At 42.7% G+C, this 552,503-nt stretch overlaps 14 protein-coding genes, 4 long non-coding RNA genes, 1 other non-coding gene and 10 pseudogenes across 96 annotated transcripts, besides 46 other annotated features; 16 read left to right on the top strand and 13 right to left on the bottom strand.

The window, feature by feature from the left end:
- Positions 5,768–5,968: a silencer, noted in NCBI's record as "peak2821 fragment used in MPRA reporter construct". NCBI's record gives its function as "represses an SCP1 promoter by STARR-seq MPRAs in K562 erythroleukemia cells {active_cell/tissue: K562}" and the evidence as "EXISTENCE:reporter gene assay evidence [ECO:0000049][PMID:32103011]".
- Positions 12,116–29,007, bottom strand: LOC105371745 (uncharacterized). 2 transcript variants are annotated; one of them, XR_007065724.1, is made up of 5 exons: positions 28,861–29,007; positions 13,444–13,597; positions 13,200–13,312; positions 12,367–12,471; positions 12,116–12,273 (listed from the first exon to the last, which is right to left on the bottom strand). It is a non-coding gene; the product is annotated as an uncharacterized LOC105371745 (long non-coding RNA). The 2 variants fall into 2 exon arrangements; XR_934699.2 differs by having other exon boundaries at positions 13,200–13,292.
- On the top strand, positions 17,619–26,488 carry CCL5 (C-C motif chemokine ligand 5). Of its 2 annotated transcripts, NM_001278736.2 has the most exons (4): positions 17,619–17,749; positions 19,340–19,451; positions 22,337–22,418; positions 25,515–26,488. In NM_001278736.2, the coding sequence occupies exons 1-4, from the start codon at positions 17,674–17,676 to the stop codon at positions 25,707–25,709; spliced, it is 465 nt and encodes a 154-aa protein (NP_001265665.1). In that variant the 5' UTR covers positions 17,619–17,673; the 3' UTR covers positions 25,710–26,488. The 2 variants fall into 2 exon arrangements, with proteins under 2 accessions (NP_001265665.1, NP_002976.2); NM_002985.3 differs by lacking the exon at positions 22,337–22,418.
- An 80-nt stretch (positions 29,008–29,087) lies between the features above and the next one.
- HEATR9 (HEAT repeat containing 9) lies at positions 29,088–43,024 on the top strand. 7 transcript variants are annotated; one of them, XM_005278233.3, is made up of 16 exons: positions 29,088–29,153; positions 29,278–29,412; positions 31,206–31,255; positions 32,583–32,764; positions 33,089–33,221; positions 33,426–33,482; positions 33,677–33,733; positions 34,420–34,477; positions 34,854–34,984; positions 38,909–39,091; positions 39,454–39,546; positions 39,660–39,779; positions 41,174–41,247; positions 41,755–41,806; positions 42,229–42,315; positions 42,569–43,024. In XM_005278233.3, the coding sequence occupies exons 3-16, from the start codon at positions 31,220–31,222 to the stop codon at positions 42,914–42,916; spliced, it is 1,611 nt and encodes a 536-aa protein (XP_005278290.1). In that variant the 5' UTR covers positions 29,088–29,153; positions 29,278–29,412; positions 31,206–31,219; the 3' UTR covers positions 42,917–43,024. The 7 variants fall into 7 exon arrangements, 4 of the variants coding, with proteins under 4 accessions (XP_005278290.1, NP_001308324.1, NP_689994.2 ...); NR_135630.2 differs by having other exon boundaries at positions 29,088–29,324; positions 34,854–35,028; NM_001321395.2 differs by having other exon boundaries at positions 29,088–29,324; positions 33,089–33,101.
- Positions 36,345–38,866, top strand: LOC107985049 (probable ribosome biogenesis protein RLP24; annotated as a pseudogene).
- On the bottom strand, positions 50,737–88,495 carry TAF15 (TATA-box binding protein associated factor 15). Of its 2 annotated transcripts, none has more exons than NM_139215.3 (16): positions 88,403–88,495; positions 80,224–80,263; positions 77,904–77,955; positions 77,731–77,815; positions 77,542–77,647; positions 75,146–75,339; positions 73,781–73,901; positions 64,038–64,072; positions 63,381–63,413; positions 61,738–61,847; positions 59,426–59,555; positions 55,520–55,612; positions 53,821–53,902; positions 53,611–53,699; positions 52,941–53,502; positions 50,737–51,073 (listed from the first exon to the last, which is right to left on the bottom strand). In NM_139215.3, the coding sequence occupies exons 1-16, from the start codon at positions 88,407–88,409 to the stop codon at positions 51,034–51,036; spliced, it is 1,779 nt and encodes a 592-aa protein (NP_631961.1). In that variant the 5' UTR covers positions 88,410–88,495; the 3' UTR covers positions 50,737–51,033. The 2 variants fall into 2 exon arrangements, with proteins under 2 accessions (NP_631961.1, NP_003478.1); NM_003487.4 differs by having other exon boundaries at positions 77,740–77,815.
- Positions 87,779–88,480: an enhancer, noted in NCBI's record as "NANOG-H3K27ac-H3K4me1 hESC enhancer chr17:34136503-34137204 (GRCh37/hg19 assembly coordinates)". NCBI's record gives its function as "activates a minimal SCP1, AML or CMV promoter by ChIP-STARR-seq in naive H9 embryonic stem cells {active_cell/tissue: H9 hESC(naive)}" and the evidence as "EXISTENCE:reporter gene assay evidence [ECO:0000049][PMID:30033119]".
- Positions 102,338–141,730, top strand: MMP28 (matrix metallopeptidase 28). 15 transcript variants are annotated; one of them, NR_111988.2, is made up of 9 exons: positions 102,338–102,712; positions 118,656–118,735; positions 118,904–119,091; positions 124,575–124,799; positions 127,667–127,912; positions 129,600–129,749; positions 130,090–130,227; positions 131,085–131,782; positions 141,560–141,730. NR_111988.2 is itself a non-coding variant. In NM_032950.4 (9 exons), the coding sequence occupies exons 1-8, from the start codon at positions 102,602–102,604 to the stop codon at positions 130,955–130,957; spliced, it is 1,182 nt and encodes a 393-aa protein (NP_116568.1). In that variant the 5' UTR covers positions 102,338–102,601; the 3' UTR covers positions 130,958–131,006; positions 131,085–132,114. The 15 variants fall into 15 exon arrangements, 14 of the variants coding, with proteins under 14 accessions (NP_116568.1, XP_011523528.1, XP_016880553.1 ...); NM_032950.4 differs by lacking the exon at positions 141,560–141,730 and adding an exon at positions 130,944–131,006 and having other exon boundaries at positions 130,060–130,227; positions 131,085–132,114; XM_011525226.3 differs by lacking the exon at positions 141,560–141,730 and adding an exon at positions 113,420–113,585 and having other exon boundaries at positions 130,060–130,227; positions 131,085–132,114.
- Positions 102,474–103,012: an enhancer, noted in NCBI's record as "H3K4me1 hESC enhancer chr17:34121971-34122509 (GRCh37/hg19 assembly coordinates)". NCBI's record gives its function as "activates a minimal SCP1, AML or CMV promoter by ChIP-STARR-seq in naive H9 embryonic stem cells {active_cell/tissue: H9 hESC(naive)}" and the evidence as "EXISTENCE:reporter gene assay evidence [ECO:0000049][PMID:30033119]".
- Positions 131,831–132,331: an enhancer, noted in NCBI's record as "H3K4me1 hESC enhancer chr17:34092667-34093167 (GRCh37/hg19 assembly coordinates)". NCBI's record gives its function as "activates a minimal SCP1, AML or CMV promoter by ChIP-STARR-seq in naive H9 embryonic stem cells {active_cell/tissue: H9 hESC(naive)}" and the evidence as "EXISTENCE:reporter gene assay evidence [ECO:0000049][PMID:30033119]".
- On the bottom strand, positions 132,900–137,092 carry C17orf50 (chromosome 17 open reading frame 50). Its single transcript, NM_145272.4, has 3 exons — positions 137,025–137,092; positions 133,654–133,972; positions 132,900–133,553 (listed from the first exon to the last, which is right to left on the bottom strand). The coding sequence occupies exons 1-3, from the start codon at positions 137,035–137,037 to the stop codon at positions 133,361–133,363; spliced, it is 525 nt and encodes a 174-aa protein (NP_660315.2). The 5' UTR covers positions 137,038–137,092; the 3' UTR covers positions 132,900–133,360.
- Positions 133,428–133,807: a silencer, noted in NCBI's record as "silent region_8441". NCBI's record gives its function as "represses an Ori minimal core promoter by ATAC-STARR-seq in GM12878 lymphoblastoid cells {active_cell/tissue: GM12878}" and the evidence as "EXISTENCE:reporter gene assay evidence [ECO:0000049][PMID:35858748]".
- On the top strand, positions 144,740–153,468 carry GAS2L2 (growth arrest specific 2 like 2). Its single transcript, NM_139285.4, has 6 exons — positions 144,740–145,513; positions 147,661–147,902; positions 148,762–148,869; positions 150,034–150,130; positions 150,711–150,963; positions 151,568–153,468. Exons 1-6 carry the CDS (start codon positions 145,129–145,131, stop codon positions 153,123–153,125), a joined length of 2,643 nt encoding a protein of 880 aa, NP_644814.1. The 5' UTR covers positions 144,740–145,128; the 3' UTR covers positions 153,126–153,468.
- Positions 150,036–150,255: an enhancer, noted in NCBI's record as "active region_12079". NCBI's record gives its function as "activates an Ori minimal core promoter by ATAC-STARR-seq in GM12878 lymphoblastoid cells {active_cell/tissue: GM12878}" and the evidence as "EXISTENCE:reporter gene assay evidence [ECO:0000049][PMID:35858748]".
- RASL10B (RAS like family 10 member B) lies at positions 154,458–166,340 on the bottom strand. 4 transcript variants are annotated; one of them, XM_047437043.1, is made up of 5 exons: positions 166,101–166,340; positions 164,153–165,838; positions 162,579–162,941; positions 157,446–157,570; positions 154,458–156,944 (listed from the first exon to the last, which is right to left on the bottom strand). In XM_047437043.1, exons 2-5 carry the CDS (start codon positions 164,180–164,182, stop codon positions 156,674–156,676), a joined length of 789 nt encoding a protein of 262 aa, XP_047292999.1. In that variant the 5' UTR covers positions 164,183–165,838; positions 166,101–166,340; the 3' UTR covers positions 154,458–156,673. The 4 variants fall into 4 exon arrangements, 3 of the variants coding, with proteins under 3 accessions (XP_047292999.1, XP_016880789.1, NP_201572.1); XM_017025300.2 differs by lacking the exon at positions 166,101–166,340 and having other exon boundaries at positions 154,458–156,174; positions 156,848–156,944; positions 164,153–165,937; NM_033315.4 differs by lacking the exon at positions 164,153–165,838.
- Positions 164,924–165,447: an enhancer, noted in NCBI's record as "H3K4me1 hESC enhancer chr17:34059551-34060074 (GRCh37/hg19 assembly coordinates)". NCBI's record gives its function as "activates a minimal SCP1, AML or CMV promoter by ChIP-STARR-seq in primed H9 embryonic stem cells {active_cell/tissue: H9 hESC(primed)}" and the evidence as "EXISTENCE:reporter gene assay evidence [ECO:0000049][PMID:30033119]".
- Positions 166,196–166,345: a silencer, noted in NCBI's record as "silent region_8440". NCBI's record gives its function as "represses an Ori minimal core promoter by ATAC-STARR-seq in GM12878 lymphoblastoid cells {active_cell/tissue: GM12878}" and the evidence as "EXISTENCE:reporter gene assay evidence [ECO:0000049][PMID:35858748]".
- Positions 168,175–168,469: a silencer, noted in NCBI's record as "tiled region #1039; HepG2 Repressive non-DNase unmatched - State 23:Low, and K562 Repressive non-DNase unmatched - State 18:Pol2". NCBI's record gives its function as "represses a minimal TATA promoter and a strong SV40 promoter by Sharpr-MPRA in HepG2 and K562 cells {active_cell/tissue: HepG2 | K562}" and the evidence as "EXISTENCE:reporter gene assay evidence [ECO:0000049][PMID:27701403]".
- Positions 171,566–310,657, bottom strand: AP2B1 (adaptor related protein complex 2 subunit beta 1). 16 transcript variants are annotated; one of them, XM_011524450.3, is made up of 23 exons: positions 310,316–310,657; positions 303,912–303,971; positions 299,644–299,749; positions 292,139–292,274; positions 289,592–289,837; positions 273,392–273,582; positions 271,137–271,358; positions 270,474–270,594; positions 270,253–270,348; positions 261,523–261,638; positions 258,219–258,384; positions 256,004–256,102; positions 247,190–247,449; positions 240,188–240,380; positions 227,081–227,122; positions 226,079–226,225; positions 223,658–223,803; positions 215,155–215,284; positions 189,970–190,065; positions 188,671–188,755; positions 187,659–187,745; positions 180,630–180,784; positions 171,566–174,354 (listed from the first exon to the last, which is right to left on the bottom strand). In XM_011524450.3, the coding sequence occupies exons 2-23, from the start codon at positions 303,946–303,948 to the stop codon at positions 174,280–174,282; spliced, it is 2,952 nt and encodes a 983-aa protein (XP_011522752.1). In that variant the 5' UTR covers positions 303,949–303,971; positions 310,316–310,657; the 3' UTR covers positions 171,566–174,279. The 16 variants fall into 16 exon arrangements, with proteins under 16 accessions (XP_011522752.1, XP_011522751.1, XP_011522750.1 ...); XM_011524449.4 differs by having other exon boundaries at positions 310,382–310,657; XM_011524448.3 differs by having other exon boundaries at positions 310,551–310,657.
- Positions 177,553–178,072, bottom strand: RPL17P42 (ribosomal protein L17 pseudogene 42; annotated as a pseudogene).
- Positions 232,062–232,262: a silencer, noted in NCBI's record as "peak2820 fragment used in MPRA reporter construct". NCBI's record gives its function as "represses an SCP1 promoter by STARR-seq MPRAs in K562 erythroleukemia cells {active_cell/tissue: K562}" and the evidence as "EXISTENCE:reporter gene assay evidence [ECO:0000049][PMID:32103011]".
- Positions 266,517–267,716: an enhancer, noted in NCBI's record as "P300/CBP strongly-dependent group 1 enhancer chr17:33957282-33958481 (GRCh37/hg19 assembly coordinates)". NCBI's record gives its function as "activates an origin of replication core promoter dependent on BRD2, BRD4, P300/CBP, MED14 and CDK7 cofactors, with strong dependence on P300/CBP, by STARR-seq in HCT116 cells {active_cell/tissue: HCT116}" and the evidence as "EXISTENCE:reporter gene assay evidence [ECO:0000049][PMID:35650434]".
- Positions 300,849–301,446, top strand: LOC100420062 (transmembrane protein 160 pseudogene; annotated as a pseudogene).
- Positions 309,512–310,711: an enhancer, noted in NCBI's record as "MED14-independent group 3 enhancer chr17:33914287-33915486 (GRCh37/hg19 assembly coordinates)". NCBI's record gives its function as "activates an origin of replication core promoter dependent on BRD2, BRD4, P300/CBP and CDK7 cofactors, and independent of MED14, by STARR-seq in HCT116 cells {active_cell/tissue: HCT116}" and the evidence as "EXISTENCE:reporter gene assay evidence [ECO:0000049][PMID:35650434]".
- Positions 310,141–310,250: an enhancer, noted in NCBI's record as "active region_12078". NCBI's record gives its function as "activates an Ori minimal core promoter by ATAC-STARR-seq in GM12878 lymphoblastoid cells {active_cell/tissue: GM12878}" and the evidence as "EXISTENCE:reporter gene assay evidence [ECO:0000049][PMID:35858748]".
- Positions 310,481–310,600: a silencer, noted in NCBI's record as "silent region_8439". NCBI's record gives its function as "represses an Ori minimal core promoter by ATAC-STARR-seq in GM12878 lymphoblastoid cells {active_cell/tissue: GM12878}" and the evidence as "EXISTENCE:reporter gene assay evidence [ECO:0000049][PMID:35858748]".
- Positions 310,681–310,850: an enhancer, noted in NCBI's record as "active region_12077". NCBI's record gives its function as "activates an Ori minimal core promoter by ATAC-STARR-seq in GM12878 lymphoblastoid cells {active_cell/tissue: GM12878}" and the evidence as "EXISTENCE:reporter gene assay evidence [ECO:0000049][PMID:35858748]".
- Positions 319,329–320,144: an enhancer, noted in NCBI's record as "H3K27ac hESC enhancer chr17:33904854-33905669 (GRCh37/hg19 assembly coordinates)". NCBI's record gives its function as "activates a minimal SCP1, AML or CMV promoter by ChIP-STARR-seq in naive H9 embryonic stem cells {active_cell/tissue: H9 hESC(naive)}" and the evidence as "EXISTENCE:reporter gene assay evidence [ECO:0000049][PMID:30033119]".
- Positions 319,408–323,184, top strand: PEX12 (peroxisomal biogenesis factor 12). The gene is made up of 3 exons (NM_000286.3): positions 319,408–320,083; positions 320,388–320,941; positions 321,798–323,184. Exons 1-3 carry the CDS (start codon positions 319,958–319,960, stop codon positions 322,195–322,197), a joined length of 1,080 nt encoding a protein of 359 aa, NP_000277.1. The 5' UTR covers positions 319,408–319,957; the 3' UTR covers positions 322,198–323,184.
- SNHG30 (small nucleolar RNA host gene 30) lies at positions 323,666–329,865 on the bottom strand. Its single transcript, NR_135479.1, has 2 exons — positions 329,478–329,865; positions 323,666–324,102 (listed from the first exon to the last, which is right to left on the bottom strand). It is a non-coding gene; the product is annotated as a small nucleolar RNA host gene 30 (long non-coding RNA).
- SNORD7 (small nucleolar RNA, C/D box 7) lies at positions 324,226–324,322 on the bottom strand. Its single transcript, NR_003037.1, has one exon. It is a non-coding gene; the product is annotated as a small nucleolar RNA, C/D box 7 (small nucleolar RNA).
- Positions 329,829–330,511: an enhancer, noted in NCBI's record as "H3K27ac-H3K4me1 hESC enhancer chr17:33894487-33895169 (GRCh37/hg19 assembly coordinates)". NCBI's record gives its function as "activates a minimal SCP1, AML or CMV promoter by ChIP-STARR-seq in primed H9 embryonic stem cells {active_cell/tissue: H9 hESC(primed)}" and the evidence as "EXISTENCE:reporter gene assay evidence [ECO:0000049][PMID:30033119]".
- Positions 329,999–330,128: an enhancer, noted in NCBI's record as "active region_12076". NCBI's record gives its function as "activates an Ori minimal core promoter by ATAC-STARR-seq in GM12878 lymphoblastoid cells {active_cell/tissue: GM12878}" and the evidence as "EXISTENCE:reporter gene assay evidence [ECO:0000049][PMID:35858748]".
- On the bottom strand, positions 331,110–331,515 carry RPL39P32 (ribosomal protein L39 pseudogene 32; annotated as a pseudogene).
- On the top strand, positions 337,160–353,994 carry SLFN14 (schlafen family member 14). Of its 4 annotated transcripts, none has more exons than NM_001129820.2 (6): positions 337,160–337,212; positions 338,174–338,252; positions 339,873–340,976; positions 343,275–343,403; positions 344,535–345,249; positions 348,906–353,994. In NM_001129820.2, exons 3-6 carry the CDS (start codon positions 339,917–339,919, stop codon positions 349,738–349,740), a joined length of 2,739 nt encoding a protein of 912 aa, NP_001123292.1. In that variant the 5' UTR covers positions 337,160–337,212; positions 338,174–338,252; positions 339,873–339,916; the 3' UTR covers positions 349,741–353,994. The 4 variants fall into 4 exon arrangements, with proteins under 4 accessions (NP_001123292.1, XP_016880066.1, XP_016880067.1 ...); XM_017024577.2 differs by having other exon boundaries at positions 338,120–338,252; XM_017024578.2 differs by lacking the exon at positions 338,174–338,252.
- LOC107985033 (uncharacterized) lies at positions 342,430–344,774 on the bottom strand. Of its 2 annotated transcripts, none has more exons than NR_138031.1 (2): positions 344,488–344,774; positions 342,430–343,533 (listed from the first exon to the last, which is right to left on the bottom strand). It is a non-coding gene; the product is annotated as an uncharacterized LOC107985033 (long non-coding RNA). The 2 variants fall into 2 exon arrangements; NR_138032.1 differs by having other exon boundaries at positions 342,430–343,381.
- Positions 356,652–356,841: an enhancer, noted in NCBI's record as "active region_12075". NCBI's record gives its function as "activates an Ori minimal core promoter by ATAC-STARR-seq in GM12878 lymphoblastoid cells {active_cell/tissue: GM12878}" and the evidence as "EXISTENCE:reporter gene assay evidence [ECO:0000049][PMID:35858748]".
- Positions 356,882–356,961: an enhancer, noted in NCBI's record as "active region_12074". NCBI's record gives its function as "activates an Ori minimal core promoter by ATAC-STARR-seq in GM12878 lymphoblastoid cells {active_cell/tissue: GM12878}" and the evidence as "EXISTENCE:reporter gene assay evidence [ECO:0000049][PMID:35858748]".
- SLFN12L (schlafen family member 12 like) lies at positions 360,301–433,725 on the top strand. Of its 2 annotated transcripts, NM_001195790.3 has the most exons (6): positions 360,301–360,406; positions 375,010–375,700; positions 410,007–410,253; positions 417,784–418,862; positions 419,794–419,904; positions 422,494–433,725. In NM_001195790.3, the coding sequence occupies exons 4-6, from the start codon at positions 417,824–417,826 to the stop codon at positions 423,054–423,056; spliced, it is 1,713 nt and encodes a 570-aa protein (NP_001182719.2). In that variant the 5' UTR covers positions 360,301–360,406; positions 375,010–375,700; positions 410,007–410,253; positions 417,784–417,823; the 3' UTR covers positions 423,057–433,725. The 2 variants fall into 2 exon arrangements, with proteins under 2 accessions (NP_001182719.2, NP_001350759.2); NM_001363830.2 differs by lacking the exon at positions 410,007–410,253.
- Positions 360,894–360,973: an enhancer, noted in NCBI's record as "active region_12073". NCBI's record gives its function as "activates an Ori minimal core promoter by ATAC-STARR-seq in GM12878 lymphoblastoid cells {active_cell/tissue: GM12878}" and the evidence as "EXISTENCE:reporter gene assay evidence [ECO:0000049][PMID:35858748]".
- On the top strand, positions 382,789–383,214 carry TOMM20P2 (TOMM20 pseudogene 2; annotated as a pseudogene).
- TAF5LP1 (TATA-box binding protein associated factor 5 like pseudogene 1) lies at positions 398,802–399,925 on the bottom strand (annotated as a pseudogene).
- E2F3P1 (E2F transcription factor 3 pseudogene 1) lies at positions 403,598–407,947 on the bottom strand (annotated as a pseudogene).
- Positions 407,715–408,009: a silencer, noted in NCBI's record as "tiled region #9708; HepG2 Repressive non-DNase unmatched - State 20:ReprD, and K562 Repressive non-DNase unmatched - State 21:Repr". NCBI's record gives its function as "represses a minimal TATA promoter and a strong SV40 promoter by Sharpr-MPRA in HepG2 and K562 cells {active_cell/tissue: HepG2 | K562}" and the evidence as "EXISTENCE:reporter gene assay evidence [ECO:0000049][PMID:27701403]".
- Positions 410,524–410,803: an enhancer, noted in NCBI's record as "active region_12072". NCBI's record gives its function as "activates an Ori minimal core promoter by ATAC-STARR-seq in GM12878 lymphoblastoid cells {active_cell/tissue: GM12878}" and the evidence as "EXISTENCE:reporter gene assay evidence [ECO:0000049][PMID:35858748]".
- Positions 437,220–437,449: a silencer, noted in NCBI's record as "silent region_8438". NCBI's record gives its function as "represses an Ori minimal core promoter by ATAC-STARR-seq in GM12878 lymphoblastoid cells {active_cell/tissue: GM12878}" and the evidence as "EXISTENCE:reporter gene assay evidence [ECO:0000049][PMID:35858748]".
- On the top strand, positions 437,235–438,693 carry LOC100420061 (adenylosuccinate synthase 2 pseudogene; annotated as a pseudogene).
- Positions 447,898–448,397: an enhancer, noted in NCBI's record as "H3K4me1 hESC enhancer chr17:33776601-33777100 (GRCh37/hg19 assembly coordinates)". NCBI's record gives its function as "activates a minimal SCP1, AML or CMV promoter by ChIP-STARR-seq in primed H9 embryonic stem cells {active_cell/tissue: H9 hESC(primed)}" and the evidence as "EXISTENCE:reporter gene assay evidence [ECO:0000049][PMID:30033119]".
- Positions 447,898–448,899: a biological region, named in NCBI's record as "H3K4me1 hESC enhancers GRCh37_chr17:33776099-33776600 and GRCh37_chr17:33776601-33777100".
- Positions 448,213–462,883, top strand: SLFN13 (schlafen family member 13). Of its 13 annotated transcripts, none has more exons than XM_047435468.1 (7): positions 448,213–448,519; positions 448,738–448,897; positions 450,565–450,711; positions 453,278–453,364; positions 454,059–454,190; positions 455,693–456,416; positions 456,613–462,883. In XM_047435468.1, the coding sequence occupies exons 4-7, from the start codon at positions 453,292–453,294 to the stop codon at positions 457,382–457,384; spliced, it is 1,701 nt and encodes a 566-aa protein (XP_047291424.1). In that variant the 5' UTR covers positions 448,213–448,519; positions 448,738–448,897; positions 450,565–450,711; positions 453,278–453,291; the 3' UTR covers positions 457,385–462,883. The 13 variants fall into 13 exon arrangements, with proteins under 13 accessions (XP_047291424.1, XP_047291416.1, XP_047291418.1 ...); XM_047435460.1 differs by having other exon boundaries at positions 452,286–453,364; XM_047435462.1 differs by having other exon boundaries at positions 451,226–453,364.
- Positions 448,298–448,507: an enhancer, noted in NCBI's record as "active region_12071". NCBI's record gives its function as "activates an Ori minimal core promoter by ATAC-STARR-seq in GM12878 lymphoblastoid cells {active_cell/tissue: GM12878}" and the evidence as "EXISTENCE:reporter gene assay evidence [ECO:0000049][PMID:35858748]".
- Positions 448,398–448,899: an enhancer, noted in NCBI's record as "H3K4me1 hESC enhancer chr17:33776099-33776600 (GRCh37/hg19 assembly coordinates)". NCBI's record gives its function as "activates a minimal SCP1, AML or CMV promoter by ChIP-STARR-seq in naive H9 embryonic stem cells {active_cell/tissue: H9 hESC(naive)}" and the evidence as "EXISTENCE:reporter gene assay evidence [ECO:0000049][PMID:30033119]".
- Positions 449,128–449,207: a silencer, noted in NCBI's record as "silent region_8437". NCBI's record gives its function as "represses an Ori minimal core promoter by ATAC-STARR-seq in GM12878 lymphoblastoid cells {active_cell/tissue: GM12878}" and the evidence as "EXISTENCE:reporter gene assay evidence [ECO:0000049][PMID:35858748]".
- Positions 449,778–449,937: an enhancer, noted in NCBI's record as "active region_12070". NCBI's record gives its function as "activates an Ori minimal core promoter by ATAC-STARR-seq in GM12878 lymphoblastoid cells {active_cell/tissue: GM12878}" and the evidence as "EXISTENCE:reporter gene assay evidence [ECO:0000049][PMID:35858748]".
- Positions 463,392–464,117: an enhancer, noted in NCBI's record as "OCT4-NANOG-H3K27ac hESC enhancer chr17:33760881-33761606 (GRCh37/hg19 assembly coordinates)". NCBI's record gives its function as "activates a minimal SCP1, AML or CMV promoter by ChIP-STARR-seq in naive H9 embryonic stem cells {active_cell/tissue: H9 hESC(naive)}" and the evidence as "EXISTENCE:reporter gene assay evidence [ECO:0000049][PMID:30033119]".
- Positions 464,068–464,307: an enhancer, noted in NCBI's record as "active region_12069". NCBI's record gives its function as "activates an Ori minimal core promoter by ATAC-STARR-seq in GM12878 lymphoblastoid cells {active_cell/tissue: GM12878}" and the evidence as "EXISTENCE:reporter gene assay evidence [ECO:0000049][PMID:35858748]".
- Positions 464,276–465,475: an enhancer, noted in NCBI's record as "CDK7 strongly-dependent group 2 enhancer chr17:33759523-33760722 (GRCh37/hg19 assembly coordinates)". NCBI's record gives its function as "activates an origin of replication core promoter dependent on BRD2, BRD4, P300/CBP, MED14 and CDK7 cofactors, with strong dependence on CDK7, by STARR-seq in HCT116 cells {active_cell/tissue: HCT116}" and the evidence as "EXISTENCE:reporter gene assay evidence [ECO:0000049][PMID:35650434]".
- Positions 464,276–465,569: a biological region, named in NCBI's record as "CDK7 strongly-dependent group 2 enhancer GRCh37_chr17:33759523-33760722".
- On the top strand, positions 464,805–487,057 carry SLFN12 (schlafen family member 12). Of its 4 annotated transcripts, XM_024450822.2 has the most exons (6): positions 464,805–465,074; positions 465,722–465,791; positions 467,366–467,508; positions 474,911–475,989; positions 477,598–477,705; positions 486,052–487,057. In XM_024450822.2, the coding sequence occupies exons 4-6, from the start codon at positions 474,951–474,953 to the stop codon at positions 486,639–486,641; spliced, it is 1,737 nt and encodes a 578-aa protein (XP_024306590.1). In that variant the 5' UTR covers positions 464,805–465,074; positions 465,722–465,791; positions 467,366–467,508; positions 474,911–474,950; the 3' UTR covers positions 486,642–487,057. The 4 variants fall into 4 exon arrangements, with proteins under 4 accessions (XP_024306590.1, XP_005258052.1, NP_001275938.1 ...); XM_005257995.6 differs by lacking the exon at positions 467,366–467,508; NM_001289009.2 differs by lacking the exons at positions 465,722–465,791; positions 467,366–467,508.
- Positions 464,844–465,569: an enhancer, noted in NCBI's record as "OCT4-NANOG-H3K27ac-H3K4me1 hESC enhancer chr17:33759429-33760154 (GRCh37/hg19 assembly coordinates)". NCBI's record gives its function as "activates a minimal SCP1, AML or CMV promoter by ChIP-STARR-seq in primed H9 embryonic stem cells {active_cell/tissue: H9 hESC(primed)}" and the evidence as "EXISTENCE:reporter gene assay evidence [ECO:0000049][PMID:30033119]".
- Positions 465,128–465,347: an enhancer, noted in NCBI's record as "active region_12068". NCBI's record gives its function as "activates an Ori minimal core promoter by ATAC-STARR-seq in GM12878 lymphoblastoid cells {active_cell/tissue: GM12878}" and the evidence as "EXISTENCE:reporter gene assay evidence [ECO:0000049][PMID:35858748]".
- Positions 468,901–468,960: an enhancer, noted in NCBI's record as "active region_12067". NCBI's record gives its function as "activates an Ori minimal core promoter by ATAC-STARR-seq in GM12878 lymphoblastoid cells {active_cell/tissue: GM12878}" and the evidence as "EXISTENCE:reporter gene assay evidence [ECO:0000049][PMID:35858748]".
- Positions 481,122–481,171: a silencer, noted in NCBI's record as "silent region_8436". NCBI's record gives its function as "represses an Ori minimal core promoter by ATAC-STARR-seq in GM12878 lymphoblastoid cells {active_cell/tissue: GM12878}" and the evidence as "EXISTENCE:reporter gene assay evidence [ECO:0000049][PMID:35858748]".
- Positions 489,715–489,928: a silencer, noted in NCBI's record as "fragment chr17:33735070-33735283 (GRCh37/hg19 assembly coordinates)". NCBI's record gives its function as "represses an EF-1alpha promoter that drives an FKBP-Casp9 reporter gene in an ReSE screen in HepG2 liver carcinoma cells {active_cell/tissue: HepG2}" and the evidence as "EXISTENCE:reporter gene assay evidence [ECO:0000049][PMID:32094911]".
- On the top strand, positions 490,122–491,230 carry LOC729839 (DTW motif tRNA-uridine aminocarboxypropyltransferase 2 pseudogene; annotated as a pseudogene).
- Positions 503,056–503,555: an enhancer, noted in NCBI's record as "H3K4me1 hESC enhancer chr17:33721443-33721942 (GRCh37/hg19 assembly coordinates)". NCBI's record gives its function as "activates a minimal SCP1, AML or CMV promoter by ChIP-STARR-seq in primed H9 embryonic stem cells {active_cell/tissue: H9 hESC(primed)}" and the evidence as "EXISTENCE:reporter gene assay evidence [ECO:0000049][PMID:30033119]".
- Positions 503,556–504,057: an enhancer, noted in NCBI's record as "H3K4me1 hESC enhancer chr17:33720941-33721442 (GRCh37/hg19 assembly coordinates)". NCBI's record gives its function as "activates a minimal SCP1, AML or CMV promoter by ChIP-STARR-seq in primed H9 embryonic stem cells {active_cell/tissue: H9 hESC(primed)}" and the evidence as "EXISTENCE:reporter gene assay evidence [ECO:0000049][PMID:30033119]".
- UFM1P2 (UFM1 pseudogene 2) lies at positions 520,233–522,743 on the top strand (annotated as a pseudogene).
- On the bottom strand, positions 523,124–524,882 carry LOC105371933 (uncharacterized). The gene is made up of 2 exons (NR_171638.1): positions 524,752–524,882; positions 523,124–524,067 (listed from the first exon to the last, which is right to left on the bottom strand). It is a non-coding gene; the product is annotated as an uncharacterized LOC105371933 (long non-coding RNA).
- Positions 523,431–523,530: an enhancer, noted in NCBI's record as "active region_12066". NCBI's record gives its function as "activates an Ori minimal core promoter by ATAC-STARR-seq in GM12878 lymphoblastoid cells {active_cell/tissue: GM12878}" and the evidence as "EXISTENCE:reporter gene assay evidence [ECO:0000049][PMID:35858748]".
- Positions 524,201–524,250: an enhancer, noted in NCBI's record as "active region_12065". NCBI's record gives its function as "activates an Ori minimal core promoter by ATAC-STARR-seq in GM12878 lymphoblastoid cells {active_cell/tissue: GM12878}" and the evidence as "EXISTENCE:reporter gene assay evidence [ECO:0000049][PMID:35858748]".
- Positions 524,341–524,390: an enhancer, noted in NCBI's record as "active region_12064". NCBI's record gives its function as "activates an Ori minimal core promoter by ATAC-STARR-seq in GM12878 lymphoblastoid cells {active_cell/tissue: GM12878}" and the evidence as "EXISTENCE:reporter gene assay evidence [ECO:0000049][PMID:35858748]".
- SLFN11 (schlafen family member 11) lies at positions 524,358–547,674 on the top strand. 17 transcript variants are annotated; one of them, NM_001387158.1, is made up of 7 exons: positions 524,358–524,397; positions 530,279–530,376; positions 530,936–531,032; positions 534,153–535,240; positions 537,608–537,736; positions 543,920–544,643; positions 544,840–547,674. In NM_001387158.1, exons 4-7 carry the CDS (start codon positions 534,172–534,174, stop codon positions 545,621–545,623), a joined length of 2,706 nt encoding a protein of 901 aa, NP_001374087.1. In that variant the 5' UTR covers positions 524,358–524,397; positions 530,279–530,376; positions 530,936–531,032; positions 534,153–534,171; the 3' UTR covers positions 545,624–547,674. The 17 variants fall into 17 exon arrangements, with proteins under 17 accessions (NP_001374087.1, NP_001098060.1, NP_001362937.1 ...); NM_001104590.2 differs by having other exon boundaries at positions 530,916–531,032; NM_001376008.1 differs by having other exon boundaries at positions 530,279–530,438; positions 530,916–531,032.
- Positions 529,391–529,440: an enhancer, noted in NCBI's record as "active region_12063". NCBI's record gives its function as "activates an Ori minimal core promoter by ATAC-STARR-seq in GM12878 lymphoblastoid cells {active_cell/tissue: GM12878}" and the evidence as "EXISTENCE:reporter gene assay evidence [ECO:0000049][PMID:35858748]".
- Positions 529,541–529,590: an enhancer, noted in NCBI's record as "active region_12062". NCBI's record gives its function as "activates an Ori minimal core promoter by ATAC-STARR-seq in GM12878 lymphoblastoid cells {active_cell/tissue: GM12878}" and the evidence as "EXISTENCE:reporter gene assay evidence [ECO:0000049][PMID:35858748]".
- Positions 547,675–552,503: the final 4,829 nt, after the last annotated feature.

Genomic DNA, 552,503 nt, shown 5'->3' with positions numbered 1-552,503 from the left:
GATTATTCATTTCTGCAAGTATGAAGACTGCCCTTTTTTTTTTTTTTTTGAGACTGAGTCTCACTCTGTCACCCAGGCTGGAGTGCATGGAGTGCAGTGGCGCGATATCGCCTCACTGCAACCTCCACCTCCTGGGTTCAAGCGATTCTCCTGCCTCAGCCTCCTGAGTAGCTGGGATTACAGGCACGCGCCACCACACCCAACTAATTTTTGTATTTTTAGTAGAGACAGGGTTTCACCATGTTGGCCAGGATGGATCTCTTGACCTCGTGATCTGCCCACCTCGGCCTCCCAAAGTGCTGGGATTACAGGCGTGAGCCACCATGCCCGGCCTCCTCATTTTTTTTAGTAGCAGCCTGGCATTCTGTTATATGGAAGTGCCAGAATTATTTCATTAGTCCTTTATTGATAAACTTCAATCTTCACTATTACAAACCATGAATATTTTGTATAGATCAAGTTGTACATATGTGACTACATCTGTAAGATAAATTCCTAGAAGTAGGAATACTAGTGCTTATTAAATACAGTATGTACTTTTAAATTTTTTCAAACTTTATAGAGGATGTAGCAATGTATAGCCCATCAATAATAAAAGGCACAGCCGGGCGCAGTAGCTCATGCCTGTACTCTCAACACTTTGGGAGGCAGAGGTGGGCAAATCACCTCAGGTCAAGAGTTCAAGACCAGCCTGGCCAACATGGTGAAACCCTGTCTCTACTAAAAATAGAAAAAATTAGCCGGGTGTGGTGGCACATGCCTGTAATCCCAGCTAGTTGGGAGGCTGAGGCAGGAGAATCGCTTGAACCCAGGAGGCGGAGGCTGCAGTGAGCCGAGATCGAGTCATTGCACTCCAGACTGGGAAACAAGAGTGAAATTCTGTCTCAAAATAGTAATAATAATAATAATATAAAATAATAGTGATAATAATAAAAGGCAGTCAAGGGAGTGCTTTTTTTTTTTGAGGTGGAGTCTTGCTCTGTTGCCCAGGCTGAAGTGCAGTGGCACCATCTTGGCTCACTGCAACCTCCGCTTCCTGGGTTCAAGTGATTCTCCTGCCTCAACCTCCCAAGTAGTTGGGATTACAGGCACGCGCCACCATGCGCAGCTAATTTTTTGTATTTTTAGTAGAGACGGGATTTCGCCATGTTGGCCAGGCTGGTCTGGAACTCCTGGCCTCAAGTGATCCGCCTGCCTTGACCTCCCAAAGTGCTGGGATTACAGGGGTGAGCCACTGTGCCCTGCCGGGAGTGCTTTTTAGATGAGGAAAAAGCCGGAAGAGACTAGCTGAGAAGTAAACAGGCAGGCCCATGCCTGGCCCAGAAATTCATCCTAGGACCAGTGAAGAAGATGAGCCAGCACCACCAACAGCCTGTTTCCTACAGGCAAGCCACCCGTTTCACACATGAGAAAACTGGGGCTCAGAGAGCCGACTTGCCTCACTCAGGGTTGTGGCCTGGAACGCTGTAGGTTCAGGGCTAATTCCTCTAGACAGTATATGCTTCACCCTCTGACCTCAAGCTGTGGTCTCCTGTGTTGGCTTGGCTACAAGTTGGAGCTCCTTCCTATTGTGGGCTGAAAGTAGTTGAGCCTACCACATGGTTCAGAACTTCCCCTGGTTATTTCATTCCCACATACAAGAAACCAGCCCCAGTCCCACACATACACACTCACACAGCTACTATTTCCAGCTTCCTTGGGGCCCACAGGACCTTAAGCGTCCACTTCTCTGAGGCAGGTAGCAGTGATGACCCTGGACATTCATCGACCAGCCTAAGGAACTGAAACACAACAGACCCCTGCACAGTTACCACCAGATAGCGGGCAGCGAGGGCGTGAAAGAAGTCAAAGCACATTAGCCACAGAGCTACCAGCCACTCAGGAAACAGAAGTCACCGTGGTGAAATAATTATCTTTCTTTGTATCGGAAAATGCCTTCACATCCATTAACTCATTTCACCTCCACAGTTCTCTGAATTAGACAAAACACGGATTCTTATATTCATTCTTCTTGTTGAGCAGATAAGGAAAAGGAAATATGCCTTTTCTAGAGAAGCAGAGACCAGAGGCCGACCCAGGTTTTCTGGTGCTTAATCCTGGTCCCATTTCTGCCCCATGTTAAGCAATCTCCTGGCAGTATGAGATGTTCATAAAAATCAGCTCTTATCTGCCCACATCCAGAATTAGTCACCATGTCCCTAGCAATGTTGTTTTGAACCCTCCAGTACATGGACGTATATGCATTCCTTTCTCTGTATCTTTTAGCTTCATAGCTGCGTCCTTTGTGAGGATACTCTTGGGATGTTTCTGAGTGGTGTCATTTTACTGTATCTAAGTGCCTGGCATGGCCTCTGGAACACGATGGGTACTCAATAAAATTGTGTTGCTTGACTGGCTGAGAGAATGGATGATATATGGATGACAGGATGAATGAATAGGTGAACAGATGAATGGATGGATGAGTGGGTGGGTGGGTGACTGGTGAGTTGAGTATTGGTTCACTTGTTTACTTGTTTTGCTTTTATTTTTCTACTAGCATCCATTACCCCTTCAAAATCACCTTGACATCTTTTTATGCAATTACTTCTTCCTTCCAGGGTATACAGTCTCAGCAGTACGACATATCAGGGACGCTAACTTCTCCCAGCCAAGAAGCAAGCAAATGACACAAGATTAGCTGGTCATACTCCCTCTCCTAGGACTGTGAATCCTTAGTAGAGTGAGACGAGGATAGGAAAATTAACTGGAATACATCTATATCAACAGTGGTTGGCCGGGCGCGGTGGCTCACGCCTGTAATCCCAGCACTTTGGGAGGCCAAGGCGGGTGGATCTTGAGGTCAGGAGATCGAGACCATCCTGGCTAACACGGTGAAACCCCGTCTCTACTAAAAATACAAAAAATTAGCCGGGCGCGGTGGCGGGTGCCTGTAGTCCCAGCTACTCGGGAGGCTGAGGCAGGAGAATGGCGTGAACCCGGGAAGCGGAGCTTGCAGTGAGCCGAGATTGCGCCACTGCAGTCCGCAGTCTGGCCTGGGCGACAGAGCGAGACTCCGTCTCAAAAAAAAAAAAAAAAAAAAAAAACAGTGGCACCCTGATGGCACTGCCAAGTAGTTCCTGCTGCCCACAAACACAGAGTGTTTCTGGTTTCTCACTTGTCATTTTTCCAAGCCAAGTTCTCCAATATCCTACCCATTCTATGAGCTACTCAACATTACCCCCAATACATTACTTTCCTGATTAAGTTAGTGTGATATAATTGTGTGTGTGTGTATATATATCTATAATTATATGTATATAAGTTTTCATCCACAGTTCCTGGCCTATAACTCCCATAGCCCTTTTACAGTCATCTGTTATAATGTTGGGACACTTTAGGCCTTAGAAACAGGCCTCAGGAAGCAGAATTTCTCTCTCTCTGACCTCTCCTGCCCTCCTTTCACCTGCCCAAGGCAGGGTTCTAATCTAATTGTGGGTCATAAGACCCTCATTCCAGAGAGGGCCCTGCCCCATACCCTGGAGGGAAGGAATGCTGCACAGAAAGGCCGAAAAGAATCTGAGCAGACAGGCCCTGATGGATTCCACCCTCGGTCTGTTAGTATTAAATCATACCCTTTTTGCCCAATCACATTTTGACATGGTTGTCCATGCTTTAGTCATGCTTATCCAACGAGTGTATAAAAGGCCCAAGAAGACAAGGTTCAGAGAGCTTCCGGATAGCTGAACGCATGGAGGCTGACAGGACAGTGAAGGAGAACTCATCCACGCGCTGGGCGAGTGGTGCACCCCAACTCCACAGGAACGGAAGCTCCTCCAGATCTTGCCTTGTGTTATCTTTCCATCTGGCTATTTATTTGCATCCTTTTTAAATGTAAGTAAGTGCTTCCATGAGTTCCGTGAGCTCCTCCAGCAAATTAATCAACCCCGAAGAGGGTGGGTCATGGTAACCCCAACTTGAAGCCAGCTGGTCAGACATTCTGGAAGCCCAGACTCGTGACTGGTGGGAAGGAGGGAGCAGTTCTGTGGAACTGATTCCTCAACCTGTGGTTTCTGAGGCTATTTCCAGGTAGATGGTGTCACAGTTGAATTAACTGGTGGACACCCGGCTGTGTCCACTGCAGAACTAATTGCTTACTTGGTGTGTGGGAAGAAACCCCTACATATTTTGTCACAGAAGTCTTCTGTATTATTATGGTGTAAGAGAACAGGAAAAATGCATGTTGACTGTTTTTTCCACACTCCCAGTCCACAAAAGTTTTCTCCACTTATGAACAAATAATGTGTGTGTGTGTTTTTTTGTTTTTTTGTTTTTTTGTTTTTCCTGAGACAGGGTCTCACTCTGTCATCCAGGCTGGGGTGCAGTGGTGTGATCATGGCTCACTGCAGCTTCAATCTCCCAGGTCCAAGTGATCCTTCTACCTCAGCCTCCCAAGTAGCTGGGACCACAGGTGTGTGCCACCATACCCAGTTAATTTTTAAATTTTTTGTAGAGACAGGGTCTCCCTATGTTGCCCAGGCTGGTTTTGAACTTCTGAAGCGATCCTCTCACCTCAGCCTCCAAAAGTCCTGGGATAACAGGCATGAGCCACTGTGCCTGGCCATGAATACAAAGAATTTTAACAGACACAAGATGCAGATATGAAGGAATAGATGAATGAATAGACGCGTGCTGGACAGGATGGAGTGAAGGGATGTGTGAAAAGGTAGGAATGAGTGGGTAAGCGGAGGAGGACAGTGCTGCTCACAGAAGTTCATGAGCTAAATGGTAAAGTGAGTCCTAGGCCTTTGATGGATACGAGGGAAAGAAGGTATGTTACTCCCTCAGCCTTACCCATAGGAGAAGTAATGTGAACTGATTTTAGGAGCAAACAGGAAACTTACCCCCAAATCTCACTCTAGTATACTAGAAATCCTTTACTTTTGTATCTTTTAACTAAGAGGGAAATAAATAACATTGTCAGACCCTCATTTCACAGATGAGGAAACTTAGGCCTACAAAGGGCAAGTGGTTTGCCAAAATGTAACAAGTGGGTTTGGAGCTACAATGGGACTAGAGCTTAGGTCTCTTAATTCCCATTCCTTGCTCTTTTCACCACCCAAAGCTGACACTAGAAGGAATGACTACGGTGCAGAATTTCCAAACCCTAATTTGAGGAAATTCCCCAAGGGGACTTTTTCATGCAAGCTGGAGAGCCTCAAAAATGCAATGAATGCCTAGGAAGGTTCTAAGGGCCCTAATATTCTAACCTGAACACTAGAAAGCAGGGCAAGCAGCATAGTGGGGAAGCAGGGGACTGGGACCCCCGTCCCTGAGAATGGAAGTAATAGGCAAGAAGCCAAGGGGCTTCCCAGGACAAGCTAAAAAAGAGCAGATCCAGACTACAACTACAGAATCCTGTAAGATTCTGAAACTTTGTCACTTCCTTTCTAAGGCTTCCTTCCTAAGCCTCTCTGTGAAACTCTTTGAAAAGGGGTATGTGGGCTAGCCTGCAAGGACAGCCAGAAGGGAGAAGGATCACATCCCCCTCCGTGGCCAGGCTCTGAGAGACAGAAATCCAGTGAAGGACAGAGCATGGGGCTGAGTGTCTGTAGCCCACTGCATTGAGGGCAGGAGAGCTCAGGGCAGGTCTGAGTCATCACCATTTTCTGTGTGTTTCTTCCTAATAAGTGAAATAATGTGTAGTGTCTAGCACGGTGCCTGACAGCTCACAGAAAATCCCCAACTTCCCCTCCCCCACCGCCATGCCTTCTAACTCTCGGTGAGATGAACATCTCTACTGGGAGGGGAAGCCATTGAGGGAAGAAATGCTGGCACCTTGACATTTGGGGAAAGAAAGGGAAGGAATTGTTTTCCAAGTATCTACTTTGTGCCAGAAATGGTGTTGGGCAATTTACTGATTGCCTCATTTAATCCTTTGACGTATCCTAGGAGTTAGGTATTCTCAGCCCCATTTCCAGAAAGCAAACCAAGGTGAAAAAGAGTTAATAATTTGTTCAAAGACATATGGAAAAGTGCCAGGCATGGTGGCTCACGCCTGTAATCCTAGCACTTTGGGAGGCCAAGGCGGGCAGATCACTTGAGGTCAGGAGTTCAAGACCAGCCTGGCCAACAAGGCGAAATGCTGTCTCGACTAAAAATACAAAAATTAGCCAGAAATCACTTGAATCTGGGAGGCGGAAGTTGCAGTAAGCCAAGATCGTGCCACTGCACTCCAGCCTGGGCAACAGAGTGAGACTCCATCTAAAAAAAAAAAAAAAAAGTCATACAGAAAGGGTTGGATGTGGTGGCTCACACCTGTAATCCCAGCACTTTGGGAGGCCAAAGTGAGAGGATCACGTGAAGCTAGGAGTTTGAGACCAGCCTAGGCAACATAGTGAGATCCCCTCTTTAGGGAAAAAAAAAAAATTCTGCCACAAAAGCCACATTCAATAGAAAACATTTTTTTAAAAAAATAGCTAGGCATGGTGGCATGCACCTGTAGTCCCAGCTACACAGCAGGCCAAGGCGGGAGGATTGCTTGAGCACAAGAGTTTGAGGTTACAGTAAGCAATGATCAGCTACTGCATTCCCACCTGGGCAACATCTCTAAAGAAAAATCAAACAAAAAACGACATACAGAAAGTATGCGCTATCTGATTTCAACCCCAAGTTTGTCCTGCTTTACCAGGCTTTCTCCTGGGGCCTGGAGGCAGTGGGGCCAAGGGCAGGGGTGGGGTGTGCAGGGGACAGCAGTGCTCCAGCAATAAGAGTTCTTGAAGAGTACTTCATGAGGGGGTATACACCAATAGAGGGGAAGCCACCAGCCACCAACATGCAGAGGAAAACAACAACAACAACAAAAACAGACCCCAAGGTATCAGGAGAAGGACAGTCTGAAGTCATCTGGCACCCAGCCATTTTGGAAGAACTGATGCTTCTCCACGGGCCTTGTTCCCGTGGTCACCCCACCCCCAAGATATCTTGTGACAGGCTCCTCCAGTAACCAGAGGCAGGTGAGCGCTGCTCTGATCAACAAACACACCGCATGTGGTCTCCAGCTGCAATAAACAAGTGGCTGTGCACAGCCAATGTCCTGTGTGGTGAAGGTGAGAAGAGTGAGGGGGAGCCAAGCTGCAACCCTCAGCCTGAATGTGGTTGGAATTATGAGAGCAGTTGTCAAAGTTAGTACCTTGACATAGTGCAATGTGCATTAAAGTGCACAGTGCAAGGTGACAGAAGAGGGGAGGGGGAGGGGGTGGGGGAAGGGGTGGGGAGAGGAGGGGGAGGGGAGGGGAGAGGAATTGAGGAGCAGAACAGAATAACACAGAAAGAACCAACCAGAGCTGGACCAAAAATCGAGGCCAGGATGTTGTAGAGTCTTGGGTTCAAATTCTGCCTCCTCCTGGGAAGTCCCCTGAGCCTGCTACAAGGTCTTGGCTTGCACCCTATTGCCTCTGGCAGATCCTCCAACCAGCACCAATGAAGCACCTACCCCATGCAGGGTCCTTCAGAAACAAAGAGTGAGATAGCTTCCAGTCTCAGGTGGGGAATATTTAGACTTGTGAACAGGGGCAAAGAAGGAGAGAAACAACCAGGAAGTAACCTCCAATTTGCAGATGGGGAAAATTAAGTTTCATCAGGAGGAAATGACTTTGCCTCAGGCTTCTCTTGGGATCCCAGATTTCTAGAGGATGGGGGGAATGTCCCTGCTTTGGGCATGTTTTTAAGAGCACTGGAACAGCCAGAGCTGCTGCCCACAGTCTGAAGTCAGGAGGGGAACTCCATGTCAGATAAAAGCTTTGGAATCCAGATGGAGTAAGGTTTCATTTTCTCTGCCTGCATTTGGTTTCCTAACATCACAATGTGAGCCTTGGCTAGCAGCCAGCTTAGCTTTGGAAAAGAGTGAATGATGGGGAAAAAAAAAAAAAAAGACTGTGCCAGGAAGGGAGGGGAGGAGAGGGGCTACACTAGGCTGGAGGGGATATGGGCCTGGCTTTAGAGGATTATGCTAGGAAAAGGGGTGCCAGAGGCGTGAAAGCTGATAGGAACAAGCCCTGTGGATCAAGAGGCCCATCAGTGAGCCTGCAGGGTCTATGAACTCCTTACATGCAAAATTACATGTGTCTGTCTGTGTAGGTCTCTACAGATTGGTGGAAGTGTTCACAGCTTTCATGAGATTATTATTTTTTTTTTTTTAAGAAAGGCACACTGCCGCATGCAACACCTCATTTGGATGTGTCTGGAGTCTTGGAAGTTTGACTACCCTACATTCTCCTACAAATGGACCTTGAGAGCTTGTTTGGAGGTTCTAGCAGGGGAGCGCAGCTACTCGTATACCCTTGACCAAAGAACAGTCCTCCTCTATTGGGGAAGGTTGTCCTCTTCTGAAACTACCTTTGCAAAAATTATAGCAGTGAGAAAATTATGACAGTGAAAGAAATCTGACCTAATTGACTCCATCTTGCTTCTAACCTCCCAGCTGCCCTTGTTCATTCCTGGGCATAGGGAGCACTAACTTTGGGAGGATTTAGTTTATAGTTTAACTTTGAAACAAAGATGATAACAGCCCCTCCCTGAGACCAACCCACTCCTTGCCTGGGGACCAGAAAGCCTTTGTAAAACTAACACATTGGCCACAAGATTAGAAATGACGGCTCAGGAGTCATGCAGCCAAAGGCCTCGAGATCATGAACCTCCCCAATTGCTCCTGTAGATAATATTATTATTGTAAAACCTAACATGGGTGTTTGAGGTATTTTTCAGACCCTGCCTTCTGATGGATCAGCTGGCACCACCCAGACCAGTAAACTGGCTCATCTGGTCTTCTGGCCCCCACCCAGGAACCAACTCAGTGCAAGAGGATAGCTTCAACTCCTTATGATTTCATCCCCGACCCAACCAATCAGCATTCCCGCTTCCCGAGCCCCCTGCCCGCCAAACTACCTTTAAAAAACCCTAGCCTCCAAATTTTCAGGGAGGCTGATTTGAGTAATAATAAAACCCCTGTCTCCTGTTTAGCTGGCTCTACTTGTATCAAACTCTTTGTCTATTGCAATTCCTGTGTCTTGATAAACTTGCTGTATCTGGGCAGCGGGCAAGAAGAACCCGTTGGGTGGTTAAACCAAGTGCGCAGCTTTAGGAGGGACGCACATGGAACGGTAAAGAGAGAAGGGGACACAGGCCTAGCCAGCTAGATCAGCCAAATTGAGACAGACTGGGAGTGGGGCTTGGCTGCAGCTCACCAGCACTGAACTTTCTTTCATGAATTCCCACTGATCACAAACCCCACACCACCATCTCACTGACACCATGTTCAACCATGTCTTTTACTTAACAAATTCCAGGAACTGGCCTTAGGAAATCCAAGTATCAAACCAAGGTTGTGGAGTATTCCACCTCAGGAAGGAATGCTGAACAACTGATTTACAGACTTGTTGCCCCAGCTAGACCACCAGGTAGCCCATTACTCAAGGTAACCATTACAACCAAATAGTGCTAACCTGCATACCCTACCCCTCACATGCTTTGCCCAGCCCAGCCTGCATACCCCACCCCTGATGTCAATTCTCATGCTTTGCCTAATTAAAAAGCCCTACCGGCTCTTTGCACAGAGTCAGTCAGGGAATTCTCTCTTGTGCTGCCTCCCTTATGTCCAGGCAAAAGCTCCAATGAAGTCTTGTCTGGGAAAAGTCTTTCGGCCTCATGTCAATTTCTATTGCATGGAGAACGCAAGAAACTATGGTCGGTAACAGAACCAACCCTGGTGATCAATAGGGTGACAGATGTTGCAGCCAGATCACCCTCACATCCTCATCAGGCTTTTTTTTTTTTTTTCTTGAGACAGAGTGTCGCTCTGTGGCCCAGGCTGGAGTGCAATGGCGTGACCTCTGCTCACCGCAACCTCCACCTCCCAGGATCAAGCCATTCGCCTGCCTCGGCCTCCCAAGTAGCTGGGACTACAGGCATGTGCCACCACGCCTGGCTAAATTTTTGTACTTTGAGTAGAGACGGGGTTTCACCATGTTGGCCAGGCTGGTCTCAAACTCGTGACCTCAAGTGATCCTCCTGCCTCGGCTTTCCAAAGTGCTGGGATTACAGGTGTGAGCCACAGCACTGGCTTTTTTTTTTTTTTTTTTTTTTTGAGACAGAGTCTTGCTCTGTCGCCCAGGCTGGAGTGCAGTGGCATGATCTCGGCTCACTGCAACCTCCGTCTCCTGGGTTCCAGAAATTATCCTACCTCAGCCTCCCGAGTAGCTGGGATTACAGCCACCCGCCACCACGCCCAGCTAATTTTTGCATTTTTAGTAGAGACAGGGTTTCACCACATTGGCCAGACTGGTATCGAACTCCTGACCTCGGGTGATCCGCCCGCTTTGGCTTCCCAAAGTGCTGGGATTACAGGCATGAGCCACCGCGCCCGGCCCTTTTTTCTTTTCTTTTCTTTTTTTTTTTTTTGAGACAGGGTCTCACTCTGTCACCCAGGCTAGAGTGCAGTGGCTCAATCTTGGCTCACTGCAACCTTTGCCTCCTGGGCTCAAGCGATCCTCCTGCCTCCCCACTGAGTAGCTGGGACTACAGGCATGCCACCATGCCCAGCTAATTTTTGTATTTTTAGTAGAGATGGGGTTCGCCATGTTGTCCAGGCTGCTCTTCAACTCCTGAGCTCAAGCAATCCACCCACCTCCAACTCCCAAAGTGCTGGGATTACAGGCGTAAGCCACAGTGCCCAGCCCTCATCAGATTCTTTAATGGCTCAATTGCCCCAGACAGGTTAGGTCCAATATCTTACTTTACAGACAAAGAAATTTAGGCCCAGAGAAAGTAAGCAACTTGTTGAAAGTCATCATTAATCACAGCAAGGCAGACATAGAAAGGAAAATACTACATGATCTTACATGTGGAATCTAAAAAAGTCAAATACATGGAGGCAAAGAATAGAACTTTGGCTACCAGTGGCAGGGCTGTAAGAGAAATTGGGAGATTCTGGTCAAAGGGCAAAAAGTTGCAGTTATGTAGAATCGAATGTGTAGCATGAGGACTACAGCAGTTCCCATTTATCTGTGGTGGATGTCCCAAGACCCCCAGTGGATGCCTGAAACCATGGATAGTACCTGTTATATACTATTTTATTATGTGTTTTTTCCTATACTACCTATGATAAACTTTAGTTTATAAATTAGGCTCAGTAAGAGATTAACAACAATAATAACAAAATAGAACAATTATAACAATATACTGTAATAAAAGTTATGTAAATGTTTATGTCTGGAATTTTCCATTTAATATTTTCTGACCATGGTTGACCAAGAGTAACTGAAACCTCAGTAAGCAAAACCAGAATAACCAAAATACAGATAAGGGAGGGCTACTGTAGAGTTAATAATATTGTATTGGATACCGGAAATTTTCTTTTTTTTTTTTTTTTGGAGACTGAGTCTTTCTCTGTTGGCCAGGCTGGAGTACAGTGGCACAGTCTCGGCTCACTGCAACCTCCGTCTCCCTGGCTCAAGCAATTCTGCCTCAGCCTCCCGAGTAGCTGGGATTACAGGCGTGTGCCACTAACCATGCCCGGACAATTTTTGTATTTTTTGTAGAGACCGGGTTTCACCACGTTGGCCAGGCTGGTCTCGAACTCCTGACCTCAGGTGATCCACCCGCCTCAGCCTCCCAAAGTGCTGGGATTACAGGCGTGAGCCACCGCGCCCAGCCGAATACTGGAAATTTTCTAAGAGAAGAGATTTCAAGTGCTCTCACCACATACACAAAAATAGCGGTAACTGTATGAGGAGATGGATATATTAATTTGTTTAACTGGAATAATCATTTCACTATGTATATGTATATCAAAACGTCATGTTGTAAATATGATGTTTATTAAAAATAGTTTTTATTAAAAATAAATAAATAATAAGTCATGAAGCTGGATTTTGAACCTAGAAGTCTGACTCCAGAGAGCCCATTTAATTAAGATGCTACAAGAAGTTAGTATGACTTAATCTGCATTGATATAGCAGCTTATCTAAGACATTTATTGGAAAGTAGGCAGAGAATACAAATAAATAGAAAACACATAGGACACTGTCGCTGTGTTCATGGAGTTAAGACAAGACCAGTGAAAGGATGATTCACAATAAAAGAGTGTAAATTTACTTGTTTATTGTTTATCTCCCTTCTCCCCGTCCCCCTACCCTATATCCAAACAAGCTCCAGATGGCAGGTCTTTGCCTGTCTTACTAGCCATGGTGTCTGCAGAGCGTAGAAGGGTGCCCAGCTCACAGCAATTCTTAGTAAAATCTGTAGAGTGGGTAAGGAATGACTGAGTGGTATGGACCATGCACACTGAAGGGACAGGGAGAGCAGAGACAGCTCCATGATGGTGTATCTCACCTTACGTCTCCTAAGCACATCCATGATCATTATTTCCCTTGATCCTCTCCACCACTGCAGTGGGTCAGACAGGAAGCAGTTCCTGGTTTTCAGGAACATAATGTGCTGGGTGAATAATAATGATAGTTGCCATTCATTGAACACCCACCCTGTACCAGGCACCATACTGTTTACATGGGCTCTCTAATTTGCTTATGGAATCAGTTCATTAGCACCAGAGAAAAAATTGAAGATAGCCCATCAAGCCCAAACCTTGATTTTGCACAGGAGAAAATGAATGGTAGACATGAAATAAAAATTAGATTCTCCTCCCTCCTGTGCTCCTCACAATCCATTAGAATCACTGAAAGGGAAGAAAAATACTCCCATGGCTGGGTGTGGCGGTTCATGCCTACAACCCCAGCACTTTGGGAGGCCAAGGTGGGAGGATTGCTTGAAGCCAGGAGTTCGAGACCAGCCTGGGCAACATAGCAAGATCCCATCTATACGACAAATTTAAAAATTAGCCCAGCATGGTGCAGTGGCTCACGCCTGTAATCCCAGCACTTTGGGAGGCCGAGGTGGGCAGATCATGAGGTCAGGAGATCGAGACCATCCTGGCTAACACAGTGAAACCCCATCTCTACTACAAATACAAAAAATTAGCCGGGCATGGTGGTGGGAGACTGTAGTCCCAGCTATTTGGGAAGCTGAGACAGGAGAATGGCGTGAACCCGGGAGGCGAAGCTTGCAGTGAGCCGAGATCGCGCCACTGCACTCCAGCCTGGGTGACAGAGCCAGACTCCATCTCAAAAAAAAAAAAAAAAAAATTAGCCCAGCATGGTGGTGCACACCTGTAGTCCTTAGCTGCTCAGGAGGCTGAAGTAGGAGGATCGCTTGAACCCTGGAGTTCAAGCCTGCAGGTGATCAGTTAACTGCATTCCAGCCTGGGGAACAGAGTGAGATCCTGTTTCAAACAACAACAACAAAAATACTTTTGACATTCCCACTGCCTATTCCCACTCAGCAATCCCAACATCCCACCATCCTACCCACCCAACCTCTGTCCCACCACCACTTATACACAGATATACGTACACACACACACAGTGGAAAGGTTCGCTGGGACTCAAAGATGAGGAGCATGTCGCTGTTGTCTGCGGGTTTCCTCACCTCTATCCTTAGCTCCTGTCCCAACTCAGCATATCTAGTATCCAGGAAAACACTTTCCTTTCTTCCTTAAAGAGGGAAACTGAAATCAAGGAAAGAAAACAGAAATTGAGCTCACAGAAGAAAACTGAGCCTTGGTAATAGTTTTATGATTTTCTCTAGAAACAATGAAGTGTGGTAGAAAGCCCATGAACCCAGACTATAAGTCACTTAACCACTCTAAGCCTCAACTACCCATCTGTTTTAAAAAAGACTTTTTGTGGCCGGGCGCGGTGGCTCACGCCTGTAATCCCAGCACTTTGGGAGGCCAAGGCGGGCAGATTACGAGGTCAGGAGATTGAGAACATCCTGGCTAACATGGTGAAACCCTGTCTCTACTAAAAACAGAAAAATCTAGCTGGGCGAGGTGGTGGGCGCCTGTAGTTCCAGCTACGCGGGCGGCTGAGGCAGGAGAATGGCGTGAACCCGGGAGGCAGAGCTTGCAGTGAGCCGAGATTGTGCCACTGCACTCCAGCCTGGGCGAAAGTGAGAGACTCCGTCTTAAAAAAAAAAAAAAAAAGGCTTTTTGTAATAAATAAATATTTTTTTGTAACAAATACGAATACATATTGACTGGGGGTTTAGTTTAGACTGTTGAAAAGCATAAATTACAGAATATCCTTAAAGGCACTGACATCTTACTCTTAATGATAACATGATAATAATAGGCAATGTTATTAAGTACTTAACATGCGTCAGACGTTGCACTAAGAGCTTTGCAAGCATGAGAACATTTATAGGGACTTAATTGTCTCGATAGTTGTGTGAGGAACTATTATTATTATTATCACTGATTTATAGGTAAGGAAACTGAGACCAGAGAGATTATTAATAATTTACCTGAGGCCACCTGGACAATAAACAGGAGAAACTGCCGAGTCCCTGCTCTTAACCCACCGCCTTTTCCAGAACCTCTCACATGTTTGGTAACTTACCTTAGACCTAACGGGGCTTTGTGAAGGAAACAATTGGTAGAACATTTTTGTGTGGTTGGATGAATGTTTCTAAAGTGCTTGCAATTTGTTTCTTTAAATGAGATGGCCATACTTTCCAAAATTACGTTTCCATTGTTAATTGATTGAGCTGTAAGGAGGGTATGAGAGGATTGTTGTAAAGAGCTTGGAACAAGGCCAGGCGCAGTGGCTCGCATCTGTAATCCCAGCACTTTGGGAGGCCGAGGTGGGCGGATCGCCTGAGGTCAGGAGTTCGAGACCAGCCTGGCCAACATGGCGAAATCCTGTCTCTACTAAAAATACAAAAATTAGCCAGGCATGGTGGCGGACGCTTGTAATCCCAGCTACTCAGGAGGCAGAAGAATTGCTTGAACCTGGGAGGTGGAGGGTACAGTGAGCCGAGATCGTGCCACTGCACTTCAGCCTGATCAAAAAAGTGACACTCTGTCTCAAAAAAAAAAAAAAAAAAAAAGCTTGGAATGGCACCTGTAACCTAGAAAGGTCTTTTTTTTTTTTTTTTTTTTTTTTGAGACGGAGTCTTGCTCTTTCGCCCAGGCTGGAGTGCAGTGGCGCGATCTCAGCTCACTGCAAGCTCCGCCTCCTGGGTTCACGCCATTCTCCTGCCTCAACCTCTCGAGTAGCTGGGACTACAGGCGCCCGCCACCACGCCCGGCTAATTTTTTCTATTTTTAGTAGAGACGGGGTTTCACCGTGTTAGCTAGGATGGTCTCGATCTCCTGACCTCGTGATCCGCCCGCCTCGGCCTCTCAAAGTCCTGGGATTACAGGTGTGAGCCACCGCGCCTGGCCGAAAGGTCTTGATAACTGTTAACTGACTTACTGATGTGATTCACTGGACAGAGCTTGAGCATGGTCATCAGAAACACCTGCCTTCAAATCCCACTTATCAGCTGCGTGATCTTGAAGATGTTAATTATCTGTTCTGAGGCTTACTTTCCTCTTTGGTCAAATGAGAAGAACAACCACTCTGCCTCAAAGTCATCGTGAGGAAGAAATGTGGCAAAGTCTTCCCATTCTGGGTGATTTAGTCACCGTCAACCACCATGTTACAAGTGTGAGAGTAGCTAACAGAAAATGATCTCAGTAGGGGGTTACATTTTGTTTATTTTGCTTTTGTCACTCTCTTTTTTTTTTTTTTTTTTTTTGAGACGGAGTTTCGCTCTGTCGCCCAGGCTGGAGTGCAGTGGCGCGATCTCGGCTCACTGCAAGCTCCACCTCCCGGGTTCACGCCATTCTCCTGCCTCAGCCTCCTGAGTAGCTGGGACTACAGGCGCCCGCCACCACGCCCGGCTAATTTTTTGTATTTTTAGTAGAGGCGGGGTTTCACTGTGTTAGCCAGGATGGCCTCGATCTCCTGACCTCATGATCCGCCCGCCTCGGCCTCCCAAAGTGCTGGGATTACAGGCGTGAACCACCGCGCCCGGCCGCTTTTGTCACTCTCAATAAACACTTTTCTCTTAAATAATTCAGATGCCGGCCGGGTACGGCCTGTAATCCCAGCATTTTGGGAAGCCAAGGCGGGCGGATCACGAGGGCAGGAGATAGAGACCATCCTGGCTAACATGGTGAAACTCCATTTCTACTAAAAATACAAAAAAATTAGCCAGGCATTCTGGCCAGCTCCTGTAGTCCCAGCTACTTGGGAGGCTGAGGCAGGAGAATGGCGTGAACCTGGGAGGCACAGCTTGCAATGAGCCGAGATTGTGCCACTGCAGTCCAACCTGGGCGACACAGCAAGACTGTCTCAATAATAATAATAATAATAATAATATTATTATTATTATTCAGATGCCAATTTCAGCCTAGCCCGGACCAAATTGTTGCTAATTCTGAACTACTAAAATAGGAATTGATGAAGACTTACTGTATCCAGTTCTTTGGAATGCAGTAAGGACCCTAGCTCTAATCCAGAAGTTCCACATGGGTTCAGTTTTGAGGATACTCCTAACCACGAACCCTTTAATGTTGGGCAGTACTTAATGGACAGAGCACTGAAGTGGGAGTGAGGGCAACTGGGTTCTGATCCCAACTCTGTCATTCATTTGCTGTGTGTTCTTAGCAAGTCACTCCTGCTCACTGGGCCTTGGTTTCCTCTTGTGCAACTGAAGAACATGGAAAAAATGATCCCTAAAGTCCTTTGAAGCTTTCATATTCTGTAACTTTTGTGCCCAAGAAGGCCTTACAGTGAGATGGGATCCCAGTATTTATTGAGTTTCCTCATTCATAAAATGGGGATAATAATAGTAAATGAGTTGACACGCGCTAGGACAGTGGAATAGTGGCTGGCACAGATAAGCCCTCGGTAAATGGTAGCCAATAATGATAGAGTATGCTGTAAGATATCTTTCTCTCCCTCTGCTTCTCAACAAGTCTCTAATCAATTATTCCACTTTATAAACAAGGAAATAGAACTCAAAGACATTAAGCACTTTTCCCAAAGGTCGCTTAGCAAGTAAATGGGAGAGACCCTATGACCAGGATGAAAGCAAGAAATTCCCACAAGAGGACTCATTCCAACTCATATCTTGTGAAAAGGTTCCCAATGCCCAGCTCAGATCAACTGCCTCAATTTACAGTGTGAGTGTGCTCACCTCCTTTGGGGACTGTATATCCAGAGGACCCTCCTCAATAAAACACTTTATAAATAACATCCTTCCATGGATGAGGGAAAGGAGGTAAGATCTGTAATGAATAAGCAGGAACTTTGAAGACTCAGTGACTCAGTGAGTAATAAAGACTCAGTGACTTCTGATCCTGTCCTAACTGCCACTCCTTGTTGTCCCCAAGAAAGCGGCTTCCTGCTCTCTGAGGAGGACCCCTTCCCTGGAAGGTAAAACTAAGGATGTCAGCAGAGAAATTTTTCCACCATTGGTGCTTGGTCAAAGAGGAAACTGATGAGCTCACTCTAGATGAGAGAGCAGTGAGGGAGAGACAGAGACTCGAATTTCCGGAGGCTATTTCAGTTTTCTTTTCCGTTTTGTGCAATTTCACTTATGATACCGGCCAATGCTTGGTTGCTATTTTGGAAACTCCCCTTAGGGGATGCCCCTCAACTGGCCCTATAAAGGGCCAGCCTGAGCTGCAGAGGATTCCTGCAGAGGATCAAGACAGCACGTGGACCTCGCACAGCCTCTCCCACAGGTACCATGAAGGTCTCCGCGGCAGCCCTCGCTGTCATCCTCATTGCTACTGCCCTCTGCGCTCCTGCATCTGCCTCCCCATGTAAGTCCTGGTCTTGACCACCACAGCCCCTGGAGTCAGACTCTGCCTAGAATGCCTACCCCATCCCAATGACTGTCCCACACCTTGCCCTCTTTTCAACTGTAGCATGAATACTGTCTGAACCCCATTATTTACATTCTTATGAATTGTCTTACCCATATGTCCTGTTGTCCTTGAGAGATCTCTATGCTGCTTCATGGCAGGGATCTCCTGATCAGTTTTTCTGTCTTTAAGGTCTACACCCTCAAGGCCTACAGGTGTTCACTGAGTGTGGACTCATGTTGGGGAGATTAGTAGTCATGAGTAGCTCACACTGACTTTGAAACACGTCTGACTCATGCCTGTCAGCAGCAGGGTTTCTAAGAAATTTAACTAAACTAAAACTTCCTGAGACCCTGAGACAGCCATATTCTCTCTCATTTCATAAATGTAAAAAAAATTGGCTTATGAGAGGGTATGTGGCTTTATTAGAGTGAATACATTTAAAAAACAAATAAAAACAAGGAGAGGATAATAAAAGCTAATTAAATGGTTACTATGGATCAGGCATTGTGCTGATTTTGGCACATCTTTTTTTTTTTTTTTTTTTTTTTTGAGATGGAGTCTTCGCTCTGTCGCCCAGGCTGGAGTGCAGCGGCACGATCTCGGCTTACTGCAAGCTCCGTCTCCCGGGTTCATGCCATTCTCCTGCCTCAGCCTCCGGAGTAGCGGGGACTACAGGCACCCGCCACCACACCCTGCTAATGTTTTGTATTTTTTAGTAGAGACGGGGTTTCACCATGTTAGCCAGGATGGTCTCGATCTCTTGACCTCGTGATCCGCCCGCCTCGGCCTCCCAAAGTGCTGGGATTACAGGCGTGAGCCACCGTGCCCAGCCGATTTTTGTACATCTTATTTAATACCCACAACCCTTCTTTGAGTAGCTGTCCTTGATGTACAGATGGGAAAACAGAGAGGTTAAGTAACTTGTCCATGGAGGCACACAGCTAGGAAATGGGGAGACTGGTATTCAAACCTGGTTCCATCTTGCTGGGAAAATAAAAACTACTCCTCTGCTGGGAAGTGGCAACTGATGCTTCCCAACGTCATCTTGAATTAACTGACCAACAAGAAGTTCTCTGTTGAGAGCCCTTCTCACTGAAGCTCAACCAGAGCTCCCAAGATACAATATGCATCTCCAGGCCCTTCTTAGGATCCTGGCTGAGTCATGGAGCCTGAGCTTTGGAAGCCTCCCCACAACCTGCCCTAGGTCTCAAAGAAACCAAGTTCCAAATCCATTGAGGATGCTGGAAGGGCAAGAATGAAGCCAGAGGACCCAGGACAAGCCAGGAGGAGGCCCTGAAAGCCCAGGGCAGAAGGTTATGGTGTAGAGGGATGGATACAAGCTTGGCTCAAGGATTAGATGAGGCATTGGAATCCCCACTCTGCCACTGTTTATCCATGGCCAAGTGACTTTACCTCTCTGAGCCTCAGTTTCTGTCAAGGAAGATAACAGTTCTTTCTAAATAAATCATATAAAGTGTCCAGCACAATGTCAAGTGTGCAGTAGCAATGAATAAAAGGGTCTCCCTCCTTCCTTTCCTCTTCCAGATTCCTCGGACACCACACCCTGCTGCTTTGCCTACATTGCCCGCCCACTGCCCCGTGCCCACATCAAGGAGTATTTCTACACCAGTGGCAAGTGCTCCAACCCAGCAGTCGTGTGAGTCTCAGCCCCATGGAGCCCTCCCAGAGCCTGTTCCCTGAGGAGTCCTCTGAGAGGATGCCCTACCCACTTCCACCTATCCTCCAGCTGCAAGCAGCCACAGCTCCTCCATCTCTAGCCTCAGAGTCCCCTGCTATCATGTAAAAAGACTAGACAAGCTGTCCTTAGAGAATCGTGCCCACTCCAATGGACTATGTTCCCAGGACTCCAATCTTTTTTTTTTTTTTTTTTTTTTTTTTTTTGAGACAGAGTCTCACTCTGTCGCCCAGGCTGGAGTGCACCGGCACGATCTCGGCTCACTGCAAGCTCCACCTCCTGGGTTCATGCCATTCTCCTGCCTCAGCCTCCCGAGTAGCTGGGACTACAGGTGCCCACACCATGCCTGGCTAATTTTTTGTATTTTTAGTAGAGACGGGGTTTCACCGTGTTAGCCAGGATGGTCTCGATCTCCTGCCCTCGTGATCTACCCGCCTCAGCCTCCCAAAGTGCTGGGATTATAGGCATGAGCCACTGTGCCTGGCCTAGGACTCCAATCTTTACTAGTGTGGCCTTTACTTGAAACATGGTCTGGAATGCTCCTATGTGGGGAAGATCAAGTCAGTCATCCCCTTCAGTGAAGAACCCCATATTTCACACAGTCCCCCATATTTCACACCCAATCAAATCCACCTAAACCTCAGAGGAACTAGGGAGAAGAGGTCAGAGGTCAGGGATCTATAACTGTAGTCAAATAAAAAAACAAAAAGCCATCCATCAGAGAAGAAATAAGGAAATGAGATTCACCTTTAAATATGCAAGCTAGTATATTTGGAAAAATATAATAAACCCTACTATATAGGAAATGCCTACTATGTGTCAAATGTCTTATGTGCCTGATCTTTAAATTACACTTAGCTCTGACAAGTATGCATAATTCTCTCCATGTTTCAGGTATTGAAACTAAGATTCAGAGAGGTTTATTGATTTAGCCAAGGCTGCACAGTAAATGAGGGATGAAGTCCATCTCTAGAGCCTCCTCTTTCTACTATAGCAAAGTCATTAGTGACAATTGCTTAAGAAATTTATGGTAGAGACTTAAAAAATGAAAATGGTGCAATTCTGAAGTTTCTTATATAAGAGTGAAGTTTTTGTTTTTGTTTTTGTTTTGAGACAGAGTCTCACTCACTCTGTTGCCCAGGCTGGAGTACAATGGTGCAATCTCAGCTCACTGCATCCTTTGCCTCCCGGGTTCAAGCAATTCTCTTGCCTCAGCCTCCTAAAGTGCTGGGATTACAGGTGTGAGCTACTGTACCCAGCCAGGGTGAAGTTTTTTAATCCAAAAATTTATGACACTGGCAAAGTTAGAGGTACTCAAAGACAGACTTTGGATCTGATGAATCCTTTTAAGTATAATGGTAATATTTAACAATTACTAATTTTATTTCTGAAAACAAATATTTTTCAAAAGAAGAAAATCCTTCCCTGAGCACATACTATTGGCAGACACAGATTACTAAAGCCACTGTCCCAGCCCAACCTTATGGGACTCATAGTCTAATAAGAGGGGCAAGACAGACACAGCAATGACTAGAGTACACAGCAAAAAAAAACATGACAAGGGAAAGAGAGAGGAAACACATTCAGCTTCAGGGATTTACAGGTTTGCTGCAAATGGTGCTGTCTGAGGAGAGATTTGGCCTGGCAGAGAAAAGCCTAGGGAATGGGATATATCAGGAAAAGGGACTGTCCCCCAGGATTCTACTTTGGTTTATGTACAGTCTCCATGTAGGAAAGCACGGAGTGTCAGGAAAATGCAGCAAAAGTGCTAAATGCAGCTGTCAAGTGTAAAATGAGCTAGAACAGGGAAAGCTGAGAAAACAGGAGTCCAGTTTAGCGGCTACTGTTGTTATCCACGTGAGTAGTATTGGAGGCTGAACAGTGCCTGAAGGAAAGGAGAGACAGGAGGTTTCAAAGACAGACACTTTTGAAACCTTCAAAGGTGGAATTTGCAAGCCCTAGCAGGTGATTTGAGCTCAAGAGCAAGGGAGAAAAATGGGGGTTAAGGATGACACTGAGGTTTCCACCTCTGGCTGGAGAAGTGTAGAACCATCTTAAGCCTTGTGAAAGAGCTGTTTAAAGAGGAAAGAGCTAAGGTGCCAGCAAGATAACCCTGTGGATATGTCCAGTGGTGATGGTGAAATGAAGGGTTGGTAGCTGAGGAAAGGGTGTTAGGGCTGAAAATATGACATTCTTTTGTGGGAAAAAGGGGTATCCCAATTTTAAAAAGGCAATGCAGCCTGCCTTGGTGAGTACTGGCTCTAGAGCTAGTTTGCTTTGTTAGGACTCCAGCTATGACACTTGGTGAGTGTAGGCCCTTCAATTAACCTCTCGTAACCCCAATTACCTCCTCTACAAAATAGGGTAATAGAAGTACTTCCCCCACTGGGTCACAGTAAGATGAAAATACTTAGAATATGCTCTGGTACACAGTAGGTGCATAAATGTTAGCTTATTATTATCATTATCATCTAAATGCATTATTGCGTACACAAAAATAACAGGTGAAACTTAAGGAATGAATGAGTGAATTGCATTCATTCACTTAATCATTCAATAAACATCCATTAAGCATCAACTATGTGCCAGGCCCAGGGCCAGAGACTTAGGAAAAAACGCAAAGAAGAGAAAAGGGCAGCAGCTTTGAGAACATCCGCTCTTAAGGGGTAGGCAGAAGGAGGAAGTCAGGCAAGCAGAGGGTGCCAAAAATGGAGGTAAGGAGGGAAGACTTGGCAAGGAGGGGCTGTTCTTTGGTATCACAGTCTGCGGGGAGGTTGGGGGCAGGAAATGGAGGCCTGAGCTACCCTCATCTCAGGTATTGTTTTCCTGGCCTTTTGACTTCCTAGCCACAGGTCAAGGATGCCAAAGAGAGAGGGACAGCAAGTCTGGCAGGATTTCCTGTATGACTCCCGGCTGAACAAGGGCAAGGTCTGTGTCTGAAACTCTCACACCACCCTAAATAAGAACACAAACTCTAGAAAGTATGAGAGGCCAGAATATTGCTTCCGTTCCCTTTTCATCTCTGCACACCGGGGTGGGAGAAAAAGAGATGGTCAAGTGGCTCTGAGTGAGGCTGGGAAAGGGAAACACAAAGAGAAACCAAGAAATCCTCATTCTCACCAGACAATCTAAGGCTTCACTTTGTCTGAAAATATTTAGGCTCAAGAATGTGCAGGATACATCCAAAAATGGTTACGATGGTAAATTTTATGTTATGAATATTTTACCACAATTAAAAAAAAATTTAATGCTGTTAGGCACAGAATCAGGAGAACCACAAGAGCTTAATGACTTTGACAGACACACCAATACATGCATAGAGAAAGAATGAAAATATTAAACCAAAGAATGAATGAGTGATGAAATATTTAAATAAGGTGGGTACATAGCACATCAGAACATATTTGGGAATAATACTTCCATCTAGGGAATACATTTCTTTTTTTTTTTAATGTGATAGTAATCACAAAAGCAAAGGCGGAATTTCTGTGTTGTTTGAGACATATAATTCCTTTGTTATGCTATGTAATCATGTGGCATACTGCATGGGTCAATAAGATTTAAAAAATAAACTTCTATCTGGGTGCGGTGGCTCACGTCTGTGATCCCTGTACTTTGGGAGGCTGAGGCGGGTGGTCATCTGAGGTCAGGAGTTCAAGAACAGCCTGGCCAACATGATGAAACCCTGTATCTACTAAAAATACAAAAACATTAGCTGGGCGTGGTGGCGCACACCTGTAATCCCAGCTACTCAGGAGGCTGAGGCAGGAGAATCGCTTGAACCCGGGAGGCGAAGGTTGCAGTGAGCCAAGATTGTGCCACTGCACTCCAGCCTGGGCAATAAGAGCAAAACACCATCTCAAAAATAAAAAATAAAATAAACTTCTGGCCAGGCATGGTGGCTTACCCCTGTAATACCAGCATTTTAGGGAGATTGAGGCAGGAGGATGGCTTGAGCCCAGGAATTTGAGACCAACCTGGGCAACGTGGTAAGAGCTTGTCTCTACAAAAATAAATTTTTAAAAATTAGCCAAGTGTGGTGGTATACACCTGTGGTCCCAGCTACTCAGGAGGCTAAGGTGGGAGGATCACTTGAGCCCAGGAGGTTGAGGCTGCAGTGAGTTGTGTTCATGTCACTACACTTCAGCCTGGGTGACAGTGAGACCCTGTCTCAAAAATAAAAATAAATAAATAAACTTCTGGATGGCTGCACAATAAATAGTTGATTTTCTTCCTATGAGAATCTCTAAAATAACATATCCAGTATTTGAACTTAAGTAAAATCAGTGTTCAAATTTCAAATAATAATAAGAATAATGTGCAGGAAAAAATCCTAAAGGAAAAGCCAAAATGGGAAAGGGTAAGTAGGCAGGACTGACCCTGAAGTAATGTGTTAATTGGCAGCGCTGCTAGCAAGGCCCAAGGTCTCGCACAGGTAGAATCAGTTTCCCAGCAGACAGGTGAGGCAGGCAGCTGGACTGACCCTCATGACCCCCAACTTTTACATTTCCAGCTTTATCATCAATGACTATAGAGATAAGGCCTCTGATTCTCATAGGCCTCCACATTCTGGCTGGTTACTTGGTGCAAGTGCTTTGACATTGCCATTATCTCATGGCCCTCAACTCCCCTGAGCCACAGTGTCTAGTACCAGGACTTTTAGTCTCATGTTGCTCTCATCCACCCTAAAGGAGAAGTTTCAGAGCATTCTAGTAACAACACATGAATGGTATTTTTCCAAACTTATTCATACATATTATCCTTTGAGCTTCACAGTAATTGTGCAAAGAATTATTTCTATCTACATTTCAGAGCTTAGCAAATAGAAGCAGAGGCTTTAAGTGATTTGCACAAAATGATCAAACTAATAAATGGTGAAATGAAGACTCAAGGTCATGCCCATCTTTCGTTCACCCACCCATGCACAGATGTATTCACTTGTTGAGTGTGCCAGGCACTGCGTTGTCTAAAGCCAAATCAGATGTTCTTTTAAGAACTTCTCGGCCAGGCGCGGTGGCTCATGCCTGTAATCCCAGCACTTTGGGAGGCCAAGGTGGGTGAATCACGAGGTCAGGAGATCGAGACCATCCTGGCTAACACAGTGAAACTCTGTCTCTACTAAAAATACAAAAAATTAGCCAGGCGTGGTGGGGGGCGCCTATAGTCCCAACTACTCAGGAGGCTGAAGCAGGAGAATGGCGTGAACCCGGGAGGTGGAACTTGCAGTGAGCTGAGATCGTGCCACTGCACTCCAGCCTGGGTGACAGTGAGACTCCGTCTCAAAGGAAAAAAAAAAAGAGGCCAGGCGCCGTGGCTCACGCCTGTAATCCCAACACTTTGGGAGGCCAAGGTGGGTGGATCACCTGAGGTTAGGAGTTTGAGACCATCCTGGCCAACATGGTAAAACCCCATCTTTACTAAAAATACAAAAATTAGCTGGGCATGGTGGCGGGCGCCAGTAGTCTCAACTACTTGGGAGACTAAGGCAGGAGAACCGCTTGAACCCGGGAGGCGAAAGTTGCAGTGAGCTGAGATCGTGCCACTTGCACTCCAGCCTGGGTGACAGAGCAAGACTCCATCTCAAAAAATAAAAAAAAAAAGAACTTCTTGTCTCCCACTTATTCAATCATGACTCAGTTCTTGAGGGACACCTTATTCTCTCTGCATCTTAAGCACCCAGCACAAGGCCTGGAGCAGAGGAAGTGCTGAGAAAAGTCTAGTGATTGGCAGGCTCAGCCCTGGGCTTCAAGGCTCCGTATCCTCTTAGCTTTTCAGGCTACATGCATTTGTGTGAAGGCGATTAAAATGCACACAAATTTGTTTCTGGCTTGGAGCCCTTTGATCCAACAGATGAGGAAATGTTCTCTCCTTAAAAGCCACAAATAAAATCTTATGGAGCTCCAAATATGCCCTACCCCGATATCATCATAATTTCCCTTTATACCTTAATCCACTTCATCCCCCAAACTGGCTGTCCCGGTACTGACAAGGTCTCATCCTCCCTCTTCTTCTCCTCTCCCACAGCTTTGTCACCCGAAAGAACCGCCAAGTGTGTGCCAACCCAGAGAAGAAATGGGTTCGGGAGTACATCAACTCTTTGGAGATGAGCTAGGATGGAGAGTCCTTGAACCTGAACTTACACAAATTTGCCTGTTTCTGCTTGCTCTTGTCCTAGCTTGGGAGGCTTCCCCTCACTATCCTACCCCACCCGCTCCTTGAAGGGCCCAGATTCTACCACACAGCAGCAGTTACAAAAACCTTCCCCAGGCTGGACGTGGTGGCTCACGCCTGTAATCCCAGCACTTTGGGAGGCCAAGGTGGGTGGATCACTTGAGGTCAGGAGTTCGAGACCAGCCTGGCCAACATGATGAAACCCCATCTCTACTAAAAATACAAAAAATTAGCCGGGCGTGGTAGCGGGCGCCTGTAGTCCCAGCTACTCGGGAGGCTGAGGCAGGAGAATGGCGTGAACCCGGGAGGCGGAGCTTGCAGTGAGCCGAGATCGCGCCACTGCACTCCAGCCTGGGCGACAGAGCGAGACTCCGTCTCAAAAAAAAAAAAAAAAAAAAAAATACAAAAATTAGCCGGGCGTGGTGGCCCACGCCTGTAATCCCAGCTACTCGGGAGGCTAAGGCAGGAAAATTGTTTGAACCCAGGAGGTGGAGGCTGCAGTGAGCTGAGATTGTGCCACTTCACTCCAGCCTGGGTGACAAAGTGAGACTCCGTCACAACAACAACAACAAAAAGCTTCCCCAACTAAAGCCTAGAAGAGCTTCTGAGGCGCTGCTTTGTCAAAAGGAAGTCTCTAGGTTCTGAGCTCTGGCTTTGCCTTGGCTTTGCCAGGGCTCTGTGACCAGGAAGGAAGTCAGCATGCCTCTAGAGGCAAGGAGGGGAGGAACACTGCACTCTTAAGCTTCCGCCGTCTCAACCCCTCACAGGAGCTTACTGGCAAACATGAAAAATCGGCTTACCATTAAAGTTCTCAATGCAACCATAAAGCTGACTCTTGATTTCCTCCCGGGGAACTGTCCTTCCCCATGAGCATTAGGCACACAGGGGTCCAGGGCTTGCAAACACCTGATGTCCATCCTAGATTGGGATGACAGGGCTGAAAACAAAAGCTCTCCGAGAAGGGGGCATGGGTAGGCACAGCAATTAAACTAATCAGTGACTTACCCACTCTGGAGGGGGAGGGGAGACAATAGTCACTACGTCCCCACCCTTGAGTCCCCAAGTTTATCTTACTGCCTGCCACAGCATCTCTCTGTTTCCTCAGACCTTGGTTGGCCCTTCCTCCCTGGCCTACCCTCTACCTTATCCCCAGTGGATTTCTTTAACACCACTCTTGCCCCTGGAATGAGATTCAATGGCAATTCCAAATGCCTCAGGTCTTTCAAATAAGGACAATGAGGTATTTTGTGTTTTTCCACTAGTACACCAGCTCCTTTAAGGTGGGGTATTTCAACTTTCCCAAGCTTGTCCCTTTATGTAAACATATATTGACAATATGTATGGCCATAACAATAGTTAACATTAATTGAGCACTCACTATGTGCCAGGCATTGGCTTAGCCCCTTACATTCATCATTCTTTTTCATCCTTATAACCCTATAGGGTTAGGTACAGTTATTAGCCCTGTTTATAGTCAGGAAAACCCTTAGCAAGAGAGGGAAATGATTTGCCAAAAGCCCCACAGCTCAAAGAAAAATAAAGCAGGTGGGCCGGGCGCGGTGGCTCACACCTGTAATCCCAGCACTTTGGGAGGCTGAGGCAGGCAGATCACGAGGTCAGGAGATCGAGACCATCCTGGCTAACACGGTGAAACCCCGTCTCTATGAAAAAAAAAAAAAAATTTGCCAGGCGTGGTGGCGGGTGCCTGTAGTCCCAGCTATTCTGGAGGCTGAGGCAGGAGAATGGCGTGAACCTGGGAGGCAGAGCTTGCAGTGAGCCGAGATCACGCCACTGCACTCCAGCCTGGGCGACAGAGTGAGACTCAGTCTCAAAAAAAAAAAAAAAAAGAAAAAAGAAAGAAAGAAAAATAAAGCAGGTGATAAAGCTTTACAATTAAGTTTAAACCCATCAGGTCTAATGCCAAAATCCATGCTTTTTTTTTTCCACCCTTAATTTGCAAAATTCCAAACTTATGGAAATTTGCAAGAATACACCACATACCCTTCATCTAGAGTCAAATATTGACATTTTACCAATTTGCTTTATCTGTGTGTGGGGGCAGTGTGTGGTCAGTATACACATTTTGTTTCTGAACCACTTGAGAGTAAGTTGCAAATGTGATATCATGTCATCCTTAAAAGTGTCAGCATGTATCTACTAATAACAAGGACATTATAAATAACCACAACATGCATACCATACTCAGGAAACTTAACAATGACACAATATACAGTCCATAATCAAATTCCTCATAGTCCAGTAAGGAAGACAGACCTGTGAGCAGATTATACATATGAAAAAGACTTAAAGTAAAGCAAAGTGTACAAAAAACTGTGGTCACACTGTGGAGAGAGGGAATTCTATCACTGAGTGGGTGGATGGGCAGGGGGTAGGAACCCTGAGGGAGAATAAAGACTTCAGAGATGAGAAAACATTTGAGTGGACTTTTTGAAAGATCTGAGTGCCAGTTTAACAGGTTTACAAGTAAAAGACTGACAGGTAGAGGGAACAGCATATGCAAAAGCAAGAGGTATAAAAGGCAGCTCCTTCATCAGGTCAAATAGCGAATGCATGCTGGGCTTAATACCTAGGTGAAGGGTTGAGAGGTACAGCAAACCACCATGACACACATTTACCATTTATCTATGTAACAAACCTGCACGTTCTGCACATGTATCCTGGAACATAAAGTAAAATAAAATAAAAAGTTGAAAGAAAATAAAAGAAAAAGGCAGCTCCTTACCACACAGATAAGAGTTCAGTCTTTTGCTGCCAAAGACGGGGAGAGGGTATGTATAAAAGGGACTTTCTGGGGCCAGGCGCAGTGGCTCACATCTGTAATCCCAGCATTTTGGGAGGCCAAGGTGGGCAGATTACCTGAGGTCAGAAGTTTGAGAACAGCCTGGCCAACATGGTGAAACCCCGTCTCTTCTAAAAATACAAAAATTAGCCTGGCATGGTGGCATGCACCTGTTGTCCCAGCTACTTGGGAGGCTGACGCAGGAGAATCGCTTGAACCTGGGAGGCGGAGACTGCAGTGAGCCAAGATCATGCCACTGCACTCCAGCCTGGGCGACAGAATGAGACTCCCTCCCAAACAAACAAACAAACAAATAAATAAATAAAGGGACTTTCCCATCCCTGCCATTTTCCCAGTGAATAATCCTAAGAACAGGTCTTGATCCTAACATGGGCTTACTTGAGCTTGACAGTTCACCAGATGGTTTGATTTTCTTCTCCAGTTTATGCCTCACCACAGGCCCTCTAGTTAAGCCAGACAGGAATGACTTTCCTACTCGTCCAGTGAGCAAACTGAAGCTCAGAAAATAAAGTGACTAGCTCAAGTCCAGGCCAGTAGATACCACAGCTGGGGCTCAGAAGTGAAACCTGAGTGTTCTATTTACCAAAGTAACCTGGTCGCTTAGCACTTGGAAGCTTCTACCTCCAGAAGTCCAGACACCTCCCCTGTACCTCTCGTACCACAGAGGACAGGTCTCCTCCAGCTGTGCCCCCACTCCCCTAAAAGCCTTGTATTCCCCCCTGCAGGTTCCCTCTGGCCCCACCAGGAGAAGAAGATGGCCTATGAAAAATCAACTGATATCTCTGATGTCTCCAGGTCAATGTTCCTGTACCCATGGCTGGAATATCCAGACAAGACCAAAGGTGAGGCTGGGATGGACAGAAATGGAGCCAAGAGCAGGGGACTGAAAAAGAAATGCTACCTGGCTCTCACTCCCAGGCAAGGGTCTAGGTGAGTTCAGCAAACCCTTGGGAAACATCAGGGCAGGCCCTTGGACACTTTGATGGCTCTGCACAGTCCTCAAGGTCTCAGGCTCCTCAGCAGGGCCTACAGGGATCTCTAAGATGGGACACCTGTGTGTCTCCCCAGCTTCTGCTCCCACACCTGTACCCTGCTCTTTACCCTCAATTCTTGCACCTCCAAATCTTTGCATAGGGTGTTCCCTGTGTCTAATGCTCTTCCCCCTTATCTACCTGGCTAGTTCCTGTTTGTATTGAAGACTCAGCTTGTGGAGTTTACTCTAGGAAACCTTCCCTTATCCTCCCAGCCAGGTTAGGTACCCCTCATGTTTACCACCTGTGTCTACATCTATCTTCACATTTGTTTCCCTCTGTTAATCACTAAGAAACACTTCTGTCTCTCCAGCTAGAACAGTGGTCCTCAAAGCGTGATCCCATGACCAGCAGCATCAGCATCTTGTTAGAAATGCAAATTCTCGACTGGGCACGGTGGTTCACGCCTCTAATCCCAGCACTTTGGGAGGCCAAAGCGGGCGGATCACTTGAGACCAGGAATTCCAGACCAGCCTGGCCAAGATGGTGAAACCCCATCTCTACTAAAAATACAAAAATTAGCTGGGTGTGGTGGCGGGCACCTATAATCCCAGCTACTTGGGAGGCTGAGGTACGAGAACCACTTGAACCTAGGAGGTAGAGGTTGACCTGAGCCAAGATTGTGACACTGCACTCCAGCAGCCCAGGCAAGAGAGCAAGACTCTGTCTCAATAAAAACAAAACAAAACAAAACAAAAAACAGGAAATGCAAATTCTCAGACCCCACCCTTAATCTAGTGAATCAGATACTGTGGGTATGAGTCCCAGAAATCTGTGTTTTAACAAACTCTCCAAGTGATTTTTTTTTTCCTAATTGAGGGTTAGGGGGCAGTCTCACTTTGTTGCCCAGATTGGTCTTGAACTCCTTGGCTCAAGCAATCTGCCCGCTTTGGCCTTACTTATCTCCCCAGTGCCTGGTGAAATATCTGGTACTAGTAGTCACTAAATGCTGAATAAATGAATGCCTGAATGTATTAATTCTTTAACCTACCTTTGCAACTGCTATCTCTTTTTTTTTTTTTTTTTTTTTTTTTTTTGAGTCTTGCTCTGTTACCCAGGCTGGAGTACAGTGGCATGATCTCGGCTCCCTGCAACCTTCACCTCCCAGGTTGAAGAGACTCTCCTGCCTCAGCCTCTCAAGTAGCTGGGACTATAGGCATGCACCACCACCCCTGGCAAATTTTTATTTTATTTATTTATTTTTTGAGACGGAGTCTCGCTCTGTCGCTCTGTCGCCCAAGCTGGAGTGCAGTGATGCGATCTCAGCAGGCTCCGCCTCCCGGGTTCACACCATTCTCCTGCCTCAGCCTCCTGAGTAGCTGGGACTACAGGCACCCACCACCACACATGGCTAATTTTTTTTTTTTTTTGTATTTTTAGTGGAGACGGGGTTTCACCATGTTAGCCAGTATGGTCCCAATCTCCTGACCTCGTGATCCGCCCGTCTCGGCCTCCCAAAGTGCTGGGATTACAGGCGTGAGCCACTGCGCCTGGCTGGCTAATGTTTTTTTTGTATTTTTAGTAGAGATGGGGTTTCACCATGTTGGCTAGGCTGGTCTCGAACTCCTGACCTCAGGTGATCTGCCTGCCTTGGCTTCCCAAAGTGCTGGGATTACAGGCAGAAGCCACCAAGCCTGGCCTGCAACTGCTATCTCATTTGAACCACACACATACTCTTATCCCTCTTGCCAGAACTCAGAAAAGCCATGGCTCCTGTTCATCTGCCCTTGTCCTGCTACCAGGTAAGACCCCTTACTTTTGCTACCCTGGGAGCTGTATCAAAGTTAGGAGGGGCAGCAAACTATCCCTTCCCATTAAAGCCAGCTCACAGAACCCTGACATTTACCCCTGGGGCTGCCATTAACTGTGATCTTGAACAGTCACTTTCCCCCTCAGAGCCTCAGGAGCTTCCTGTGTCCCAGGCTAACCCCTGTCCACCTCCCTTTGTAGAGTTGTTATGAAACAAAGTCTATGAGGCCTTGGCTATGCAGAAAGTGCTTACTAATGGAAGTCATTTTTATTAGTTAACACAGGGACAGTTAGCAACCCTCACAGTTTGGGTTGCCAGATGAAATACAGAATGCCCAATTAAATTTGAATTTTGGATAAACAACAAATGGTGTTTTAGTACAAATGTGTCTCAAATATTTCATTCATTACCTAAAATCCAAATTTAACTTGACATCCTTGTATTTTTTTGTTTGGGAGCGGGGAGCTTTTTTTTTTTTCTTCCTAAATCTGCAACCCTACTCACTGTGAGTCATGCTCCATTTTTTGAACTTATGCCAATCACTTGAGAACCCTTATTATGATCTCTTCAGTACAAAGTTGGGAACCACAGCTGAAGCCCCTCTTCCCTGTTGCCCAGATCTGTTGCAAAGAGTGAAAGAAAGGCTTAAGAAGAGACAGGGATGAATCCTAGCCAAATCTTCAGAGAAAGCCCCTGATCCACTCAAAATCCTCCATTACAGTGACAGCGGTAGTTTCACAATTGTTTAAGTGATAGATTATTTTAAGAAAGTCTGTTTCCCTGCTAAACTGTTAAGTTCCATGAGGGCAGGGATAACTGCAACCCTAGCACCCAGCACAGTATCTGGCACATAGTTGGTACTCAAATAAATATCTGAATGAGCAATAGTCTGTCTTTTCCCCACCTTTATCCCACATCCTCCCCACACCTTGCCTTTTCATTTCCCTACTCAAGTGTCATTTTCAAAGTGCTTTGAGATCCTCAACTAACCAAACTATGTATTCAAATCGATTTACAGATCACCAGTGGCTTCACAATCTGGATCTCTCTTTTGATCTTTACAACAACCTTGGTAGGGACACAGAACAAGGATTATTAGCTTTGTTTTACAGATAAGAAGACTGAGACTTTGATAGGATGAAGTAACTTGCCCAAGTTATGCAAGGGGTTAGGTGGTAGCTGTGACTCCAGCTCAGATGAGAGGCTAGAGGGCATCTGTTTCACCCTGCCCTTCCCTCCCTTTACCCCCTCCTCCCCATACCCTCACAAGTAAGGGCCTAGGGGACCCCTCTGACTGTTCTGCCACTTGCAACCCCCAGATGCCAAAGGAAGAGTTTCCCCCAAGTCCAGAGTGCTGGAGGCAGCATCCGAGCAAGCCAAACTCAGTCCCGTACTGCTACTTCAAGAAACCTGAGATCTACACGCACTGGCACGACCTGTATGATCAGCGAGAGGAAAGGGAGGCTGAGAAGATGTTGAGGAAAATGAGAGATGACTGTAGGTGTGTTTTGCTGGCCTCCATATTCTTCTCACCCTCCACATCTTCTAGGAAAGTGAGGAAGGGCAAGGAAGGGGTGGGCCAGGGAGTAAGGCAAGTCAGCCTACAGGTCCCAGAGAGGAGCTTAGGGCGGCTCGGCTTGGCTCAGCTCCATCTGGCTCGGCCGGCTCGGCTCGGCTCGGCTCTGGTGGATATCACTGAGTCCTCATCTGTCTTCCTCTGGTCCCATATCTGAGCTGGGCTGTAGCCCTGTGGCAGAAGTGAGGTTGCAACCTGAGGAGGGAAGGTACAAAGGGACCAAAGCTGCCTATGCAATTTCTCACACAGGTACATCAAAGAGGTACATCAAACCCACATCAAAATGTTCCATCTCCCAATGAGCAAGCTGACTATAAAATCTGAGATGCGATCCAGGCCCTTAGAGCCTACCCAGGACCCCCTGAAGTGGCAAAGATTAAGGGTCAGGACCATGTGGGAGAGGACGTGGGGGACTCCCTCCCTGTGGGTGCCCTTCCCTTGGGCTCACACCATCCTTCAGCCCTCAGTCCTTGCCTGAAAAACAGAGGTAGGGTAGGAAAAGGGATTGGATTGGATGAGCTCCCTTTAGTTTGAAATTCTTTATTTTTCTCTGTCTTCCTTTCCACTGGCTGCCTTGGATGGGCAGGAACTCACAAAAAGCCTGGAATCTCCCAGAGAGGATGAGCAGTTCTATGCAGCACAGGTGAGAAGAGGCAAGGATAGAGGAGGGTGGTTACAGCCAGGAGTTGGCCAAGCTGGAAAGTAAAAAGCTGCTTGACGTGATGGTGGTTGTGGGGATGGTATTCCAAGCACAAACTCCAGCTGTATCCAGAGAATGGTAACTCCTGGGGATGATGTCCAAGTTTCCTTCTCTTTCCTCCATCCCTCTTCCTGCAGGCTCTGGGATGCTTACGCATCAGTGACAAGTTTGTCATGGAGGCACTACAGCAGGTGGTGAGTCTGAGAACTGCTGGAGTTCAGGAAAGAAGGAAACAGGGTCTGAGATGTGTGGCATGTGGGCACAGACGAGGCTCCCCGGGGTGCTAGGATGGCGGGTCAGATCCAGTAAGGACACAGCCACCACTGTGCAGCATGACCCATCCCATGTCCTTGGCCTCTTCGAAGAGCAGCTGGATCTAAAAGATAGGGAAGGAAGAATCTGAAGATCTCCCTGGTCTAACCGAAAAGACATTGGACTGAAAAGCCAGGAAAGTCTGAAAGCCAGAACAGAGTACATTCTCTGCCTTTACTGGAAACACCGCATATGTATACATCAGCTTACCACTGGGAACATGCATTCTTTATATCCATAATCTCATTTAACTCTTACAACAACACCAGGAATTAGTATCTGTATTTCTCTAAATGAGAAAATGAAAGCTCTGAGAGACCAAGGGACTTGCCCAGGGCCAAGTGGCTACAAGATACCAGATAGAGATTTGAACAAACATCTAACTCCCAACTGTATTGTTCCTTCCATTGAACCATTTTGGCTGTATTCTGTATTTGAGAATAGATAGGTCACTTTCTAGGCTTCAGTTTCCTCTTTTGTAAAATGAGAAGTTAAGCTGAGACAATCCCTAAAGCTCTGACATTCCATCACCTTATTATATGTTCCTACCACCCGCCTCTTAAATTAGGCCCAAACTGGTCCAGAGAAAGTGAAGTACGAGGCCTACCGAACCCTGGCCATCCTGGGTGAGTATGTCTTCTCCCTTGGTGGGGAGTTGAGAAAGTGCAACCACTTTCTCCTTTGGGTAAGGACAAATGGGTGAGGAGCATACACTTGCTCCAACCTACCATTTGGCAAGGCCTGAGAACTATCCCAGTTATGTTGAACCAAGAGAGGAAGGTGGGGTGAAAAGGGAAAAGAGATTAGAAAGAGGGAGAGGGAGGGCTCTTGGAATAGTGTTCACATTCAGCCAGCTGCCCTGGTATCCTGGGAAGATGAGCAACACTGTGGTACCTAGGACTTGGAACTTAGGTCTCGATGGCACAGTGGAGTTCAATGGGTCCTTGCAGAGAGGGGCAGTACCAGAGGCTCTGCCCTGACTTGAGGCCCCTCCCTGTCCAGGTTGCCTGAATAAGCATGTGATCCGGGCTCTCATCAAACAGCTGAAGGAGAAAAATGAGGGTCAAAGGATGGAGACTTTGACGGGGCTACGAATGGCTCTTAACTCCTGGGCTGCTGTCTCTAAAGACAAGGTGATTGGGAGGACAGTCTTTAATTGGGGGCAAAGCTGGACAAGGTAATTGATAGGTTTAGCTTGGGGTTGGGTGAGGAAGAAGGTAACCTAGCACAGCTTTGATAGAGGAAGACACTGTCCTTGAGGAGTTCCCTCGGGAGTTGAATAGAAGCATATGGCTTGGCCACTTACTAGTCCATTTCTGAAAAGCCAAATTTCAGAGCTGCAGTTTGTATTTAAAATGGAGAATGGAGACAGTACAGATGGTTCCTGATTTAGATGGTTTGACTTACGATTTTTCGACTTTACAATGGTGCAAAAACAACACACAGTCAGTACACTCCTTAACTTACTATGGGCATGGCATTACAACCTCATAAACCCATCCATGGGACGTCATTGTAAATAGAGGAGCATCTGTAATTGTCTGATAGTACTGTTGAGAGGACTAAATGAGATAATGTATGTAAAACACCTAGTACAATGCCTATGCTCTTTAAATGGTAACCATCATTATTATCATCATCTCTAAAATAACTTATTATGGTAAAACCTGTCAAGAAGGGACGGGGCCCAAGAGAGTCCTCAGACCCTACTGTTTTTTTCTCCTTTAGTGTTCTCTTACTTTGACCCCATCATTGCTCTATGTAAAAGAAAATCCATCATTCATCCATTTATTCAGCAAATAGATAATAAACAGCTATCATGTGCCAGGCACTGTCCTAGGCCCTTGGGATATAGCAGTGAACCAGACAGGCAAAGATCTCTGCGCTTATGGAGGAGGTTACATTCTAGTGGGGGAGACACATAATAACCAATAAATTTATTTTTAGAAAATTAGGCCAGGCGTGGTGGCTCACAAATCCCAGCACGTTGAGAGGCTGAGGCAGATGTTCACTTGAGGTCAGGAGTTCAAGACCAGCCTGACCAACATGGTGAAACTCTGTCTCTACTAAAAATAAAAAATAAAAATAAATAAATAAATAAAAACTTAGCCAGGTGTGGTGACCCACACCTGTAATCCCAGCTACTTGGGAGGCTGAGGCAGAAATGCTTGAACCCAGGAGGCAGAGGTTGCAGTGAGCCAAGATCGCGCCATTGCACTCCAGCCTGGGCAACGAGAGCAAAACTCCATTTCAAAAAAAAAAAACCAAGAAAAAGAAAATTATGTAGTATGTTAGAGGTGACAGGTACAATGGAAACAATTACATAGCAGGGTAAGAGTGATCAGGTGTGACAAGTAGGAGTAGGGATGGGTTGCAATGTTAAATACAGTAGACAGGGAAGGCCTCATTTAGAAGGTACATTTGAGCAAAGACATAAAGAAAGTGAGTGGGTTAGCCTTACAGATATCTGAGAGAAGACATTCCAGGCAGAAGGACCAATGCAAAGGGAGGAGTATGTTTGGCATGGTTAAGAAAGCAAAGGGGACCAACACAGGTTCAACATGCGTATCAAGAAGTGTTATTTCTCTTCGAGGCCCATCTACCCCAGCCATGACATGATGTTTGTCCGCAACGACTGCAAGGTGTTCAGATTTTGTAAATCTAAGTGTCATAGAAACTTTAAAAAGAAGCGCAATCCTCGCAAAGTTAGGTGGACCAAAGCATTCCGGAAAGCAGCTGGTAAAGAGCTTACAGTGGATAATTCATTTGAATTTTAAAAACATAGAAATGAACCTATCAAATACTAGCAAGAGCTATGGAATAAAACTATTGACGCAATGAAGAGAGTTGAAGAGATCAAACAGAAACGTCAAGCTAAATTTATAACGAACAGATTGTAGAAAAATAAAGAGCTACAGAAAGTTCAGGATATCAAAGAAGTCAAGCAAAACATCCATCTTATCCGAGCCCCTCTTGCAGGCAAAGGGAAGCAGTTGGAAGAGAAAATGGTACAACAGTTACAAGAGGATGTGGACAAGAGGATGCTTCTTTAAAATCTCTGTAACCATTTCTTTTTTTTTTTGAGACCGAATCTCGCTCTGTCACCCAAGCTGGAGTGCAGTGGCATGATCTCGGCTCACTGCAACCTCGGCCTCCCGGATTCAAGCAATTCTCCTGCCTCAGCCTCCCAGGTAGCTGGGATTACAGGCATGTGCCACCACGCCCGGCTAATTTTTTTGTATTTTTAATAGAGACGAGGTTTCACCATATTGGCCAGGCTGGTCTCGAACTCCTGATCTTGTGATTCACCCACCTCGACCTCCCAAAAATAAATAAATAGGCCGGGCATGGTGGTTCACACCTGTAATCCCAGCACTTTGGGAGGCTGAGGCGAGTGGATCACGAGGTCAGGAGATTGAGACCATCCTGGCTAACATGGTGAAACCCGGTCTCTACTAAAAATACAAAAAATTAGCTGGGTGTGCTGGCGGGCGCCTGTAGTCCCAGCTACTTGGCAGGCTGAGGCAGGAGAATGGCGTGAAACCGGGAGACGGAGCTTGCAGTGAGCCGAGATCGTGCCACTGCACTCCAGCCTGGGCAACAGAGCGAGACTCCATCTCAAAATAAATAAATAAATAAATAAATAAAATAAATAAATAAATAAATAAATAAATAAAAATAAGGACTTTGAAGAGAGTGTGAAAAATAGCAAAGTTCTTGTTTTTTTTTTTTTTTTGAGACGGAGTCTTGCTGTGTCACCCAGGCTGGAGTGCAGTGGTGCAGTCTCGGCTCACTGCAAGCTCCACCTCCCAGGTTCATGCCATTCTCCTGCTTCAGCCTCCCGAGTAGCTGGGACTACAGGCGGCTGCCACTGCGCCCAGCTAATTTTTTTTTTTTTTGTATTTTTAGTAGAGATGGGGTTTCACTGTGGTCTCGATCTCCTGACCTCATGATCCGCCCGCCTTGGCCTCCCAAAGTGCTGGGATTACAGGCGTAAGCCACCGTGCCCGGCCGAAAAATAGCAATGTTCTTAAATGATGTCCTTAAATAGGCGAGAAGAGATAAGGTCTAAGACACAAGTGGAGACTGGCCTTAGATAGATGGTTATAGTCTATAGTTAACAAGTAGAAAGGAAGGGTGTATGGGTGCAAGTGTTGGAAGCTGGACAAAAGTAGTCATAGGAGTCTATGGAACTTCCTTTCTAGTTGCTTTGATTTTCTCACTGAAGTAGAAAGCAAGGTCACTAGCCAAGAGTAAGAATAGAGGAAGAAGTGTTCCAGAAAGGGTGTGAATTGGAAGAGTGAGAAAGAGAACTGCCCAGGGAAAAACAGTATGATTACCAGACAGCATTAAGGGTCTATATGAGGTCTGTGCTCACACATTTTAACAAGATCATTCGCTGCAATAGTGTTTTTCTCCAGGAAGTGCTGGCACAAAGTAGAGAGTTGGACTGTAGTTCTGTCCAGGGAGTAGAATGAAGCAAGAGTGGGTAAGGGAGCTGAGGGTGAGGAAGGGGAGTGATTACAGCAGGATCATGGAATTTAAGCTGGGTCAAGAGGGACAGAGGTGTGGAGGAGTGCAAAGGTGGCAGGCTCAATGGATTATTTAGTCCCTTGTGGAGTCAAACAATTCTTGGACTCGGGAGCTGGAAAAAGAGGTGATGGTCAGAGAGTGGGATCCATGAAATGGAGATTATGGAGAAGCTGCATTTGTGGGTAATGATCAGGTCTCTCAGTGGGATTAGTGGCTGAGGCAGAGAAGAGGACAAGGATATTGGAGGAGAGGTATGGGATCACTCACATGTATATTCTTTTAAATGACAGGAATTAACACAGCAGAAGTGTTGAAGAGAGTAACAGTGATCCATCCATGAGATAGTTATAGAGAAATGAGATCTGACCTAGAAGCAAGTAGGTGACAGCAAGAATAAGTTAATTGGTTGAAATAATCTGATGCACAAGATTCATTTTAGGGAGGAAGGTGAATATAGTCTGGAAGCACAAAGCCTGGCATAAAGTACATAGCCCCTCCCCTTAGCCATTTTGTCTCCCTCACAGAGGACTCAAGTCGGGGATGAGGGCAAGCTGGTGCCTGTACTACAGACACTGATCAAGAAGTCGTCCAGTGAAGCATCTCTGGAGGCAGCCCTGTGCCTGGGTTTCCTGAGGCCTTGCAGCAACATGGTCCAAGAGTTCTTGTTGCAGTGCCTGTGCCAAGGACTCAAGACCCAGCGGATGAAGGTGTGAGGGGCAGGAGGCTGGGATCCCTGGGGAAACAGAAGCCACTGCTGAATTGTGTGTGGTCTGGATCCTGCCATCCTGGTGGTGGAGCACTGCAGGATCCTCTGTGTGCTTATGACTATGTCCATGTATGAGTATGGGGTCATATGGACATATAAGCGTCCATGTGTCTGTGTATATTTGATAGGTGTGGGTGTTCATTTATGTATATGCACACATGAACTTCTGTGGTCAAGAGGCGAAGAGGCAGAAAAAAGGACCTTAGCTGTTCCTCACCAGTTCTAGGCTCAGACCTCAAGTCCACCTGGCCACACAGATGCCTCTAGGCCCTGTACACCCTGCCCTACCCTGCCCCCTCATAGGCACTTAGGATGCTGGTCAAGGTGATGCACGTGCACTCAGCCCCAGTCATCAAGGCCATCCTAGACCAGCTGTGTTCTTCCAGTGTCCTTGAGGTAAGCTCTGGACTGCCTGAACCCTTCCTTTCCCGGCACTAGGATAGGGTTAGGGGATGAAGAAGGGAATCCATCTTTCACACCTCCCCACTAACCCTCACCCCCGACCTCAGGACCGCTTTGAAGCCACCCAAATGCTCAAGACCATTGGGCTGGAACAGATCCAGGCACAGGGGCTAGAGGAACTCACATTTAACCTGCTCAGGAGGAAGACGCATAATGAACCCTTCCTTGTAAGTGAGACCAAAGCTCCCAAGCCCAGAGACACCCAAACCTTTCTCTTTTCCGTGTTCTGGAGACCTCCCCTGGCCTCCACCGAAGTATCACATTCATCCTGACCTACTCCTGTTCAACTAATGCAGCCCAGGTTTTTATATCACCTTGCCTTTGCTCAGGCAGTTCACTCAGGTTAAAATGATCTGAGTCATCCTTCCTTCTATAAGGTAAAAAACTGTCTCATACTATTCACTCGCACCAGTAAGTAATCCGTCTCCCCTTCTGCCTACTAAAAATACTGTATTGCTCCTTCAAGACCGATCCCAACGATACCTCCTATGGGAAGCTTTCCCAAATCACCAATCAGCATTAACCCTACCTTCCTCTATGTTCCCTTGCTTTTATATTTACTATAGCTTGTTATAAAACTAGGTGTTATATTTTTTTTCTTTTTTTTTGAGACGGAGTCTTGCTCTGTTGCCCAGGCTGGAGTGCAGTGGCGCGATCTTGGCTCACTGCAAGCTCTGCCTCCTGGGTTCACGCCATTCTCCTGCCTCAGCCTCCCGAGTAGCTGGGACTACAGGCGCCCGCAACCACGCCTAGCTAATTTTTTGCATTTTTAGTAGAGACGGGGTTTCATCGTGTTAGCCAGGATGGGCTCGATCTCCTGACCTCGTGATCTGCCCACCTCGGCCTCCCAAAGTGCTGGGATTACAGGCGTGAGCCACTGCGCCCGGCCCTAGGTGTTATATTTCTAAAGACATTTTTAAAAAATATAAATCAGATTGTGCCTTCTCTGCATAAAACTTTCTATTGGCTCCCAATGCCCTGTGGATGGCTTATGCTGCTTCCACAGCTCAAGCCTGCTTGCCTCTCTAGCTTCATCTCTCACCATTCTCCCCACCAGAACCATGTACCAACTATGCTTACGACAACCATGTCCTGATTTATACCTGTTGTCCCAGGGTAATTAGAGCACTCAGAGTGCTTGGAAGAGTCCATTTGGTCACCTCTCTGAGTTGAACTATTTTCAGCTCCCCATCCTCTCTGCACCTTCTCCTGCCTCCAGATTTTTTAATATGCTCTCCCCTCTGCTCTTAAAATCTGACCAACCCCAACCCTCTGCCTGGTTAACTCCCACTCACCTTCCAAGTTTCATTCAGCTCGGGCATCACCTCTTCCAGGAAGTCTTCCTGGCACCCAAGACTGAGTTAGGAGACCCTCCTATGTGTACCCCTACACAGTATTATAATTGCCTATTTACCTGTCTGCTTCCTCCACCAGACTATGAGCTCCTTAAGGCAGGGACTCTACATAGCACAAAGGAAATGTTCAGTAAAGATTTGAGAGGCTCTTAAGTGTACACCCTTGCATTCCCTCTCTCTGTTGACTCATTTTGATCCCTCTGCAGGCTGTGAGGCAGGCTGTGGCTCAAACTGTGGAAGAGCTCAAGTTGAAGCCTACGATGATGAACTTGGTGGAGGCGTGAGTGGCCTGGGAGCTGCCAGGGCCAAATCCTAGGCTGTGGGAAGGGGGCAGAGGGTCAGTGAGAGGGTCAGTGGGAAGGGGTCAGAGGGTCAGTGAGAGCTGAGAACCTACAGTGCAGCAGGTCCTCAGTTCTCCCTTGCCCATGCCCCTAACCAAGTAACTCTTTGACCCCTGAGCTTTTGTTCATCTGTAAAGAAAGAGTAATAATACCTACCAAGGTTAGGTATAGGTTGCTATAAAGCTCAAATTATGACATGAAAAGAACTTTTTTTAAAAAGATAAAATTTCTGGACAGTCCTGATCATCATTCAGTGCCTCCTGGCAAACTGTGGTGCCTCTTTTTCCTCTCCCTGCCCCTTTTCTGATCCAAGAAACAAGAGAAGGAAATGAATGAAATTAGCATCACTTTGCCTAATTCGCTCTGGACCTGAAAAGCAACCAGCCTCCCTTCCACTTCCCCTACTCCTTAATTCAACTATAACATACTCACTCCCTTCTACACAGACAACTGATGAACCCAGATGCCACTGCACGCCAGGAAGCAGTCATCTCTTTGGTAAGGCAGGCTCTGCTTCTCTGACCCAATTCCTGTGTTGATGGCAGGGGGAGTAGGCGATTGAGCAGAGTCACTGAGGGGAATAAAGGCCTGTAAACTTCGGGGAAGTTGTTTATTTTAGAATTCCAGCCCTACCGAACCTTTTCTTCAGGGTTGGGGGTAGGTGGGCTAAGGGACAGAAGATTGATGTGAGGGGTGTTGCTTAGATGCTGCAGAAATTGTCTTCAGTCTTCCTAGCAAATAATGGGCATTAAAGTCCCATGCAGTGGTTCCAAATGGCAAGGAAAGGAGTATCTCAGCTGGGAAACCCTATCTCCCCCCTCTCTATGCTGCAGAGTCTCACAAAGGGGCTAGAATGGGAAAGAGTATAAGGTGTCTTCCTGGGGCTGGCTACATAGGCACTCTCACTCTGCCTCTGCCAGGGTGTCCTGGGGATCCGCAGTCCACAAGTGTTCCACTTGCTCCTGGACTTACTAGATGCAGAAAACCACCAGGCTGTGAAGAAGAGTGTAAGTAAGGCGTTCCTGCCCACTTCTTCCTCTTCTCTAGCCCTCCTTCAAGCTTCTCCCACCTATCTCACCACCATTTGCTCCTTGTCAGGAGGAGAGGGTCATGAGCCCTTAGACACTGTCCCTTGACCTTGTTCCTTGGGGCCACAGTGCCCTGTGGCTAGAATTCCCCCCTACTTTGGGTGCCCCCTCTCTGGAGCCTCCCAGCCTGAACCCAAAGTGAGCCAGCACTAGGACCTTTGTTTCAATGCAGCTACAAGAAACATTAATCCTTTGTGCCTCAATTGATCCCTGGATCCAAAACAAGCTGAAAAACAAGGTTCTCTCTGTATATGAGGCACCTAAGACCAATGTGAAGGCAGAGCCCACAAGGTTCCAGAAAGAGCCTGAGAACCCAGAAGAGTTAACTATTCAAGACTTTCGACTTGCAAAGCTGAACCCCTTGTTTATTGCAAAGTCCATCACCAAAGTAGGCCAAAAGAAAACGCCTGCTTTCCCACCGTGCTGCTCGAAACCACGAAAACATAGGCCACAGGTCATAGGGCCCTGGCAGCCAAGGATCAAGAAACAGCTCCGGGTCCTTGCTGAAATTGCCAAATAAGTCAATTCTTTGGGCCTACTCCCCGACTCCCTCCCTGAAGATGCTTCTCAGGCTCCCATGAGAAAACAATCTATACTTATCTTCCGTGAATAAACAAGTGTCACTCTACCTACCACATTTCTCTGAATCACTACTGCCACTTCTGTTCATCAGAAGCTCCACTGGAACACAGGTCTCCTCATTCCTACCTGGGTATACTTTCCACTCAGCCACATGCCCTTCTACCAGAGGAAGGAGGGAAGGACAGAGCCAAAGCTTCTCTGGACGGCCAGCCTGCCTCCCTAAATCAAGTGCTTATCTGTGTCCAGAATTTGATGGCAAAGCTAGAGAAGAGTCTGCCTAGAGACAGAAAACTAGGAGAAAATGCTGGAAAGCTTGGATCATGTCCTCTTACTAACTTGCCCTCACCCCCCACCTTCCTACCAGTGGTCAGGAGATAATTAAGCTTTAATCAGAACCAACCATCCTCTCTGCTGCCTCTTCAATCTAGGTACCTGCTTTCTATCCTTTCCTTTGAAAGACCCTATTTACTCTCTAGGTCATTCCCTTTGAAAGACCCTTCTTATTCTCTAAAACTGCCTTAATTTCTCCCCTATTTCTACTGAAGCTTTAGTTTCCCTTTGCCAACAGGACCTACCACACCAATTCCAAAAAGCTACAACCCCTATCAGGAAGGAAAGGCCCAGACTTTGGAGTCAGACAAATCTGATATCTAATCCTAAGGTTCATCACTTTTTTTTTTTTTGAGACGGAGTCTCGCTCTGTTGCCCAGGCTGGAGTGCAGTGGCGCGATCTTGGCTCACTGCAAGCTCCGCCTCCCGGGTTCACACCATTCTCCTGCTTCAGCCTCCAGAATAGCTGGGACTACAGGCGCCCACCACCACGCCCGGCTAATTTTTTGTATTTTTAGTAGAGACGGGGTTTCACTGTGTTAGCCAGGATGGTCTCGATCTCCTGACCTCGTGATCAGCCTGCCTTGGCCTCCCAAAGTGCTGGGATTACAGGCATGAGCCACTGCGCCTGGCCAGTTAATCACTTTTAACTTTGAACAAGTTATTATTATTAAAAGTTAATACTTAACCTTTGTGATTTTGTTTCCTCACCTATAAAATGAAAATAATAATACCTGTTACCTCAGAAAGCTCCTATGAGGATTACCATAAAGGTTAACAGTGCCTGTCATTACATAGTAAACAATCAAATATGAACTTTTCTCTCCTTTCCTCTTTAATGTTGTCATGTGAGCCTCTGACCATCAGAGGTTAAAAACGACTGTCTCCTTTCACCTCCTCTTCTTCCCCCAATCCTACTGATTTACTGGGAGGTCAAGTTCTTCCCCTCAAGCATAGAAAAGTCAAAATAAAACAGACGCTCCTTTCTACTTCCCCGCACCCCAGGTTCTACAGTAATCCCAACAGTTATTCTGAATTCAGTGCAGGCTGAGCGTTCCTAATCCCAAAATCCAAAATGCTCCAACTAGAAACTTTTTCAATACCAACATGACACTCAAAGAAAATGCTCATTGCAGCATTTTGGATTTGGGGATTAGAGATATTCAACCTGTAAGTATAATGTAAATACTCCAAACTCTGAAAAAAAAATCTGAAATCCAAAACATTTTTGGTTCCAAGCATTTTGGATAAGGGATACTAAACCTGTATAGTGTGTCACTCAGAATTATCTCCCAACCTACCCCATCACTTCTAGATTCATGTTTTGCCTGTGAGCGAGCTGTAAGTAAAAACCAAGGGTGGTTTCACTATTTTGAGTGTATGCAGCACTGCCTGGGGACCCCTCTAATATTGTGATGCCAAAGTCCAATGATAGGAAAGATGTTCCTCTTTTGCCCACTCCACTGCTTTGGGTCCATGAGCAACATAACCCAAATTTCCCTGTGCCTCAAAAGCCTGTGAGTACAAAACATGACCTTACTAACTACATAATTCAAACTCAACTTCTGCAAAATCCTGCCCACAGATCCCCAACCACTCCACCTCCATATTTTTAGGTATTTCCAGAGGACGTCTTATTATTCAACCAGATACAAATATCTGCCTAGTAGCACCTCAATCCTAATTTCACCAGTCCCCACCAGAAGACAAGATGGCAGTGAGGGGCATAAAGGTTTTCACAGAGCAGTCACCATCTGGTACACCACCAATGTACGAGAGCCCTCCCAGTACCAAAGCTACCTAGATCAAACACTCTTAGAAGTCTACTTTATCCAAGCAGTCGCTGGCTTCTCTCATAGTCCAAAGACACCCACTGGTCTCAGTTACTGGGACTGATCCTTAGACACTATTCAAAATGTAAGTCCCTCTCTTTTCTCTCCTCTAACCCAAACCTTTCTAATGGGATCTCTGGATGCTTCTTCTGATGGCAAACAAAAAGCATTCACACCCTCCACTCTCTCCCTCAAACCTTCTCATCTATCTTTCAGGCTGTAACTGAAAACTGGCTATTGACTGGGCCCCTTTCTGAAATCGCTCAGGTGTTGCTGATTCTCCTAAATCCCTCCCAATATCACCACTGTTTTGCACATTTATATAAAAATCAGTGTTTCAGCCAGGCGTGGTGGCTCACCACTGTTTTGCACATTTATATAAAAATCAGTGTTTCAGCCAGGCGTGGTGGCTCACGCCTGTAATCCCAGCACTTTAAGAGGTCGAGGCAGAAGGATCACTTGAGGTGAGGAGTTCAAAACCAGCCTGGCCAACATGGTGAAACCCCGTCTCTACTAAAAATACAAAAATTAGCTGGATGTGGTGGAACACATTTGTAATCCCAGCTACTTGGGAGGCTGAGGCAGGAGGATCATTTGAACCCGGGAGGGGGAGGTTGCAGTGAGGCAAGATCATGCCATTGCACTTCAGCCTGGACGAGAGTGAAACTCTGTCTCAAAAATAAAAAATGAAGAAAATAAAAAGAAAAATCTGCTGGGCATGGTGGCGCACACCTGTAATCCCAGCACTTTGGAAGGCCGAGGTGGGTGGATCACCTGAGGTCAGGAATTTGAGACCAGCCAACATAACAAAATCCCATCTCTAATAAAAATACAAAAATTAGCTGGGTGCAGTGGGAGGCACTTGTAATCCCAGCTACTTGGGAGGCTGAAGCAGGAGAATCGCTTGAACCCAGGAGGTAGAAGTTGCAGTGAACCCAGAAGGTGCCACTGCACTCCAGCCTGGACAATAGAGACTCCATCTTAAAAAAAAAAAAAGAAAAGAAAAGAAAAAGAAAATCAGTGTTTCTCTGAGGATCCTGCTCACCAACCAGCAATTACCCACTGGTCCATTTCTCCATTTCCTCTCATTCATTGCCTGACTCTTTGTCACCTCTCTGATGGCATCCCTTTGGACAAACATTCAATACTCCAGCCCCTCAGTCCTTCATCTCAATTACAAAGACATTTCCCTTCCATTCACTTCAGCTACCCACTTCCAACGTTACACCTAACCTTTGTCATCCCTAGGAATTGCTCTATCTCCAAAATGTTCACTTCTCACTTTCTGACCCAACCTTCAATCTGTGCAGCTCTTATTATCCACACAAGTTCTTTGAATCTCATCACCAACACTAAGCTCCTGACTTCCTTCCATCCTCCCTCTTTTTTTCTTACTCAACCTGGATCCCATCCATTAATCACTACCCTCACTTTTGTCATCTCTGATCATCTCTGATCAGTAAAACCCCTACTCTAAATCAAACTGCCTCTGCCCCTATAACCACGTTGCTATCAAAGCTGTTGAAAAATCACATATCCATACAGACTGGAACCCCCAAATACTTGCCTTTTTTTTTTTTTTTTTTTTGAGGAGTCTGACTCTGTCGCCCAGGCTAGAGTACAGTGGCGCGATCTTGGCTCACTGCAAGCTCTACCTCCTGGGTTCGCGCCATTCTCTTGCCTCAGCCTCACGAGTAGCTGGGACCACAGGCGCCCGCCACCATGCCTGGCTAATTTTTTGTATTTTTAGTAGAGACGGGGTTTCACCGTATTAGCCAGGATGGTCTCAATCTCCTGACCTCGTGATCAGCCCACCTCAGCCTCCCAAAGTGCTGGGATTACAGGCGTGAGCCACCGCGCCTGGCCTGCTTACCTCCTACTTTAACTGAGCCCTTATTGTCACCTGGCAGATTTATGGGTTCCTAGGCACACACTTCCCTGATCCCCACAGTGGTTATAAGTCAAGCCTTCTCTCCTAACCTCACATATCCTACAATCTCTTAAAACTTTCGGCCGGGTGTGGTGGCTCATGCCTGTAATCCCAGCATTTTAGGAGGCCGAGGCGGGCAGATCACAAGGTCAGGAGATTTGAGACCATCCTGGCTAACACGGTGAAACCCTGTCTCTACTAAAAATACAAAAAACTAGCCGGGCATGGTGGCGGGCACCTATATTCTCAGCTTCTCAGGGGTTGAGGCAGGAGAATGGCGTGAACCCGGGAGGCGGAGCTTGCAGTGAGCCGAGTTCGCGCCACTGCACTCCAGCCTGGGCGACAGAGCAAGACTCCATCTCAAAAAAATAAAACAAAACAAAAAAAAAAACCCTTCTATTATATTACTTCCCCAAACTCTGCAGACTATTATACTTTCTCATCAGGAAAACAAAAAGACATCAGATGGAATTACCTCAACTTCCTCCTGCCACCTCGGCTATACGCATCCTTGTTTATAGCACGAGAGTAGGTAAGAGTACAGGCTCTAAGGCAGATGCCTAGGTTAGAATCCTGGCTCTGCCACTTACTAAAGATTTGATCTGGGCAAGTTGCTCAATCTCTCAGTGCCTCTGTTCCTTACTGTACCCCCTAAAAAGCCCCTTCCCAATGGCATTCAAAATCATTTACACCATCTACCTCTTCTGTGAAGTATTTCCGGTATCTCCTAGCTTCAAAGGATTGTTGTGAGTTAAATGAGATAACACACATAGACTGCTTATAACAGTGCCTGGCACACAGTAAGCTCCCAATTAATGTTAGTCGTTTTTACTACTATCAGCATCCACACCTATTCTTACCTCCAACTGCAATGCAAGAGGCATTCTCTTCTTCTAAGGCAAATCCTTCACCGACCTTCTAGACGCCACCCCTTCAAGAGACTTGAACATCAATTATTCATGTATAAACATGCTCAATTCTCACCATCTTAAAAATAACCTTCCACAAGCCAAGTATCCCCATCTAGCTACCTCCTCCTCTCACATCATGCCTCCTCTACCCTTCATAATCAAATTTCTTTGTCCACATTCCCCGTATCCATTTCCCCAATTTTTATTAACTTTCTATTATGCATTTCTATTATCCCACTGCAGTTTGAGTTCAGAATTCAATTGTCTGCCCAAATTGCTTTTGCTAAGGCAGTGGTTCTCAACAGGGAGCAATTTTGCCCCCTAGTGGCCATCTGAAGCCATTTTTTAGTTGTCACAACATGGAGAGGTAAGGGCTGCTACTGGCATCCAGTAGGTAGAGGCCAGGGATGCTATTAAACATCCTACAACGCACAGGGCAGCATCCCACAGGGCATTTTCCAACCCAAAATATCAACAGTATCAAACCCTGCGCTAAAATAATGTGTAACTATGTTGCTCAATGTAATGAATGCCTTCTATCCTTTACATGAGGTAGCCTGGCTTAAGTACTTGATACTATTAGCTTCTCCTTTCCTAAAATTCATTCTTCCTTTGGGTTCCACTGACCACGCCTCACTGGCCATTCCCATTCTAGTCTGTTTTAGGATCCTCTTCTGCTCATCTGTTAAATGTCAGTATTTCTCCAAGTTTCCTCCTAGGCTCTTCTCTTTCCATATATTGTCTCCAAAAACTAGAATCACCTGGGGCTCTTTTAAAACATGCCCAAGCCTCCGGGCACAGTGGCTCACGCCTGTAATCCCAGCACTCTGGGAGGCCGATGCGGGCGGAACATGAGGTCAGGAGTTCGAGACCAGCTTGGCCAACATAGCGGAACCGCTAAAAATACAAAAAATTAGCTGGGCCTGGTGGTAGGTGCCTGTAGTTCCAGTTACTTGGGAGGCTGAGGCAGGAGAATCACCTGAACCCAGGAGGCGGAGGTTGCAGTGAGCCAAGATCGTGCTACTGCACTCCAGCCCAGGTGACAGTGCAAGACTGTGTTTCAAAAAAAAAAAAAAAAAAAAAGCCCAGGTCTCATTCACAGATGTGTTTTGGAGGTTAGGAACACTAGGAAGAAACATTTGGAAGGGAAGCTCAAAAGTTCTATTCAGTCCACATTTTTTTAAACACAATTATTTTACATCCAACTGCAAAGGTCAAGTAGGCAACTGGGAGGGGAGAACTCAGGACTGGAGATGTAAATTTGGTAGGCATCACCATATTAGATGATATTTAAAGCCATATCCTGGATAAGCTTGCCCAGGATAAAAGTGATTAAGAGAAAGGGGCTTAGAAAAAGCCCCGAGAAACTTCCAACATGTAGAGGTCAAGTTGAGAAGGCAGACATGTAATTCAGTAAGGCAGATAATCAGGGGAACATGGCATTAAATGCTACTTTCTGAGCTGCAGAATTATGTCTCTACCTAGAAGTTTCATGAGCACTCTGAACTCAACACATTCAAAACAGAATTAATTCCCATCTTGCCTGCAAAGCTGTTCCTTCCCTAATGAACAACATATCTACCCAATCACGCAGGCCAGAAACCAGACTCTTCCTTCTCCGCTATTTCTGACATCAAACTAAATCCTGTCAAATTTCCCTCTTGATTTTTCAAATCTAGTTATCTCCTTCCCTCTAGTCACTATCTGAGCCTCAAAGGCCAATATAATCCCTTACCTGGCTGTCTCCAGTCCAGCCTTCCCACAAGGCAGTCATAATCATCATCCGATGCCACTCAAATCAGATCATGCCACACCCATTTACCATCTTTTAATGACTCCCTGTTTGGAGGGAGGTAAAAAGTGAAATGCAAGGACCTTGTCACAGAGCTTGTTTACCTCTCCAATCTTTTCTTTTGCGTGACCACCCTTGAACTCTTCCCTTCAGTCACAAAGAACTACATACAATTCTCCTCAAGTGCAGATCCTGCTCCCCACTGTCTTAGCTCCTGATTTGTTCATGTCATTTCCTTCTGGGAACACTATCTTCTTGCCTCTGTACTTAGTGAACACTATTTTCTCAGCCTCTGTACTTAGTGAACTCCTAGTCTTCCCTCCACATTCGCCTTTCCCTACTCCCATGTGACTAAATTTAGTGTCCTTCAAATCAGCCCTCTAAGCACCTTGAACTTGTTACTGGTGCACTTATCGACTATGCTTTCTGTTTACTTGGTCAGCAACATATCTAGAATCTGATCCAGTGCCTTACCCATAGTTAAGAGTAGAATAAATAGTTCTCTAATAAACAGCAAATAACATACATATGTTGCCATCTTAACCCTGGCTTGTAAATCCTTTCTTTTCCTTGGAACTTCATATTCCCAGCATCTAAAACACTCCCCTAAATAAATCGTTGTCAAGTGATACTAAATAACTATATCAAAATCACCTGGTAAACTTGAGCTAAATAAGTATTTCCAGCCCTAACTCCCCATACCTCATTGAGCTCTGATCCAGCAGACCTAGAGGGCTGGGAATCTAGGAATCTAAATTTAACAACCTAGGAATCTAATTTTAACAAACTTCAGGTGATTCTGACTTGTCATTCCTGGGAACCACTAAACACAGTAGGAGCTCAATAAATATTGTTTAAAGTAACATTTTAATTTACTGAAGTATATAATTCATTTCCTAATTCTTTAGGATTAGAGTCTAATGTAACTGAGTCCTGAGTGTGACAGAACAATGCACTAGTATGTACAAAAGTCCACAAAAACAAGCAGCCTTTATTGCAGTATTACAAAACACTTTTCATTTTGGCAATATTTTACAACGCATTTAGCTCCAAGGGTTGGGGAGAAGGTTGGAAACTAAAGGGGGAAATCTCAACAGACATTTCTAGAAGAAAAACTGTCCCAGCCCTCCCACCCAAATAAAAATCCAAATGTCACTTAATTTCACTACCCAAGAAGAGGCCACGAGGAAAGCAGCAGGCAAAACTCTGGCAATTTCACTATGGATCATGTCAGAGACAAAGGAACATTCAAAACAGTCATCAGTATGGTCGGTTGCGCTGATCATTTCTGTAGTCGTTTCTAGGAATGAAAAATAAAGAGCCGGACTAAATTCTAATTTTCTACGAAGGGGGAGCATTAGACACTTCTTCAGGGTACTAGTGATTGGCATCAGCTAGACAATTTCTAAAGAATGACACCATGCCTCATTTATTTCTGTACTCCTAGAAGATACTTAAATGTCTAATTTACCAGCTTTAAGATTCACAAAGTTCCTAGAAGAAGCTTTGCTTCACTCTCTTAAAAATTTTCCACTTAAAACTCCAAACCACAAATATTTCAGAAGATCAGAAACTGTCCCAGTTCCAGCACTCTAAATAGGAGAGTGGCATAGTGGAATGAGCAAGCACTTACATGTATGAATTCTGGATCTGCCACTTACTATGTGACCTTGGAAAAGTTACACTAAATGACTGACTCTGTAAAATGGGAAGTATACCTACTTCATAGGAATGACAGAAGGACTAGAACTAAAGAATATAAGAACACTTTACAGTATTGGCCATACAGTAAGCAGTGTTCAATAGATGGTAATTAGGTTACTCATAATTACTAATAGCTAAAAATTATATAGTGCTTACTCTGGGCCAGCAACTAGTACAACGTAATCTAATACAAGTCTAAAAAGGACGTCTTATTAGCCCCATTTTACAGATAAGAATACTGACACTCCAAAGGATTAAGTAACTTTCCTAAGATCACACAGCTAATAAGTGGTAGAGTTAGGATTGAAACCCAGACAGTCTGCTTCCCAACTTTATGCTCTTAACCATATTCTATACTAATTCTCACTGCCTTATATTGCCGCTGGCATACAGGTCCTTAGTATAATAATTGAAGTTACTTTCTATCATTGGTCTTCTTCTGCCTCTACACCATTCGTGTGCACAAGACATTCCCATCAGTGGTTTTCATCTGGAAAAGTTATCAGTATCTCCAGAAAAACAACTGCAGGGTAGTATATATGATCTGAAAAAGAACCACCCTATGAAAGGTATGTTCCTTCACTTAGATTAGGAACTCTTGATTTACACAGTTTCAAGTTATTATCTCTCAATCTCAATTATCTTTATGAGAAAAAAATAATACACAGATACACCGAAACAAATAAAGATTTATGAATAAGAATTTCCAGCAGGTGGACAGGCACAGTGGCTCACGCCTGTAATCCCACCACTTTGGGAGGCCGAGGCGGGTGGATCACGAGGTCTAACATGGTGAAACCCCGTCTCTACTAAAAATACAAAAAATTAGCCGGGCGTGGTGGCGGGCGCCCATAGTCCCAGCTACTTGGGAGGCTGAGGCAGAATGGCGTGAACCCAGGAGGCGGGGCTTGCAGTGAGCCGAGACTGCGCCACTGCAAAGAATTTCCAGCAGGTGCTGTGGCTCACATCTGTAATCCAAACACTTTGGGAGGCCAAGACAGGAGGAATGCTTGAGGCCAGGAGTTTGAGACCAGCCTGGGCAACATAGTGAGACCCTGTCTCTACAGAAAATAAAAAAAATTGGCGAGGTGTGGTGGCACACACCTATAGTTCCAGCTACTTGGGAGACTGAGGCAGGAGTGTTGCCTGAGTCTAAGAGTTTGAGGTTACAATGAACTATGATCATACCACTGCACTCTAGCCTGGATGACAGAGCAAGACCCTGTCTCTGTCACTAAATTTAATTTTTATTGTCTCTAAAAAATAAAAATTAAAGTTAAAAAATAAAAAGTTCCAAAACAAAATTTTAGAAATTGCTAAGCAGGAAACTAAATCATCTTCTCCATCCTGAGAGAACTGGCAATGGGAAATTCAAGTTCCAAAAAATTGTTAAAATGTGGTTCAAATCCCCCAATCTAGGTGCAGTGAGGTAAAAAGGTTAATAAACACATTCTAATACTCACCTTCCTCCCATTTTGCCTCCATAGCCACCTCGGTCTCCTCCGTAGCCCCCACCTCGGTCTCCTCCATAGCCGCCACCACTCCTGTCTCCTCCATAGCCTCCACTTCGGTCTCCACCGTAGCCACTGCCACCACCACGGTCTCCTCCATAGCCCCCCCGGCTTCTGTCTCCTCCATAGCCTCCTCGATCTCCTCCATAACCTCCTCGATCTCCTCCGTAACCTCCTCGATCTCCTCCATAGCCTCCTCGGTCTCCACCATAGCCTCCACCTCGGTCTCCTCCATAGCCACCTCGATCTCCTCCATAGCCACCTCCTCGGTCTCCTCCATAGCCGCCTCCTCTGTCCCCACCATAGCCGCCGCCTCTGTCCCCACCATAGCCACCCCCACTTCTGTCTCCACCATAGCCGCCCCCACTTCTATCTCCGCTGTAGCCACCACCGCTGCTTCTGTCTCCACCATAGCCACCCCCACTTCTGTCTCCACCATAGCCGCCTCGGTCTCCACCTCTGCCCCCACGACCTCTGTAGCCCCTCTCTCCACCGTAGCCTCTCCCCCGGAAATCTGCAAGGTAGAAATGCAAACAATGAGGCCAGCAGAAACAACGTAAAGCCCCCTTAATGCTAGTCAGAAGATAAGCACGATGCAGATGCTATTAAAAGGCTGACCCACCTCCTCCTGAGGGACGAGAGTCCTCTGGTCTAGGCTCATTGCACTGATTGCAGGAATTCCTTCGAGCAAAGTTCATATTTCCGCATGACCTAAGAAAGGAGGAAAATATAATGCTCCTATATAGTTTCTAATGGACTCAGAACCCCTTTCTGTATCCTCCACAGCCCCAATCCCAACCCCTACTCTCACCAAAGTAAACAAGACACTTACGGATTAGGGCAAACCCAATCCCCACTTTTGGGGTCTCCACCTCTCCCTTGAAAGCCTCCACGACCTCTATATCCTCCACGGCCTAGGGGGATGGGGCCAGGGGAGAAAAATCAGCAGCAGATATTAACAAAACAGAAGAAAAGCATCAGATAACATAAGAGTAGATACCCATCAATACTTAGGCAGCACTCTGCAAATTAACCCCTTATACCAGGACTTTGTAATTCTTTGATTTGGGTCTTGTACTTAGTAAACAGAGGACCTTGAAAACAGACCCTAGGCACACAACACAGTGCAAATAATGCACTAGAAAACTTCAAAGTCCATTTTCTGTAATACAGGTTGAGTATCCCTTCCCCCAAATACTTGGGACCAAAAGTGTCTCTGATTTTGGATTTTTCAGATTTTGAAATATTTGCCTTATACTTGCGAGTTGAGCAGCCCAAATCCAAAAACCCAAAACCTGAAATGCTTCAATGACCATGACCATTTCCTTTGAGCATTATGTCGGTGCTCAAAGTTTTGGATTCCAGAGCATTTCCAATTTCAGATTTTCAAACTTAGGATGCCTAACCTATACCCTACTTAGTTTGAGAATCTCCATGAAGAAGATTAGGTGAGAAGACAAAAACTCCAAATGTAAGAATATGAATGCAAAGGCCACAGTAACATCCACCCACAAAACAGAAAAAGAAAAAAGACAAGAATATGAATCCAATAGAAATAAAGAAGCTGGGCTGGGTGCAGTGGCTCACACCTGTAATCCAAGCACTTTGGGAGGCCAAGGCAAGCAGATCATCTCAGGTCGGGAGTTCGAGACCAGCCTGACCAACATGGGAGAAACCCCATCTCTACTAAAAATACAAAATTAACTGGGCATGGTGGCGCATGCCTGTAATCCCAGCTACTTGGGACGCTGAGGCAGGCGAATCACTTGAACCCGGGAGGGAGAGGTTGCGGTGAGCCAAGAACGCGCCATTGTACTCCAGCCTGGGCAACAAGAGCGAAACTCTGTCTCAAAAATAAATAAATAAATAAAAAATAAAAAAAAAGCTGGCAGTAACTGTATCAGGCAGCTTAAAAACTGGTCAGATTAATTACCTAATTAGGTATCATTAAAACAATTGCCTCGCCAAGCACGGTGGCTCATGCCTGCAATCCCAGCACTTTGGAAGGCCAAGGTGGCTGGATCATGAGGTCAGGAGTTTGAGACCAGCCTGGCCAACATAGTGAAATCATCTCTATTAAAAATACAAAAATTAGCTGGACATGGTGGCGCACGCCTGTAGTCCCAGCTAGTTGGGAGGCTGAGGCAGGAGAATCACTTGAACCCGGGAGGCGGAGGTTGTGGTGAGCCGAGATCACGCCACTCCACTCCAGCCTGAGCAACAGAGTGAGACACCATCTCAAAAGAAACACAAAAACCAAAAAAAAAAAATTGCCTCCTGATTTCCAAGTGAACAGCAAATCACAATAAAGCTTTCCAAAGGGATTTCTACAACCATTTCCCACTACTTTCTTAGCTATTACGATATCTCATTTACCTAATATATTCAGTACCTGAACTCATTTTAAGATAGAGGGAAAAAGACCTAGCGAGAGAAAAAGCAGTAGCAAGTTCACACAAATAGAAACAGAGTATGAACTCAAACTTAAACCCTTGGATAGTATCCAGGACTGTACGCAGCAAGGATCTTACCTCGCCGCCCACCTCCACTTCCACCTCCTCTCATGAATTCAGGTCTTCTAGTGGCAAAGGACACTTTAATGATGTTGCCATGGAATTCTTTTCCTAAGAAAAAAGAAATCAGCTTTGAAGCAATGCTACTCTATACCTCCACCTGTCAACAAAAATGAAAAAGTCTTGGAAATCTTTAGTTTCAGAGGAGTAACTGACATGTCCTCACAGAAATTCAAATGCAAAGAGTCAAGATAACAGTGCTAAAAGTGACATTATCTACTGAAAAGAGCATATCTGTCACTGGGAGACAGTCACTTCTTACTAAGCTTAAAAAAAAAACAAAAACAAAAAACAAGGTGGAGTGGTATGTGTCTGTAGCACCAGCTCCCAGCTACTCAGGAGGCTGAGGTGGGAGATCACTTGAGTCCAGGAGCACGAGACCAGCCTGGGGAAGGAGATGGTGTCAGGGGTGGAGAAAAAGGCCAGGTGCAGTGGCTTATATCTGTAATCTCAGCACTTTTGGAGGCTGAGATAGAAGCCTCACTTGAGGCCAAGAGTTTGAGACAAGCCTGAGGAACGTAATGAGACCCTTTCTCTGAAAAAATTTTTTTAATTAGCTAGGCATGGTGGCATGCGCCTGTAGTCCTAGCTACTCAGAAGGCTGAGGCAGGAGGATTACTTGAGCCTGGGAATTCAAGGCTGCAGTGAGCTATCTTCGTGCCACTGTGTACTAGCCTGGAAGACAGTGTGATACTCTCTCTCCAAAAAAAAAAAAAAAAAAGCTGGGCGTGATGACTCAAGCTTGCAATCACAGCACTGTGGGAGGCCAAGGAAAGCTTGGGGCTCAGGAGTTTGGGACCAGCCTGGGCAACATGGGGAAACCCTGTCTCTACAAAAAATACAAAAAAATTAACTGGGTGTGGTGGCACCTGTGGTCCTAGCTACTTGGGAGGCTAAGGTAGGAGGATCACCTAAGCCCAGCAAGTCAAAAAAAAAAAAGAGTCAGGTGCACATGTCTACCTGTTCCCATGGGGAAAAAAAAACTAAAACCTGTATCTAATATTTTTACATGGGAAAAAAAGCCAGCTGTAGAATATGTGAAGTATGGTACCATTTGTTTATTTAAGGGAATGAATACGTGCGCAAGTGCAGTAACATGTACGTATTTATCTACACATATGCTTATATGCATTGCCTACTGTGCTTACTAGGGGACACAAGATCACTGGGATTCAAAGGTGAAAAAGAAACTCATATTTTACCATATGCCCTTGGTACCATTTGAAATTTTTTTTATCATTTCCAAAGTAATATAACAATTGGTAACTTTTTAAAAAATAGTAGTAAATAAGAATTGGCAAGATTTGAACTATGGAGTTAGGTTTAAAAGGCTCATATGCCCTATGGGCAAAAGTCACTATAATTTCTGAATATACCATATGCAAAAGACATAGCTTCATGATTCATTTCTCTCATTCTTATGAAAGCAGCAAAGTAAGAAAGAATGGACTTAGCCTTCAAGAGCAAGGTGATGAAGTCTGACAAATTAGTCTAAAAAAGTAAAGAATACAGAGACGGGGACAGACAGGGTACTACAATTTCATTTTTTTTTTTGACGGAGTCTTGCTGTGCGTCACCCAGGCTGGAGTACAGTGGCGTGATCTCGGCTCACTGCAACCTCCAACTCCCGGGTTCAAGCAAGTCTCCTGCCTCAGCCTCCTGAGTAGCTGGGATTACAGGTGCTCACCACCGCGCCTGGCTGATTTTTGTATTTTTAGTAGAGATGGGATTTCACCATGTTGGCCAGGCTGATCTTGAACTCCTGACCTTGTGATCCACCTGCCTCAGCCTCCCAAAGTGCTGGGATTACAGGCATGAGCCACCACGCCTGGCCTACAATCTCATCTTTAAAGAAGTAAAAGAGCTGGCCCAGTGCGGTGGTGAGCGCCTGTAATCCCAGCACTTTGGGAGGCTGAGGCGGGTGGATCACGAGGTCAGGAGATGGAGACCATCCTGGCTAACACAGTGAAACCCCTGTCTCTGCTAAAAATATAAAAAATTAGCCGGGCGTGGTGGCATGTACCTGTAGTCCCAGCTACTCGGGAGGCTGAGGCAGGAGAATGGCGTGAACCCAGGAGGCGGAGGTTCAAGTGAGCCGAGATTGCGCCACTGCACTCCAGCCTGAGCAACAGAGCAAGACTCAGTCTCAAAAAAAAAAAAAAAAAAAAAAGGAAAATAACGCAATTATGTTTTTGGAAGATGGAGGTACAATAATCTTGAAACTGAAAGGAACTGCAAGTGTTTGTCAATCCAGCATAGTTAAGTACTTTGGAAAGAGTAGATCCAGCACGGCTGAGTTTGAATCCTGACTCTGCGACTTACTCTATGATCCTGGAAATTACTTAGTTTCTCTATGCATCAGTTTCACTCTCTGTAAAACGGGAGTAACAGGGCATATGTCTCATAAGATTATTATGAAGATTAAATTGAGTTAATGCGTGTAAGGCTCTTAAAGTTGTGCTTAGCTCATAAACCTCAGTAAACATGCAGTAAGTGTTAGTTACTGTTAAATTAGGGTGCAACAAAAATGATGAATTTGTAACATGGGGAAATGACTACCTTTAAATGTTAAATGAAAAATACCGTAAGACAAAACTCTATTTGGAGTATTACAAGATACATCTTAAAACACCAGAAGGAAAATTATTAAGAAATATTATCAGTGGCTACCTTTGAGTAGAGGGCTATAGAGATGTTTTACTCATTTCTTCTACTTTCTGTTAAAAAAAGCATCTCGGCCGGGTGCGGTGGCTCACGCCTGTAATCCCAGCACTTTGGGAGGCCGAGGTGGGCGGATCACAAGGTCAGGAGATCGAGACCATCCTGGCTAACATGGTGAAACCCTGTCTCTACTAAAAATACAAAAAAATTAGCAGGGCGTGGTGGCGGGCGCCTGTAGTCCCAGCTACTGGGGAGGCTGAGGCAGGAGAATGGTGTGAACCCGGGAGGCGGAGCCTGCAGTGAGCCGAGATTGCGCCACTGCACTCCAGCCCGGGAGACAAAGCGAGACTCCGTCTCAAAAAAAAAAAAAAAAAAAAAAAAAAAAAGTCTATTTCTTCTAAGTATGTATTAACTTTATATTTGAAGGGAAATTAGCCTAAATTTTACTTTATTTATTTATAGGGTTTTTTTTTTTGGAGACAGGTTCTCGCTCTGTTGCCCAGGCTGGAACACAGTGACTCAATCACAGCTCACTGCAGCCACGACTTCCTGGGCCCAAGTGATCCTCCCACCTCAGACTCCTAAGTAACTGGGACCACAGCTGCACACCACCACGTCCAGGTTATTTAAAAAAAAAAAAAATTTTTTTTTTGTTTTAGTAGAGGCAAGCTCTATGTTGCCCAGGCTGGTCTCCAACTCCTGAGCTGAACTGATCCTCCTGCCTCAGCCTCCCAAAGCACTGGGATTATAGGCATAAGCAATGCCACCTGGCCTAAATTTCAAACTATAAAGTCAGGGGATGAGAAATCACTTAATGGGTAAAATGTACATTATTCAAGTGATAGATACAGGAAAACCCCAGACTTTACCACTATGCAATATATCCATGTAACAAAATGCCATCTCTGTACCTTTTAAATTTATTTTTTTAAAAAGAAAAAATAACATACTGTCAACCAGGCCAACTCTCTACATCTGTATCAGGGTAGCCTCATGCACAAGGCATGATATAACGAAATATGCTAGACCAACAACGATAGAGCTCATCTCATTTCTAAAGGTACATAAAAATTCTGACCTGTATTCTTAATATCTGCAAAAGTAAACATGAATATAATCACTGTCACCCAGAGCATATTCTCACTTTCAGACTAGAAAACATTTATCCAACTTCATGCTGAAAACTATACGAATGAGGCATACCATCAAACCAGTCAATGGCTGCCTTAGCTGAAGGAGGGTCATCAAATGACACTGTTGCCTCCCCCTTTGGCTTTCCTGTGTCCTTGTCTGTATAAAGATTTATCATTGGTTTTCCGGTCTTCTTATTTGTCTGAGGAAAAACAGAAACACTTGGTGTTAGCATTTTTAAAATAAGTAATCATGTATCATTTAGATAATCAAAGATTTATTTTTTTTACAAGGAATTCACACATTCATACTATAAAATACTATGCACCTAATAAGTTACCTGTAGGTTTAGACAAGCATAACTCTCTAAGCTACACTAAGTGAAAACCAAGCTATAAAAATGATATAGTATACTGTTTTATCTATGTATAATTTTTTTTAATTGAGACAGGGTTTCACTCTGTCACCCAGGTTGGAATGCAGTGGCACGATCATACTCAATGTAGCCTCAAATTCCTGGACTTAAGTGATCCTCCCACCTCAGCCTCCCGAGTAGCTGGGACTACAAGCAAGTGCCACCACGCCCGGCTTTTTTGTTGTTGTAGAGATGGGGTCTTGCTATATGGCTCAGGCTGGTCTCAAACCCTTGGCCTCAAGCGATCCTCCTGCCTCAGCCTCCCAAAGTGCTGTGATTAAGTGCTGATTACAGGAATCAGCCACCACATCCAGTTTATAATTTCTTTAAATCCACAGAAATTAAATGTAGATAATGCTTCATGTAAATACGTAACTTTTTTTTGAGGTGGAGTCTCGCTCTGTTGCCCAGGCTGGAGTGCAGTGGCACAATCTCGGCTCACTGCAACCTTCACCTCCCAGGTTCACATCACTCTCCTGCCTCAGCCGCCCAAGTAGCTGGGACTACAGGCGCATGCCACCACGCCCATCTAATTTCTTGTATTTTCAGTAGAGACAGGGTTTCATCGTGTTAGCCAGGATGGTCTTGATCTCCTGACCTTGTGATCCACCCGCCTTGGCCTCCCAAAGTGCTGGGATTACAGGTGTGAGCCACCACGCCCGGCCGTAAATATGTAACTTCTAAAACGTTACACTGGGATTTGGCTGGGATAAGACAAGGGAGAATTTTACTTTTTCAAAACTCTGTGAATTTAGGCCAGGCATGGTGGATCACGCCTGTAATCCCAGCACTTGGTGGGAGGCTGAGGTGGGAGGATCACTTGAGCCCAGGAGCTCAAGACCAGCCTGGGCAATAATAGGGAGACTCCATCTCTAAAAAAAAAAATTTTTAACTAGCTGGGTGTGAGGACATGCATTAGTGGTTCCAACTACTCAGGAGGCTGAGTTGGGAGGATCACTTGAGCCCAGGAGATTGAGGCTGCAGTGACCCATGATTATGCCACTGTACTCCAGCCTGGATGGAATGAAGCAAGACCCTGTCTCAAGACAACAACGACAACAACAAAATTACATATTTTGTGTGTAATTAATTCCTTAACAAATTATAACTCCCAAAGAAAGAAAAAAGTGAGTAGGCCGGGCACGGTGGCTCATTCCTACTGTAATCCTGGGACTTTGGGAGGCCGAGGTGGGCGGATCACTTGAGGTCAAGAGATCAAGACCATCCTGGCCAACACAGTGAAACCCCATCTCTACTAAAAATACAAAAATTAGCTGGGCGTGGTAGCGCCTGTAGTCCCAGCTACTCAAGAGGCTGAGGCAGGAGAATCACTTGAACCCGGAAGGCAGAGGCTGCAGTGAGCCGACATCGCGCCACTGCACTCCAGCCTGGTGAAACAGTGAGATTCTGTCTCAAAAAAAAAAAAGAGTAATTCCACAGACACCAAAACAAGGGCAGATGTAAACTGATTTCAAGAAACTGTTACTATCTAAACATTACTAAGGCTGCTTTCTAGTTGAAGAGATGAAAAACATATGCATGAAAATAGTGCAAAAGACGCTTTAGTGAACAATGAGCAATTACAAGATAACGTATTATCTCTAGCATAAACATTAAATAACCCCTCCCAAGAGCTCTAACAACTTGAACTTGCATATATTTCAGTCTATAAAATGTTCTCAGCAACTCCTTTATTTCTCACAGTTATAAGAACTAAGCAGAGACTAATTTTAGAGTCCTAAGATGGAAGCTAAAGCACAGGTAGACTGTGGAAAGGTAAACACAAGCAAGGAATAAAATCTTCATATATTCAACAAATTTAGCAAACGTCTACAGACATAAACGAGCATGTGCATCACAAAATTTTAAGAGACAAGGCGTACTGAAGTATGTAGGCTTACTACATAGTCTATGTATTGTAATCAGAACATTAATTATGAGATTTTCAACATATAATATTTTTACTCACCTTGATAATTCCTATTTGTTTAAAGAACTCCCCAACTTGATCTGTAGACACACCCTCCCCAAGTCCTTGCACAAAGATTGTGTTGTTATCTGAATTATCAGATTCTGAATCTAAGAGAAAAAAAGTGATGGTTAATTTTACATATTCCTTGGTTATGACATTCTGTTCAGTAATCAAAGACAATAATTTATTGTCCAATATTCAATTGTTTCTATGACCAAAAGGAAAGGACCAATATAAGAACAACCTTATATAAACATGCAAAGTATTCACAGTAATTATTTGGTTGATCAATTCTTACAACTAAATTTCAAGTAAAGTGGATCAAGTCCACACTATGTGAAATACCTATATACCAATTAAGGATGATCTTACAAACCTCACTCTTCAGATTCAGACATAGGGCTAAACGTCATGAAGAGATGGAGTTAGTTTAGCATTTCTTTCTCTGGAGAACTCTAATTCTTTACGGTTAAACATTTTTAAGATTCTCTAGTACAAAATTCTCCAAATCTGATACTTTGAACTTCCAAGCAAGCCACAAAGCAGAACTGCTGGTTTCCCATTCATTGCAATAAGCTTTGTATATACCAGAGTGCGGAGGCACCTTGTACATGTTACCTGACATGCACACTTTTGGATTAGTACAACAAAGAAAGAAAGATGTATAAGAATTCAGTCCATGAAGGGATAATTCAGAAATTGCCATCCACATAGAATACTTTGGCATCTTAATAAAAACAAAAGTTCTGATTTCAAATTTTTAGCTCAAATAGATTTTTAACCTCTAAATTATAACTTTCAACAGGCTCCACAGGTAAATCTGTAGCCTTGAATTTCATTTAAATAAAAAGCCACAGAAAATTAGTGACCTCTACCCAAAATAAGACAATTCTCTCATGTATGAATTTAGGTTTCTTGAATTCACTAAGTCAGCACACTTAAGCAGACTACCAATCCAACGTAGGATTTTCTTTCTTAAATAGTTTTTCTACTTCTAATTCCACAATGATATAAATTCTTTCATTAATCTGATTTGCAATAATTTTAAATAATTAATGCTAACTAGCAGTAAAAATTCAAGTATTTCTTCACGGAAGAAAGAATATGGGAAAGCACAAACAGCAATTTTCCCCAGCAAACTGTCCCATCAATACTCCTGAATTTTTCTGACACTTCTTTAGAAATAAAGCTCCCCAGCCGGGCGTGGTGGCTCACACCTGTATTCCCAGCACTGTGGGAGGCTGAGACAGGCGGATCTCGAGGTCAGGAGTTCAAGACCAGCCTGGCCAGCATGGTGAAACCCTGCCTCTACTAAAAATACAAAAATTAGCAGGGCATGGTGGCGCGCACCTGTAGTCCCACCTACTTGGGAGGCAGACGCAGGAGAACTGCTTGAACCCGGCAGGTGGGGGCTGCAGTGAGCCAAGACTGTGCCACTGCACTCCAGCCTGGGCAACAAGAGCGAAACTCCATCTCAAAAAAAAAAAAAAAAAAAAAAGAAATAAAGCTCCCCAGTTCTGGCAGCACTATCAAATTAAATCTTCCTCCTGTACTAAGCCCCTCCAAACACACACTTTTCCCATCAAAAAAAAAACTAACATTTTCTTAATGGCAAAGTGACAAACCACCATAAACCTTACCAGCATCTGTTCTGGGTCCATAATCCCTGTGACCTAAGGGAAAAGAAAAGAAAAAAGAGCTATTTAAGGCAATTTATTTAAAATCATTAACAAAAAAAATAGTAATAAACCAAGGCATGAAAAGTCAATACTTCCAAAATCCTTGAAAGTCAACCATCACAGATTTACAAAGTAAATATATAAATTATGTTTTATTTAAAGTTTAGGAAATCAAGATGAATGTCAACATTTCCTTTAACTTGTCCTAGACAGCACCTGCCACTTTAGCATTATGCTAGTATCACTTTTGTTAAGCTCTGGTTGTAAAGGCTGATTGGACAACCCTAATAATTTAAAAACACCATGTCAGCTACCTTTATAAGAACAAATTGTCAAAATCCAGTGAAGGTGTCATTCATTGGTCACCACAGACTCTTTCATGCAAATTCACTGTGTAGAAAACCCATTGGACTGTTTTGAGATCAACTTTGGCTTTTTAATGTTTACTTTGATATATATATGTGTATATATATATATATAAAATTTTTTTTAAAGCACACAACACACACCAGCCTCAACAGAGTAAGAAAGGACTTTTGACTACATCTGCGGGATATTGGTGGCTTTTAGATTTATATAGCATTTCCACTGAAACATTTTGGGATACTCAGCACTTACCACCAAAATTTTTGAAGCCACCGCGGTCACCACCACTGCAGAGGAAAAATTGAAGAAATGATTTCTTCCTTAAGTCTCTAATGTGCTGAGCCCTGGGCTCAATCTACACTTAACTGTCACAAGTAGAGTGCTTAGGAAAACAGTAGCACCTCTAAGTTTTCAGTAAATTCCATTTCACAGAGTTCTAAATGTTGTTTCCATCTAAGTGTTTTCCCAAGGATCTATTTCCACAAGATGTCTTTTCAAGCTTATTACATATCTAATATACTCTTATTTCTAAATCTTCCCAACCCCAAGCCAAAGGGATACTATTAAACCATAACATAAAGCTGGAGGCACAGCATGAAAAATACTAAACTAGAGTAAGTATTTTTTCCAAACGGTTATTTTCTAAATATGAGAAAAAGAAAAAAGACTAGAAGAATACAAAGCAAGGTTAAGATTTTGATGGTAGAACGGGAGAGAATAAAAACTTGAGTATTAGGATCTGCTATGATACCAAATAGTGGATTTTATGAGATGAATTTTAAAAGTGAAATACAAATATACACAAAAGTTGAGACTGAATAAAAGCAGTCTTAAAATTTCAAATCATTCAAAACCCTTATAAAAGACTAAAAGAGCATCACTTAAAAACCGCCCTCCTACTCTATACCCACTATACTACATCTCTTCACATCAGAGCTACGGAGGTTCATGCTGCCACATGCTCTGTACACTATCAGTAGTGCACATTACAGACAGCAGGCAACATATTCCAAACAGGACAACTTTTTTTTTTTTTTGAGACAGAGTCTCGCTCTGTCACCCAGGCTGAAGTGCAGTGGTGGGATCTTGGCTCACTGCAACCTCCACCTCCCAGGTTCAAGTGATTTTCCTGCCTTAGCCTCCCTAGTAGCTGGGATTACAGATGCGTGTCGCCACACCCAGGTAACTTCTGTGTTTTTAGTAGAGATGAGATTTCACCATGTTGGCTAAGTTGATCTCCAGCTCCTGGCCTCAAATAATCCGCCCACCTCAGCCTCCCAAAATGCCAGGATTACAGGCACGAGCCACTGCGCCAGGACATAGACTTTTATCTGGCAAATTAGAATCACAAGGACAGTGGTCCTTGTGAACATGGCTTTACGTAAGAAATCTAAGGTCTCTCTTATCAAGAAACTCTTTAAATACCCATCCAATAAAAGCTTGTTTCTCTTAACTGAATTCTGTAATCCTTTAAGATTCATATGCTAACATGGCAATAAAAACACTCAAGTTTTCTGATACCAGATGTTCTACTACTAATGATCTTATTCTATTATAACCCAAGAATCTAATCTAAAATACTGAAGTCTCTCACTGCTTAGAAATCTCTGCTTTATGGATACCAATCTTATGGGGGGTGGGGGGAGGAACCCTCAACTCTAGTGATTACCCTACCCTATAAATGGCTTTTCTGAGCCACACTGAGATAAAACACTCTGAAAAAAAATTCTCCCTTCTTAATACATCCATTCTATTTCACTATGAGGTAAAAATATTTCCACTTACAGCTGCCTTAGGTACAGACACATGCATTTTAATTTGTTGTTACTTTTTATATGATTTCCAGGATGCCTTTTTAAGCAGGAGACTAAGGCTATTTCAAGGCAATATAGACAATATGAAACTCAGGCCCTTCCTATACAGTTTGCCACTGAATTTCTAAGACTCCTACTTCAGAACAGGCAGTACTAAAGCCCTCCCTTTACTTCTAAATGACATGTATATCACTGCCTAACTCTTTAAGAAAGGGAAGCCAACAGAGTTGAGATTAAACTGCTGAAAATATTATTAATAGAAACCAAGGTATCTCAGAGGTTTTTTTTTGTTTGTTTTTTCCCAGACGGAGTCTTGCTCTGTTGCCCAGGCTGAAGTGCAGTGGCGCAATCTTGGCTCACCGCAAGCTCCGCCTCCCGGGTTCATGCCATTCTCCTGCCTCAGCCTCCCGAGTAGCTGGGACTGCAGGCGCCACCACGCCCGGCTAATTTTTTGTATTTTTAGTAGAGACGGGGTTTCACTGTGTTGGCCAGGATGGTCTCGATCTCCTGACCTCGTGATCTGCCCGCCTCAGGCTCCCAAAGTGCTGGGATTACAGGTGTGAGCCACCACGCCCGGCCTCTCAGAGGTTTTTTAACTCCAAAAAGTGATAAAAAAGAACTTAAGCCCACGTTCTTATGCCAGTAGGTTAAAGTTCCGAGGATAAAGATGACTTTTAAAATGGGAAATTGGAGGTCACTGGGTTCACGAATAAGTGCTAGAAGAAATGCCTCTTACTTTGTTGCCATCTTAAGGGAATACCAAACCTGGCCACAATGGATGGAAAACATGCAATTTCATACATAGCTAGTTCCTATAATTTCCATTCTGGCCAGTAATATAACTTTGAACAACAGAAAAAGGACATACCCCTGGCAAAAATAAAGGGATATAAAACAAATGACATTTAAATAGGTTTATGATTTCCTATTCCTCCATATAATACATTTGAACATCATCTTTTTTTTTTTTTTTGCGACGGAGTCTTGCTCTGTCGCCCAGGCTGGAGTGCAGTGGCGCGATCTCGGCTCACTGCAAGCTCCGCCTCCTGGGTTCCCGCCATTCTCCTGCCTCAGCCTCCCGAGTAGCTGGGACTACAGGCGCCCGCCACCATGCCCGGCTAATTTTTGTTTTTGTATTTTTAGTAGAGACGGGGTTTCACCGTGTTAGCCAGGATGGTCTCAATCTCCTGACTTCATGATCCGCCCGTCTCGGCCTCCCAAAGCACTGGGATTACAGGCATGAGTCACTGCGCCCGGCCTTGAACGTCATCTTTACTGTGCATTTCCTTTGAAAATAAAGCAGCTGAAGATTTCAACACATGGCCATAAATTTGGAAATACCATAGTACACTGGAAAAAGAACTAGTCTTCAAGAAACTCAGGGTACAGTCTTAACTATAACTAATCAATCTTGAAAATCTGGACATGTCAGTGGTTCTCCATAAGCTTCAATCTCCTTAACAAAATAAGGGTCTGTCCCCTTACTAATCAAAACATGATGGAATATAAGCGTAAGCATAGCCTGGAAGGTTCTGAGAAAAGCAGGATCTCAGGCCCCACCCTAGACCTACTGAATAAGAACCTGCATTTAATAAGATCCCCCAAGTAATTCATATGCACATTTAAGTCTAAAATGTCTAGACATTTGGTTTAGGCATTGATCTAGATGATCTGTAATTTTATGCAAAGCCTTCTTTCAAGTTCAAACGTTTCAATCATTTTCTCTCTTCTTATTAGAAAATTATCCTTTTTAAGGAATTTATTAAATACAGAAAATAACCTTCAAGTAGTACTATTAGATATTAACAGAAGATGTGCCTGAGGTTAACAATCTTTCTTTCAAATCTGCATTAATGTTACAAGTCCCTTTTCTACATGCTAAGGCAAATCAAGACACAAAGGTACTTGAACATCTGAGTCAAGATGTTGACACAACAAATTTGCTTTAATTCCCAGAAAAAGCAGAAAACATTTACACATAAAGAATTCCTGAAGTAGCAGAGATATTTAACAGAAACACAATATAAGCATACTCAACTTTATTGGCAGAGTACCCCCTGCATAAGAAAACTAGCTGGTTTTTTTGTTTGTTTTTTGAGATGGTGTCTTGCTATTTTGCCTAGTCTGGTCACGAACTCCTGAGCATCAGTGATCCTCCCACCTCAGCCTCCTAAGTAGCTGGGACTACAGGTACGCGTCACAGCCCCCAGCTAGTTGCATACTTTTTTTTTTTTTTCTGAGACAAGAGTTTCACTCTTGTTGCCCAAGCTGGAGTGCAATGGTGCAATCTCGGCTCACTGCAACCTCCAACTCCCGGGTTCAAGCGATTCTCTCACGTCAGCCTCCCGAGTAGCTGGGATTACAGGCACCTGCCACCATGCCCAGCTAATTTTTGTATTTTCAGTAGAGACGGGGTTTCACCATGTTGGCCAGTCTGGTCTTGAAGCCCTGACCTCAGGTGATCCACCTGCCTCAGCCTCCCAAATTGCTGGGATTACAGGCGTGAGCCAATGTGCCCAGCCAGTTGCATATTCTTGACCCAAACACAGACAGTTCCCCCAAGTTCAAAACCACAACGAGCAGCCCACACGAAGGCATACTCTGAGGGTTGTTTCACTGTTACAGCAGTACATATTTCGAAGAGACAACAGATTCCATTTCAGATGCTTCTCAAGAAAGAAAAAGTTCTTTGACAGAATCTCTACTCCAGGTCTCTCTCTCTCTTTTTTTTTTTTTTTTTTTTTTTTTGAGATGGAGTCTCGCTCTGTCTCCCAGGCCAGAGTACAGTGGCACGATCTCGGCTCACTGCAACCTCCGCCTCCTGGGTTCACGCCATTCTCCTGCCTCAGCCTCCCGAGTAGCTGGGACTACAAGTGCCCGCCACCACGCCCGGCTAATTTTTTGTATTTTTAGTAGAGATGGAGTTTCACCATGTTAGCCAGGATGGTCTCGATCTCCCGACCTCGTGATCCACCCGTCTCGGCCTCCCAAAGTGCTGGGATCACAGGCATGACTACCACGCCCAGCCTCCAAATCTTTTAATAAAAAAAAAAATAATAAAAATAAAATAAAAACCTAACTATATCTATTTATGGACTAAAACTGCCAAGAAGTAAAAGGACAATGCAGGAATCTCTATTCTTAGAAAATTTCACTAACTAGAGAGAAAGGACTTGGCTAAAAATGGAGAAAGGTTAGCTTAAAAACCCATGCTGTGCTTGGGTTTTCAGACTACTAAATCCAGAATACAATTTTCTGAGTGTGAGGAAAAGACCAACATTAATTCCACATTTAAGTGACTCAATGGATTTAAGTACTATTCTCCATAACAGCTGTATTTACATTTTATTTCCTCCTATGTCTTACATGCATGGTAAAAAGGCTTTCTGGATTCAGCATTTATCAACATCTCAGGAGGCCAAGAATCTATCATTCTAGAGCTGCACTGTCCAATACAGTATCCACTACCTACATGTGGCCTGTTGAGCACTGGAAATGTAGCCAGTCTAAATTAAGATGTGCTCTAAATGCAAAATACAAAATGGATTTCTAAATTTTAATATGAAAAAAGGAATGTACAGTACTTTTTTTTTTTTTTTTTTAAACATTTGAAGAGGTATGGGGCGGAGGGGGAAATGGAATTTGACCGACTCACTATTGCCCAGACTGGAGTGCAGTGGCTATTCATAAGCACAATCATAGCTCACTGCAGCCTTGAACTCCTGGGCTCAAGCAATCCTCCTACCTCAGCTTCCCAAGTAGCTGGGACTACAGGCGTGTGCCACAGTGGCCAGCTAATTTTTTCATTTTTAAAAGATGACATCTTACTATATTGCCCATCTAGTCACAAACTCCTAGCCTCAAGCAATCCTCTTGCCTCAGCCTCACAAGTAGCTAGGATTACAGGCGCAGGCCATCATGACCAACAAAAAGAAATTTTTTATATTGATTGCATGATGAAATATTTTGAATATATTGAGTTAAATAGATTTTCTCATTTGTTTATTTGTGCTGTTTTCTTTTTAATGTGGCTATTAGAAAATTTACAATTAACTATATGGGTCACATTTGTGACCTCCATTGTATTTCTATTGGGCAATGCTGTGCTAGACTCACCAGAACGTATACATATTTTTATTTTTTAGACTGATGTATACAGTGCCCTTGTATACATGTGTATTTCTACGGCAGTTAACTGAATACTCTTTTAAGAGGGAGAAGATCCTCAAAAATCTGGATTTTAGGCTTGACACATTAAAGCCTGAAACAGCTACTAAATTTGATGGCATACTAATAATGAAAAGCAATTATTTATTAAGTTCTGGCAATTTTAGAAGGTGTTAATCACAATGCTAAAATTAAAAATCACTGGGAGAATTTATGCCCTTAACTTCTAGTCCACTAAGATGTCCATGTCAATTTTAGATGACAGTAAGAAATTTTCTTTTTTTTTGCTACAATTGCTTTTTCAAAGAAAAAGATTAAGTTTCCTGTAGTCCCTATAATCTTCACAGATTTATCTCTCTTTCACACTTGGAAAGCTGATGGTTTCTTTTTGACCGGGAATTCTTCTTCTAGCCAGGCAATCACACCATCTGTAAGTCCAAGAATGTCCCATCCTTTACCTTATATCCAATCCTCATCCACAAATTATGCCCCTTCTTTTTTTTTTTTGCGATGGAGTTTCACTCTTGTTGCCCAGGCTGGAATGCAATGGTGTGATCTCAGCTCACTGCAACCACCAACTCCCAGGTCAACTGATTCTCCTGTCTCAGCCTCCCGAGTAGCTGGGATTATAGGCACCCACCATCGTGTCCAGCTAATTTTTTGTATTTTTAGTAGAGACGGGGTTTCACCCTATTGGTCAGGCTGATCTCGAACTCCTGATCTCAGGTGATCCACCCGCTGTGCCCTCCAAAGTGCTGGAATTACAGGCGTGAGCCACCATACCTGGCCCATGCCCCTTCTTCTTTTAATATAAACCCAACTAATGCCAGATATTCTTCAAACAGCCCCCAAAAGAACTATTTTTTTTTTTTTTTTTGCGACGGAGTCTTGCTCTGTTGCCCAGGTTGGAGTGCAGTGGTGCGATCTCAGCTCACTGCAAGCTCCGCCTCCTGGGTTCACACCATTCTCCTCCCTCAGCCTCCAGGGTAGCTGGGACTACAGGAGCCCGCCACCACACCCGGCTAATTTTTTTGTAGTTTTAGTGGAAATGCCTCGGCCTCCCAAAGCGCTGGGATTACAGGTGTGAGCCACCGCACCCGGCCAAGAATTGCTATTTTTAATTTGACTGAGAACACAAACGGGAGTGTTGATGAAGACTAATGAAAAATGTTTGGGTATTCTGGTACTTAAATGCAAAACTGTGTGGGAAAAAAAAATCTTAAAACAGGGCATCTATATTCAAATTCAAAACATTTTATCCCAATAAATAAGCTAAAAAGCACATCTTTAAAAAGATGTTATGACACATAAAAATAATTTTATGTGTTATGACACATAAAAATAATATGAACTTCAGCCAGGCGTGGTGGCTCACACCTGTAATCTTGGGAGGCCAAGGCGGGCAGATCACGAGGTCAGGAGATCGAGACCATCCTAGCTAACACGGTGAAACCCCATCACTACTTAAAAAAAAAAAAAAAAAAAAAATTAGCCGGGTGTGCTGGCACACGCCTGTAGTCCCAGCTACTCAGGAGGCTGAGGCAGGAGAACTGTTTGAACCTGGGAGGTGGAGGTTGCAGTAAACTGAGATGGTGCCACTGCACTCCAGCCTGGGCAACAGAGCGAGACTCCATCTCAAAAAAAAAAAAAAAAATTATATGAACTTTAAATTTCAGTATCCATAAATGAAGCTTTACTGGAACACAACTCTGTTTATTCATTTACATATTAATTACGGCTGCTCTGGTGCTCCAAGGGCAGAGATGAATAGTTACAATAGAAACCATATGGTTCACCAAACCCAGAACATTTACTATCTGGCCTTTCACACAGCTTGCCAACTCAATATAAAGAGTAATCGGCATCCATACGGATTTCTAAAAAAGGCCTTTCATGAACATCTCAACAAATAACAGAGTATAAGGCAAGATTGCAGATCCCTTCCTCACCCGACCTTTCCCCCACTGAAACCAGATCAGCACATCATTTGGACCAACTAGATATTGGACTTCTGCATATGATTTTGTATTAAGGGGTATTAAAGGAAAATAAAAAATTTAGTTTATAAGTCAGTATCTAGGCCACAAATTATATGAAGTATGTTGCAAGGGGTTTATAAAAGTACTTAATTGGACCCCAGGGTTGATTAAGGTACTGCTTCCCTCCTTTGTCAGGAGGATCATTCAAAGTCCTTTCGATCCTCTAGTTACAAGATGAGTCACAAATGAAAATACATTTTTTTTTAATGTTTTTTTTTTTGAGACGAAGTCTTGCTCTGTCGCCCAGGCTGGAGTGCAGTGGCACGATCTCGGCTCACTGCATGCTCCGCCTCCCGGGTTCACAACATTCTCCTGCCTCAGCCTCCTGAGTAGTTCGGACTACGACTACAGGCGCCTGCCACCACGTCTGGCTAATTTTTTGTATTTTTAGTAGAGACGGGGTTTCACTGTGTTGGCCAGGATGGTCTCCATCTCCTGACCTCGTGATCCGCCCGCCTCGGCCTCCCAAAGTGCTGGGATTACAGGCATGGGTCACCATGCCTGGCCAGTGAAAATATATTTATAATGACTTCCCTACCTATTCCCTATCTTCTTCCACCATTCTTAGACACAGTGATAGTTTAATAATCGATTAGGATGTAACTGTAATTTCCTTATGAAGAAAACTAAAGCTATGATGTACTATAAAACATATAGCATTTCAAGGCAGCCAATTATCCAAAACATATTAACTGGTAAATTAAATATACCTGTTGGTTATCTTGTTTGGAACAGGAGGGAGGCTATTATTAGGTAGAGAGTAAGCACCATGTCACTTTACATAGTCCATTTATATCCACATGATGGCAGACTGCTCTTTGACAATGAAGAAGCATAGAATTTATTTGTTTTACTTTGGTAAACTGACTTTGGCTATCAACAGACTTAATGTCCAAGTCTTATAACATTTTTCAAATATGTTTAAAATTTAGTTTTTCCAAAAAATCAAAGCACTGTACACTAAAAATAGAATATAAGGCAGTGAAATCAAATCCTGGCTCACTTGAAGAAATAACAGTCTGTGGGCAACTGGTTGTTTCTCAGGTCACCTCAGGGGACAGATGGTCCCTAAGGTGCAAAAGAATGAACTGGTGCTGATATATGACTGATAAGTTTCTGTAACGGGCCACTGACCATTTCAATTCCCAAGGAACATAAATTACCTTTTAGCCTGTGTATTTACACACAAATATGCAACCTGCAAACTTCTTCTGAGGACAGATGTCAACTACTTTTTCATTTTTTTTTTTTTACAGTCAAAGTAGTAAACTTGCAGATATATCTAAAACCAATTTTCAAACCAGCTTCATAACATATGCTGTAAGTAAATAAATACCAAAACCTGATAACACTAGCATGGAGAAAAGAAAAGCTGAATTAAAAAGACATTCCTTTACACAACTTAGTCAAGACAAAATACACATTACTATGTGATGTTACACTAATTATTCCAATAATTATTTACTTAAGAAGAGGGACAAAACAGTTTTGTTACATTAAATCTTTCTCTTATTTGCCATCCCCACCTTTCTACTCCATTACTGCCTCCTAATACTTTCCCTTCCCAAGGAGATTGGAGATTAAGAAATAGCCTCTGCCCCTCAATCTAGAATTAACTTACCTTTTATTTTTACATACAAACACTGGATTTCCCAGAGTCGTCTTTTAAAGGAGTTAAGATTCTAGCTCTGGCAGGAAAGTCAAGTGATTTAATCACAACCATAGTTGTTTCTCTACTGGTGTTTAACATGTACCACATAAACTAACTACTAACATAGCCAATTCTAAGGTCATTTATGTGAGATATTAAGACTGAAAATACACTTTTAATTTCTGCCTTTTTCTCCAATATATAATCCCTTTTTAAAGTCTCTTAACTAAATTAGATGCTGGAATTGATCCAGCCAAGTAACACCTTAAAAAAAAAAAAAAGAGGAAGAAGAAGAAATGTACGCATCTTTATCTACATACTTACCTTGATCCTGTCATAGGACCTCTTCCATCCTTGTCATATCCCCCACGCCCTCTACCTCCTCCCTGTGACCCGCCATATCCTCTATTATCTTCTCCATACCTACTCACATCACGACGGTCATCTACAAAAAAGAAAATATTACACACAAATAACCACTCTCATTTCTAAAGCTTCAAATAACAATGTTAAATGGCTCTTTAGGCCACACATATCCTTATAGAAAATGGCACATGTGCACACAACTCAAATGCAAGTCATCATAAAATCATCTGGAATTACATGTTTTTGAGAATTTTATCTGTGTCAAATTCCATTCTGCTAAACTGACATGGCAAAACAGTAATGTATCTGTGTCAAATTCCATTCTGCTAAAGTGACATGGCAAAACAGTAATGTGGAACAGTATGAGTTAAAATACAATCTTAGCTACAAGAACCTTAGTAACTTAGATGAAAAGCACGACCCCAATCTTTTTTTTTTTTTTTTTTTTTTGGAGACAAGAGTCTCGCTCTGTAGCCCAGGCTGGAGTGCACTGATGCAATCTCGGCTCACTGCAAGCTCTGCCTCCCAGGTTCACGCCATTCTCCTGCCTCAGCCTCCCGAGTAGCTGGGACTACAGGTGCCCGCCACCATGCCTGGCTAATTTTTTTTTTTTGTATTTTTAGTAGAGACAGGGTTTCACCATGTTAGCCAGGATGGTCTCGATCTCCTGACCTCGTGATCTGCCCACCTCGGCCTCCCAAAATGCTGGGATTACAGGCGTGAGCCACTGCGCCCGGCCCCCCAATCTTAAAAGTTACCACTTTCTTCACTTCAGAAACATTTAAATGTAAATTGAGCATGGACAAGGAATAACTGAATCTTCAAACTGAGAGAAGATATTTAGTGAATGTGCTTCCACTTTTACTTATTTACTTATTCATTCAATTATTCAACAAGCACTTACTATTTACTATTCAATTATTCAACAAGCACTTACTTACACTTACAATTATTCAACTGAGCACCTACTATGAACCAAACCATGTACTAGGCCTTAAAGGTACATAAATAAGTACCCCAAATCAAGTACAACACCAACACCAAAAGAACTGGTACCAGCAGTATTGTCAAGGATCAGAGTTCACTGAGACAAAAAGGAAATTCACGTAATCAGCCATCAAAAGTCATGACCATCTGAGGGCCTCCAAGTTCAGAAGTAGAAATCTGATAAACTAGTTTTGATTACCATGAGAGGGAACATATCTTCAAGGTTACCCTAAATTTTTACAAACAGGTGAAATCCTCTGTGGTTCTTTTAATCAGAAATTCATACAAATAATTCTGAGAGGGGGAAAAATAATAATAGAGGTCAGTAAATCTTACCTTGTGTGTGGTGGCTGTAGTTTTCCCTTTGTGAATGATAGGACTGCTGGTTTTGACTATAGGAATCATGCTGCTGATCATAATTTGACTGCTCATCATATGAGCCTTGATGTTGATCATAGCCTGACTGCTGGTCATATGAATCTTGTTGACCATAGTCTGGCTGGTCATAGGAAGGTGCTCTTCCACCTTGGCTAAATAGAAATGGAGAACTTAAGAGACTTCATAGGAAGATTACATTTGCTGTAGCAAGTTGGCTGAAACTGATGTTAAGAGTCCTGACCAGTTAGAGACATTAACCATATTTATGACTACCTTCTCATGGTAATTAGTTATCTGCAGTCTCCTGGAATTCCCTGCGAAAGACGATTCTGCCAACATTGAAGAGGTGCCACATTATGAAAAAAAATGTATCTTTGAAAACTGCAGTAAAGCAAAAAATTACTATGGCTTTTTACTATCTCCTTGAACTTTTTTTTTTTTTTTTTTGAGACAGAGGTTCACTCTTGTTGCCCAGGCTGCTGGAGTGCAATGGCGCGATCGTGGCTCACCGCAACCTCCACCTCATGGGTTCAAGCAATTCTCCTGCCTCAGCCTCCCGAGTAGCTCAGATTACAGGCATGTGCCACCACGCCTGGCTAATTTTGTATTTTTAGTAGAGACGGGGTTTCTCCATGTTGGTCAGGCTGGTCTTTAACTCCTGACCTCACGTGATCCACCCGTCTCGGCCTCCCAAAGTGCTGGGATTACAGGTGTGAGCCACCGAGCCTGGCCTATCTCTATGAATTAAAAAAAAAAAAGTAAAAGATGCTACAAAGTACAGTAATATGTCTGACTCTTTAATAAACATGCCACAAGAGCTGAGTCCTTTTAATAGTTACAATGAAAGGCTCTATATCACTGAAGTTTAACAAGTGTCTTCTCTTAAAATATTTTTAGATCTTTTCTCTTAGAATTATCTTTAGAACCTATAGTACAGTCTTCTAAACATCTTCAGTGATAGTACATTTTAGAAAACAGTAAAAGAACCTGCTTTGTAACACAATTTTTTTTATCTGAAAAAAACTCTATCAGGTAATGAGACTGCTTATTCTAGCGATTTGAAAGGAAAATTCTAAGTATCTTCAGAACAATATTACTGTATTAATTACATGCTCTCAGGGTGGGAATGTTAAAAGGCAACATTTAATTGGATTTGAGTTCCAGTAGGTTTACTTATTATAAAAATGGGCTGGGGGGGGACAAAAAAGATCTCATAACTTAATAGTTTACATTTTATTCTTCACCAGAGGATCAGAACAATCTAATAAAAGATCAGTATGTTCCCTAACTCCCTGTCGAAAGCACAACACAACCACAGTCCAAACCCTAGCACTTTAAAATGGCTGTCAAATCAAACTTAACATTTCTTTTCAGACTATATTTATAGGTCATGCTTCCAAAAATACATCATTTATAAAACGATTCTCCTTAAATTTAAAACTAACCAACAAGGCTTGAAGAGTTATTTCTCTTAATGTAGTATGCCTTCTGGATATTATTCCCTACATTTGTACTCTACTTTCTACTTTTCAAAACACTCTCACATCTGTAAGGGTGATAATTTGACCTCACCAATCTTTCCTCAATGCTTTTATTTAATTTTCACTTAGAATAAATGTCTTCACTGTAGAAAGAAAACACTAGAGACCTCAGTTTTTAGCCACGTCACTTGATAGGCCAAATAATTTCTTTACCCTCTGTAAAATGGGAATCACTGACACTATTTCATAGTGGTATCTGAAGATCAATCACATTAGAGAATGCAAAAGCATTTCACAGAATGTAAAGCACAATTTTTAAAAAGTAACTTGCTATTAAGTAAATAGCATAAAATTAAGTACCAGCTCTTTAAATCTGAAAGGTAAAAAAACTTTATAAAACCTGAAATTTATCAGTAAATATTCACCTACATATATCAAAGAAAACACATTTTAGGGTATCTGATATATGCGTAAGTTTTGACCCTTTTAAAAAATATTTTTGTCCCTGAAAAGTTAATATATTCAAATGGTTCAAAAATAAAATGGAAATTTAAAAATAGATGTTGAGAAGTCTTAATTCTAAAGACAGGTTTTTATTTAATCTCAGGGATAAAGCAGAGGTCCAAAATTTTCTAACATTTTTAAGGACATCAATTTATAGCTAAACAATGATTTCACAAATACATCATAAGAATCAAATGACAATGCTATTTCCACATTCTCCATAATATACAGTTGTAAAATCCACACTCCATTAAAATTTCCTTTAAAAAAAAAAAAAGTTTAAAGCTAGGATTTTGTTGGTTAAATCTGTTTAATATCAGTGTTATTTCCACTGCCCAAAACAATCTCAGTATTTTACTATTTCCTTACCTTCCTGATGATTCCATGTTTTGCTGCTGTCCCTGGTTATTATATGGTTGCTGGCTATATGAGCTCTGCTTTTGATTCTCATAACCACCATAGGACTGTGAATAACCTAAAGATTAGATGAGTATATCATTTAGTGAAGGCTCTGATTTTTCAATCTCTGAAACAACAAATTTAACAAACTAGTCCAACCTGACTGACTTTGTCCATAACTGGAGTAACCGCTGTAGTTCTGTCCATAAGAGGAATCAGTCGTTTGCCCATAGCCAGAATAGCTCTGAAATTTAGGTAAATACTCAAGTTTCATCACCTACTTAAGATAAAAATAACTACTTATGAAGAATACAATTTATATTTCAACCTACTTGTGATGCTTGTCCATAGCCTTGGCTGCCTGGATTTCCATAGGTAGAATAACTGCAAAAGAAAAATTTAATACTTGAAAGAAATGTGTAGAAATTTTAAAGTTTAAATGAAGACCTTGCCTTCATTTTCAACTTTCAACTCAAATACAAGCTTCTTTGCTGAGAAATCATCAATCTCCCTGTCTCTAGAGTCTAAATTGAAAGGTGACGATCAAAGACTGTTAAAGAAATACATGAAGTCACTCCCAGATCTCCTGAATGGGAAACAAATACCCAAAGTTTTGTTTTCACAATCTTGCAGAAATAAACAAAACTTGGTAAGAGCTAGAAAATTCCAAGAGAATTATGCTTGGGTGTGGGGGGAATAAAAACTACATAGCAAGACTTATAATAAATACCTGAAGCACAAAAATGATGACTACACAAAAAATGAACACCTTACTCAATTTAATCACATCTTGACAGATTAATTTTTTCCCACCATTTGCCTTAGTTAAATGGCTTTAACTTCCTAAAAGATGCACAGGGAGGCACTAGAAGTCCAGTTTAAAAGTCTCAATAATTAGAGGCATGTTTATCCCCACAGTACAGTCATTGAATGAAATTATACCGTATCCTCAGTATTGTAGCAGGGCCTGGCACATAGCTCAATAAATATTTGTTGACTGACTAAATAAATGTACCCTCCTGGGATTTGAATATTAATTTTATAGTATATAAGCTCTAACAAGTCAGAAACAAACTTTCTGAATCTATACTATGACTTTCTAATATCCAAAGAAAACTAAAACACTTGCAAAATTTTTTATCATTTTAAAGGTATCAAGTGCTAACAAGATTCCTTAACTTTTGAAAATACATTTCACCAAATAAACATTTTGCTAGATACCTACTAGGAAGTTAGCACTATCTTACAAGATCAAAAAAGTCAAATCAGTTTTGTTTTTCAGGAAGCTTAAAATTTGACAAGATATCTGAGGTGCTATTCTGAGTATCTTACACTGAGCTGTAAAACATTTATCCTATAAGTTGAAGGCTGTATTTTGGTAAGAGAAGCCCACTGCATATATACACTCACATAAAAATAGAACTTCCTTTTTACTGTGAGGATGGTAAGCACACTAAAAAAACGCTTAATATTTTTTATGGTATTTTAAAAAAATGTGCTCTGAAAAAACACATTAGCATATTATACACCATAATAAAACGCTTTTTCTAAAACAACTGTTGAGTTCAATTGCTTAAACTTTTTTTTTTTTTTCGAGACAGGGTCTCGCTCTGTCACCCAGGCTGGAGTGCAGTGGCATGGTCATAACTCATTGTAACAACCTTGAACTCTTGGGCTCAAGTGATCCTCCCACCTCAGCCTCCCAAGTAGCTAGGACTACAGGTACACACCACTATGTCTGGATAATTAAAAAAATTTTTTTTTTAGAGACAAGGTCTCGCTATATTACCCAAGCTGGTTTCTAACTCCTGGCCTCAAGCAATCCTCCCATCTTGGCCTCCCAAAGTACTGGGACTAGAGTCATGAGCCATAGCGTCTGACATTAAATTTCTTTAATAATTGTTTCTTCTAAGAGATTTCCTAAATAAAACATAAACTTTACAATACCAAGGAGATTTGTTTTAATCTGTAGGAGGTATATTCATTGATGCAAACAGATTTAAGAAAAGGAAGAGGCCAGGCGCAGTGGCTCACACCTGTAATCCCCGCACTTTGGGAGACTGAGGCGGGCGATCACGAGGTCAGGAGATCGAGACCATCCTGGCTAACACGGTGAAACCCCATCTCTACTAAAAATACAAAAAATTTGCCGGGTGTGCTGGCGAGCGCCTGTAGTCTCAGCTACTCGGGAGGCTGAGGCCAGAGAATGGCGTGAACCTGCGAGGCGGAGCTTGCAGCGACCCGAGATCGCGCCACTGCACTCCAGCCTGGGCGAAAGAGCGAGACTCAGTCTCAAAAAAAAAAGAAAAGGAAGAAGCCCAGTAGAGTGGCACATGTCTGTAGTGGAGATTACAGTTACTTGGGAGACTGAGGCAGGAGGATCGCTTAAGCCCAGGAATTTAAGGCTGTAGTACACTATGATTTGCCACTGCACTCCAGCCTGAGCAAAACAGCAAGACTCTGTCTCAAAACATAAAGAAAAACAGAAAGGGAATAAATGTCTTACAGCACCTATTTACACTGACTCTCTTCACTCTGTGACAAGCTAATATTTAACTTATGACATCCAGCATCAAGTCTCAAGAGAAGAAGCTTGACAAAATTCACCTCAGTTCTACCCTTTCATATTATTAAAATGTATGTATACTTTACCTTTGCTGCTCACCCCCAGACTGACCGTAACTTCCAGAATCTAGAACACATAAAAAGAATTTTAAATCTTATTTAAAATTATGGTTCCTTCAAAGGCTGACTTTAGCTCATACAGAAGAAATGTGGTAAGAAAATGTAAAGAACTGCAGAAAGAAAAACTAACTCAAGTTAAATACTATGAAACAAGAAATTTGTACAAATAGTATTTACTTTTTACAATAACTACGTATTTGCAAACTACTATTCTACATGTGTGCTAGGGTCACAAGAACCCAGTGAACAAATGTAAACAGTGAAAATCCATTCTTTAAACAGACTCAAGACCTTAAGCAATATTATTATATACAAAAAGACATCTGTTAAAACTAATCAGGTCCAAAAAGGGGAAAGACATGCACTATGACATCCCCAGGATTACATCTACTTGAACATCCTTACCACCCCAAGATATACACCATTCCTCTGTATTGGACTGCTTTGGCTGTCAGCACCAACAAAAATATTTCCAAAGACTTGCTAAAAAAAAAAAAAAAGCAGCTAAGTTAGTTGCTCTATTCTGATTTTACCAAGCTTTCAGGGATTCAGCCAATTGGCACAGCAAGTCAGCAATACCTGCTTGTAGCTTCAATTTAGCAATCAAAAAAATGACCAAGGGACCGGGCATGGTGGCTCACACAATCCCAGCACTATGGGAAGCTGAGGCAGGCAGATGGCTTGAAATCAGCCCAGCCAACATGGCGAAACCCCATCTCTACAAAAAACACAAAAACTAGCTGGGCATGGTGGCATGTGCCTGTAGTCCCAGCTACTCGAGAGGCTGAGGTGGATCACCTGATCCAGGGGCGGTCAAGGCTGCAGTGAGCTGTGATTGTGCCACTGCACTCCAGCCTGCACGACTGAATGACACTTCTCAAAAAAAAAAAAAAAAAAAAAAAAAAAAGTGGGGGTGGGGTGGGGGTGGTAACATAAAAAATAAAGAATTTGAACTATGAGCTTTTCTCAATACTTCAAAATGTCAATCATATCAAAAATTACTGAAGAGGTTCTATTTATCTATCCTTCAGGCTTTACTCAGAGTCAAATGAATGACCAAGTATGTGACGCATAAGAGCAGATTTTATGAAACGCTTTTGCAACTGCAAAAAATGGCTCTAAGTCGCAAACTGTTGACCATCAGGCCCAACCTCACTCAATTTGAAACAAAAATCACTGTTGTCAAATAGTTCTAAAACACACCAAAACCTAATGAAATTTTTCTTTCTTCTTTTTAAGAGATGAACTCTTCCTGTCACCCATGCTGGAGTGCAGTGGTGCCATCACAGCTCACTCCTAGACTTGAGTCATTCTCCTGCCTCAGCCTCCTGCGTAGCTGGGACTACAGGTGTGCAGCACCACGCCCAGCTATTTTTAATTTTTAGAGATAGGGGCTCAGTAACTTTCTCTTTTTAAAATTTAATTATACAATATGTCCTTAGAACAAACTTTTTCATCCAATTTATATAACGCTACAATATGAAAATATTGCCACCAAATATAAGTGGGTGATACCAAATTTGCCACTTTTCTGCAGTAAAGCTCTCCAATTAGACCGAACAAGATTTTGTTTAATGCTTAAGAATAGTAAATGAAGGCCAGGTGTAGTGGCTCATCCCTGTAATCCCAGCATTTTGGGTGGCCAGGACAGGAGTACTGCTTGAGCCCAGGAGGTCGAGGCTGCAGTGGGTCATGATTGCACCACTGCACTCCAGCTTTAGCGACAGAATGAGACCCTGTCTCAAAAGAGAAAAAAAGTATTAAATGAAATCTTGACACAAACTACTACTTCTATGAATATGGAGGGCATAAAACTAGCTGAAATGAAAAAGAAAAAATTACACATCACTGCCAGGCCCATGAGAAGATAGCTAGAGTTGTAGCTAACAACCAATTAAGAAAAATCGGAAAAGAATACACAATCTAATTAGACCATTAAGAGATTAGATGCCTCTATGAAATGACAGGAAATCAGATTATCCCAAATCAAAGGATGAAAAGGGTTATGAGGGGGAAAACAATGAGTAAAACAAGGTATTTGTGGATGCATGAAGCTTTAGGTTAAACTATATCCTGAAGCATGGATGTAGGTTCTCCCAGTGACAAAATACATAATCGCAGCATATTTTCTTTAGGTTCAGGCAAAATTTTAGTAGGGTACAGCACATAGGTCCTGTAACCCTATCTCAAATCTAACAGTAAGGCCCTTAATCTTAACCCAGTCATTTCAGCCCTCTGAAATTATAAATCTAACTTCTTTAGCTGGCTAGCTTAAAAACTCCCAGATGATATAGAAATAAGCGTACTGACTAGTAAATCTGTCCCTTGGTATAAATCCTTGAGTGATAAAGTGCAGGTGTTTTACATTCATCAGAGAAAATCAGTTTATAGATTAAGGCATCCTAAACAACTGTTCATTGTGATTATTTGACAATTGTGCTTTGTGTCTGGACCTACGAATTTAAATTTAAAGTGCTTTTGAATTTCCAAGTGTATAGTTTTGATTCTCTTTGTGTTTTTTCCTAATATTCCACTGCAGCCAGAAAAGTTATTTTATTATTCTTGGTATTTGCTCAGATTTCCTGTTTTGCTTTTCCCCCTTGGCACATGTTCCCTGTGTGCCTGAAAATAATTATGTATTTTCTAAATTTCAAGTGAATTCTATCAGTCTATAACATTATGCTCATTAGTTGTATCACTCATATTTTACTAATGTTTGGTCATATTCTTACTGTTTGCCTGATCTATTAATTACACAAAGAGGTATTTTTTTTAACTTCCCATATAACTATGGACTTGTCAAGTTCTTGTAATTGTCATTTAGGTTTTATATATATACATATATATATACACACACACTTTTTTTTTTTGAGACAGAGTCTCACTCTATCACCCAGGATGGAGTGCAGTGACACGATTTTGACTTACTGCAACCTCTGCTTCCCAGGTTCAAACAACTCTCCCGCCTCCGCCTCCTGAGTGGCTGGGATTACAGGTGCCCACCACCTTGCCCGGCTAGTTTTTGTATTTTTAATAGAGATGGAGTTTCACCATGTTGACCAGGCTAGTTTCAAACTCATGACCTCAGGTGAACCGCCCGCCTCGGCCTCCCAAAGTGCTGGGATTACAGGTGGGCCTGTTTTCTGTATATATTATTAGGCACACAAAAGTATAGGCCTATGTTCCTGGTGATTTCCTTTTAACATTACGTCTGAACTTTATTTTGGCTAGTAACATAACTTAAAAAAAAAAATCAGCTGGGTGCAGTTGCTCACGCCTGTAATCCCAGCACTTTGGGAGGCTGAGGTGGGCAGATCACAAGGTCAGGAGATCGAGACCATCCTGGCTAACATGGTGAAATCCCGTCTCTACTAAAAATACAGAAAATTAGCCGGACGTGGTGGTGGTGGGCACCTGTAGTCCCAGTTACTCGGGAGGCTGAGGCAGGAGAATGGCGTGAACCCAGGAGGCGGAGCTTGCAGTGAGCCGAGATTGCGCCACTGCACTCCAGCCTGGGCGACAGAGCGAGACTCCATCTCAAAAAAAAAAAATCACCTTTTGGTTGGTGTTTGCAAATTGCTTGAGCTGAGGAGTTCAAGACCAGCCTGGGCAACACAGAAAGATCCTATCTCTACAAAAAATTTTAAAAATTAGCCAGGTAAGGCAGTGTGCACCTGTTGTCAGTCCCCGCTACTCTTAAAAAAAACAAAAACAACAACAACAACAACAAAAAAAACAGAAAAAAGAAAATTCAAAGTCAATGGTTACTTTCTCTCTAAACTCTAATGGATAATTTCATTATTTTCCAGCTTCTTCAAATATTTAATTAGTCTGTTATTAATCATACCACTGCTTCCTATTTTCTCTAGTAGGTTACTGGTACTTCATAACCTGCATTTTTACATCAATGTATCTAGGTATGAATGTTTCATGTTTAAATCTAGTGTTCAATTCAAAATGTTCATTTACTTTGGAAATCAACTATTGATTCTTCCTCCATTTTCTCCTTCTCAATCTCTTATTAGATGTATGACAGGAGTTTTTAATCTATTTCCCATGTTTCTTAATCTTTTTTTGCGGGGGGGGGGGGACAGGGTCTCGCTCTGTTGCCAAGGCTGAAGTGCTGTAGGACAATCACAGCTCACTGTAGCCTCGATTTCCTGGGCTCAAGCAATCCTCCCACTTCAACCTCCCGAGTAGCTGGGATTACACATGCATACCGCCACATTCAGCTGATCTTTTTTGTATTTTGTAGAGATGGGAGTTTCATCACGTTGCCCAGGCTGTTTTCAAACTCCTGAGCTCACGCGATCTACCCACCTCAGCCTCTTAAAGTGCTGGGATTATAGGCATGAGCCACCATGCCTGAAATCTTTCATTTTCATATCTTATCCCCCTGAATTGAATGCTGGAAGATCACATCTACCTTCCACATCTGTGAGATAAGTCACATCCATCATATCTGTAATTCTTTCTTCTGCTAGGTCTGCTATTCCAACTTATTCACTTTTCCTAATTAATTCTAAACGTTTTACTTGATTCTTTTTCAAATCTATGTGGCTTGTTTTATTAACACCTTGATCTTTTTTTTTTTTTTTTTTTTTTGAGACAGAGTCTTGCTCTGTCACCCAAGCTGGAGTGCAGTGTCTCAAACTGCAACCTCTGCCTCCTAGCTTCAACCAATTCTGGTGCCTCAGCCTCACAAGGATCTGGGATTACAGGTTCCCGCCACCTCACCTGGCAATTTTTATACTTTTAGTAGAGATGGGGTTTCGCCATGGTGGCCAGGCTGGTCTCGAACTTCTGACCTCAGGTGATCCACCTGCTTCAGGATCCCAAAGGGCTGGGATTACAGGCATGAGCCACCGCACCCGGCCAACCTTGATCTTAGGGTTGATTCCTTCCTTTAGGTTTATTTTAACAATTTTAAACATAAAAATATTCTCTCAGATAATCTGTTAGAGGCTCTAATCCTATTTGTCATTGACTCTCATTTCAGTGAAATGTTTCCTAAAGCTCTGCAATTTACTATGAACATATCTTTTGCAAGGCTTGCTTTATCTGAAATTCCTTGTGATCTAAACCATGAAATTTCCTCCAGAAAATGTTTTTCAGGTTTTTTTTTTTTTTTTTTTTTTTGAGATAGAGTTTCTCTTGTTCCCCAGGCTGGAGTGCAATGGCGCAATCTCGGCTCACCACAACCTCCGCCTCCCAGGTTCAAGCGATTCTCCTGCCTCAGCCTTCTGAGTAGCTGGGATTACAGGCATGTAGGATGCCTTAATTTTTTAAGTAGAGATGGGGTTTCTCCAGGTTGGTCAAGCTGGTCTCGAACTCTCGACCTTAGGTGATCCACCCGCCTCGGCCTCCCAAAGTGCTGGGATTACAGACGTGAGCCACCACGCCCAGCCGTTCTTCATGTTTTTAACAGAAACACCAAGGGTATTACCAGCCCAGAAACCATTTTTACGTTAATTTGTCTTAAAGTTTCCTGGAGCCTAAACGTCCATGTTACCTTGTCATCTCTTATGTTGGTACTAAGGTTTTTTCCAGTTCATTCCTTCACATAATGTACAGTCCTTTAACTCCATAACACATTAAGTCTAGAATTTATGTTAAGAGTCTCAGTTCCCATTACCTGGCGTTAATGGTCCGTACGTTTTATCTCTGGTCCCTACACAGTTACTTGAGCAATAAAACCCAGGTGTCTAAAAAAGGTGTATGCCCTCCTCTCCAGGGTAGCTGGCAAGTTAGCTCTTTGCCTGCCATGCTGGCTCCTACTTCATTTTTGGCACTGGGGGTTTGTCCTTTCTTAGTTTTTCCATTTTTTTAAATCTTTGTAGATAGATTTTCAAGTTAATCGTGGTCTGCCACACTGCCAGAATGAGAAGTTATCTTGACTTTGTAATTTTTATGTGTGTAACTGATTTGAATTCGTTAAGGTGTTAGCTAATTCACGTTGTAAACAGTATTTGAATGTTAGACTCTGACTTATAATTTCTACAATTTTGATTTATTGATTACTTCAGTGCTTATACTTTATTAGGTTTTTTGGAGTGGTTGAGTCAATTTGATATATTAAATTTACATGTGTAGTCTGGAATGTTTAAAGGACTTAACTAAAATTATTAATGGCATTAGTTGTTTTGGGGGATTTTAATAAACATTCATCAAAGAACAAGTCAAAAGCATTATTTTTACACAAAGTCAAAGGTATTATTTTTATACACTTATTACAAAACATATAAATAGTATACCAAGCCTAAGAATATAAAGAGTCTAGCTTTAATTAATTGAATGTTAATTTAAAAACAAGCGTCTAGTAAGTAGCCCTTTTCACACACCGAAAAGCCAATTTCGTATTTTAAAAAATACTCGAACTACAAAATAACAAATATCTGGTGTCTTAGTAACTTGAAGATCAATACTAATGATTAAGCCAGCTTATATGCTTATATGATACATGAAAAAGCCTGTATTTTACAAATAGCAAACCACTAAAACTTCGACTTTCCACAGAAGCCATTGTTTTATATCAATAATTATGTTAAAGATCAAGACAGGCTAAAAGTTTTTAATGAGGACTGAAACCATTAAAACTTGGTAAATTTCTCCACGAGGGTAGAATTTTAATTTCTGTTTAAACCACGGGTAGATGATACACTCTTGTGAGGGTGTACTATAAGAACTTCTAAGGAGCTTTATCAGACTTCATCCCAAATTACGTACCTAGAAAAAGATGTACCAATGTCTACTTTGGAATAAGAAATTATTTCTTGTTTGAGCAAGGATTAAGCAGAAACTGAAAGAAGTGCAGTTTATAGCCTCTTATATGAAGTAGATGGGCACCCCTCAAAAACAAATCAATATCCTGGCTCCTTAAATATCAACATTAATCTAAGTAATGTATAGCATGCTCCTGTCCAAAGGTTCCCGCTAATTTGTAGTCTTCTCAGATCGATGCTTCATTTTAGTCACACATTTCTATCCTGCAAGACCGGGTACCTGGGTTTTTTGTCTAGTTTTATAACACTAGGCAGGTTTGGCCTTACTCAAAATATAAGACTGCAAAATGCCTGTTTCACCTCAACCACACGGTTTCAGGAAATGTTCTGTATTTCCAGCAGAAAACTGGTATCTAACTCTCATGATGGTTTCTAGCAAGTGGATAGACACCTGGGTCTTTGCGGCCCGTGATGCAGCCTAACAATAGAGGACCCTGTGTGAACAGCTAGATCTGCTAAATCAAGAGGACATCCATGTTCTAGACTTTTTATTCTGGTTTAGCAGGATCCAAACTGGTTGTCCTGAAGAGACTAATGCCTCTCTTTCTCTTCCACACAATGGGTGGCCTCTGCCAAGTTAACTGCTTCGTGGGGGGAAAAAAGATTGCCTTTCCTTTGGTCTGCATGTTTTAAGGTAAATGCCACATACACCTACAGGAGCTTATCAATAATAGATAGACAAGGCTCACTTTCAAACTCTTTCAGGAGATAAACTGGTGGGGAAGACGAATGGCAGGAGGGTGAAGAGGAAGCTAAATTACTATGCAAACACCCCCAACTCAAATCCAGGTGGTTACTGCAGAGTGAATAACGATAAGTACGATTTCGTGTAAGGCAACGTCCTTTGAAAGGGCTCCCAGAGCGTCAAGGCCCCCACCTGATGAATGGGTGAGTCAGGCAGGCCCAGCTCCACTTCGAGGATGGGAAAACTGAGGTACGAGGCGGCGAGATGACTGGCCCGAGGCCTCGCTGAAAGATCCGAGGCGGAGCGGAGAACCAGAAGCACCGCTTCTCTCAGGCTGATGCTCTAATCTCGGCTCCCCCCGCCCCTACGATGGCGTAGACGGCCTCCGCCCCCCGACTCACACACACCCTCCCCCGGGAACGGCAAGTCTCCTCGGGTTCCAAGGACAGGGTCAAAAGACAAGAGGCCCGAGGCGCTCCCGCCGTGATTTGCAGCCGGGGAGCCATTGGGAGCGTGCGTGCCTCCAGTTCAACATGGCGGCGGCAGCGGCCGCCCCCCCACCCCAAGCCTCCCTCAGGGCCGGAGGCTTCTCCTCAGGGCCCTCCGGTGGGCGGGAAGACAGCCCAACCCCGCCAGGACCTTCTCGTCGCTGCCGCTGCTCGCTGAAGAAGTCACCTACCCGACATGACTAACGGCCGCGGCGCGGAGGCCCCACAGCCCGCCGAGAACAACGAATACGAAAGCCAGGCGGCGCGGCGGCCGGAGCTGTACTGAGGGCGGCGCGGCGGGCTGAGGCGGACTGCGGGACCCCGGCAGCCAATCAGCGGGCAGCGGGTGGTACCACAAAGCTGCGGCAGGAGGGATGTTTCTGCACTGGTACTAGCCGCCGAGCCCTGAGGCCTTCCCAGGGCCCTCTATTCCCCCCTCCGCTAGCCGTACCATTATTGAGAGGGAATTGAGAAGAGAAAGTACCAATGCCACGATCACGATCGGGGAGGAAGTGGAACCTACTTGCTCCGTCTTATTTACAATCCTATTTCTCACTTTATTGGGTGTGATGGAATTTGCGGTTAGGAAACGAAAGAGGAGGGACCTTATAAACACAGAGTATTTGGTTATGCAAAGCCTTTCTTTCCCTACAATTTCGAATGGTACGTCCTAGCTGGCGGCTTTTGCTGCAGAGTGCTTGGGCCACCTGGGGGCGTTCGGAGTCGGCGAGCTCTGGGACTGTGAGTCGTGACCAGCTCGCGTACCTGATCGCTTCCCGGTTTGTTGTAACTGTCTCGCCGAGTAGCAAACAAGGATGCTGGAAGAAAAGGGTACATTAAAACGAAATCGTACACGAATCTGACCCTGAGAATGTGGCGGGGCGGAGGGATCGAGCTTTAATTTTCAGCACTATAATAATAGCTGACTCTTAATTGTCAGGCACCTTACATCATCTCATTTAATTCTCACAACAGACTGATGAAATATTTTCCCCATGTTGCAGATGAGAAGACAGAATTCATTTGACCTAGGTCGTACAGCTAGTAAACGGCCAAGGTGGAATTTGAAGCCTGGTAACCCAACGATATATTGCATATGAGTTTAACCAAAATGCTGCACGGCCCAGCGGGGTGGGCCCAAGGCCGCTTGGGCTCTGCAGCAGGAAACGGGCTGGAAAAGCTCAGAGAGCCAGCAAAGACGTTTTCCGGGAAGGCATGGTATCTGAGCCAAACCCTAGGTGTTGTGCAGAAGTTGACCGAGTAAAGAAGTGAGCAAAGTACTTTGCAGACTAGTTGTGTAACAAGTAGTTCTTCAAGGGGAGAGTAGAAGGAGATGATGCCCGAAAAGGAGGGGGCTAAATAGCTGGGGCCTTGTCAAATGCATTAGAGTTCCCACTTTATCTTGGAGGAAATGAGAACCACTCACCAGAGGATTTTATAGGAGAGGAGTAATATCAGATTTGTATTTTCTGGCTGCCAAATGAAAAATGCACGGGGATGAGAGGCGCTTAAAAGCAGAGACCAATTAGGTGGCCAGTGCAGTAATTTTGGTGAGAGATGACAGTGCCCTGGACTTAGGTAGTAGCTCTGGAGACAGAGGTAAGTGAAGCGATCTCAGAGATACCCCGGGGTAGACTAGACAAGAGCTGGTGATCACCTGGGTTGGAGAGGGTAGTGGAGAGAGAAGAGTCTGGGGTGAATTCTGGGTTTCCTGCGTAGACACGGGGGCCGGGTGGTAGTGTCATTGACTGTGATAGGGAACAAAAGGAGGAGCAGGTTGCAATGGAGGTGAAAAGGGAAGTTCAGAGTTAATACCTTCAGGTCAGAAAAAAGACGTGAGGTCATCTCTCCCCATTATACCAGCAGTGATTGTGCCCTCAACTCTAGATAAAGAGGGTCACAGAACGCTCTAGATAAGTTCCAACAAGCAAGACTAAAGGAGTGAAAATTATTTCATGACTAAAAACCATTAAACTGTTTAGCATATATATTGAGGAAGGCAGCTCAGCAGAGAAGATGGGCATGTCCAACAGAAGAGAATTGGGTTATGGAGGGGAGGGGAAGAGGTAATTCTAGAAGATCCCTAAAGGGACCTAGAGGGTTGTTCTTTTTTATTTATTTTCTTTTTTTGAGAATTTTTTTCAAAGAAGGAAATACCAAAAGTGTTACTCATCGACTCCTTAAGTTTGTACCACCATTTATTCATTCACTCCTCCTTCAATTGCCATCTCTGGAGGTTTACTATGTGACAGGCTCTGGAAGGCCTTGGAGAGACAGAAATAGGAAGGAGAGCCTCTGCCTTCCAGGAACTACAGTCTCATAACAGGAACAGTGTGAACCTGTGATTTCTTTTTTTTTAACTTTTATGTTAGGTTTGGGGGTACATGTGAAGGTTTGTTACACAGATAAACACATGTCACAGGGATTTGTTGTACATATTATTTCATCACCCACATATTAAGCCCAGTACCCAATAGTTATCTTTTCTGCTCCTCTCCCTCCTCCCACCCTCCCCACTCAAGTACACCCCAGTGTCTGTTGTTTCCTTCTTTGTGTTCATAAATTCTCATCATTTGGCTCCCACCTATAATAAGTGAGAATATGCAGTATTTGGTTTTCCGTTCCTGTTAGTTTGCTAAGGAGAATAGCCTCCAGCTCCATCCATGTTCCAAAAAGTTTCTTGTTGTCTTCATACTATTTGTTTCTGTATTTGTCTTCCCCTACTAATGTACCAACCCTCACACCATTTGTCCTGATAAAATTCTGTAGATAGTCTCAGAGGCTGCGTGTCTGCTGACCTGCTGCCACCCGTGCATCAGGACCTGCACTAACTCTATCTTGTCCTGCCAAACCTGTGATTTCAATCAACTGCTGGATGTGCTAGGATTGGAGGATGCAGAGTGCGCTCTGAAAACACAAAAGAAGGGCACCTTGCCCACATGAAGGATGGGGGGTATCAAAGAGGGCTTCCTGTGGGAGGTGCCCCCTAAACTGAACTTTGAAGAAAGTACAGGAATTAGGCAGCGAGGATATACCAGGAACATCATGCTCCAGGCAGAAAGGGTTGTATTTGCAAAGACTGGGAGAGAGCAAAGTTCTGGGAATTGCAAGTGGTTCAGTCTGGCTGGTCTATGGAGTTGCAGGAGTGAGGAGTTGTAATAAATGGAGTGAAAGAAGTAGGCAGAAGCCACATTCCAAAGAGCCATGTGTGCCTTACAGAGGAGTTTGAACATTAAATTTAAAACAATGGGGAACTTCTGAGGAATGTAATCAAAGGACTAACATTTTCTATATCCATTATTTCTAGAATGGGCCTATGAAACAGGTAGTGCTGCTATCCACATTTGGTCAATTAGGACACTGCAGCTCAGGGAGGTGAAACTCTTGAGCAAATTCACACAGCTGATGAGAACTCATACCCAGGCCTTTGGACAATGCTCAGTGTTCTTTTCACAGTGTCGCTGTTCTCCCACACTGGGATACAAAGAACTCCTCCCAGGTCTGCATTGCTCTGGGGCCTCTTTCCAAGGGTCCTTCTCTACCACAGACTGACTCCTGTGCCCTCCTGCATTCCAGGTCTTTGCCTGGAAATGATTCCATTGCAAATGGTTATCTGCAACAAACTTAAGCCATCACCCAGGCATTTTTTTTTTTTTTTGAAACGGAGTCTCACTCTGTTGCCCAGGTTGGAGTGCAGTGGCGTGATCTTGGCTCTCCGCCTCCCGGGTTCAAGCAATTCTCATGCCTCAACCCCCCAAGTAGCTGAGATTACAGGTGTGGGCCACCACAATCAGCTAATTTTTGTATTTTTAGTAGAGACAGGGTTTCATCATGTTGGTTAGGCTGCTCTCAAACTCCCGACCTCAGGTGATCTGCCCGTCTGGATCTCTCAAAGTGCTGGGATTACAGGCTTGAGCCACTGCGCCCGGCAATCACCCAGGCATTCTTCATGCTGCAAGATCCTGCTCCCTCTACATCCTCCCTCCTGGCCTCAGGCTGCATATTTAGGGAAGACAGCAGGTACATTTTTACACATCAGCTTTAGCAGAATGTATCTGAGAAGGTCTCCAGGCCGAGCGCAGTGGCTCACTCACACCTGTAATCCCAGCACTTTGGGAGGCCGAGGTGGTCAGATCACCTGAGGTCGGGAGTTCGAGACTAGCCTGACCAACATGGTGAAACCCTGCCTGTACTAAAAATACAAAATTAGCCGGGCGTGGTGGCGCATGCCTGTAATCACAGCTACTTGGGAGGCTGAGGCAGGAGAATTGCTTGAAACTGTGAGGCAGAGGTTGCAGTGAGCCGAGATGACATCATTGCACCCCAGCCTGGGCAACAAGAGCAAAACTCCGCCTCAAAAAAAAAAGAAAGTCTTGGTACTGGGCCTGTTGGCCCTGGATCCATTCTTCCTGTCCTCACAGGGGAGCAGACCCCTACAGAGTTGCCTTGTTTCAGTTTCAGAAAGTCCCTCTGGTGGTATCTTTCAGCTTGAATTGGCCGAGGGGAGACGTGGTGGGAAATTAGGTGGAAGAAGAGAGGAAGAAAGGAAAGAAGAGGGTTATCTTTCCCCCTCCCACTCTGCCTCAGGGAAGTCTCAGAGCTCCAGTTTCCATTGGTGACCCCGGCTCCTTGGCCCTAGTAACCTGCCTCCTCCCTCTGTCCCCCCACCTACAGCTTATAGTCTTCTTGCTATTGATCATTTCTGAGTTGCCTCCATCCCCTGCTTGGCTTCCCCAACCTTTCTACCAATGGTATAGGACCTTGTAAGGACATTGTAAGGTTTCACTTAGAGTGAGAGGGGAAACCATTAGAGGGAGCCATTTGAACAGAGAGGCCCAGCAGGATCTGAACTGCTTTACCAGGATTACTCTGCCTGCTGTTTAAAGCATAGACTCTAGAGGGCAGGGAAAGGTTATTGCTCTGACCAAAGTAAAAACCAGACCATGATGATTTTTTGCCTTTTTTGAAATCCTCTGGAACTCACAGTTGTACTGCATAATTCAAGGCTTGCATGCTTTGCCTGTTTGCTCTCTAGTTGGGTTGCATAATTCCTTTCTGAATGTCCAGTGCCCAGCACAATGCCTGAAACAGTAGGCTTTTTTTTTTTTTTTTTTTTTTTTAGACAGAGTCTCACTCTGTCACCCAGACAGTGCAGTGGCACGATCTCAGCTTACTGCAGCCTCCGCCTCCCAGGCTCAAGGGATTCTCCTGCCTCAGCCTCCCAAGTAGCTGAGATTACAGGCATGTGCCACCACACCTGGCTAATTTTTTTTTTTTTTTTTGAGACGGAGTCTCACTCTTGTCACCCAGACTGAAATGCAATGGCTCGACCTCCGCTCACTGCAACCTCTGCCGCCCGGGTTCAGCCTCAGCCTCCCGAGTAGCTGGGATTACAGGCTTCTGCCACTGTGCCCGGCTAATTTTTGTATTTTTAGTAGAAACGGGGTTTCACCATTTTGGCCAAGCTGGTCTTGAACTCCTGACCTCGTGATCCATCCACCTCGGCCTCCCAAAGTGCTGGGATTACAGGCGTGAGCCACCTCGCCCGGCCAATTTTGTATTTTTAATAGAGACGGGGTTTCACCATGTTGGCCAGGCTGGTCTCGAACTCCTGGCCTCAAGCGATCCGCCTGCCTTGGCGTCCCAAAGTTACATTACAGGCATGAGCCACCACGCCCAGTCCAACACTAGCATTTTTTTTTTTTTTTTTTTTTTTTTTTTGAGACGGAGTCTCGCTCTTTCGCCCAGGCCGGAGTGCAGTGGCGCTATCTCGGCTCACTGCAAGCTCCGCCTTCTGGGTTCACGCCATTCTCCTGCCTCCGCCTCCGGAGTAGCTGGGACTACACGGCGCCCGGCTAATTTTTTTTTTTTTTTTTTAGTAGAGACGGGGTTTCACCGTGTTAGCCAGGATGGTCTCGATCTCCTGACCTCGTGATCCGCCCGCCTCGGCCTCCCAAAGTGCTGGGATTACAGGCGTGAGCCACCGCGCCCAGCCCCAAGACCTAGATTTTTTAAAAAATTGTTCATGAGTTTCTTCTCAGGTTGACTTCCCTCTGCTATCCTTTCCTTTCCTCTTCTCTGCATGAAGGTGGCTCTTCCTTGGCTCCCTACAGGCTGTGGGTCCATGCAGAAAACACCCCAGGGACCTATCCCTATGTCCTGTATGTCTAATGAGTTCCTGGAGGTCTGGGTCTCCCAGGTTCCCCCTCCATCTCTTGAGTCTTGGGGGCTGTGCGTCCCTCCATGTCTCTCCCCCACGAGTGGCAAGAGGGCTACACCTACATGCTGAGAGCATCCACTGCTGGTCTCTAATGCAAATTTGTGAATAACCTACTGGAAAATGTTTGAGAAGCAGCAAGAGTTTATTAATTTTATCAGTCTTTCCAATGACTCATTTTGACTTTGATGATTTTCTTTTTCTTAGTCTGTTTTCTGTTTCAGTGAATAACAATCTTATTATTTTCTTTCTTCTGTTTCCTTTGGGTTCAGTTTCCTCAACTCTTCCTAGCTTCTTAAGGTGGAAGCTTCATTCTTTTATTTTACACCTTTCTTCTTTTTGAATAGAAGCATTGAACGCTACAGATTCTCTTCTAAGTGCTGCTTTAGCTTCATAATGCCGTAGTTTTTCATGTGACAGGTTTTCATCATTCAGTTATTTTCTAATTTCCCTGGTGATTTCATCTTTGTCCCACAGATTATTTAGAATTACATTCTTTATTTACAAATATTTGGGGGGGTTAAATATCTTCTTGTTAATGATTTCTAATCAAATTCCATTATAGTCAGAGAATATACTTGGTATTATTTTGATTCTTGAATATTTATTGAGACTTGTTTCTTGGGCCAGCATACAGTGTATCTTGGTGAATGTTCCATGTGTATATGAAAAAGAATATGTATTTTTCACTTGTTGGGTGTAATAACCTATAAATGTCGGTTAGGTCCATTTGGTTCATTGTGTTAAGATTTACATATCCTTATTGATTTCTGTTTATTTAGCAGTTATTAAGAGTTGGGTACTAAAATCTCCAGATATGATTGGGAAGTTTTTGTTTCTCCCTTTAGTTCTTTCAATATTTGCTTCATGTATTTTGAAGTTCTTATATTCATTTAAGACTATGATATCTTCTCGATGAGTTGATCCTTTTATTAGGAAATCTCTCTCTTCTTCTTTAGTAGTATTCTTTTTCTTGAAGTATACTTTGTCTGATATTAATACAATTTTCTGATGCTTACTATTTGCATGGTGTACCTTTTTCTTTCTTTCTTTTTTTTTGAGACAGAGTCTTGCTCTGTCCTCCAGGCTGGAGTGCAGTGGCACAATCTCTGCTCACTGCAAGCTCCGCCTCCCGGGTTCACGCCATTCTCCTGCCTCAGCCTCCTGAGTAGCTGGGACTACAGGCGCCCGCCACCACGCCTAGCTAATTTTTTATATTTTTAGTAGAGACGGGGTTTCACCGTATTAGCCAGGATGGTCTCGATCTCCTGACCTCATGATCCACCTGCCTCGGCCTCCCAAAATGCTGGGATTACAGGCGTGAGACACCGCGCCTGGCCCAACACTAGCATTTTTAAAAAGGAAAAAACAATGGCATGTAATAAATGAATAAATAAATGGGGGAAAAAAAGAGCATGACTTGTCTTTCTGTCTCGTCTTTAAACTCCTCAAGCTCAAAGGCCTTATCTAGGACTTCCTTATGTCTCTCATGGGGCACAGAGTAAGTGTTCAGTGAGTGTTTGTTGAAAGAACGACAACCACCTGGTGCCAATTGCCACAGGCAGTGTGTAGCTGTTGTCACCACCCCACTCCCACCCCAGTGGAGGCGTCCCTGAAGCCCTTCTCCCCTGGCCTTCCTAGAGAGCGGCCCTGCCAGGGTGATTACTCTGAGGCTCCAGTGCAGGAGAGGGAGGCTCCTTGTAAATGACCAGGCTACCCCGTCCTCCCAACAGTGGCAGGCGCTTCCTGTTTGGGTAGAAAGGAACCAGACACTTTCCTGTTAGCAGGTCTTTTAAGCAAAGCAGCAGATGCTGAGCAGGTCCTGGCCCAGGCTTTCAGGCCAGATGCCTGGTGGTTAGACAGCCTTTATGTGGAAGGGAAGTGGGGCACAGCGCCAGATTGGCCAGGCTTTTATTGTGCTCCTTGCAAGTCTGCTGGGTCCTGGTGTGAGTAAAAAACAAGAAGAGGATGACGCCCTGCTAGACCATGATGAGAGTTAGGGAAGATGGGGCTGCTCTGAGACACAGATCATTGCCAGGAGCGGAGGTGCTCGTGTGACTGTCCTGGGGCAGGTTTGTGTATGTCATTTGGATGTAAGCGTGCTCCAGTGTGAACCTGTGCACAGAATGCATGACTGTGCTTTCAGGTCTGTGCACCCAATATCCAGCACTTTGCAGGATTTAACACTTTCTTTCTTTCTTTCTTTCTTTGAGATGGAGTTTTGCTCTTGTTGCACAGGTTGGAGTGCAATGGCGTGACCGTGGCTCACCGAAACCTCCGCCTCCCGGGTTCAAGCGATTCTCCTGCCTCAGCCTCCCAAGTAGCTGGGAGTACAGGCATGCACCACCATGCCTGGCTAATTTTGTATTTTTTTTAGTAGACATGGGGTTTCTCCATGTTGGTCAGGCTGGTCTCGAACTCCTGACCTCAGGTGATCCTCCCGCCTTGGCCTCCCAAAGTGCTGGGATTACAGGTGTGAGCCACCGCACCTAGCCAAATTTTTGTATTTTTAGTACAGACGGGGTTTCACCATGTTTTTCAGGCTGGTCTCGAACTCCTGATCTCAAGTAATCTGCCCTCCTTGGCTTCCCAAAGTGCTGGGATTACAGGCTTAAGCCACCGCGCCCAGCCGGATTTAGCACTTTCTAATTGTCTAGCTTGTTCCGCATTGCACACGGGATAGCAGAAAAGGCAGGAATTATTTTCCTCCCATTTTATAATGGCAGAAACTCAGAGAGGTTAGTTGACTTGCAAAAGTCACAGAGAATGTGAAAAAGTTGAGATTCAAACTCAGGTTTATCTTGCTCCAAATTTCTTACTTTTTCCAGTCCCGTATGAGCATATGTGTACACGTACGGGGGAGCAGACAGTGAGGTATGCCTGTGAATGGGACCCAGACTGCTGAGACCATATCCCCACGTGCCAGAGAGAGGACATTTCCCTTCCAGAGGCAGAGATGGTTGCTAGAGTCAGGGCTTCTGGAATTGAATCACAGCTAAAAATGCAGAGGCTATGCTCAAAAATGAATTTAAATTATCACGGCAAAAGTCCTCACAACTCAGGAAGGCCTCCTCTTCAGCTCTCCCAATCTAACATCATGTCCTCATTATTCTGCTAATTATTCCTCTGCTTATGTGTTTGAGGTTGGTCTCTTGAGTGCCTGTCCCCAGAGCCCAGAATTCTTCCTGAGAAAATCTACATTGTGTTCCACACACTTCCTGGGGAGGAGGAAGGGGCAGAGACAAAGCTGATTGTTCCACATATTACAAAGAGAGAAACTGAGGCCCAGAGGAACCTTGTCCAGGCTCACACATCCTGCCTGATTCAAGAGGTCCTGCTGTTGTCTTCTGTCAGAGCAGGAGGAATGGCTGGGAAGCAGCCACTGCCAGACACTCCCCTGGGCAGGCAATGTGCCCAGGCCCTGGCATGAATTCCACAGAATCCTGTCCACTCTGGGAGTGCTGGGAGGCACTGTGGATCTAAGCCAAGCCCCAGTGCAGAGAGAGGGAGGGAGGAGAAGCAGCTCTCTTTGAAGAGGAGCTGTGAAGAGAACTACCATCCAAGCTGGGTCAGGAATCTGCTCAGCCAAAACAGGGAGAAAAGGAAGGAGAGAAACAGACCCTGGGAAAACCTATCTTCCTCCTGGAAGCTGGTATTTACTAATTAGTAATTCAGTAGGTCTGGAGTAGGGGTCTGGAATCTGAATTTTTCAGGTGATTCAATGCAAGTGATCTAAGAATCATATTTTATAAATTTGACTTGAGGTAAGATAGTGTAGTATTTATAGGCCCTAGATCTGGAGTTATAGCATCCAGGTTGAATTACAGTTTCCATTATAAGATTTGTGGCCGGGTGCAGTGGCTCATGCCTATAATCCCAGCACTTTGGGAGGCTGAGGCAGGTGGATCACCTGAAACCCAGAGTTTAAGACCAGCCTGGCCAACATGGCAAAACCCCGTCTCTACTAAAAATACAAAAAAAATAGCCAGGCGCATTTGCGGGCGCCTGTAATCCCAGTTTCTTGGGATGCTGAGGCAGGAGAATTGTTTGAACCTGGGAGGTGGAGGTTGCAATGAGCTGAGATCACACCATTGCACTCCAGCCTGGGCGACAGAGCGATACTCTGTCTCAAAACAAAAAAACGAGAAACCGTTATAAGATTTGTGACTCTGGACAAATGATACAATCTCTCTGTGCCTCAGTTTCCTCATCTTTAAAATTAGGATGCTTGTAATAGTAGCTTTCTCATAAGGAAGTTGCAAAGAGTCAATGACATGATTTATGTAAAGCACATTAGCACATATGTGGCCCATGTTAATTTCTCAACAGTATTAATCACTATCATTTGTTCCAACTCCTCATTCCCATCCCCACACCCACTCCTACCAGAGTAGGAAATAATGGTATTGGATTAACATAGGGACTTGCCACCACAGTATTCTTTTGGATGTGGGTAATCTTTGGGTCATGGTTTGAGAATCCCTGATCCAAAGCCATTCTCCAGTCACTCTCCAGATTCCCTTGCTATGAACTGAGTCTCTTCTCAATAAACTGCCCCGATTTCATCTTCCTTTTCTCCTTGGACCCCCTCCCATCCTCCCAGCATCCACACAGCAAGCTGCTGCCCACCCTCCCCACCCCATCCAAAGTGATTTTGGCTCAGGATGTGTACTAGACATGAAAACATGCAGCAAGTCACACTTGTGGGGCTTCACAGGCCCCTGGATTTTGAAGATCACAGAATTTGGTGCTCTGGGATTTATGAGTAATCTTCAGAGGAAGAAGGGAACCGGAACCTCCTGCTGCCCAAATTCAAACCATGGAAATATGTTATCTTCCCGGGAAAGAGACATCCTACGCAAAGGCAGGGTTGAAGCCCAGGGTAAGCATATGGGTGGAGAAAGCTTTGTTCTGCATAAATTCTTGCAGGCAGTTTCAAGTCTGGATGGCACTTCAAGGTGACCACAAGCAGAGATGGCATAGGGAGAGGAAAGGATGGGATGAAATAATCCAACCAAGAACACAAAAGGAAAATAGAGAAAGTCAACTTTCAAATGCACAGTGGTGCTAGTTTGAGGGGTTCAGGGACCAGAGCTAGGCTGGGATGCAGAGAGAGTCAGGATCAGCTTTCCAAGTGGCCAAGCTTGTCTCCTCCCAGACATTCAGCCCTCCAGAGAACCATGACTTCTCCTCTTACCGTCTCTTCCCAGTGAAGCTGAAATGGAGAACCTCTGGGATGTGACACAGACATAGTGTGTCTCACTATGTTGGCCAGGCTGGTCTTGAATTCCTGGGCTCAAGTGATCCTCCCATCTTGGCCTCCTGAAATGTTGGGATTACAGGTGTGAGCCACCGCACTCAGTCAGAATAGACATTTTAGAGCAGGCATTCCCAGCCAGAATAAACATTTTAGAAACAGGCATTCCTGGCCGGGCGTGGTGGTGTGTCCTGTAGTCTCAGCTACTCCGGAGGCTGAGGTGGGAGGATGGCTTGAGCTTGAGAGGTCAAGGCTGCAGTGAGCCCTGATTATGCCACTGTACTCCAGCCTGAGAGTCAGAGCAAGACCCTGTCTCTAAAGAACGAAATAAAAAGAAACAAAATAAAAAGAAACAGGCATTCCTTTGAGGGAGACTAATTGGAAACAGGTCCTGTTCACCTTCCAACCAACCAATGAAAAAGGGGCATCCATCCTGGGCATACCAATTTTAAAAAGGCACTTCTCTGGGCAGACCAATGAGAAAAAGGATGTGCAGACGCATCCCCGTCAGGGAGCCTCAAGATTTCTGGAGTTGAGGATGGATCTCTTTGCCATCTATGTCCCCTCTTTGAGGATGCCCTCTGCACATTCATAAGAAGCATCCCTGCCTGGGTTGGTGCCCCAGAGGTAGTGGACATGAAGCTGGCCTGCCCCTTGCTCTTAGAGAGCTTCCAGCCTTGTCAGGTAACTAGTAGGAAGGTCCTCCTTCCTTCTGCGAGGTGGGCGTGGCAGTGCATGCCTGTAGTCCCAGCTGCTCAGGAGGATCGTTTGAGGCCAGGAGTTTGAGGCCAGCATGGGCAACACAGCAAGACCCTGTACTCAACCCATATCCCCCCAAAAAGAACAGACTGTAACACAGCGGCTGATTCAATCAAAACCCTGCAGTGGACCTTGGGGAGGGAGCTTCTGAAGGAGAGTGAGATAGTATTACTAGATTTAGCAAATAAAAATACAGGACTCCAGTTAAACTTGAATTTCAGATTAATGAATATTTTAAAAAGTAACTGGGTGCTATGCAATATTTGGGACACTTATACTAAAAAATTATTCATCATTAATCTGAAATTCAGGATTAATTGGGTATCCTCTGTTTCATCTGGCAACCTTAGAAAGAGAGAAAGCAAGAGAGAGAGAGAGAGTGTGTGTGTGTGTGTGTGTGTGTGTGTGTGTTTGTAGTTACAGGTATGGCATGATATATGGTGGCTTTTACCAGTAGATGGATTTTGACAGGCCGGATAGCCCTGCTTTGGGCAGGGAGCTCTGATGATCATCAGTTGGTAAGGACACTGTGGAACAAGCTGGAGTCAGACCTAGGTTTGCCAATTCTTTCTCCAGGCAGAATCTTTCCATCCCTTCTTCTATAAAACATTAAAAAATTAGCTGGGTACAGTGACACATGCCTGCAATCCCAGCTACTCAGGAGGCTGAGATGGGAGGATTGCTTGAGCCTTGAAAGTCAAGGCTACGGTGAGCTGTGATTGTGCTACTGCACTCCAGCTTGGGCGACAGAGCAAGACCCTGTCTTAAAAATACATATGTACATATATACACACATAAAATGTCTATTAAAAGGGCTTTTTCCAATTCCTCCACACAAGTGGTGTATTTTTCTAAATAGTACAAAAACGTTGTGTGATACCGAGGCCCTGAGCCTTAGGGTTGGAACACAGCATTATTTTTGTTCAGCACTTTAGGGATTCTAGATTATTTTTACACACATTAACTCATCTAATCCCACAATGACCCCCAGAGCTCAGTATCATTTTCCATTTGCATTTTACAATGTAGTGAATTGGGTAGAAGTGAGACAGCAACCAGCTCTCAGTTACACAGACAGATAATGAAAATAGTTTACTTTTTGCTCAATATGAGTTTAGCAAAGGCTTTCACGTAAACCGTTTCACTCCAACCTTATGGGGTATATAAAATCAGGCACTTTACACTCATTTTCTCTTTTCATCCTCATGCAACGCTGGGCACTAAATATCGTATGCTGTCATTTTATTGATGAGGAAACTGACGCTCGAAGTAGTTAAATCCTTTGCCAAAGATCACACAGCTGCAGCCTGCCCCTTATTAAGTGCACACTTCGTGATGCCATGCACCCTGTTCAGTAATTTACAGGCGTTATTATCTCCCCAACAGTCACAGAATATCGGTATTCTTATTATCCCATTTACTGATGAGAAAAGTGGGTTCAGAGAGGGTGAGTGACTGGTCCAAGACCACACAGCCAGCAGGTGGCTGAGGCAGGACTCAAAGGGCTAGCAAAGGAGCAAGTCTGGAACTCAAACCCAGTTCTGACTCCAGCTCTGTGCTGCTTCTCTCGCACCCCGACCCTGGGTGGGGGCCTCGCTCCCCACCCAGCTGAAACAATCAACGACCCTCTGGTAGACCAGGACCTCTCTTCATCGAAGTCTTAGGTAGCCACGCTTGCCAGGAGAAGGCCTTTCTTCCTTCACCCTCCCTGGACAGATCCGGGTCAACTGGAGGTGGCGGGCGAGAGGACCGATCCGCAGGGCGGTGGCGGGCGCAGGGCGAGGCTGTGCAGCGAACGGAAGAGGCTCCGGGACCGCCTCGCGTTCCAGCAGCGGCGCGGGGTGGGTGGGGCGGGAGTGCCGGGCCTCCGCCCCCTCCGCCTGCCTTTCCTTCCTCCCTCCCTCGGTCCCCGGGGCCGGCGGACCCGCGGGCAGGCACTGCCCGGGCTGGACGACGTCTGGCCGGCTCCCGGCGAAGGGCAGCGGAGGAGCGGCCCAGAGCGCGCAGCTAGGGCACTGGCGAAACCCCGGGACAGTCCCTCTCCGTGCGGGGGCGGCGCAGAGCAGTCCCATCCCCGGGGTCCCGGGCGCGGCTGACTGCCGGCTGGTTCCCTGCGCGCAGTAGCTCCCCGAGCCGGGCTGCACCGGAGGCGGCGAGATGGTCGCGCGCGTCGGCCTCCTGCTGCGCGCCCTGCAGCTGCTACTGTGGGGCCACCTGGACGCCCAGCCCGCGGAGCGCGGAGGCCAGGAGCTGCGCAAGGAGGCGGAGGTACGCCGTGTGTACCTGGCGGAGAGCGGTGCGTGTGCTTGAGACCTGTCAGAACTCGGCAGTCAGGCCACCCGGCAGTCCCCTGTGAGCAGACAATCTGCGTTACCCTACCCCTGTCCTCCGCCCCCTTCGCACTTGAACATAAAGAGCCGGGCAGTTTTTTCCCCGTGCCAGGCTGGAACCACACAGGCACGCGGATCCGCACTGATGGGCTGGGGTGGGTGCAGAGACGAGACCGGACAGACGGGCAAGAGCCCAGAGGGGACATCCTACCCTAGTTTGGCACGGGGCCACTCTCCCTCACCACCTAGGCTGGGGAGAATGAGGTTCATTCGTCGGATGCCCCCGAACCGTGTGGAAGCCTCAGTTTGGTGCTGTGGAGAGGGTACCGCTGGCTGGCCGGGACGCGGGACACAGCGCTGGCTTCCTGGCCGGGGACCGCCGCTGACCTGCTTGGGCAAGCCATTTAAACTGCTCAGAACTAGTTTTTCTGTCTGTAAAATGGGCAAGAGTAGTATACTCTCAAGAGTTGCTTCTAAGGAGCTTTAAACGGGGCTTCAGGACTGAACTTAAGGGGGCAGGAAGGTGAACCTTAGAGAGCTCCCTTTCCATTTTCTTGCTTTGGACTCAACTTGCTTGTTGTAGGTTGCGCAAGGGGAATTTTTTTGTGAGGTAGGGGTGGGGATCAATATAAGGCATCTATTTTCTAGATAAAAGTGTAGGCCGGACGCGGTGGCTCACGCCTGTAATCCCAGCACTTTGGGAGGCTGAGGCGGGCGGATAACCTTAGGTCAGGAGTTCGAGACCAGCCTGCCTAAAATGGTGAAACCCCGTCTTTATTAAAAATACAAAAATTAGCCAGACGTAGTGGCAGGCGCCTGTAATCCCAGCTACTCGGGAGGCTGAGATAGGAGAATCACTTGAACCCGGGAGGCAGAGGTTGCAGTGAGCCGAGATCCTGCCATTGCACTGCAACCTGGGCGACAGAGTGAGACTCTGTCTCAAAAAAAAAAAAAAAAAAGTGGTTGTAATAACACAACAGTATCTTTTCTTTCCTCCCCCAAAGAAGCATGTCTGCTTGTGTTCTTACTTCTTCTCAAGAATACGGCCAGGGTCTCCACTATTTTAAGGAGAAGGGATATGAACAGGTTTTGTTTTGTTTTTGTTTTGAGACAGAGTCTCGCTCTGTTGCCCGGGATGGAGTGCAATGGCTAGATCTCGGCTCACTGCAGCCTCTACCTCCCGGGTTCAAGCGATTCTCCTGCCTCAGCCTCCCAAGTAGCTGGGATTATAGGCATGCACGATCATGCCAGGCTAATTTTTGTATTTTTAGTAAAGACGGGGTTTCACCATATTGGCCAGGCTGGCCTCGAACTCCTGACCTTAAGTGATCCGCCTGCCTTGGCTTCCCAAAATGCTTGGATTACAGGCGTGAGCCACTGCATCCAGCTGGAATATGAACAGGTTCTGAATTACTGAGCCCAATGCTCTGCCCTGAGACTCTTGCTCCTCTAAGAGCTTCTTTCCTGCCCTCAAACTGCCCGTTGAGAGCTTCTCAGTATCCTCCCTACTCCCCTTCCCTCGAAGGGCAAGCTGAATTTGGGGAAACTGCAGAATGAAGAGGGCCCTCTCCGAATGCCTCATCCTTCCATCACCCAGCTCCCATCACTACTGGGGAATATTTGGAAATGACCCTGCTTCAACAAGGGATCATCTCTCATTGCCTTCCACCCCTCCCCTTCCTAGCACTGGGCTCTTGCTCTGTGCTCTCTGGTTTCTCTGCATATTCAGAGAAGCACTTTGTTTCTCTGAATTGAGACTCTTACAACATCAAGTACAGAGTCTTTGCAGCCCCAGGAGAAGGCTTCTGTCTGCCAAGCCAAGTCTTGTTAAGAGTCCCACCCCACCTCCCTGCAAGTGCGGGTCCCAGGCAATCCCTCGCAAGGGAACAGAGGCATATCTCTGCTGCCCATGCCTGTGGTGGCCCCAGATGGAGAGAATTTCATCTTGGGGTATGCTTGGGAAACTTAATATCCAGCAGATTGAGTTTCTTTCAGTCTATTTAACATAAATTTGGGGAAGGGGATTTTTAACTCTGAGAACAAGAAAATATTTTAAAAGCATAAAAACTCTGGAAATGTGTAATGGGTGTGTACGTGTCTCTATATGCCTATGCAAGCACACGTGTGTGTGTATATATACATATATTACATATATACACACACAACTGGGGATGTGTCTATGTCTATATGTGTTTTTGTATGTGGTTAATTGCATGAGCTTCAGTGCCAGACAAACCCATACGTAAACCATGGATAACTCATTTAACCTCTATAAACCTCAGTTTTCTTCTCCATACAATGGGGGTTAATAATGCCTATTTCACAAGATTGTTGTATGGTTTCATTGAAATAACATATGTACAATGCCTAACACAGCTCATAGGACATAGAAAGCAGTCTATAAAAGGAAGTTGCTCTCAGTGTTGTTATTACCTTTATCATTACTTTAGAGAACTGAGCTTCGGCTTAAAGTCTGGGTTTGAAGACTAGCTCCCCCACAACAATAATACAGGACAAAATATGTAAGGCAACTATTTTCAGCATTGGACAACAGACAGCACAGAGCTGCAATTCCTAAAGAGAGTATTTTAGTTACTATGACTACATTACAAATTACCCCCAAAACTTAGTGAAGTAAAACAACCATTTATTAAGTTCACAGATAACTGTGAGTCGAAATTTCAAATAGGGCACATCAGTGCAGCTTGTCTCCATTCTACAGTGTCTGGGGCTGGCATCATCTGAAGTGTGTTTAGATATTTGGCAGTCGATGCTGGCTGTTGGCTGGTGGCCTCAGTTATTTTTCACATGGACCTATCCACATGGTCTGTCCGTGTGGGCTAGTTTGGGCTTCCTTATAACATGGTGTCTGGGTCCTGGGGATGAGTGTTGGGAGCGGGGAGAAGAGAGAGGAACTATATCCTTTTTATGACCTACTATTGCTTCTACTGCACTCCATTGGCTAGAGCAGTCACAGCTGCCTCCCAGGTTCAAGGGGAGGGAACATAGACCCCACGATTGCTGAGAGGAGTGTTAAAGTCACATCGTGAGAAGAACGTGGGAATGGGAGATACTGTTGTGTCGTTTAGGGAACAACCATCCACAGAAGGAAAACCCAGAAAGTGAGCCCCACAGTTGCCCCAGTTCTTTGCTTGGAGACAATTCCTGACTGCAGTGCGGGGAACTAGACCTCAAGCAGAACACAGCAGTCCTGCTGTGCTGAGTGACAAAGCTCAGCGTTCAGGGCTGTTGAAGTAGCTGGAATCTGTGGAGGGGTGCGTCACAGAGGAGGGAGCTATACTGAAGGGGGTTCCCATAAGTCTGTATGGGGTTCACTGCAAGTCCTTCCCTGGGGACTGTGCTAGCACGTGTAGGGTGAGACTGTGTGATGCTTACCAGAGAACAGCTGCTATGTGATTGAGAACAGGAAAAAAGACTGGAGAAGTTGAGCAGTTCTGGAAGATATTGGCAGTCTGGGCCAGCCAAAATGGAAAAAACTCTTTAACACCCTGGGCATCTATGTAAAACACCAGCAATGCCATGCTTTAGGTGTAAGCACCATGAACTAGAGTAAGACCTACTCTAACAAAGCTTGGAAATGAGTAAACATAAAACACTTATTTCCCTTGTCATAATTTCTGTAAAAGACAACTGGCTGCTTAAAGCAAAATAATAACATCATAAATTGGACTTTATTTTTATTTTTTGAGACAGCCATGGCTCACTGCGGCCTCAATCTCCTGGGCTCAAGTGATCCTCCTGCTTCAGCCTCCTGAGTACCTGGAACTACAGACACGCACCACCATGCCCAACTAATTCTAAAATATTTTTGTAGAGATGAGGTCTCCCCATGTTGCCCAGGCTGGTCTCAAACCCCTGGACTTAAGCAATCCTCCTGCCTCGGCCTTCCAAAGTGCTGGGATTAAGGCTGGAATTCTACTATTCTACAATAGTAGAATTTTATTTGCCCACCCCTGCTTCCCTTGGCCAGGTGCTGTGCCACTGTCATAACTACTTCTTTTACATGTGTTTTAAAGTCCAACTTAATGGCCATGCCCCCTTATGGCCATAAGTTGGACTTTAAAACACATGTAAAAGTAGCAGTTATGACAATGGCACAAGGCAAGCGGGGGCAGGTAAATGGAATTCTACTATTGTAAGATTAGTACATTTGTGGCTGGGCACAGTGACTCATACCTGTAATCCCAGCACTTTGGGAGGCCGGGGCTGGAGGATTGCTTGAGCCGAGGAGTTTGAGAGCAGCCTGGGCAACATAGAGAGACCCTGTCTCTACACATTTAAAAAAAAAAAAAACATTAATACATTTGTGAATTGGAATGTCAGTGTGAAGTGGGAAATGGGATGTGTCAAGTGGGAAGTGAGAGATGGAGGTTTCACTATGTTGGCCAGGCTGGTTTCGAACTCCTGACCTCAAATGATCTGCCTGCCTTGGGCTCCCAAATTGCTGGGATTACAGACTTGAACCACCATACTCAGCCTCTACAGACTAATTTCTGTGTATATATATTTGGATATCCTGGACATTTCATATAAATGGGATCATATTATATGTGGCCTTTTGGAACTGGATAGTTGGAAACTTTAACACCACTCTCCCAATAATGAATAGAAAAAATAGACAAAAAAAATCAGTCAGGATGTAGCAGACTTGAACAATACTGTAAACCTTCTTGACCTAATTGATGTTGATAGAAAACTACACTTGAGAACTCCAGATACACATTCTTTTCAGGTGCATATCAATAATTTACCAACTGAGACCATAGGCTGGGCCATAAAATAAGTCTCAGTTCATTTAAAAAATTTAAATTTTGCAAAAGCCTGGGTGTGATGGCTCATGCCTGTAATCCCAGCACTTTGGGAGGCCAAGGCAGGAGGATCATTTGAGGTCAAGAGTTGGAGACCAGCCTGACCAACATGGTGAAACCTCATCTCTACTGAAAATAGTAAAAATTAGCCAGGTGTAGTGGCAAACGCCTGTAATCTCAGCTAGTCAGGAGGCTGAGGCAGAATTGCTTGAACCCAGGAGGCGGAGGTTGCAGTGAGCCGAGATCACGCAGTTGCACTTCAGCCTGGGCAACAGAGCGAGACTCTGTCTCAAAAAAAAAAAAAAAAAAAAAAAAGCCAGGTGCGGTGGCTCATGCTTGTAATCCCAGCACTTTGGGAGGCTGAGGCAGGTGGATCACCTGAGATCAGGAATTCGAGACTAGCCTGGCCAACATTGTGAAACCCCGTCTCTACTAAAAATACAAAAATTAGCCAGGCATGGTGGTGTGTGCCTGTAATTCCAGCTACTCAGGAGGCAGAGACAGGAGAATTGCTTGAAACCAGGAGGCGGAGGTTGCAGTGAGCCGAGATCGCGCCACTGCACTCCAGCTTGAGCAGAGCGAGACTCCGTCTTAAAAAAAAAAAAAAAAATTAAATGTTGCAAATTATGTTTTCTTACCAAAACAGAACTAATTTTAAAATCAGTAACAATAAGACATCTAGCAGAGCCCCAGATATTTGGAAATTAAACAACACACTCCTAAATTACCCATGAGTTGATTCAGAAATCATCAGAGCAATGAAACTAAATAATAATGAAAATACAACATTTCATATCAATATTTGTGGGATGCAGCTAAAGTAGTGCTTTAAATGAAATTCACAGCTTTAAATTCCTATAGTAAGAAAGAAGAAAAGTTTTAGGTCAATGATTTAAGCTTCCACTTTAAGAATCTGAAGAAAGAACAAATTAAACCAAAACGGCACAGGAAAGAAAGAAATAATAAAAAACAACTGTGTGATCATAGAGTTCCTTCACTTGGCTGCGGTTTCCTCTCCTGTAAAATAAGAGGGCTAAATTTCTTAAATGACTTCTAAGATTCTCTCTAGCTCTAACACTGTTTGGCTTTGGTGTGCTTGTATGCTTGTGCCTCTATATATGTGTGTGCCTGTGTGTGTATATACATCATCTTCCTCTGTGTCCATGTCTGTCTGTCTGGATGTGCCTGTGTTCTCAAGTCTCTGTGTGTATTCCTGTACCCTGTGTACATGGCTCTGTGTCCCCTCTGTGCACACAATGTAACAAAGTTGAGGCCTTTCCAGAGTGGGCTTTGCCAGGGAGGAGATTAAGTGCTTACAAAGCTGTGTTGTGAACAAACAAGTTCATTGTTGCAACTTAGGAACAAGTTCAGTGGGCAACTTAGGAAAACTAGAGCTGCTCACAGCACTAGTAAGTAGGAAGAGCATGCTCTGCTGAGTTGCAAGATTGAGAATTAACAGATGACATCATCACCCTGTCCCCCACTCCCATTCCAAGCCAGACACTGTCCTGTGCTTGGGTAACACAGATTCCCAAGGGCTCTATCTATCATTTGCTTTGCTTGGACCTTCTTTAGAACAGCCAGGCAGGAGTTTCAGGACCTGCCTTCCACTGGGTGGTCTAGCTATATCTGTATAGCTACTCCCAGTGTGCCAGTACCAGGAGCTGGATAGTTTGTTTCTCCAGGGAGACACTGGAGCTTCTGTGGAGTATCCACCCCCAGATGCAGTGTCTGTTTCTCATACCCCAGAGCCATTCGTTTGACTTTTTGTGAGTCAGAAACCCAGAAGCCTGGGTGTGGAAGCCGTTCCCAAGAACTTAGCTCAGTGACTCATGGGTATAGGGTGAATAGAAGTGCAGAAGAGGCTCTGAAGGGTCCTAGAGGACCACAGTTGGTGGAAAAGCACTTGTCTAGCCAATTACCAGGATTTGGGTAGTGGAAGCATGACCCTAATAGCAGGGAGACATGGTTGGACAATATCTCCCTAAACCCACCCTTGATCAAGGCATTATTTTGTGCCCTAAACTTAGTCCCACAAGTCTAGTGAGAACCATGAGTCCATACGGTATAGTTATTTGGCATTAGAGAAAGAGTACAAGATGTGGTCTGGATAAAGACTAACTGGCTAGTGTTTTCCATCTTCCTTAAGGGCAGAAAATGAAAGGAGGGCTGGCCACAATGGCTCATGATGGCTGTAATCCCAGCACTTTGGGAGGCCAAGGTAGAAGGATCATTTGAGGCCAGGAGTTTGAGACCAGTCTGGGCAACATAGAGAGACCCCCATCTCTACAAAAATTAAAAAATTAGCCAGGCACGATGGCACATGCCTGTAGTCCGAGCTACTCAGGAGGCTGAGGTACAAGGATCACTTGAGCCCAGGAAGTCAAGGTTTGTAGTGAGCTGTGATCATGCCACTGCATTTCAGCCAGGGCGACGAGCAAGACCGTATCTCAAAAAAAAAAAAAAAAAAAAAAAAGGGAAAGAAAAAAAGAGTGAGAGAGAGAGAAAGAAGGAGCAGGGATTATAGCAAGAGGTATCTAGGTTACACCTAGACAGAACTTTGTGACTATAAGACTAAGGACAAAGGGGCTGGGTGCAGTGGCTCACACCTGTAATCCCAGCACTTTGGGAGGCCAAGTTAGGTGGATCACTTGAGGTCAGGAGTTTGAGACCAGCCTGGCCAGCATGGCAAAGCCCCATCTTTACTAAAAATACGAAATTAGCCGGGCATGGTGTGTACGCCTGTAATCCCAGATAGTCGGGAGACTGAGGCAGGAGAATCGCTTGTGCCCAGGAGGCGGAGATTGCAGTGAGCTGAAGTCATGCCACTGCACTCCAGCCTGGGCAACAGAACAAGACTCTGACTAAAAACAAACAAACAAACAAACAAACAAAAAACTGAAGGACAAAAGAAAGAAGGAGAAAAAGAAAGGGAGTCAGGCAGAGGGAAGGGGAAGCCTTTACCCAAAATAAAGGAAAGGAGCTGAGTTAACCCCACTGCCCTGAAGTCTTCACTAGCTCCCAGGAGCCAGAGGGTGAAAGCAGAGCATTCTGGTAGCAGATGTTTATCTTTACGCAGGAACATGCTTCAGTCCTGTCGAATGCCTCTGGCCTGTTAGACGACCTGTTCTGGCTGTGATGGAAAACAGGATCCCAGCCCCTATTTGAAAGCCAGAGCCCACTGCCTGAGCAACTTCTTTCCTCTGCTCTAACCCTGAACTTTCTTGTAAAGCAGATAAGAGAAATCCAGCCAGAAACACCCCAGTTTGACCTTTTTCTTAATTGAGAGTCAGCTCCCCAGTAGAGAGAGCAGCTTGGCCCTTGCCCCTTTAGTTTTAAAGCCTCTGAGTCACTTGTTTAAATGTAAAATAAAACATCCTAGGGTAGATGTCAGAGGATCAGATTAGAGTACTGGTTCTGTCACACACTAGATCACTTTGGTAAGACACTACACTCCCCTGAGACTTAATTTCCTCATCTTTAAAATGGGAATAGCAACACCTGTCCTGTCTATATTCTTGCAAGATCATTGTGAGATTCAAAGAAGGTGTGATATCTTTAAAAAGCTCTACAGTTGCCTGGGCTTATTGTGCTCCTGACTACCAGAAAATATTTTCATATGTAGAACACATCAAGGCAGAATACCAGCTATCATTCATCTTTTTTTTTTTTTTTTGTAGAGACAGGATCTCACTATGAGGCTGGTCTCGAAATCCTGGCCTCAAGAAATCTTCCTGCCCCAGCCTTCCAAAGTGCTAGGATTGCAGACGTGAGCCACTATGCCTTGCCATCCTTTGCATCTTGACTTGGCTAATAATGCCAAAGATACACTTGAATGATAAGCACAATCTCAAATAGTCACTATGGGAACTAAAATAATAATAAAATGTAACATGAGATGGAGTATATCATAGGTAAAGTGACAGTTTCTGCATGCATTTGGCAATTTTTAAATTCTTAATTTCATTTCTGCTGCTGAAATTCTGTGATATGGAGGATGTCTAAGAAGGTGAGTCCTGGCTGGGCATGGTGGCTCACGCCTGTAATCTCAGCACTTTGGGAGGCCAAGGTGGGCAGATCACCTGAGGTCAGGAGTTTGAGACCAGCCTGGCTAACATGGTGAAACCCCGTTTCTACTAAAAATACAAAAAATTACCCAGGCGTAGTGGCGCACGCCTGTAATCCCAGCTACTCGAGAGGCTGAGGCAAGAGAATCACTTGAACCCAGGAGGCAGAGGTTGCAGTGAGCTGAGATCGTGCCATTGCACTCCAGCTTGGGCAACAAGAAGCGAAACTCCGTGTCAAAAAAAAAAAAAAAACAAGAAGGTGAGTACTACACGCTCACCTACCAAATGTCCCTTCCAGCAATAAAGCTCCATGAACATAGAGGTAAAAATAACATTGTTAATGGGGCAACTGTCATAAAGCTTTCCCAGACCATCTTCTTAGATGTTGATGATGCTCCTGCGAGAAAGGTAAAACAGTATTCTTTCTCCCATTTTATACATTGGGGCACAGAAAGGTTAAGTAACTTTGTCTTAGCTTACACAGCTAGTCAGTTGCAGAAGCAGGGATAGAATAACGGATAGAGCTGGAATATATATTAGAGCTCTAATAATCTAATCTCCTGGCTGGGCGCGGTGGCTCAAGCCTGTAATCCCAGCACTTTGGGAGGCCGAGGTGGGCGGATCACGAGGTCAAGAGATCGAGACCATGCTGCCTGAAACGGTGAAACCCCATCTCTACTAAAAATGCAAAAAATTAGCCGGGCATGGTGGTGGGCGCCTGTAGTCCCAGCTACTCGGGAGGTTGAGGCAGGAGAATGGTGTGAACTCGGGAGGCGGAGCTTGTAGTGAACTGAGATCTCGCCACTGCACTCCAGCCTGGGTGACAGAGTGAGACTCTGTCTCAATAATAATAATAATCCAACCTCCTAATTTTATAGAAGAGGAAACTGAAGCTCAGAGAGGCACAGGACTTACCTAAGGACATACAAGTTAGCCATAGTACCAGGAATAAAACTCAAGACTCTCAGTCCAGTGCCCTTGCCCTGCCAGTTCAATGATGCAGACTTCCTGACTCAGGCCTTGGGTTCATTTTGCTGCACCTCATCACTGGTCCTGCCCTGCGCAGAAATGGCCAAAATTTCCCTTCCCTCAGGCACTAAATAGGCTAGGCTATATGCACCCTCCCAGGACAAGTCAGGACTGATGCAGGCCTAGAATCCCTAGCACTGTGTGATTCCACCAAGCTGGCTGGGTCCCAGGAGAACTAGTTCCATTTTACCCAGACTCCACAGCCACTCCCAGGGACTTTCAGAAGTGACTCCCCAGGAAAGTGGTCCCAGCCCTAACCAAGGGGGTAAGGCATGTTGGCACAAGCTTTTAGGCCAGAGTAGGGTGAGTCACCTAAGGGGCACAGCCTTCCAGCTTCCTCTCCATTCAGCTCAAGCCTTGGGCTCCCTAAGAGAGAGGACGGGTGGAAAATAGAGAAGAGAGAAAACCTGGTCCTTGAACTTCAAGGCCAGGAGGAGTGGTCTAGACTCTGCCTCCTTGAAGTGGGGCAGGAATGGTGCCAGGTAGAACTCAGAGAGTCCTTAAGAGAACCATTGAACAAGCCCCCAGGACAATGGAAGCCTAGAAGGAAAATGGCCCCCAAGAGGGTTTGTGGTCAAGCTGGGGTAAGAACTGGAGCTCCACCTCCCAGTTTTGTGTCTTCTCCTGGGATCCCTTTGTCATGCTGCCACTCCTCCACCCTGACCCCACACCCCTGCTCCTTCTACTGTGCAGAGTAGACCATTTCTCTTACCTTTGCAGGAGGAAACTGAGGCATGAAAAATGCCTCACAGAAGAGGGTTAGGGACACCTCCAGGAGCAGAGGGAGTTTCAACCCCACCACCTCCTCACCCGGGAAGTTGGATCTGCCTCCACTCCACAGAATGTGAGAGCACCCAGCCCTGACAGCATTAAGGAGCCCCTTCCTGTATGTGTTTTAAATTTTTTTGAATATACACATGTTAAGCATAAAAGTATAAGGGAGCCCATAAATCCTGATAATCCCTGTTATAATACTTCAGTGCTTTTTTTTTTTTTGGAAATGGAGTCTTGCTCTTGTTGCCCAGGCTGGAGTGCAGTGTTGTGATCTGGGCTCACTGCAACCTCCACCTCCCGGGTTCCAGCGATTCTCCTGCCTCAGCCTCCCGAGTAGCTGAGATTACAGGCACTGGCCACCATGCCTAGCTAATTTTTTGTGTTTTTAGTAGAGACGGGGTTTCACCGTGTTAGCCAGGCTGGCCTTGAACTCCTGCCCTCAAGTGATCCACCTGCCTCGGCCTCCCAAAGTGCTGGTATTACAGGCATGACTACGCACAGCCACTTCAGTGCTTTTATAGAAATACAAAATGTCAAATTCTTAAAATTTCTTTTTCTCATTCTTTCAGTGGCTCTGCTTGGCTCGTGTCCCGGGCACATGCTCATTCTGCTTACTGAGATTTTAACTCTGCCTTGCTACCTACAGGGTCCCAGAGGCGAGTTAGGAAGAAAGGCCCAGGACTTCCCCTCTGAGGGACCCCTGAAAAAGGCCCTCACCCCCAACCCCCATCCTGCCCTCCACCCCGTCTTGCCTGCCAGAGTACTAGGCACAGCAGCCCAGCCAGGAAACAAGAGACGCTGCCAGTTAATTTCCCCTCCCTCCCACTCTGTCCAAGGCTTCAGAGTTCCAGAACCGGAGCCAACTCCCTGATAAGGGCTGGGTGTGTTTGTGGAGAGAGGCACAAGGGAGTGCCAGCCATGCCGACCTGTGACCTGGTCTCTCCCAAGTCACTCACCTAGCAAAACTGCCTCTAAGGAGACATTAATTCCCTGGCTACCTTTAGAAAGTCCTCTGTCCATCCTCCCCAAAGGAAAGGGAGGGGACAAGGAAGAGAACCAGGCATCCAGCTGAGGTCAGGCAAGTCTGAGACAGAAGCACCTGAATTGAGAACAGAGGTGTAACTGCCATGTTCAAAGCAGTTCCCTTTTTACAGATGGATTGCATTCCAAAAGTCTGTTGTTAACGTTCCCTCTAAGGTAAATCAACCAGATCAATTGTTTATTGAGTATTTACTTTGTACCAGGCACTATGCTAAATGTGCATTCTTTTATTTAGTCCTTCTGAGAACGCTGAATAAGATCAAGAATAAATTGAACTTATTCTCACTTTGTGGATAAAGAAAGAGGGGCTTAGAGAGATTAAATAATTTGTCCCCAGCTGGCTGGATGTGGTGGCTCACGCCTGTAGTCCCAGCACTTTGGGAGGCTGAGGCGGGGGGATCACAAGGTCAGGAGATCAAGACCATCCTGGGTAACACGGTGAAACCCTGTCTCTACTAAAAATACAAAAAATTAGCCGGGCATCGTGGCAGGTGCCTGTAGTCCCAGCTACTCGGGAGGCTGAGGCAGGAGAATGGCGTGAACCCTGGAGGCAGAGCTTGCAGTGAGCTGAGATGGCGCCACTGCACTCCAGCCTGGGTGACAGAGCGAGACTCCGTCTCAAAAAATAAAAATTAAAAAAAAAAATAATTTGTCCCCAGCCATCTGGCAGAGTCAGGGTTGGGAATAGATTTTCATTCCCAAACCTGGTGGCTATACCGTGATGCCACACGATTTTGAGCAGGAAATAGCTTCCCAAATTAAGCCACCAGAACACTTTCAATCCATTATGCATCCAAAAATAGTGTACATTTGCAAAGGGAAAAAAGGAAACAATAGTTCTGAAATACTAATGAATTAATGCAGAAAAACAATGAAATGGACTAGGAAAGTTACGTAGAATGAGGAGTCTATGAAAAGTTACTTTATTGAGAAGAGGATGTGGAGGTTGCTGAAAATGAATGTGAATTAAATCCACAAGGGGAAGCTGGATACTTGCAAAGATTTAGGGGTTTGCTGGTCTTAGTATCTAGCTTCATTCCCAACTTGTGCATTTTCCTTGAGACAGCAGCTATGATTGGAATTATTTTGAGTTAAGAAATACAGCATGGTGGCTGGGCGCGGTGGCTCACGCCTGTAATCCCAGCACTTTGGTAGGCTGAGGCGGGCGGATCATGAGGTCAGGAGATTGAGACCATCCTGGCTAACATGGTGAAACCCCGTCTGTACTAAAAATACAAAAACAAAATTAGCTGGGTGTGGTGGTGGGCACCTGTAGTCCCAGTTACTCGGGAGGCTGAGGCAGGAGAGTGGCATGAACCCAGGAGATGAAGCTTGCAGTGAGCCAAGATCACGCCACTGTACACCAGCCTGGGCGACAGAGCGAGACTCTGTCTCAAAAAAAAAAAAAAAAAAGAGAGAAATACAACATGGTAGGCAAGGTGGCATGCAGCACCTGTAGTCCTAGCTATTCAAGAGGCTATAGGAGGGTCACCTGAGTCCAGGAGTTTGAGGCTGTGGTGAGCAATGATCATGCCAGTGAATAGCCACTGCACTCCAGCCAGGGCAACATAGTGAGACCCCCATCTCTAAAACATAAAACATAAAAAAGGAAAAGAAAAGAAAAAAGAAATACAGCAAAGAAAATAGGGGTAAGAGAAGAAGACAGAAAATTATTTCTGTATAGGTAACACAACAAGGAGGGGTAAAAATTGAGGCTATGTAGGTAGAAGAATTCTCCTTGTAGAAGAATTATGCAGCTGAGGCAACATTCTTTTTTATCCAAGGTGACATTTATGTAACTTTATCAGTGAGAAGGGCAATCAGGGAGCCAAGTGCATCGTCTGCCCAAAGGGTAGAACTGGTGATAGGTGAGAATAATAGTCACACTTTTCTCTCCACTGGCCTCAAATAACTTGATTACTGAGAGAACAGCTTCCAGGTGTGTTAGGGTAGGCAGAGTCAAAGGTACCTGGACCCTGAGATGTTCTCAATTATACCAATTTCCCCAGAGGAGCTCGTCCTGGTCCACAGCTTTATATCACCTACATGCTGAAATATTCAGGCTGCTGCTTTGAGCTCTAGGATCATACAGCCAGTGCCACTTTGAAATCTCCAAGGTAATCTTAAACCCACGCACCCCCATCTGTACCTCCTGCAGGCTTCCTCATACATTAAATAGCATCACCTTCCAAGCCAAAAACTTAGGAGCATCCTGGATTTCTGTCTTTCATTCCCCACCAATTAATCCATCAGCAGGACTAAAACAAACCTACACTTCTTATCCTGGCTGACAGCCCTGCCTCTCTCTCTGACTTCATCTCACGCTCTGTTTCTTCACACTTGCTGTGCTCCAGCCTTCCTTCTGTTCCTTAAACATGTCACTGTCATTCTTAGCCTAGGGCTTTTGGATTTGCTGTTTCCTCTGTCTGGAACACCCTTTCCCACCTCATTGCATGGCAAGCTTCTCATTCTTTAGGACTCAGATTACGTATCAGCTCCTCAGAGACTCAACTCCTTCCTGACCTTCCGATGTGAAGTTTCTTTAAATTATTCTCAGTCATATCACTTGGTTTCTTTTCTTCATAGTACCAATTTATGTCCTTTATTTACTTTTTTTTTTTTTTCTTTTCGAGACAGGGTCTTGCTCTGTCGCCCAGGCTGGAGTGCAGCTGCGTGATCTCGGCTCACTACAACCTCTGCCTCCCAGGTTCAAGTGATTCTCATGCCTCAGCCTCCAGAGTAGTTGGGACAACAGGTACCCACCACCACGCCCAGCTAATTTTTGTGTTTTTAGTAGAGATGAGGTTTCGCCATGTTGGCCAGGCTGGTCTCGAACTCCTGACCTCAGGTGATGTGCCCACCTCGGCCTCTCAAGGTGCTGGGATTACAGGCGTGAGCCACTGTGCCTGGTTTAGGGATGTCTTATTTTTTATTGTACCTAGCAGGGTACCTAGTACATTGCATTAATTAACGAATGAATAAAAGAAGCTTTCTAATTCAAAAAATACATCTTTTAGAGAGTCAAGTTTTTATATCAATTATAAGGTTAGTGGTAAGTGCATTTGTTGTTCTAGGACCTTTAATATAGCTACATTTGGGCTGGGCACGGTGGCTTACGCCTGTAATCCCAGCACTTTGGGAGGCTGAGGTGGGTGGACCGCCTGAGGTCAGGAGTTCAAGACTAGCCTAGCCAACATGGTGAAACCCCATCTCTACTAAATACAAGAAATTACCCAGGCGTGGTGGTGCATGCCTGTAATCCCAGCTACTTGGAAGGCTGAGGCAGGAGAATTGCTTGAACCCAGGAGGCGGAGGTTGCAGTGAGCTGAGATTGTACCATTGCACTCCAGCCTGGGCAACAAGAGCAAAACTCCATCTCAGAAAAAAATAAATAAAATAAATAAATAAATAAATATATCTACATCGGTGGGGAAGATAACTGTTTTTTTAAAAATCCAGAATTAGACAATTCACAACCCAGCCATGGCAGAGCTAGCACCTGATAAGCTCCTAATCAATACCAAAAGATATTCTAGAGAATGTAGTTGTTTCAGGATGCATATGAATAGTGTATATGCACGTAACGCATAACACATATTATAATAGCCACTCTGTATGGAGTCCCTCCTATGTAATAGGCACTGTGCTAAGTGCTTTATAAACACTCTTGCGATTAGTCCTCACACACACAAAAAAACCCCTGTAAGGTAAGTACTAGTATTAAGCCCACTTTACAGTTGAGAAAACTGTGGTTTAGAGAAGTATCTTACTAGTTGGAATTCAAACCTAGGTGGATCTGACTCCAGAGCCTGTTACTGTACTGCCTAGCATGTGCTGCTAGATTCCTACTGATGCCGTAAGATATGGGTAGGTACTACTGGCCCAGTTTTAGGCATAAGGAAGCAAAGGTTCAGAAATATTGAGTGACTTGCCTGAGATCATCAGCTAGTCAGTGGTGACCTGGAATTGAGTCCAGGTCCTTTTGACTTTAATCCCAGAACTCATTCTGCTATAGCTTATAGACCCTCTTGGGCAAAAGACAAGAGGTGAGACTGGGCAGGATGTATGTGCCCTGGGCCCTTGGGGACCAAGGGAGGGGAAAGGATGCTATGGAAAAAGCAGATATTCCTCTCTCCCGCAGGCATTCCTAGAGAAGTACGGATACCTCAATGAACAGGTCCCCAAAGCTCCCACCTCCACTCGATTCAGCGATGCCATCAGGTAGGGTGGAGGGATGTGGAGGACTTGGGGTAGGGGTGCTAGGATGCCAAGCTCTGACCATTTCCTCCCTCCTCCTGGAAGCCTGGCTGGCTACACCCCAGGGAGGCAGACTTCCCTGCCCTCACCCTTACCACTCACCCTCCCCTTGCGGTCCTTTCCTCCTGACAGAGCGTTTCAGTGGGTGTCCCAGCTACCTGTCAGCGGCGTGTTGGACCGCGCCACCCTGCGCCAGATGACTCGTCCCCGCTGCGGGGTTACAGATACCAACAGTTATGCGGCCTGGGCTGAGAGGATCAGTGACTTGTTTGCTAGACACCGGACCAAAATGAGGCGTAAGAAACGCTTTGCAAAGCAAGGTGAGCACTGTTAAAATCCGGCTAGGCCAAGATTTCCCAATGTCTTGAAGCCAATGGCTAGGAAAACAGCTGAGCCTGGGACTGGACTTTGTCAGTAACCTCTCTTCCCTAGGGCACGGGAGGAGTGGGTGAATAGGACCTCTTGGCTTGAGGACCATGATTGTGAATACAGACATTTAATTCAGAATGACACCTACATTGATGAATTTTCATTGTACAAGTGTTTTTCCAGATCAAACACAAAACCCATGTAATTCCTTGATAAATTTTCAATGCAGGGCAGATAAACTGTTGCTAACATTTTTCATTTATATTTACTGAAGTTATTTTCATCAGAATTCATTCTTTTTCATAAGTTATTAAACAAATGTGTGATCTATTGATTTACTTTGTCCATAGCATATTTTTAACCACTTTATTGAGATGTAGTTCACATCCCATACAATTTACCCATTTAAAGTGTACAATTCAGTGGTTTTTAGGATATTTGCGGAATTGTGCAACCATTACCACAATCTAATTCCAGAACATTTCATCACCCTGAAAAGAAACCCCATGCCCATTAGCAGTCATTCCCCCTTCTCCCCCTCCCCTAGCCTCTGGCAACCGCTAATCCACTTCTGTCTCAATGGATTTGCCTCTTCTGAACATTTCATCATAGCACAGTTTACACATTACAGTTTCTGCTGTCATGATTTTCCTCTTGTAACTTTATTTTGTTTCTTTCTTTTCTTCTCCTCCTTCTTTTAGCCAAATTTAATATTCCAGGGGTTAAATGGTACAGATCTAAGATTTATGAAGATTTGATTCTTTTGTCAGTTTTTCACAAATAACAAGTTTCACTATGCATAATTTTTTTTAAAGACAGAGTCTTGTTCCATCACACAGGCTGGAGTCAGTGGCGCAATCTCAGCTCACTGCAACCTCCGCCTCCTGGGTTCAAGCGATTCTCCTGCCTCAGCCTCACAAGTAGCTGGGACTACAGGCACATGCCACCACGCCCAGCTAATTTCTGTATTTTTAGTAGAGACAGGGTTTTGCCATGTTGGCCAGGCTGGTCTCGAACCCGCCTTGGCCTCCCAAAGGGCTGGGATTGTAGGCGTGAGCCACCGCACCTGGCCTACCGTGCATAATATTAACAACCTGATTGTTTTAACTAAGTCTAATTTTCTCTGCTCAATTTTTGCAGCTTTCAAGATTTCTAACAAGATGGGGGTTTTTAACCAGGTTTTCATCTATCATTAATTTTACTGTGAACACTTTGGGCCATTGCCACTTTTAATTTGTGTTGACTACTTTTACTGATAGTATTCATTAGGAACAGGACAGAAGGCACATAGTTTGTTCTCATTTCTTAGCTAACCTGTAAGGAAATTGTGGGCAGTTCCCCTTCACTGTTGGAGGGTGGCTGTTTCCAGGTGTTTGCCAAACCAATTCTGCTTCACCTATATGCCCAGCCACTCTGGGTCCTCAGTACTGACTGCTTGCTTTCCTGGTAAAGCAAGGAGTCAGCAATGGGGTCCGGCTCCGGAGTCAGGATGCCCTTGGTGTCAACATGTTCTGTGTCCCACCGTGTTTCTGGGCAATGGAGAGGAAGAGTGAAGTAGAAGAGCAGAGAGCTACGAGTTCAAGAGGCACTGGTAGAACAGAGAGCAGCATCCCTGGAGCCAGAGGCCCTGGGTTCAAGTCTCAGCTGTGTGGCCTGGGCCAGGTCACTTTTCTCACTGAGGCTCCGTTCCTTCATCCGAGACATAGGCCCTTCCAGGTTGCAAAGGAGAGATGGTCCTTGATTACCAGGTGGAAGGGGCTTGTTGTGAGAATGCAGTGGAAAGTGGGGCAGCCCCAGAAACAGTTCAGCAGCTGTACTTTGACCTGAGCTCCGGGGCTGCTTCCTTCTGGCTGTATCTCACCTTCTCATGCCCCAAAGGAAGGATCTAATAGAGTTCATCTGTCACTATACAATTTCGAGCATCTCTCTCTCTCTCTTTCTTTTTTTTTTGAGATGGAGCCTTGCTCTGTCACTCATGCTGGAGTGCAATGGCGCAATCTCAGGTGACTGCAACCTCCACCTCTTGGGTTCAAGCAATTCTTCTGCCCCAGCCTCCTGAATAGCTAGGATTACAGGTGCACGCCACCATGCCAGGGTAATTTTTTTTTGTATTTTTAGTAGAAACGGGTTTCACCATGTTGTCCGGGCTGGTCTCAAGCTCCTGACCTTAGGTGATCGCCCACCTCGGCCTCTCAAAGTGCTGGGATTACAGGCGCAAGCCACCGTGCCCAGCCAGAGCATCTCTTTTTGATAGAGGATAGTATTACTCAGTTGCCACATAAAATATAGGATGCCCAGTTAAATTTGAATTTCAGATGAACAACAGATAGTTTTTTAAAGTTAAAAAAAGAAACTTATCTGGCAGCTGGGCACAGTGGCTCACATCTTTAATCCCAGCGATTTGGGAGGCTGAGGCGGGAGGATCACCTGAGGTCAGGAGTTTGAGACCAGCCTGGCCAACATGATAAAACCCCGTCTCTACTAAAAATACAAAAAGTAATTAGCCTGGTGTGGTGGCACGCACCTGTAATCCCAGATACTCGGGAGACTGAGGCAGGAGAATTCCTTGAACCCGGGAGGTAGAGGTTGCAGTGAGCCAAAATCGCGCCACTGCACTCTAGCCTGGGTGACAGAGTGAGACTCTGTCTCAAAAAAAAAAGAAAAAGCCTGGGCGCGGTGGCTCACACCTGTAATCCCAGCACTTTGGGAGGACGAGGCGGGCAGATCATGAGGTCAGGAGATCGAGACCATCCTGGCTAACACGGTGAAACCCCATCTCTACTAAAAGTACAAAAAATTAGCCAGGCGTGGTGGGGGGTGCCTGTAGTCCCAGCTACTTGGGAGGCTGAGGCAGGAGAATGGTGTGAACCCGGGGAGGCAGAGCTTGCAGTGAGCCCGGATGGCACCACTGCACTCCAGCCTGGGTGACAGAGCAAGACTCCGTCTCAAAAAAAGAAAAAAGAAACTTATCTGGCAACCTCATTGCAGGTACCTGCTCCTCCTGCCTGCCTGCAGGCTTCCTGTTCCTTCACTAAGCTGGCGGAGGTTGGGGGCACCAGGGTGTATCCGGGGTGGAAAAGGAAGGAAGAGGGGAATGTATATTTATTGAGTATGCACTACACGCCCAGCAGCTCCACATTGCTGTCTCATTTAAGCCTCACATCTTACCATGGGAAAAGTCTTATCAACCCCATTTTGCACATAGGGAAACAGGCTTGGAGAGATTCCATAATTTGTTATGTAAGTTTGCAAGTAGAGGTACTGGGATTCTAACCCATGTTCTTTCCACAGTGTCAGTTCCCTGCTGGGAGTCGGAACTCCAGGGTTCTGCCCAGGCAAAGCTTTTAGTTCTCCTCCCCCTTCCCATACTTTTTCCTTCCCCCTTCCTTTTTGAACTTTGGAGCAAGGGTGTCAGGGAGTACAATGCCAGGTGCTGCTAGGGCCTGGGGGTCACCACAAAAACCAGCCCTCCCTGGCCAGGAGTTTGGGTCAGGGCCTGAAGCGGCTAGCTTTCTCCATGGGAGCAAATCTGGAGGGAGACAGGGGCAAGGGCTCAGACTGCTGGCCCCCAGCCAGGTCCTTTCTTCCTGGCAGGCACACCAGCGACACCCCCTCCCCTGGTCCTCTCAGGAAAACAGTCGTTTTCTCTCAATTCCCATTCCTATTCATCCTCCCTATTCTTCCCCCAAACACACACATGCACATACTCAGAGTTTCCTACAGGATTTTATTCTGAGACCTGTCACCTTCACTGGCGGCCTAGAATGAGAAAACTGCCCGCCACCCCCTCTTCTGCCTGTGAAGTGAGGGACCCCACTAGCTGCAAAGAGGCAGAAGGAGCCATCTCACACTATGCTAATGGATTAGAGGTTTGTGAGGGGAAAGAAAGAGCCTGGGAGACCGTCCCCCACAGCAAGGGCGTGAAAGAGCCCAGCGCCCATTGAAGACTCACAGTGTGCCCAGCAGAAGCATGACTGGTACATCACAAACCCTCAGCCGCACCTCTGGACCCCAGGTCTTCCCTCTGCCTTCTTTGTCTCCCTCCCTTCCTTAGAGTCATTCCCTCTCTCCTCGTTAAGGGTTGGTCACTGGCTGGGAGGCAGAGGTTGGGTGGCTGCCAGGCCAAACAGGCCCAGGGAGGCGGCATTGCCTTGAATGGAGCTTGGCTCAGGGGTGGGAGAAGGGATGTACCCCTCCCCCACTTGCATTGGTGAGGAGAAGAGAGTCCAGCTCCTCTGCTCTCCAAGACCCTCCCTTACATCTGGAGAATCTTAGTTCATGCTTTGACCGGCAGGAATGATGTTTGGGCAGATTTATAAGCCTGGCGTCCTGGCAAATGTGCCTGCCTGTCTATGTGGAATAATGGAAGAGCCCTGGATTAGGTGTCAGGGCCTGCCTCAGCTACTTACTCATTCCGGGACCCTGGGCAGGCCCCTTGTCCTGGGGTCTCAGGTCTCAGTTACCACATCCTTGGCCCAAGAGTCCTGCCTCCAAGCCGCGAGTCTTCCACTTGAGGTTACAATCCCAGCCCCTGAGTTTGCAGGGCTCAGAAATAGCCCACAAGAAACTCGGGATCTGGCCCTTCCGGCCATGCTGCTGCCGGGTGCACGCTGAGCTGCAGTTGGGCCCAGACTCAGTTGACGGGGGCTGGGGTAAGAGGCCAGAGTCTCAGCCCTCAGGGAGGAGTTGCAATTTGGGGCAAAGGGAGAGAAACCCTTAACAAAGCAGAGATGGAAAACTTTCTCTCAGTCAGTGACAAAACACACGCTTTGTTCTTATTTGTTTTCACCTCAGAGCTCTCCAGAGTCCCTGAGGAAGCGAGGAGGAGAGGGGCAGGAAAGAAACTCAAATGAATGAGTCTTGTGGTTGTTGGCTGGCCATAGGCCCCAGGCCCTGGAAAGGGCAGAGTGAAGTGTCTAGAGGTGGCAGGAGGGTGTGAGGCCTGAAGAGAGATGGTGGGGGGCAGGGGGAGTCACAGCTGTGGCCTCTGTGGCCCCACCTCTCCTCCACTCTGACACTGCAGGGAGGGGCTGGGATTTGCTGGTAGCAACAGACACAGAACTGTTTTCAGACTCAGCCCAGGCTGTGGGGAAGAATAAGACCCTAGACCAAGGGTTCAGACAGACTTCTTCAGATTGGGGGCTTCTCCTGGGCAGAGGCTGCTTCCCCTCCAACACACTGGGACCTCCACAGTCCAAGCCACTGTACTGGGGACTGTCCAGGGTAAGGGGAGTCCTCTCAGTCTGAGGGCTGCCCTCAGCCAGGCAGTATCGCCCCAGTCAAAGGGGGAGCTGCCCAGGGCAAAAACTGTGTCTTCCCCGTCAGACGAGGGGCTGCTGGGGGAGGGCCTACCCCTCGCCATCCTACTGGGTCTGTGGGGACCAGACTCGGGCTCTGCAGCAGGTGTGACTGACGTGGGCTTTCTGGGTGGCAGGTAACAAATGGTACAAGCAGCACCTCTCCTACCGCCTGGTGAACTGGCCTGAGCATCTGCCGGAGCCGGCAGTTCGGGGCGCCGTGCGCGCCGCCTTCCAGTTGTGGAGCAACGTCTCAGCGCTGGAGTTCTGGGAGGCCCCAGCCACAGGCCCCGCTGACATCCGGCTCACCTTCTTCCAAGGGGACCACAACGATGGGCTGGGCAATGCCTTTGATGGCCCAGGTGCTGGCACAAAGCCTCCCTCCCGCACAGCAGGAGGGGAACCCAACTTGGAGAAGCAGTTTGGGGGTGGCAATGAAGCATTCACCCTCCCTGTGGCCTTGGCTGAGGCACATCTCCCTGCAGAGAACCCTCAGTCTCCTCATCCTAAAATGGGAACAGTGGTCCCTGCCCTATTATGTGTCACATGTCTGAAGGGACAGTCAGATGAAGCTCTGCAAGGGAAGTGCTTTGCAAATTCTCAAGAGTATTATGCATTCTGGGAGAATCTCCCGAGGTTCCATCATCCATCCTCTGCCTCTAGACAGGCCTGTGCTTCTCTTGTTCTCCAGAGTGGATGTTCACTCCAGAGCCCTAAAAAACATCCACTGCCCACCACTGCTCCCCCACCCCCAACTACCAGAGCCGCTGCCACAGGGCAAGAGGCACCCTACTCCCGACAGCCCTGACAGGGAAGTGCTTCATATACCTACGCCACAGATAGTTCTGTTTGTCCCCAACCTGAAGACTCTGGCTGCAGTTTAAACCGCTCTTTTCCCCTTCTGCCTAACGCTAGCCTTCAGAACCTGAATATAGGCTGTTTGCACATTTCCCCTCCTAATGAAGAAAGGAAACCTAATCAGACCCCTTCAAGCTGGGGACTTAAGCCCTTGTATGGCCTGGGAACTTGAGCCCCCACCTCCCTCGCACCCTCCTGCTTTCAGTCAAGCCCACCTACAGCAAAGCCCACATCCAGGCCCTACTGCTGAGACCTGGGTTAGGACCAGGAGGAATCTAGGCTTTGCAAGAATCCACATGTAGTGCACACATGCACTTATTTGTAACTGACTTCATCCATGTGATCTACCTGACATGGTTCTATCCATACCTAGTTAAGACAGCACTGCACTGGGAGTAAGGACATCAGGATCCCCAAGCAGCCCTCTGATTTGGGACAGATACTTTGTCTTTTTGAATAGTGGTCTTCTCTCCCAAACCTGCCCATCCGTCTCCCAGTGAGAGTTGAATAGAGTGAACAATGCTTGAAACAGCTGGAGACATATTCAAAATAGGCATGTATTCCTCCTACATGCGGCTGACTTTCCATGCCCCCAGGAGGATCTCCTTTTAGTCTAGCACCCCCATCTTTGCCAGTCACAGTTGGCCTGGGGTCCAAGAAGGCAAAGCTGGAGGGACCCTCGACAAGCTTCTAGGCAAACTTTATCATAGTGCAGTTTTCTGACTCCTGTGTCAGGGTCACCTGCCGCTGTGGAAGGGGAATTGTTAGGGGTGGTACCCTGGCACCTGCACATCTAATAAGCTCCATCTGGGGCACACTAAAAGCTTGAAAATCACTGATCCAGCCCAACTACCTCTGCTCATTCCTATTAGAAGTAGAGAGAGGCCCCCCAGAGGTGCCCTGGCAGAGGAGGGCAAGAACACAATTTTATATATATATATATATATATATATATATATATATATATATATATATATATATATATATTCACTTCTATATGTATGTATATTTTCTTTAACAAAAGTATATATAAAATAATAAAAATAAAAATTATACTTTTTATTAAATAAAATACACATACATATAGAAGTGAACCATCTCAAGTTTAGCCTGATGAACTTTCATACACTGAATGCTCCCAGCACCCAAATCAAGAAACAGAAGGTCCCATCATGCCTCCTTTTAGGGGTAACTATACTCTACCTACTCCTAGATCTTTTTGAAAGTAATTCTTTTTTTTTTTTTTTTTTTTTGAGACAGAGTCTCGCTTTGTCACCCAGGCTGGAGTGCAATGGCGTGATCTCAGCTCACTGCAAGCTCTGCTTCCCGGGTTCACACCATTCTCCTGCCTCAGCCTCCCGAGTAGCTGGGACTACAGACACCCGCCACCACGCCTGGCTACTTTTTGCATTTTTAGTAGAGACAGGGTTTCACCGTGTTAGCCAGGATGGTCTCAATCTCTTGACCTCGTGATCCACCCGCCTCGGCCTCCCAAAGTGCTGGGATTACAGGCGTGAGCCACCGCACCCAGCCTGAAAGTAATTCTTAAGTGGCCCTTATTACGTGCTAGGCACTGTTCCAAGGATCACTTTTTTGTTGTTGTTGTTTCGTGGTTGTTGTTGTTGTTGTTTGAGACAGGGTCTTACTCTGTCACCCAGGCTGGAGTGTAGTGGCGCAATCACAGCTCACCGCAGCCTTGACCTCCTGGGACTCAAGAGAGCCTCCCACCTCAGCTTCCCAAGTAGCTGGGGCTACAGGTGCACACCATCACGCCTAGCTAATGTTTTTGTTTTTTAGTGGAGATGAGGTCTTGCTTTGTTTCCCCAGGCTGGTCTCGAACTCCTGGGCTCAAATGTTCCTCCCACATCAGCCTCCCAAAGTGCTGAGATTATAGGCGTGAGCTACCACACCCTGCTGCATCATTTGTAATACACATGTACACACACACACACACACACACACACACACATTTATTATTCAGAACAACTCTGTGAGGAAGAAGCTCACCATCATCATTCCCATTTGCAGATCAGGAAGTTAAGACATAGAGAGGTTAAGCTAAATGCTGAAGGTCATACAGCTAGTAGATTGTAAAAGTAGGAATGGCACCCAAATTGGTGGGCCCATGCCATATCTACACCACAGTGCCTCTTAGGCGTCCACAGCCTACTCATCGTCCACTGCACTACTCACCTGAAGTAGTGCAGAGCCTACTGTTCACCTCTGCACACTTCAGGTTCTGCCAGATTTTAGGAGGGAAACTATACAGCAGAGAACAGCCACACACACCCCAGTGGCATTTGCGCTGGGCCGCGAGTACCTGGGGGCGTCGTGGGCCGTGGCACCCCCTGACCTTCTGCCCCACCTGCAGGGGGCGCCCTGGCGCACGCCTTCCTGCCCCGCCGCGGCGAAGCGCACTTCGACCAAGATGAGCGCTGGTCCCTGAGCCGCCGCCGCGGGCGCAACCTGTTCGTGGTGCTGGCGCACGAGATCGGTCACACGCTTGGCCTCACCCACTCGCCCGCGCCGCGCGCGCTCATGGCGCCCTACTACAAGAGGCTGGGCCGCGACGCGCTGCTCAGCTGGGACGACGTGCTGGCCGTGCAGAGCCTGTATGGTGAGGCCCCGGGACATGCCCCGCTCTTGGTCCCACTCCTGCCCCCAAGGCCTCCTGTCCTTGAACGCCGGCTCTGCAAATAGGATTTCCCATCCTAAGCTCATAGATCTGGCCTCCCTGTCGCCGATTCGTCCCAATTCTAAAGCCCTATGCCCCTCCTCAAATCTGAAAAACCTCGGATTCTTGCTCCCCCGAGTCCATGGCCCTCATCTCTCCATCAGTCCCAACTAATTCCTGTGCACAGTACCCCCAACCCCGCCCCTTGCGTTCCACTTACTGGATTTCTGCCCAACCCCCAGCCCCCGCAGCTCCCGCTCACACCATGTGCCCGCCCCATCACCCATACCCAATCCTTGGGCCCACCTCTTCCCCCATCCCGGACCCCAAAGCCTTCATTCCTGCCCCAGCCACTAGCTCTCCCCGAGCCTTTCTCTCACCACGATGCTGATGCCCCCTATCCCCAAAGCCTGCCCACCTCTGCCTGGTGGTGGGCTCAGACCAGGTCTTCTTCCCCAGGGTGGGCCAGTGCTACTGCCCTGGGATCTATCTCAGCCCAGGGCTGTCTCCCTCAGAGTGCCATGGGCAGAGCCAGGAGGCCTGGGTTCAAGTCACCTTCCATCCCTGATTAGCAGATGCTCTTGGGCATTTTCCCTCTGTGAACCCTCAGTTTTACCTTCTGTGAAAAGAGATAACAACTGAGGTCCTGCTTACCTGACAGGGCTGTTGTGCTACTGGGTATGAGCATGCTTTGTAGCCTGAGAAACTTATACCCTGTAATACTAACAGCTACTATTTCATGAGTACCTACTGTGGGCCAGGCACTTGACATGCAACACACCCATGAAGTATGCATCTTTTTGTCCACAGATCAAGATAATGGGGCTCAGAGAGGTTAGGTAACTTGCTCAGGGTCATGCAGCTAGGAAATTGCAGACTGGGATTCAGGTGATGGTACCAAATAATAAGCTTGTTGGACTCTGCTTCCCTCCTCTCATAAGTGAAGGATAGTGATGTAATTATTATAATTGCTGTAGTTATCACAGCCTGGGTCTCTGGACTCTGCCCTCATGACACCTGTGTTGCCCAGGAATCAGAGAAGAGGACTCCCTGACCCGCTTAGTTCCCTTGCTTGATACCCCACTCCAATTTTATCTCAGGAGGTTCCTCTGTCCCAGGATGTTGGGTAGAAGAAGATTCCTGAGTTTAGTTTGATGGTTAGCACCAACAACCAGGAACAACTCTTTTTTTTTTCTTTTTGAGACGGAGTCTCGCTCTGTCACCCAGGCTAGCGTGCAGTGGCATGATCTCAGCTCACTGCAACCTCCACCTCTCGGATTCAAGCGGTTCTCCTGCCTCAGCCTCCCAAGTAGCTGGGACTACACGTGTGCACCACCATGCCTGGTTAATTTTTGTATTTTTAGTACAGACAGGGTTTCACCATTGGCAAGGCTGGTCTCAAACTCCTAACCTCAAGTGAACTGCCTGCCTCGGTCTCCCAAAGTACTGGGATTACAGGTGTGAACCACCATTCCTGGCCCAGGAACAACTCTTAACCCCCACTCCCACTCTCCTTCCTTGCCCCTCATATTAGATAATCATGAAAGTAACCAAGGGAAGGTCTTGAGTGCACAGCATACCCTCTACCCTATGTGTGTTCTCTCTCTCTCTTATTTCCTTACTCACAAAGGGAAGCCCCTAGGGGGCTCAGTGGCCGTCCAGCTCCCAGGAAAGCTGTTCACTGACTTTGAGACCTGGGACTCCTACAGCCCCCAAGGAAGGCGCCCTGAAACGCAGGGCCCTAAATACTGCCACTCTTCCTTCGATGCCATCACTGTAGGTAAGAAGGTCCCACTGGTGCTTTGCTTCTTTCTCTCCTTCCATATCTCTTAGTGTCTCCAGAGCTGCAGTACAAGTTGGGGGGATGGACTGTAAAAGCCAGAAATCCCAAGCCACAAGCACGCTGCAGGTAGCAACCCCACACCCAGCAAAACACCGCTTCTTCCTGCCCACTTTCCCCTCTGCGCCAACTGTACACACCATACCCTATGCTTGTCCATTTGGGAAACTGGCTTCCAGGACAGCATCTTTCCTGGAAAGACAGCAGGAAGCTGATGGTCACTCCTCAACTCTCTCTTGTCTCTGGGCAGACAGGCAACAGCAACTGTACATTTTTAAAGGGAGCCATTTCTGGGAGGTGGCAGCTGATGGCAACGTCTCAGAGCCCCGTCCACTGCAGGAAAGATGGGTCGGGCTGCCCCCCAACATTGAGGCTGCGGCAGTGTCATTGAATGATGGAGATTTCTACTTCTTCAAAGGTACTGGCTCTGGGGCAGCGGGGAAAACTGAGCCCTAGAGAGGGAAGGTGTCCTGCCCAAGGTCAAAAGAGGACAAAAGAGGGGAAGACTCTCACACGAGTCCATGGTGGAGTCTCCATTCCAATCTGAACCTGTGACCCCAGGGAAGACTCTATCAGAAGATACCTTTCAGGGATGGATTAGGGAGCAGCAAGTGTCAAAGTCCCAGGGAGAGTTTCAGAGAGGAGTCTAGAGGGAAGCAGAGGACTGCTCTGGAGTTCTGCAACTGAGCAGAAAGCTGGATCTTCCTTGGAATCCTAGCTGTGTGGGGTTGGACGTGTCGCTTAACTTTTGGAGTGTGCATTTCTCGAATGGGGAAAACAATACCTCACACTTGCTGGGGAAGGAGTGTGAAAAGAGAATATTGCCTGAAGAGTGTGCAATATCTTACTAGATACATGTTAATACTTAGGTAAATAGTATTCATTCATTTGTTCATTCATTCAACCAATATTGAGTGCCTTGTATGCACTAGACGTGGTTGGATATGTTAGGGATACAGCAGTGAATGAAACAAAAATCCTTGCCCTCATAGAATTATTAGTAATGATGGCAGTGGAGAAAGCTCTGGGCCTTCCTTTCGGGGCTATCTGCCCTCTGCTGACACCTGCTGGGAGTCTAGACAATAAATAATAGGAGTTGCTACTACCACCCTGCTATTTATAACTAATTTGTAGTGCAATCCGTTTGATTGATATGAATACCAACCATCGTGGGCTCCAGCTTAAAGGAGAGCAGAGGTATGGGGGACAGAAGTGGGGTAGAGGGCCAATGGGTGACAGCCTCCAGCTCACCCTGGCTCTCCCAATTCCCCACAGGGGGTCGATGCTGGAGGTTCCGGGGCCCCAAGCCAGTGTGGGGTCTCCCACAGCTGTGCCGGGCAGGGGGCCTGCCCCGCCATCCTGACGCCGCCCTCTTCTTCCCTCCTCTGCGCCGCCTCATCCTCTTCAAGGGTGCCCGCTACTACGTGCTGGCCCGAGGGGGACTGCAAGTGGAGCCCTACTACCCCCGAAGTCTGCAGGACTGGGGAGGCATCCCTGAGGAGGTCAGCGGCGCCCTGCCGAGGCCCGATGGCTCCATCATCTTCTTCCGAGATGACCGCTACTGGCGCCTCGACCAGGCCAAACTGCAGGCAACCACCTCGGGCCGCTGGGCCACCGAGCTGCCCTGGATGGGCTGCTGGCATGCCAACTCGGGGAGCGCCCTGTTCTGAAGGCACCTCCTCACCTCAGAAACTGGTGGTGCTCTCAGGGCAAAATCATGTTCCCCACCCCCGGGGCAGAACCCCTCTTAGAAGCCTCTGAGTCCCTCTGCAGAAGACCGGGCAGCAAAGCCTCCATCTGGAAGTCTGTCTGCCTTTGTTCCTTGAAGAATGCAGCATTGTCTTTGTCTGTCCCCACCACATGGAGGTGGGGGTGGGATCAATCTTAGGAAAAGCAAAAAAGGGTCCCAGATCCCTTGGCCCTTTCCTCCGAGGACTTCTATCCTCCCCAGGCCTTTGTTTCTTCGGCTAAAGGTACAGTTCCTTTCAAGAGGTAACAGCACTGGGATCCAAGCAGGGGGATGAAAAACTCAGCAGAGAAATTCGAGACCATTTTGCAAGACTGTGCCCTTCTCCTCAGGACCCCCTGGCTCAGTTCTTGAAAAACGGTGTCATATTTAGTCAGAGGCCCCACCCCCAGGAAGCATGGATGGGGATGAAGGCACAGGCGTCTCCAACCTCAGAGGCCCTTTGTGGGGTCAGGACACAGAGTGGGAGGGAGACTGATGCAGGCCTACCAGTCCCTGGCTTTTTGTCTGGGGCTGGAATAAAGAGGTGCCTTCAGCTGGTGGGCCGAGAGGCAGGAAGCAGCCTTCCTTGGAGCAGTTCTTCCATCCTTTGCTGTGAGAGCAGGTGGGCATGGGTGCAGGGGAGGCCAGGGCCATGCTCTTCCATCCAAGCCAGGGCTAGGCAGCTGTGTGTGTGTGTGCAGAGCTGTGATGGAGAGAAGGGGCCTGCCTCTCCTCAAAAAGCAAAATGTCCTTGCAGCTCCAGGCCAGATGGAGAATGATGTGCAGCAGGGAGAGGTCAAGGGGCCTTCCTGGGGCTCTGCAACGCTGCAGGCGCTGGGGATGCAGCCTCCACAACAGGCAGCCCTGCAGGCTGAGGGTGGCCTTGTGCTCTCACAGTGGCCGCATTCTCCAGGCCACACACGAGGCATTCCCAAAGCTCCTGCTGTCTGGCCAAGAATAGCTGGGATTCCTGGAGAAGGAACCAGCTCCCCAGCCTCCCTGTCTTCTGCCTCCACCCATGCCAGCATTTATTTTAGCATCTGGTTTTCCAGGCTTCTCCCACCCCTCCACACCTGCTAGTGCCTCATATGCACAGCACTGACCTCAGCAAGCCAGGGCGTCTAGGGCAGGCGAGAATGGTCTGGCAAGGGTTCAGCCCTCACCTCCCCAGGGCCATTGTTGGCCCTGCCCGTTCATTTTCTCCTCTGCGCAGTGGGCAGAAGGGCCTTTGCCTTTGGATACAAATGTTTGTACCGTTCTGGGGTAGAGAGGGAAGAGGCTCCCTGCCCACACTTTTACCTCTGGCTTGAACCCCAGGAGGATCATCCCCACCCGGAGCCACCTGCGCCACCTCAAAGCACTGACACTTTGATCAGAGGTTTTATTGAATGGTTTCAGGGAAAGAGGCAGGTTTGTCAGAGGGATGAGGGAACCCTGAGGTTATTTTCTCTAGGCGATGCCTCTGCCCACTGGGCCAGAGCGGATCTGAAATACCCAAGAGGTGAAGGTGAGGCTGTGTGAGCGGACAGAGTCAGGTGTGCGGTGGCGCTGGTGCTGCGTGGGGGCGGGGAGCCCTCGGTGGGCGCTGTTGACAGCGGGCTCTAGGTTATGCTGGGCTCTGCACTGGGGGCGCTAGGTGACAGATGGGAACCAAGCACCAACAGTGGGCCTTCTTGACGGATGGGGGCGCTCTGGGCAGCAGCTGAGAAGGGGCGGTCCTGCGGAATGCGTCGAAGAGGGCTCCGCGCTCCAAGAGAGAAGGTCGGTAGGGGGTCTGGGGCCAGGAAATGATGGAGGGCACAAAGGCTGGGAGCGGGGGCGCTCAGGAGTTCCCAGCGGCCCCCGCCTTACCCAGATCCGGGTGATCCAGAACGCAGTGCGCCACATAGGCTGGGTGGCTGTGCAGACTCCTGCATTTCTTGCAGAAGAGGAGCTCGCAGCAAGCACAGCCCCCGCGGCGCGGCGGTCGTCGCCGGATCTCCAGCACGCACGGCTCCTCCGGGAGGCTCCGCTTCCTGCCGGCGGGGACCAGGCGCTCAGTGCCTGGGGCAGCCCCTCCTCCCTGGGGCCCGGGCACCGCCTCCCTCGTGCCCCGGTCGAGGAGCGCGCAGGCACCTGTCGGTGGGAGCTGTTAGGCCGCCCAGCAGCGCTAAGGGGCCGAGCCAGCCCCAGAAGCCGCTGTCCGCGCGCCGCAGCAGCGCCACCTGCTGGGTGCTGGACTCCTGGCGCAGCGGGCAGTAGGACACTGAGCGCCGCTCGCGGCCTTCGCCCTCCTCCGCTACCCGCGGCGGCTCCTCGCCCTCCGTCGCGCTGTCCTCCAGCGGCCTCTGGTTGTCCTCGTCCTCGTCCTCCGACCCCTCCTTCCCTTCCTCTTGCTCCGCGTCCTCGGCCCGGAGCTCTTCCGTTTCCTTCTTCCACAAGGGGGTCTTCACACCTGCGGGCCGGGAGGAGGTCAGGGCAGTCCTGCTGTCCCCGAGAAAGGGTCCAGAATAATTTTTCATGTATTTATTTATTTATTTATTTATTTATTTATTTATTTATTTTGAGACAGGGTCTCTCTCTGTAGCTCAGGCTAGAGTGCAGTGGCGTGATCTCTGCTCACTGCAACCTCCGCCTCACGGGCTCAAGCGATTCTTTTGCCTCAGCCTCCCAAGTAGCTGGGACTACAGGCACGCCCCGCTGCGCCCTGCTAATTTTTGTATTTTTAATAGAAACGGGGTTTCACCATGTTGGCCGGGCTGGTCTCAAACTCCTGACCTCAGGTGATTTGCCCTTTTCGGCCTCCCAAAGTGCTGAGATTACAGGCGTGAGTCACTGCACCCGGCCCTGGATACTTTTTCAAAAAAATTTTTTAAGTCCAGGCATGGTGGCTCACGCCTGTAATCTCAGCACTTTGGGAGGTCGAGGTCGGTGGATGGCTTGAGCTCAAGAGTTCGAGACCAGTGTGGGCAACAAGGTCAGACTCTTTTTATTTCGCTCCAAAAAAAAAAAAAAAAAAAAAAGCTGGGCATGGTGGTGTACACCTGTGGTCCCAGCTACTTGGGAGGCTGAGGTGAGAGGAAGCTGAGCTAGGGAAGTCGAGGCTATGGTGAGCCATGATTGCACCACCACACTCCAGCCTAGGTGACAGAGTGAGACCCCGTCTCCACAATTAAAAAAGATTTTTTTTTTTGAGACAGGGTCTCACTATGTTGTCCAGGCTGGTCTCTGAACTCCTGGCTTCAAGCAGCCCTCCTGCCTAGGTCTCCCTAAAGTGCTGGGATCACAGCCACGAGCCGCCTCCCCTGGCTTACTGATCCCATTTTTTTTTTTTTTTTTGGAGACGGAGTCTCGCTCTGTCGCCCAGGCTGGAGTGCAGTGGTGCCATCTCGGCTCACTGCAAGCTCCACCTGCCGGGTTCACGCCATTCTCCTGCCTCAGCCTCCCGAGTAACTGGGACTATAGGCGCCCGCCACCACGCCCAGCTAATTTTTTGTATTTTTAGTAGAGACCAGGTTTCACCATGTTTGCCAGGATGGTCTCGATCTGACCTCGTGATCTGCCCGCCTCGGCCTCCCAAAGTGCTAGGATTACAGACGTGAGCCACCGCGCCTGGCCACTGATCCCATTTTAATAGGTGGTTATTTACAGAATATTTTATTTTCTGAACGGGATTTCCTTCCTCCAAGTGGGCCTTGCCTTAAGGAAGCCCAGCATCTCCGCTGGTGGGGTGGGCAGGCGGGTGGGCTTACAGCACCTCTGTATGATTAGAAAAGGTGCCTTATAGTTAGGGAAATGGAAAAAGGACCCTCTATGGGCAGACCAATTGGGAAAAGGCTGTCCTTAGGGTGAGCCAATTAGGAAAAGACGCTTCCTCCTTCTTCCAGGCTTGACTTCAGCCACCACTGTCCCCTCTTGCTGGTGCCTTTGTTCAGGGCACAGTTACTACAACTACAAGCAGTAGCCCCAGCAGAAAGTTCCTGGGCTGACATGGAAACTAAGCTGGCCTCCCCTAGAAGGTGTCCGCCGCCCATTCAGCAAACATTCACCAGGCTTCATGCATCCTGTGTCTGTCACATCTGGATAGCTAGGTTTGTAAAGGAAAGAGGGGAGGAAGGCAGGGAAGACACAACTCGTGGAGTTTGCTATGGAAAAGTCAAGAAACATTTCTAGGCGGGGCACGGTGGCTCATGCCTGTAATCCCAGCACTTTGGGAGGCCGAAGCAGGCGGATCACCTGAGGTCGGGAGTTCGAGACCAGCCTGACCAACAAGGAGAAACCCCGTCTCTACTAAAAATACCAAATTAGCTGGGCGTGGCAGTGCATGCCTGTAATCCCAGCTATTCAGGAGGCTGAGGCAGGAGAATCGCTTGAACCCAGGGGTCGGAGGTTGTGGTTTACCGAGATCACGCCACTGCATTCCAGCCTGAGCAACAAGAGCAAAACTCCGTCTCAAAAAAAGAAAAAAAGAAAGAAAGAAAAAGAAACGTTTCTTTTGATCCCAGTCCATCCTATTTAAAGAGCAAAGGTACTGCTCATGATTGGTGTTCTAGCCTTCTGGTTGTAAAAGGCCAGGCCTAGTTCACAGCTAGAAAAGGGTTCCAGAGATGTTTCAAGAGGAAGGGGAGGAGGAAAAGGAGTTGAAAACAAAGGGTTGGACATTGAGTGCTGCGCTATGGAATCTGGACTTTGCCTCTCAGCAGTGAGGAGCCGCTGAACATTCTTGTAGAGGGACGTGTTCCAAGCTGTGTTTTAGGATGTTCCCTCTGACAAGACAGAGGGAGACCCCACTTAGGAGTCATTACAGTGGTCCAGGCCGGAGAAGACAAAGGTCTGAACAGGAGCAGGTGGAGATGATGAAGCAGATGTTAAGACTATTCTGGAGCCAGATGTGGTGGCTCACACCTGTAATCCCAGCACTTTGGGAGGCCAAGTCAGGAGAATCACTTGTGCCTGGGAGGTTGAGACTGCAGTGAGCTGTGACAACGCCACTGTACTCCAGCCTGGGTGACAGAGCAAGACTGTTTCTAAAAAAAAAAAAACAAAAAACAGGCCAGGCACAGTGGCTCATGCCTGTAATCCCAGGACTTTGGGAGGCCAAGGTGGGTGGATCACTTGAGGTCAGGAGTTCGCGACCAGCCTGGCCAACATAGTGAAACCCCATCTCTACTAAAAATACAAAATACAAAAATTAGCTGGGTGTTGTGGCATGCTCCTGTGGTCCCAGCTACTCGGGAGGCTGAGGAACGAGAATCACTTGAACCCGGGAGGCAGAGGCTGCAGTGAGCTGAGATCTCGCCACTGCACTCCAGTCTGGGTGATAGAGCAAGACTCTATCTCAAAAAAAAAAAAAAAAAAAAAATTCAGGAAGGCGAAAGGAGAGGGCTTGCAGCTACATGGATGGGTAACTGAGAAAAGGTTGGACTTCATGGTGATGGGCTGGATTGTCCAAGCTAGGGTCAAGAGGTCCTGTCCTCCAGCCCCACCCTGCCTCCAGCCCCACTCACCATGCTTATCCATTCTTCCCAAGGCTGTGCCCTGCTTTCCCTGATCAGAGACTGGGATGTGAGAGGGTGCCCAGAACCCATAGAACTTTGTCTCATGTCTAGGGCCTCTATTAGGTCACAAGGGGTGGGGCTAGAACCTCACCTGCCCATAAGGCTCTGCCCAGGAATAATTTCCTTTTCCAGAGCCTCCCAAAGCACTAACAACTCAGATGTCTCCTACCTTCCCTCTTAGGAAGGCATTAAAGGGGAAGAGAGGATGGCTTTGGCCCGCAATAAACTGGGTTCAAATCCCAGCTCTACCACATAAATATAAAAGTTATCTGATGTTCAGCATGGTATCTCTCTGACCCTCAGTCTCTTCATCTGTAAGTCAGAGATAGTAATACAGTACCACGCTTTACCTGGCCTATGGGAAGCACTGAAAGCACTGGGTTTGTTTGTATCATTATATTCTGTCTTCCTCTTCCTGTCTTATCCTTATCCTTCTTCACCCCATGCTCTCCACTTCTCCTATTTCCATTTCATTGCCAGTACCAAGGAACACAAGGGAATGGTGCCAAGTCCAGTAGGAAGTAGGACTCGGGTACCAGGCTGGTATAGCTCCTGGATATTGTGTATTTGTTGGGGGGCAGGGGTGAGGGAGGGAGTAAAATCAAGGAGCTTCAGGAAAATCCTTTCCTTTCCTGGACTCGAAGTGGAGTGTGTTGGCACAGAGAGGAATGTGTAGATGGACAATGGACAGATTCAGCTCTGGAAAGCCCTCCATCTGTTGAGATGAAGTTGCTGACCTCAAAGAGAGCCCAGTCTAATAGTGATCTGCGATCCTCCATCCAAGTCTGAGAGTGGAGGGCAATGGAGTCCCTTCCTTTGGGCATCTAAGTTTGGTGGAGGCAAGTTGATGGGCTGGAGAACAGAGAGCAGACCTGGCCCCCAGGAATCTCGTAGTCACAAGGGGGCAACCCTATCAAGAACTGTGAAGGATCTGAAATGTTATCCTATTTGCAAGCTACCATGTTAACTAGTTGTAGTTTCATGGGTGCTGCCAGAAAACATGAGGCTCCAAGTCAGAGACAAAGGACTTTATTACTCGTGGCACAGCAACTTTGGCCTGTTTGCCTCAGCTTCCCTTGCTTCGGTGTCCTATGAGTGACACAAATGAGTGCCAGTGGATACCGGTATATGCAGAGGTTTGCATTACTACAGAAATCCCAAGCTTAGGAAACCTGAATCTTTTTTGGGGGGGCGGTGGGGGGTAGCGGACAGAGTCTCACCGTCACCCAGGCTGGAGTGCAGTGGCGCAATCTCGGCTCACTGCAACCTCTGCCTCCCGGGTTCAAGCAATTCTCCTGCCTCAGCCTCCCAAGTGGCTGGGACTACAGGCGCGTGTCACCACACCTGGCTAATTTTTTGTATTTTTAGTAAAGATGGGGTTCCACTGTGTTAGCCAGGATGGTCTCGATCTCCTGACGTCGTAATCTGCCCGTCTCGGCCTCCCAAAGTGCTCAGATGACAGGCCTGAGCCACTGCGCCCAGCCAGGAAACCTGAATCTTTTATAATTGGTAGTGAGCAAACCTGCTGTTTGCTCAGAAAGGAGGCACTACGTCTATTTTCCAAGATTGCTCACTTATCCAAAAACCCTTGAAAAGTCAGGGCCTCTGCTTTCAAGACATGCATAAACACAAAAGGCTCAAGGAGAATTGTCTCCCAACAAGCTCATTCTCTTTAAACTTACTGAAAGCCACCATGGCTCTTGATTGCACACTCTGGTTGATTTAAAGAGAAAGAATAGTGAGACCTCACAGAATGACCAAAAGACTTGAGAACTGGATAGGAATCAAGGAAGGGTGGCGAATAAGAACACAGTCAAGATCGCATTACAGGAACAATTCAGTTTGGAGGCCACTGCTGGGGGTCACCCATGGACACTGGCACCATGAGCAATCTCACTGAGACACTCACTAAGATTTAATGCCCCTGGCAGGCACATCTAAACCAGTGAGCCTGTTCAAAGACCATCCCACCAAGACACCACAACAGAGTGTCCCCTGGCATGGTCATTCTTCTCATCCTGCCTCCCCAACCCTAATCTGCCTAGTAGCCCTTTGCCATCCATCCTTAGGATGTGCATCCCCTCTTCCCAAGGCTGTTTTGGGTTTTGTGGGACCTTCCTAAAAAGTCAGATTGTCAAACAACCCATGCTAGCATAAAAGCACACTAGAATTTATTTTATTATTTTATTTTATTTTATTTTATTTATTTTTTGAGATAGAGTCTTGCTTTGTTGCCCAGGATGGAGTACAGTGGTATGACCTAAGCTCACTGCAACCTCTGCCCCCCGGATTCAAGCAATTCTCCTGCCTCAATCTCCTGAGTAGCTGGGATTACAGGTGTGTGCCACCATGTCCGGCTAATTTTTGGATTCTTAGTAGAGACGGGGTTTCACCCTGTTGGCCAGGCTGGTCTTGAACTCCTGACCTCAAGTGATCTGCCTGCCTCGACTTCCCAAAGTGCTGGGACTACAGGTGTGAGCCACCATGCCCACCCAGCACACTAGAAATTGATCTCACAGAGGACTAGTATAGTCTTCATTGAAAACATGAGAGCAAGCAGGTAATCCCACTAACCCCAGGAACATATGTATGCCTCCTGCACTCAGACGTCTGCTTGGGAGACCTCTTGAGAGGGGTGAAACCATCCCGGTAATGAGTGAAAACTCAGAATTGACTGAATATCTCTCCAAAAGAGACTGTTTGAAACCAGAAGAGAATGGGCTATATTCTATTGGCAAGCTCAAGCATTATTTTCTGCTATTTATAGAAATAATACCTAAAAGACAAGACAAAGTCAGTTATCACAGGTAAAGCTACAATTTTTTCATATTAAACTTTAACTTTTGAAATTAATAGTATAAATAGCTCCTTAACTTCTAATAGGTATGACACAGAAATGCAATATTAGTTTTGCCTGGGCCATAAATATAACTTAAGAGAAAATAATATCTAAGCGGGGCACAGTGAGGGGAACCCATAGTCCTGGCAATTCAGGAGGCTGAGATGGGAAAATTGCTTGAGTCCAGGAGTTTGAAGCTGCAGTGCACAATAATTGCGCCTGTGAATAGCCACTGCACTCCAGCCTCGGCAACATAGCAAGACCCCCATCTCTAAAAAAAATTTTATTAAGAACAACAAAGAACAATAATCCAGTAAGATAGTATGTAAGTGCTACTTGATTGGGAATATTTGTAACAACATCTTACATTTGTATAGAGAAAAGGAATGGGGCCTCCTAAACTTAGAGCATCATGTCAATTAAGATGTAACTGGCTAGTCAAATCCATAATGCCTAACTAATAATAGCTCAAACTTTATACAATTTATTAATTTACTTAGTAAAGGGCTCCAGGATTGGTTCAGTGTCTTGATGGAGTTATTAAGGGCCCTGCTTATTCTCACCTTTCCTCTTTGCCTTCCTTGTCTCCTCTTGGTTACAAAATGGCTGCTGCAGCTCCAGGCATTGTGGCTTCATGCAACTATGACCAAAGCAGGAAGAAAAGGAATGGCAGAGACTTCTCAGAAGCTCTCCAACAGACTTCTCTTTGAATCTCATTGGCCAGAACTGGAGCACAAACCCATTCCTAAACCAACTTATGGCAAAAAGAGGGTTGTCAAGATTGTCCTAGACCAGTTGTAATTGGTACCTTTGATCAAGTGGGACTCATGGAGTATAGTTATAAAACAATTTCATTTTTGTCTCCTACAGTCTATTTTTTATTTTATTTATTTATTTATTTATTTATTTATTTTGAGACAGAGTCTCCCTCTGTCACCCAGGCTGGAATGCAGTGGCTAATTCTGCCTCCTCCCGAGTAGCTGGGATTACAGGCACCTGCCACCACACCCAGCTAGTTTTTGTATTTTTAGTAGAGACAGGATTTCACCATGTTGCCCAGGCTGTTCTCGAGCTCCTGACCTCAAGTGATCTGCCCGCCTTGGCTTCCTAAAGTGCTGGGATGACAAGCATGAGCCACTGTGTCCGGCCCAGTCTTTTTAAACATGCTCAAGGGAGGAAAATACTTCTTCCCTTGTCTCTGGAGAACAACTCAGACAGGCCCTATGACTTATTCTGAGTCCTCTTAGGAAATAGAAAAGCCACCATGCCCAGTGGAGAACATCTTAATAGAAAGATAGGCCGGGCGCAGTGGCTCACGCCTGTAATCCCAGCACTTTGGGAGGCCAAGGTGGGCAAATCACTTGAGCTCAGGAATTCGAGACCACCCTGGCCAACATGGTGAAACCCTGTCTCTACTAAAAATACAAAATTAGCCAGGCGTGACGGTGTACCTGTAATCTCAGCTACTCGGGAAGCTGAGGCAGGAGAATCACTTGAACCCGAGAAGCAGAGGTTGCAATGAGCCAAGATCATTCCTCTGCACTCCAGCCTGGGTGACAGAGCGAGACTCCGTCTCAAAAAAAAAAAAAAAAAAATGAAAGAGGAACTTGGTGCATTCCGTCCTCTCTGTTCTGCTTTACTGCAGCCTGAGGACAAAGTTCTGGGAGATCGGCATTGACTATGTAAGTAACAACAACGGCCTAAAGAAGCAACAAGAAAGGAACCGAGTGCCTGGAGAACTTCATGGAGCAGAGCCACTTGCCTACTTTGGATCATCTGTCTCTAAGAGAGGGAAATAAACATTTCTTTTGTGTGAGCCACTGTTTTCAGTGGCCTTTTTGTTATATGTAGCAGCTTAGCTTGGCCCTAACTAATAAAGGCAGACATGTGGCTGCCTCTATTGCAGAAGGGCTTTCTCTGTGTGATAGGAATGCATCCCCCAAATCTTCGCCATCTGATTGGGAAAAGAACCTGGCCCTATAGCTCCAATTTTAAAAGCCCAGGGAAGGGCTGTTTGGACTAGCTGAGTCCCATGCTTACCTCCTAGATTATTGGCTCTCAGTGGGGAGGGAGAGGATTTTGCCCCCCAGGGACATTGTCCCCCAGAAGACATTGCCAAATGTTAATGTCTGGAGACATTTTTGGTTGTTTTAATGGGGGCAGGGGGCCAGGTGTGGCGGCTCATGCCTGTAATCCTAGCATTTTGGCAGGCCAAGGTGGGTGGATTGCCTGAGCTCAGGAGTTTGAGACCAGCCTGGGCAACATGGTGAAACCCCATCTCTACTAAAATACAAAAAATTAGCCGGGCATGGTGGTGTGCACCTGTAATCCCAGCTACTCAGGAGTCTGGGGGAGGAGAATCGCTTGAACCCAGGAGGTGGAGGTTGCAGTGAGCCGAGATCATGCCATTGCACTCCAGCCTGGGCGACAGAGCGAGACTCTGTCTCAAAAAATAAAAAAATAAATAAAAAAATGGGGGCAGGGGTGCTGCTGGCTTTTGGTGGGTAGTGGCCAGGGATGCTGCTAGATGTCCTACAATGCCCAGGACAACCTCCACAGCAAAATAATTATCTGACCTAAGATGTTAATAGCGCCAAGGTCAAGGAACCCTGTTTTGGACCAATCCTATTAACTTTTCAAGGGTTAATATGGAATGTGACTACTTGTCATCAACTCCATAGGCACCACTTGGTTTAAGATACCCTTGCTCTGCCCTGGATGACTGCAGTAGCCTAACTGTCCCCCTGACTCTGTCCTTGCCCCTGCAGTTCTTCTTCGCACAGCAGCCTGAATTAGAGCATGTCCCTACTCTTCTCAATCTCCTGACTTCGTGATCCGCCCATCTTGGCCTCCCAAAGTGTTGGGATTACAGGCGTAAGCCACCGCGCCCGGCCACCCCTACCCTTCTCAAAACACTCTAGGGCACTTCTCATTTCACTCAGAGAAAAAGCCAGACTCTTCAGAGTCACCTACAAGGCCCTGCATGATCTAGGACCTCATTTCCTAGATTCTTATCCTACATACCCTACCTCTCTTAGGGATTCTTCTTCTTTTCTTCTCCTTTTACTTTTTCTCCTTCTCCTTCTTCTTCTTCGACAGGATCTCACTCTGTTGTGGTGCAGTCATAGCTCACTACAACTTCAACCTCCTGGGCTCAAGTAATCCTCCTGCCTCGCCTCGCATGTAGCTGGGACCACAGGTGTGTGCCAACCACACCTGGCTAACTTTTAAAAAAAGTTTTTGTAGAGATGGGGGTCTCAGAGCTTTTGCACTGGCTGTCCCTCTGCCTGAGCACTCATCCCCCAGACAGCTGCAGAGCACGCTTCCGATCTTCTTTCAGGTCTTTGCTCAATTATCACCTTATCCCTGAGGCCTTTAACCATCTTATAGAAAATTCCACACATACCCTCGCCTCCTTTATTCCTTTATTTGTCTCCCTGGAATGGATCACCATCTGACTATTTATTTATTTATTTATTTATTTATTTATTTATTTATTTATTTTTGAGATGGAGTCTTTGTCGCCCAGGCTGGTGTGCAGTGGCACGATCTCGGCTCACTGCAACCTCCGCCTCTCAGGTTCAAGTGATTCTCCTGCCTCAGCCTCCCAAGTAGCTGGGATTACAGGCGCCCACCACCACGCCTGGCTAATTTTTGTATTAGTAGAGAAGGGGTTTCGCCATGTTGGCCAGGCTGGTCTCCAACTCCTGGGCTCAAGCGATCCACCCACCTCAGCCTCCCAAAGTGTTGGAACTACAGGCATGAGCCACCACACCCAGCCTTAGATTTATTTGTCTATCTGTCATTCACCACTCGGTAACATGGAAGTAGCCCCCATAAGGTCAGGGACCTGGTCTTTTTTGTTTACTGCTGTATCCTCAGGCCTGCAGTTGTGCCTGGCACATAGTCGGTGCTCAAGACTTTTTTCTTTTTTAAGACAGGGTCTTGTTGTGTTGCCCAGGCTGGAGTGTAGTGGTGCAATCATGGCTCAGTACAGCCTCGATCTCCTGAGTAGCTGGGATTATAGGTGCGTGCCACCATGCTTGGCTAATTTTTGTATTATTTCTGTAGAGACAGGGTTTCATCATGTTGCCCAGGCTGGTCTCCAACTCCTGGCCTGAAGTGATCCATCCTCCTGCCTTGGCCTTCCAAAGTGCTGGGATTACAGGCAGCACTTACACCGTGACCAACCAAGAAATGTTGGTTGAATGAATGCATTGCTGTGGCCATGGGGGTGGTAGGGTGTTATGACCCACAGCCTGCTGTAGCGCAATCACATGGTTAGTGTGGGGGGTGGGGCAGGTTCTTCAGAGAAAGTGGGGATCATGGTGCTAACAGAGCTGCCGGGAGAACTGGGACCCACTCAGACCTGTGCCTGCCTGTGAGTTCTGATGGTCTGATACTTTCACATACATTATTTCTTTATCCCTCACAACACACCAAAAAGGTAAACATTATTACCCCCATTTTACAGTTGAGAAACTAAGGCACAGAGAGGCTAGGTAGTATATGATGGTCACACAGGATTTAAGGCTACACTTATGAGTTTTGGGCCCTATTTCTATGTCTGTTTCATTCCCATTCTCCTGTACTCACTAAACACCAAGGGGTATGGCAACCCCTACCCCTGCTTTCCCTCCACTCCCCCAAAGTTCCCATTTGGCCAGCCCCGTGAGAGAAGCCAGCCCCAGCCCCAACCTCTCCTCCCTCTCCCTTGGTTCTGCAGGGCAGTCCTCGCCTGCTGGGAAGGGTTAACAAGGAGTGTTTGTAGCAGCCGCTGTCTCCAAGGAGAGGGGAGGAAAGCAGAGTGGGGAGGCCGGCAGCCACCCCAGGCTCTGTGGCCGCAGCCAGCAGAGGGTAGGAGGCAGCCAGCTTGATCTCTCCAGCTCTGGGGAAAGAGAGGAGTGTCCTCACTTCCATCTGGCCTCAGAGGGGTGAACTCCAAGTGGACTGGGCAGCCTGAGAGCAAGGTTGCTGCAGGGCCACCAGGGAAAGCTCTGGCAAGGACTGAGGAATGTGGGGGGGCAGGGGCTGGGCCAGGCCTGGCAGCTGAAGCCAGTGGCAAGTAGCAGCACTGGAGGTCCCGGGCTCTCAGCGAGTACACGGGAACCTCAGAATCAGGAAGAACCCAGCCGAGACCCAGCAGCAGCGGGAGGAAAGAGGCGGCAGTGGGAGAGGGGAGGTGCCCACCTCCTGCCCTGCTGGGGTCCAGCCATGTCCCAGCCTGCGGGAGGCAGGAGGAAGCCCAGGACCCTAGGGCCGCCTGTGTGCAGTATCCGGCCTTTCAAGTCGAGTGAGCAGTACCTGGAGGCCATGAAGGAAGACCTGGCTGAGTGGCTTCGCGACCTCTATGGGCTGGACATCGACGCAGCCAACTTCCTGCAGGTGCTGGAAACGGGCCTGGTGCTGTGCCAACACGCCAACGTTGTCACTGACGCTGCCCTGGCCTTCCTGGCTGAGGCACCTGCCCAAGCCCAGAAGATTCCCATGCCCCGGGTCGGGGTCTCCTGCAATGGGGCCGCCCAGCCAGGTACCTTCCAGGCCAGGGACAATGTCTCTAACTTCATCCAGTGGTGTCGAAAGGAGATGGGCATCCAAGGTAACCACGCTGCACCCTCGTCCCCATTCCAGATGCTTATCTTGGGGGGTATTGGTCCTTTCTCAAATGCACAGGCTAGCTCTGGGGGGCAGGAGCCTGGATCCTCATTCTAGATTTGCCTTGAACCAGCTCTTTTTTCATGCCTCAGTTTCCCCACCTCATAGTAAATCCTCAATAAATAAATATATTGATGATTGATAAATGTTTGTTGATGATTACTTCAATAAGCATATATCAAGCACCTCTTCTGTGCTGAGCACTTTGCTGGGCACCAAGGAAAGAGAGGAAAGAGACCCAGCGCCCAACAAATTCATGGTCTAGCAAGAGAGGCAGAAGGCTGGGTGTGGTGGCTCATGCCTGTAATCCCAACACTTTGGGAGGCTGAGGCCGGTGGATCACCTGAGGTCAGGAGTTCAAGACCAGCCCGGCCTAACATAGCAAAACCCTGTCTCTACTAAAAATACAAAAATTAGCTGGGCATAGTGGCAGGCTGAGATAGGAGAATTGCCTGAACCCAGGAGGCAGAGGTTGCAGTGAGCTGAGATGGCGCCACTGCACTCCAACCTGGGTGACAGAGTGAGAGTCTGTCTCAAAAAAAAAAAAAAAAAAAAAAAAAAGAGAGAGAGAGAGAGGTAGAGGGATAGATACATAAATTATAGCCTACTGTGGCAAAGGCTTGACCTAGAGGTGTAATGCTGGGAGCCAGGGGAGGAAATAGCAGCCTGATTAGGTGGAATGGGGCCGAGAAAGTTTGCATCATAAAGGAAGGAGATTTGGCCTGAGTCTTTTTTTTTTTTTGAAACTGAGTCTAGATCTGTCACCCAGGCTGGAGTACAGTGGTTCGATCTTGGCTCACTGCAACCTTCACCTCCCGGGTTCAAGCAATTATATGTGCCTCATCTCCTGAGTAGCTGGGATTACAGGCGCCCGCCACCACGCCTGGCTAATTTTTGTATTTTTAGTAGAAATGGGGTTTCACCATGTTGGCCAGGCTGGTCTCGAACTCCTGACCTAAAGTGATCCGCCCGCCTTAGCCTCCCAAACTGCCGAGATTGCAGGTGTGAGCCACCACACCCAGCTGGGCTGAGTCTTGAGGGATAAATAGAAGTTTATGGGAAGGGAATTCTAAGCAGGGGGGATGACAGGGGCAAAGGCGCAGAAAAAGCATGGTGTGTGAATGACTAGGGAGAGGCTGGTGGTGAGGGCACAGGGCTAGGATGAGGAGAGAACATGGGAGGAGACAGATGGGATGACGCCAGGGAGGGGCTCCATCATGCTGGGGCTTGTAGGGCTCAGGGAGTGACATGTCAGGATCCTTCATCTCATTGGCCTTGAAACCAGGAATGGGATGAGACTGGATGTTGTGCCATTCTCCAGGCCAAAGGTGGCAGGGGTGAGACTGGGGAAAGGGTCAGGCCTGGGCTACTGGCTGGTGGCTGGGCACTGAGGAACAGAATTGGAAGGTTAATAGAAGCTAGTGCTTTAAGGAATGCTTGCATGTGCCGGACATTGTGAATGGTTAGCAACTATGAGCATATCCAATCTTCACAACAACCCCACGAAGTAGACTACATCCCCATTTTACAGAAGAGGAAACTGAGGCTCAGGGTCTAGCTCAAGGTCATGCGGCTGGTAATAAGTCAGGACTCCAGACTTAGTGGTTGGCTCCAGAGCATGTCCTCAGCATGCCTGGTTGGGCCTGGGTGGGAGCTGAGTTTGAGATGCCTGGTGGAGATAGGAGGAGAGAGGCGTGGGTGGAAAGTGGAACAAACCGCTTCCTGCTCCTGGACCCATCCAGGCAAGCTGAGTGGGGAGAGGGGAAGGTGGAGTTCATCCTTCTCTCATCCACAGTCACAGTCACAGCCAGTCTCCAGGTCCCTTTGCTTTGCTGTCACCTCTTCTCACCCGCAGCCTCTCCTGTGAGATGGGCCGCGTGTCTGTACCCAGCACCTGAGCAATTCCGCCCAGACCCCTCCTAGGGGGCTGACTTGACCCCAAGATTCTGAGACCCAAACCACTCCCCATGTCTGCTGCCCCAGACCGGGGATGACCCCAGTGCTTTCCTCCCCGCTAGCCCCTGCCCCGGAGGCTCAGGTCCTCTGGGGGCTCACGCTGCCTCTGCCCTTTTCTCCCCGCCTCCACTCCAGAGGTGCTGATGTTCGAGACGGAGGACTTGGTGCTGCGCAAGAACGTGAAGAACGTGGTGCTGTGTTTGCTGGAGCTGGGCCGCCGGGCGTGGCGCTTTGGTGTTGCGGCGCCCACACTCGTGCAGCTGGAGGAGGAGATCGAGGAGGAGGTGCGGCGGGAGCTGGCCCTGCCCCCGCCCGACCCCTCGCCGCCAGCGCCCCCCAGGCGCCAGCCCTGCCACTTCCGCAACCTGGACCAGATGGTGAGGGGCTCTGCACACGCCCTCAGGGCCCCCTTCCCTTTGTCCTTCGTGCTCCTCTCCCCAGTCCCACTCCAGCCCCCACTAACCCACCCCCTTCTTGAGCTCCATTGTCCACCCTGACCCGAATTCACTGTGTGGCTTTAAGGCACGGTTCCACTCTGAGCCTCAACCCTAACCACGCGTAGTAATTAATGGCCATGTCATTTCTCAGGCGTTCTTACCAACCCAGCACTGGATGCCCCTCTCATTTAACCCCTGCTGGGACAGTTTTCAAGAACACCGACTGTGGCACTCTCCGAGACACCTTGGTTCAAGTCTTAGTTCCACTGCTTTGCAGCTGTGTGACTTTGGGCAAATTATTTAACCTCTCTGTGTCTGGCTTCCCTTATCTGCAGCATGGGGACAGTAACAGCACCTACCTTCTATGAATGCTGTAATCAGTAAATGAGCCAGCACATACAAAGTGTTTGGAACAGGGTCTGCACAGAGGGCCACTTCACAGCAATTAGTTCTGTGTGGTTAACCCCTGGGGAAAATGGAGCTCAGGCAGTTTTCTTAATGAAAAGCCTATGATGCAGTGGATACAGGGCACTGACCTGAGCCTGTCAGATCCCACAGTCCCCCCGTGGCACTCTGCCGCTTCCATCAGCTCTGGACCTCATGGTAGGTAGGTCCATGGGTGACCACCCAGGTCTCGTTCTCGCTGGGTCATTTACAGCCTTATCTACTCCCTCCTTGCTTCTCATTCCCCAGCTCTGACCTCAGCAGAAACCTCAGGGGTGACCTGGGGGGCAGGTAGGCCCCCCATTTTGACCCAGAGTGGGCAAAGGAGAGGGCTGAGTTCACCACCCGCCCGCAGGTGCAGAGCCTTGTGAGCCACTGCACGTGCCCAGTGCAGTTCTCCATGGTCAAAGTGTCTGAGGGGAAGTACCGTGTGGGTGACTCCAACACCCTCATCTTCATCCGGGTAAGTCCAGGCTGGGGGTCAAGGGACCCCCAGAATAGGGTTTCTTGCCCAGGCTTGGGACAATGACACTAAGTCTCCCAGAATATGGGACCTTGCCCAGGCTTGGAACAATGACACCTCCCAGAATATGGGACTTTGTCCAGGCTTGAGGACAATGACAGTAAGTCATCATTCACCCCAAGCCATCAGGCCTTGGAGCTCTCCTTCTCACCCTGGGAGAATTCCAGGAGATTCCTGGCAAAGGTGGCAAGCCTATCTCCTCCTCCCATCAGGGCAGCCAGAGCCACCACCCTCCCTCTCCTCCACTGTAGCCTAATCTAGAGCATGTTCTCAGGCAGAGTGGGGTATGGAGAAGGGTGATCACACTTTTCCATTCCACTCCACCCACAGACTTGATTAGAGGAAGCAGCTTGAGAACCCCAAGTTTGGTTTCAGTGCACGGCCCCAGCCACATGGACCCCATAGTTCCACCCCTACCACTTGCCTGGGGGTACATTCAGCAGAGTGAGTAGCAGCACAGGTCTGAAAATGTGCCTCCTACCCCAATACCTGGCTGTGCCTCACCAGAAACGGTCTGTACCCACATGAGCGGCCAGCAGCTCGGGGCATGGCCCAGCCATTTCCTTGGGCACAGGCCAAACCTGGGAGCAGAGCCAGCTCTCTGGGCCCTCCCCTAGACCTGAGGCAGTAGCCCTGTGATGCAGATAGGGGCAAGAACCTGTGGCCCCACTTCCCAACACAGGAAGCTGAAGCTTGAAGAGACATGTGACTTGCCTGAGGGTGGAGTGGGACCAGGACTCCCATGGGCTCTCCACACAGGCCACAGGGGCAAAGCCAGTGGCATTAGGGCCCTGTTTTGGGTACAGGCATGTACAGATGCAAAACCGTTTACAGCAAAAGGAGCGCTCTGGGGGCAGGCTTTGGGATCCCTTGACCAGTTGTGGGACAGCTTTCAGCCTGGCTCCCACCTTGACCGCATGTGTTATCTGATGCCAGTCATGGAGGAGGAGATTCGGGCTGCCTTTTTACAGCACACACATACATCTACGTGTGGATGGGTACATGGATGAGAGCATCCCTGAGTGAGTGCCGGAAGCCCGCGAGCTGGTCCAGGAAGAGGGGCTGCCCTCCACCCCGCCCTTAACCTCACCCTTGCCCCCTCAGATCCTCCGGAACCATGTGATGGTACGTGTAGGGGGCGGCTGGGACACACTGGGCCATTACCTGGACAAACATGACCCCTGCCGCTGCACATCCCTCTGTGAGTCCCCTGAGGGCCCTCTCCCTGTGGGGTTGGTTGAAGAGGCCTAGCTCTGGGTTGGGAGGCTGGAGGCAGAGGTGGGAGGTATGTCTGATCTCCAGGAGGGGAGCGGTAGGTGGGGAGGTGTGGGGGAGGCTGGAGGAAGGCAGGCAGTAGTTGGGCACAGTACAGTACTAAATGTCGCCACAAGATGGCGGGCAACACACGCAGAAGCAGCATTTGGCCACGGTGCATTTTAGCAGAGCTTAGGTCTGGCTCTGGGATCCACAGTGTTGGCACCAAGTGTGACTTGGAGGGTCTTTAATTCTTCCATAATCTCCATCAACGCCTCCAGCCACTCCAAATAAGCACATGCTCTAAGGGAAAGTTGTGTACCCGCACTAAAAACATAGCTTTAAATAAATCCCCCAGCTGGGTCCCCTAAGCCCCTCCCGTAAAGAAACTCCGGTGTTGCCACTGTAGGTCCCACTGTTTTTAATGTGGGATGCGGGGCATGGGACCACTGGGGGAGGAACAATGGTCCCCATTGGCAGGAACTGAACCCTTCTCTCCTCTCCTTTCTCCGGGGGACTGTTGGTAGCACACAAGCCAGGCAGCTTCCTGAAGCCCCCGGCCCCACCAGTGCAGCATGAAGTAAGGGTACAGGATGGACCCTCACAGACCCAGCCTACAATGACCATCAGCCGCTCACAGAGCCCACCACCCCCTGTGGACTGGAAGACATATACCTCTTCAGACCGAAGGCTGAGGCCCCCCACCCCATCCTCCCCCAGACCCCGCAGGGAACGGGGAGCAGGGACGGGGGCCTCCAGAGAGATGGCACCATTCCTGAGGTATGGGGAAGAGACAGGGATGGGGCTCTTTTTCCTTTGGAGTGCACATTCTCAGAGGTCACCACACTCCAAGATAAAAGGAGCAGATCCTCGGCAGTGCCTCTACCCCGAGACCACAGGTTTTGGAACCAGAAGCATACCCAGTACCTTTGGGATAATGTGGTTACTTCATATGCCTTCCCATTTCACAGATGAGGAGGCTGAAGCTCAGAAATGGAACAGACTTACTGAAGGTTTCCTACCATTTCATGGTAGAGCAGAGACTAAGACAGAGACTGTGCATTCCCCTCTGTCTCTCCACTGCCCTGCAACTGGTCTGAGGCCATCCCTCGAAGGATCTGAAGTCACCTCAGGCCAGGATCAGGCTTCCTTCTATCTGCTACACAGGGAACAAGGGCGAATAGACTTAGGCAGTGACTGCCATAAGGAGGATTTCTGGGCAGTCACGGAGGAGAGGGAGCATAGGTTTCATTCAGCGTGAAGTCTAGCCTCCTGGGTGTTCTCACTGGGGAAAGACTGTCACTTCCCAAAGCCAGGGACCACACTAGATGACCCTGCCGGCCTGATGAGTCTCCCTTTGCAGCCTTGTGATTCTCCCTTTCAGGTGCCAGGAGAGGTCTCTCATCCCATCTTGGAGGCAGCCGACAGCTGGGGACAGCCCACCCAGCCCCCAGTCCTCATCTACCCAAAAAGGCCGAGACCCACAGTGTACCTCGTCAGGAAAGAGGGAGGAGAGATACCCCCCTGAACTCCCCAGGGGAAGGATTCCCACATCTTGGGTTCATGAAGAAACAGACAGCTGGGGAACCGACGCCGGGAACCCCACCCCACAAAGACTCCGAGCCATTGAGGCCACCACCAAAGGGATATCAGCAAGAGGACCATCTCCCCTGCCTCGTTCCTTTGGCCCAGCCGAGTGCCTGGGCCTCAGGCTGCCACTCCGGGATGAGGCCAAGGGTGCGTTCTTCCAGTTCAGGGAGCCAGAGTCTGTCCGTTCTCCAACCCCTGTCCAAGGCCTAACCAAGATCCCCATCCGGCTGCCCCCTGCTCGCCCCCCAACACCAGGAAGGAGCTTTCCTGGTGCTACAAGTGGAAGTCCCAGGACAGAACTTGGGAGAGACCCCATCCCACTAAGGGCCGTCACTGTGGACCTGGCTGGGTCCACGCATGGGGACTGCTCTGTGGAAGTGAGGCAGGAGGACCAGCAGCTGGACATCCAGGTCATGGCAGAGGCCAGAGAGTCCTGGGACCTGGGCCTACAGGAGCAGGAGGGGCGGTACACACCTCTGCCCTTGGGCGGGAACAAGGAGCAAGCCATCTACTGTAGCCTTGAAGAGGAGATTTTGGGCAACATGAAGCTGCTAGAAGTCAGGAGTGCCTGTCCGCAGGGCACAAGGTCTGGGGTCATCCCTCGCAGTGGGGTCTACATCCCCAGGCTGGCTGGGCAGTGGCCTGAGCCTGGGGGTCCTTATGACAAAGCCATCCAAGAACTGGCTCAGGGGTCCCCATCCCTCCTTAAAGTGGACCTGGAAGCCTGGAAGGCAGCCCCGACTGGCTCCCCTAAGCCAGCTGTTACCCCAGGACCGGGAAGCCTCAAAGGGAAGTTGGGAGCCAGACAGAGTGGGCCCAGGACAAAGGCAAGCCTGAGTGCCAAGGGCACCCACATGAGGAAGGTCCCACCTCAGGGAGGGCAGGACTGCTCGGCTTCTACTGTGTCTGCCAGCCCGGAGGCCCCCACACCTTCGCCCTTGGACCCCAACTCTGACAAAGCCAAGGCATGTCTGAGCAAGGGCAGGAGAACTCTCCGGAAGCCCAAGAGGGTCCCGTCCATCTACAAGCTGAAGCTGAGACCCAGGATTCGGCCCCGGAGAGACCACAGGCCTGAGAAGCAGCCTTCACGAATCCCCAGGCCACTGGCCTATGTCTTCCTGGGTCCAGCCAGGCAGCCCCCCAAGGACAGGCTGTTGAGAGCTGTGCTGGGCAGCAAGGGAGGGGAGGCATCCCGGGTGGATGGAGCTTCAGTAGGTGAGGAGGAGGAGGAAGGAAAGGAGGAGAAAGAGCCAGCCGCTCCATTGGAGAGCAGCCCCCAACCTCCAGAGGGCCTGCAACCTCACTGGCTTAATCAAGCTCCACTTCCACCTGAGGAGGAGTCCTGGGTCTGAGGCACATGAGCGTGTTGGGTAGGAGGGAAGCAAAAAGGATGGCCATGTATACACTGGATTCACAGCTGCGGGAACAGAAGGGATGTTCCCTCACCTCCACACAGGGCCTTGGGCAGGAGTGGGTCAGAAGACAAATATAGACTCCATCTGCTCATCTGAGCAAAGGGGCAACCCACTGCTCTCACTCCAACTCCAGAGGTAGGCCAGGGGCAGTAGGACCATCCTGTATCTCATTACTCTCCCCTAGAACGGCTCACCACACTCCTGGCCTCTGGCCCCTGGCCATGCCCACCTGTTTCCATAACTCCCATAAGTTATTAAATGCATGTGATTCTGCCCTTGAGCCCCCAGCTTCTTTTTTCAAATTTCAGAAACAGAGTCTTGCTCTGTCACCCAGGCTGGAGTGCAGTGGCGCTATCATGGCTCACTGCAGCCTCGAACTCCCAGGCTTCAAGTGATCCTCTCACCTCAGCTTCCCAAGTAGCTGGGACTACAGGTAGGTGCCATGACACCTGGCTAATTTTATTTTATTTTATTTTTTAGAGATGGGGTCTTACTATGTTGTCCAGGCTGGCCTCAAGTGATCCTCCTGCCTTGGCCTCCCAAAGCAGTGGGATTAAAGATGTGAACCACTGAACCTGCCTCCCCCTGCCCCCCAGCTTCTTGAGTCCCTCACTCCAGGACTGTGGTGGTGCGGGGAGGTATAGCTTCAGATGTTATCCCACTGGAGGAGATGGGGACTAGAAGGAAGGAGTTGGTGGTGAGAGAGGCTTCCTCTTTTGAGGCTCAGCCAACCTTGCCAGGCAGCCCCATCTTTCCTGGAAGTGGCTGGTGGGTCAGCACCACGGACAGAGACCAGTCCTGCCCTCAACACACAGGCTCCCACAAGGCACCCTTGCCCAAGATTTCAAAGCTTTGCTCTGGAGTTTGGGACCTGAGATCACTCAGGGACAAGACGGGTGGCTGAAAGTGTTCCTAACACATCTACATCCAAGAAGTTATGACTGAGAGGCTGTAAAGTCTCAGCCTTGAGTGGGAAGGACGAGACGCAGACGGAGAAGCTGGGATTGAGTCCCATTATGGAAATTTTCCAGACAGTGGCAGGGGAGAAGTTCTGCTTCCCTTCTGAATGGTTGGAATTAGCTGGAGGGTTTGGGGTTAGGTGGAAAGGTGATAAATCCCAAACTCTTCACCGGTGGTCTCCCTGTTGACCTGGGCTTTGGGACTGGGGGCCACCTCACCACCTTCACCCTCCTTCCACACGGAGCTCAGCAGGCAAGCCCTGTGGGGACCCCTCCCCTCCTACCATGAGGAATGGAGCCAACACCTTGGTACAGAAACGAGGGAAAACACTCCCTGATTTTTAATCTGACTTCGGGTAACAGCTCAATGGGCGTCACACACACTTCCAGACCCTGTGGTGGGAAACCCTGGGAGCGGGTGGAAGGAGAAGGACAGAGACTCAGAATGGGGGTGGAGGGACCTGAAATCCAAGACCTGGGTTGAGGTGGAGGCGGAAGGGGGCCTGTCAGGGGATACATTCCAATGGCTCCCACAGGGGAGCAGCCAGAGGCCTGGGCTCCGCCCCCCCACCCCAGGTGCCTCAGAGTTGGTGATGGGGCATGTGAGATGCTGCCATCCTTCATCCGCTCCCTCTGGTGAACCAGGGGGCAGGGGTGCAGGAGACTAAAGGGGCAGGCCCTCTTTGTTACCCTCCCAGCCACTCTAAGGTGTGGGGAAGGGGAGCCACCTCCTCTGTGTCAGAGGGAGGCTCACAGAGGGCAGGTCACTTGCCCAAAGTCCTGCAGCACAGCAGGGACTAGAATGCAGGAACACTAGACTGCCCAAGGTCAGGGCGGTTGCTGTGAGGCTGTGCTACCCCCCACTTGGTGGACAGAGTGGGAATCCGCTGGGGAAGCAGAATCATAGATTCCCCCTACAATGGATGTTGGTGATAAATTCCCCACCCACGACCCTTCCCCCAGACTCTGCTCCATCACCAGTCTGGGCTACCTGATTTCCTGGTCTATATGCTGCAGCCTTGGCTAGGTTGGCCAAAGCGGAGTTGTCCTCTCTGCCCCTCTTATAACAAGGGACCTTGCTGTCCCCCCACCAGGCCAGGGCTGAGGGCTCAGCCTCAAGGACAGCTTTCTTTGGCCAGGGGAGCAGGGGACAGGGCACCACTTGTCCCTCCCTCCAAGTCCCCCATCAATCCCTCATGCCATTCCTAGAATCTTCATTATTATTGTTATTTCTAAATCGGTACAAAACTGACAGTGATCAGCTCCGGTGACGAGAGGTAGAAACCCGGCCAGGCAGCCGGAGAAAATGGGGTGGAGTGAGTTAGGGTATAGGGCTGACTGGTGTTGGGACAAGAGGGTGTCAGATCCTGAGGGCCTCCATCTGTGGCAGGAGGAAGATGCAGGTGTGTCTCCCCCAAGTACAGGGGTCCCCACCATTCTTTCCCTGGCTCTGTTCTTCCCCAGATTAATCAGGATAGTCTGAGATCTGAGGCAGGCAGAGTCTGGGGTAGTCAGATGGGGTTGAGACGGGGCAACAGAATTTTCACTGGGACAACCTAACCCCCTTCTGGGCACCATCCTGCCCACGACCAGACCCCAGAACCCAACATTCCCCAGTCTGACAGATCAGATTGCAGTATGCAGAAGGGAATAAAGGACTGGAGCCTGGCATCATGAAAAAGAAGCTATCCTTTGGGGGGCTCCCTTTCCACACTCTGTCCAAAAAAAAAAAAGAAAAAAAGTTTTAACCCAGGGGGTGATCTGGCTTTGGGGTCAGGAAGAGTGAGGGGCACCTGGCAGGGACGGACCATCGAGTTAAGGCTGGAAGGTAGGTTGTTGTGTCTCTGGGGGCTGCTGGGCGGGGAGGTCTCCCTGGAAGCCGGAGAGCTCAACCTTCTCCCCTCACTGATCTGGGACCTCGGTCCCCCGGACCCCTTGATCGTGGTCCTTGGGCCACCCGCATCTCTGCCCTGTGCCGGTGGTGCTGACAGTCAGAAGGCCTGGCCTCACAAAGAAGCTGCCAGGATCTGCGACAAGGGGATGGACGAAATGAGAGCCCTGTGAGCGGAGCTGGGAGGGGACTGGAGGGTAGGTGAGACAGGTAAGTACCAACAGACGCTGGGGTGGGCGGACACGGGAAAGGAAGACACCAGGCAAAGACAGACACATTCTGGAGAAGACACGTGGGGGCCCGGCCAAGGCGGCACCTCGCCACCCCCAGCCTCCATTGCACGCTCACCCCCATCCCAAAAGGCTGTGGCACCCCCGCGGGTCGGGCCGGGCACTGCACTAAATACAGCACTGAAGGCGGCTGTCCCAGGAAGCCACGGGGGCAAGGGGCAGGGCTGGGCAGTTACGGAGGGCTCCCTCTCGCGCTCTGCTTCTCACCGGGAGGTGCGTGGCTGCAGGGGCCTCAGGCCGGGACCGTCACAGTTCCATTTCCCGCCCGCTCCCCGCCCCAGCCCCGCAGTACGGCCCCGCCCTCCGCTCGGCCAGTGCCGGTGCAGCCCGAGGGGCGCGCAGGCGTCACATGATGGCGCAGCGGTTGCGGCGCAGCGCGCCCTGGAAGCGCAGGGCAGCGTGCACGTGCTTGCAACGGGCGCAGCCGACGCTCTTGAGCAGCTCGCTGAAGAGCAGCAGGATGTGCCAGTTGTACTTGGCCGAGCATTCCACGTAGCCGCACTTCCAGGTCTTGCGTACCAGGTGCGACACGTTCCAGCGCGGGATCACGCGTCCGCGCTGCAGGTCCCGCTTGTTGCCCACGATGATGATGGGCGTCTCTGAGGTTCCGATCACCCTGTGGGGCGAGGCAGGCAGCTCAGAACTCTGTCAGCCCCACAACCGCTGTACTCCCAGCAGGGCAGGCTGTGCCTGGCCAATACTACCACCACCGTAGGTTCTGCTCCAGGCGCAGCCCTAAGCCCTGGAGGTGTTATATTCTCTGATCAGCACAACTGACCTAAAAGATGGGTTCTACTGTTATCCCCATTTTACAGATGAGGACATAGGCTTAAATGTTTACTGGCTTCAAGTCATGCAGCTGAGTGGCCCTGGAAGTCTTGTTCCAGAAGTCCCAGTTCTTAACTACTGCACTACTCTAGCCACCCCCACAGCCACGGTCCCAACATGAGTTGACAGAAATGGGAACAGCACAATGTATGCATGTTTGAGTGTATGTGTGGAAATCTTAGAACACATATACCTCTATCTGTGTCCCTATACTGTGCCCTTTTCACAGGGACTGGCTAGCACTGGGGCATCCACAGAGGTGGCAATGGACTGTGTTCCAGCCTCTCACCTCGTCTCCAGGATCTGCTGGCGGATGGTCTTGACGTACTCAAAGCTGTCAAAGCAGCAGATGTCGTAGACCAGGATGTAGGCGTGGACACTCCGGAGTCCCCTGCAGCAGGTGTCTGCCCACTCCTGCAATATCCCCAGCCAGTACCAGGGTCAGAGCAGCCATGAGGGCTCCCCTAGCCCCCAAACACCTCCCATCAGAGGGGCAGTGCTCTCACCTGCCACTGCACCTGAAGCCTTCCATACCCGACCATCCCCAGGAGACCAGGCCCAGGGAGAATGGAGGAGCTGTAGCCTCCCCATTCCCAAGCCAGGATGGAGCAGGTCACATTGTTTGATCTACAGGGCCACTGCACTGTCTTGTGCACATCTGGAGTTTAGCTCTGCCTTGCTCCATGTCGTGCCCTCATCCATCCATCGAGGCCTTTGTTCAACAAGTACATTTATTAAGTACCTCTAAGAGTCCAGCTCTGAGCTGGGTGTTGGACCTGTTAAAATTCTATCTTCCAAGGTTCAGCTAAAGTGCCACCACCTCCAAGAAGCTTCCTGATTTCCCATCCTTCCTGCAAGCAGGGGACTACTCCCTTCATCTCCTGTGTTCTAACAATCCTTCTATTACACTTTCATTAGAGCTGTTCCATCTCCAGTTCCCCACTTCTGCTGTGAGCTCCTGAGAAGGCCACAGCCAGGCCATCCTCATTTGTATATACTCCCTCTTCCTCCCTGAGTGTCTAGCACTGTTGGCTCAAAGCAGGTGCTCCTTAATAGCACTACCTGGGCTGGTGAGCTCTCCATGGCCCAAGCTGGGATCAATGCAACTCCTGCCTCTGCCACTGCCCTTAGACTGCTACCTGATGTGCCCCTTCTGTATGCTTCTCTCTGCCCTCAGGGTTGAGAAACAGAAAAAGATTCAGACTGGATGCATAATGGGCTGATGTAGAGTAGGGCCCCTGGGCAGCTCCAGGGAGATGAACTTCCTGAATGTTTGTGGCAACTTCTCAAGGGATTGGGGGGTACAGCTCAAGGTGAAGAGACTCCTAGAAAGGCCAAGTACACTAAAGAGAAGTTTCCTTAACAGATTCATTAGTCAACGTGCCAGCTGCAAGAGCGGTTTCAGGCAGCCAGTGTGTGGAAAGAAGGGGGTCCCTAAAGGTGGGGGGACAGAGGCCTCCAAGGACAAAGGAAACCAGAGTCTTCTCCCACCAAAGCCCAGGCAAAAGACTAGAAGAAGGTGGAGGTATGTCTCCTGTCCCAGCATCTGAATTGAGTGGGGCAGGGGCCAGGCACAAAGGAGGACTACAGTTCTCCACTTCCAAGAAGGATCAAAAGGAAACGACTTTGGTGGCAGTAGTGCAGAGTTAAGTCCAACTTCAGAACAGCACTTCCCAACTCAAAGGCTTAGAAGATGCTGCAGTGGATTTCCCTAGGGAGATGATGTGGCATCTTTTCTTTGTGCTGAGGTTTAAATTTTTGGTGCGGCGGGAGGATGCCGAGGACAAACCTAAAACCATAGGAAACTGGTTTCTTAGGCCAGGGAAGACTGCATTCTGCTGGACACAGTGATCTCCAGGAGCCTGGAACCTGTGTATACGGATGCTCCCACGATCCCCCAAGACCAATGGAGATCAGTGAGAAGTGGGAGGGATGAGAAGCTCCCAGTCTCTTCAAGCTGTCTGCTGGGGAGAGGGAGCAGCTGCCAGCTTTTGAGGGTGACAGCCCCACCTCTCCCCCAACATGTTGCCTCCTTGAGGGGAACTCCTGGCTTCCTCCCACCCACTCCTCTCTGGGGGTTCCTAAAAGAGAGAGGAGGAAGGCCCCTGATTGGCTAGCTTATCCCTTCCCCCTTGATTGAAGGGAGGAAGCAGGGTTCCAAACTGTAAAAGGCCATCTTGGGGCTCTGTCAAGACAGAGAAGGAGCAATAGAAAGGGAGTCCAGTTTCAGGGACAAGGCTCAGCCACCTGCATCTCAACCATGCATTTGCTGATAATTCCTTTGGTGAGTTGCAAGCACCTGATAATCTCAGCTTCCTTCTCTGATAGAAGGGGCTGCAGAAGACACTGAGGCTCACACCCAGGAAACACTACTCTCCTGGGCTCTATCTCATCTGGCATTGGAGAAGAATGTATTATTTTGTTTCCAGATGGTGGCCATCAGGATTCTTAGGTTTTATACTTAATCTTTGGTGCCTTGAGGATACCTTTTTCACAGTATTTCTCTGCCAAAAGTCCCTTACTGGGCTCCAGGAGTGAAATCTTGGATATCTTAGAGTCCAAAACTCAGGGTCAGTCAAGAAGAAAAAAGCCAACAACCCAATAGAAAAATGGGCAAAGGACATCAATAGTTCTTGAAAAGAGAAACACAAAGGCCCTTAAACCTATGAAAGATGCTCAATTTCACCCACGATCAGAGATGCAAATGGAGACTACAAGGAGAATATCATATCTCATCTCTCAGATTGTCAAATATATTGTCAAAAGTTTGACAATATACTCTGATGGCAAGACTGTAGGAAAACGGGCTCTCATATACATTGCTCACAGGAGCACAGCATACGCCACTGCTATGGAGGGCAATCTGGAAATAACCTCCCCTCCAAACTCCAGTTACAGTCACACTTTTTTTTTTTTTTTTTTGAGACAGGGCCTCACTCTGTCACCCAAGTTGGAGTGCAGTGGCACTCTCAGCTCACTGCAGCCTCAACCTCCCGGCCTCAGGCGATTCTCCCACCTCAGCCTCCCAAGCAGCTGGGACCACAGGCATGGAGCACCATGCCTGGCTAATTTTTTGTATTTTTGGTAGAGACGGAGTTTTGTCATGTTGCCCAGGCTGGTCTCGAACTCCTGAGCTCAAGTGATCCGCCTGCCTCAGCCTCTCAAAGTGTTGGGATTATAGGCATGAGCCACCTCACCTGGCTCTGTATTCACAATGCCATTTCCAGGCATTGTGATCCAGCAGTGCCATTTCCAGCAATGCCCTTTCCGGTAATTGATCCCACAGATATACCTACTTATGTTCAAAATGACCTATCTACAAGGCCACTCATTGTGGCACTGTTTGAAACAGCACAAGACTGGATACCACCCACTTATCCAACAAGAAAGGACTCCATGGTATAGCTCTTCAATGGAGTAGGGCGTGGCCATGAAAAAAGAATGAGGACGTCCTCTAGATAATGGCCTGGAAAAATCTTCAGGTTATAATAGCAAGTTAAAAAAATTGAGGTACAGCGCCAAGCACAGTGGCTCACACTTGTAATCCCAGCACTTTGAGAGGCCAAAGCAGGAGGATCGCTTGAGGCCAGTAGTTCGAGATCAGCTTAGGTAACACAGCAAGACCCATCTATACAAAAAATTTTAAAAATAAAATAAAATCAAGGTACAGAACAGTATGGTTCTTGTTTTTGTTTTGTTCTTTACGTAAGAAGCAGGGAAGAATGCATTTTCTTACTTGGGTAAAGAAACACTGAAAGTATGGATAAGAGACCAGGCGTGGTGGCTCATGCCTATAATCCCAGTACTTTGGGAGGCCTAGGCAGGCGGATCACTTGAGGTCAGGAGTTTGAGACCAGCCTGGCCAACATGGTGAAACCCCATCTCTACTAAAAATACAAAAATTAGCTGGGTGTGGTCGCAGGTGCCTGTAATCCAGCTACTCAGGAGGCTGAGGCAGGAGAATCGCTTGAACCCGGGAGGCGAAGATTGCAGTGAGCCGAGATCGTGCCACTGCACTCCAGCCTGGGCGACAGAGGGAGACTCCATCTAAAATAAAAAAATAAATAAATTTTAAAAAAGAAAGAAAAATTCGATAAGAGTGGTTATAGAGAGTGGGGCAGGAATCAAGGTAAAGGGGGCAAGATGAAATCAACAAAGCTCAGTGTGTAGGCTTGGAGCAAGATTTGAATGTCCAATCAGGTGATTGTTAAAGTCTCCTTTAGAAGAGAACTAGAAGGCCCTGCATCCAGACTGTCTGCCCTGACAGGCTCAGCCTCACTGCTTCCAGGGCAGATGCGGGATCAGGCTTCCATCTTTCCTCCTGACCCCAGGTGCCTGGGATGGGTGAACAGGTGTCTCCGGCAGATTAGGCCAGGGCCCTCCTGCCTGGTGTTGCCGAGAGTGCTGAGTGCTGAGCTGCCCGCCATCTCCCAGCCCAGGGTCTCAGCCTGAGAGACTGCTTGATTTGCTCAGTTACACCTGGACGAGCCTTGTCCCCTGTCTTCTGGGCCTCCACCACTGTGCCTGTCCTTCCTGGAAAAGCTCTGTACACTCTGGTCAGAGGCTTCCTTCAGTGAGCAAACATGTCCTAGAGCTCAGCTTCCTTTTTCTCTCCACTCCCTCTCAAGTCAGAGGTTGAGAGAGGGCAAGAGGACCTGGTTCCAGCAGGCAGTGGGGAAGGAACACAATAAGTGAGGACCCTCAGGCATTTAAATCCAAACCTGGCAGGGAGGGTGCCCAGCAGGCAGGTCCTGAGGTCAGGGGCAGAGCATCACTTAAGAGAAGAGGGCCTTGGGCAAGAGACCTGACTGGGGTCTCCAGAGTCTCCAAGAACACACCTTTCCCAGGGCCCCGTCTGTTCTGCTGCTGTCCCTTCTCCAGAGGATGTGGAGTGAGGTTACGGTAGGCACAGCTCCGAATACTCACAGTAGCCTAGTGTTCCCTGTCCTTTTCTCTACTGACTCTTACCTGCCTAAAACCTATTTAGTTGAGACATCACCCTCTGTGACCCCCCAACTCCACCCCAACACATCTGGATGGCCTAGATGCCCCCTTAAGGGCTGCCCCAGCTCCCTGCTCCTCCAATCATAGAACTTATCACACCATATTTGCCTTTTCTCACCAGACTATGAGTTTCTTGAAAGCAAATTCCATAAATTTTTTGCTCACCATTCTGCACCAGTGCCCACTGCAGGGCCTGGCACACATTGAACGGTCACCAAATATTTGTTGAATAAACTAGCACACCAATGAATGGATTCCTGGAACGGCTCTAAGCAGAGTGGCCCAAGGTGCAGTGTGGAGCTCCCAAACTCAGTGATGGGGCCCTGGCAATAGGGCCCAAGCTACAGCAGTTTGGAATCCAGCCTCTCCCCTACCCATCCGTTTCCCCACTAACCCATGCCCCCCAGGGTCCTCCTACCTGGAGCGTATTGACAGGGAAGGCGCTGATGGGTGGAAAGTCGAGGATCTGGAGGTCGTGCACGTGGCCGTTCATGACGACAGCAGGCAGGTAAAGGCGGCGGGCGGTGGTGGGGACGCAGACCTCGCTGAACTCGTTGTACAAGAACTGGCGCACGATGGCACTCTTGCCCACACCTCGCGCCCCCAGCACGGCCACCCGGTAGGTGGAGACCATGCCTCCCGCCCCACTCCGCCACCTCGTCCTTGCCGCTGTCTGGGGCTCCCCCGGGCTGCATATTCCAGGGGCTGGGGGCTCAGCCACCGTCAGGACCAACCATTGCTGCCTCTGCTTGCCCTGGGCCCTCTGCGGCCTCCACCTGGACTGTGGGGACAAGAGGTGGGCTTAGTGCACTGGCTTATCCCTGGACGTGTCCTGCACTTTTCCACCTTTGGGACTTTGCTGAAGCTGTTACTGCCACTTAGAATGCCTTCCCTCTCCCAGAACCCCTGTGGCTGCCTTTCCAAAACCTCTCCATCCCTCCTCCATTTTTTCCTGCATTCCAGTAGTAGGGCCCAATCTTTCTTGACTTATGACTTGACTTTTCTCCAGGTCCAACTCCAACCAAAACAGGCTGCAGAGCAGAGTGGGAAGCGCACTGGACTTGGTTTGATCCCAGCTTCCCCACAGAGCCTGGGACAAGACGGCAACACCTCTGAGTCTGTGTCCTCCTGAATGGGTGGGACTGGGCAGGTGTGTCTCAGTGCTGGCACTCCTGACATTTTGTGGGGAGAGAACTCGATTGTGCAGGACTGCCCACACATTGCAGGACATTTGCTTTCCGTGGCCCCCAAGAGGTAACTGCCAGCCTCCAGACACCATGATGACCAAAAACTCCCCCTGCCCCCATTTCCAAATGCCCCTAGTTGAGAATGCTGCACTAGATGACCACGTCGCCTCTGGGGTGCAACACTGCTGAGCACTTACTCTGCTGGCATGCCCATATGGTTATCCTTGGTCAGTACGACATCTCTAAGGGATAAGTACTGTTATTCCCACTTTAGAGAGAAGCTTAGAAGGAGTAAGAAGTGTGCCCAATCACAACCCGAAGGGCAGCTACTCCTTTCTACGATGTCGCAGTACTTCTTCCAACTTTCAAGTTGGCTGGAGTACAGTGGCATGATCTCGACTCACTGCAGCCTTCACCTCCTGGGTTCAAGCCATTTTCCTGCCTCAGCCTCCCGAGTAGCTGGGATTACAGGCACCTGCCACCACACCCAGATAATTTTGGTATTTTTAGTAGAGATGGGGTTTCGCCATGTTGGCCTGGAATCCCTGACCTCAGGTGATCTACCCACCTTGGCCTCCCAAAGTGCTGGGATTACAGGCGTGAGTCACCGCGCCTGGCCAAGTTCAGTGATTCTAACCAGTGAATGCATATAGGCCAAGGTCTGGGTCTGATTCTCTGGCATCCCCTAGAGCCCAGAGGGCCTGGCACATAGCAGGTGCCCAGAAAAGGGCTGCTAGGGGTTTGGGCCTTGATACGAATTCATCAGCTCTGGTGTGTCCTTGCTGCAGGTCAGTGGGCAAATCACCTTCTCAACTGGAGCCATGCTTCTGCACATAGGTAAAATGAGGTCAACAGCCCCTACTTCTGAGAAAATCCAAGTAAATCTCTTAGCCAGGAAAAGGAGAGAACCTTTCTTCTTTTGTTGGTGATGGTGACCAGAGAGGCTGTTACATGCCTGAGACCTCCTGTCTGGATTCCCAGGAGGGTGACATCAGCACTTGCTAACTGGCTCCAGGGCAGGTGGGTTCGCCGGATTCTGGCAAGGCCATGCTTTTCCGCATGGGTGCATACTTCTCTGCAGATGCATGTTCTTTCCACATATGCACAAGCCACAGCTGAATGTCCCCCAGGTTGTCCTGGTTCAGAGGACTCACTCCACGGGGTATGTGCGCACACAGCATAGTAAATACAGGTCAGGATGTGGAATGAGAACCGCCAGGGCTTGATTCCTAGCTCTGCCATTCACCTGAAGTGTGACCTTGGGCAAGAAACTTTATTAAGTGTTATGATGTGTGCATGTAAAGCCCAGTGCCTAGGCCAGAGTAGGTGTTCAATAAACAGTGACCACTGCTATGGGCAGGGGTCATTCATTCATCTAAGCTTCCCACAAACTTAGCAGTGGAACCTCCTAGCAATCCCAGGAGGGGCTGCTATCTACTGTTGCATGAGCTCACATGCATGCAGTGTGCGTGAGAGAGATTCTTCTCATTTTATTGAAGGTTTAAAAAACAAACAAACCCCCCAAAAAACAAACCCAGTGACTTAGGGAAGTGAAGACCTCATAGCCAGTTGAGTTGTTAACTAAGATTAGGACCCTGAACTCCTTCCTGCCCCATGCAGTGTCCCTTCTCCAACAGGTGTTTATACACTTACATGGGCTCCCAACTAGGGGGAAGTACCTATCCCTCCTCCCCATGTGTCCCTCCAGGTCCCGAAGCCCCTTAGGCATCCCTGGACACCACTACCACCAGCATGGCAGAGAGACTCAGCTGGGTTAATTACATAACCAGTACAGGCAGGTGGGGAGTGGGGAGTCCTAGGGGAGGAAGAGAGGGCAAGGAACGCCAAGAAGAGTCCTGGCCTCTCTCTGGGTGTGGCAGCTCAGAGATTTCTAGGATGCACCCTACCTGCAGATTGTCGCGGACACCACACTCCCTGCCCAGAAACCAGCCCTTTCTGGGGAGCGGCAGGGAAATGCAAGAGGGGCACTACCCAGGAGCTAGGAAGGGGGTGCAGGAGGCCCCTAGGCTGGGGCCAGCCTCCTGGAACTCATCAGGTCCAAGTGTGGCCCTGTCCCCAACTCAGAAGCGATCGGTGCCCCTTCCTTCTTTCCAGGCAGAGGTCCTGGATCTAAGAGTATATTAATCCAACACCCTTGGCTGAGTGCGGAAGGGAGGGGGCTGTCCCAGGAAGCAGGGCCCAGGCCCCTGAGCGCTTTCTCCCCAAGGCCTGCGCTCTGCAGTGAGTCTGCAGACAGCGCCCGGCAAGAGACTGCCCGGAAAGAGAGGCAAGAGACCAGAGACACACACAGGGGGCGAAGCCTGGTTCCGTCCCCTTCCCTGCGTCTGGACACCTGGGTCGCTGCCCAAGGCTGAGAGCGGGGGCTTCGCGGATCCCGAGGGCCGGGTCACAAGTCTGCCAGCTGTTTGTTCCAACCACGTTCGCCTGGGGGTGGGCTGGGGGCGACAGAGGATGCTGCGCTCCCCATGACCTGATTGGTAGGAGTTTGGGGGGATGTAGAAGCCCAGCTCGCTCTCCGCCTCCAGCACCTTGCAGGCACCCCCACCCCCAGCTCCAGCTCTCACGTGGCGGCCCCGCGCCGCTTCCCCGCCCGCCCGCCCGCCGGCCCCCTCCTAGTCCCGGACGCCCCTCGCCCAGGCCGTCTCCTCCTCCCCCGACCCCGGCCCGACCCCCCGAGCCCCTGACCCGGCCCCGCTCCACCCCTGACCGCTTCCCCTCCTCCCGCCGCTTACCCGGGGCCGTCCTAGCTGCCCCCTGCCCTGGCCGGCCGGTCGGCGGGGCTGAGCTCCCCCCGGGCTCCGGCGCTGCCCCCCGGCTCCCCCGCCCGGGGGGAGAGAAGTAGGGGCTCCCCCGCCTGCCCAGTCGGGGCGGGCTCAGGGCGGGCGCGCGGGGGCAGATGCGGGCCGCCGAGGGGGTAGGAACCTCCAGCCCCAGCTCTCCCTCCGGAGCGCGCCGCCTGCTCGCGCTGGAAGGAGGAGGGGGTGCGGGGGTGCGGGCTGGCATTCCGCTGGGTCCCTGAGCCTGACATATTCGCTTGGGCGGCCCTGGACGAATTCTTTAATCCCTGGCCTCGACCTTCGCACCCCTCCAGACTCTCCCTGCGGGAATTTAGCTGTAACTTGGAGGAGCTGAAGAAAGGCATGGGAAAGCCCTCAAGGCCTTTGCTCATTCCGACTCTTGGCCTCATATGCCCCTCGCCCAGGCCTGTCACCAGGCCACTGTGTGCCCGGCACAGTGTGTTAGAGACATCCAGGCTCTGCTCCTCCACCCTCCTCAAGGGCTGAGCGAAGGGTGATCACTCTCACCCTTCACTGCTGCAGTGAAAGGCAGAGCTGGCTGGCACAAAGAAGGTCTCCCCTGCCAATGCTGACCTCCACGCCCCTAAAACTGTCATAGGCCTCTTCTCTCCAGAATGGGAGATACCAGCATTTGTCAGGATTGAGGGCAAAATCACCCATGTATTTATTCTAAAAGTCATCATCTCTAACCTTTAATGATCAACGTCATGTCATAATCAATGTCATCATTGATAGGCAACCTCTATTTTGCCAGTGCGCTATGAGCTTTGCATGCATCCTCAGATTGAATCCTCACAATTCTACGGGGTAGATTGTTTCCTCCACTTTACAGATGAGATAGTTGAGGTCGAGAAGCTTGTCTCACTTAGATGTAAAATGTGAATACAAAGATTGGGAGTCCCTAGCTGAGCAGTCACTGATGAGTTTGGTATTAGGCTCACAGTCCAACGTGAGATCAAAAGCAGACCACACAACATTAAAATGTGCTGTGTGCAAAGTCAAGGTTCTGCGGAGGGCAGGGGAAGTGGGACAACTCATTAGACGAGTCACTGAAGCTTCGCAGGAGGCAACTTTCAAGGAAGCAACCTTGAAAGAAGTAGATTTTGGGGCTGGGTGGAGGGAGATTGTAGCAGAAGAAAGCTACGGAAGTCAAGAGCAATTACACAGGCTTGAGAAGTGAGTCTGGGAACCAGACAGGAGCCCATGAGGAAGCATGGTGGGTGGAGAGGCGAGAGGTTGGTCACAAAGGCCCTGATTGACAGGATGAGGAGTTGGGATCCAGCCCTGTGCTGGATGGGAAGTCATCGAAGAGTTTTTTGTTGTTGTTGTTGTTTTTGTTTTTGTTTTTGAGATGGAGTCTCGCTCTGTTGCCAGGCTGGAGTGCAGTGGCACGATCTTGGCTCACAGCAACCTCTGCCTCCTGGGTTCACGCAATTCTCCTGTCTCAGCCTCCAGAGTAGCTGGAACTACAGGCACGCGCCACCACACCCAGCTAATTTTTGTATTTTTAGTAGAGATGGGGTTTCACCATCTTGGCCCGGATGGTCTCCATCTCTTGACCTCAGGTGGTCCACCTGCCTCAGCCTCCCAAAGTGCTGGGATTACAGGCGTGAGCCACTGCACCCGGCTCTATGGAAGAGTTTTAAAGCAGGGACACACCTGCTCAGGTTGCATTTTAGAGCCTCCAGGGCAGGAGGAGGAGCAGAAGCTTGAGAGATATCCCAAGTGTTTTTACCCCTGGGACCCTGCATCCTCCACTGTGACCTCCTATTACCCTGTGCTCCGGCTCTCAGGCTCCCAAACAGAACTCAGTTTTCCTCCACAGTCTGACCTCTGCATTTTGGGCACCTTCCCTATTCCTCCCTTCCCTCTCCTGTTCAGTCACAGAGGAGAATGGGTATGAGCCTGGGCTTCAGAATCAGACAGAGCTAGATTTAAATCTTGACTCTGCCACTTACTATTGTAACTGAGGCAAGTAACTTGAAGTCTATAGTCTCATTTATTAAATGGAGTGTGATTAATTGTCCCTCACTGTTGTTGACAGGGTGTAAATGAGCTGAGGTGTGTAAAATCCTTAACACAATGCCTGGCATGTAGGAAGTCTCAGCATGGGGCCTTTACTTTTTGCCTTTTTAGGGACACGCAGGCATTCTACAGGAGGATGAGCAACACCGTGGTACAGCGGTTCCATTTATTCTAGGTAGGCTCCCAGAGGGTTGGGGTGGGGGTATGAAAGGACCAGAGCAGCAGCTAGAAGCAAGTATAGGGCTGGAATGAATTTGGCTTCCTCCTGGAGCACCACTTTTGGGGAGAATAAATCAGATTTTAACTGGCCCTGTGGGATCACATGGGGTCGCTAAGGGCCTCTTGATTGCATCACCTGTCCCTCCACTGTATCTGAAAATCTCTAATCCTCACCCTGCCCGAGGATCCCAGGCTTTATGTCTGCTCCCCCAGGCTGTGGCCCTCCATTCCAAAGGCGGACTAGAAGTAAGAAATTAAAATACACTAGGCGCTATGGCTCATGTCTATAATCCCAGCACTTTGGGAGGTCAAGGGGGGCTGAATGCTTGAGTCAAGGAGTTCAAGATCAGCCTGGGCAACATGGTGAAACCTCGTCTCTAAAAAGCATACAAAAACAGCCGGGCATGGTGGTTGCACACCTGTAGTCTCAGCTACCTGGGGCAGATCACTTGCACCTGAAGGTCAGGGCTGCAGTGAGCCGTGATAGTGCCGCTGCACTAGGGAAACACAAAGCTGCAGGTTAATTATGGAGCCTCATACTGGCCTTCAGTGAAAGGTCATTTAAAGGATTATTTTTATTTAAAAAAACAAACAGCAATTCTATCTACATGAAGTGGAAGATTTGCCTGAAGTTAGGATACAGTTGTCATCTTGGTTTGCTGAGAGTCACTTTGGCCTAAGAACATGCACCCCTAGGAGCCTGTTCACTCTCCCCCATCATTAGGAGCACTTTGATGGGAACATGTGAAAGACTCTGTACTTGGGTCTGACCTTGAGCCTCAGGTGGGTCTGGCTCAGCTGAGGATGCCTGCCTGTTGGCTGAGGTGCAAACTCAGGGAGCAGACACATGGGACCGCCTGCAGTAGCTGAGGCCCAGACACGAAGTGGGACAGAAATGTCAAAAACCCAGACCTGCCTACCTCTGCCCCTGCTCCATCATAGCTGAGGATCCTACTGAGCTTTCAGAGGCTATTAGGCCAGATCCTGGGGTCTCCGACCATAAGTGAAGAGTAAATGAAACAAGAGAGGGTGAGCTAGAGGCTGGACTTGAACATCATCCTCTAACATCTACCCGGTGGGAGAAGTGGGATGAGTGGAGTAATCTCAGCCCCAGAGCATTGAGAAATGATCCCAGAGATGGCAGTCTTGTCTCAAAACGATGCTCTTGGAAACAGCCATTGCAAGCACTTTTCCAGCTGAGAACCTGGGTGTAACCAACCCCCAAATTAGCCTTCCCTTTGTTGGCAGCATCAAGCATGGCAGGGCAAAAGCTAAATGAGAAATTGAGATGGTAAGTTTGGAGCCAACTCGGAAACTTTTCAAGAAACATCCCTTGTTGCTAATAACATGTCTGGGGGCTGGTTGGGATTCTAGGATTAGTGTTCAGGAGATAGAATTGGGTAACAACGGGGGAGGTGTGATCTTTTCCAAGTGCCATACCAGGTATTAAAATAAACAGGCTCTTGCCTCCTGGAGCTGGGGGTGGCAGGGAAAAAGAATCTGGGTCTAAGCAAAACCAGAAAAAGCATTAATGCACGAAGTGGGAGTAGAAAGCCCAAACCTGCGAGTCCTTAGCTGTTTTCTGACCTCAGAAACAATGTACCTGACATCTCAGTGTTTCCTAGTTGTCACTTTACAGGCAGAGAAAGACAGTGTAGTCTCAGGTGCAAGTCTGGGACCGGTGTGCTCTGAACATACTGGTATCCTAGGGGCTTAGCAAGCTGGGATGTGGCTGAGAGCAGAGGTAGGAGAGAACCTATTACAGAACCTCCAGTGGACGAAGGAGGAAGCTACAGTGTAGTTCTAAGGACACAGACAGGGAGTCAGAAGACGTGGCTCTGCCACATCTCATCTGTAAACTGGAGATGAAATTAAATTCATGAGATAGGTAAGGGAATAGGCAGGTATTGTACATATGGAAGTGCTTTAACCATTTTTCAACTGCCACAGAACATGAGTATTACTGTGGAAGAGGAAGTAGGTGAACAGGTGTGAGCCTCTCTCTCTGGCAGTGATTCTTGACCTTGACTGCACGTTAGAAAACACCTGGGAGTTTTAAAACATGCTGATTCCCCCAGGTACCATCCCAGACTGATTGAACTGAACCATGTCTTTTTTGAAAGCTCTCCAGGTGACATTAATGTGCACCGAAGAGTTGAGAACCTCTCCTTCAGGACTTTCTTTGCCCAAATTAACGTCATTCTTAACTGGCAACCCCGGTTTGACCCCTCTCACCAAGTGTTTTTCCTATTACAGCTAACTGCAGCCTGGCAACATGGAGACAACCAGAAAGTTCCTAGCTGCCAAAAGGCAGTTTGCTCATGGGGTTTGGACATCCAAGTAATAAAGGCAGCTACGGTTGCTGAGCACCTACTAAGTCTCAAATGCTACAGAGTGCTTTATCTACATTCACTCTAGTGGTGAGAGAGGTTCAGGGACTTATCCAGGGGCATCTTGGTGTTAGATCCCTCATTCCAGCCTCTTCCCCCCATTCCAGGCAGTGGGAGATCTCAGCAGCTGTCAGCTTATCAGAACCTAGGCTTGGCGGGGGGCCTCCTGTCTTGACAACATATGGGTCATATGCCCCCAACAACACAAATGCAGGCCTCTAGTCTTGGAACTCCCTGGGAAGCTTGTTTTAAAGCAGGATTAATTCCATTTGCTTGGGAATATGCAGGCCCTGAGGCCGGGTTTGAGAGACTTTTGTAAGTTGAGAGATGATTGAGACATCCTGGGTAATAAACCGATGAGAAGCTCTGCTGCATTCCTCTCGCCCTGGGCCCTGCTGGCTGGATGCCAACTGACAAGTCAGAAAAAGGCCCTGTGGCTCCGGCTACTGCCCCTGGGACCATTTGCCTGGGGCCCCAGCAGGGGAACTGCCAGGAAAAGACAGATTGACTCCTCTGAGCACTCCCTGCCTGCAAAGATGCCTGGAGTTGCAGTGGTGCTTTGGGTCTTGGTCAAAAGGAGCCCCCAGGAGGTATATGATTCTTCCTCAAGTCACTCTTAATTTCATGTGGCTGAATCCCTGGGAGGGCTGGGGCAGTCAGAAAAGTTTTAATAGAGTGGTTATGAATGTTCTGTCCCTCTCTGGCCTGCTGTGTTTTCTCCTAGAATGTCAGTTCTGGGGAAAAAAATACATACCACAAACTTCATTTTGTGTAAATGTGAGTTTATTGACGAAGACACAAGGTCAAGCTTCCCCCAACCCCCACCCTCCCGAAAAACAGGACCCAATAAGAACAGAGGAATGAGAAGCATTCTTAGGGCAACATTTCCCCTGCCCCCCCTCCCCATTTCTTTCCAGAGTCTCAAGCTTCACAACACAGACACAGAGCAGGCTTGGGTGAGGACAGACACTCAGGGAATCTCTGACCAGCAAAAGAGTTCTGGGTGTTTGCTTCTCCTGCTCTTTGTATGATGCCAGCTGACATTACAAAGACACACTCAGGCAGAGGAGGGGGGATGCAGGGCAACCTCCATCCCACTTCCCCAATTTGGCCAAGCTTGGAATGAGCCAAGAGGGAAGCCGTGGTGGAGGCAACAGGTTTTGCCTCTCAGGAGAGGTCCTTTTATGGGAAGTAGAATTCCTCCCTAACTCTGCTCAGGGGTGTGATGGGAGGTGGCTTCCCCAAGGAGTGAAGAGTTCATGGGTTGGCTCAGTCAGGTCAGCTGAGAATAGGAGCTGTTATCCATCACTGGTGGGGAGGCTGAGAGAAGCCTTGTTTCGGGGGTTGAGGGACATATTCTGATAGGAAATTGTGTTGTCTGCTTGCCCTGACACACTTTTCCTTCTGGAATGATAGTTTGCTTTGAGATGAGAACACTATTTGCAGTGTGAACCTTCTGCACTACTTGTATCCACTGACTCCAGGAATAAGTCCCAAGAAGGGAACTTTACCAACCTGCTTTTCCGCTCCACACATCACCGACCTATCCACCTCCCACATACAATCCTATGCTGTTTCCTACTGCCATGTGCTTCAGGGGTGGTGTGCAAGGGACATATTTCCTCCCTCCTTCCCCAAATATTTTTCTCTTGGAGATTCTCAAGGTTTAAGAAAGTGCTTTGTGGGACCGCTCCCCACAAGCTTTGCAACTGGTATGAAACAGGGTTATTTCAGACATGAAATAGGGGTGTGGGGTAGTTTTGCTCTTGTTTTCCACGATTCCTCCTCTGAGTCCAGTGAGTTAGGTCTCAGTCCAACATGACGCCTGTGGAGCCTGAAGTGCCCCTGATTTAAGCAGGGCATCTGAGAAGACCAGTCTTAGTCATGGACCCTGAATATTGGGTGCCAGGCAATGCAACAAGTGCCCGCAGATCAAACAGTGTAACACTGCTAAACAGGCTGGTATTTTGGGCATGAAGCATTCTTTGAAAAATCATATCCAACGCATTAAGTGGGGTAGGGGGAAGATTTCATATCCCCCAGTCTTTTCAGAGATGACAGGAACTGCCTGAACCTCTGGGATGATCTTAATATGCCCTGCAGACTAAGTATCATGAAGAAAGAGCAGATCAGAGAGCTGAAGGGATAAAGAGCATTTGCAACATCTCTAAGCTCACTTCATCTCTGCACCTATTCTGCTGGCCTCAATAAGTGGGGCTCCAGGGGCATATGGGAAACACTGGCTACACCTTCATTCTGGCATCTGGCTTTACCTTCGAGTAATTCAAAAGATATTCAGCTGCCACCTGATGCCAATATACAGAGCGTCAAAATCAATATGGAATATGTGAAGAGCCAAAAACTAGGCACAGAAAAGGCAGGAGAAGGCATTAGGGGAAAACGACAAGAGACAGTCCTGTGGTGAAAACCACACTGACGGGGACTTAGGAGACTCGGTCTCGGCTTTGCCACTACACAGCTGACGGGCCTTGGCGGTAACCTTTGTGCCTTTTATCTTTCTCCTTTGTAGGAAAAGAGGGTTAGATAAGTTATTACTCTGTTTCAACTCTAAAAGTAGAATTTTAGATTTGAACTGGACCTGAGAAATACAGGAGAGGGGGTGAGGGGACAGCATCTGGGTTCTTGTTCCCCATCTCTACTCAAATTCCTGAATTAGTGGGATTAGCAGGTTTGTTCAGGGGAAAGGAAAGGAGTAAGGTATAACTTCTGTCAGCTTTGGTGCTGACAGGCTCTATAGTTTTTGCACACTGAAACATCATTCAAGAAGATCACCGTTCCCAACTGCAGAGCAATCAAATGAGATTATAATATGGAAAGGGGGAAGCATGAAGGCTTGGCCAAGGAAAAGGAGTTTGGAGGGGAAAAAAAGAAAAAAGCAAACTGAAAATCCAAATGACCAGGGATAAGGCTACTACAGGTAAGAGAACCCATCAAAAGCTAGGGTAGGTAACTGCATCTCTGCCTCCAGGACTGTGTGGTTAATGACAGTCATTTCAATGCTTTCTACTGGTTGCACTAATCCCTTGATTTCTCATATGTACAAAAGTATAAAACAGTAAAGTGCAGTGTTTCAGTTACACTTTTCCTTGCTTTAATATTTGTTGTCTTTTTCTGCTTTTGAAATGAGCTCTCAATTACAAAATACCAAACTACACTCAAAAGAGGGTGTAGAAAAAGCCAGCCATTGGCACAGCATGGAGAAGCCCACAAGTAAGGACAGATAGCAGCAGCAGGTGGCAAGAGGTGGGAGGTGACTGAAGCAGTGGTTACAAATGTTCACAGGAAGCTAAAACTATCCAACAGGTTGTGCCCTAATGTTAGCACAGGTTAGACTAGTTACTACCTTGCTAGGTGGCCTCAGTGTGTTCAGATTCTACGCAGCAATACAATTTCTTCCAGTTAAGAGTTCTTGACTTGCACCGATCACAGCATGGTTGAAGGGTACTGGACCAGTCTTGTTAGTTTTTCAAAATGCTGTCGTAGACCTGATAGATGTATTGAGAGACTTCAGGAGCTCTACACTTCAGTGACAGCTGTTAGGAGAAAAAGGAGATGGAAGATTAGCACAGAGGTTGGCATTAGCTCTAAAGGTATCCAAGCACTCAGTTCAAGAAAACTTTTGACACAGTGGGAGAGAAACTTCTATCACTGGAGTAGCTAAACAAAGAGATTATGTTAATAAGTGCTGTGGGTTTTAGCATTTCAATTTAATCAATATCAAGTTGTGCTGTGCTTCTACCTCCATTCCATGTGGGTCTATAAGATTAGGAAATAATCCATACTAAAAACATCAAAGCCACTGACTGCAGAGCAACAGCTGCTCTAATGCTTTTCTAAGAGTTATAGGGATTATTATTAAATGAAAAGGGAAGGGCCAAAGCCCTTAACTTGTTGATGGTCCTTTCAGCTGCCTGCCTCAGTTTCTCAGTCTGACAAGAGGATGGCTATATCTCAGTCCCAACTTCAGGAGGATGTACAATCAAGTGAAATAAAACCATAAACTAGGTAGGTCCAAGGTATTAGTCCTTTCTGTATTATAATGAGGAGAGTATACACCCCTAAGAGGGAAGACAAGAACATGAAAAGACACTTACTTAGTATAACCCAACCTCAATTCACATCAACAGCTTAATCTTTTATTTTCTGCCTCTTTAGACAGGCAAATCAGATACCTCTGATACCCCTCTACCACCACCTCTTCTTTTAGTCTAATGAATACCAAATTAGACATCAATATTAAAAAGATCTTAATGGTGAATATTGAGAATTTCACTTTGTGAGTCAGTAAGGACAAAATTTAAACCCAGATTTAGAATCTTAATTGTATTAGATTAGGCAGAATATTATTAACAATAATATAAGCATGCAAAACGCACTCTAGAACCAGAAAATTTAATAGCTATATATTTTATATTGCTGACATCATTCCTCTTGTTAATTAGGGCAGGTCAACAAAAATTGTCTTGAATGATGTAGCACCGTGAGATTTTAGACTATTTTACCTCTTTATTCTCTTATTAGAGACTAAGGACAATTTAACATAGTGCAAAAGTGAGACTATCTTTGAATAAAAGGTCAAGAAGATTTTGGTCAACGGTGAATTTCCTAAAAACTAACAACCTAAAAAGTTAAAGTAAAATTTAAAATGCAAAAAAACCCCAAACCAAACAAAAGAACATGGGAAGATATTCTATTGATTTACAGCTTTAATATTCAGTCCCCAAGGCATTCCCAAAACTGCTGCTTGGTATTAGTCAGGAAGACAATTCTGATAAATGTAAAAAAAACCAAAACAACTAACTTAAGAATATAGCTATTCCTTATATATAGAAAACAGCTCCCTATTTTGGTCCAAGTTGCATCTTTAGGCATTTCCCTGACTTTCAAACTCCCTATTGAAGCAATTCTTTTTTTGAGACAGAGTCTTGCTCTGTCACCCAGGCTGGAGTGCAGTGGCGTGATCTCAGTACACTGCAACCTCCACCTCCCAGGTTCAAGCAATTCTCCTGCCTGAGCCTCGCGAGTAGCTAGGATTACAGATGCGTGCCACCATACCCAGCTATTTTTTTTTGTCTTTTTAGTAGAGAAGGGGTTTTGCCATGTTGGCCAGGCTGGTCTCGAACTCTTGACCTCAGGTGATCCACCCACCTCGGCCTCCCAAAATGCTGGGATTACAGGCATGAGCCACTGCGCTGGACCTAAAGCAATTCTTGTACCTCCTTCTCTACAGCCTTCTCTACTGCCAGTGTTGTGGAAAATTCTAGTGGGAGAATATGTGGATTCAGAAATGGAAGAGAAGAGGAATCTAAAAAGAGAAACAACAGCTTAAGAGAGTTAACTCCCAGACTAAGGAGAGGTAGTCCCCAAATACTCCCCCAAAATACTATCTTGTATTTTTCCACATCTTTGTAACAATACTTGAAGTTCCTCCAGCTGGAGGTTCATTTTTATGTTTACAACTAGTAAGGAAATGTTGCCTTCCTCAACAATGGCTCAAACTGCCAAGGCTGGCATTGGTGGGAAGTCATGGACTGACCAGACCCTAGGCCCTGGGCATTACCGCTGGTCTTTGGAGGATGGGGAAGAAACTTTCCCTGTGTCTGGACTCTTAATATCCACACCTCCCCACCCCTACCTCCACCCCAGCCTCTGACAAAGTGTCAAGTTTATTACATATAGCTAGGACTCTGGCTCTCATTTTGTATGGCTCCTAGGGAGAAAGAGGCCTTCCTTGGGGCTTAACTTTCCAACTGCTAATTCCTTATGTGACATGTCTTTAACATCAGCCATTCAGGAATCCAGTCCAAACTAGACACACCAAGGGCAGAAGAGTCACCCTGTCCTGCCTAATTAAAATTAAGGGGCTATGCATCCACTTTTGGCATATGGTGTGGAACATACACTGCTTCACGTGGGACAAGTTATCTTTCAGGTGAGGATTACCTACTTACAGAGATATAGCCTCACCCTTATAGGATAAACCTATCTTCTTAATAAAATACAATAAAAACTGGGGTTTGGGGAGAAGTGTTTTATTAACCCCTCTTAGGAGACTAAGGGACCATCAGTCTGTCATGCATTAGTGCTGGCTCAACCCGATTTCTTTCTTAATACTTAGCTCAGATCAGATTAATAGTATAATAGGAACTTAAGGTGATGAAGGGAATGGATCAGAATGACTTTAGAGTCTGCCTCTTTAGATAGGCAAATCAGATACCTCTGATACCCCTCTACCACCACCTCTTCTTTTAGTCTAATGACTAAAAGGGTGCCACTTAGGGGAACAAATTAGACCTATTTGTCAAGTGCTATGATGGGAGATTTAGATGGTATTGTGGGCAGAGAACCTAGTCACCAGACAGGATGAAGAATAGGAAAGAGGGCAAGGAAGTATAAACAAATTCACCATTTAAAAATATGGGGCAGGGGGCGGGTGGGCCAGGTGCAGTGGCTCACGCCTGCAATCCCACCACTTTGGGAGGCCGAGATGGGAGGATCGCTCAAGGCCAGGAGTTTGAGATAGCCTGCACAACATAGCGAGACCCTATCTCTATATTAAAAAAAAAAAAAAAAAAAAAAAAAAATATATATATATATATATATATATATATAAATAAAATAAAAATATATGGGACAAAGGAAGGTGGATGTGGCTAAACCACGAGGACAGAATCTATTTTTTTTAACTTTTATTTGCATTTATTCCATGCTGAATTTATTCCCAGGTTATAAATTTTTGTTTTCTTCAATTTCTTCTGGGATATCTTTTTCTTCCCTGCAACCCTCTCTTCTGGTTTAGGAACAATTTACTCTTTTTCAGTAAGGATCATTTCAATATGTGGCAGGGGAGTTTATGTATGGGTTAATGTGACCTGAGCTCTATAAATACAGCAACATATCCTGGGGCTTTGTTCACCTGGACATGCTCAATGACCAGAGAATCTGCATCTAAACCCTTAGGGTCGGCATTACTCTTTGCCTTTTTAAGCATGTACAGCACAAATTTAGCACTCTTTTTGGGCCACCTGTCATCCTGTGCCCAGCCCGTCTGTTTGGCTTAGGTACACATACCAACTCCACTATAATAATATGGAATGACACACATTGCTTCTATAAAGTGACATCTTTCAAGTACTTGGTGGCTATTTGGATATGCATACCTTTGATGGCCTGGGCACTTCCACGGGTGTTCTTAAAGTAAACATGAAGATTTGAATCTCTTGCTTTGTATGATTTTGGGGGTTTTCTAGGCCAACTGAGCAGAGATCATCTCAGGTCACTTACAGGAAGAGCTCACTGTATTTCTTTAAAAAAAATATGTTTTAATAAAGATGGGGTCCCACTATGTTGACCAGGCTGGTCTTGAACTCCTGTCCTCAAGCGATCCTCCCATTACAGCCTTCCAAAGTGTTGGCATTACAGGCATGAGCCACCACACCAGGTCACTGTATAATTTCTCACAACTACATATGAATTTACAATTACTTCCAAACTTTTGTTTAAATATAAAGGAGAAAATATTCTTCAAAGGATGAATGGAGAAACTGTGGTACATGGACACAGTGAACTATTACTTGGCCATAAAAAAGAACAAGCTATGGATACATGTAACAACTTGGAAGAATGTTATGAGTATTATGTGTGCAAAAAACAATCTTAAGAGGTTACATGTTACATGTGTAATTTATACAACATTCTAAAAATGACACAATTATAGTAATGGAGAAAGGCTGCCGGGGTTAGGGCTGGGGTGAGAGTCTGACCATAAAGGGACAGCAAGAGGAAGTTTTTTTTTTTTGTGGTGACAGAACAAGTCTGTGTCTGGACTCTGGCAGCAGTTATCAAATTGATACATGTAATAAGAGTTCATAGTACTATCCACTACCAATCCCCCACCCCCAAAAGTAATGTAAAAACTGGTGAAATTAGAATAATGTCTATAGTTTAGTTTATTATATTGTACTAATACCTATTTCTTAGTTTTGAAAATGTAGTATGGGTGTGTAAGATGTTATTATTAATGGGGAAAACTGGGTAAAAGAGATGTAGAAACTCTACTGTTCCATTTAAAAAATTTGTTAAGTCTTTATTTCAAAATAAAATACTTTTTAAAATTTTAACAAACTATGTTTAGGACAGTGATACTAAGAAGCTCTTCTCAAAATCAAGAATATTGTGTAAGAAGAGTGTCAAGAAACACCTGAATTCTAAACAAAATTCACCTACCAACAAATTACATGATCTTGAACTAGTCACTAATCATTCTTAGCCATGGTTTACTTATCTGCAACCTGGGAGTAATCATGCTCCTTTAACCTAGCTGAGATGGAAGACTATATACAATAAAATAATGGACAGTAAGCAAAAAGAAAAAAAGGAAAAAAAAAAAACCACACACACCCATATATAAACTTTTGGCAAATTTCTAGAGAGTAAATGGAGTTATTCTCCCCCCAACCCTTTTTTTCTTCCAATTGAGACAAGGTCTCACTATGTTACCCAGGCTGGTCTTGAACTCATGGGCTCAAGTGATCCTCCTGCCTCAGCCTCTCCAGTAGCTGGGATTACAGGCATGTGCTATCTTGGTTTTATAGTAAAACTTGTCCCTCCAGAAACAGCACAGAGGGGTTTTCCTTTCTTGGGAAACTCAAGATAAATGACAGTGTATGTTACTCTCCAAAAGAGATGAGACTGGTGGGGGGTTGGGGAGAGGAGCATACATTTTATGAGGGAAGCCTGAAGTTTTTCAGCTCATAAGTGCTTGGGCAAAAGTCTAACTTGATAGGCCTCAGGAGCGAGCACACACACACACACACACACACACACACACACACACACACACACAGCTACTCCAACTTACTACAAGGATGGGAACTAGTGGGAAAAACACCAAGAATTTTCAGTTCTGGATGGTACTATTCCCTTGATATATGCTAGTGAAAACAGACTTAGCTGTCAAAATTAAGGAACGGGTCACAGAGTTTTCTCAGCTAAATGACTAAAAGGCTCCCTTAAGCTACTGACTATTCAGCTTCCTCAGAAATAAATAGATCCCCATAAAACCCTCAAACATAACAGAGGAATAAGATATTTCTCCCATCCCAAGGGTTTTTCCTTTACTTTTCAAAATGCAGATGACATCCTATTGGGAAATTGCATTTTACAACAGCAAACAAATGCCTAGTGCTTGGCTATCAATCTGCTGTTTAACAAAGCAACTGCTTCTGCCTTATTATTGCCAGAAGTTTTACTTTAGTTCAGTGTGATACTGAAGGAAATTTCCCAAACTAAAGTCCCCTTATACGCTTCCAAAGGTGTGTTCCATTTTGCCTCACCTTTAATAACAAGCATTTCAGGTCATACAATGCTGCTGAAAAAAGCTCATGTGTTAATGACTCTGATAGCCTTAGGTCATGAACTCCAACAGCAAGAAAGGTCTTCTGGACATTAACTATGTAAACAATCCTCTCGGCAGCTTATTATAGTACCACATGCACAGATACACTAGATATGTATTAACTGATATTGAGGATGAAGCTGCCAAGTTTTGTGAGCAACTCTGTATACACCAGGGGGGAGGGATGGATTTGAGGCACTTGCCAGAGATACCATTCCTGTTGGATGGGGCAGACACTGCAGAGAGGAGGTCTTCCATTGAGGCAAATGGAAGCTTCTTCATTGACTACTTATTTTGTATATCTCAGGTTTAAAGCACCTCCTCCAGGTCTTTCTAGGGTGCTAAGTAAACATGAAAGGGCTCTCACCTCCCTCCTCTAATCCATCTCACCCATTCTGAGAAAGGCCTTACCGTGTAATTGGGGTTTCCTGGCTGGATACGTAGTTCGGCCAAAATCCAAATGCCATTAGTGAGCTTCAGGGATTGGTACAGCATGTCCTGCCCTTCCACATTCCTCTTGGCAATAGTATAAACATTGTTGTTTTGCAACTTGCTGGAAACAGTGTCTAGAAATACAGATTCAAAATCCAACACCTTCAGTTAAAATCTCAAACAAATGTACACTCTCTTCTCACATCCTTATGAGCCATGTGTGTTCAGTTCCCTGACAAGTACTGTCACATGGACATGTGTACACTTCAGAAGCCATTCTCCCACACAATAGCAAAAAGTGAAGAACAGGTTCATGACTTGTCTGCCTATCACATTCCAGGACTGAAAACAGAATAAGGTACACCTATGGTTTAGTGCGAGTTACCTTTGGAGATTATGATATTGGTGGGCCTAAGGAGCTGGCAATCTCAAATTAGGTGCTAGACAGGTAAAGAAGACTCTGAAGAGGACAAAGACAGAAATAAGTGTGTGGGTATGCCATAGTGACTGTCATGTTGGTATCTGTTTCTGGATGCTGGTTCCAGATCAATGGGGACACACAGACTGATGACCACATCCATAGTGCTACTTCCCAAGTCACTACTACTTCATTGTGAGCCATTCGGGCCTCAACTGCCAGGATCAGGAAGGGCCCAGAGCTACAGAAGTCAACTGCAAATCAAATTTATTAACCTAGATGTTTAAGATTTTTTTTTTTTCAAAGCAGGCAGAAATGATTTCTTAAGCCTTTAGGGAATACTATGCCTCGAAAATAATAACGAAACAAACTGTCTCAACCACAGATTTTGAGAAAGACTGAAGCTGTGCAAAGGTGACTGCTGCTAGATCCTAAGATCCCAGCTATGACAGAAACTATGACAGAAGTTTTCATAGTCACCAACTCAGGGTAAGAATGGGTTGGTGTTTTGGCTCTTCCTCATGACTACAGTTTCAAAAAGGACATAACGTTCCAGAATTAAAGGTTATTTCTCTCTTTATGAGATGTTGCTGTATCAGAGAAAGAGAAACTTTAAGAATAGAGATGACAAGCACTGCTTCTTTGTTGACTGTTTATTATATTCATTTCTGAAGACAGCATTCAAATTACTCATGCCTACTTCAAGAACTAAATTCTCCCCACATAAAAATCTGTCATATTCTATTGTGCTCTCTGGGAAAAGGTTGCCATGATGGATGGTCTTTCTACCCTTCTAAATGGTAAGCTCTCTGAACAAAGGGATCCTGGAGTTTTTCATCACTGTGTTTCCCACGTTATCTGCAATACAACAGGTACCTTTCATCAATATCTGCTCTGATAGGTGTTGGAGATGCCAATATTTACATAATACCATAGACATAGACGTGAACTAGTTTTGCAGGTAGCTCTCACCCTGATGTCTTTCTCGCACATTCAAACCACTGACAGCTCAGGAGAGGAGGCACTAAGACTCCTTTCATGAGACATTTTTACCACACTTAGTTATTACTTAGCTTTTCCCCTTTTATTTCCAATGTCTTCACTGACACCAAGCAGAGTAGTTAAGAAATGGCTCTATTTGAGGAGTCAAAAAATGTATCTCAGGGTACATCTATGCAATATTGCTGGAAGAAGGGGCCTCAATATGCCCTTTTAATCACCTTGTGGGGGATGAGGCAGTTCTGGTTGCCACCCTGCTTCCCACAATGAAGGGCTCTTGCAGCTTTGAGTGGGTTGCTAGGCAACATCATCAGCTAGGGTTTGGCTAATGCCTTTTGACAGGATTGTCTTGAACACAGAGGGGCTTGCTTTAAGTTGTAAAAATCATTCCTAACTTTCTAGGCCCTTGCCCATTTCCCAGGAAACCCAAAAACACACAAAGTAGGAGCCTTTGTTGAACACCCACCTTGTTGCATAGGCACAAATACATTCTAGCATATACATGTGGCAAGGGCCAGATTCCTACAGAAATAATCATGAAATATTCTCAATTATTTCACCACCTATGTAAGAGATGACAGGCTAAGAAACTCTCTCTGTCTCTCTCTCTCTTATTCTCACTCTTCTAGAATTAGAAAACATGCCAAACAGCCAGGAAGAATAAGCAAGTTGAATGGATGTAACTTTAATACATTTGGAAGCATTCTGGCCAGCAACCTGACTCTGTTCCTAATGAATGACTGTACTGTGATTTTTATCAGAAGACTAGAGAGAGGGTTCCATAACATTAGTATGTGTGATTCGATTTTTATACATTTTAGTTATTAGGTTTGAGTTTGAAGATTTACGGATTGCAGAATGATGAGATTCTGCTAAATGTATGATGAATGGCAAGGGAAGCCAGATATAAGGAGGCTTCCTGGTCTGACTGGGATAGAATTCTTGACAAGATATCATAGTTTTTAATTTTTTAAAACACATTTTGACCTTCTGGGAAACAGGACGGAATCTTATAGTTGTGAGAGTTTGATAATGAGAATGTAATGTAATATTGTTTCACTGTGTGCTGATGATATCATCTGAGGCATAAGACACTGAGATTTATCCCAAAGCATAGAATAAAAAAAGATGGTCAAATATAGTTACCCTTCGTTCAAGATATGATTTCTTTTCTTTTTCCTTCCTTGCTTTCTCTCTCTCTCTCGACAGAGTCTTTCTTTGTTGCCCAGACTGGAGTGCAGTGGCGTGATCATGGCTCACTGCAGTCTCGACCTCCCAGGCTCACATTATCCTCCTGCCTCAGGCTCCCAAAGTGTGGGATTACAGGTGTGAGCCACTGAGCCCAGCCAATATAAGATTTCTTATGGTTCATTTGTATCCTTCCATAAATTTGGCATTTTGAATCTGGGGCCTCAACTCTTAGAAGGTGTCGATGTGATCTTCCTTCTTTTATCTTTCTACTTTAGCTAAGGTCACACATCCTCTGACAGCAACAAGGGTGAAGCAGGTACTCATATTAGAGAGTGGGAATGGGGGAATTTACATCTGGGGCCCTGCTGTGGTATTTATTAGCAAGTTCAAAACCACTATGACTGCTGAAAAGAATGCTTTTTACCATTTAAGCAACCAAATGATAGTTAGGTGCTAGCTGGAAGAGTGTTTCCATTTTTGAAATATTCCAAAGGATGGGGAGAGCCGCAACAAAACAATGAAACAGAATTCACCCTTACCTAGCCCCCATGCTGGAACAAATATTTGTCTCTCATTACAGTACCTAACTAATGAAAATAGATACATTAAGTCTCTGAGCTTTTCTTAATATTATAAACACTTAATTTAAAAAACTGGTTTGTAGAACTGTTCGTCACAAAGATTCCTTTCCAGATATGGCTGGAGATGCAACTACTTCTTGTGCACTTAAGACAGTAGTCCCAGATACCTATTAACCCCAAATGCAGCTGTAATGGTAAGATGTAAAACAGATTCATACAGATCTCCCAACATCCACAGAAATGATCGGTGCTAGAAAGGAGAGACTTCTGTTAGCAGCTTTCTGATCTAACATTTTCTAGTACTTAACACAATTAGCGGCATCATAAGCACTCCCACCATACACTTTTCTCTTAAGATCTGATTAATTATTAAGACTTGGGAAGAGGGTCTCTTTCTTTATTCTCTAGAAAGACATGAAAGAGCAAAGTAAAGCTCAGTGCTAAGTTGGTTAAGTCCTTTAAGCCTGTGACTTCCTGTAGCCCTCAGAGTGTTAGTTCCATCTGTCAAATGTCTATGCTAGCACAGAAAAGCTATTTAAAGTGTTGGTGCTATTGTGATTAGGGCAGATCAGCTGGAAAGGATGGTATTTTTAGCTCTCAGCTAGACCCAGGGTGTTGAATCAGAAGGCACTAAAGCCAAAAACGTTCATGTTAATAGAGCCCTCGAGACTGGAAGGAAATCTAAAGGCCAGGGCACTCCAGACCTGGGGGTGGACTCAAAGGAAGAGCTGGAAAGGATTAGTTGCAGGAAGTGGTCTTGCAAGACTAGCAGTGATTTAATGTGGGAAAATGTTGGCCTTGGACTCCTGGAGAAAATGCAATGACTGTTTTCCCCTATGTTTCATGTGCGGCATGGCCACAGAGCAGTGTATCACTGGAATCTGATTCATTGGTATTTGGAGCACCTACAGCATGGAGCGATTGGCGTGAGGCCATGACAGAATTGATCAAAACTGAATTTGCTCTGAGAAACGACATCAAAGGGCACAGCCCCACTAGGAGAAATGCCAGACACTTCCTCTTTGATAAGATCACAAAAACATGCCGAGGTGCAATAAGAGTTCAAAACTCCAGTCTAAAAGCAGGAGGATTTTTTCTTCTCTGTTATTTTGACAGACCAAAGTCCTCAGTCACCCCAACTTCTATTTTCTTTTTTGAACAACCATGTCCCTTTCATACTGAACATGTCTGAAACAAAACCTGCTTTCCAATCACTCTGGTCTATCTCTGTTCTCTCTCGGAGAGTGTTTTCCAGATCATGTTCAAGGAATACTGGTGGTCCACATGATGTTACTAATAAGTATTTTGTGATTTTAAATTCCAAGGCCAAATAAGTTCAGTTAACACTGAGTTAAATAGGTTTCTTCAGTATAGCACTTCTCAGAACTTTTAGTCTGCTAACGTGCAATGGCAATTTCCAGGTGAAGCCTAGCATATGCTGTATTTTTCAACTTTCATGGATAACAAAACGCTTTTTTTCTTTGTTTTATTTTTATTTTTATTTTTTTTTTGAGACGGAGTCTCGCTCTGTCACCCAGGCTGGAGTGCAGTGGTGCGATCTTGGCTCACTGCAAGCTCCGCCTCCTGGATCCAAGCTGATTCTCCTGCCTCAGCCTCCCGAGTAGCTGAGACCACAGGTGCCCGCCACCACGCCTGGCTAATTTTTTGTATTTTTAGTAGAGACAGGGTTTCACCATGTTAGCCAGGATGGTCTCGATCTCCTGACCTCGTGATCTGCCCACCTCGGCCTCCCAAAGTGCTGGGATTACAGGCATGAGCCACTGTGCCCGGCCCAAAACCCTTTTTCATAAGGGAAAAGTGTTCTGAGGAACATTCTATTTGAAATGTTGCCATTGAACCAACTCCCACAAAGGTGAATATAACCAGGGGCCTGGTCTCTTCCTAGCTGGGTACAGAGGTGGCTCCTCTAATAGGATCCACCAGTGAGCCTCAAAGTGAGGGAAAGATGACACTGTCATCTTCTTCAAATATGACACAAAATGAAAAAAATCAATTATTACTGAATTAATTGAAACAATTAATTATTATGATGGAAATTACAGAAGACCATGCTTCAAACACCTCTCCAAGAGCTCCAGAGACGTGAAACAATTATCAGAGGCAAACATCTGCCTGAAGTTTCTATATGCAAAGATGCCTGTCTGAATGTCTTTTATTCTGAGGGTTCCAGGAGGGCTTCAGTCTCCTGAATGTCTCAGAGAGGGCCTATAGGAGCATCACATTTAAAAGAGGTATCACAGGATAAAGCTGATCACTATGATGTTGGATTTCAAAAGCCCTATAAGATTCATCTGAACACAGAAGATGAATATTACATAGAGCCATAAAAAACTAAAATTAAAAAGCTGGGCTGGGTGCAGTGGCTCATGCCTGTAATCCCAGCACTTTGGGAGGCCGAGGCGGGCGGATCACAAGGTCAGGAGATCAAGAACATCCTGGCTAACAGGGTGAAACCCCGTCTCTATTAAAAAAATACAAAAAAATTAGCCGGGTGTGGTGGCTGGCGCCTGTAGTCCCAGCTACTCTGGAGGCTGAGGCAGGAGAATGGCATGAACCCGGGAGGCGGAGCTTGCAGTGAGCCGAGATTGTGCCACTGCACTCCAGCCTGGGCAATGGAGCGAGACTCCATCTTGGGCCGGGGAGTGGGGTGGGGGAAGCTGGAATGAGAAGGCATTATTTTGTGTGTGTGTGTGTTTTTTTTTTTTTTTGCTTTCTGTGCTGCCGTGTTGCCTCCTTTCCCCAGTGCTATGCTCCAGCTGCAATGGGAGGATGGCAATGTGCTGGAAATCCCTTATGAGAACCACCAATGTATGCAGGAGTAAATGAGGGGTAAATGAGGAAAGAGGAGGTACCGACCAAGCACCAAGGCTCACTTTCATTCAAACTCACAAAGCCTAGTACTAACTTCAAAAGGAGAGAAAGAAAGAGCTCTAAAGAGAAAGAGAGAGCAACAGTGAAACAAAGGCAGGACTCTAAATAACTTAGGGCTCCTTTCATTCCTGAGAAATCCTTCAGAGAAACACAGCCCAAGGGACTAATAGCTGCTATTGTTTCTCTTCTTGGGATACCCCTTTCATGTTCTTTTACAGTAACAAAGTTAACTATGAAAGAGTACGGAGCTCTTTAATGGTGATTAAAGAGGTTAGTATCATCATATGAAAGGTGGCACAGGGCAGTGTAGTAAAAGGTTACCAACTAGGCTTTTTTTTCTTTTATAGAGATGGGGTCTCACTATGTTGTCCAGGCTGGTCTTGAACTGGACTCAAGAGATCCTGCCATCTTGGCCTTCCAAAGTGCTGGGATTACTGGTATGAGCCACCATACTTGGCCCAACGAGGCTTTCACTAATGATGATACATTATTTCATTATAAACACAGGGTTCTAAGTACAGAATCTAAGAAAGAAAGTTAACCTTCCTCCAACACCAAAAATTGATATAAAAGAAGAAAATGGTCCTTTCAATTACTAAGGGAGTGCATGTTCTCAAGTGCCACTTCAGTTTTTGATTATTAGGATGTTTAAGTAACAGAACTAACACATCTTTAGTGAAGAAATGGGTAGATGGGTCGATTCTAGCTTGTTTCTTAAATGTTAGCTTGTAAGTAATCTAGTACCTACATCAAAACATATCACGTTTTTAAACAGAGGTTTGCAAAGTAATGCATCTACCATATATACCCACTAGAAACATAGTAGATACGGGGGAGGATAAAAGGGTAGGCAAAAGAAAGATTAAAATTTCAAATATCTAATTTGATTTACTAAGATGAAACTGAAATTTAGAGTATATTACTCACCAGCATTTAAATGACATTCCTTAATCTGAAACTGAAGTTCATTTTCATTGGGAATATCCTTCCATGTTGCAAGGAAGACCTGGCGCTCTGTATGGGAAAGCAGAGGGGAAGGATGGATGTGCATAAGCTGTCAGTATTCTGATTTTCGATGCCTTGCATCATTTTTCCTTTGGCATGCTGGCTCTTGCAATACAGCTAGCAGCAGGCTGGGAATGGAGCCAATGCTGAGCTCTACAAAAGTGCTATACTTCAGATCAATTAATCCGTCATCAGTAACACTAGGATAATTGGAAAAGAGTCTATATCTAGGGTTTCATTTTGGCTCCCTTGTTTTCCTATTTTGGTGACTTATGACCTTTCTGAGCCTTAATTTCTTTATCTATAATTACATCTGTCCTGCCTACTCCAAGAGCTATTGTAAGAATCAAATCAATTAAGTGCCAACATAGTTTAATATGCACCAATATAAGCCAGTTTTATTAGATTGTGATTCATAAATAAGGGAAGAGAGAAATGTCAATAGGCACATCGGGAGTTCTGACGGTTTATTACAAATTACTGAATTCTTAGCTTGAGGCAGTATGAACTTAGTACAGAGTAAAGTGCTAAATTTACATGTATTATCTCATGAAATAATTATAAAAATTATTTACACTGCAAATTTGGAAGCGGAAGTTCCAAAAAGTTTATCACCTTGACCAGTCACACAGCAAATAAATAGCAGAGCTGAGATTCAAATCCATATTTACCTGGTCCCCAAACCTCTTATTCTGTATCCTGGGGTGACTGGATTATTCAGATATTGGGCACTGTGATTTAGAGACCAATGGCAGAGCAAGAACAATTGTGACACAGGAGAATAAATAATGAGCAATTATTAAGAGCTTTAGAATATCCTTAACCCATTTTTTTTTAACCTCAAAATAACTCAAAACTTCTGGGGCTATGCTCTGCCTGACATGCACAGGAAGGGCAAAGGTATATTCAGCAGGACAGGCAGGAAGGTACTTACCCATTTTGCCATCTTCTACAAAAAGCACATTGAGTGGGATGAGGCAGCTGAAGTAGAAGACATCGATATTGTTTTTCACAGCCACCTGCCAGGAAAGCAACAAGGTCAAATGAGGACATCGCAGGGAGCCAGGTAGGAGGAAAAGAACAGCGCTGTGTCTAGAAATAGGCCTCCCTATTTCCTTCCTCTTTCTCTCAGTGCAGGTCTCCCCAAATCAAACAAACTGGCCCATATACTGCAAAGCACACCCTTACTTACTCCATTGTCATAGAACTGTGACAACCTGCAACTCTACCTCCTTCCAGAAGGCCTGTCTTCAAGGCACAACTTGTATACCAGGAATAATCTAGTCTGTGATTTTTTTCTCTATGATTATTAATAGTAGCTGCTACCACTTACTAAGTTACCTATTAATGATATTATTTCTAACTCACACTATAATGATCTCAAACAAAGTAGATATCATTCCCCTCTCATTTCGCAGATAATGAAACTCAGGTTTAGAAAGACTAAGTAACATCCAGAGTCATGTAGCTAGTACACAGAAGAATTACGATTCAAACAGAAACTTGACGCTAAACCTTGATTTTTATTTCTCCCCACAATAACTAGTGCCATACTATCTCTTATTTTTTATTTTTTTAAATATCAGTTTTAAAGTTGTTTCTTTTATAAAACCTTATTTCCCAGGTCTTATGGTTGGAAAAAGCTTGTTTGGCCCAACACTGGTAAACCTGATGACTATAAGAACAAAAAACCTTTAAGCGAGCAAATAAATAAATTTTCTTCTCACAATACAAACTTCTCGACTATGATTCTACCATAGCCTGCTTAATTCAGAGCATCCTGTTTGTTTGTTTTTTTTTTTTAAAGCTACAGTAAGTACTTTTATTCAGGGCAACACTGATTGGTATATACATTCAGGAACAGGCAGATTGCACAGCAGCACATCATAAGGCCCTTATACTGTAAGAAGAGGGAGTAGGAGGAGACTTGCTCTAAGTCACCACCTCCCACTGGTTTCTGTCACTAATGACTTTCCTATCTATGCTCTTAGCGCTGTAGGAAAACATTTATCTGAGCAAGTTCTATGATCAGTAACTATACCTGTTTCTTTCTCATTTTGCTCTAAAAACAGAGTTAAAAAGTGCTTATCTAGTACACTATTCTCACTCTCTGTCTTTTATGGCAAATGTCTACACTTCAACAGCATACTGACCTCTTAAAACTGTGGCTATGAGATCCAAATATCCTCTTTCTAAAGTACTTCCAGTCCTTCTACATTTAGTATCAACTTACCTTCCTTACTTTAAATGGTGCCTGTATTCCCTTCTCCATAATATTTGCGTTCTCTCTCCCAGAAGTGTCCATCCAATTATTCTCCTTGCTTTTAACCTGTCAACTAACAAGGCTAGGAGTTTGTGACCTATATATAACATGGCCTGATGCCCAAAATGCTGAGATAGGATTCTCAAAAAGCTTGAATCTGGGGAATTTAAGCAGAGTAATGTCAGGAAAGAGGAACTAAAGGCATTCTTTAGGATGTACTAGAGCATGGGTGGGTGCAGTGGCTCACGCCTGTAATCCCAGCACTTTGGGAGGATGAGGCAGGCAGACCACTTGAGGTCAGGAGTTCAAGATCAGCCTAGCCAACGTGAAGAAACCCCGTCTCTACCAAAAATACAAAAATTAGCTGGGCGTGGAGGCGCGTGGCTGTAGTCCCAGCTACTCAGGAGGCTGAGGTGGGAGAATAGCTTGAACTTGGGAGGTGGAGGCTGCAGTGAGCTGAGATAGCGCCACCGCACTCCAGCCTGGGTGACAAAGCAAGACTCTGTCAAAAAAAAAAAAAAAGGGGGGAAGCCGGGCACGGTGGCTCACGCCTGTAATCCCAGCACTTTGGGAGGCCAAGGCAGGCAGATCACGAGGTCAGGAGACCGAGACCATCCTGGCCAACATGGTGAAACCCTGTCTCTACTAAAATACAAAAAATTAGCCAGGTGTGGTGGCACATGCCTGGAGTCCCAGCTACTCAGGAGGCTGAGGCAGAAGAATCGCTTGAACCTGGGAGGCAAGGCTGCAGTGAGCCGAAATCGTGTCACTGCACTCCAGCCTGGTGACAGAGCAAGACTCCGTCTCAACAACAAAAAACAAAACAACAACAACAACAACAACAAGGGATGTACCAGAGCACTACTTTCAAAGATTGATGCCAGCCGTGGGCTTCCGGGAAAGAGTATTTTCTAACTCATCTGGTACTTGGCAGGTAAGGGAGGAGAATTCTTATTTCAAATAAGGGCACCAAGAAGATCTTGAGACAGCGCTAGGCTCTGTAAAGAACATTTAGAAGTGAAAACTGGGGCCGGGTGTGGTGGCTCATGCCTGTAAGCCCAGCACTTTGGGAAGCTGAGGCAGGCAGATCACCTGAGGTCAGGAGTTCGAGACCAGCCTGGCCAGATGGTGAAACCCCATCTCTACTAAAAATACAAAAAAATATATATATATTAGTTGGGTGTGGTGGCGGGCACCTGTAATCCCAGCTACTTGGGAGGCTGAGGCAGGAGAATCACTTGAACCCGGGAGGCAGAGGTTGCAGTGAGCCGAGATTGTGCCATTGCACTCTGGCCTGGGTGACAAGAGTGAACTGCCTCAAAAAAAAAAAAGTGAAAACTGGGGTGATGGGGGTAGGCTAATGGTGGGTCATGTAAAGGTCTCATGTGAAATGCAAGTGATTATCTTTGACTATAAAGTAGTATCCCCATTCTCTAGAGGATAATATTAGTGGTTCTTAACTGAAGACCTGTATCAGAATCATCTGGAAAGGCTTTTCAAAACAGATGCCAGGCCCTACCCTACATGAAATAATTACAATCTCTGAATCTGGGACCTGGCATAAATATTTGGGAAAAAGTTCCCAGGAAGATCAACCGGATAAGCAATTAATTTAGAACATTGTTATCTAAGAAGTCTGAATGGGTTTGTAAACATCTTGTTCTTCCAAAAGAATCCTTATGCCAACAGGAGCCTTTTAACAATGGAAAGGACACAAAAAGGTCCTCTAGGTAAGTGGTGCTAAACTGTTCTGCACTGTAGACCCTTTGGACAAACAGAGGAAAGCCACTGACTCTCTTGCTGAAAAATGTACACACAACATTTTGCCATAGAATTTCAGGAGTTTTGGGACACCCTGAGGGCTTTCCTGGGACTTCTACTGTAGAACAATTTTCTGAGGAGCTAGGATACCCACACATCAGAAGCGGCAGATACAGAGGTTCACAGCATGGACTTGGGAGCCAGAACACCTGATTTCAAATTCTGACTCTGACAGTTTCCTGTCTGTAAAATGTAGATCACAAAGTACTAAATTCATGGGGTTGTTATGAGGATAATGAGTTAATATTTGCACAGCACAGTGAACAGCCTTGACTCATAAGTACTGTAGAAAGTGTCTGTTCAAAAAAGAAAAATTCGGCTGGGCACAGTGGCTCACGCCTGTAATCCCAGCAGGCGTGAGCCACCATGTGAGCCTTGGGAAGCTGAGGCAGGCGGATTACCTGAGGTGAGGAGTTTGAGACCAGCCTGGCCAACAAGGCAAAATTCCATCTCTACTAAAAATGCAAAAATTAGCTGGGCGTGGTGGCATGCACCTGTAGTCCCAGCTACTCAGGAGGCTGAAGTGGGAGAATCAGTTGAACCCAGGAGGCAGAGGCTGCAGTGAGCTGAGATTGCACCACTGCACTCCAGCCTGGGCAACAGAGCAAGGCTCCATCTCAAATAAAAAAAAAAAATTTCACTCTGCTTTCACCATCTCCTGTTTTACCTTTTTTACTCAGCATCCTAATTAAGGATAACCACATTAGACTTATCTGAAATCTTACATATGCTCAGATGTAGTACTACTATTATGTTAAAAAAGAGATTAGAAGAGACTTTTTAAAAGGCTTATCGGCAGATTGTTAGCTTAATGATTCCTTTTGCTACTGCCTTGGTAAATTGTCATCTCTTTATAGGATCAACTACACAGGTCATTCATTGGGGGAAGCAGTTCATCTCTTTTACATTAGCTTTTCAAAATCTGTATTTTGCAGCTCTCATATTTTCACTCTAGGCTAGAACTGGGTTCATTTCAGTAACATAGGCTTCCCCAGATCTGACTCCAGACTACCTCTCCAGCCTATTTCCTTAACTTCAACCACATCAAAATTACTTCTTATTCCCCAAACACTGAAAGTCACAGCTTTGTACCTTTTTTATATGTTGTTCTTTCTTTTTTCTTTTTTTGAGACAGAGTCTGGCTCTGTCACCCAAGCTGGAGTGCAATGGCGCGATCTCGGCTCACTGCAACCTCCGCCCCCCGGGTTCAAGCGATTCTCCTGCCTCAGCCTCCTGAGTAGCTGGGATTACAGGCGTGTGCCACCACGTCCACCTAATTTTTGTATTTTTAGTAGAGACGGGGTTTCACCATGTTGGTCAGGCTGGTCTCGAATTCCTGACCTCGTGATCTGCCCACCTCAGCCTCCCAAAGGGCTGGAATTACAGGCGTGAGCCACCGCACCCAGCCTATATGTTGTTCTTTCTGCTTAATATTTTCTTCTCCTTAAGCTTAGCACTGTCTGGAAAATACCTATTTAACCTTAAGGTTCAGTTCAAGATTAACACTTCCCAGAAAGCTCTAACACCTCCCCACAGCACCCAACGCATACAATTCTATGATAGCATATAATAATGGCTTACTTCCGGCTCACCTATAATACAATGAGCTCCTTGAGTGGAGGGTCTGTCTCTCATCTTCGCTAGCATATTGACTACCTCAAAAAATATTTGTTGCATGAAAATAAGTGGAAGATGTTGAACAAATAAAAATGAAACACTGTGTTTCTCAACATTTTTTCTACCTCCATATCATTCATATACATAACAGAATCCCATCAGCAACATCTCTGATTAGGCACACTGATTCTCAATGAGGCAGGAATGGGGGGATGGGATGATGTATGGGTTCTTTTGGTTTCAAATCACTGAGTTAAATAATATCTACATGCTAAGAAAGGACAACACAGGTAGTGGATCACAACCCAAAGAATGCTAGGTCCTCCAAGGATATGCCAATCATATTTTGGGTGTTAAAAAAGAACCAAGGGAAAAACACAGTATGAAGCCAGTTTAATTCCAATCCTGATGCTGATTGCTCTTAAATATAACTAAATCAGCTTTAAAGAGCATGATATTGTTGTTGGAGGGAGACAGGAAAAGAGAAAGACAGTTTCTTGTTTTCTTATTTAAAAATTCACTATCCCAACAGGTAGAGATAGTAGGAAGATATAATCCAGACAAGTTCTAAACTATTTTCCAAAAGCTATAACATCATGCCTAGATTGCTTGAGGGAAATCAATGATCACATATATAACCAACTGCCTACTTAATATCTTCACTTGGATAATAGGTTGCTCAAAAAGAATATGTCTAAAACTGAACTTTTATTTCAAGTTCAGGGGTACATGTGCAGGCTTGTTACATAGGTAAACTTGTGTCATCAGATTTGCTGTACAGCTTATTTTATCACCCAGCTATTAAGCCTAGTACCCATTAGTTATTTTTCCTGATCCTCTCCCTTCTCCCACCCTCCACCCTCTAGCAGACCCCAGTGTGTGCTATTCCCCTCTTTGTGTCCATGTGTTCTCATCGTTTAGCTCCCACTTACAAGTCAGAACATGTGGTATTTGGTTTTATGTTCCTGTGTTAGTTTGCTAAGGATAATAGCCTCCAGCTCCATCTATGCTCCTGCAAAGGACATGATCTCATTCTTTTTTATGGGTGCATAGTATTCCACGGTATACATGTACCACATTTTATTTATCCAGTCTATCACTGATGGGCATTTAGGTTGATGCCATGTCTTTGCTATTGTGAATAGTGCTGCAATGAACATAGGTGTGCATGTGTCTTTATGATAGAATGACTTGTATTCTTTTGGGTATATATCCAGTAATGGGATTGCTGAGTCGAGTGGTATTTCCATTTTTAGGTCTTTTTTTTTTTTTTTTTTGAGATGGAGTCTGGCTCTGTCACCCAGGCTGGAGTGCAGTGGCGCAATCTCGGCTCACTGCAAGCTCCGCCTCCCAGGTTCACGCCATTCTCCTGCCTCAGCCTAGCTGGGACTACAGGCGCTGGCCACCACGCCCGGCTAATTTTTTGTATTTTTAGTAGAGATGGGGTTTCACCGTGTTGGCCAGGATGGTCTCGATCTCCTGACCTCATGATCCACCTGCCTCGGCCTCCCAAAGTGCTGGGATTACAGGCGTGAGCCACCGCGCCCGGCCCATTTTTAGGTCTTTGAGGAATCACCACTGTCTTCCACAAGGGTTGAATTAATTTACATGCTCTTCAATAGTGTATAAGTGTTGTGTTTTTCTCTACAACCTCACCAGCATCTGTTATTTTCAAAAATTTTTTTAATAATAGCCATTCCAACTGGTGTGAGATAGTATCTCATTGTGGTAAAACCAAACTCTTAATCTCCCCTCCCCACCTCCAAATACAACCTCCTGCTGTCTTTCCAAACTCGGTAACTACTATGGGATTCTGCAAAGCCTTTAACAGTCTCTCTGCCTCTCCACTAGTCTTCCAGCCACATCCCCCTATACATTCCCTTCACAGCACCTAGCTTCCCCAGTATATGCTCAACATAGCAGCCAGAGTGATCTTAAAATGTAGGTCAGCTCATAAATATTTCTCTGCTCAAACCTTTCCATCTCACTCAGAATAAAAACCAAGTTGCAATTGCCTATAATCCAACTCCTCCAACCTCTCTGAGGTCGTGCTAATACTCTCCTCCTTGCTAGCTCTAATCCAGCTGCAGGAGCCTGTTGTTCCTTCCTTGCACATAGCAGGTACACTCCTACTTCATGGCTTTTTGCATTTGCTGTTTCTTCTGTCTACAATGCTCTTCCTCCAGAAATCCATGATTCTTTCCCTGTCTCCTTTGAGTCTTTGCTTTAACCAAATATTATCTTTTCAGATAGGTCTTCCATGACCAACATATTTTTGTAAAACTGTACCACCCAACCTCCAACTCCAGTTTATATTTTTCCACTGTCCCAATACTTCTTTTATATTTTTCCACTGTCCTCCCTACCATCTGATATACTATGTATTGTACTGATTTGCCGGTTTATTGCCTGTCCCCATGCCACATACCCCACTTGTGGTAGAATATAAATTCCATGAGGGAAAGAATTCCTGTCTTCTATTTGTCACAATATTCTCAGTTTCTAGAATAGTGACTGGCACAGAATAGGTGCTGAGTAAGAATAACAGTTGTAAAATAAACTATACAAAGTTTCTGACCTCACTTGGGTTTACACAATAATGAACTTAAAAGTTCTATGGGGCTTGGTACAGTGGCTCACTCCTGTAATCCCAGCACTATGGGAGACCAAAGGCGGAAGGAGGATCACTTAAGGCCAGGAGTTCGAGACAAGCTTGGGCAACCTAAGTGAGACCTTGTCTCTATCAAAACAAAACAAAAAAAGCTGACTGCAGTGGCATGAGCCTTTGGTCCCAGTTACTCAGGAGGCTGAAGCACGAGGATAAGAGGATAGGAGGATAGGGGTCCAGGAGTTCAAGGTTACAGTGAACTATGACTGCACCACTGTACTCCAGCCTGGGCAACAGAGTGAGATCCTGTCTCACAAACGAACAAACAAGTCCCAAAAGCACAGTACTTCTCACATTTTTCTAGTGTATTTCCCGTAATAGAAGAGGAAAGAATGGACACATACTGTGAAGGAGGCATGGGGCTGGGTCAAGATTAGGGGTATAATATGAAGTAGACTATCATAAGAACAAAATATCTTTGAAGTTCCATGCTAAATCCCATAATGTACCCATATATGTTTTAATATGTGTTTCTCTCTTTACCTTTCAATAAAACTGATGCTCTAGGAAAATGTGCTATTGTGTATCCTTTAGCTTCAAGTATCCCTAGCTTGGTGGGTCATGACCAACCGGTAGTTCTTAAAATTAACTAAGTGGGTTCAAACTGGCATTAAAAAAATAAAATGAAAAATATCACAGTGCATCTCATGAAGAGTAAGTAATATTTCCTGAAACTGTTCAGTTTTACATATTGTGTGTGTATACACTATGTAAAATACATTTCTTACTGTAAGTTGCAGTCAAAAAAGTATAAAAGCCACAATACACACACACTAAAGCAAGCAGTGAGAAAATGGGTTCAATGAGTGAAGGAAGAGAATGCACACCTCAGCTTCTGCTTTGAGAATGCCCAAAGCAGATCACAGATGGTACCAAGAAGATTACCTAACCCTCTGTTTCTTTGGTATGTCATGTGCAACATGTGACCATAACAATATTAACTTGCTTTTTAGGGACATCAATAGGAAAGCAAACAGAAATTATAAGGCACTTTGAAAACACAAAAGCAGGCTATAAATGCTTAATAATAACAATGATTGTTTAAAGTTACTTTAAGAGGCTGCTAAGGAAAGAACAACCTGTCAGCTTAAGCCTGTAACCAGCAATTAGTTTCTTTCCATAGTATAGAAAGCCTGCTGCAGGAGCTACAATCTCTTTATGGTGGGACAGCTGGAGATGAACAGGCTAAATTAATATTCTAACCTTGTACCAGTATACTCAAAAGTACTATAAAAAGGTATAACATGAACTCAGTCTGAACTCTGGCAAATGAGGCCTCTTACCCGACCTCTCACCACAGGTAACCAAAGGAGGCACTGCCACAAGGAAAACCAAGTGAAATAGTACAGGGCTCGCCTTTGAGATTATATCATCTGCTCTTCCATAACGTCACTTGTGACCTTTCCACATTTCTGAAGAATTATTTTTTTCTTTTATTTCTCTTCTCCTTTTAGCTTTTGGAATGATTATATGCAGGCTGGTCCAAGCTAGGACCAGGCAGTGACGTCAACCATCTCCAGTTCTCTGAGGAATGATGATTCAGATGTGTTTTAAGTACCACACAACCTAGTCAACAGATCCTAGGGGAATGGCTCGGAGTGACAGGTTTTTAATGGTACTTACTCCAACTATGTGATATATATCATCTGAGACTCAAGCAGAAGCGGCCGTTTCTGCTAGGTGCTGGAGTTAAATTAACATGTAGTTCTGCATTTCTAATCAACGCCAAAAGGTATCTACCATCTTAAGTTTATTTTATTTATTTTAATTTCTTTTTTGATACAGGGTCTTGCTCTGTCACCCAGGCTGGAGTGTGGAGGCATAATCACAGCTCACTGCAGCCTTGACCTCCTGGGCTCAAGTGATCCTCCCATCTCAGCCTCGTGAGTAGCTGAAACTACACGCATGTGCCACCATGCTTGGCTAACTCTGTTATTTTTGTAGACACTAGTCTACATACTGGAATAGACTAGACATACTAGTCTTACTATGTTGCCCAGGCTAGTCTCAAACTCCTGGACCCCAAGCGATCCTCCCACCTTGACCTCCCAAAGTGCTGGGATTACACAGGCATGAGCCACTGTGCTTGGTGACCCAAAGTTTAAATAGCATTTCAAACTCTATTGACCAATGAATTATCTGGGAATTCTCAGAGACCCTGACAAAACAGAAAGGTCTATTTATGATATTAGACAGTATCTGATAGAGTTAAAAACATAGCAGAAAGAGTAATGAACCACAGGAAATGTCAATTGACTTTCCTTCCAGTGCTAATTCCATTTTAAACTGGACAGCGTCTTTAGTTCACTTCCAAGGCTAGGATTCAAACAAGAACTCTCTTCCCATATTCTTTCTCAGTCCACCCAATAGATCAGGGGTATTACATGATAGCTGAGGAGGCCTCAAATGGTACCAAACTGCTGTTCATCCTGAGTATAAAGCCATACTGATTTATTCTCAGGAGACATTAGGACATTGTTCGTTAAGAGTATGTGAACAGTGGAACCCTTTATAGGGAAAATTTGACAGATTAGGCAGTGGTTCCATGTCCCTAATATGCACTTCAGCGTTTGAAGTTTCCATATTTAAACAGTTCTCAGAACCAGAAATGAAAGCTTTGAACAGAGCCCTCCAGATGATCTCTAAAATTGTAAATCCTCTAGTAGCACATATAATTATTGGGCTTTAAAAAGGCAATGAGCTCCTAAGAGCCAATCTCTCTTAGTAAAGCCTTGATTCGAAAGGAAGCCAACAGAAACCAAAAGACACTGAAACTGAAATACTATGACTTCTCCTGTAGTACCCATTCTGCTATGAGATCTGCTTAATCTCAATCTCAAAAAACTCTCAAATAATTTAGACCATAAATTAGAAATGTCAGCAAATTAAATCTTCAGAACACTAAAGATTAGATAAAGATTGTAAAGTGGTATGAATAGACATTGCTTTAAAAGACTTTGGATTAAACTGTCAAAATCACCATTTGGGCAGGAGTAAATTAGAATGACGAACCTTCAGGGCTGTCAAATGGGAGTCCAAAGCACAGCAAGGTCAGAACTACTCAAATCAAATTTTGTTAACTATTTTGCAACTGAAATAGATTCTCAAGTACTTCTTTAAAAGAGAATCCCCCACCCTGCCCCTGTAAAGCCATTTGGAAAAAGGGTGAGTAGGTCACAATTTTCATGAAAGACTACCTTTGTGGAGGATAGAAAAAGTAGCCCACCCATAGCCATCACTGCAGCCATCTAAACTGTGGAGGCCAGGCATGGCTCACACCTGTCTGTGATCCCAGCAATTTGGGAGGCCAAGGCAGAAGACTGCTTGAGCCCAGGAGTTTCAGACCAGCCTGGGCAACATGGTGAGATTTCATCTTTACAAAAATAAAAATAAAAAATTAGCCAGGCATGGTGGTGCACACCTACAGTCCCAACTACTGGTCAGGTTGAGGTGAGACAATTGCTTGAGTCTGGGAGGTCAAGGCTGCAGTAAGCTGTGATCACGCCACTGCACTCCTGCCTGGGAGACAGTGTGAGAATGCTGTCTCCAAAAAACAAAACAAAACAAAAAAAAACACCCTCAAAGTTCCAACACAAAATCCAGTGCAGCTGGGTGGTTCATTTTTTAAGTCTCACTGAGTGAAAAAAATTCATTTCCAAAGTTGAATTTCAGTTTATGTGTCTCAGTCTTTTCACTCCTTATCACACCGATTTCCCACCAAAGTAAACTTTCTAATAGCAAGTAAAGAAAAACCTGATATTGAAAAGTGCTAGATGACTACCCTTTTTTAAAAACTTTTTTTTCCATTTAAAGGCAAAAGACTGTTTTGAATACCTGAAAAAATTGTTTTCTTAAAAGTAAAGAGAAATAATGAATATCTATTGCTAAAAGACAACTTTTTTGCCCTAGCTTTTGAGACGGAGTCTTGCTCTGTCACCCAGGCTGGAGTGCAGTGGTGGGATCTCAGCTCACTGCAGCCTCTGCCTCCTGAGTTTGTGATTTTCCTGCCTCAGCCTCCCGAGTAGCTGGGACTACAGGCGCATGCCACTACACCCGGCTAATTTTTGTATTTTTGGTAGAGATGGGGTTTCGCCATGTTGGCCAGGCTGGTCTTGAACTCCTGACCTCAAGTGATCTGCCGCCTCAGCCTCCCAAAGTGCTGGGATTACAGGCGTGAGCCACCGTGCCCAGCAGGCACTTGCTTTTAAAGTTTGCCTCCTTACACTTTTGTGTCTATCAGGATTAGGAAAAAGACAGGGTTCTTCTGTTTTCACAGTAAAAAGGGCTTGCTCAGCACCATTTCCTGTCGGGCATCTAAATGATTTCGGTTTTCCCTGAGGCTCCAAAACACTTGTAAGAGCATCCTTGAACTTCCTCATTTACTCTGATTTTGAGCTTCCAAATTTACTCTAGAAATATTAAATTAACCAAAATAGTCTAAGGCTCTTTAGGATAATAATTTAATAGTCTCATGGTGGCAATTTGGTTTTATTTTAAAGAGACATACAGACGTAAGTTAGCAACAGAAAAAATTCCCAAAATGTGAGCACAGTTAACATGTGCTATGTTCCTAGTCATCTCCAGTTTTGAAAACAGGGTCCATTAATGTGCTGTGATCTTGCCTTTCCTAATATCAAGGAAGCAACAGCTTCTAATATTTGCTCTGCCTACTTGAGAGAAAATGAATTTGTGATTGTAGTCTTCAGATTAAACTTGGGACCAGGACCAGACCTATCCAGATAAAAGGGTATTGTATCAGAGTCAGAGGATAGAACGCAAGGCTGCTGAGAAACAACAGGCAGAGGCTGTGTTTAGGGATACTCTGTTTGTTAAGATGAAGAGATAGCCTTGCTTAGTTTGGTTCAAGAACTAGATGAATCTGATGCTGGTTAATACTTTCCTAAATGAAAGCAAAAAGACTCATTCAACAACAAATATTTATCTAGCACCTACTGTGTGCCAGACATCGTTCCAGGCCCTGGGAGACATAGCAGTGGTGGGAAAAACATAGACAAAAACTGCTGTTCCTTTGGAATTTGCATTCTAGTAGGAGAGGAGCAGGAGGTGGTAATAAATAATTAAGTAGTAATTAAAATATAATGAAATGCTATGGGGTAAAAATAAGGGAGACTGGTAGTACTGGGAGTGAAGTGAGAAAATCTTTTATTAAAAAGGTACTATTTAGCCAGGCGTGCGGTGGCTCAGGCCTGTAATCCCAGCACTTTGGAAAGCTGAGGTGGGCAGATCACTTGAGGTTAGTTGTTCGAGACCAGCCTGGCCAACATGACGAAACTCCTGTCTCCAATAAAAATAAAAAAATTAGCCGGGTGTGGTGGCGGGCACCCGTAATCAGCTACTCGGGAGGCTGAACCTGGGAGGCGAAGGTTGCAGTGAGCCAAGATGGCACCATTGACTCCAGCCTGGGCAACAGAGTGAGACTTAAAAAAAAAAAAAAAAAAAGAACTTATTCCTTCTACCTAACTGTATGTTTGTATCCATTAACCTACTTCTCTTCATTCCCCTCACCTCCCATCCTTTGGTAACTATCATTCTATTCTCTTTTTTTGGGTACTACTTTAGTAAAAACCTAAAGTAAGTAAGTAAGCTATACGATATGGAGACTAGGAGAAGGCACATTCCAGACAAGGACAATAGTCAATTAAAAGGTCATGAGGTGGCAGCATACCCTATTCTAAGATAAGTGAGGAGACCAGAATGGCTATAGTGAAGAGGAGGAGTAGCAGATGAAGTTAATGAGGAAAGGAGGGAGGGAAAGGCATAGCTAGATCACCCAAGGTCTTGGAGACCTTTGGTAGGATTTTGCCTTTTCTGCTTAGAAACTGTTAATGCAAGCTCTTCCGAGTGGGCAGATGAAAGTTGCTTAATTCTTGCTATAGCACTGGCCAGTTATACTCATGGTTACCTGAGTTTAACAGTAAACCCTACTTGGCAAATAGCTCAAGTTGTCCTTCAGCCCCACCCCACCCCCACTATTAACATAAATAGTATTCAAAGATGAGACAACGGCAACCAAGGGCATATCAGCCAGTACATGTAGCTGTGTAGCTATCATTAAAGGGAAAAGGAAAGACTGGTGCCTTTCGGCTTATCTCTCAGGCAAGCTGAAAGGCCTGTGAAATTATTGCTGGCTGTTTCTGGCAACTGAAACTATATAGAGTAATTCTGTTGTAGGCTGCTAGAAGTGGAGAGGATTAGGGGCCAATAAAAAAGATTGGTCAGAATAGTATCACAGGGAGGTTATACACTGGCAGAAAGCAGTCACATATACATTTGCTATAAGTTAGATATCTGAGTATAACAGGTAACTTACCTGAGGGTTACTTGAATGGAACAGGCCAGTGGTATAGCAAGAATTAAGCAACTTTCACCAGTATGTGAAAGTCACTGACATAGGTATGCCAGTGACATACCTATGTCACTGGCAGCTGTGTGCCTCACAGGGAACCCAGGATCAAGGGAAAATCATGCTAAGATACACTGCATCTGTTCCTACTCCTGGGTAGCTCCCTCATTTTGAAAGTTTTATAAGTTAAATAAAATAAATCCAGAACTTACAGCAAATGTATATGTGACTGCTTTCTGCCAATGTATAACCCACCTGTGATACTATATTGATCAACCCAGTTACTCTTCAGAAATCTTACTGGCCCCTAATCCTCTCCTCTTCTAGCAGCCTACAATAGAATTACTCTATATAGTTCCAGTTGCCAGAAACAGTCAGCAATAATTTCACAGGCCTTTCAGCCTGCCTGACAGATAAGCCGAAAGGGACCAGTCTTTCTTTTTCCCTTTAATGATAGCTACACAGCTACATGTACTGGCTGATGTGCCCTTGGTTGCTGCTGTCTCATCTTCGAATATTGTTTATGTTAATAGTGAGGGGTGGGAAGAGGGGGGCAGAGGCACAACTTGAGCTATTATTTGCTATGTAGGGCTTACTGGGTTTTTGTTTTGTTTTGTTTTTGTTTTTGAGATGAAGTCTTGCTCTGTTCCCCAGGCTGGAGTGCAACAGCACAATCTCGGCTCACTGCAACCTCCGCCTCCTGGGTTCAAGCGATTCTTCTGTCTCAGCCTCCTGAGTAGCTGGAATTACAGGCGTGTGCCACCATGCCCAGCTAACTTTTTTGTATTTTTGTAGAGACAGAGACAGAGTTTTGCCATGTTGGCCAGGCTGGTCTCGAACTCCTGACCTCAAGTGATCCAACTGCCTCAACCTCCCAAAGTTCTGGGATTACAGGTGTGAGCCATGGCGCTCAGCCTGGGTTTACTGTTAAACTTTAAAAATACATTTAGGCTGGGTGCGGTGGCTCATGCCTGTAATCCCAGCACTTTGGGAGGCCAAGGCAGGTGGATGGCTTGAGCCCAGGACTTCAAGACCAGCCTGGGAAACATAGCCAGACCTCAACTCTACAAAAAATTAAAAAATTAAAAAAAAAAAAAAGTCAGCTAGGTGTGATGGCATGTACCTGTATTCCCAGCTACTTGGGAGGCTAAGGTGGGAAGATCACTTGAGTCCAGGAGGTTGAGGATGCAGTGAGCTATGTTTGTGCCCCTGAACTCCAACGTGGGAAGTTGAGCAAGACCCTGACTGAAAAAAAACAAACAAAAGCATTTAATACATACTGTATTGAATCAAAAAATCGTGAAGGCAAGACTAGAAAACTATCAGTTAAAGTGATTAAAATTCCACTCTAATTTAATATGTCATAGAAGACCTAGTAGAAATTCAATAAAAGAACAAACTTCAGTAATAATAGGCAGTAATTGGTGTCAATGAACATAACTGATTTTTCAATCCAGGGGTAAAACTGATCTAGAATCAAATCTAGGTTCTAGATATTAAGCATACATCCTCAGATTAGTTAGCTGCAAGATAAAAATCAAATGAGTTCACTGTTATGCCTATGTTCTGCCTGGTGGACAGTACAACCTTACGTGGACAAAAGGAGGACACGTGACTGTCAAGATGACTGGACAGATGGGCAGGCCACTGAACACAGATGCTGTCTCTGGGTAGTTCCACTGGGGAAGAAGGTCATATACATATACATATTACTGTCAGGAGCACAGTGGGAGCTATGGAATCGAGAAGTTCTGTGCTTTCCTGTTCTGAGTACTTGCCCTTCAACTCCTTCAGGGGTTCCTGGAAAGGAAGACTGCTACCAAGTCAAGGATCATCTTTCATTCACACACTTTTCAAAAGTGATTAGATAATATTTTCCTTCAGTCTCCAAACTATAACTGATTCCAACTACATTTACCAGGGTCCCTCCTTCTAAATGGATTTTCTTCTAAAATTAGAACAATAAAACTGACATTATATAAATGCCTTTCCATAAACTTAGGCTTTCCTTAAGTAGAAAAAAAAAAGAAAATAAATTCAGACGGAGTATGTTTTCATTACAGGCCCACCTGATTGACTTTCAGGCCCTGGGTGCCTTGATTCAGAAACTTAATTTATAAAAATCTCAAAATGTAGAACTAGGATCTACAGATAGAACCTAAAGGAAGACATTTTATTTCATATAAACAACTAGGTGTGGTGGCTAACGCCTGTAATTCCAGCACTCTGGGAGGTCGAGGTGGGCGGATTACTTGAGGTCAAGAGTTTGAGACCATCCTGGCCAACATGGTGAAAAAACCTCATCTCTACTAAAAATCCAAAAAATTAGCTGAGCGTGGTGGCAGGCACCTGCAATCCCAGCTACTTAGGAGGCTGAGGGAGGAGGATCACTTGAACCTGAGAGGCAGAGGTTGTAGTGAGCTGAGATCACACCATTGTACTCCAGCCTGGGCAACAACAGAGTGAGACTCCAATTTACCGCCCCTCCCCCCACCGCCCCGCGCCAAAGAAAACAAACATAAAAAAACGCCAAATAAACAACTCCGTAACAGGGTTTTATGAAGACAGAATGGGTCATTTAGAGTAGCAAATCACTGGTGGTATTCATGTACACACTGATTTTCCCATCACTGCCAAGAAAGAGGGAATTCCATCAAAAACAGATAGGGTTTGAAACAGACAAAATTAAAGACCATCCCTTCCAACTATGAGATTTTACATTCCTTATGTGTACATGGTCACATGGCTCAAAGCTTTCCTGCAGTTTTATTCAAATATGTATGGGCCTTAATACTACAAAGCCTATGCATAACCCCTTCATTAAAAAGTATGAATAATGTACTTTCTTCCCCATCTCATTAAACATCATGCTATAGCAAAATATAAGAGAGTAAACATGAATGAGAGCAGGGTATGGCTCTCAAATTCAATCCAGCTGAGGAAAAAACTGAGTGAGTTCTCTGTAATTTCAACCTATAATATAGGTTTTTATCAGCTGGGACGAGAAAGAGGTAGCTATTTTACGTCCAGAATTCAAAGTCCTCTACTGCACTACAAGCTAAATCTAAAGACCACAAGGTTAAATCTATTTCTAATCATTTATTAAATTAGAAACATAAAACTAATGCCATTATCCATCATTAACTCCTAGCTTATAATCATGATAAAAAGATGCCTGTGAATTTAACAAATAAAAGCCCACAAATCACTTTTATTACTATTTTAGAACTACTGTGTGAAATTCATTATCCTTTCTCAGGATATCAGCATAGATTTCTATTACTTGGGTAATGTGACCCAAGTTTGGGTGTTTAACTGTCTCCTGACTTTGAGGACAGATTTCTGATCCATCAGACACCTTTGCTTATCAGAATATGGAACTCTTGCCGATTGCTTATGTGTGGCCATTCAAAGAAGACAGTTATTATTAATAGATATACTGCTAAAAGATCCCAGAAACCAGTAGTTGAGTGCTGGTTACAGAAAGACAAAAGATACTGCTTAGTAGACTCTCGATTATCTTGATAAAAAAAGATAAAGGAGTGTTCTCACTAAGGACAATCTAGCAAAAAAGGAATATCTAATACATAATATATTGAATTTCTCAGATGAGATTAAATAATATGTTTATAGTCCTGATGGGACATGAAGAATATGTCAAACTGGAAGTAGCAATCACAGTAAGTAATTTTCTATTTTATTTTTTGACAGCAAAATGTTTTAATCTTTCATAATGAAGACTCCAGTACCTACATACTGCTTATGGAATATTTTAGGTGGAATATTTTTAGGTCTACAGGGATCATTTGGATAGTAGATCCAACGCTGGATCCAACTGTCTGACGTGGGAATCGCTATATAGTTTCCGAAAGATCCACCACTTCAAGGACTCATTATCTATTCAAGGAGCATCGTGGTCCCACAAATGCAATCAGAGTGTGCAGTCCTCAATTGTGGATCTTGGAAGACCAAAGAAGGCTTCAACACTGACTGGTTTGGCTTGCACAACAGTCAAGAAACGTCAGCAAATGCCAAGCTGGTTTGCTTCATTTGATGGGAGCGCTGAAAAGGTCTTCCGCTTGGAAGCGTCTACCAGTTTTTCTGGTACAATAGCTATAGCTGTGGGCTTTCTGAGTGTGAACGGACATATGCAAGACATGAAATATCAGGGACAAGCACCATCTGCAACTGACTGTCTCACAGGCTGGAACTACATGTAGGAGTAGCAAGGGACAGAATTTCCTCAGAGCCATATACCAGCAAAATTTGGCTGACAATGATCTTAAGACATGAATAAACAGGACTGTAAGATCGTGTCCTTTGCAGCTAGTGTCTTCAGCACTTTCTGCCCTAATCAAAGGTTACATGAACAGACTGATGAATATTGCCTTGTTTTAGAAAGATATTCAAAGAAAAAAAAAAGAGACATTGTGTCTATTTCTTTTCTCTAATTAATATTCAGCCTCTTATTCGACAATGTTTATGTGAGATTTAAAGGCAATAAAGACAGGGACAACAAAAACTATATATGGGAAAGGGTCAATTCTTTCTCCACAGGTTCACCTCTAAGGTTCCTAATTATAAAGTTGTATCGCAGGAAGGAAAGAAAAAATGTTAAGGTGCTATCAGACCTCTAGGCAGAGGCAGTAGACTGAAAAATCACATTTAAGTTTCCTTTCTCCTGGAAAAAGTTCTGCCATAACTAAGGGAAAATAAAAAATTTTCAAGGTATAAATTCATAGAGATACTAACAAAAAGATATAACAGCAACAAAAACTTGGTACCTGGAAAACAGATGGATTAGCAATACCACCACAGAATTCTCAAAGGCTTAGGACTGGTAGCACCTCTGGAACTGTATGGTGGGGAGAGGAGGAGAGTGTTAAAAACGAGAGGATTAAGATGTCAATAGGATTTCTAGATACCAACCCCGATTCTATACTGCTGGACAGCTCTTAGGTCTCTAGGCCCTGCACAAAACTGAAGATTGATTCTTTTAGAGAGGATAAAATAGATGGCACTTAGAAGTAAAAGCCAGACATGGCTGAGGGGTGGTGAATTAAATGAATTAATGCATACTGAATGCTAAGACTCTCCAGCCCTCTTTCCCAATTTAGCTCCCCACAAGGCTTGCAGAAAGCCTTTCTATCGTAGACAGAGACTTAAAGATAACTTTGGAAAGAATTGAGCCAGCCCAGTGAGGAAAATTCAGCAAAAAATCAAATGGAAATCCTAGAATTAAAAAGTACAATATCTGAAATGAAAATGCTCTGGATTAGTTTAACAGAAGGTTGTTGCCTATAGAAGAAAGAAGCAGTGTACATGAAGACAGATCAATAGGAATTATCCAGTCTGAAGAACGGAGAGAAAAAAAGATTAAATTTAAAAAAAGCAGCCTCAGTGATCTGAGGGATGATATCCAGTAGTCTAACACATATGTAACTGGAGTTCTAGAAGGAGAGAAGAGACATAATGAGGCAGAAAAAAAATCTGAAGAATGACAAAACATTTCCAAAATTGGGGAAAACTATCAACTTGCAGATCCAAGCTCAGTGAGCTCCAAGCCAGAGAAATACAAGAAAAACAACTACATGCATAATAGCCAAACTGCTGAAAACCAAAGGTAAAAGAAATATGGAAGAGGAGCCTACAGATTGGCACTGCCAACAGAACTTTCTAAAGTAATGTAAATGTTTTACTTCTGCACTGTCCCATCTAGTAACCATTAGCCACACATGTACTTGAAATGTGGCTGATGCAATGATGAAACTGAATTTGTTTGATTTAATTTCAATGTACATAGCCACATGTGGCTAGTGGCTATCATATTAAACAGTGTAGCTAAAGAGACTTAAGAGCTATCAACCCACCATAATATGTGCACTTTACTGATTCAAACACAAATAATAAAACAAAAAAAATTATGACAAAATCTGAACATTGATTCGATATGTGATATTAAGGAATTCTTGCTAATTTTTTAAGTTGTGAGAATAGTTATTGTAGTTAAATTTTTTAAAAGAGACCTATTTTAAAGACACATACTGAGCTGGGGGTGGTAGCTCATACCTGTAATCCCACAAGGGCGGATCACCCAAGGTCAGGAATCCGAGACCAGCCTGGCCAACATGGTGAAACCCCGTCTCTACTAAAAATACAAAAATTAGCTAGGTATGGTGGCACGTGCCTGTAATCCCAGCTACTCGGGAGGCCGAGGCAAGAGAATCACTTGAACCCGGGAGGCAGAGGTTGCAGTGAGCTGAGATTGCACCACTGCACTCCAGCCTGGGCGGCACAGCGAGACTCCATCTCAAACAAACAAAATACGAGACATACTAAAATACTTACAGATTAAGTGATATAAATGTCTGGGATTTGTTTCAAACAATAGAGTAGGGTTATGGAAAGGGGTATAAATGATATTAACCATGGATAATTATTGAAGCTGGATGATGGGTACACAGGGGCTCGTTATACTATTCTGTTTACTTCTGCAATGTTAAAAATGTTTCATAAAAAAGTGTTTTTCTTTTCTTTTTGAGATAAAGGCTTGTGGCTCGTTCTGTCACGCAGGCTGGAGTGCAGTGGCGTAATCTCAACTCACTGCAACCTCTGCCTCCCTGGCTCAAGCAATTCTCCTACTTCAGCTTCCTGATTAGCTGGGACTATAGGCGTGTGCCACCATGCCTGGCTAATTTTTGTATTTTTAGTAGAGATAGGGTTTCGTCAAGTTGGCCAGGCTGGTCTTGGACTCCTGGCCTTAAGTGATCCGCCCTCCTTGGCCTCCCAAAGTGCTGGAGTTACACGTGTGAGCCACTGTGCCTGTTCCCATAAACAAGGTTTTAAAAAGTAGAGCAAAAGGAAAAAGGGATGGAAAATAGGAGGGGAAAACAGAGTCAGTCCAGGAGAATCAACATCCAAATAGCAAGACGTCTGATAAGAAATAGAGAAAATGAAGGGGAGAGCAGCAGCAAAGAAGTTAAAGACAAATTCCTAAAATTGAAGGACATGAGTTTCCGGTTTTAAAGAACCCAATGAGTACCCAGCATGATGGGTGAAAAGACAGAGTCACAATGAGGCACATCACTGAAATTTAAAACACTGGGGACAAAGTACAAGCTTTCACTGAGAAAAAAACAGGGCTAAAGCAAGTATCAAGAATCAGAACGGCTTCTGATTAGGAGGAAAATGATTCCTAACCTAGTATGAAGACAGACTAAAACAGACATTTAAAAACATGTAAAGGCTCAAACCTATGGAATAGTCTACATACCTATTCTCAGGAAACCACTGGAAAATGTGTTTCATCAAAAGAGGGAGTAAACCAAGAAAAGGACACTATAACAGGAGATCCTGAGTAGGAGAGAGCTGATGAAGGGAATGAATCTCCAGGGTTAAGATGAAAGGAGGTCCCAGGAAGACAGCTATGTTCCAGGCATTCAAGTAAATCAGTCTAGAAGAGACTTTAAGAAAGGGAAACCAATAGTATACTTTGAAGGGTCTGATCTCAATGGAATTTGGGATTGAATTACAGTTAAAAACACCAACATAAATGGGTATTAACTCCAATTATCTACAAAAAGTTTTATTGAGGAAAAATCACTTTAATATATGGCTCAGCTTCAAAGAATATATGCAGTCATAATAATGTAAACACTGGGCAGGGTGTGGAGGCTCATACCTGTAATTCCAGCACTTTAGGAAGCTGAGGCAGGAGGATCACTTGAGCCCAGGAATTTCAGACCAGCCTGGGCAACACAGTGAGACCCCATCTCTACATAAAAATAAAAAATTAGCTAGGCGTGGTGACACACACCTGTAGTCCCAGCTACTTGAGATTCTCCTAAGGTAGCAGGATCGCTTGAGCCTAGGAGTTTGAGGCTGCAATGAGCCATGATTATACTACTGCACTTCAGCCCGGGTGACTGAGCAAGATTTTATCTCTTAAAAAAAAAAATTGATGTAAACATTGAACACTGATTTAAGTAAATTTTAAGATAGTTCTGTCAGAAAAAATGGGAACATGAAAAGTATGTAGATGATGGCAGTGAGTGGGGACATGTACAGGAATATCTAAAACAGAAAAATCCAGCTGGGTGTGGTGGCTCGCACCTGTAATCCCAGTGCTTTGGGAGGTCAAGGTGGGAGGATTGCTTGACCGCAGGAATTTGAGACCAGCCTAGGCAACATGGAGAGACCCCGTCTCTACAAAAAATTTTAAAAAATATAAATTAGCTGGGTGTAGTGGTGTGCTCCTGTGGTCCCAGCTATTCGGGAGGCTGAGGTGGGAGGATTGCTTGAGCCCAGGAGGTGAAGGCTGCAGTGTCTCATGACTGCACCATCAGCCTGGGTGACAGAGTGAGACCCTATCTCAAAAAAAATAAATAAATAAAAATCCAGGAGTCCCAATATGAGCATGTTATTTAGGTAATTATCAAAAGAGGTGAACGAAATTGGCTTTGTGGGAGGAGATATTGGAGGTCTTGTTAGGGAGAAAAGTCTCAGGACTGGGTTTTTCTTTTCTTTTCTTTTTGAGACGGAGTCTCGCTCTGTCACCCAGGCTGGAGTGCAGTGGCGCGATCTCAGCTCACTGCAAGCTCCGCCTCCCGGGTTCACGCCATTCTCACGCCATTCTCCTGCCTCAGCCTCCCAATTAGCTGGGACTACAGGCACCTGCCACCATGCCTGACTAATTTTTTTTGCATTTTTAGTAGAGACGGGGTTTCACCGTGTTAGCCAGGATGGTCTCGATCTCCTGACCTCGTGATCCGCCCACCTCAGCCTCCCAAAGTGCTGGGATTACAGGCGTGAGCCACCATGCCCGGCCAGTTTTTCTTAAATAATTGTAGAATTAGTTGGCTCTTTAAACTGTGCTTTTATCATCCTGAAAACTTGAAAGAATGATGCTATCAATGTTCTCAAAAGAGTTTATGGCCCTGGAAAAAGGAGGCCAAGCAGCTGTGGGAACCCTGCAGCATCTACATAAAGACCATGAGCATTACCCTGGAGATGAACACGTTAAATCATAATTCCACTGTCTCCTTGCAGACACTGACTTGAAAAAGCAGTCCAAGTTTGAAGAAGTTCACTGGGAAAATGTTTCTAAGCACAACTAACACACGAAATGAGAAACAAGGACATCAAGAGTCAGAGAAAACTCATTTAGAGGAAACACATTTAGACACTTATTAAGGTTTCTGCTGTATTTAAACAGAGAGAATCAATTCTCTTTTTAAGGAATATAATTACGTGATATAAATAAACTCAAGAAAGGCTCCCAGTAGGAGCAAGCTTAACTTTACTTTGTATAATGTTTATAAGCTGATTCACAAAAGCTTTTACAGTCGATGTCAGTATAGTAGAAAAATTCTTCCAGGTTCAAATCTCTACTAGGTATTTAATTCCCATATTTAAGGCATAATGTATTTTACATTTTAAGAATGAATAGGCAGGGCATGGCAGCTCACGCCTGTAATCCCAGCACTTTGGGAGGCAGAGGCAGGTGGATCACCTGAGGTCAGGAGTTCGAAACCAGCGTGGCTAACATTGGTGAAACCCCGTCTCTACTAAAAATACAAAAATTAGCTGGGTGTGGTGGCAGGTGCCTGTAATCCCAGCTACTCAGAGGCTAAGGCTGGAGAATCGCTTGAACCTGGGAGGCGGAGGTTGCAGTGAGCCAAGATTGCACCATTGCACTCGAGCCTGGGTGACAAGAATGAAACTCCATCTCAAAGAAGAAAAAAAGAATGAATGGTATCTTTTAAATTTTTAAATAGTGTTTCAAATAGTCTATAAGCCAATAAGTAGTTTAATGAGTGTTCTGATGAAAAGTTTTTATAATAAGTTTTATACTACAGTTCTGGCAGCTGGGCTTGATTTAATTGTTCTACACATTGATATTAAATTAGCCAAAATAGCTAAAATCCACATGGAATTCAAAATTTCATTTCCTCAATCCCCAACATTTTTTTTTCCCAATTTTATGGTCTGTAGTACTAGAAAAATACTAATTTTCCCACATGAGCTCTTGAATCTAAACATTATACAAATATATTTAAAAGCTAGATCAATCTTTACCTGGCTTTATCTGGATGTATATATAGTTTAACCTTGTTGGAATGATGTTTTGATTTTCTTCTTGTTCATACGGGGAAAAGGGCAGAATGGAAGCTGAAATCTAAAGTACCCTACACATCCCTAAGCTAGCCATTACATTAGTTCCAACTCTCACCAGCATACACTAAGTAGAGCTGCTCACAGGGGGAAAAAGTTTTTCTCTTTTCAAGTTTTGTTTATCATATCCATTGGGAAATGCCAATTAATGAGAAAATAGCCACAATTATGACATCCCCAAAAGAAGAGAATCCATGTGGGAAACTTGAAAAATCAGTAGTTAACTATAGATGGAAAAATTTAAAGTTTGCTTCTTATAATATCAGGTTTATGAAAATTAAAACTTGCTAGTTCTAATATCACATCAATACTTTTGAGGAAAGGGTTGGACTAAGATTCAACTTCTCTTGTGAGGGTTCCTGTTCAGGAGTTAGTCAAATGGAAATGCCAACAGGAAAGTAAACTGACATTCATTAATTTGTTTACTGTTTCTTTTCTTTTTTTTCTTTTCATTTTAAGAGCAGAAAATTTGCCCTGGTTTCTGTGACCCAAATTCTCTTTCCTACTTATGAGGTAAAGCATTCTTGCGTGCATGCTGACTGTCCTCAAATATTAGGCTTGAGGCTCTGTGGCCAATGGGAGGTTAGATTTCAATGAAAAGGGAACAGATGTAGATTTGGGTTAAGTTTCTTCAGGATCCTGTGCTGGAAAAGCCCCTTAACACATTACTGTCATCATAGTAACAGCCAATTCCATCTGCATAGTAATCCTTGCTTTATTCTTCTTGTCTGAGCCAAGTTACATTGTGACTCACTCGTCTACCCTCTAAATCATTATTCCCTTTGCTGAAAAAAAGGCAGTCAACTACTGTGGCAACAAGGTAGTTAGTGAACTGGCAAACAGGCCTGCTGTGCTGGTATTTAAATGACTGAAGAATGTTTAGTTTTACCTCCAAGATATTTTACTATTGACGTCTCACCATCAATACTAGTATCTCACACAGGTATTTCTAGATTAAACAATGGGATCCCACCTGTCTTGACTGGAAAGAGGAAAGCTGACATTTTTCTTTCATCATTTTAAATATATTTCATAGTCTCATTCAGACTGTTCTATCTTAAGCTCTTAGTGGGGGTGGGGACAGTACCAGTCCTCCTCTTTGCAATGTCTTTTGACTATCCTTCACAGTGTATCTTTCTCTCTCTCTCCTGTTAAATTGTGAGCTCACTTTCAGTAGAGACTTTCTTTTCAGCTGGGGGTCTTGAAGGCCCTAAATTTAAAACTGTTGTTAAAGGGCTGCTTTGTATTTGCTTCTGACAGGACTCTAGGTTTCACCAGTCCTGGGCCAATTTTATATTAATTTATTGATTTGGAGGTTACTACACCTACATAAGTAGTGTAAATTTGGAATATATAACTCATCTATGGCATTGATTGGGCCTTGAATTTCTCACAAGGGGCTATACCCAGAACCCTGCTCAGAAATTTCCTATCATCTTTGGGAGATGGCGAAAACATTTTCCTAGTTCTCCTTTCTTTGAGGGAGCTGCCCTTCCAGGGTCTCTGCTTTATGCAGGGATCGATTACAGTTCCCCATTTCTGGGTGGCCCAAGGCTTTCTTCCTGTTCTTGTGAACATTAAAACCATAACCGCTAGCAACCTCCAGGGTTGCTACAGTTCTGACTTATGAGCTTACTGCTCTGCCTTCATGTTGCCTGAAGCCCAGAAGGTTTATATTTCAAAGGAAACTTCGAGGTAGGTGAAAACTGAATGAAACTCTAAGCTGACACCCAAGCATTCTAAAAAATTCGACATTTTCAAGATAAAGAGGCTCTTGTAGACCACATAAAATTCTTCTAAGATGCTGTTATACTTATCATAGATAGGTGCTAATGGGGCATTTAAATCCAAACAGCCTAGCTACCTGTGGTCCAATGTTCAATGATAACCTCCATATAAATCTCTTCTTATATTAATGACATTCAAATTTTGCTATAAAAGTCTTAAGGAAAAAAGGTTTACAAATAAGAAGTTAAGAAAAAAGTTTCTAAGTGTTTGTTGAGTAAAAGAATGAATATCTATGTCATGCATGACTTTTGTTTTTCTTAACAACAAAACATAAAACTCTCGTCCACAAAGATTTATTTCAAATCCGATTCCATGACTAACTCAAACCTAAGGAAGAAAGAGGGACTTTTTTACATGTAAATGAAAAATTGGGCGAGGCGCGGTGGCTCATGCCTGTAATTCCAGCACTTTGGGAGGTCCATGTGGGCAGATTACTCGAGGTCAGGAGTTCGAGACCAGCCTGGCCAACATGGTGAAACCCCATCTCTACTAAAAATACAGAAATTAGCCAGGCGTGGTGGCTTGTGCCTGTAATCCCAGCTACTTGGGAGGCTGAGGCAGGAGCACCATTTGAACCCAGGAGGCAGAGGTTGCAGTGAGCCAAGATCGCACCACTACACTCCAGCCTGGGCAACAGAGTAAGACTGTGTCTTTAAAAATAATAATAATAATAATAATTGTCAAGATATTAACTTGTACCACCTGAGTGAAGTAAATCTCTGACCTGGAGGTTATTCAGAGGTTCCATCTTCATGACTGGGCCCAAGGTATTGAGAGGCAGGGAGACATCAATGCTCTGGTTTGGCATCAGTGGTGTATGGATGGCCAGAGGAGTGCTGGGGATGACACCAAAGCTAGAAGAGAGGATACATAAATCACAGAGGTTAATCAAGAGGCAGAATTTAGGCTGGGCATGGTGGCTCATGCCTGTAATCCCAGCATTTTGGGAGGCTGAGGTGGGTGAATCACCTGAGGTCAGCAGTTCAAAACCAGCCTGGCCAACATGGTGAAACCCTGTCTCTACTAAAAATACAAAACATTAGCCGGGCGTGGTGGCGGGTGCCTGTAATCCCAGCTACTTGGGAGGCTGAGGCAGGAGAATCGCTTGAACTCGGGAGGCGGAGGTTGTAGTGAGCCGAGATCGCACCATTGCACTCCAGCCTGGTCAATAAGAGTGAAACTCCATCTCAAAAAAAAAAAAAAAAAAAAAAAAAGAGGCAGGATTTTGCCATATCTTTGGGTTTTAATGGCATTTTGCTCCATTTAAAGGAAACTTTTTTTTTTTTTTGGAGATAGGGTCTCATTCTGTCACCCAGGCTGGAGCAAAGTGGCATGATTTCAGCTCAGCTCACCACAGCCCTCAACTTCCAGGTTTAAGTGATCCTCGCACATGAGTCCCCCAGGTAGCTGGGACTAGAGGCATGCACCATCATGCCATGCTAATTTTTGTATTTTTAGTAGAGATGGGGTTTCACCGTGTTGGCCAGGCTGGTCTCGAACTCCTGAGCTCAAGCAATTTGGTCACCTTGGCCTCCCAAAGTGCTGGGATTACAGGTGAGGAAACAAAATTTTTAATACAATTAAATAAAAGGGATAGCAGGAATCAAGGTGCTCAATGCCAATTTGCTATAACACTGGTTACATCATAATTTTCTGTTTTCCATTAAATGAATTTGAGGAAGGAGAAAATATTCTTAAGTGCAGAACTGCTTTGCTAGTGCTATAACTCTGAAAGTTCCTTCTCTTTAAAACGTCACTAGAGGGCAGGTTTGATGAATATCATTTTTAATAAATCTTTCCTTAGATAATTCTTGGGAGAAAGAAGAATTAAGAATTTCCACCCTGAGGCCAGGTGTGGTGGTTCACGCCTGTAATCCCAGCACTTTGGGAGGCTGAGGCAGGAGGGTCACTTAATATAATGAGACCGTGTCTTTACTGCCCACCCCCCACCAAAAAAAAAGTAATAAAAGAAAACAAATTAGCTGGGCATGGTGGCACACGCCTGTAGTCCTAGCTACTCTGGAGGCTGAGGTAGGAGAATCACTTGCTTGATCCCAGGCATTAGAGGTTGCAGTGAATTGTGACTGCATCACTGCAGTCCAGCCTAGATGACAGAGCGACACCCTGTCTTTAAAAATACAAAAACAAAAACGAAAACCAATTTCTACTCTGTAAAGAGAAGTATAATAAATTATTTTACAGGCTTGATAACCTGACTGATAAGTCCAGAGGATTATTTACTGGTAATTCTCACTTTCCTTTTTTTTTCACTTACATAGGACACAATCACTGGGAAAGAGCTAGTCTAAGTGGCATTGACTGGCTTATAAATTCCAAACAATTAGGATAAGTTGTAGAGCCAAACATGGCCACTTTCTAAGCTTCAGGCAGGCAATGAATAGCTACCAGTTTTATCCAGGAAAACTTGTTTAATAATATAAGAATGGTAAAGAGATGGGAAACTCAGTCTGAATCTGAAGTTAAATAGAAAACAAATACATATGTGGGAGGACAGATGGTCTGAGAAGCATAAGGATAAAATTTTATAGGCTGGGGCTGGAAACAGTGGCTCACAATTGTAGTCTCAGCACTTTGGGAGGCTGCAGCGGGCGGATCACTTAAGGCCAGGAGTTCGAGACCAGGCTGGCCAACATGGTGAAACAACATTTCTACTAAAAATACAACAAAAATTAGCCAGGTAACAGGCACCTGTAATCCTAGCTACTCAGGAGGCTGAAGCAGGAGAATTGTTTGAACCCGGGAGGCGGAAGTTGCAGTGAGCCAAGATTGTGCCACTGCACTCCAGGCTGGGCGACAGAGCAAGACTGTCTGAAAAAAAAAAAAAAAACAAAAAAAAAAAAACCAAAACCATAGACTGGGCATGGTGGCTCATGCCTGTAATCCCAACACTTTGGGAGACCCAGGCCAGGCGAGTGGATCACTTGAGCCCAGCAGTTCAAGACCAGCTTGGGCAACATAGAGAAACCCTGTCTCTGGAAAAAAATTACAAATATTGGCCAGTGTGGTGGTGTGTTCCTGTGGTCCCTGTTACTCAGGAGGCTGAGGTGGTAAGATCACTTGAGTCCAGGAGGTTGAGAGCCCAGGAGGTTGAGGCTGCAGTGAGCCTCAACTGCACCATGCCTGGGCAAAAGAGCAAGACCCTGTTTCGGGTGGAAAAAAAAGAAGAAAACAAAATTTTATAAAGATGAAGCAGAAAGAAAAAATTGGCCTAGAAGATAACAAACAAAATGATACAAATTTATATTGAATTTATATTCTAAATAGCCACATGATGGAAGATGGGACTACGACGTTTATAAAATTAACTAAAGAGTTTATACAGGCTGGTGCGGTGGCTCACGCCTGTAATCCCAGCACTTTGGGAGGCCGAGGCTGGTGGATCACCTGAGGTCAGGAGTTTGAGACCAGCCTGGCCAATACGGTGAAACCCCATCTCTACCAAAAATTACAAAAAAAAATTAGTCGGGCGTGGTCGTGGGCGTCTGTAATTCCCAGCTACTTGGAACCCGGGAGGCGGAGGTTGCAGTGAGCCAAGATCATGCCAATGCACTGCAGCCTGGGCAACAAGAGCGAAACTCTGTCTCAAAAAAAAAAAAAAAAGAGTTTACACACATACTCTTCCAAGAGTTAGAGTGGCTAAAGAAATATTTTCCTTTTCCTAGATAAACTACATCTTAAGACTACCAAATTGTAATAATGAAATGATCTTGAGAATTCACATCACTCATTTAGGCATAATAGTTATAAGGCAAAAAAAATTTTACTCTTTTGATTTTGCTCTCACAGTCATCAAAACTCTGTCATTAAGTCAATATTGGGAAACATGGCAGCAGCATGGTTCCAAATCTTCCAAGTGCTCATTTAAGAAATGAAATAGAGGAAACAAACAAGGGGGAAAAAGTCCCTATAAAGCTGTAATTTCACCTTCTCCAAAACTACTGTCAAAGAAAGTCCACAGAACTGGTGAGATGCTCTGGTGATACAGTAGGCAGGCACAAGGAGTTCAGAGGAAACCAGTAGTAGTAGGTCTTAGAGACTGACCACAAATATTCATTCTCAGAAGACAGCCCCATTCCCAGAGTAGACCAAGATCAAACAGGAGCAGCATATGAATAAGGCTGGAAAAAAAAAAAAAAGGTAGCAAGTCCCTTTCTACCAAGGGGGCCCTGGAGATGAAAGAGCTCAAAAAGCACCACCTTCTAAAGAGAAAACAAACACCTTGGAAGACAGGGCTTCCTTGAAAGACAGGGCTTGAAGGCAAAGATCAGCCCTCTAGAATCAAGTTAGATTCAGAGAGGCTAAGAAGCTGTGGCTACACCAGAGCAAAGAAGGAAACGTTCTTGAGGAGCAAAGTCTAAAAAACTACCCGCCTAGCTTCCTTTTCTATAGAAGTCTACTAATAGCTAGTCCTGCAAATTCCAACTCATTCAAATATAAGTATCATAATGGTAAAAAACACAGCAACTGTTCAAAGCCCTATTATAAAAAAGTGGAAAGACAGCAGTACAACTTCCTTAATGACAAACAAAACATACTTGAAAAAACAAAACAAACAAACAAACAAACAACAATGCTAGCTACCAAGGAAGACCACACAACAGTAAAAGAAAACATCTGGGGAAGGGATGACCAGATAATGTGAGGTGAGGGCAAGACAACAGGAAAAGGTAAAGGGAGCCAATCTAACTCAGGAAAGAAATAATAAAAAAAAGTAAATCATATCAGAAATGAAGAGTAAATATATCATGAACATAGATGTAAAAAAGTTTCTGCCAATGAACTCCATCAATACACAAAAAAAGACAACACATCCTAAACAAGTAGGATTTATCCCAGGAATGTAAGGTTGGTTTAACATTTGAAAAGTCAACTGATGTAATCCATCATATTAATGGACTAAAAAAGTTCACATAATCATTTTAGTAAATGCAGAAGAGGCATCTGGCAAAATTTAATACCCATTCATAATAAAACTCAGAAAACCAGGAACAGAATGAAACTTCCTCAAGCTCCACGAAAAACCTATGGCTAACGTCACACTTAATGATGAAAGACTGAATGCTTCTCCCATGAATTAGAACACTTTTCTTACCACTCCTATCCAACATTTACTGGAGGTCCTGTTAGTACAATCAGACAAGAAGAAAAAATAAAAGGCATAAGATTGAATAGGAAAAGATAAAACTGTCTCTGTTCATAAATGACATGATTTATTTATGTAGGAAACTAGAAGGAATTTACAAAAAGGCCACTAGAAAGAAAAAGTAAGTTTAACAAAGTTGAAGGAAACAAGTTCAATATATAAAAATCAATTATATTTCTATATACTAGCAATAATAAAAAATTAAAATTAAAAATACTATTTACTGCTGGGCCCAGTGACTCACACCTGTAATCCCAGCACTTTGGGAGGCCAAGGGCAGGCAGATCACCTGAGGTCAGGAGTTCAAGATTAGCCTGGCCAACATGGTGAAACCCTGCCTCTACTAAATACACAAAAATTAGCTGGGCATGGTGGCGGGTGCCTCTAATCCCAGCTACTCAGGAGGCTGAGGATGGAGAACTGCTTGAACCCAGGAGACGGAGGTTACAGTGGGCAGAGATGACACCATTGCATTCCAGCCTGGGTGACAAGCGAAAAACTCTGTCTCAAAAAAAAAAAAAAAACTATTTACTATAACATCAAAAATTTGAAATACTTAAATCTGACAAAAGGTAAGATTTGTGCATAAAAAAATTATAAAACATTGCAAAAAGAAATTAAAGACCTAAACAGAGAGATATACTATGCTAATGGATTAGAAGACTCAATATTGTTTAGATGTCAATTCTCCCTCAAATTGATCTACTTATTCACTGCAATTCCAATAAAAATCTCAGCATTTTTTTTGTAGAAACTGACAAGCTGATTCTAAAATTTACAGGGAAATGTAAAAGACCAAGAATAGCCAAAACAAGCTTTGAAAAGAAAAAAAGTTGCAGGACTTAGGCCATCTGATTTCAAGACCTATTACGGAAAAAGTTTTTACATTGACTCTTAATTTACAACATATTTAAAAACGATCTCAAAATGAATTATAAAACTAAATGTAGGAACAAAAACTATAAGGCTTATATTTAAAAACATGCCAAAAAAATCTTTGTAACCATGGGGTTAAGCAAAGATTTCTTAGAACACAAAAAGCCTAAGTCATAAGAAGAAAAAAAACTGATGAACCTGACTTTATTGAAAACTTTCGACTGGGTGCAGTGGCTCATGCCTGTATTTCCCATACCTTGGTAGGCCAAGGCAGGATGACTACTTGAGCCCAGGACATTGAGACCAACTGGAGCAACAGAGTGGGACCCCATCTCTACAACAAATAAAAAAATTAGCTGGGTGTGGTGGTACACAGGTGTAGTCCCAGCTACTCAGGAGGCTGAGGTGGGAGAATCACTTAAGCCCAGGAATTTGAGGCAATAGTAGGCCTTGATTGTGCCACTGCACTCCAGCCTGGGTGACAGAGCAAGCCTTTGTTTCAAACAAAAAAACAAACAAAAACACCCTTTTGGTTTTTTTTGAAAACATTATTAAGAAAAGGCAAGCCATGGACTGGGAAAAAATATTTGCAATAAAGGATTTGTATCCAGAATATACAAAGAACTTTAACAACTCCATAATAAGACGATCCTCTCTCTCCCCCCAAAAACAACAAAAGGCAAAGATTTGAGCTGATACTTAAGTGAAAGATATATATGACCAATATGCTTATTTTAAAAAATGCTTAAAATTAGTAGTCATTAGGGAAATGCAAATTAAAATGAGACACTACTACACAGCGACAAGAATGGCTAAAATTGGTGAGGATGTGGAATATCTGGAATTCTCAAGCTTACCATATAACCTAGCAATAACATTCCTAGTTATTTACCAAGGAAAATCAAAAACATATGTCCAACCAAAGATGTATACACAAATGTTCATGGCAACTTTATCATAAAGATGAAACTGAAAACAACCAAACTCCCCCAACTTGTGAGCACGTCAACAAACTGTATATTCATCAATGGAGTATTACTTAACAACAAAAGGGAAATCAACTGCTGATATACACATTTCAAAAGCATTATGCTAATAGAAAGAAACCAGATACAAGATTCCATATTATGTAATTTCATTTATAAAAAATTATAGAAAAGGTACAATTATAGTGACAAAAAGACTGACTTACAAAGAACAAGGAAACAGACATCATAGTAAACATGGTAAGAAACATAGAGAATAAAATGAGAAAAAGAAAAATAAATAACTAAAAGAGAAACAGGATTTGCAATCACCACCAATTATGAAGGCTTTCTGCCAGAATATGAGCCTAAATCTGATTAAATCTATAATCTGCCTCCAATTTACAGGTAGAATCAGCAAGATTGAGACTGTGGGAAACTCCACACTAAAAGACTTAATTTCTTCTACAGATAAATTTTAAGGAACAAAACAGAGAAGGAGGAGGAGATAAATTTTAAGGAACAAAACAGAGGAGGAGGAGGAACCTATAGATTTAAAGGGACTTAAGGCACTTATCATCCAATTGCAATGTATGGGACCTTATTGGGACCCTGTTCAGACAAAGTAAACAGTACAAAAACATTAGACAACTGTGAAAATCTGACACTAATTGGTTATTTGCTGATATAAAAGAATTTGATGATTTTTTTTAACGATTAGAGAGAAAAACAGTATATAAAAGATAAACAAAGAGTCAATAAATGAATAATTGAAAACCCCAAAGAAGAAAAACAAAAACAAAACAATGGAACAGAACAAAAGAGGTTGCAGTGAGCCGCCGAGATTGTGCTACTGCACTCCAGCCTGGGCAACAGAGCAAGACTCCATCCCCCCACAAAAAAAAAAAAAGGAAAAAAAAAAAGGCTAGAGATGAATGCAGACTCTGCATCTGCAGATTTCCTTTATTACAACAGAATTCCACCAATAGCCTTGGCCTATTTATTTATTTTCCCAACAGCCCTGGCCTTTAACAGGGCCAGCTCCTCAAAAATGGCTGGAAACATTGGTAGTCTTGACAGAAAGAAACACAGACTTTCTAGATAGTTAAATGATTTTTAACATGCCAAGCTCTCAAATCCAGAGTACAAAAGTGTTTCCAAATGATGAGAAATAAATCAGACAGTCACTTATGCAAATTGTCATTGACAAATTTTATGAAATCTGCTTTAAGGGTCCAATTACTACTTTTTATATGCAGGGCTAAATATCCTGTATTTACAAATGAATGGACATGCCATTAAGGTCTAACAGCCATTTTCCTGAACCATAAAACTGAATAAAACCCACTGATGTTTCAAAAAGAATAAGACATTAACATTTTACTTCTTCATGCTCTCTTCCTTATTAAGGCAGAGAATTCATTGCTAAAAGGAGGTTGTCAAGGTTTATGTGATTATTTGTTCAGCATATATACTTCCATATTTCTTATACCAACCAAATATGCTAATTTCCCCCACCAAAATGTGAACTTTCAGTCAGGAGCTTTGTTTGGTTCACTACTCTAGCCCCAGTACCTAGAAATGTCTGGCTCATGCTAATGTTAAACAATGATTTGTTGAATGAATAAATGGATTTCAGTTAAAAATTTATCAAAAACGTTCTAATCCTAGAATCCAAGATAGTAAATAAGTTCTGGTTTCTTCATCGCATTTGGATGAGTTTCCCAACAAACTCCCTAGTGCCTCCAGAGTTGAAGCTGATAACTGAAAAGGCTTGCAAGAGCCAGGGCTCACTCTACATACAGCATCTGCCAATGTGTGAGGTTTGGTTTTCTTTTTGAGATGGAGTTTCACTCTGTCGCCCAGACTGGAGTGCATTGGCGTAATCTCGGCTCACTGCAACCTTGGCCTCCCAGGTTCAAGGGATTTGCCTGCTTCAGCCTCCTGAGTAGCTGGGATTACAGGTACCTGCCACCATGCTCAGCTCATTTTTGTATTTTCAGTAGAGACGGGGTTTCACCATGTTGGCCAGACTGGTCTTTTGAACCCCTGACCTCAGGTAATCAGCCCGTCTCGGCCTCCCAAATGCTGGGATTATAGGCATGAGCCACTGTACCTGGCCCAATATGTGAGTTTTTAACCAGTGCTAAATGGAATGTTCTCTTGTTGGTTCTAAGGCAAACTGTTGTCTCAACATCAAGCTAGGGACCCAGATTGCTTACCTATTTTTGTTAAACTGGATTGCAAAATCTGTCATGTGCTGCAGAGCTTTATTGGTGAAGTTCATTTCCATATAGATGTGCCCTTGGCGGTGAGTAAATGTTCCGGAAATCTCCAAGCCTTTAGCCTTTACTGCAGGTAGCCAGACCTGAAACACAGTATAAAGCTCAATAGAATCAGACAAGATTTATCTTGATGCTATGCATTTTTTAACAAATAAAAAACAAATTAAGATTAACAATTAAGTGAACAAATTCACTTCCTTAGGCAATTATAGTAATTTTTATACTATAAATATCAAGCCAGTGCAAAAGACTCCGGATAGAGTCTTATTTTCTGAATTTTGAGATCGTTCTCAATTATTTAAGAACCAAATAATAATAATTTTAAAAAACCAGTCTTTAAACGACCCTGGCTTCTGCTCTACCTTCTGTTCAGCTTGGTTATTTTACTACTTTTAAGTACTGCTACCAAGAGGAAAAGAAAAATTCCAATGAGCATAATGTGTTTTTCTGTTAGTTTTGGTAAAATGGTTTAAAGGGAAGAAACTGCATCTACTAATGAAAACAGCATGGCTGTAATCTTTGAAGATTTTTTTTCATCATTTCCAACCAAAGCCATTATTGGTAATTCCCTTAAAGGCATCGACTATGTCTTATATACGTTTTTAACTCTTGCTATAGTTTGTGGTAAATAGTAAATACTCAGATATTGCTCATATAATCTGAATGCCTATTCTTTTTATCTACCTAAATAATTCATAACACGCCCCTTGGTCCTGGAACCTGTGGTATACCTGGCCTATACTATTAAAAAAATAAAGATAAAAAAATTTAAGGCCAGGCGTGGTGGCTCACGCCTGCAATCCCAGCACTTTGGGAGGCTGAGGAGGGCAGATCACGAGATCAGGAGATGGAGACCATCCTGGCTAACATAGTGAAACCCCGCCTCTACTAAAAATACAAAAAGAAATTAGCTAGGAGTGGTGGCGGGCGCCTGTAGTCCCAGCTACTGGGGAGGCTGAGGCAGAGCTTGCAGTGAGCCAAGATCACGCCACTGCACTCCAGCCTGGGCGACAGAGTGAGACTCCGTCTAAAAAAAAATAAAATAAAAAAATCAGGAGTCATGAGCTGTTCTGACCACCTAAGACAGAATACCAAAGGATCTGTGGGTGGTGAATAATCATGATAATGTACTCAGCCATACTAAAAGAGTGGCAGGTGGTGGGGAGGACCAGGGAATAACCTAAATGTTCATCAACAGAGGAGTGATTAAATAAATTATGGTGTATCAATTCAGTAGATATACGGATTCAAAAGAATATGGTAGAGAAAAACCAAGGTGCAAAATAGTATATCCCACTGACACGGAATGTTCAAAGGATACAAATATACAGCTATGGGCATGATCTTTTTCTTTTGAAAGGACACACAAGAAAGTTAACAGTGGCTATACATGGGAAATGGGGGCAGGGGGAGACAATTTTCCTTCTTACATTTTTACATTATTTACGTTGGTCATTTGTATACAATACTTTTATGTTAGTAAATGAGTGCATTAGATAACTAATAATTAAAAGTCTGAAGATAATATCCCATATAGTAAACCTTACAACAAAGCTACCGAGTTGTGCCAAAACACTATGGCTCAATTTTGAATATCTTCGGTTTTGCTATGTACTGTAATAACTATACACACTCAGTTATCACAGTTACAACTCCTGGAATGGACAACTGGTCTACATCTCTATAGCAGGGATCCCCCATAAGGAGTCAGATTAGAAAGCAGAGAATTCAGCCAAATTGGTCCTCAGAAAGGTAAGACTGTATGAAGCCTGGCCTAGCCTGGATGGTGCTTTTCCCAAGGGCTTAAATGAGCTTCATTAACCGGGAGTTTCCCCTCTTGAACTTCAATGTGAGTGACATCAAGTAAGGTTAAGACAAGACAAGAAGAGCCCCAGTGACACAAACCTAAATTGGAACTCTAAAAAGGTACACTAAAATCCATGAAAACCACATCTGAGCAGTGGCATTCTAGAATCCATACGTAATACCAATGGGGAAAGAGGAATAAGAGAAATGACTTCTCTGCATTTTTTTCTCCTGCTGCTGCACTACATACCACTAGATTTTCACTAGATTGACTTCAATGTTGACAAACTAGACAATATTTCTAAACATGAGAACAAAACTCAAATAATTAATATGTCAAATTTTAAGTCTAATTATAAAAATGTTTAACAAGGATGCTAATGGTGCTTCCTACTGCTAAGTTTGAAGCCACCTTTCATCTTCCTCTAAGTCCTCCAGAACAAGGGCCCAAACCTTTGATTTATTACCAGTAGAAGTAACACAAATGTTGAAAGTGAAACAGTTTGGGTCCTGTCCATTAAGAAAGTATTGCTATGTTAACTCTTTACTTACAGCCTTAGGAGCCACATATCCACCAGGTGCCATGCCTATCCCTGTGGAGAGTTCAAACAGGTCATTCAGTCCACTGCTGACCACAGCAGGTGTAGGTGAAGGAGCAAAGGTTGCAGGCACCGATGATGGGATGAAGGATTGTCCCACCTGCAGGAGAAAAAAAAAAGGGAGAGGGGAGATTGGGAAGAACAGATTAACAGTCCTTAAAATATTGCTATATATCTTAGTAGTTTTGATAAATCAATAAGAAAACACCATAATTACAATATTCTTAGGAGTCAAATTAGTATATTCTTCATCTTTTTAATCATGACAGTTATTTTTTCGTCATTGATAAGAACACACATTCTTTAGAAGCTTTATCAAGAGAGTACTCAGTAGGATACAGGAACACAGTGATCCAAGATTTTGTATTTGTTTCCAATTTTAGCTTCCATGATTCTGTGCAAAAGGCCTACGGGTACCCTAAGAAAGGAGTTTGTTTTTATAGAAAGAGGGAGAAGTATCCAACTTAAACAGCAGTTCCATTTCCACCTGGGTTCAGCAAAGTCTTATTTCCTTTCCCATTTAGGCATAAATACCTAGTAGGAAGCTCTCCTCAGGGAGATGGACATTCACACCCCTGAAACTAACTCATTTACGAGGAGAGTCTCACTCTGAGTCCAGCTGACCCTCTCAAGTTCTTTCTAGGTGACACCAGGGAATAAGCATTCTCCAGTCAAGATGGAAGGGTCCATTTCCTTTAGCTCTTTAATATCAGAAAGACAAAGATCTCTATAGGCACTGGAACATTAAACCTTAAAGATGTCTCTACACCATGTGGTGCATGACCCCAACAATTCCAAGTAACCCTATACTACTTTCTACTACCCATATACTGTTATAGAGGTTTTGGTGTGCAGTGCTAGACAGCAGCAGTGGCTGGTCTGATAATGTGTACATAGGAAAGGCATCAAACAGGGGGCAGTGCTTCTCATGGTGAAAAAAACAGATGGCACTTACTGCCGGACTTCCTCCAATGCCCCCGCCAAGGTCACTGCCAAGCTGAAAGAGAGAAAGGAGAGAGAGGAGAGAGAGGTAGAGTTCATTTAGCTAAATACTAGATGCCCATATAGAATCTGTAAATTGCTCTACCAAGTTGCTGGAAATACATGCCATTCAACTTGTCTCCCAAAGCCTAAAAAAATTCTAGATTACAAAGAAATATGTACTAGGGGAACTAAGTGGTGGTAGTGATGGTGTATCAGTTTGGAGAAAACTTGTAAAGAAGACGGAGCTGGGACATCTCAGGGATGTTTCAGATCCAATCTTTGCACTGGGGTACACAGGCACAAACCCAAACAAGATTTAAAGAGTTTGCATATTCTAAGACGCTCTATCCCCAAGCGGCAATATTTCGAATATGCTTTATTTTTTCTTTAAAAGGAAACTTATAGTGGGGGGCGGACGGAAAGGGTGGGGAGGTGTTGGAAAAGGAAAAGCCAAAAAACAAAACAATTAATGTGTTTTAATTTACAAAACCTGCTGCCCCACTGAAAAAGTAAGAGCCAAACTAGTATTGAGCTGCAACTTCAAGCTGCAAAAATTATAGGTGGAACAAAAGTGATTTTTAGAGTTTGGAATGTTCCTAAAAAAGAAAATATCTGAACTATCTAAGGAGGAAGTGGGGAAGCATGCAGTGCTTCAAATCTCTTTCACAGTCAATTCTACTAAGGAGAAATGTGGATTTATTTGGAGATCATTTAAAAAGGATGTTACGCATTAGAGAATCAGACTAACTGAATTACCTAGCTGACAAGAAAATAACTCCACATGGTCTTAGTCTTGCTTTTTTTCTCAGGATTCTGATAGATATAATTCACTCTGAAGTCGGTCTTCCTTGACAAAAACATTAAAGAACTCAAGCTGAAAATAGGTGGCATATAGGCAATGTAAAACACACATAAACACAACTAATGGAGCTGTTTAAAAAGCAAAATCTACTTTTTGCTACAGTTCCACAGTTGTTTCTTCCCTAGTTCTTACTGTGCATCTAAAACACTTCCTTGAATCATCAAATGCCTTGTCTGTTCTAAGCACATTCTCCTTTATAGTCATTTAGTGGTAGAAAGTTGCAGGTCGTTGAGCTGTAAAAATTATTTTGCATCTTTAAGATTGGGGAAAGAGGATTTATCTTCTCAATGAACAGAGAGTAGTACATAAAATGGCATTCTCAAAAATCTAAAAATTAATCTTAAATATTGAAAAATAGTGACGACTACAACAAAGTTCTGTTTAAACCATGAAAGAAAATAACCCTGGTAGGTGCTTCATAACTGGCATTAGCAAGCATGCTCTGTTGTAAACTATAAGCATTCCAAACCAGAGCTAACATTTCCAGAATCTGATTCCTGAAGACTACTTAATGGTTGCACAGGGGATGAAAATCACATACTTAAATAAATAAAAAGATCATCCTTGGCTGGGCGTGGTGGCTCATGCCTGTAATCCCAGCACTTTGGGAGGCCAAGGTGAGCGGATCATGAGGTCAGGAGTTTGAGACCACCCTGGCCAACATGGTGAAATCCTGTCTCTACTAAAAATACAAAAATTAGCAGGCTGTGGTGGCAGGCGCCTGTAATCCCAGCTACTCGGGAGACTGAGGCAGGAGCATCCCTTGAACCCAAGAGACGGAGGTTGCGGTGAGCTGAGATCATGCCATTGCACTTCATCCTCGGCAACAAGAGCAAGACTCCATCTCGGAAAAAAAAAAAAAAAAGGCATCCCCAAACCAAGAATTTGAGTAACTAGAAAAGTGTGAAGGGAATAGAAAAGATACTACACATCTGCTTTCTCCCTAGTTCTATCATAGCACACATCTGCAGCATGACGTCTGAAATTCCTTTTATTCAAACAAACATTTACATAACATTTACTGGATGCAAGGCATTACAAGGGATATAAAGATGCCTGGCAATGAGGGGACTACATAGATAAGAATGAAGCTTTGCAAACTAGCTGGAGAAATAAAACACAAATGCAAAACCATACAGAATATACTAAAGCAAAAAAGCGAAGTTCTGAAGGGAAGAACCTCCCTCTGGCTGAAAGAATGAAGAGAAACTTCAAAAAGGTGGTAGGGTGGAATTATAAAAAGCAAAAATGGGGGAAGGCCATTTCTCAAATAGCATGAACAAAGGTGAAGAAAGCATGGAAGAATGAAAAGGCCAGTTAGACTGGAACACAGGGTTGATATGTGTTTTAAAAAAATACTCATACAAAATAAGTTTGCAAAGGCTGTCTTTTAATTTTTTAATTTCCCCTTCATAAAAACCTGGAGGTTTCTTAGACTAAGCTTTCTAAGAATACTAATAACTATGTCAATTATGTTTCAGTAGTATGGTTTCAACCTTGGATACACAATGGAATCAACCATCTGTGTGTGGGGGTTGCAGAGAGTAGCGCTTTAAAAAGTACTCGCCCCCAGAGATGGTAATTTAATTGTTCTGGGGTGTAGCCTGGGCATCAGAATTTTGAAAAGCTTCCCCAGTTGATTCTAATGTACAGCCAAGGTTGAAAACACTGCCGTTAGAGAATCAGTTATTTAGAGTCAGACAAGACTTCATCTGCTCAGAAATGACTTTGGAACTTGTGAATAAAAAGGAAGTCAGGATTTGAGCAGAGAGGCCGGGCGTGGTGGCTCACACCTGTAATCCCAGCACTTTGGGAAGCCGAGGCCGGTTGATCACCTGAGGTCAGGAGTTCAAGACCAGCCTGACCAATATGGTGAAACCCGTCTCTACTAAAAATACAAAAATTAGCTGGGCCTGGTGACGGGAACCTGTAGTCCCAGCTACTCAGAAGGCTGATACAGGAGAATTGCTTAAACCTGGGAGGCAGAGGTTGCAGTGAGCCGAGATCATGCCATTGCACTACAGCCTGGGCAACAGACCAAGACTCCGTCTCAAAAAAAAAAAAAAAAAAAAAATTTGAGCAGCGAGGAAAACCCATGGAAAGGATCCTACGAAAAATGTTTCATTTGTCCTGATACTCTGAGGTGGTTTTCGACTTTCTGATGGGCTTACCCCCTCTCACCGCAACTTATTCTCCCCTCTTCTGGCTAGGCTTATAATCCAAGATTCAAAGAGATAGAATTCTTTATGAACCTGCTTGGCACAGAACAGCAAGAAAGAAAAACACATTGGAAAGGAAACAGCAGTTTTGCTAAATTCAATAAAAGGCATTGAGAAAAGAGATTCATGGGTAGTGTTTAGACCAAAGGAAAGAAAGCACATTCATAGCCCTTATTTTCTTAGATTTCATTCTTTTTATCGTTGAATGATATATGAATATTATCTTAGCTGGAAAGGATCTGAAAGTACTGTCCCCCAGTGCTTGTCAATTTTATTCAAAATCATGAAGAACTGAAAAGCAATCTTGACATTCCTCTGTTTATGTTCAGTATATCAGATACAACTCAGCTAGAAACATGAACTCTGATCTGACACAAAGACAGGGTCCAAAAGATATCAGAGACACAGCCAGGGATACAAAGGTTCACCTAATTGTACTATGTTCAGAGAGCAAAGGGAAAGGACAATTTCAATACTATACATGTTTTCTAACTAGCAAGACTACAGCTTATGCGGACTATTCAGCAACTTCCCTCTTAACTGAAAAATATTCTAATGGAGATTATCCTACTCTCTGAAACCATGGCAAGGTGACAGCATGATGATGGGTGTGAGTGACTAATAGGGAGATGTCAGCAGGAATGGAAGCGAATTACCCAGTGAGTGGCCTCTCCTATCTACAAGTGATAAACAGGAGGAAGGAGATACTCATCAAGAAAAAAGAAAGCTAGAAAGTGAACAACTACACAAGAAAGTTGTTGTATATCAGCCTGAACTAGACAGTAGCTATTTCAGTTCAGTTGGACACTATTTGTTTAAAGAAAAAAATTTACTTCATTGTTCAGGCTGGGCTCTAACTTCCTGGGCTCAAGCGATTCTCCCACCTCAGCCTCATGAAGTGCTGGGATTACAGGTATGAATCATTGCACCCAGCCTGAGATTATTGGGATTCAGGTTCATCTGTCTGGACATACTCTAAGCCCATACTTATCAGGTAGGGTACAAAATCAATCAAACTAGAACTTGTAAAACTCAGAGTGATATCTGTTATCCAGTGAGCTGGTAGGAGACAGGAGGGAAAAGGAATAGGAGTGCAGGGTATGGCTTTGATCCTGATCTTAAATGTCTAGATACTGTGTTTTAAGTGTCTCTTGGAGGTGTCCACTCACTATTGTTCCCAGGATTGCCTTACTGAGGCTGCCATTTTCTCCATGAAGAAAATGATGTCAATTATAGGTCAACTAAATCAGATACAGAAAGAAGGGGGAAAGACGGCAACTTCAGGAAAAGAATATTTCAAATACTGAGAATTGAACAGTCTGTATTAAAAATCTGTAACTGATACCTAAATCCAAATTTTCTGCTAGTGGTGTAGTCCCCCATAATTGCTGTAGTCATTAAATGGCACTGAGAATAATACTAACATTTGTCTACTGCCAAAGAGTGGTCACTTTACCACATCTGAAGTAATGCTGAGTGGAACTTGGTTCATGTTAAACTACACAATAATGTGTCATTGCACAATAATGTTCAGTAACTGGACAGAAAACAGGGGTTTTATGGTGACTTATTGTAACTTATGGGCTAAAGGGATTTCGGCATGGTTACATGAGCTCTGTAGAGCCAGGTAGAGCCAAAAGTCTCAGAGCTGAGCCCGCATACAGGCTCAGTTCAGCTATAGATAACAAAAGGAAATGCCCCTGTCCAATGGCAATGTGCTACAACAGCAGAAATACAGAGAAGGAACTCAAGATTGAAGTTATATAGGGGAATAAATCCGCCTGACTCCAAGAAAAGAAAATTTGAAAAGGAATTTTTAAATTTTATAAAGGAATATCATCTGAGATAACCACTGAGCGGACTGGAAAAAAAATCCCACAAATTATCATAATGACTGATCTGGGTTAGCCCCTTTGACCTATGTCTGGCCAGTCCAAAGTACATCTGTTTGCTTCTAAAACTGTGGAGCTGTCTAGGTATCTGAAGACATTCTCTTAACTGCAGGTGTATATCTTAAGCTCAGACATTTCTATGCTCCTGTTTAGAGCTAGTGTCTCTTTTATTTACTGTTTTCTAGAACTTACTGAATTGAAGGGAATCTAAGGAATGCTCCAAGCCATATAGCTTACCAATAGCTCTATTATTCAGGAGTCAACAGAATGGTGCAAAAATAGTATACAATGATTCCCTTCACAAACAATAAAACTTAACTATCGTCAAAATCCTATTGGTATCAAAACCATCAGTGTGTGTCTTTCTAACAGAGTTTAAATTTTAGATGGCACACAGTATCTTGTAGGTTAAAGTATGGTTTTTAGCTACTAGGCTGCAAATTTTAATATGATCTTCAAAAAGCTATTCAAGGCTGGGCATAGTGGCTCACACTTATAATCCCAGCCCTTACGGAAGCTGAGGCAGGTGGATTGCCTGGGCCCCGGAGCTCAAGACCAGCCTGAATAACATGGCAAAACCATGACTACAAAAAATACAAAATTTAGCTGGGTGTAGTGGTGGGCGCCTGTAGACCCAGCTAGTTCGGAGGCTGCGGTGGGAGGATCACCTGGGCCCAGGGAGGTCAAGGCTGCAGTATGTCGTGATAGTGCCACTGCTTTCTAGCCTGGGTGACAGAGTGAGATCCTGTCTCAAAAAAAAAAAAAAAAAAGCTATTCCAAAAAGCATCATAAAATATAATTAATCAAATTGGTGGAAAGACTCTGTAACCATGCAAAAGCTAATAAACTGATGGCTAAGAGCAGACTTGATAAGGAATAGCATAAACGCATTGAGATCATATAAAAATCATCAGAAGACTCCATAACCTGAGGGGGGAAAAGGCTTCTATCAGTGGAAAAGTAGGGGGATGGAACGGATTACTTCCTGATGTAAGACAAAAAGTCCTTAGAATGGTCACCACAGGTCTCTTAGGTCAGACAGAACTCAATGATGAATATAGTAAAAATCAACAAGAGAACCTCTTTATTCTGTCTCACTTTGTTTCACAGCATTTGCTACTTTATCATTTGTCTCCCCTACGCGAATGTAAGCTTCCAAGGACTGTTTCGTAAGGTTGCAAGGACCATTCTATATGCCTAGTACACAGAATAGAGCCTGAATACTAGGCACTCAAATATTTACTTATTGAATGAATGAATGTTTCGTAAATATAAATTTATGGCTACTGGCAGTAATATATATATGGCTACTGGCAGTATTTCCTGGGAGACAATCTTGAAGTGAATCATTTTATTAGGGAAAATTATCACCAAAAGGACAAAAGCCTGACAAAATTGTTTACTTAGAGCACAATATCTGCATCAACATTGACAAACATATGAATAGAACCAACTGAGGAAAAAAAATGAACACCCATTAGCCATGTGTGCAGCATGTGCCTGTAGTCCCAGCTACTTGGGAGGCTGAGGTTAGAGGATCACTTGAGCTCAGGAGTTTGAGGCTGCAGTGAGCTATGATCACACCACTGTACTGTAGCTTGGGTGACAAAGCGAGACCTTGTCTCAAAAAAATAAATAAACAAACATCTCCCAGCCGGGTCAAAACTCATTCTAGGGAGGAAATGTATTGTTTGAGTGGTTTTGATAGGAAATTTTCAGAAGAAGAATGCCTGCACATCATTTAACTGCCCTCAAAGTACTACTGCTTTATTACAGCTCACTGGTGAAGAGATGGGAAACGGAGATTTTTGTGGTTTTACTTAAATGAAAATAAAATGACCAGGCATAGTGGCTCATGCCTGTAAATCCTAACACTTTGGGAGGCTGAGGTGGGAGGACTACTTGAGCCCAGGAGCTCAAGGTTGCAGTGACCCTGTCTTTAAATAAATAAATAAGGATAAGATGAACAATCTGTTCCTCTTGCTGCAAGAAAGGTGCATGAACTTACTCATTATTCAGTCTCTTTTCTTCATGAATGAACACACTTCTGTAGTCCTTCTCCAACTTTCATGTGACACATTAACCCAAACTCATATACTCAGGGACCTGGGATGTACACCATCAAGAGGCCCAGGGCAAGCAAGCTGTATTTTTTATCTTAAAGTCATGCAATTTTACATTCTAAGTGGTAACACACCAGTGTATATTCTGTTTACATTATTTACCATCAAGTAAGACTGACACTGCAAGACAATGAGCCATATTTATTCTGCAGCTTCAAATGCACCCTGCACTCTGCTGTGTACTCCAGAGACTGCATTTCCCAGTTTGAGAAGGACCAGTTAGGTGAAACTGTATTCTATTCTGCAAGATGACAATAACAAACAAACTGGAAAATCATAGGACAGTATAAAGTGTACAAACTTTGAAGTTTTAAAGAAGCCCTGGGTTCAAATCCCAACTCTGCAACTTACTGTATGACCTTCAGTTTTCTGTAAAATGGGGTCCAATACCAATTATCTTCTTGAGTTGTTCTGAGGATTAGAAATTATAAAAATTCTAGCACAGGGACTAGAACTCAGAAATTAGTAATTATTCTCAAAACTGTCTGAGGCCAGCCTTGACTAAACGTATGCACTGATACAAAGATGGTGGTTATGGAAGCCTCACTGAGAAATTTAACAGGCAACAACTTACAAAGATCTTTCCACATAACACAAACTCTAAAAACTAAACTTTTAAGTCATTGCAAAGCTCCTCCAAAGGAAGAAAAATAAAGATGCAAAACTAGTATAGATGATGGATTTCCTGTGGGCTAAAAAATCTCAAAACTATTAATAAATAGCTTATGACTTAATAATCTGAAAGGTAAAAACCTGAAAGAAACAGTGGGAAAAACATGGACTGAGGGTCAGGAAAAGGCAGTTTCTCTTCAATTCCATACCACTCAAGCTGGGCACACAGCATATTTCTCCAGGATGAAATCCTTCATCAGCACAGAGAAAGGGCACTTTGGATAATTCTTCCTTTCCATTTTTGATATACACAATAGCACTGTTTATGTAAAAGAATAATGCACAGCACCTTGGATGAACAAAAGGCTGTAATTTAGCCAAGGCCTCTGCTGACAGATTGGAAGTAAAGGCAAGAAAATAACTGAGATTCAATTATTACTTCAGTGATCCTCGCAGATGTCAGACTCATGAGCACATAACACATATGCAAGAGTTATACACATGGGCATCAGGTCACCTCCCACACTACACCAAACCAGAAGGATCTGCACGGTGAGAAAAATCACACTACTCAGAACGAGCAGTTTCTTAGATTAAGTACCAGAGTCATAAAAAAAAAAAAAAAAAAACAAACCCAAACCCAAAAAACTCCACATACATGGCTTCCAAAGGAAACAAAAAAAGCCCAAATAACTACTTTGCAAGCAAGCCTATACCTAACTAGTAAACTGTCATGCTCTACATGTAGAGCAGATCAACTGCATAAACTACATTACTTGAATTTACTCCACATCAAAGCGATAGTTCAGTTTGTACTGACAGATGGAATAAACTACCTGTAGAGTACAAGCAAAAGAGAATATGCTGAAATGCGATAAAAAAATAAGGATGTTTCAGTAAGGAGACTAAAAAGAATAGGTAGAAATCCATTTTTATCCAAGTCTTGAGATGAAGAGGCATTCCATTCAAAGATGTCTGCTTTCTTTAAAAAAGCATACAAGAATCAATCACCTGGGGAGCTACAGTATGTTTACTTTCTTTATATCACAGCAATGGCCCACCCTACTCCTCTTTAAAGAATCACCAATGTTGAGAGTCACTACTATTGATGGAGGAAGGCCACAGCTTTCAGGAATGTTGTGGCAAAACATTCCTGACTAGAAATATCAACAAATAAATAATAAATTGATAAGTATTTCCTGACTGTGACAGTTCTACTAGGTTGGAGCAAAAGTAAATACTGTTAATGGCAAAAATCGCAATTACTTTTGCTCCAACCTAATAAGAAAAGGTCACAACTCACTACATCTTAACGCTGGCCGAATTTTATGAGTGTGACAGTAAAAGAAGATGAAACAGAACAAGATCTAAGGGAAGATCACCAGGCTATGAAAAAGGAAGAATAAAAATATCTTCTCATGAATATCAAGTTTTAAGATAGAAGAATAGAAAATGGTTAGACAATCCAAAATATAAAATGCCCTCAATTTTCGGTCTCCAATTATGGCAAGTAAGCAAGGATAAAAAGGACCCTGGGACTGAGCGACCATATCTAAATTGGTCAAATTCAACTTCCAGTCAACTTCTGACACGATGGATAACCTCACAGAATATCATAACAGAAAAATATTCAGGGGGAAAAGAACAAAAGTAAAGTCAGAGATATCTGTTTTTGTAGGAGGTGCCAAAGAGGATCTCGAGAATATGATTCTTCTGTGGCGGTCACTGTCTTGGCTTAGAGATCAGTTTTTAACATCTCTACCTAACTCCATTTGGAATTTCATTTGGTTTAATGTTCTCAACACTGGCTGCAAGATTAAAATAACCCAGGTAACTTTTTAAAAATAGCAATGTCTAGGTCCTGCCTCCCAGAGGTGGTATTTAATTACTCCTGGACTCAAGTATTGATAGTATTTTTTTTCTTTATAGTTTCAATGGCTAGAGAGTATTTTTTTTTAAACTGGTAATTATGTGGGACCAATTCTGCAGATAGAGTTGAGAACCATATGGTCATCAGGAACCAGGCAATACTTTGTTAGCAGTACACCACTGGCCTCTATGGGTGAGGTTCTGTTAGAAACCCATGATAAAAATAGAACCAACAGTCTAGTGGCCTGGTTGATAGCCTTCCTGAAATGATCACTGAGCTAACCTAAACGCTGCTTCCCAAACCACCACACAATTCTAACTATGGCCATATTTTAAACAGGGGTTTGGGTTGAATTCTACCACTCCTAGCTACACTATTCTCCCTACAGGGCAAAAGAAAGAGCTTTAACAAAATAATTTAATAAGTTTCTTGCCCTCTGAATTAATTTAAGGGAGAGGAGGAGCCCTCTTTCCAGAAGTCTGTTTACTACTGAAGTCAAGAGAAAAAGGGCCAGGCGTGGTGGCTCACGCCTATAATCCCAGCAATCTGGGAGGCTGAGGGACGTGGATCACCTGAGTTCAGGAGTTCGAGACCAGCCTGGCCAACATGGTAAAGCTCCGTCTCTACTAAAAATACAAAAAATTAGCCGGGCGTGGTGGCGGGCACCTGTAATCCCAGCTACTCGGAAGACTGAGGCAGGAGAATCGCTTGAACCTGGGAGGTGAGGTTGCAGTGAGCCAAGATCACACAACTGCACTCCAGCCTGGGCAACAAGAGTGAAACTCCACCTCCAAAAAAAAAAAAAAAAAAGAGAGAGAAAAAGAAAAAGGTATCTGAGCATCTAGGTAGCTACAGTTCAAACACTAAACTGAAGTAGTTCACAGTGGTCACAAGATATTCTATGTCCTTACTATGCAAAATGTGGCCCATGGACCAGCAGCTTCAGTGTCACCTTGTTAGAAACGCAGACTCTAGGTCTCACTCCAGACCAACTAAATCATCTCTTGCAGGCTCAGTGTGCTGGCTCACACACCTGTAATCCCAGCACTTCCAGAGGCCAAGGCAGGGGGATTGCTTGAGCCCAGGAGTTCAAGATGAGCCTACGCAACATAGTGAGAACCCATTTCCACAAACTAAACAAAACAAAACAAACCCTCTCTTGTACAAAATCTTTAGGAGATTCAAGGTATATAATTTATTTTGAGAAGCACTCTGTAAGGCAAGGATGCATTCAAAAAATGGCTTTGAGGATTAATCTTCTCTTTAGGTAATTTGCATAAGAACAATAAAAGCATTTTAAAAGTCCACTGCCGCCTTAGAAACTCATCTTCTTCCACACAGGCAAATTTAGGTCTTCCTTGTGATGTTCTCGAAAAAGGAACCTTGATTCTCTGAGTGAATATATATTTAACCACATACGGATCCAAAGCAAAAATAAGGGCTTTAATTTCTTCTCATCTTGATTTCTGGGATATCTTTCAATCTCAGAATAAGCTGAAGAAAACTGCACTGTAAACAATTTCTGGGGCTGTAACACCAAGGATACCATTTTAGATCCCAAAGTCAGGAAATGTTAAAATTTAGAGTTACATAAAAACATAACTGGGCCTATCTAGCAAAGGTTGCATATTTAGAAATCCAATTAGAAAAACAACAACTTTCCCATCCCCAAAAGAATATCCCTTATATAAAAAAAAAGGAAATAGGCCTGTGTGCAACTTTGGCTACTACAATCCAAGCAGGTTCTAACAGCTTTTCCCTTTGATACAATACTTGCAGGAATTCTAATGCAGATGACTGGGCAGCTATGTAAAATATGATGACAAAACCCATTGGTTTTGGAGTTGGCATGAGCTAATACAAAGTCAAATGAAAGTAACATGTCTCTTTTTTTCTATGTTTATAGTGGGTCAAGCAGGGTCCTGGGTCTGGCAACATGAAAAGGCAGGGCCTCTTTCTCCCCTCTATCCCTTGAACTTTGTTTCTCATTTTTAGGTTCAATGAGTCCACCTTTACTAAGCTTCCCCACCAGGGAATGTAATAAACTTGAGGAGGATGCAATATTTAATTTGTGGTTGAATGTGAACAGAAAAGGAAGAGCTATTTTAATTTTATAAGGGATTCTTAGGAGCCTCCATGAACATTTAAATATTTGTCACTCTCCGGAGTCTATAAGGAGGCTATACAGCAATATAAGTAGAATGATCATATGAGGAAGCTATTCAGTCAGTTTCAATCATTAAAGATATGAATATAAAAAGTATTTGCTTATATTCCCAAGAAAGACAACAGAAGTGCTCATTTGTGTCAATATAAGCTGGAGTCCACAGCTTGGTCAATGTATAAATTCTAGAAGCAGTGATTTTCCATTAGTAAAATGCACAACCCACAGAGATATGACTATAACCCTATTTCCTTAGACTCTCTGCTAGCCAAAAAGTAAATGAACCTCTACTGGCTGGTATAAATCCCAGACATAAAACTCCTCATAAAGTAGAAGAGAAGATGCCAGTATATGCAGCAGAGAGTGCAGTTGTTTTGTGTCTGTCATCTCTGGGAACACATATTTTCATATCTAAGATGTCAGCCCTCCAATGATATTGGTAAATAAATCGTTGTTGGGCATCTTTATAGTCATTGGGTTGACAAAAATCTCTTTTGCAAGGGTCTAGCTAGAAAAGCCTCTCTAATTCCACCACAGTTAAGTACCTACTATGTAGGCAGTCTTGTAATAGACTTGTTATTTTTCTGGCCTTCTCTTCATAGATTGATGGTCACCCTTAAAATTCATTTATCTTGTACAGAAACAAAAAATAATTTTGGTTCCCATTGGTGGCAAATGTTCGCAGGTATTCTGGACTTTGGAGCCTTTTAGTATTAGAATCCTGGAAGCTAATTAAATTGGAAGTATGATAGAATGGAGTAGGTGGGGAAGAAGGGAAAAAAAGAACCAATCAAGCAGCCCTTCCCAACTGTAATAAAGGTACATTTTACTTAAAAAAAAAAAAAGAAGAAGAAGAAAAAAAAAGGCTGCCTCAAAACCTTTCAGAATTAGGGCATAAGTAAATAAAATATTAAAAAGGCAAAGGTTTGAAAGCCTCAAAATAGGATGATTTGTGTGAGGTCACTTTAATGCCGTTCAGGTCAAAAGGAGAATTTATGTGGGCTATCCAGAGTTAAGAGCTAGGAACAATAATAAACTCTGGAAAAGATACTAAACATTAAAATTGCTGAACAATAGGATGGTTAAATGTCAAAAGTTCTATTTAGAGGCAGGACAATGAAATAATCCCATACACTTGCAGACATACCCCATTACCGATGATGAACAGTATTAATTATAATTTTGTCTTACTAAAGACAAAGAATCCTGTCCTTTATCAAAGGACACTACTGCTCATCAAGGAAAGGTCTAGTTCTAAAAAGCTGAATAATTTAAAACTCTCTAGCATATCAAGAACTAAAAATAACCAAAAGAACAAGGGAAGAAAGATGCTTACCAGACTATCTAGTCCTCCTCCTAGGAGATCCACTGCTCCCATCTGCATGGAGGACACCTGTGGCACATTGACTGGGGGACCGAGGTCAAGGTTTAAAAGATCCCCTAGAAGATCACCTTGAGAGGGGATAACCTGAGGCTGTTCCAGGTTCGTTGCAGTGGTAGTGCCAACAGGGCTGTCACCTGCATCAGTGCTAAAGTCACATACACATAAAATGGAGAAAAGAGAAAAGTCAGTTTCACCTAGGACATAACATCGCAACAACAGTGAAACATATAGCTATATATAACTATCAAATACAAGGGGGAAAAACTCTCTGATTTTATAACCATTTGTTTATGTTCATGAAGAGATAATAGCAATTCTTATTTTTATCAAAATACAGCTGCTAAAATGAAAATAAATTATATTATGTAAACCTTGTCAGTTATATAATATAATTGGTCAATTTTAATTAAACGTCTATGAGGGAACACTGTAAGGAGAATTCTATGGTTCTCTGTAGAAACTGTAAAATATATGGTTCCTGCCCTGAATGGCTCACACACCAACAAAAAAATCAGCATTTACAAAATGAATAAAAAGCAAGTTTACTGTGTAACAGCAGAAACATGTATTGTGTGTCTGCATAATTGATAGGATATGAGAGAGAAACACAACAAAATCAACGGTGCTGATTCTAAAAGCTTCTCGGAATGGTTTTATGAGGAACTACCAGAGAGAAACCTCCAAAGAGGAAGAGAAGGTTTGTACAAAGGCACAGAAATGAACAATTTGACTTTAGGGGTGGTGAAAAAATTATATTGGCAGGAGCAGAGTTTGGGATTGGTAAAATTTGGAGGAAGAGAGAATAAGGAAAATAAAACTTTGAAAACTAGTCTGGAGAGTTGATTTTTTTTTTTTTTTTGAGACGGAGTCTCGCTCTGTCGCCCAGGCTGGAGTGCAGTGGCGCCATCTCGGCTCACTGCAAGCTCCGCCTCCCAGGTTCACGCCATTCTCCTGCCTCAGCCTCCCAAGTAGTTGGGACTACAGGCGCCCACCACCGTGCCCGGCTAATTTTTTTTGTATTTTTAGTAGAGACGGGGTATCACCGTGGTCTCGATCTCCTGACCTTGTGATCCGCCCACCTTAGCCTCCCAAAGTGCTGGGATTACAGGCGTGAGCCACCGCACCCGGCCAAGAGTTGATTTTTTATATGATAAGAAATGCAGAATCACTTTTATTTCTTGAACAAAGAACAGAAACTAAAAATAACATTAGAGAAACATTATTCTAGCACCTGTGTGTATAACGGACTGAAGTTAGGAGAATGGACATGAAGATCAGCTAAGAGTAATCTAAACTGCTACTGTAATCAACAATGTATGAAATAACAACAACTCAACAGGCAATAAAAATAAAAAGAAAGTGGTGAGTTTCAAGACATGTTAAAAGGACTAGGTAGGACAAACGATGATCTTTTCAATAAATGGTGCTGGGTTAACTGGATAGCTATGTGGGGGAAAAATGAACCTTGGCCCCCTATGGTTCACAAGGTAAACAAAAATTGAGATAAATCAGACATAAATGTGAAAGGTAAAACCTAGTTGAAAACCTAGAGTAGCATCTTTATAAGCTTGGAGAAGATAATGGTTTCAACAAAAAGCAGTAGCCACAAAAGAAAAAAAGTAATAAACTGAACTTCATTAAAATTAAGAACATGTCTTCCAATGACACCATTAAGAGATTGGGAAAAGATATTCTCTACAAACTGAGAGAAGATATTCACAACACATATAACTAACAAAGGACTTGCATCCAAATTATATAAGGAATTCCTACAAATCATTAAGAAAAAGACAAATCATTAAAAATAGGCAAGTCTCAAAAGAGGATACAGTAACATGAAAATGTGCTTAGCAACTTTACTCATCAGGAAAATGCAAATTAAAACTATAACAAGACACCACTATACACTCACCAGAATGGCTAAAACTAAAACTAAACTACCAAGCATTGCTGACAATGTAGATAGATGTATGGAACTCATACAGTGCTAGAAAGAGTATACACTGGTACAACTGCTTTGGAAAATTGGCAGTGTCTCCTACAGCTAATTAGAAACCTATTCTATGATCCAGCAATTCTACTCCTAGGTATATGCCCAAGAGAAATATATACATAAGTCTACCAAAAGACAAATACAAGAATATTCACAGCAGCCACAAACTAGAAATAACCCAAAGGTGCAATAGAAGATATAAATGGTATATTCATGGAATGGAATACTACACACCAATAAAAAGGAGCAAACTACTAAAAACACAGATTAATCTCACATTATGTTGAGCAAAAGACACAAGACACAGAAGAGTAAAAACTGTAGGTTCCATTTATAGCACACTCAGGAACAGACAAAATGAATCTATAGTGATAGAAATCAGAACAGTGGTAATCTCTGGAGTGTGCACACTGACAGTAAAGGAACACGAGGAACCTTCTAGGGTGCTGAAAATATTCTATATCTGATCAGGGTAGTGATTATATGAGTGTATACATATGTAAAAATTCATTGAGCACTAAATGCTAAGATTAGCGAGCTAATCTATTACTAACAGATTGGACTAATCTATTACTTAATAGAAGCAATAATGTTAATATAAGTAACATGAAGATATTCTCCACTGCATAAGCTTATATCAGACCGGAATAATCCACTGACAGCCTAATATTAATAAACAATATAATAAACACCCTATTATTTATACTGTTAATCCAACACAGGTATGCTCTAAGGAAAGATTACAAACAGTAAAAGGAACTCGGCAAATCTTACCCAGCTTGTTTACCAAAAACATCACCGCTAGCATTACCAGTAGTAGAGGCACTGCCTGCCCAGTGACATATGTTCAACGGCCGTGGTATCCTGACCGTGCAAAGGTCAGGCAATAACCTTAATGCTAAGGTTATTATAAATTAGATGTCAATTTAAAAAGTAAAATTCCCACCAAGAAAATTCCAGGCTCAGAGGGCTTCACTGTGAATTCCTCCAAACATTTAAGGAAAAAGTAAAGCCGATCTTAAATAAACTCTAAACGAGACTAGAGAATGGCAATTGAGAAAATATGAAAGTAGGTTAGCCTGCTTATTGGATGATATTAAGTAATTATGTCCAATTTTGTTAGGCTTGATAACATTGTAATTTCAAGTCTTTATCTGTTAAAGATACCAAGTACAGTACTTACGGGTGAAGAGATACGAGGTCTGGGATTGGATTTAAAATATTTGAGCCACCTCAAAAACAACTGTATGGGCAATAAATGAAATAAGACTGGCAAGATACTGATAACTGCTAAAGCTGAGTGATAGGTATATCCAAGTTTGTTATACCATTCTATCTTGCATATTTTAAGATTTATATGATAAAAAGTAAAACAAAACAAAAAAACAGGCGGGCACAGAGGCTCACACCTGTAATCCTAGCACTTTGGGAGGCCAAGGTCGGCAGATCACCTGAGGTCAGGAGTTTGAGACCAGCCTGACCAACATTGTGAAACCCGGTCTCTACTAAAAATACAAAAAAATTAGCTAGGAGTGGTAGGAGGCAGCTGTAGTCCCAGCCACTCAGGAGGCTGAGGCACAAGAATCACTTGAGCCAAGGAGGTGGAGCTTGCAGTGAGCCAAGGTTGTGCTACTGCACTCTAGCCTGGGAGACAGAGCGAGACTACATCTCAAAAAAAAAAAGTAAAAAAAATTGTAAAAATTTAATTAAAAAACAAATGTTTTCTTTAAAAAAGCCTAGTTAAATTTTGACACAAACAAAAACTAAGAAGCAAAAGATTAGCTAATAATCACAGGGGACTCTAGAAGGACGACAGGAAAAATTATATGTGCAGGTTTCAATTCTGTTAAGATAAGTAAGAAAAACAAGTAGAGAAGCCTGACAGCAACAAGGGACTGGGCTGGGCACGGTGGCTCATGCCCAGAGTCTCAGGGTAGAGCACTGGGGTCGATAATTCAGAACCTGTTCATATTCCAGCCGGGCGCAGTGGCTCACGTCTGCGATCCTGGCACTTTGGGAGGCCAAGGCAGCTGGATTACCTGAGGTCAAGAGTTCGAGACCAGCCTGGATAACATGGTGAAACCCTACCTCTACTAAAAGTACAAAAAAATTAGCTGGGTGTGGTGGCACACATCTGTAGTCCCAGCTACTCAGGAGACTGTAGCAGGAGAACCTCTTGAACCTAGGAGGCAGAGGTTGCAGTGAGCCAAGATTGCACCACTGCACTCCAGCCTGGGCTATAGAATGACAGTCCGTCTCAAAAACAAAACAAAACAAACAAACAAATAAACAAACAAAAACAAAACCAAGGGACTGGCAGTCAGAGCTAGAGAAGTAAGCTTGGTTAGAAATTCACATACACATCTCAGGTGAAATCATGAGGGTGTGGGTCAGTGTAGGATGGTGGTAAAAACAGGGGATTAAGTGTTGGCTCCATTAATTACTAGCTGCATAATTTTCGGAAAGCGACAACCTCTGTGAGACAAAATTTCTTCAGTGATAACAATATCACTGAAGCATAAGGTTTTATTAAAGCAAGGATCAATTGAAAACATGGTCTAAATGGTAAAGCTCTGTAATATATTAGTGGTCAGTGGGTAATTTCCCTAAGGGAATATGTAGAGAAACACAGAAAGAAAGGGTTCAGATTGAACCTTTTGATACAACCAAGATTAATAATCAGAGAAGAGAAGAAACATGGAACTGCAAAGATTAAAGACAGAAATACAATCTAGGAAAGCTAATTTACAAGGAAAGTGTCCAGGAAGCCATGATGAAAAGGCTTTAAGAAAGAAGTAAAAAGGGGAAATGATTTCATACACCTGACAAGAAATAAATAAAATCTTTCACAGAGTATTCTCTACACATGAAATTCTGTCATCTTCTGACATACCATTTAGAAAATGTGACAGAACACATGGTTCTATCAGTATGTCTAAAAAGAAGGTAGAATAGGTATCATGCACATATTTTTCTTCACTCTAATGGAAAGGAATGAATAATATGAGAAGATAAAGTGAGTTCAATGAAAAGATATAAATGATCCTATAGATTCTACAAGAATATGATACATCATTATTATACATCTTTCTCAATGGAAAATATAAGAAAATTAATATAAAGACATTTCCAATTTTAAGGGAAATAACTGCATAACTGTCATTAAAGCAATATTTTTTAAAGGTGAGATTTTTCTGAATTAGACAACTATTTACTACCTCACCCCCATAGAGCAGCTGACAAGTATAAGCATAGTAAGCAATATCCAAGTAAAAATCACTTCTCTCTTTCCCAGATGATTTTAAAAGACCTAGTGAAGTGAGTATTTTTAAACCTCTAGAAGATGCAGAATAAGGTTTAAAGTGTTGCTTTGTTTCCTATGAGAGGTGTATCACTTATTAACCTCACATTGCAGAAGAGAGCTAGGTAATGTCAATACTATTACAGACATGTCATTTGCAGCAACGTATCATTCCCATTTATATCAAAACAGATTTTCCCTGTACTTGCATTTTTTTAAAAAACACAAAACATGCACAAATGACAAAAAGGAGGTTATCCAAAAAGGAACCACAAAAGAAATTGTGAAGATAAGAACTTAAAGGCTATTAATCAGATAAAGGCCTTATGTAAGACACTTTCTTTTTAGACAGTTTAAATGTTGGTTCTCTCCCTGTGTTTAAGAAAGCGTTGTTTTTGTTTGTTGATTCATTTCCCCACTTCCATGTGAGGGTTAAAAGTTAGCAGGAGGCTAGATACAAACACGGTTACAGAGGGAAGTTACAACAGAAAATCCGTATCTACATCGAAACTTGAAGCACAGACTGGGAGAAATTCTTAGAAGTTAAATAGTCTCATCTATAGAATGTTAAACATGTTTGCCTACAAGGAGAAACACCCTAACTTACTATAAAGACTAATCCTTATGAAGCTCACATCTCCTCTGGATTAAAATTATAGCACCTGCTGTAAACCCAAAGATTCAACTCAATTATGAAAGATTAATAATCTCCTTGGGTATTGCTGTTTTTTTTTTCCTTTATCTGTATCCACAGTCTATTTACATAGAACCCAAAATGCTGACCACGCCAATTTGTAAAGCAATAAATCCTATACTTTGGCCATTCACAAAAACCACTTAAACAATAATATATATTAGACAATGGTACAAGACACTCATTAATAGAAGCCCAATTATTCTAACTACTCTGGAAGGAAATCCTACTTCAATCAAGGTCTACTATGATTGATGAAGGAATCAGATTCTGAAAAGATTCTGAGATACCCATTGTAAGAGTTTATTAGAGTGTTTCTTCTGCCTAATTAGAATTTTAAGATAGCTACAAAGCAAGAGCTCCATGTTACCCAAGAGCCTTTTCATAACAATTTCCTTGCTGATATGGCCAATATAAAAAAGTACAGGTAACTGAAAAACTAAGTCCACATAGAAGTCAGGCTTTTTTTTTTAAATAAAACAATACTGAAATATTATTTCATTAACAGCTTTACAGCATAAGTTATACCTGCTAACTATCCAGAAGGCTCAACAAAAGCTACAGTAATGGATCAAGATGGCTAAATGTATACACAGGCTTTTTTCCAAGTTTTCAACTATGGGGTTATTTCTAGTCTCTTCTTACTGCAGACTTAAGCAACTTTCAGACTTTATCAATTTAGAAGGTCTTCACCACAATTTTCTAAAGCCATAATGTACTCCTAGATTGGAACACAGAGGAGTCTTTCACCGATTTTATGTGTGGTCACTGGTATTCAGATGGAGCTCCCTGGGGTTGTATAGTAGTAGGTGTCCAAAAATGTACAGCAGTTCTTTTCCAGACTATAAAAGCATAAAGAAGCAAAAATGTACAGCAGTTCTTTTCCAGACTATAAAAGCATAAAGAAGAGCAACGCTGTCTAAACAAGAGTCATTTCTCACTCAGAGACAGTTCACACCTTCTTACCTCCCATGATGAATTGGCAAGTGTTTACGATGAATTCCATGACTTCCTTCCACAAAAGCATTGGGAGGCTTATGATACACAGAGGCCAAAGAACCAATGTGGCAGATTAGCTCATCCAGCAGAGTTGGCTCAATAAGGTCCGTCTCCTCAGAGATCAGTGGCTTCTCAGACAAGACTACTTCTTTAGCTGTAACAGGGTCAGTTGAGAGAAGGCGCCAATAAATATAGCCCCGGTCTCGAAGGTCAGGATTATCAGAATCCTAAAGAAAAGGCAAAGGCAAGGAGGTGGAGATGAAACTGTTCTCCATACAGAAACCCAAACTGCTGGATTTATCATCAACCAATGTTGTAGTGATTTATGCAGACTGGGTATTAAGAAGATACTTCAGGCTGGATGTGGTAGCTCATAGCTCATGCCTGTAATCCCAACACCTTGGGAGGCTGAAACAGGCGGATCACTTGGACCCAAGAGTTTGAGATCAGCCTGGGCAACGTGGCAAAACCTTGCCTCTACAAAAAATATAAAAAATCATCAGGGCCAGCCAGGCGCAGTGGCTCATGCCTGTAATCCCAGCACTTTGGGAGGCCAAGGTGGACGGATCGCTTGAGATCAGGAGTTTGAGACCAGCCTGGCCAACATAGCGAAACCCCACCTCTACTAAAAATACAAAAATTAGCTGGGCTTGGTGGCGTGTGCCTGTAATCCCAGCTACTCAGGAGGCTGAGGCAGGAGAATAGCTTGAACCCAGGAGGCAGAGGTCGCAGTGAGCCGAGATCACGCTACTGCACTCCAGCCTGGGCAACAGAGTAAAACTCTGTCTCAAAAAATAATAATAATAATAAAAGTACAAAAATTATCAGGGCGGGGTGTAGAGCCGCATGTACCTGTAGTCCCATCTACTCAGGAAACTGAGGGAGGAGGATCACTTGAGCCCAGGAGGTTGAGGCTGCAGTGAGCCATGACTGCACCGCTGCACTCCAGACTGGGCAACAGAGTGAGACTCTGTCTCAAAAAGCAAACAAATGTGTTAACTCAACATGGTCCTAATATAGTCATAATTCTGTAATCTCTAATGTTTCAAGGGATGTAACTATAAATTAAGATGGGTTAATCCTAAGACTCAAATTCAAACAGAAATAAAGAATAGAAAAACAATGTTTAATCTGGCAAAAGTTAACTGGTTGAGACGGCCTTAGGACATAAAAATTTTTTAAACTAGGGCCGGGCGCGGTGGCTTACGCCTGTAATCCCAGCACTTTGGGAAGCCGAGGCGGGAGGATCACCTGAGGCCAGGAGATTGGGACCATCCTGGCTAACACAGTGAAACCCCGTATCTACTACAAATACAAAAAATTAGCCAGGCAAGGTGGCACATGCCTATAATCCCAGCTACTCAACAGGCTGAGGTAGGAGAATCACTCGAACCCGGGAGGCGGAGGTTGCAGTGAGCCGAGATTGTTTCACTGCACTCTCGCCTGGGCAATAAGAGCAAAACTCCGTTCCAAAAAAAAGAAATTTTTTTTAACTGCTTTAAATATTAGCAGGCTTATTAATAACATATATTATATCTTCCATATATTGTACCCATACCTTCTTCCTTCATTCAAATATTTATTAAGTATCTCCTATTGAGACACTGGCTAAGCCCTGGAAATAAAGAGGTAACAATACACTGCCTGACTTTAAGGAGCTCACGTAATATTAACTATTTCAATAGAGTATGAAAGGTACTATTATCTAAATAATCAAAAACTGCTAAAGAGAGGACATAACTGCTTCCAAAAGGAGTAACACTTGAATTTGGTGGTCTTGTTTTGTGCTATGGTGGTTTTTAAATAATTGTATACATGTTCATGGCTAAAAAGAAATTATTACCAAACATACCACATCACAATTTTTAAGTGTGTGACATAAAAAAAAAATCTCCCCCAATTATCCAACCCTTCTCCATCTCAACTCCCAATCCCCCAAATAGCCATGATTAGTAATGTGGTATATATCTGTCCAGATGGGTCACACACACACACACACACACACACACACACTTATTTCATATAAAACCAGTTTCATATTATATATACTGTTCTGAAGTTGCTCTCCATGTTGATATATACGACTGCACTTTTCCACTGTAATGCCCACTGCACCATTAATTATTAGTCCACTATTGAGGGACATTTTCACTGTTGCCCATTTTTCCCTTTCTACCTTTATTATTGTTTTATTTGTATGTATGTATGTATGTATGTATGTATGTATGTATGCATGTATTTTGAGACAGAGTCTTGTTCTGTCACCCAGGCTGGAGTACAGTGGCGTATCTCGGCTCACTGCAACCTCTGCCTCTCGGGTTCAAGTGATTCTCCTGCCTCTGTCTCCCAAGTAGCTGGGATTATTGGTACGCACCACCACACCCAGCTAATTTTTGTATTTTTAGTAGAGACAGGGTTTTTCTATGTTGGCCAGGCTGGTCTTGAACTCCTGACTTTAAGTCATCCGCCCACCTCAGCCTCTCAAAGTGCTAGGATTACAGGCATAAGCCACCGTGTCTGGCCTATTGTTTTCTTTATTGTTTTTGTCATCATTATAAAGTGGCAATAAATATCCTGGTACCTACCTCAAAAGTATGTCTATATGATGGCATTTATTTATGCACGAGTTGTTCCAACAGCAACTTATTAAAGGCAACAATAAGTCCCTGTTTCAATTTCTATATTTCAAACTCATAACCAGACCGGGTACAGTGGCTCATGCCTGTAGTCCCAGCTACTCAGGAGGCTGAGGCAGAAGAATCATTTGAACCCAGGAGGTGGAGGTTGCATTGAGCTGAGATCAAGTCACTGCAGTCCAGCCTGGATGACAGAGTGAGACTCTGTCTCAAAAGAAAAAAAAAAAAACAAACCCCCAAAACCCAAAAAACTCATAACCAAACAAAAAACATTTTCTTTAAAACAGGACAATCTGAGGGCTTCCATTTTAGTTTCTAAGCGAGCAGATGAATTGATTCACGATTTAGCCACTTAAGGCCCTTATCATCCAGTTCAATAGCAGTAGTTACCCTGATGTTTTTGACTATATAGATTTAAATGGTTTTTCTCAGTCACAGATTGTTTAAATTGCACTCATAATGGATTGGTGGTTAAAGACGAAAAGCATATAGAACATTGCAATACAGCAAATTAATAAAATATTAAAACAGTAAATTTTATCTCAAGATAATCTTTACATTTATAACTTGCATTATTCTAATAGAAATGTGTGTATGTGTATATGTATATGTATACATATGAATGTCTTATCAAAATGTCTCTAGTATTTGAAATGCCCGGGTTAAAAAAAAGAAACAGTGATAATTATATCTAATTTAGTTGATTTTGTTTGTGTGTGTGTGGGGAGGGGGGGCACTGAGGGACTAATTTGCTCCTAAGTGTTTATAAATAGCAGCCTGAAACCTCCTCATTTAGATCTTCATTTGAAAACAAAGCTTGAACATTATAAAACAAAAACAAGTTGATATTTTTAAAAGAGCAGAATACAAGTTTCTCAAAATATCAGGTCAGGGAAGCAACTCCTCTCTCCCACATTTTTTTATATGTAACTTAAACGTTAAATTTTAACCTATATATGCAGTCCTTAAGGCACATGTACTTTAGAATTTGTAAAGTATGGTTTTTATTACATAATTAAACACTGCATTTATCTTATTAACTTAGAAAATTCAGTTTGTCTTTATGGACTAGTAATATCTTAAAGGTATTCAACTTTATAATACATAGTTTAATAATATACTCATCAAAATAAAATGCTTTTTCTTCAAATTATTTCTCCCATATGTAATGTAAACAATTTAACCAAATGACCAAAAAGAAAAATTCCTATAGGGATTCACAAAATTCAAAAATCTCAGCCAGGCACGGTGGCTCAGTAATCCTAGCACTTCAGGAGGCCAAGGTAGGCTGATCACTTGAGGCCAGGGGTTTGAGACCAGCCTGGCCAAGATGGCAAAATCCCATCTCTACAAAGGGTACAAAAATTAGCCAGGCATGGTGGCAGATGTCTGTAATCCCAGCTACTTGGGAGGCTAAGGAGGGAGAATCACTTGAACCCAGGAGGCGGAGGAGGCTGCAGTGAGCTGAGATTGCACCACCGCACTCCAGCCTGGGTAACAGAGTGAGACTCCATCTCAAAAAAAAAAAAAAAAATTATATATATATGAAAAAAATTTGAGAGTTCCTCTACAGATTATTCAAAATGCTGCAATATGGCAAACTACTGGAGATAGAGTTACTGGATCAAAGTCTAAACAGACACTAACTTGAAAAATACAATCCTATGAGAAATGAGTGCAAATCTCCCAAGGCTGAAAAGTCAGGAGTAGGGAAGAATCTCCTAACTGCTCAAACTCTGTCGTTCTGAGGGATGACCTGTTAGGCCTACTGTAAGCCAGTCCTCACCAACTGCCTCACATTTTACATGGAGGCCACAGTAATTCAGACCGTCAAGACCGAGATAAATAAAAATACAGGACCTTTTTGTAATCTTAAGTTGCCATTAAATGTTTGGTGACTCAGATAATTTGGCTTTGGATCTACTGTACTGCTAGACCCATAGGCCTTCCTCAGGGGAAGAGGTCCCAAAACAATACTTACCAGGCCAGCACTAAAACAGTAATTCTTAAACTATAATGTGCATCAACATTTTAACATACCAGGAATGCCACTGAAAGTGCAGAACCCAGGGGCCATACTTCAGAGATTCTGATTCATTACATCAAAAGTAGGGCCTAGTAATTAGTATTTTTAACAAGCAGCCCAAATGATTCTGATGATGGTGGCCCCTAGTTCATAGACAGAAAAACATGAAGACTTCTATTCCATGTATCACAAAGAATAATTACTAACGTCTAGACATTTTTTTGTTTTGTTTTGTTTTGTTTTTTGAGACAGAGTCTAGGTCTTCTTGCCCAGGCTGGAGTGTAATGGCACGATCTTGGCTCACTGCAACCTCTGCCTCCCGGGTTCAAGTGATTCTCCTGCCTCAGCCTCCCGAGTAGTTGGGATTACAGGCGCATGCCACCACGCTCGGCTAATTTTATATTTTTAGTAGAGATGGGGTTTCTCCATTTTGGTCAGGCTGGTCTCGAACTCCTGACCTCAGATGATCTACCTGCCTCGGCTTCCCAAAGTGCTGGGATTACAGGCATAAGCCACCATGCCCGGCCTTTGTTTGTATTCTTTACTCAGTTGAACTGAATATTGTATTGAATTTCTGTGTAACAGGTAAGAGAAAAAGATAAATTTTTGAAATGAAGCCTCAGATTCAAGGGTTGGGTTTTTCCCCCTAACTAATAATATTTTTAATTATACTCCCATTTTACTTAAAAGCACTAAGATTTCACATATACTTCACTTAATTCTCAGCACAGGTAAAGAACAGTATTAATTAACTCTACTATAGAGACAGAAGAAAAGCAGTATGAAAGAAATTTGCTCAGTCATGTCCAGAATCAGTGGAAGTAGCATCATCAGAACCTCACTACCCAATTTAAGTTAACATGTGCTCGCTTCGGCAGCACATATACCAATTTAAGTTAACACAATTCAGCCGACCACATTGCATCCTAAACTTAAATTGGTACTCACTAGCCATAAATATTTAGGTTCTTATTTCACAAACTTGGGGAAAAAACAGAAAACTTCCAGGTAAAAAGACTTACATAGGCATACTTATTCTTTTTTTCTTTCTTTTTTTTTTTCCGAGACAGAGTCTTGCTGTATTACCCAGCCTGGAGTGCAGTGGCATGATCTCAGCTCACTGCAACCTCTGCCTCCTGGGCTCAAGCGATCCTCCCACCTCAACCTCCCAAGTAGCTGGGATTACAGGCGTGTGCCACTATGCTCCGCTAATTTTTGTATTTTTTGTAGAGATGGGATTTTGCCATGTTGCACAGGCTGGTCGAATTCCTGAGTTCAAGTGATCCGCCCGCCTTGGCCTCCCAAAGTGCTGGAATTGCAGGTGTGAGCCACAGCACCCAGCAGCATACTTACTGTTTTATGATAACTTCTCAGACTTCATTAATTAATTGGACAGAAAAAGCAAGCCTCAGCCAGGCTCTGTGGCTCACACTTATAATCCCAGTGCTTTGGGAGACCAAGGCAGGAGGATCACATTAGATCAGGAGTTCAAGACCAGCCTGGCCAACATGGTGAACCCTCATCTCTACTGGAAAAAAAAAAAAAAAAAATTAGCTGGGCGTGGTGGCATGCACCTGTAATCCCAGCTACTCAGGAAGCTGAGGTAGGAGAATTGTTTGAACCCGGGAGGTGGAGGTTGCAGTGAGCCGAGATCACGCCACTGCACTCCAGCCTGGGTGACAGAGCTAGACTCAGTCTTGAAAAAAGGCAAGCCTCGAGAAGTTGCTTATTATTTATAGTATGAAATAATCATCCACAAAGACCTTAAAACTAGCAAACACACATATACATATGGGCTTATGCTCAATATTGCTTCAGGCAGGGAATAGGTATTCTCCAAGTCATTCTTAACCTTCAGACTAGAGAGGAAGCATAGCACAGTGGACAAGACCATGGGCAAGACCTAGAGCCAGACTATCTGAGTCTGAGTCCTAGTTCTGCCCCATAATAATTAGGCCTCTCTGAGTTTCCTCATCTATAAAATAGAAATCGTTTACTAACCCTTACTAGGATTAAGTGAGTTTCTAGCCTGTCCTGTTCTAGGAAGCTTATGAAAAATGCATCTAAGGCTAAAGAGCGTTAATTAAACCCAGAGTCAGGAAACTGCATGCCACAGTGGCCTACATAGTTTCCATGGGAGATTGTTAAATGTGATTCTAAGGTTTCAAACAACCAATATGGAAAAGAAAGCTGATCAGGCATGCTACACTGATACACAGAAAAATCCAAAACTTGTTAGAAATTTGATGGGGCTTCATAAAGAAGAAAACATAATGAAGTAAGTAATGACTCTGATAACAAGCTAACAACAGATCCAAATAGGGTAGTTTCCCATGACGACTGTTATTACTACAGACTGATAGTATTTTAGTATCAGCGTAATTTAGTAAAAGCAATTTTATTAGGGGTCAAAAACAATGCAGTCCAGGTATCCAGATGTCTATTAATAATGCTTGATTCAGAGGTGAATTTCAGACTATCTGTAAGAACAGCACTACCTTGTATCCTTTAAGCAATCCTTCCTAAATACTTTATCTCAGTCAAATTTTGATAAATACTTAAGAGGTAATGAGACTGAGTTTGAAGTCTGGCCAGAATTCGTAATACAGCTCTCCTATGGTGCCTGTTAAATACAATCACATAGGCTTTAACAGACAATGATGATAAGGTTGAGAACTTGTGAAAACAGAGGAAACTACTAAACATACTTGCTTGAATATTTACAGTAAGCAGAGAGGAAGAAAGGCCAAAATTCTCTTTAGAAATTGTTTTGACAGAATGTGAGCTGCTCTAATAATGTCATTCTATGTGACCACTTACAGCAAGCTTGTCCAACCTGAGGCCACATGTGACCCAATACAAATTCGTAAACCTTCTTAAAACATTATGAGATTCTTTTGTGATTTTTTTTTTTTAGCTCATCAGCTATTGTGAGTGTATTTTATGTGTGGCCCAAGACAATTCTCAATTCTCCTCCCAATGTGGCCCAGGGAAGCCAAAAGACTGGACACTCCTGACTTAGGAGTTTAAAATTAAAACATGAAACAGAGTACAAAAAAAAAAAAAAGGCTGTGGGGGGTGTGGGAGGAATAAAGAAATTGTTTTGAATTCATCTTAGAGATGCAAATGGGATCCAGGAAATTAGAATGCTCAATTCAATACAGATAATATTAACCACTGATGTTTATAATTGCTTTGCTTCAGGCAGAGGAAGATGCTTAAGAAAGTTTTTAAAATACTTCAAAAAGCTCATACAAATACATTTTTTTAAGTTGTAGTAACAGGAAAAATTATGGCTCAGAACTAGGCAAAGTACTGTGAAAGGGTTTTAAATTTTGATTACACACCAGTATAAAGGGATGACAAAGACAGAAAAATGGTAAACTGGATATCTGAATCATATTCCATTTGCAGACACACATCGTAACTCTGACAGCCTGCTAAAAAGCCGGCCTGTTAGCAAATCCATTTATGAACATTACTAAATCATCAATGGACTGATGATCATTATACTAGTTACACTAGAAAACCTAATTATTTTGATTTCTGTGGATCTAATATAATGACCTGATATTTAAAGCCAGCTGCCACTTTCCTGAGATCTGAATCCATCTAAACTTCTTTTCTTCTGACCTAAAAAAACAAATAATTCCAAGGAGATCCAAATATATCAAATAATACAAGGAAGCAGCATAAACACTTAATTTCTGTGAGAAAGGCAACTACTCTGGAAGGTAGAACAATGCATGAAACTTTACTGAGGCATCTATTATCTCCACATGGTACTTTCATTTGAAAGCTGAAATGAAGTCACAGTGAAGCAGGTACTATCAGATCACGTCATTTTCATCTAAGTATGTCCTTCACTAAACTAAGAGTCTAGGTTCAATTTTCATGAATTATGAAAACTGGAATCAGTCAACTCATTTAAAAGCCACAGAATTAGCTACAATTCAGTTGAACACGTAAAAAGGCATTGTTTTAATATTTTAACAGGATCTAAAGGCCATACTTCCTTCAAATAAAGCTTCCCCAAATGAATCCCCTAGGAAGAGTTTCATAATTTCCTACAATTTGAAACAAGACAAATCAACATCTTGCTTTTTCCAGATTTCTTACCTGTGTTGCCAAACTCAAGACCTGCTGGACTAGCTCCTGTGTTTCTGATGGTTTCTTGAGAAACAGCTTCACTATGGCAGTAAGCAGAGTGAGCTGCACCTAAACAGACATAATTTGTGATAGTGTGAAAGAATGGCACTGGCATTATTCCCTGCCATCATCTCCAAAGTGGTGTTTCCCCAACTATGAATTACTATGGAGCCTTTCTGATTTTGGTTAAGAGACAAAAGGCTGAAACTCAATCAATATCAACAACAGCAGTCAAAAGTATTCGTGGGAAATACAAAGGTATTCAACCGAAAACTCTACCCTTTTAACCTCGAAATGCATTTTTGGCACAAAATATTGCTTGTTTCTAAGACAGATAGTTACCTGTGTTTATTATTATTATTATTACTATTATTATTTTGAGACAAGGTCTCCCTCTATTGCCCAGGCTGCACATCCATAGCTCATTGTAGCCTCAAACTCCTGGACTCAAGCAATCCTCCTGCCTCAGCTTCCCAAGTAGCTGGGACTACAGGTGCAAGCCACTACAACTAATTTTTAAAATTTTTGTATTGTTTGTAGAGATGTAGTCTTGCAATGTTGCCAGGGCTGGTCTCATAGCCCTGGCTTGAAGCGATTCTCCCGCATCAGCCTTCCAAAGTGCTGGGATTACAGGCATGAGTAACCGAGCCTGGCTTGTATTTCTTAAAGTATATGTTAACATACTGATGGTGATAAAATTGGCTCCTGAGCAAGTCTTTCATTATTTACTTCTACCAAAAGCTACAATTTGGGGGGAATTATGGAATCATCTGTCGTACTGGGGCAAGAGCCAAGACAGTAGAATTATGTCAGATTACAGCCTATTAGGAGTTGGCTGCTAAACCACAAAGCTATTGACTTGTACATACTCCTTGAATTAGGTCTATTAAAATTGCTATAGTAGATTACATACATTATTTTCTATTTGCTTTGAGTACAAATGCCAAGAAAAAAGGGCTTAATAATTTATTGGCTTCCTGGTTCTGTGGCTCTAATTTTGGTAGGGGAAAGTGAGAAGCAGTCTCAGAATTTTCATCCAAAGATAATCTTTTCAAACCTCACCACAGCCTCTAGCGAAAATCCCTGCTGTAATGAGCCACAGCCATTACTAACAGAAATGTGTAGTCATTCTTAGGTGACAGAAAATAAAAAAGTAGTGGTAACTACTGCTCTAAGCCAGTGGTTGTCAATGTGTGGTTCCGGATTGCCAGCAGCAGCATCACCCTGAACCTTGTAAGACATGCAAATACTTAGGCACATCTCAGACCTACTGAGTCAGATACTCTCAGGGTGAAGCCCAGCAACATGTGCTTTAAAAATGCCCCCCAGGTGTTAATAATGCTCACTGAAGTTTGAGAACTACTGGTCTGAGTTATGTAGGTTTTTAACATTAGAAATCAGTAAAACTGGCCAGGCAAGGTGGCTCACACCTGTGATCCCAGCACTTTGGGAAGCCGAGGTAAGTGGATCGCCTAAGGTCAGGAGTTCGAGACCAGCCTGGCCAACATGGTGAAACCCTGTCTCTACTAAAAATACAAAAAATTAGTTGGGAGTGATGGTGAATGCCTGTAATCCCAGCTACTCGAGAGGCTGAGGTGGGAGAATCGCCTGAACCTAGGAGGCAGAGGTTGCAGTGAGCCACAATCCTGCCACTACACTCCAGCCTTGGCAACAAGAGTGAAACTGTCTCAAAAAAAAAAAAAAAAAAAAAAAAAAAATCAGTAAAACTGGCCAGGCATAGTGGCTCATGCCCGTAATCCCAGCACTCTGGGAGGCCGAGGCGGGTGGATCACCTAAGTTCAGGAGTTCAAGACCAGCCTGGCCAACATGGTGAAACCCTGTCTCCACTAAAAATATAAAAATTAGCCAGGTGTGGTGGTGCACACCTATAATCCCAGCTACTTGGGAGGCTGAAGCAGGAGAATCGCTTGAACCCAGGAGGCAAAGGTTGCAGTGAGCCAAGATCCTGCCACTGCACTCCAGCCTGGACAACAAAGCGAGACTCTGTCTCGAAAACAAAAACAAAAAATTAGTAAAACTGAGAAGAGACATCCCTGTTGGGAGAAAAATGAACATACTATATGTAAATACAGACACAGAAGAAACTGCCTATAACCTTTGCTTTCTCTGAAATCTCCCCAAAGACATCTAAAACTACTAGGATAGACAAGAGACAAGAACTTACCTGGGTGCTTTCATCGTGAAAACCCTCCAGGAAGCTTTCTAGTAACTCATCTGCATTGTCAATTCTTTCAGCATATTCTCCCACAATCCAAATCATAGCTGCTCGAGCATCTGGCTCATCCAGCGAGTCTAAGTTCTCACACAGAGTGGCGATGATACTTTCATACCTGATGAAAAAAAATGAACTATGGTTATTGAGGGCAAAACTAAGAACTAATTTAACAGTGAAGGCTAAAGGCAAAACCACAAACAAGGGACCCTAAACCAAACCACCAAACTGTAAAAGCTTTTAGTCAAGAGAATGAATAGGTTTTAAGTCAGAAGATTTTAATGACTTAAATTTCCCTTCAATTATTTTTTAAGACCTAGACCTTAAAACCTTTATAAAAATTCATCAGATGTTCTTTTGTTTTGTTTTTTGAGACAGGGAGACAGGGTCTCACTCTTGTCACCCAGGCTAGAGTGCATTGGCATGATCATAGCTCACTGTAACCTCAAAGTCCTGGGCTCAAGCGATCCTCCCTCCTCAGTCTCCTAAGTAGCTAGGACTACAATTTAGTGCCACCACACTCAGCTAAATTTTAAAAATTTTTTTGTAGAGATGGGGGTCTTGCTATGTTGACCGGCTGGTCTCAAACTTGTGGCCTCAAGTGATCCTCTCACCTTGGTCTCCCAAAGTGATGAAATTACAGGTGCGAGCCACACTGCCATTTTTACAAGGAAAAATTAACCTGTGGTGTAAGATAATACCACTACCTTGTATTTGTAACAATCTTTCATATAAGTACATTAGAAAATTTTCCTATTGTTCCATTTTGCCTTCATGGTAGAGAGGAACAGAAATTCCACTTTATTTTTAGGCAAATGAAGTTAGACAACAACAGTGTCCAGACAAGAAATGGTAAATCTGTCCCTTAATCCACTTATCTCTGCTTTTTATAAAAGAGAGCTTTCTTTTTTTTTTTTTTTTTTCAAGACGGAGTGTTGCTCTGTCGCCCAGGCTGGAGTGCAGTGGCACGATCCCGGCTCACTGCAAGCTCCGCCTCCCGGGTTCATGCCATTCTCCTGCCTCAGCCTCCCGAGTAGCTGGGACTACAGGTGCCCGCCACCACGCCTGGCTAATTTTTTTATATTTTTAGTAGAGACAGGGTTTCTCCATGTTAGCCAGGATGGTCTCCATCTCCTGACCTCATGATCCGCCCACCTCGGCCTCCCAAAGTGCTGGGATTACAGGCGTGAGCCACCGCGCCTGGCCCCAAAGAGATCTTTCTTTATGTTAGTTCTTCTAAAGGTACCTGCACTGACTTATTTCTCCAAAGAAAGAAGTAATTAAAATATTTATTTTTACATATCTACAGCTCTCTCAGGCTTACCATGTTGAATCCATCTCCTTGGCTAATGTAGTTTTAACGATTAGAATGACCCTGTATAATAAATTAGATGTGGACAACTAAATAGCACACTTAACTAAGTATCTGCCTACTTTTACTGATTAAACCAGGCTCTTGATTGCTTTCTTAAACATAAACCGTCCTAACTCTTTATTAACCATAAACCAGAAATGGATACATTTCTCTACCAATCACATTCAGATACACATCTTCACCCTTAATAAGTTTAAATGTCGGGCACAGTGGCACAGGCCTGTAGTCCTAGCTACTGGAGAGGCTGAGGCAAGAGGATCACTTAAGCCCAGGAGTATGTGTCCAGCCTGGGCAACACAGTGAGATCCTGTCTGAAAACAAACAAACAAAAAAGTTAATTAAAAAAAGTTTAGGCTGGGCACAGTGGCTCATGCCCATAATCCTAGCACTTTGGGAGGGCGAGGTGGGGGGGATCACTTGAGGTCAGAAGTTCGAGACCAGCCTGGCCAATACAGTGAAACCCTGTCTCTACTAAAAATACAAAAATTAGCCGGGTGTGGTGGCAGCCACCTGTAATCCCAGCTACTCGGGAGATTGAGGCAGGAGAATGTTTGAACCCGGGAGGCAGAGGTTGCAGTGAGCTGAGATCACGCTACTGCACTCCAGCCTGGGCAACAGAGTGAGACTGTCTCAAAAAAAAAAAAAAATTTAGAAACCGACCCTCTTCTTTATTGGGAGAGTAGTAAAAGTATGTGGTTCTCTTTCCAAAATAACTATTTCTAAAATTTTAAAAATATACACAATGCTTAATAAACCACTACCTTGCCAAAATATATCTACTAATTCTTGAGCCCACCACTAAGCTAACTTACTACAAGCTGCTTCATTTAACACTATCTTTAAAGACGATCAGAAGTGGGCCGGGCATCGTGGCTCATGCCTGTAATCCCAGCACTTTGGGAGGCTGAGGTGGATGGATCACCTGAGGTCAGGAGTTCGAGACTGGCCTGGCTAGTGAAACCCCGTCTCTACTAAAAATACAAAAATTAGCCAGACATGGTGGCATGCACCTGTAATCATAGCTACTTGGGAAGCTGAGGCAGGAGAATCACTTGAACCCGGGAGGCGGAGGTTGCAGTGAGCTGCGATCGCACCACTGCACTCACCTGGGCAACAGAGTGAGACTCCATCTCAAAAAAGACAATCAGAAGCTCTATGAGTGTAAGGCAAAATGAGATTTAAGATGCTTATAAAACCTGCTTTTATTTCATTTTCAGATTCCTTAATTACTTGTTTTCAAAAATCAAATCTAAAAAGTATTTTTGCTTCATATACTAAGAGGCCCTCAATCTGAAAAACTTGTGAAGTAAAAATGCAGATTTTTTTTTATATATCTGTATGAGAATAACTACAATACTTCAGAAAAGGCATGAGACTGATAATGTTACATGTTCTGTAATTCTCCACAATGTAGTAGGTAACATGCAAAGTAAATAGCACAGCTGTTCCCTTCCTGGCTTTTATGGTAGGGTGCTATACGATATATCATCCAAACTTATACATTTCTGAGAAGAAAAGGTGCACAATCATTAATTATGTCTGGATAACAGGTATAAACTGAGATTATGCCTGAACAACCTAGAATATATAGATGTCCTATTTAACAGTAACTTTGCCATCAAAGAATCTGGTTAACTTTAAAATATGCCAATAGACAATGCATATTCAGGCAGAGCTTCAATTCTTCCTAAAGAAAGAAAGCAGAGTGAAAACTCAGGTTTTAATCCCTGTGCTAACCATTTTAATGTTTCCGATTTTTGATAAAGTATCCTATTATGACCAGGAACATTCAAAAGAGTAATTCTTACCTAGGCAATTTCAAAGTGCCTTAAACATTTCCTAAGTAATTTGAGAAAGAGGGGTAAAGGTATTTGGACATACTTGTTGGGGTATTTGCGGAAGATGTCCCTGATGACAACAATTGCTTCTTGGACCACATAATTCACTTTGGTCTGGATTAGATCAAGCAATGTGCTTACACAGCGCTCTGCAGATTGCTGGGAAGAAAAATACAAAAAATGAGAAGTCAGATGATCTATGCGATAACACCACCTCAACATAAAAATTTTGAAACATGCAGGTGCATCAACTAAACCAAACTAAATGATCAGGCACTTAATTTGACCAAGCTGTACTACAGGCTAGATACCAAGCTATATGATACAGTTTTATTTATTATTTGAACTGATAGGTGAATCAGTTCAAATGAATCCTTTGAATACAAACAAAAGGATGTTCCTCATGATGTATAAACATCTGAAAAACATTTATGTCAGGGATATTAATTTTCAAAGAAAATTCTCATCTCAACCGTACTGCTTTTGATTAAAAAAAAAAAAATACTACCAAGGCTAGGCGTGATGGCACATGCCTGTAATCCCAGCATTTTGGGAGGCTGAGGCAGGTGGATCACCTGAGGTCAGGGGTTTGCGACCAGCCTGACTAACATGGTGAAACCCCGTCTCCACTAAATACAAAAAAATTAGCCAGGTGCATGCCTGTAATCCGAGCTACTTGGGAGGCTTTGACAGGAGAATTGCTTGCATCTGGGAGGTGGAGGCTGCAATGAGCCGAGATCGCGCCATTGTACTCCAGCCTGGGCAACAACAGCGAAATTCTGTCTCAAAACAAAAAACACAAACAAACAAAAGGCCAGGCACTGTGGCTCATGACTGTAATCCCAGCACTAGCACTTTGGGAGGCCGAGGCAGCTGGATCATGAGGTCAGGAGTTCAAGACCAGCCTAGCCAAAATGGTGAAACCCTGTTTCTACTAAAAATACACAAATTAGCCGGGCGTGGTGGCAGGCACCTGTAATCCCAGCTACTCCGGAGGCTGACGCAGAGAATTGCTTGAATCCAGGAGGCAGAGGTTGTAGTTAGCCGAGATCACACCACTGCACTCCAATGTGGTTGACAGAACGAGACTCCGTCTCAAAAAACAAAACAAAACAAAACAAAGCAAAACAAAAAACTACCATTATGGCCAGGTGCAGTGGCTTGTGCCTGTAATCCCAGCACTTTGGGAGGTGAGAGGTGGGTGGATTACCTGAAGTCAGGAGTTCTAGACCAGCCTGGCCAACATGGTGAAACCCCGTCTCTACTAAAAATACAAAAATTAGCCAGGAGTGGTCACACATGCCTGTAATCCCAGCTACTTGGGAGGCTGAGGCAGGAGAATTGCTTGAGCCCGGGAGACACACAGGTTGCAGTGAGCCGAGATCGTGCCACTGCACTACAGCCTGGCCGACAGAGCGAGACTATGCCCCCAACCCCACCAAAAAAACCTACCATTACAGCAGTATGGCAGAGAAGTAGAGTGACATCCAATCACTGTATATACAAAAAGTCCAGAAACAGAGAAACACACACACCCATCTTGGATGGCCAGGAGATAGAAGTAAGAAGAATAAGCCATCGTAGGAGGAAAGAATAAGAATTAAAGAATAAGCCAAAGTAGGAGGTCTTTAACTGAAGTTCATGGATGAGTGGAGATAGCAGAGGGTGTCTTTAAACCTACTGAAATGAAATCGCCAAATTTTGTAGGAGCTTTCAAGCATATTTTCCAGTGAGTGGGTCTACAACTTCCATTACATTTTCAAAGTTACACATGATCCAAAACACTCCAAAGAACTGTAGTACTCGACAATTTACCAATATTGGGGCTATGAAACTTAAAAGTCTATGGCATTAGATAAACAACAATTTTCCATAGCCTATAATTAATCTATAAAATGGAGTTTTATCTGTTAATCTTTTATTAATGAAGAGAATATGAGAGAATACAGGTGAAAAAACAAATGTACAGAAACTATAAGTGATCATTTTTAAAAGAGAGAGATACCAGAACAGAGATCCTAAAAGTCAAGGACCAGCCTATCATATATTACAATGTACTATAATGGGTCACTCCATTATGTGCCTCCTGATAAGATGCAACAGGAAGTACAGAGAATCACCCAATAGGTATTCTTGCTAAAAATTCTGAACAAGAAAATTACCAAGCCTCTAGATTTAATTATTTAAAGAGGATGGAGGAATAGATAAAACTGCATCACTAAGATACAACAGCCAAATCCAGACTGTGGGAAATTCTATAAGCCTAATGACCTAGTTTCTTCAATACCTGGCACCAAAATAAGTAAGTAAAAAGACTTAAGAGACACATTATTCAAATGCAATGTGCAGACCTGAGACAGAGTCTTACTCTGTTGCCCAGGCTGGAATGCAGTGGCATGATCTTGGCTCACTGCAACCTTTGTCTCCTGGGTTCAAGCATTTCTCCTGCCTCAGCCTCCCGAGTAGCTGGGATTACAGGCGTGCGCCACCATGCCCGGCTAATTTTTTTATTTTTAGTAGAGACGGGGTTTCACCGTGTTGGCCAGGCTGGTCTCGAACTCCTGGCCTCAAGTGATCCGCCCGCCTCGGCCTCCCAAAGTGCTAGTATTACAGGTGTGAGCCACAGCGCCTGGCCCAGACCATATTTAGATTTTCATTTGCACAAACTGTAAAAAGACATTTTTACATAATTAGGGACAATTGAACATGTACTGAATATTCAATAAAATTAAGAATTATTGTTAGTTGCTGGGCATGGTAATGTGACAATATATTTTTTAAAGTATCTTATCTCTTAGATATACACACTGGACTACTTGAGTAAGATGATATATGGGATTTGTATTCGCATCCCACCCACCCGAAGGAAGAGGAAGAGGGAGAAGATAAAACGGAAACAGTTAACATATCAGTATTTGCTCAAGATGGATGATGACTACACAAGATCTCATTATTCAGTTTTACTTTATTGTACACCTGAAAATTTCTGTAATAAGATCTTTAGAAGTACTATAACAATCTAAACCACTATAAGCAATTTAATAAAAACAAAACTGTACCTTGAGATCATTTATATGAGGTCATATATAGGATGGTTCTGTTGTACCATGAAATGATTCTGCAGTCTGTTTTTTTTTTTTTTGAGACACAGTCTCGCTCTGTGACCAGGCTGAGTGCAGTGGCGCAATCTATGCTCATTGCAACCTCCCACTCCCTGGTTCAAGTGATTCTCCTGCCTCAGCCTCCTGAGTAGCTGGGATTACAAGTATGGGCCACCAAGCCCAGCTAATTTTTGTATTTTTAGTACAGACAGGGTTTCACCATGTTGACCAGGATGTCTCGATCTCCTGACCTCATGATCCGCCCAACTCGGCCTCCCAAAGCGCTGGGATTAGAGGCATGAGCCACCGCGCCCGGCCGATTCTGCAGTCTTTTATGTAGTTCTGTCCTTCTTCTGATTCTATTTATGTCCTCTATTTTATTCATTTTCAGCTATTAATTCCTTTGCTGTTATTGCAACAGCAAAACAGTTGGAAAAATTTAAATATGCTATATTTATTAATATTATAATTGTTATATTAATAAATTATGTAGTATGTAGAATATGGGCCACTGTAAGCATTGAATTACCATAAATTAATAATACAAGTAAGTGCTTAGCACAGTGCTTGATATAAAGCTCATATTTAGTAAATCCGTAGTATTATCATTAAAATGAATACAAATAAAAGGATGTTACTCATGATGTATAAACATTTGAAAAACATTTATGTCAGGGATATTAATTTTCAAAGAAAATTATCATCTCAACCATACTGCTTTTGATTAAAAAAAAAAAACTACCATTAAAGCAGTATGGCAGAGGAACAGAAGTAAACATCCCATCATTGTATATACAAAAAGTCCAGAAACAGAAATACATACAAAATTCAGTATATGATAAAGACAACATTTCATAACAGTAAGGAAAGAACAATTTGTTCTGGTATTTGATCCACTCTACTCATATCTTTCACTAAAATTATTTCCCGGTTGATTAAAATTACCCTTAAACTATAAAACAAGGGCTGGGTGCAGTGGCTTACACCTGTAATCCTAGCATTTTGGGAGGCCAAGGCGGGTGGATCATCTGAGGTCAGGAGTTCAAGACCAGCATAGCCAACATGGTGAAACCCTGTTTCTACTAAAAATACAAAAATTAGCCGGGCATGGTGGTGCATGTCTGTAATCCCAGCTACTCTGGAGGCTGAGGCAGGAGAATCACTTGAACCCAGGAGGCAGAGGTTGCAGTGAGCTGAGATTGCGCCATTTGCACTCCAGCCTGGGCGACAAGTCAAGACTCCATTTCCCCACCACCCCCCAAAAAACAAATAAAACAAAATCATTGCCATAGAAGTAAAAAAAAAAAAAATAGTGAATTTTATATAACTTTAGGTGAAGCACAATTTTCTAAGTGTGCCACTGAGGAAAAACACTGACTGAGAAAAGCTGATACAAAAATCTAAACTTCTGTGCATCAAGAAAGCAGAAGAAATCTAAAGGACAACAAACTAGGAAAATAAATGCTAACTAAAAGAAGGGTTAACATCTCAATTACAAAAGACTTTAAAACAACAATGTGGAAAAGATAACATATTGGAAAAAGGTGCAGAGGACATGAGTGAGCAATTCCCAAATGGCTAATAAGCATAACTGTTATGAAAAAATGTTCACTTCAACTAGAGTTCAAAGATTTAGTTGCAAGGATACTCCTTATACCACCATTTGGAAAAAGAGTAGAAACAACTTTAAGGTCCTATAATAAGGGATAAAGTTACAAATTCAGTAAGTTATCAAGTAATCACGTTATGTCTATAAACCAGAAACTAAAGATGACATAAATTTTTCTTTATAATGTGGATCAATGTCCATGATATTACTAGTAAGAAAAAAAAAAGTAGAGGATAAAACAAAGTAAATAAATAGCATTTGTGGAATGATTTCATTTTTATAAAAAAATACATCTTTGTATAGAACACTATATAAACAATGATATAAAATGATGTCTACCAGATTATGTCCACTGCATATCTGAGAGAGTGAAACAGAAGATGGGGAAAGCGGGGTACCCCATTTTTTGTTTAACTTGTTCTATAATTATATATAGTAAACAAATATGGTTTTCCTAATAGGAAAAATATGTTTTTTGTCTTTAAGAAATGACACACAAACCAATATTTTATTCTAATATATAAAAATCAGAAATAGTAAACAGAAAATAACCAGAAGACCAGGAAGTGAAGAACTCCTGGTCTTAACCTAGTGCCTCAACCTCTCTCCTTTTTAAAACTGAAAAGGACCAGGAGTTTGTTTACTCCTGAAAGAAATAGGCAAAAGTTATTGAACAAAAAAATAGCACCATAGGATTGCTTTTTCAGTGCTATTTATTTGCTCAACAGCTTGTTGCTTCCCAAAGCTATACAGAAAGTTCATTACAATTCTTATGCTGCTGATTCCTGTCCCATGGATGAGTTAGTGCAAACAGGCAATCATTGCCTCTCCTGGTCCAATTAACTGTTTGGCTTGGCAACTCTGTCAAACTGAAAACCTTCATGGCTGAAACAGTTACAGGAAAAGTTCTAAGGTAAATCTGGGTAATCTGAAATGACAGCACTAGATAAGACAGGATTCCTGAAGGGTGACCTTAAGTTTCCTGGGAAAGTTCATTCCTCACATCCTGTCATACTCCCATCAAAGCACGCTTAGTCAAAGGAAGAAGTGAAAGCCATCAGAAGTCTTTTCCAGAAGATTATGGAGAACCTTTCCATTAGTCACAATAGATGACTAACAGCCTTGAGGAATCTAGATGCTTTGAGAACACTTTCTAGTAATTCCAGGGCTAGAAAGTCTCTGAACTTCAGAATAAGATATAATTTTTGTATTACTGTTTACAGCTTTGTCAGAGAGGTAGGTCATAAGACAATGGCAGTCTTGTGGAAAAGATGGCTATGTACACTAGTGAAGAGAACAAAACCACCTTACTCTTATGCTACCAAAATCTCTCTGAAAATTATCTACATTAATACTAAGTAGACGGCTAGTAAGATATGTTAACGTAAAAAGAAAAGAAAAACAAGTTGTGACGTGTGGTGACAGTGGTAATAAAAACAATGTTAACATATCAAGATCCAACAAAAAGACTTTAACATTTCTCCAATGAAGAGAAACATTAAATATCTGAATCAAGTGAGCTAGCAGAACCAGGAATAGAACCCAGGACTAGCTAACTTCTTGCTGTTAACAGCCTTTCTATTAAATTATTTATCAACAGAAACTACATGAAGCAGCACTAAACTGAAAAAAAACAAGGAAGGCCAATTAGGAACAGGTATTTCATAGAAGATTCTCTGACACACATCTGCCTCCTTTTGTTCCGGTAAAGTACTGGTCATACTGTACAAATTGTTTTCGTATTCCTGAGAAATCATATGGTCCAATCCTCTGACTCTAGGCAGAACTGCATATAATCAAGTAGCAAGAACAAACATGGGGCTCTGAACCCATAAAAACAGTGAACAGAAGCCACTGTTAATTTCAACAAATTTCTGAATGAGGACAAACAAATGGAGGACTGCTGACTGATGAAGCAGGGCAATGTAAATTACAGCCCATAATACTTACCGGAAGGCTGCAGCCAAGCTAGAAACCAATCTGCCCTCTAAGACCAGATAGGCTCTTCAAGAGGTCTTCCATGTAAAGATAAACCCCCTTCCCTAAAGCAGAAACCTGATAGTCGACAGCCTTGCCTATGTATACAGAAGTCCTAATCAACTTTTCTGTTACCTCTTTCTTAAACAGAAACGAGCTGCACTTTACTGTATGCATGGTATACATCTCAATTAAAAAATTATATGCATAGATATGCAATCATCACCAAAAAATATCCGATAATTAAATTCAAAGTGCAGAAACAAAAAAACGAATCATTCATATCCTCAGAGATTCAAGAAGCTATTGCAACCACAAAAAGAGCAATGCAAGGAAAAATATACCAATAACAAGAAATAGGGAGGCTGTATGGAATGATGTGCAGAAGCCAGAAAAGCAATCAGTCAGAGTAGAAAAAACAAGAAGACAGAGGACTGCAAAAGAGAAGGGTCTAAGACAAAAGAAAGTTTACAGATTTGATATTATGCTTAAGGAACAGGAATAATATAGGGGCATGATAAAGACACACATGCAAGAAAAAAAGAGGCAATTAAAGAAACTCCAGGGCCAGGTGTGGTAACTCACACCTATAATCTCAACACTTTGGGAGGCTGAGGCAGGCGGATCACTTGAGGCTAGGAGTTCAAGACCAGCCCAGCCAACATGGCGAACCTCGTCTCTACTAAAAATACAAAAATTAGCTAGGTGTGGTAGCGTATGCCTGTAATCCCAGCTACTCAGGAGGCTGAGGCATAAGAGTCGCTTGAGCCCGGGAGGCAGAGGTTGCAGTGAGCCGAGATCATACCACTGCACTCCAGCCTGGGCAACAGAGACTCTGTCTCAAAAATCAAAACAAAACAAAAAACCTCCAGAAAAAAAAAAGATGCTATAAGAAAGAAAATGTAATCATTTGCATTACATTGGCCCTAAATATTTACACAGTCGTAATATGCATAAATTTTGCAAGCCAACAGTTGATAGAATAAGAAACAAAGGCATATTATTTCAATCTACCATGATAATGGATATAGGAACAAAAACCTTCATTATGTAACTACACTGGAAAACAGGAGACGGAAGTGGGAATGGTGGGTGTATGAAGTAAACTTCTTATAGCAGATAGTTAACAGAAAAAGTCTATGATAGGTAAATTAATAAATAATAGCATAAGAATATTATTGTTGTTCTTTTTTTGAGACAGCGTCTTGCTCTGTCACCCAGAGTGAAAAGGTTTCAGGTTGGAGTGCAGTGGCACAATAACAGCTTACTACAGTCTCAGCCTCCCAGACTCAAGCAATCTTCCTGCCTCAGCCTTCCAAGTAGCTGGGACTACAGGTGTGTGCCACCACACCCAGCTAACTTAAAAAAGTTTTTGTAGAAACAGAGCCTTACTATGTTGCCTAGGGTGGTCTCAAACTGCTGGGCTCAAGCAGTCCTCTCACCTTGGCCTCCCAAAGTGCTGGGATTACAGGTGTGAGCCACTGCACCCAGCCAAGAATATTATTTAGAGATATGGCAGCCCAGTCATGTCTCCAAATCCATGGGAGATTGGTTCCTGGGCCCCTGTGGATACCAAAATCCATGGATGCTTAAGTGCCTTACATAAAATGGTATAGTATTTGCATTTATACACATTCTCTTGTATACTTTAAACCATCTCTAGATTATTTATAATACCTAATGCAATGTAAATACTATGTAAATAATTGTTATATTTTTAAGGAATATAGACAAAAAAAGGTCTGTACATGTTCAGTACAGACAAAACCATCCTTTTTCTTTTCCCCTGAATATTTTTGATCCGCAGTTAGCTGAATCCACGGATGTGGAACTCATGGATATGGAGGACCTATTTTAATCAAAAGAATAACTAAAAGCAAAATCAGAGTTAAAAATATTCCCTCTGAGAAGAAAGTCTAGGTAGGGAAGGGAGGAACCAGAGACAGCTGCTTTCCATTAAAAATTCTTTAACATTGAAACTGTGTGCTTTATTATTTTGATAAACTTAAAAATTATTTTAAAGAAAAAAGTGAAGAGAACTCTCAGAATCCCCAATACATGATCCTAACTACCATCAGACACTTGCCTCCACCTTGATGGCACACCGTCCAATGGCCCGCACAGCTTTTCGAACAAAGTCAACATCCACCTCTGTAGCATATTCTTTCAGTTCTGCCAGAACCTGTTAAACCCAGGAAGTGGTTAATCATTAAGGATTCTCAAATAGCAATCTCACAGCCTAGCTTCTTTAAAGGCCAGACCTTAAGAGCTAAATCATCATCAACTTGAGTCTGCATAAAGTCTGACCTGAGCAATGTTGGCTTGAGATGCCAAACGAATCATGATGTCCAACTTCTCTAGTTTAACATAGATGGGATCATTGTACTTCACAAAGAAGACTTTGATTTCCTGCTTCAAGATTTCAGGCCTAGGGTACACAGAAACAGAAGAAAGGAAGGTGAAGGCATATACTGATATACCCTTCTGAGACTGTATTAATACCTAATCTGTGCCTCTCTGCTCTCCTCTCGCTCCACTCAGGCAAAAAAAAAAAAAAAAAAAAAAAAGCATAAACTTCCTCTATACGCCTCTATTCTTATCAGTTCCACTTGGCAGATTATTTTTATCCTTTTTAAGCATCAGGGCACATGTTGCCATGAAGAACTGCTAGAACAACAATCTGGCTCTAAACTACAGCCTGAACCATATCAACCAGGCACTAGACAGTATATCAGAAAGAGACCCTTCAGAAAACAAACTGGATTGTGGAGCAACGCATGGCATTTATTATAGAAACACTGTAATATCAACTGTTAGCCTCCTGGTGCTAGGCAAGCAAGTTTTTCTGCCATATAACATTTTCATTTCCATATATTAAAAAGAGATTAACACTAGCCTAATTAACATTGACATTATTAAGCTTAATGCAAAATTACAAACACTTTAATCAACACTTCGCTATTTCCCAACCTTTTCTGGACAATTAAGTTGATGTTCCTCAGGGCGACATACTGCACTTCTGGCTCCCCAGACAGCAAAGTGACAAGTGGAGGGGCTAACTTCTTCAGCAGCATATTGTAGTAGTCAGAATCCTTAGGTAACAATTCTAGAAACTTCATTAGGACTTTTACCGCTGAAAGCACCACTGCTGAGTTGGCATGGGATAGCCGGGGAGTTACCCGCTCACAGATGCTGAGGGTGGAGAATGAAAATTAATATCATGAATTATAATTTATTTGCTGAATTCATTCTATAAGGTAATATGTCAGAGTCTAATGGCCAAGTATCAAAAAATTAAAGAATTAGTTAGAAAAGTCAAAGCTCCATGCTTAGGTAAAATTGGGATCCAACAATGCAGAAGCCTCATTCTCAGCAAACTACAGGCAGAGCAGGGACATAAGAAGACTTCAGGAAACCAGTAATAAGGGATGTTCAAACTGGAAAGAACCTAGCAATACCCAAGACACTTGAGCTCACACCATTTACCTTCTTGTTTTATAGTCCTCTTTGTCTCCCCATATTATGTTAAGGCTCCCTGCCTCTCAGCCCATTTCTACTCAACCTATAGGAAGTCAAATTAAGCATTCTGAGAGTTATTTCATAGGAAGAGACAGCAAACGCAGTTGTGGCTGAAGATTTCATTGTAAGATACAGCAGGAGGCAGGCTGGTAGGGAAAACAATCCAACCTCCTCTCTTAAGGATAATGAGAATAAGGGACTCTCTGAAAAGGGTTTGTTTTTTAAATAGCAGGACACCACTACTATATTTTCCTGTCTCCCCCCTCTCCTAGCCCCTGCCACCTACACTTACATGCCTCATAAAATGGTTGATATTTAATTATCTGTTGAGGGTTCTTTAGAAATTAATCCAATTTTGGTAGCTTGGGCAACACAAGTAGCTAACTTACTGTATTAAAGAAAGAAGATAAATAGGCTGTACTTCTCTCTTCCTCCTATTCCTGACTTCCTTTGGGTCTTTATATGAATGCCACCTTCTCAGTGAGGTCTTCCCTGGCCATCCTTTAAAAAGAAAATACAACCCCTCACCCCCAAATGCCCAGCATTTCTTAGATTTCTTCTCTACTTTACTTTCTTGTTAGTACTTATCACCATCTCACATATTACATATTACACTATCTATACATATTATATATTATATTATCTATACATATTATATATATTCCTACCCCCATCCTTCAGAATAAGTGATCCCAGAGGGCCATGACTTTGTTCACTGCTGTATCCTCAGAGCCTGGAACACTGCCTGGCACACAGTATGCACTTAATAAATATTTGCTAAGTGAGTGAATGAATGAATGTGATGTCAATGGCCAACAGAAGAAAATAAAATTCTCAGTAAAGTTATTTCCAGACTATATTTGTACTTTCAGTGATGGAAAGAAACTATCAGAGTGAGCTTTAGTTCAGTCCAGAGGGACAATTTCCCAGATAAGTGAAGATCACTTACATTCTAGTAGCTTGGAAATCAGCTTCAGCCAGACCAGTTCTTAAATACCATAATTAAAATATACCAACTTTAATGAAGAGCCAACATTTCTTCAGAAGTACTTTGCCTAGTACAGTGCCTGCATATACAAAATGCTCAATAAAAATTAGGGATAATTCCAACTTTGTAAACTAAAATGTATGTATGTGTAGATGAAATTTAGTAGTCAATTTCTAATAACCAAAGAAAATTTGCAACATTACATGGTAACAGGCTGAGCAGAACAATCTAGGTGTGCCTTCTAAAATCTTCAAATTCAGACTGACATGGTTTCCATATCTACTGGAAAGGAGGATATATTCTGCTGACTTTAACATACTCTCTCTCATACTGAATTATATATACAGGTCAGCTCAATAACTAATATGAAGCCACTTTCTATATATCTAATAGAATGAAAAATCTGTCACCCCAAAGAGAGATACTCAATAATCTTTGCTGGCCAAATGGCCAAGAACTGTGCATGGGAGACGTAAGACGATAAAAGAGATTTTAGCAGAAGTAACTGTATGAAAAACATACATTTCTTAGAAATAGTTTTGCATAGTTTATTCTACCACCTAAAATATTCCTAAATCCAGAGAGAAAATACCCTGGAGATAGCAATATCTACCCCAGAAGCCACTGACCTTCCTCAACAGATTTATTCTAATAGCAGACTCCAGAACTTACTGCATCAGGCAAGACTACCAGAAAGTAGCCAGGAAAACAGACTGACCTCTGAGCCTCCCGATCATCTTTAGGGTTGTAATTAGACAGGCAGTCCAGGATGAAAATCTGGCCCCATTCAGTGCATTCATTCAGGGCTGTCAGCAGCTTATTAATGTTCTGTGGGTTCAGATCAAGTAAGTTGCTGTTTGGGTGAGACTCACTGATTTCAGATAATGCCGCTACGGCATTAGCCACCACCTGGAAAAGAAGGGGGTATGACCTTGATTCACCAAGAACAGCACAGCTATAGACAAACACTTCATCAGCCTTCTCTGGGTCATTTCACGGATCTCAATTCATAACCATTCCTGAACATTTTACCTAGTCAGATAGAAACAAATAAATCACTTCAAAACATATATTAAACCACCAATGATATTATATATAGTGGTAAGGCAACCCAGAATTAAAACAATTCATATATTAGCAGAGTCACATGTTATTTAATAGGAAAACATACATTAACCATGTTAACAGCACTCAAAACTTTCAAAATCAAGACATATGAACAGCATATGAAAAATGACAAAGTCTGAATATGAAATATGTACATTAGGCAACAGAGAGAAAAATCTAGGCCAAATAATCTTATAGTTGTGTAGCTGTATATGTATGGGTTTGGGGGAGGTGACACCATTAATCATACTACAAGTCTTAGAGTGAGAATATGTGGGCCTGAGACCCTAGTTCACTAGTATACAATGCTGAGAGAATATGTAATCTCTGTGAAGTTCAGTTTCTTCATCTGAAAACGAGATAATTTAATCCACCTCACAGATTAGTTTTAGTTTAAGGATAAGATCAGATGACATATGTGTAAGTGCTTTCTACAAAGCCTTATGTAAATTTAAGGTGGCTGGTTATATTACCATAATTCATCAACTGTAAGCTACAGTTTTTCACATTAACACCTTTGAAACTGGGTTGCATTTTATAATCAATGGCCTGTCAGTTCAATAGGAAGCATTTTTCTTTCTTAGTAATACAGAAAATAATAATACATCTTATAATCAGTGGCATTAAAGATTCAATGAAATACAGTATTTCAAATGTATCCTTCTTTCTGAGTAGGCACACATCTTGGCTCACTGTAACCTTCATCTACTGGGTTCAAGGGATTTTCCCACCTCAGTCTCCCAAGTAGCTGGGACTACAGGTGCATGCCACCATGCCCAGCTAATTTTTGTATTTTTAGTAGAAATGGGGTTTTGCCATGTTGGCCAGGCTGGTCTCGAACCCCTGACCTCAGGTGATCTGCCTGCCTCAGCCTCCCAAAGTGTTGGGATTACAGGTGTGAGCCACCATGCCCGGCTGAAAAATTGCTACCTTATACTAGAAAGTACACTTGTATCCTGACTCACAGATCTGGGAATCCATTTAGCTGCAGGAAGAAAAGTCAACACTTTATCAAAATTACAAATTAATTTTAAGAAATCTACAAAGGAAGAACATCTAAAGTCATTTAAAAGTTGCAAAAATACTAAAAAAAAAAAAAAATGCATACATACAAATACTATATATTGTGGCTTTGTACAAGTAAATTAAGACCATGTTTTGCAGTGAGGTTCCCAGATGCTGATGAAAGATTAGCAAAGTGAGGCTGAATATAAATACTCTCCAAGTATAAGTTGGCTGGGCGTGGTGGCTCACGCCTGTAAACCCAACACTTTGGGAGGCTGAGATGGGCGGATCACTTAGGTCAGGAGTTCGAGACCAGCCTGGCCAACATGGTGAAACCCTGTCTCTACTAAAAATATAAAAAATTAGCCGGGCATGGTGGTGTGTGCCTGTAATCCCAGCTACTCAGGAGGCTGAGGCAGGAGAACTGCTTGAACCCGGGAGGTGAAGGTTGCAGTGAGCCAAGATCACGCCACTGCACTCCAGCTTGGGCGACAGAGTGAGACTCCGTCTCAAAAATAAATAAATAAATATTCTCCAAGTATAAATGAGATGTGATAGGAGACAAGCTTCAGCAATTATATATATTGGAAATATTCTCAAAAATGTAAAACCATTGTTAGTTCTTACTGAAGTCCCTTAATAAAAACTAGAGAAATTAAGATTTGTATGATTATCATTTTGTTAGCAAGGGAAGAAACATAATGACTACAATCTAGCTATTGATTTTAGTATTCACATCATCTGTGTAATCTTCAGATTATCCCAGCATATGATTTTATCTAGAAGATAAATGTCTAGAGAATGTGATTTATTTAACAAATAATATACTTACAAAAATGTCCATTATTATGTAAAGGATAATGATGCCACAAATGCAATCATCTCAAGCTATACTTTGGTGATCAGAACAAAGATGCTAAGATGAAAAATCAGAGACTCACTTGGTAAATATGGTTACAGATATACTATTTTATACTTGTTAAGACAAATCAGGAAAACTTATCTAGCCCACCTACTGGATGGTAACATGTATGAGGCTCTTTTCTGACTTAATTTTTGTTTGCTAACTCTATCATCAAGCATGAGAAAAGCCATAAAGAGAGAAATAATAATCCCTTCCATGTGCTTCACATGCAAGATATTTTATTTCCCTTGCACAACATACTTAGTTGACCTTATTATAGTCTAAAGAATCAAAATATCATATCAGAAGGCCAAATGCCTGTTTTGATTTATTGTTGCCAACACATGCCCAGTCTTGGTTACCAGTTGTCTGAAATAAATTACCACTTCTGTCAGTGAAACCCTTTTCATGTTTAAAAAAACAAAAAGATTAAATATAAGGTCTAGTAATAGGAAATATAGACAAAGAAAACGAGAGAAGGGGGAGAATTAAAAACAGCAATGGGGAGAAAAAGACCAGAAGAATGCTAAACAGAATGAGCAATTAGAAATCCTCTGTTATTATAGGCAACTGGAAATTAAACCAAGTGTATAATGCACCTAATGAAGTGTATGGTCTGATGTTTAAATAGGCAATTGCCACTTATCATGACATTAAAACAAGAAATGAAATGGAGAAAAGTAAGTCTAACTTAAGGATCCAGAAAGATCAGATTAGATGATTGTTTAGCAAAGCCTGCACAAATAAGAGAGATCACTGCCAAATGGTGACCGTCCAGAGGAGATGCTATCCTACCCCTCTATACCAAAACTCTAATGTTTCTCTAAAATTTCTTGAAGTTCCTTCCATCCTATCTCTACACTTTCATCTCCTAATCTCCACAGTCAGACTGTTACATTTTTAGCAACATACTGAGGCAGGCTCACCAGGCAGCACTCTCAGTTTTCCTGGTCCGTAAGCCGAGTTTCTCTCACTCTTCAATGAAAACTTAAAATAAATCAGTCGCACTGAATCTAAAGTATCTTAAAGAAAAAGACTAACTTTGAGACAGCAACTGGGTGGCTAGAGAGTACATGACAACTCACTTGTCAATGTTTATACTGTTTCTTTGGAATTCTGTACTATGAATATATATTGTTCCGTTTTTAAAATAAACTTTTAAAATAATAGATTGAAACTCAAGATTTACTTCCTCTTCCTCCAGAGTCTTCTCTAGACAATAATATCACAAAAGAACAAATCCAACCCTTACAATAACTGCCTTGACTCACCTGTATACTAAGACAAAGGTGTGCTTCTTTCATTTGAACTATTACTTTGATTTAGAACTGTTAACACAACTATGTGTAACACTTCTCCTGTCAAAAAATTGGCATTTCTCTTAGGAAATACTGACAGAAAGAGAACAATGGCCTTTAGCTACCATTTCAGAAAAATTAGAGTTTCCAAGAAAAAAATTGTATTTTTTTAAAGAGGCAGGGTCTCACTCTGTTGCCCAGGCTGGAATGCAGTCGCACTGATCACAGCTCACTGTAATCTCAAACTCCTGGACTCAAGTGATCCTTCCACCTCAGCCTCCTGAGTAGCCAGGACTACAGGCTTGTACCACCACACCCAGTCAAGTTTCTTAATTAAATTTTTAGAGATGGGGCTGGCTATATTGCCCAGGCTGGTCTTGAACTCCTGGTCTCAAATAATCCTCCCAGTTTGGCCTCCCAAAGTGCTGGGATTACAGATGTGAGTCACCATACCCAGCCAAAAAGGGGGGTTTCTAGAGAAAGTTTCGCTTTAAAAATGAATTTTTAAATAGGATTTCCTTGGGGTTTGTTTGGTTGGTTGGTTTTAAGAGACAGGGTCTTGCCCGTCACCCAGGCTACAGTGTAGTGGCATAATCATATAGTTCACTGTAATCTTGAACTAGCAGATGGGACCACAGTGCATGCCACCATGCCTGGCTAATTTTTTTTTTTGGTAGAGACAGGGGTCTCACTATGTTGTCCAGGCTGGTCTCAAATTCCTGGCCTCATGCAGTCCTCCCATCTTGGCCTCCTAAGGTGCTGAGATTACAGGTGTGAGCCACCATAAGGTACCTGGCCTACAAATAGGGTTTCTTAAGAGAGCTTCCTCAGCACAAGTTGATTTATAAAAAGTTGGCATCCAGGTGACAAAGGGACACATTTGCAGCATTAAAAAAATAAATCCTTGGCCGAGCACGGTGGTTCACGCCTGTAATCCCAGCACTTTGGGAGGCTGAAACAGGTGGATCACTTGAGGCCAGAAGCTTGGGATCAGCCTGGCCAACATGGTGAAACCCTGTCTCTAATTAAAATACCAAAAATTAGCCAGGCATGGTGGTGCATACCTGTAATCCCAGCTACTCGGGAGGCTGAGGCACGAGAATCACTTGAACATGCGAGGCAGAGGTTGCGGTAAGCCAAGATCACACCATTGCACTCTAGCCTGGACAACAGAATGAGACTCTGTCTCCAAAAAGATAAAAGTAAAATAAAAAACTAAAAAAAATCCTTTATTCATCTTGCCTCCCAATTATGGTAAATTCTATTCTTGGGGAGACTGAAACTAAACATTCCCCACCCCTCACATCCCCTCAAAGAGCTAACCCAATTATGTATACTTTACAGAGATAGATATTAAACACAAACATATATATAAAAGCAGCACATGTAGATGTGTAAAATCATACTCAATCCTAGACAAATCTTTCTCCGCCTTAATTACAGACTTCTCTTCAATATGATATTTCCTTATGGACCTGTGGAATCTGCTGGTTGTTTTTGTTTTTTTTTTAAATAGAAACAGGGTCTCACTATGTTGCCCAGGCTTCTCTCAAACTCCTGGCCTCAGGCAATCTTCCTGCCTTGGCCTCCCAAAGTGCTAATATTACAGGTGTGAACCACCATACCCAGCCTGAATTTTTAATGATAAGCAATTTGTATTTTTACTTACATTATACTAATAGAATGAGTTTTACAGAGATAAAAGACTGGAATAGCTAAAATGTATTGAATATTTACTTTGTGCTATTAATCCTCATAACAACTCTGAAGTAGCTGCTACTAAAAGCCACCTATTACAGATAACAAAACTGACTTAGAGAAGTTCAGTGACTTGCTTAGGGTCAACACAGCCAGAAAGGGATTCCTGCTTGAATCTGAACTCAAGGTCTGCATCTGATTCCAGTGTCTGAGTACTAATACTTGGTCTCCAGCATTTATAGAGCTTCCAAGACTTGTGAACTTCAACCAAGGGAAGGGAAAGAAGATTCAGAGTAGGGGAGGATAATATAATCCAAACATTATTTCCAGCAAAGGTGACATGTAGATTTATATACAAGGAGAAAAATGTATTCTACTTTATACATTTCAGAGATAATCATATCCTACAGTACTTAGGGAGGGAAAGATTTACTACCTAGCTATAAAATATGATTTATGATCTATACCTGTCTTATATGCAGCAGTTGAGGATAATAAATTTGACCTCATTTTGTTAAAAAAGGAGTGAGCTGGTACAGTAGGTATGGTTAGAATAAAAATGACCCTGTAAAAAAAAGGACTCTCAAAGGAAATCTAGATATAAACTGGGAGTGGAATATCACACACATAAGCTCACTTATGAGGAATCTCTCACCCATTTCCCTGTCCCTTAAAATGATTTTCACCTTGCACTCTAATTTCACTCATTTTCGTGGCCTTGGAACCTTAGAAACTTACCACTTTCCAGTTCAGTGACTTCTTCCTGTTAAGTAAATTACTATTTACAGGACTTTGATTTCCAGCAATGACCTTCAAGGTCACACACTATGAACAGATTTATGCTTCAGTTTTTCTGCTCAATTTACAATTATTTTGGCTGGTATCCCTGAAGACTTGAATAAAGTGAAAGAAGTAGAGTAACTGACCAAAACTATTATGAGGAAATACACAGGTGGTTTACATATTTTTGTTCTCTTCTAAATTAGCAGTGTTAGAATATTGCTATCTCCTTTACAGAATGACCTCAAATGACATGTGAGGCATAGGACAACATATTTGTTCTGAGAGTTTCAGTCATTATTATCTCCTTAAGGAGACAATGACTGCAGTACCAGTCAAACAAGTAAAACTTAGGGCTTATACTTTAATCCAAAACACTGTCTAGAATGCCAACTGTTAATATGCCTGCTACATTACAATCTAGAATATTCCATTTTTTCCCCATCTTCTTCCTTAGAATGAGAGGTAAAACTACCTAGTGAGCCAACACATCTCATTATGAAAAGAAAGTCTGATTACATAGTAACAAGGTTTACAAAAAATAAAATTCATTACTTAAGTGGTTTAAGATATGATTTAACAAAATTCAAGTACTCTCAAAGCCAAAACACTACAAATAAATATCGATAAACAAATAAAAGGCATGCCTATAACCATCACAGTTATTTGGACCATGGCCCCTAAAATTCATTAAAGCAAGCTGCAACTTGAACAAAATAAAACACTTATTATCACACCACTTATGATCTCCCCATTTCTAAGAGTAAAGTATTCCCCAGCCAAATTACAGCCTTGAGGTCATCTTAAAGTGACAAATGAGCCTTGATATACTGGCAAACCACCAAAACAACACACAACAGATCCAGCTTTCAGGAAGTTGCTGTTGAGAACTACTTTAAACGTACACCCTTGAATAATTACCTTGTAAAAGTAGTAAGTAGTACTCTTAGATTTAGCTTCATTTGTGGGTAAGTTGCCCTCAGAGCTTTAAAAAATTTAATCTTTAAAATTCTTCATCCTAAAAGTTTTAATCTTAACCTTAAAATTTTAATCTTATAAAATTAAAAAGTAAATTTTGCCACTGAAATACTAACCCTTCTAAAATTATTAATATCCGGCACTACAATCACTGTACAATATAGAATATATGTTTCTGCTGGGCATGGTGGCTCACTCACGCCTGTAATCCCAGCACTTTGGGAGGCTGAGGCAGGCGGATCACTTGAGGTCAGGAATTCAAGACCAGCATGGCCAACATGGTGAAACCCTGTCTCTACTAAAAATACAAAACTTAGCCAGGCATGATGGCATGTGCCTGTACTCTCAGCTACTCAGAAGGCTGAAGTGGGAGAATTATTTGAGCCCAGGAGATGGAGGTTGCAGTAAGCCGAGATTGTGCCACTGCACTCCAGCCTACGCGACAGAGCAAGACTTTGTCTCTTAAGAAAAAAAAAAGGATATGTGTTTGTTATTATTAGGGGCTTACTCCATATGAGGACCAGTATTAAGTGCTTTGCAAGCCCTCTGTCCTTTAATATTCACAACAATCCTACGATAGAAGCACTATTTGTAATCTCCACTTTGTAGATGAGGATGCTAAAATTTAGAGACACCACTCGTCTAAGAAATAGCAGAACCAGGATACAAACCCAAATCTATTTGGTTCTAGAGCCTGAGTTTCAACCACTATGCTATGGTGACTGGATGAAAAATGCCATTTCATGGTTGTAAAGCACTTTTCTGTTTTCGAGCTACCTTCAAACAGAGTAGACTGATGCATTATAAAAGGAAGTGACTAAACACAATTTGGTATTCCGGACTGAATCCTGGAATAGCGAAAGGACATTAGTGTTGAAACTGGTGAAATTCTACTTTGGTTAATAGTAACATCCCAATGCTAATTTCCTAGTTTTGGCAAATGTACCACGGTTACGTAAGATGTTAACATTAGGTGAAACTGACTGAAGCGTATATGAAAACTTTCTGTACTGTCTTTGTAACTTTTCTGTAAATTTAAAATTGTTCCTCTAAAAAATGAGGTATTTTGGCAGGGCGCGGTGGCTCATGCCTGTAATCCCAGCACTTTGGGAGGCCGAGGCGGGCGGATCACGAGGTCAGGAGATTGAGACCATCCTGACTAACACGGTGAAACCCCCCGTCTCTACTAAAAATACAAAAAAAATTAGCCAGGCGTAGTGGTGGGCGCCTGTAGTCCCAGCTACTCAGAAGTGTGAGGCATGAGAATGGCATGAACCCGGGAGGCGGAGCTTGCAGTGAGCCGAGATCGCGCCACTGCACTCCAGCCTGGGCGACTGAGCGAGACTCCGTCTCCAAAAAAAAAAAAAAAAAAAAAAAAAAAAAAAAAAAAAAAGAGATATTTTTTAAAACCTAAGTTCATAATAATATAAAACGACGTAATGATTTTTTAAAAGTGAAAATACACAGAAAATGATTTCCACAAAGCACATTATAAAAGGAAAACAAAAAGTGTTTGCTTTCTCTATAAGTAGAGACAGAAATACACTCAGACCAACTGGTGGGAAATTCAAGAGCTGGGAAGTTGGCCTCATATCAAAGCAGCCCCCAATGATTCCACTTACCCAAACTTCAATCCTGCAAAAATTAACAGCAGCTCCTTTTATAATATGAAACACAATTTGAGGAACTCAGATACAGACTGAATGTATTACCTTCAATGTTACTCTTATCAAGTGCTCACCACATACTGACATTATCATATGTGCCTAAAATTCTGCCAGCTCTAACTCCTTCATGGACATTTGATATGAAAAGTATTACACATTTTAAATTTCATTTATGTATAATATTTTAATTTTGTAATTGTTACTTACTAATATATATTTAAGGATAACAACAATCCTATAATTAACGTACTAAATAAAGTTAAGTCATTAAGTTTTTCTATGCATTCTGGGCCTACCTTTAATAGGCAGTTTAACATAGCCTACATGAATACCAAATATATTCTGACAAAAATTCTTAGAAAGAGATCTAGACAGATGGCATTTTTTCAATATTTTATCATCTTAGGTTGACAACAAATCACCACACAAGTAAACTTCCTAATGCCTAAATGAAGATTATAACAACCGGAAGGTGCATAATGTTAGGCCACTTCCTCAAGAATAGCTGCAGTTTATTAAGCATTTACCATATATCAGGCAAAGTTTAAAATTTTAAATACATTATTCTTTCATCTTCAAAATAATTCACTAAAATCGGCATTATTACCTCAGTTTTACATATAAGACAACTGAAGTTCATTTTAAATAACTTGTTCAAAGCCACATTTCTAGTAAGCAGCCAAGCCAGGACTCAAACAGCAGCCACTCTGGCTCTGAAGCCTCAGTGCTATTTCCATAATCCAGGGTTTCACAACCTTGGCATTATTAACATTTACTGCTGGATAATTCTTTGTTGTCGGGGGACTGTCCTGTACACTGAAGGATGTTGAAAACATCCCTGGACTCTACCCGATATATGCCAGTAGCACTCCTCCCATCAGGTTTGACAACCAAAAAAATGTTACTAGACATTGCCAAATGTCCTCTGGAGAGTAGAATCACTCCTGGTTGAGAACCACCATCATAATCCCATGCTGTGTCTACGTGCTGGCTAGCACATAGTCAAAATACATACTGCTTTCTGAGAAGAAAAATGTTATTTTTCATAAAATGGTTTTCAAGCAAAAGTTCAAATTAAAAGAAGCTGGAAGTTTAACTACAACTTTTGGTAAAGATTATATTTGGCCTGAATTGAGGCTATTCTGAGAGCATGCTGCTTATGCAGAAGAACACTTAACAAATGAGAAATTTTTTTTTTTTTTTTTTTTTTTTTACTAATTCAACAGTTTGCAATTTTGCAGAGAGGACAGAACAATGAAGCACAGGTATTCTCATGGGCAGCTGTGAGAGTGATAGACAGTCTGGAAGATGAAGATCAAAGGGGCTACGCAGTAAACCAAAGGGACTTACGAGGACTGAACCCAAGAAGACAAAAAGCAGGCCAGGCATGGTGGCTCACGCCTATAATCTCAGTACTTTGAGAGGCTGAGGCTGGAGGCCTGCTTTAAGCTAGGAGATTGAGACCAACCTGGGCAACAAAACAAGATCCATCTCTACAAAAAATAAAATAAAATAAATTAGCTGGGCATGGTAGCATATGCCTGTAGTTCCAGTTGCTCGGGAAGACTGTTTGAGCCCAGGAGTTTGAGGCTGCACTGAGCTATGATCAAGCCATTGCACACCAGCCTGGGTGACAGAGCAAGACCAGGTCTCTCAAAAAATAAAAAGTAAATTTTTAAAATAAATAAAAACAAAAAGCAAAGCACATATGGTGGGGCTGTCAAGAGCATCTCTGGAGTTGCAAATTCTAATATACGTAAGTTAACTGAGGTTTGAATACCCCTAAATGCCTCTGAGAGCAAAAAAGAAAACCATAGTAACGAAGCTAGAGAATACTATCATTCATTCAAAAGTGCATATCTCAATAAAACAAGTCATATACCAAAAAGATACACATTTTCTTGCAAATATATACTTGTGACATTTGTAAAAAAAACCACAAAAGCTATTTCCCTATAGCTCTAAAATGTTTCCTTATTCTGGATGGAGGTTTACCTTCAAAATAATGAACTAATAAAGTCCACATCTGACGACAAGTTTAATTCCCTTGGAACAGATAGTCCATACAAATATTAAAGGAATCAGAACCTTTTAAATTAATATTGTAGCAATAATGTTAACCTCTGCCTAATACCTACTTCATAATTACAGTAGCAGCCACCACTTATGAGCTCCCATAAGCCAAGCACTTTACAGGGCACTTTTCATGCAAAAGCTCAATTAATAATCCAAACAACTCTCTAAGATAGTAGCCTTCATCTTCCAGGAAAGGAAACAGACTTGGGTAAGTTAAACAACATGAACATAAAGCTAGGACTTAATAGAGTGAGATTTTTTTACTTCTAAATTCATCTTTTCTCTCTTAACTAGTATTTCATCAAAAGTTAGCTTCAACTAAACTATAAATTGTAAAACAACTGCAGGAAAGTAAGATGTATGTGATTCTCTGCAAAACACAGGAAACAAAACTATGGTAAAGCTTTGTTACCTGCAGCAAGGCACAGTGTCACTAGGAACCAGACTTGAGGTCAATATAACACCAAGAATTTTCAGCCCTCGACCAACATTTATCTCTCATATTAGAAGATTTCAAAGTCATTTCTGCAGATATTCTAGTGCTTTCAAATCTAGGATGCCCTTCTGAAGTGAGCTACAAGAAAACTACTAAGGCACAACCCCTGGAAGCATTCATTCTTTTCTTTTCTAAGAGAATCTAATATGTGCTGGTGCAGTGCTGCCACCATGTGGAGTAGCCTCTGAAAAAGTGGAACAAAATCACTCCTCAAGAGCAGTAAAATAAGGACTCATATCCATCACTGGAATAAGAGGATTGATATTTCTTTTTTTTTTGTATCTTTCATTTTTTTTTTCTTTTTTGAGATTTCTATAATGAAGCAGTGTTCAGATAACTCAGTCTTTATGTATTCAAACGTAAACACTTTGAGAAAATGAAGCAGTTCTGTGTGTGTGTGTGTGTGTGTGTGTGTGCGCACATACACATTTAAATGACCTCAGGTGATCCACCCTCCTCAGCCTCCCAAACTGCTGGGATGACAGGCGTGAGCCACCACACCTGGCCTAAATTCTCTGGTATACATTCATCCATGAAGGTAGTAACCAGCAATGGAGTCTGGGACTCAGAACTAGGTTGGGATCCTAGCTACATTACTACTAGCTGCATGATTTTAGGAAGAGTTCTTCAGTCTGAGTAAACATTTCTTGACCTGTAACATGGAATAACCTCTGCTTTAAGGAGAAATGTGAGAACTAAGTGAAACATTGTAAGTAAAAGCATCTACCACTGTGCATGGCATAGAAGGCACTTAAATTTAAGTGTTCTAATGACAGTTGTAATACTCTAAGGTAATAAGTAGGGAATACAGTTGAGATGAAAAGTATAAATTCAAAATAAAAAGTAGGTATGTATCTATGTGTGTTGGCTACCTCTTAAGCCCAAGCTTTTCAGTTCTTCACTAAAACAAGAATGAAGAGCTCAAAAAATGATTTTAATATGAGTATGTGTAACAAGGCCAGGACAAGAGTAAGGCAAGTGAGGCACTCCAGGCACAAAACTAAGGAGGCACTCTGTTCTCAGGCTTGTGAGGTACAGAGTTCGCACCTGAGAATGAGTGTCTTCTTAAATTTTACACTCCAGGCACCTCTTTAGGCTAAGTCAAACAATATCAGAAAAGTTCTGCTACTGAGTTCTGACAAAACAGCAAAGATCTTCTATTCAGAGAGCAGTTGGTCCAATAATTTGCTATCTAATGCTGACACCCTGCTCTAGGAAAATCTATAAATAAAGAGACAACAAAATATGAGGTATTCCTGAAACTGTTTCTCAAAAATCTACCAAGTAGCTTTAAATTTTCTCTAAAAGTCTCCTCAAAAATATTTATGAAAATCTCCCCAAGTCACGTTTTGATTTGTTGTAGTAAAAACAGGTTAAAAATTAAGAACACTATACAGTTTACTATAATATTATGATATACTAAATTCAAATAGAGACCTATTCATGTGCTGCCTGCTTAAATTTTATATAGCTAGGGGATGGGGAAAGAAAATAAGTAAAACAAGATTGGCATGTATTGATGACTAGTGAATCTAGTGATGATAAATGAATTCATTTTATTTATTGTATTCATTTATTTGTCCTAATTTTGAATGTTTGAAGATTCCCACAATAAAAAACACAAATACATAAATAGCATACGTATGCCACCTGATTTTATGGACTAGATGAAAACTAGCTCTCTCCTTTGCAATGTAAACTTTGAATAAATCGGACAAACTAAGCTTGTTCCAGAATCATTTTATTCTTCTCGGTTTATCTGGATAAAGATCTCTAAATGTGCTACTTGAGTGTGTGTGCGCACGTGCGCGCGCGCACACACACACACACACGACTTTACTGCTAAACATCCCTTAGGCCTTATCCCTGACCATCTAACTGTATAGGTTCTGCATTAAAGAATTTACATTAGCATAGAGATGCTGCCTCAAACTGGAGTCGCCTGTAAGTTAGAACTCATTTTCCCTTTGAGCCATTCCATATTCTTAGCACCACTGAATATTTAATAAGTTTCCACGGGGTACATGATATTCTGCCCACCTGGTTGACGGTTGCAGCACAAACACTTTTCATCTCATCTGTCCTCAGGTAGAGAATTATAGATAGTTGCTCAGAATAACAGTGAATCAAAAGCAATGCCAAAAACACAAGTTGGTGCCAGCTAAACATTCTGTAAAGTAGATACTACTAACTTTAGACAATATTTATTTTTCTATATTTTTGAGGAAGGGTCTGTCTTTGTCACTCAGGCTATAATGCAGTGGTGCAATCATAGCTCACTACAGCCTTAAACTCCTGGGCTCAAGGGATTCTCCCACCTCGGCCTCCCAAGTACCTGGAATTACAGGCATGCACCACCACGTCCAACAAAATTTTTTTTTTTTTTTTTGAGACAAGAGTCTCGCTCCGTCACCCAGGCTGGAATGCAGTGGCACGACCTCGGCTCACTGCAAGCTCCGCCTCCTGGGTTCACACCATTCTCCTGCCTCGGCCTCCTGAGTAGCTGGGACGATAGGCGCCTGCCACCACGCCCGGCTAATTTTTTGTATTTTTAGTAGAGACGGGGATTCACCGCGTTAGCCAGGATGGTCCTGATTTCCTGACTTCGTGATCCACCCACCTCGGCCTCCCAAAGTGCTGGGATTACAGGCATGAGCCACTGCACCCGGCCCCACCGAATTTTTTAAAAAAATTTTTGTAGAGACAGGGTCTCAGTTTGTTGCCCAGGCTGGTCTCAAACTCTTGGCTTCAAGTGATCCTTCTGCCTCAGCCTCCCAAAGTGCTAGGATTATAGGCATATGAGCCAACATGCCTAGCCAACTAATTTCTTTATGTAATTTTTAAAAAGGGGGCTGGGTGTGATGGCTCATGCCTGTAATCCCAGCACTTTGGGAGGTCAAGGCAGGTGCATCACCTGAGTCAAGAGTTTGAGACCAGCCTGGCCAACATGGTGCAACGTCGTCTCTACTAAAAATACAAAAATTAGCCGGGCATGGTAGTGGGCACCTGTAATCCCAGTTACTAAGGAGGCTGAGGCAGGAGGAGAATCGCTTGAACCCAGAAGGTAGAGGTTCCAGTGAGCCGAGATCATGCCACTGCACTCCAGACTGGGCGACAGAGTGACACTCCATCTCAAAAAAAAATAAAAAATAAATAAAAGGTACCATATGGTGTTACTTAGGGGAAATAAAAGGCAGGGTTGAATCTTCTAGTACTGGTGGTGATGCTCTGTCAGAAGTCATGGTTAAAGCATCTGCACTTCCACACCCACACCGACGCCCACCCTTATGCCTAGGTTGAAAGATTTCTAATGGTAGTTACTACCATAAAAACCTTAAAAAATTATGACTTGCTTCATCCTGTGGATTTAATACTAATCTTGAAGGATAATAAACAGAAGCCAAGGCTACCTGTAAAATAAAATGAACCAAACAAAATGTCAAAGCAGAGAAGTGAACAGGTAATTTACAAATGAGAGACAGCATCTATGTCCAGCCAAATTCTAATTCTCCATTTAAAGTTCACTAAGAAAATATTCAGGCCAAGCACAGTAATTCACTGAGGAAGGCCAAGGTGGGAGGATTGCTTGAGGCCAGGAATTCATGACCAACCTGGGCAACATAGCAAGACCCCATCTCCATAAAAAATAAGGCTGGGTGCGGTGGCTCACACATGTAATCCCAACACTTTGGGAGGCCATGTCAGGTGGATCACGAGGTCAGGAGATCAAGACCATCCTGGCTAACACGGTGAAGCCCCGTCTCTACTAAAAAATACAAAAAATTAGCCAGGCGTGGTGGCAGGCGCCTGTAGTCCCAGCTACTCAAAAGGCTGAGGCAGGACAATGGCATGAACCTGGAAGGCGGAGCTTGCAGTGAGCTGAGATCACGCCACTGCACTCCAGCCTGGGCGACAAGGCAAGACTCTGTCTCAAAAAAAAAAAAAAAATTAGCGGGATGTGGTGGCATGTGCCTGCAGTCCTAGATGCTCAGGAGGCTGAGGTAGGAGTGCTTGAACCCAGGAGTTCAAAGTTACAGTGAGCTATGACTGCACCACTGCACTCCAGCTTGGCCACAGAGCAAGATCCTATCTGTAAAAAATAAATAAATAGATAGATAAATAATTTTTAAAAGGGAATATTCAAAGGTTATCCACTGATTAACTCTTAGTGTTATGCACCTTTCAGTAAACATTGCATTAGACCAAAAAGGTAGCACTTTAAAGAAAGTGGCTATTTTCCTCCATCTTCCTGGCAACAATATTTAATGACCCATCCAATATATTCAATTAGTACCCAATTCAAATGAGCTTTAGTTATTACTGGAGTCAAACATATCACTTGGGACTTGACCTTCTTCATTATATAAGCAAAGTTTAAAATGTCAATAAGGAAAAGGTCCCAAAACTTTAAGGTGTTAAGCTATGTTCTGGCTGCTAAACATTTACAACATAACCAAGTTGGCTAAAAATAATCTTGCCCTAGAAATTCCCCTATAGAGAAATGCATGATAATAATTAGGTAATAAAGATCATTTTCATTCAGTTTCTAGTCCCACACCACCAGAAAATACCACAAATATTGATCTGAAGAAAATAATCTTAAATATATATAAATTTACGGCCAAACCTCCTGAAGAAAATGATGAAAGTTTTCATCATGGGCAATATGGGCAAATATGAGCATAAGTACAATACAAAGATTTGCTTTAAGATCCCTGCATTTTAGTACTTGGTTCTCACCTCAAAAACACCTAGGATATGAAATATACAATCTGTGAGACACACAAAGTCATGTTTCCCATAGCTACCCCATAACCCAGTATTCCAAAGACAAGGTTCATATTAAACACGCTTTAACAAGGGACTCATTTTAAATACTGCTCTCTTTGTAAAAGCAGAAGCTTATTACCATTGGATTTGAATCTGCTATGAGATCCCGTAGAGAATCCAGAAATCCCTGATCTTCCACCATTTGGGCATTGATATCATGGAGTTTTGCCACGCAGACTGCTGCTGTTTTCCGAACATAGGGATCCTCATCCTTCAAGCACTTGCGGAGCGGCTCACAGAGATATTCTGTAATTTTGTCTACCCGGATGCACCCCATGGTTCTGACTGCCAAGGCTCGAATCAAAGGATTAGGATCTTCACAGTCCTGCAGAAAACAATCACCAACAACTGTAGGTATACATGGTGGCTAAAAGTAAACAGTCCAGTTTATGTAAGCTGCAAAAGAATTACCTCATTAATTTAAGCTTCCAGATACATTCTACATGAGCTCCAATCTTCCATGCTATTCCTTTCCTAAGTACAAATCTTAGCTGCCCTATTTAAGAGTTTAGGTGAAGAAGTCATTTAACTGTTTTAAATACAAAATGAGAAACAGCTCAGCAGGATTCACTCTAGTGCCAGGCAGAGGTTTAGGGAGTTCGTACCATCCCACAGCCATTAGGATCTACCCTAAAAACAGGAAAAGCTTTTGGGCTTGTATTCCGGCACAGGAAAAAAAAAAAAAAAAAAAAGAGGAGCTGTAAAGACCGTGCCCTACTCCACAGTGAGTTCCTAAACATCAAATAGAAAAGAGAGCTAGATTTCTGTGGCCTGCAGCCAAGAAAACAAAGGGGAGCACAGGAGCTGGTCTGGGCTTGAAATAAGTACCTGGAGTTAAGCAGCAGAGAAGGCCCTCTGAGCTCTTGGCTAACATACATTCTCTTTTACTAGCAAGTGCTTCCAAATATAGTAAATAGAATATGGAGAAAGAACACTCTTTTAAACTGCCTTACACTAAAAAAATGTCTTTAAGCCCATGTAAATCTATGCACAACTCTAACTTCCAAAAAATGTAAACTAAATTCTTCCCAATGATATATTCCCTCTATGAACCACCAGTCATGGAGAACAAACTGTTACGTTCTGACTCTATAATGTAGCTAAACACAGGAAAAGAACAAAAAGTTCATGAGAAAGAAGAAAGCATATTGCTTATTTTTCAAAACATTTTAAATAGAAGCTAATTTTAGAAATGCTGTCTGTTTTTTTTAAATGTACACTAAGTTCCAAACAGAGAAAAAACAACTATTAAAAAAATATTAGGCTGGACATGGTGGCTCACGCCTGTAATCCCAGCACTTTGAGAGGCCAAGGTGGGCGGATCACCTGAGGTCAGGAGTTCGAGACCAGCCTGGCCAATATGGTGAAACCCCATCTCTACTAAATATACAAAATTAGCCAGGTGTGGTGGTGCATGCCTGTAATCCCAGCTACTCGGGAGGATGAGGCAGGAGAATCACTTGAGCCCGGGAGGCGGAGGTTGTGGTGAGCTGAGATTGCGCCATTGCACTCCAGCCCGGGCAACAAGAGTGAAATTCTGTCACCAAAAAAAAAAAAAAATTAATGGGAATGATCCCATTATTATTTTCTTTAAATCTATGATAGGAAAGATTTGACTGGATATTCAATAATAAGAAAATATTTTGTCCATTTTTAAAGACATGATGATATTGTGGTTATGTTTAAATAAAAGATCTTATCTTGACAAATATAAAGACAAAACTATTTAATATATGATGTTCAGGATTTCTTTAAAATTATCCAGCAGGAGAGGGGGTTGGAGGTCAGAAAATATGTATGAGGATTACAAACAAGAGTGGTTATGTGTCGGTAACTGTTAAAACTGCAAGACGGATATTTAGGAATTTATTATACTAGTCCTTTTTCTTGAATATGTTTAAAATTTTCCATTAAAAAAAATTAATCACGCCGGGAGTGGTGGCTTGTGTCCGTAACCCCAGCACTTTGTGAGGCTGAGGTGGGTGGATCACTTGAAGTTAGGAGCACGAGATCAGCCTGACCAACATGGTGAAACCCTGTCTCTACTAAAAATACAAAAATAAGCTGGGCATGGTGACGGTCACCTGTAATCCCAGCTACTTGGGAGACTGAGGCAGGAGAATCACTTGAACCTGGGAGGCAGAGGTTGCAGTGAGCCAAGATCGTGCCACTGCACTCCAGCCTCGGTGACAGAGTGAGACTCTGTATCAAAAAAAAAAAAAAATTAATCAAATGATGTAAGACGTATTAAATGAAATGAAAGTAGAAACTCCGGCAGTCTCCACTACTGCTGACTCATAAGTATAATTTCTACAAAGATAAAATAGGTAAAGCCCCCAATTACTGATAGTACAATGATATGCCCACCTTTGTCAGCCTCAGAAGGTAAAACAGTGGGGTTTCACCAGGTTTTCTTCTACCCATCTGGCAAGGATGCACCAAGCCCCACTAACAGAAAGCTCAGCACATGGTTTGAATTTCCCTGGATGACACACACTGGTATACAGAATGCTTAAAACATGAACATTCCTAGTCATTGCCAACACTTCCCTACACTCCTTCCTTGTGAACAGAGGTTACTTATTTGCAATTCAAACTCTGTTATTGAGGCCTTGGGAAAAGTTACCTTCACAAAGCTGTTTACAGCCATGATGGCCATGTCTGGCTGACTCTTGGCGTAGTTCATCAAGTAGAGATACACAAGCTTCTTTAGTTCCAGATTGTCAGTCTGCATACAGTTCACTACGTCTGGAAAGAGAGAACTGAGAAGAGAGGGTAAAAGAGAAAAGGAAAGTAAGCAGGTGTTGGTGCCAAGCTGTTGGACAGAACATGAATAGCCTTAACTAACAGTGATTTGATGCAAGAACAAATGTCCCCACAGTGGTAACTGTCACAGAAATGAATTACTAAAGAAACTGGCTGGGCACGGTGGCTCACGCCTATAATCCCAGCACTCTGGGAGGCCAAGGCAGGCGGATCACCTGAGGTCGGGAGTTTGAGACTAGCCTGACCAACATGGAGAAACCCCGTCTCTACTAAAAATACAAAAAATTAGCCAGGCATGGTGGTGCATGTCTGTAATCCCAGCTACTCAGGAGGCTGAGACAGGAGAATCGTTTGAACCTGGGAGGCAGAGTTTGCGGTGAGCTGAGATCACACCATTGCACTCCAGCCTGGGCAACAAGAGCGAGACTCCTGTGTCTAAAAAAAAAAGGAAAAAAAAAAAGAAAAGAAAAGAGAAAAGAAAAGAAAAGAAACTGTAGGCCAGACATGGTGGCTCAGGTATGCAATCTCAGAACTTTGGGAGGCTGGGGTGTAAGGATTCACTTGAGACCAGGTGTTCAAGGCCAGCCTGGACAACATGGCGAGATCCTCTCTACAAAAATTTGTTTTAAAAAGCTAGGTGTGGTGGTGCACACCTGTAGTCTTAGCTACTCAGAAGGCTGAAGCAGGAGGTCGAGACTGCAGTGAGCCATGATCACGTCACTGCACTCTAGCCTGGATGACAGAGTGAGACCTTGTCCCCATCCAAAAAAAACAAGAAAAAAATTGTAGTGCTGTTCTCAACAAGGTCTCTATAGTTTTAGAAAAAGCTTTTTATTATGAAAAAATGTTAATCCTAGTGCTGGGATTACATGCATAAGCCACTGTGCCCAGCTTCATCTATAATATTTTAATGTGTATCTTAAGAATCCTTTTTTTTCTTTTTGAGACAGAGTCTCACTCTGTCGCCCAGGCTGGAGTTCAGTGGCACCATCTTTGCTTCCTGCAACCACTGCCTCCCCAGTTCAAGCAATTCTAATGTGTCAGCCTCCTAAGTAGCTGAGATTACAGGCGTGCGCCACCACTCCCGGCTAATTTTTATATTTTTAGTAGAGATGGGGTTTCACCATGTTAGCCAGGCTAGTCCCGAACTCCTGACCTCAGGTGATCCACCTGCCTTGGCCTCCCAAAGTTCTGGGATTACAGATGTGAGCCACCACGCACAGGCAAGTGTCTTTTTTTTTTTCCACTACCTTTATCACATTCAAAAAAACACACAAAAACAAAAACAAAAAAGCCAGGCCCAGTGGCTCACGTCTGTAATCCAAGCACTTTGCGAGGCCATGGTGGGAGGACTGCTTGAGCCTAGGAGTGTGAGACCAGCCTGGGCAACATAGTGAGACCTCGTCTCTATAAATAATTTTAAAAATTAGCCAGGCATGGTGGTGTGCGCCTGTGGTCCCAGCTACTCAGGAAGCTGAGGTGGGAGGATCACTTGAGCCTGGGATGCGGAGGCTGCAGTGAGCCACGAACATGCCACTGCACACCAGCCTGAGGAACAGAGAGAGACCCCATCTCAAAAATAAAAATAAAAAATAACAATAATTATTTTAAAATATTTATTTTATGTACAAAAAGCTAACATGGTTTCTCTCATTGGGTGGGTGCCTTAGATAATCCATTCGTGGAAGATCACTTAGTCCAACTTAATGAAATCTATATCCTTCACGTATGATGGAAACACTGGTGGCATGTAACGAGGCTCAATTTCCAGATCAGACTGTGCCCAGTTTCAGCAGACACAATAGCAAGAACCCTGGCTGACTTTTCGCGGGTGGCTCCAGTAGAGCTGCTGGTGAATCATCTTGCTTTCAGGAGTGCGACAGGGCAAAAGGAACAATAATTCTTCATATCCATCTACTACAGTTTCAAAGCACTTCAGTTACGCTTTTTAAAGTTCATATTCTTCCAGTCTTGACCAGTGGGAACTGAGCTCCTGAATCCTTGTGATATGACCTGGTATTTTCCATACTTTCCTTTATGACAAGATGCCCCATCCAGGCTCATTTTGTACATTTCTAATTCCAGACCTAGAATCAGTCATCCTCCAAGATGTCCTGATTCCCTTTTAGTGAAATTATTTTTTTAACATTACATATTCAGACAAATGAAAATTTGAGAGTAATCAAATATAAAAGGAGTTTATACCTTTCCTAAGTTCTAGTTATTTCATGATTTACCATTCTCCTATAAGCCACAGGAAACAAATTTAAAGGAGCACCATTAGCTTGGAAGGGTTGAGCTTGTCAGATTCTAAAGTGTAAGCTGTATCTTTACAATATAGGATAACTGTAACTTTATGGGAAGTTAGCAATAAATCTTCCCCACAATGCTTTATCAAAGTACCTTATACATTTTTAATACTGCTAAACATCTTGCTACTAGCATAGAAGAAAGAAAAAACAAATGTAGGTGTATTTCCACAAGGAAAATAAGGGGAAAAAAGGGAATGAAATAGCTGGTCACAGGGTATATACAATGGTCCTATATACACAAAAGGGTACAGAAGTAGAAATTATTCACAGAAAGGAAGCTGGACTCAGGTCAAAGAATCCACCATATCTCCAGTGAACCAGTAACTTCTGTCCTGGAAAGCAAACTATGTGTTTCACTTGTATGCATGGTACCTACGGTAGTTTCATGCACCTGTAGATATTTAGTAAATACTCTCCAAAAATGTGTTTTCTATTTCCTAGACTAGCTCATGCACAAAACAACGATAACCAGTAAATGTTAAACATTAACCAATAATAAATTCAAGATCCTAAATAGTTTAATTCTAGCAATCTACACAAGGTCAAGAAGACTTAATAGCCAAAGATCAAGCAAGAAGTAAAAAGTGTTAAGTGCCAACCTATAAACTAGAAACCTGAACTTTCCAATATGGTGGCCACTAGTCACATGTGACTACTAAACACAATGTGGCGAGTGTGAACTGAGATGTGATGTAAATGTGAAACACACACTGGATTTTGAAGACTTAGCATGAAAAATATAATGTAAAATATCTCATTAATAATTTTTATGTTGATTACATACTGAAAGGATATTTTAGATATACTGGGTCAAATAAAATGTATTACTAAAATTAATTCATCTGTTCCTTTTCATTTTTTCAAAATGGCTATTAGAAAATTTAAAATTACATATGTGGTTCACACTGTATTTCCACTGGCCAGTGCTGCACTTGAGGTTACTTGCAGGAAAGGCTGAAATATCACAATCTACAAATAGCTAATCTCCATTTTATTTCTTTGCACTATCTTTCTAAGTACAGCTCATATTTCATCTCCAAGAAGGGTTCTTCAACTATTCCTGTTAACCTGTATCTCTCTTTGGTAGAACTCGTATTGCCTTTAAAATATACACTTCAGTGCCTAATTACATAAGTATATTTTATTTTTCCCTAATTTTTCAAGTTTTGGGTTTCATCAACTAGACAGTAAAAATCATGAAGGCAAACAGACATCCACTAGCCTTTTGTTTGAATAATGATAAGTGGTATAGTGCTAAGTACATAATAAAGTATCAGCAATAGCAAGCATATAAAAAAAAATCAAGAGTTTTAACTTTTCTGCAGGATACAGAAATAAGCTTGGCAAAACCACAACAGCCCCTGTAGAGTTATGACAATTTTTCGGGAGTTTGAGACCAGCCTGACCAACATGCAGAAACCCCATCTCTACTAAAAATACAAAATTAGCCGGGCGTGGTGGCACATGCCTGTAATCCCAGCTACTCGGGAGACAGAGGCAGGATAATCACTTGAACCCGGGAGTCGGGGGTTGCAGTGAGCCAAGATCACGCCATTGCGCTGCAGCCTGGGCAACAAGAGCAAAACTCGGTCTCAAAAAAAAAAAAAAAAGAGTTATGACAATTTTTACCAATTCGTTTGTACTGATGTTTTCAATCCAGATTTATTCTTTGGCAAAAACAGCCCTTCAGTGACTAGACAGATCACAGATAGGCAACTACCGCCTGTGGGTTAAATCTAGCCCAATGCTGGATTTTTGTACAATCCATGAGCTAAAAGTGGTTTTTATAGATGAACTAAGTGTTCATCTATATGAATCTTGGCCGGGCATGGTGGCTCATGCCTGTAATCCCAACACTTCGGGGGGCCAAGGCAGGCGGATCACTTGGCGTCAGCCAGGAGTGATGGCAGGTGCATATACAGTACCAGCTACTCAGGAGGCTGAGGCAGGAGAATCCCTTGAACCCGGGAGGCAGAGGCTGCAGTGGGCCGAGATTGCGCCACTGCACTCCAGCCTGAGTGATGGAGCAAGACTCCATCTCAAAACAATAAATAAATAAAACAAATCTGATGATGAAAAATACTATGAATCCTAATTACGCAAAATGTTATCATCCCCCAAAAAGAATCCCACTTAATAGTATACCTGTGGTACAAAACATTATACTTAACTATTATTTTATTTTGAATATCCTCAATAAAAAATTTGTGGAAATTTGTCTTCTCTCTTGTTATGTAAGTACCTACCTACCAAACTCAATTTTGCCTCTTTGCCTGCTAAGCAAAGAGTACTTACTATGCCAGCCTGATGTACTTACTATTTTGTCCTTTACAAAAACGTTTGCCAACTCCTTAGATAGATGGTCACAGGACAGCAATTTAAAAACCAAATGTGCTTTATGTGCTAACAAACAAAAGAAAAATAACAAAAATTCACCTCAGAAGAGCAGCACCTGGAGCAAGAGAAGATACAGAGTCATTTCCTACGCTGCCATTTCTATCTGGGCTCCCCGTCTGGTTAGGGAAGCAGCCCTCACCTTTTTGGTCTCGGGATCCCTTCATACTCTTAAAAATTACTGACATCCCAAAGAGTTTTTGTTCATGTGGGTTATATACCTATTGATATTTTACCATGTCAGGAATTAAAACTGAGAAATTTTTAAAAAGTTAATCCATTAAAATAAGAATAAACCCATTTCATAACATTTTAAAGGTAAAATGTACTGTTTTTAAATTAATGAGATGGTGACACTGCTTTTTTATTTTTTTGCAACTCTCTTTAATATCTACTTGAAATAAAAACAGCTAGATTCTCATAAGTTCCTGCATTCAACCTTTTGTAGAATGTTGTTTTGAAATATAAGAAGAAAATCCAGCTTCATACACGTATATAACTCGGAAAAGGAAATAATATTTTAATAGCTTTTTCATATAACTACATATTCCTTATTTTCTTTTTTTTTTTGTTATAACTAGAAATTCTTGATGTTACACTAAAACTAGACAGCCCGGGAACAGTGGCTCATGCCTGTAATCCCAGCAGTTTTGTGAGGCCAAGGCAGGTAGATCATTTGAGGTCAGGAGTTCGAGACCAGCCTGGCCAACATGGTGAAACCCCGTCTCTACTAAAAATACAAAAATTAGCCGGGTGGTAGTGGTGCACGCCTGTAATCCCAGCTACTTGGGAGGCTGAGGCAGGAGAACCGCTTGAGCCTGGGAGGCGGAGGTTGCAGTGAGCCAAGATAACGTCACTACACTCCAGTATGGGTGACAGAGTAAGACTCTGTCTCAAAAAAAATAATGATAAATAAATAAAACTAGACAAATGGTTGTTTTCCTCTTTCTGAGTCCACACACTGTAGTTTCTTAAAAGTTAGTTGCAATATAGAATCTGAAGCCGTATCGATAAACTTTTTGTACTTGATTGTATTAAAATCCATTCATTTACATTCTATTTTGTTTTTTTGTTTTTTGATTTTTGAGACAGAGTCTTACTCTGTTGCCTAAGCTGGAGTGCAGTGGCACAATCCTGGCTCACTGCAACCTCCGCCTCCTGAGTTCAAGCAATTCTACTGCCTCAGCCTCTAGAGTAGCTGGGATTACAGGCACATGCCACCATGCCCGGCTAATTTTTTTGTATTTTTTTTTAGTAGAGACAGAATTTCACCATGTTGGCTAGCCTAGTCTCGAACTCCTGCCCTCAAGTGATCCGCCTGCCTCGGCCTCCCAAAATACTGGGATCACAACCGTGAGCCACCACGCCTGGCCTCCACACTTTATTTCGAATAGATCTTTTATCCATGCATAATTTTGTGATATACATATGCTCTGGTCATTTGGAAAAATATTGGTTCACTGAGCTATGCTGACACATTTCATTATAAAACAGCAAATAATCACAATCATTAATTTCACCACCAATCTCCTCAGAAAAGTCTTTAAGCATTAGGAAGCTGTCAAGCTTATGATGGGAGATACAAATTTTCCAAAATTCTAATTTTTTACTTTAAAACCTGAAACGTATCCATTGTCAATTTTTTTCCCTTGAAGTGACAGGTTCACTTTGTTCATTTTTGAATAAAATATCTCCCAAATACCAAAGTCTGATTAAATATAGTTTGTCTGTCAATCATTCTTTCACATAAAAATGGTGTTTGCAGTTCAAACAACTGCACAAGGGTTTTTTCTCAAGTCGACCATTGCACTGCTACGCAGCAGAAGAGATTTATGGGTAATCCCTATTTCATCAAACACAATATTAAAAAGGTTCAAGTTTTAATAAAACAAATTTTTACTGCTCATGAAGGACATTCCTAAGTGAAACTGCTCTTTTTTAGCACATGGTGTTAAGGAATACAATGACTACCATTATGGTTGGCACCACTGCCTTCATTCATGCTGAGGCACCAGCAGTTTTACCCACCACTGCTTTGCACCATCACTGTAAACATCCAAATAGTGAAAAAGGCAAGTAACATCTAAGTATTATTATGAAAACAGCTTTGACCTCACGGACCCCCCGAAAGGGTCTTAGGATAATCCTTAGGGGCCTGCATATAGTCCTTACTTATTTCCAAATGGTCTTAATTACAGAAATAAAAAATAAGACTACATGGATTTGGTTAACATTGATTTTCATCTTGAATCCAGCAATTGAATGTACAGTTGTAAAGTTGAGGGCAGTGGCTTGAGCCAGTTAAAGATCATGTGAACTTATGCTTCTCAGTGTATTTTTATCATCTTCTAAAACGACCTCAGCAAAAAGATTTGTAACTGTGCCAGCTCTCAGGAGGTGTTATGCTAGATCTGAATGCAATGAAATCAAACTCGTTTCACTGTTCTAACACAAACACACACACACCCCATAACAAACAAACAAACAAAAAGTAGAGCATTAATACAAAGGCAACTGCACTTCCTAATGATGTTTTTAGTGGGACAAACCCATTCTTAGAGGTTCTATGATTATGATACTTTTAAAGGAAAAGCAGTAAAGGCCATAAGATGGGGTATGGACCTCTGAAGTGATCAATGGCAAGGGTGATTACTCTTACCTAACATCCTTCCCCACGGTCATAGCAGCAATCACTTTCTTCACAGCCTCCTTTCTCTTTTCTTTCTTTTCATTGTTGAGTTCAGCTTTTAGTTCAAATATTTCTCCTGCAAGAGATGAGAGCAAACTGGTAAGGTTCCAGTACCACAGACTTAGAGCAGAATACTACACTATGTAATAACCAATACCAGGATAGCAGGGCAGCAACTAAAATAAGATTTTAAAATTATAGAATATATAAAATTCAAAGCCCTAGAATATTACCTGACTCACTGACAAGGAAGCCATCAGTAAGTTTTAAAAATCTTTTAAATTATGGCCAGAGAGGAAGGTGCAATCCAGATCTTCAAGAACCACAAGAGTGGGAAAAACCAAATCTCATTATATCTAGCTACAATGGGGAGAGAACAGTATATGAAGGATGATCTTCCATCAGAATGTTAAAGTCTGGAGGAGAACATAAACGTAGGTAGGGAGCAGGCGCGTATTACCTCATTTACCCACGCTCGGCTTTACAGATTAAGAAATGAGGCTCAAAGTTCACAGAGTCAGTGACAAAGTTGGGCTTAGCACTGTGTCTCCTGACTCTTGAATGCAAAGGTTCTCAGCCCTGGCCACACACTAATATTACCTGAGAAATACTAAATATAGCAAAGTACAGGCTCCACTCTGGGCCAAATAAATCATAATGTCAAAGAGAACTCATATTTATACCTTTAAGAGCTCCACCAAGTGACTCTAACGCACACCCAATGTTGAGAATCACTACTTTAATCAGTACTTTAATAAATCAGTGGGCTTTAAGGCCCTTGCTATTCAATCAAACAAGAATAATCTTGAAACCAAGAATGGTACACAATGGAGTCATTTCCAAAGGTACAATCTTGAATGACTGCTTAGGCTCCGCACTGTAAACTGTCAGGGACTGTAACCACTATTTTAAGGCCTGGTCTCCAGGCTCACCTATCTGCAAGAAGCCGGAACCAAAATAAAAAAGAAAGTAACAACCCTAATATTGTTTAAAAGAAACGGAAAAAAAACACTAAGTCCATGAAAAAGAGGTTGACTACTCCCATCTCAACTTTCCATCTACATCCTCCAGCTCATCTACCATACTGCCTCAAAAGACTTTCCTCCACCTTCAAGACTGTTCCTGTCGTTCCTTTCAACCAGATCTCATTTACCAGCATAGAAACAGTGGGGACAGTCTCCGCTTCCGGAGGTCGCTACTGCTGCCTCAGTGGCCCCGGAGCGGGGGCGCCCAGGGGTCCTTCGCCCCCGGCCACGGCCCCCACAACGGGGCTTCGCCGCCACCTGTGTCCGAGCTGGACCGTGCAGGCGCCAGGCTCCTCTCCGAAAGGCGCACGAGACAGCTTTCTTCTCCTGGTTCCACAATGGCCTCCTGGCATAGGGCATCGGGGTTATCTCCTTCATGCAGAGTGACATGGATCACGAAGCAGCATATGGCTTCTTCCTGCTGGGCGGCCTGTGTGCGGTGTGGGGCAGCGCCTGCGGGGCCTGGCAGCGCTGCGGGGGCCCATGCAGCTGACGCTAGGGGGCGCAGCTGCGGGCGCTGTACTCGCCACCAGCCCGCTCTGGGTGTGCGCCGCCGTGGGCTTCTACACCGGGCAGCTGGAGCTGGACGTGAAGCTGGTGCTCGAGGGCGACGGGGCGGCCTCCGCGGAAGGCCCTGATGAGGCAGGCTGGCCGCCACCCGAGTGAGCGACATGGCCGCCGGGCCTGGCAGGCGCGGGATGACGGCGCCCGAGGACTGGGACATTAAAACCTGACCTCCCCTCCTCCAAAAAAAAAAAAAAGAAAGAAATAGTGGGGACAAACACTACGTGATTTGCCTGAAACCATTATGTGGAAAGGATGAAATTAGTAAGACACAGAAGTAGAGCACTTTTTCGTTTCAATATCCATGGCCAATAAGGCAAAAAAATTGTTCCAAAATTTCTATTTAATCAACAGCTACAAAAGTAGCATAGCAAGAAAAGCTGGGCCCTTTAAAGAGTCATTCTTCATAGGACTCTTCACCATGTCCCATCCTGCCAAATCCAGCTCTTAGAGTTCCTCTCATTCACTTCCGGGAACAGTGAAGGACAAACGGCGGGGTTTCAGAAAGTCTGAATTGTGAACAGCAGCAGGTGTTATAGAATCAAAGCAGGATGTAACAGAAATTATTCCAATTCCAAAAGCATAAATTTAAAGAATATGTTTCAGTGGCAGTTCTGGTGGGTGTTGCAGGAAGTACAGGGAACACAATCTATCAATTTTTTTTAAGTATGATGTTTATTAGCAGTGATTCAATCTGCAGTCTCAAACTTTTACAAATGCCTGAATTAAAAAAAGGTCACCAGGACACTTTTCAAGAGTAGGTTTGAAGAATTAGGAGAGTTTTAAAATTATAACTATTTAATTGTAATTGTATCCCTTTATATAATTATAGACATTTTGTTCGTCAAAGCACACAAAATGCTAACAGAAGAAGAAATAAACATATTTCCAAAAGAAAATCAGAAAAAGCTGAGACTGAATGACAAGTGGCTAATGGCTTTTGTGAGGTGTAAGTAATAAAAATAAGGAGGAAAAAGTTGGGCAGGACCAAAGAGGGGTACTAAAAGAGGCAAAGTCATATATTCTACAACTTTATTAAATTCCTATATTTTCTCCCTCCTCCTCCCCCCAATCAAATCTACCAAGCACTGTTAGCAGCTAGCAGTAGTTCTCAATCATGGCTGCACATTAAAATAATCTGGGGAGCTTTCTTTTTAATTTTTTTCTTTTGAGACAGGGTCTCTCTCTGTTGCCTAGGCTGGGGTACAGCGGCACAATCACGACTCACTGCAGCCTCAACCTCCTGCACTCAAGTGATCCTCCCACCTCAGCCTCCCAAATAGCTGGGACTACAGGTGTGCACCACCGTACAGGGCTAATTTTTAAATTTTTTTTCATAGAGATAGGGTCTTACCATGTTGCCCAGGCTGGTCTCAAACTCCTGCACTCAAACAATCCTCCTGTCTCAGCCTCCCAATGTGCTGGGATTACAGGCATAAGCCACCATGCCTGGCCACCTGGAGAACCTTTAAAATCCTCACACCCAGACCATATCCAGGACAACTGAAATCAGGCTGAGGTTGAGACCCAGGCATCAGTATTATTTCAAAGTTCCCTGGCTGAGCAATTCTGATGTGTTGCCAAGACTGAAAGCTACAGACAACAAACTGACATAATTAAGCAACTCACTGCAACAAGAGAAAAAGAAGAATGGTAGTTGGCGCCATGTCTGGAATACTTTGGTAAATGTAAGGACTCCTGAACACAAAAGCACAGAATTCTGATCCTAAGCAACAAATAAAGCAAGCTAAGCTACAGGCACAATAAGCTGAGATGGGCTAAAATGTTTGTCTTTGATGGGAAGACCCTCCACATTTCTAGAAATGATCTATTTTATTTAGGAACAATTTTACAAAAGATGAAGGGTTGGACTTTCCCCAGAAGAATCCTTTGTTCCTAGACCCAAACTCATAGGTAAAAACAAGCATTATATTACTGATAACAAAGATGATGAGAGTAATAAGTGCAAAGTCCCTCAAGTAATTCCGTCTATGACCTAAAAACCATAGATGGCTCTAGAGATTCCGTTTTAAATATACATCTAGACGAAGAACATGGTAGATGTATATGGACGGATATGAAAATAACTCATTTCTATTCATTGTTTTGCAAGATTGCTTTTTCATTAAAGATAAAAAAATTTTAAATCATATGTATTAATATATGCACTCATATGCAGAGAAAAAGACTTGAGGATATACACCAAGTTCCCTTGGGAATAGGAACAGGAAGGGAGAACTTTCATTTTTACCTTTTACATACATATCTGTATTGCTTTAATTGTATTCTTTGTTATAAAATGTTTATTTCCAAGTAAAAATTATTTAATAAAAGGGAAAAAGTATGCTGCTTCTTTTGTCCTCCTCACACTTAACCAATCTCCAATGGATCATCTCAAACAGCAAAGAGGAGTCTCTTTCACTAAACAGAACCTTCAAGTCATAATAATGTGCATCACAGCCCTCTCTTTTAAAACCTACTCTTTAATAACTTGCTTGAATACATTCATCTATAGAAGTAGTAGATGTCCAGTGAGATTGTCAGCTACATGTATGTCTGAAGGAAGAGGTCAGCAGCATTCTGCCTGGGGCAATCTTACACTACAACTTTTGAAAATTTCAAAAGATTTGATTGTATTCTCATACTTACCTTTTTTATTGGTTGTGAAATACTTGGAGTCAGTCATGACTTTGGATCTTTAATGTGCACCTATAGCAAGAGAAAAGAATTCCTTCATTCAGGTTATAGATATCCAACAAGGCATCCAATTAATTTTAAGAACATCCAATTAATTTTAGGAACACTTATATTTAAGAATTTCTAAAAATGAGTATCATCTTCCTTTATCACCACCGTTGATGGTTCAAGAAAAACTAAGAATGTAACTCCTCAAGCTAATGGGGCAAAAATCTAAAGGCCAAATGCAACTGGGTAAAAGTATGAACCTATTATGGCTTTGTGATTTTATCCACAGTAACTCCTCAAAGCTTTCAAGAGCTAAAGCTGGACCTTTTTATAAATATATCTGCAATTACTTTCCATTCAGGAAAATCTGGTAACTTCCTTGCCTCAAGCTGGAATCACTCCAAAACATATATTCTGAAGCAGTGTAAGGTCAAAAGAAAAAACAATTTTGCCGATCTATGACATGAAACTTTCAATAAAAAGAATCTCTTTCAGAAAAAAAAAATTCAAAATTAGTAGGACAATATTCTTTCACAACAAACATCTAGAGAGGCAACCATGACTTATGCATGGAATTTTTTTAATTTTTAGTTTTGTGGGTATTTAGTAGGTGCGTATAGGTACATGAGATATTTTGATAACAGGCAGACAATGCATAATAATTACATTAGTGTAAATGGGATATCCATCACCTCAAGCATTTATCCTTTCTTTGTATTATAAACAATTCAATTACATTCTTTTAGTTATTTTTAAATGTACAGTAAATTATTGTTGACCGCAGTCACCCTTTTGTGCTATCAAATACTAGATCTTATTCATTGTATCTAACTATATTTTTGGATTTAAAAAAAAATGTGGCTTTCTTACTTCCAACAATCCAGATTTAGCCCAAGAGTATTCCCAAATAATGCCAGTTTATAGTTAAAAACAAGGCAAAAGACTGAGACATCCGTTCAGACACGAGAATCAAACTGGTGTTGAAACAAAAGAACGTGGATCTCAACCTCAACCTTAACTCTTCCATCCCAATTTCCAGAAGAAGTAATCCAGATGACAAATGGCTCTACTAACAAAAACGGCACAGTCTGGTCACATTTTTACTAAATAATAAGACTACTTTTTCTGATTTGAGAAACTATAAGACTTTGTCCAATGTACCAGACTTCTTTAAATATATTAAAATTTTGGGGCCAGGCACAGTAGCTCACGCCTGTAATCCCAGCACTTTGTGAGGCTGCCGGGTGGATCACTTGAGGTCAGGAGTTCAAGACCAGCCTCGCCAACATGGTGAAATCCTGTCTCTGCTAAAAATACAAAATTTAGCTGGGCATGGTGGCACGTGCCTTTAATCCCAGCTACTTGGGAGGCTGAGGCAGGAGAATCGCTTGGACCTGGGAGGCGGAAGCTGCAGTAAGCCGAGATCACGCCACTGCACTCCAGCCTGGGCAACAGAGCAAAAGTCCATCTCAAATAAATAAATAAATAAATAGGAATTTGGGCCAGGCGCGGTGGCTCAGGCATGGTGGCATGTACCTGTAGTCTCAGCTACTTGGGAGGCTGAGGTGTGTGGATCGCTTGAGCTTAGGAGATCAAGGCTACAGGGAGCTATGATCTCACCACTGCACTCCAGCCTCAGCGACAGAGACCTTGTCTCAAGGGGAAAAAAATATATAAATATACATATATTTTTTAATAATATTCCTTCTGTACTCAAAATGAGTATCTTTTTCCTTATCACCATCACTAATAATACTTATCACCAACTTCAGGACAAGACATGCTGGCACCTGCTCATTATTATCAGGTCAATATGACATAATGTATTTGGCAAACAATAGTAAATATGGATCTAGGAGAAAAGACCTAAGCACCAAACAAATCAATGTAATTAAAGAAAAGAAAAAAGAGCCAGATAAACATAAAATAATGAAAAACTTCTGGTTCAAATCTGATCTCTAAAACGTGCTACTTGTACAGTTTAATGGAAATTAGACTCATTTGCTATCTTTCCAACCAGCTAATTACTATTTATAGTCTTGATCCTAATAGCTCTTTAGATTGTACCAGAAATTCACAGAATGATCTTGTTAAAAGAAGTGAGCTAGGACTCACAAATATCATTACAGAATATAGAAATTTCTCCTTTAATACTTGTTATAATTAAAAATTATACTGAAGCTTGCCTTATGCAATGTTTTTACAATGTGTTTCTAGCAAAAATTCAAAGAATGTTATAATCATTTAGTCCATTCATAATGTAAACTAAATGTGAAGTGGGCAAATGAAGAAAGGAATTCTTCACATAAAAGACCTGGAATAAATCTGAAGTTATTTATGAATGTATATATACAAACAGAAAAACCAGTAAACAGAAACGATTACTTGAGCCTCAAAGAAGGACTATAGCTCAAATCCATTACAATCTGTCTAGGATATTTACTATGCTATGCTATGTCCTTTAAAACTTGTTTAAGATTTTAAAACAAAACCTCCTTAGAATTTGTCACCCAATTTCTCTGAAAAGCCTCTTATACATACACATATTAAATTTTTTTTGGCCAGGCACGGTGGCTCACGCCTGTAATCCCAACACTTTGGGAGGACGAGGCGTGCGGATGGCTTGAGCTCAGGAGATCGAGACCAGTCTGGGGAACGTGGCGAAACTCCGTCTCTAATAAAAATACAAAAATTAGCCGGGCATGGTAGCACATGCCTGTAGTCCCAGCTGGGACTCACTGCAACATCTGCCTTCTGGGCTCAAGCAATCCTCCTGCCTCAGCCTCCCGAGTAGCTGGGACTACATGTTGGGATCACCGTGCCCAGCCCATTAAATTCTTTTTTTTTTTTTTTTTTTTTTGAGACAAAATCTCACTGTGGCCCAGGCTCCAGTGCAGTGGTTCAATTTGGGCTCACTCCAACCTTTGCCTCCCAGGTTCAAGTGATTCTCCTGCCTTAGCCTTCAGAGTAGCTGGGACTACAGGCACCCACTACCACGCCCAGCTAATTTTTGTATTTTAGTAGAGACAGGGTTTTTCCTTGTTAGCCAGGCTGGTCTGGAACTCCTGACATCAAGTTATCCATCCACCTCGGCCTCCCAAAGTGCTGGGATTACAGGCATGAGTAAATTCTTAACAGGCATTTTCACTACATTCTATTAAACAATAAATTAACCTAAGTCTTAAGTCATACCTTTATCAGTAGCTCACATATTTCATTATCTCCCCTAACAATTTCAATGTCAAGGAATATATTACTATCCTGTTCACTGTGAGCATTAAGTGTTCTTGTCTTAACTAGAAAATAATGCACCCACCCACAAAATTTCAGGGAAGAGAGGAGGGTCAAGTATCTTTAGAAGCCTATAAGATAGATTCTAAATTAAGAGTCCCTGCTGCTCTAAAGAGAAGGGATATCACTCTAGTAACCATATTGTAAACAATAGTAACAAAATATTCCCTAACCATATTGGCAGAGAAACATGGTGCCAAGCTGGTTCTTGCCTTAAGCCAAAAGAAACTCCAAGAAAAATGAAAATAGTGTAAATAAAAACAAATCAGAAGACATGATTGTTGCACAACACTGTCAGTGTACTAAATGCCACTGAACTGTATGCCTTAACCTGGTTAATTTTATGGTACGTGAATTTCACCTCAAAAAAAAATCACATATATATATGATTCAGTGTATCTCTCATATAATGAGTTCTCACCTCATATAATGAGAGATACACTTAATCACATGCTAGATATGGACATAGCCAGAGTCTCCAAAATACAGGATGGCAAAAACTGACGTCTTCATTAGAAGTTACAGCCGGTCGCGGTGGCTCACGCCTGTAATCCCAGCACTTTGGGAGGCGGGCGGATCACAAGGTCAGGAGATCGAGACCATCCTGGCTAACACGGTGAAACCCTGTCTCTACTAAAAATACAAAAAATTAGCCAGGCGTGTGGCGGGCGCCTGTAGTCCCAGCTACTCGGGAAGCTGAGACAGGAGAATGGTGTGAACCCAGGAGGCAGAGCTTGCAGTGAGCCGAGATCGCGCCACTGCACTCCAGCCTGGGCGAAAGAGTGAGACTCCGTCTCAAAAAAAAAAAAAAAAAAAGAAGTTACAGAAAAAGTAAACAAAATAGAGCTAAAGAAAAAAAAAATCTAATATTTGCTGAAGTGCCTCAAAAATCAAGCTGCTCCTATGGGGGGAGAAAATGTTCCTTCAGAAGAGCCAGAGAAATAAGCAAAGCCATGATGGAATTTGAACTCACACTACCTTTCTACCAGATCAAACCAGACAAGTAACGGCTGTTCTGAGGATTTACGGTATGGCCTAAGGCCACTGTTAAACAACAAAGCTGCCAGAGTCAAAGCACATAATCACTCTTACTTGCCCTCGACCAGAGTGTGATGTCACTGCATTTCGGAGAAGGCCTCCCTGCACAGGACTATATATCCAGATTTAACATAACCTAGTTTCTACCAAATATAGGTTGTCAAAGTCCCTCCTCTCCTATATCTCCCTCCAGTTCCCCAAAAGAGAAACTGAGCAGCAAAATAAGATTAATACCTTGGGTAGAATAAGGTCAGAAAAAAATTAATAGGGTCTTAATTCAAATGGCTCTCTGGGAAGCTAAATTAGTTTGTAAAGTCACTAAACCCTTCTTTTCACAAAGTGGGACTTTACAAAGCTCAGTGCTCATAGTGAAAAACTGGCCAAAGTTAACCAAATTATAAAGCAGAAATGTCATTCCAGTAATCTTTTATTATAAAGGTGAGAGGTGCCAAATTCATTTCTAATCAAATATTCAGTAATAATGCAAAGACAATAGCATCATCAGGTATTACCTTGCTCATAAGAAATTATGAGACACAAAAGCTAAAATCACCTGTGATTTCTATTTAAACATAACAGACTACAAAGTAGCTTCTTAATATTATAACGAAGCAAAGGAGTTCAAAAGTTTTACATCTAATTCTTAACCAAAATAACATTAAACTCTGGAAAACCTAAGGCTAGAAGGAAAGAAAGGACAAGAGAAAGGAGAACGTGCCCTATTTAATATATTCCTTGCTCAGCTTCGTTCAAACCTGTGCCTAAAAAGTTAGTATTTCAAAATATGGATCTTTTAAGGAAAGAAAGAATGAAAGAACTGGACTTCCTTGAGTTTCTTCATACACAGTCAGAATATTAGATTTATATTGATTTTACCACCCAGCTTTTAGTGAGGATGTTTGCATTATACATCATCCTTTCTGCTTCCTTGAAAGTTTCAACGGCTAAGATACTGCAAACAGTTCTCACCTTACCAGCACGCTTAGTCATCACTGGAATGTCTTAACACGTTTTCTTATAGAGCTGCACCTCCTTCATCTGCTGCTTTCTATTACTACTTTGTAAGTGTACCCTGAGGCTAAGCAATTGAAGTATACAAGGAAGGTAACTAATCATTTAAATTGATTCTCATTGAGACCACCTTCTTTCTTAGTCATTCTGCCTTTCTAAGCTTAATGCATTTACTTTCTTTTAAACCACAATGGTTATGATAAGTCTTTGGCAGTTTTCAAAACATTTTTTCTTCTCAAAAGTCAAGTTTGGCTGGGCGCGCTGGCTCACGCCTGTAATCACAAAACTTTAGGAGGCCGAAGCGGGAGGATCGCTTGGGCCCAGGAGTTCGAGACCAGACTGGGCTACACAGTAAGACCCTGTCACTAAAAATACAAAAATAAAATAAAATAAAAGTCAAAAGTTTAATGAAGCATCCGCGTGAGTTCAATAAAGGCCTGTCCCCCCCCACCCCACCCCTCCAATAGAAGACTACTCTTGAAAACAAGCAGCATGAACAAATGATTTGGATTCAAATGATAAGGAAATAACAGGACGTTCCAGTTTCTTTACTTTCAGCTTAATCTACAGCCTTTCCCAAACCAGACCATTACTGCAGAGCCCAGAAAAAGAAAAAAAAAAAAAAGATGCTGGGTTAAGATTTGCCCCCATTTGCTTCCCCCTCTCTTACATCGGGTCAATTCTGGAGGTTACTCTTTCCTTCCTCCAAGAGTAAGGAATGCCTCTTCTTTCCCCAGGTGGTCAAGATTCTAGCGATATGCTCCTCCATTACGGAGCAGGGAAGAGGTTGTCTCTTACCCTCAAGTTACCCGAGAGACGACGTTCGCCCATCAATGAGCAAACCTTTGAGGGAATCCCTTTTCCCTTTGGCTTGCTGGACACGTCTCAGCCTCTCAGTGAACGACGCCGAGCGGGGAAGAAAGACGGTTCCCCCCACGGCCTCCAGGCTCTATCAGCCACACCCCTGGCCTCTGGTCCCCCTAAACCCTCAATTCCGAAACACATCTTCCCCTCCTGCCCCCAACTACCTGCTGCCACACCCGAGGATTCCCTCACCGCACCACAGGCATCATGGTAGAGACCCTTTCTCCAACCTTTTCCCTCTCAATGGTCACACCCGACGGTTCCCTGCATCATCAACGGTCACGCTCTTAGGATTTCCTCGCCTCCGCCGGTCTCCGACCCAGCCTGGTGTTACCCTTCTCTCCGTCCCCGACCCCGTCAATTAGGGACACACCCTAAAGGCAACCGCCCTGAACTCACCGGAGGCGGAGGCGAAGGCGAGGGCGGGGGTGGCGGCGGGAGCCGGAGAGCACAGCCCAGGTGGTGGTGTAATGGTTTCCTGCCCGTCACGATTCTTTTCTAGGTCTAAGCCACTGCGCAAAACCCACTTTGCCAGGGACAAAGATGGTGGGCAGGAAACTCTGACGTCAGAGAACGTCGCCGCGTGACGTCATCGGGGTGCGCGGTAGACCTAGAAAGCCTGTGATCTCTTGTCGCCTTCCAGACCCAAAGATTTCCTTTGGTCCCGGCAAGCTAGCCCATCTGGGCCTCAGAGGATGTTAAGTGGCTACTCCAAAGGGATATATTTTAAAAAGCTGACAATGGATTTGTTTCCTCGCACAGAAATTCTCTGAAAAACGTAAACATAGAGATGATGAAATATCCTGTTCCTTTCTGAAAAAACAAAACCCCTCAGCTCATTTTCCTTCCAGGCTCAAGGGCGGACAATGGTGATATAGCCCAGGCCTATATACGGGCAGTGGGGCTAGAGGATAGTGCTGCACGTAAAAGAGGTTGAGGAGGCATTGGATGTGAGTTTGAATCCCTACCCTGAATGTGACTGAGACAGTTAATGTCTCATCAACCTTCTTATCTGTGAAATGAAGACAATGATAGTATCTCTCTCGGGCATGTGAAGTTTAAACCAGATAAATTAGGTAAAGTGCCTAGTATATAATAGGTGTGCTTACACAAAAGTAAGTTTCTTTCGGACACTAAGAGCTAGATTCCAGGACCTGGAACTGGAGAACAAGATTGATGATGTTAAATGAACTAGCTGTCCCTAAGGTTAATTTCAGGGTGTAAGGAAGGATGGAGAGCAAAGTGATGATTTTTCTCACATTTTGCCTATGAACTCTGTGAGTCAAAAAGTGTTTCAGTATTTTAAAACTTCATTCTTAAAAAAGTGATCAGAAGTACATTAAAATTTTGTATAACATACTCATGTATTATTATTTCCTCTGTTATTAAAATAGGGGAATAGGGGAAATTAGAAAGCCAGGTATAAGGTGAGAGAATGCAAACAGTTATGGTAAATCAGATAGCTGCATAATGTTATAGAATATTTTATGACAGAAAATTCATAAAGTGTTAAGCAAAAAAAGGACACCAAACAATACAGTATACAGTATGACTATATATGTATAGAAAAAAAAGGCTAGGATAGGCCAGGCGTGGTGGCTTACACCTGCAATCCCAGCCCTTTAGGAGGCTGAGGTGGGTGGATCACCTGATGTCGGGAGTTTGAGACCAGCCTGGCCAATGTGGTGAAACCCTGTCTCTACTGAAAAAACAAAAATTAGCTGGGGGTGGTGGCACACGCCTATAATCCCGGCTACTCAGGCGGCTGAGGCAGGAGAATGGCTTGATCCCAGGAGGTAGAGGTTGCAATGAGCCCAGATCTCGCCACTGCACTCCAGCCTGAGTAACAAAGCCAGACTCATCTCAAAAGAAAAAAAAAAAAAAAAAGCTTGGATATTCAGCAGAACGTTAAAAGTGGTTATTGCAGGATAGTGAGAGTTTTATTTTTCTTCCTAATATTTTTCTGTATTTTTCAAAGTGTTCTACAATGAACATGTATTTATTTCTATGTTGGGATGTGCCTTTTAAATCATATTGTTGAAAAATATGATACAGAAAAATGCTTTGAAATAAGAAAAAAAAAAAGATACAAAACTCTAAATCCAGAGGAGTATATATACCTATTAGTGGTTCCCTCTGGGTGCTGATTACAAATGTTATCTTCTTTATATTTGTTTTATTTTCCATTCCTTTCTCTGAAAAATGCATATATTTTAAGGAAAAATGAACCAATACTATTTTCAAAATATAGCATCAATCCGAAAGCTTTTCCAACTTCATTCTCTTCCACTTTTGGGTGAAAGTATGGACCAATCTCCCTTCTTTTCACCTTTTGGGACCATCACGGGCTCATAATCTAATGGGAGACCACTCAGGAAACTGTTGACATGATCCAGCCACACGATGATGGTGGTTTAAACAAATAACTGTTGATATTTATTATGATTTTATGTCAGTTACTCTGCTAAGTACATTTTTACATCCGCACCACCTGATAACCAAGTAGGTACTATTACTTCCTCTATTTTAAGAGATACAGAGAAGTTAAAAGGTAGAATTAAGATGGCTGGGCGCGGTGGCTCACGCCTGTAATCCCAACACTTTGGGAGGCTGAGGCGGGCAGATCACGAGGTCAGGAGATCGAGACCATCCTGGCTAACATGGTGAAACCTCATCTCTACTAAAAATACAAAAAAAAAGTAGCAGGGCGTGGTGGCGGGCGCCTATAGTCCCAGCTATTCAGGAGGCTGAGGCAGGAGAATGGCATGAACCTGGAAGGCGGAGCTTGCAGTCACACACACAGACACGCACACACACATACACACACACAAAGGTAGAATTAAGATTTGAACCCAGGAAGTCTGACACTAGGGCTGATAAGGCTTATGTTTTAGGTTAGGGCAAGGGAGGAACGGTGGTACTAGTCACTGAAAATAGGAAAATATAAGAAATGGCAGAAGTTTGGGGAAGAATAGGGAGGTGATGAGTTCATTTTATACGTTAGGTTAGAGTGAAGATCTCTACCCAAGAGGTACTTGATTATATGTGTCTGAAGATAAGGAATGATCTGGAGTTAAATTTGTGAACTGTGAGCATACAGATGATAATTCAATCTGTGGGCATGAACATTATTCATGAAGAATGTGGAGAGTGAGTGCTTGGGGTAGAAACAGATAAACCCAAGAATGCAAAGAGGACTGAGAAGGAGTAGTCAGAGAGGTAGGAGGAAAAGCAGAATAGTATATTTTAGGATGTTTTCAGAGTTTCATGAAAGTAGGGACTATACCAATCTGTTCACTCTTGCACACATGAGGCTAGCCCCATCACACACACACACACAAATTAATATATGTTGACTAAACGCATAAATAAGTGATCAACAATATTAGTTGCCATAGACAGGAGAAGGGCTAAAAAGTGTCTACAGGATTTAGTAACATGGAGGTATTTGATGTTATTGCTGAGAAATCAGTAGAGATATGAAGGCAAAAGTCATACTGCAGATGTTTGAGGATGGATTAGAAATGAGGAAATAAAAACAGGAGTTGCAGATAACTCATAAGAAAGTATGACCAAAGAAAGCAGAAATGGTATCTGAGGAAAACAGTGGCAAGGATTTTTTCTTTCTTGAGGCAGGGTGTTGCACTGTTGCCCAGGCTGGAGTGCAGTGGTGCCATTACAATTCACTGCAGCCTTGACCTCCCAGGCTCAAGCAATCCTCCTACCTAGCCTCCCAAGTAGCTGCGACTACAGGCATGTGTCACCACGCCTAGCTAATTTTCTTTTTTTGTAGAGAGGGGGTCTTGCCATGTTGCCCAGGCTGGTCTGCAACTCCTGGGCTCAAGTGATCCTCCTGCCTTGGCCTCCCCAAATGCTGGGATTATAGGCATGAGCCACCAAACTCAGCCAATTTTTTCAAGTTTAGTTCTATACTCATACATTTTCTCTACACTAACCCTTTAGCATACCATGGTTTTAATTATCTTTCTTACATATATGGCTCCAAAATCTCTTATCTCTAGCCTAGACCTATTCCCCAAATTTCATCACCAAATCGATAACTATACTGCTGGGTTAAATCATAAGGAATGGAGGAGGTTAGAAAAACCTGGTTACAGAGTTGGGCACAGCAGTTTACACCTATGATCCCAGCACTTTGGGAGGCTGAGGTGGGAGGATCACTTGAGCCCAAGAGTTTGAGGCTGTAGTGAGCCATGATCATGCCACTGCACTCCAGCCTGGGTGACAGAGTGAGACCGTCTCTAAAAAGAAAGAGAGAGAGAGAGAGAGAGAGAGAGAGAGAGAGAGAGAGAAAAAACTCGTTCAAGGTACAACTGCTAGCAGACAGAGGTAGATTTCGTAAAGATGTCATTAGAAAAATCTTCAAGAGGCTGGCCGTGGTGGCTCACGCCTGTGATCACAGCACTTTGGGAGGCCAAGGCAGGTGGATCACCTGAGGTCAGGACTTTGAGCCCAGCCTGGCCAACATGGTAAAACCCTGACTCTACTAAAAATACAAAAATTAGCCAGGCATGGTGGCACATGCCTGTAGTCTCAGGTACTAGGGAGGCTGAGGCAGGAGAATTACTTGAACCTGAGAGGAGGAGGTTGCAGTGAGCCGAAATCACACCACTACACTGCAGCCTGGGCAATAAAGTAAGACTCCATCTCAAAAAAAAAAAAAAAAAAAAAAAAAAAAAAAAAAAAAAAAAGGAAAAGGAAAAAAAAAGAAAAAGAAAAATATTTAAGAGCTTTGATTCATACCTCTCTGCTGTTCAAAAACTTTCATCAACTTCTCATTGCCTAACATGTTTGAAAGCTATTCTTCCCCCAGTTTCCTCCATCTATGTGCTTTCTTTGGTTTTCTCATCTATAAAATGGAGGAAGATAGTAACATCTAATCATAATATTGAACAATGAAATAAATTAAATGTAAAGCACTTAGAACTATGGCTGGCATATAGCATGGACTATGGAACTATTTCCTGTAATTGTGATTATTTTAATAAATTGCACTGAGCTGCTCAAGCCAGAAACCTAGGGGTCATTCCTGATTTCCCTTTCCTTCAACTGCCACATCCAATCCATCTCCAGTTGTCAATTCTACCTTTAAAATCTCAAAGCCGTAGCTGGGCGCTGTGGCTCACACCTGTAATCCCAGCACTTTGGGAGGCCAAGGCAGGTGGATCACAAAGTCAGGAGTTCGTGACCAGCCTGGCCAAGATGATGAAACCCCGTCTCTACTAAAATTAGCCAGGCGTTGTGGTGGGCGCCTGTAATCTCAGCTACTCGGGAGGCTGAGGTACAGAACTGCTTGAACCCGGGAGGCAGAGGTTGCAGTGAGCCGAGATTGCGCCACTGCACTCCATCCTGGGCAACAGAGCAAGACTGTCTCAAAAAAAAAAAAAAAAAAAAAAAAAACAACAACTCCAAGCCATCCAACTCCCTCTATTCAATCTCATAAATCCACCATCACCTTTTGCCTAGACTATTAGAAGGCTATAAGTCTTCTCTCTACCATTCTCCACGTAGTGGCCAGGTTGTTTAACTTTTTTGGATGTATAACATACATTTAAAAATGTGCATATCTGGCCTGATGTGGTGGCTCACACCCGTAATCCCAGCACTTTGGGAGGCTGAGGCAGGGGGATCACTTGAGGCCAGGAGTTTGAGACCAGCCTGGCCAACATGGCAAAACCCTGTCTCTACTAAAAATACAAAAATTAGCCGGGTGTGGTGGCACATGCATGTAGTCCCAGCTACTCCGGGGGGTCTGAGGTGGGAGAATCACTTGAACCCGGGAGGTGGAGGTTGCAGTGAGCCGAGACTGTGCCACTGCACTCCAGCCTGGGCTACAGAGCCAGACTCTATCTCAAGAAAACAAAAACAAAAACAAAAATGTGCATATATCATAAATGTAAAGCTTGATATAAATACTGCATACCCACAAAACCATCAGAGACATCTTTAAAAAAATATAAACCTGGCCAGGCACGGTGGCTCACGCCTGTAATCCTAGCACTTTGGGAGGCCAAGGTGGGCAGATCACAAGGCCAGGAGTTCAAGACCAGCCTGGCCAACATGGTGAAACCCCATCTCTACTAAAAATACAAAAATTAGCCGGGCATGTTGGCGGGCGCCTGTAATCCCAGCTACTTGGGAGGCCGTGGCAGGAGAATCGCTTGAACACAGGAGGCGGCGGTTGCAGTGAGTCATCATGCCATTGCACTCCAGCCTGGGCAACAAGAGTAAAACTCTGTTTCAAAAAAAAAAAAATATATATATATATATTTTTTAATATATGTATATATACACAAATATATATACAAATATATAATATATACAAATATATAAATATATATTATATATTTATATATTTTATTTATTATATATTATATATATTTGTATATATTATATATTTGTATATATATTTTTATATATATTTGTATATATATTTTATATATATTTGTATATATATTATATATATTTGTATATATTATATATATATTTGTATATATATATATATATATATATATATATATATATATATATATTTGTTTATATATATACCTGATCACACATCTCTGGTGTGTGAATCCTTCATTGGCTTCCCATTGCACTTGGGCTAAAATCCAGGGTTGTTCCCATGGCCTGTGAGTCCCTGCATGGTTTGGCCTGTCTACCTCTCTAACATCATTTTGTGCTTTTCAGTTACTGCTCATTTCCTCATCATTTCACCTTTTGCCAGTTATAATAGCCCTCAAACACACCAAGCTCTTTCCCACCTTAGGGTCTTCACAATACTCTTCCTTCTGCCTAATATTCTTTTCCCCAACTCCTCATATGGCTGGCTCCTCATAATTTAGGCCTTTGTTATGTCCTCAGAAGGGCATTCCGATTATCACGTCTAAAAGATTTGGGCCTCCCAGACCTCTTATTCGAGTTGCAAATTTCTGTTTTCTTTTTTTTTTTGAGACAGAGTCTCACTCTGTCCCCCAGGCTGGAGTGCAGTGGTGTGACCTCGGCTCACTGCAACCTCCACCTCCCGGGTTCAAGTGATTCTCCTGCCTCAGCCTCCAGAGTAGCTGGGATAACAGACATCCACCACCATGCACCATCATTCCAAGCTAATTTTTGTATTTTTAGTAGAGATGGGTTTTCACCATGTCGGCTGGGCCGGTCTCAAACTCCTGACTTCGTGATCCACCCGTCTCAGCCTCCCAAAGTGCTGGGATTACAGGTATGAGCCACCATACCAGGCCCTACCTTTCCTTTTTCTTTTCTTTTTTCTGGAGATGGAGTCTCGCTCAGTTACCCAGGCTGGAGTGCAATGGTGCAATCTCGGCTCACCACAACCTCCGCTTCCAGGGTTCAAGCGATTCTCCTGCCTCAGCCTCCCGAGTAGCTGGGATTACAGGTATGTGCCACCACACCCAGCTAATTTTTTGTATTTCTAGTACAGACTGGGTTTCTCCATGTTGGTCAGGCTGGTCATGACCTCTTGACCTCAGGTGATCCACCCGCCTCGGCCTCCCAAAGTGCTGGGATTATAGGCGTTCTTATGCCATACGTTTAGTTAACTTTTGGAGTACTTCCATGGGACTATCAATCAAGACATCCTGCCTTCCCCTGGCTAAGAGTGAAAGACAGGGTGGAGAGGGAACTTGAACCAAGAGAGGTCAGTCAAAATTTGTATCACGAGCAGAGTCACAAACAGAAATTGGTGGAAGCTCGTTCACTGCAACAACGTTGCCTGGATAAGAACTTCTAATTCCTGTTAGGCAGTCCCAATAGTATTGTTAAGTTCCTGTTCTTTCAGGGCTGGCTTTACTTATTTTGTGAGCTACTCCATACACTTCTAATAAATTCCGTTTTAGTTTAAATTAGCCTGTTTGTTTCTGTTGCTTGTAACCAAAGATCCCTAAGTGACAAAAATGTTTAATTTCCTGCTTGATTTAGTTGATGCTACCTCTCAACTTTGTATTTTTGCTATTCACTTAAGAAAAGCTTGTACATAACAGTTACTATTAAACAAGCACCTAATATGTATCCAGGTGCTTCATATGGATAAACTATGTCTAGTCTTAAAACTCTGTAAGGTAAAAATCATATATCAATATAATGTCTTTTGGTAGAGTAAAAAACACTTTTTATAACTATAATTAAGGACAATTTGTAAGGTTTTCTCTCCTATTGGAATAACTAAATCCAAACCTTGTTTTTGAGGGTTCTCATTATGCAAACCAATTATTTTTATAACATAAGGGCCTCTAGGGCAGTAAACAATACCTTCTATTCCCAGCTATTTAGCCCAGAGGTGGCACTTCCCAGAGGAAGGGAGGAGAGGTGGAACTCTCATCCAAATTCAATAAGGCTGTGTCAGCCAACTTCAGCGAGACAAAGCTGTACATAACATAAAAGCACTTTACAAACCTTAAGGTAAATCACATTCATTTTGGTATAAAAACGGCATGAAAGGAAACTTTCTGTCAAGTGTCCCCAGTGCATGCTAGTTACAATTCATAAAGCTCCCTCTGCGTTAGTACTGTATTCATATCGCTGGTGGTGACATATACAACTGTGTTCAAGGATGGAGACCATTTTCATCCAGTATAGCAAGTGCATGCAGTTATGCTTGAATATAGCCAAAACCTGGAAGACGTTAAACTACCAGCTTGGATGAAAATTAACCGTCTCAAGTACTGAGGAACAAGCATGAACCTTTCTCAATCCAATCATCTTTCCTTATAATTGGCGGCAATAAATCTAAGGCTCCTATCTCCTGCTATGTCGCTTTAAATCATTTCTGGAAGGCTAAGACATATAAATTAACCACCATCCCTGCCGCACGCGTACAGCAAAGTCCTTTCCACCTCCAGATTCCCTTCCTCCCACCGCCCCTAGCTTCATCGCCTGCAGGAACACAGGGCTCAGCAACGGGCCCGAGCTCTGGCTCCCGGCGCCAGACGTCTGCGCGGTGCCCCAAACAGCTTGTCAAAAAGACCTCGCAGAGAGAGGTTCAGAGCTGTAGCTTTCCAGCGAGGCTACCATGCAGACCCAGCTACGAAAAGTAAACCAAACTAGCCAAAACCAGCCCACAAGGGCCCTCTTCTGTTTCAGCGGGGCGGGAGCGGAAGCTCAGGTGGGTCATAGAGTTCTCTAGTTCTGGTTTCCGGACCGCATTCGGAACTAGAGCGCCTCTCTTCCGCCAGGCATCCCAGAGGTCCTGGTGGTTTCATTTCCGGGTGCGGCTTCTGTCATAAAGCGGAGACCTCCCTTCAAACGTGGCGTCGTGGGTTGTTTGCGCCTCGCCTGGGGTCAGCGAGCAAGGACGGGCGCGGGCGGGGATACTCAAAGCCAACAGCTGGAGTCAGCCCTTGTGTCCCGGGCTCACAGTGGCACGACTGAATCCTCAGAGTCGGCTGGCTTTTGAGCTCTCACGATTGGGGAGGAGGGGGCGTTTCTGGTTCGCAGCTCCAGAGGATTGCGTTCCTTCCCCCATACCTGTCCCCCACAGTCACGCTCTGCCCTGACGTGCAGCATTTGACAAGTTACCCCCTCGCCACATACTACTTCCACCCACGTCCGAGTTAACTTTGTTCTTAACCTTCTTGAGACTACCCTCGGCCTCCAGGTCTTTTTTTCCCAGTTCATTTTTGCCCATAAGATTGAGTTTCGAGTTTCAGATATCATGCAGAAAGTTTACCTTTAAGACTGAGCACCCATCTGATACTCTTCCTCCCGAAAAAGTTCATGCTCACGAGAGAGTTTGTGGGAAAAGTGAAAGCCAGTACACGCAGGAAACTATGGCTGAGCACGGGGCTCACTTCACAGCTGCTTCTGTGGCCGATGACCAGCCATCCATCTTTGAGGTGGTAGCACAGGACAGTTTAATGACAGCAGTGAGACCCGCTCTTCAGCATGTGGTCAAGGTAAGGTATTAATTCTTGGAAAGGTTTTAGGGACAACTGGGTAAAAAACAAACGAATAATTTGTGCTTATTTGGTAGCCTAGCGTTTGAAATAGCCAATTTGCAAATAACTTGTATCCCATGACTTAAGAGTTACTGAGTCTCTGTTATGTGTAGAGACCTGTACTGAATACCCAGCATTTCAGGGTCCAACAGTGACTTATTTAAAACAAATTGTGTAGACTTTAGAGGAAAAGGGGGAATGTAAATAGGTGTAGAACTTGTGTAATGGAATGAATTTCACTTATTGCTTTATTTTGCTTTAGGTTCTTGCAGAATCAAATCCCACCCACTATGGCTTCTTGTGGAGGTGGTTTGATGAAATCTTTACTCTGCTAGATCTTCTGCTCCAGCAACATTATCTGTCTAGAACCAGTGCCTCATTTTCTGAAAACTTTTACGGCTTAAAGAGAATTGTAATGGGGGACACTCACAAGTCTCAGAGATTGGCTAGTGCTGGTCTCCCAAAGCAGCAGCTTTGGAAATCTATTATGTTCCTGGTTCTTCTTCCCTATCTGAAAGTGAAGCTGGAGAAGCTGGTTTCTAGCCTGAGAGAAGAGGATGAATATTCTATTCATCCCCCTTCTTCCCGCTGGAAACGATTTTACAGAGCTTTCCTGGCAGCCTACCCATTTGTGAACATGGCCTGGGAAGGATGGTTTCTTGTACAACAACTTCGATACATCCTAGGAAAAGCTCAGCATCACTCACCACTGCTGAGGCTGGCTGGAGTTCAGCTAGGTCGACTGACAGTTCAGGATATACAAGCTCTGGAGCACAAACCAGCTAAGGCCAGCATGATGCAGCAACCAGCCAGGAGGTAAGGCCTTAACATTTCCAAAAGATCTTTAGTTAGTAAATTCGAAAATCGTATCCCAGTTTTGTAAAATTCACCTCCCTGTTAACTTTGTGGCATTTCATAGAGTCATAGAAAAGCTATTCCTTGTGTCCATAAAACAAGGACTGTCATCCTGGTAACCTTCATCATTCTAGGTATACTTTAGTGCATACTTGCTATGTCCCAGGCCCTGTGCTAGGTGCTTGCTTTACGTACATTATCTCAATCCTCAACACAACCCAATGAAGTAAATGTATTAGCTCACAGTTGAGGAAACTAAACCCAAGCAGTTAAGTACCTTGCCAAAGTCACGTAGGTACATAGAAGGTGGCAGAGCTGGGATTCAAACCAAACCAATACAATTCTAAAGACTGTGCTCTGTGAGCCACTGCACCCAGCCTAAGACTGTGCTCTTAATCATGATGCTGTGCTCCTTCTAGTTCATATTTGTGTTCTCCTACAAGTTCAAATATATACATTCCTCAATACTGCTAAGTTTTTTATTAAGTGAATTGGGTTTTTTTTTTTTTTTCTGGATCACTATCTTCCACTAAAAAAAGGGAGGTCTATATAATCAAATTCTCTGATTTATCTTTCAAAACACAAAACCAAACCCTAATCATGTTACTAAAAACAAAGCTTAGCTCCTATGCTCCTAAAATATTGTAAGTTAGAATCACTTAGAATAGATCCTTAAGGAGATAGTACCAGTCTACCAACCATTCAGTCCCCCAGTGATTCTGATGAAAAATGTAAGAATTGCATTTATATTAGTCACTTTGTAATGATACCTAAATAAAGTTTCTCTCTTTGCCTCCTTGTTCTTTTCTCCCAACAGTGTTAGTGAGAAGATAAACTCAGCTCTGAAGAAAGCTGTTGGGGGTGTTGCCTTATCCCTGTCTACTGGCCTTTCTGTGGGTGTATTCTTCTTGCAGTTCCTTGACTGGTGGTACTCATCTGAAAATCAAGAAACCATCAAGTCATTGACTGCCCTGCCTACTCCACCACCACCTGTACACCTAGACTATAACTCTGATTCTCCCCTCTTACCCAAAATGAAGACTGTGTGCCCACTGTGTCGTAAAACCCGGGTGAATGATACTGTTCTTGCCACCTCTGGCTATGTGTTTTGTTACCGCTGTGTGTTTCATTATGTGAGGAGTCACCAAGCTTGTCCCATCACAGGTTATCCAACAGAAGTACAACATCTGATTAAACTCTACTCCCCTGAGAACTGAAAGGGAATCATGTCTTATCCTCACAACAAAAGTATTGCGCTGTAATGTCACAGAGCTGGTTTCAGCATGGTATTGAGTTGACACTTCTCAGCCTCAATTCATAACTATATGAACTTTAAATGATTATATGGATTTCTTTAAAAGGATATGCCCATTTGATCCTAACCTTTTAGCCTGCTCTCTAGAACCCTACTTACAGTTGACCAAGCTGCTTAAAGTAGAAGGATCAGGACTGGCAGGGGATATGAGGGCCAGTGTAGAGATTAAACAGAATAATGAGTACACAAGTTTTTGCCTATCCCTTTCCTTAAAATATAAGAAATAAAGGAGCTCTTACGAAAAACCCAGGTTAGACCGCATAAAAAATAAAGTGAACAGTGAGGTGGTAGCAAGACTTCTTTTTAGAAAAGAAAGCATTTACCTGCCTGTCTGTAAGGTGGAAATTTCATCAGTTTGCAAACGATAAGAAATGCAGACTTGCTCTTGATAGAAATGCTTAGAAACACTCTGGGGGGGAAAAAAGCTCCTTCCATATACTGTGAGACATTTGTTAAGTGACATCTATTGTTTATCAGCTTTTAAGGATAAAAAAGGTATTTTAAAAGTTGGATATTTAGGATATTTGAGGATATTCCTTTATGAGCTCTCCATATCCTTCTTGAGAAACTGGTTAAAAAAGGAATAGGGGTTGAGTGTTACAGAGAGTAGTCTGAAGATTCCTGTGTAAAAGCAAAGCTAACAAGCAATGAAGACATGAAGCAAAATACTAATCTAATTGTGTAAAGAAAGGATATTTTAATAAGTTCTTTCTGCTTGCTGCTAAGAGTTTGCTAAAGTGTCATGAATTATTCTGGTTATTACTAAAGTTTCTATGAAACACTTAAGTAGATTTTAAGAATAAATGTTTCTGGAAAAGAACTATGTTATGATTTTGTAGAAATGTAAAGATTACTTGAGGTGTTTAAAATAAATTTTTCATTCAGACTACCTTTGACTTTTTGAGGTGTTTTTATATTTAACATTTTGCCAATTCAGTAGTTGGAACAAAAATCCTCTGCTCCGACAACAAGAATTCAGCCTCATGCAAAATACCTTGCATCAACTTAAGAAACACTTAAGTTGCCTATGTAGGAGCATTTATGCCATTGGATTGGTAGACTGGTGAAAACATGGGTTAAAAAAAAATCATCACTAGAAGAGGAAGGATGAAAATGATTTTTAAGAGCCTCTGCTGACATAAGTGTTTTCCAATACTTTAACTCATTTTACCAGTTCAAAGCACATTCTCTGATAGCACAAAGGTGATAAAGCTAAAATTTTAAATAGAATATCCCATGGATTTTAACATTAAGACATTTATGATGTTAGTTGAGACAATAAAAAAAATTAAAACTTTTATATGCCATAAGAAAAGTATAATGAATTTTAAAATTCTCATTAAACCTCAAAGGTTTTACCAAAGCAAATATCATGGTTAATTAAACATTTTTATTTATTTATTTTTTTTTTACTGAGACAGAGTCTCACTCTGATGCCAAGGCTTGAGTGCAGTGGTGTGATCTCGGCTCACTGCAACCTCCACCTCCTGGGTTCAAACAATTCTGCCACCTCAGCCTCCTAAGTAGCTGTGATTACAGGTGCGTGCCACCACGCCTGGCTAATTTTTGTATTTTTAGTAGAGGCGGGGTTTTGCCATGTTGGCCAGGCTGGTGTCGAACTCCTGACCTCAAGTGATCCGCCTGCCTTGGCCTCCCAAAGTGCTGGGATTACAGGCGTGAACCACTGTGCCTGGCCAATTAAACGTTTTTAATACAGTAATAAGTGAATAATAGAATTGAGCCAGATTCAGGATTGAAATGATGTAGTCCTCCATGAAGAATTCAAAGCAAGAGTTTTCATCTCAACCTAAGGAGGAAAACATGAGAATATCAGTAATTCAAAAGAAAATAAAAGAAACATCTTAAACATAATAAAACCAGTGTCCAAACAGGATACAACACACCTGTGTGGAAAAACCACAATCAGAATCAGCTCAGAGAGAAGATTAAGAGATCATACCCTGGTCAAAGCCAACAGTGAAGCAATGGCAATACCAGGTCAGGCTCTACTTCACTCATCATCGCATCGCTGCATTTCATCTCCTTGTATTACCTAAGAGCAACCCAGTGCCCTAGTTTCACATCCAAGAAAACATAGGCTTACCTATGAAAAAAAATAAAGCCTTCTATTCAGGTAAGTTTCAACCATGGGTTTCTAATTAATATTTCTTTCTTTCTTTTTTTTTTTAAGACAGGGTCTTACTCTGTCACCCAGGCTGGAGTGCAATGGCCTGATCATGGCTCACTGCAGTCTCAACCTCCCCAGGCTCAGACGATCATCCCACCTCAGCCTCCCAAGTAGCTGGGACTACAGTCACAGGCCACCATATCTGGCTAATTTTTGTACTTTTTGTAGAGACAGGGTTTTACCATGTTGTCCAGGCTGTTCTCAAACTCCTGGACTCAAGCAATCCACCTTCTCCAGCCTCCCAAAGTGCGCGGATTACAGGCGTGAGCCACCATGCCTGGCCTGTTTTCAATTAATATATATATATATTTTTATTTTGAGACAAGGTTTCACTCTTGTCAACCAGGCTGGAGTGCAGTGGTGTGATCATGGCTCACTGTAGCCTCAAACTCCTGGGCTCAGGTGATCCAACCAGGTAGCTAGGACTACAGGTGCATGTCCACCATCCCTGGCTAATTCTTTTTAAATTTTTGTAGAGACAAGAGTCTCGGTATGTTTCCCAGGCTGGTCTCAAACTCCTGGCTTCAAGTGATCCTCCTGCCTTGGCCTCCCAAAACCCTGGGATCACAGGCTTGAGCCCATAAGCCTGCCCTTAGCCTAGTTCAAAAGCAAAAGCTTTAGAAAATATATTTTCTTTTTAAAAATTTCTTTATTTTTTCTGGAGACAGGGTCTTGCCCTGTCACCTAGCCTGGAGTGCAGTGGCACGATCATGGCTCACTGTGGCCTCAAACTGCTGGGCTCAAGCAATCCTCCCACCCCAGCCTTCTGAGTAGCTGACATCTCAGGTGAGCACCACCACGCCCAGAGTCTTGCCATGTTGCCCAGGGTGGTCTCAAACTGCTGGGCTCAAGTGATCTTCCCTCTTTGGCCTTCCAAAGTGCTGGATTACAGGTGTGAGCTACTGTACCTGGCCTAGAAAATATTTTTTTTTTTGAAATGGAGTCTCACTGTGTCGCCCAGGCTGGAGTGCAGTGGCGCAATCTCGGCTCACTGCAGCCTCAGCCTCCCAAATAGCTGGGACTACAGGCATGTGCCACCACGCCCAGCTAATTTTTGTATTTTTAGTAGAGATGGGGTTTCACCATGTTGGCCAGGCTGGTCTTGAACTCCTGACCTCAAGTGATCTGCCAGCCTTGGCCTCCCAAAGTGCTGGGATTACAGGCGTGAGCCACCACACCGGGCCTAGAAAAGATTTTCTACTAAATTTCTTTATAAACTCCAGTTCATTTAATATGCAATTTGATTTATAATTCTTCTGCCAACAAAGATTAAAATTATAGTCATAAAAGTTTTTAAACTAGAATCTTTTATCTGAAGAGTCCAAGAACCCAGAGAGGCTATGATTTGCCGAAGATCCATAGGAAATTAACTGCAGAGCTGGAAAGAGAACTTGAGGTATGATTACCAGATTTATATTTTTTCAGTAGCAACTAAATAAAAGGTTCAATTTCATTTTTCTCTAGGGTACTACCTTTAGATTTACTAATGAGGAAGGACATGGAAGATAAAGCAGGGCAAAGCATGGGTAATTCACAATCTGAAAAATCAATTTGTGAATGAGAAACCTGACCTCCACTCCACTCCACTCCCTCACTCTGTCACCCAGGCTAGAGTGCGGTGGCACAATCTCGGCTCACTGCAACCTCTACCTCCCGGGTTCAAGTGATTCTCCTGCCTCAGCCTCCCGAGTAGCTGAGACTACAGGCGTGCACCACCACACCCAGCTAATTTTTGCACTTTTTAGTAGAGATGGGCTTTCACCATATTGGCCAGGCTGGTCTTGAACTCTTGACCTTGTGATCCACCCACCTCAACCTCCCAAAGTGCTGGGATTATGGGCGTGAGCCACCGCGCCTGGCCTCTTTATTTTTTGAGACAGATTCTCACTCTGTCACCCAGGCTGGAATGCAGTGGCACTATCTCAGCTCACTTTAGCCTCTGCCTCCTGGGTTCAAGCAGTCCTCCCACCTCAGCCTCCCAGGTAGCTGGGATTACAGGCATGCACAACCAGGCCTAGCTAATTTTTGCATTTTCAGTAGAAATGGGGTTTTGCCATGTTGGCCAGGCTGGTCTTGAACTCCTGACTTCAAGTGATCTGCCCACCTCGGCCTCTGAAAGTGCTGGGATTACAGGCATGAGCCACCGCACCTGGCCTCTCCAGACTTTCAAAATGATATTGTCAGTATCTAAAATTCTGGGGCCACCATATACTGCCTTCAGCCATCTATAAACATCAATAGACTGATATTCCCTAGTTAAAACTGACAGCTATTGGTCTGTGTTCACTATTCAGCAACTAAGCTCCATAAAGAGGAAAACTAGGTCAGGCGCAGTGGTTCGCACCTCTAATCCCAGCACTTTGGGAGGCCGAGGCAGGCAGGTCCCCTGAGGCCAGGAGTTCCAGACCAGCCTGGCCAACGTGGCGAAACCCCGTCTCTATTAAAAGTACAAAAATTAGCCGGGCATGATGGCAGGCGCCTGTAATGCCAGCTACTCAAGAGGCTGAGGCAGGACAACAGCTTGAACCTGGGAGGCGGAGGTTGCAGTGAGCTGAGATTGCACCACTGCACTCCAGCCTGGGCGACAAGAGTGAGATCCTGTCTCAAAAAAAAAAAAAAAAAAGAAAGAAAGAAAGAAAAAGAAAGAAAGAAAGAAGGAAAGAAGGAAGGAAGGAAAGAAGGAAGGAAGGAAAGAAGGAAAGAAGGAAAGAAGGAAAAAAAGAAAGAGAAAGAAAGAAAGAAAGAAAGAAAGAAAGAAAGAAAGAGAAAGAAAGAAAGAAAAAGAAAACAGAGGCCTCAGCCTCTGTTTAAGCATTCAAGCATAACCATTGTGTAACAGGCACTTCATCAGTTACTTTCCCTCTTTTGAGACAGAGATCAGAGCTTAATAACTTAAATAAATCTGCCAAAAATAATGAAACTTGTGAGCAAAGCCAAGCTCTGAACCAATGAGTGCTTGGCTCTAAAACCCACGTTCCTTCTGGCAGACAATACTGCTATCTCAATGGGCCTCCTGCCTCCAGTTTCTCTCCCATCCAATGTACTTTGAATCTTACACACATACTAACCCTTATATATGGAGGTGTGATTACTCACAAGCATTCAGTTGCTCCCCATAGTCTAGGAAATAAAGTCCTAACGACTTTGTTTAGCAATCAAGATGTTTCAAAACAGACCAATATTTATCCTTAAATACACCATAAATAACCCAAACATGTCTTTTGTTTGTTTGTTTGTTTGAGATAGAGTCTCGCTCTGTCGCCCAGGCTGCAGTGCAGTGGTGCAATCTCAGCTCACTGCAAACTCAGCCTCCTGGGTTCAAGCGATTCTCCTGCCTCAGCTTCCCAAGTAGGTGGGATTACAGGCATGAGCCACCATGCCCAACTAATTTTTGTATTTTTAGTAGAGACAGGGTTTCGCCATGTTGGCCAGACTGGTCTTAAACTCCTGACCTCAAGTGATCCACCTGCCTTGGCCTCCCAGGTGCTGGGATTATAGGTGTGAGCCACCGTGCCGGGCCCCCAAACATATCTTACAGTCTAATCAACCCAGATTATTCCTTAGTCCTCATATTGGCTCTATTTGACCTTATGCCCTCCATCTAGAAAGTCTTTCCCCCTGTGTAGAAATCCTTCCTGTACTTCAAAATCCTATCCCTGCAGTTTGCAACCCTTCAAAATGCCATCTTTTGCATGAAGCCTTTTTTCATCAATCCAACAGGAAGTATCTGTCCTCCTTCTGAATTATGAAAGCACCTTAATACCTGTTTTGTGGTACCTATTTCACTTTGTATTTTAAGATCCAGACAGCCAGACTACCATGTAATTCAAGATCTTTACAAGTTGAACTCCCTATCTGCTTCATCATCAGCTGGGCAAACCTCCCATGTGCTCCAGCCACATGCGGCAGGTACATTTTCCTAGTTCCTGGAGTGCTTTCTCCACCCCTTTCGATGGGGAGAAAACCTGAGTATACTTTTTTTTTTTTTTTTAAAGATTTTTAACATTATTTGGATTCTTAGTTTGTGGGAAAAGAGTAAGATAGACACATCTAGATTGTTATATAGCTCAGGCTTTTTAAGGGGGATATTTAAACATACAGTATATAACTTTAAAATGCCCAGGTGTGGGGAGATTTGCCTTATCACTCAAAAAAAGGGTCAAGAGTAATCATTCCAAGTTTAGGTTGAAGTGGGTAAGATTACAGCCAGAGATTAAAAGCTCACACATCCATAAGCAAGGTCCCAGTCAGGCATCTGGAAGGGCAAAGGGATGGCTCTGTGCTGGCTGAGTAAAAGGCGCTTTCATGGAGGGATAAATACCCACCCTAAGTATACTTTTTAAACTTTACTCAAGGCCGGGAGCGGTGGCTTTGGCCTGTAATCCCAGCACTTTGGGAGGCCGAGGCGGGTGGATCACGAGGTCAGGAGTTCAAGACCAGCCTGGCCAACATGGTGAAACCCCATCTCTACTAAAAACGCAAAAATTAGCCGGGCGTGGTGGTGTGCGCCTGTAATCCCAGCTACTTGGGAGGCTGAGGCTGAGAACTGCTTGAACCCGGGAGGCGGCGGTTGCAGTGAGCCGAGATAGCGCCACTGGACTCCAACCTGGGAGGCAGAGCGAGACTCCCGTCTCAAAAAAAAAAAAAAAACAAAACAAAAATAAACTTTACTCAAATATCACTTTCTGTTAAATGTCCTTAATTCCTTCAATCATCCCCCTCTTCTAACTCTCACAGCACTTTCTTCCACTACGGCACGCATCACACGCCAACTACTCACCAGTTCACGTTTTCCGCCCTCTCTCCCACTTGCCCAATCACAGAGTTCCTAAAGAACCAGGACTATGTTCTACTAGTCTTTGTAGCCACTGCACTCGGAATGGTGCCTAGTACATAGGAATGAGCGTTTAATTCATTGAATGAGCGACTCTTCCTACTAAACCCTAAGCTCCTAGATTATAAAAGCATCAACACAAGTTATAAATCCGACTTACCTCCAACATTTCACGTAGGTAAAGACCATACCTCAAGCACCTCCAAGCCCTCATTTCCCCAGCCTCTACCTCATGGCCCTCTGCACAGCCATCTGCGCACAACCAGTGCTTACACACAGGAGGCCCTCAAAATAATACTAATAATCTAAGGTCCAAATCCCACGAACTCCCGGGAAGACTGAGAGTGAGGCTGGAGCCAAGGCTTGAACCAAACACCCAGGAAGGAATCTGCAGCCCGCTTTTCTAAGTCGTAAAACTCCTACGACCTGGACTCTCTCAGGAAGCCTGCTCCGGCCTGAGGAGGATGGAGGTAGCCAAGCTCTCCAGATTTCTGTCCCGGGCCAAAGGTGCTTCCAGCTTCCCTCTCCTTTGCTTCTCCGCCCGGCTCAGGTCTTACAGCCTAGCGCGGCTCTCGCCGAACAACCAATCCCACGGCGGCCATCGGGTCACGTGGGCGCCCCTGAGGCGGGGCTGGTGGGAGGAGCAGCCAATCGAAGGCCGAGGCCAACGTCAGGGGTGGAGCAAAAGGGATGGCGGACGCATCTTTTCCGTCACTTCTTTGCGTCGCGGTCTCTATCCTGAGAGACCAGTCGCTTTCCAAGTTCTGAGCAATTCTCCCCCGCCCCCTCCACAATTCCTCGCCGTCGGCCGTCGGGGTGACTGTTAGGCAGAGTGGTTTTGCCTGTACCCTGTTTCATAACTGGGAATGAGCATTTGAGGCAGGATTATAGTGTGTGTGCCCTGGGATTGCGGGAAGAAATGGTTTTGGGTTTTTTTTTTTTTTTTTTTTGTGACAGGGTCTCACTCAAGTCGCCCAGGCTGGAGTGCAGTGGCGCGATCTCGGCTCACTGCCACTTCCGCCTCCCAGGCTCAGGCTATTCTCCTGCTTCGGCCTTCTGAGCAGCTTGGATTACAGGCAGGCGTCACCACGCCCGGCTGATTTTATTTATTTATTTATTTATTTATTTATTTATTTATTTATTTTCCTGAGATGGAGTTTCGCTCTGTCGCCCAGGCTGCAGTGTAGTGGCGCGATCTCGGCTCACTGCAACCTCCGCCTCCCAGGTTCAAGCGGTTCTCGTGCCTCAGCCTCCCGAGTAGCTGTATTACAGACACCCATCATCATGCCGGGCTAATTTTTGTACTTTTGTAGAGACGGGGTTTCAACGTGTTGGCCAGGCTGGTCTTGAACTCCTGACCTCAGGTGATCCTACCGCCTCGGCCTCCCACAGTGCTGGGATTACAGGCGTGAGCCACCGTGCCCGGCCTCAACTGTGTTTAGATTGGTGGGGGGCAGAGAGCGAAAGGAGGGAAAGCTATTGCAATGGTCCAGGTGAGAGCTAATAGGAGCTTAAATTAGATTGGCAGTGGAAATAGAGGAGTGGCATATGAAAGGCGAATGAGGATTGTGATGAATGTTAGACAGGAATGGGTAAAAGGACATGAAGAAGTAAAATGGAGAGTCTTCTGTACCAGACCCACTCAAGGCCTCTTTCGTTCGTTAAGGATTGGAGAGATTAGACAGTGAAGACAATGTGCCTTTGCGCGTGCTATTTCCTCTACCTGGTTTATCTTTCTCCCATCCATCTCCCTTTCTCTCAACCTGTTGCTTGCTTGCTTTCTTTTTTTTTTTTGAAATGAAAGGTCTCACATATTTATTACTGAACTCAGCCAACCAAAGCGTTCATAACAGATTCAGAGAGAAAAAATATGTCCCCAATAAAACATGTCCAACTCTCCAGATAGTGGTGACATTTTCAGGTTGATATGATAATGTGATTGTGACCTTCAGACATCATAAATACGTGTGCCATCTCATGTGCAATTCCTTATAGACCCAGCTTGGTTCTTCTCCAATGTCTCCTTTTGGAGTTGTACCTGATTTTATTACCAATTTTTATCTGAATCCACTGGGGAATGGGACGATTTTGCTTTTGTTTCTTGGCCAGGAATTGCTTAATCCTAAACGTCTTGTGAGAAGACATGGCAAGAAGCAGAGTCAAGCACATACCACGATGGCGGAGAAAGGAAGAGAGGGGGAAACCTGTTGCTTTCTTACTTACAGGTTCCAGCTCACAAATCATCTCATCTAGGAAATCTTTTCTGATGCTCACTCATAGTTATTGTCACTCCTCAGAACACCTAGAGAACACTGCTCATACATTGCAAACTCTTTAGAGTGGTACTAGAGCGTAGTGGTCATGTATGTGGACTATTTTGGCAAGTAACTTGAATTCTTTGTTCTTCAGTATCACTATTTGTAAAAAGGAGGCTAATAATAGCATCTACCTAATAGAACTGTTACAAGATCAATGACAACAATGCCTAATACATAGAGTGCTCAGTTGATGTTATTGTGTATGTTGTATTGTTATGAGTTGTTTAGTACATGTTTTCCCTCTTTAGATTGTGAATGATCTCAGCTCACTGCAACCCCTGCCTCCTGGGCTCAAGCAATTCTCCTGGCTCAGCCTCCCAAATAGGTGGGATTACAGGCATGCACTACCACACCCGGCTGATTCTTTTATTTTTAGTAGAGATGGGGTTTCGCCATGTTGGCCAGGCTGGTCTCGAACTCTTGACCTCAAGTGATCCACCCACCCACCTTGGCCTCCGAAAGTGCTGGGATTACAGTCGTGAGCCACCGAGCCCAGCAGGGACGTGTGTCTTATTCTTCCAGCTAATAGTAAGGCTTTCTGGCAGGATGAGAGTAACTGGGCTTTGGATTCAGATAGGTCAGTGTTCAGCTCTCAGCTCTGCCACTTGCTAGATGTGTAACTTTGTGCTTTACCTCAATGAACTCAGTTTTTTTCATTTATGTAATGTGAAAATAACACTTCTTGCAAGTTATTCTGAGGATTATATTTGAGAAGGAAAGTTGCATATTTGGCTCAAGGAAGGCAGTTACTAAATAAGAGCTTTTATTTTGATGGGTAGCCCCAGATTGTAGCACCATGTTTAAAACATTGTAAGCGCTCAACAATTGATTATCATTATTATTATTTGAGACAGAGTCTCGCTCTGTCACCCAGGCTAGAATGCAGTGGTGCGATCTCGGCTCACTGCAACCTCTGCCTCCTGGGTTCAAGTGATTCTCATGCCTCAGCCTCCCAAGTAGCTGGGATTACAGGCGCATGCCACCATGCCCAGCTAATGTTTGTATTTTTAATAGAGATGAGGTTTCGCCATGTTGGTTAGGCTGGTCTTGAACTCCTGACCTCAAGTGATCCGCCTGCCTTGGCCTCCCAAAGTGGTGGGATTACAGGCGTGAGCCACTGCGCTTAGCCGACAATTGATTATTGAATGAAAATGGCATTACATGCCGGGCACCATATGCGGCAAAGAGCACATGTTAACACACATTTACTCTTTATGTGTATCATTTCACTTCATTCTGGCAAATACTCTGTGGAGGAGGCTCTGTTATTATCTCCAGTTTACACAGAAGAAATTGGAGGCTTAGGTTAGTTTAACAAAGTTTTCATAGCTAGAATGTGGCAGAGCTGAGATCTGAACACCTTAGGATCCCCAAAATAGCTGATCGAATGAAAGAATGAATGAAAGTGAGGAAACTTACACGGAGTCAGGTAGTGGCATAATGGAGCCCTTGGTCACTATTCTATTTACACTCTTTGGATCATCTCTATGAAAGAATTGGGGGTGAGATGGAGGCATCTGGGGGTAAAGAGACCAACTTTTCCCCTTTAGTTGCTATTTGACAGTTTATGTCTGGTGAACATGCAGGCTTGCGTCTGGTGAACATAAGTACAACTGTGGATAAACAGAAATGCTTAGTGAATAAACACATCTAAAATAAATTCGGGGTTCTTGTTCTTAGCAATCATCAATAGCATGGCCAGATGAATTTTCCTGAGACAGGAAAAAGCATAATCTAAGTTACTGATTTCAAGTTGTTTTGTATCAGGAACATTTGCTTGGGAGCTATCAAAGCCAAGATGTGAAGTCCTCCCTGGCCTGACAACCTAACTATTCATATCCAAGGGACTTGACTAAAACGCTTTGAAGAAGGAAAAGAAGTTCTCATTGCTCATTTTCCACGTTATTCCCCGCTTCTCTTGATTTGATTCCCAGTACTACCCTGTAGAAGAAGAAGAAGAAAACAGCAATCTAGTTTCTAGTTCTCCTGACCAAATGATGTTATTCCTCTTGATTGGGAAGAAAATGGGGAGGTACTTAGACTTCTGATTTTGAGGGCTTTCAAGCAATCCAGAATCCCAAACTTGAAAGAGTGAAAGAGTACAAGTCTTTGAATTAGACAGACCTAGTTTGGGATCGTCACTCTTCCACTCTCTGGCCGTATAGTCTCAGTTTTTGTGTGATGTGTAGTGCTCCCAGCATGGTCCCTTGCATCTGGTAAGCACATTTTTAGTAAATGGTGGTCATTTTTAGCCTTTGAAACATAAGTAATATCAGAGGGATTTCAATATGAAAGTGAGGCCGAGAATTAAGGTAGACAGGAGAACTAAAAGTGAGACTGGATTCAGAAGTGACACGAATGAAAAATGAGTTAAAGCTGAGAGCAGGCCTTTGGAGCTTATTATGTTGCTGTGTGAATTATATATCATAGTACCCATTCTGCCTCCTTTCCTGGAAACTCCTTTTAAGCCAAACATGTACAAAGAGTGATGCCAGCAGAGCAGAACTTCGTTGGGCAGTGGCGTCAGCTAACAACAACGACAAAAATAGGGATGTCCAGAGACTTATTTAAGAATGTCGTTTCATCATAAACGAATTGAAGTAGAGATACAGAGTACTTTGCTGGTTTGATTTAGAGGGAGAGAGGTGTATTAGTATTCTGTGGCTGCTGCAACAAATCACCACAAATTTGGTGGCTTAAAACAACAGAAACTTTTTTTTTTTTTTTTTTGAGATGGAGTCTCACTCTGTCACCCAGGCTGGAGTGCAGTAGTGCAATCTCGGCTCGGCTCACTGCAAGCTCTGCCTCCCGGGTTTACGCCATTCTCCTGCCTCAGACTCCCGAGTAGCTGGGACTACAGGCGCCCGCCACTACGCCTGGCTAATTTTTTGTATTTTTAGTAGAGACAGGGTTTCACTGCGTTAGCCAGCATGGTCTCGATCTCCTGACCTCGTGATCCGCCCCCCTCGGCCTCCCAAACTGCTGGGATTACAGGCGTGAGTCACTGCACCCGGCCCAGAAACATATTCTTTTATGAAAACTTATTTTAGGTTCAGAAGTACATGTGCAGGTTTATTATATGGGTAAACTCATGTCACGGGGGTTTGTTGTATAGATCATTTCATTACCCAGGTATTAAGCCTGCTACACAATAGTTATTTCTTCTGCTCCTCTCCCTCCTCCCACCTCAGGTGGGTCCCAGTGTCTGTTGTTCCCCTCTTTGTGTCCATGTGTTCTCATCATTGAGCTTCCACTTATAAGTGAGAACATGCAGTATTTAGTTTTCTGTTCCTGTATTAGTTTGCTAAGGATAATGGCCTCCAGCTCCATTCATTTGGTTATTTTTGTTTTTGCGTTTTTTTTTTAAATTTTTTATTTTTTTTACAGCTAGAAGTTCAACATCAGTTTCACTGAGTTGAAGTCAAAGTGTTGGCATGGGCTGGGCACGGTGGCTCACGCCTGTAATCCCAGCACTTTGGGAGACTGAGGCAGGCAGATCACATGAGGTCAGGGGTTCGAGACCATCCTGGCCAACATGGCGAAACCCCACCTCTATTAAAAATATGTAAATTAGCCAGGCATGGTGGTGCGCACCTGTAATCCTAGCTATGCTGGAGGCTGAGGTGGGAGAATTGCTTGAACCTGGGAGGCAGAGGTTGCAGTAAGCCGAGATCGCACCACTGCACTCCAGCCTAAGCAACAGAGCAAGACTCTGTCAAAAAAAAAAAAAAAAAAAGTGTTGCCATGGACCTGCTGTCTCCAGAAGCTCCAGGGGAGACTCTTCCAGCTTCTGGTAGCTGCTGGCATTCCTTTGCTTATAGCTGCATCACTCCATCTCTGCTTCTGTGATCACATTGCCTCCTCCCCTTTTGTGTGTATCAAAGCTTGACCCAGTTTAGCCACCATCCTCAAATAAGATAACTCACTGCCTCCCATCTGTTGGTTGTTTTTTCTTTTTTTGAGATGGAGTCTCGCTTTGTCTCCCAGGCTGGAGGCTGGAGTGCAGTGGCGCAATCTCGGCTCACTGCAACCTCCACCTCCCAGATTCAAGTGATTCTCCTACCTCAGCCACCTGAGTAGCTGGTATTACAGGTGTCTGCCATCATGCCTGGCTAATTTTTGTATTTTTAGTAGAGACGGGGTTTCACCATGTTGGCCAGGCTAGTCTTGAACTCCTGACCCCGTGATCCACCGGCCTCGGCCTCCCAAAATGCTGGGATTACAGGCATGAGCCACTGCGCCCGGTATCTGTTTTTTTTTTTTTTTTTGAGATGGAGTCTCACTTTGTCACCCAGGCTGGAATGCAGTGGCATGATCTCGGCTCACTGCAACCTTTGCCTCCCAGGTTCAAGCAATTCTCCTGTCCCAGCCTCCCCAGGAGCTGGGATGACAGGTGTCCACCACCATGCCCAGCTAATTTTTGTATTTCTAGTAGAGACGGGGTTTTCACCATGTTGGCCAGGCTGGTCTTGAACTCCTGACCTCAGGTGATCTGCCTGCCTCAGCCTCCCAAAATGCTGGGATTACAGGCATGAGCCACTGCCCCCAGCATCTGTTGGGTTTTCTTTTTCTTTCTTTCTTTCTTTCTTTCTTTTTTTTTTTTTTTTTTTTTTTTTTTTTTTGAGATGGAGTCTCCCTCTGTTGCCCAGGCTAGAATGGAATGGCATGATCTCGGCTTACTGCAACCTCTGCCTCCCAGGTTCAAGCAATTCTCCTGTCTCAGCCTCCCCAGTAGTTGGGATTACAGGCACACACCACCACACCAGGCTAATTTTTGTATTTTTAGTAGAGACAGGGTTTCACCATATTGGTCAGGCTGGTCTCGAACTCCTGACCTCAGATGATCCACCCACCTAGGCCTCCCAAAGTGCTGGGATTATAGGCATGAGCCACCACACCCAGCCCATCTGTTGGTTTTTACCATTTGTTTTTTAATTATGAAAAACAATTTATACTCATTGTAAACCATTAAAAATACAGATCAGTTAAAGATAATAAAGGGAAGAAAAATAAATTAATTAAAAAATTACCTTTAATCCTCCTACCCAGGGATTGCCAGCTCCTAATCTATGAGGATTTTTCTAGGCTGGGTCTTGTGTTTAACAAAGATGAAAAGTAGGAAAAAGAATAAAAATAAATAGAAAAGAACAAGCCATTTAGGAGGTAATGAAATAGGTTAATATTGCCCACAATGAATATGTACAGGAAGCCTAATTTAAAATAAAAACAGAGCTTTGCACACACAATTTTCCAGCGCTGAAGGTACATGTATGATATGTGGAAATGAAGCTCAGTCTCTTAGAAGTGCTAAGTTTAACTTTTTCCATTCACCCCTGCATTTTCTCATTACGACCTCATTCACTCCCTGAGGTCAGACCCTGGCCTGCTAATCTGCCCTGTCACAGGCTCTTCATGAGTCCTTATCGGCCTTCCTCAGTATGTCAGTGTTATGAAGAAGTGGGAAGTCTGCTCCTCCCAGGCTAATATCAAAGGGCAAAAGGGGCTGTGACAGAAGCAAACATTCAGACTACAGCCAGATGTGAAACTGAAGCAGCAAGAGGAAACACAGGAGCATAGGTAAAAAAAAAAAAAAAAATTCTTAAAAATATCTCATTTATCTAATTTTAGGTGCAGTCTACATCTGAGGGCATGAGGGATTAGTAAAATAGTATTTAGGGAAAATTTGTAAAGGAAAATGAATAAAAAATTCTGGGAAGGCCTGGCGTGGTGGCCCGTCCCTATAATCCCAGCACTTTGGGAGGCTCAGGTAGGTGGATCACCTGAGGTCAACAGTTCGAGACCAGCCTGGCCAACATGGTGAAACCCCATCTCTACTAAAAATACAAAAATGTATCGAGAGTGGTGGCTCTTGCCTGCAGTCCCAGCTACTCTGGAGGCTGAGGCAGGAGAGTCACTTGAACCTGGGGGACGGAGGTTGCCATGAGCCAAGAGATCGTGCCACTGCACTCCAGCCTGGGCACAGAGCAAAACTCTGTCTCAAAAAAAGAAAAAAAAGTCCTGGGAAATGTGGAAAGGATATTCATCTCGAGCTAGAATCTCAGTAAATGTTGTATTTATCATAATTGTTATCAGCATTCAAATAACATTGATGAGACTTACGAGTCACGAGACCATAGGGTTTGCTATTCAAAATCAATTAGATTTGTTTTGTGGGTCCCATCAGTGGAAGTTATGGGGAGACAAATTGCAGCTTAAAGTAAGGAGACCATTTCTAACACAGACGTCAGAAATTAGAAGGGACTAGAGGGACTATTTGATAGGTAGTGAGTTGCTCATTGCTGGAGGTTTGCAACTTGTTGGGAGTTGGCAATATTATAGAGGAGATTTTAGAATCCTATAGATTGTTGGACTGGAGGATCTTTAAAGTCCTTTCCAACACTTCTGTGATTCTATGATATAAATAGAATGTTATGGGAAATTTCCCTAAGGAGCCATAAAATACTACATTTACATGTACCTATAGAAGAGGCTCACATTCTAAAAAGAATTCCCCAGGTTGATTCTGGTTTTCCTGAAGGAAGTGAGAAGGCAACCAAGAACAAATTGATATCAGGGGAGTGCACATGTCTTGCCGGATGCCTGCTTTCTTCCTCTTGGTGAGTATATACAATGCCCACAGGGCCCCTGCTTTGCAAAGATCACACAGAAAGATGGGTTCTCTTCTCCTAGAGGAAGAATTTTGGTTGAGTTAGCAAATATTTTGTTTTGCAATTGACTAAAGGTAAGCAGATCTTTTCTGAAATATTTGTTTCAGAGCTCAAATTTCAGTTTAGGTGGCTGTTTTCTGGTCTAGGAAGCAAAAGAAGGGTGACAATGGTTTAGTTACCATGCCCCAAAAGCTCATGTTCTTTTCCAAGTCTTAGGGGTTTCCACAGCACAGGGCAGAACTATTAGAAGGGAAGGAAAATGCTGCTGTCACATCACACTGTATATGAGGCAATGTACTTTTGAGATTTAGAACATGTGAAGAGTTGAAAAGGTTTCTGCATTTGGTATCAACTGACATTCTTTCAGGAGTAAAATAAAGCTTTTCAAAGTGTATGAAATAATACATAAAAATATAGAATTTTATTTATTTACTTTTATTTTTATTTTTTTAGACAGGTTCCCACTCTGCTGCCCAGGCTGGAGTGCAGTGGTGCGATCATGGTTCACTGCAGCCTCAAACTCCTGGGCTCAAGAGATCCTCCCACCTCAGCCTCCTAGGTAGCTGGGACTGCAGGTGCGCACCACCATACCTGCCTAATGTTTAACATTTTTTTTTTTTTTATCTTTTGTCGAGATGGGGTCTTGCTATGTTGTCCACGCTGGTCTCAACTCCTGATCGAAAGCAATCCTCTCACATCCACCTCCCAAAGTGCTGAGATTACACATGTGAGCTACCACACCCAGCCTATGTTTGTGTTTATAGCAAGATCTTCTACAGTACATATACTGTAAAATTATACTTCCTTAGTTCTCTAGTGCCTTCCTTTCTTCCCCTTTTGAATTATAAATAAGAGCATCTTCTCACTTCAACTTCTATTTCTGCATATTCTCCAATACCTTCCTGGGCTCCTGTGCCAACCCATGCCCTTTATATCTGGGCTCAGTGTTGGCGTTTCCTGATTTGAAATGCAAAATGGCTGAAAATGTTAGCAATTTAATTTTTCCATTATGACAAATATTAGGCATTCACCTTTATCCATGCCTACTTATTCTGGCAAGGCTAAGGATATTTGGCAAAGTGATTAGAAAACAGCAGTATCAAAGATAATTTCCAGTTGGGTGCGGTGGCTCACATCTGTAATCCCAGCACTTTGGGAGGGAGGCCCAGGCAGGAGGATTGCAACGTAGCAAGACTCCATCTCTTAAAAAAAAAAAATAGCAAGAACAAAAAAGAAAAAAAAAATTAGCCAGGCTTGGTGGCACGTGTCTGTAGTCTCATCTACTAGGGAGACTGAAGTTGGAGAATCACTTGAACTGGGAGGTTGAGGTTGCAGAGAACTATTATTGTGCCACTGCACTCCAACCTGCATAACAGAGCAAGATTCTATCTCAAAAACAAACAAACAAAACTAAAAAACCCAAAACAAACAACAACAACAAATATACATATAGAGAGAGATGACTTCCAACATTAAAATATATCTCCAGTAATTGATAGTTTTGAAGAAAATATTGTAATCTTTGGAATTCTTATTAATATAGAAACAATATTTCTGTCCTGATTATAGGAACTCCTTTCTTTTATTGTTTGGAGCACAGAGGGGCTGCTGAAATGGAGAGTCTCAAGACTGATACTGAAATGCCGTATCCTGAGGTAATAGTAGATGTGGGCAGAGTGATTTTTGGAGAAGAAAACAGGAAGAAGATGACCAACAGCTGTTTGAAAAGATCTGAGAATTCTAGAATTATCCGGGCTATATGTGCACTGTTAAATTCTGGAGGTGGTGTGATCAAAGCAGAGATTGATGATAAAACCTATAGTTACCAATGCCATGGGCTGGGACAGGATTTGGAAACTTCTTTTCAAAAGCTCCTTCCTTCAGGTTCACAGAAATACCTTGACTACATGCAGCAGGGGCACAATCTCCTGATTTTTGTGAAGTCATGGAGCCCAGATGTTTTCAGCCTTCCACTAAGGATTTGCAGCTTGCGCTCCAATTTGTATCGGAGAGATGTGACTTCTGCTATCAACTTGAGTGCTAGCAGTGCCCTGGAGCTTCTCAGAGAGAAGGGGTTTAGAGCCCAAAGAGGAAGACCAAGGGTGAAGAAGTTGCATCCTCAGCAGGTTCTCAATAGATGCATTCAGGAAGAGGAAGATATGAGGATATTGGCCTCAGAATTTTTTAAAAAGGACAAACTCATGTATAAGGAGAAACTCAACTTTACTGAGTCAACACATGTTGAATTTAAAAGGTTCACCACCAAAAAAGTCATACCTCGGATTAAGGAAATGCTGCCTCATTATGTTTCTGCATTTGCCAACACTCAAGGGGGATATGTCCTCATTGGGGTGGATGATAAGAGCAAAGAAGTGGTTGGATGTAAGTGGGAAAAAGTGAATCCTGACTTACTAAAAAAAGAAATCGAAAACTGCATAGAAAAATTGCCTACATTCCACTTCTGCTGTGAGAAGCCAAAGGTAAATTTCACTACAAAAATCCTGAATGTGTACCAAAAAGATGTCCTGGATGGTTATGTCTGTGTGATTCAAGTGGAGCCCTTCTGTTGCGTGGTGTTTGCAGAGGCCCCAGATTCCTGGATCATGAAAGACAATTCTGTCACACGGCTGACAGCTGAGCAGTGGGTGGTCATGATGCTGGATACTCAGTCAGGTAAAGGGAAGTGAAGTCATTGTCCCCATCAGCAGGGAGGAACCCCTTTCTCTGCCTTTTGTGGGTATTTGATCACATATGTTAGTTAAAAAATAGAAATTTATTTTTCTTATAAGTGTTCTCCCATTACAGTGTTCCTTATCTAACATTTTTAGTTCCAAAGACTCAGAATATAAACTGAGGTCAAGAAATGTTTGGATTCTATGGCCTAAACAACTTTTTTTTCTTTAGACTCTGTCACCCAGGCTGGAGTGCAGTGGTGTGACCTCGGCTCACTGCAAACTCCACCTCCCAGGTGCAAGTGATTCTCGTGCTTCAGCCTCCCAAGTAGCTGGGATTACAGGCACACACCACCATGTCGGCTAATTTTTGTATTTTTAATAGAGATGGGGTTTTGCCATGTTGCCCAGGCTGGTCTTGAACTTCTAACCTCAAGTGATCAACTCACCTCCACCTCCCAAACTGCTGGGATTACAGGTGTGAGCCACCACTCCTGGCCAGCCTAAGCAACTTTTAAAGGAAAGTTACAGTATGCCATCAGCAATGAGTTAGGAAAGGTCTCCTTTTATTGTCTATAAACCTGTTGAAAAAATTGTGCAGGCTGATCATCCCAGTCAAAATTGGAATAGCCTCATTTTAGAGATGATATTCTAGAGAAACACTGTTTAAGAATAACTCTGAGGCTGGGCGCAGTCCTAGCACTTTGGGAGGCCAAGGTGGGCAGATTGCCTAAGCCCAGGAGTTTGAGACCAGCCTGGCCAAAATAGCGAAGCCCTATCTCTCCCCCAAATATAAAAATTAGCCAGGCGTGGTGGTGTATGCCTGTAGTCCCAGCTACATGGGAGGCTGAGGTGGGAGGATTGCTTGAGCCTGGGAGGTGGAGGTTGTAGTCAGCCAAGATCACTCCACTGCACTCCAGCCTAAGCAACAGAGCGAGACCCCGTCTCAAAAAAATAAATAAATAAAAATAAAAAAATAAAAATAAATGACTCCACTACTCCACTAATTCTTTCAAGCAAAACATTGTTGACAAATTTGAATTGTTTCAGTAACATTAGGAGCTAATAACCTTAAGCCACTGGGCTTAGGGCACCACCAAGTGGGGGAAAATGATGCAAAAGGAGATGCTAGGGCAAGGGGGTGCTGGGGGGAGCAGGACCCCTGGTGTTCTCACTTACCTTTCAGTTTTGATTGGAATCAGCCTTGGTGATTCCTAATCAATCCATAAAGGACTATAGGCCGAACTACGCCTATCTGCTTGCCTTCACGGCCAGTATGTTCCAGATTTCATCAAAACTTGAGTGATTGGAGAATTTTATTGGGTCATTCTTTCTCTTAATTTGTTTGAGTTCACTTCTCTTCTCCTCTCCCCTAAAGATCCTGCCACTTTTGATTCCATCTAACCTTAGATGGGGACATAAACAACTGTAACAACATTTTTTTTTTTTTTTGAGACAGGGTCTTGCTTTGTCGCCTAGGCTGGAGTGCAGCGGCACGATCTCAGCTCACTGCAGCCTCCGCCTCCCAGGTTCAAGCAATTCTCCCACCTCAGCCTCCCGAGCAGCTGGGATTACAGGCACACCACCACGCCCAGCTAATTTTTGTATTTTTTTGTATTTTTTTTTTTTTTTGAGACGGAGTCTCGCTCTGTCACCCAGGCTGGAGTGCAGTGGCGCTATCTCGGCTCACTGCAAGCTCCGTCTCCTGGGTTCACCCCATTCTCCTGCCTCAGCCTCCCGAATAGGTGGGACTACAGGCGCCGGCCACCATGCCTGGCTAATTTTTTTTGTTTTTAGTAGAGACGGGGTTTCACCGTGTTAGCCAGGATGGTCTTGATCTCCTGACCTCGTGATCCGCCTGCCTCGGCCTCCCAAAGTGCTGGGATTACAGGTGTGAGCCATCACATCTGGCCAACACCATTTTTAAAATACTGTGCTTTAATCCTTGCTGATCCCCACTAGATGCCTTTTCTTCTTAGAGATAACCTGGAGTCAGAATATTATAATTGAAAGGAAGCTTAGGGATTATTACTTCACTCCAGCGTGAGAGAGAGGTGAAATGACTTGCTCAAGCCGAGTCACACAGTGACTTAGAATATGTGTGATATGTCCCCTGTAGGAATCCCCAGACTTCCTTTCCTGACATACGTGAGCTGTCTGACGCATAGTAAGTACGACTGCTCAGGCACCCATGCACATCACAGGTCTCCAGTAAGAAGAGCCAAAAAAAGAGGCTTTTTTTTTTTTTTTTTTAACTTTTTATTTTTTGTCTGAAACAACTTTCCATGTAATTGTCTAGCTCCTCCCAGTTTGGTCACAGACTACAACTCTTGCCTGATTTCATCAGCTTCATCTGCACGAAAAAGTCCCGGATATCCCATAAAAGTCCACAAATTTAAGGAGGCTCTGCAACGACATTTGTTTCCAGGTATTCCCTCTTGATTTCAACTTAGGGGACTATTTGTTTTCTAAAATTGAGTTGGGAGGTGTTAGTAGTAATGAGTTCAGGTGTTTCTCCTTAGGGAAGGTCAAATGAAGGACTTAGCGACATAATGATCCTGAAATTTGAAATATATATATTATATATATAATATATATATGACTGAAAACAAGGGTCATATATATACTTATTTAAAATAATTATTAATATTTATTATTAATTTATTATATAATTATTATATATAATTATATATAATATTTATATATCTATATATCTGACCCTTGTTTCCAGTCATCTGATTCCCACTATTACTATTTCTGTGTGCCTTCCAACTTCTCATAACATATGGCTTTTGTTTTCCAAATTTGAGAGTGCAGGGAATTTCTCAGGTCTCAACCATCAAAAAACTGCCCCTAGCTTTCCAATGCAGAAGGAGCCATTGGGTTATCTGAACTTCTTCTAAAGCAGGGTTTCTCAACCTTAGCACTATTGTCATTTGAGTCAGATAACTCTTTGCTGGGGGAGGGAGAGCCCTGTGAATTGTAGAATACTTAGCAGCATTCCTATCTGGTACCTACTACATACCAGTAGCTCCCCTCCAATTGTGACAATAAAAAATTCTCAGGCCGGGCATGGTGGCTCATGCCTGTAATCCCAGCACTTTGGGAGGCCAAGGCGGGTGACCTCAACTGAGGTCAGGAGTTTGAGACCAGCCTAGCCAACATGGTGAAACGCTGTCTCTACTAAAAATACAAAAATTAGCCAGGTGTGGTGGCATGTGACTGTAATCTCAGCTACTCCAGAGGCTGAGGCAGAAGAATCACTGGAACCAGGGAGGCAGAGGCTGCAGTGAGCCAAGATCACACCACTGCACTCCAGTCTGGGTGACAGCGAGACTCCGTCTCACAAAAAAAGAAAAAATTTTCCAGACATTGCCAAATGTCCGTGGGGATGGGGGAGAGTTGGGGAGTAAAACTGCTCCTGATTAAGAATCACAATTCTAAAGGAAAGCTCTTATTTTCCCAAATGCACCAGGTATCATTTTTTTCTGCAACGTTGCAGGAATACTTACCACATGCTTTTGTAAGTTTTGGTAACATCTATTCCTTGAATTTTCAGTGACACAGGAAGAGGTACAATTTAAACCAGAATCCCTCTGTAAGAAGCTGTTCTCAGATCATAAAGAACTGGAGGGTTTAATGAAGACCCTGATACATCCTTGTTCTCAGGGGATTGTGATATTTTCTAGAAGCTGGGCTGGTGATGTTGGCTTCAGGAAAGAACAGAATGTCCTGTGTGATGCTCTCCTGATAGCAGTTAACAGCCCCGTGGTACTCTATACAATCTTAATAGACCCCAATTGGCCTGGAGGACTTGAATATGCCCGAAACACAGCTCATCAGTTAAAGCAGAAACTGCAAACTGTTGGTGGTTACACAGGGAAAGTGTGCATCATTCCAAGGCTGATACACCTGAGCAGCACACAGAGTAGACCTGGTGAGATCCCCCTGCGTTACCCCAGGTCCTACAGGCTTGCTGATGAGGAGGAAATGGAAGACTTGCTGCAGGCTCTGGTGGTGGTCTCCCTGTCCTCCAGATCTCTTCTGAGTGACCAGATGGGCTGTGAATTTTTCAACTTGCTCATAATGGAGCAGAGCCAGTTGCTTTCTGAGAGTCTTCAGAAGACACGTGAATTATTCATCTACTGCTTTCCAGGAGTCAGGAAGACAGCCCTAGCCATAAAGATCATGGAGAAAATTAAGGACTTGTTTCACTGCAAACCAAAAGAGATCCTCTATGTTTGTGAAAGCGACTCCCTAAAGGATTTTGTGACGTAAGAGTTTTACCAACTACACACACACAAAAATATGTATGTGTATATATATATGTGTATATATATGTGTATATATATGTGTATATATATATGTATATATATGTGTATATATATACACATATATATATATTCTTTTTGCAGTTGCAAGATTTAATAGAGTGAAAACAGAGCTCCCATACAAAGGGAGGGGACCCAAAGAGGGTAGCCGTTGCCAGCTTGAATGCCTGGGTTTATATCCCGATCATTGTCCCTCCTGCTGTGCTCTCAGGCAATAGATGATTGGCTATTTCTTTACCTCTTGTTTTTGCCTAATTAGCATTTTAGTGAGCTCTCTTTCTTATCTGATTGGTCGGGTGTGAGCTAAGTTGCAAGCCCCATGTTTAAAGGTGGAAGTGGTCACCTTCCCAGCTAGGCTTAGGGATTTTTAGTCAGCCTAGGAAATCCAGCTAGTCCTGTCTCTCAGTGCCCCCCTCAACAGGAAAACCCAAGTGCTATTGGGGAAGTTGGCCGACCACCGCTCTAACTGCTTCCTGCTGAATTGGGGCGTAGTAGGGGTTCTGCAGTTGAGATTTCCTCGGGAGGGGTGCCTTTGATGTCATTAACATTGGAGCATGGGCTAGCAGGCCGGTCCAGGGGTCCGTGGTAGATTTTACTCATGGATTGCATCTGGGGCTCCATTTGAAGAACCATTTGTAGCTTTGCAGCTTCGATTCTGGAAGAGACAAACTTAACAAGGAGGTTAAAGATACAGGGTCCAATTAACAAGGAGGTTAAAGATACAGGGTCCAAAGAGGAGTAACAATATTATAGCTGCTAGAGGTCCTAAGAAGGGGAGAATCCGGGGCATCCATTGGCTGAGGAGGCCCCAGGGGCCAGTGTTTTGAAGCTCCTCTGCTCTACGTTGTATTCGATCTCGAATTTCTTTAACTTTTTGGTGACGATTCCGGATTGATTAACATAATAACAGCATTCTTCCCCTAAAAATAAACAGGTTCCCCCTCTTTCGGCGGCTAGCAAGTCTAAAGCTCTTCTATTTTGAACGACTACTGCTGCTAGGGAGTTAAGTTGATCTTGCAAGGTGACCAGGGAGTCAGAGACCCGTTCCATGTCACCATTTAGTTCTTGAGATAGTTTGTAGTAGAACTGAATAGAGGTTGTGATACCGCCAGTGCCAGTACCTACTCCACCTAGCACTCCTGCTCCGATAACAAAAGGAAGAATGGGTACCCTTTTGTTGCGGGGCTTAGGTACGACATGATTGTATAAATCTTGTTCAGTGTAGATGGTCATAGGGGGCGCTAAGAATGAGAGGAAGCATATAGATTCTGAAGAGCCATTCAAACAACGATAGGCTGAGGTACCACAGACAAAAAATATTCCTGAGGGTAGGCAGACTATTCGTGTGGGAAGAGTTACCCACCTGATGTGCTGGGAGTTGGTTGCACACACACACAAAAATATATTTAGTCAGTCTTTTCAAGAGTGTCACAAAAGTGATTTGTGTTTTTAGTTTAAGTTTTTGCAGTGCCTTAGTTGCATAAGTGCAAGAGCCCAAACTATATACACATTTCCAAATAATCATGGAATTGAGCTGTAAACAGGTAATTTATAATGTTCAACCTTAAACATCTCATTATAAATAACCCACATGTGCATAACTTACATTTACAGAACCAGAAACTTTTTTTTTTCTCACAATCCATGGCCTTACATTTAAGAGAAGTAGAAATGAACCCATTCTGCTTTAAGTATACTTTCTGTTTGATATGTAATGTTTTAAAGTCATAGGGTATTTCTGCTAATTAGACATTGTACCTAGTGAAACTTGAATTTAAATACAGTTTGATTTTGTTCATAAAATATTTTCATTTTTGACTTGTTCTGCATCAGTAATTTTAGAAAATATGCAAATTCACTTCTGATTTAAATCTCTAACTTTTAATTTAGTAAAATGAATTGGTCATTATAGAATTCAGCAAAAGAGGGCAAAATCATTATGATTTTTGGCTTGGTTTTGTTATTCAATAAATCTTTTTGAGCACTGTTGATGTGGTATCTACTGTGCTACATTTAGTGTTAGAGGAGAAAACATATTGAAGACCTTGCCATAAAAAAAACAATGTGAGTATTGTATAATAATAAAGACATGCTCATTTTAATTAACTAATTAATTAATTTATTTTTGAGACGGAGTCTTGCTGTGTCAACCAGGCTGGAGTGCAGTGGCACGATCTCAGCTCACTGCAAACTCTGTCTCCTGGGTTCAAGTGATTCTCTTGCCTCAGCCTCCCGAGTAGCTGGGATTACAAGTGTGCATCACCACGCCTAGCTAATTTTTGTATTTTTAGTAGAGACGGGGTTTCACCATGTTGGCCAGGCTGGTCTTGAACTCCTGACCTCAGGTGATCCGCCCACCTCCTTCTCGCAAAGTGCTGGGATTACAGGCGTGAGCCACTGCACCTGGCCTCATGCCCATTTTAACAGGCTAGAGGTTGGTTGGTAAATATTCCCCAGTGAAGGAGACCATTGGGCACACTGTTAAGAAGTCAGCAGGAGAAGTGAATCAAATAGGGGAGGGCTTTCCAGGCAAAGGGCACAGCAAGTTCAAAGACATGGAGACACCAGAGAACCAGAATGGTAGGTCTGACTAGAGCTGTGCAGACTGTGGGTATACAGCAGGTGGTGATGTTGAAAAGGAGGTAGACGCCAGATTATCAGGGATCCTGTAGACTGTGCTGAGGACTACGTTCTTTATTAAGTTTCATAGCTAAGTTTGAAAATACTCCAGTCAAAAGGCTAACTCAACAAATATCTATGAAACCCTTAATGTGAGAGGGATACAAAGATGGCTAAGAATCAGTACTTTTATTTGAGTCCACACAGTCCAAACCAGAAGAGAAGAACATAGTTATGATTCAAGGCATAGGGAGTAAAGGCCCTAGGAACTGCATATGTAAAATCATGGAATCTGTAGGGATGAGTGATGTTACTTGGATCCAAATTAAAGGAGGCAAAAAACAACCAAATTCGTTCAGAAAAAATACATATATGCTAAAGCGTACTATAAAGGAAAATTGAGCTAAGTAAATGAGGTAGCTCCAAAGAGGCATAGCCCCATAGATTTGGTACCCTACTTGATGTGTCGTGGAACTCAGCATCCTCTTGATGTTTCTCTTACCAAAATCTAAAGAAGCTTTAGAGGAATTTGAACTAGTCCGTGCTTTTTTTGCACATAAAAATTATGATATGCATCGAGGAAACTGTTTTCCAGCTCTAAAGAGGATAGAAAGTAAAGAAATGGTAGTAAGAAGTGTAAGTTAACTTTGAGATTTCCTTTAGATGTAATGAACTTGTCTTCAGGATTGCCAAACAGTAGGAATGGATTACTAATAGACATAATACAATCTGTTACCTGGGTTCATTTCAGAAGTTTCACATGCAGGTTTAACTGGATAACCCCAAAGAGCAAGGTGTAAAATTATGCATTCTGTCTGTCAGGTAACTTGTAATTAGAACAGTTTTGTGGTATTCACACTACTGAATCAATGACTCAGCCTGCAGATGAGAATCAGCCTCTGATTCCATTCCAGAGAGTAATGACTGCTGGTGTTCTCTTTGTTGATATGCCTCAAGCCCTGTTTTTTCCGTCCTTACAGCCAACAAACCACCTGCCAAGCTGTGACCAGGAAAACTTTCATGCAAGGGGAGTTTCTAAAGATTAAACACATAGTGATGGATGAGACTGAGAATTTCTGCAGCAAATATGGCAATTGGTACATGAAGGCTAAGAACATCACCCATCCAAAGGCGAAGGGGACTGGAAGTGAAAACCTTCACCATGGGATTCTCTGGCTTTTTCTTGACCCTTTTCAAATCCATCACGCAGATGTCAATGGCCTTCCCCCTCCATCTGCTCAGTTTCCTCGAAAAACAATCACCAGTGGGATCCACTGTGCTCTGGAAATAGCGAAGGTTATGAAAGAAGAAATGAAGAGGATCAAAGAAAATCCTCCCTCCAACATGTCTCCAGACACATTAGCATTGTTCAGCGAGACTGCCTATGAGGAAGCAACGTGTGCCCAGGCTCTGCCTGGGGTGTGTGAGACAAAGACTAATCTGACAACAGAACAAATAGCTAACTATGTGGCAAGAAAATGTCACAGCCTGTTCCAGTGTGGCTATCTGCCCAAAGATATAGCAATTCTGTGCAGGAGAGGGGAGGACAGAGGACGCTATAGGCTTGCACTACTCAAAGCAATGGAATTAATTGAGACCCACAGACCATCAGAGGTTGTGTTTAGCCCGGCCACCGGTGTTTGGGGAAGTCACATTGTTTTAGACAGTATTCAGCAATTTTCAGGCCTGGAGAGGACTGTCGTGTTTGGGCTTAGTCCAGAATGTGACCAGTCAGAGGAATTTCATAAGCTCTGCTTTGCTTCAAGAGCCATTAAACACCTCTACCTGCTTTATGAAAAGAGGGCAGCCTACTGAAAATTATTACAAATAATAGAGGAAGACAGGAAGAGCAGAGTCCTTTCTCCTAGACAGGTAGCAGTGACTCCATTTTAATATTACAAGTGAGGAAATCAAGGCACATCAGTATGGCCTGGAGCCACAGAAATGTCTCTTGGAGCTGAGCCTTCCACTCTATTTCAATGCCACTGGCCTTTTCACAATTTCCTTCACCTCCTACCTATACAATTACAATAGACTTCATTAGTCCCCTGTCTCCAGCTTTCCCACTCAATCCAGCTGTCATCCATCAGAGAATTTTTCCTCAAATAGAGAACTGATTTTATGTAATACCTTGCTAACATATCTTCAATGAGTCCCCACAGCCTTCAAACCTAACCAATTTTCAAGGCTTTCATTAATATGCCCTGACTTGCTCTCCCAACCACATCCTTTATTGTATCTCCATCTCCCCATGTTTCTCATGCACCCCAGCCCACCTGGCATAATTTTTGGGTGGTGGTATGGTGCCCTCCAGGCTGGTTACTTTGACTGCATAGGTCTCAAAAGTAGCCAATTGACTGGCACCTCATACTGGCTATGGGTCTCAAGCTTTCCAGGTCCAGAACTTGATTGCCTTTTTGTACCAAGTCTAGATCAGTCTCTTGGGGATGCTTTATGCTAATCAAGCTCACAAAGGACCAATGCATACATCAAAATGTTACTCTGTTAATTTATAGTGAGGACCATAGTCATAAGTGGGTCAAATGCTTTTGCTAATCAGTGCCCTCAACAGTAATATAGGAAGCCAAATTATATGAACATAGCCTTACAGTAAGGGAAGCTGGTAATTTGATTCAAATCTTAAAAATCTTCAGATTATATTAGACTATTGCAATATCTATTAGGTTGGTGCAAAAGTGCAAAAGCCACAATTACTTTTGCACCAACTTAATATAAAATAAGATTGCAATAATTTCTAAAATAAAGATATTTCTATCACAAGGACTAGACAAATTAGTTTACAGTTTACAAGCTAAAGCAAATTTAGAATGCTAAGGATGACTAGTTTTTCATTATTCTTTGCCCTCAGATGAATTTTTTTTTCTCTGTCTTGGTTTCTAAAATTTCCAGGTTCACCACCAACCCTCTCCTTACTGCCCCCAACATATACAAATTTTGCCTACATTTATCCTCTATGTATGTGAATACATTCATGTAGGCTAGAAATGCCTTATACTCTGCCGCTGGCCTGGAAAGTAGTCTTCCTACAAGGGGCCTTTGCACATCTCTGATTTCTTCCATTATGACTTGGTGCTAATTTTTAAATCCAACTCTCAGAGTTTATGGGGATCCTTGGTGGCAACTTTACCACCAACACCACCCACACACATCCCCGACTCCTGGTCTGTGCCTGTGCCATTTTCTCAGTCTTTAAACCCTTTTCTGTCCCCTCCACCTTTGAAATCCTTACTTGGCAATCACATCCTTTTTCAAATGCCTACTACCTCAATTAAACTTTTATTATCTCCCTAAGTGAAACTTTCCAATGTATATGATACATATTAGAAATGAAATCAAAGTTCCCCTTTTCTAGTCAGTTCCCCAAATGGCTGAGCCAATTCTGTACTCTTCAAATTACTCTTGCTTTTGCAAGGATTTTTAAATTGCTTTGGAAGTATTCATATTTCCAAACTGTTTTTAACTTCTAGAAAAGTTTAGGATAACTTGATTGACTCTGGGGAGGCTTGAATCCAGGAGACATGTGGAAATTTTGGTTATGATTTTAGATAAAGCCCCTCAGCCTTCCAAGAGGTGGAAGAGCAGGCAGGGTTTCGAGAAGCTCTCTTAGCTGCCTTTCTGAATTGCTTAGGCCCATTAGAAGGGCTAGTCTGTACCTAGGCACGGGTTGAAAAGAAAAACCTCTCCCTTGCTTCCTACTGCTCTAATTACCTGGTGTTTCTTCCTTTTTACCTTTCCTTGGGGGCTTTAGGGTAGTTTTGGATAGGAGGAAATGAAGTTCAGCAATCGGTTTTGCAAAAGATGCCAGTGCATTGACATTCTGATGTAGGGAGATGTATGAATTCTATAAAAATAATTTAAACAGTCAAAGTCAACAGAGTATGAAGGAGTATGAGTGGGACAAGGAATTGCTATATTTTAGTCATAAGCCTTAGTACCATTTGACTTTTTAAAATATATGCATGCATCATATAATTTTTAATAAAAGAATTGATTTGTAAAGAATTGTTTTAAATATTGAATTTGAGAGTCTTTGTCAGTTCTTAGTCTAGTGAAACAATTCAATCAGGATGAAAGTAGAATAACTAACTCAGTGATTCTCAACCCTGGATGCTCATTATAATTTCCTGGGCGACTTAAAAAAAATCAGTGATCAGGCCAGACACCAGACTAATTAACCTCAGTGTGTCTGAACACAGGCTCGGGCATCGGTATTTATTAAATGTTGTCCAGGCAGGGTGCAGTGGCTGGTGCCTGTAATACCAGAACTTTGAGAGGCTGAGGTCTGGGGGAATCACTTGAAGCCAGGAGTTGGAGACCAGCCTGGGCAACATAACAAGACCCCATCTCTACAAAAAAAATTTTTTTAAAAACTTAGTTGGGCATGGTGGTGCATGCTTTTAATCCTAGCTACTCCAGAGGCCAAGGTGGGAGGATCACTTGAGCCCAGGAGTTTGAGGCTACAGTGACCTATGATTACTCCACTGCACTCCAGCCTGGGTTACAGAGCAAGACTCTATCTCTTAAAAAAAATCCAAATGATTCTAATATGTCACAAGGGTTGAGAACCATTGAACCCTTCTCCTAGTCTGTTCTTTCTGTCCTCAAAAAATGTGTGCACATTTCTCTTCCTATTAAGACTGTGAGCTCCTTGAGAGTAAGAGGATGAGTCACTTACACATCCTTATTTCCCCTAGAGCAACTAGTACAGTGCCTCACACAGGGCAGGTGCTCAGTAAATATTTGCTGAATTGTACTTGTAGCTTTTAGAAAACTAGAATCTACAATGATTCAATTCGATAGTATGAATTTCTAATGTTAGAGATTTCAAAGAAGTCAGTGTGGAGAATAATCTTTAACACTGTAATAATGAAGAATAAGGGAACAATAAAGGCAACTCAATTGTTTTTAGGCAACAGGTCAAATTAAGGATCTATGATGATAGTTCATTAGATTCAAATGTAAGATTAGGAACTGGTGGGGACTAAGAATAATGGACTAACTTGGTTGTTTTAGAATTCTCAATGTTTTCTACAAAGTCTTAATATGATGGATAAAGCAATTAACTAAATGAAATAACTAAGATAAAAGAGAAGCTTTAGAAACTGTGAGAAGCTTCTAAAACTTACTTTTAAAAAGAAGGGTAATATAATATTATCATGGAAGCTTCGGAAATGGAGAAAGGCAAAATTAAAAGTTCTTAAATCAGGCTGGGCGCAGGGGCTCATGCTGGTAATCCTAGCACTTTGGGAGGCTGAGGTGGGTGAATCACCTGAGGTCAGGAGTTCAAGACCAGCCTGACCAACATGGAGAAACCCTGTCTCCACTAAAAATACAAAATTAGCTGGGCATGGTGGCGCATGCCTGTAATCCCAGCTACTTGGGAGGCTGAGGCAGGAGAATTGCTTGAACCTGGGAGGTGGAGGTTGCAGTGAGCTGAGATTGCGCCACTGCACTTCAGCCTGGGCAACAAGAGTGAAACTCTGTCTCAAAAAAAAAAAAAAAAAGTTCTTAAATCATCTTGTTATCTGGGTGTAACATTTTTTCATTTTTGCTTATTTATTTCTATTCTTTGTTGATATGGAAAAATATTTTCACACAGTTATGATCAAGTTGTGCCATCAACTTTATAACGTATATGTGTGCTTTTTCCATTTAATTGTTTTGTGAGATATTGCTATAGACTACATTATTGTTCCCAATATTTCCTACCTCTCTATATCTATACCCTTTGTAGTTACTAACATTAGAGGTAGAGATATTTTCCACCCCTGTAATGTGGCCTTGGTCATGTGACTTGGAATGTTAGTAGTTCTGATGTGCACAGAGGCTGTACATGGACTTTCAGCATTGGGTTTACTCTCTCGGGTTTCTGCTGTTTCCATACAAAGAATGTACCCTGGGTGGCCCACCAGCCACTGAGATATGTGAATCCAACTTGAACTCAACTCATGGCCTGGAGCCAAGTTCCACCAGTCCTAACTAGCTTAGCCAAAATCCAGCTGATCTGAAAGTGCATGAATGAGAAATAAAAGCTTATTATTTAATGACTGAGATTTCAAGGTTGTTTGTTTTGTAGCTTTAGCTGACTAATGCAGGCATTTCCTCATGTGGTAGCACAGTCTTCAATATAATCATTTTTAATGGGTGCACTGCATCCTAGCCAGATCATATGAAATTTCAGCGATCATTCCCCTGTCATTCGTGTCACTAGCAATTTTACACCAATTTAATTAAGCCAGGCACATACTCAGGCATACAACCTTTTCTTTTTCTGGTATATTTATAAATGCCTGGAGATGGGCTTACTGGATGAAAAGGTGACTTGGATGAAAGAATCACTTTATTCAGATTAGTTCTGATGGGAAGTGAATAGAAAACCCCAGTCACTGCATCTGATAACGTATAAATTTTGTTGCATTAACTAAGAGAACAAAATGCTGATATCAGGTTCTGATGACAAAAAAGAGGCAATGATATCTTGGAAACAGGTGACTCTAAAAGGGCTGCAAGGGAGCACAGAGAGTGAAACTAAGGCTCACCACCCTAACCTGGAGCTGCAGAGAAGATCTTAACTTGGAGAACTATGGGTAGAAACATGAATTATATAACCTCGACACTGTATTAAAAAAAATCTGTGGTCACTTAAAACTGACATAAGGTACAAAGAGAAAAGAAAAGATGCCTCTGACCATGAACAGGACCTTTTAATTTTTTAATGTATTTCCTCTTGTTATTGTTTACTACTTCAGAGTTCTCTTGGGCCAATTGCAGATAAAGTCCCTTATCCCTGCTTTAATCAGGGAAGGCTGTCTTTGCCCAGTTGTACAGCTTGAAAGAGGCATGTGGTAGAGGGGGAAACAATGAAGGAAGCAGGTGCTTCCTTCCTAGCCAGCCAAATATGACAGACCCCACCAGTCAACAGCTAATACATCAAAATACCTTTACAGTCCCATTGATGTCTCCTCTGATATATACAGTTACAACAAACATATATTAAGTGCTTAGTATGTAGTAGACATGGTGCAAATTGTTTTTAAAATATATCTTTTAACCCCCAACCAGTCTTTGAATTATGTATAGCAGTAAGGTACGATAAGGCAGTGTTAAGAGCTTGAGTCCAGGGGTCGGATTGACTCTGGCCTTGAATTCCAACTCTATTCCTTAATTGGCTGGATGACCTTGAGCAAGTTACTTTACCTCTTCAAGATTCAGTTTTCTCATCTATAAAATAGAGGTAAAATTCATACCTACGTCTTCAGGTAAAGATGAAGATTGAAAGTTAATACTACATTTAGGCCGACCACTGTGGCTCACAGCTGTAAACCCAGCATTTTGAGAAGTTGAGGTAGTTGGATCACTTGAGCCCAAGAGTTTGAGACCAGCCTGGGTAACATGGTGAAACCCCATCTCCACAAAACAAACCCCAAAAATTAGTCAGGCATGGTGGTGCGTGCCACTAGTCCCAGCTACTTTGGGGGCTGAGGTGGGAGGATCAATTGAACCCAGGGGGTCGAGGCTACAGAAAGCCATGATGGGGCCACTACACTGCAGCTTGGGGAACAGGGCATGATACTGTCTAAAAAACTAAAAATAATAAATAAATATGACATTGCCCAGGCACGGTGGTTCACGCCTGAAATTCCAGCACTTTGGGAGGCCAAGGCGGGCAGATCACTTGAGGTTGGGAGTTCAAGACCAGCCTGGCCAACATGGTGAAACTCTGTGTCTACTAAAAATACAAAACAATTAGCTGGGTGTGGTGGCACACACCTGTAATCCCAGCTACTTGGGAGGCTGAGGCAGAGGAATCACTTGAGCCCGGGAGGCAGAGGTTGCAGTGAGCCAAGATCGCGCCACTGCACTCCAGCCTGGATGATAGAGTGAGAATCTGTCTCAAAAAATAAATAAACAAACAAATAAATAAATAAGACATTTAAATAAAGCATAATATGTGGAAAGCTCTCAATAAATTTTAGATCTTACTAGTTCCAATTTACAGCTGAGGAGGCTATGACTTAAAAGATAAATACTTAGGGCCAGTTTCGATGGCTCATGCCTGCGATCCCAGCACCTTAGGAGGCCAAAGCTGAAGGACTGCTTGAAGCCAGGAGTTTGAGATCAGCCTGGGCAATATAGAGAGACTCTGTCTCTATAATTTTTTTTTCTAAATTAGCAGAGCGTGGTGGCACACACTTGTAGTCCAGCTACTTGGGAGACTAAGGTGGAAAGATTGCCTAGGCCCAGGAGTTCAAGGTTACAGTGAGCCATGATCATACCACTACACTCCAGCCTGGATAACACCACAAGACTCTATCTCTAAAAATAAATAAATAAGTAAATAAATAAGCAAATGAATAATAATACCTTACCCAAGATCACAGAACTAGTAAGTTCTGAATCTGAGATCTGAACTCATGTCTGTCTGACTCCAAAGTCCATGTTAGCTTCTATGTTCTTCTGTTTGTACATCAAAGTTAAAGACGTAAGTCTCCTTCTGTGTTGACAGTAATTCATTTGATTTTATGCTGAGGCTTGGATCAAATACACTTAGAATACTGATGGTATTTTTAGCCTCTAAAATTTTTCTACAAAATCAATATGATTACTTAAATGACTTACATAATAAGAAACGTTCAGAGGAGAGCATTTTGTATACCAAGAAACATAAAAGATATACCTGTCATTACAAGTTCTATATAATTACATTATAGAAAGATTAGAAAATAGAGAACCACAAAAGAAAATTCAATCCCTATTATTACCGCTGAATCATGCAGTTGCTTTCACTTTTGCTTGTTCGTTTCCTGGGCTAGTCCACTGGCAGATATATTTTAGCAGAGTTGTAATCATAGCGTACATTCCATTGTATATCCTGTTTGGGTTTATTGTTCTGGTGACCCCTTTCTTCTCTGCAGTCTCCCATATAGTATGTGAGACATTTCCCACATTGCAGGTTAGGGAGAGGTGGTTCTCCGTGCCTTTGAGCAAGGAGCCAAGATTATCAGTGCAGTAGTGCCCCTTACTTTCCAATTGGTTTCATGAACAGCAGGAACTCATGCCTACAGGGAAGAAGAGGATGATGGGCAAGTAAAGGAGGAAAAAGCTCTTCACCTAATTCCATAAAATATGGGGTAGGGTGGGGTGGGGTGGGGGCAGACATTTTAGGGAACTGTACAACAGAGCAACACAATTAGGACAGAAGCAGCCTTCTTTCGTCACTTCCCCACGGGTCACTGTGGGAAGATGGCATGTGAGCGTGCCCTGCTTGTGCAGTTGCCAGTCACAGAACCCAGGAGGTCTGGAAAGCAAACCTCTGTTTGGCCAAAGGTACTGAAGGGTGGCAGAATGTGTTGCCCCCAAATATGCCATTTTGGCATAAGGATTATTTGGAGCTAAAGGCACTTGAAAATAGCAGATGCATATGAGGACCCAAAGGCATAAAAATAATAGACTCTGAGGACTTGGGGGAAGGGTGGGAGGAGGATGAGGGATAAAAGGCTACACGCTGGGTGCAGTGTACACTGCTCGGGTGATGGGTGCACCAAAATCTCAGAAATTACTGCTGAAGAATTTATCCATGTAACCAAACACCACCTGTTCCCCCCAAAACTGTTGAAATAATAATAAAAAGAAAAAGAAAATAGCAGATGCAAAAAGTGAATCTTAATCTTTTTTTCTTCCTTAAAACAGGAGATAAAAGTCCCACGTGAAAGATGCCCTCCCTGTACCAGGAGAATAAAAAACATTCTTTGACGGGGGTCATACCCAGGATAATTCTGTACAAACAGACCTTGCTAAAATAACCCTTATCTTACTTTGCCTTCACACATACTTTAATGTAATTACTTTTCTGCAGTTGTACTCTTTGCTCACCCTACTATACAAGCATTTAGGTTTCGGCACTTCTTTAGGTCTTGAATTTTCTATAGGGGCTCCTATATGTAAAAATCTGTATGTTTTTCTCTTGTTAATCTGTCATAGGTCAAGTTAATTCTCAGGCCTAGCCAAAATCCCTAAGAGAACAGAGGTAAAATTTTGCCTCCCTTGTGGTTTCTGGCAATGAAAATGGGACCCTAGAAGGTTGGGATGCGCCACTCACTTCAGAGCCTGTGGGTAGGATCCCGGAAGAGCTGACAGAACCTGCAGAAGGTAAGAATTCTTACCAAAGTCAGTCCCCCGACATATCTATCTGCAGTGCCCTGTAGAGAGGAGAACGTAAATTTTCCTTGTCTCTTCCTTTCCAAATTCAGATTGGCAGGAGAAAAACATTTGTAAGAATGAGTTCTTTGAATTGTAACTTTTATAAATTTGGTCTGGGTATGATCCACAGCCTCCAAGGAATAATAAAAAGTCCTTGTCTCTGTCGTTTGTGTTGTTTGTCATAAGGAAGAAAATCATGAGATTCGATTCTTCCTTCGTTTTATGTCCCGAGAGCTTGGCTTTAAAATAGTCTCTCTGGTCCTCGCCGCCAGAGGGCGCAAGTGTTGCTGGTTTGCATCAGGCCACCAGCCTGGAACCCAAAATCTAAGATAAGCAGCATTTTCGTCCGCCTGTGCCAGCTCTCAGAGAAGTTTGTCTTAATAAAAGGTCCCAGTCCATAAGAGGCGTTTGTCACCTGAACCTTCATTTTTCTTTTCTTTCTTTCTTTCTTTCTTTCTTTCTTTCTTTCTTTCTTTCTTTCTTTCTTTCTTTCTTTCTTTTTTTTTGAGTACAGGGTTTCATTCTGTCGCCCACGTTGGAGTGCAGTGGCGTGATCTTGGTCACTGTAACCTCCGCCTCCCGGGCTCAAGTGATTCTCCCGCCTCAGTCTCGCGAGTACCTGAAATTTCTGACATGCACCACCAGGCCTGGCTAATTTTTGTATTTTTTGTAGAGACAGGGTTTCACCATATTAGCCAGGCTGGTCTTGAACTCCTAACCTCAAGTAATCTGCCCGCCGCAGCCTCCCAAAATACTGAGATTATAGGTGTGAGCCACCGCGCCCGGCAAAAGGGCTGCATGGTTTGCATCCTCCTTGGGGATGTCTCTTACATCCATGGTTAAGTGATAAAAGGCTTATAGGTTTTAAGCCATAAAAACTTACTGGTTTTGAGTCACAATTAAGACAGGTATACCTTTGAAGATTTGAACTTTTATATCTAAAAGGATTTTTTTTTAAAAGAAAGCTGTCATCCTAAACAAATGTCTATGGAAAGATGAGATCGAAAGAAAATATTAATAGGCAAAGATGAGAATCAATTTTTATCAAAATTATTAAATTTTGTGTTTATGTATACCTAATCATGGCTAAGATTTTAAATGAAAATTATAAGATCTATTTGTGTCTGTCTTTATGTTTATGCCTATATGTGTGTGTTGTGTATATGTGATATGTCTCTACCTCCTGATATTGCACCACTACTTGACAGTATAATTCAGAATGTCTGGGGAAGGACCTTAGCATCTGAATTTTTAAAAAGCATGCCAAAAGATTTGAACAAGCAGCCAAGATTGGGAACTAATTATCTGATTAACGAATGACATCTCTAATTCAATTCCCTCTAGTGCACAGCACCTTTTCTTATAGCTAAAAATGATTGCTAAATCCACACTGTAATAATTTTTTCAATGTATAAGGATAGAAACCCAAAAAAAATGGAACAAGAAACCAACAAGAGCTCAAGGGAATTGTGACTCCTACAGCTGTTGAGGGAGACAGCAGGTCAAAAAGTAGCAGAAACTTGATCAGAACAATAGCAACAGTATTAGCAGCTAAATTAATAGCAGTGAATCCATCTCGGCTCTAATTACAACAACTATTAGGATTATGGAGGCTACTATAAAAATTGAATGAGAAAGTCAGTGAGATGCACTGTTTAATTTCCTTTCTGGCTCTTTCACTGTTTCTTTTTGTTTTGTTTTTTCCCTTTTCCTTGCCAATAAAAAATATTTGTTGAGTAACTCAGGCCTACTGTACAAAGTAACAATTCTCTCCTCCCTTTCCATCTTCTTCCTCTCCAGTTCTACTTCTGAGAAAGTAATCCTTAATAACAGTTTGGTGTGTATCCAAAAAAGCTTTTTTGTAGCATTATTCTCCAAAGTGTTTGAAGCATTTCTTCTGATAAAGTTTCTTTAGTCTTTAGCCAGAACTAGTCTTTGGCCCACTTAGTCTATTGATAAACAGGAAATAGCACATATTCCCCCCTTGAGGCTAGAATGGCAGGCCTAAAATGAGTAGGAGAATTCTGAGAAATGGAAACTTTAAAAAGGCGGCAACCTTCTAGTTTCATTCTCAGAAATACCAAAGCAGCATTTTTCCTGGACTTGTTCTGCAGAGCGCTCAGATTTGAAAGCCATTTCTAGCCTTTGAGGATTACCACTGTCCTCAGCCAAACTGCAGGGACTCCTAAGTAGATCAGAGCTCCTGGAACTTTCTCATCTTTTCAGCATCTCAACCCTGTGGAATCTTTTAACTCCCAAGGTAAGTACAGATTGTCCAGAGAGATCTAAGCCATGCTTATTCAATGGAATGGAGAGTCTCTCAAAGAGACCTCATAACTCTAAGATGAAAATCTCCTCTGTGGCTACAGACTTTTCCAGATATACCCACTTTAGGCAAGAGAGGATGAAGTAGACACTTTAGGTCTACACTTTTAATAAATAAGTGAAATAGACAATGAGAGGAGCTGGTCCTTAGACTGTACTCACCTTGTAGCTGAGGCCAGGGATGTAGGACTCAAGCCCAGAGGAACCTGGCTGGGCTGAGAGAAAGAGATGTAGAGGGTTCTCATAGTTCTGGGGAACAAACCTTCAGATAAGACAAGTGAGGAGACTTGGGAGGAAGGGATGCCTGTGAAGATTCTCTTTTTTTTTTGAGACAGGTTCTCACTCTTTCGCCCAGGCTGTCGTGCAGTGGTGCGATCACAACTCACTGCAGCTTCGACCTTCCAGGGCTCAAAGGATCCTCCTGCTTCAGCCTTTGAAAGTGCGGGGACTACAGGCACTGAGCGTGAGGGTGCCTGGCTAATTTTTTTCGTTTCTGTAGAGAGGAAGTCTTGCTAGATTGACCAGGCTGGTTTCAAACTCCTGACCTCAAGTAATCGTCCCACCTTGGCCTCCCAATGTGCTGGGATTATAGACATTAGCCACCGTACCCAGCCTCGCCTGTGAAGATTCTTTAGCAGTTAGCTGATTGCTTCATCACTATGAAAAGGGGTTTCTTATTTTTCTTATTTTTTTTTTTTTGAGACAGGCTCTCACTCTGTCACCCAGGCTGGAGTGCAGTGATGCAATCGTGGCTCACTGCAGTCTCAACCTCCCTAGGCTCAAGTGATCCTCCCGTCTCAGACTCTCGAGGAGCTGGGACTATAGACCATGCACCACCACACCCAGCTAATTTTTTTATATTTTGTAGAGACTGGATTTCCTTGCTCAGACTGGTCTCAAACTCCTGGGCTCAAGCAATCTGCCCACCTTAGCCTCCCAAAGTGCTGGGATTACATGCATGAGCCACTGAGCCCAACTGTGTTTTTTTGTTTTTCGTAATATATAAACTATTTTGTTTTCAGAGAAACTTAAGCTATATTGACTGGGAAACTGTGATCTAGTTGGATTTAGATATAATGTTTGCAAATGTGTCACTGCATTGGGTCTTTTTGTTTACCAACATTAATTAAAGCAGATACTTGTGAAGGCCCTAGATGTTCTGTCTAGCTGTGTTTTTACATGTGACTTTTGCTTGCCTGTGTTTAACAGAAATAGACCTATGTTTTTCTTGTTATCAAATGTGTTTTATAAAATAAATGCTATCACAAATACCAGGGAGATTATTCCAGAATGGTTATTCTTACCAGAGTAATGAAAACTCTCTTGTCTTCCAAGAGGCCTAATAATTTGGGAGACCAGTTTGCACAATGATTAAGAGTCTAGATTTTTGGCCGGATGTGGTTGCTCATGCCTGTAATCCCAGCACTTTGGGAGACCAAGGTGGGAAGATCGCTTGAGCCCAGAAGTTTGAGAACAGCCTGGATAACATAGCAAGACCCCATCTCTACAAAACAAACAAACAAACAAACAAACAAACAAACAAACTAGCCAGGGCCGGGTGTGGTGGCTCACGCCTGTAATCCCAGCACTTTGGGAGGCCGAGGAAGGTGGATCATTTGAGGTCAGGAGTTCAAGACCAGCCTGGCCAACATGGTAAAACCCTGTCTCTACTAAAAATACAAAAATTACCTGGGAGTGGTGGTGCGTGCCTGTCATTCCAGCTACTCAGGAGGCTGAGGTGGAAAGATCACTTGAACCCAGGAGGTGGAGGGTGCGGTTAGCTGAGATCCTGCCACTGCCTTCGAGCCTTGGCGGCAGAGCAAGAATCCATCTCAAAAACAAAAACAAAAAAAGCTAGCCAGGCATGGTGGCGTACACCTGTAGTCCCAGCTACTTGGGAGGCTGAGGTGGGAGGACTGCTTGAGTTCGGGTGGTGAAGGCTGCAGTGAGCTATGACTGCACCACTGCACTCCAGCCTGGATGACAGAGCAAGACCCTGTTGCTTTAAAAAAAAAAAAAGGCTGGGTGCGGTGCTGTAATCCCAGCACTTTGGGAGCCTGAGGTGGGCGGATCACCTGAGGTCGGGAGTTCAAGACCAGCCTGAACAACGTGGAGAAACCCCGTCACTACTAAAAATAAAAAAAAAAAAATTAGCTAGGCAAGGTGGCACATGTCTGTAATCCCAGCTACTAGGGAGGCTGAGGCAGGAGAATTGCTTGAACCTGGGAGGTGGAGGTTGTGGTGAGCCGAGATCACGCCATTGCACTCCAGCCTGGGCAACAAGAGTGAAACTCCATCTAAAAAAAAAAAAAAAAAAGGAGAAAGAGAGAGTCTAGGTTTTGATTAGAAACACTAGCATTTGGAATCAAATACTCCTGGATTTGAGCCTCACCCATATGACTCTGAATATGTCCCCCAACCTCAGTTTCCTCATTGGTAAAATAAAGATAATAGTATTTGTTGTGAGAAAGCAATGAGATAATGTATGTAAAGTTTTTGGTACAGTTCCTGGCTCAATAAATGTTAGCTCTTTCAGCTCATGAGGAGCACCACAAGCATTAACCTTCCTACTATGCCCTTTGTTTTTATTTGCTCTTGATTGATTAGCTCTTCCTGTATCAGAACTCTTGATCCCAGGCCTTGATAGAGATTTCTGCTTTTGGCTGCTTAAGCTTTGGCATATATCCAGGTTCTCTCTCCACATTTGGATCCTTTCTCCCTTTCAATGTTTGGCTAAGCTATGGTTTTTAATCTGGGGTGAGAAGCAGTATCTCATAAACAGCTCCCGCCAGTGACTGGGCCCATTCTGGTTCTTATCCATTGGATTGAGATGGAAGAGGAGCAATTGAAATAATAGACATGAATTCCCATCAATTGCCAGGTCCCTCGGCTTACTTCTAAATCTCTCTCAACTCTGCCGGCTTAATTCTAAATCTCTCTCAACTCTGCCTACTTCTCCACTGTCCCCACCTTAGTCCACATCACCATCTGTTCTCATTTGGGCTGCTGAAACCATATCCTGAAAGGTCTTTTCCATGACTGCTCTAACCTGCTTCAGCTAGAAAGGACTTTGAAAAATGTTCATCTGATGCTGTGTCTTCCTGCTTAACAACCTCCAATGGCTTCCCATTACTTTTTGTTTTTTTTGAGACGGAGTCTTGCTCTGTTGCCAGGCTGGAGTGCAGTGGGACGATCTCAGCTCACTGCAACCTCCGCTTCCCGGGTTCAAGAGATTCTCCTGCCTCAGCCTCCCGAGTAGCTGGGACTGCAGGCATGTGCCACCATGCCCGGCTAATTTTTTGTATTTTTAGTAGAGATGGGGTTTCACCGTGTTAGCCAGGATGGTCTCCATCTCTTGACCTCATGATCTGCCCACCAGGGCCTCCCAAAGTGCTGGGATCACAGGCATGAGACACCGTGCCCAGGCCTTTCTTTTGAGACAGAGTCTCCTTCTGTTGCCCAGCCTGGAGTGCAGTGGCATGATTTTGACTCACTGCAAACTTTGCCTCCCAGGTTAAAGCAATTCTCGTGCCTCAGCCTCCCAAGTAGCTGGGACTACAGGTGCAGCCTGGTTAATTTTTGTATTTTTAGTAGAGATGAGGTTTCACTATGTTGGCCAGGCTGGTCTCGAACTCCTGACCTCAGGTGATCTGCCCGCCTCGGCCTCCCAAAGTGCTGGGATTACAGGCGTGAGCTATGGTGTCTGGCCAGCTTCCCATTACTCTTAGGGTAAAGCCAGGAACCCTTAAAGTGGCTTACCAGACAATGCACAGCTGGACACCTGAGCATGGTTCCAACCTCATCTCCTGCCTCTATCCTTCCAGCTCTGTGCTGTCAGTCTTTTGAACTTGACATACTCCTTCTTACTTCTGTCTAGAAAATTCTTCCCCCCCTTCTTCACCAAATTAACTCTTCACCTCATTTGCATTCTTCAGATCTTAACTCAAATGTTACTTTTTCTGGAAATCCTTCTCTGAACCCATTCCCTCTCCAACTGCCAGGTGAGGGCAGTGTTTCCATTCTAAGCTCCCCTGACATTCTAAACTTTTGTCCATAGGAGTCACTTGTTTACTGTCAACCTCCTCAAGAACAGGGACCAGGTTTGTTTTGTTCACCACTGTCTTTTCTGGATTTAGCACAGTGCTAGGCAAATAATAGATTTCCAATAAATATTTGTTGAGTAAATGATTTATGACTATTATTTATGGTTAAGTATGAATTGAGAGCAATTTCAACAATTGAGAAGTACCTAGTTCATTAATATGCATCTTTTAAAAATAGTTTCTACATACAACATTGTGTTAAGCATCTTCTTGATGAAATGTAACATATAACTAAAAGCATAACAACTTGAAAGGGTTGTAGAGGTGTTATGTGATAAAAGCAGAATATAAAATTCTGTTTATTTGATGTTTACAAATTGTAAAACAATGTAATATTATTAAGATGATAAGAGATAAGGCTGAAAATATTATTGATCACCATAATATTGTTTATAAAGTATATAAAACTGAATGTTGTAGCCTGCCATTTTTTGTGTGTCAAACAATATATATTTAATAATGTGATAATTATATGATTTTGAAGTTTTTTTGTTTTTGTCTTTTGGTTTGTTTTTGTTTTTGAGACAGGGTCTCACCAGGCTGGAGTGCAGTGGAATGATTTTTGTTCACTGCAACCTCTGCCTCCTGGGTTCTAGTGATTCTCCTGCCTCAGCCTCCTGAGTAGCTGGGATTACAGGCACCTGCCATCATGCCTGGCTAATTTTTGTATTTTCAGTAGGGGTGAGGATTTCACTGTGTTAGCCAGGCTGGTCTTGAACTCCTGGCCTCAAGTGATATGCCTGCCTTGGCCTCCCAAAGTGTAAGGATTATAGGTGAGAGCCACGGTGCCTGGCCTGATTTTGAAGTTTTAAAAAAAGTTTTCCAGTAATCCCAACGGAGCCAGGTACTTTATAAAATTTTTCTTGATAACGTCCCTCAGGCTTTTTATTCTGTTATTGATTTATCTGCACTATCAATTTTTTATTAAACAAGCTTTGCTTTTGTGCCTTTTTTTTTTTTTTTGAGATGGAGTCTCACTCCCTTTTGCACAGGCTGGAGTGCAGTGGTGCAATCTCGGCTCACTGCAACCTCCAACTCCCAGGTCCAAGCAATTCTCCTTCCTCAGCCTCCCAAGTAGCTGGCATAAGAGGCATGTGCCACCACGCCCAGCTAATTTTTGTATTTTTAGTAGAGTCGGGGTTTCGCTATGTTGGCCAGGCTGGTCTCAAACTCCTGACCTCAGGTGATCCACTCGCCTCGGCCTCCCAAAGGATTACAGGCGTGAGCCACTGTGCGCGGCCTGTGCCTATTTTTAAAAACCATTCATTTATGTTTTCAAATTTCTTAATACATATTTTGATGGAACCAAATCTTTCTCAGGTATGATTTTAGAGGAAGAAATCTACTAGAGTTTTCTGTGTATTGATTTTTTTCTTTGGGTCTTAAAGGGAGAAGAAAAGATTAGCAGTTCTTGAGGTTTCTATTTCATACAAAATAATTTGCACTTTTAGATGTAGAAGAGAGTTGTCAGGCCGGGCTGGGTGGCTCACACCTATAATCCCAGCACTTTGGGAGGCCGAGGTGGGTGGATCACCTGAGGTCAGGATTTCACGACCATCCTGGCCAACACGATGAAACCCCATCTCTATTAAAAAAATAAAAATAAAAAAAATTTAAAAAGTTAGCCAGGCGTGGTGGCAGGAACCTGTAATTCCAGCTACTTGGGAGGCTGAGGCAGGAGACTCACTTGAACCTGCGAGATGGAGGTTGCAGTGAACCGAGATCGCGCCACTGCACTCCAGCCTGGGCAACAAGAGTGAAACTCCATCTCAAAAATAAATAAATAAATAAGTAAATATAATAAAAGAAGAGAGTTGCCAATATGAAAATTTTATCCATGGAAACCAATGGCATGCTATACTTGAAAGAACATGTCCATAGGAATAAACATTAAAACTTTAAAGCTTGTATGTCACAAATGGCACTTTGTATAAATAATCTGACAAGGTTGTTTTAATGGTCATAAAATACAGAAGAAGACAGTTGTAAGCTTTATTACAAGGCACGTATCAGACATATGAGTAAGATCATGAAAGATCTGGCCTTCTACATAATTTCCTGCTCAGAAGTCTATTTCCTTTTCACACCTGCATCAACCACCATTTTATTTGTTCATTTCTTTAAAATAATAAAGATGCTAGTGAAAAAAATAAAAGTGCTAGTGGGTTGTCTAAAAAGATGGAAAACCAGACAAAAAAGCAAAACAAGGAAAAACAAAACTTTTAATCTTGTTAATTAATCAAATAAATTGTTTTTTAATTTTTCAATTTCCTCCTGCCCTTACATTTATTATTCCCTTTATTTTGTGTTCCTTTGTGATCTAGTTCTTTTTCTAAGTTCTGTAAATTCACTCTACTTTTATCTTTCTCTTTAACCAATATAGGCATTTGGGGCTATGGATTTTTCTTCACATATGTTTAAGCCACGTTATGGCAATTTGTTGTGACCTAAACCATATGTCCCCAGCAGACAGATTCTTAGTATCTCTGACAGGACTGTGTTTAGTGTGAGCTTTCATTGAATGTTTCCTGCGCTACTGAATCAAATAACGAAATGTTTTCACGGCATGCACGAATGCATAGTCAAGCAAAAGAAAAAAGTGATTGTGCAGGTTGTGGCACAATTCTGAGAGTCTTAGGAGCCCCCTTCTCACCATAGCACAGTTAAGTTTTATTGATTTGCACAACCACTCCCAAATACAAGTTCTTTGAAATAAAAAAGACTAAGAATCATTGATGTTCCTTTTACTCCATTTGTCAGATTTACCACGTCCCTTGGCCATCTTCATTTCCCCCACTATCTACATAAGAATGTATAGTCCAAAAGTTTAACTTCTCTCCCTTTCTCTTTCTTTCTTTCTTTCTTTTCTTTTCTTTTCTTTTCTTTTCTTTTCTTTCTTTCTTTCTTTCTTTCTTTCTTTCTTTCTTTCTTTCTTTCTTTCTTTCTTTCTTTCTTTCTTTCTTCCCTTCCCTTCCCTTCCTTCCTTCCTTCCTTCCTTCCTTCCTTCCTTCCTTCCTTCCTTCCTTCCTTCCTTCCTTCCTTTCTTTCTCTTTTTTTTTCTGACAGAGTCTCACTCTGTCACCAGACTGGAGTGCAGTGGCACAATCTTGGCTCACTGCAACCTCCGCCTCCCGGGTTCAAGTGATTCTCCTGCCTCAGCCTCCCGAGTAGCTAGGACTACAGGTGCCTGCCACCACGCCTGACTAATTTTTTGTATTTTTCGTAGAGACGGGGTTTCACCATGTTGGCCAGGATGGTCTCGATCTCAAAAAAAAAAAAAAAAAAAAGACAAAGCAGTCACCCAGGAGGCTAGCCAGGGTACCAAAAGACGTGACAGATGACGTTTATGAGGTTATAATGTTAGTCGGAAGAGTATGGGTTTCTCTTTCAGTATGGGTTTGAGTGACTTTGAGAAAGTTAATTAATGTTTCTGAGCTTCCATCTCTTCAACTTTTTTCTTTTCTAATCTATTTTATTTTTTATTTACTATTATTATTTTTATTATTTCAATAGTTTTAGGGGAACAGGTGGTATTTTGTTATATGGACAAGTTCTTTTCTTATTATACTTTAAGTTCTGGGGTACATGTGCAGAATGTGCAGGTTTGTTACATAGGTATTCACATGCCATGGTGGTTTGCTGCACCCACCAACCCGTCACCCACATTAGGTATTTCTCCTAATGTTGTCCCTCCCCTAGCCCCCCACCCCCAGATATGCCCCAGTGTGTGATGTTCCCCTTTATGTGTCCGTGTGTTCTCATTGTTCAACTCCCACTTATGAGAGAGAACATGTGGTATTTGGTTTTCTGTTCTTGTGTTAGTTTGCTGAGAATGATGGTTTCCAGCTTCATCCATGTCCCTGCAAAGCAATGCACTCATCCTTTTTAATGGCTGCATAGTATTCCATGGTGTATATGTGCCACATTTTCTTTATCCAGTCTATCATTGATGGACATTTGGGTTGGTTCCAAGTCTTTGCTATTGTGAATAGTGCCACAATAAACATATGTGTGTATGTGTCTTTATAGCAGAATAATTTATAATCCTTTGGGTATATACCCAGTAATGGGATTGCTGGGTCAAATGGTATTTCTGGTTCCAGATCCTTGAGGAATTGCCACACTGTCTTCCACAATGGTGGAACTAATTTACACTCCCATCAACAGTGTAAAAGCATTCCTATTTCTCCACATCCTCTCCAGCATCTGTTGTTTCCTGACTTTTTAATGATCGCCATTCTAACTGGCATGAGATGGTATCTCATTGTGGTTTTGATTTGCTTTTCTCTAATGACCAGTGATGATGAGCTTTTTTTCATATGTTTGTTGGGTGCATAAATGTCTTCTTTTTGAGAACTGTCTGTTCATATCCTTTGCCCACTTTTTGATGGGGTTGTTTGTTTTTTTCTTGTGAATTTGTTTAAGTTCCTTGTAGATTCTGGATATTAGCCCTTTGTCACATGGATAGATTGCAAAAATTTTTTCCCATGCTGTAGATTGCCTGTTCACTCTGATGTTAGTTTCTTTTGCTGTGCAGAAGCTCTTTAGTTTAATTAGATCCCATTTGTCAGTTTTGGCTTTTGTTGCCATTGCTTTTGGTGTTTTAGTCATGAAGTCTTTGCCAATGCCTATGTCCTGGATGTTATTGCCTAGGTTTCCTTCTAGGATTTTTATGGTTTTAGGTCTTACATTTAAGTCTTTAATCCATCTTGAGTTAATTTTTGTATAAGGCATAAGGAAGGGGTCCACTTTCAGTTTTCTGCATGTGGCTAGCCAGTTTTCCCAACACCATTTATTGAATAGGGAATCCTTTCCCCATTGCTTGTTTTTGTTAGGTTTGTCAGATCAAATGGTTGTGGATGTGTGGTGTTATTTCTGAGGCCTCTGTTCTGTTCCATTGGTCTATATGTCTGTTTTGGTACCAGCACCATGCTGTTTTGGTTATTGTAGCCTTGTAATATAGTTTGAAGTAGGGTAGCTTGATGCCTCCAGCTTTGTTCTTTTTGCTTAGGATTGTCTTGGCTATGCAGGCTTGGTTCTATATGAAGTTTAAAGTAGTTTTTTCCAGTTCTGTGAATAAAGTCACTGGTAGCTTGATGGGGATAGCATTGAATCTGTAAATTACTTTGGGCAGTATGGCCATTTTCACAATATTGATTCTTCCTATCCATGAGCATGGAATGTTTTTCCATTTATTTGTGTCCTCTCTTATTTCCTTGAGCAGTGGTTTGTAGTTCTCCTTGAAGAGGTCCTTCACATCCCTTGTAAGTTGTATTCCTAGGTATTTTATTCTCTTTGTAGCAATTGTGAATGGGAGTTCACTCATGATTTGGCTGTCTGTCTGTTATCGGTGCATAGGAATGCTTGTGATTTTAGCACATTGATTTTGTATCCTGAGACTTTGCTGAAGTTGCTTATAAGCTTAAGGAGATTTTTGGGCTGAGACTGTGGGGTTTTCTAAATATACAATCATGTCATCTGCAAACAGAGACAATTCAACTTCCTCTTTTCCTACTTGAATACCCTTTATTTCTTTCTCTTGCCTCATTTCCCTGGCCAGAACTTCCAATACTATGTTGACTAGGAGTGGTGAGAGGGGGCATCCTTGTCTTGTGCTGGTTTTCAAAGGGAATGTATCCAGCTTCTGCCCATTCAGTATGATACTGGCTGTGGGTTTGTGATAAATAGCTCTTATTATTTTGAGGTACGTTCCATCGATACCTAGTTTATTGAGAATTTTTAGCATGGAGGGGTGTTGAATTTTGTTGAAGGCCTTTTCTGCATCTATTGAGATAATCATGTGGCTTTTGTCATTCGTTCTGTTTATGTGATGGATTACGTTTATTGATTTGCGTATGTTCAACCAGCCTTGCATCCCAGGGATGAAGCTGACTTGACTGTGGTGGATAAGCTTTTTGATGTGCTGCTGGATTCGGTTTGCCAGTATTTTTTTGAGGATTTTTTGCATTGATGTTCATCAAAAAAAATTTTCTTTTTTTTGTTGTATCTCTACCAGGTTTTGGTATCAGGATGATGCTGGCCTCATAAAATGAGTTAGGGAGGATTCCCTCTTTTTCTATTGTTTAGAATAACTTCAGAAGGAATGGTACCAGCTCCTCTTCATACCTCTGGTAGAATTCAGCTGTGAATCTGTCTGGTCCTGGAGTTTTTCTGGTTGGTAGGGTATTAATTACTGCCTCAATTTCAGAAGCTGTTATTGGTCTATTCAGGGATTCGACTTCTTCCTGGTTTAGACTTGGGAGGGCCTATGCGTCCAGGAATTTATCCATTTCTTCTAGATTTTCTAGTTTATTTGCATAGAGGTGTTTACAGTATTCTCTGATGGTGGTTTGCATTTCTGTGGGATTCGTGGTGATATCCCCTTTATGATTTTTTTATTGCATCTATTTGATTCTTCTCTCTTTTCTTCTTTATTAGTCTCGGTAGTAGTCTATCTATCTTGTGGATCTTTTCAAAAAACCAGCTCCTAGATTCATTGAATTTTTGAAGGGGTTTTTGTGTCTCTATGTCCTTCATTTATGCTCTGATCTTAGTTATTTCTTGTCTTCTGCTAGCTTTTGAATTTGTTTGCTGTCGCTTCTCTAGTTCTTTTAATTGTGATGTTAGGGTGTCGATTTTAGATCTTTCCTGCTTTTTCTTGTGGGCATTTAGTGATATAAATTTCCCTCTACACACTGCTTTAAATGTGTCCCAGAGATTCCGGCACGTTGTGTCTTTGTTCTCATTGGTTATGAAGAACGTCTTTATTTCTGCCTTCATTTCGTTATTTACCTGGTAGTCATTCAGGAGCAGGTTGTTCAGTTTCCATGTAGTTATGTGGTTTTGAGTGAGTTTCTTAATCCTGAGTTCTAATTTGATTGCACTGTGGACTGAGAGGATTTTTGTTATGATTTCTGTTATTTTGCATTTGCTGAGGAGTGTTTTACTTCTAATTATGTGGTCAATTTTAGAATAAGTGCCATGAGGTGCTGAGAAGAATGTATATTCTGCTGATTTGCAGTGGAAAGGTCTGTAGATGTCTATTAGATCCGCTTGGTTCAGAGCGGAGTTGAAGTCCTGAATATCCTTGTTAATTTTCTGTCTCGTTGATCTGTCTAATATTGACTGTAGAGTGTTAAAGTCTCCCACTATTACTGTGTGGGAGTCTAAGTCTCTTGGTAGGTCTCTAAGAATTTGCTTTATGAATCTGGGTGTTCCTGTATTGGGTACATATATATTTAGGATAGTTAGCTCTTTTTGTTGCATTGATCCCTTTACCATTATGTAATGCCCTTCTTTGTCTTTTTTGATCTCTGTTGGTTTAAAGTCTGTTTTATCAGAGACTAAGATTGAAACCCCTGCTTTTCTTTGCTTTCCTTTGCTTGGTAAATATTCCTCCATCCCTTTATTTTGAGCCTATGTGTGTCTTTGCACGTGAGGTGGGTCTCCTGAATACAGCACACTGATGGGTCTTGACTCTTTTATCCAATTTGCCAGTCTGTGTCTTTTAATTGGGGCATTTAGCCCATTTACATTTAAGGTTAATATTGTTATGTGTGAATTTGATCCTGTTACTATGATGCTAGCTGGTTATTTTGCCCATAGTTGATGGTTTCTTCATAGTGTCGATGGTCTTTACAATTTGGTATGTTTTTGAAGTGGCTGGTACCAGTTGTTCCTTTCCATGTTTAGTGCTTCCTTCAGGAGCTCTTGTAAGGCAGGCCTGGTGGTGACAAAATCTCTCAGCATGTTCTTGTCTGTAAAGGATTTTATTTCTCCTTCACTTGTGAAACTTTGTTTGGCTGGATATGAAATTCTGGGTTGACGATTCTTTTCTTTAAGAATGTTGAATATTGGCCCCCACTCTCTTCTGGCTTGTAGGATTTCTGCAGAGAGATCTGCTGTTAGTCTGATGGGCTTCCGTTTGTGGGTAACCCAACCTTTCTCTCTGGCTGCCCTTAACATTTTTTTCCTTCATTTCAACCTTGGTGAATCTGACGATTATGTGTCTTAGGGTTGCTCTTCTCGAGGAATATCTTTGTGGTGTTCTCTGTATTTCCTAAATTTGAATGTTGGCCTGTCTTGTTAGGTTGGGGAAGTTCTCTTGGATAATATCCTGAAGAGTGTTTTCCAAATTGGTTCCATTCTCCTCATCACTTTCATGTACACCAATCAAACGTAGATGTGGTCTTTTCACATAGTCCCATATTTCTTGGAGGCTTTGTTCATTCCTTTTCATTCTTTTTTCTCTATTCTTGTCTTCTTGCTTTATTTCATTAAGTTGATCTTCAGTCTCTGATATCCTTTCTTCTGCTTGATCAATTTGGCTACTGATACTTGTGTATGTTTCACGAAGTTCTCGTGCTGTGTTTTTCAGCTCCATCAGGTCATTTATATTCTTCTCTAAACTGGTTATTCTAGTTAGCAATTTGTCTAACCTTTTTTCAAGGTTCTTAGCTTCCCTGTGTTGGGTTAAAACATGCTCCTTTAGCTCAGAGGAGTTTGTTATTACCCACCTTATGAAGCCTACGTCTGTCAATTTGTCAAACTCATTCTCCGTCCAGTTTTGTTCCCTTGCTGGCAAGGAGTTGTGATCCTTTGGAGGAGAAGAGGTATTCTGGTTTTTGGAATTTTCAGCCTTTTTGAGCTGGTTTCTCCCCATCTTCATGGATTTATCTACCTTTTGTCTTTGATGTTGGTGACCTTCAGATGGGGTCTCTGAGTGGATGTGCTAGTCCTTTCTGTTTGTTAGTTTTCCTTCTAACAGTCAGGCCCCTCTGCTGCAGGTCTGCTGGAGTTTGCTGGAGGTCCACTGCAGACCCCGTTTGCCTGGGTATCACCAGTGTGGGCTGCAGAACAGCAAAGATTGCTGCCTGTTCTTTCCTTTGGAAGCTTCGTGCCAGAGGGGCACCCACCAGATGCCAGCCAGAGCTCTCTTGTATGAGGTGTTTGTTGGCCCCTGCTGGGAGGTGTCTCCCAATTGGGATACACATGGGCCAGGGACCCACTTGAGGAGGCCATCTGACCCTTAGCAAGCTCGAACGCTGTGCTAGGAGATCTGCTGCTCTCTTTAGAGCTGTCAGGCAGGTACACTAAAGTCTGCTGACACTGCACCCACAGCCGCCCCTTCCCCCAGGTGCTCTGTCCCAGGGAGATGGGGGTTTTATTTATCTCCCCCAACTTCTTAACATCTCTAAAATCTAGATGTATGTCATAATAGATGCCATCTCCTACTCACTAACATCCACGTTGCAGGCATAATCAAGTTGTGTGAACACCTGGTATGAATGAGAAAGCACAAGCAACAATGAACAATAAACAATTACCAGTAAAGTTTGGGTAATTTCAATTTCAAATTACCACTTACAAATCTTGATTCTGGTTTGTATTCTGCCACTGCCACAATAGGGCAAAAACATTCTTGTTTTTCTCCCTTTGGACCCCATGATCTTTGAAATTTTTTTTTTTTTAAGACAAGTTCTGACTCAGTCACCTAGGCTGGAGTGCAGTGGCACAATCTCAGCTCACTGCAACCTCCGCCTCCTGGGCTCAAGCAATCCTCCCACCTCAGCCTCCTGAGGAGATGGGACTACAGGCATGCACCATTATGCCTAGATCATTTTTATATTTTTTGTAGAAACAGGGTTTCACCATTATGCCCAGGCTGGTCTCGCACTCCTGGGCTCAAGTGATCACCCATCTCGGCCTCCCAAAGTGCTAGGATTACAGGAGTGAGCCACCGCACCCAGCCTAAAATAAGTTTATAACTCTGTAGCACAAGTATATTCTCATGTCACGTAATTGTTCCTTGTTTGCCTGTGACAAAGAGAAGACTTTTGTAATGGGGGGGAGCCTCAGATTGATCTGTATGTGATGCAACAATTCTGCTTCAGGAGAGATAGCTTCAAGGGTCTCCTAGTTGAGGACTGAAGAAAATTAACTGCCAATAAAAGCTTTTACGTAACTTCCTCTTCTCCGCAAATATTGTGCTAATGAGTACCTTCTTCCTGGGAAGGCTCCTGCTACCCCCATTAGTGGGGACTGTTCAGGGACATTTTGAGATTCATGCACTTTGAGAGTGGGATGGGGAATAGGACTCATCTTTTTCAAGCAGCTGCAATGAGCCAGACTCTTTATGTTACTTCATTTATTCCTCTCCATAGGAAATGTGCTATTCTTAGTTTTGTTTTACAAATGAGAGAGCAAAGTCTCAGAGAGGTTAGGTCAAAGGCATAATAAACACATGGGTTTAGATGAGATTTACCAGATATTTCAAAGCTTCTTTTCCTTTATAATTGTAATATAATGTTTATAGAAGAATATTTGAAATATCTGTAATTAATAATCAAATATATTAATCAGTTAATTATAACTAATTGTCATAATCAGTATGATTCTTCTCCTTCCCCTAATTTCTCATTCTTTTCACATCTAGTGCTACCAGGATATTTGCGATGTACTCTGGAATCCCTCTGGAAGGAGCTGTCCTCACAGAATGAAGGATTAGAGGAGTTAATAAATAAGCAAACCCAACCTTTCTCCTGGGGAATTGTGATCCTCTCTAGAAGCTAGGCTGTGGACCTGAATTTGCAGGAGAAGCCAGGAGTCATCTGTGATGCTCTGCTGATAGCATAGAACAGCCCTGGCAGGGCCAGGACTACTGCACTTGCACTGCCCTTACTTTGAAGCAGAAGCTGGTGAACATGGGGGGCTACACTGGGGAGGTGTGTGTCAGGGCCAAGGTCCTCTGCCTGAGTCCTGAGAGCAGCGCAGAGGCTTTGGAGGCTGCAGTGTCTCCGATGGATTACCCTGCGTCCTATAGTTTTGCAGGCACCCAGCACATTGGAAGCCCTGCTGCAGTCCCTCGTGATTGTCTTGCTCGGCTTCAGGTCTCTCTTGAGTGACCTGTGCAGCTATGAGGTTTTAAATCTGCTCACAGCCCAGCAGTATGAGATATTCTCCAGAAGCTTCCACAAGAACAGAGAATTGTTTGTCCATGGCTTACCTGGCTTAGGAAAGACCATCATGGCCATGAAGATCATGGAGAAGATCAGGAATGTGTTTCACTGTGAGGCACACAGAATTCTCTACATTTGTGAAAGTCAGTTTCTGAGGAATTTCATCAGGTAAGCAGTTGGACCTTATGTCTCTAAGTATTATTTAATCTGGGTTTAATTTTCTCTGCTAAGTCACCTTGTCCCTTGAAAATTAAGTGGTAAAATTATCTGTGACAACAAACTGTGTTTAGGAGAGCACAATGGGGTAATTTTTTCTACCTTTTTTTTATTATACTTTAAGTTGTAGGGTACATGTGCACAACGTGCAGGTTTGTTACATATGTATACATGTGCCATGCTGGTGTGCTGCACCCATCAACTCGTCATTTAACATTAGGTATATCTCCTAATGCTATCCCTCCCTCTCCCCTCACCCCACAACAGGCCCCGGTGTGTGTGATGTTCCCTTTCCTGTGTCCATTTTCTACCTTTTTTAGCTAAAGAAAACCGACTCGGGTCATTTTTCATTTTCTTGAGACAGAGTCTTGCTCTGTCACCCAGGCTGGAGTACAGTGGCACCATCATGACTCACTGTAGCCTCAACTTCCTGAGCTCAAGCAATCCTCTCACCTCAGCTTCCTGAGTAGCTAGGACCCAGTTGCCTGCCATCATGCCTGGATAATTTAAAAATATTTTTGTAAAAACAATTATGTAGCTCAAGCTGGAGTGATCATAGTTCACCATATCCCTGAACTCCTGGGCTGAAGTGATCCTCCTGCCTCAGCCTCCCCAATTGCTGGAATTGTAGGCATGAGCCACTGTGCCAGGCTCAATTGGGTTTTGATGGTGCCTGCCTATCTCTGCAATCTGGCTTTAGCTAGCTGGGACTTACTCTATTAAAGATCTGAAAATCCACCCAGCCATGGTAAAATAAAACAAAATGCTTTTAAAATTTAAGTTAACTTTTTATTTTAAAATATTCATAGACTTACAGAAAAGTTGCAAAGATAGTACAGAAAGTTCCTGTGTACCCTTCACTCAGTTCCCTCTTTCATTACCACATTACTGTGGTTCACTTTTCACAACCATAGTACATTGCTGTGAACTAAACTCCGCAATTTATCTGGATTTCCCAGTTTTCTCCTACTCTGCTTGTCTGTTCCAGGATCCCATCCAGGATGCCATATGACATTTAGTAGTTATGTCTCCTTAGCTTCCTTGGATCTGTGATAATTTTTCAGACTTTATTTTTGAAGACCTGGATAGTTTTGAGAAGCCCTGTTCAGGCACTTTGTAGAATGTCCCTTTTGGGTTTGTCTGATGTTTTTCTCATAGTTAGGCTGGAGTTATAGGTTGTCAACTTAAAAATCACACAATTTATAAGTTTAGAAAAGATATTTTATTTATTATAAAGTGTTACAACTTGCAGGCTGGCCATCCTGATTGGGGGGAAGCTTAGACAGAAAGGCAGCACTTTGAGAGAAGGGAGGATGGAACAGGGATTTGTGCTGAATGGCTTGGGCAGTATATATATTCAGCAGGTTATAGGAGGAGATATGAATACTCCTGAGAGGGGGTTGTGCATGTGCATGGAGAGTAAACATGCTTATTGTGTGTAGTGTCCCATGGTCACTTTTTAGTAGAGACAACTTTTTTTTTTTTGAGACCGAGTTTTGCTCTGTCGCCCAGGCTGGAGTGCAGTGGTATGATCTCGGCTCACTGCAACTGCTGCCTCCTGGGTTCAAGCAAATTCTCCTGCCTCAACCTCCCGAGTAGCTGGGACTACAGGCGTGCATCACCAACCCTGTCTAATTTTTGTGTTTTTAATAGAGTACGGGTTTTGCCATGTTGGCCAGGCTGGTCTTGAACTCCTGACCTCAGGTGATCCATCCGTCTTGGCCTCCCAAAGTGTTGGGATTACAGGCATGAGCCATCGTGCCCAGCCAGTAGAGACTAAACTTTATAATTATTACAATTAGACCCTATATGTTTTAACTTTTATATCTATTACAATTAGACCTTACACATCAAAAGTCTTTTCAGGAGAAGAAGGCACTCAAGTGCTCAGAATCGAAACCAGCCAGAAGCAGTCCATGGTTGGTGGTCTTGTTATCAGAAGAAAGTTACTAAAATCAGTCTCTTGTCCAGTCAAAGCTGTAGTTAGGGCTGGTGGAGCAGGTGGTCAGTTGGTTCATGTCTGGCAGTGGATGCGCTGCAGTTGTTTTAATATTGCTTATCTCCAGGCCAGTGTTTGTTTAGCTGATAGAAGAAAAGAAAAAGCTTGTGGCTATTAGAACATAGTTTATTCTTTAAGTGTAGGGACGCGTGACTCAATTCTTGCCTGTCAAGGCTTTAGGTCCTATTTACAACTTGGTATCTTATTGCCACGAAGAGACTGTTCCATCGGTCTTATGATGTTTATTTTAACCTGAGTGCTGGTCAGTTGTTGTGTCTAAACTGCAAAAGAGAGCGGTTATAATGAGGTGCGGCTGACCTGCCATTCCATTATGCTTGCAAATTCAACTTTTAAGGTTTTTCTGGGGTCCCCTTGGCCAAGAGAGGGTCTGTTCAGTGGTTGGGGGGCTTAGGATTTTATTTTTCATACTCAAGATTTTCAAGAGGAAGACCACAGGGATGAACTGTAATTGTCATCATATCATATCAGGGGTGTATGCGATCGACATGTCTTATCATGTGGATATTAACCTTGACTGTATGAGTCAGAAAGTGTTTGCCAGGTTGATCCACCGTATTTACTTTTCCTCCCTCAGGTGTCATAAGTGCAGTTCACACTCAAAGGGTGGGGATTGAAGTGCCACTTCCTTGATGTGGGGAGAGAGGATGTAGCTATTATACATAAGTTATTTGGAATTCTTCTGTATAGGAGACTTGTCTTTTCTCCATTTACTCATTCATTCAATCTTTTACTTGTATGAATGAACTTATAGGTATTTATTTAATATTTTGGGTTATATTTCAATATTACATTATTTAGTTCCTCAAATTGTTCTAGTATTAGCCATTGGAAGCTCTTTCTTTTTTATTTATTTTATTTTGCTTTAAGTTCTGGGATACATGTGCAGAACGTGCAGGTTTGTTACATAGGTATACATGTGCCATGGTAGTTTGCTGCACCCATCAACCTGTCATCTAGATTTTAAGCCGTGCATGCATTAAGTATTTGTCCTAATGCTCTCCCTCTCCTTGCCCCCCTACCCTCTGACAGGCCCCAGTGTGTGATGTTCCCCTTTGTGTGTCCGTGTGTTCTTATTGTTCAACTCCCACTCATAAGTGAGAACATGTGGTGTTTGGTTTTCTGTTTCTGTGTTAGTTTGCTGAGAATCATGGCTTCCAGCTTCATCCACGTCTTTGCAAAGGACATGAACTCATTCTTTTTTATGGCTGCATAGTGTGTACGTGCCACATTTTCTTTATCCAGTCTATCATTGATGGGCATTTGGGTTGGTTCCAAGTCTTTGCTATTGTAAATAGTGCTGCAGTAAACATATGTGTGCATGTGTCTTTATAGTAGAATGATTTATAATCCTTTGGGTATATACCCAGTAATGGGATTGCTTGGTTAAATGGTATTTCTGGTGTTAGATCCTTGAGGAATTGCCACACTGTCTTCCACAATGGTTGAATTAATTTACACTCCCACCAACAATGTAAAAGTGTTCCTATTTCTCCACATCCTCTCCAGCATCTGTTGTTTTCTGACTTTTTAATAATCGTCATTCTAACTGGTGTGAGATGCTATCTCATTGTGGTTTTGATTTGCTTTTCTCTAATGACCTGTGATGGTAAGCTTTTTTTCATGTTTGTTCGGTGCATAAATGTCTTTTTTTTTTTTTTTTTAAATACAGTCTCACTCTGTCTCCCAGGCTGGAGTGCAGTGGCACGATCTCGGCTTACTGCAACCTCTGCCTCCTGGCTTCAAGCAATTCTCCTCCCTCAGCTTCCCGAGTAGCTGGGATTATAGGCACCTGCCACAATGCCCAGCTAATTTTTGTATTTTTGTAGAGATGGGGTTTCACCGTGTTGGCCAGGGTGGTCTCAAACTCCTGACCTCAAGTGATCCACCCACCTCGGCATCCCAAAATGCTGGGATTACAGGCGTGGGCCACCACACCTGGTCATAGATGTCTTCTTTTGAGAAGTGTCTGTTCATATCCTTTGCCCACTTTTTGATAGGGTTGTTTGTTTTTCTCTTGTAAATTTGTTTAAGTTCCTTGTAGATCCTGGATATTAGACCTTTGTCAGATGGTAGATTGCAAAAATTTTCTCCCATTCTGTAGGTTGCCTGTTCACCCTGATGATAGTTTATTTTGCTGTGCAGAAGCTCTTTAGTTTGATTAGATCCCATTTGTCAATTTTAGCTTTTGTTGCAATTGCTTTTGTTTTAGTCATGAAGTCTTTGCCCATGCCTATGTCCTGAATGGTATTGCCTAGGTTTTCTTTTAGCGTTTTTATGGTTTTGAGTTTTACATTTAAGTCTTTAATCCATCTTGAGTTAATTTTTGTATAGGTGTAAGGAAGGAGTACAGTTTCTGTTTTCTGCATATGGCTAGCCAGTTTTCCCAGCATGATTTATTAAACAGGGAATCCTTTCCCCATTGTTTGTTTTGTCAGTTTTGTCGAAGATCAGATGGTTGTAGATGTGTGGTGTTATTTCTTAGGTCTCTGTTCTGTTTCATTGGTTGATGTATCTGTTTTGGTACCAGTGCTATGCTGTTTTGGTTACTGTAGGCTTGTAGTATAGTTTGAAGTTAGGTAGTGTGATGCCTCCAGCTTTGTTCTTTTTGCTTAGGATTGTCTTGGCTATATGGGCTCTTTTTTGGTTCCATATGAAATTTACAGTAGTTTTTTCTAATTCTGCAAAGAAAGTCACTGGTAGCTTGATGGGAATAGCATTGAATCTATAAATTACTTTGGGCAGTATGGCCATTTTCACAATATTGATTCTTCCTATCCATGAGCTTGGAATGTTTTTCCATTTATTTGTGTCCTCTCTTATTTCCTTAAGCAGTGGTTTGTAGTTCTTGAAGAGGTCCTTCACGTCCCTTGTAAGTTGTATTCCTAGGTATTTTATTCTCTTTGTAGCAATTGTGAATGGGAGTTCACTCATGATTTGGCTCTGTGCTTGTCTGTTGTTGGTGTATAGGAATGCTTGTGATTTTTTTTTCTCTGCCCCAGCCCTAAAATCAGCCATTTCTCCAAGAAGCTCTGGTTCCTTTTACTGAAGAATGGCAAAAACCAAGATCTGTGCCCTCACTGCTATTTGTTTGTTTTCTTAATTTGTTTATGTTGACTATTCTGGCTTTTGCGGGATGTCACTGTATATGACTGCAGTGCCCATGGCACACATTAGCCATGTGTAGAAAATTAGTGCTTGCTATGTGGCTGGTGCAAATTGAGATGACAAGTAAGTGTAAAATAGACACTGGGATTCAAAAACTTAGTATGACAAAGAATGAAAAATTACATGAATCATTTTTAAATGGATTACGTGTCAAAATGATAATATTTTGGAAATATTTAGTTGAATAAAATATTTTATTAAAAGTAAAGCTGCTTATTTATTTTTACCTTTTAAAAATGTGCTTACTATATTAAAATCACATTTATGTATTGCATTATATTTCTGTTGGATGGCACTGGTATATGGATCATTAAAATAGGTCTGCTCATTGTTAAAATTAATCTGCTCATCATTAGACTAGACCAGTGGCTCTCAATAGAGTGGAGGGGGTGGTGGATTTTGCCCTCCAAGGGACATAATATCTGGAGATATTTCCGGTTGTCACCCCTTGAGGGGAGTGTGTTAATGGTACCTGGTGGATAGAGGCCAGGGATACTGCTGAACATCCTAGAAGGTACAGGATAGCCCCCCACAACAAACAATTTTCCAGCCACAAATCTCAATAGTGTCAAGGCTGACAAATCCTGTACTACAAAAAGAAGGAGTATAGTTCTATCCTTCTTAAACACGTATTCCAGAATGGAAAGGCAGAACTGGTTAGAGTTTTAATCTGATCAAAGTGATGGAATGTTTTGCTTTAGGACAACTAATGCCTGGTGCACTGAGGTTCCTATATGCTGGGGAGCTGGAAAATGGAATGAAGAATCTTAGAGGATTCCATGCCCCTAGTAGGGACCCCAACCTTTTTGATGCTGAAGTAATAGAGTTGCAAAAACTGTTTGTTCTTGTGAAGTGGTAGTGATATGTGAAGGACAACTAAGGGAAATAGTTTCCTCAGAAAGATAAACTATCTTCAGTGGATATTAGAAAATAAGGATATTAATGTCTCTCAAATTCTATGGTCCTATATTGATCAGTTTGAAGATGTTACTAAGTGTTTATATAAATCTAGTAGAGGGGGTCTCTAAGAATCCCAGGGAAAAAATAAGAAATTAAGCCCAAAACATCCAATTCTTTAAATATGCTAACTCTTTAAGAAACACTGGCGGGGTGCGGTGGCTCACGCCTGTAATCTCAGCACTTTGGGAGGCAGAGGCGGGTAGATCACGAGGTCAGGAGTTCGAGACCAGCCTGGCCAACATAGTGAAACCCTGTCTCTTCTAAAAATACAAAAATTAGCCGGGTGTGGTGGTGGGCTCCTGTAATCCCAGTTACTCATGCGGCTGGGTCAGGAGAATCGCTTGAACCTGGGAGATGGAGGTTGCAGTGAGCCAAGATCGTGCCACTTCACTCCAGCCTGGGCAACAAAGAGCAAAACTCCATCTCAAAAAAAAAAAAAAAAAAAAAAAAAATTGCCGGGCGTGGTGGCCGCTCCTGCAATCCCAGCTACGCAGAAGGCTGAGGCGAAAGGATGGCTTGAGTCTGGGAGGCGCAGGTGGCAGTGAGTTGAGATCACGCCACTGCACTCCAACCTGGGGTGACAGAACGAGAATAGGTCTCAAAAACAAACAAGCAAAAAATCAAAACAAACAAATAAACTAAAACAAAAGAAACACTCTCCAGGCATAGAGAAAATAATATAAACTCAGTGGTAATCCTATACACATGACTCTCTCTCAAACTTGCACAAATATAGTAAATGAACTAACGATTTTAATCTTCAGAACCCTGGATCTTGCTTTCCAAGTGCCTGTCCCGCCGGCGTCGGGTCTGAGCGGCTCCCTGTGCTCGGATGGTTTGTGGGCAACCGCTCCTTTCCCCCACCGCCGCAGTCCACACTCAGCGTTCTGGGGAAGAGGCTGGGTCGGAACGGAGCCATCGCCGCTGGAGTATTCGGGGCCCTTTTCATCGGGTACTGCATCTACTTCGACCGCAAAAGACTGAAGTGACCCCAACTTAAAGAATAGGCGTCCAGAATAAAGAAAGAAACAGAAGCTGGCCGAGGAGTGAGTTGAGCTTTCCAAGTTAGCTGACCTTAAAGATGCTGAAGCTGTCCAGAAATTCTTCCTGGAAGAGATATAGCTTTGGTGAAGAGATCCTAGCTAAAGGTGTAGACCACCTGACAAATCCAAGTGCTGTGTGTGGACAGCCACAGTGGTTACTGCAAGTGTTACAACAAACTCTTCCACTACCAGTGATCCAGATGCTTCTGACAAAGCCCCTACCAGTTAATCAGAGACTTGTAAGTGCTGGCGCTTGGCCAAAGACGATGTGGAATGAGAAACAAATGTCAACATAATAAAATCTCAGTTAAAATACTTGAAAAAGTCTTAACTTGGTAGTTGAGCAGAAGGGCAAATATGCTTGTTATGAACTATTCTACATTGAAATCTACCAAAGTTAATGTTTACTTTGTGTAAATCCATTTGGTTCATTTATTTTTCCCAGTGAAAAGCATATTTTGATAGAGATCTTTTCATTTTTTAAGTACACTATGAGCTACTGAAATATCACAGATTTTGTTCATTTCTAAAACATGAGATTAAAATGTGCATATGGCCTTGCTTATGTTGAAAACACCCAGGGCTCAGTGTTGAAAGATAGGCAGAAAAGTGTAGGAGAAACTGAAGAATGCACATTTTTACGGCTAGTGCATTATGCTATAAATCAGAAAATTTGATAGAGACTTGATCGTGTTTGTGAAAACTGAGGATTAAAATTTTGAGGTGATGATTCCATTTAATCTCTTAGACATAAATCTGCGAGGTGTGCTGTTGTGCTGTGTTAACATTACCACCTTCCAGTGTGTCAGTCTTGAAATGTTTTGTTTAAATCAGTGAGCTTAATGTGTTCTAAGCAATTATCTCCTTGCATTTAAAATATAAGTAGTTGCAAACAGCACCAGGAATTAGATTTATGTATACCCCAATCAAGCTTTGTGAGCTCACTTTCCTCAATGTATTGAACGAGGGAGTCGGAGTCCATTTGCTGATCTGCAAAGTGTCCCTTTCAGCTTCTCGGTCATTTGGTTCTGTTTAGTATCTTCATATCCACCTTCATCTGAGGAACGTATGTTGGCAACCAGGCCTTGCCTTTTTTAATATTCTGAATTTCGCGTGCTTGCCTGACTTAGTATTTCCAAATTTATCTTTTTTCAATGATACAACTCTATTGTTGATTTTCACTGAAATTATGATTCTGTCACTACTCTGTAAATTAATCTGAAACTTAACTTTTAAGGTAACCGCGATGATCTACTTGTAAAAATGTTTGCTGCGTTTTGCTTTTATCTTCAATGTACCTCCTAAGTCCTACTTCAACCTGATTAATTTATCCTGTTAAACAATGAAAGTAAGGTGTGACCTTGTGACTGAAGACCTGAAAAGAATGGAGAGGGTGGGACCTCTTATTCTCAAATAGTGACATATTATCTGCAGTCACAGACTCAGTTTCAGAACGACAGTAAGGATACTTGGTGGCATCTGTTGGTACTTGGTGGCATCTGTTGGTACTTGGTGGCATCTGTCGAACTGAGCAGCATTTCTCATTGTACAGATAGCTTTCATTCTGCCTAAAAATCTGTGGGGAGATCCCAAAGACTTTTCCTATGTACTAGGCATTTCATTTTGGTTTACTTACAAACTCTTTTTAAGTGTCATTAACCTTGTTTTTTTTTATGGTATAGTGGAAAGAGAAATACAGTTCCAGTGTCTCCCTCTGGTCAGCTGCACAGCCTCGGGCAAGTCACAGTTCATCTCTGAACTTACCTGTAGTATATATAAGTGAACATTTGACTAGGTGACTCACACATTTGAGGATTTTCTCAGATACCTTGTGGGTTTGCCATCCTTATCCCTTAAACAGTACTTTTGATGATGAGGCACAATATCATTTTCAGGGGAGATGACCAGCACAAACATACCAGATAGTCAGTTTTACTAATAGGATCCCAAATCCACCCCAGTGCAGTGGTGACTGGTCAGTGACTGACCAGGCAGTGAAGAAACCTTTTGCACTAGCCCAGATATAGATAGAGGGACAGTCAAAGGGCAAATAGAGGAGGGAAAGGGAGCAAGGGGCAAACAGCTCAGCTGGGAAAGAACGGGCCCAGAGAAAGGGGGGTTGGCTGGAGGAGTGAGGGGGCAACTTAGGTTCGGAGAGGGTAGAAACACTATGTCCTTGAAAACTGTAGTGCAATATAAACTTGGTATCACTTGGCTCAAAATAATTGGCTTTGGTCTAATGCCTGAAAAGGCAGTGATATCGTCTTCATTTCACAGTTGATTAAGCCAAGTGCATTTTCTTATTTAAATGACAACTTCAGTGCTTTAAAATTACACACTACCTTTTAAAGCTAGCAGTGTTAAGTTAAAGAAAAAAGGCTGGGCACGGTGGCTCACGCCTGTAATCCTGGCACTTTGGGAGGCCGAGGCAGGCGGATCACAAGGTCAGGAGATCCAGGCCATCCTGGCTAACACAGTGAAACCCCGTCTGTACTAAAAATACAAAAAAATTAGCCGGACATGGTGGCGGGCGCCTGTGGTCCCAGCTACTCAGGAGGCTGAGGTAGGAGAATGGTGTGAACCCGGGAGGCGGAGCTTGCAGTGAGCTGAGACCACGCCACTGCACTCCAGCCTGGGCGACAGAGCGAGACTCCGTTTCAAAAAAAAAAAAAAAAAAAAAAAATCAGCTCTTTTTTAAATTCTCTCCCAGAAACACAATTGCCACTTTCTGTTCCCATCTTAAGTTTACCGGGTGATAGAACCAAGTCCCTGAGGTAGGAGAATGGTGTGAACCCGGGAGGCGGAGCTTGCAGTGAGCTGAGACCACGCCACTGCACTCCAGCCTGGGCGACAGAGCGAGACTCCGTCTCAAAAAAAAAAAAAAAAAAAAAATCAGCTCTTTTTTAAATTCTCTCCCAGAAACACAATTGCCACTTTCTGTTCCCATCTTAACTTTACCGGGTGATAGAACCAAGTCCCTGTGGTGATGCTGGCCAAATGCTGCTCAGCAGGTGAGAACAGAAAAACAAAACAAAACATAACAAAACCCAGATTTCAGTGGAATGATAAACAGCTTGAATGTTTCCATGTGCTAACGTTGTACACTTACAAAAAAAACTTTGGAAGTGGAAAATATGTATTAGTGCCATGTTGACAATGTATCTTTAGGCAAGGATACATTGTTTGTTTCCACAATTTGTACTTAAAGTGAAAGCACATGTAAAACATAGACTTAGCTGGCCCTGGAATTGCTGTTATGTTTTTTATTTATTTTATTTTGTTTCATTTTATTTAGAGATGAAGTCTTGCTTTGTTGCCCAGGCTGGAGTGCAGTGGCACAATCATAGCTCACTGCCACGTCAAATACTTGGGCTCAAGGGATCCTTCCACCTCAGCCTCCTGCTCCTGAGTAGCTAGGACTATAGGGGCTCTGTGTGTGTGTGTGTGTGTGTGTGTGTATGTGTGTGTGTGTAGAGACGAGGTCTCACCATCTTGCCCAGGCTGGTCTCTAACTCCTGGGCTTAAGGGATCCTCCTGCGTCAGCCTCCCAAAGTGATGCTTTTCTATTAACAGACAACTAGAACTTATGTCACACTTAATTTATGTAAAGTGTGTAAAACCTAGAATAGTGTACATAGTAAATATTTGATTCCTTTTACCCATGAGTAAGTTTATTTTACCATCTTCTTGCCTATCTTTCTGACCTTGTTGAAACAACCTGAGGACCAGAGTATTAATGAAATGTTATTGCAGAAGAGATTATGAGAAAATTGGTATATACTACAAATATCATACAAAATCTTGTAAGAAATGCAGTTTTATTATCGCTTCAATCTTAATTGTTTAAGTGACTATTAAAGGGATTGGAGAAAAAGAAAAGAACTCTGCATCTTAAAATGTTTTCTACTAGAAAAAAATTACAATTGAGAAATACAATCTTTAGTTAAATGTATACATTACAGTCAAAATAGAATAAGATAAACATGAAAATCAATGTAAAAACAAAAGAGTAGTAAAGTTTAAACAATATTGCATCTTTCTAATATACGCCATTTCTCTCTCTCAACAGTTTGAGTTAAAAAAATAGGAAAATCTGACTAGAACTATGGTCAGTGCTGATGAAGAAGCAAGACATTCAAAGTAACTTCAGGTCAGATATTAGTAGTAATTAAATAATTTAGGAATCCTTTCTCTTCTTTTTTTTTTTTTGCTGTGAATTCAGTTTTATTTGGCATAATTAACAGAGAAAATTTTATGCTTCCATAGGAGATTTTGGTTACTGTTTTCCTTTTTTTAAAACTGAGATATAATTGCATACTATATAATTAATTCTTTCAAAGTGTACAATTCAATAATTTTTAGTACATTCACAGAGTTGTGCAATGATCACCACTATCCACCTCACAAAGAAATGCAACATCCATTAGCGCTCACTCTCATTCTCCTTGTCCAGCCCCTGGCAACGTCTCCTCTCCTCTCTGTCTCTATGGACGTGCCTATCTGGATATTTCCTATAATAGGAATAACAGCGTGTGACCTTTTATGACTGGCTTCTTTCACGTAACATAAAGTTTTCAAGTTCATCCGTGTTGCAGCCTGCATCAGTGCTTCATTTCTTTTTATGGCCAAATAATATTTCACTGCATGCATACACTACATTTTATTTATTCATTCATCTCGATAGACATTTGGACTGTTTCCACTTTTTGGCTGTTGTGGATAATGCTTCCATGAATATTCATGTACAAGTGCCTGTGTGCACATATGTTTTCAATTCTCTTGGATTTATGTCTAGAAGCGGAATTGCTGGGTATGAACACCATTTCAAATACTGCTGAAATATTGTATCCACTGATTTATGTAATAGTTATTGCTTTGAAAAGATTAAAGCAGAAAGTGGAAGCTGGCTTTTTAATTTGACTTACATGGCTGTTTTGTACTTCCTATCATCTCATTAATCCATGTGGTTCCACTACTTGCTTTTACCAGTTTGGCTTCTATAGGTATGTGAGTTTATGGCTCCTCCATTAAGAGTCTCTATTTTTTGGCCGGGCGCGGTGGCTCACGCCTGTAATCCCAGCACTTTGTGAGGCTGAGACAGGAGGATCATGAGGTCAGGAGATCGAGACCATCTTGGCTAACACGGTGAAACCCCGTTTCTACTAAAAATACAAAAAATTAGCCAGGCGTGGTGGCAGGCACCTGTAGTCCCAGCTACTCGGGAGGCTGAGGGAGGAGAATGGCATGAACCCAGGAGGCGGAGCTTGCAGTGAGCTGAGATCACGCCACTGCACTCCAACCTGGGGGACACAGCGAGACTCTGTCTCAAAAAAAAAAAAGAGTCTCTTTTTTTAAAATATTTAATATTTCATTTCAAAATAATACTATGAGTTTTAATTATGCGTTCTACAAGGAAAAAATAAAAGTCCAAATTTTCACTGGAGAAACATTAAACACCAACTACTGTAACTAATTTATGCCTGGCTTTCCCCCCAAATGCTCATTGTCAGAAACCAAAGAGAAAACTTCCCAAATTGCTGTGACTAAATGGGCGGGCATGCAGAAATCCCACACAGGAAGCCCCTCAACAACAGAACAGAAGAATCTCAGCTTTAGTTCTTTAGTTTAAAAAAAGTTTATTCTTAAAAAAGGCAGAGGCTGGCGAGCATCTGCAGTACTTTCAATATGAACAATGGTGGAAAGCCAGAAGTATTTAAACAAAACCACCATTCCAATGACATCTTTTGCTCTTTTCTTGATGGATATCCAACTGTTTAAGCCTGAGACACAAACGTCACCCTTGGTGCTTCCTCTCCCTCATCCCCTACAGTAATCTAATAACTGAGCTCTTCTCTAGTCCATCCATGCCTCCTTTTCCACTGTCACTACCTTAGTTTGGCTGTCATAATTGCTCATATAAGACACTGTCATCACATCACTTCCTGTCTTAGCCCTTCTCCTAACTCCAGCCATACTTAATTTCTTTCAGTTCCTGGGATTCCTCACTCTGTTCCTCACTTTTGAGTCTTCAGATAATACCCAGAAATATATATAGGACAAGTCACAGAGCTAGTTTTCAGTAGTGGCCAGAGTCTTAAAATGTTTTATTTTGGTCTACTGTTACAAGATGTCATAATGCTATCTTCCTTAATATTAATTTTTAATGCCCAGAATAATCCCAAACTCTGTATCATCAAAGCTAATAAGGTCAGTATAAATATTATTTTTTGTATTTACAGAAAACTGAAAGAAAATGCAGGCAATATTCCTCAGTTTTATCAGAAAAACTGTCTCCAAGGAAAAGAGAACTGTCTCCAAGGAAAAGAGAAGTTTGAAAATTCAAATATAAATGTAATAAAAATATTTTGGAGAGTACTATAAAATTCTAGAAATTAGGCTGGGCACAGTGGCTCATGCCTGTAGTCCCAGCACTTTGGGAGGCCAAGGTGGGCAGATCACGAGGTCAGGAGATTGAGACCATCCTGGCTAACACGGTGAAACCCCGTCTCTACTAAAAATACAAAAATAATTGGCTCAGCATGGTGGCGGGTGTCTGTAGTCCCAGCTACTCAGGAGGCTGAGGCAGGAGAATGGCATGAACCTGGGAGGCGGACATTGCAGTGAGCTGAGATCGTGCCACTGCACTCCAGCCTGGGCAACAGAGTGAGACACCGTCTTGTAGCAGGATGAGCTGCAGACAAAACCACTCAGACACCGAGTTGTAGAAGGAAGAGCTTTACTCCACTGGGAGCATCAGCAGACTCACGTCTCCAAAAACTGAGCTCCCCGAGTGAGCAATTCCTGTCCCTTTTAAGGGCTTACAGCTCTAAGGGGGTCCACATGAAAGGGTCGTGATTGATTGAGCAAGCAGGCGGTACATGACTGGGGGCTGCATGCACCAGTAATCAGAACGGAACAGAACAGGACAGGGATTTTCACAGTGCTTTTCCATACAATGTCTGGAATCTATAGATAACGTAACTGATTAGGTCAGGGGTTGATCTTTAACCAGGCCCAGGGCACGGCACCAGGCTATCTGCCTGTGGATTTCATTTCTGCCTTTTAGTTTTTACTTCTTCTTCTTTGGAGGCAGAAATTGGGCATAAGACAATATGAGGGGTGGTCTCCTCCCTTATTCCCCCTCTTTGAGAATCTCACTCATTAGTGGGAGTTCTCACTTTCATTCTCACTACCCATGTCTTCTTGTAAGACAGATCGATAGTGATTCATATAGTACACTTGTGCTGAAGCATTTTGGTAAACTAAGGTAGTGATGAAGCTTTTTATCATTTGAAGAAGTATGGGTAGCAAACAAGGGAGCAGTAAGCAGGTTTCTATTACTATTATAACTCCTATTATAAGAGTTTTAAATCTTCTTAGCACTGGGAACCATTTTTCAAACATGGCCCCAGGATCAAATCCATGCCACACTTGCATGGGCACATGTGCCAATTTTGTTATATTTCTAACTATGTCTTCAACTGCTTGCCCTGATCATCTATGTGTAGACAGCAATTAGTAAGGTTAAATTTCCTACAGACCCCTCCTTCAGCTGCTAGCAAGTTGTCAAGAGCCAATCTATTTTGATAGATAGCATTTCTCATCTGAGTTTCTTGCTGGGCCAGAATAGTCAAGGCTCTGCCAGTCTTATTAGTGATTATTTCTAAGATAGCTTGTAACCATATGATTTGGTTGAGTATGTAAATGGGAGTCTGGAATCCCTATGAGCCATCTTGTGCCCAAGTAGCAGGCCCATAATATTATATTATTCTTTCAGGGGGCCATTCATCATCTTTCCAATTTCCTATAGCTATGCTTCTCTTTTTGCAGGAAGCATAGACAGGGAAGCCCAGGAGTTCACCTGTCTTTATGGGCAGTAGGAAGAAAGATGGTTTAATAGTGCCAATAACACAACTACCTGCCCACTGGCCGGGTAATTTGGTGTAAGCTCTATGCACACATATCCAGTATAATCCAGTGGGGGCTGTCCAGTCCTGGTGGGACTCTGGGTGGGTCCACACAGTTTGCAACTTTGGGAATTAACTAAATGGATTTTTCTTAGTGTGGTTTGAACTCCACCAGGTGGCTGTTTTTGTAGTACTATTATACAGTTTTTGCCCAAGGCAGCTGAGTCTTCCCACAGGAAGGGTGAAGTCCTTCCCCACTCTTGCTATACAGTATTGTCTAATGATTGAGGCTTTTAGGACCTAGAAGTTATCAGGGTGAGTCTTTTGAGCTGGGAATTTATCAGGAACTGGGTCTGTAGGTACTAATTCTCGGGCTTCCCATGGCCATTGATCTCCCATTACAGTTCCTCCACATACATAACATGAAGTGACATTGAGAGACTGGGCTACATGCTCGGCTTATTGCAAAAACAAATTTCTTGTTTTTCCTGGAATTTCTGGTACTGGCACATTTAGTTCATCATAGAAGATTTGAAATACTGGCTCAGGAGAGCATTTATAAACTTCTCCTCAAACCACGATATTTACTCGAGGATCCAGTCCAGCCCCATCAATTTCTAGGGTTACATGCTCCCCATTTTTTCAGCAAGGATCAAGGGGATTGGTTATTACTAGTTCTAAGGGGTTACACTGACCACTGGTACAGGAAGGGCCACTTTCCCTTTCTGAAGGTGGACAGGATTCTTTTTATTTTTTATCCACATAGCCTAAATGACACAAGACCAGTATCTACATTTATTTCCACACAGTCCTAATTCATGACAAATGTACTTATTTTCTGCCATACAGCCTCTTTCCTAATTAAGAGAACCACATCATGTTTCTAACTTATTACTATTAATGACAGCACAGGCATCAAATTTCAAGGTGACTTGTTTGGGAATCCCTTTTCTTTCCTTCTGTTTTGGCTAACACTTTACTCATATCATTTATGAGCCCCCACCAGTCCTCAGTACTTAATCTTATTTTTAAAACTGTGGTCATGGGAGGCTCAGATGGGTCATAACACACATCAGGTTGGTCATTTCCTGGGCTACATACCTTGTATAGAATAGCATTATACAAACAAGTTCTTTTTACAGTCCCAGTACACTTACAATAAGCATAAAATAAGACTGTAGCAACTTTTTGTCCTACCTCTGTGACTTGATATATACACTGGGAACAGTCCTCAGTCTGAGGAAGGTCAGTTGAAGTACTTACTATACAAGTCCAAATTTTAAGGAAAATGAGTCCCATGAAGAGTTTTCTCATGCTTCAGCCATGCGTGGACCAGTTAGCTTCTGGGTGTGACTGGAGCAGGGCTTCTCGTCTTCTTCAGAGTCACTTTACAGGGGTTGGCGAAGCTGCTCCCATTCATGTACCGCTCACAGTCTACTGTTCAAGGGTGGTCTTGGAGATTGGTCCCACTAGAATAAACGGAGTCCAATACCTCTACACAGTTATGTTCAACTGGGCTTTCTGATACTGGGAGCAAGGTGGCAGGGTTTAGGGTGTTGCAAAACTCAATGGTTATGCGGGGATTTTCACATAGCAAGCTTTGGTACTTGGTTAATCTAGCATTTGTTAGCCAATGATGTATTCATGAAAGTCACCATAGCGTGGGGGGCCTTTAAGTTTAGGTTTTGCCCAAGAGTTAGCTTATCCACCTCTTGTGCTAGCAGAGCTGTTGCTGCCAAGGCTCTTAAGCACAGGGGCCAACTCTTAGAAACTCCATCTAGATCTTTGACGAGGTAGGCAGGCCTCAGCCAGGGCCCCACAGTCTGGGTCAAAACTCCATCTGCCACTTTTTTTTCTCTCTGACACATATAGTGTTAAAGATTTTGTCAGGTCATGTAGCCCCAGGGCTGGGGCCGACATGAGTTTTTCTTTTAACTCATGAAAAGCTTGTTGCTGTTGGTTTTAACAGATGTAGTTTATCCAATCTACATTTTTATTAACTGTCACCCACCGAAATATTGACTCAAATCCTGCAGCTATTTGATTTTGGGCTTTAAATTGATCTGGTATTCCTCATGGGACTTCAATTGCATCTAAATAGACGTGAGAGTTGAAAGACCCATAAGGGGCTTCTCTTGCTTTATGATATCTTATTTTTCCTCCCTCTGGTTGATGAAATGCCAGGGTGAAAGGGATAGCCAACTGGACTAAAGTACAAGTACCACTCCAGTTATTGGGCACAGTGCCTAGTAAAGGTCCACCACAATACCACCACACATCTGCTCAGGGATGAACAAGGGCTGACTGATTGATAAGCTCTTGAAAATTCTTAAGCTCATTGCATCCCTTCAGGTCTCCAAAGAAGGCTAAGTTTCCTCCCTGTCGTGAGAGACAAGAAGTGAACTTAGTGTTGGGAGATGGAAGCTGGATGTCCCCTGGGGGCTGACCCACAGGGTGCTGGACTTTGGGATATAGCAGAGGGAGCTTGGCATGACTGATTACTCCAGGCTGTAGAATCCTGGAAAAGAGCTACCATGCAGCCCATGCCTGGTCGACTGGAGGACCACCCCAGTGGAAAGGGGACAATCTGGGCCTCTGGACTGCCATGTGCACAAGCATAACAATTGCTTTTGTTTTATGTGTGGACAGAATATTTGATCCATTTCAACCAGGCATTTGCATCTTGGCATCCTGCTTAATTGCCAAAGTTTGTTTTCAGTCTTTAACGTCTATGATCCTCTAGTAAAATGAATGTATGATTTTAGGAAATTACAAAAACCGGTTGGGGCAGTCCATCCTTGCTCTTTAGTGGTCCACAGAACATTGGACCAACTACAGCATAAAAACTCTCTACTGGGGGGCAAGACTCCTGATTGACACTGGGGTTTTTAATCAAAATCTCCCTGGATTAAATGGTCCCAATTTATTAATGCCCAGTCTGAGGAGAGTCAGGAGGGACAGAGGTACTTTTCTGAAGTAGAGAGCTGTCTTTGACTTGGCAAGTCCCCACAGGGTATAACAAGGCAAGCATTAAATGCAATAGTTTGAGGCAAAATTGACTTGGTTATGTTAATAACTAGATGGTCAGAAATAGAGTGAAGAAAGAAGAAAGAGCGATAGAATAGAAGAAGGAGTTAAACTTTTCTTAGCTTTAGTTTTGTAGGGTTTTCTCCTGGGACTGTGGCCCACAACTCTGGAGGGGGTGGTGCTTTCTTGGCTTGGGTGTGATGAGTCCATTCCTTTTCTGCTGTATGAACAGCAGTCTCGGTGGATAGCAGCACAAGGTAGGGTCCTTCTCAGGCTGGCTCGAGTTTTTTTCTTTCCACCCTTTGATGAGAACATGATCTTCAGGCTGGTGCGGGTTTACCAGAAATTCTAGGGGTGGTACATGTGCTAAAAGACTTTTAGTTTTGAGGGAAAGGAAAGTGGAAGATAAAGCAAGTATGTAATTATTTTTTAAAGAAATTGACCTTTTGTTTTAAATGTGGGGACATCGGCAGTGGACTTTATAGTCCTTGGTGCCTTTCTACTACGAAATTTCCTTTAGTACCTATTTTTTATTAGTTTTTAGACCAAAGAAGCCAAACACTATTTTATATTTGACAATTCTTCTTGTATGATTTTTATACCAGATAAGCTAAATTTCACCTTTATATTAGTATGCTATTAATGTTAAAGTTAGTTTTAATAAAACTTTGTAGGCATATTTATTCAATTTTTAATGTCGGACCATTAGGTAAGATTTTTATAGACTCTTTTTAACCTTTTATAATCTTTGTTAAAGAGCAGGTTAGTGCTTTAAGAGAAACCTGTTGTGTTTTTACTTTAATGTCCAGTTCTCAGAAAAACTGGATGATACCCCTTTAACTTTAGCTAATATATTTACACACAGAATTTACACACAACTAACATTTGAAAACTTGCTTAAACCTTTAAAACATTTTTTTAACCCTTTAATGTAGGTAAAAAGTCCACATTCTTATGTCTCCTTATAATCCCTTTACCAAAGGTATACTTTACTTTCCTTATACACCTTGCACAAAACTGTCTCTTCAATAGTTTTACATTCAGGAGGCCTAATTACTTTTAAATTATACAACATTTCTTGCATAAATTCTTTTTCTAACACACTTTTTTTTATAACTTTTTTTCTCTTTCACGACTTTCACAGACAATTCTTCAACATGCCTCAGCTGTCTGACTTATTACAAACATTTCTTTCTTTAAACAACCGGTTAATTTATTTCAGGACAAGAATTTACCATATAACATTATTTTTGCATAAATTCTGCCCCCCTTTTTTTCCTGAAGATAACCGTTCTTTTCCAAAGCAAACTTCCTTTATGTCTGTGGACTAGACTGTCTAAGGCCACAAGATTACAGGTTACTATAATACATGTTACACTGTTAACTTTTAGTAAACTTTACTTTTGTTGAAAACCTTGTAAGTTTGGGATTTCAATTATCCTTTGCTATTAATAAGACCTTGTTTAGTCCAAACTAACTTAGAATTGGTATAGATGGCTTTTTTTTTTTTCCTTCAATTGCCCGGGAGGAACCATCTATCATCCTGTCCTGAAGGGAGTTCCTCCTAGGTCTGGTCGGACCTTTGTATGGTAATTAAGATTTAGATCCCCTGTTGGGAAACCTGCTGGGTTAAGGGAATTTTCAGTGGTTAATGTTAAATCATCGTTTTTTTTTTTTTTTTTTTTTTTTTTTCCTTAGGATACTTCTGAACTGGTGAGGTGTGCTCACAATGAGGTTTCCTCTAAAAGTTATTTTTTACTTTCTTCTGTTAGCAAAGCAGTTGCCACTACAGATTGAATGCATTTGGGCCATCCATAGGTTACAGGGCTAAGGATTTTTGATAGGAAGGCCTCAGTGCTTTTGGGATACCCCCTTGTTTACACTGACAACAAAGTGGTATTGGAGTGTTATAGGCTTATGGAGAATACCTTTAATTATCAATTATAGGTTTTAAATTTACCTTGGCTTTTAAAGGAATAGTGTACACTTTTTTTTTCTTAACTACTTGTATATTTCTCTGTCTCTCTCTTTGACTTTCTGTCTCTCTCTCTCTCTTTGACTTTCCTTTTGCCTCTGTCTCTTCCTCTCTCTCTGCTTCTCTTTCTCTCTCTCTCTTCTTGACTCCCTCTTTGTCTCTCTGTCTCTTCCTTTCTCTCTCTCTGCTGGTCTTTCCTTGCCTCTGCCAGCCGCTTATGCTGCTGTTCTCTCAACCACTGTGGGGGGTGGTCTAAAACCAGCTGTAACCAAGTGTCTATGTATGGGAACTGGTCTGGGTGCCCTGGCTTACAAGTTACCTTGTGCCATACCTTTGAAACAAGGGACCTGTCCAGGCTTCCTTCTGATGGCCACCTCTAATGCTGGCCAGTCTACCTTACACAAAGTTTTAAGTTTTCCTGGTGTCATAGTACTCCATAGTCTCCCTTAAATCTTTTCTTGAAATTTTTCCACATATTTCCTAGTGTGGTGGGCTTACTTTGTGCCTGACCCATGCTTCCTTGAGACAAAACACCACACTCACACCTCATGCACACCACAAAACAAAGAACGGATAAAAAGGGCACACACGCACTTTTACAGTTTACACCAAACCAGAATCAAAACCAAAATCAGAGTATCAAGAAATCCAAGCCAGGTCAAAACCAAAACCGAAGTATCAAGCAATCCAAGTCAAGTCAAAAACAAAAACCAAAGTGCCGGTACAGGCACGCTGTGGGTGATCAGGCCATGCTTCCACTAAAATGGAGTGGGCAAGGTCTAAAGACCAGTCTTACCAAGTTTCAGATGTCCGGACTCCAAGTGCCAGTTCCTCCTGGTGTTCAGCCACCATATTGATCCTCCATTGGGGTCTGCCATGCTCTGCTCTAACAAGGCATTCCACCAGGGAAAATGCCTACCCAGGAGTGCTCTCAGGATCCATGTTGCTCAAGCTGGCTGCAGTCCCCTGCAGGGATGCTCCACAGAGCAGGCCTAAGCTGCCTAAGGGGCTGCCTAGACCATGTCTGTTAATCACCTCGCTTTCTGGTCAGAATACCAAGCAATGTAGTAGGACAAGACACAGACAAAACCCCTCAGACACTGAGTTGTAGAAGGAAGGGCTTTATTCAGCTAGGAGCATTGGCAGACTCACGTCTCCAAAAACCGAGCTCCCCGAGTAAGCAATTCCTGTCCCTTTTAAGGGCTTACAACTCCAAGGGAGTCTGCGTGAAAGGGTCGTGATTGATTGAGCAAGCAGTGGGGTATATGACTGGGAGCTGCATACACCGGTAATCAGAATGGAGCACAACAGCACAGGGGATTTTCACAGTGCTTGTCTATGCAATGTCTGGAATCTATAGATAAAATAACCAGTTAGGTCAGGGGTCGATCTTTTTTTTTTTTTTGAGACAGAGTCTCGCTCTGTCACCCAGGCTGGAGTGCAGAGGCACAATCTTGGCTCACTGCAAGCTCTGCCTCCTGGGTTCATGCCATTCTCCTGCCTCAGTCTCCTGAGTATCTGAGACTACAAGCGCTTGCCACTATGCCCAGCTAATGTTTTGTGTTTTTAGTACAGACGGGGTTTCACCATGTTAACCAGGATGGTCTAGATCTCCTGACCTCATGATCCACCCGCCTTGGCTTCCCAAAGTGTTGGGATTACAGGCGTGAGCCACTGCGCCTGGCCAGGTCAGGGGTGGATCTTTAACCAGGCCTGAGGCATGGCGCCAGGCTATCTGCCTGTGGATTTCATTTCTGCCTTTTAGTTTTTACTTCTTCTTTCTTTAGAGGCAGAAATTGGCATAAGACAATATGAGGGGTGGTCTCCTCCCTTAGTTTAAAAAAAATACTAGAAATTAAAGCTTCTACGTAGGAATCAGACTCTTTACTCATCATAAGGAAATCCTTGAATTATACTGTCTCGGTTGCAGTAATCAAAAATTCAAAGGCCATACTAACTGGACGCAGACTCAGAAAACAGAAACAGGAAAACAATGGCTTAATTTAGCACACCGAATATTCTTGATATCCTTATCATTAACTGTAACTTAGTTAGCGTGATATTTTTGATCCTTAAGTTTTTAACATCGTATAAAGAATTTTCCATCCAAAGTAACATGAGGCAGAGCTACCTGAATTTCAGTGGTGATAAGACAAAAATATTTTGGCCCACAGCTTTCGCAGGAACACTCTGAAGGAAAGTTAACTCTGTGAAGTTTAATTTCTATCTTCCTTGGCCTACATTTTTTTCTAAGGTAGTGATTTTCAGTGACCTGAAACCCAAGCTGCGCCTGCCCTTTTCAATGACTAAATGGTTACAAACCAAAAAAGGTTGAACACTGACTGACAGGGGAGAGCTAGCAACTCTACTTCCTGTGTTACTTCTCAAAGTGGGGTCTGGGAACACCCTGGGGTACATGGATCCACAGGATACGGACTGGCCTCAGAAAGGCAATACCATCCAGTGTGGTGAGGGTGCAGGGACAGCAGTGTTCTCACTACTGCTGCTGAGACTGTGAAATGGCACAACCTTCTGTGGGAAAAGCAATATTCATTACAGTTTACAATGCAGGCCCTTTGACTCAGTAATCTTACTTCTAATTATTTATACCTGAGCAAATGTACGCACACATAAGTGCATATTTACTGCAAATCTCAGCTAAAGTCATTATTAGCTAAAGGTCTTTAATTAGGCTTAGGGTTGTTATCCACATTTCAGATAGTATAAATACTACCATTCATTAATAATGTTAAGTTACGTTGCTAAAAATTGTTTTTACACCTTAGGTTAGGCATGTGCAGGAATTCAATGGCTACAGGTTACATGGCATTAGTCTGGCTTTAGCTATATGATGAGGAAAATTAGGAAGTCCATTCTAAGATATGTCGTGTTTGGTAAGGACATTCTAAGCAAATTAGGAAGGCAGGTGCAGGGAAGAAAAAACGGTATTCACACATCCTCCTCCAGAATATCACAAGCCAAATGGATGCGGGACATGTCTACTTGACAGGACTCTGATTTTAACTTCCTGGATTGTAAGCTCCAAAGTTTTATACAGGAGTTGTCAAACCCAGCAGCAAGCAGCTTGCTATCAGGGGAGATTTCTGCAGTGTTCAACAGCTGCTAGGTGTTATAGAAGCAGACGGTAGTGAGGGAGGGACACCCATCCTTGACTTGCTTAATGCGCTCCTGTAAGACCTCCAGGGCAGCATCGTTCTGCAGAATAGGGCTGGGCATATCAGGGGCCTCCAAGTAATTGTTCTCACTGCGGGAGGAGCTGCCACTTGCATACAGCTGTTAGTCTGTTGTCTTGGCAGGCTGCACATCAAGATGAATAAGTAAGATAAACATTTTGCACAGGGCAGTATAGCTGTCACTTTGGAGGTAGTGGATAAGGTAGTTGTAGCTGTCTTCTTGGAGATGGACCACGTAATTGTTATCTAGGAATGCTCGAAGCTTGAAGTTAGATAGGATGTCCTGGATGGTTTGAGTGGTCTGTAGCTGCTCAATGACGCCCTTCTGGCTAGCTTTCTGCAGAAACATTCCATGGAAGCGGCTGTAAAAACTTTCCACTGTACTTTTTGGACTGTTCTGGACCAGGCTGAGATGGAGGCAGACAAAGAGAGGATAAAGGAGAGGCATCACTTCGTGGCTATGCGGGGAATCAGAATCGATGAGAAAATTCCGCAGTCGTCCAAACTGTACTTCATATTGCTGGGGCTCTGCCTGGCAAGGGACTGCAGACACTATGTCGGCACAATGAGATTCTCTGTGTACCGTGAGATTGGCCGCCAACTCTTCAGCAGTCTGTGGCAGCCGCAGTCCTTGCTTCAGGGGACCGTCTGAGTCCACGTACTGCCAGCGTTTGAGGTAGCAGGACACTGCCATCTGGATCTCCTCGGTACGCACTCATTTCATGACTGAACATCCCAGGCGGCCCCGGCTCCCCACGCCGCCGCCTCCCGGATCGAGATGCTTCCGCCTCCGTCGTCTCTGCTGCAGGTCTCGCTCTGACCGCCGGCTCAGCTGTGTCCTGGAGCCCCGCGCCCCGCCGCCCTCGCCGCCGCTCTGGGCGGCCGCTCTGTGACTCTTTATTTTAATTATTATTATTTTTTAGAGCCAGGGTCTCGCTATGTTGTACAGGCTGGTCTCAAACTCCTGGCTCAAGCGATCTTTCCACCTTGGCCTCCCAAAGTGCTGGGATTACAGGCATGAGCCACTTCGCCTGGCCCAAGAATCCTTTCCTTACTAAGACTTTTCACGAAGATTGAGAGGGTTTTAGTATTATTTAGTAACAAAAATACAAGACAATCAAATTTAATGCTTCTGAAGTTGTACCCTTTGTTAAAATTGTTTCATGAATTCAAGGTTTACACAATGCTTTTGAATCTTCTCCCTGATTCTCCCTGGTGTGAAATAAACATTTTCTTTGAAAATGCAAAGAAGGCGTTTTCAAGACTGTCGGATTGCTTTGGAACTTCTAAAATAACTACATTTTATTACCAAGTCAGATGAGTGTATTCATTGCACTAAATAGAACAGTATGAGAATGTAAACGTGGCCTTCCACTAAATTGGGTTATAATGGAAATGAATATTAGCATGCAGTCTTCCCTGCCCAGCCTCCTGAGTAGCTAGGACTACAGACAGTGCTACTAAGCCTAGGTGGCTCATTGTTTTGTTTTTTGCTTTTTTAAAAAATTATTTTTTATTTTTATATTTATTTTATTTATTATTATTTTTTAGATGGAGTTTTGCTCTTGTCGCCCAGGCTGGAGTGCAGTGATACGATCTCGGCTCACTGCAACCTCCGCCTCCCGGGTTCAAGCGATTCTCCTGCCTCAGCCTCCCCAGTAGCTGGGATTATAGGTGTGTGCCACCACGCCCAGCTAATGTTTGTATTTTTGGTACAGACTAGGTTTCGCTATGTTGGCCAGGCTGGTCTGGAACTCCTGACCTAAGGTGATCCGCCCGCTTCGGCCTCCCAAAGTGCTGAGATTACAGGCGTGAGCCACTGCGCTCGGTCTAGTTTTGTTTTTTGTAGAGACAGGAGTCTAGCTTTGTTGCCCAGGCTGCCTAGGCTCAAGCAATCCTCCCGCTTTGGCCTCCCAAATTGTTGGGATTACAGGCGTGAGCCACCGTGCCCAGCCTACAGTGGCTTTTGATGCCCTGGGAAAACACAGGTAATTATGTGCGCCTACAGAGTTATTCCATTTGTACCATTAGGGTAACATTTTCAGCCATCCTATTTCTCTGGCAAAACGTTTTGGGCCCTTGGTGACTTTTTGCTGAATGGGTGACCCGCTCCCTGCACAAAGCCATAAGAATCACTGGAGAGCTGAGGGTCTGGGGAGGCGCAAAGAGAAGGCTGAGAAGGCGATCTCGCTTTCATACACCTGCAAAGGGAAAGAGGAGCGCTGCACTCTCCCAGTCCTGGGGAGGACAGGAAAATGCTGCCACCGCGAAGACAGACGCCTACTGCACAGGCTTTAAATCCAGCCTGGTTGTGGGGCAGCGCTGGGGCTCGATCTTCCGCCCCGCTCCTTCCAGGGAGAAGGGAAGGGAGTCGAGGTCATGAGGGGAGGGGAGGGAAGGGAAAGGAGGGGCCGGAGGGACGGTGGGGAGGGGGGAAGTCGGAAGAAGGAAGGGTAGGGAGGGAGGGAAACTTGTCCAGGAGGAAACGCGGGGCTTCATTCTCTAAGGTGGTAGTGGATGCGCTGGTGGTGGTACACTTTTTTGTACGTCTGAAATATTTCATAATTAACATTTAAGAAATCTATTTTTTTTTGAGTGGGTCTCACTCTTGTCGCCAAAGTTGGAGTGCAGTGGCGCGATCACGGCTGATGTAGCCTTGATTTCCTGGGCTCATAAGATTCGCCCATTTCGGCCTCCCAAAGTGTCGGGATTACAGGCGTGAGCCACCGTGCCTGGACTGAGGAATAGTTCTGAACCTCATTCCCCAGGGATGACCACAGGTGGTGTCTCCAGGATGTTTCCCTGGTAACTGGTCACGTCCTTAGTTCCCAGGGCTGCTCTCCTGCTTGCTGTGACAGCCGTTCCGGGGGTGGGGACGACCTCACTGAGCACCCAGGAATAGGCGAGACCTCAGCATCGGTCTCGGTTTCCTGGTGGGGAATTTAAATGCCCCCGAAGGCGCTGTAGACACTGGCACGTCTTGGCGTTTTGTTGTGTGTGTGTGTGTGTGTGTGTGTGTGTGTGTGTGTGTGTGTGTGTTTCAAATCGGCTTTCTCCAGCTTCTGTCGCTCACCCTGCACGCTTCAGATTCTGCCCTCATCCCAGTGGGTCTGGGGGTCCTCACCCTGACCAGTTGTTAGTGGGCGCGAAGGACAGCGCCAGTTGGTGTCAGATCCCGGTCTAATCCTTGCCTGCCCCGAAAAGGGTCGAGTGGGCACCAATCTCTGCGGCTCGCGAGCAGAATCGGACTGGTGGGGGTGGGGTGGGGTAGGGAGGTGGGCGCGGGCCGAAGCTTCTGAGCGCCGCAACCCACCCCGGGGAGAGCCAAAGAAGGCGCGGGGAGCAGGGACACCTGCAGCAGGAGTCTCAGGTCCAAGGCCGTTGCCCTGGGGGATTGTTTTGGCCTGTGTCCTGGAGATGCCACAAACTGGGCCGGAGACCACGGCTGCCGCCAGTGCACAGAGCCTTCACTCTATTGCTTTATATGTTACTGTAAAAATAGCTATACTGAGCTATAATCGACATACATGAAACTGTACGTATTTAAAGTGTATAATATGAAGGAAATTGACCTACCTAGAAACCCTTGAAACCATCACGGCACTTAAGACAATGAACCTATGGGGAGGGCTGTTTAAGGAGAGTGAAGCACTTGCTAGTCCAAAATTGAAGGGGACACCAAACAAACATCACCTCTCAGTGAACAAGATAAACAATATTTAAAAAATCGAAATTAATGCGGCCAGGCGTGGTGGCTCATGCCTATAATCCCATCACTTTGGGAGGCCAAGGCGGGCAGATTGCATGAGCCTAGGAGTTTGAGACCAACCTGGGCAACATAGCAAAACCCCCTCTCTACAGAAAACAAACAAAAATGAGCCAGTGTGGTGGGGCGCCCCTGTAGTTCCAGCTACTCCAGTGGCTCAGGATCATCTGAGCCTGGGTGGTGGAGGTTGCCTTGAGCAGAGATCCAGCCACTGCACTCCAGCCTGGGTGACAAAGGGAGACCCTGTCTCAATAAATAAATAAATAAATAAATAAATAAATAAAATAAATAAATTAATAAAATTAACGCAAAAATCGGTGATAAATAAAACATAAAAATGTTAAATAAAGACAGGATCCAACTCTGCCTTTGCCTGGCCCTGCGTCACTCTCCTCACCCCAGTCCTGGCCCTGAACCAGTCCTCCCACCACAGAAGCCCCTCCCTCCCCTGCTCCAGCTTGCTCCCTTCCTGCATTCTAAATCAGCTGACTATATATTGCCTGCTTCTGGATCCTCTCTGCTGTCCCATTGGTCTGCTGGTCTATTTGTGTGCCCTGGCACATTGCTGTCGTATTAGAGATTTATTGTTTTTCAGGGTTCTTCAGCTCTGTGTGCCTTAGTGCAGTGCCCAAGGCCTCCAGCACAAGCTGCAATGGGAGTGAAAGTAAAGAGTATCCTTGCCTCATTCCTAAAACTCATGGGACAGTTTTTAATATTTCCTCACTGAGTGTGATTTTTTAAAAGTTTTTATTTTATAAATAATCTTTAACAGATTAAGGATATTTCTTTTTTTCTTAAAAAATCATTTTATTGATCCTTTACCATACAAAAGTTATTCAAATTACACCCATTTGAAGTGGTAAGATCACAGCTAGAGAACAGGTCACCCTGTAACAAATCTGTTTACAAAATCCATCATAAAAGCTTTTTTGTTGTTTTTTTTTTACATTATATTACATATTTTCTTTTTTAAACTAGCATACAACACAAAGCTAAACCGATTAGTAATTTGCCTACTCCCAATTTTGGGAGAAATACTTCCTTTTTACAAAATCACGTACCCCGTAGGAAAATAAATTCCCACACTCTGACAACTGCTACCCGACTTACTCTGCAAGTCATCTTCCTTCAAATCCCTCCTTCTCATACACACGAGTTGTCATGCACACACTGAATTCTTATTTTCTTTTTCCCGAAAGCTTAAGCTTTGAATACTGCAATTTTATTTACAGATCTACACGTACAACAAAAATGAAAAGAAGAACCACAACTAAGAACAAAAACAAAAACAAAATAACACTCTTAAAAAATTACATGCCATCTAGAAAGTATTCTGGTAGTGTTTACAAATTAATTGCTATTTTTGTACAAAACTGCTAAAAATGAAAATGTGAGTAGACTACATGTCAACTTACATAAAATGATTGCTATGCACAACTCTGTACATATAAGCACATACCTAACTTTGTACTTAAAGTAATGCAAATACTGTAGTACTAACCCACTTTGTGTGCCAGATACTAAGTCAAAAAGAAAATTACTTGATGCAAACAAAATACAGTATGGACATCTAATTAATGTACACCAGTTAAGCCCAGTAACTGGAAAAAATCTTAGGCATGAAGGAACTTTTAAGACTTATTAGTATTCCTTTCATTTTTAAAACAATAAATACGGCATTACATTATGAACAATTTCAACAAAACACACAACAATCTAGCCAGGTGAGCTCAGTCTTTAGACTTTGGAGAAAATCAGCTTTGTGCAGCTGGCAAAGAGAATTATACAAAGCTGGAAGCAGAGGCAGCTAACCAGATGATATAAATTTGGGAAATAGGGGAAAGCTTGGCATAAATGGTTTCCCATACAGGAAAAACCCCACAGTGCATTTCCAGTAGGCACTTTACACAAAGCTCCCTCTCCCTCCCCCACCCCAATGCTTCCTCTAGGACCACACTGACATTTTGTACCAAGTCCAGTGTGTGTGAGGGGAGGAAGCCAGGGATGGAGGTTGAAGAAGAAAAAAGGAAGATAGTCTGCACCTTCGTTTTTCTTCCCAAACATACACCCACGCATACCCACACAAAGAATTTAAAGTGCTGGTGTCACCTGTCTTGACCCCACCACCACTTTGCATATTGTGGAAATCTACCTGGAGTAAACTGGCTGAGGCTCTTGTGGTTTTTTGCTTGTGTGTGTGTGTGTTTTTTTTTTCCCCTAAGGGATATTTTCAATTCAATTAAACATATGAGTTGAGTGCCTACTATGTGCCTACCATTGGGTCAGGCACATAACATTTCAATTTAATTGTTTGTTTTGAGGTTTGTTCTTTATCTGACCCCCTCATTCCCACAGTCCTTAGCATCCAAGGAATGGACCGGAGATACTACGCCATATTCCCAGTGGGAGATGACCACTGCCACCTGCCCGAGGGAAAGCCATTCTTGGACATAACTGGTAGGATTTGCAGCTGACACAAAACCTCCAACTTGGGACACCATTCCTGAAGAGTAAAGCGGGAGACACCCTGGAATTGTTTTGCTTCATTTTCTACGCCCCCAACTTCCCTTGGTCCAACTTATTCCTTCATAGAGGAAGGGGAACGGGGTCTGGCCAGAACTATTCCAGCCCCCAACACAGTGGGAGCTCCCCGTTCCTGCCAGCTTAAGGAAATGCCACTCACACAACGGGGATGTCTTTCTCCCGAGAGGTCTCTCCATCTGACTCCATCCTGAGAAGTGGTCTCCTTGAGTGTGGTATAAGAGAGCCCTTTCCCCCATCACAGGGGCCCAGGAAGCCCAAGGATGGAGGGACCCATGCCTGCTGCTCCTTGGGGCTAAGTCACCCAACCTGGTTCTCCTTTCCAATGGGTCACCCATGTCAGCAAGCCCCAGGACTGACTCGCTCCAAGCTCCTCCTTCTGGGAATGGAAGCATGGTGGGACAAAGCTCCTTGCAGAAGCTGATAAACCTTAGATCACACAGGTTTAGATGCTCTGATCAGTAGAGGTTCTCTCCCTCTGCTGAAGTAATGTGAATTTGCAAAAATCGCTTCAAAGTAAACAATTAAATTGAAATGGTGATGGGTGCCACAGGAATGCTTAAATGGCAGCTAAAAAAATAAAAAGTTCAAAACAATCCACAAAGAACTAAGTAGGCATTTGCTACAAATCAACTAGAAACTCACAAACACATTGGGGACAGGGGAATGGGAGTGGTTCATGGAGACAGGAAAATCCACAACAGCTTAGAGTGGCAGAACTCTACTAGTCTTCTGTATCTGCAACAAGTATATTTGAAAACAGGTTCTTCATCCAGAAGCCTGTGGAGATCTTCTTGACCTCCTACTGGGACACACAGTTCATAGCTTAAACTGAATTATGACAGTAATTTGAATATTCCTAAGAAGAGCTGAAGAAATTCATTTCATACTTTTGCATGACTTCAAGTTTGCATTTGCTGCAGTTCCATTCCATATCAGCAGACCTCAAAGACATGCATTCTGTGGAGAAGGCATGGCTTGAAATGCTATTAAGGAAGATTGCTGTTTCCCAGCAGGCCAGGTGGCCAGACCCCATTCTGCAGCCCATCCCTCAGGCACAGCAAGCCAATCCGGGGAGGAAGGAGGAAGGAAAAGTCGGGGTGAGAGACAACTGATTGTACATTTTCTCACTTGCTGACCTAGCCAGGAGATCTTGGAGCCTGTAGCAAAGCAGGGCTTTCCCAAGGGAGCCTGCAACTGTGCGTTTAGACAATTTGTTTATTAATTTTTAAAAAATTCATGAAAATGTCAGCTTTCTTCTGAAGTTTGTAGTTTACTTCATGATACTCTCCTGGAGGAAGAAAGTAGGAAGGGACAACATTGCATGACATATGTTCTGGTTCCATGATTTAAAAAAATTGGTTTTTAAGGAGAGTTCACATGAAGCATAATCAACTACACTTGAAGTCTTCCACCAGTGGGAGCTTTTCCAAATCATAGGCATCAAAGAGATCGCTGATGCCTTCCTCCTCCCCGAGGCTCAGGAGGAGCAGCAGGGGAGGCAGTAAGTTCACAAATGGTCATCTTGCAGCAGGGGAGGCAGTAAGTTCACAAATGGTCATACTAGAGGATTAGAAGGAATTTGGTCCGCAGTCTGCTGTAAGAGGTTGGCTGGGGAGGCCGGAGGAGAAAGGTTTCCCATAGAAATTGAGCAATCGCTATGTCCTGAGTTGGTTGAAACCAACGAGGTGGGTTTAAGGATATTCCCATTGGGGTCTTGGTTGTTTGTTGTCATTGGACTGTGTTTCAGTCTCTTCTGGACATAAGTAAACCTCAATGTGCCCTTGGGTACCTGCCAAATGTATTTGTAGGCTCTCTTATTGAGTCAGGCACTCAAGTCTTATTTCTGGAGGGGCTTTCACAACTATAACAGTTTGGTCTTTAAGGCCACTAATTTTTCGAATATGTTGATATGTAACGTAAGCTAACCTTTGACGATCTGAATCCTCGGTTAATAGTTTGAGGTCCAGCGTGCAGCTTGGGATCAGTTCATCTAATTTCTTCTCTTCCTGAGTGAGCTTGGTCATTTCTTTTGACAGGCCTTGACACTGGGTCAGCATGCCCCCATCCGCAGACAGACTGCAACCCATCCACTGGACGTTATTTTTAGACTTCTTCTTAATGAGATGGATGCCTTTCAGAGCTTTGGTGATATCATAAATCCTTCTATTTTGCACTTTTAGCACTTCCGCTGCCTTGTTCAAAACCAAGACCCCATCGGGTGACTGGTTCAGGAGCTGAATGAACTTCTTGGTGAGCAGATCAAGAGACTATCGTACCGTGTTTTTTCTGAGGTAGATTTTGGAGTTTTTGGAGTATCTGGACTTCTTAGTGCAGCTCTTCCTTTGCCCTTGGGGGTTTTTGAACCATCCGAGAGGTACTGATGACCGCTTTCTCCTAGCTCCAGACTTCACTTTGCCAGAGGGCCACTGCCGCCTCGTCCCAGCGCTGGTGGCTGCAGCAGCCCGGCTCTGCTGGAGGGTCCCTGCGGCGTGGTGTAGAGGAGGTTGCCGGCGGTCTGCTCCGCGCCTGGGGCACTGGGGAGGAGGGGGCCGGTGGCTACGGCGCCGCTTTGGAGGGAGAGGGAACAGGAGGTGGTGGAAGTGTTCGTGGTGAGGATCTGGATGTCGGATATTTCTTTCTATTCCCAATTTGCTAAGGGTTCTTTTTAAAAATCATGACTGGTTGTGGGATTTTTGTCCCACTTGGAGCATAAGATGCTGTGCTGTATAAACTGTCATAATATTCCACAAGGTTGGTGTTCCTCTCCGGAAGTAGATGACAGTTTTCTGCCCCATTGATATTAGGCTTGGCAAGGTGACTTGTTTTGATCTATGGAATAAGTGCAGACGTCATATGTATTCTTTCTGAGGATAACTTTCAAGAGTCAAATGCTTTTTCGGTATCTATTGAAATGATCATGTGATGTTCCTTTTTTCATTAATGCAGTGAATAGGCCGATTGATTTTCACATCTAAATCACTCTTGGATACCGAGAGTAAACCTCTGTTGGTCTTAATATAATTTTGGGGGGTATATTGCTGCATTCATTTTACATATATATATGTACATATATATACGGACAGGGTTTCACTCTGTCGCTCAGGCTGGAGTGCAGTAGCCTGATCACGGCTCACTGCAGCCTCAACAGCCCAAGTTCAAGTGATCCTCCCACCATAGCCTCCTTAGTAGCTGGGACCACAAGTGCACTGCCACCACGCCCGGTTATTTTAAAAAATTATTTGTAGAGATGACGTCTCCTTATATTGCCAGGCTAGTCCTGAAGTCCTGGGGTCAAGCGACCTTCCTGTCTCCTCCGCTCAAAGTGCTGGGATAATAGGCGTGAGCCACTGCCACGGTATAGGAACGACGTCGTAATCTTTTTTGCTTACTTCTTGGATGCCTTCTTGGTGGTCTGGGAAAATCCCTGCACTACCATTTTGTAAGTCAGTGACTGAAGAAGAGTTTCCTCACTTCAGTGAAGCTGTTTCCTTAGAGCTGGCGTGAGAATCAGATGAAATGAAGAAAAGCACGGCTATGTACTTTTGTTTTGTTTTGTTTTTGAGGCAAAGTCTCGCTCTGTCGCCTAGGCTGGAGTGCAGTGGCGGGATCTGGGCTCACTGCAACTTCCGCCTCCCCGGTTCAAGAGACTCTATTGCCTCAGCCTCCCGAGTAGCTGGGATTACAGGCGCGTGCCACCACGCCCGGCTAATTTTTGTATTTTTAGTAGAGACGGGATTTCTTCATGTTGGCCAGGCTGGTCTCAAACTCCTGACCTCAGGTGATCCGCCCGCCTCTGCCTCCCAAAGTGCTGGGATTACAGTCCTGAGCCACCGCGCCCGGCCAGCTATATACTTTCAATGCATGTGCTCATTCAGTGTGAAGAAGTACTCTGCCTGTACCTTAAGATTCTAGATGGGACTTCCAACGGCAGGCCCTTAATTGAGTCCGGAGTGGGATGGAGCTAGGGAGAAAGGGCAATTCAGACTGGTGAACTCCTCAGTTAGTGAGTCATTTTGGCCTGTGTGCATTTCAAAAAGTATGGGTTCTCGCAACAGTTCTTAGACGTGTGGGCTGGAGAAACGTGTATTATCGTAATTACCATAACAAGGGCCCCACGAAAGCAACGTGACAGGAGGGCTGTATCCAGTTAGAGGAGCCACTGGACTGTTCGAAGCCAACTAATTGGCCTAGAAGGCCGCAAGATACTTCCTACACCGCAAGGGGTAGTTGTTCAACTCTGTCTCTCTGAGAGCAACCCGCTCCTCGCACCTCCCTCCTCCCCTGTGCATTAGTAGCTGCTCTCCCCCGGTTTCTGGCGTCAACTGCGCTTTCAAGCAAGGGGACAGCAGGGCTGCTCTGGGATACGAGTCAAGCTGGAATGTCACCCCTTTAGGGGTTTGGTCCTTCGTCAATTTTTTTTTGAGACGGAGTCTTGCTCTGTCGCCCAGGCTGGAGCGTAGTGGCACGATCTCGGCTCACTGCAAGCTGCGCCTCCGGGGTTCACGCCATTCTCCTGCCTCAGCCTCCCGAGTAGCTGGGACTACAGGCGCCCGCTACCATGCCCGGCTAATTTTTTTGTATTTTTAGTAGAGACGGGTTTTCACCATGTTAGCCAGGATGGTCTCTATCTCCTAAGCTGGTGATCCACCCTCCTCAGCCTCCCAAAGTGCTGGGATTACAGGCGTGAGTCACCGCGCCCGTCGTTGGATTCGCAGACACACCGTTTCCAAAGGCGCAGAGTCGATAACAGCGCGTGCGGTGCCACCACTTCCGGGGAGTCGAGTGCCCGATAGAAATGCAGCTGAGCGAGGGGCTAGCCGCACACGGACGCGGAGAGCAGGAAAGTGGAAAAGAACTCAGGTCCCCCTACTTGGTGAAGAGTGCGCAGACATGGACCTCGCCAGGTTCGTTCTCTTTTTCTTTAAATAACTTTTTTTTCGCCTTAGAAAATACAAATAGGTACAGACGAAACGAGAACTTCTCCGTGATCCCTCAGAGCTATTCACGTGGGCGTTTAACTTTCAGTTGCTTAAGGGCCCGCGCTGGCACAGCGCCTGCAAGGAATCCTGTTTCCAGGGAATTGCTGGCAGATAAATTCGTCCCGCTCCACTGCCAAACCTTCCAGCCTCCGTTTCTTATTCCGGGGGTCCGGGGGGGGTGGTCCGTGGGCTCCGGGACGAGGTGGGGCGCTGCCAGAGCAACCCCACCGATCTCGGGGAGACCCGAGGCTGCTTTCTCTCCCTTCTGGGAAAGTTGGCTCCTGTCTCTGTAGCAATGTCTGTCAAAACCGCAGGCTGTTGTAGACTTAGCAATGGAGGACTTGAAAGCTGTAGATGACAAAACTTCCGCCCGTGCGTGGGCTGGGGAGCGCCTTAAAAAGCCGCAGGGCGGCCGGGCGCGGTGGCTCAAGCCCGTGAGGTGTTGGTGCAGAGCTGGAGAAGTGGGGAGTGCTGTATGGACAGGCCAGACTTGGCAGGTGTCCATCGGATGGGGGTTGCCCACCCTCCTGGAGTCCTGAGCATTCAGGGAGTTGGGGAATGGGTTATTTAGGTGAAATGTGACCAGGCACTGACGAACTGCGCCCTAGATCCTGAAAGAAAAACCAAGCACCCTCTTGCGCTGCTGGTTTATCATCTAGAAGAGGGAAAGGGTGAAAGCAGTGCTGTTCCGAACTAAATGCAAAGTGGTATCCGAAGACGGCAAATCACGCTCTATGCTTTTTGCTCCCCAGGAGGTAGCTCTTCTGCCTCCTGTCCCACCCTTGTGGGTTGCAGTTCTTACTAACCTGTTGTTCTGGCATAACTCTAAGGAGATATGAATGCCACCCCCATTCCCATTAAAGATAGCCAACAACATAGCCTAAATCATGAGTTCAGGTCTGATAGAATTTCCCCTATAGTCAAAAGTATAAAGGATTTCAGTGGAAACATCTAACCTGTAAACCTAGACCCAAGGTTTAAGGGAGGCCAGTGAGTTTTAGGCCCTAGAGATTTGGTCGGCTCAGTCCTCAGCTCGTTTTTATTTATTTATTTATTTAATTTTAGCATTGTGTTCCAGATGTATGCCTGAAGCCTGAGGTTTTGAACCATGGAAAGTTTTACATGGCTGCAGGTGTTGGACTCGGGTGGCCAGGATCCCAGGCTAGTCCACAAGTGCTCGGTCCTCTATAAGGTGGCTCAACTGCAGCTCCCATGGGTTCCAAGTTTCCCAGTGGTATGCGTACCCTCCTTAAGCAATCTGAGGGTGAGATGTGATTTCTGTCACCTTCTGTGTATGGTGGGTGAGCCAAAAGGGTTCATCCAGGGCAAGGCCTGATACAGACAGTGCAGGAAGTTGGGCTGGGAGGAAAGGGGACAGGACTCCAGTTACAGAGGCTGCAAGAAGAATTGGAGAGCAGGGGCTAATCAAGGAGGTGAAAGAACTTTACGAGGAGAACTATGAAACACTGCTGAAAGAAATCATAGACGACACAAACAAATGCAAAAGCACTCCATGCTCATGTGTTGGAAGAATCAGTATCATTAAAATGTTCACACTCCCCAAAACAATCTACAGATTCAATGCTATTCCTATGAAATTACCAATGTCATTTTTCACAGAATTAGAAAAAATGATTTAAAATTTGTATGCAACCAAAAAAGAGCCTGAATAGCCAAGGCAATCCTAAACAAAAAGAACAAAACAGGATAGGGAGCCTTACACCACATTACTGCATTTCAAGCTATACTTCAAGGCTACAGTAACCAAAACATAGTACTGATACAAAAATAGACACGTAGACCAATGGAACAGAATAAAGACCCCTGAAATAAAGCTTCACACCTACAACCAACTCATCTTTGATAAAGTCCACCAAAATAACCAATGGAGAAAGGACACCCTATTCAATAAATAGCTAACCATATGCAGAAGAATGAAACTGGATCCCTGTCTCTCACCATATACAAAAATTAACTCAAAATTAAGACTGAAATGTAAGACCACGAACTATAAAAGTTCTAGAAGAAAATCTAGGATATACTCTTCTAGACATTGCCCTGGGCAAATAAATTATTATAAAGATCTCAAAAGCAAATGCCACAAAATCAAAGATAGACAAATGGGACTTAACTAAACAGCGTCTGCACAGCAAAAGTCTCAACAGAGTAAACAGACAACCTAGAGAATGGGAGAAAATGTTTGCAAGTCATGCATCCAACAAAAGACTAATATCCAGACTTTATAAAGAACTTAAATGAATCAAGAAAAAAACAAACAACTCCATTTAAAAAATGTGCAAAGGGCATGAACAGAAACTTCTCAAAAGAAAACATGCAAGCTGCTCACAAACATTTAAAAGGTCAACATCACTAATCATCAGAGAGCTGCAAAGCGAAATCACAATGAAATACCATCTCATCTAGTCAAAATGACTATACTAAAAAGTCAAAATATGTAGGAAAAAATTAATGAAAAATAAAGAGTTGGTTTTTTGAAAAGATCAAGATTGACAAACCTTTAGCTAGATTGATGAAAGAAAAAACTCAACTAAAATCAAAAAAGAAAGAAGAGACATTACTATTGATTTTATAGAAATCAAAAGGATTATAAGAGTGTACTGTAAAAAATTGTATGCCAACAAATCAAATAACCTAGATGAAATGGACAAATTCCTAGAAACACATCACCTACCAACACTGAGTCAGGAAAAAACAGAAAATCTGAATAGACCTATGTCTAGTAAGGAGATGGAATCAGTAATCTAAAACCCAACTAAGAAAGGCCATGGACCAGATGACTTCAGTAATAAATTCTACCCGAGTAAATTTTTTTTTTGTGAGCCTCTGTCAATATAAACAATTTGAATAAACCCAAATCAGCATTATCAGCACCATCCTGGCAATCCAATCTGACTTGATCCTGTGAAAGAAATCCTGCTCCAGATAGTGAGAGCAATGCACTTGCCAGGCTATTCTCCTGGAATAGGACCTAGCCATGAGGTCCTAGGACAACCCCACAGCCACAAGTCCCAGGGTTTCTTGGGTGAAGGGCCATTGAGTTTCCCAGATGGAAGGAACAGGGATGCTAGTAGTTCTGTCCAGTCTGGGGCACCCTGCCAGGATGACACTGCTGGTGCTGATTGGTACCTGGCACTGGAAATGGTTTAGATAATTTCAAGGAGGGCATTCCAGAACATGGAACGTGCTTTGAACCCCCTGAGGTTCAGTGTCTAAGGTAGGAACTGAACCAAAGCTTTTCCTTCTGGTGTCTTAAATGATTGGGAGTCCTCGCTTGATTTCCTGCAGTTTGAAAACAACTGCTCTGGCCACTTCACTGCTTTGTTTCTAAATATTTCCCTAGATCTATGGTGAAATTAGTGCCAAGTATAGGTACAAAGTTATGTGGGAGTAGCAGAGAGTGAAGGACAAATATGGGAGTTCTGGGATGGATGATAGAGAGTTTATCAGGTGACAAAGGTGGAGGAAAACATTAGAGTCTCAGAGCACACCTATGCAAAAGCACAGAGTCCCCAAATCACATGGGGAGTGGTGACTACTCTGGTGCACAAGGAGTTGTGTCATTTATTGAACATCTACTCTGGTCCCTGTAAATTGTTAAGTGTTATATGGAATAGACGGTTCTTTTTCCTCTGTATGTCACCACCATGATTTGCATATGAATTCTCTTGATGTAACCCCAATTGTCCAAATGATCTGGGGCCTCAATTTTATTATTGTTTACACATGATCAGAAATTTATAGAGACAAAGGTGGTATCTACAACCTTAGCTGAGTATCTGCGTGATAGTGGTCTAGCAGTGGACAGGAATATTCTGACCCCTTTATAGCCCTTTCCTAGTGTAGTGATTACTACCTATGATGGACTTTACTCTCAACTGTCTCTAGGCCACTTGACAAACCTACAGTCTTTAGGTTTTCGTCTATAGCAAAACAGTGATCCCAATAGATTTTAAAGGAAAAGAGCTAATGGATTATGTATACATAGACTAAAGCACACTGTCTTAGTCTGTTTGGCCTGCCACAACAAAATACCATAAATTGGGTGACTTATAAATAACAGAAATTTATTACTCAGTTCTGGAGCCTGGGAAGTCCAAGATCAAGATACCAGCATCATTGGATTCTGGTGAGGACCTTCTTCCCATTGCAGACTGTCAACTTCTTCTGTGTTTTTCATATGGCAGAAGGGGTGAGCTTGTGTTACAGGATCTTCAGGGTGTTGATTTTCTGGCCAGAAACCTCTGTGGCTGGCGGCACCTTTGCCAGAGTTCTTGTCCTGTGTCCAGGAAGAATGAGGTATGCAGACAAGTGAAGGGTGAACAAGACGAAGATGAGCTTTATTAAATGTTAGGACAGCTCAGAGGAGACCTGCAGTGAGTAACTCCTCTCTGTAGGCAGGTCATCCCATGGAATGTTCAGCTCTCAGCAGAGGGGAGGCCCTGGGGAGGGTAGCTTCTATCTGCTACTGGTCCTTCCTACGTTTGCTGCTCTCAGCAGAGAGGAGGCCCTGGGGACCGTTGCTTCTCTCTGCAGCCAATGTCTCTTCAGGTCTCTGAAGCGCTCAGCAGAGAGGGTAGTTCCACTCTGCGGCTGGTTGTCCTGTCCTCTCCTGCTATCAGCAGAGAGGGTAGTTCCTCTCTGAAGTTGGTCCTCTCTTCATCTCTTCCTCCTCTGCCCCTGCTCTGGCTGAGCCCAGGGCTTTTATGGACCTCAGAGGGGAGGAAGTGTGTGCCATTGGTCCACATGCAGCCCCAGAAGAGGCACCACAAGTCCCCACAGTCTACAGCACTGGCAGCCCGGTCCCCAGCCTTCAGGCCCTCCCAGGCCTGAAGGTGTGGCCCTACTGGGGACCCGCCGCCTTTGACCCAGGAATCTGTCTGCCTCCCACTGCCATTTATGTCTCCGGAGTTTGGCCAGCCTTTGCTCCCAGATCAGAGTGGGCACCGACAGCAGGGAGAAGGAGAAGCCAGGCAGTGGGAGCAGGCACTTCTGAGCCTGCGAGGGCAGGGGGATCTTCTCAGGCCCCAAGAGTGCAGAGATGCCTGAATCTGCAATCTCGATTTGGGTGGCTGCAGCTGCATGGGGCAGGGTTGTGGGGCAGGATTCTAGCATGCTGCAGAGAGCGGGAGGCCTGGGTCTACAGTGGTGGTTTGGGTGGCTGCAGCAGCACCTGGGGAGCTCACGTCCCAACTTGGAAGAGGCAGGGCTCCCACGGGCTCCAGAAAGTGTGCAGCCCTAGCTGCCCCTCCCTGCTGCAGCCTTTGTGATGGCAGGCTGCCATCCCTAGCTTTCTGAAGTCCCTTTTAGAAGAGCACTAATCTCATTCATGAGGGATCTACCCTTTAACCTAATCACCTCCCAAACGCCCATCATGTTGGGTGTTAGAATTTCAACATATGAATTTTGAGAGGATGCAAACATTCAAGGTAGAGCACAGGTGTTTTGTATATAAGAATATTACCTTGACTGGGCATTGTGGCTCATGCCTGTAATCCCAAAACTTTGGGAGGCCAAGGCAGGTGGATCATCTGAGGTCAGGATCATCATCGAGACCAGCCTGGCCAACATGGTGAAACGCTGTCTCTACTAAAAATACAAAAAAATTAGGCAGGCATGGTGGCAGGTGCCTTAATGCCAGCTACTTGGGAGGCTGAGGCAGGAGAATCCCTTGAACTCAGGAGGTGGAGGTTGCAGTGACCTGAGATTGTGCCATTGCACTCCAGCCTGGGCAACAAGAGCGAAACTCCATCTCAAAAACAAAAACAAAAACAAAAAACAAACAACAAAACAAACAAACAAAAAAACCAATATTATCTGTGGGGTCCAGCCCTACAGGGTCTGTGGGTTTTTCTCCTCGTGTGCGGAGACGAGAGATTGTAGAAATAAAGACACAGGACAAAGAGATATAAGAAAAACAGCTGGGCTGGGGGGCCACTACCACCAAGGTGCGGAGCCTGGTAGTGGCCCCGAATGCCAGGCTGCGCTGTTATTGATTGGATACAAGACAACGGGGCAGGGTAAGGAGTGTGAGCCATCTCCAGTGATAGGTAAGGTCACTTGGGTCATGTGTCCACTGGACAGGGGGCCCTTCCCTGTTTGGCAGCCAAGATGGAGACAGAGAGCACGGCTTATGCCATTATTTCTTCTACGCATTTCAAAGACTTTTAGTACTTTCACTATTTCTGCTACTGCTATCTAGAAGGCAGACCCAGGTGTACAGGGTGGAACATGAAAGTGGACCAGGAGCATGACCACTGAAGCACAGCATCACAGGGAGACGGTTAGGCCTCCAGATGGCTGCGGGCAGGCCTGACTGATGTCAGGCCTTCCACAAGAGGTGGTGGAGCAGAGTCTTCTCTAACTCCCCCGGGGAAAGGGAGACTCCCCTTCCCGGTCTGCTAAGTAACAGGTGCCTTCCCCAGGCACTGATGCTACTGTTAGACCAAGGTCTGCTAGGTGACGGGTGCCTTCCCTGGCGCTGGTGTTACCGCTAGGCCAGGCAGCCCTCTAGAAGCCCTGTCCGGGCGTAACAAAGGGCTCACACTTGTTTTCTGGTCACTTTTCATCATGTCCCTTCAGCTCCTATCTCTGTATGGCCTGGTTTTTTTCTAGGTTATAATTGTAGAACAAAGATTATTATAATATTGGAATAATAATACCACAAACTAATGATTAATGATAATCATATATAATCATATCTATAATCTATTTTTAGTATAACTATTCTTATTCTATATATTTTCTTTATTATACTGGAAGAGCTTGTGCCCTCAGTCTCTTGCCTTGGCACCTGGGTGGCTTGCCACCCACGATTACCTCCTTGTAAACGTGGATGTTTGATAGGGAAAGGGCACAAGGAGTTGGTCTGTTTTGCTTGCGATCAATGCCCAAAATTTGTGAATCTAATTCATTCTTATAAGAATAAAAAATAATTAAGATTATTATTGCTGGACCCTCTTAGACCCTATCTGGCAGTTTTCCAAAAGGATTTCCCATAAAAGGAGATAATTAATGAATGTAAAAGCTAAAATTATTAAAATAAAAAGTAAAGAAGAAATAATATGCATGACTAAAACCTTGTCCACTGAGAAAATAAAAACATAGAATCCCTCCAGGGATTTACTTAAAGAAAGAAGAGAGAAAACAAATTGTACAATATTAGTGATGAGAAAGGACACAACGAACACATAAAGACAAGATTAAAATTATTAGAATAAGATCGTATAAAACAGTTGTAACAAATTTGAAAATTCAGTAGGAGTATAAATTATCACAGCCTTAGCTCAAAATTTGTTAGAAATTAGTTATCTCAGACCCATATACTTACCAGTCTAGTGGAAAATATACAGTAAAGGATTTTTCTACGTTTGCCTCATAATGCAGAATTTGCTGTCTCTCAGGCTTAACTCCTATTCTAACGGCTCTATTTTACAGAAAAGAATTTCTGCGTGGAAATGGCTTAGCTGCTGGGAAAATGAACATCAGTATTGATTTAGACACAAACTATGCTGAGCTGGTTCTAAATGTGGGAAGAGTCACTCTTGGAGAGAACAATAGAAAAAAAATGAAGGATTGTCAACTGAGAAAACAGCAGAATGAAAATGTCTCACGAGCTGTGTGTGCTCTGCTGAATTCTGGAGGGGGAGTGATCAAGGCTGAAGTTGAGAATAAAGGCTATAGTTATAAAAAAGATGGAATAGGGCTAGATTTGGAAAATTCTTTTAGTAACATGCTGCCATTTGTTCCTAATTTCCTGGACTTCATGCAGAATGGTAACTACTTTCACATTTTTGTGAAATCATGGAGCTTGGAAACCTCTGGTCCGCAGATTGCCACGTTGAGCTCCAGTTTGTACAAGAGAGATGTAACGTCTGCAAAAGTCATGAATGCTTCTGCTGCACTGGAGTTCCTCAAAGACATGGAAAAAACTGGAGGGAGAGCATATTTAAGACCAGAATTCCCTGCAAAAAGGGCCTGTGTTGATGTACAAGAAGAAAGTAACATGGAAGCCTTGGCTGCTGATTTTTTTAACAGAACAGAACTTGGTTATAAAGAAAAATTGACCTTTACTGAATCCACACACGTTGAAATAAAAAACTTCTCGACTGAAAAGTTGTTACAACGAATTACAGAGATTCTCCCTCAATATGTTTCTGCATTTGCAAATACTGATGGAGGATATTTATTCGTTGGTCTAAATGAAGATAAAGAAGTAATTGGCTTTAAAGCAGAGAAGAGTTATCTTACTAAGTTAGAAGAAGTAACAAAAAATTCCATTGGGAAACTGCCTGTGCATCACTTCTGTGTGGAGAAGGGGACGATAAATTACTTATGCAAATTCCTTGGAGTATATGATAAAGGAAGGCTTTGTGGATATGTGTATGCACTCAGAGTGGAACGCTTCTGCTGTGCAGTGTTTGCTAAAAAGCCTGATTCCTGGCACGTGAAAGATAACAGAGTTAAGCAGTTGACCGAGAAGGAATGGATCCAGTTCATGGTGGATTCAGAACCAGGTTGAGGAAGGAGGATTGGCAATAAGGATACCTTTGGCTTGGGTGGCAGGAAGGTTTTATTGTATCTTTGGGATTAGGGACAAGATTAAAAGTCTTCAAATTTCAACATCTCTGGTGGATACAACCAATACTTCCCTGCCTCTTGTTTTCTTCTGCACACTTAGAAGATAGATATTCCATACAATAACTAAATATCTACTCTTAGTAGCCTTATCTGATGCAAAGATTCTAGATGTTTCTTCTCTACCATTTCTTTACTCACTTTCAAGGAAAGCCTGTTCAATTCTTTTCGTTTTTCTTTCAGGGCTCATTTTCTGTAACTAACCATTGCTTTCTTTTGGGAACACTTACTCTTTTACTTGCTTGCTCTTTCATCTTTCTTTACCCACTTTCCATTTATTTCCTGTAAAGACTTCCCCTCTTCCTCTCACATTTATGAGCCAAAGAGTAACCTAAATTGTACCAATAAGAGAAGAATAATGCTGATATTTTATCTGGTTTTGGAAAAGGAAAGCCTCCAGTGAGATTAGACCAGAACTAGCAACTTACAAAATCTCTGAAAATGCAAACTTGTTCCTCAGAATCTGCATAAAACCCAGTTTTCCTTCACTAGCCATCACATTCTTCTAATTTTAACTTGTTTTAAAATAAACTCAGTTATATGGCAATGTATTAAATTGCTATCAATGCATTTTTACTGTTAATTTTCCTTCCAAGTATAGAGTGTTTCAGCAGCATCAAGAGTTAATTTTACAATTTGTATCTGACCTAGGAATCTAACCACAATATGTAACCACAATATCTAATGTTCTGTATTGGGAATGCAGGATCAGTTCTAAGTAGACGTTTGGTATACTGTGCATTAGTTAGCTTGAGTCTCTCCCATGCCAAATTAAGAGCGTGATTTTTGTTTTCTAACATTATTCCATAGTATGTGAGGAACTGCCCTCTCCAGCAAGTACATCATCACCTGTCTCCCAGAGTTATCCTCTTCGTGAATATATTAACTTCAAAATTCAGCCACTGAGATATCACCTTCCAGGTAATTTAATTCTGGCTTCCGTGGAGTTGTTGGTGTAACTGTGTTCAAACCTCCTTCTCTTCAAACCAGCTCTGTCTTGATATTTGTTATGGAAGCACATTCTTTTGTTTATGGAAATTCTTTGGTGTTTTTAGTCATTGAATTTGTCAAATTCTATTTCTTTAGGTGCCTAAGTAGGGGTAGAATTGTTCGTTCAGGCAGTGTGTGAATATTTAAGTAATAAGATAATGTCAAATTATTTCCAAAGTAGATAGCTCACTTTACTTCCACCAGCAATATATTGGAAATGCCACATCTTTTCCAATGCCAGACTTCTCTCTTCATCTTTCTACTTGAACTTCTTTTCTCTTGAACTTCTTTTCTTCCTCAGTCAAATCGGTATTTATTTGGGTATATACATGGAAGAAAATATCTCCCATAGAAGATATTTTATCTTCTATGAAGTGGCGATTCTGTCTTTTGCTCATTTTTGTAATAGGCTTTATCTTTTTCTTACTGATTTCTAGGAGCAATTCACAGATTCTAACATAAAATCCTCGTTTAGTCACAGATAGTACAGATTTCAGACGTCTTCTCCAAGTTCATGACTTGCATTTTCTCTTTTCCCAAGGCATATTCTCCCTAGCAGTTTTAAATTGGATATAGTCAAACTTGCCATTTAAAAATTTTGTGGTTTAGTGCTCTTTGTGCCTTGTGTAAGAGATCCTTCCCTACCCCGGGGTTATAAAGATATTTCTGTTTATTTTCTTTTAAAAATTTTAAAGTTTTGCACTTAACATTTAACATTTAAATATGTAATCCACATCCATAAACGGTGATGTAGGGGGCTATTTCATTTTATCCCATGTGGATAACCACTTTTCCTAGATCCAGTTACTGAAAACTCAGTTTCACCTGCTGATCGCCACCTCTGGGATATTACTGCATACAACTGACCCTTGAACAAACTGGGGCTTAAGACCACCAAACCCCTGATGATTTTTATCCATTGATTTCAATTTTCTGAGCCTGTAAGAGGATCAGGACATCTTCATCTTTTCACCTATTTTATTTTTGGGGGGTTTTAAAAAAGATGTAACAGTTATTTTAAAGTCCCTCTTTGATGACTCCAATGTCTGAAGCACTTGCCAGTCTTTTTCTATAATCCAGTTTTTCTCTTATTTTCTAGTAATTTGTTCTGATTTTTATCCTGTCTCTTAATTTTGTATAGTATTATGGATTACAAATTGTAGAGACTTTAGTAGATGTTACATTTCTTCAGATAGGGTTACACATTTTTTTTTTTTTTGGCAGACAGAACACCAGTGATAACTTTTACTCTTTTGAAGTTTTGTTTTATGCTTTTCTAGGTATAGTAGCTTTTAATTTTGCACTAATTACTAGGTCATGGCTCTTCTGGGGTCTTAAAGTCTGGGGTATTTACCAAGACCCTTCTACTTGGCTGGGAGTTGAATTACAATTTGTGTTTCCTGAGCACCGTGAGGCTGATGAAAGTGATGTTCAGCTCTTTAATCTCCCAGTTGATCAGTTGATATTTTCTCCTTCCTTCCTTCTTTCCTTCCTTCCTTCCTTCCTTCCTTCCTTCCTTCCTTCCTTCCTTCCTTCCTTCCTTCCTTCCTTGCTTTCTTTTCTTTCTTTTTGTGACAGGGTTTCACCATATTGCCCAGGCTGGTCTCAAACTCCTGGGCTCAAGCAATCCACCTGCCTCGGCCTCCTAAACTGCTGGGATTACAGGCATAAGCCACCACACCCAGCCCTAGTTGATATTTTCTTCTGTGTTTCTAGCATCTCACCTGTATTAGCCAGTGAGTTGAGGGAAATTTGTGGGTAGATTTTGGCTTCTTCTCTTCAGTTTCATCTTCTCTGGGATTTTGTTTCTGAAATCCCAGCTCCTCTGGCAGCCCTGAAGTCTGACCTCTGTTTTCTTTAGCCCAGTAAAACTGCTGATTTCTGCATGGGCTCTATTTACCCATGCTGTGATATGGAAAATCTCCTTAGGGAAAAAGCAGAGGTGAATGTGAAGCTACTTCCTGTGATTCTTCTGTATTAAAGATTGTAGCCCTTTAAGTCCTGCTTGTATTGGTTGCTCTCCAGTCCTTTAAATTATAGTTTTATGATATATATATATACATATATATAAATTTAAAAAAATATATATATATGTAGAATTTTTTTGAGACAGAATCTCATGCTGTTGCCCAGGCTGGAGTGCAGTGGCATGATCTCAGCTCACTGCAGCCTCAACTTCCTGGGCTCAAGTGATCCTCCCACCTCAGCCTCCCAAGTAGCTGGGACTACCAGCATGCACTACCATGCTTGGCTAACTTTGTAACCTTTTTGTAGAGAAGAGGTCTTACAGTGTTGCCTAGACTGGTCTTGAACACCTGGGCACAAGTGATCCTCCTGCCTCTGCCTCCCAAAGTGTTGTTATTACAGGTGTGAGCCACCATGCCTGGCCCTGATACACTTTTACATAGCTTTTATAGTTGCTTTTGGTGGGAGAATTAATCTAATACAAGCTGCTTTGTATCCATGGCTTAAGTTGGAAGTTCTCAGTCTTTTATAATTTATCATTATTTCCCCATCTAGGGCTATCAGAAAAGATAACTTGTGCTCCAAAAACCTTCTGCAGAAATCTGTTCTCACAACATGAAGGACTTAAGCAATTAATATGTGAAGAAATGGGCTCTGTCAATAAGGGCTCACTGATCTTCTCTAGGAGCTGGTCTTTGGATCTGGGCTTGCAAGAGAACCACAAAGTCCTCTGTGATGCTCTTCTGATTTCCCAGGACAAGCCTCCAGTCCTATACACCTTCCACATGGTACAGGATGAGGAGTTTAAAGACTATTCTACACAAACTGCCCAAACTTTAAAACAGAAGCTGGCAAAAATTGGTGGTTACACTAAAAAAGTGTGTGTCATGACAAAGATCTTCTACTTGAGCCCTGAAGGCAAGACAAGCTGCCAGTATGATTTAAACTCGCAAGTAATTTACCCTGAATCCTACTATTGGACAACAGCTCAAACAATGAAAGACTTGGAAAAGGCCCTTTCAAATATCTTACCTAAGGAGAATCAAATCTTTTTGTTTGTTTGTTTGTTTCGTTTTTGTTTGTTTGTTTGTTGGTTTGTTTGTTTTTTCTTGAGATGAGTCTCACTCTGTCACCCAGACTGGAGTGTAGTGACACGATCTCGACTCACTGCAACCTCTGCCTCCTGGGTTCAAGCAATTCCCTGCCTCAGCCTCCCGAGTAGCTGGGATTACATGTGCCTGCCACCACACCTGGCTAATTTTTTTTTTTTTGTATTTTTAGCAGAGATGGGGTTTCACCGTCTTGGCCAGGCTGGTCTTGAACTCCTGACCTCGTGATTCAACCCCCCCCCCCGGTCTCCCAAAGTGCTAGGAGTACAGATGTGAGCCACCGCGCCCGGCTGGAGAATCAATTCTTTTATAGACCAATTAGCCTTTGACATTTCCAGCATCTCCCAGATAATCAGTATAGATAAGGATGTTTAAATCTTGTCCAAGGCTCACTTGAATCATGGAAGATGGACTGGGCTACAGAGATATTTTTCATTATATATTTGGTAACATTCTCTAATTCTCTAAAAATACGTCTTTGAAAACATTGCAAGTTAGGCAACTTGACGTGATGTTGGAAAACTGGGATTAGCCTATGTTCGCTTCTTCCTAAGTTCTTTATAGATATTCCTTAAGGGAAATTAGAAAAATTAATTACCTACACATGTTTTGCCATACCAAGATGTCATTTGACTATAAAGGAAATATCAGACATTCTTATCCAATGGACATGGAAAACATAGTTCTCTAATATCTTCTTGAAAACTATATTGCAATGAAATGCAGCCAATGAAGAGATGAATCAAAATGGAGAACTTGCCGAGTTGGATGGATCACTTGAGGTCAGGAGTTGAAGACCAGCCTGGGCAACATGGTGAAACCCAGTCTCTACTAAAAATATAAAAATTAGCCAAGTGTGGTGGCACACACATGTAGTCCCAGCTACTCGGGAGGCTGAGGCATGAGAATTGCTTGAACGCAGGAAGTGGAGGTTACAGTGAGCCAAGACCACACCACTGCACTCCAGCTTGGGCAAGAGAGCAAGACTCTGTCATCTCTATGCAAATAAACTAGAAAATCTAGAAGAAATGGATAAATTCCTGAACACATGCAACCTCCCAAGACTGAGCCAGGGAGAAGTCAAATCCCTGAACAGGTCAATAACAAGTTCTGAAATTGAGGCAGTAATTACTAACCAAAAAAAGCCCAGGACCAGACAGATTCACAGCTGAATTCTACCAGAGGTACAAAGAGGAGCTGGTACCATTTCTACTGAAACTATTCCAAACAATAAAAGAGGAAAGAATCCTGCCTAACTCATTTTATGAAGCCAGTATCATCCTGATACCAAAACCTGGTAGGGACACAATAAAAAAAGGAAAACTTCAGGCCAATATCCCTGATGAACATCATTGCAAAAATCATCAATAAAATACTGGCAAACCGAATCCAGTGGCATGTCAGAAAAGCTTATCCACCACGATCAAGTGGGCCTCATCCCTGGGATGCAAGGCTGATTCAACAAACACAAATCAATAAATGTAATTCATCACATAAACAGAAACAATGACAAAAACCATATGATTATCTCAATAGATGCAGAAAAAGACTCTGACAAAATTCAACATCCCTTTATGTTAAAAACTCTCAATAAACTGGGTATTGATGAAACATATCTCAAAACAATAAGAGCTATTCATGACAAACCCACAGCCAATATCATACTGAATGGGCAAAACCTGGAAGCATTCCCTTTGAAAATTGGCACAAGACAAGAATGCCCTCTCTCACCACTCCTATTCAACATAGTATTGGAAGTTCCGGCCAGGGCAATCAGGCAAGAGAAAGAAATAAAGGTATTCGAATAGGAAGAGAGGAAGTCAAATTGTCTTTATTTGTAGATGAGATGATTTTATATCTAGAAAATCCCATCATCTCAGCCTCCAAATTCCTTAAGCTGATAAGCAACTTCAGCAAAGTCTCAGGATACAAAATCAATGTGCAAAAGTCACAAGCATTCCATTACACCAACAATAGACAAGCAGAGAGCCAAATCATGAGTGAACTCACATTCACAATCGCTAAAAAGAGAATAAAATACCTAGAAATACAGCTAACAAGGGATGTGAAGGACCTCTTCAAGGAGAACTACAAACCACTGCTCAAGGAAACAAGAGAAGACACAAACAAATGGAAAAACATTCCATCCTCATAAACAGGAAGAATCAATATCATGAAAATGGCCATATTGCCCAAAGTAATTTATAGATTCAATGTTATTCCCATCAAACTACCATTGACATTCTTCACAGAATTTCATATGGAATCAAATCAGAATTAAATGAAATTAAATTTCATATGGAATCAAAGAAGACCTTGTATAGCTAAGATAATCCTAAACAAAAAGAACAAAGCTGGAGGCATTATGCTACCTGACTTCAAACTACACTACATGGCTACAGTAACCAAAACAGCATGGTACTGGCATAAAAAGAGACATATAGACCAATGGAACAGAACAGAGACCTCAGAAATAACACCACACATCTATAACCATCTGATCTTCTACAAACTTGACAAAAACAAGCAATGGGGAAAGGATCTTCTATTCAATAAATGGTGCTGGGAGAACTGGCTAGCCATATGCAGAAAACTGAAACTGGATCCCTTCCTTACACCTTATACAAAAATTAACCCAAGATGGACTAAAGACTCAAACTGAAAACTGAAACTGGATCCCTTCCTTACACTTTATACAAAAATTAACTCAAGATAGATTAAAGACTTAAATGCAAAACTCAAAACCATAAAAACTCTAGAAGAAAACCTAGGCAATACCATTCAGGACATAGGCATGGGCAAAGACTTCATGACAAAAACACCAAAAGCAATTGCAACGAAAGCCAAAGTTGACAAACGGGATCTAATTAAACTAAAGAGCTTCTGTACAGGGAAAGAAACCACCATCAGAGTGAACGGACAACCTACAGAATGGGAGAAAATTTTTGCAATCTACCCATCTGACAAAGGTCTAATACCCAGAATGTACAAGGAACTTAAACAAATTTACAAGGAAAAAACAACCCCATTGAAAAGTGGATAAAGGATATGAATAGACATTTCTCAAAAGAAGACATTTATACAGCCAACAAACGTATGAAAAAAAACTCAACATCACTTATCATTAGAGAAATGCAAATCAAAACCACAATGAGACACCATCTCACACAAGTCAAATGGTGATTATTGAAAAGTCAAGATAAAAGATTATTTAAAACTTTTAAATAATCTTTTATTAAAAGAATATTTAAAACTTTTAAATAATCTTTTATTAAAAGAAAGATTATTAAAAAGTCTCCACTGCACGGCGAGGCTGTGGAGAAATAGGAATGCTTTTACACTGTTGGTGGGAATGTAAATTAGTTCAACCATTGTGGAAGACAGTGTGGCGATTCCTCAAGGATCTAGAACCAGAAATACCATTTGACCCAGGAATCCCATTACTGGGTATATACCCAAAGGAATGTAAATCATTCTACTATAAAGATACATGCAGGCGTGGCGCGGTGGCTCATGCCTGTAATCCCAGCACTTTGGGAGGCTGAGGCGGGTGGATCACCTGAGGCCAGGAGTTTGAGACCAGCCTGGCCAACATGGTGAAACCCCATTTCTACTAAAAATACAAGAATTAGCTGGGAGTGGTGGTAGGCGTCTGTAATCCCAGCTACTTGGGAGGCTGAGACATGAAAATTGCTTGAACCCGGGAGGCAGAGGTTGCAGTGAGCCAAGATCACCCCATTGCACTCCAGCCTGGGTGACAAGAGCAAAACTCTGTCTCAGAAAAAAAAAAAAAAAGACACATGCACACATATGTTTATTGCCCCACTATTTACAATAGCAAAGGCATGGAACCAACCCAAATGCCCATCAGTGATAGACTGGATAAAGAAAATGTGGTACATATACACCATGGAATACTGTGCAGCCATAAAAAGGAATGAGATCATGACCTTTGCAGGGACATGGATGAAGCTGGAAGCCATCATCCTCAGCAAACTAACATGGGAACAGAAAATGAAACACTACATGTTCTCACTCATAAGTGGGAGCTGAACAATGAGAACACATGGACACAGGGAAAGGATTAACACACACCAGGGCCTGTTGTGGGGTGGGGAGAGTGAGGGGAGGGAACTCAGAGGATGGGTCAATAGGTGCAGCAAACCACCATGGCACATGTATACCTATGTAACAAACCTGCACATTCTGCACGTGTATCCCAGAGCTTAAAGTATAATAAAAATTAAAAAAAAAAAAAAGAACTTAAAACAGTGGGAGCATGTTCACACTCTTGGAGTCTTTCCAGCCCTGAACCTCAGGCAGCCTGTATCAGCTGCTGGTGATGGGTGACCTGGGCATGGGGAAGACCACCATCATCAAACAGTGAGTGCACCAGAACTCCTCCTGGCTGGCACCCTGAAGCCACCACTGTGTGAACTGTGCATTCAAGGTGCTACACTGGGACCCAGAGGCCTTGGCACACCTACAGCTGTGGAACATTGCAATGAGGAAAGATTGGGAAAATGACAAGAGCCTGTTATCTGGAACTTACAGGCGCATTTATTGTCTCCAGTATCACCAGGCCAGCCCCATTTGAAGCAGAGCTAAAGTGGAAAAATGATTTGGACTAAACGTTAACACATGGCAGACCAATTTCTATGGTTCTGTTGGCCAAGAAATGTGACCATGGGAGGATGAACGCAGGAACAATAGCCTCAAGATGGGCCAGATCTACATGGAACATAGTTTTGCAGTAGGAAAATATAAACTTTGGTGAAACCTTCAGATGCCTGATAAAATATTATATGAAAATGTACTCTTGAAGTTTTGATTTATGGAGGTGACTGAGTGTCAACACAGATGGACTAGCGCCATTGAAAAAAGACTTTATTACTTATAGTTCCAAGAGAAGGGGACTTGCTCTGTCATGCAGGGTCATGTGGTAAAGCATCCAGTTGGTTAAGGAAAGAGGAGCAGAAGTGAGGGGAAAATCTAATTCGGAACCTTTATTATTAGGGTTTCTGTGGGAAAGGTCCAGCTGGGCAGGGGGAACAGCTTAGGACTCAATAGTTTGAATAATTCTGATGGGCTTTGGGGCCTAGGGACGGTCCCCAGTTGTCTGTTACATGGCCCTGGGTTTATGTAGGGTAGGGAAAATATTGGCTCGATGTGTGAGTAGCTTAGAGTATGAGCTCTGGGTCACAGCGGGGATGTAAAGAATGTTGGCCATTAGTTTGGCCCTGTGATTAATGGATGCCAAATAGACAAGTACAGAACCTAGGAAAACACAGTAAGACCCATTGCCCCTGGGCCTATTTGGCATCATCGTAAGAAACCTGGGGTGGTAATAGTGGACTTATTTAAAGGATGGGGTACAGTTGCCCTAAATAGCCTAGAAAATATTTTATTGTAAGAGTAAGATAGAAGAACAATGTGGAAGTATAAAGAGCCCTTGTAGGCTGGTCCATAACTAAGTTCTTCATTTGCATGTCATTAGTCAAGAAAGTAGATCTGAAATTTTTGGAGGTTTTTACTATTATCTTGGTGGAGTTTTAAAGTGGGTTAAAAGTTTGAAATACATATATATATATATTATATATATATTTATATATATAATATATATATATTTTATATATATATATTTTATATAAAACAGGTCCTGCAGTCAGGTTGTTGGGGGATAGGAACTAATACATTAATAATGCATGTGTAGACTAGCGTGTGTGTATAACCAAGGAGGAGTGGTCATGGTCAGAGACACAGGGCAGGAAGTCACGGGGGAAAGCTTGAGGGGGTAGTAGGGGTAGGCACTGGGGAGTTAGTGGTCCTCTTCCCAGTGGGTTGAGGGATTGACTCAGGAGGCAACAGCCTTCAGAGAAAGGCAATACTATCCATTAATTTTTGTTATCTTTTTAGACACAGGGTCTTGCCCTTGTCACCGAGGCTGGAGTGCAGTGGTGTGGTCATAGCTCATTACAGCCTTGACCTCCCGACATCAAGAGATTCTCCTGCCTCAGACTCTTGAGTAGCTGGGACTACAGGTGTACACCACCATGCCCAGCTAACTTTTATATGTTTTGTAGAGATGGGGTCTCCCCATGTTGCCCAGGCTGGTTTGAACTCCTGGGATTAAGCAGTCCTGCCTCAGCCTCCCAAAGTGCTGGAATTATAGGCATGAGTCACTGTGCTTGGCCCTCCATTAATTCTTAGAATGACGTAGGTAGTGGTAACTACTATTAAATTTTCCTTCAGGCATAGGAGTGCGGGGTGTATGTTTTGGCAGAGAGCAAGGAGTATGCCAGGATGATAGGCTAAGCAGACAGCACACTCAGAAACACAATAGAATCCCTGATATCAAAGGAAAAAAGGCCAAATGTTCGGTGTGCAGTTTGTGCCTGAGAAGAGGCAGTCCATGGGTGTCACTGGGGTGAAGGTTTTTGTGTTTAGGGTGACGCCATGTCTGGTGCAGGGGTAAATTCATCTCTGACGGTAAGCTGGATCGATGTCATCTGAGGCAGCATAATCTCCAGCAGTGAGTGCCTATCCAGGAAAATGTCATCTAGGATATGGGTCTTGAGTATTTCTTTTAAGTAAATACAGACTCAGGTTGATGTGGGTCTTAGCATTTGCCATGATTGATTAAAACAATGGCTTGTATGGAGGGTTGGTGCCTCCAGATGATAAAACAACAAAAGCACCCATACCAGCAGTAAGATCAGCAGGCTGAGCATGGCAGCTCATGCCTGTAATCCCAGCACTTTGAGAGGCCAAAGCAGGTGCATTGCTTGAGCTCAGGCATTCAAGACCAGCCTGGGCAACATGGTAAAACCCTGTCTCTACAAAAAACATAAAAAATTAGCTGGGCGTGGTAGTGTGTGCCTGTGGTCGCAGCTTCTCAGGAGGCTGAGGTGAGAGGATTGTCTGAACCCAGGAAGTAGAGTGGGGAGTGAATCGTGATCACGCCACTGCACTCCAGCCTGGGTAACAGAGTGAGACCTTGTCTCAGACCAAAACAAAAAGCAAAAACAAACAAACAAAACAAAAAAGATAAACAGAAAACAGAATGGTGTGCAGCTGCATTTGACAGAGTTTTGGTTTTTGCTTGCTTGCTTGCTTGCTTCATGGTTGAAGTTTAGGCTCAAACGGGTCCCATATCAGATAAGCAGCTGCCTAGCCCATTGGACAATCACTATTAATTGGACCCCAGAGAATATACACACCTGCTGTGGCCTCCTGATGGGGGGGGTTTGATATTGAAAATCTATAAAAATAGGTTAAGGCCTGGGGCAAGATAAAGACCCATTGAGAGGTCCATTTGTTGGACTGGAACTTTAAAAGAAGTTGTTTGGGGAGACTCTTATGTCTCTCTGTTAAACTGGCTATTTGGGACCTATTAGGGTCATGAAAGTTTTATTGAATGCCTGTTTGTTTCGGGAGCCCATTCAGTGTGTATTTTGCAATGTGAAATGTGTGCCTTGGTTATTACCTTGGTAATTGTAAGGCCTCATATGGTGGCCTTAATATACATAGACACGTGATTTTGGGTATCTAAGAGGAAAGAGGTTCTTAGTGTTCCTTAATCTGAAAGGGACAATTCATTAGGCAATGGCTCAATTGTTCAAAAGGAATATGGAGATGGGGCCATTTGTTGGCCAGGGCATCCAGCATTCGGTAATATTCCACCTAGCTCCATCATGTATGGTGGTTGGCAGTGCCATTCATATAGTCCGTGAACTTCTATTGCTGTTCACTCAGTCAATCCAAAGGAGCTTTCCAGGTAACCAAGGGGTCTGGAGGAGAGGTGACCTCCTCCAGCACTATGGCATCTGGCAAGGGACCAAGGACTGGGGACGTCACTCCCTTCTGCGTGTGAATATGCTAGAGAGCCCAGGACTTGGTAGCCTCCTTGAGACAGGTTAGAGACAAACCTGGGCCCTCTGAGAGGCTGAGCTTGCAGGGTGCTGTTTCCATGACTGAAAGCATAACAGGTAGCCAGGTATGGAGGGTCACAGACTCAGAATCTGTGAAAGCCTCTATGTCCAGGAGAGCCCAGTATGGAGCTAGTCATTTGTGGTTTTAATGGCATATAGCATGAGGCTGAGAGCCCTCAGGCAATTCGTAGCCATCACAGGTGGTCTAGACTTTAGGAGGCATGAGTAGAGCTTGTTAAAGTCTCTTCAGTAAAGGAATCAATGCAGGCACCAATGGGTCTGTCTGTTGGTATTAATTTGGATAGATTTTAGAGCCTTTTTGTTTGAGGCTGCCACATTTAAAGTGGGTTCATTTGTGAGTTACAGCTCAATGAGATTAAGTAAAATTTGTAAGTGAAGAATATTTTGCCATGAAAACCCAAAAAGGATGAAAAGATGTTGGACTCTTATGTCCATATGAGTAGATTAAGTGACATCTCCTTGGAGGAGGTTATTAATGTAATATCATATCTGTGCTCCCAGAGGAAGGTGCATGCACTTAAGATCTTGTCTGTCCCTGTCTCTTTAAAAAGAAGGCCATCTGAAAAGGCTATATACTGTATGATTCCAACTATATGACATTCTGTAAAAGGCAAGATTATGGAGACAGTAAAATGATCGGTGGTTTCCAAGGATTAAGGGAGTGGGAGGAATGAATAGTTGAACCACAGAGGATTCTTAAGGCCATGAAAATCCTGTGTTTGATACTATATAGTAGATATATGTCATTATACATTTGTCTGAACCCATAAAATGTACAAGAAGAATGAACGCTAATGTAAAAGTCGCAATGGATTTTGAGTGATTATGATGTATTAATTTAGATTAATCAATTGTAACAAATGTACCACACTAATGGGAGATGTTGCTAATGGGGGAGGCTATGCATGAGTGCGGGCAGTGGGTATATGGAAAATCTTTGTACTTTCCGCTCAATTTTGCTGTGAATCTGCTCTAGAAAAATTAAGTATTAAAAAAGATCTTGTCTGTAAGATGTGTGCATGATGGCAAAATTGTGAAGGTACTGAGGTGTAGCCTGCAAGAGGTATATTGTGTCTCTTCAGCAATGGAGGCAAACTACAGTGGAGTCTGTTGAAATAGGCACGGAATTGAACATATTGAACATATTAGCCAAGTCTGTAAGAACAGAGTATTTAGCAGTTATTGATTGGATAGAGTTAATAATGTTAATCATACTAGATACTGGCTATGAGGCCCTAGTCGACAAGACCACAGCAATAATGTTGTAGTCCTCCACCGTGAGGTGCCTGCTGCTTATTATTTTCCAGGTTTAAGAACAGGCAACACTGGGCTGTTAAACGGACAAGCAGCAGGGAATACTTATCTCCTTTATCCCTTTTATGTTATATAAATGAGGTTTTATGTAACAACTTTCAATCCTTCAAGGGCCTATTTTAACTTACATTGAACCATATTAACTATTTTAATGGGATTTATATAATCCTATTTTATCAAGCCAATTTTTGAGTGCCAAAAATTTAATTTTAATTTATTATTTATTGTGACATGGAGTCTATGTTCAATACGAGATACTTTAAGGCACTGAGTACAACAACTATGAGCAATTCAATCAAGATATAAAATAAGGCATAGCTATTTTTAAAAAGCTATTTAGCTACCTTTTAAAATTATATGGGGTACAATGTTTAAATTTGTTGGAACCTCAGGCATAAGTATAATTTGAGTATTTATTAAGTCCACGAGGTTTCTCAATTGGTGCATTTTGGCAAATGTTAAAGTTAATTTAGAGCTTTCAGTTCTGGCCAGGCGTGGTGGCTCACGCCTGTAATCCCAGCACTTTGGGAGGCCGAGACAGGCGGATCACTTGAGGCCAGGAGTTCGAGACCAGCCTGGCGAACATATAGTGAAACCTCATCTCTACTAAAAAATACAAAAATTAGCTGGATGTGGTGGTGTGCTCCCGTAGTCCCAGCTACTTGGGAAGCTGAGGCAGGAGAATCACTTGAACCTGGGAGGCGGGGGTTGCAGTGAGCCAAGATGGCACCACCGCACTCCAGCCTGGGTGACAGAGCAAGACTTTATCTCTCTCTAAAAAAAGCAAAAAACAGAAAACAAAAAACCTTACAGTTCTAAACCCAATCACGACCTTAGCTATCTTTTTGTTATATAAATTCTTTGGTATACAAATTTTCGATTTCCAATTGGGTGAAATTATGGATGTTTGTTTTAATTTAGATATACGTTTGATATCTTTATCTATGTACATGTACAATCTATTCATTATGTCTATATTAACCTAAATGCTCATCAATGACAGATTAGATAAAGAAAATGTGGTACATATACACCATGGGCTACTACACAGCCATAAAAAAGAACAAGATCATGTCTTTTGCAGGAACATGGATGGAACTGGAGGCCATTACCCTTAGCAAACTAACTTAAGAACAGAAAACCAAGTCCAGCATCTTCTCACTGATAAATGGGAGCTAAACGAAAGAACTTATGAACACAAAGAAGGAAACAGCAGACACTGGGGTCTATTTGAGGGGGGGAGGGTGGGAGGAGGGAGAGGAGCAGAAAAGTTAACTATTGGGTATGGGCTTAATACCTGGGTGATGAAATAATATGTATAACAAAACCCCATGACACATGTTTACCTGTGTAATGAGCCTTCACATGCGCCCCCAAACCTAAAATAAAAATTAACAAAAATTTTATCTACATATAATTCAGTTGGTTATTTTTTTTCTCTCCCTGTGCTATAGTTTGGATGTTTGGTCCCCTCCAAACCCCATGTCGAAATTTGATCCTCAGTGTTGGAGAGGGAGCCCAATGGAAGGTGTTGGGGTCATGGGGGAGGATGTCTCATGAATAGATTAATGCCCTTTCTTGGGGGTGAGTTCTGACTTTATTAGTTCCCATAAGAGTTGGTTGTTAAAAAGACCCTGGCACCTCTCTCTACTCTTGTTTCCTCTCTTGCCTTGTGATCTCTGCACACACTGGCTTCTCTTTGCCTCCTGCCATGAGTGGAAGCAGCCTGAGGACATAACCGGATGCAGATGCCCAATCTTGAACTTTCCTAGACATCAGAATTGTGAGCCAAATGCATCCTTTTTCTTTACAAATTACACAGCCTCAGGAATTCCTTATAACACAAAATAGACTTAGGCACCCTGAATTCAGGTTTTTTTTTTTTCTATTCCTCTCCCTCATGCTGTTACAAGAAAAACTGGGACTGCAACATACTCCCAAACTGAGAAGGAGCCAAGAAACCAAAGAATGGCTCAGACAAATCTAGGTTTGTGAGTAGATGAATTTATCAGGACTTACATACAAGGTATTCCTGGTGGGAGCAGGATAGCTCCAGAGACCTGCCCCATCACCCAGCCCTAAGCTTCTTTTAAGCGAATATTCTGGCTCTTTGCCTACTGTTTGCAATGAGACTGTTTTCCTTGGTATGTTCCCAGAGACATTCTGGGATGTTTGGGTTGTCAGGGACACCTTCTCCTCAGGTAGGCATCATGGCCTTTGCTCAGTGCTCAGCCTTCAGGGTGCAAGCAGCAAAAATAAACCCTTAAGTAACCTGGTCGGGGATCCGTCACACTACACCCCCCAGTTTTAGGCTGTTTTAGTTTCTATCTCTGACTGATAAGAGGAAAGAATGGAGGAGAAAGGGACACAGTGCTTCTTGGCAGTAGCCTTTCCCTGGACAAGCCCCTGCAGTCCACTTTCTCCCACTTTTTTGTTAAACAAAATATTTTAGAGTGGCTTGTATCTCTAGGTTAAAATTTTCCTTCTCTCTTTCACTCCTTTTGGTCTCCTTTGTCCCAATCATTTTTTTCCTTTTTTGTTCTCTTGGATATTTACCTGATAACTCAGGTAAACACAGAGTCAAGGAGCTAAGCAAATCCCAAACAAGATAAACTCAAAGAAAATTGTGCCAAGACAAATTTTAATTAAATATCTGAAAACTAAGGACATAAAATATATTTAAAGCAGCCAGTGAAAACACCTTCTTTATAGAGAATAACAATTTGAATGACAGTGGAATCATGGAGAACAGAAGAAAGTGTCATAACATTTTTCAAGTACTGAATAAAAAGAACTCTCAACTCAGAATCCTATGCACAGAGAATGTATTCTTTAGGAATGAAAGGAAAACCAAGGCATTCTCAGATGAAGGAAAAATAAGAGAATTCATTGCCATCACCAAAAGACCTACTCTAACAGAACAGCTAAAAGAAGTTATCTAAACAGGGAGGCAATGAAAAAAAAAAAAGGAGTTATGGAACATCAGAAAGGAAGAAAGAACACAGTAAGTAAAAATATGGGTAAATGCAATATGCTTTCTCTCTCTGCTTGAGTCTTCTAAATTATGTTTGACAGTTGGAGTAAAAATTATAACATTCTCTGATGTGGTTCTACATGTTTGTAGAGGAAATATTTAATACAATTTTATTATAAACAAAGAAAGGTGGTTAAAGAGACATGACTGGAGGTAAAATTTCTATATTTCACTAGAACTAGTAAAATGATGACACCAGTTCACTGTGAAAAATTATGTATATATAATGTAATACCTACAGCAATTACTATAAAAGCTATACAACGAGATACACTAAAAACATAATAGATAACTCAGAATTCTGCCCAATATTCAACCCATAGGAAGGCAGGGAAAAGAAAAAAATATTAAGAACACAGAGAAGAAATAGAAATCAAAAAATAAAATGGCATACTTAAGCCCAAACATATCAATAATTATATAATATATAAAGGGTCTAAATATACCAATTAAAGAACCATTTGGCAGAGTGGATTAAAAATTATGACCCAGTGTATGGTGTCTATAAGGAACTCACTTCAAATGTATGAAAGTTGAAAATAAAATGATGGAAAAAGGCATATCATGTAGGGCCAGGTATGGTGGCTCACACCTGTAATTCCAGCACTCTGGGAGGCCAAGGTGGTGGATCAGTTGAGGCCAAGAGTTCAAGACCAGACTGGCCAACATGGTGAAACCCCCCCATCTCTACTAAAAATACAAAAATTAGGTGGACTTGGTGGTGGGTGCCTGTAATCTCAGCTACTTGGGAGGCTGAGGTGGGAGGATCACTTGAACCTGGGATGCTGAGACTGCAGTGAGCCAAGATTGTGCCACTGCACTCCAGCCTGGGTGACAGAGCAAGGCTTCGTCTAAAAAAAAAAAAAAAAAAAAAAAAAGACATATTATGCAAACAAAAGAGAGCAGGTGCGGCTATACAAATATCAGATAAAGTAAAGAAAATTACCAGAGACGCATAGGGATATTATATTAATGATGAAAAGATCAGTTAACCAGGAAGATATGGCCATCTACATGTATGTATATCAAACAACAGAGCTGCAAAATATGTGACACAAAAAGTGATAGCACTGAAAGGAGAAGTAGACTTCACAATTGTAGTTAGGGACGTCATCACCCTTGTACCTCGTAGTACAAGTAGACCAAAAAATCTATAAGGCAGATTTGAGAGCAGCCTGCACAACACAGCAAGACCCCATTCTTAAAAAAAATTTCTGGGGGGGCATGTTGGTGCATGCCTGTAGTTCTAGCTACTTGAGAGGCTGAAGTGGGAGGCTTGCTTGAGTCCAGGAAATGAGGTTGCAGTGAACTATGATCATGCCACTGCACTCCAGCCTCAGTGACAGAGCGAGACCCCGTCTTAAAGAAAATCTGCAAGGGTATAGAAGAACTTAACACCACCAGTCAACATGTTACTCAACAACAGCAAAACATATATTCTTCTCAAATGCCTATGGAACATATACCAAGATAGACCAGAACCTGAGCCATAAAACAAACCTAAACAAATGTTAAAGAATTGAAATTATACTCAGAGTGTGTTCTATGACCAAAATGGAACCAAACTACAAATCAATGGCAGAAAGGTAACAGGAAAATTTCCAAACACTTAGAAAGTTAAAACGTACTTCTAAGTAATCCATAGGACAAAGAGGTTGTCTCAGGGTAAATTTTAAAAATGCAGTCGAGTGAAAATGAAAACATATCAAAATTCGTGAGACATAGATAATGAGAGTGAGGAGATTCAGTGATGAGTAAAATTTAAGTGCACATATTAGTGTGGTAGGCTAAATTATGGCCTTCTCCGAGTAGCGCGCCAGGCCGCCACTTCCCGCGGGCGGTGCTGCCAAGGCAGGCCACCTGCGCGGGGCAGTCAGAGTCCCCCTACTTGAGCGGGTTGTGGCGGAGAGCGGGGCAGGGATTGGCTGGAGTGTGGCAGCCCAGCGGGGCGGGGGCGGGGGCGGGGCCGGCCTCTGGCTCCCTCTTCCTCCGCAGGTGGCTGGAGGCCGCAGAGCAATACAGTTCGCTCACCTCTCGCCGGCCGCGTCTCCTTCCGGCTCTCCTCGCGTCACCGGAGCTGCGGCGTTCGCCAAGAACTACCTGGAGGCATCCTCCCTGCCCAGCGGCGATTGCGGCCGCCCCAGGGCGCGGCCCAGAGGAAACTGGGTGACGGTGGTGCTCGGTGTGCAGTGGGGCGACGAAGGCAAAGGGGAGGTGGCGGATCTACTGGCGCAGGACCCCATGTGCCGCTGCCAGGGAGGAAATAATGCTGGCCATACAGTTGTTGTGCATTCTGTGGAGTATGATTTTCATCTCTTACCCAGTGGAATAATTATTCCAAATGTTACTGCATTCAATGGAAATGGTGTGGTAATTCATCTACCTGGATTGTTTGAAGAAGCAGAGAAAAATGTTCAAAAAGGAAAAGGACTAGAAGGCTGGGAAAAAGGCTTATTTTATCTGACAGAGCTCATATTGTATTTGATTTTCATCAAGCCGCTGATGGTGTCCAGGAACAACAGAGACAAGAACAAGCAGGAAAAAATTTGGGTACAACAAAAAAGGGCATTGGCCCAGTTTATTCTTCCAAAGCTGCTCGGAGTGGACTTAGGATGTGCGATCTTGTTTCTGACCTTGTTGGCTTCTCTGAGATGTTTAAAGTTCCAGCTAAACAATACAAATCTATACATCCCACTTTGGAAATAGACATTGAAGGTGAATTACAAAATCTCAAGGAAATTGGAGAATTATTACAAACAAAGGGTAGAGAGTTTGGTGTAACTATTGGAAGGAAAAGAAGATGTGGCTGGTTGGACCTCGTTTTGCTCAAATATGCTCATATTATCAATGGATTTACTGCGCTGGAAGTTACCAAGTTGAATATTTTGGACATGTTTATGGAAATCAAAGTTGGAGTTGCTTACAAGTTAGATGGTCAAATCATACCTCATATTCCAGCAAATCAAGAAGTCTTAAAGTTGAAGTTCAATATAAGACTCCATGAGAATGGAACACAGACATATCAAATGCAAGGGCATTTAAAGAACTACCTGTTAATGCACAAAACTATGTTCGATTTATTGAAGATGAGCTTCAAATTCCAGTTAAATGGATTGGTGTTGGTAAATCCAGAGTCTATGATTCAACTCTTCGAATGATTGACAGTAAAGCAAGAAACACTCCTTGAGAGGGAGGGGAAAAGACTTTCTTAAATACTTCAATTAAGACCTACAAATTCAAGAATAAATAAATTGAAGTGAGTTTTAGGCCCTACGGTTGTTTCCAGTCTTTTCAGATGGATACCTATTGTGGAGATTAACTTTGGCATATTCCAGTGTCAGCTTTCCTTAGCTGGCATAATTTGTTGCTCCTGCTGCTCTCATGGTGCCACTTTTTTTTTTAATGTTTAGTAATAATATAATTCATGTTTGAAATCTAAAGTAGAATTACTTTTAATGTAGTTTTTCTTCATTATTGTCATTGTGTGTTCTTAAGTTTTACCCCTATTAGATAGTAAGAACAATTAATGCAGTTTTGCACAAATATTTTTACATTCTGATCATTCAATTCTGTCGTTGTAATCTTTGTTGTTAGAAACAAATGATGAAAACATAGGGGTTCTGTAAACTTTTGTAATGCTATGAGTTCTGTTTAAATTGTGGACTGTTTATTTTCTGCTGAGACCATTGCAAAATTTGAAAGTCGGCAGCCTCAAAGATTGGTGGTAGATAAGCCCACAAAAATGAGAAAGAATCCATGCGGAAACTCTGAAAACTTAAAAAGCCAGAGGGTCTCTTCTCCTCCAAATGATCACAACATTTTTCCAGCAAGAGCACAGAACTGAGCAGAGGCTGAGATGGATGAGTTGACAGAAGTAGGCTTCAGAAGGTGGGTAGCAATAAACTTCACTGAAGTAAAGGATCATGTTCTAACCCAATGCAAAGAAGCTAAGAATCATGATAAAACATTACAGGAGCTGGTGACTACAGTAGCCAGTTTAGAGAGGAACATAAATGACCTGATGGAGCTGAAAAACACACGAGCACTTCACAATGCAATCACAAGTATCAATAACCACATAGACTAAGTGGAGGAAAGAATCTCAGAGTTTGAGGACTATCTTTCTGAAATAAGTCAGGCAAACAAGATTAGAGGAAAAAAGAAGTAAAAGGAATGAACAAAACCTCTGAGAAATATGGGATTATGTAAAAAGACCAAACCTACAACTGATTGGGGTACCTGAAAGAGGTGGGGAGAATGGAACCAAGTTGGAAAACATACTTTAGGATATCATCCAGGAGAACTTCCCCAACCTAGCAAGACAGGCCAACATTCAAATTCAGGAAATGCAGTGAACCCCAGTAAGATACTCCATGAGAAGATCAACCCCAAGACACATAATCATTCAGAGTCTCCAAGGTTGAAATGAAAGAAAAAATGTTAAGGGCAGCCACAGAGAAATGCCAGGTCACCTACAAAAAGAAGCCCATGAGACTAACAGCAGACCTCTCAACAGAAACCCTACAAGGCAGAAGAGATTGGGGGCCAATATTCAACATTCTTAAGAAAAGAATTTCCAGCCCAGAATTTCATTTCCGGGCAAACTAAGTTTCATAAGCGAAGGAGAAATCAGATCCTTTCTAGATAAACAAAAGCTGAGGGAATTCACAGCCACCAGGCCTGCCTTTGCAAGAGCTCCTGAAGGAAGCACTAAATATGGAAAGGAAAAACCATTACCAGCCACTGCAAAAACACACTGAAGTACTCAGACCAGTAACACTATGAAACAACCATATAAACAAGTCTGCAAAATAACCAGCTAGCATCATGATGACAGGATCAAATTCACACATAAGAATATTAACCTTAAATGTAAATGGGCTAAATGCCCCAATTAAAAGACACAGAATGGCAAGCTGGATAGAGTCAAGACTCATCGGTATGCTGTATTCAAGAGACCCAACTCATGTACAGACAAACATAGGCTCAAAATAAAAAGATGGAGGAAGATTTAGCAAGCAGATGGAAAGCAGAGAAAAAGCAGGGGTTGCAATCCTAGTCTCTGACAGAACAGAATTTAAACCAACAAAGATCAAAAAAGACAAAGAAGGCCATTACATAATGGTAAAGGGATCAATGCAACAAGAAGAGCTAACTATCCTAAGTATATATGCATCCAATACAGGAGCACCCAGATTCATAACGCAAGTTCTTAGAGACCTGCAAAGAGACTTAGACTCCCACACAATAATAGTAGGAGACTTTAACACCCCACTGACGATATCAGACAGAATATTGAGACAGAAAATTAACAAAGATACTCAGGACTGGAACTCAGCTCTGGATCTAGGCGATCTGACAGATATCTACAGAACTCTCCATCCAAAAACAACAGAATATACATTCTTCTCATCACCACATGGCACTCACTCTAAAATTGATCACATAATTGGAAGTAAAACACTCCTCAGCAAGTGCAAAACAACTGAAATCATAACAGTCTCTCAGATCACAGTGCAATCAAATTAGAACTTAAGATTAAGAAACTAACTTAAAAATCACACAACTACGTGGAAATTGAACAACCTGCTCCTGAATGACTCCTGAGTAAATAATGAAATTAAGGCAGGAATAAAAAAGTTCTTTGAAACTAATGAGAACAAAGAGATAAAATACCGGAGTCTCTGGGACGTAGCTTGTATTAGAGTTCTCTTAGAGGGACTGAACTAACAGGGATAGAACTATTATATATAATATATATCTTATTATATATCCTAATATATATAACATATATATATGAGTTTATTAAGTATTAACTTTCACAATCACAGCATCCCACAATAGACTGTCTGCAGGCTGAGGAGCAAGGAGAGACAGTCAGAGTTCCCAAACTGAAGAATCTGAAGATGTAGGCTGGGAGGCCAAGCCTGTCTCTCCTTTTCACATTTTCCTGCCTGCTTTATATTCACTGGAAGCTGATTAGATTGTGCCCACCAGATTAAGGGTGGATCTGCCTTCCCCAGCCCACTGACTCAAATTTTAATCTCTTTTGGCAACACCCACACAGACACACCCAGGATTAATACTTTGTATCCCTCAATCCAATCAAGTTGACACTCAGTATTAACCATCACAAGTCCTCTCCTTGTCAACTTGAACCCAAAAACATCTCCATTTGAGATTATACATAATATTCAAATAAAGACAATAATGAAGTCATAATTATGTTTAGCATAATACAACTATCCTTCATACAACTAGAAATGCACCAATCCCTAACCCAAATACTATTACCTAAAGTTAACAATACTTAAATGCTGATATGAAGTCAATAAATCTTATGTCACATGATAAAGGAAAAGGAAATAAAATGAAGATATTTTCTTAGTACAAGTGTATACATGCACAAACATGTTTTTAATAAAAGAAGGAGGAAATACTCATGACAATTACAGTCTTCGTTTCTGCAGCTGGTCGTGGCCATAGCTGGTATTGATGACTACTTTCTTCTACTACCCATTCTGTATTCTCTTTGTCTTCAGCAAGTGCATCAGCAGGTCATGGTTTTTTTTTCCCTGGTGGAGTGACCCAAACCTTCATTCCTGAAGGATCTGGACCATTTGTAGTCCTGCCTGGATTGGGCTGTTGTAGTTTTCCATTGACCTTAATCACAGGGCATGGTAATACTAAGAGACTCCCTAGTGGATCTCCTGTATTCCATGAGTACTCTTCCTTAACTCCATTGTGGAGTGGTAGACTGGTTTCATCTTGATAGTTTGGGACAATCACCCCAGCCAACACTGCAAGTCCCTTCTTAGTCTGACTTAAAGGTAGGAGGTGCCCAAAGTGTCCAGGTGGCAATCTTAACTTCCAGTTTAATGGAATCATTGTTGTGTCTTCTGGTGGCAGCATTCCTCCCTCTGCAGCTAGGACCTCTAGGCCAGCATAACCTAATGTCACGGGAACAGGAAGCAAAAATTTTGCTAGTGGCTCACTAGGGGTGATGGTGAGTGATGCCACTTCCACTTTCACCCCTCGATTCCTGGACCAGTGAATCCTGGCTATGGGAGAAACAGTACCATATATTGGATGCTGATTCAGAGCATACACAGCCTTTTGGAGAACTTTGCTCCAGTGCTGCAAAGTATTGTCACATAGTTGGCATTTTAATTGTGCCTTTAAAAGGCCATTCCACTGTTTTATCAATCCAGCTGCTTCAGGACGATGGGGAACATGTTAAGACCAGTGAATTCCATGAGCATGAGCCCACTGCCACACTTCTTTAGCTGTAAAGTGAGTGCCTTGGTGAGAGGCAATGCTGTGTGGAATACTATGATGGTGGATGAGGCATTCCGTGAATCCATCGATGGTAGTCTTGGCAGAAGCATTGCGTGCAGGATAGGCAAACTATATCCGGAGTAAGTGTCTATTCCAGTGAGGACAAACCTCCGCCATTTCCATGATGGAAGAGGTCCAATATAATTAACTTGCCACCAGGTGGCTGGCTGATCGCCCCGAGGAATGGTACCATATTGAGTGCTCAGTGTTGGTCTCTGCTGCTGGAAAATTGGGCACTCAGCAGTGGCCATAGCCAGGTCAGCCTTGGTGAGTGGAAGTCCATGTTCCTGAGCCCATGCATAACCGCCATCCCTGCCACCATGGCAACTTTGGTTGTCCAGATCAATAAATTCAAACTGATCCAACTCTATGTTCCTTCCACCATTATCCCATACCCTTAATATCCATTCCCATGCCTGTTCTCCAGATTGCTGTTTATATAAATTAGGGAACTCAAACAGTTCTTTTTGAGTGTATTGCACCTCCTCATAGGTCACACTCTCAACCTCACCTCCAGGGGCCTGCTGGGACTTTAGTTTGGTTATAGGTCTAGAAGCAAACAGGGTGTTGGGGGTGGCTCCTGAGGAGAATCAACATTATCTTGCCTGGCAACTGCCTCAGGGGAGGCCATCACTGTTACCTCAGGCAGCGCAGGGTTCATCTCCTCAGACGAAGGAGGAAAGGCTGATGGCAGCATGGGTCGAGGAGGGGATGTTGCCACTACTTGGGATGGGGAAGCTCTCCCTTCTCACTAAGTTCATCAGAGTTTACAAACTCAGTGTCCCCAGCTTCATCAGGGTGTTCCCACATTTCCCCATTCCAAGTTGCAGGGTCCCATTCTTTTCCAACCAATGCCCTCACTTTAACAGTAGACACCTGGCGAGGCTATGCATGCATCTTTTGTTGCAGGTCAGCCACTCGCATAAGAGCTTGTGTCTGTTTTTCCACAATTTCAGCTCTTTCTCTACAGGAGATAAGGCTCTCACTCAGGGTAATCTTAGCAGATTTGAGGCTCAGTATCTGCTTCTGAAGCCGGGAGACAGAATCCCTGAGCTCATCATTTTCTTTCATCACTTTGCCTACTGAACTTAGGAGCAACCAACCAGCTTCATTACGTTCCTTGGTTCTCCGCATATGGTCAAAAGTATTAGGCAGTGTCACTAAACCCCTTGCCTCTCATGAGCAGTGAATCAGGAGTGCCAAATGCATTTATTTTGCACAACTCTCTAAACAGTTCATGTGAAGGACTATCAGTGTTCTCCATACTGTTAGAAGTAGAGTCCTTAGCATTTTTGGGTCTAATCCTATTAAGCAGCCAACTCCAGAAACCCCTAAACCAATGAAAAAACTCCATCCTTAATATCTGTTCCTTTAGAACCACTCCTGGTACCAAAATCTGTATTAGTTAGGGTTCTCTTAGAGGGACAGAACTAATAGGAGATATATATATATATAAAGGGAAGTTTATTAAGTATTAACTTACACTATCACAAGGTCCCACAATAGGCTGTCTGCAAGCTGAGGAGCAAGGAGAGCTAGTCCAAGTCTCAAAACTGAAGAACTTGGAGTCCGATGTTCAAGAGCAGGAAGCATCCAGGACAGGAGAAAGATGTAGGCTGGGAGGATAGGCCCATCTCTCATTTTCACGTTTTTCTGCCTGCTTTATATTCATTGAAAGCTGGTTAGAGTGTGCCCACCAGATTAAGAGTGGATCTGCCTTACCCAGCCCACTGACTCAAAAGCAAGTATCTTTTGGCAACACCCTCACAGACACACTCAGGATCAATACTTTGTATCCTTTAATCCAATCAAGTTGACACTCAGTATTAACCATCACAGCTATACATGGCTATTTGTAGCAGTTCTATTCATAATTAACAAACCCAGGAAACAACCTGAATGTCTTCCAATGGGTTAATGGTTAAACAAAAAGTGGTACATCCAAACAATGGAATACCACTCAGCAATCGAAAGGAATGAAAAATTAACAGACACAGCAGGGAAGAAACTCAAAGATATTATGCAAAGAAGCCAATCCCAAATGGTTACATACTATTTGATTACAGTTATACACCATCCTGGAAAAGAGAAAACTAGGGATAGAGAACAAATATGTGCTTTGCAGGGACTGGAATTGGGGGAAATCATTAGTTTGTGTGTGTGTGTTTGTGTGTGTGTGTGTGTGTGGTGGTGGTGGCTCTATTCTGTTTTGTGGTGGTTACATGATTCTAAACATGTGTTAATAGAACTATACATAAAAGGTAAATTTTACTGTACATGAAAAAGTAAATTCTGTATTTATGTAAAGACTAAAAAAGGCATGTGAATGTGAAATGTGAGTTGAGAAAAAGAAGGCATCTCATATAAGATAAAAAAAGAAAGTGAGTAACCTAATTTGCAAAGGCACAATTTCTACTTATGGAATCTGTACTTAAGAAGGGTTCCCACGTAATTGGTCAGGCCTTGGATATATTGGTTATATCACCACTGCCTAGTCATTTTCCAGCTGTCTGTAAGGAAGAGGTTCGTTAACAGCCATAACAGGTGGGAACATCATGGTTTTGCCTTTTTTTTTTGGAAGACAGGGTCTTGCTCTGTTACCCAGGCTGGAGTGCAGTGGTGTGATCTCAGCTCACAGCAACCTCCAGCTCCTGGGTTCAAGTGATTCTCCTGCTTCAGCCTCCCGAGTAGCTGGGACCACAGGCGTACACCACCATGCCTGGCTAATTTTTGTATTTTTGGTAGAGATGGAGCTTCACTATGTTTCCCAGCCTGGTCTCGAACTCCTGGACTCAAGTGATCAGTCCACCTTGACCCCCCCACAAAGTGCTGGGATTATAGGCATGAGCCACTGCACCTGGCCCCTGTATTATCTTAAAAATTTACTGATTTTGTTTTTTTGTATTTATGTTTTTATTTTAGCAGAATAGATTTTGGAGGACAGGATGCAAATTAATATTTTTTTCTCTAGGGATACCAGATATCTCAACACAATTTATAAAATAGTCTCTCCTTTCCCCACTTAACTGCAATGCTACTTCTGTCATAGATTTTTCCATCAATATGTGAGTCCTAGGCTCTGTCATTTATTCCATGCTCTATTTTTTCTAATTATTTTTGCTATATAAGAAAATTTGATGTCTGCTCACAACGTGCTTTTTCTTTTAAAGAGTGTTTCGAGTCTTATATATAAATCTATAATCAGTGTGTAATGTTCTAGGAAAATACTGCTGGGATTTAAAATGGAATCTCAATGGATCTACTCATCAGTTTGGTGAGAATTATTATTATTTTTTTGTTTTTGAGATGGAGTTTCTCTCTTGTTGCCCAGGCTGGAGTGCAATGGCATGATTTTGGCTCACCACAACCTCTGTCTCCCGGGTTCAAGCAATTCTCCTGCCTGTTGGCCAGGCTGGTCTTGAACTCCCGACCTCAGGTGATCCGCCCGCCCCAGCCTCCCAAAGTGGTCTTTAATATGTTGGGTTTTCCAATCCATGGACATGGTATATGATTTAACCTATTTATATATTTATTATTTTCCAATAAGGTTTTATAAACTTTCCCATAAACACCTTTCAGATTTTTAAAAAAATTTTCCCAACACTCACAGTGGCTGCCTTATGCTCCCTCAAAGATCTCTTCCATTTGTTCTCCTAGCCTCAGAGTTGATGGCTCTTTTCCATAGTTACCTCCATAATACTGTGGTGTTACTTTTTTGCCTTTTCCATGATTGAGTTAAAAAGTCTTTATGTCTAGTGAATAGTTCTTCATTTTAAAACATCTCTGTTCAAAATAACTGGTCTTCTGACAGGACCCTGACTAACACAGAAACTGTTCTTTAAGGCGATCCCAGGAAACAGATCCCCAAAGATGGAATTTTAGTACGGTTAGGTTGTGTCTTTAGGTACCAGTTCGTTCATTTAGCATTGTGCTGAAAGTCCTGGCCAATGCATTATACATGAAAAGGAAACAAGAAAAGTATGCAGATTACAAAGGAAGAAATAAAACTCTCATTATGCACATTTGATATTATTGTTTTCTTAGATGACCTAAAAGAACATAGAGATTGATCGTCAAAATTAACTACAAAGTTTAGCAAAGTTGGCAAAAAAAAAAAAAAAAAGCATACAAAGTTAATTGCATGTTTATAAAACAAAAACAGGTAAAAGTAAAGTTTTATAAAAACAGCAAGAAAATAAGAGTCACAAGGAAAACTCCTTTGTTGACTTACAGTCTATATGATTTTGTTCCCTTTTTTTTTAGTGGTAGCTCTAGGGCTTACAATATGCACCTTCAACTTAATACAGTTAAATCATAGTATATGACTTCATGTGTGATATAAGAACCTTAAAACAATACACACTCATTTTCCCCTTCCTTCCTTTGCGTTGCAATTATCACAATTTTCATGTCTTCATTGTTATAAGCACCACAATACATAGTTTTTCTTTAAAGATCAATTATTTTATGAATAATTTTTAACAATGAAAAAGAGAATCTTTTATAGTTACCTACGCGTTTATTATCTTCCATGCTCCTCATTCTTTTGTGTAGATCTGAGTTTCATTCTGGTATCATTTTCCTTCAATATGAAGAACTTTGTTAGGCCGGGCGCAGTGGCTCATGCCTGTAATCCTAGCACTTTGGGAGGTCGAGGCGGGTGGATCACCTGAGGTCAGGAGTTTGAGATCAGCCTGGCCAACATGGTGAATCCCCCGTCTCTACTAAAAATGCAAAAATTAGCAGGGCCTGGTAGCGGGCGCCTGTAATCCTAGCTACTCGGGAGGCTGAGGAAGGAGAATCGCTTGAACCTGGGAGGCGGAGGTTGCAGTGAGCTGAGATCGCGCCATTGCACTCCAGCCTGGGCAACAAGAGCGAGACTCCATCTGAGAAACAAACAAACAAACAAACAAAAAACAAAAAAACACGTTAATAGTTTTTGTAAAGATCTGCTGGTGACAAATTTCCTAAGATTTTTTTTTTTTTTTTGGTCTGAATACGTCGTTATTTTGCCTCCATTTTGGAGGACTTGTTTTGTTTTGTTTTTGGTGGTTATAGAATTCTAGATTGACAGCCTTTTTTTTTTTTCCAGCGCTTTACAGATGTATAGTTCTGGATTCAGTACAGGTTTGCACAATCTATAAACCGCATTTTAAAGAAAAATGAAAAAACTGGAATATGATTATATGAAGATTTACTGAAATGGAAAGGTGGAAGTCATTGAAAAAAGCAGATTAAGAAGAGTACATACAGTGTGACTTTGTATTAATAAAAAAGTATTACATATATGTTTGTGTAATATATATGTATGATCCGTAAAGATATGTACAATAGGGTGTTAATAGTGGTCAGTGGTAATCTCTGGGGCGAAGGGGGGGTGGTATTGGAGTACGTTTTATTTTCTCACTTTAGCCTCCACTGGAGCGTATATTAATCACCCCGGTGTTAACCGCCGCTCCCACCCTTGGGCCAGTCCGCGTCAGTGAGAACTTGGCCGATGCGCGGTGCTTGGTCAACCCCGGTAACCGTCACACTGCTCGTGTTACAAGAAAACCAGCCAGGGTTCTGCTTTTCTGCTCTGCCGCAGCCTTTAACACCTGCCAGGGTTCTGTCCGAGTGTATGGGTTTCGTAGTCCTCCTCTCCAAGGCGTTGACTGAGCACAGAGCACCGGCCGCCGCCACATCCCACTCTGGCGCGGGGTCTGCGGAGCCACAAATCCAGCCAGGAACCGAGTGCCGCCCGATCCGAGCATCCGTCGCATTTTGACCTGGGGTTCCCGGGTCTCAAGGCCCACTTTCTGGGGCAGGCAGTGGGGAGAGAAGCCCAAGCTGGGGTATGGGCAGTTGCAGTGCGGTGGAAGGGGAAAGCTCGGGCGAGAGCTTGGCTGGACCCTCAGAGGAGGGGTCCGGGGAAGGCGGGACCGCAGGCTCCGGGAAAGGAGAGAGAGATAGGGACGGAGGAGGGGCGGAGGGGGAGTAAGAAAGAACTAAGAACCACTCGAAAGCAATCAGAAAACTTGGCGTTTCCAGACATTTTTTTTTTTTTTTGTAGGGGGAACAGGCTCTCACTCTGTCGCCCAAGCTGGAGTGCAGTGGTGCGATCTCGACTCACTTTACCCTGGACTTCCTCGGGCTCAAGTGATCCTCCAGCCTCAGCCTCCCGGGCATCTGAGACTACATTTGAGTCTACAGGCGCGCGCCACTAAGCCTGAGTAATTTTGTTGTTGTTGTTGTTGTTGTTGTTGTTGTACAGACGGGGGTCCCACTGTGCTGTCCAGGCTGGTCTCGAACTTCTTGGCTCAAGCGATGAACCCGCTTAGGCCTCCCAAAGTGCTGGGATTTCATAGGCGCGAGCCTCCCGCCAGGCCTTCTAGACAGCGTGGCAAAGTGTTCCCGGGCTTTGTAGACACTCCCATTGGCGCGTCCATGCCCTGCCTGGGACCCATTGGTTCGTTCATCCCCTGTGTGGGACCTGCCCAGGTAGGCGCCAACCATTGGTTATAAGAACCTGACCTTGGCGCCTCCAGGGAAACGCGGAGTGTCCTGGAGCTTGACGCGCTGGAGCTTGAGAGGTAAGAGAGGGTCCCTGCTCCTACGGGGACTGCGGAGCTCCCGTTTGTACCCACGCCCTAGGGTCTAGTCCGGCACGACCCTGGACTGGCGTTGACTCGGATGGGGAGCAAGCTAGGAGAGCAACCCCCGCCCCCCAGCTCCGGCCAGCCGGTGGAGTCGGGGTATTTGCGTGCTTCTCCCCTGCCTTTGGGGTTCGGCTAGTTTGCTGAGCAAATTCCCTAAAAGGCTATGAGGACTTGATCGCGGCGCGGGTGGAGGCGGGGCGGTGGGGAGGGACGGTGCGGAGAGCTAAAGGGGTTGGAAGGTGTCGCCGGCGGCTTGGCGGGCTATCTGTGTTCCTGTTCCGGCTGCAAAACAGAAAGCCCCTGCCCAGCGAGCAGCGGTTTCCGCGGGGGCGGAACAAACAGGCAGAGCCAAGTGCGTCCTGGAGGCTTCCCCCGTTGCGAAGGTTGGGACTCTTGTTTCAGGGTTCTTGGCATTGACTCACTAACCACTGTAAATTATTGTTCTTAATCTAAGAGTTAAAAAGCAGAATTAGGCCGGGTGTGGTGGCTCATGCCTGTAGCTTCAGCACTTTGAAAGGCCAAGTGGGAGGATTACTTGAGCCCAGGATTTCGAGACCAGCCTGGGCAATGTAGGGAGACCCTATCGCTATGAATAATAATAATAATAATAATATAATACTAATATTAATAAATTAACCGGGCCTGGTGGCGCGCACCTGTGGTTCCAGCTTCTCCGGAGGCTGAGGCAAAAATCGCCTGAGCCTGTGATGGCGCCACTGCCCTCCAGCCTGGACAACACAGGAAGACATTGTATCAAAACAAAAACAAAACAAAACAAAACAAAACAACAAAACAGAATTAGAATTGCCATTACCCTGTACCCATTATCCTGATTACCCTGCAATCTAGAAAGGGGAGAAATGAGAAAAATGTCTCCCTCCCAACGTCTGTAAAATACAGAGCTGCTATCTGAGAAGGACAAAGAGCTCTGTGTTTTATTTTCCCAAGAGGGAGCCTCTGTCGCAGCTGTTTCCTTCTGTTTCTGCCTGAGACTAGCCAGTCCCCACCAGTTTTCCTCAGTGGGGTGGGGGGCTTGGGAGTGGATGGGAGGATTTGTGTTGTTCTGATTTTACCTACAGTATACCTGTGTAGGAGGCGAAACTGTTTCCATCAATTTCCACAGAGAAGCAAGGGCAAGAATTATCTCTAATTATTCCCATGCATGTGTAGGGGGGGTTCAAAGAAGTCTGAATCTTGACCCCTGAACTCTACTGCCTCTCTCTACATGTTTCTGCATACAGGTCTTTCAGGACTGATTTTGGTGGAAGAAGACAGCAGGCGGTGGGCATTCACTGTGCTGGTGGGAAGTCTGGTTACATTAAGAAAGGAATTCTAGCAAAGTTATTCTGTAAATACAACAGAATCAGTTGCTTTTGTTAAATATATTGGTAAGCTTCCTGATTTTTTTCACCTGAATTCTCAATTTGTTATTGAATAGTTCAGTTTTATTTAGGGTTTCAATTTTATTTAGGAAACAATATCTCTACCTTACAAAGAATCTGCAAGTAGCACTGACTATAATACCTTTATACCCAAAGGAAGAGCTGGGATAGAGCTCCCTAAGACTTTTCTGCCTGCAAAAGATATGGGTGGGGTTGCCATTTGAATACAGTTACCAATGAAAAACTATCAGCTTATCTAGGCTTTAACAATAAAGTTCATGGGGGTAAAGAGAAAAGATTTAACTTTGAAGTCCCCATATATCAAAAAGAATATTTTACAGGTAACTTGACAAAGATGTTTCAGTGGTCTCGGAATGCAAGACAGAATCCTGACGGTAGAAATTTCTAGGCAAGGGTCTAAATTAGGCAAACTGGTAAGATTGTGAATGTCCCAGCCTTTATTTCTGAATCTTGACCTCTGAACTCTGCTGCCTCTCTCTAAACATGTTTCTGCCTACAGGTACTTCAGGACTGATTTTGGTGTAAGAAGACAGCAGGTGTACACTTGATGATGCTACTTCCTTACCTCTCATTCATTCCTCAACCCATTGTAAAATAATGTCAATTAATATAGGTTCCTTTGCTGAACACCTGTGAACCAAAGCATAGTTTTAAATGCTTGTTGTAAACTATCTGAGTTAATCTTCATAATAACAGTCACAGGTGGCTGCACCATGTTTTATAGTAAGAAAATAGAGTTAGAAAGAGTAAATATCTAGACTAATATAACAGTACTAAATGGCAGAACTGGAATTCAAGCCATCTTCATTGACTCTGTTCTCCAAGACCTTAGCCCCTGGTTTATTGCCTCCTGATGCCCATTTCCCAGGTGTCTGAAGAGCATTTTTCAAAGTCACAGTTAACCTTAATTTTACTAAACTTAGGTTTAGTAACACTTTCCAGTCATTACCTAGCTGTATCTGTCAGCAGTATTAGACATCTTAAAACCTTGGCAGGTGACTTTGTTCCAGGCTTTGTTAATACCAAATACCCTTGATTTTTCTCTTACTTCTTTGATTTTTCATACTCAGACTTTTCTACAGTCTCCTTTTCAATGTGGTCTTCTTTTACTTATCTTCTAAAGTTGATGTTCATGGAGAATCTGTTCCAAACCTAGATGTTCTCATGCCATGGTACACATGCCCCTCAGCTGATCCACTACTTCTGTGTTTCAATGCTAATGATTTCACCTGGCCAGTTCTAGTGCATCTTTTAAGTCTTGGCCTAAATGGAACCTACTCCTGGAAGTCTTATGGAACCATGGTCTCCAGATTCGTTCAGATACCCTATTCAATGTGTTTTCCCTCTTAGAGCCCATGTCACAGATGATGGTAAAGGCTAATTTCATTAGTTCCCTTCCCTGCCAGCCAGTCAGCTCCTAAAGAGACTATACCTGTCTTTCTTGCTATTGTCTTATCCCAGCACATATTAGACACGTTTTAAATATTTTCTAATAAATGAATTGCAGGCCTGTAACAATTTTTTAATCAAAAATGAAACAAATATTCTAATACTTTAAGGTGCAAGTTCAACATGGAGGCAAATCACTGCTCCCTGGGTGTGTATCCATCTTACCCAGACCTGGTCATCGATGTCGGAGAAGTGACTCTGGGAGAAGAAAACAGAAAAAAGCTACAGAAAACTCAGAGAGACCAAGAGAGGGCGAGAGTTATACGGGCCGCGTGTGCTTTATTAAACTCAGGAGGAGGAGTGATTCAGATGGAAATGGCCAACAGGGATGAGCGTCCCACAGAGATGGGACTGGATTTAGAAGAATCCTTGAGAAAGCTTATTCAGTATCCATATTTGCAGGCTTTCTTTGAGACTAAGCAACACGGAAGGTGTTTTTATATTTTTGTTAAATCTTGGAGTGGTGATCCTTTCCTTAAAGATGGTTCTTTCAATTCCCGCATTTGCAGCCTTAGTTCTTCATTATACTGTAGATCTGGCACCTCTGTGCTTCACATGAATTCAAGACAGGCATTCGATTTCCTGAAGACCAAGGAAAGACAGTCCAAATATAATCTGATTAATGAAGGGTCTCCACCTAGTAAAATTATGAAAGCTGTATACCAGAACATATCTGAGTCAAATCCTGCATATGAAGTTTTCCAAACTGACACTATTGAATATGGTGAAATCCTATCTTTTCCTGAGTCTCCATCCATAGAGTTTAAACAGTTCTCTACAAAACATATCCAACAATATGTAGAAAATATAATTCCAGAGTACATCTCTGCATTTGCAAACACTGAGGGAGGCTATCTTTTTATTGGAGTGGATGATAAGAGTAGGAAAGTCCTGGGATGTGCCAAAGAACAGGTTGACCCTGACTCTTTGAAAAATGTAATTGCAAGAGCAATTTCTAAGTTGCCCATTGTTCATTTTTGCTCTTCAAAACCTCGGGTAGAGTACAGCACCAAAATCGTAGAAGTGTTTTGTGGGAAAGAGTTGTATGGCTATCTCTGTGTGATTAAAGTGAAGGCATTCTGTTGTGTGGTGTTCTCGGAAGCTCCCAAGTCATGGATGGTGAGGGAGAAGTACATCCGCCCCTTGACAACTGAGGAATGGGTAGAGAAAATGATGGACGCAGATCCAGGTAAGAGGGAACCAGATTCTCCCTTCCTGACCTTTCTACCTCTTCCCCAATACCACTTCCTTCTTTATTCTCTAAGCTTGACCTTCTCACACCCACTGAAATTTACTTTCTCTAAATCTCCATGCTTTTCATAGATGGGAAGTTTTATTGGGTGAGAAAAAGCCAAAATGAGATATTTTGTGAATGGTGATTTCCCACAAAAGAAGAAGCAAAGGAAAAACCTTGGAAATTGGTTCCTTTAATAAAACCATTGAATTGGAATCTGTTGGAGCCTCATAATAGTGATTAGCTTGTACCTCAGATTAGCATAAAATCAACTCTGGGAGACAAGAGCTAGTGTTGGTTGAGGTTTGTTTAAGTTGAGGTTAGTGGAGGTGCGTGCACAGGGATATAAAAACCTGATGATTATAACTTAAAGAGAGTTTTTTTCCACTGCAATTCAAGCAAAGAACTATTCAAACATGGAAGAGGGGGCATTATATTGCATGGGGAAACACCATTCAAGGATCAGAAAAAGGGCTTTTAATGATGAATCTTTGGGAACCTGGACATAGAGTCAAGAAAGGGTAAAGCATCTGACTTTGTGGCCTGACTTGTACCATGTTAGATGAAATTTAGACACAGCCTTGTACAGCCTATTCCAATAGCGAGACATGAAATCATATAGTGTAAATTAAAATGTTCTTTCTTTCAGAGTTTCCTCCAGACTTTGCTGAGGCCTTTGAGTCTCAGTTGAGTCTATCTGACAGTCCTTCACTTTGCAGACCAGTGTATTCTAAGAAAGGTCTGGAACACAAAGCTGATCTACAACAACATTTATTTCCAGGTACTGACTGCCAGTTTTTACATCAGGAGAGAAGGAAGTCATTTAATACATTTCGTGGAAAACAAATCCATGAAAGATTGTGTCCTGCAGATCCAGGTGTACACAGTGACAATGCCACAAGCCTCTTGGGGATGAGTTTCAGGTGCCTTTAGAAATCATCTGGCCCATTGGTTGCCACATCTGGCTGATTATTAGAAATGCCATGGAAGGTAGTTAAACATGCAGATCTCCAGGCCCACACCAAGAACTTATGAACGCTTAATTTCCAGGGGAAAGGCCTAGCCATATGCATTTGGGCAAGCTTCCCAAATTATTCTGATGCCCTGCTGGGTTTGGAAACCAGTGATCTAGTACAACTACAAGGGGAACAATGGAATAACTAGCCACTTCTGGTCTACTTTTCAAGGATGGAGGAATTATGTCTGTAAAAGGAATAAAAACATTCACCTGGTAGAATATAAGAATATAGAAAAACCACAAATAATTTCTCTTTGGAAGAGGCTAGAGGGAACGACTCGCTAATGCTTCAAAGGTGGCACCAAATAATAATTCAAGCCCATAGACAATGTTATGTAACCCCTCTCCCTGCTGCCCAAACATTTTTTAGCAAGGTTTTTTTCTCGGAGTTCCTACTTACAAAATGAAACCTAGATTTTTCAAGGAGGGAAATGGCTTAACTTCATACATTGAACATATTAAGTATGAGATTTGACAAAAGAATATGATACACAAATATCCTACGTATGTCCAAACATTTATGAAGGGCAAGGTAATTCATATATTAGGCCTTCCTTAGGTCTGTTTACCACCAAATAGTTTCTTTACTTACCTGAGAGCTTTATAGTCATTAGCTTATCAGAAAAGTTTTTAAACATTCCACATTAAGAATCCAAGGTGCAAGAGTAATTGAATACATGGCTTTCACTTTCTCAGGCTCAGTAAATTGCATTTCAGTTGACATGCTCCACTGTCCATGAGATACATAGAAGGGTGACATCATTCATTTTACCAGATTTGTAGGTTGTGGGTTAAAGAGATATGCACCAGGCAAGGCGTGGTGGCTCATGCCTGTAATCCCAGCACTTTGGGAGGCCGAGGCGGGCAGATCATGAGGTCAGGAGATCGAGACCATCCTGGCCAACATGGGGAAACCCTGTCTCTACTAAAAATACAAAAAAATAGCCGGGCGTGGTGGCAGGAGCCTGTAGTCCCAGCTACTTGGGAGGCTGAGGCAGGAGAATGGCCTGAACCTGGGAGGCAGAGCTTGCAGTGAGCCAAGATCGGGCCACTGCACTCCAGCCTGGGCGACAGAGCGAGACTCCGTCTCAAAAACAGACAGACAGACAAACAAACAAACAAAAAACCAGAGATGCACCAGAAGGAATTTCTGTTAAATTGTACAATTCTTTGGGGGCTTTCCTCTGTCTTTTAAATGTAACATGTGATTCATACAAAATCACATAAACACAGTGAAAACATCTTTCTATTTTCTTCCTGTCTAGTTCCACCAGGACATTTGGAATGTACTCCAGAGTCCCTCTGGAAGGAGCTGTCTTTACAGCATGAAGGACTAAAGGAGTTAATACACAAGCAAATGCGACCTTTCTCCCAGGGAATTGTGATCCTCTCTAGAAGCTGGGCTGTGGACCTGAACTTGCAGGAGAAGCCAGGAGTCATCTGTGATGCTCTGCTGATAGCACAGAACAGCACCCCCATTCTCTACACCATTCTCAGGGAGCAGGATGCAGAGGGCCAGGACTACTGCACTCGCACCGCCTTTACTTTGAAGCAGAAGCTAGTGAACATGGGGGGCTACACCGGGAAGGTGTGTGTCAGGGCCAAGGTCCTCTGCCTGAGTCCTGAGAGCAGCGCAGAGGCCTTGGAGGCTGCAGTGTCTCCGATGGATTACCCTGCGTCCTATAGCCTTGCAGGCACCCAGCACATGGAAGCCCTGCTGCAGTCCCTCGTGATTGTCTTACTCGGCTTCAGGTCTCTCTTGAGTGACCAGCTCGGCTGTGAGGTTTTAAATCTGCTCACAGCCCAGCAGTATGAGATATTCTCCAGAAGCCTCCGCAAGAACAGAGAGTTGTTTGTCCACGGCTTACCTGGCTCAGGGAAGACCATCATGGCCATGAAGATCATGGAGAAGATCAGGAATGTGTTTCACTGTGAGGCACACAGAATTCTCTACGTTTGTGAAAACCAGCCTCTGAGGAACTTTATCAGGTAAGCAGTTGGATCTTACGTCTTTAAGTTTTATTTAATCTGGGTTTAATTTTTTCTGCTAAGTCACCTTCTTCCTTGAGAATTGAGTGGTAAAATGATCTGTGGCAATATACTGTGCTCGGAGGAACATGATACAATCATTTTCTCCCCTTGTTTTCTTAGAGAAAACCTGAGTGTATTCTTTTAATTTTTACAGTGATAGAAATATCTGCCGAGCAGAGACCCGGGAAACTTTCCTAAGAGAAAAATTTGAACACATTCAACACATCGTCATTGACGAAGCTCAGAATTTCCGTACTGAAGATGGGGACTGGTATAGGAAGGCAAAAACCATCACTCAGAGAGAAAAGGATTGTCCAGGAGTTCTCTGGATCTTTCTGGACTACTTTCAGACCAGTCACTTGGGTCACAGTGGCCTTCCCCCTCTCTCAGCACAGTATCCAAGAGAAGAGCTCACCAGAGTAGTTCGCAATGCAGATGAAATAGCCGAGTACATACAACAAGAAATGCAACTAATTATAGAAAATCCTCCAATTAATATCCCCCATGGGTATCTGGCAATTCTCAGTGAAGCTAAATGGGTTCCAGGTGTTCCAGGCAACACAAAGATTATTAAAAACTTTACTTTGGAGCAAATAGTGACCTATGTGGCAGACACCTGCAGGTGCTTCTTTGAAAGGGGCTATTCTCCAAAGGATGTTGCTGTGCTTGTCAGCACCGTGACAGAAGTGGAGCAGTATCAGTCTAAGCTCTTGAAAGCAATGAGGAAGAAAATGGTGGTGCAGCTCAGTGATGCATGTGATATGTTGGGTGTGCACATTGTGTTGGACAGTGTCCGGCGATTCTCAGGCCTGGAAAGGAGCATAGTGTTTGGGATCCATCCAAGGACAGCTGACCCAGCTATCTTACCCAATATTCTGATCTGTCTGGCTTCCAGGGCAAAACAGCACCTATATATTTTTCTGTGAAGTGACTATTAGGAAGAACTCCAAACCAAAATACTGTGTAAATGTCTATGGGTGACAGTCTGCTGATGGTAGAAACCTTTCTTTTTAGTTCACAAGTCAGTTAGAGATTTGGACAGAGCTGACACAAAGAGTTTGGAGCTCCCCCATTTCTGGCTCTCCTTTCAGGGGTTCCTCCCCCAACTCTTTTCAGCAGTGGTGGCTGCCCCCCATTCTGACCCCTGACTCTTGCAGCCAGAAAGATGGTGGTTTTCTAAAGGAACTTTAGCTGTGCTGCACAATGCAGACCTGTGTCTTGCTCTCTGGGTAAAAGCCATAAAAATAAGAAACTCAGCCTGTGGCCTTTCTTCCAAGGCTGGAGTTCTCGAGTTCTTTTATGTGACTTCGTGTAGTTTGTTGCTTTAAAAAATTTGTCCAGAATTGTTTTCTGCAGAAGCATGGTCTGTTAGGAGCTTACAGGCCATAGGAGAAGCAGTTGTTTCCTGAATTTATCTTTGCTGTATTCATTTAGGGCTTGGGAGAGTCCCAAGATAATTCAGTCACTGTCAGATTAATCATTTCGGCAGAACAAACAATATTGTTATGATTATTTAATCCTTAAAATTGTGATCTCCAGAGTTTGTTATCAGAATAACCCAGACCAAGGCTTAATTGTAATAGTGAACATTAATGGTACCTTTACAGAGAAATTATAGGCCAAGAGAAAATGCTGGCTTTCAGTAGAAGTTAATATTAGAAACCCAAATCTGGTTCTGAAAGTGTGTATCAGATGTACGGTGAACAAACTTGGGAAAGATTTTCTTTAAAAATCAATGAGCGTTGGCCAGGCACGGTGGCTCACACCTGTAATCCCAGCTGTTTGGGAGGCTGAGGCAGGTGGATCACCTGAGGTCAGGAGTTCAAGACCAGCCTGGCCAACATGGAGAAACCCCATCTCTACTAAAAATACAAAAATTAGCAGGGCATGGTGGTGCATGCCTGTATCCCAGCTACTTGGGAGGCTGAAGCATGAGAATCACTTGAATCCTGGAGGCAGAGGTTGCAGTGAGCTGAGATCATGTCACTGTACTCCAGCCTGGGCAACAGAGTGAGACTGTCTCAAAAAGAAGAAGAAGAAAAAAAATGCAGTGAGTTTATGTTGTTACATTGTAACATCTCAGCGTAGCTGTATGCATTACTCTATAGCATAACTACTTAAGTTTTATGTCATTCTTGAACTGTGATTTTTTTTTCTATTTGCTTTCATAGTTTGGTGGGCCATTGTTATGGACTGAATGTTTGTGTCCCATCCTCACCCCTAAATTCCCATGTTGAAGCCCCAACCTTCACTGTGGAGCTGGGGCTGCTAAGGAAGTAATTAAGGTTACACGAAGTCACAGTGGAGAATCTGATCTGCTAAGACTGGTGTCCTTATAGGGAGAGACCCCAGAGAGCTTGTTCCCTTCCTCCCTGTGCACACAAACAAGAGGGCATGGGAGCACACAGAGAGATGGCAGCCACCTACAAGCCAAGAGGAGAAGCCTCACAATGAACCCCCCCCCCCACCCTGCTGGCACCTATGTCTTCGACTTCCAGCCCCCAGACTGTGAGAAATAAATTTCTGTTGGTTCAGCCATCCAGTCTCTAGTGTTTTGTTATTGCAGCCTGAGAACACAGCTGTATGATCATTCATCAAACTAAAAACACTGATACTTAACAATGCTAATGCAATTACTTATTTGCTTTTCAGTCTCTACAAAACATTCTAAAACACTAATCTAAATACTAACAATAAAATATTTGCATAACTAATGAAAATTAAGAAACCACATGCCCAATATTCCATTTATAAGTAATCCTATTTGGCTGATTTCCCTCCATATTGTAAGTTTTGAACTTTTCTGCCAGTCTTTCTCCTATTTGTGTTAACTCATGGAATTCCAGTTGTCTAGCCTTGAAATTGTAGGCTCTTCTAACTTGAGCAAAATCTGACAGATCAGCAAAATAAGGAGAAAAATATTTCTTCTTTCTTTCTGGCTGCATTAAATGAGATACAGCTCAGCACCAAAAAGCTATCTTTGTAAATGTTCTTAGTAAACTCCCTGGTCTTTGGAGTTATTTCAGCCTTTGAGAGTAATTCTTTAAAAGTCTAATTCTGACTGGTTGAATCTCTCTATATGATTTATTGCCCTAGTAATATTTGAAACAGTATCATATTTTAAAATATATAAATATTTATGAATTTTTGTTCAGCCCAAAGAGGATTACTGATGCTTTCTTCTTTTTCCATATGATGAGGAAATGTTTAGCTTATATATTTATTGCATTTCTGTTTTAAATAAAAAATTGAGAGTTTGTGTTTCATTAAACTGAAAAAAAAGGTTCTGTAAAATAAATGATTAAATGGAGGAAAAGGAGAAGACTGAGGCCAGCAACTCCATGATACAGCCAAAAATGAGCCAGTAAAAGATTAAGCAAGATTAACTGTAAATTTTTTTTTTTTTTTTTTTTAAAGAGAAAAGGTCTCACTGTGTTTCCCAGGCTGGAGGGTAGTGGTGTGATCATAGTTCACTAGAGCCCTGAACTCCTGGGCTCAAGTGATCCTCTTGCCTTAGCCTCCCATTGCTGGGATTATAGGCATGAGCCACTGTGTCAGGCTTAATTGGGTTTTGATGGGTACCTGCCTATCTCTGTAATTTGGCTCTAGTCATATAGGACCTGCTTCATTAAAGATCTGAAAATCTATCCAGCCATTGTAAAATGAAACAAAATGTTTTGAAAATTTAAATTAGCCTTTTATTTTAGTTCAGACATATAGAAAAGTTGCAAGCATAGTACAGAAAGTTCCTATATACCCCACTTAGTGCCCTCCTTTTTAAAATTTTTTTAAACCTAGCTTATTTCCTTTAAGATTTCTGAGAATTCCAGGAATGCTCACAGATCTGTCCTTGTAGTCTCCTGCCACTTCTTGCTATGGAGTGCTGTACCAAGGTCTCTGCTAGTTTCTAGTTGGCTTGACATAATGACTTTCCTAAACTTCTTCTGCTCTGAATCTCAAGCATGGAAAGCGGTCACATCTTTTGTTTCACGAATTAACAGTCAACACCTGGCCCTACTTTTAACAAAACTTAGTAAAGCCTTGAGCATAGTGAAAGACAAATATTTAAATTATATATTAGCAGGAGGCTGAGGTGGGAGGATCATATGAGGCCAGCCTGGGCAGCATAGCATGACCCCCCCCTCGAGAAGACAACAAAAAATTATCTGGGTGTGGTGGTGTGCTCCTGCAGTCCTAGCTATTCCAGAGGCCGAGGCGAGAGGATCGCTTGATTCCAGGAGTTCAAGGCTGTAGTTAGCGATAATCGTGTCACTGAATCCTAGCCTGGGCAACAGAATAAGACCCCATGTCTAACAAAATAATAATAAAACAATCAAAAGTTTAAAATTAGTTATTAAATGTCAGTGTGCCCAGAGTCCTTTGACCACAGATGATCCTGATGGCCTTCTCTCGCCTTGTCCCTGTGCCTCCTTCTACCATTTTTCTTCCTGAGATTCAAAAGTAAGTAGCGGACAGGGTTCCCATTTACCACTAAATACTTCAGTGGGTGTTTCCTAAAAGGACATTTATAGTACCATCATCAAAATCAGTAAATTAACCCTGATACTATTATCTAATCTGTAGACTTTATTGAATTATATCAGTTGTGCCTCAAGTGTCTTTATGTTTTTTTCTCAAAAGAGAAAAAGTTCTGGTCCAGGATTTGATCTAAGATCATGCATTGTATTGAGCTTTCCTTTCTTTTAAGTCTCATTTAATCTGGAGATGTTAATCTGTCTTTGTCATATCTTTGACACTATTGAAGAGGACTGGCCTATTATTTTGCAGAGTATCTGATTTTGGGTCATTTCATGTGTTCTCATGATTAGATTCAGGTTATGCATTTTTGGCATGAATTCCATAGAAGGGCTGTTACGGTTCTCAGTTCACGGTATTAGAAGGCACTTGATAGTGATTAGTTCCATTCCTGATGATGTTAACTCTGATCATTTGGATAAAGTGGCGTCTGCCAGGTTTCCCTACTGTGCAGTTACAATTTGCTTTTTGTAATTAATAAAGTGTGTGTGTGTGTGTGTGTGGAGGGGGGGTGTTTTTGCTTCTGAACGCATAATATTTGAGATTTTTTTCTAATTAAAAAGTAATTATTCAAAGAGTTCAGAGAACTGATACTGATCACATTCTTTGACCCCACATGCAAATACATTATAAACTAGTAATAAAACGGTAACTAGAAAAATGTTCATATCTTTTGGAATTAAAAAAGTGTTTAACTCGTGGATCAAAGCAGAAATTCTGTAACCATTGTCACAGCAGGTTCTAACAAGCAAGTTTAAGGAGGAGAGAATTTCAGTCCTAGAGAATTTCAGTCTTATTCAAATGCTTTCCTAGAAAGAGGAAACAGTTCCTAACTAATTTCATGAGGCTGGCATAATCTTGATAACAAGTCTGATAGGTAAAGTATGAAAGGAAAATTGCAGGTCACTCAATTATCACTCAAATATCTACATGAAAAATTCTAAACAAAATTTTAGCAAACAAAATCCAACAATTTGTAAAAGTGATAATACACCACGACCAAGGTGGTTCAAGTCAGGAATTCAACGTTGATTTTGGCGTTAAAAAATCAATCATCAGGCCCAGTGAGGTGGCTCACTCCTGTAATCCCAGACTTTCTGGAGGCTGAAGGAGGAAAGATCCTTCAGGCCAGAAGTTTGAGTCTGCACTGAGCTGTGACTGCATCACCGCACTCTAGCCTGGGTGCCAGTTTGAGACCCTGTCTCCAAGAAAAAAAAATTAATCAGTGTAATTCACCACAGATTAAGAGTTCAAAAGAGAAAAATCACATGATCATCTGAATAGAGGAAAAAGCTTTTGATAAAGTTCAACATCCATTCATAATAAGGACTCTCAGCAACTTAGAAGTATAAAAACACTTTTGGAAATCAACAAAGGGAATTTACAGCATGAACAAACAGCAAGCCAGCATGGTGGCTCACACCTGTAATCTCAGCACTTCCAGAGGCCAAGGCAGGAGAATCACTTGAGCCCAGGGGTTAGAGACAAGCCTTGGCAACATAGCAAGATCCTGGCTCTACAAAAAATAAAATAAAATGAAATAAAATTTAAAAATTAGCTGGGTTTGGTGGTGTGTGCCTGTAGTCCCAGCTACTGGGAGGCTGAGGTGAGAGGATCACTGGAGCCCAGGAGGTGAAGGCTGCAGTGGGCTAAAAACAACCAGAACAACCCCCCAACCCCCTCCCCGCAAAACACTATAAAGAATAGCAACACAAGGTTCAATGTAAACTTTGATATGGTGTTTTACCTCTGAGGAGAGGCTTATTGTTAATATTCTTTAGCCGTGTAAGGGGTTCACAGATGTTCATACTTTTGTTCTTTATACCTTATATGTATTCTATAAATATTGTTTCTACTCAATAGTTAATAAAAACATAATTTAAAAGTTCTGTGAATGTTTTTACTCTGCTCACTTTTGAGGGGCCTTTTGGGATATGCATTTTCTATTCCAAGTTGATCTGATATGTCATGCCTGCCACACACATTCCCATGGGAACAACTTCTTAATGTCTTTTGTTTCTGCCTTGGAAGCCATCCTGGTGCTCTGGGAAAATCCCTGCACTAGCATTTTCTTTTTCTTTTCTTTTCTTTTTTTTCTTTTTCTTTTTTTGAGATAGAATCCCTTGCTCTGTCTTTCAGGATGGAGTGCAGCCGTGTGATCTTGGCTCACTGCAACCTCTGCCTCCATCCAAGCGATTCTCATGCCTCAGCGCCCCCACACCCTCCCCAGTCCACCACAGTAGTTGGGACTACCAAGGCGCGCACGACTATGCCCTCTCACCATATTGCCCTGGCTGGTCTCCAACTCCTGAGCTCAGGCAATCCACCCACTTCGGCCTCCCAAAGTGCTGGGATTATAGACGTGAGCCACCGCACCCGGCCTGCGCTAGCTTTTTTTCTTTGTTTCTTTCTCTTTCTTTCTTTCTTTTTCTTTCTCTCTCTCTCTCTTCTTTCTTTTTTTCTTTCCCTCCCTCCCTCCCTTCCTTTCTCTCTTCTCTCCCTTCCTTCCTTCCTTCCTTCCTTCCTTCCTTTCCTTCCTTCCTTCCTCTTTCTTTCTTTCTTTCTTTCTTTCTTTCCCTTCCTTCCTTCCTTCCTTCCTTCCTTCCTTCCTTCCTTCCTTTCTCTCTCTCTCTCTTTCTTTCTTTCTTTCTTCTTTCCTTTTTTTTCCCCGAGACAGAGTTTTGCTCTTGTTGCCCAGGCTGCAGTGCAGTGGCATGATCTCAGCACACTGCAACCTCCGCTTCCCAGGTTCAACTGATTCTCCTGCCTCTGCCTCCCTAGTAGCTGGGATTACAGGGGTCTGCCACCACGCCCGGCTAATTTTTTTTGTATTTTTAGTGGAGACGGGGGTTTCACTACGTTGGCTGGGCTGGTCTCGAACTCTTGACTTCAGGTGATCCACCCACCTCGGCCTCCCAAAGTCCTGGAATTATGGGCATGAGCCACTGCTCCCAGCCGGCACTAGCATTTTCTAAGCCAATGACTGAAGAATAGTTTTTTAACTTCGGTGAGACTGTATCCATAGAGCTGGCGTCTGGATCAGATGAGAAGAAGAAAAGCGCAGCTATGTGCTTTCAATATATACGTTATTTAATGTGAATAGGTACTCTTCCTAGGTACCTTAAGATTTTAGAATAGGCAGTAGGCAGTTAATGCAGTCCAGAGTGGGGTAGGTGGAGCTTGCGGAGAAGGAGCAACTCAGACTTGCACATTCCCCTGTGATGAGTCATCGTGGCCTGTGTGCATTTCAAAAGCTATGTACTGAGACACCAATTCTTAGACAAGTTAGCAGGAAAAACATGTATTACCATAATTATCATAATAAGGGGGCTAAAGGAAAGCAAAGTGGCAGGAGGACTGTATCCGGCCAGACTAGCCTTTGGAGCATCCCAATAAAGGAATCTCCCAAATGGCCCCAAGATGCTCCCTACACTGCCAGGGGTAGGTATTTGAATCTGTCTGTCCTGGAGCAATCCGCTCCTTGCACCTTTGTCCTCTCCTGTCCATCCACAGCTGCCCTGGCCTGGTTCCTGGGGGCAACCGTGCTTTTAAGCAAGGGGGCAGCAGTGCTGCTCTGGGAATGCGAGTACAGCTGGAAAGGTTGAGTCACCCCTTTAGGGGCATGGTAAGAATGCCTGGTATTTCTTCAATTTTGATGAACCAAAATAGTGACAATTGCCCAAAGGCGCAGAGTCGATAATAAAGAGTGCGGACACTTCCGGAGCGCCAGCTGCCCAATAGAAATGCAGGCCACGCTGGGGAAGTGTGGAGCCGCAGCCCAGGATGGGGAGGGCCGGAAAACAGAAAAGGATTCGCGTTCTTTTTACTCTGTGGAGAGTGAGCCCGCGGACTGTAGCCTGGGCCTCGCCAAGTTCCTTTGTTCTTTGTTTTCTTTAAATTACCTTTTTTCTTTTTGTCTTAAAAAATACACATGGGTGAAAAAGAAACGAGAGCTCCCTAGAGATCACTCAGAGCTGTTTTCGTGGGTTTTTAACTTCCAGTTGCTCAAGGGTCCACGCTGGCATCTGGGGTGTGCTCGCACCTGCGAAGAATCCAGCTTCTAGGGAGCACCGCGAGCTGGTAAGTTGGTCCTGCTCCATCGCTAAACCTTCCAGCCTTAGTTTTTCATTTCTGGGGAGTCTGCTGGCTCGGGAGGAGGTGGGGCACTGGTAACACAACCCCACCACTCCCGGGAAGATCCCCGCACCCCCATCCCGGTCTGCTTTCTCTCCCTTCTGAAGCAGGAGAATAAGGGTCTGGAGGAAAATCCCAACTTTCCACAAACTTCCTTTGTAGCCCCTCCTTTTCTACATGGCAGATGAAAAACTGAAAATACCTCTGATTGGTCCCCTCCCGCAACCAATCAGACTGGTCTCCAGGGCCAAGTCTTCATGTGCATAGGAATGTAACTTTGTAACTTCGCTTTCTGCGTCCAATCAGATGTTTTCATAGGGCATAACTTTGTAACTTCACTTCAGCCTCCCATTGATCGCTTTCTGCAACCATTCAGACTGATCTCGGGCTCCTATTTCATTTACATTGTGTGCACACCAAGTAACCAGTGGGAAAACTTTAGAGGGTACTTAAACCCCAGAAAATTCTGAAACCGGGCTCTTGAGCCGCTATCCTCGGGCCTGCTCCCACCCTGTGGAGTGCACTTTCGTTTTCAATAAATCTCTGCTTTTGTTGCTTCATTCTTTCCTTGCTTTGTTTGTGTGTTTGTCCAGTTCTTTGTTCAACACGCCAAGAACCTGGACACTCTTCACTGGTAACATATTTTGGCAAGCCAACCAGGAGGTAAGCCCAAAGTCTGGGATTTATTTTTCTCCTTTCCCTTTTCCTTTCTGCTCCATACAGGTAAATCTCTCTCTTTCTCTTTTCCTTTCCAACGTGGGATCCTTGGTGGGTAGCGCCTAGACACGGAGGCGACTGCAGGTTTCTGGCCGGGGGCTACTCTCCAGTGCTGCCTTGAAGGCCAAGGAGTGAATGGGGATAGTTGCCCTGCCCAGAAGCGGGAAGGGCTCTTTTCTGTCTTTTCTGGTTGTGGTCCCTGATCCCTATGTGTGACGCAGCTTCTCCAGGGCGAACTCACACGTGTTTCAGGTGACTTAAACCTTCTTTCCTTATGTTAAATTCTTCCCTTCCCCTACTCTACTGGCTAAGGTTAAAAGAAACCCACCTAGCCTCCATTTCATATCATTAAAGTTCATGACTATCACTCTAGTGGAATGGGAACCATGGGAAAGCATGGCCTTATCAAATTATAAGGATGCTAGAAGTCAAGGCCTTCATCCAGAGACAAAAGGAAAGCTCACAGTAGGCCATCCCCTCTGGAGGGAAAACATGTAAAGTGGCACTGGTGACCACCTAAGGTCAGAGACGTCTGACGCTCTAAGATTGGACCCTAAAGGGGGATGCTCTGGAGGATCCTTTGGACCTCAGCCTCTCCAAGGGGGTTCCTTTGGTAGAGGTTCTTAGGCCTAGTACTAAGCCCTCCTTAGAATTTTCTCTTCCGGTTGCAGTAGTGTTTGGCCTCAATATTGTTTGGAATCTGGAGTTTGCTGTTGAATGGTAAAGTGGGATGGAGTTGCATGTATGCAGGCTCTTGTGCTGCTGTTCTAAGCAGGGTTGTGTCGGGTTAAAGTGTGATGTTCTCCTTTGGTGCTGTTTGGCCTCAGCGTTCTTTGAAGTGCGAGGAAGTTTGACCTTTAAAAATCAAACTGCCATGGAAACCGCTGACTTATAAATTGCTAAAGTTGTTTATAACCAATGTTTGGTTTCTCAAATCCATATTCCTGGGAAGACAATCAAAGCTTCAGGTACATTTGGCTACCCGATGGGCCATTTAAACATTTACAAAGGGATTTTATTCAATGTCACTTTCAATGCATGTTTTCTTGTTGTATAAAAGCTTTTCCCATGATTATGCTACAGTGTATTTTCACCAGGTAAAGAAAGCTTTTTATGGTTCACTGAGAACAATCAACCCCTTCACAACCTAGAACCCATAGGATAGATGTTCTCAGAACATCTACTGTAAAGGCCATAGTTACACAACAGACTTTAAATTCTTTTGTGAAAGTTATGATAGAATTGGCTGAACAGAGAAGTATCTGTGCAGCTGCTGGCACTTAGAGTCTATGGAGAAATACATTAAATGAAGATTAAGAGATTCAGTTGTAGGGGATTAATGAGGAGATTGTTTACTTAAGTTGGTAGATTCTTTATTTAGTTCATTATTTGATCTATTTAATTTTAACTGGTTTGGTTTATGGGAACCCTGGGCAAGGAGCATCCTCCAAACTCTTGGTATTATCCTCCCAATAGTCATCATAATAATAGGCTCCCTGGTGCACTGTATTCTCTCAAAGGTTTTCGATGTTTGCATGCAGCCATCTCTAGAATGTCAAATGGTCTCTCTTCAACTGGAATGATGAGAAGTGAAACAAATATGCGACCATGAGGACACTGTAACCTATGGATGGTGTGCTGAGACTGGAAACCCAAAATGATGGTAACTGAGAGCGGCGCTAAGGCCTTACGTTTTGGTTACATTCTCACCTAAGTGAGAACCTGAACAAAAAGGGGGAATTTTAAAAAACAAAATTGTGAAAGGCCAGTGTTTTGGACTGAGCTCATGGCCCCAACAGACCAAACCAAACCAAAATGGAGTTGCTCATTCTAAGACTTTAAGGAAACACATAGATCCTAGAACAGACCAAGTTTTTGTTTTTCTCCTGCAAACAGAATGTTTCAGTGAGCAGGACACCCTCCACCGGTAACACTTTCCTGTCTCTGTAGCAACTTCTAATAAACTGCAGGCTGTTGAGGACTTCAGAATGGTGGACTTGGAAGCTATAGGTCGGGTGGAACTTTTGCTCCTGCATGGGCTGGGGAGCAGCCCAGAAAATTTAAAGCATTACCAGAAAATTTAAAGAGCTGTGGGGCCAGTGAGCCAGGGATCTGCAGTGTTCAAGCAGAGCTAGAGAGGCAGGGAGGGCAGAGTGCTCTATGGTCAGGCCAGGCTTGGTGGGTGTCCAGACCTCCCAGGGTTATCCATCCTCCTGGAGTCCTGAACATGCAGGGAGTTGGGGAATAGGTTCTTTAGGTGAAATGCGACCAGGCACTGATGAACTGCATTGCTAGATCCTAAAAGAAAAACCAAGCACCCTCATGCCCTGCTGGTTTATTATCTAGAAGGCGGGAAGGATGAGAGCAGTGCTGTCCTGAACTAAATGCAAAGTGACATCCTAGGAGGGCAAAGAGTGTTGCATGATTTTTGTTTCCCAGGAGGTAGCTCTTACAACTTCTGTCCCACCCTGTGGGCAGTTCCTACTAACCTGCTGTTCTGACATAACTCTAAGGAGATCTGAATGCTGTCTCCTTTCCCATTAAAGATAGCCAACAACAAAGCCTAAATAGTGAGTTCAGGTCTGATAGAATTTCCCCTATAGTCAAAAGTATAAAGGATTTCAGTGGAAACATCTAACCTGTAAACCTAGACCCAAGGTTTAAGGGAGGCCAGTAAGTTTTAGGCCCTAGGGATTTGGTAAGCTCAATCCCCAGCTCATTTTTTAAGGGTTTTGTCCCAGATGTATGCTTGAAGGCAGTGATTTTCAACTATGGAAAGTTTTACACAGCTGCAGATGTTGGACTGGGGTGACCGGGATCCCAGGCTAGTTCACAAGCGCTGGGTCCTCTATAAGGTGGCTCAACTGCAGCTCCCATGGGTTCCAAGTTTCTCAGTGGTATGAGCACCCTCCTTAATCAATCTGAGGGTGAGATGTGATTTCTGTCCCCTTCTGTGTATGGTGGGTTAGGCAAAAAAGTTTACACAGAGCCCAGCCTGATGTAGACAGTGCAGAAAGGTGGGCTAAGAGGAAAGGGGACAAGACTCTAGTTAGAGAGGCTGCAAAAAAGAATCGGGGAGCAGAGCAGAGGCTGCTTGGTGAGGCATTACCAGAAAATTGTAGGGCTGGGGCTGTGCGCCTGGGTAGAAGTGGAACTGATTCTCCTGCAGCCTTTGTGGGTAGAGATGGAGAATCTCTTCTGTCTGGTCAACAGGGAAGGTGGACTTGCCTTTGGGGCAGCCTCATGTGCAAGAAATATGAAGAAATTGGGTCTAAAGAACACTAATTGTGCTATAATACTAAGGAGAAAGCTCAGCATGGCAGAGATATACATCTTCCTCTGCTTTCTAGCATAATTATGCCACATTGAGACTACTATTGAGTTTTAAATTTAAACTTCAATGATTGTGCTTACCTGGCTTCACTCTTGTTCAACTACCAGGAGTCAGGTCCTCCCCACTTAGGTTCTCTTTTTTTGGAATCTCCCTGGGTCATATGCAAATGCTTTCTTCTATGGACCCAGGCCCAGGGAGCCTATTTGAATGAATGCTAGGTCCAATATCTCTTAGAAGGCAGCCTCTCTTTGTTCTCTCTGAGTTTTCAGGAAACACTGAGGGAAAGATGCTGCTTTCTAATAGCTTTTAGACCACATCCTCTTACCCCCAAAAATTACAGGGGAAAAGTTCTGTAATCCCCACTAAGATGCTTTCTAACAGCTTTTAGACCACATCCTCTTCCCCGCAAAAGGTACAGGCCAAAGTTCTGTAATCCCCACTAAGATGCTTTCCAGTAGCTTTTATACCATATCCTCTTCCCCCCAAAAGGTTCAAGGCAAAGTGCTGTAATCACCACTAAGATAAATTTGCTAGCGATAATTCTGATACAATTATTTGGGAAAGTATTTGATAATATATATCAAAATCTTTGAAGTTTTTGTCACTTGATACAGTAATTTAACTTTTACAAACTTCTGTCTCTCTCTGTGTGTACATATATACACTCTATATACTTACATAATTTCAGCTTAATTATGTACCTAAGGCACAGGTTCAAATATAACCTTATGTTTCACCATGAACCTTTATTTCCACAGATTCAGACTCTTTCTTCTCTTACATAATTTTTCCCCTTCAAGGTTCCATTTCTTATATCCTGAAATCTGGCTTCTTTTCTGTCTACATGTTCTGGCCTCCCATACTCGATTTAACCATCTTTGTATATATCTGAACCGTATCTGTATATATAATTGAAGTGCTTTGCCAGGGCACTCTTAGACTCAATGAAAATTAGACTGTGTGATTAGCATACCCAAACATTGAAATAACTGAGTCAAGATTCTAGTATAATTATATCGAATGATTGAAAGCAACTTCAATGTTCAGTTGTAAGGTAATAGTTAAATAATGGTACATTAATACCATGTATGAAATTATGCAGTTAATAAGGTTTTTAAAGAATAGCTAATTATTATTTTTGCAAAACTTGTTGTATATACTATATTGATACATGGAAAAGCAAGATTCAAATAGTATATTTTCGTTTTGGGCAGTATGGCCAACCATGACCAACTCTCCCACTGCAAAAAGGTCCTCATGTTGGGTAAAATGTGAAATAATAGAAATACAGCTCACATCCTCAACTCATTTTGTGAAGCTATTGATTGCATTGTCTGTCAACAAGAATAGGAGAAAGGGACATCATGGGTGCAAAATCTTAAAAATATTATCGAATTGCGTTTAATATAAAGAAATGGTGACAGGAATGATGTCAGAAAAATAGTGGATTAGGAAGCTTCAACTCTGTTTCTCCATGGAAACATCAAAAGCAACCCAAAACTGGCTGAACTAACAACAAAGATCTGTTGCAACTAAATGAATGCCCAATCAAGGAAAAGCAGCATTCAAAACTGTAGGAAATTTCATGGTGTTTTTACTCACCCTTGCCCAAGTTTTTGCCCTGCATGGCAAGGTCTTAGTCTTGAGGAGGCAGCATCACTGCTCCTAGTTTCCTCCCTGGAATTGGTGGGGCATAGTAAAACTTATTTTCAATGTTGTAACCTGTCTGGGGACTGCCTGAAGGATTCATTTCTGTATCCCCTAACTCAGATCTCAGGTGAGGAGAAGTGACAGCCACTGCTCAGGAAAGCTGCAAGAAGACTATAGACCCCCAGATGTCTTAGGCAAGAGATTATAGCTAGAGACATAGAATAACCATCTAAGGCTCAGAAGATGAGCTGGGGTGAGATTCTTTGGGAAATTAAGACATTCAAAAGCAGGCATGTATGTAGAGGAATCAAGAAAGCCCCGCTCAATCCAGGCAGGATAAATGCTCAGAAAAGACCTGAGAAGACCTTAAGCTTTTTCCTTGAGCTGATCCCTAAGATCAGAGTATACTTAGCCCATCACTGAAGGTTTGCCTTGCCATAGCATTTGTCTGCAAAGACTGTGAGAGATCGCTGTTTTTTCAAATGTCCAATTTCCAACAAAAATTCATAAAGCATACACACAACAGAAAAATATGACCTATTCAAAAGAAGAAAGTAAATTGGCAGAACACATCTCTGAGGAAGGCCAGACATCAGACATATTAGACAAAGATTTTAAAATAACGTTCTTGATATCCACATGCAGAAAATGAAGTTAGACCCTCATCTCACACCAAATACAAAAATCAACTCAACATGGATTAAAGACTTAGATGTAATAGCTGAAATTATAAAACTACTAGAAGAAAATATATGAAAAAGATCCAAGACATTGGCCTGGGCAGTGATGTTTTGGATGTCATCCCAATGGCGGACAGGCAATGAAAGCAAATGTAGACAAATGGGATTACATCAAACCAAAAAGCTTCTGCACAGTAAAGGAAAAAATCAACAGAGTAAAAGAATAGGCTACAGAATGAAAGAAAACATTTGTAAACCATACATCTGATAAGAGGTTAATATCCAAAATATATAAGAAACCCAAACAACTCAATAGTAAGAAAAAAAAACAGATTAAAAAATGGGCAAAGGATCTGAATAGACATTTCTCAAGAGAAGACATTCTAATGGACAACAGATATATGAAATAATGCTCAACATTACTAATCATCAGGAAAATGCAAATTAAAACCACAATGAGAAATCACCTCACACATGTTAAAATGGCTATTATAAAAAAGACAAGAGATAAAAAGAGATGGTGTAGAGAAAAGAGAACCATTGCACACTATTGGTAGGAATTTAAACTAGCTTAGCCATTATGGAAAATAGTATGGAGGTTTCTGAAAAAAAAAAAAAAAAAAAAAAAAAAGAAAAGAAAAGAAAAGAAAAAGAACCACCATATGATTCAGCAACCTCACTCCTGGATAAATATCCAGAGGGAATGAAATCAGTCTATCAAAGAGATATCTGTACTCTCATGTCTATTGCAGCATTATTCACAATAGGCAAGATATGGAAGCAACCTAAGTGTTCACCAACAGATGAATGGATAAAGAAAAAGTGGTACATATAGATAATAAAATACTAATTAGCCTTAAGAAAAAGAAGGAAATCCTGTCATTTTTGATAACATGGATGAATCTGGAGGACTTTATGTTAAGTGAAATAAGCCAAGTAGAGACAGACAAATACTGCATGATTTCACTTATTTGTAGAATCTATCAAAGTTAAACTCATAGAAGTATAGAGTAGAATAGTGGTTACTGGGGGAAGATGGGGTTTGGGGAAATGTTGGTTAAAGGTTACAAAATGTCAGTTAGATAGGAGGAATAAGTTCAAGAGCTCTATTGTACAATATGATTACTATAGTTAACAATATGTTGTATTCTTTATTATGTATTTATTTATTTGGAGACAGGGTCTTTCTCTGTTGCCCAAGCTAGAGTGCAGTGCCATGATCATCGCTTACTGCAGCCTTGGACTCCTGGATTCAAGTGATCCTCCCACCTCAGCCTTTTAAGTAGCTGAGACCATAGGCACAAACCACTGTGCCAAGCCAATTCTTATTTTATTTTACTTTTCTGTAGAGATGTGGTCTTGTTTTGTTGTCTAGGCTGGTCTTGAACTCTTGGCTTCAAGTGATCCTCCCACTTCAGTCTCCCAAACTGCTTGGATTATAGGCATGAGCCACTGTGCTGGGCCTGTATTCTTGAAAGTTGCTAAAATAGTAGCAATGTTCACCACAAAAAATGATAAGTATGTGAAGTAATGTATATGGTAGTTGGCTCAACATAGCCATTCCACAATATATACAAGTTTCAAAAAAACACATTGTACATGATCAATATATAGGATTTTATTTATAAATTAATAAAATAAAAAACAGGCACTGTCTTAAGTATCTTCAAAGAGCTAAGAGAAAACATGGACAAAGAACTAAAGGATTCAACCCCAACTGTCCAAATGGTTTGGGGCTCTAATGTTAACATTGTTTACATGTGATCAGGAATTTATATGGACACAGGTGGTATCCACAACCTTAGCTGAGTATCTGCATGATATTGGTCCAGCTGTGGACAGGAATATTCTGACCCCCTTTACATTCCTTTTCTAGTATAGCAATTACTACCTATGATGGACTTTATTCTCAATTGTCTCTATGCCACTCGGAAAACCTACACTTCTTAAGTTACACTTATTAACTTAACTTAAAAGTTACACTTAAGTTACACTTAAAAGTTAAACTTAAGTCACACTTCTTAACTTAAAAGTTACACTTAAATTCCACTTTTAAAAAAGTTAAACTTAAGTCATACTTCTTAACTTAAAAGTTACACATAAATTACACTTTTTTTAAAAAGTTAAACTTGTCACACTTCTTAACTTAAAAGTTACACTTAAATTACACTTTAAAAAAAAGTTAAACTTAAGTCACACTTCTTAACTTAAAAGTTACACTTGTTACATTTAAAAATAGTTAAACTTAAGTCACACTTCTTAACTTAAAAAGTTACACTTAAGTTACACTTAAAAAAAAGTTAAACTTAAGTTACACTTCTTAACTTAAAAGTTTCCATTTAGAGCAAAGCAGTGATCCTAATAGATTTTAAGGGAACAGAGCTAATGGATTAGGGATACATAGACTAAAGCACAATGTCTTAGTTTGTTTAGGCCGCCATAACAAAATACCGCAAGCTGGGTGGCTTACAAATAACAGAAATTTATGACTCACAGTTCTGGAGGCTGGGAAGTTTAAGATTAAGGTGCCAGCACTGTTGGATTCTGGTGAGGGCCCTTTTCCTGTCGCAGACTGCCTACTTATTGCTGTGTTCTCACATAGTGGAAGGGATGAGCTAGTGTTCCGGGGTCCCTTTTAGGAGAGTACTAATCTCATTCATGAGGGCTTCACCCTCATAACCTGATCACTTCCCAAAAACCTCATCACCTCAGGAGTTATAATTTCAACATATGAATTTTGGGGGAACACAAACATTCAAACCATAGCACAGGTGTTTTGTATATAAGAATTTTCCTTATTGAAAATATGTGGATATTAGATTTAAAAAGGGCACAATGACTTAGCCCACTTTGCTTAAGATCAATGGCCAAAATTTATAAATCTATTTCATTCTTATAAGAAGGAAAAATAATTAACATGACATGTTGGATGTCATTAGACCTTAACGGGAAATCTTCCAAAAGATTTATACCCATAAATGGAGATAATTAAGGTAAAAGCTGAAATTATTAAAATAAAAAGAAAAGTAGAAATAATATGTATAACTAAAGCCTGGTTCACTGAGAAGATAAAAACATAGACTCACTCCAGGGGTTGTTTAAGAAAAGGAGAGAGAAAACAGGTTGTACAATATTAGGGACTAGAAAGGAGAAAAAAGGCGGATAAAGAGATTACATAATTAGAATACATTATATAGAACTATAGTAACAAATTTGAAAATTCAGTAGGAGTATAAATTATTGCGGTCTTAGCTCAAAATTTGCCAGTCTCTTCATATCCATATACTTACCAGTCTAGTAGAATATATACAGCACAGGATTTTTTTGCATTTGCCTCATAATACAGAATTTGCTATCTTTCTAGTTCAGGTCCTATTCTAATGGCTCTGTCTATTTTACAGAAAAGAATTTCTGCTTGGACACTGCATAGCTGCTGGGAAAATGAACATCAGTGTTGATTTGGAAACGAATTATGCCGAGTTGGTTCTAGATGTGGGAAGAGTCACTCTTGGAGAGAACAGTAGGAAAAAAATGAAGGATTGTAAACTGAGAAAAAAGCAGAATGAAAGTGTCTCACGAGCTATGTGTGCTCTGCTCAATTCTGGAGGGGGAGTGATCAAGGCTGAAATTGAGAATGAAGACTATAGTTATACAAAAGATGGAATAGGACTAGATTTGGAAAATTCTTTTAGTAACATTCTGTTATTTGTTCCTGAGTACTTAGACTTCATGCAGAATGGTAACTACTTTCTGATTTTTGTGAAGTCATGGAGCTTGAACACCTCTGGTCTGCGGATTACCACCTTGAGCTCCAATTTGTACAAAAGAGATATAACATCTGCAAAAGTCATGAATGCCACTGCTGCACTGGAGTTCCTCAAAGACATGAAAAAGACTAGAGGGAGATTGTATTTAAGACCAGAATTGCTGGCAAAGAGGCCCTGTGTTGATATACAAGAAGAAAATAACATGAAGGCCTTGGCCGGGGTTTTTTTTGATAGAACAGAACTTGATCGGAAAGAAAAATTGACCTTTACTGAATCCACACATGTTGAAATTAAAAACTTCTCGACAGAAAAGTTGTTACAACGAATTAAAGAGATTCTCCCTCAATATGTTTCTGCATTTGCAAATACTGATGGAGGATATTTGTTCATTGGTTTAAATGAAGATAAAGAAATAATTGGCTTTAAAGCAGAGATGAGTGACCTCGATGACTTAGAAAGAGAAATCGAAAAGTCCATTAGGAAGATGCCTGTGCATCACTTCTGTATGGAGAAGAAGAAGATAAATTATTCATGCAAATTCCTTGGAGTATATGATAAAGGAAGTCTTTGTGGATATGTCTGTGCACTCAGAGTGGAGCGCTTCTGCTGTGCAGTGTTTGCTAAAGAGCCTGATTCCTGGCATGTGAAAGATAACCGTGTGATGCAGTTGACCAGGAAGGAATGGATCCAGTTCATGGTGGAGGCTGAACCAAGTTGAGAGCGGGGGATTCGCAACAGGAATGCATTTGGCTTGGGTGGCAGGGAGGTTTTCTCTATGGGATCTGGGGCAAGATCAATAGTCCTCAAATTTCAGCACCTAAACTATTAATCCCTGGTGGATACAATCAATAGTTCCCTGCCTCGGCCAGGCGCGGTGGCTCACGTCTGTATTCCCAGCACTTTGGGAGGCCAAGGCGGGCGGATCACGAGGTCAGGAGATAGAGACCATCCCTGGCTAAGATGGTGAAACCCCGTCTCTACTAAAAATACAAAAAATTAGCTGGGTGTGATGGCACGTGCCTGTAGTCCCAGCTACTCAGGAGGCTGAGGCAGGAGAATCGGTTGAAGCCAGGTGGCGGAGGTTGCAGTGGGCGGAGATTGCGCCACTGCACTCCAGCCTGGGCAACAGAGCGAGACTCCATCTCAAAAAAAAAAAAAAAAAAAAAAAGTTCCCTGCCTCTTGTTTTCTTCTATACCCTTAGAAGAAGATAGATATTTCATAAAATAAGCACATCATCTACTTTTAGTAGCCCTACCTGGTGCAAAAACCCAATTAAACCTGGAAGTTTCTTCCCTACCACGTCTATACTAGTTTTGAAGGAAACCCCGTTTAATCCTTTTCCTTTTTGTTTCTGAGCTCTATTTCAGTAAGTAACCATTGCTTTCTTTCAGGAACATTTGCCTCTTTTACTTACTTGCTCCTTCATGCTTCTTGTCCCCTTTCTATTTATTTATTTATTTATTTATTTATTTATTTATTTATTTATTTATTTTGAGACGGAGTCTTGCTCTGTCACCCAGGCTGGAGTGCAATGGCAGGATCTCGGCTTACTGCAACCTCCGCCTCCTGGATTCAAGCGATTCTCCTGCCTCAGCCTTCCGAGTAGCTGGGATTACAGGTGCCCGCCACCACGCCCAGCTAAATTTTTGTATTTTTAGTAGAGACGGAGTTTCACCATGTTGGCCAGGCTGGTCTCGAACTCTTGACCTCAGGCAATTCACCCGCCTCGGCCTCCCAAAGTGCTGGGATTACAGGCGTGAGCCACCATGCCTGGCGTCCCTTTCTATTTATTTCCTATAAAACCGCTTCCTTTTTCTTCTCACATTTGTGAGCCAAGTAGTAGCCCTAATTTGTACTAGTAAGGAAGGAATAATGCTGGTATTTTCTCTGCGTTTGGGAAAAGAAAGCCTCAAATGAAATTGGACCAGTACTAGCAATTGGACCAGTACTAGCAGCTTATAAAATGTCTGAAAATGTAAGCTTCTTCCTCAGAATCTGCACAAAAGTCAGCTTTCCTTCACTAGCCATCACGTCTCATTTTAACTGCTTTAAAAATAAACCCAATTATATGGTAATGTATTAAATTACTATTAATGCATTTTTACTGTTAATTTTCATTTGAAATATAGTGTGTCAGTGGCATCAAAAGTTAATTTTGCAATTTGTATCTGACCTAAGAATCTAACCACAATATCTAACATTAATTTTTTTTTGGAAAACAGAATCAGTTACAAGTAGACTTTTAATATATAATACTATGCATTAGTTAGTTGGGGTCTCCCTTCTGCGAAATTAAGAATGTGATATTTTTGTTTTTAAGAATTTTCCAGTTCATATGAAGAGGTGATCTCTCAAATAAATACGTCATTACCTGCTCCCCACAGTTGGCCTCTTTTGGAATGGCAACGGCAGAGACATCACTGTCCAGGTAATTTCATTCTGGCTTCTTCGGATTTGTTAGTGTGACTGTAGTCAAACCTCTTTCTCTTCAAACCAGCTCAGTCTTGAAATTTGCTCTGAAAGCACATTCTTGTGTTTATGAGAATTCTTTGGTGTTTTAAGTCATTGAATCTGTCAAATCCTATTTCTTTATATTTGGGTTAGAATTTTCTTGGTGCAATACAAACTCGTTTACTTGAAAGTAAGAGCAACCCAAGTCAGTTTAGTTTAAACAAACAAAAAAAGAAAGCATATATATCATGTCACTGAGCAGTCTAGATTGAGGCCCACCTTCAGGCATAGCTATGTTCAGTTACTGAAGAAACGCCATCAGTACTCAGGATCTCTGATTGATCTATCTGTTTTTGTTGTTGTTGTTGATGATGGGCAATTGAGTTATTTCCTGCTTTCTGTGACATGAACAGTGTTACCTTGAACATTCTTAGTCGGTCTTCTAGTGCATATGTGCAAGATTTTCTCCTGGGTGCCTAAGTAGGAGTAGAATTGTTGGCTCAGGAGGTGTGTGAATATTCAAGTAATAAGATAATGCCAAATTGTTTTGAAAGTAGATAGGTCATGTTACTCCCATCAGCAATATATTAGAAATGCCACATCTTCTCCAGTTGTCAAATTTTTCTTATTTATGGTTGTCCTTCTCTTGACCTCCTTCTTCTCAATCAAATGTGTATAAAATGGTATGTCTTTGTGATGTGCATTTCCCTGGTTATTGATTGGGTTGAGCATCTCTCCATATACTTACTGGCCATATATATTTCATCTTCTGTGCAGTGTCTATTTTGTCTTTGACCATTTTTCTAATAAGCTTTGTCTTTTTCTTATTGATTTATAGGAGTAATTTAGAGATTCTAGAATAAAATCCTCTTTTAGTCATAGGTATTAACGACTACCAAATGTTTTCTCCAAGCTGGTGGCTTGCATTTTCTCTTTTCTTAAGGTATACTCTCATAAGTAGTAGTTTTAAATTTTAATGTAGGCAAAACTATCATTTAAAATGTTGCGGTTTAGTGCTCTTTGTGCCTTGCATAAGAGATCCTTCTATACACTAGGATTATAAAGATATTTCTTTTAATTTTCTCCTAAAAATTTTAAAGTTTTGCACTCAACATTTAACATGTAAATACACAATCCAGAGGTGGGCGGATCACTTGAGGCCAAGAGAACAGCCTGGCCAACATGGTGAAGCCGTGTCTCTACTAAAATACAAAAATTAGCCAGGTGTGGTGGTGCACACCTGCAGACCCAGCTACTCAGGAGACTGAGGCACAAGAATCATTTGAATCCAGGAGGCGGAGCTTGCAGTGGGCTGAGATCACACCACTGTACTCCAGCCCAGGCAACAGCGTGAGACCTTGTCTCAGTAAGTAACAAACAAACAAACAAACAAATAAATAAATACACAATCCATCTCAATAGACAGTAATGTAGCATGCTATTTCATTTTATTCCATGTGGATAACAACTTTCCCAGCCGCAATACTGAAAAGTCTCACTTTCACCATGATCTGCCATGCCACCTTCATCATATTACTAAGTACAATTCACCTTTGAACAAAAGGTGCAGTCGAAAATCGGTGTATAACTTTTGACTTTCCAAAAAGTTAACTACTAATAGCTTACTTTTGACCCAAAGCCTTACCAATAACGTAGTCAATTAACACATATTTTGTGTGTATCATATACTATATTCTTACAATAAGTATCATATACTATATTCTTACAATAAAGTAAGCTAGAGAAAAGAAAATGTTATTGAGAAAGTCATAAGGAAGAGGAAATATATTTTCTATAAATTAGGTGTAAATGGATCATTTAGAGGTCTTCGTACTCATTGCCTTCACGTTGTGTAGGCTGAGGAAGAGAAGGGTTGGTCTTGCTATCTTGGGGTGGCAGAGGTGGAAGAAGATCTTGGCGTAAGTGGACCCATGCAATTCAAACCCATGTTGTTCAAGGGTCAACTGTATATCTATAGATAATCCTCTTTCTAGAATCTCTATTATGTTTCCTTGATCAAATTGTCTGTCCCTGCCACTGTAATGTTATACTAAGTATCGATATCTGGTAGGGTAAGCCCTTTAGTTTTTCTTTGAGAGTGTCTAGGCAATTTTTAATCATTTAATCTTCTATACACACTTTAGAATCTGCTTAAATGCCAAAAAAACTTTTGGGATTTTGATTTGCAGTTACAGTGCATCTCTAGATAGATTTGGGAAGACATGGCATATTTATATCAGTAAGTTGTATCCTTGAGTATAGGAAATCTTTTTACTTATTTATATCTTCTTTAATGCCTTTATAGTTTCATAAATTTCTGTGTACACATTTTGTACATCTTTTATTACACTTATGTCTAGGTTCCTTTTATTTTTGTTGTTGTAAAGATATTTTTTTTAAAAGTTCCATTTTCTTGTTTATTGCTAATGTGTAGAAATGCAGTTGATTTTTACATACTGAGTTTATATAAGGCCACATTGTTAGGTTTCCTTATTATTTTAAATAATCTGTCCATAGATTATTTACATTTTGTATAAACAAATATGCAGATCATAAAATGTTTTGTCTTTTCCTTTCCAATCTTTCTGCCTTTAATGTCTTTTTTTCTTGTCCTAATGAACTGAAGAAAACTTTTAGACAATTCTTAATGCAAATAGTCTTAGTTCAGATTTTAAAGAGAGTGTGTCTATGGCTTTCCCATTTAAATTGAGGTTTGCCCAACATGGCACATGTATACCTATGTAACAAACCTGTGCATTGTGCACATGTACCCCAGAACTTAAAGTATAATAATAAAAAAAAGAAATTGAGGTTTGCCTTAGGTACTTTGAATATACCATTATCAGGCTAAGGAAGTTTAATGATATTTCTAGTTTACTAAATGTTTTTTCTTTTTTTATCATGGATGAATACTGAATTTTATCAAACACATTTTCTACTCCTGTTGACATGATTAAATGTTTTTAATATGTTGATTGGCAAATGATGTTTAATATTTTCTATTAAGCCTTTTTTGCATTCCTGGAACAAACTCAGTTCGGTCTTGCAGTATTATCTTTTTTATGCATTTTTATTCAGCTGCTAATACTTAATTTAGAATTTCTGTATCTAAATCCATGAGTGACAAGGTCTAAGAATAGTTTTCTCTCTTTCTTTGTCTAGTATTTGTATTAAAATTGTGCTGAACTCAGAATGAGTTGGGGATTATTTCCTCTTTTCCTATCCTTTGAAAAAATTTATATAAGATTAGAATGATATGCTTGAAATTGTGGTGGAATTTGCCTGTAAAATGGTTTGTCTTCCTTTTGTGGGAAGACTGTTAGTTCTTTTTTCAATCAGGAACTGGCTCTGTCACCCAGGCTGAAGTGTAGCGGTGTGATCATGGCTCACTGCAGCTTCAAGCTCTTGGGCTCAAGTGATCCAACTGCCTCAGCCTATCAGGGCTCTAGGATTACAGGCTTGAGCCACTGTGCCTGACATATTTCTGGTTTTTTAATAAAAGGGTTGCCTACTCTTTCTGTTTCCTTCGGTGTTAATTTTGGTAAGATATTTTTAAGGAATCCTAAATTCAATAGCTGGCATCTCAGTATTAGTCTGACTTATATTTCAGATCCTTATTTCAGGCTATTTTTATTTTCTTGTGAGAACAAAGCAGATTGGTTTCAAAAATTTATTTACTTTGTGTAGTAAGTACTTTTAAAATGTATGCTTTTTCTAGGTATCTTATATGTTAATTTTTAAAATTTTTATTTCACTAGTTTTTGGGGAACAAGTGGTTTATGGTTACATGAATAAGTTCTTTAGTGGTGACTTCTGAGATTTTGGTGCAGCTATCACCTGAGCAATGTACACTGTACCCAGTGTGTAGTCTTCTATCCCTCATTCCCCTTCCACCCTTCCCCTTGAGTCCCCAAAGTCCTTTGTATCATTCTTAGTCTTTGTGTCCTCATGGCCTAGCTCCCACTTATGAGTGAGAACATACAATATTTGGTTTTCCATTCCTGAGTTACTTCAGTTAGAATAATGGTTCCCACCCCATTCAGGTTGCTGTGAATGCCATTATTTCATTCCTTTTTATGACTGATAGCATTCCATGGTGTATATATACCACATTTTCTTTATCCACTTGATGGCTGATGGGCATTTAGGCTGGTTCCATATTTTTGGAATTGCAAATTGTACTGCTATAAATGTGTGTGCAAACATCTTTCTCATGTAATGACTTATTTTCCTCTCAGTAGATACCCAGTAGTGGGATTGCTGGAGCAAATGGTAGTTCTACTTTTAATTCCCTAATGAATCTCCACACATTTTTCCACAGTGGTTGTAATAGTTTACATTCACACCAGCAGTATAAAAGAATTCCCTTTTCAGTGCATACTTGCCAACATCTATTATTTTTTGACTTTTAATTATGGCCATTCTTGCAGGTGTAAGATGGTCTCATTGTGGACTTAATTTTCATTTCCATGATCATTAGTGATGTTGAGCATATTTTCATGTTCATTGGCCATTTGTATATCTTCTTTTGAGAATTGTCTATTTATATCCTTTGCCCACTTTTTGATGGGATTCTTTGTTTTTTTCTTGCTGATTTGTTTGAGTTCCTCATAGATTCTGGATATCAGTCATTTGTCAGATGCATAGGTTGCAAATATTTTCTCCCACTCTGTGGATTGTCTTTTTACTCTGCTATTTCTTTTGCTGTGCAGAAGCCTTTTAGTTTAGTTACTTCTCATCTATTTATTTTTGTTTTTGTTACATTTGCTTTTGGGTTCTTGGTTATGAACTCTTTGCCTAAGCCAACGTCTAGAATTGTTTTTCTGATGTTATCTTGTAGAATTTTTATGGTTTCAGGTCTTAGATTTAAGTCTTTGATTCCTGTTGGGTTGGTTTTTGTATAAGGTGAGAGATGAGGATCTGGTTTTATTCTTCTACATGTGGCTTGCCGATTATCCCAGCACCATTTGTTGCATGGGGTGTCCTTTCCCCACTTTGTTTTTGCTTGTTTTGTTGAAGATCCAATTGAACTGTAAGCATTAGACTTTCTTTCAGTGTTCTCTATTCTATTCCACTGGTCTACATGCCTATTTTTATATCAGAACCATGCTGTTTTGGTAACTATAGCTTTGTAGCATAATTTGAAGTCAGGTAATGTGATGCCTCCAGATTTGTTCTTTTTGCTTAGTCTTGCTTTTGCTATGTGGACTCTTTTTTGGTGCCATATAAATTTTAGGGTTATTTTTTCTAGTTCTGCGAAGAATGATGATGGTATTTTGATGGGAATTGCATTGATGTAGATTGCTTTTGTCAGTATGGTCATTTTCACAATATTGATTCTACCTATCCATGAACATGGGATGTGTTTCCATTTGTTTGTTTCATCTATGATTTCTTTCAGCAGTGTTTTGTGGTTTTCCTTGTAGAGATCTTTCACCTCCTTGTCTAGGTATATTGCTAAGTATTTTATTTTATTTTGCAGCTGTTGTCGGAGGGATTGAGGTTTTGATTTGATTCTCAGCTTGGTCACTCTTGCTGTATAGCAGTACTAATTTGTGTACATTGGTTTTGTATCCTGAAACTTAATGGAATTCATTTATCAAATCTAGAAGCTTTTTGGATGAGTCTTTAGGGTTTTCTAGGTATACAGTCATTTTTCTGTGAAAAATGACATGGGAATTTTGATAGGGTTTTCGTTGAATCTGTAGATCACTTTGGGTAGTGTGGACATTTTAAAAATATGATTTTTTCAATCCATGAACACAAGCTATCTTTCCATTTATTTGTGTCTTTTCCAATTTCCTTCATCAGCATTTTATAGATATCAGTATAGAAATCTTTCATCTCCTTGATAACATTTATTATCAAGTATTTTTTGTAGCTATTGTAAATGGGAGTGTTTTCTTGATTTCTTTATAGGATAATTTGTTGTTAGTGTATGGAAATGCTACTGATTTTTGTATTCTGAAAATTTACTGAATTCTTTTATTTGTTCTGATCATTTTTTGGTGGCATCTTTAAGGTTTTCTATATATAAGTTCACATTGTGGGCAAACCGTGACAATTTAATTTCTTATTTTCCAGTTTGGATTCTTTTTATTTCTTTTTTCTTCCCTAATTGCTCTGGCTAGGACTTCCATATTGGATAGAAGTGGTGAAATGGGCATCCTTGTTTTGTTCCTGATCTTAGATGAAAAGCTTTCAATGTTTCACCATTGAGCATGGAGTTAGCTCTAGGTTTTTTATATATGGTCTTTGCTGTGGTGAGGTACATTCCTTCTATACCTAGTTGGTTAAGAGGTTTTTTTAAATTACAGAATGTTGAATTTTGTAAAATGCTTTTTCTGTATCCGTTAATATGAGCATATAGTTTTGCCCTTCATTTTATTAATGTGGTATATCACAATTATTGATTTTCACATGTTATACTATGCTTGCATCCCAAGGATAAATCCCACTTATTATGATGAATGATCTTTTTTTTTCTTTTTTTTTTTTTTTGAGACATGGTTTCACTCTTGTTACCCAGGTTGGAGTGCAATGGCGCTATCTTGGCACCCTGCAACCTCCACCTCCCGGGTTCAAGCGATTCTCTTACTTCAGCCTCCCGAGTAGCTGGGATTACAGGTGCCTGCCACCATTTCTGGCTAATTTTCTGTATTTTTAGTAGAGACGGGGTGTCACCATGTTGGCCAGGTTGGTCTTGCACCCCTGACCTCAGGTGATCCACCTGCCTTGGCCTCCCAAAGTGCTGGGATTACAGGCGTGAGCCACTACACTGGGCCGAATGATCCTTTTAATGTGCTGTTGAATTTGGTTTGCTAGCATTTTGTTGAGAATTTTTGCATCTAGTTTCAACAGTGATATTGGCCTGTAACTTTCTTTTTTTTTGTAGTGTCCTTGACTGACTTCATGATCAGGGTAATGTTGACCTCATGAAATGAGTTTGGAAGTATTTCCTCCTCTTCAATTTTTTTGGAAGAGTCTGAGAAGGATTGGTATACTCTTGTATTTGTGAGTGATATCTTTAATCAACTTTGAAAAAACTATAATTGTTTATCTCTTCAAATATTGCTTATCTTATTTTTCTCTCCTTTCTCTTTGTGGGACTTATAAATTTGCTAGACCTTTTGACAGTTTCGGATATATCTCTTATCTTCTGTTTTTACCTTTTTTTTTTTTATTGAGTTTGAGTTCGGACTTTTGCTACCATCCTGTCTTCCTATTGACTAGTCCTGTTTTCTGCTATGCTCTGTCTGCTGTTAAATATTATCAAATAAGTTCTTATTACCACCTACTGTATTTTTCAGTTAAGGAATGCCCACACAATTTTTATCCCTCAATTTTAGTTTTTCTAAGGCTGTAAGAGAATAAGGACATCTTCATCTTTTCATCTATTTTATTATTATTTTTTGTTTTTAAATATATTACAGTTAAAGTCCCTCTTTGATAACTACAATATCTGAAGCACTTGTCAGTCTTTTTCTCTGATCTGATTTTTCTCCTGTTTTCTAGTAATTCATTCTGATTTTTATTCTGTCTCGTAATTTTTTATTGTATCATGGATTACAAATTGTAGAGACTTTGATAGATATTACATTTCTCCAAAAAGGGCTATATTTACTTCTGACAGGTAGTTAGAGTACCACCCATTGCTTTTATTCTTTTGAAGTTTTTTTATCCTTTTCTAGGTATAATAGTTTTTAATTTTGCCGTTACTACTAGGTCATGGCTTTTCTATTGCTGTAATGTCGCTGGTGTTTACCAAGATCCCTCCACTCTTTTGGGACTGGAATTCCAGTCTGTGTTTCCTGAGCACCATGAGGCTGAAGAAACTTACATTCAGCTCTTTAGTCTCCCAGTTGATATTTTCTTCTGTGTTTCCAGCATCTGACCTGTATTAGCCAATGAGTTGAGGGAAATTTGTATGTAGACTTTGGCTTCTTCTCTGCAGCTTCATTTTCTCTGAGATTTTACTTCTCATATTCCAGCTCTTCTTACTTCTTTTCCTCAGCCTAATAAGACTGATGATTTCTCCTTGGGTTCTATTTACCCATGCCATGATATAGAAAATCTACTTAGGGAAAAAGCAGGGGTGAATGTGAAGCTACTTTCTGTGTTTCACCTCTATCAAAGACTGTGGCACTTCAAATACTGCTTTTATTGGTGCTTTCTAGTTCTTTAAATTATTGTTTGAATATATTTTATACAACTTTTACAGTGTTTTTGATGGGAAGATTGGTTTTTTACAAGCTACTTTGCCATGGCTTAAATGGGAACTTCCTAGTGTTTTATAATTTATTATTATTATTTCCTTATTCAGGGCTATCAGGAAGGATAACGTATACTCCAGAAAACCTTTGCAGAAAACTGTTCTTACAACATGAAGGACTTAAGCAATTAATATGTGAAGAAATGGACTCTGTCAGAAAGGGCTCACTGATCTTCTCTAGGAGCTGGTCTGTGGATCTGGGCTTGCAAGAGAACCACAAAGTCCTCTGTGATGCTCTTCTGATTTCCCAGGACAGTCCTCCAGTCCTATACACCTTCCACATGGTACAGGATGAGGAGTTTAAAGGCTATTCTACACAAACTGCCCTAACCTTAAAGCAGAAGCTGGCAAAAATTGGTGGTTACACTAAAAAAGTGTGTGTCATGACAAAGATCTTCTACTTGAGCCCTGAAGGCATGACAAGCTGCCAGTATGATTTAAGGTCGCAAGTAATTTACCCTGAATCCTACTATTTTACAAGAAGGAAATACTTGCTGAAAGCCCTTTTTAAAGCCTTAAAGAGACTCAAGTCTCTGAGAGACCAGTTTTCCTTTGCAGAAAATCTATACCAGATAATCGGTATAGATTGCTTTCAGAAGAATGATAAAAAGATGTTTAAATCTTGTCGAAGGCTCACCTGATGGAAAATGGACTGGGCTACTGAGATATTTTTCATTATATATTTGATAACATTCTCTAATTCTGTGAAAATATTTCTTTGAAAACTTTGCAAGTTAAGCAACTTAATGTGATGTTGGATAATTGGGTTTTGTCTATTTTCACTTCTCCCTAAATAATCTTCACAGATATTGTTTGAGGGATATTAGGAAAATTAATTTGTTAACTCGTCTGTGCACAGTATTATTTACTCTGTCTGTAGTTCCTGAATAAATTTTCTTCCATGCTTGAACTGGGAAAATTGCAACACTTTTATTCTTAATGACAACAGTGAAAATCTCCCAGCATATACCTAGAAAACAATTATAACTTACAAAAGATTATCCTTGATGAAACTCAGAATTTCCACAGTGGGAATGAATAAGAAGGCAAAACTCATTTTCTCAAAACAAAACTCCAGGAATTCTCTGGATCTTCTTGAGCTACTTTCACACTATTTACTTGGAAGGGTTGTGGATTTCCTAACTGGTCAGCTAGCACCTTTAAAGAACTCACAAGAATGGTTACTTTATTTTTCTACAAGCAGTTCTGAATAAAGAAGCGTGAGATGACAAAATATGGAAAATCCTCTCTAACTAAGATTTGAAGGAAAGCAGCCAAGGTATAAGTAGAAACTCTTTTAGACAACGAGAGTTTTCATCAACAAGAGGAAGGAGCACCAGGGTCTGGCATTTCCCACTCATCTAAGATGAGCTAAGGGACCAAGATGAAGCTCAGCAGAGTGGGATACACCCTTGGCTGGGTGTTCTGAATTCATGCCTAAGACCTTCAGTGGGATCTTGGAACAGAGAATAGAGCCTAAATTACCCATCAGGGCCTCAGCCTTCTCCACCACTGTGTCCAATGCCAGAGGAAGTCGATCAATGCATTCAGTATTCTGAGAAAAGTTTTACTAACACATATTTTGCCAAACGAGATGATGTTTGACTATAAAGGAAATAGGCAGACATTCTTATCAAAGGATATAGGGAACGGAACGTAGTTCTCTTCTACCTTCTTGAAAACTATGTTACAATGAAATCCAGCCAATGAAGAGATGAATCAAAATGAAGAACCTAAAACGAGAGCATACTTGCACTCCTGGAGTCTCTCTCCAGCCCTGAACTGTGGCCAGCACAGTGTGTCAGCCTGTACCAGCTGCCGGTATGGGTGACCTGGGCACAGGCAAGGCCATCATCATCACACACTGTGTGCACCAGAACTCCTCTTGGCATCTCCAAGCCAGTTCACCATTGTGTGAACTGTGCACTGAAGGAGCTCCACTGGGACTCAGAGGCCTTGGCACAACTGCAGCTGTGGAACATTGCGATGAGGAAAGATTGGGAAAATGACAAGAGCCCATTGTCTGGAATTCATAGGTGCATTGATTGTCTTCAGTATCACCAGCCCAGCCCCATTTGAAGCAGAGCCAAAGTGGAAAAATGATTTGGACTAAACGTTAACTCATGGCAGACCAGTTTCTGTGGTTCTGTTGGCCAAGAAATGTGACCATGGGAGGATGAATGCAGAAACAGCAGCCTCAAGATGGGCCAGATCTACATGGAACATAGTTTTGTAGGATAAATTGAAACATCAGCAAAAGAAAATGTGAACTTTGATGAAGCCTCCAGGTGCCTGGATGCCAAATAGACAAATACAGAATATAAGAAAACACAATAAGAGTCATTGGCCCCGTGCCTATTTGGCATCATTGCAAGAAACCTGGGGTAGTAATAGTGGACGTATTTAGAGAGTGAGGCATAAGCTCACCTAAACAGCCTAGAAAATGTTTACTATGAGAGTAAGAAGGAAGAACACAAGTGGATATACGAGGAGTCCTTGCAATCTGGCCCATCAGTAAGTTTTTCATGTGTGCATCATTAGTCAAGAAAGTAGATCTGAAATTTTGGGGGGTCTTTAGTATAATCTTGGTGGAGTTGTAAAGTGGATTAAAAGTCTGAATTATATATATATCAAAGTGGCAGGTCTGGCAGTCATATTGTTGAACAGTGTGGCTGATACATTAATAATGTATGTGTACATTCGTGTATGTGTGTATAACCAAGGGGAAGGGGTGGTCATGGTCAGAGATGTAAGACAAGAGGTCGGCGGGGGGAAGCTTCAGGGAGTGGTAGGGGAGGGCACTGGGGAGCGAGTGGGTCAAGGAGTTGACTAATAGGAAACAACTACCTCCAGGAGAAGGCAATAATCTCCATTACTTTTTATTATTTTATTTTTTTTTTTAGGGACAAGGTCTTGCTCTGTTGGCTGGGCTGGATTGCAGTGGTGTGATCATAGCTTACTGCATCACTGAACACATGGGCTCAAAAGATTCTCTCACCTAAGCCTCCTGAGTAGCTAGGACTACAGACACCACCAACTCACCTGGCTAATTTTTAAAATTTTTGTAGAGATAGGGTATCACTACGTTGCTCAGGCCGGTCTCAACTCCTGGGGTTAAGCAGTCCTCCCATCTTGGCCTCCCAAAGGGCTCGAATAGGCAAAATTGAGCTGTTTAATGAGAAGCAGTGGGGATAATTATCCCCTTTCATAATGAGGTTCTATATAACAAGTCTTAATCCTTGAAGGGCCTATTCTAACTTAAATTGTGCCATATTAACTATTTTAAAGAGGGATTTATAGGGTCCCATTTTATCAAGCCATTTTTTAAGTGCCAAAATTTTAACTTTAGTTTATTATTTGTTGTGTCAGAGAGTCTGTGTCCAATAAGAGATACTTTAAAGCAATGGGTACAAAACTATGGGAAATTCAACCAAAGCAGTAAAGTGAGGGATAGTTATCCAAAATATTTTTTAACTTTAGTTACCTTTTTAAGATTAGAGGGCATACAATATTTAAATTTAATGAGAACCCCAAGTATAATATGTATTTTTTTGAGAAGGAGTTTCGCTCTTGTTGCCCGGGCTGGAGTGCAATGATGCTATCTTGGCTCACGGCAACCTCCGCTTCCCGGGTTCAAGTGATTCTCCTGACTCAGCCTCCCGAGTAGCTGGGATTACAGGCACCTGCCACCATGCCTGGCTAATTTTTGTATTTTTAGTAGAGACAGGGTTTCACCATGTTGGCCAGGCTGGTTTTGAACTCCTGACCTCAGGTGATCCACTCGCCTCGGCTTCCCAAAGTGCTTGGATTACAGGTGTAAGCCACCACGGCCCACTCCAAGTATAATTGGAGCCCCAGTATTGATTGAGTCCATGAAGTATGTCAGCTGGTATATTTTAGCAAATGCTAAAGTTAATTTAGACCTTATGTTGTAGAGACAAAAAATCTAATCAATGTCCTTTTATCTTTTTGTAATATAAATTCTTTGGTATATACATTCTGGATTTCTAATTGGGCCAAATTATGGACATTTGTTTTAATTTAGTTACTTATGTTATATCCATATCTATATGTACACATACAATCTATTCCTTAAGTCTATATTGAAATATTATATCGAAGGCCTGACCAGAGTGTCCGCCATGGAGTCGCAGAAAGAGGCGCGACCCCGTCGCGCGACCGCCTGGGGCCTCAAGGTCTCAGACGCCAAACTACAAGGAGCAGCGGGAGGGCGGCGCAGTGCTGGCGACGGCTGCCCTGGGAACAGAGGCGGACGACGCTAGTGCGGGCGGGCTGTGGGAGCTGCAGGTGGAGCCGAGGAGCTGAGGCCTGCGTGCAGCCGCTGCAAGCCGGCCTCAGAAAGTGTGTTTTTGTCCATTTCTCCCAGCGCACCCTTTGCATATCTCTACCTACTTGTGCATAATTCAGCATCCAGCAGAGGAAGACAAAATGTTGCGGACAGTTCCTCTACCAGCAGCATGCCTCCCCCAGGACAAGCGCAAAGTGAAGACTGGTCGTCGCTTCAGTGAAGAAAGAGATCCTGAACTTTCAACTGTTTGCCGGAAGTTTGGTACATTAATGTTATATCCAGGGGCTAATATAAGAAGCTGCTAATCTGGAAGAATTTATATTAGATTCTCCTGTTTATCCTTCTACAATCATCGTCATTGATGGTACACGGAGCCAGGCTAAGGACATTTTCTGTAAGAATTCCTTGTTCTGACACCCCCAAACAGGTGCAGTTAAAAACGAGCATTTCTAGTCAGTATGTAATTCGGATACAGCCAATTAATAGATGTCTTTCTACACTGGAGTGTGCACCTGTTGCTCTTTCCATCTTGGAGAAAAATAATTACATACAAGAGACTTTGCTTCGCCCTCTTGAAGCTTTATGCTCTTTCCAGATTTAGCATGGTGCCCAAATTGGCCCCAGCAAGCAACGCCTTCTGAAAAAATGGATTATATCCTAAACCAATGCCAAAGAACAAACACAAACTCAGGAAAATGGAACTATTAAAGAATAGTGTTAAAATTTAGTACAGTTGTTCTTTTGGTGTTAGCTTACCTGTCTTCATCTAACAATACCAACTTAAGTTTTCATATAGTTTAGGTCTGTAGGTTTTTGACTTGCTAATGAGAATTGCATACTAATCTTGCCCAGAAGAAGGAAGTAAACCAAATATTCATAGAAACAAACAAACGAATGAAAATTCACTGGCTCACTGAAAAGGAAGATTTCATACTGTACTTGTTTTTAAACATGTGCCTCTAATAATACATGTTTTCAAACCCAAATTTAAAGTGTGATTTGTTGTTGAGCTGGGTTAGAAGTTCTTGCTTGTAAAATAGAAGGAAATCCTTGTGGTAGATTGGAACAGTATTGTTTCCATTAATGTTTATAAATAAGTAGGTGTAGACCAATAATATAAGATACCTACATCAATTTGCAGTCCTAACTTTATAGTTTGAAGTAAGTAGCAAAAGAAAATTATGATAATTAATTCATTATTTTGTAAAACACTATAAAGGAATAAGAAAACTTTATTGTTAGGGGCTAAATTTGAATTTAGCTAATACGATTTAAGTGTTCTATTAATTGCCCTGATTTTTAAAGAGGTACATGTAATTTTGAAATAGCACACATTTTCATTTGCAATCACTCTGGGGATAAATTTTTATTTTTCAGTGTTCATTGAACAGGCTTATTGACTATGGTAAACTTATTTTATTGAAGTTTTCAACCGGAAAATAGTAAGTGGAATATGATACAACTGTTATTTTCAGAACATATTTCTTTAGGGCTATTTAAAATAACCTTTTTAAAGGGCAAAAACTTTCAATTTGAGAGAACAAATTCCTCTCCTCTGTGGGAAAATATTGGCTGAGATTTTGTATAGAATAAGAGACATGTATGTAACATATATTTATATTCAGCATAAGTCTACTGCAATCATGTACACATCTTAGCAAGACGAGAGGATTTTGTTTAGTCTTTGTTTATGACTTCTACAGTTTCCTGTATCTAGTGTTAAGTTGTAAGGAAAAACTAAACATGCAATTTAAAGGTAAACTTGATAACTATTTATGGAACATAAGCATACACCAATGGTTATTTCTCACAGTTTTCATGCGCATTTGTTTATTGTTTACTTGGATTAGGCTCATTAAAAACCATAATGCTGGTCACAATTAGAATGCTAATATTTGGGGAAGCTATGCAGAAAATATTTTAAAATAGTAAAAGTTAGAGTGCTATCTTCTGTTGTTGATTTATTTTTGGATTTAAAAACAAATTAGGGCTGGGCCCAGTAGCTCACACCTGTAATCCCAGCACTTTGGGAGGCTGAGATGTGAGAATTGCTTGAGCCCAGGAGTTTGAGACCAGCCTGGGCAACACGGTGAGACCCCAACTCCACGCAATTTTTTTTTTTAATAATTAGCCAGACATGGTGGTGTGCACCTGTGGTCTCAGCTGCTTGGGAGGCTGAGGCAGGAGGATTGCTTGGGCCCAGGAGGTCGAGGCTGCAAGGAGCTGTGTTTATTCCACTGCACTCCAGCCTGGATTACAGAGTGAGACCTATCTCCATAAATAAATAAACAAATTAGCTCATTTACAGTGTAAAACACCTAATATCAGATGATTATTTGGTGCTCTAGAAAAGAAATAGCACATAATACTATATAATATAGTTTCTTAACAAGTGGGGCTAAAAATCATTTTATAGTAATTTTTCACATTGATATTAAACTTCATGAGTTTCCTTTAGTCATTATTATTTTTTAAAAAGAAAACTCCCCCCACCCCTAATATACCATTTTGTATCTCAAAATTTTACTTTGTTGATTTTTAAAGAGTAATTTCTACTTTTATCTTTTAAATAAAACATTTTTGTGTATTTTTCAAGACAAAAAGCTTAACATTTAGTGTTTTTGGAAATGTATTAACGTTTTCTTGAAGTATGTATAGTTTTCCAAATTATTTTACTGATCTGTTAACGCACTTTACTTGTTTTTAACTTATTTTTTCATGACCCCTTTACAAGGTGAGTCCATTTAATCATCTGTGGTATAAAATGCTTCTCTAGCCACCTGTTCTCATTAAACAGTTTTAAGTAAGTTTTAAAAGCCATTCTTTTAATTACTAAAAGTTCTCAAAGTGTGTAGTATTATGTGAATATTTTAACTGAAAATTTAATCAGGCTTTTAAAAATTACTTTTTTATTGTATTAGTTGACTTCTAAATTCAGATTCTTTATATTTGCTTGATTTTCCTGGAAGTTCCAGGCTCTATGAATTTGTAGCTGATAGTAGAGGCTTTACTTGTGTACCCCAAATGCACTTTGATGTGGTGTAGATGGTTTTGTGAGTTATCTGAGCCATGTAACTCAGAGAATAGTATTTCCTTGTACATAAAGTGACCTCACTTTTAATCAGCCCATTTATGGTATGTTGAAATCACTGTGTGTAATGAGAGATACTGAGAGTTTCTCATGCATATGAGTACAAAGGGTTGAGAACTATATTATACAAAGTAAGTCACAGTGCATGGCAACTCTCTACAGGTTGGATTACAAGACTTCGTATGTGGAGTAAGATAATTATATTGGGAAAAATTATTTTCACTAACTTTAAGACTCCAGAGACACTTTTCTCAGCCATGACCAGTAATGTTTTTAAAAGATTTTGGAAGGAATAGCTCCTCACTATACCACCAGTTCGTGATTTTAAGGGAGGAGACAACCCCTCATACTGTCTTATGCCCAATTTCTGCCTCCAAAGAAAGAAGTAAAATCTAAAAGGCAGAAATGAAATCCACAAGCAGACAGCCTGGCCCCACATCCTGGGCCTGGTAGTTAAAGATTGACCCATGACCTAATCGGTTATGTTATCTATAGATTACAGACATTGTATAGAAAAGTACCATGAAAATCCCTGTCCTGTCCTGTTCCATTCTAATTACCGGTGCAGGCAGCCCCGAGTCACGTACCCCCTGTTTGCTCCATCGATCACGACCCTCTCATGCGGACCCCCTTAGAGTTGTGAGCCCTTAAAGGGACAGGAATTGCTCACTCGGGGAGCTCGGTTTTTGGAGACATGAGTCTTGCTGAAGCTCCTGGCTGAATAAAGCCCTTTCTTCTTTAACTCGGTGTCTGAGGGGTTTTGTCTGTGGCTTGTCCTGCTACAATTTATTTATTTATTTATTTTAAAGAGACAGGGTCTCCTTCTCTCAACCAGTTTGGAGTGCAGTGGTATAATCATGGCTCACTGCTGGCTTGAACTTCTGGGCTCGAGTGTTCCTCCTGCCTCAGTCTCCCAAGTAACTAGAACCTCAGCCCCACACTCAGCTAATTTAAAATTTTAATTCCATTTAATTTTTGCGGAGATGGGGGTCTGACTATGTTGTTTAGGCTGGTTCTGAACTCCTGGCCTCGAGAGATCCTTCTGCCTTGGCCTCTCAGTTAATAAATTAGATAGAACACTTCTGTATAATTTATTCAGCTTATTCATCACATATTTCCAACTGTTGCTCCAAATAGGTTTAAAAATGTGACCATGTTATTAGAGAATCCTTTCCATTGAATTTCAGGGATGCTTAATTTTAGGGAGCTAAATTGTTGACCCTTGTATGTAATTGTTATTGGTACAGAAGTAAATTTTATTGATGCTACAAGTAAAAAATTAGATCTGACTTAGTAAACTCAGAAGTTTTACATAACTATATTTTACTATGTAGATGTATTTAAAATAGGTACAGATGGGCATTTATGAATAAATAATAATGAATAACAGTTGGAGACCAAAAGGAAGTGGTACAATATTTTTCAAATGCTGAAAGATAAGGACTCTCAACCTGGAATTCTATGCACAGAGAATATATTCTTCAGAAATGAAAGGGAGATCAAGACATTCTCACATGAAGGAAAAATAAGAGAATTCATCACCAGAGGACCTACCCTAATAGAACAGCTAAAAGAAGTTAGCTAAAGAGAAAAAAAATGCAAAAAGAAGGAGTCATGGAACATCAGGAAGGAAAAAGAACACAGTAAGTACAAAAAACAGTAGGCTTTCCTTCTCTGCTTAAGTCTTCTAAATTACATTTGACAGTTGAAACAAAAATTACAACACTGTCTGATGTGATTCTACATGTTTATAGAGGAAATACTTAATATATTATTATAAACAAGTGAAAATGATTAAAGAGACATAACTGGAGGTAAGATTTCTATATCCTACTAGGACTGGTAAAATGATGACACCAGTACACCGTGAAAAATTATGTATATATAATGCAATATCTAGAGCAACCACTATAAAAACTATACAAACAGATACACTAAAAACATAATAGATACATCATAATGGAATTCTAAATAATATTCATACAACCCACAGGAAGACAGGAAAAAGTAAAGAAAAACAGACAGAAGAAATATAAATCAAAAAATAAAAGGGGATACTTAAGCCCAAACATATAAATAATTACAGGAAGTGTAAATGGTCTAAATACACCAATTAAAAAACAAATTGGTAGAGTATATTTAAAAACACGACCCAACTACATGCTGTCTAAAGAAACTCACTTCAAATGTATGGAAATTGAAAGTAAATGGATGGAAAAAGAATTATGCAAGCAAAGGAAAGCAGGAGTGGCTACACTAATATCAGATAAAGTAATATCTGATATTACTTTAAGTAAGATTTTACTTTTAGTAAAATTGCCAGAGACAGACAGGGACATTATATAATGATGAACATCAGTCCATCAAGAAGATATAGTGATTGTATGTGTATGTGTTTCAAACAACAGACCTGCGAAATATGTGACACAAAAAGTGTTAGAACTGAAATGAGAAATAGACTCTACAATTATAGCTGGACACTTTAACACCCTTCTATCAATACCTGCTAGAACAAGTAGACAAAAAAATCTGCAACAGGAGCCTGGGTAACATAGCAAGACCCCATCTCTACAACAACAACAAAATTAGCTGGGGAAGATGGTGTGCACCTGCAGTCCTGGCTACTTGGAAGGCTGAAGCAGGAGGATCACTTGAGCCCAAGAGGATGAGGTTGCAGTGAGCTATGATTATGCCACTGCTCTCCAGCCTGTGTGACAGAGTGAGAACCTGTCTCTACAAAAAAAAAAAAAAGGAAAATATACAAGGATATAGAAGAACGTAACACCACCAGTCAACAGCAGTCAACACGATCTAACTGACATATACAGAAATCTCTACCTAATGGCAACAGAATATACATTCTTTTCAAATGCCATGGAACATATACCAAGATAGACCATAACCTGAGCCATAAAAGAAACCTAAATAAATTTTAAAGATTAAAGTTTTAAAGATTAAAATTAAACTCAAAGGGTGTTCTATGGCCTAAATGGAATCAAACTACAAATCAATAACAGAAAGATAACAGGAAACTCTCCAAACACTTAAAAACTAAAAACACACTTCTAAATAATCCATAGATCAAAGAGGAAGTCTCATGGGAAATTTTAAAAATGTATTTAAGTGAGTGAAAATGGAAATACAGTATATCAAAATTTGTGAGACATAGGTAGTGACAGTAAGGAGATTCAGTGATGAAAGTGAAATTTAAGCACTAAATGCACACATTAGTGTGGTAGGCTGAATTATAGCCCCCGTAACGATGTAAATATCCTAATCTCTAGTACCTGTGAATGTGTTGCCTTAACATAGTAAAAGGGACTTTCTGGATGTGACTAAATTAACACTTTTGTGATGAGATTATCTTGGATTATCCAGGTGGATCCAATATTATCACAAGGGTCCTTATAAGAAGGACTCAGGAGAATCAGCCACAGAAAGAGAAAATATATAAGGATGGAAGCACAGGATAGAGCCAAGAGAAGGTGCTGTGCACTGCTGGCTTTGAAGATGGAGGAAGGGGCTACAAACCAAGGCACGCAGTCAGCCTCTAGAAGCTGGAAAAAGCAAGGAAATGGATTTTCCCCTACAGCTCCAGAAGGAATACAAGCCAGCCGACACCTTGATTTCAGCTCAGGGAAACTGATTTTGGATTTCTGACTTTCAGAACTGTATGATAAATTCATGTTGTTTTAAGCTGCTAACTTTGTGGTAATTTGTTACAGCAGCAATAGGAAACTAATATAATTAGAAAGGAAGAGGCCGGGCATGGTGGCTCACGCCTGTAATCCCAGCACTTTGGGAGGCCAAGGCGGGCAAATCACTTGAAGTCAGGAGTTTGAGACCAGCCTGACCAACGTGGTGAAACCCTGTCTCCAATAAAAATACAAAAAAATTAGCCAGGCATGGTTGCACATGCCTGTAGTCCCAGCTACTCGGGAGGCTGAGGCAGGAGAATGGCTTGAACCTGGGAGGCGGAGGTTGCAGTGAGTCGAGATCTCACCACTGCACTCCAGCCTGGGTAACAGAGTGAGGCTCTGTCAAAAAAAAAAAAAAAAAAAAAAAAAGAAGAGTTGCTATGCTCCCCCTTTAAGATCATAGAAAAAGTAGAGCAGAATAAACCCAAAACAAGCAGAAAAGAAGGAAATAAACAGCAAAAATCAATAAAACTGGAAACAGAAAAATAGGAAAATCAATAGAACAAACAGCCAGTTATTTGAAAAAAGACCCACAAGACTGGCAAATCTCTTGGGAGATTTACAACGAAGGAAAATAGCATATAAACTACCAATATCAGGAATGAAATGGGGGAATATCAATACAGAATGTTAGTCCAAACTGCACCATTTTGTAAGTCCCCCGCCATTTCGCAGACCTTGGTGAAAGTAAAACATTCCACGGGGGTTGGAGCCATGAGAAACAGCCTGCCTCATATTCTGCTGGGAGCAAGTGCAAGGAACACCATATTCTCCCAGAACAAGAGCCAGAACCACCTCATCCTGGGAACACATTATCAACGTTCTCCAGGGCAGCAAGCCATACTGCCCAGACCCCTTCCACCCATATCTATAAGTAACCCAACCTGTAAGCAGCAGTGGGCACTGGCATTAAGCTGGTTCCCCACTTTTTTTTTTTATTATACTTTAAGTTTTAGGGTACATGTGCATAATGTGCCGGTTAGTTACATATGTATACATGTGCCATGCTGGTGCGCTGCACCCACTAACTCGTCATTTAGCATTAGGTATATCTCCCAATGCTATCCCTCCCCCCTCCCCCCACCTCACAACAGTCCCCAGAGTGTGATGTTCCCCTTCCTGTGTCCATGTGTTCTCATTGTTCAAATCCCACCCATGAGTGAGAACATGTGGTGTTTGGTTTTTTGTTCTTGTGATAGTTTACTGAGAATGATGATTTCCAGTTTCATCCATGTCCCACAGAGGACAAGAACTCATCATTTTTTATGGCTGCATAGTATTCCAAGGTGTATATGTGCCACATTTTCTTAATCCAGTCTATCATTGTTGGACATTTGGGTTGGTTCCAAGTCTTTGCTATTGTGAATAGTGCTGCAATAAACATACGTGTGCATGTGTCTTTATAGCAGCATGATTTATAGTCCTTTGGGTATATACCCAGTAATGGGATGGCTGGGTCAAATGGTATTTCTAGTTCTAGATCCCTGAGGAATCGCCACACTGACTTCCACAATGGTTGAACTAGTTTACAGTCCCACCAACAGCGTAAAAGTGTTCCTATTTCTCCACATCCTCTCCAGCACCTGTTGTTTCCTGACTTTTTAATGATTGCCATTCTAACTGGTGTGAGATGATATCTCATTGTGGTTTTGATTTGCATTTCTCTGTTGGCCAGTGATGGTGAGCATTTTTTCATTTGTTTTTTGGCTGCATAAACGTCTTCTTTTGAGAAGTGTCTGTTCATGTCCTTCACCCACTTTTTGATGGGGTTGTTTGTTTTTTTCTTGTAAATTTGTTTGAGTTCATTGTAGATTCTGGATATTAGCCCTTTGTCAGATGAGTAGGTTGCGAAAATTTTCTCCCATTTTGTAGGTTGCCTGTTCACTCTGATGGTAGTTTCTTTTGCTGTGCAGAAGCTCTTTAGTTTAATTAGATCTCATTTGTCAATTTTGTCTTTTGTTGCCATTGCTTTTGGTGTTTTAGACATGAAGTCCTTGACCATGCCTATGTCCTGAATGGTAATACCTAGGTTTTCTTCTAGGGTTTTTATGGTTTTAGGTCTAACATTTAAGTCTTTAATCCATCTTGAATTAATTTTTGTATAAGGTGTAAGGAAGGGATCCAGTTTCAGCTTTCTACATATGGCTAGCCAGTTTTCCCAGCACCATTGATTAAATAGGGAATCCTTTCCCCATTGCTTGTTTTTCTCAGGTTTGTCAAAGATCAGATAGTTGTAGATATGCGGCGTTATTTCTGAGGGCTCTGTTCTGTTCCATTGATCTATATCTCTGTTTTGGTACCAGTACCATGCTGTTTTGGTTACTGTAGCCTTGTAGTATAGTTTGAAGTCAGGTAGTGTGATGCCTCCAGCTTTGTTCTTTTGGCTTAGGATTGACTTGGCGATGTGGGCTCTTTTTTGGTTCCATATGAACTTTAAAGTAGTTTTTTCCAATTCTGTGAAGAAAGTCATTGGTAGCTTGATGGGGATGGCATTGAATCTATAAATTACCTTGGACACTATGGCCATTTTCACGATATTGATTCTTCCTACCCATGAGCATGGAATGTTCTTCCATTTGTTTGTATCCTCTTTTATTTCCTTGAGCAGTGGTTTGTAGTTCTCCTTGAAGAGGTCCTTCACATCCCTTGTAAGTTGGATTCCTAGGTATTTTATTCTTTTTGAAGCAATTGTGAATGGGAGTTCACTCATGATTTGGCTCTCTGTTTGTCTGTTGTTGGTGTATAAGAATGCTTGTGATTTTTGCACATTGATTTTGTATCCTGAGACTTTGCTGAAGTTGCTTATCAGCTTAAGGAGATTTTGGGCTGAGACAATGGGGTTTTCTAGATATACAATCATGTCATCTGCAAACAGGGACAATTTGACTTCCTCTTTTCCTAACTGAATACCCTTTATTTCCTTCTCCTGCCTAATTGCCCTGGCCAGAACTTCCAACACTATGTTGAATAGGAGTGGTGAGAGAGGGCATCCCTGTCTTGTGCCAGTTTTCAAAAGGAATGCTTCCAGTTTTTGCCCATTCAGTATGATATTGGCTGTGGGTTTTTCATAGATAGCTCTTATTATTTTAAAATATGTCCCATCAATACCTAATTTATTGAGAGTTTTTAGCATGAAGGGTTGTTGAATTTTGTCAAAGGCCTTTTCTGCATCTATTGAGATAATCATGTGGTTTTTGTCTTTGGTTCTGTTTATATGCTGGATTACACTTATTGATTTGCATATATTGAACCAGCCTTGCATCCCAGGGATGAAGCCCACTTGATCATGATGGATAAACTTTTTGATGTGCTGCTGGATTCGGTTTGCCAGTATTTTATTGAGGATTTTTGCATCAATGTTTATCAAGGATATTAGTCTAAAATTCTCTTTTTTGGTTGTGTCTCTGCCTGGCTTTGGTATCAGGATGATGCTGGCCTCATAAAATGAGTTAGGGAGGATTCCCTCTTTTTCTATTGATTGGAATAGTTTCAGAAGGAATGGTACCAGTTCCTCCTTGTACCTCTGGTAGAATTTGGCTGTGAATCCATCTGGTCCTGGACTCTTTTTGGTTGATAAGCTATTGATTATTGCCACAATTTCAGCTCCTGTTATTGGTCTATTCAGAGATTCAACTTCTTCCTGGTTTAGTCTTGGGAGAGTGTATGTGTTGAGGAATTTATCCATTTCTTCTAGATTTTCTAGTTTATTTGCGTAGAGGTGTTTGTAGTATTCTCTGATGGTAGTTTGTATTTCTGTGGGATCGGTGGTGATATCCCCTTTATCATTTTTTATTGCATCTATTTGATTCTTCTCTCTTTTTTTCTTTATTAGTCTTGCTAGCAGTCTATCAATTTTGTTGATCCTTTCAAAAAACCAGCTCCTGGATTCATTAATTTTTTGAAGGGTTTTTTGTGTCTCTATTTCCTTCAGTTCTGCTCTGATCTTAGTTATTTCTTGCCTTTTGCTAGCTTTTGAATGTGTTTGCTCTTGCTTTTCTAGTTCTTTTAATTGTGATGTTAGGGTGTCAATTTTGGATCTTTCCTGCTTTCTCTTGTGGGCATTTAGTGCTATAAATTTCCCTCTACACACTGCTTTGAATGCGTCCCAGAGATTCTGGTATGTTGTGTCTTTGTTCTCGTTGGTTTCAAAGAACATCTTTATTTCTGCCTTTATTTCATTATGTACCCAGTAGTCATTCAGGAGCAGGTTGTACAGTTTCCATGTAGTTGAGCGGTTTTGAGTGAGATTCTTAATCCTGAGTTCTAGTTTGATTGCACTGTGGTCTGAGAGATAGTTTGTTATAATTTCTGTGCTTTTACATTTGCTGAGGAAAGCTTTACTTCCAACTATGTGGTCAATTTTGGAATAGGTGTGGTGCTGAAAAAAATGTATATTCTGTTGATTTGGGGTAGAGAGTTCTGTAGATGTCTATTAGGTCCGCTTGGTGCAGAGCTGAGTTCAATTCCTGGGTATCCTTGCTGACTTTCTGTCTCGTTGATCTGTCTATTGTTGAGAGTGGGGTGTTAAAGTCTCCCATTATTAATGTGTGGGAGTCTAAGTCTCTTTGTAGGTCACTCAGGACTTGCTTTATGAATCTGGGTGCTCCTGTATTGGGTGCATGTATATTTAGGATAGTTAGCTCTTCTTGTTGAATTGATCCCTTTACCATTATGTAATGGCCTTCTTTGTCTCTTTTGATCTTTGTTGGTTTAAAGTCTGTTTTATCAGAGACTAGGATTGCAACCCCTGCCTTTTTTTGCTTTCCATTTGCTTGGTAGATCTTCCTCCATCCTTTTATTTTGAGCCTATGTGTGTCTCTGCATGTGAGATGGGTTTCCTGAATACAGCACACTGATGGGTCTTGACTCTTTATCCAATTTGCCAGTCTGTGTCTTTTAATTGGAGCATTTAGTCCATTTACATTTAAAGTTAATATTGTTATGTGTGAATTCGATCCTGTTATTATGATGTTAGCTGGTTATTTTGCTTGTTTGTTGATGCAGTTTCTTCCTAGTCTCGATGGTCTTTACATTTTGGCATGATTTTTCAGTGGCTGGTACCGGTTGTTCCTTTCCATGTTTAGCACTTCCTTCAGGAGCCCTTGTAGGGCAGGCCTGGTGGTGACAAAATCTCTCAGCATTTGCTTGTCTGTAAAGTATTTTATTTCTCCTTCACTTATGAAGCTTAGTTTGCCTGGATATGAAATTCTGGGTTGAAAATTCTTTTCTTTAAGAATGTTGAATATTGGCCCCCACTCTCTTCTGGCTTGTATAGTTTCTGCCAAGAGCTCCACTGTTAGTCTGATGGGCTTCCCTTTGAGGGTAACCCGACCTTTCTCTCTGGCTGCCCTTAACATTTTCTCCTTCATTTCGACTTTGGTGAATCTGACAATTATGTGTCTTGGAGTTGCTCTTCTCGAGGAGTATCTTTGTGGCGTTCTCTGTATTTCCTGAATCTGAATGTTGGCCTGCCTTGCTAGATTGGGGAAGTTCTCCTGGATAATATCCTGCAGAGTGTTTCCCAACTTGGTTTCATTCTCCCTGTCACTTTCAGGTACACCAATCAGACGTAGATTTGGTCTTTTCACATAGTCCCATATTTCTTGGAGGCTTTGCTCGTTTCTTTTTATTCTTTTTTCTCTAAACTTCCCTTCTCACTTCATTTCATCTTCCATCGCTGATACCCTTTCTTCCAGTTGATCGCATCGGCTCCTGAGGCTTCTGCATTCTTCACGTAGTTCTCGAGCCTTGGTTTTCAGCTCCATCAGCTCCTTTAAGCACTTCTCTGTATTGGTTAATCTAGTTATACATTCTTCTAAATTTTTTTCAAAGTTTTCAACTTCTTTGCCTTTGGTTTGAATGTCCTCCCGTAGCTCGGAGTAATTTGATTGTCTGAAGCCTTCTTCTCTCAGCTTGTCAAAGTCATTCTCCGTCCAGCTTTGTTCCGTTGCTGCTGAGGAACTGCGTTCCTTTGGAGGAGGAGAGGTGCTCTGCTTTTTAGAGTTTCCAGTTTTTCTGCTCTGTTTTTTCCCCATCTTTGTGGTTTTATCTACTTTTGGTCTTTGATGATGGTGATGTACAGATGGGTTTTTGGTGTGGATGTACTTTCTGTTTGTTAGTTTTCCTTCTAACAGACAGGACCCTCAGCTGCAGGTCTGTTGGAGTACCCAGCCATGTGAGGTGTCAGTCTGCCCCTGCTGGGGGGGTGCCTCCCAGTTAGGCTGCTCGGGGGTCAGGGGTCAGGGACCCACTTGAGGAGGCAGTCTGCCTGTTCTCAGATCTCCAGCTGCATGCTGGGAGAACCACTGCTCTCTTCAAAGCTGTCAGATGGGGACATTTAAGTCTGCAGAGGTTACTGCTGTCTTTTTGTTTGTCTGTGCCCTGCCACCAGAGGTGGAGCCTACAGAGGCAGGCAGGCCTCCTTGAGCTGTGGTGGGCTCCACCCAGTTCGAGCTTCCCAGCTGCTTTGTTTACCTAAGCAAGCCTGGGAAATGGCAGGCGCCCCTCCCACAGCCTCACTGCCGCCTTGCAGTTTGATCTCAGAGTGCTGTTCTAGCAATCAGCGAGACTCCGTGGGCGTAGGACCCTGCGAGCCATGTGCGGGATATAATCTCCTGGTGCGCTGTTTTTTAAGCCCGTTGGAAAAGCGCAGTAATCGGGTGGGAGTGACCCGATTTTCCAGTGCCGTCTGTCACCCCTTTCTTTGACTAGGAAAGAGAACTCCCTGACCCCTTGCACTTCCCAAGTGAGGCAATGCCTCGCCCTGCTTTGGCTTGCGCACGGTGCACGCACCCACTGACCTGTGCCCACAGTCTAGCACTCCCTAGTGAGATGAACCTGGTACCTCAGATGGAAATGCAGAAATCACGTCGCTCACGCTGGGAGCTGTAGACCGGAGCTGTTCCTATTCGGCCGTCTTGGCTCCTCCTCCCGTTCCCCACTTCTGTAGGTCTTATGCTGGACATAAAGCCTGCATTTGCTGTAGAGCCGCTGCTTTCCCTGTGTCTTTCTTTAACCCTTGCCTTCCCTTCAAAACCTAACACAGACCACGTAGACATCCAAAGGATAATGAGGTAATACTACAAACAACTCTGCATTCATAAATAAGAAAACATGAAACGAACTGCTTCCTCAAATTGAATTTGTCATTTACAAGCTCCCAAGAAAGAAGTATCTGTGTCCAGGTGATTTCATTAGAGAAGTCTGCCAAACACTTAAAAAAAGTTAACATCAATTATACATATTATTTTCCAAAAGACAGAAGAGAGAACAACACTTCCCAATTCATTTTGTGAATTCATTTATGGTATTACCTAATATCAAAACCAGACAAAGACAGTACAAGAAAAGAAAACCACAGACCAATAGACCTTATAAATATGAATGTAACAACTCTTTTTTTGGTTTTTTTTTGAGGCAGGGTCTCACTCTGTCACCCAGGATAGAATGCAGTGACACGATCACGGCTCACTGTAGCCTCAACCTCCCAGACTCAAGCCATCCTCCCACTTCAGCCTCCTGAGTAGCGTGGGTCACCATCCCTGGCTTTTTTTTTTTTTTTTTTTTTGTACAGACAAGATCTCACTATGTTGCCCAGGCTGGTCTCAAACTCCTGGGCTCAAGTGAGCTTCGCACCATAGCTTCCCAAAGTGCTGAGATTACAGACATGAGACACCATGCCTGACCAAAAACTCTTAATAAATTTCCAGCAAATAGTATCAGCAATATATAAAATGACTTATATACCAGGATTTATTCCAGGAGTGCAAGGCTGGCTCTATTATTTGAAAATTGATCAATGTAATCCACCATATATCATCAGGCTAAAGAAGAAAAATCTACATGACTTTGTATTTGGTGATTACTGTTCAGATGCAACACCAAAAGCATAATTCATGAAAAAAAAAATAGGCCATTGGGCTTCATTAAAATTAAAAATTTCTGCCCTGAGAAAGACACTATTAAGATAATGAAAAGACAAACCACAGATTGGGAGAAAGTACTTGGTAAACACACATCTAATAAAGACTTGTATCCCAAATACACAAAGAGCTCCAAAAACTCAATAACAAGAAAACAATCCAACTGAAATGGGCAAAAGATGTGAATAGACACCTCATCAAAGTGATTTATGGATAGCAATTAAGCGTAGGAATAAATGGCCAACATTATGGGTTGGTAATTTTATTTATTTATTTATTTATTTTTGAGATGGAGTCCCGCTGTTGTCAGCCCAGACTGGAGTGCAATGGCATGGTCTCAGCTCAGTGCAACCTCTGCCTCCTGGGTTCCAGCAATTCTCCTGCCTCAGCCTCCCGAGTAGCTGAGGTTACTGGCGCCTACCACCATGCCCAGCAAATTTTTGTATTTTTTAGTAAAGATGGGGTTTCACCCTGTTGGCCAGGCTGGTCTCAAACTTCTGACCTCAGGTGATCCACCTGCCTCAGCCTCCCAAAGTGTTGGGATTACAGGAGTGAGCCAACACACCCGGCTGGTAATTTTAAATCAAAACAATGAGTTACCACTATACAACTATATGGCTAAAATCCAAAAAATATATGAACAAAACCTCACAAAAAACCTGACAATACCAAACACTAGTGAGGATGTGGAGCAACAGAAACTCTCACTCATTGCTGGTTGGCAGCTTCTTAACAAAAATAAACACAGGCTTACATATGATTCAGCAATCACACTCCTAGGTACTTACATAAAAGAGTTGAAAACATATATCCACATGCAAACCTGCACGTGGATGTTTATAGCTGCCTTATTCATAAGTGCCCAAAACTAGAAGCAATCAAGATGTCCCTCAATAGGTGAATGAAAAAACAAACTGTGGTATATCCAATGGAATATTATTTCTAAGATGACCTGATCGTGGCTGCCATCTCTCAGCCTGGACCCTGCCATGATCCTGCCAGGACTCTGCCACTTGGGGGGTTTTCAGGCCCAACCCTGCTGGGGCTAGAGGAAGCCCTGAGTGCCACTTGGATGCAGCGCCTCTGGGTGGCGGCAGGTATGGGGGGGGGCAGGAAATATGGTAGCGGTTGGGAGGGCGCAGAGGCCATTTATAGGGTGTGTAGGGCCCGAGAAGGCAGGTCTACGGACGCAGGCTCGGCGGCCTGTTTAGGCCATGGAGCCACACAGATCCGGGTCCTGGGGTGACCACTCTGTCCCAGTTGGGCGAGACCTACCTAGTCCTGATGACACTGGACAAAGGCCTTAACCACAGGAAGGTGAGTGGAGTCCCCCAAGCATGATGGGTGGAACGGTTAGCACCCATTGGTGAGGGTGGGTCTTGGTTCTACCTACCAGATGTTGATGTTGGAAGAATGGTAGAATAACATGCCACATTTGGCCCATTGAAAGGCCCACCACACTTTGGGAAGATTTACTGGCCATTTATAGAAGGCCTGTGTATTTAATATGAAAAAGCTGTTCTCAACTTTCCTCCCAACCCTTTAAAAGAAAACATTTGCTAAATCTAGCCCTTCTAGATGTAAAGAGATTCCCATGGTATGACAGAGTTAGAAAATCACATATCTTGTATATTCCCATTTGTTTAAAAAGAAATCATAGAAAATAAATGTCTTCTGTAGATGACTTTTTGAAATGGAGTTGTCAGACCACCTCTGGAAGTGACACCAAGAGTGACAAGTCCACATTTATTCAGGGGGTTAGAGGACATGGAGCGGAAGACCTGAGAAGGAAGAGAAGAAGGTTCTATGCCTGACTGGTTATATTTAGAAGACATTTTCGTATTCTCACCATTGTTATGTGTGTGTGTGTTTTATTCACCACTACTGTATACATAGCTGACAATGCTAAGAACTTTTTTGAAATGTTAATATCTAGTCTTTCTAGATGTTCTGAAGTGCCAGACATTTGTTAAAATTAGAGGTAGTAAAATAACACATTTTGGTACTTTGGTGTTAAAATTCATATGAAATGTTGTTTTGGAGAGGAATGGCCAAACCACATCTTGCGTAATACACATTGTGTTTGTGTACTACTTTGGTGCCGAGGGAGAAGGAGGAAGTGTATGAACTCTATGCCAGGGTGCTTATAGTGAGGCAAGATTAATCATTGTCTCTTATGTCTGTGCATTTTGTTTTATTTATCTATGTATATAAAGGACAACTGACTCCTAACTTACAACATGTAGTCTTTCTGGAGAGTAAAAGAAGTTGTCAGGGTATGAAAAACATAGAGTTAGTAAACTAATATATTTAGTTTACATTTACATTTTACAATTTACATTTTGTAATTTACATTTGCATTTTGTTTTAAAATTCCTAGGAAAGATTGTCTTCTGAAAAGTTGAATATTATTGCTCACTGGGTTGATGGAGATGGGAAGGGTTTTAAATCCAAATGTTCCTGTTTGGAAGGTTCTATCAAATTATAAAGGGAACTGCCATTTATAAAACCCTACAAGCCACTCTCCTTTATAAAACCTCTACAGACACCCCCCACTGGGGCTATCAAGCTAGTAGCAGCTTGGCAACTCTCTGGGACAGAGCTCCAAGTGGGAGGGGTAGATTGCTGTCTTTGCTGTCTTGCAGCCCTCGCCCTTGCTGTCTGCAGGATCTGGAGACTCTCTGGAGGTCAGGGGCTGGTCTAGACCCCCAGCACAGAGCACCCACCTGATGGAAAAGTGGCCGTATTGTTCTCCATGCAGGTCCTGGTCCTCACTTCTCCTCAATGGGCAGGGCTACCTGACCTGGGACTCCAGCACAACCACCTTGCCCCTGCCTGGCCACTTCAATCAGAGGCATCTCAACATTATTTTGAGGAGGAAATCCCAGAGTCAACCTGCAATCCCTCTGCCTCTGCAGTTGCAGTGTTAGTGACCTAGCAGCCCTCAAGCTGGAGAAAGAAAAAAGCACCTAGTCACTATGCTGGCACTGCCAGCACACTGCAGCCACCATATGGATAGAAGTCCAGCCCTTATTCCCTGGGAACTCCCATTCCCCACTCTTTGCCAGGCAGTTTTCCCAGCTCATTACTGCAGAACAGCCACTGTAACCACAGCTGAGAATACCCACTGAGAGTGGCCCAGAATTACCCTGGGGAGAGACTTCCAGAGGCATCCAACACAGCCCCTCTGCCACTGCCACAGCAGTGGTTCTATCCTTGCTGCCCTCAATCTGGGGAAGAAACAGAGCCTGAGGGCTGCAACCAAGCTACAGCATGCCACAGTCACTATATGGAGAAGAGGCCAGGCTCTCCTCCTGGTGAACCCTCAGCCCCCTGCTTCCCAACAAGCAGGACCCTGAGCTCATGCCAGTAGTGCAGCCACCTCACCCTACTGGCTGAACATTCCCAGTAACAGCAGCTCTATGTTACTCAGAGGTAGAACCCCCATGGGAAACTGAAAGCCCCTCTGCCACTGCCTCTGCAGTGGTACTATTCCTGCTGCCCTCAGACTAGCAAAGGAGCAAAGACCCTAAGTACATTCTCCACACCTTCAACAAGCAGCAGTTGACCCAAGAAGAGGAAGCCAGAACATCTCCCATGCTTCCCCACCCACCCACCTGCTCATCACTAGGCAGGGATGTGGATCCAGCTGGGGCCCAAAGCAGAGACCCCCCCCATTCTGGGCCGATTGCACTGAGTGATTGCTGATCTGCATCTCTCTAGGGTGGAGCCTCCAGGAGACCAGCAAAAGACCCTTGGCCATGACCACTACAAATAAGGTCCCTTCATCAGTTGCCTCCAAGTTAAGGAGGCAACATAAACCCTGAGATCACCCCAGAGCTGTGGTGGGCAGCCCAGGAGTGCCAAGACAATCTACAGCCAGAACTCAAGTGGGAGAGGAGCTCACACTTTCAGAGCATTGAGAGAGAGCACAGCTGCAACTGTGAGGAAACACAAAAACCGCATAACCGAGCAAGAGTCTATTAACTGGCCAGTACGCTAAGCACCACCAACTGGACCACACCCCAAAGCTTCAGCACCAAAATACCTTGCTAACATACAATCCAGTCAAACCAAAGATAAGTCAGCTATACATAAAGACCCTGCACAAAGCCTTGACCTGTGAAAACATCCGGAAAAGAAGTCTTCTGAGTGTATTCAATCTACATCATAGTTAAAGGAACATCCACATGCAAAGATGAGAAAGAACCAACACAAGAACTCTGACAACTCAAATGGCCGGAGTATCTTATGTCCTCCAATCAACCACACTTAGTTCTCCAGCAAGGGTTTGTAACTAGGCTGAAATGGCAGAAGTATACTTTAGAACATGACAGGAACAAAGATCACTGAGATTGAGGAGACCAGCAAAACCCAATCTAATGAAACCAAGAATCACAATAAAACAGGAGCTGACAGATGAAATAGCCAGTATAATAAAGAATCTAACTGATCTGATAGAGCTGAAAAAACACACTACAATAATTTCACAATGCAGTGGCAAGTATTAACAGCAGAATAGACCAAGCTGAAGAAACAGTCTTGGAACTTGAAGACTGATTCTCTGAAATAAAGCAGTCAGACAAAAATAAAGAAAAAAGAATAAAAAGAAATGAATAAACCTCCCAGAAATATGAGATTATGTAAAGAGGCCAAATCTATGGGTCACTGGAATCCCTGAAAGGGGTGGGGAGAAAGCAAACAACTTGGAAAACATTTTTGAGAATATTGTCCAGGAAAACTTCCCTAACCTTGCTAGGGAGGCCAACAGTCAAATTCAGGAAATACAGAGAACCTCTGCAAGATTCTACACAAGAAGATTATCCCCAAGACCCATAATCATCAGGTTCCCCAAGAGAGAAATGAAAGAAAATATTTAAGGCAGCTAGAGGGAAAGCACAGGTCACCTCCAAAGGGAACCCCACCAGGCTAACAATGGACCTCTCAGAAGAAATCCTACAAGCCAGAAGAGATTGAGGGCCTGTATTTAACATTCTTAAAGAAAAAAATCTTCAACCAAGGGTTTAATATCCAGCCAAACTAAGCTTCCTCTGCAAAGAAGTAAGATCATTTGCATATAAGCAAATGTTGAGAGAGTTCATTACCACCAGACCTGCCTTAAAAGAGATCCTGAAAGGAGCACTAAATATGGAAAGGAGAGGCCATTACCAGCAAACAGAAAAACACATGTAAGTACTTAGACTAGTGACTCCATAAAGCAACCACACAAACAAGCCAGCATAATAACCAGCTAACAACACAATGACAGGATCAAATCTACACATATCAACTTGCTAACATACTAGCCTTGAATGTAAATGGGCTAAATGCCTCATTTAAGAGGCACAGGATGTCAAGCTGGATAAAAAAGCAAGAGCCAATGGTATTCTGTCTCCTGGACAACCATTTCTCAAGCACCCATTGGCTCAAAAAAAAAAAAAAAAAAAGGGATGGAGGAAAATCTACCAAGCAAATGGAAATCAGAAAAAAGCAGCAGTTGCAGCCCTAATATCAAACAAAACAGACTTCAAGCCAAAAAAGGTAAAAAAAATAAAAAAGAAGGGCATTACATAATGGTAAAGGGTTCAATTTAACTAGAAGACCTACCCATCCTAAATATATATGCAACCAACATAGGAGCATCCAGATTCATAAAGCAAGTTCTTAGAGACCTACAAAGAGACTTAGACTCCCACACAATAATAGTGGGAGACTTCAACATTCCACTGACAGTATTAGAAGATCATCAAGGCAGAAAATAAACAAAAATATTCAGGACCTGAACTCAATATTGGACCAAATGGATCTGATAGACCTCCACAGAACTCTCCACCCCAAAACAACAGAATATACACTTTTCTCATTGCTACGTGGCATGTACTCTATAACTGACCACCACACAATCAGACATAAAACAATCTATGACCAACTCACAGCCAATATCATACTGAATGGGCAAAAGCTGGAAGCATTCTCCTAGAAAACTTGCACAAGACAAGAAAGCCCTCTCTCACCACCCTTCTTCAAGATGGTATTGGAAGTCCTGGCCAGAGCAATCAGGCAAAGAAAGAAAGGGCATCCCAATAGCAAGACAGGAAGTCAAACTATCCCTGTTTGCAGATGACATAATTCTATGCCTAGAAAACCCCATAGTCTTGGCCTAAAAGCTCTCTTAGCTGATAAACAACTTCAGAAAAGTTTCAGGATACAAAACCAATGCACAAAAATCACTAGCATTTCAATACACCAACAACAGCCAAGATGAGAGGCACATCAGGAATGAAATCTCATTCACAATTGCCACCAAAAAATAAAATACCTAGGAATACACCTAACCAGGGAGGTGAAAGAGCTCTACAATGAGAATTACAAAACACTGCTTGAAGAAATCAGAGATGACACAAACAAATGTAAAAACATTCCATGCTCAAGAATTGAAAGAATCAGTATGATTAAAATGGCCATACTGCCCAAAGCAATTTACAGATTCAATGCTATTCCTATCCAACTACCAATGACATTTTTCACAGAACTAGAAAAAAAAACTTTAAAATTCATATCAAACTAAAAAAGAGCCCAAATGGCCAAAGCAGTCCTAAACAAAAAGAACAAAGCTGGAGGCATCACGTTACCCAACTTCAAACACTATTGTAGGGCTACAGTAACCAAAACAGCATGGACCTGGTACAAAAACAGACACACAGACCAATGGAACAGAGTAGATTCCAGAAATAATGCCATACACCTACAACCATCAGATATTTCACAAAGCTGATAAAAATAAGCAATGGGGAAAGGACTCCCTATTCAATAAATGGTCCTCGGATAACTGGCTAGCCATATATAGAAGATTGAAACTGGACCCTTTCCTTACACTATATACAAAAATCAACTCAAGAAGGATTAAAGACTTAAATGTAAAACCAAAACTATATAAACCCTGGAATACAACCTAGGCAACACCATTCTGGACATGGGAACTGGCAAAGATTTCCTGATGAAGATGCCAAAGGCAATCACAACAAAAGCAAAAATTGACAAAGGGGATCCAATTAAACCAAAGAGTTTCTGCACAGCGAGAGAAACTATCAACAGAGTGAACAGACAGCATAGAGAATGGAAGAAAATATTTGCAATCTATCCATCTAACAAAGGTCTAATATCTAGCATCTATAAGGAACTTAAACAAATTTACAAGAAAAAAACAACCCCATTAAAAAGTGGGCAGAGGACATGAACAGAAACTTTTGAAAAGAAGACACATTTGGCCATCAAGCAGATGAAAAAAATTCAATATTATTTGTCACTGGAGAAATGCAAATCAAAACCACAATGAGGGCCAGGCGCAGTGGCTCACACTGTAATTCCAGCTCTTTGGGAGGCTGAGGTGGGTGGATCACTTGAGGTCAGGAGTTCGAGACCAGCCTGGCCAACATAGTGAAACCCCATCTCTACCAAAAATACAAAAAATTAGCTGGGCATGGTGGTGCACGCCTGTAGTCCCAGCTACTCTGGAGGCTGAGACAGGAGAATTGCTTGAACTCAGGAGGCAGAGGTTGCAGTGAGCCAAGATCATGCCATTACATTCCAGCCTGGGTGACAGAGTGAGATCTATCTCAAAAAAACAAAAGCAAAAACAACATGATACCATCTCACACCAGTCAGAATGGCTATTATTAAAAAATCAAAAAATAACAGATGCTGGCGAGGTTATGGAGAAATGGGAACACTTATACACTTTTGGTGAGAGTGTATATTAGTTCAGCCATTGTGGAAAGCAGTGCGGCAATTCCTCAAAGAGCTAAAAACAGAACTACCATTTGACACAGCAATCCCATTACTGAGTATATACCCAAAGGAATATAAATCTTTCTACCATAAAGACACTGATGCGTATGTTCCTTGAAGCGCTATTCACAATAGCAAAGACATGGAATCAACCTAAATGCTCATCAATGGTAGACTGGACAAAGAAAATGTGATATATGTACACCATGGAATACAATGCTGCCATAAAAAAGAATGAGATCATGTCCTTTGCAGGATCATGAATGAAACTGAAGACCATTATCCTTAGCAAACTAATGCAGGAGCAAAAAACCAAATATGGCATGTTTTCACCTATAAGTGGGAACTAAATGATAAGAACAAATGGACACAAAGCGGGGAAGAACAGACACTGGGGCCTACTTGGGGCCTACTATAGCTGATGCTTTCTGGAAAGTGCAGCCTCCTGGAAGGAGGCCAACCACCACAAAAATAGAGCATTAAACCACCAAAGCTCAGGACCCTCATGGAGTCTGTTGCACCCTCTGCCACCTCCACCAGAACAGGCACTGGTGAGAGACCCATAGATGGTTCACATCACAGGATTCTGTGCAGACAAACCACAGTACCAGCTCAGAGCCGGGTAGACTTGCTGGGTGACTGGACCCAGAAGAGAGATAACAATCACTACAGCTCAGCTCTTAGGAAGCCACATCCTTAGGAAAATGGGGAGAGTACTATATCAAGGGATCACCCTGTGGGACAAAAGAATCTGAACAACAGCCTTCAGCCCTAGACCTTCCCTCTGACAGAGGCTACCAAAATGAGAAAGAACCAGAAAACCAACCCCAGTAATATGATGAAACAAGGCTCTTCAATACTCCCCAAAAATCACACTAGTTCACCAGCAATGGATCCAAACCAAGAAGAAATCCGATTTACCCAAAAAAAAAAAAAAAAAATTCAGGAGGTTAGTTATTGAGCTAATAAGGGAGGGACCAGAGAAAATCCCAGTGCAAGGAAATCCAAAAAATGCTAAAAGAAGTGAAGGGAGAAATATTCAAGGAAATAGATAGCTTAAAGAAAAAAAAATCAAAAATTCAGGAAACTTTGGACACACTTTTAGAATTGCAGAATGCTCTAAAAAGTCTCAGCAATAGAATTGACCAAGTAGATGAAAGAAATTCAGAGCTCACAGACAAGGTCTTTGTATTAACCCAATCCAACAAAGACAAAGAAAAAAGAATAAGAAAATACAAAAAAAGCCTCCAAGAAGTCTGGGATTATGTTAAATGACCAAACCTAAGAATAATCGGTGTTCCTGAGGAAGAAGAGAATTCTAAAAGCTTGGGAAACGTATTTCGGGGAATAATTGAAGAAAATTTCCCCAGCCTTGCTAGAGAACTAGACATCCAAACACAAGAAACACAAAGAAAACATGGGAAATTTATTGTGAAAAGATCTTCACCTAGGCACATTGTCATCAGGTTATCTAAAGTTAAGATGAGGGGAAGAATTTTAAGAGCTGCAAGACAGAAGCACCAGGTAACCTATAAAGGAAAACCTATCAGATTAACAGCAGATTTCTCAGCAGAAACCCTACAAGCTAGAAGGGGTTGAGGCCCTATCTTCAGCCTCCTGAAACAAACAATTATCAGACAAGAATTTTGTACCCAGCAAAACTAAACATCATATATGGAGGAAAGATACAGTCATTTTCAGACAAACAAATGCTGAGAGAATTCGCCATTACCAAGCCACCACTACCAGAATTGCTAAAAGGAGCTCTACATCTTGAAACAAATCCTGGCAACACATCAAAACAGAACCTCTTTAAGGCATAAATCACAGAGGACCTATAAAACAAAAATACAAGTTAAAAAGAAAAACAAAAAACAAGTCCACAGGCAACAAAGCACAATGATTGCAAAGGTACCTCACATTTCAATACTAACAGTGAATGTAAATGGCCTAAATGCTCCACTTAAAAGATGCAGAACCACAGAATGGATAAGAATTCACCAATCAACTACCTGCTGCCTTCAGGAGACTCACCTAACACATAAGGACTCACATACACTTAAAGTAAAGGGGTAGAAAAAGACATTTCATGCAAATGGACACCAAAAGCGAGCAGGGGTAGCTATTCTTGTATCAAAACAAACTTTAAAGCAACAGCAGTTAAAAGGGACAAAGAGAGACATTATATAATGGTAAAAGGCCTTGTCCAACAGGAAAATATCACAATCCTAAATATATATGCACCTAACACTGGAGCTCCCAAATTTATAAAACAATTACTAATAGACCTAAGAAATGAGATAGACAGCAACGCAATAATAGTGGGGGACTTCAATACTCCACTGACAGCACTAGACAGGTCATCAAGACAGAAAGTCCACAAAGAAACAATGGATTTAAACTATACCCCGGAACAAATAGACTTAACAGATATATACAGAACATTTCATCTGACAACCACAGAATATACATTCTATTCAACAGTGCATGGAACTTTCTCCAAAAGAGAACATATGTTAGGCCATAAAACGAGCCTCAATAAATTTAAGAAAATTGAAATCATACCAAACACTCTCTCAGACCACAGTGGAATGAAGCTGGAAATCAACTCCAAAAGGAACCTTCAAAACCATGCAAATACATGGACATTAAATAACCTGCTCCTGAATGAGCATTGAGTCAAAAACAAAATCAAGATGGAAATTTAAAAATTCTTTGAATTGAAGGACAATAATGACACAACTTATCAAAACCTCTGGGACACAGCAAAGGTGATGCTAAGAGGAAAGTCTGAAAGAGCACAGACAATTTAAGGTCACACCTCAAGGAACTGGAGAAACTAGAACAAACCAAACCCAAACCCAGCAGGAGAAAGGAAATAACCAAGATCAGAGGAGAACTAAATGAAATTGAAACAAAAGAATACAAACGATAAATAAAACAAAAAGCTGGTTCTTCGAAAAGATAAATAAAATTGATAGGCCATTAGCAAGATTAACCAAGAAAGGAAGAGAAAATCCAAATAATCTCATTAAGAAATGAAACAGGAAATATTACAACTGACACTACTGAAATACAAAAGATCATTCAAGGCTACTATTGTAGAAGGACAAGCCGCAGACAAAACCCCTCAGACACCGAGTTAAAGAAGGAAGGGCTTTATTTGGCCGGGAGCTTCAGCAAGACTCATGTCTCCAACAACTGAGCTCCCTGAGTGAGCAATTCCTGTCCCTTTTAAGGGCTCACAACTCTAAGGGGGTCCACGTGAGAGGGTCATGATTGATTGAGCAAGCATGGGTTACATGACTGGGGGCTGCATGCACCAGTAATCAGAACGGAATAGAACAGGACAGGGATTTTCACAGTGCTTTTCTAAACAATGTCTGTAATCTATAGATAACATAACCAATTAGGTCAGGGGTCGATCTTTACCAGGCCCAGGGTGTGGCATCAGGCTGTCTGCTTGTGGATTTCATTTCTGCCTTTTAGGTTTTACTTCTTCTTTCTTTGGAGGCAGAAATTGGGCATAAGACAATATGAGGTGTGGTCTCCTCCCTTACTATGAACACCTTTACACACATAAACTAGAAAACCTAGAAGACATTGATAAGTTCCTGGAAAAATACAAGCCTCCTAGCTTAAATCAGGAAGAATTTGATACTCCGAGCAGACCAATAACAAGTAGCAAAATTGAAATGGTAATTTAAAAATTACCAACAACAAAAAAAGTCCAGGACCAGATAGATTCACAGCAGAATTCTACCAGACATTCAAAAAAGAATTGGTACCAATCCTTTTGACACTATTCCACAAGATAGAGAAAGAAGGAACCTCCCTAATTCATTCTATGAAGCCAGCATCACCCTAATACCAAAACCAGGAAAAGACATAACCAAAAAAGGAAGCTACAGACCGATACCCTTGATGAACATAGATACTAAAATCCTCAACAAAATACTAGCTAACCAAATCCAACAATATATCAAAACGATTTATAGATTGTGAAGATTTTTTCCCACTCTGTGGGTTGTCTGTTTACTCTGCTGACTGTTCCTTCTGCTGTGCAAAAGCTCTTTAGTTTAATTAGGTCCCAGCTATTTATCTTTGTTTTTATTACATTTGCTTTTGAGTCCTTGGTCATGAAATCTTTGGCTAAGCCAATGTCTAGAAGGGTTGTTCCAATGTTAACTTCTAGAATTTTTATACTTTCAGGTCTTAGGTTTAAGTTCTTAATCCATCTTGAATTGATTTTTGTATAAGGTGAGAGCTGAGGATCCAGTTTCATTCTCCTGCATTGGACTAGCAAATTATCCCAGCACCATTTGTTGAAAAGGGTGTCCTTTCCCCACTTTATGTTTTTGTTGGCTTTGTCAAAGATCACTTGGCTGTAAGTATTTGGATTTATTTCTGGGTTCTCTATTCTGTTCCATTGGTCTATGTGACTACTTTTATACTAGTACCATGCTGTTTTGGTGACTATAGCCTTACAGTATAGTTTGAAATCAGGTAGTGTGATGCCTCCAGATTTGTTCTTTTTACTTAGTCTTACTTTGGCTATGCAGGTTCTTTTTTTGGTTCCATATGAATTTTAGAATTGTTTTGTTCTAATTCTAATCCACCATGATCAAGTGGGTTTCATACCAGGGATGCAGGCATGGTTTAACATATGCAAGTCAATAAATGTGACACACCACATAAACATAATTAAAAATAAAAATCACGTGATCATCTCAATAGATGCAGAAAAAGCATTCTACACAATCCAGTGTCACTTTATGATTAAAAATCTCAACAAAATCAGCATGCAAGGGACGTACCTTAATGTAATAAAAGCCATGTATAACAAACACACAGCCAATATAATACTGAATGGGGAAAAGTTGAAAGCATTCCCTCTGAGAACTGGAACAAGACGAGGAGGCCCACTCTCATTACTCCTCTTCAACATAGTACTGGAAGTCCTAGCCAGAGCAATCACACAACAGAAAGAAATAAAGGGCATCCAAATTGGTAAAGAGGAAGTCAAACTGTCACTGCTGACGATATGATCATTTACCTTGAAAACCCTAAGGACTCTTCTGGAAAGCTCCTAGAACTGATAAAAGAATTCAGCAAAGTTTCTGGATACAAGATTAATGTGCACAAATTAGTAGCACTTCTATATACCAACAGTGACCAAGCAGAGAATCAAATCAAGAATTCAACCCCTTTTTACAATAGTTGCAAAAACAAACAAATAAATAAATAAATAATAAATAAACAAACAAAATACTTAGGAATATACCTAACCAAGGAGTCAAAAGACCTCCATAAAGAAAACTATAAAATACTGCTGAAAGAAATCATAGACAACACAAACAAAAGGAAACACATCCCATGCTCATGGATGGGTAGAATCAATATTGTAAAAATGACCATACTGACAAAAGCAATCTACAAATTCAATGCAATTTCCATCAAAATACCACCATCATTATTCACAGAATTAGAACAAAACAATTCTAAAATTCATATGGAACCAAAAAAAAGAACCTGCATAGCCAAAGTAAGACTAAGTAAAAAGAACAAATCTGGAGGCATCACACTACCTGATTTCAAACTATACTGTAAGGCTATAGTCACCAAAACAGCATGGTACTAGTATAAAAGTAGTCACATAGACCAATGGAACAGAATAGAGAACCCAGAAATAAATCCAAATACTTACAGCCAAGTGATCTTTGACAAAGCCAACAAAAACATAAAGTGGGGAAAGGACACCCTTTTCAACAAATGGTGCTGGGATAATTTGCTAGTCCAATGCAGGAGAATGAAACTGGATCCTCAGCTCTCACCTTATACAAAAATCAATTCAAGATGGATTAAGAACTTAAACCTAAGACCTGAAAGTATAAAAATTCTAGAAGTTAACATTGGAACAACCCTTCTAGACATTGGCTTAGCCAAAGATTTCATGACCAAGGACTCAAAAGCAAATGTAACAAAAACAAAGATAAATAGCTGGGACCTAATTAAACTAAAGAGCTTTTGCACAGCAGAAGGAACAGTCAGCAGAGTAAACAGACAACCCACAGAGTGGGAAAAAATCTTCACAGTCTATAAATCTGACAAAAGACTAATATTCAGAATCTACAATGAACATAAACAAATCAGTAAGAAAAAAAACAGTCCCATCAAAAAGTGGGCTAAGGACATGAATAGACAATTCACAAGGAAAGATATACAAATGGTGAATGAACATATGAAAAAATACTCAACATCAATAATTATCAGGGAATGCAAATCAAAACCACAATGCGATACCACCTTACTCCTGCAAGAATGGCCATAACAAAAAAGTCAAAAAACAGTAGATGTTGGCATGGATGCAGTGAACAGGGAACACTTCTCCACTGCTGGTGAGAATGTAAACTAGTATAGCCACTATGGAAAACAGTGTGGAGATTCCCTAAAGAACTAAAACTAGAACTACCATTGGATCCAGTAATCTCACTGCTGGGTATCTATCCAGAGAAGAAGTCATTATTTGAAAAAGATACTTGCACACGCATGTTTGTAGCAGCACAATTCGCAATTGGAAAATCATGATACCAACCCAAATGCCCATCAATCAATGAGTGGATAAAGGAACTGTGAGATATATGTATATATACACCACGGTAGTATTCCATCATATATATATATATATATATATATATATATATATATATATATATATATATACACACACATACATACATATATACTACACAGCCATAAAAGGAATGAATTAACAGCATTTGCAGTGACCTGGATGAGATTGGAGACTATTATTCTAAGTGAAGTAACTCAGGAGTGGAAAACCAAACATTGTATATTCTCACTGATACGTGGGAGCTAAGCTATGAGGACTCAAAGGCATAAGAATGATGCAGTGGACTTTGGGGACTCTGGGGAAAGCGTGGGAAGGGGACAAGGGATTAAAAGACTACAAATATGTTGCAGTGTATACTGCCTGGATGATACGTGCACCAAAATCTCACAAATCACCGCTAACGAACTTACTCATGTAACCAAATACCACCTGTACCCCAATAACTTATGGGGAAAAAGTCCACTGCATGTCTATAAAGCAAAAACAGGTAGGAAAAATAATATTTTTGTAAAAACAGGAAGAAAATAGGAGTCATAAGGAAAAGTCCTCTGTTGGTTTATTATCTATATGTTTTTGTTCCCATTTCTTCTGTGGTAGCTCTAGGGCTTACAATATGCACCTTCAACTTACCACAGTTTAATCATAGCATATGACTTTGTGAATTATGTAAGAGCTTTATAACAATACACACCCATTTCCTCTATTCCTAAAAACAAAATATTTCTATTATAAGCACCACAATACATAGTTTTATTCCTTTAAAAACTTAATTATTTTAAGAATAATTTTCAGCACAGTGGAGGAAGTCGTGCTACCCCGCAGAGTTGGCGTGTGTTCTAGATTCATCCTGGTACCACCATGTCGAAGGTTTCCTTTAAGATCATGCTGACATCGGACACGCAGCTGCCATACAAAGTACTCAGTGTACTTTGTACTTTCCTGAAAGTACACCTTTCACAGCAGTCTTAAAGTTTGCAGCCGAAGAATTTAAAGCTCCTGCTGCAACAAGTGCAGTTATTACCAATGATGGAATAGGAATAAATCTTGCACAGACTGCTGGAAATGTTTTTCTAAAACAAGGTTCAGAACTGCGGATTATTCCTAGAGATCATGTTGGAAGTTGTTAATATCTGCTACTTGGAACATACGATTGCCTTTCAGAATAAATATTGGTATTTTTTGTTGTTGTAAAATTGAAATCAGGCATTTAACATACTATGAAAACACTAAGAGTCAATGAATAATGAAAGGTGACTCATCTGTCCCTTTTTGTTGTTCATACTCTTCATATGAAGAGGGAATGCATAAGAATTAAGGCTACTACTGTCACAGAAGATCATAGTCTTTGCTACCTCACAACACAAATAGGTAGTTCATTGGGGGGAAATGAATTAGCCAACTGTGTTAACTGCAAGGTTCTGATAATTTTTTTTTTGAGAACAATTTGGAACATTAAAATTTACTGAATCTTATATATTCATCTGACTTAAAAATATACAAAGAATTACGGATCCTGGATGGCAATTTGCTTGATAGCATCTGATTTGCAGACTCATAGTTTGATTTTTAATTAAATATATAGGTTATGATGAAGTCAATAGACATATCAGTGAACAATTAACTATATTAAATTTTTATCATTTACTTTTTCTAAGATTAAAACCTCATGTATTATATAAATTTCAGTTTAGTATCCACAAAAAAATTAAAATAATAATGTAACTCTTATGTGTATAAATTGATGTCTCATACCAGGTTTTAATGTTGGACTTGCAGAATCCAATATTTGTAATGGTGGGAATTCACAATACAGTAGAAGCATCCTTTGCTGAGTTATAGATTCCTTTATCAATCTCTTTTGATACAACTTTTAAAACAAGTATCTTCAAGAAACCATTGGTGTTTTGAGGATAATATTTCTAAATAGCATTCAGGAAGAGAATATTATTGCACAGAAGATCTGATGATCAAAAAAAAAAAAAAGCTCAAGGAGATGCAGATTGAAAGTGCTGACAAGTTATATTTATTGAAGATCCAACTTTTAAGGAAGTGCTAAGATTAGTCACTCATGTGAATAAGAAGCCAGGAAAGGAAAGATGGGGAAACCTAGATGACCAGGCTTCTGTTAAGGAGGAAAGCAACGGAGGAAAACAGTGAAGGGGAACAGAAAAGTGTAGCAAAGTGTTACAGAAAAGCCAACTGGATAGACAACACTGCAGAAGGTAGAGGTTGGGGAGAACTGAAAGGGAAAACAAAATACTTGACATAGTCTTAAGTAGTAGAAGGCAATTAGAGAAAACTAAGTATCTACTGGCCTTGTCAACATACAGACTTCAAAATACCCCTTATGAGAATCCAAAGAATGATGTGTGTAAGGGAAGATTTTATGTGCCCTTCCAGAAGAAATCAGTATCTATGTAAATCTTGAAAGATGAAATCAAAGCTCATAATGATTCAGAATCAGTGCTTGCCCTGCTGTATTCTGTCTGAACGGTGAACTCTGGAAGCAGGGATTGTGTCTGTCTGGCTCTTTTTAGAGCTGGAAATGTAGTGGCTTTCATTAAATACTTGCTGTGAAGTCTCTCTAAGACCAATTATTATCTTAGCATGTTTCAGTATCTTCTCTGTTATAGGCTCTAGGTTCATTGGGGAAAAAGATATAAGAAAATTCAACAGACTCAGCATTTGAAGTGTGCCATTGGTAGTTGTTTATGAAGTTACCAGATATTCATATATGTGACAAATGAACAGCAGGATTATGAATTATCAAAGGAAAAGACATTTGCTGAGGTGAAAAACTCTGGTGTTTGAGGAAGTTTTTATTTTTATAAAATAAAAATATTTTAAAATTTTAAAATCTTATAAATAAAATCTTTAAAATATTATAAAATAAAAATATTTAAAATATTTTATTTTAAAATCTGATGTTCAAACGCCCGTTTCTTACAATAACTATTGAGCCTCAGTTAACCAGAAATTTGTGAACATCCATTTCCTGACTTTTTGCTTTAAATTTTTTCTCCACTGTTTCTAGCACAAAAGTTTGCCTGCTGTGTTGCAGAAATAAATTTATGTTGTCCTCTGCCATAAAGTGATATATTTAATATTTTTATTCTTTGTTTTTGAAAATTATATTGTAAGTTCCTAAAAACATTTTATTAAACAATTAGACATTTTGTTATTAAATAAATGTGATCTGTAATTTCTTTGTGCAGAATGATTTGAAGTATTGTATTTAGTTTACATGCATTGTGGGTTCATAATTAATATCCAATGAAAATACATTTTGTTATATTGTAAAAAAAGAATAATTTTAACAGTAAAAAAGAGATTTTTTATATTTATCTGCATATTTACTATCTTCTGTGCTCTTCATTCTTTTTTGTAGATCTGAGTTTCATTCAGGTATCATTTTCCTTCCAGCTAAAGAACTTCCTTTAATATTTTTTCATAAGAAAGATCGGCTGGTGACAAATTCCCTCAGATTTTCAGATTTCCTTTTTTTTTTTTTTTGTCTGAAGTCATTACTTTGCCTCCATTTAGGTAGGCCTTTTTTGTGGTTGTTATAGGATTCTAGGTTGACAATCTTTTAGCACGTTATAGATGCATGGTTCTGGATTTGGTACAGGTTTGCACAGACTCTCTGTAAACATGTTAAAGAAAAATGGAGAAGCTGCAACATGAGAATACGAAGATTTACTGAAATGAAAAGGTGGTCATTGAAAGAAAGTGGGTTATGAAACAGCATGAACATTATGACCTCATTTTAACAAACGTGCGTAACATACACATAAGTGTAATATGTATGTACATGTATCCATACACACATTGTATATGTATAATGAAATCCGTTTTATTTTCTTACTTTCGCTTTCACTGGAGCCTGTATTAATCAGTGCGGCATTAACCGCTGCTCCCACCCTCGGGCCACTCCGCATCAGTGAGAAGTGGGCCTCCGACAGAGCCGCCCGGGCCTAGGGTTCCGCAAGGCTGGCAGCACGGAGCCCGGCCAAGGGCGAGCGCTCCGCCAAGGATGGGGAGTTGGCCAAAGACAGGAGGATTACAAAATCCAAACACTCGGACAGAATCCTGGCGGGTGCTAAAGACTGCAGCGGGGCAGAAAAGCAGAACGCTGGCAGGTTTTTTTCATATCACTAGCAGCGTGACGGTTACCGGGGTTGACCAAGCACAGCGCACCGGCCGCCGTTAAATCCCACTCTGGCTCGGGGTCTGCGGAGCCTGCCTCAGCCGCAGGCTCCATAAACCCAGCCAGGAACCAAGCGCGGCCCAATCTGCACATCTGCCGCATTTTGGCAAGGGGTCCGGGGTCTGGAACAGAAGCGGAGGCCCAAATTCTTGCCTCGGTCTCCAAGACCCACTTTCTGGGGCGATGGAGAGAGAAGCCCAGCTTGGGATCTGGGCAAGTCGAGCGGGTTGGAAGGGGAAAGCTCTGGCGAGAGCTCAGCTGGACTCTCCGAGGGGTATCTGGAAGGTGGGACCGCAGGCACCGGGAGAGAAGAGGGTGCGAGGAAGGAAACGGCCACCCCGTTGGGAGCGCAGGAGCCGACAGCTGCTTGGGCCTGGGAAGTTCTTCTCTTTCTTCATAATCTTTATTCTTTGTTTTGCTGTAATCCAGATAGATGAATAGATAGATGATAGGGAGGGAGAGATGGATGGAGGGAGCGAGGAGACGGAGGAAGGGTGGGAAGAAGGGGGAGGAAAAAATCCCCAAATTCCCGGAAACTAAGAACTACGTGGCAACAGTCAGAAGGGTGGGAGCTTCTAGGCAATTTAACGCGGCAGAGTTCGCGGGCTTAGCAGACCCGCCCATTGGCTCTTGCATCTCCTGCGTGGGATGTGCGTGGGATGGCGCCAACCCGCTAGTATATAAGGACTCGACCTGGGCGCCTCCAGGGAAACGCTAAGGGGGCTTCGGAAGCGCTGGAGCTTGAGAGGTCAGAGAGGGTCCTTGCCCCCAGCCTGGGACTCCGGAGTTGCGTTTCTACCCGTGCTTCAGGGTCTAGCCCAGCCGAATCCGCGTCGGGCTGTAACTCGAGTGCCAGGTTCGAGAAGGGAGCAGCACCCTTCCCACCCCACCCCAGCCAGGGTGTGGGGTGTGGGGAGGGGCTGGAGGGGTGCGGAGGGGCTGGGGGTGGAGTGGAGTGGGGGTATCTGTGCTTTTCTCCCCTGTCCGGGGGCCCAGCTAGTTTGCTCAGCAGGTTCCCTAAAAAGCGGACTATGGAGGACTGGCGGGCGGGGCGGGGGTGGGTAATGGGGGTAGAAGGCATTAGGGGCGGGGCGGGCCTGACCTGTGCACCTGCTCCCGCTGGAAGTTGGAAGAGCCCCTGGCCAGCCAGCCGCGGTTTCTGCGGGGCGCGGAGCAGGAACCGAAGCCTAGAAGGCCACTGAGTGCACCTTGGTGGCTCCCAGGGCTGCAGATCTCAGGTTTCAGAGTTATTGGTATTTTAAACTTGAGAAACTAGTTCTACAGCTGTCTATGTGACCGACCAACCACTCTAAACTATTTTCCTTAATATAGAAACTAAAAGGCAGAATTAGAATTGCCATTGCCCTGCGGGGAGATTTATAATCTAGAGGGGGGAGAAATGAGAAAAATGTCTCCCTCTGGACAAGATCTGTAGAATACACGTGCTACCCCAGAAGGACAAAGAGCTCTAAGTTTTAGTTTTCCAAGAGGGCACATCTGTCGCAGCCCATTTCCCTTTCTTTTCTTTTTTTTTAAATTAATTTTTAATTTCTGTGGGTACATAGTAGATGTATATGTTTATGGGTTACATGAGATATTTTAAGACAGGCATGTAATGTTTAATAATCACATCACGGTAAATGGGGGTATCCATCGCCTCAAGCATTTATCCTTTGTGTTACCAACAATCCAATTATGCTCATTAGTTTTTATTTTATTTTATTTTATTTTTGTAGGTACATAGTGGATGTGTATATTTATGGGGTACATGAGATGTTTTGATACAGACATGCAATGTGAAATAAGCACACCATGGAGAATGGGGTATTCATCCCCTCAAGCATTTACCCTTTGAGTTGCAAACAATCCAGTTACATTCTTTAAGTTATTTAAAAACGTACAATTGTTATCATTGACTATAATAACTGTTGTGTTATCAAATAGTAGGTCTTATTCATTCTAATTTTTTTGTACCCATTAACTCTCCCCACCTCACCCCTTCCCTCCTACCACCCTTCCTCAGGTAGTCATCCTTCTGCTCTTAGAATACAATTGTTTTGATTTTTAGATGCCACAAATAAGTGAGAACATGTGATGTTTGTCTTTCTCTGCCTGGCTTATTTCATTTAACGTAATGATTTCAAGTTCCATTCGTGTTGTTGCAAGTGATTGGATCTCATTCTTTTCTATGGCTGAATAGTACTCCATTGTGTATATGCACATCATTTTCTTTATCCATTCATCTGCTGATGGACGCTTAGAGTGCTTCCAAATCTTAGCTATTTTAAACAGTGCTGCAGGAAACATAGGAGTGCAGATGTCTCTTGGATATACTGATTTCCTTTCTTTTGGGTCAATACTTAGGAGTAGAATTGCTGAATTGTGTGGTAGCTTTATTTTTAGTTTTCTGAGGAACTTCCAAACTGTTCTCCATAATAGTTGTACTAATTTACATTCCCACCAACACTGTTTGAGGGTTCCCTTTTCTTCACATCCTTGCCAGCGTTTGTTATTGCCCGTCTTTTGGATAAAAGCCATTTTAACTTGGATGAGATGGTATCTCATTGTAGTTTGGATTTGCATTTTTCTGATGATCAGTGATGTTGAGCACCTTTTCACATGCCTATTTGCCATTTGTCTTCTTTTGAGAAATGACTATTCAAATCTTTTGCCCATTTTTCAATAGGATTATTAGATTTTTTTCCCTATAGAGTTGTTGGAGCTCCTGATATGTTCTGGTTATTACTCCCTTGTTGGATGGTTAATTTGCAAATATTTCCTCCCATTTTGTGGGTTGTCTTTTCACTTTGTTGATTGCGTTCTTTGCTGTGCAGAAGCTTTTTAACTTGATGTGATCCCATTTGTCCATTTTTGCTTTAGTTGCCTGTGCTTGTGGGGTATTGCTCAATGAATTTTTGCTCAGATCAATGTCCTGGAGATCTTACCCAATGTTTACTTGTAGTAGTTTCACAGTGTGAAGTCTTAGATTTGAGTCTTTAACCCATTTTCGTTTGATTTTTATATGTGACAAGAGTTAGGAGTCTAGTTTCATTGTTCTGCGGATAGATATCCAGTTTTCCCAGTGCCATTTATTGAAGAGAATGTCTTTTCCCTAGTGTATGTTCTTGGCATCTTTGTGAAAAATGAGTTCACTTTAGGTGTGTGTATTTGTGTCTGGGTTCTCTATTCTGTTCCATTGGTCTATGTGTCTGTTTTTAATGTCAGTATCATGCTATTTTGGTTCCTGTAGCTCTGTAGTATAATTTGAGGTCAGGTAATGTGATTCCTCCAGTTTTGTTCTTTTTGCTTCCGATAACTTTGGCTATTATAGGTCTTTTGTGGTTCTATATAAATTTTAGGATTGTTTTTTCTATTTCTGTGAAGAATGTCATTGATATTTTAATAGAGATTGCAGTGAATCTGTAGATTGCTTTGGGAAGTATGGATATTTTAACAATATTGATTCTTCCAATCCATGAACATGGGTATATTTCCCCTTTCCATATTTTGGCTCTTCAATTTCTTTCATCATGATTTTATAGTTTTTATTGTAGAGATCTTTCATTTATTTGGTTAATTCCTAGGTATTTAATTTTATTTGTGGCTATTGTAAGTGGGATTACTTTATATCTTTTTCAGATTGTTCACTATTGGTATATAGAGATGCTACTGATTTTTGTATGTTTATTTTGTATCCTGCAACTTTACTGAATTTGTTTATCAGTTCTAATAGTTATCTGGTATAGTCTTTAGGTTTTTTTCAAATGTAAGATCATATCACCTGCAAACAAGGACAATTTGACTTCTTCCTTTCCAATTTAGATGCCCTTTATTTCTTTCTCTTGTCTAATTGCTCTAGCTAGGATTTCTATGTTGAATAACAATGGTGAAAGTGAGGATCCTTATAGTGTTCCAGATCTTAGAGGAAAGGCTTTCAGTGTTTCCCTACTCAGTATGCTACTAGCTGTAGGTCTGTCATACATGGATTTTATTATGTTGTGGTATGTTCCTTCTATACCCAGTTTTTTGAGGAGTTTTCCATGAAGGGATAATGAGTTTTATTAAGTGCTTTCTCAGCATCAGTTGAAATGATCATATGGCATTTGTCCTTCATTCTGTTGATATGATGTATCACATTGACTGATTTGCATACGTTGAACCATCCTTGCATCCCTGAAATAAATAGCACTTAGTCATGATAAATGATCTTTTTAATGTATTGTTGAATTAAGTTTGCTAGTATTTTGCTGAGATACTGGTCCATAATTTTTTTTCTTTGATGTGTCTTTGGTTTTGGTATCAGTAATACTGGCCTTATAGAATGAGTTTGTAAGTATTCCCTCCTTCTCTAATTTTTGAATAGTTTGGGTAAGATTGATATTAGTTCTTCTTTAACTGTTTGGTAGAATTCAGTGGTGAAGCCATCGGGTCCCAGACTTTTCTTTGCTGGAGACTTTTTATTATGGCTTTGTTCTCATTACTTCTTATTGGTTTGTGCGGGTTTTGGGTTTCTTCATGGTTCAATCTTGGTAGGTTGTATGTGTCTAAGAATTTATTTCCTCTAGATTTTCCAATTTATTGGCATACAGTTGCTCATAGTAGCCACTAATGATCCTTTGAATTTCTGCAGTATCAGTTGTATTGTCTCCTTTTTCATCTCTGATTTCATTTATTTGGGTATTCTCCTTTTTTTCTCAGGTAGCCTGGTAAAGGTTTGTCAATTTTGTTTATCTTTTCAAACAATCAACAGGTGGTGAAGCCAGCCAAGCTGTGTTCTTTTCTTCAGAGTGGCAAGTTCCCCCAGGCCCTAGGTGGGTTCACAGATGCTATCCAGGAGCCAGGGACTGGAGTAAGAAAACCTTAGAAGTCTACCTGGTGTTCCATTCTACTGGGACTGAGCTGGCCCTCAAATCATGAGACACAGTCCTTCCCATTCTTCCCTCCTTTTTCCACAGGCAGAGGAGATGACCCTGTGGCCAACACAACCACGGGTTCACAGGGAGTACTGTTAGCTATTGCTGATATTCACTTAAAGCCCAAGGGCTCTTTAGTCAACTGGTGGTGAATGCTACCAGGTCTGGGACTCACTCTTCAGGACAGTGGACTCCCCTCTGGCCCAGGTTGGGTCCAGAAATGCTGTCCAAGGGCCTACTTGTTGCTCTACCCCTGTGGCTAAGCTGGTACCTACGGTGCAAGACAAAGTCCCCTTTACTTTTCCCTCTGCTTTTCTCAAGCAGAAAGAGTCTCTGCCTGTATGCACCACAGCTGGGGTTGTGCTGAGTCTCACCTGAAGCCAGCAGAGTCTCACCCAAGACCCACGGCATATTACCTGGGTATCGTTGCTGATTATTCAGGGACCAAGGGCTCTTTAGTCAGCAGGTGATAGATCCTGCCAGGACTGGGTCTTTCCCTTTAAGGCAGCAGTTTCTCTTCTGGCCCAGAGTGTGTCTAGAAATGTTGTCCAGGAGATAGGGTCTGGAATGGGTGTCTCATGACCCTGACCAATGTGCTATCCTACTGTGTCTGAGCTGACATCCAAGATGCAAGACAGAAGTCCTCTTTAGTCTTCTCTCTTCTCTCCTCAAATGGAAGGAAGGGATCTTTTTGGAGCTGAGAGTCACACTGTCTGGGGTTGGGGGAGGGGTGGTGCAAGCACTCTCTTAGTCGCCCCAGCTGGTATCTCAGTAGGTCGTGTGCCCTCCAAGCCTACTGGCTCTGATCTCAGCTCAGGGCTAGGACTTGCCTAGGAGTTTCAGTCCTTGTGGCCTAGAATGCCTTTCAAGTTTATTTAGAACCCCCTAGCACTTCAGCTACAGTGGCGAGGCTTGCTGAAACTCAGGTTTCAACTGCTGGGATGGACAATTTCCATCTCACTAGGGCTGGTCCAAATTCTGCCTCCATGGGCAGGTATATGCTGGATTCAGCATGGTTTTGCTTTTCACTGTAACAGGGCAGTACTGAGTTCAATGCAAAGTCTCACAATTGCTGTGCCCTCCCTTCCCCAAGCACACAGATTTCTCTGCACCACATGGTCACTGCTGGAGAAGGGGGATGGTAGGTGGAGCCTTCTATTACACCGTCTTGTTCTGCCCTCCCATTTCCCTTTCTGTTCAGTTTCTATCTGAGGCTAGCCAATCCCCTGTGATCTAGGGGAGATGGGTGGGAGGATGGAAGGAAAGGGGAAGTAAAACAAAAAAATAAGAACCACCCAGAAGCATACAGAAAATTGGGCACTACTTGACAATTTGACATTGCAAAGTTTTCCCAGGCTAATTCCTCACCTTTTAGGGAGTTTGCTGAGCAAACTAGGTAAGCCTTCTTGGCAGGGGAGAAATGCACAGATGCTACCCACTGAGCCCCTCGCTTGGGGGTGGTTGTCCCTGCATGTCCACATCAGAGTCACTGCTCCATCAGGGGTCCTGCAGGACTAGATCCTGGGGCATGGGGAGAAATGGGGACAGCTAATAAATGGAAACCGTACAGCTAATAAATGGAAACCATACAGCTAATAAATGGAAACCATACAGCTAATAAATGGAAACCGTACAGCTAATAAATGGCAGAGCTGAGATTTGAACCTAGGAAAACTGAGTCTTAATCCTTGAACTCTGTTACCTCTGTCTACATAGGTTTCTGTATACATAGCCTTCAGGACTGCTTTTGGTGGAAAGAGATAGCAGGTGGTGCTAATTCACTGTGTTGGTGGGAACTCTGGCTACACTGAAAGGTTTGAAAAAGTTATCCTGTAAACTGACTAGAATCAGGTGCTTTTGTTTCTGAAGTGCTTTTGTAAGTGTACTGAGTTTCTTTTCTGAATTCTTAATTTCTTATTGACTTAGTTTAATTTTATTTAGGATTTCAAATTTATATGGGACAATATCTCTACCTTACAAAAAATGTGCAAGTGATGCTGATTATAATTCCTTTAATCCTAAGGAAAGAGCTTGAGATAGAGCTCCCTAAGCCTTTTTTGCCTGCAAAAGAATCTAAGCAGATGGTGGGGTTGCTGTTTAAATACAATTGCCAACCAAAAACTATAATCTATTGGCTTTGACAATAAAGTTTATGGGGCAGAGAAAATATTTAACTTTGAAATCCCTGTACATCGAAAGGAATATTTTACAAATAACTTGACAAAGATGTTTCAATGGTCTTGGAATGCAGAATGGAATTTTGAGAAATAGAAATTTGTAGGCAAGGGTCTAAACTAGGCAAGGTGGTAAGAATGTGGATGTGCCAGCCTTCTTTTTTTTTTTTTTGAGACAGATTCTTACTTTGACCCCCAGGCTGGAGTGCAGTGGCACGATCTTGGTTCACCACAATCTCGTCTCGAAGGCTCAGGTGATTCTCTCACCTCAGCCGCCTGAGTAGCTGGGACCACAGGTGAGTACCACCACACCTGCCTAATTTTTGTATTTTTTGAGGAGGTGAGATTTCACCATGATGCCCAGACTCGTCTCAAACTCCTAGGCTCAAGTGATCTGCCTGCCTCAGCCTCCCAAAGTGCTGGGATTACAGGCATGAGCCACCAAACCCGGCCCAGCCTTCACTTTTATCTAACAAATTTCTTCTAAATGTCTTCACACCTCAGTCATCTCATTCCTTCTGTCACCTGCAATAACATCCACCTTATCTGTTCAGAGTTACTAGCACCCACTGAGACTTGTAATTCCAAGCCTTTAGTATAGGATGGATTTTTGTAGGAAAGGAAAATAAGGCTGTGATAGTCTGCTTCTACATATTGTATATATCCTTGATGACTTCAAAATAGTTTATGAATTTACTGATTGTTTTAAATTTTATTTTATTTTAATAATTTTCCAATAATGATGCAAGGTATTTGTTGACTGTATTTAAAATTTTTATTTAAAAAAAATAATTTTCAAATAATGATGCAAAGTATTTGTTGATTGTACTGATTTTTTACAATTTTGTTTTAAATAATAATTTTCAAATAGTGATATCGGTTATTTGTTGATTATATTGATCTTTTTGAACAATTCTTAATCTTGATTATTCATAATCTTTATTTCAAAGTTCACGCTCCTTCTTTATTATTTCCCTTATTGAGACCTATAATCCATTCACCTTTTTACTTCGTTCCTATCAATGCGATCCCTGCCACCCTCATTCCCTGACCTATTTGTCTTAGAATGCATAGTCCAGATTTCAGTTACTTCTGTGATAAAATCCTACCCTTTCCCCCGACTACCTTTTTAATTTGAAGGAGGATGGCTTTTAAAAAATGTTGTAATAATTCAGAATTCCAGAAGTGCAAAGACAAGAAAACAACAAAAATTTATGTCCCACCCACCTCTGAGATGTATTTGGTACAGGTGCTTTTTCTTCTGAACTTACAGCATTGTATGTACAGTTAAAGGCTTAATTCTCCAATCTCATTATTTTCCATCCTTATTGTAACCTCTGTAAAAAATAAGTGCATCTTTATTCACTATGCTTTTCTCCTTTTACTAAACATAAACGTATTTATTACAGTTTTTAAAATATTTTAATCTAAATGCTATTCTATTGTATATTATTTTTTGCAAACCTGCTTTTTAAATTTATCATCATGCTTTGAGAGTTTATTTATACTTGAAGATATGATTTACTTATTTTGTCTGCTGTATTAATCTTCCATTGTAAGTTGTTTGTTTCCCATGTCAAATATCTTTCTTGTTCTTTATAATGTCTGTTTCAAACTGTCTCCATTCTATTATTAAAATGTTTTTGTCAGCTGGGCATTGTGGCTCATGCCTATAATCCCTAGCACTTTGGGAGGCCAAGGCAGGAGGATTGCTTGAGCCCAGGAGTTTGAGACCAGCCTGGGCAACATGGGGAGACCCCCATCTCTACAAAAAAAAAAATTTTTAAAGAATTAGCTGGGTATAGTGGCTGTGCGCCTGTAGTCCCAGCTACTCAGGAGGCTGAGGTGGGAGGATCACTTGAGCCCCAGAGTTTGAGGCTGCAGTGAGCTGTGACTGCACTCCAGCCTGGATGACAGAGTGAGACCCCATCTCACACGCAAAAAATATTTTTGTCCTGTTTTTATACCAAGTGCCTCTGTCTCAGGGGGTGACTTTATTTCCTACCTCAAAGAGAAAAGTGAAGCTATCAGAAGGGGACTCTTTCAGCTTCCTCCCACCAAAGCGATAAGCCTACCTTTGCCCATGCCTATTATCTCCATTTCTCCTCCTCCTGACCTTCTTCTGCATCCTGGATCACATTCCTTCCTTACCTCTCTTTTCAGGGCTTTCACTGTCTCAATCATCCCAACTTCCTTCTACCTCTTTAAATTTTCACTTCCCTACTGGCTTCTTCCCATCTAAATATGTTCAGTTCAGGCCTTTCCCATCTTAATAAGATTCTTTAACTTCCTCTTTTCCTCCAGCTACATTTCTTTTTACCTCTCCCCTTTATAGCTTCATATAGTGAACAAGTTGTGCGTATTTGATGATACTATTTCCTTACCTCCCATTTATTCGTTGACTCATTGTGAAATGGACAATTAATATAGATTCCTTTACTAAACACCTGTGAACCAAAATATAGTGTTAAATACTTATTGAGAATTATTCTCAATTAATCCTCATAATAACAGGCATATTAAGGTGGATGCACCATGTTTTATAGGTAAGAAAACAGAGTTAGAAAGATTAAATATCTAGGTTAATGTTATAATACTTTTAATGACAAGTGGAATTCAAGCCATCTCCATGAACTCTGGTCTGTAAGACCTTAGCCTCTGGTTTATTGCCTCCTGGTGCCCACTGCCCAGGTGTCTGAACAGCATTTTTCAAAGTCACCAATAACCTTAATTTTACTAAACCTAATAACACTTTTGAGTCATCACCTAGCTGTACCTGTCAGCAGTATTAGACACCTTGGCTCTGTCACACCCCACCTTTGCAGCCTCAGTTTTTCATTATGCCATAGATCTGAGACCTCTGTGCAGGTGACTTTGTTCTGGGCTTCCTTAATACCATATGCCCTTGGTTTTTCTCCTACCTCTGGTTTTTCACAGTCAGTCCTTTCTGAAGTCTCCTTTTCAATGTTGTTTTCTTTTACTCATCCCCTAAAGTTGGTGTTCACTGGAACATCAACAACCTAAACTGAGATAGTCTCATGCCATTGTACACATGCCCTTCATGCGCTCCACTGCTTCCATTCTTCAATGCTGATAACTTCACCTGGCCAATTCCAATGCATCCTTCAGGTCTTTAAATGTCACCTTTGCCTTGGAAGTCTTTTTGAACCATCATCTTCAGATTAGTTTAGATACCCCTTTAGTATATTTTTCCTCTCATAGCCCATATCATATATGATGTTAAATGCTAATTTCATTAGCACCCTTCCTTGCCAGCCATTCTTCTCCTAAAGAGAAGGGATTGCTCCTGTCTTGCTTGCTAGTCTATTGTCTTCTCTCAGCACATATTAGACACAAAATAAATACCCTTTTAATAAATGAATTGCATGCATGTAACACTTCATTTCTTCTAATAGTTTCAGCTGTGAGTTCAACATGGAGGCAAATCAGTGCCCCCTGGTTGTGGAACCATCTTACCCAGACCTGGTCATCAATGTAGGAGAAGTGACTCTTGGAGAAGAAAACAGAAAAAAGCTGCAGAAAATTCAGAGAGACCAAGAGAAGGAGAGAGTTATGCGGGCTGCATGTGCTTTATTAAACTCAGGAGGAGGAGTGATTCGAATGGCCAAGAAGGTTGAGCATCCCGTGGAGATGGGACTGGATTTAGAACAGTCTTTGAGAGAGCTTATTCAGTCTTCAGATCTGCAGGCTTTCTTTGAGACCAAGCAACAAGGAAGGTGTTTTTACATTTTTGTTAAATCTTGGAGCAGTGGCCCTTTCCCTGAAGATCGCTCTGTCAAGCCCCGCCTTTGCAGCCTCAGTTCTTCATTATACCGTAGATCTGAGACCTCTGTGCGTTCCATGGACTCAAGAGAGGCATTCTGTTTCCTGAAGACCAAAAGGAAGCCAAAAATCTTGGAAGAAGGACCTTTTCACAAAATTCACAAGGGTGTATACCAAGAGCTCCCTAACTCGGATCCTGCTGACCCAAACTCGGATCCTGCTGACCTAATTTTCCAAAAAGACTATCTTGAATATGGTGAAATCCTGCCTTTTCCTGAGTCTCAGTTAGTAGAGTTTAAACAGTTCTCTACAAAACACTTCCAAGAATATGTAAAAAGGACAATTCCAGAATACGTCCCTGCATTTGCAAACACTGGAGGAGGCTATCTTTTTATTGGAGTGGATGATAAGAGTAGGGAAGTCCTGGGATGTGCAAAAGAAAATGTTGACCCTGACTCTTTGAGAAGGAAAATAGAACAAGCCATATACAAACTACCTTGTGTTCATTTTTGCCAACCCCAACGCCCGATAACCTTCACACTCAAAATTGTGAATGTGTTAAAAAGGGGAGAGCTCTATGGCTATGCTTGCATGATCAGAGTAAATCCCTTCTGCTGTGCAGTGTTCTCAGAAGCTCCCAATTCATGGATAGTGGAGGACAAGTACGTCTGCAGCCTGACAACCGAGAAATGGGTAGGCATGATGACAGACACAGATCCAGGTAAGAGGGAGAAAGCTCCTCCCTCCCTGTCCTTTCTACATCCTTGGGACCTCCCATATTAAATTTTCCTTTGCTGCCTATGACTTTGAACATCTTACATCCACTGAACACTTTATTTTGAATCCCCAAGTATTCTACTTTTCATACATGAGAAAATTTTGTTGGGTGATTAGAAACCTAACTCACATGTCTATAAATGGCCAATTTTCTACATTAGTAACTGAACAGAAAATTATTTGAGAATGGCCACCCTTGCAATGGTGTACTGGAATGGCTCTTACTGGCTTTAGAATCAATTATTAAATTTTCAGGAATTTTTGAGCTAGTTGTTAAACATAGTTATTACTAAAAATTAGATTGTATATACTTGCACCTAAATAAATCGTATCAGAAACAAATGTAATAAATTCAAACTCACCACTTCCTAATTATTTGCTACATTTCACTATTATCTTTGCTTGAGAGATTATTTACATCTATTGTATCTGTGTGGTGGGAATACTATAAAATGGAGTGCTACTGTGCATGGCTTTCCAACTCTGTATTTAGTGATAATCCATTAGGAGCTTGAAATTGTCCATGGCAGGAAGATTTATAAAACAGAAACTGGCAGTTGGCTATGAACGAGGGATCTCTTCTCAACTAGATCTGTTTATTAAACCATCACCAGCATAGATAGTACTGCTTTCTGGGGTTGCTTTCTTGGGCTGGGCTTGGTGGCTCATGCCTCTAATCCCAGCATTTTGGGAGGCTGAGGTGGGTGGATCACCTGAGCAGGAGTTCAAGACCAATATGGTGAAACCCCGTCTCTACTAAAAATAGAAAAATTAGTCAGACGTGGTGGTGCGTGCCTGTGGTCTCAGCTACTTGGGAGGCTGAAGCAGAAGAATTGCTTGAACCTGGGAGGAGGAGGTTGCAGTGAGCCGAGATTGCACCACTGCACTCCAGTCTGGGTGACAGAGCGAGACTCTGTCTCAAAAAAAAAAGCCCTTTGCATTGAAGTTTGCTATCACCTTATAATAGTACCCTGCCTAAATTAAGATGTAGTTTATCTCTTGATCCTTGAGGACATTGTTGATTTTGTAGCTCAGGAAAATTTGAAAGTAGCTCAGGGCCAAGCATGGTGGCTGACACCTATAATTCCAGCACTTTCGGAGGCTGTGGTGGGAGGATCACTTGAGCCCTGGAGTTTGAGGCTGCAGTGAGCCATTATTACAGCAATGCACCCCAGCATGGGTGAGAGTGAGACCCTGTCTCAAAAACAAAAGAACAGAAAGTATTTCAGGGTGATGAGGGTCACGGGGGTAGGGGTGTATTCAAGGTTTGTCCTCAGTACCGTTTCATATTGTCCTGTGTCTCTGTTTATCCTGTTGATATTTTGCCTTTTCTTCCACTCATCACCATGTACCCATTATGCTCTATGCCAGCAGGTATAATCTGCTCTACCCCTCTGCTCCTAACAGTTTGAAATATTTCTTGCCTTGCATCACTACTGCTTCCCAAACATGTTTCTATATTTACCCCATCATGCTATAATTTGGCAGGCTAGTGGGCTATCTCAGTGTCTCTAGAACAACTGAGAACACCCTAAGCCTGGAGAAACACAGAGAGAACATAAAAATTGGGACACAATCTTCTGAGTAAAGTGGATGTGTACTTGGAAAGGAGATATTATAAAGCTGACTCCAATCTCCAAAGCACATGAAAAAGTTAATGCACTCTATAATGTCCTTTGATTTCACACAATTTCTCATTTTAACTTCAGGAATAAGCATAGGTGTCAGAATGTCACCCAGGCTGGAGTGCAGTGGCGTGATCATAGTCCACTACAGCCTTGAACTCCTGGGCTCAAGTGATCCTCTCACTTCAGTCTCTTGAGTAGCTGAGGCTACAGGCACAAGCTACTGTGCCCAAGCCCTAAGCTATTTTTTAAGTGTGAGTAATGGTAATTACAAATCAGTGATGAGATGATATTGAACAGAGTTGAGAGTTGGGTTCAGGAGAGGTGGTGGCAGTTGGAGAGGGGATGTAAAACAAGATACATGCACAGACAGCAGTACTAAAAGAATGAGCTAGGTAACGTAACAGGTGTGCAAACAAAATGCTAACCAGATACAGAGAATGAAGAATTATACTGAATGGAGAAATACAGTTAAACTTCCAAATAATGGCTTTTCAGGGTGGGTTTTGGCAACCTTGATATGCAATAAAGGCACTTATCTAGAGTAAGTGAGTGAGAGGAGAGTTATTTTGATATTATCTCTCAAGTCAAACTATTTAGAAAGTCACACATTCCACCTACTGATAGAGCCTCTTTCAGTATGAAGAGATTAACACGTCAGAATAACATGAATTTTCTTTCTTAAGATCTTCTACAGTTGTCTGAAGATTTTGAATGTCAGCTGAGTCTATCTAGTGGGCCTCCCCTTAGCAGACCAGTGTACTCCAAGAAAGGCCTGGAACATAAAAAGGAACTCCAGCAACTTTTATTTTCAGGTAATTATGGTTTGTCTTCTCAACACCAGCCAGTTTCTATATTAGGATAAAGGGAGATTAAACTATAATATTTGTTTTGTAAAATCCTGAAAGTGCTCTGCAAACCCATTTGTAAGACGTGATGATGTTACAATCCTATTGGTGATAAGTGGTTTAGAAATGAACCCTTACTGACCCCACTGGCTAAGGCAGGACCACACATAGAATCCAGGAACATTATTTCCCTTAAAGACTATTTGTTCTTGTAGTTCCCAAATCTGGCTGATCATCAGTGTTTCTGGTCATTTTTAAAAGGACACATATCTGAGTCCCTACTCCACTCATAACAAATTGGAATATGTGGGGAGAGTGGCTTGCAATATGTACTTTTCTCAAACTACCCTCATGATTTTATGTTCATCTAGATTGGAAACCTTTTATCTAGTCAAACTAGTCATATGCTGCACCAGAGAGCAGCCAAAAAACTGCCTGCCCTTGCCAGATTTTCCACGGGAGTGGTGGTTGTAAATAAGAGAAAACAATATAAATCTAGGTCAAGATGGAAAACAAAACATTTAAAATGGAGATGGATTATGCATTTCTTCCCATGTTTTGGGTTTAGGACAATCACGTAGCAGCACAAACACAATAATTCAGGACCAAGGTCAACGCCTTTTCTCTACTCTTATCCCTTGTTCCCATGATAGGCTTTGCTTAGGAATCCATTGCTGTCTTTGTAGAATCCCAGAGAGGGAAAACCACTTGCTTAAATCTGTGCAGTAAGTCAGTGGCTTATCTGGCACTATAATTGATACATAAATGTCCTATATATGTGTAAATATCTGTCAAGGATCATTAAATTAATAGATAATGACTGCCCCCATTAGAATTTCATTTTTTCCTTTATCCAAGGTCCTTGCATTCATTTACATATCAAATTTATATTTTAGAAACTGTCCACAATAAACAATGTAAAATCTAACAGTAAATCTATTAAGCGCTGCTAATCACCTTTTAAGCTCAATAAGATCCATTTTAGTAGAGCTTATTACCATGGAATAAATTATAACTAAGACAAAATAATGGGCTATATGCCCATAGAGGAACAGCCTATTATTCTGGTATAAAAAAATCAGTTTTCTAAAACTTCTACCAAACTTTTGAAAAATAGGCATTTTTTACACTATTTACATTGTTCTAAATTCATAGAAAAATAACACAAATTCCCAAGTCTTTTTTTCTTTTTGAGACAGGATCTTGCTCTGTCACCCAGGTTGGAGTGCAGTGATGTGATCATAGCTCATTGCAGCCTTGAACTCCTGGGCTCAAGTGATCCTCTCACCTCAGTTTCTTGAGAAGCTAAGACTATAGGCATGAGCTACTGTGCCCAGCCCTAAGCTATTTTTTAAGTGTGAATAACAGTAATTGTAAAACTTGTTAAAGATAGAAAAAAAGGAAAAGGAAAAGGAAAAGGAAAACTCAGATTAATCCTACTTATTAATGAGGATGCAAAGACAGAATTCCAGAAATACAAGCATGTGTCAACATTTAAAGAGTTAATGTAATTCATCATTTCTGTGTATCTATGCAAATAAATTATATATTTGTTTTCTAATACATCAAAAAGGCATTTGAAAAAGCTCAATACATGTTGTTTTTTAAAGGTCCTCAATAAAATAGTAACCTATAGTTCTTTAACATTATATATATATTTACATGTATATATATGTCCACCAAGAACATCATGTTAATTGGGAGAGATTACAGGCATTCTATTAAATTCAGGAACAAAACAGCCATGTGCATATTACAAGTACAATGTAATATTAATTGGCCAATACAGTTAGATAAGAGAAAGAAATTAGAGGGATTAAAATGGAAGAAGATAGGACTATATATCTGGAGAATTCATGATAATCAAAGAAAACTACTGTAAACAGTAAAATAATTCAGAATGAATATAAGTACTTATATTAGTATTATAAGAAGAAACTATAAAAATTAATATGCAGAATTCAGTATCTTTAATATAACATATAATGAAAGAAAACACCCAATTTTCAATAGCAACAAAAAGCTAAAATATCTGCAATAAACCTATCTAATGCAAAAGTTAAAATAATATTGAAGGACACAGAAGCATAAGTGAATCAGGGAATGTTACATACTTTGAAGGAAGAGTCAACATCACAAAGTTGTCAATTCTGAAGTTATTTTATATATCAATTTTAAAAAGAGATTATTTAAATCTAAACATAAAAACTAAATGAGCAAGAACAGCTGGAAAATTAAAACCTGAAAAACAAGGGAAGCTATCTATAAATAATATATATTATTTATAGATATATAAATATAATATATAATTATATAACTATAATATATAGATATATAAAATATATATTATATAAATAATTATATATTTTTAATTTTATTATTTATTTGTTTTTTAAAATCTTTATATTATATTTTTATGTTTATTATTTCATATTTATATATTATATATTTATATTATTTATATATGATATATATTATTTATATATATTTAAATATATATTATATATATAAATAATAAAAAGAGTTGTATTGTCATATAATTAGACCAAAGTTACAGAATGTAGGATCTGGAAATACACAGAAACACAAATTAAAATTTAGTTTATCATGAAACTGGCCTTGCAAGTAAGTAGAGAAAAACAGACATGCTCATAAATACATAGGGTAACTTGGTGGCAATTAACTGTTTAAAAGATGAACTCATACTTTACTTCATATACTAACATAAACTACAAATGGATCAAGAATTTAAAACAAAAAGCCAGAAAAGTTCTAGAAGAAAACATAGGCAAACATCTTTATAATTTTTGCGTTAGACTTAAAAAAATCAAGATTCAAAATCTGTGAACCATAAAAGTAAAGACTGTTATATATGACTGCATACAAATAACAAGTATTGTGCATGAGTAAAGCCACTAAGAACAAAGTCAAATGACCATGACCAGTAGAAAAAATATTTGCAACCCGTATCACAACCAAAGGGCCAGTGTCTCTAATATATAAAGAGCTTCCAGAAGTTGATAAGGACACAGACACACACACACACACACACACACACACACACACACACGCACAGAAAAATCAACACGGATAGTCCAGAGAAAATAAAATTCATACAGCTTTGAAACATTTGAAAAGATGCTAAATATTAATCAAAATAAGAGACATGTAAATTAAAAGGAGAATTATTTCCGTCTACTGGATTGTTAAAAAATGAAAAAACCTGACATTATCTCTTATTTGCTAGTTGTGGGGAAACACACCTTCTTGTACATTGCTAGTGGGAGTCCATATTGGTACAACTCCATTGGAGGACAATTTGGCAATATATTAATATATTGGAATCACAAATGCATTTAACCTTTGGGATTTTATTATGTGTGTGTGTGTGTGTGTGTGTGTGTGTGTGTGTATGCTACATATGCTTACATACACACCAAACATACAAGGTTACTCACTGTAGTATTAACATAATAGCAAAAGACTGGAGGGAAAACTCAAGGGCCCATCAATAGGGACTGGTCAAACAAGATATGGTACATCCATAAAATACTGTGTTAGATAGCTGTAAGAAAAGAATAAGGAATTGTGCATTGATATGGAAAGATCTCTACCATACATTGCTAAGTGAAGAAAAAAGTAGTTGCTGAATGGTTTGCTACCTGTTGGGAAAGAAAGGGCAGAATATTTGTTTGTATTTGCATAAAGTAATTTCGGAAGAATAGGCAAGAAACTTAAAAGTATCTGTGATAAGGGAGAAGGGTGAGATTGGGAAGGCAGGAAATTAAGAAAATGAGAGTAGGAGTGTTTGGGTATTTGGTATAGGAATATATTAACTAAAGTTATTTTTTTAAAAGACAATTTTCATTTTTGGAACACTGTTATTGTTATTAGATTTTGAACATTAATGGTGGTAAACAAACTATGTTTATACTTTTACAATTAGAATCCAGATATTAAGAATAAAGATGTTCTTAGCACACTAATTATTAGCATTGATTGACAATAATTTGGCTTCAGAATCAATGCTGTCAGTGCTTCTCTTGGAAGAAATGCAATGATTGTCTCAAATAGAAATTTTGTCTATAACTGGAGTTACTGGTACTAAAGATAGTCAGGGCCTGGTGTAGTAGGTCAGAATCAGCCAGCTCCAGTGTTCTTCCTCTTGGTGTCCTAAACCTTTAGGATACCTCACCTGATTGATTTCTTATGGTTTGAGAACAACTGCCCTGGACCCTTCACTGCTGATTCTAAAGATTCCCTAGATCCATGGTGAAATTAGTTCCCAGAATGGATACAAAGTGGGAGCTCTGAGGACAGAAGGATGAATATGGGAGTTCTGGGGAGGGTGAGGAGTTTATCAAGTGATCAAGGTGGAAGTCTTCAGAGTTTCAGAGCACACCTGTGCAAAGGCACAGAGTCCTCAAATCACATGGGGAGTGGTGACTACTCTGGTGCACCTGGAATGATGGCATTAATTGAACACCTAGTCTGGTCCCTATCATTACTGTTATGTGGAATATCAAAGAAATGAAAGAAGCACTTCTTATCTTCCTATAATTTCCTTCAGAAGCATGCTCCATTATACAATTAAAGAAAAAGAAGACCTATGCAATGATAAGGTAAATAAACATCAAGTGTTTTAGTGACTTTTACCATTTATCAGGCAGGAGTAGTCTGTGACTTGCAGGGCAGGGCAAAAACAGTAGAGGATCCGATGTCCAAGAGACTTGGGTTCAGACTCGCCCTGCCATTTCCTAGTGGTGTGATGTTGGGCAAATCACTTGATCTCTTTTATTTTTTATTTTTTGAGACAGTATCTTGCTCTGTCGCCCAGGATAGAGTGCAGTGGTGCAGTCATAGCTCACTGCAGCCTTAAATTCCCTGGCTCAAGCAATCCTCCCACCTCAGCCTCCTGAGTAGCTGGAACTACAGGCCCATAGCACTGCACCCAGCTCTCACTTGACCTCTTTGAGTCCTTATCTACTCATATGAAGATGGGAATAAATATGTCATCCTTGGAAAATTTGTGAAGACCAGAGATACATGCAAATTCCCTGGTAACAATCAACAAATGATGTATTTTCTTATTTTACATTTCTTTGGTTTCCAAAGCTTCATTTTAAACATATACTCAATTATCCTATTTTATCCATTCTAAGATGTGTATCTCCCCCTATATTTTAACATCTCTAAAATCTGGATGTGTCTCATAATAGATGCTATCTCCTACTGTCATCTAGGTTGCAGGGATAATCAAGTCGTGTGAGCACCTGGTACGAATGAGAAAGCACTAGCAACAATGAACAAGAAACAATTACCAATAAAATCTGGGTAATTTCATTTGAAATTACCACTACAAATCTTGATTTGGGTTTGTACTCTAACACTACCACAACAGGACAACAATTATCTTCCTCCCCCTCCCACTTTGGAACCCTTGATCATTGAAATAAGTTCATAATCCTCCAATGCAAGTATATTCTCGTGTCACATAATTATTTCTTGTTTGCCTGTGACACAGGGAAGACTTTTGTGGTAGTGGGGAGCCATACGTTGATCTTTAAGTGATGCAAGAATTCTGCTTCAGGAGAGATAGCTTTAAGAATCTTCCAGTCCAGGACTGCAGGAAATTCGCTGCCAACAAAGGTTTTAATATGACTCCCTCTCCTCTGCAACTATGGAGTTAATGACTACCTTCTTCCTGTGGCAGTGGAGGAGGGGGGGCTCCTGCTACTCCCAGCAATGGGGCATTTTGAGATTCAGGTACTTTGAAAGTAGAAAGGGGAGGAGGAGAACCAACATTTCTCAAGCAGCTACAATGAGCCAAACATTTTATGTTATTTCATTTATTCCTCCTCATAGGAAATGTGCTATTCTTAGTTTTGTTTTACAGATGAGACAGCAAAGTCTTAGGCTAAGGAATTTCCCAAGGTTATAAGTTGTAAAAAACACATGGGTTTAGATGAAGTATACCAGATATTCCAAGGGTTCTTTTCCTTTATAACTATAATATAATAATATTTATAAAATAGTATTTGAAACTTCTATAAGTAATCATTTAGTTAATCAATTAGTTAATTATAATTAGTCATCTTAATCAATAGGGTTATTTCTCTTCCTCTAATTTATCATTCTTTTCACATACAGTCCCACCAGGATATTTGCGATATACTCCAGAGTCACTCTGGAGGGACCTGATCTCAGAGCACAGAGGACTAGAGGAGTTAATAAATAAGCAAATGCAACCTTTCTTTCGGGGAATTTTGATCTTCTCTAGAAGTTGGGCTGTGGACCTGAACTTGCAGGAGAAGCCAGGAGTCATCTGTGATGCTCTGCTGATAGCACAGAACAGCACCCCCATTCTCTACACCATTCTCAGGGAGCAAGATGCAGAGGGCCAGGACTACTGCACTCGCACCGCCTTTACTTTGAAGCAGAAGCTAGTGAACATGGGGGGCTACACCGGGAAGGTGTGTGTCAGGGCCAAGGTCCTCTGCCTGAGTCCTGAGAGCAGCGCAGAGGCCTTGGAGGCTGCAGTGTCTCCGATGGATTACCCTGCGTCCTATAGCCTTGCAGGCACCCAGCACATGGAAGCCCTGCTGCAGTCCCTCGTGATTGTCTTACTCGGCTTCAGGTCTCTCTTGAGTGACCAGCTCGGCTGTGAGGTTTTAAATCTGCTCACAGCCCAGCAGTATGAGATATTCTCCAGAAGCCTCCGCAAGAACAGAGAGTTGTTTGTCCACGGCTTACCTGGCTCAGGGAAGACCATCATGGCCATGAAGATCATGGAGAAGATCAGGAATGTGTTTCACTGTGAGGCACACAGAATTCTCTACGTTTGTGAAAACCAGCCTCTGAGGAACTTTATCAGGTAAGCAGTTGGATCTTACGTCTCTAAGTATTATTTAATCTGGGTTTAATTTTTTCTGCTAAGTCACCGTCTTTCTTGAGAATTGAGTGGTAAAATGATCTGTGGTAATGTACTGTGCTCGGAGGAACATGATACAATTATTTTCTCCCCTTGTTTTTTTAGAGAAAACCTGAGTGTGTTCTTTTAATTTTTACAGTGATAGAAATATCTGCCGAGCAGAGACCCGGAAAACTTTCCTAAGAGAAAACTTTGAACACATTCAACACATCGTCATTGACGAAGCTCAGAATTTCCGTACTGAAGATGGGGACTGGTATGGGAAGGCAAAAAGCATCACTCGGAGAGCAAAGGGTGGCCCAGGAATTCTCTGGATCTTTCTGGATTACTTTCAGACCAGCCACTTGGATTGCAGTGGCCTCCCTCCTCTCTCAGACCAATATCCAAGAGAAGAGCTCACCAGAATAGTTCGCAATGCAGATCCAATAGCCAAGTACTTACAAAAAGAAATGCAAGTAATTAGAAGTAATCCTTCATTTAACATCCCCACTGGGTGCCTCGAGGTATTTCCTGAAGCCGAATGGTCCCAGGGTGTTCAGGGAACCTTACGAATTAAGAAATACTTGACTGTGGAGCAAATAATGACCTGTGTGGCAGACACGTGCAGGCGCTTCTTTGATAGGGGCTATTCTCCAAAGGATGTTGCTGTGCTTGTCAGCACCGCAAAAGAAGTGGAGCACTATAAGTATGAGCTCTTGAAAGCAATGAGGAAGAAAAGGGTGGTGCAGCTCAGTGATGCATGTGATATGTTGGGTGATCACATTGTGTTGGACAGTGTTCGGCGATTCTCAGGCCTGGAAAGGAGCATAGTGTTTGGGATCCATCCAAGGACAGCTGACCCAGCTATCTTACCCAATGTTCTGATCTGTCTGGCTTCCAGGGCAAAACAACACCTGTATATTTTTCCGTGGGGTGGCCATTAGGAAGAACTCCAAATCAAAATGCTATGTAAATGTCTATGGGTGACAGTCTGCTGATGGTAGAAACCTTTCTTTTTAGTTCACAAGTCAGAGATTTGGACGGAGCTGACACAAAGAGTTTGGAGCTCCCCCATTTCTGGCTCTCCTTTCAGGGGTTCCTTCCCCAACCCTTTCAGCAGCGGTGGCTGCCCCCCATTCTGACCCCTGACTCTTCCAGCCAGAAAGATGGTGGTTTTCTAAAGGAACTTTAGCTGTCCTGCACAATGCCGATCTGTGTCTTGCATTTTGGGTAAAAGCCATAAAAATAAGAAACTCAGCCTGTGGCCTTTCTTTCTTCCAAGGCTGGGCTTCTTTTTTTAAGTGACTTCATGCAGTTTGTTGCTTTTAAAAATTTGTCCAGAATCGTTTTCTGCAGAAGCATGGTCTGTTAGGAGCTTACTGGCCGTAGCAGAAGCAATTGTTTCCTGAATTCTTGACATTTATCTTTGCTGTATTCATTTAGGGCTTGGGAGAGTCCGAAGATAATTCAGTCACTGTCAGATTAATAATTTTGTCAGGACAAAGAATACCGTTATGATTATTTAATCCTTTAAAATTGTGGTCTCCAGAGCTTGTTCTCAGAATGGCCCAGACCAAGCCTTAATTGTGATAGTGAATATTAATGGTCACTTTAAGGAGAAATTATAGGCCAAGATGAAATGAACATAAACCTGTTTGCCCTGGCTTTCAGTGGAAGATGATATTAGAGACCAAAATCTGGTTCTGAAGGTGTGTATCAGCCCTAAGGTGAACCAGACTTGGGAAAGATTGTCTTTAAAAATCAATGAGTTTATGTTTTAACTTCTCAGCTTAGTTCTATGCATTGCTCTATAACACACCTAGTTAAGTTTTATGTTATTCTTGAACTGTGATTTTTTTTCTATTTACTTTCATGGTTTGGTGGGCCATTGTTATGGACTGAATGTTTGTGTCCCACCCTTCACCCCCAAATTCCCGTGTTGAAGCCCCAACCTGCACTGTGGAGCTGGGGCTGCTAAGGAAGTAATTAAGGTTACATGAAGTCATGGTGGGGCTCTGATCTGCTAAGGTTGGTGTCCTTATAGGGAGAGACCCCAGAGAGCTTGTTCCCTCCCTCCCTGTGCATGCAAACAAGAGGGCATGGGAGCACACAGAGAGATGGCAGCCACCTACAAGCCAAGAGGAGAAGCCTCACAATCAAACTCTCGCTGCTGGCGAGAGTCTTGGACTCTGTCTTGGACTTCCAGCCTCCAGACTGTGAGAAACAAATTTCTGTTGTTTCAGCTTCTCAGTCTCTGGTGTTTTGTTATTGCAGCCTGAGAACACAGCTGTACGATTATTTGTCAAACAGAAAACACTGATACTTAACAATGCTAATGCAATTATTTATTTGCTTTTCAGTCTCTACAAAACGTTCTAAAACACTAATCTAAATATTAACAGTAAAATATTTGCATAACTAATGGAAACTAAGAAATCATATGACCAATATTTCACTTATTGGTAATCTTACTCTACTGATTTCCCCCCAGACTGTGATTTTTGAACTTCCTTGCCTTTCTCCTGTCTTTCTGTGTTTATTCATGGAATTCCAGTTATCTGGGCTTGAAATTGCAGGCTCTCCTAACTTAAGCAAAATCTGACAGATCAGCAAAATGAGATAAATGTTTCTTTTTTCTTTCTGACTGCATTAAATCAGATACAACTCAGCATTAAAAAGCTATCTTTGTAAATGTTGTTACTAATAAATTAGTCTTATAAGATCCCTGGACTTTGGAGTTGTTGCAATGTCTTTGAGAGTAATTCTTTAAAAGTCTAATTTCGACTGGTTGTATCTCTTTATGATTTATTGCCCCACTAACAATATTTGAAACAATATAATATTTTAAAATGTATAAATAATTATGAATTTTTGTTTAGAACAAAGAGGATTACTGATATTTGTTTCCCTATGAATGGCAAAAGGTTTAGCTTACTACTGCATTTCTGTTTTAAATAAAAAGTTGAGAGTTTGTGTCTCATTAAACTGAAAAAAATGGTCTTGTAAAATAAGTGCTTAAATGGGGGAAAAGGAGAAGACTGAGGCCAGTGACTCTGTGAGAGGGCCAAAACGAGCCAGTAAAAGATTAAGCAACATTAACTTTCAATTTTTTTTTTAAGAGACAAGATCTCACTATGTTGCCCAGGTTGGAATGCAGTAGTGCAATCATAGCTCACTATAGCCTCGAACTCCTGGGCTCAAGTGATCCTCCTGCCTCAGCCTCCGAAATTGCTGGGATTATAGGCATGAGCCAGTGCACTAGACTCAGTTGGGTTTGGATGGGTGCCTGCCCATCTCTGCAATCTGCCTCTAGACATCTGGGACCTACTTCACTAAAGATCTGAAAATCTACCCAGCCATTATAAAATGAAACAAAATGTTTTTATATTTTAAATTAACTTTTTATTTTAGAGTAGTTATAGAATTACAGAAAAAGTTACAAAGATAGTACAGAAAGTTCCTGTGTCCCCTTCATTTAGTTTCCTCTTTATTTTATTTTATTTTATTTTATTTTATTTTATTTTATTTTATTTTATTTTATTTTGACAAGGTCTTGCTCTCTCACCCAGGTTGGAGTACAGTTGGGTGATCACAGCTCACTGCAGCCTTTAACTCCTGGACTCCAGTGATCCTCTCACCCCAACTAGCTGAGAAGCTGGAACTGCAGGTGCATGCCACTACACCTGGCTATTTTTTTAAAAAAATTTTGTAGAGGACGGGGTCTTATTATGTTGCCCAGGCTGGTCTCAAACTCCCAGGCTCAAGCATTCCTCCTGCGTGGGCTTCCTACAGTGCTGGGATTACAAGTGTGAGCCATTGCAGTGGCTATTTCCCTGTTTTATTACTGTATTGTTGTGATGCATTCATCACAACTAAGGAACCAACCTTACTTAGTACATGACTATTAACTAAACCCCACATTTTATTTGGATTCTCCAGTTTTTTTTTTTTTTTTTTTTTTTTTTTTGAGACGGAGTCTTGCTCTGTCGCCCAGGCTGGAGTGCAGTGGCATGATCTCGGCTCACTGCAAGCTCTGCCTCCGGGGTTCACGCCATTCTCCTGCCTCAGCCTCCCGAGTAGCTGGGACTACAGGCGCCCGTCACCACACCTGGCTAATTTTTTGTATTTTTTTAGTAGAGACCGGGTTTCACCGTATTAGCCAGGATGGTCTCGATCTCCTGACCTTGTGATCCGCCCTCCTCGGCCTCCCAAAGTGCTGGGATTACAGGCATGAACCACTGCACCCGGCCTGGATTCTCTAGTTTTTCTCTAATGTCTTTGCCTACTCCAGGATCCCATCCAGGACACCATACTACATTTAGTGGTCATGTTTCCTTACACTCCTCTGACCTGTGATGCTTTATTTTTGATGACCTGGACAGTTCTGAGGAGTACTGGTCAGGTATCTACAAATAAAATGTCCTTCAGTTTGGGTTTGTCTGATTTTTTTCTCAGACTGGGGTTATAGGTTTTCAAGAGGAAGACCACAGGAATGAAGAGGTATTCTCATCACATCACATCAAGGGTATATGCTATCAACATGCCTTATCACTCATGATATCAACCTTGACCAGCTGACAGAGGAAGTGTTTGCCAGGTTTCTCTACAGTGAAGTTACTTTTCCTTCCTCCTATGTTGCTAAGTGCAGCTCACACTCAAAGGGTGAGGATTGAAGCTCCACTTTCTTGAGGGGGCCAATGTCTATATATCCTACAAAATAATTTATCTATATAAATTATTTGGAATTCTTCATTTACTTGTAAGAATGGACTTATAGATATTTATTTAATACTTTGTGTTATATTCCAACGCTACATTATTTATTTAGATGCTCAGATTGTTCTAGTATTAGGCATATACAGGATATCTGGCAAAAGTCATAACAGATAGAGTGTGGTAGCTCACGCTTGTAATCCCAGTACTTTGGGAGGCTGAGGTGGGCAGGTCACTTGAGGCTAGGAGTTTGAGACCAACCTGGCCAATATAGTGAAACCCCACCTCTACTAAAAATACAAAAAAATTCAGTCGAGCATGGTGGCACAAGCCTGTAGTCCCAGCTACTCAGGAGGCTGAGGCATGAGAAAGACTTGAACCTGGGAGGCAAAGGTTGCAGTGAGCCGAGATTGCACAACTGCACTCCAGCCTGGGTGACAAAGCAAGACACTGTCTCAAAAAAAAAAAAAAAAAAAAAAATCCACCACAGTCAACATCAACAAATTAAACAAACAAATAAATAGCAATGGGGATCCAGATCTTGGTTTCTAATACCCTTAAGTATACAATACATTATTATTCTCTGTAGTCACCATGCTGTACAACTGATCTCCAGAACTTATTCATCCTAACTGAAACCTTGTATCCTTTGACCAACATCTCCCCATTCCCTGACCTTTGTCCCCCAGCCGGCCCCTGGCATTCTTCTACCCTCTGCTTCCATGAGTTCAACTATTTTAGATTCCACATATAATTGGAATCATGCAGTATTTGTCCTTCTGTGCCTGGCTTATTTCACTTAGCTTAATGTCCTCCAAGTTCATCCATGTTGTTGCAAATGACAGGATTTTCTTCTTTTCTAAGGTTGAAGAGTATTTCATTTTGTGTGGTGTGTATTTGAGAGTGTGTGTATGTGTGTATGTAACACATTTTCTGTATCTGTTCATGCATCAATGGATAGTTTAATTCCACATCTTGGTAATTATTAACAATACTACAATGAACATGGGAGCGTAGATACCTCTTTGACATACTGATTTCACATCTTTTAGATATATACCCAGAAAAGGGTGCTTGCAATTGAAATTTAATTAACCAGAAATGGGATTGCTGGATCATATGATAGTTATTTTATAACCATGGCTGCTGCTTCCAGAAAACATGGTTACTTCCTTGCCTAACTATCCTGCCTCACCAGCAGTATGCATTGGCTTTTCTTTTTTTTTCTTTTTTTTTTGAGACAGGGTCTTGCTCTGTTGCCCAGGCTGGAGTGCGGTCACTACAGCCTGGAAACTCTGGGCTCAAGGGATCCTCCCACCTCAGCCTTCTGAGTAGTTAGGACTACAGGCGCTGGCCACCAAGCCTGGCTAATTTTGTTTCTCTTTTTTGTAGAGAGGAGGTCTCCCTTTGTTGCCCAAGCTGGTCTCAAACTCCTGGGATCATGTGATCTTCGCACCTCAGGCTCCTCAGTAGCTGGTACTACAGGCATGCTCACCATATTTGGCTAAAATTTTTTTTTTTTTTGTAGCTACGGGGTCCCTCAGAATTGTCCACGCTCGTCTTGAACTCCCCTCAAGCGATCCTCTCACCTTGGCCTCCCAAAGTGCTGGGATTACAGGCGTGAGGCACTCCACCCATAGTGGCTTTTGATACCCTCAGAAAACAGCTAATTATGTGTGCCTACGGGGTTATTCCGTTTGTACCATCAGGGTAACATTTTCAGCCGTCCTATTTCTCTGGCAAAACCTTTTGGGCCCTCGGTGACTTTTTGCTGAATGGGTGACCCCCTCCCAGGGCAGGGCCATAAGAATCACTGGAGAGATGAGGGTCTGGGGAGGCGCAGAGAGAAGGCTGAAGGCGGTCTCACTTTCCTGCACCAGGAAAGGGAACGAGGAGCGCTGCACTCTCCCAGTCCTGGAGAGGACAGGAAAACGCTGCCACCGCGGAGACAGACGCCTACAGCGTGGGCTTTAAATCCAGCGTGGGTGTGGGGCAGCGTTGAGGCTCGATCTTCCGCCCTGCCCCTTAGACAGAGAAGGGAAGGAAGTCGAGGTCAGGAGGGGAGGGAGGGGAAAGGGCGGGAGGGAAATCGGAAGAGGGAAGGGCCGGGGAGGGAGGGAAAGAGGCCCGGGAGGATACGCCCGACGCTTCCATTGTAGTGGGGCTTCACTTGCCAAGGTGGAAGTGGTAGCGCCGGTGGTGGTACACTTTTTCGTACTTCTGAAATATTTCATAATTAACATTTGAGGAATTTTTTCTTTTTTGAAACAGGAACTAGCTCTGTCGCCCAGGCTGTAGTGCAGTGGCGCAATCACGGCTCACTGCAGCCTCCAGCTCCTGAGCTAAAGGGATCCTCCTGCCTTAGCTTCCTGAGTAGTTAGCACTACAGATTAGGGCCACCAGGCCTGGTTAATTTAAAAAAAAAAAAAATCCTCCCGCCTCTGCCTCTGCCTGTGAATTTGCTGGGATTGCAGGACTTAACCGCAGTGCCTGACCTAAGGAATCACTCAACCTCATTCCGGCAGGGATGACCACACGTGTTCAGGACATTTCCCTGGTAACTGGACTCGTCTTTAGTTCCCTGGGCTGCTCTCCTCCCGCGGTGACAGCCGTTCCCGGGGTGACCTCACTGCGCGCCCTGGAAAGGGCGAGACCGACCTCAGTACCCGCCTCGGTTTCCTTGCGGAGAATTTAAACCACTTCTGAGGGCCCTGAAGACAGTTCCGCGTCTTTTTTTTTTCTCTGTAAATGAGCTTTCTCCAGCCTATTTCGCAGACCCTGCGAACTTCAGATTCTCCCCTCATCCCGGCGGATCTGGGGATCCTCACTCTGACCAGTTGTTGGTGGGCTTGAAGGCCAGCGTCCCCTGGGGTTGGACCCTGTCTAATCCTCGCCTGCCCGGAAAAGGGGTGGGTGGGCATCAATCTCTGCAGCGCGCGAGCAGCAGGCGGCTGCGGAGGGGCGTGGGTTAGGGAGGTGGGTGCGGGCCTAAGCCTCTGAGCGCAGCACCCACCTCAGGAGGAGCCAAAGAAGATGCCTGCAGCAGGAGTCTCGGGTCCTGCGCCGACAGCATTACCCTGGGGAATTGTCTTGGTCTTTGGATTCTGGAGA

This window comes from Homo sapiens, chromosome 17 (genome assembly GCF_000001405.40).
Source record: "Homo sapiens chromosome 17, GRCh38.p14 Primary Assembly".
In the NCBI taxonomy this organism is placed as follows: domain Eukaryota; kingdom Metazoa; phylum Chordata; class Mammalia; order Primates; family Hominidae; genus Homo; species Homo sapiens.
The sequence above is the reverse complement of the archived record's forward strand: the minus strand, read 5'-3'. Positions and strand labels throughout refer to the sequence as shown.

Coding starts and splice junctions, on each gene's coding strand:
- C17orf50 (NM_145272.4), bottom strand. Junction 133,554..133,653: donor CTAACAGCTCCCACCGACAG/GTGCCTGCGCGC, acceptor CCCCGCCGGCAG/GAAGCGGAGCCTCCCGGAGG.
- SLFN13 (XM_047435464.1), top strand. CDS start 452,299: ATGGAGGCAAATCACTGCTCCCTGGGTGTGTATCCATCTTACCCAGAC. Junction 453,365..454,058: donor AATGATGGACGCAGATCCAG/GTAAGAGGGAAC, acceptor TCTTTCTTTCAG/AGTTTCCTCCAGACTTTGCT. Junction 456,417..456,612: donor CCTCTGAGGAACTTTATCAG/GTAAGCAGTTGG, acceptor TAATTTTTACAG/TGATAGAAATATCTGCCGAG.
- MMP28 (NM_024302.5), top strand. CDS start 102,602: ATGGTCGCGCGCGTCGGCCTCCTGCTGCGCGCCCTGCAGCTGCTACTG. Junction 127,913..129,599: donor GGCCGTGCAGAGCCTGTATG/GTGAGGCCCCGG, acceptor TTACTCACAAAG/GGAAGCCCCTAGGGGGCTCA. Junction 129,750..130,059: donor CTTCGATGCCATCACTGTAG/GTAAGAAGGTCC, acceptor GTCTCTGGGCAG/ACAGGCAACAGCAACTGTAC.
- PEX12 (NM_000286.3), top strand. CDS start 319,958: ATGGCTGAGCACGGGGCTCACTTCACAGCTGCTTCTGTGGCCGATGAC. Junction 320,084..320,387: donor CTCTTCAGCATGTGGTCAAG/GTAAGGTATTAA, acceptor ATTTTGCTTTAG/GTTCTTGCAGAATCAAATCC. Junction 320,942..321,797: donor ATGCAGCAACCAGCCAGGAG/GTAAGGCCTTAA, acceptor TTCTCCCAACAG/TGTTAGTGAGAAGATAAACT.
- HEATR9 (NM_152781.4), top strand. CDS start 29,237: ATGGCCTATGAAAAATCAACTGATATCTCTGATGTCTCCAGGTCAATG. Junction 33,734..34,419: donor TGGAGGCACTACAGCAGGTG/GTGAGTCTGAGA, acceptor CTCTTAAATTAG/GCCCAAACTGGTCCAGAGAA. Junction 39,780..41,173: donor CGCATAATGAACCCTTCCTT/GTAAGTGAGACC, acceptor ATCCCTCTGCAG/GCTGTGAGGCAGGCTGTGGC.
- SLFN12L (NM_001363830.2), top strand. CDS start 375,615: ATGGAGAAGATCAGGAATGTGTTTCACTGTGAGGCACACAGAATTCTC. Junction 375,701..417,783: donor TTTCTGAGGAATTTCATCAG/GTAAGCAGTTGG, acceptor TCTATTTTACAG/AAAAGAATTTCTGCGTGGAA. Junction 419,905..422,493: donor ACTGAGATATCACCTTCCAG/GTAATTTAATTC, acceptor TTCCCCATCTAG/GGCTATCAGAAAAGATAACT.
- AP2B1 (XM_011524450.3), bottom strand. CDS start 303,948: ATGACTGACTCCAAGTATTTCACAACCAATAAAAAAG. Junction 289,838..292,138: donor CTGTAAACAGCTTTGTGAAG/GTAACTTTTCCC, acceptor TGTTTTCTGCAG/GACTGTGAAGATCCTAATCC. Junction 270,349..270,473: donor CTCAAGCCAACATTGCTCAG/GTCAGACTTTAT, acceptor TGGGTTTAACAG/GTTCTGGCAGAACTGAAAGA.
- RASL10B (XM_047437043.1), bottom strand. CDS start 164,182: ATGTGCAGAAGCATGGCTCCAGTTGAGAAG. Junction 162,942..164,152: donor GCATGGCTCCAGTTGAGAAG/GTGATTTGCCCA, acceptor TTGTCCCCACAG/TCCAGGTGGAGGCCGCAGAG. Junction 156,945..157,445: donor CAGCAGATCCTGGAGACGAG/GTGAGAGGCTGG, acceptor CTCGCCCCACAG/GGTGATCGGAACCTCAGAGA.
- SLFN14 (XM_017024578.2), top strand. CDS start 339,917: ATGGAGAGTCTCAAGACTGATACTGAAATGCCGTATCCTGAGGTAATA. Junction 343,404..344,534: donor GCAACGACATTTGTTTCCAG/GTATTCCCTCTT, acceptor TTGAATTTTCAG/TGACACAGGAAGAGGTACAA. Junction 345,250..348,905: donor TCCCTAAAGGATTTTGTGAC/GTAAGAGTTTTA, acceptor CCGTCCTTACAG/CCAACAAACCACCTGCCAAG.
- TAF15 (NM_139215.3), bottom strand. Junction 63,414..64,037: donor TGGCTTCAAAAATTTTGGTG/GTAAGTGCTGAG, acceptor CTTTTCCCTTAG/GTCACAGGGATTATGGACCC. Junction 51,074..52,940: donor GGAGGCAAAATGGGAGGAAG/GTGAGTATTAGA, acceptor TTTCATTCCTAG/AAACGACTACAGAAATGATC.
- SLFN12 (NM_001289009.2), top strand. CDS start 474,951: ATGAACATCAGTGTTGATTTGGAAACGAATTATGCCGAGTTGGTTCTA. Junction 475,990..477,597: donor CATGGTGGAGGCTGAACCAA/GTTGAGAGCGGG, acceptor TTTGTTTTTAAG/AATTTTCCAGTTCATATGAA. Junction 477,706..486,051: donor GCAGAGACATCACTGTCCAG/GTAATTTCATTC, acceptor TTCCTTATTCAG/GGCTATCAGGAAGGATAACG.
- SLFN11 (NM_001387160.1), top strand. CDS start 534,172: ATGGAGGCAAATCAGTGCCCCCTGGTTGTGGAACCATCTTACCCAGAC. Junction 535,241..537,607: donor GATGACAGACACAGATCCAG/GTAAGAGGGAGA, acceptor TTCTTTCTTAAG/ATCTTCTACAGTTGTCTGAA. Junction 544,644..544,839: donor CCTCTGAGGAACTTTATCAG/GTAAGCAGTTGG, acceptor TAATTTTTACAG/TGATAGAAATATCTGCCGAG.
- CCL5 (NM_001278736.2), top strand. CDS start 17,674: ATGAAGGTCTCCGCGGCAGCCCTCGCTGTCATCCTCATTGCTACTGCC. Junction 17,750..19,339: donor TCCTGCATCTGCCTCCCCAT/GTAAGTCCTGGT, acceptor TTCCTCTTCCAG/ATTCCTCGGACACCACACCC. Junction 22,419..25,514: donor CCCGGCTGAACAAGGGCAAG/GTCTGTGTCTGA, acceptor CCTCTCCCACAG/CTTTGTCACCCGAAAGAACC.
- GAS2L2 (NM_139285.4), top strand. CDS start 145,129: ATGTCCCAGCCTGCGGGAGGCAGGAGGAAGCCCAGGACCCTAGGGCCG. Junction 147,903..148,761: donor TCCGCAACCTGGACCAGATG/GTGAGGGGCTCT, acceptor ACCCGCCCGCAG/GTGCAGAGCCTTGTGAGCCA. Junction 148,870..150,033: donor ACACCCTCATCTTCATCCGG/GTAAGTCCAGGC, acceptor TTGCCCCCTCAG/ATCCTCCGGAACCATGTGAT.